Below are 576716 nucleotides of genomic sequence, written 5' to 3'. Positions count from 1 at the left end.
TCATTTCTGACACATAACTGAAGGAATTAGTAAAGAATGTCCCCTACCTATGTGGAAAAGAAAGTTGGAGAATGAACTAAAATATAAATTAATATCTCAAATGTGATGTATCCAGAAAAACAAATTTTAACAAACATGAGTGTCTATCTGTCTCTCTCTCCTTCTATTTTTTTCCAAAAAGGAAGTGTGGTACTCTATGCTAAAAGAATTTCATTTTCACTGTGTCATTATAAGTTCTCTAAAATTATTTTCTGCAATCATCTAGCAATACCATTTACTCATGACTGCAACATGGCACTTTTTATTTCAGCCATATAGATGTAACCCCTAAACAATAATCTCTTTAAAAGTAGAGATCATATTATTTAATATTTAAATTATAAATATTAGCTTTGGATCTTCCACATGACAAATATTTAACAGTAATTTAGTAGACTGAATGGATGATGGATGAGGTAAATTTAGAGACTTAATACATAGAGAAATACACATACATATACACACATAATTATCCACAGTCTATAATGTACCTACCACATAGCAGATTCATTTCTTTCTTCTCTGTTTATTATCTTGAAGTAAGCATGAAATGTGCCTTCACTATTACCAGTGGTAACTATTTAAAGTTTAATAGATCTAGTAGTTAGGCTCGTTCTAGGCGTTTGGAAAGCACCAATATTTGGCTACAACATTTGGCAAAAAATTCGATATTTAGTTCAGCTTTAGCCTTGACCTTTAAAGATAAAATAGTAAATCAAATTAAACATCAAATTTGTGCAAAAGTGTGATTGTCTTATCCTCTGTTTAGTGCTGCTATAAAGGAATACCTGAGACCTGATAATTTATAAAGAAAAGAGCTTGAATGGGCTCATGGTGCTGCGGGCTATATAGGAAACAGGACACTGGCATGTGCTTGGCTTATCATGAGATCCTCAGGCTGCTTCCTCTCATGGTTGGAGGCAAAGGGGAGTCAACGTGCACAGCCATCACATGACAAGGAGGAAGAAAAAGAAGGGGGGAGGAGAGTCTAGTCTTTTTATAATAACCAACTCTCTCAGGAACTACTAATAGAATGAGAACTCACTCACAGCACCCCCACTCCTAGAGCATTAATTTATTCATGAGAGATTTTCCATGACCCAAAAACCTCCCATTAGGCCCCACCTCCAACAATAGGTATCAAATTGGTCAAATTTCAGTGTGAGATTTGAAGAGAACGACATTCAGACTATAGCAGTGATTGTGCAATCATATTGATTACCATCTTGGGTAATCAATTTAATCAGTAATATGGATATAGCATGCTTCAGAATTATTATTATCTTAGTGTCCATTTTAAAATATAGGAATAACTAGAAGTAAAAATATTCTCGTGTGTTGGAAATATCAATCAATTGAAGTAAAAATTAAAACTTATGAGATAAAAACATATCTTCACACAGAAACTATATACAAATATTTATAGCAGCTTTATTTATAACAGCCAAAATTTGGAAATGGCCCAGATGTCCTTCAAGAGATGGATAGATTAACAAGCTGTGATTCATCCATACTCTGAAGCACCATGCAGCAATTAAAAGAAAAAAACTACAGATACATGCAACAACTTGGATGAATCTTCTGAGAACTCTTGAGTGAAAAATGTCAATCCTAAATGGTAACATATTGTACTATTCCATTTACATAACATTTTGAAATGACAAAATTTTTGAAACAGAAGACAGATAGGTGGTAGGCAAGAGTCAGGGAGAGTAGGGATTTGAGGGCAAGGATCCTCAGGGTGATGGAGCTCTTCAGTATCTTGACATTAGTGGTAGATACATGAACGTACCCATGTGATACAATTGTGTAGAGCTAATGTACTCGCACACACATATGTACAGTATAAGCAAAACTGGGAGAAGCTCAATAAGATTGATCAGTAGTATCAATGTCAATATCCTGGTTGTGATATTATAAGATAATTTTACAAAATGTTGCCATTAGGGAAAATGGGTTTAAGAGTACATGGGATCTCTCCATATTATGTCTTACAAATTCATGGGAATCTATATTTATCACAATAAAATTTCAATAAAAATAAAATAATTTTTAAAAAATTGATCACTGTTATTGCAAGAGTAAAATACAATAAGAAACGATGGCTTAAAAGCTATTAATTTTATGTACAAAACATTTAGTAATCACTTAAAAATAGCTATAGAGAAATATATTGACAATATAACTATTGAGAGACTATGTGTGCTAAATAACTTAAGGATAATGCTGCTATGTTTTGAATATATTCCCCAAATTTCATGTGCTGGAAACTTAATCTTCAATATGGCAGTATTGAAAAGTGAAATCTTTAAGAGGTATTTAGATCACAAGTGCTCTGCCTTCAGGAATGGATTAACCCATTCCTGGATTAATTGGTTAATGGATTAACAGATTATCATGAATGGGAACTGGTGGCTTTATAAGAAGAGGAAGAGATACGTGAGCTAGCACATGAGAATGCTCAGCCCCTTGCCATGTGGTACTCTGTACCATCTTGGGACTCTGAAGACAGTCCCCACCAGCAAGAAGGTCCTCACCAGGTGCATCCCCTTGGCCTTGGACTTCCCATCCTCCAGAAATGTAAGAAATAAATTTCATTTCTTTATAAATTACCCACTTTCAAGTATTCTGTTATAAGCAACAGGAAACAAACTAATATAAATGCCTTTGTGATTGATTCAATAATTATTTGTAAAAATAATAATGAAGCAAGATAAATATAGAGATTAGTTAATTCAAATATTTGTGTAACAAATGGGAAAAAATTCTCAAATATAGAATGTAGAAAAATTTTATTTGTTCCTAGTGTGTTTTTACTAACATAGTAAAAATCTTTCTAGCCCTATTTCACTAATGACTTTTTTCAGGATTTGTTTTAAATATTATCAAATATCTGGCATAAAAATTTGGTCATGTAGAATGCATCTTTTTCATGTAAGCTGTTAATATGGTAAACCACAATACTGTATTCACTAATATTAAAGCATCATATAATTCTCAGAATGGTAGAGGTGGAATCAGGTCCACTTTATTTTGATATTTTGCTGAAATATATTATTAAATATTTCCTTTATAATTAAATATCTTAATACTATCTCTATACTCTTTTGATATCAAAGTTACATAGCCTTTTAAAACGAGTGGAAAGTTTTACTTCATTTTCTATGCTCTAAAATTATTTAAACAGAAGCACCATTATTTGTTTAAATATATAAAACAATCTGAATCCAGAACATATAATTTGTTTCAAGTTTTGTTTTGGAGGTAATTAATAAAGAGTATCAAAGAGTTACACTTCTATTTAATTTATTTGGGGTTTTTTGGGTCAATTTTCAAAGTTATATTTTTCTAAAATTTTCCAATTTAGCCAGATTATTTCCTGTAGCATATTATTATCAAAATCACTTTATTACAATTGTTCTAATTCCTCTATTCTCTACGGTTGGTTATTTTTTTATTCCTAATTATGAATATATGTGTTTTCTTTACTTTTATTGATTAATCAAAGGGGTCATTTACCTATTTGATTTTATTTGAAGATTTAATTCTTAACTTCATGGTTTTTCTGTTTTCTTGGTTTATTTTTTTTTTAATTTCCAATGTTATTTTGATGTCTTCAATTCTCTATCCTAAGTGACATTAATTTTTTTTCAATGTTTGTGAGTTAGATTTAAGGACTTCATTTTGTTATAAAAGCACTGAGATGAGTTTTACATTTTCTCATGTAAGGAGCTTGGGAGTTATCACTCCATCTTAAAAACAAGTACAACCTGGATAGACTTAAAAATCAACAACTCTTCTTGGATCCATAAGAGAGAGGAGGGTACAGGACAAACCACTGTTCCCAAGACTGGGAGATAGACAAATATAGCGAGTCACGATTTACTGAAGCAAAGAATCTCAAGCTGACACCACTGGGGGAATGAGTGCCAAGATGGGAAAATCTGAACTGTACTTGATGAATTGCTGGAGGCTCAGTGTGGACAAGTCTGAGAATTAAAAACTCTGATGGAACTGGAGACTATTATCCTAAGTGAGGTATCTCAGGAATGGAAAAACAAATGCCACATGTTCTCACTTATATGTGGGAGCTAAATGAGAGATACTTAGGTCATGAAGTGCTGTAATGGACATTGAAAACTTAGGAGTGGGAAGGGGTGAAGGATAAAAAAATCTATGTATGGGCCACAATATACACTATTCTGGTGACAGGTACACTGAAAGCCCTGACTTCAGCAGGATACAACCCATCAATGTAACAAAAGACTCTTGTACTCTCTAATGTTTTAATTAAAAAAAAAAAAACAAAAAACTCCAGGGAGCCCAGTTCCCTCCCACTTTGGGAGATAGCTTGATGATTTCTTACAAAACTGTACATAACTCTTATAATATGATTCAACAGTCACACTCCTTGGTATTTACCGAAAGAAGTTGAAAACTTATGTACAGAAAAAACCCTGCACATTAATGTTAAAAGCAACTTTACTTATAATTGCTTACATTGGGAAGTAACCAAAATGTCCTTCAGTAGGAGAATGGACATAAGCCATAGTACAACCAGGCAAAAGAAAATTATTCAACACTAAAAAGAAACGAGCTATCAAGCCATTAAAAGACATGGAAGAACTTCAAGTACATATTATTACTAAGTGACAAAAGCTAATCTGAAATAAACTATCTATAATATGATTCTAATGATATTATATTCTGGAGAAGGTAAAACTATGGAGACAGTAAAAAAATAAGTCATTTTCAGGAGCTGAGAATGGGGAGGGATGAATAGGCAAAGTGCCCATGATGTTTAGGGAAGTAAAAATACTCCGTGTGATACTATAATGATAGATACGTGTCTTCATAAAATGTACAACACCAAGAGTGAACCCATGTAAAGTGTGGACTTTGTGTGACTATGGTATGTCAATGGAGGTTCATCAGTTGCAGTAAATAAACCACTCTAGTGAAAGATATTGACAATGTAAGAAGAGGTTATGCTTGTGTGGTGGCAGGGAGTATATGGGAATTATGTACTTTCCTCTTAATTTTATTGTGAACCTAAAACTTCTCTAAAAAAAATTTTTAAAAGCTCCAAGGTTATGAAATTTTCATATAATAATATTTAATATCTAGGCCGGGCGCTGTGGCTCACGCCTGTAATCCTAGCTCTTGGGAGGCCGAGGCGGGCGGATTGCTCAAGGTCAGGAGTTCGAAACCAGCCTGAGCAAGAGCGAGACCCCGTCTCTACTATAAATAGAAAGAAATTAATTGGCCAACCGATATATATATATAAAATTAGCCGGGCATGGTGGCGCATGCCTGTAGTCCCAGCTACCCGGGAGGCTGAGGCAGAAGGATCACTCGAGCCCAGGAGTTTGAGGTTGCTGTGAGCTAGGCTGACGCCACGGCACTCACTCTAGCCTGGGCAACAAAGCGAGACTCTGTCTCAAATAAAAAAAAAAAAAAAAAAAAAAAAAAAAAAAAAAAAAATTTAATATCCTTGTCACATTTGCTTTCCAGGTTCAGTAATGCCTCTAGGGCTTTCTCATGGTTGTTTACTATGTTTTGATTCTATTTTTGTCAATTGGATCATATCTGATTGTTTTTGTTTTGAAGCACATACAAGCCCACAGATTGTGTATGGCACGGTTCCATAGGAATCCTCCACATACACAATAAGGTGAGTGGCATTCCTGGAATTGTTCCTGAAGACTCCTGAGGTTTGCATGAGGACATTTTGCTGCTGGTTTTGTGTGTATCTTAACCATTCACACAATTGTCAGAGCATTCTCTTTCCATCAAAACTATGTACTTTAAATCTCTGCTAACTGTAGTAAGCGTGCATTTGTGTTTTTAATTAGTATTGACCTGCTGTACAGGCCTGAATGCTCCCAGAAAGTAATATGTTTGTCTTCAAGTTCAAAAATTTTACTAAGAAGTGTTTTGAAATTGATCTTTCTGATGTAAAGTGGTGTCCTTCTAATGTTTTTTCATTACACAAAAATGTTTTTATTATATTTTTGAAATTGTGTCCTTTTTATTTGTTTGAATTTCTTTTGCAAACCTAGAAATGTCTGTTATTGGCTCTTTCTCACTTACTCTTTCATCCTCTATTATGTTGCCAAATCTATTCTCTTTTCTCTGTTGACTTTCCTTTTATAGTTTATTCCTGTATTCCATGTGATTTTTTCTCAAGGCTGTGATCCAGTTCACAGACTTGTTTGTTTACTTGTTTTTGTTTGTTTTGCATATCTTGCTGCACATAAATGTTTTTAAATTGTTCAATATCTCTATTTCTGTGTTTCTTTTCATAACCCTGTCAAATCCTTTTTTCATCTCATTTTGTTGTTTTATCAATTCCTGTTTCATTTAGCCTATGTTTTCATTAATTTGTTTGTAATGGCAATTTATTTGAGAATAATATTTTCAACTGCTTCCTTGAGTCAATATTAGGAGATGCTCTCTCTTTTGTACGATATGTCACATTTCTTATATTTTGCTCTAAATTTTGTATTGTTGCCATACATGTTGTTTTAATTTCTTGATTGTTTATTTTTAAACATGGAAAGTTTTGTGTCACACTGGCCATTCTTTCAAAGAGCAGGATGAGGGAAATATCCTTGAATATCCTTTGGGTGTTCCCTTGGCACTTTGTTAGAGGAAATGCTATTCTGTTTTCCCATATTTTCAAGACTCGTCAGCAGAGAGGCAATTTCAGACTCGTCAGCAGAGAGGCAATACAGAAGGTAAAACTCCTGGGCCTTCTTTTCACCCTCCGTGGTCAACCCAACCTTAATTAATGTTAGGACAACTGACGGTCCTGATCACTCCATCAGGAGAAATTAATGTGTTAGAAGTTACGGCACATGCGGTGCCATGTCTGAGACCTACTTTGCTGTTGCTGGTAAATGACCATTCTCTGTTTCCCTCCTATAATGTCTGCTCATCAGGGCTGCTCTGCATCTGCAGCTCTCCAGCTGCTTTTCTGCAATTTGGTGAATGATATCAATTCAGCTCATTAAGTAAAACGGAGCCATCCAGTTCATGAGCCCAAGTTTGGTTTCCAATCCGGGGGGGGGGGGAATTATGCTATTAATAACTAAATTCCCTCCCATATTCTTGAGTTATCATTTGGTTCGGAATCTAGAAGGTCATTGATTAGGTTTCCTTTAAACTTTGAAACCCTTGATAATGTAGATTATCTTTTTTCGTTTTAGCTGACTGAAAGAGATGGAAAAGGAGCAGGGGACATAGGAGGCTAAATTATAAAGGCTTATGGGAGTTCTCAGTAAAGTTTTGTAAACTGAATTCAAGGACATTTGTTTTGGATTGAGAATATGTTCTGTTCCATGAATAATTGCATATGGGTGTGAGGTGACTCTCAGAATTCCTTTGTTCTTTTATTTTTGGATCAGCCTTAACTTTAATAATTAAATGAGAAGACTGTGTAACTAGCAAAGAAATGCTAAGATATACTCAGGAATATTTAAGTAGAGTGCTCATTGGTAGCACATATTGATGGACATGGACAATTGTCTCAAGGCAATGGATATAAAGCCCTGAATCGCTGACAATTTTGAGCTTCCTGTTCAGAGAAAGTTATACATCATGATTATATAAGCTTACACATGTTAAGAAGAATAATAAATGTGGACTAGCAAGGTGTATAGATGCTAAAAAGAAATGGGATAGGATGATTAGAGCTGATAAAATTAATCCACAAAATCTTACTGGCAAACACAAGTTTGGCAGAGGAATTTTAAGAGAGAGTATATACAACTGCTGCAGGGATGGATTAAAAATTCTAAATAAAGGAAAAGTTCTGAGAAAGGAATAACACATTCAATTCTTATTTGTGAAATAATTGACGTTAAAATACAGGGAGCTTATATTAAGCTTATACAAATGTTTGTTGAATTGATGAACAGTCCTAACCTTCTCTATCTCCAGAGACTAAAGAATAAATTGTTTAAGTTGACTAAGATAAATTCTAATCAAAATAATAAAAATTATAGATATTAATTCTTCTATATACACAATGTTTTAAAGGTGTTAAAGAGAGGTCTAAAATTCAACATTCATAAGGAGATACTTGACCTCAGATAAATTTATTTGCAAGTGAGAATGCATAGATGTCTAGGCAAGCATATGGGAAGCAGGTGTGCAGAGACAGGTTATTGTTAAGAATTCCAAGTGAAGGAAAGGAGCACAATTTTATAGAAACACTTCTCTACTCGAAATGTTGATAAATAAAACTTTCCAAGAAACCATGAAACATTGATGTCATCAGTAAAAACAAAGCCAATTCTGAGTTCTTGAGGTTTTGTTCATACCACTCAGACTCCTCTGTTCCTTGGTTACAAAAGTGGTTCAGGCGCCCTTATTATGACTACATTCCACTAAATGTTTTGACAAACTAGTAATATCTTAGGATTCATGAAAGTGGTCCAAATGTTTCTCATTGGACCTTGAATTCGAGCACCACTCTATGATCAATGCCAAAACTTGTCTCCACACATTGAGGACTACAGATTTCTGGACAGGCTTAACACAGACATATATGAATATTATTTTTAAGACTCAATATAAATACTCCCTAAATCAGAGACTGAACTTTCAAAATTGAATGAAAGATTCCCAGTCTCCTAGAAAATAACTATGTTTCCCCTTTTTCCTTGGATCAGTCACTAAGACTGACATGTCGAGGAATCATTTTGATTTTTTTACTTTTGAACATTTAATTTTCTTCTTTGGTTAAATCTAAATAAATACTTCTTGATTAGGAGGGACAGCTGGATATTTGAACAGTTGGTTGCAGAAGATTACGGAGTAGCTTCTCAGGAAAACATTCCTAACTAGATACACAGCCATCTGTCAGATATTGTTTAAAAATTCCTGTGTGTAGAAAAATATATGAAATGAACTCTTAATGGCCCATATATTGATATTTTCCATAATAAAACCATGGGTCAGATAAGAAGAGGGAGGTGTTAAATAGTCCAGGGTACTTTTTAACAAAGAAATTGTTCTAAATCAGAATTTTCCAAAGTGAGCTCCATGAATTCTAAAATTAGGATTCTAATAAGTGTTACTAATTAAAAGGGAATTTTTTTCTGGACATCTCACTTTTTGTTCTTTCTATCCATATTGTCAAGTTGCTCCCTTCGCCCACACTTACCCCTGCTGTCTTGGTTCTGGAGGAGATCTTTGATCTTTTCGACCAGTTTACTTATGTGAGCCTTCATGTGCATTTTTTAAAATGTTCTTTAAAATAAAAACAGGAAGGTGACTTATATGAATGCATAACAATGGTTTTAGCATAAATAATTTTTTTATTTTTTTATTCTATCTTTTTTAATGGCATAATAATATCGGTTCTTTAATCTTATAATTTTAAAATGATTTCTAAGCATTTAGGAAAAAAAAGTCCTCATTAAATACATCACAAGAGCTAAACCTTTTTTTTTTTTATTTTGGTGTTACTGAGCTGGTATATTAGCTGACTGCTATAAACATGATTTCTGGATTTAGCAATTTGAATCTATTTTAAAAAGTGTCACATTATATCCTTGAGATTTAGATTGTTAAATGTGTGATAGATGGTAATATGATTCAGTGCATTTCTAATTTATTAAATAGTTCTATTGGAACATTGATGACTAATAAATGGATGTAAACCTGGAAGGAGTTATGCTATGGTAGGTTTCTTGTATCATTTTTGATAATTCACTTGGATGCACATGAGTGGAATTCTTATCAAATGATCAAATAGCTTGATGCTTGAAAGAAGGTAAATAGATGGAAGTTTCACATTTAAAAAAATTTCAAAAACAGACTCGAACATTAGACTAAACTCAGTAAGATGAAATTTCAGAATTATCTTTTAAGTATTCTCTTTTGAATTTATAAACCATGTATTTTATCTTTACTCCTGAAAATATAGATTAATGGTAGATGTAAAGAAGATTTAAAAGTAACCACTTAGATTAAGCTAGATTTGAATCAACAGTGAATGTCACAGCTCCTATATCCAATGGTACCTTAGGCTGCTGTCAAAGTGGAAAATTAAGAGTGAGCATGATATCAATCTCCTTTTCTTCTATGTTGATTAGACTATGGTGAGAGTTCTGTGTTCAGTTCAGTGTCCGGCACATTTTATGAGGGCCTTTAACAAACTAAAATGTAACTGCAATGGTGAAGATTCAAAATCATTAAGGAAACTGGAGATTTATTAATGATTATATGTTTAAATATGAACTAGACAACCATTTGACAGTACCATTATGTAGTCAATTTTTTCACTCAGCAAGCTTTCACTGGGGGTCTAAGATGGACTAGCTTCTAGGACAATCAATATAAAAGCAACAGACTGGCTCTTTCCCAGTCATTGACACTTACACAAATAATTGTGACATAATGTATGATAAGTTTCATTAAATGTACTCATGTCTATGTGCCACCAAGGAAGTCTAAATAAATGTTTTTCCTTGAGACCAAGCATAGTAGCTAATGCCTGTAATCCCAGCACTTTGGGAGGTTGAGGAAGGAGGATTGCTGAGGCCAAGAGTTTGAGACTAGCCTGGGCAACATAGGGAGACCCTGTTTCTAAAATAAAAACAAAAATAAAATAAATGTTTTTCCTTGAATTCTTTGTTTTGGAATTTATAAGAATGGGAGCAACACTGCCATGAAAGTTTTTTCTAACATTTTATACATTTTAACAAATGTTTCTCAAAATATGTTTTTATTATCATGTTCCTCATGAGAAAATCTACTTTAATTAATTAAAATGTATTATAATTTAATACCTACCTAATGAAAGAAAATAAATATTAAGGAATAAGATTTTGTCAGACATGACTGAGCTTTCGGGCTCATAAACCATTGTATATTTAAGATGTTTTTCCTATCTTCTCCTCCCTCTACCCCAAACCAATTTTGTCTTCTCAAAGGCAATATTGCTGCCAGTGAGAATGCACATTTTACAGATCTGTTCTTTATATGTTCACTTAATGTCTTATTAATTCTTATCTCCCAAGAGTTATTCATGTTGTTTCTTCATTTACCATTCCTATATCCATTTATTAATTCATATATAACATGCCCATATCTGGTACACAATCTGAGTCCTATATCTGGGACACAAAGGGGGACACTAATCCCCCTTTCCTTGTGAGCATTCATTTATGATGACAATACAGATTTTAAATGATGCCATTTTTTAAAGTTTATTTGAACATATTTTATGTTTTTATTTATTTCATCAAATGCCTTTAATATTAAGGAATTGATTAATTGCAAAGATCAAATAAGACTGTATATAAGCACTTATGGGTAGACACACAGCAGAGAAAAAATTAGTAATTACTGTTATATTATCTTGTAACTTGTGCTGCTATACTATACATTTTAGCTCTTAAGTTGTTTTCCGTAGAACACTGCAAACTCTGTTTTATTTTATTAAAATTATTCAATGTCATATTCATTAACACATCAGCATTCTAGTTATTTCACAAAGTATATAAATAATCCAGTAACCCATGTCTCTTAGCATTTCACCCTGAAATCTTTCTATTGTCTCCTCCTTAGAAGTTTGACCCACAGATATCAAATCATGAGACTAGAGCAAAAGTTCAGAAGTGTAGAAGATGAAAAGAACAGATAAGATCTATTTGGAGTGACAATGGTAACTTTAAAATGGCAGCTTTAAAAATCCAAATTGAAAACCAAGCAGAGAGCCTAGTGTTCTATAGAAGATTGCCGGAAGATATGTACTTTGGGAATATAAAATTGAGAGAAGGCATTTTTCTAAATGGGGAATGGCAACTATTACTGCCCAGATTTAGAACAGGTTCCACTGCCGTGTGACGGCTTCATTGTACATCTGTGACTTTTTCTCCCTCTGGTATTACGCATTTCTATCAGATAACTAATATTGAAGTCTCTCTAGCATTTCAAGGTCTAGTTTTAGTTTTTTATATATGCTTCTTTGCCTCCACACCTATTGATATCCTATTTTTTATCCATTACAACTGGGCTGACAAATGGATTTTTCCAAACTTTAATCCAAGCTTATATAAGACAGAAATCTTGTTATAGGTATTGTCTTTGTGATTAATGTATTTGTACTGTACATGCAAGTTTTATATTCATAAATGCTTTGAGTGAAACCATTAGCTTTAAAGAGTAAAATTAAGGAAAAATACACAACTTGTTTTCAAAAGTTCTTTATACCTATGAAATTAATGATATAATTTACAGTCATCTTCCACAAAGCTTTTGTTCTTATCATATTAATTAGGTAGTATGAGAGTTATTCTCTTTAATTGTATCATTCAGTTGTACTTGAGCCAAGTACATAACTGTAGGAAACTTTAAAGTCATTACTGGGCCGGGTGCTGTGGCTCAGGCCTATAATCCTATAACTCTGGGAGGCCAAGGCGGGAGGATTGCTTGAGTTCAGGAGTTCAAAACCAGCCTGAGCAAGAGCGAGACCCTGTCTCTACTATAAATAGAAAGAAATTAATTGGCCAACTAATATATATGGAAAAAATTAGCCGGGCATGGTGGCACATGCCTGTAGTCCCAGCTACTCGGGAGGCTGAGGCAGAAGGATTGCTTGAGGCCAGGAGTTTGAGGTTGCTGTGAGCTAGGCTGATGCCATGGCACTCACTCTAGCCTGGACAACAGAGTGAGACTCTGTCTCAAAGAAAACAAACAAAAAAAAAGATAAAGTCATTACCAACTTGAACAGTTATATGTGAATTATATGAAAGAACTCACAATCCTTTTTTAAATTGAATTAATTCAGTAAGAACTGTGTTTATGATACGATTTGATAAGCATAGGATGAAAATAATGTGACAGACAACTCTGCTGAAGGCAAGGAGAGATGTATTATATATCAGGAAAGGTAAAGAATCAGAAGCCCATGGGTTTCTAGAGGCACAAGGCAGCTATCTAATCAAACCCTAAGTTCAAATTCACAAATCTTTATAGTTTTCTTTCATTGTTCATTTTTTTTCTTTCTTACAATTCTTTAAAACACAGGAAGTGGTGTTTATCACCTAAGAAACATAGAAATTTACTTTGTCCTTCATCCTGGGTTTGATTTTAAAGTGTGAGGAAGGGACAAACTGGACAGTCCTTTCACTTGCACAGTGGGTTCAATCGCAACTTTCTTTTCTGCACAAGGTTTATCCCAATGCACTTTCTTATTTTGAATCAGTTGTATTTGAAAATATGAAAAGACAGAGAGAACGGGAAGCATTGCAAAGCTGCTTACAAACAGAGCTGTAGCACATCACAAAGTCACTTCCTCTCTGTGTGCCTCTGCCATGCATTCTTCTTCCTTTTTTTCTTCTTTTTCACCCCCGATATTTACCACAGTTTTTGTCATCACCAATGTCTTAGTCTTTTCAACCCTAATTATAAACTCATCCAACTCACCAGTTGAAGACATGCATCTGTAAATTAAGCTCATTAGAGAACAGAGAGAGCAGCAGTTTTATTTAAATTAGTCAACAGAGAGCTATAGTTTAAGGCTGATATTTATGAGAACATAATTAGCCAGGACTAGGCAGATACCACAAATCTCCAATCCCTTGGTAACCACCATACAGACAGTTCCACAAACCAGGTAAAACTATATTAACCACAATACCATGCCTTACACTACACTAGATACTCTAGGGCATATAAAAATAAAAGGCATGACCCCATTCTCAAATCACTTACACTCCAGATAAGAATCAAGATGTAAAAAGCTTATAATGAACAATAAGGAGAGAAATGGTTAAGATCACTTAAACAAAGTAGATAGATAGATAGAGATAGAGACTGATAAAGACTAAGAATTGTGATTTATTTCATCAGATATGATTTATAAAAGAGATACAATTTGCCTTAAAAATATAAGTACCATGATGCAGAAATAATGCAGGATGACAATGTATTGGTAAAGAGAGGAAGGAAGGAAAAGAATCAAATCTTAAGTGATTATAGCATCTCCTTCCTCTGCCCACTAAGGAGAATCTGTTGATATTTTCCTGACTTCAGTCCTATTCCTTGGAAGATACAGTGTTAGCCTATCAGGTTTTGGGTTATTATATAGGAGATGTAGGCATAAAGTTGGTGGAAAAGCTGGAGAGATTTTATATTTAAGCATATTACTTTCTGGAGAGAAGAATAAATATTCAAGAGAATAAAGAAAGAAAGAGACTTTAAAGAGAGCCATTACGAGCTCTTTGGAGAGAGTTTTGGGGAATTTGGATTGGGAAAGGAAAGTCGTCAAGGCAGTTTGGTCTCTAATAAAATATTAAGAAATAGAGAAATGGAAAAATAATTTTAAAATATTTTGATGTAATTCTTAGGTAAATGAAATCTTGATGTTTTTAAGATACTTTAGTGGATGAAAGCTTATTTCCATGAGCTTTTCTTCCCAGCTTTCTTGACAGATATTGTACATCATGCATAAATAAATCATATTTTTGTGCACATAATCTCATCCTCTAACCCCATAAGCCTCTAGTTACTTTCAAGTCATAATATAATGACTTTAGAAATGGTGATGGGTATATTATTTAAACTACATCCAGGTATGATGATATATTTGATTACTACCATTAATCTCTGAGTTTCTCACTCTATTTACTAGAAATAGTAATTTTTCCCACGCTTACACAGCAATTAATAGCAAATCTAAACAGAAATCAAATTCTCTACTAGTTCTCCCTGACTTAACTTATTCTTTGGGTGTTGAGGAATGTCTTAGAGCAAAATGCCCTTCTATTTGAGATATAGGTTTGTGAGAAATGGAGAGCAGAAGGGAAACTGACAAGACTCATAAAGTGATTACAAAGTAGTATTTTCATCTAGAATTTTCTTTCTTTTACAATTCCAGCTTTCTTGGCATCTTTGTCTCATGAGATGAAAGATTAGGAATCTATTATCACCCCAGTTCATTGCTCATGTCTTCAATCAGATTTGGAAGGATGTTAAATTTTTCAACAACTCTTACTCCTAGCCTAAGAGAAGAAGAAGACAAAGACAAAGGAGGAAGAAAATGAGAAAGGCAGCTGGGTAAGGATAGATGAATGAGTGTGCAGTGGTAGTCCCCTCCTCATACACTTGCTTGTGAAGAAAATCTAGCAGCTTCTTTTATTTAATCCTTTTTCTTTTCTCAAAATACTCAACATAGAGTATTATCTTCAGCAACCTATTGTGGTGTCAATCCTGAAAAACTTAAGGAACAAGAGAGAATTATATAGGATAAATGTTGCCTTAAGCAAATATGCATATGCGAGAAATATGCTCTAGACAATAAATGATCAACAATGGTACCACCTGAAGGGATAGAACTGCCTCATTTAGAAAATGGTTCTAATACCTATGTCTGTGTTCTGTTGGCTACTACTTCATTGGGTCTGATATTATTACCAATAGGGATATCATTTTTTTTTTTAATTTCAAAGAACTTAGGGGTAGAAATGTTTTTGGTTACATGGATTGCTTTCTCATGCCTTAAAGAATGTTCCCTAAGAGACAGGTAGCTGTGACAGTATAACTCATCTTTGGCACCCCACCAGAGAGGGAAGGAAGACAGAATTCCCACACAGAGTCCCGGATGCTGTCCAGTAAACTTTGCATATTGTGTTCAACTTCACTTACATAAAGTGTTAATTTAAAAAAAAAGAGTAAAAAATGGCAACACTATTCTCGCTAACAATTTGTGAAAAGACAAAAAAATAAAGAGTTACATATATTGGCCTCTTATCCCTTCAAATATTAACACAGTTGTATCCATGCCACATAATAATGATATTATTCACCTAGTAACACTTCATCTTATCTGAATTTTACCATGTCCTCTTTTGCAGGCTTTCATCATAGCAAAATCTGGAGTTTTTGATGCTGCTCACCTCCCTTTGCTTTCTTCAGCACAGTGAATGATGCTTAACATATAACTAATGATACAGTGACACTAATCTAATCTTCAGATTTGATTTTTCACCTTGCAAGGTTTGAATATGACTGCCAACTTTCATAATAAGAGCTTGAAAAGTTTTGGTAAATAAGAGCTTTATTTTCAGAATTTCAGATTATTAAACACTCAGTAGTAAAGTCTTTCATTCAATTTGCCAGAGAATAAAGATGATCTATTTTCTTTAAGTATTTCATTATTCAAGGGGAAAGTGAAAAAAGAACAATGAAGTATCTGCTGCAGGTATTAAAATTCACTACTTCTTTATCTTACCCTTATTTGCTTTCCCAAAGACAAAGGATCCACAATGGAAAACATCTGGCCTAGTACATACCCATTCTCATCTTGAGCATTTCTCAACTGTGATGTGAAAAAAGACTGAAGAAAAGAAAGAAAACATAATGAGATATTTCATTTTGTCACTAAGGATTCTTTGAAGTTGCTCATTAATCTTTTAGGCCATTTTGGCATGTTAATGTCCAACTCTAAAATATTAATATCACTAAGCTGAAAAAAAAAAAAAAAACAGAGCTCTGCAACCCAGCTCTGTGATAACTCTTCTTATTTGAGTCATGTTTTAATTGACTATGACTTTGAGCTTGACTATCCCAGCAGTTTGTAGCTATTTATTTTATCCTGTCTGGATTTTTCAAGGAAGAAAGATATAGTCTTGACAAGTGTTTAAGTCCTAAATTACATGAAAAATCCTAAATGAATATGGATATCTTTCCATGAATCCAAACACAATTCATGGGACATGTATGCTTAAATTAACAATTACATGTCAAAGTGGGACCAATTATCTATTCACTTAGAAACAAAGAATTTCCTTCAGCCACTAATCTTGTCAAATACGGACTTTTTTGGGAAGCTAGAGTAAGGAATAAAAAATATTTAGACAGGATATTATTCCCTCTCCATCCCGCTTTCTTCTTCCTGTATTAATTTCCTGTCACTGCTGTTAACACTTGCCCATAATGTAGTGGCTTAAAACAAAACAAATGGATAATATTATTTTATAGTTCTAAAGGTCAGAAATCATAGCATCAAGGTATTGGCTGGGCTAAATTCCTTTTGGATGCTATAGAGGAAAATCCATTCTCTTGCCTTTACCAGAATCTACAGGCTACCAGCATTCTTTTATCTGTGGCTGCATCACTCCAACTTCTGCATCTTTTTACACATGTCACATCTCCAACTCAGACTCTCCCACCTCCCTATCTTAAGAACCACTGTAATTTCATTTAGCTCATAATTCAGGATAATCTCCCTGTCTCAAAATTTAATGTAATCACATTTTCAGAGTCTATTTGCCATTTAAGGTAACATCAAAAGGTTCTAGGAATTAAGGTGGTATTTTGCTTACATACTTGCAATCACACAAATACTAACCTTCAATGGATCTTTGTTCTCTCATCTCAAACATCCCAAACAAAAGCAGGTGACTTGAACATGTAAAAGTGCCTGTTTACACAGTATGCCAATTGGGATTATGGAAGTAAAAGGAGGCAGAGAAAATGAATTCCTAAGGATACTTCCCTCTCCTTTGAGTTCAAAGACTTTCTTTTCATTAATAAATGACTGATTTCCAGTAAATGGTAAGAATTCTTTGGAATTCGTATAAGAACCCTAATTCAAATCATCATCGGTACCATCATCATCACCTTTGCACACCATAGAAAAGGATTATCAGTTGATGGAGAAACACAGGGAGAAAAAAACAAGCAAATAAACAGGAAACCTGAACAGAGAATAGTTGAGTGTAGATTTTATTAATATTAACAATACATTATTTAAACTTCCCATATTTTAATCAAAATGTAGATTTATTCTTTCCCATTAAGCTATGTAAGTGGTTTTATTTTTAATGGTATCATAAGCAAAAAACTCTCCTACATGGCCAAATGGATCCAGCATATAATTGTCTTCAAACTCTGAATGTGCAGAGAGGGTAAACCAAGTCAGAAGTAACCTATACAGAATGAGGTTTTAGCAAGATACATGCCTATCTAACATTTTCATGCACTAAAAAAAAAAATAATTGATTTCAATTAAGTATATTTTCATCTTTAAGCAGACTCAGGATGAATATCACCAATAATTCCTACTCTATATAATATTAAATTTACAAAAATCCCCTCCTAATTTTCTCTCAAAACCTGATTATTTTTCACTGTAGTACTATCATACTTACTATTAAATATGAGGGTATAATAGCCCACTGTTAATATTTATATTTTACCTGTAAAAATCTACCCAATAAATAGTCAAAAATATACATTGCAATTATACTGTAATCATTATAGTTTTAAAAGTGAAGCTAATTAGCTTTTTTTCCTGAAAATATCACACTAATATTTTACAGTTGAATCAATTTATTTTTAATGCATGTTTTCCTCGTAGCTTTCCAACCTAACACCTGAGAAATACTAACATTAAAAACTTTCCAGAAAATGCAGAAGTGAGATGAATTTTTCAAGCTCAGAGTACATGCTTTATTCATGTGTATATTCTTAGTATCTTCTACAGTGTCTATCACATTTTAAATGCCTAAAAATATTCCTTGAGTTGACCTTTCCTGTTTATCAGAACAGGCACTGGCAAATACACACTTTAAGAGCCCATCAACAAAAAAAGATCTTGTAAGTGGTTGAAAACTAGAAAAGGGGACACTTAAATTTAAACCTGTGCCTCATAGCCTAGTGGCTCAGTGAAATGATATTTTTCTGATTTATTTGGTATACTGTTCTATAACACGGTCTCTCTTTTTACGAGCTGAAAGCTTTTTGTGCTTATTAAAATTATGGCACTTTCAAAAGTAAGAATATGAACCCCAGTGCCTTGGCCAACCACTAATTGTTAATATATATTCTGTCTATCTTAAAATCCTTTCTCCTCCGCTTCCACTAAGTGGGGAGAATTCTTTGCCACTCGAGCAATGTTGCCGTACTCTGTTAATCACTTGTCATGTTTCACCCAAGAGATGTCTGTATCCAGAAGCAAGCAATGTCATTCCTATAATATATATATTGTAAATTGGTTGTCAAAGTTTTTCAAAATGCCTTGAGACCCTGATGATTGCAAGGTGATTTCTAAATATAGCATTATGATAATAAGATATTTCAGAAGTTGCTACTGGCAGCAGGATATGTTATACGCATTCGAGCTATTGACCCACTGCTTAGTAAAAGAAATTGGATGTCAAGTAAAGAACACCAGTCCTATTCAGTATAAAATGTAAGGTGTCGCTTCCCAGCTATGAAGACATCCGGTCATACAATGAGGTGTTTTGTCTTTTCGGTAGTGTTAGATGAAGTGCCAGTGTTCCCTGAACTAGGATGTGTGTTCCTAATTAAAACTGTCACTTTCTCAAATATTTTTAAAGGACTGGCTTTCACTCTTAATAAGCTTTGTTTCAAATTTTACTTGGTTTTTGTTTAATTTCATGTATGGTATTTTTGTTTAGTTCTTGTTGTATAAACACAGTGACATCTGCTATTAAAATCATCCAATCCATAATGAATATGTAACATCTGCAAATCCAGTTAATGAAAATTGTGAGCCCTAAACACTTAACATCAAGGTGTCAATTCTGATGACCAAGTTAAGAGAAAGGAATGTAGTTGAATGCTTTTTAAAGGACTGAGGAAAATGAGGAAAGCCTGGGTTTGTTGTTATTGTGTTACTTATGTTATTAAAAATAGTAAAACTTTAATAAATGAAGAAGGAAAAGCAGTCAGACCATACACAATATAAATTATAAATTATGCCTAAAGTTCATTTTTATAACATTTCAAGATATACATTTTAAAAAAAAAACCTCACTGCTACAAGTGTTTGGTTCTTTTAAATGATTGTATGGCTCATATTTTTTTAAAAAAAATATATCCTGTTTAAAATCAATGCAGCCATTGGCCATAGAAATATCAATAAGCTGCAGTGATTGAAAACAGCTAAATTTATTATTTGGCATAACTGTCAGTATTGCAAGACAATTTAGAGTCTCACATTTCTTGTGAGTGAGGCACTGACTAGATTGGCTCTTGACTATCTGTTGTTCAAAGATGTTCACATAGCAAACTGCCTTGGAAGATAGAGATAGTGCTTCCCTCAGGAGCAAAACTCAAGCATCTTTACTGCCCAGTTAGAAAAGATTCAGGTTCACTAAGCTAACAGATCTTCTAATGCAAACCACTGCATGTTCACCTGCTCTCCAGCCCTCTTAGCATTGCCCTGGGGGAATTGTGGCTCAGATAACAAGCCCCAAAAATGCTGATATGCTGGCTACTGTTATTGCTATAAATAATAAATTGTTTTTGACCCAGTAGTCTCTCATTCTCTGTCAGCATCCATGAAATGGTGGTAAGCTAAGTTAGCTTGAATGTAGGGCAAAATCTCAGACCCATCACAATTTTTTAGCCATTGGCAAAATGATTATAGAGACCATTGTGACTCCAGAGTTTCTCCCCATTAAAGAATTCACCCTCCCCAAACTTTCATCCAAACCTTCTATTAAAACCCACCACTTGGGGGGAAATGGGCATTTATTGAAACCTTAAAATCTGTACCCCCATAATATGCCAAAATAAAAAAAATAAATAAATAAAAAAAAAACAAAAACAAAAACAAAAAACCCCACCACTCTCCACTTCCTAGGAGTGTATTAGGCATGTAGCCTTTGCCTGACCCTAGGGAGATTAAGTGACTGAAATGCAAATGGAGAACTTACTTTCCTTATCCCTCCTGATAAGGACCAGTTTATCTCTCCCTATTGTTCCCTAGGGAGATAAAGGAATGCAAAGGGGAATTTACTTTCTGTATCCCTCCTGGTTGTTTGAAAATAATTTATTTACTCCTCCCAGACCCCAAGGCTCTTCCCTTTTCTCTCTTGGATGACTTTGGCTTTGTGTGTCTCCCTCTCTGCTCAGAACCTAACACTTCCCACATTCATCTTTTCATACTCTTACCTAGTATTCTGAAGCACTAGGATAACCTACCTAAAATGCTTCTCCAGTATTATTACCTTTTAAATTGTGCCCCTGAAATTTTAAATATCTGCAAGGAATTTCTTCAACACACGGAGCACTCAGTTCCTTGAATTCCTTGCCTCCTCTGCTCACAATCTCCATATGACCTTGTGAACTAAAATAAAATTTTAAGGCTCACTCCTCCTCCCTCATTGGCTGACTGAATGGATCCCCTCGTGGCCAAAGGAATATCCTAAAACTAAATTGTCTTCCAGGAGGAAGGAGGTCAGAAATGCCTCATCATGCCCCCCTCCTCCCTTCTTGGAGACATCCTTTGTAACCCATTAACAGGCCTGAAGGTATGCAAGACAAACCTGCAGGTCCTCAATTTACACAACAAATCTATGTCCAGTGGCTTACCTCTGATAACAACTCCTTATGTTAAAACATTCCAAGCCTTAAGACAAAGCTTCATGTCTTTAACCAATTACTTTAGCCAAAGAATCTTTAAACCTACCTATAACCTATAAGCCCCTGCTTTGAGATGTCCCAACTTTTTGGGCCAAATCAATGTATGCCTCCCACGTATTGATTTATGACTTTACCTGTAACCCCTGTCTCCCTAAAATGTATAAAATCAAACTGTAACCCAGCCACAATGGGTCCACTTGCTCAAGGCCTCTTGGGAGTGGCTCTGGGTCATGGTCCTCAAATTTTTCTCAGAATAAATCTCTTTAAAATTATTTTACAGAGTTTGGCTTTTTTCCTTTGGCAACCTCCTCCATTTGCCTCCTTTGGTACACCCTGCACCATATCATTAGCAACAGAATTCTATAATTTTAATTTCTTAATTTTTTTTATCACAAACTTCTATTTGTCTAATTAATGCTTTCAAATATCTGAACTCCATCAATGCCTCAGCTTAATTGGAATCTGCAATCTATTGAACGAAAACCTTTTTTTTTTTTTTTAAAAGAAACAGGCCAGGCATGGTGGCTCACACCTGTAATCCTAGCTCTCTGGGAGGCCAAGGCAGGCGGATAGTTTGAGCTCAGGAGTTCGAAACCAACCTGAGCAAGACTGAGACCCCATCTCTACTATAAATAGAAAGAAATTAATTGGCCAACTAACACATATAGAAAAAATTAGCCAGGCCAGGCATAGTGGCGCATGCCTGTAGTCCCAGCTACTCAGGAGGCTGAGGCAGAAGGATAGCTTGAGCCCAGGAGTTTGAGGTTGCTGTGAGCTAGGCTGATGCCATGGCACTCACTCTAGCCTGGGTAACAAAGTGAGACTCTGTCTCAAAAAAAAAAAAAAGAAAGAAAGAAAGAAACAACTAACACTCATCTCATGGCCTCTCTTCCTTCTCACTTAAGTTTAGGTTTATTTCAATATTTTTAATAACCTCTCTCCATATTCTGAATCCTTTGTCCCAATTCACTTAATATTTTTAATTGTTCTATCATCAGGGTTATTAAAAAGAAAACAAGCAAGGTATCTTAGTCCTTTTGTGTTGCTCTATGAAGGAATAATTGAGATTGGGTAATTTATAACAAAAATAGGTGTATTTAGCTCACAGGGGACTGTCTAGGGAACTAATAGAGGAAGAACTCGCTCATTATCATAGCACAACTACAAGCTATTTCTGAGAACTCCATCCTCAGCACCTCCCACTAGGCCTCACCTCCAACATTGGGGATCAAATTTCAACCTGAGGTTTGGAGAGTCAAGTACCCAAATTATAGCACAGAGGTTGATTTTTTTTTCTATTATACTGCCAGCAGAAGGGAAGAGAGCACCAACTAAGACTGGACATCCAGCTTCTGCAAAGACAAGGGGCTAGAGAGTTTTTAGAGCTGAGGGGAAGTGATTATAGGCCATCTGTGTTTGCAAATTGGCTTACCAAAAGGAAAAGTAAACTTTATCCTATATTCATGATAGGAGGTTTTTCTACAGCTTGTAGCAAGAAGCTCCCCTGCTAAAGCTAGGCTCCTATCCTCCCACAGGAACTGGTTATAGAGTACGATCTTCCTCAATGATTGCATTTCAAAAAGATGGTTCCCAGGTCATTTTTCTTCTCTTTTATTGATAATAACAATTGACATATTTATGGGGAACATGTGAATGTTTGTTATATGCATAGAATGTATAATGATCAAGTCAGAGTATTTGGGGTATCCATCACCTTGAGTGATCATCATTTTTATGTGTTGGTATCATTTAAAGTTCTCTCTTCAAGTTACTTTGAAATATACATAATATTGTTGCTGAGTATAGTCACCCTGGTCTGCTATCAAACATTAGAACTATTTTGTCTATTTAAGTGTATGTTTGCACCCGCAACCAATCTCTCTTTTTTCTCCCTACACGGCACCCACACTACCCATTCAATAGTATCTATTGTTCTAATCTTCCATGGCCATGACATAAAGGTTTTAGCATCACATAAGAGTGAGATCATGCAGTATTTTTCTTTATGTGCCTGGTTTATTTCACTTAACATAATGACCTCTAGTTCTATCCATGTTCCTACAAATGGTATAATTTCATTTTTTTTGTGACCAAATAATATTCCATTATGTATTATATACATATTTTGTTTATCCATTCGCCATTGATGGACATCTAGGTTGATTCCATATCTTTGCTATTGTAAATGGTGCTGCAATAAACATGTTAGAATGGCTATTATTTAAAAATACAAAAAAATAACAGATGCTGGCAAGGATGTGGAGAAAAACAAACTCTTATGCACTGTTGGCAGGAATGTAAACTAGTGTAGCCACTATGAAAAACAATATGGAGATTTCTCAAAAAACTAAAAGTAGAACTCCCATATAATCTAGCAATCTCACTACTGGATACCTATCTAAAGGAAAAGATATTTGTATATCCAAGGGCTCCCAGGTCTTTCAGAAAGACATTTCCTGGGTCATAAAACTGGCAAGAGGCTAGGAAAAGATTTACATACATTTCAAAGGAGCAGAAAACGTATTGTACTTACAATCACAGGTTTCTAAAGTAAATGCTTTTAGGAAAGGTAGGTCAGAGGCCTAGAGTCAGAAAAAGGCCTATCTAATGTGTGGTCAATTTGAGGGGAACTTTAAGGCCATCTTGGCCAAGGCCAATCAGATTGCCTGACAAAGAGTAGGAGGTCAACAAACATTTATTGAAAGAGGAATATGATTTAAAATATGATACTTTAAAAAGGAGATATTAACCCCAATTTTTTGACCACTAATAATTGTTTGATTCATACTTTATCTGATTGGCAAATAGCTTCCATTAATTGCAGGAAATGTTGCCATTGTGAGTCTGCATGTTGGACTGTGACAGTTGACATTGCTGATCACCCACAGAAGGCTCTCCTCCTTGTCAGCATCTCTGAACCAGATGATGTCTTCATCTACAATCCTGCCATCTCACGTCCATCTACTGCATAGCTACACAGTGATCATGTTAATAGTGTAATGAGATAAACTTCTGTGTCCCTACACAACGTTAACAGTTCCCATGCACATCGGGGTAAAAATTTCAATTTTTCTGCCAGATCTTACACTATAAAGTCAAGTTTCCTTACCATGGCCCACCCTGCCCTTCTCCATGTGAGTTTGAATATCTCACTAGACTGCACACTTGACAGTGTCTTCACTGTGCAACGTTCTGTCAGTTTGGGCCTATTAACAGAAACCAGATGTCTTGCTTTATTGTGCCCATTGCACCTTCTGTTTCCCTGATATTGTAGTTACTGGTGTTACTTTTGCAGTGGCCGATGCTCCCTTATCCTTCAGGGCATTCCACATTCACCAAGGAACTTTCTACATTCGCCTTCTAATTCTCCAGTGATAACTGAGTTAATTGCCTCTATACTGTGTTGGCCCACCAGGCATTTCTTTCTTTTTTATTTTTATTAACATTAGGTTACAATATATTAAGCTCTCCTTTTTATATCTATTGGCTTATCTGGATCAGCTAACTTATTTTAAGTTCCTAGAGGGCAAGGAATTCATTTCTTATAGTCTTTATTCCCAGAACCTAATAGAAGATGAGGGGAAATGAAGAGTATGGGTTTTGGAGACAAAGCAAAACTGAGTTTGAATCACAAACATTAGAATCTTGGCAAGATTAATTTCTCAGTTTCCCTACCATAACCAAGTATTATAAAATTTATCCCATAGGATAGTAATGATGACAAAATGAGGCAATATGTGTTAAGCAAATTATAAAAATCCTAGCAATATACACTTTCAATAAATATGATAGAAAACACATTTGTTAAATCCTCCCAAGTCTTTTTAAGCCAGAGCTACTTTAGAGAATATATGTATTTTCAATTATCAGTGTTATATTTTAAATAAATATTTGTGTAGTATGCTTATCTCAGCCAGTTCCAAAACTACAAATAAGAAGAATATACTCTACATATTACACTTTCACCAAAAATATTAATCACAGTTTATATAATATTAAAAAGCCTGTGTTAAAATTGTATTATAAAATATTAACAATATGGATATTTTGAGTAAAAACTATTAACTGCATAATGCCAAAAGTATAACAAAATATTTTTTGAGTATTTGCATTTCTGTTGAATATGTTTAATCCCTGTGTAATCTCTTAAACTCAAAAACTGCAACATCCTATGAGCAGTCAAAACCTGATTTCTCCATTAGTTTTATTTCAGAAAAAATTAGTAATCTCAAAAATCAATTTAACACTAATTGTTTAATGTCACTATGTTCAAAAATTTATACTGGGCTTCTCAGATGATTCTAAAATGTGTATTCTGCCAGAATAATGATTATTCATAAAGTAAGTCTGTTTTGCACAAAAATTAACTTAAAGACTTCTCTCCATAGGGTATTTATTCAGAGCTGTATTAAATCATTTCTTGATAATTTAATTTAAAGCTTAGACTATGGGAAAAGAGAGAAAATATCTGGATGCTGAAATGATCTGAAGCTACTCTAAATTGAGAGCTGGCAATGAAAAACTGACAGCACAAAAGGATCACTATGTTAAAAAATTCCATTCTTCAAGAATATTAAAGCTCAGAGTCATTATTAACTTGTATTTCAACTAATAAGTCAAAATACTCTCTAGTGTATGTTTAGTCATATGAATTTTTATCCCTTTATAATTGTGGGAATTAGCAAAATTTAGTTAGTTTCATAAGCACAAGTCAGTCTACCCAATAATATATGACATCTTGCATCAGTATTAAAAATTTGCTTTTTGTACCTCTATGAAAAGTAATTTGTGATGAATCATTACTCTCAGAAAAAAAAATCTACTCATGAAAAAATACATTTTAACTGGAATTGAAAATGCCTAAGGCATAGATTTATTTTATTTTGTTTTGTTTTGGAATAAGTTATACTCAGTATAGTAAATATCTTCCATTCATAATTTTCTGCAGAATAATAAAAGCACATTTTGGGGATAAAATTTTTACCAATCTGATAAAAATTATTTACAATAGGAAAATTAAAATGCCTTAGAGTACTATATATTAAAAAATTCCAAAAGAAACATATTATAAAAGTACAATATATAATATTTCTGAATATGGCCATCCCTTATTACTTACTTCATTATTGTTTATTAATGTACTTTTCTGCATTTCATCTAATCACATTCTAAATGCTTCTGATATTTTAAAAAGTCTGTATTTCTGCCAATAGGCTCAGGAAATTTGGCACTATCAGTGTTGCTATTAGAGTAATTTGGGAATAGAAATCACTAGAGGTATCATACAAATCTGTTTTGGCTTTATTTTTAAAAGTCTGAAATGCAAATGGCTAATATAGTTTATTATAGGTAACTTTGGAGTACTTATGTGAAAAAAGCCTGAGACAGTCACTCACATAATATATGTTTGAAACAATTTTCTTGGATAATGCAATAAGTATGATTTAATCTTATACTTTTGTGAAAAAAAATGGAAAAAGAAGTTGGGTCTCTGCTTTTCATGAGCTATCCGCTATCCTAATTTTTTGGACATGATGTTTTTTTTTTTTTTTTAATAGGTTACTAACATGGGAGAATTATCAGAAAGAAGTAATGAATATGATTGTTTCCTAAAAAATAAAACTGTAATGATATCCTGAATTTTAAAAAGATTACAATTATTTTTACTGGCTCAAGATGTTCATGATTGAAAAGTAACCAAGACCTTATTGGTGCTTTCTTCCTCTATTTATGACAACTATTTGATTCTTACACTTTCACAGCTTTGATAATTTTGAGCCATCTTTAGCAAGTTACTAGCATTTTTTACTGTATAATTGACATATAATAACCCTCACGTATTTAACTTGTAGTATTTGACAAATTTTCACATCTATATATTATCATCCTAGTCAAAACACTGAACTTACTCATTACCCCAAAAGTTTCCTCAGGCTCTTTTGTAATTTCTTCCACCCTCCTCTGTCCAACCGCATCCCTAGGCAACTGCTTAATTGCTTTGTGTCATTACAAATTAATTTTCATTTTCTAGAATTGAAAAAATATAATTATACAACATGTACCTTTTTAATCTGGTTTCTTTAATGTAATACAATTATTTTGTTGTTTGTTTATTTTGCATGTAACATGGTTCACTGATTTTTTATTGCTGGTTAATATGGCAGTGTATGGATGGCTATAGCACAAATTAGTTATCTGTTCACATGCTGATGGAAATTTGAGTTGTATCCAGTTTGGAGGCATTACCAGTAAAGACTTGTAAACATTCATGTACGAGTCTCTGTATGGACATAAACTTGCATTTCTGTTAGAGAAATATTGCTTGGGTAAATTGTGAAAATCAAGATCAATACAAATCTGATTGTATTTCTATATGATAGTAATGAAAAATTAGAAAATGAAATTAAAAAATAATATTAATACATTTAACATCCTTTTTAAAATTGTCTAGTAAAAATTTAAAATCATAGAAGAGCAGTTCCAAATACTTTTCATCTAATTGTCATTATCTGAAATAAAAATATTCATCTATTTTTACCTCAATCTCTCTCTGTGGATCATGCTTTTGGTGTCTTATTAAGAAATCTCTGAGTGGCTAACGTTGCAAAGATACTTTTCCAATATTTTCTGGTAAAATATTTATGATTTTAAGTTTTCTATTTAGATCTATGATCCACAGCTCAAACACCATTGGTGGGAATGTAAATTAGTGTAACCACTATGTAGGGCAGTATGAAGGTTCCTCAAAAAACTAGAAATAGAAATACAATATGACTCAGAAGTCCCACTGCTAGGTATATATCTAAAAGAAGGGAACCAGAGTATTGAAAAGATATCTGTTCTCCCATGTTTAGTTAAGCACTGTTCACAATGGCCAAGATTTGGAATCAATTCAAAGTCTTCATCAACAGATGAATGGACAGAGAAATCATGGTACCTACACACAGTGAAATATGATATAGCCAAAAAAAAAAAAGAATAAAATACTACCATTTGCAACAACACGGATGTAACTAGAGAACAATATGTTAAGTTAAATAAGCCAAGCACTGAAAGGCAAATATTTCATATTCTCACTCATATGTGGAAGCTAAATATTCAAAAAATTGATCTCATGGAGACAGAGAGTAGAATGAGGGCTACCTGAGACAGGGAAGGATAGAAAGGAGCAAGGAATAAAGTGGGAATGATTAATGGGTTCAAAAATATAGTGAGATATTAGATAGAATTAACAATATTTGATAGCAAAATAAAGTGACTATGATGAACAATAAGTTAGGGTATATTTAAAATAACCAAGAGTGAAATTGGAATGTTTCTAATGCAAAGAAATGATAAATGCTTGAGGGAATGAATAACCCAATTACCTTAATTTGATTAAAACACATTATATCAAAACATCAAATGTACCCTATGAATATATGCTATTATATACATGTCATAATTAAAAATAAATAAATAAATAAAACTTACAGTGGATAACAAGTAACAAAGTACCCAATGTAGACATTTGAATAAGGTACAGTACCTCCAAAGTTCATGTTATAAATGTTTTAATATTTCTACTATTCCATTATTAGTTTTGGGATTTCATTTTCATAGTTTTATAGTCACAAGTTGATTCCTACATCTCTGATCATGGTGTCTAAGACCCAGAAGAGAGAAAGCAAATGTACCAAAACATTCTTATTGCCAAGACATTGTCTAGCAATGTCATTCTTCATCTCACTGAACATACCTGCAAGCACTTTAAGCAGTGATACTTGTTAATACATGAGATAATTTCCCACCAAGAGTGCATCCTTCTTAAGTACTGGGTCATATTTGTGAGTAGGGGAGAAAATTTTCCAATTTATAACATCCCACACTGTCCTGACATCCCACCTAATTTGAAGAATATTCCCCAATCTGTCTAGGTGCTTAAAAGTCTCCCTTTATGAATTTATTCCATGATATCTATTTTATAATCCATTCTGTGTTCTCTGAGTCATTATTTTAGAAAGAAGAACATTTTTCCCATTTTAATTTTCCATAATCTTTCTTGTTTTCCAATTTTCTCAAAAATTATCGTCATGGGGCGGAGCAAGATGGCAGACGAATAACACCGCCAGACAGAGTGTCACTGCAGAAAAGACAGATTCTAGCAGAAATTAGAGGAAAGAAGCAAGAAGACGAGCATACAGTGGACAAGGGCCGGAAAGAGGGGTACCTGAGACCCCGGGAGACTCCACGGGAGGAGGCTGCGGAGGAGAACTGGAGGCTGAGACCACCGGAGCAGCCCGGAGACCAGCGGCAAGGGTAGGTGGATTTGCTGTTTCCCTTCCCCTGCATTTGGGACTGCTGGTGGGCTCCCCAGCGGGTGGAGAGACCTGCGGACACCAGCCCAGAGACCGCCGCCACCAGCCAGCGGTGAGCCTGTAGCAGATGTGGCACCAGGCTCCCAACTTCCTCCGGGCACCTCCGTGTGCACGGACCCGAGCCGCGGCAGGCACCATATTGCCTCCTCCTCCCGTCCGCCAACCCTACTCGCGGCTGCCCAGAGAGTCAATACAGCCACCAGCCGGAGGCACCTCCAGGGAACCGGACCTTCCCTTTTGGGACCCTACACCTGACTCAGGGGAACTCAGACTGTGAGCTCTCTACCCGCCCGCCCTCCCAGGTGCTGCTGGCACGGTGTTCCCAGGAGAACGGTGACGACTCAGAGGCTGAGAGACATAGACGCATCTTGGGCTCCCTGTGGGTGAATTGGGACCGGAAATCCTCTCCCTGGTGGGGATACAGTTTGAACTCTGGGACCCAGAGGTCGGACCTGCAGACCAGATCCCCTGGACCGAGGGCTAGCATTGCCCGGGGCACAGAAGGGTTATACGTGAACAGCCTACTGAGGGCTGTGTGCCTCCAGGGGCGGATCGGCGTCCTAGAGGGCAACCCTCCTCCCAGGAGGAGGCCATGCGCCCAACCCAGGTGGCGTTCCTGTGCAGGGAACCTCCCCGCCAGCATCACAGTCCGGGGAGGCCTGGTGGATTGTGGTCTGGCCTGGTGGCAGAGGCCCAGGAGTAGCTGCAGAGTTGGGGAGGGTGGAAAGAAGTGAGGCCCACTCCAGACTGCGGGTCTCACACAGCCCCACCCCCAAATACAGACTTTCTGGCTGAGATGGACCATTCCAGCCCCGCCCTGACAGCTTTCCCTGGAAGCAGAGAACAGAACTTTGACCCCTGCTAACGGCCTGAGGGCAGGCTTACACAACGCAGCTCCTCCCAGAACAAGAGCTGTTAACAGGACACAAAATCAACAGTATAGCCTGTTCCTCCAAGCAAACGCCACCTACTGACAGGGACGGCATCTTGCACAGCCTTTCCACGGCACCCACTGACTCAATATACAGGGAGTGGTCCAATTTCACCCACAGACACCACCTAACGCCTCAGAAACTAAACAAGGTGTGTGAATACCCAAACAATAACCTAAGAAAAGAAACAACAACTGATCGACATGGGAAGAAATCAGCGAAAGAACTCAGGAAATATGAAGAACCAAACGGAAAATACACCCCCAAAGAGGAGCACCAGCACCCTAGAAACGGACACCGACCAAAATCAGGCAACCAATATGACAGAAGAGGAATTTCGTATGTGGATCATAAGAACACTCACCCAGCTGCAACAACAACTCAATAACCAACACAAAGAAACCACAAAAAGCCTCCAGGATATGGGAAAAGAAATAGACACAATGAAGAAAAGATTGACCGAACTCCTGGAAATGAAGAATCAATTCAAGGAACTACAAAATACAGTGGAAAGTCTCAAGAACAGGGTAGATCAAACAGAAGAAAGAATCTCAGAGCTTGAAGATAACACCCTCCAATTAAATAAATCAGTCACAGAAATAGAGCAGAGAAACAAGACAAAAGAACAAAGCCTACAAGAGCTGTGGGATTATGTGAAGAAACCTAATGTGAGGGTCATAGGGTTACAAGACGGGGAGGAAGACAACACTCAAGGGTTGGACAAGCTGTTTGAAGATATAATAGAGGAAAATTTCCCAGGCCTTGCTCAAAAATCTTGATATACAAGTTCAAGAAGCTCAGAGGACCCCTGGGAGATTCAATGCAAACAGGAAGACGTCATGACATGCAGTCATCAGACTGACCAAAGTATGAACTAAAGAGGCCCTTCTAAGAGCTGTAAGACAAAAGAAGCAAGTAACATACAAGGGAAAGCCAATTCGAATAACATCAGACTTCTCTAATGAGACTTTACAAGCAAGGAGAGACTGGGGCCCCATTCTCACTCTTTTGAAACAAAACAATGCCCAGCCTAGAATATTATTCCCTGCAAAACTAAGCTTCGTATATGAAGGAGAAATAAAAACATTCTCAGACAAGCAAAGGCTCAGAGAATTCACCAAGACAAGACCAGCCCTACAAGAAGTACTTAAAACAGCGTTATGCACGGAACATCATAATAATAACCCACGAATATAAAAACAACCAAAACCCAAAGATATTAAAGGCCAGATATTACAATGGCTCAAGACAGAAATCATAGCAACAACATCCAACCCAACAGAATGATCAGTAATCTACCTTACCTATCAGTTCTCTCAATAAATGTGAATGGCTTAAACTCTCCATTCAAGAGACATAGGCTGACTGAATGGATAAGAAAATACAGGCCAAGTCTATGCTGTCTTCAGGAAACACATGTAACCTGCAAGGATGCATATAGACTAAAAATAAAAGGGTGGAAATCAATATTCCAAGCAAATAGAAGCCAAAAGAAGGCTGGTGTGGCAGTTCTAATTTCAGACGATTTAGTTTTTAAACCAACAAAAGTAGTGAAAGACAAAGAGGGTCATTATATAATGGTGAAGGGCACAGTTCAACAAGAAGAGATAACAATTTTAAATATATATGCACCCAACTTAGGTGCACCCAGATTCATAAAGCAAACCTTACTGGAGCTAAGCAAATGGATTAATAGCAACTCCATAATTGCCGGAGATTTCAACACCCCACTGACGGCACGAGACAGATCCTCCAAACAGAAAATTAGTAAAGAAATAATGGACTTAAACATAACTCTAGAACAATTGGGTTTGACAGACATCTACAGAACATTCTACCTAAAATCCACTGAATATACGCTCTTCTCATCAGCTCACGGGACATTCTCTAAGATTGACCATATCCTAGGACACAAAGTAAATCTCAAGAAATTTAAAAAAATAGAAATCATACCATGTACATTCTCAGATTACAGTGTAATAAAACTAGAAATCAACCCTAACAGAAACTCACATTTCTACACAAAAACGTGGAAATTAAACAACCTCCTACTAAATGATTACTTCGTAAATGAAGAAATCAAGATGGAAATAAAAAAGTTCTATGAAGAAAACGACAATGGAGAGACAAGTTATCAACTCCTTTGGGACACAGCTAAAGCAGTTCTGAGAGGAAAGTTTATCTCCATAAATGTCTATAACCAAAAGACAAGAAGATCACAAATAGACAATCTAATGAAACGACTCAAAGAGCTGGAAAAAGAAGAACAGACCAACCCCAAACCCACCAGAAGAAGTGAAATCAACAAGATCAAATCAGAACTAAATGAAATTGAAAACAGGGAAGCTATTCAGGAGATTAATAAAACAAAAAGTTGGTTCTTTGAAAAAATAAACAAAATTGACACACCATTGGCTAAGCTAACAAAAAGCAGAAAAGAGAAATCTCTAATAAGCTCCATCAGGAATAAAAAAGGAGATATCACAACTGATCCCAAAGAGATACAAGATACAATTTATGAATACTACAAAAATCTTTATGCACACAAACTGGAAAATGTGGAGGAAATGGACAAATTTCTAGAAACACACAGCCTCCCTAGGCTCAACCAGGAAGAAATAGATTCCCTGAACAGACCAATCTCAACAGCTGAAATAGAAACAGCAATTAAAAATCTCCCTAAAAATAAAAGTCCCGGTCCAGATGGCTTCACACCTGAATTTTACCATACTTACAAAGAAGAACTAGTATCTATCTTGCAGAAACTATTCCACAACATCGAGAAGAACGGAAACCTCCCCGACATCTTTTATGAAGCGAATATTACTCTGATACCAAAACCAGGAAAGGATGCAACAAAAAAAGAAAACTACAGACCAATATCCCTAATGAACATAGATGCAAAAATTTTCAACAAAATCTTAGCTAACCGAATCCAGACACTTATCAAAAAAATAATCCACCACGACCAAGTGGGCTTCATCCCAGGGATGCAGGGATGGTTCAACATACGTAAATCTATAAATGCAATTCACCACATAAACAGAAGCAAAAACAAAGACCACATGATCCTTTCAATAGATGCAGAAAAAGCTTTTGACAAAATTCAACACCCTTTCATGATACGAACACTTAAGAAAATAGGCATAGAAGGGACATACCTAAAAATGATACAAGCCATATATGACAGACCCATAGCCAACATCATACTGAATGAGGAAAAATTGAAATCATTCCCACTTAGAACTGGAACCAGCAAGGCTGCCCACTATCTCCACTTCTGTTCAACATAGTACTGGAAGTCTTGGCTACAGCAATCAGACAGGAAAATGGAATCAAAGGTATCCAAATAGGGGCAGAAGAGATCAAACTTTCACTGTTTGCTGATGATATGATATTGTATCTAGAAAACCCCAAAGATTCAACCAAGAAGCTCCTGGAACTGAGCAATGAATTTAGTAAAGTCTCAGGATACAAAATCAATACACAGAAATCAGAGGCATTCATATACACCAACAACAATCTAATTGAGAACCAAATCAAAGACTCAATTCCCTTCACAATAGCAACAAAGAAATTAAAGTACCTAGGAATATACTTAACCAAGGACGTAAAAGACCTCTACAGGGAGAACTATGAAACACTGAGGAAGGAAATAGCAGAGGATGTAAACAGATGGAAATCCATACCATGCTCGTGGATCGGCAGACTCAATATCATCAAAATGTCTATACTACCCAAACTGATCTACAGATTCAATGCAATACCTATTAAAATCCCATCAGCATTCTTCACAGATATAGAAAAAATAATTTTACGCTTCATATGGAACCAAAGAAGACCCCGAATATCAAGAGCAATTCTAGGCATCAAAAACAAAATGGGAGGCATTAATTTGCCAGATATCAAACTATACTACAAAGCTGTAGTAATTAAAACAATATGGTATTGGCACAAAAATAGGAATATTGACCAGTGGAACAGATATGAGAATCCTGATATAAAACCATCCTCATATAGCCATCTAATCTTTGACAAAGCAAACAAAAACATACGCTGGGGAAAAGAATCCCTCTTCAAGAAATGGTGCTGGGAAAACTGGATAGCCACCTGTAGAAGGCTAACACAGGACCCACACCTTTCACCTCTCACAAAAACCAACTCACGCTGGATAACAGACTTAAACCTAAGGTATGAAACTATTAGAACTCTAGAGGAAAAAGTTGGAAACACTCTCCTAGACATCGGCCTGGGCAAAGAGTTTACGAAGAAGTCCCCAAAGGCAATCACAGCAGCAACAAAAATAAATAAATGGGACATGATCAAACTACAAAGCTTCTGCACAGCCAAAGAAATAGTCATGAAAGTAAACAGACAACCTACAGAATGGGAGAAAATTTTTGCATCCTATGCATCCGATAAGGGACTGATAACTAGAATATACTTAGAACTCACGAAAATCAGGAAGAAAAAATCAAATAACCCCATTAAAAAGTGGACAAAGGACTTGAACAGAAACTTTTCTAAAGAAGACAGAAGAATGGCCAACAAACATATGAAAAAATGCTCAACATCTCTAATCATCAGGGAAATGCAAATCAAAACCACAATGAGATATCACTTAACCCCAGTGAGAATGGCCTTTATCAAAAAATCTCCAAACAATAAATGCTGGCGTGGTTGCGGAGAGAGAGGAACACTCCTACACTGCTGGTGGGACTGCAAACTAGTTCAACCTCTGTGGAAACCAATATGGAGATACCTTAAAGCAATACAAGTGAATCTACCATTTGATCCAGCAATCCCATTGCTGGGCATCTACCCAAATGATTCAATGACACTCTACAAAAAAGACACCTGCACTCGAATGTTTATAGCAGCACAATTCATAATTGCAAGGCTGTGGAAACAGCCCAAGTGCCCATCAATCCAAGAATGGATTAATAAAATGTGGCATATGTATACCATGGAGTACTATTCAGCTCTAAGAAACAACGGTGATATAGCACATCTTATATTTTCCTGGTTAGAGCTGGAACCCATACTACTAAGTGAATTATCCCAAGAATGGAAAAACAAGCACCAGATATATTCTCCAGCAAACTGGTATTAACTGAGTAGCACCTAAGTGGACACATAGGTACTACAGTAATAGGGTATTGGGCAGGTGGGAGGGGGGAGGGGGCGGGTATATACATACATAATGAGTGAGATGTGCACAATCTGGGGGATGGTCATGATGGAGACTCAGACTTTTGGGGGGAGGGGGGAAATGGGCATTTATTGAAACCTTAAAATCTGTACCCCCATAATATGCCGAAATAAAAAATAAATAAATAAATAAATAAATAAATAAATAAATAAATAAATAAATAAATCATCGTCACTATTTTTAAGTAATTAAAGTTATTAGTTATATAGAGATAAATATCTATGGTATGAAATATTTCTTTGAATTTTAGTTATATTTCATTCAGTATTCAAATACCCCTAAAAAAATCTCAATTTTTATTCTCTAGTTTCTTTTCTTCTGGAAGGGAGAAGGAATGAAACATTTATTGTTTGGCTACAAAGGTAAGTAATATGCAAGACATTTTCAGAAAATGTTCTCATTCAGTAACATTGATTTGCACCCATATTTAAAATTAGAGTTAATGCAGTGGGAGAAAGAGAAAACTAGGTTATCACACTAGAAACCAATGTTTTAGTTATAAATTTATAGTTATTTATTTGTTGGTTTTTTGGTATGTTATTTTATGGTTCATCAGTATGCCTTCATTTATAAAGCAGATTATGACAGTATTTGTAACTAAATGGCTTCCTCGTTATATATTTGAGAAAATAATATCTGACTTAGCACAAAATGTTCATATATATTCATAAGGATAAATGGTAGAAATGAAGATATGACCCAAATTATATAATAAAAAGGTCTCTGCAGTAATTTTTATGTCCTTATAGCAATATAATAGTTTTAGTAATGAAATGATAGGATAAACCACGAAGTTATAATATTATGATTTGCCAGGTAATGTTACAAAGCTACAAAGGATTTCCATTAGAAACAGATTCATTATGTAAAAAGTGGTTATAATTTTATTATTGTATAATGATATAACTTTAAATTACAAGATAATTACAGTAAATATTTTCTATTACTTTATAATATTTGACACATAAATTTATTTTGCTTCTTTCTTGATAGGCAGAATGATTCAGTTTTGGGGACTTACAAGGAAAAAGAAATACCTTCTTAACAAAGACAGAAAATAGGTAAAACTAGATTCTCTGGTAATGTCACTCAGATACTTCCTTTCAGGAATTTTTCTGTGCATACACAATGATGTTTATTGTAATATTTTAAACTCTTGATCAGCAAATACTATGTAAATGCAAATAATGCTATGGTTGTCATTTTTCTCAGAATTCTAGTTACAGTCTCCTTAGAAACATAATTAAAATTTGCATACTCGTATTAAATGAATCTATTTGTGAACAGTCATTTAGTGGCTCTCAAAATAGAAGTTTGTTTTAAGAAATAGTTTATAAATGTCATTTAATGCATCCTCAAGGCTTCAAAAGAAAATGTCAAGGGACCTCCTTTGGGAGCTCTTCCTAGAATTCCCATGTGTCAGCTTGATTTTGCAAAGCATGTTTTAAAATGGAGCACATGACTACGCTCATAATTGGAAACCAGCAATTTTAGGGGACAATACAAGTGGAGTCAGGAGGATCTGCATTGTATAAATTATATGTGTATGTACATGTGTGTATGTGTGCAAAATATTAATATATATTAGCCACATGGGCTACTTATGGGCTACTTATGAGCCAAAGACAACCGAAAGCAAGATCAGTGTAACCTCGTTATAGCCCAGCCAGTTCCATTGCCTGCTGCTCAAGAGGAAGTCAATACACTGAGACAGGAGGGTTTATAGCAGAGAAAGAGTTAATATCGCAGATGCCATATGAAGAGACCAAAGGAATTTATAAAATCCATCTTTCTGAGAATTTGGGAGAAAGGTTTTTTAAAAATACTTTGGTGGGCAAAGGGCTGCAGAATTGGGTCTGCTGATTGGCTAGGTTCAGAGTGGATTCACAGGGGTGTAGAAGTTTTTTTCTTGTGCAGAGTCAGTTCCTGGGTGAGGATCGCATGACCAGTTGAGCTAGTTCCTTGGTGTGGGCCAATGGTCTGGGTGGATCAACCAGTCCCTCAGAATGCAGCACCTGGAAGATATCTCACAAACTACCCTTAGGTTACACAAGGGTGATGCTATCTATGGAAGCAATGAAGAAAGCTAAGAATATTTATGACCATCAGCAGCTATAATAAGCAATTATAGGAAAGCAAGCTAGGGAACAATAGCTATATATATTCTCTCTCTCTCTCTCTCTCTCTCTCTCTCTCTCTCTCTATATATATATATATATATACACACACATATATATTATATATATATTCTCTCTCTCTCTCTCTCTCTCTCTCTCTATATATATATATATATATATATACACACACACACACACACATATATTTTAATTATGTTTATACCTTTGCAGAGTTCAAGCCCCTATCATGGTTCCTACCTTGTGGTTCTTTATTAATTTTATAAAGGGTGATTTCAACCTTACATTGTCACCATTCTACACACTTGGGGCCAATTACAATATTGTGCAGTAAAATACTTGTTAAAAATGGACAAGACAGAGATTCAAATTTAAAAGGGGTGGGAGATTAAGTGAGTGTACACATACCCTCAAGGTTGTTTCAAGTTGCAAGTCTTTATTTGGGAATGATTGTTCAACATAGCAAACTGGAGGGTTGTGGTAGGTAACCTGGCCAGCAGAAAAGATACGCGGATACAAAAGGGGCATAAACATGGTGTCCTTTAAATTTTGAAAAGAGTGAAAAAGACCTATTATAAGTGTAGCTAAGAAAACTATAACCTAGTGAAACAGTTTTCCCCAACGTATTCCCTTAATGCACAGTGGAAAAGTAGCATTACACATACAAAGAGAGAAGGAGCTTTGTTACTGCTTCAGAAACATTCAGCAAAAGTGAAAAAAAGGAAATAGAGTGAAATCAGGTTCTGTAAAGCACCCTCTGAGAGTTCCTATGGGTTTCACAAAGCAAGCGTGTGTGTACATTTAGCTCGCTTGACAATTTAGGCAAACATGCAGCCTTAGTACATTTACAAAACGCTCCCTTGATATATTTCTTCATCATCATCTGGGCACAACTTAACTGAGTTCTAAAAGCAAAATACATGGAGAAATTTTAATCAGGTAAAGAGATGGTAAAATGGGAGAAGAAAATCCACAATATAGAAAAAAAAAGATATAAAGGAAATAAGTAATACGGTTTACAAAAATTTAAAATGTGAAAATTCATCTGCAAAATAATCAGACAACTTAAAGATAATTTTAAGTCCTTATAGCACATGTAAATAAACATAGGATTTTCCCAATCCTATATGTACCATATTGTTCAATTTTTAAAGTATTTTTGTGTGCTGTACTTTGGAAAAGTCCCAAAAATGACTATTCAAGATGGAGCTAGAGCTGTGCAATGACTCTTCTTGCTTTGTGAATATTTAAAAGGAGTGAAATATAAAAAGAATCTGCATAATGTCATGTTTTCTAGTCAAATCTTATTAAAGAGAAAAAAGCAATTCATTCATTGGTAATGTCAGAATAATCAGAATTCCATTAGCCGATGTAGAATAATGTCATTCAATATAAATGTTTTTTCTTTTTTCTTTTTTATCACCTTACCCATTGTTTAGATATAAATATAATGTAAGCAAAACACATTATTTTAAATTTTCTAGTAGCTGTTTAGAAAAAGTAAAGAGATGTGAAATTAATTTTAATAATATATTTTATGAAGTCTAATATATTCAAAATATTATCATCTTTTTAAGAATATTTTATTTCATTGTGAAGCAAATGTATATCAGTTTCACACTATGAATATCCAAGTAATATTACTAACTTTTGTGTCAACTCAGTATTATTAACATTGAGTTCAAAGGGTGTTAAGTAAGTTGAAAAACAATTCTAAATATATTAATATCACTAAATGTTCAAATTTTTATTACAGCTTTTTCAGGTAATTTTTGTAACACTATTAGTTATAATTTAAATCTTTTGCATATAGACTTATGGTATAAATCTGTGTAAATTTTTATTACTTGATTTGTATTATAAACAATTTACATTTTAACATAAATTCTCATATGTATCTAGCTCGGTAACAGATAAGCTTTTCCTTTTCTTGGAGTTTCAAATTTAGCTTTTTTATATATAATGTGATACCAGGGAGAGAGAGTAACTCATGTTGCCATTTTCTTTATGTCTATGGTTATTAAATGTTTGGCAATAATTCCTTTTGTTGGGAAAATCTTGAAAATAAAAGCACAGTAATTTTATTATAAAATGTTTCCATAGTTCATAGGCATTGGCTTATTATTAACAATCATGTTTTTCTAAAATCTGCCTCAGAAAACTGAGCATCAACTTTTTAATGAATACCACATAATAAAATGAAGCATCTCTTGTTACAAAATTTTAACAAATTTAGATTTTTTTACTTAATATAGCTGGGACACTGTTCATCATAATAGAACTAACTCACATTCAGGTTAAATGCTTCATTGTTAGATATGAAGATTCAAAATATTTATTTCACAAATTAGATCTTTAGGCTGCAATTTATACTTTACTATGTATTAATAAGTCCTTTATGGCAAAACACACCCAAAATACTAAATGAGTCATATCTCTTACATTGCATGAGTCATTATGTATTTGTAATTTTTAAAATTTTTTAAACAATTGATCTTTATATGGTTAGAAATGTTTTTTATTTTATAAGCAAATGTTTTTGGTAGATTAATAAATAGAAGGTCCTTCTCTTTTTAAAATCCTCAATTTCAATGTTTTACTTATAATTTTGTAATAAAACTTTTATAACTGAAGTGATAATTTGCCATCTCTCCATCTAAAAATGTTTGTATGTGTGTGTGCATGTTTTTACACATGTAAGAATCTAACTCATGTTATAGCTGGCCAAAGTTGAAAGATTAAATCCTGTTAATAATCAATTATTTTTTAAAAAAATTTAATTTTGATTTCAGATAATAATTTCTTTTTACTATAAGATAAAATGTCATATCAAATTCATTATATGCTAAAAATTATTTCTATTGCCCACTTTATTACTATTAATTTCTTTTCATAATAAAGATCTTTCTTATTTTGTTCTCTAGCAAGTTTTATTGCCATTCATCTATGAGATCTGTAACATAACTTTCTACTAGTCTCTTTTTCATTTATTTTTTCTAGCTGTAACTACCAGCCTCAGCATCTCCACTTGATTCTGCATCAATGTTGCATCATTATTCTAAATTAATTTTAATTATGCAAATAACTCAATTATACTATAATTAAAATAAAATTAAGTATGTTAATTTTATTATTAATTTAGATTTACTTAGGTATCACTATAGTTTATCTGCATAAAATATCCAATTAAACATATTACAAAATTACATTACATAGAAATAATCACTTAAGCAGAATCAATCTGTTAACATCAACTAAATCATCTGTTTATGTGTAATGTTAAAAATGATACATGTAGCCAAACGTACACTACAATGTAATATTTTACTTGATGCAATCATTAAATTGAAATGTAGTTTCACTGAACTATACTATACTATCAGATAAAACAGATTTCAAAGGTTATGTTTTTTAAAAAACTTTCCTTGCTTCATTTTTTACATTTCAACGTATTACAACTATATAAAATTAAAAATTATGTTTCTCAATGTAACTAATCACATTTCAAATGTTCAGTAGCCATATATGGGCTAGTGTTTACTGCATTTGACAGCAGAGATATAGAGTACATAAAATATAATGGTCATTTTCTAGAGTTACAAGTTACAAAAAGTACATATTAATTAATTTTAAAATGTTAATCAAATGAGGTAAACTAAAAATTGTGTTTTGTTTTATTCAATAACATTTTCCTTCTGTTTGGAGGGGGGATATTTTGGGGGTTGTTTGACTTTTGGATAACTAATTTGAAACAGTTTCTTGATATTGTAAGGAAAATTAATTTGCATTTTCTTGAAATGATTAACATAGTCTTAATTATATTTCCATCATGATAACAATATTATTGTGTTCTCAAGGAGTTATTTTGAAAAATATGTATTGCTATTAAATTTATCATACACTTCTGTGTGGAAGCTGGGAGTTTTTGGCCTTTTAATAACCCACCTTCATTGCCATATGATATCTACTTTGCCTGGAATATTCTTTCTTTCCTCCTTACTGCTAAGTGTCTATTTTGTTGTTTCTTACTATTCTTTAAGAACTAGCTCACATTTTCCTTTCTGCAAAGATGAACGTGGTGGTTAAATGCACAGCCTGTGATGACAATCATGGTACAAAGCCTGGCTTCAAATCAACCTTTGTGACTTCAGAAAAACTGCATAGTCTCTTTAAATTGTGGTTTCTCATTTCTCAAATTGGATTGACAAAAGATTACATCTTATTGGGTGGTTGTGAAGATTAATTAAACTAATACACATAAAATACATGATGTGGTGCTCTCAATACACATGCTCAATAAATGCTTCTACTCCTATTTCATCTCATCAAGACCGCCCTAATTTTTTCCCTTTTTGTGGCAGAGTTATCCACTCACTTACCCCCTGTTAGGGACAGCTGTAGGTGGGCAGTGTTAACCACAGGAAAAGAGGTAACAGGCAAAAATGAGGAGGCTAATGAGCATGTTCAAAGGTTACCTTTTCCTCATTAATATACATTAGCAGAGCAAAAAACCACAGCCACCAGCACCCGTGACAGTTTACAAATGTCATGGCAACCCCTGAAAGTTACCCTACAAGGATAAAACTGGGGAGGGCCCTTAGCTTTGAGAACTCTACACCCTTTTCCCAGGAAAATAATCAGTGTTCCACCCACCATTTAGCAGATTGTAAGGCATAGACATAAAAGCAGAAGTGTGGTAAAACCCCAGGGTCTTCTCCACTCAGGGAGATAGACCTGTTTCCCCTCAGGAAACTTCCTTTCATTTTCTATTTTGGTGCTGGAAAGCCTGCCATAAAAGCTGCTTGTGTGGAAGTGCTAAGTGTCAGTCATCCCACCGTTCCACCGGTCCTGCTTGTGATTCCTCCAAGCAAGGAGACAAAGAACCAGGAAAACACCTTTAAAAAATCGACCCTGACAGGGGGCCAGGGTGATAATACTGCCATTCGGTTCAGATAACGGTACAGAATTGAGAATATGATGGCCGGGTTCACATCCATTACTACCTTCACCAGCTACACGAGGAGGGTAAGTTACACAATCTTCCCAAACTTCGATTCCCCTATCCAAAGCGTAATGATAACTATATCTACTTATTAAAAAATTAAATGATAAAAATCATTTAGTAGACTGTCTTACATATGATAATTCAAAATAAAATAACTATTATTTTTCTAATTTTGAACACTAAAACTTTCAGTGAAGTTCACATAAATAGCACACAAAGTAAAATAGTGGTTTATCTACCTTTATTCTATGAATGGTATATATATCTCAATATCACATTAATAAATGTGATCTTTGTCTTAAGTAAAAAATTGTTGATGACTCTTAAGATAATGGATTAGAATATCTTGCTCATATAAATTATATGTCCAAAATACTAGCATCAAAATAAAGTTATTTACAATATACTATTTGAAAGCCAGTTTCTAGCTTTTGTGCATATAAAATTAAGTATTGTATGTTTTTTGCCTTTCAGAGTCTGTACTTTGGGATATTAGACACATATTCATAAAAGTTAGAAATGATAATGAGCAATATTAAACCTATAGTATAGATTACAACATTGAAAAGCTGTGAAATTCAGGGAAGAAGGAAAATTATATATAAAATAAAACATGTCAAGCCATTAGACCACAATCTCCTTTATCAAATGTCCTCTGAAATGGTTAAAGCCATTTAAATTCCTTCTAGTAACATGGGAATGACAAATGTATTGATCCCTTAACAACACTGACATTTTTTAATCTTTTCAAAATTGATAAAATTAAATAATGTCTCCATTATGGAGTTTTTCCCTTTTATGAGAAATTTTAAGGCACTTACACTATTTTTACCATTGAAATGTTGGTCTTTTTCTATCTTTTCAATGGATTATTTATATCATATTGCTTTTTACCATGTTTTATGACTATTGTTCTATTTTCCATTTTGTCTTTTGTTAAACTGAAGGAGGGATTGATATTTTTATAGTTCTAGCAACTAAAAGTTTTATAAAATTTTACCTGATTTCTGACTAACAATATACCATATTGTTTAATTAAAGCTATATAGGATAAAAGAAATAAACCCATATAATTTACTATTTATTGTCTTAAACTATCATATAATTTTATAAAAAAATGGTAATGATGAATGCATTTATATGTTCATCCATAAGGACTGAAAAGAAATAAAAAAATCGGCTCCTAGCGACCTTCTATGGATGCTGGGTGTACTAGACAGGATCCTTTTAGTTGTAAATGACAAAAACATTCAAACTTGCTTAAGTAAAAAACAAAGAAAAAGTTAAATGAGTAAGCAATGGTAGACTTTATTAGCTTATATAACTGAAAATTTGAATTATGTCATCTGTGCACAATTCTCTTTTTTTCTTTCTTGACTTTATTCTCAAACTCTACATGTTGGTCCCACACAAGAGCATGTCCTATTTGTTGAAGGACACCATCAAAAAGAAAACATCTATTTCCCAATATTTCCAGCCAAAGTCCTGAGCTTGATCTCCCTTTCCTCCAACTAGGTCACCTGCTTATGATTGACCTAATCAGTGTGGCTGTGGGACACGAATAAACTTAATTAGCTTAGGCTGTGTCAATCAAACGCTTGTTCCTCCACCACGTAAGATGAAGTGTGAAGTAATGATTTCCTATGGGAAAATTACTCAGTTGTTCCTATATAAAAAATCAAAAGGATTGGCTGCTGGGCCAAAAATCAACCAAACAAAAAACAATGTATGACTTACAATGAAGTTATAAATATAATTTCATTAATTATTTTCTTTACATATTACTCAAAGTATTTTAAATGTGCACAAATGAATTTAAAATCAGAAAAATATATAAATGAAAAAATATTAGTAAATATATTGCATGTTCTTTCATATATGTTGAAAATAGAAGAAAGGACTCCACGAATAATGAGACGTGTGTGCACCAGGTAAGGATCGCTATTTTCTAGGTTCTCTCATGATTGTCTATAAATACACATTACTGGATTTAATATAAATTCTTGAATTATGTATATTATTTTAGAGTATATTGGTAGGGGTAATGTTATAAATTAGACTAGGTACAAACTGGTCATCAACCAAAATGTCTTAGCTCTTTTGTAAATGTAGAAAATCTTCATGGGATATTTACATTTTCCGTTTTTGTTTGGCTATGTCTAAAGCCTTTATGCCATGCCAATCCCTGATGTTATAGGTCAAGGTGATTCATTTCTACATTTCATCAACTTTTTCTAGCCTGAAGGTCAAGAAACACCTAAAACAAATAACCTTGACGGTGATGATTTCAGAGAAAGTAAAAATTAAATACAATGATTTACTATCTATTATGTGCTATTACTCTACTACAATCTCTACCTTAAAGAAATATGAAAAATCAGACAGTAAAGAATTGAAATAAATTAATCTCAAGACTATAAGCATATATCTACATTTCACGGACACATTTTTTTTAAGTCTGATCTATCATTAGAATTTACCAACATCTAAGCATTTCAGATTTATTTTTCAATCTATAAAACTTTCAATGGTTCAATAATAAATTACTCTAGAAATATTTTAATTACTTATGTACATTGCTCCAAAACCTTTTCCTAGAAATTCCACTTTCATCATTAAAGGGACCTTAAATTCAGATATTATAATAGTTTATAAAAGATAATGCTGTCAAACTGTTTATATAACCTTGCATAAGCCATCTCTATAATATTCATGATTTCTTGCTATGTGACCTGATTTCATTCCTTATTCATCAGCCTTATTTTTCCAATCAAAATTCTTAGTTTCTGGGTAGAAACTTTTTACTATAGTTATATGGTATTGGAATAATTTCTAAAGCAAATGAGAAGCATGCGAGAGTTGTTTTTGTGTGTTCAGGACCATCTAGGTATTTGGACAATCAGTATGAGAAGGTGGCTACTTTACCACCTATATAGCAGAGGATTGTTTTTGTAAATAAATGTTTTTGGAACACAGTCACTCCCATTTGTTTACACATTGTCTGTGTAGAGTTGAGTAGTTGAGACAGAGATTTTGTGGTGGACAATGCCTGTACTATTTTGTCTCTAACTCTTTATAGAATTAAAAGTTTGCCAATGCCGGTTCTAAAATGTTCTCTTGCTTCCATTCTACCAAAGGAATATATATCACTGATTTGTTTTTTAAATCAAACCCTGAGTATTCTAAGGCAATAAATTGTCAATTACATGGGTTAATTTTACCCTATATAGTTTTCATTAAACAACAACAACAAAAATCAAGCAATAAATAAGTAGTAAGGAAGACATGGGTGCCAAACAAAATCTGGTAGCTTTTGTGAATGTAAGCTTGCTATATATCGGTAATATGTAACCAATGATCAGAAAACATATTTCTGATATTCTTGGCTTCCCCTATAATAAGCATTTGAAATTCATTGGGTACATTATTGTCAAAATATTTTTTCATCTACAAAATGGAAGTAATGCCAGTGATCACTTTTTTCAACAAATATTGTCACAAATTGCAATGTCTAAATCTCCATACAAATATGAAGTAACTGCTGTTTATAATCATAAGTTAATACATCATAGACATTTTATATCTCGTGGGCAGAACATTTCCCATAAACCTATTTAAGAAGAATCAGTGGCTTGTTCCAAATTCACTGTATCGTACAAGGCCATTCATAACCATTAGGCTTATTAATTCCTATTGAGCCAAATGATACTTGCTGTATTTCCATATGTTGGAAGAGTATGATCATGCTATCTTTGTACATCCTGCAATCTTTGAGTATACCCCACATAGAGAGTGCCTCACTCAGTATCGGCACACACCTGTCAACTGATTTGCTAATAATGACAGCAGGTGGTTCCTAAAATAATATAAATAATCCAACCATGATGGTACTTTTATTAAAATGTTCTATCTTTACTGAACCTAAGATGTTCACCTTGCCTTTGCCATCCTCTATTGTCTCATGCCCAGGATGAACATTCTGACTACGCCCAGACTCTGCTTGTCTCTCACTCATTATGGGAAGTAAATCTGGATTGCTGATTTCAACCACCTGTCTTCTGTCCTTATGTCTAATAGGTATCCTCTACCTTGGACTGACCTTATAAATATGTCATACTTACCAACTTCTTATCTTATTGTTCTCTATAGTTGTAACTTTAGATATAGACATAGGCATTGACAAATATATAGACACAAATATAGATACAGATTATGTCTACTCCGTCAGTTGGTCCCAGCTTCTGGTTCTGGCCCAACCTGCTCTTCCTTTGCTTGCTGCTTATAATAACCTGGCTTTAAATGTGACCTCCTGCATGGTGCTGAATCAACATTTTTATGGCCTGATGACTTCAATTTATCTCAAGTCATTTCATTCAGTTTTGGCCTACCTCAAATAGGAACTTTAAAATGTATTTTCCTGTAAGTCCATTTTTACAGGTTTGACTTTGGTCCCATCTCCCCATCCATGAATAAGTCCATTTGTGTAATGACAGGTAGTCTAAAACATAAGATTCACCAAGGACAGAAAAGTGGATGATTTTGGCTGATTACATATTCCTCTTCTCCAGCAGCAGTCTTTGTCCACAAGGCCCCCTGCTATATTAAATTGGTATGACTTATGGAAACAGATTGTAACCTTAGAAATCAAAAAGTAGAAACAAACAAAAGTTAATAATGCTCTGGAAGGATAAATGATGCCATGTGAAGAACCTCTAAATAAAACCAAGCTGCCTGCTAAACAAAGTATTATATTAGAACTGAATAACCATTTCCTAATTTTTTTTCTGTATATATGTTAAAGCTAAAGAAACTATGTTATTGTCTATAAATAGGAAGCCAACATTTTAGTAAGGTGATTAAGATTCTGATTGTGATTCTAGTGAAAGATAATTGACTATAGCCTAGGTGAAGTAAGAGTCTATTTCAATGGTGACAAGCATTGTTAAAATTCAAACATACTGGGGAAAATCAAAATCACTAAAGAGTTAGTTAGGTATCCTCTGTCCTTAGGAGGAGGCATAGTTTTGCCCCCTGGGAGATATGGGTGGCTTGATTGTAAAACACCTTTTAAAAGGATTCTATTTCCTAACACATAAAATAGAGATCTTTTTTTAATTTTAGAGAGAAGACCATCTATAATATCTCTGCTGGACTTAGTTAAAAAGAAGCACATAAATATGCCCTTAATTAATTAATTCAGCAGCAAGTACTACAGATCTATAAACTGAGGATTATTATATTGTATGGCCTTTCCTAAGATAATTAAATAATGATGTATCAATGCTTTCTCCCAACTAACTTAAAATATTTCTTAAAAGATTCTATTCATATGTTTTCTTTCTACTAAAGTTAATATTGTAATGCTTTTGATAAATATCTTTCCATTTTGTGTTAATGAAGTATAATAGTAGTGATATATACACTAGGAATAAGCCTTGGAAATAAAGTATGTACCACTGAAACTGTGAACACACTCATAACTTTCTGATTCATATAATTGGTGACAAATGATACTGCATGTAGCTCATTATTTCTGAGACCAGTAGATGGACTTCACAAAGGTGCATATTACCTTGTGAAGAATAGGTTCCAATCTCATTCATCTAGCCCATAAATAATTAAAATTACTATTCTCCAAATTGCATTACTTTGATACAAATGCTTACTATTTCTACGACTGTTCACATTACCTAAATATTATGCTCAATCAAAATGTGGTAGATGTCTTAAATGTTTTTCTTATAAACAATACTATGTGCTATGCACTGGCATAAAATTTTTAAAGGAAACCAATATCTCTGTTCTCTGGGGAAGCTTCTGTCAATATACAATCCCAGTTAATAAAGATTTCTCAGAACAGGATTAGTAAGCTCTCCATGCCTTCCAAACTGTGATTGTGTAAATTATGCCTTCATGTTTTCCTGTGTAATCCTGGGCCAAATTCCTTGCCTACAGGTATATAAACGTTTAGAGGGAGCAAAAAGAAAGGGAAGAATGTATCTGTGCATGGAAGAATTATGAAAAATTGTCCTAGCCCGTTCAGGACGATGTAACAAAATGCCATCAACTGGGTAGCTAATAAACAAGAAAACTTTATTTCTCACAGTTTTGAAAGCTGGGAAGTCCAAGATCAAGGGGACTGATCTCTGGTTCATATATGGCATCTCCACCCTGTGAGCTCTCATGATTGAAGGGACAGGGAAGCTTTTCAGGATTTTTTTTATAAGGGTACTAATCCCATTCATGAGGGCTCTGCTAAAGGCCCCACCTCCTAATACCATCACATTAGTGATTAGGTTTTAACATACGAATTTTGAAGGGACACAAATATTTAGACCATTGCAAAAATGAATTGTGAAATTTTAGTGATTCAAAATATAAATTAAATGCTCTTATGTTTGCATTTAAAATAAGCATTGTGCAATATAAAGGTTAACAGTACGATCCATGCTAATAATTTTAACATTTAATTTTTCTTTATTCAGAATGACATTAAGCAGCAAATAAAAACAAAGCAAACAAACAAAAACAGCTCCACAAGTCAAGAGAGAGACCTTGGAAAAAACGTAAAAGTTTTATGTTTCAGGACATTGTGGTTGTTTTTCCTGCTTTTTGAACAAGGGGCCTGCATTTTCATTTTCCACAGGTCCCAGAAATTACGTAGTTGGTCCTGCTGTTGGGATTAACACCTGTAAGAGAAAGGGAAGAAAGCAGGACTGGGTCAAGGGAGAAGTCTGTGATAGAGCCACACAAAGGCTGGGGCCAACTCCACAGGAAACTATGAAGCTAGCAGAGATAGCTCTCAGAGGTGTTTCCAGTTGGAATAAGAAGATCAGACCTTTACATTTGTGTCTGCCAGTCATTGAAGTCAGGCTGCCTTGGGAAGACAGTTCTCCTAGACCTAGCCAAAGCAATCCCCACGGAAGAACTCAGCTGCAAGCTGTGAACTGACATTCTTCCCAATAGCTGGATAATGAGTAGCTCAATCCTAAAAGGGAGCTCTGGTCAGACCTACATAATATCTAGATCAACAAATAGGGAAACTGTCCTGTCGTCAGGGCTTGCTTCATGGACATGCAACCTGGGCAGTCGCACAAGCCCCTACACTCAGAAGAGCCCTAGATACTGCAATGCTGTTCCTCTTTCACTAGTTTCAAGTGGCCATTAATTTCATTTTGTGCTATGTTTAGGAGATTCCTCTGACAGAGAAGATTCCTTTAAAACAGCTTCAGCGTTGCAAAGGAATAGCCCCCAAAACAGAAATCCGGAGGTACCTGACATTTGACAGCCTGATATCCCTTAAAGTAAGCCTATGAATCAAAGCTTATAAATAGTGGAATCTGAAAATCTCTTAGATAGAGCATCCTTGAAGTAGACCCAGGGGACAGAGGCTGAAAAATGAACCCTTTACTAGGAAAGAACCATTTTGTGTTTATCTGTTTTGTTTTGCGATGAAAGCTTTTATCCCCAACTAAGGAAGAGACACATAATCAAAGCTCTCACATCATCATGTATGTATGCTTCATTAGGGCTGTAGCTTTGACATTACTGGGCTATCAATCCAACACAACACACAAAACTTATAGCTATGCCTTCATTTATTAAACAAAGAAAAGAAAAAAAATTATGAAGTAGCAGCATATTGAACACTCTTGTGCTCCATAGTAACTCTTTCTTCTGGAGAAAGGATACCTCCCAGAGCCAACTTGCCCAATTTTTTATTAGTATTGCAAAATATTTAATTCATGTTTAATGAGGTAGATAAGATTTTAAGAATATACGTAACATACAAATAGCTGTTCAAATACTTTCTTCTCTTATGACATATGAAAGCTGACATACTTTTTCATTGTTTTTCATCAGAACAGGGCCGTGGAGATGTGATTCATGCAAACAATGCCAGCATGCTAGTTAATGGCTGAGGAACTCAGCAGCACTGGTGGCAGAAGTGGGGAGGAGGAACCCGCTGATTCTGATGAGCATTTGGCAGCACACTGCCTCCCTTCCTACAGCCCTTGGCAAAACCCCAGCCGTAGAATCCTATACATATGTGCCACCCAGGCCTCTTCCTGTTCCATCTCCCGGGCTGGCTTCATGGGCATGCAACCTGTGCCATCGCACAGGGCCCTACGATCAGAAGAGCCCAAGACTCGGTTTAATGCTCTGCTGCCACTGTCTGGAAATTCCAAGTAATTTTTGAACAAAAGGCCCTGTGTTTTCATTTTGCATGGAACTTAACAAATAGCGTGGCTGGTCCTGCCCATCTTCCAAAATTTCTGATGGAGTCAGAGAGTTGAGATATCAATCTCAGAAGTTTTTGTCATCTGCAAGTAAAAAATTAATAGCAGCCTCCTTTACAAGGCAAAATGCTCTCTACATGAAAAAGCTAAAAGTGGAGCTGCTCTGTTGTAGGAGAGACAGAACGCTACCCATTGGATCTTTGCTGTTGTTAGCCCCTAAATTAAGTCTGCAAAATCTCCTCAGTCTGTGACATGCAATTTGTAAACCATTGCCCTCAGATATATCCTAATAAACACAAAAAAAATAAACATTGAGAAAGTAGTCACTTCACTAATCTATAATAACAAATAGTATTTGCACATATTTCATTAAACAAGCTATTTTTCATTTTTCATTTTCCCAAAAGTGATTTTATTTTTGGTCCCTTCTCCAAAATAAGACAAACAAAAGATACCAAAAGTGCTTAGATGACTTACTATGGTAACCAGTTAATGAGTGTCTCCTCTGTGCTATCCATCATGCTAAACTCTCTTTCTAATTACTATATATCATTTAATCCTCAAAATGCTGAACTGCAGAGACATTTCCATTGTTATGGAACTAATAGATTATGCAGCTAAAAAGCAACAGAGATGTGATTTTAATCCAAGACAGTTTGGCTCCAATGTCCCTTAACCATCAATAAAATACTGAAATTTATAATCTATTTAAACATGCTTAAAACTTCTATTTGTTAATGAGTATCTGCAATAAAACTAAGTATGATAAAATAGAAATCATTGCACTTGAGTAAGTAGAAATAGAGTAGTTTAAAGTGTTTAGGAATATAAGAGAAGCTATTAGAAAAGAAAAGTGAATGTCATGAATATGATGCTAAGATCTAACTCATACACTTGACTTCTGAAAGCAATTCTTATTCATTTGTAATAGGAAAAAAACAGAAAGTAAATATCTTTGGAAATTTGGTCTGGGTCCAATATTTGTTGGTTTGCATGAGCTGAGTAGAACAGAAAAAGAGATTAGAAGGAAATAAAAGGATATTGAAATGTCAGTGATGAAAAAATATGAGGCAATTCCACAACTGGACTCTTTATATAACATAGAAAAGTAAATTTGCATGTGAAAACTGAATTTTCTGAATTATATAAATATTTTCTTCTGAAAAACTCCATCACCAAAAATAACTCTTCCTACTGAAATCATTGTGCTTCTGGGAATTGGACAAGTCACATCACCTAGAATTCATTTCCCTAGGTTCTTTCACGGGAAAGTAATCAATTCAGTTCAAGAAAACAAACCATTTTATGGCTGGCACCATCTGCATGATCAAATGAGTCACTGAAGAATTAGTAGTCCTGCCTCTTCTTTAAAAAAGAAGAATGCAGTAGGATTAACTGGGTAAATTATATAAACAGACATTTTACAAAAGAGGAAAAATAAATAATGAACTATCATTCATTTTACTAATGCAAATGAAAATAACAAGAAATTACAAATTTTTGCTCAACAAATTGGCAAAGTTTGCCTTTTATTTGTTTTTGAAAATACCCAATTATTAGAGAGTATATTAAAAAATCTATTTTCGTATAGAATTGGTAGAGGTAAATTTTGGTTCAATCTATTATAAAAACAATTTGCAATGGGCAATAAAATGCATTAAAAACACTTATTCCCTTTGAATAAGTGATTTATTTCTGGAATTATGTCCTAAGGGAATAATAAATAAAGGATTAAAGGAAAATTCTGCAGATATTTGTAATGTTATTCTTAGTAAGGAAAAATTGAAGAAAAATCAAATTCTATTGTTAGAAAATAGCTTAAGTAAAATATGATACATAAGTGAAAGGAATAATAATTAAATTTAGGGTCATGAGAAATTTTTAATGAAAATGAAAATAAAAAAATCTTCTTAAAGTGTAAGTGCTAAAAATATTATAATATCAACTCTAAATATATTTTGATCTCAATTATATACAAAAATATGTGTAAGATTAAATGTATGATTGATTTAAAGAAAAATGCATATAAAGTTTAAGTATATATAAAAATAAAATAGTATATAGCAATGAATATGAATGACAGCCACAGACATCAATATTTTCAAACCTTATGAATATAAAAGTGAGATAAAAAATCCAAAAAATATAGTATTGTCATTCCAAACTTTATAATTCTAAGCAATGTGCTAACATGGACTATATATAAATATATGCGTACATGTATATATTTTGTGTATGTGTATGTTTTCTCTATGTGTACATATACAATGAAATTCATGCAGATGTACAGAGATGGACAAAGGTAAGATAGCATGAGAGAGTTGACTATTACAGAAAAACTTTTGAGTTATAATATTTATAGTTTATAAAATGTAATACTTTTTAATTAAAAGTAATTTGTATATAACGTAGTTCCTTTGTTATATAAATGAAGAAGCTGAAGTTAGAGTACAAGTAACTTGCTAAGGTCACAAAGACTTATGGGATAAAATATTTTTAACACATTACAGAAAGGTAAAACATCTAGAATGACACAAACTTTGTTCAATTAATTTGTTTTAAGTTTTATCAACCCAAATTATAGTTTTACTGTCATAGTGTGAAAATGTCCCTCACCTCTCTTTTTGCATTTTCTTGGGCCTTATATGCCAGGAAAATACTTATCAATTATACATTGTACAATTAGCAATTGTGCACTTGACACGAGAAGTTGATTTAATTTAATTTAGTTTAATCCACAGTTTCAGAATGTGTATTGTGGACAAGGTGACAGGCTAAACTCTGAAACATAGAAAGAAAATTACAATTGATCTCTTGGCCCCGAAGAGATTACAATGTGAAATGGTCTGTCCCCATTTCTTCTGAAAAAATAAAGAGAGTAAGAAAGTAGTATTTATTCACCATCAAACACATGTTGAGTCTGTTTGCATGTGTCACATAATCATCAAAATAGACCCATAAGGTGGATTTATTGTCCTATTTTTCTAGAATAAGAGACAGAGTTTCACAGAAGCAGGAAAGTTGCTTTCCAAGATCATGCAGTTAGCACGTAGCACAAATGGAATTCAAAATCATGTCTGTCTGTTGTTGTAACCTGAACTCTTCCACTCAACTCTGTGAACTCCCACCTCATTCTACTGTGCAAGAAAGAAGCTTGAGTAGTCCTCTAGCAAAAACACATTGTCTTTCCTTCTAACTACATGCAGGCTATTAAAGTCTAGGACTCTATCTATAGGGAAAACCTTACAAAACATTTCTTGTCTAAAATACATGAGTGCCTCAAATTAACAGAGACAAAAAAAAATAAAAAACGCCCACTGATTCTAGTTCTTGCCATATATTCCCTCAGTTAATTAACACTATTTTTCTTTCTTTCTTTCCAGACACTAATAGATTTCTTTTAGTACCCCAATTAATTTTTAATAATTTTCTTAGTACTAGATAACATTTCAAATATTACAGATACAATATTTCAAACTCTTCTTTGTTTACAATCCCTCTCCCTATCTAATGAACATCAACTCATTCGTGGTATCTAAAAGCAACACTGCATTTTTGTCAGACTATTAAATGGCAAAGCTACTAATTTAAAAGTGAAAAAGATTAAACAAATTATGTGGCACTATTCAGAATCATCTACCCTACAAGTAATAGATTCTTATTAAATTCAACTATTTTAAATAGATGAGTTGAGTCATCTTAGATTATATATAAGAAATTAATTGTATTCATTTTATAAATGAAAATTATCAAAAAATTCTAAAGGTTTCCTACACTGGGGTAGGAATAAACAAACAATCTAAATAAAGCACTTTATAAACATTAGATTAGCCACTAAATATCTGTCTGGATAGCAATACAGAAACCAAAAATTTATAGATTCACACTTTCCTAACAGCTGTGCATGCCTGGAAAACAGGTGTTAGGAATTTGTACTTCTAGTAATCCAGACAGTATAGAAATTTTGAAGGATAATCGCTCTTTTAAAATATTTTCTCTTCAGTATTTCTCACTCTAGAACCCTGGTTTCAGAGAACTGGTCACTCTATTTCAGCTGCTTTCTGCAAAGAATGTCAGGACCTTCCAGTGTTATCAGGACACAAGATACAATAGGAGTAGAATTACGATAGAAGTTAAGTATTTTATTTGTAGAATATAAATTCTTGCTCAAAAGGCTGTAACTAATGTCATATTTCTTAATATAGTAAAGAACTTTCTCCAACACTTGTATTTTCACCAATATAATAGCCTTCGTAAAATATAAAAGCAAATTAAAATACTTTGAATACAATGGGTGTGTGCTTAGAGAGTGAGGAGTGTGTCAACTCTTTATCTGATAAATCACCAAAATATAATATTTTTGTTCATGCTCTTATAATTTGATTCTGTATGAGCTGTTGTTTTGTAAATTTTTTAAGGTTTTGAACTATGACTAACTCCACATTGAAGAAAAACAGGTGTCCATCACAGGAAATCATGGCAGGATCCCAGTCTTCATGAACACATCCTTATGTTGTTGACATTTCCATAAAATAGGCACATTGTGGTAACTTATTCTAACATGCAAAAAATTTGCTATCAATGATACTAGTAAGTTTTCCTCCTTTTGATTTATTTTGATTTTTGTTTAGGGGAATTATATTTTTCCCTACATAAATTTTAAGTCTGAAATCACACCTATATCAGGGTTGGGATTTGGCAATAGTCCATATAAGAAACTGTTAACCTTCTCTCTGTAGATATTACTTGAAAGCTATGGTCTGAATGTTTGTGTCTCTCCAAAATTCATATGTTGAAATCTTAACCTCCACTGTGATAGATAGTACTAGGATGTGGCCCTTTGAGAAATAATTACATCATTAGGGTGCATGGAATTAGTGCCTTCAGAAACCGTGAAGAACTTATTCACCCCTTCCACCATTGTGAAGAAACAGCTTAAAGACATCATCTATAAATCATAAAGTGGGCCCTCACCAGACACTACATTTACTGGCACCTTGATCTTGGACTTCCCAGCCTCAAAAACTGTGAGAAATAAAGTTCTGTTGTTTATCAGCTACTGAGTTTATGGTATTTTGTTATCACAACCAGAATGGACCATGAAACTATAATAAAGAACAAAACTATAAAGTATTTCTGGTAATATGGCCTCTGATTCTTACCAACTGCTTCTTAAGATCAAACAATGCATTTTTATCAAATCTTGCATATGGACACTTATTCCTAGGCTCCTTCTAGAAACCTGCCCTATCTGTTGACTTTTGAGAAGCATGTTTATGTACCATAGTTTTCTGCACCGTGGGCCATGGCTAACAGTGATGCCAACACATGACCCCAAATTAGACAATCCATTGGCTTAGCAGCGACACATCAGGTTCCTTCTTTCAAGATCCAGAATTAAAAGACACAATCTATAATTAGCTAGTGTTTAGAGCTTCAGATACAAAGTGAAATTGGGACTGGAGGCTGCCATATGTGGACATATGGAATACAAGTAACTCCAAGAAGCAGATAAGCAGAGGAAAAATATGGAGGAGACAGAAGAAAAGATCCAAAAGTGTGAAAGATCATAAAACCTCTGAAAGATTGAGAAAGAAGCCTTGATCCATGACTTTTCAGCTCCGAGTCTGGTCGGACTTCATTACTTCTTCATGAATGTCTGAGTTTATCTCTTATATCCTTTCATAGATAGATCTATATTTTTAAGCTCACTTGAGAGCTTAAATTGCAGCCATAAAACCTATATTAGTACAGGATGGATGAATTATGTCACAAATTAATGAAGTAATTTGTCAGTACCTAATTTTATCACCTTTTATTCCTATCTCTTACTCTGTAAATTATGCATAATATATTGTTTTTATATTCTTATGTACATAACCACATACCATGTACAAACACTACGCTTATGTATTGAAGTCAGCAAGGAGCCTGGTCTAAACAGTTGTTCCTTTGATGAACCAAATCTAAGTTTTAAAATGCATTTATAAACAAATACATAGAATGTGTGATTTACAGAAATAAATGTAGGAGCTGTTTTAGGGTTTCTTTACAGGTACGTTTTCTCATGTATCAACTTTATAATTTGAAGCACTTTTCTCTGAAAAGTTTAAATGAAGTTTTGTACACAGAAGTTCCAGCTCCATGGTTTAGGAGATCGCTCAAAATGGAGCTGTGTTCTAAGAACTACCATCACTATAGTATGCCCCACTTTATTGAATTTGAAATTTTTCATCCAGGAGAAGCCATCTAATTCATTTGGGTATCCTTGGGAAAGTATTTCATTTCCATGTGTCTCAGTTTCCTCATCAATAAAATGGGAATAATAATAGTCCCAACATTATAACGTTGTTGTAAAGATTAAATGAGATCATACATAAAAACATTAAATATATATACTGCCTTTAGGACACTGGCTGAGACATATTAACCACTCAACATATATCATTCAGACTTCTTACTCAATGAAGTAATATTTTATGCAACATGCCTGGAAGGAAGTGGTGGGTTTTTTTATTTAACATTTAAGAGTTAACATAGCATACAATTCAACCATTTAATGTGTAAAATTTAATGGCTTTTAATATAGTGACAGAGTTGGGCAACCATCACCACAGTGAATTTTAGAACATTTTGATTACCTTAAGACACCCCGTATATCACAGCTATCATCCCCCAATCCTCGACCACCCCAGCCATAAGCAACAATAAGCAACATTCTGCCTATATGTATTTGCCTATTCTGGACCTACATCATGACAGATAGGAAAACAATGTATAAAGAAAGTTCCGTTTTCAGCTCAATATAATATTTACCTCATTGACAATTCTGGAAATAGTGAACCTTAATGGATTTCTTGGAAATCTTACATAAGAGCATGTAGTGGCCCATTTTATCTCCTCAGAATTCTTCCTTTCAACATGGTGAAAGAGGCACCAGGGACTTGGAAACCCGCCCAGTGTGCTCTGCATAGCATTCAATTGACCTTTTGACTTATGTCCCACATACAGCTGATAATGTGACAATTATTTTCTTAGTTTGTTTAAGGTCAAGTTTACTCCTCTGTGCACAGTGACAGTAAAGAAAAAAGTAGAAAGCTTCTTTTCTAAGAAAAATGTTCAGGCAACCAAGTGACTGAGATCAACTACAAAAATGGATTTTATGAATGGTTTGCTAGAAAACTCATAAAATGGTAGCATCAGTTCAAATGTGATGTTTGACTTGTTTGTATTCCAAGCCTGTACAGATGGGCAGTTCACTATGTAAGTAATTTTTATGGCTAAGATAACAAACCATTTATGTTTGCCTTGGAAAACTACCTTGTGCTATAACATTCTTAATCAGGTATATTTCATAGTTTCAAGCACAGCAATATCACGGACAGTGCAAAAAATTGAAAATCTGGAAACAATGTTCTGATTCATCTTAACGTGGTTTGGCTGGTGTCTTGCACCTCTCAAATTGGCAGGAGGATCGTGACACCCCCCCAACACACACATACACACAATTTCAAAATTATATTTAGGTTATTTCGACATATGAGAACTATTTTGTCATCAGGATTCTTTACAACTATTTATTTCTTCAGGTATTTTCTCAACTGATAATGAGGAGCTAAATATAGCACGTAAAGTTAAGCTGTAGGTAAAATATTATACTAGGCATTCAGAAAAAGAAGAGAATAGTACAGGCTACAGAGATCGGAGAATTCTGTAATATGTTGTTTGCTGACAGAGTGTAAATGTCTGTGTGACATAGTTTTTGTTTTAATGTTGCTTCATAGATTTCCATAGTTAATCTGCATGGCAGTTTTGCAGCCTATTAAGTCAACAAACTGAGAGACAATGTATTTTGGTCCTTCCCATCAAATTTCAACAAAATCTGGTGATTTTATCCAGCTACAATGATGATTTCTACAATAAGGTAGACTAGAGTATTTTCTGATACCTTGTACAATTTGTATATTTAATAAAAAGTGTGAATCATATGCTACAACAGAGAAGAGATATAAGGATCTATATTTTGTTTTGCAGATCTTTCTGCATTACATGGTGCATTGTCTATAAAATCATAAGAAAGCATTCTTACACAGAATTTGTTCAACTACTATAATAAACATATACTTAGCCTGTCTACCAATTATTTTAATACTTGCTCTTGATACTATGTTGCATGAAAAAAATATAAAGGAAATATAATACTTCATCCTTCACACCATAAGAAATGTACTAGCTTATCTCTGTCAATATAGAAAGGGGTCACAGCCTTTATTAAAAAATGACATATATCATCAAATAAATGAATACATGCATAGATGCATGACACATACATCAGATAAAACTAATTGTGTTGTGGACAGTTCTGTCATTCTGTTCATGTCACATACCAAATACCACAGCCATTGATAGTGTGACAAGTTGGGCACTGAGCATTTCAATATTTAATGGGATTAGATTGACTTTTTACTATTTATATGTAGATTATAAAATTACCCTGATTATGAAAGCATTATGGTTAAGAGAATAGTATATTCCTTTCTAATCATTATATATCTTTAAGACTTTAAAAGTGTCCTATCCTTTTTTACCAATAACGTAAAACCTGGCAAAATATCTCTATAGTAATAAGATATGTTCATACCTTCTCTGGAAATAAAACTCAAGCTATTTCTTTTCAATGATAATATCTTATGTTTAACTGCCTTGAACAAATATATGACGGGGTCAGTTCCTGCTGCAACTGTTATTTCCTGATCAAAGTGAAACTCTGCCTTTCTTAAGTATCTGTGATAGACTCAATGCTAAATTGTTAGGATTATCCACTTTTACCAATAAACAATCAGAGAGAGATAAGTACTTGTTACACCTTGTCCTGTGAATGATATGAAATCCTGATTTTCCTTCTTGACAACAAAAACGATACTTGCTACCTTTGCTATTATGAACAAAATTTTGACAGTGAGTATTTTGACCAGTAATGCCAATACATGTTGCAAGTAAGTCCCCAAAATTCAATCTTAAAAAATTGTTTATTCATCAGCTCTTACTGATACAACCACTTTGGATGCACATTTTTGTTCATCTCTGTTGATTGATTCTATACCAGGATTTCTCAACCCCACCACTATTAACATTTTGGGCCAGATGATCTTCTGTTGTAAGGGCTGTCCTGTGCATTATAAGATGCTTGGCAGTAAACCTGGCCCCTGCCCACTAGATGCCAGTAGCATCCTTCCCAGTTGTGACACATTTCCACAGCCACAGAAAACTTTAGTATTGTTAGTCTTTTTAATGTAAGCCATTCTGGTAGATGTGTAATAGTGTAGTATTTCCCTAGTTACCTTTTTTCCATTGGTCGTATAGTCAGTTTATTTAATTTACTATCAATATTACATCTTTTTCATCTTTGTACATCCTTATATTTTGAGTGTAGCTATTAAATAAACATAAGTTAATAGTTCGTGAATGAGCATTTGATAAATTGGATTTGTAAATTGTTAAATATGCTATTGAAAATATTTATTTTTATCTTGCTTATTTAGTCCATTTATAGTATTGACATATTTGGACTTCTTTCCACCCTTATAGTTTATTATGAGGTTACAATTAACTTTGAGTGGATTGACCCATACTAATTTTTCTGATCAGGCTGCCATTTTTTAGGAATAATTTTTCAAAACATATGGTTTTCATCGTCATGTTATTACCAAAGTGCCTAGATCTTCTTCACAGATTGGAATGATATATCATTTTCCCTTCATTAATTTTAGTTGTTTTTTGGCTTAGAATATTCTCTTGCAAACATATTGTAACTGGATTTTAATTTTATACAATAAATGAGCTACATATTTTATTTTACATTTATTGGAATTATTGCTATAAATGTACATATTTCATATTTTCTGTTTATCATATGTTTTCATTGCTGCTTCTTTTCTTCTTTCCTCCCATGTTGGATTAGTAATACTTTCCATTGTGACTTTGAATCCTTCTAATAGTTTGGAAGCTACAAATATATTTCTCTCAAGTTTCTTCATACTTTTAAAATTAGGAGAATACAATTTTTTAAAACACACCTTTAGTTATAAATATTTTTTTCAAAACTCCTAAAATTATTCATCTTTTTAACCTCTTTTAATGACAACATGAACCTTAGCAAGATTAAACTATTGTATAATACCTAATAATTTAGACAATAATCTTATTGTCTTAAGTGTTGTTTTACTTATATTTATTTATACACAGATCATGTTATTTTTGTAATAATTAGTTAACAAAATTTACCAACATCTTATACCTATTAATCAGTTTCTTTGCTCCCTGTTTCTTATATCCCATGCTTTCCTTCTGGATTTGTTTTTGCTTTTTCTTGAAAAGATGTCCTTTAATACTTATTTGAGTGATGGTCTGTGTGTGGTAAACCCTCTTAGTTTGGAAACATTTAATATATTTTTACATCTTTCACTTTATTTATTGATGTATTAGCTCTAGGCCTCTACTCTAATGAAGGCACTGAACATTTAATATCATGCTTACCACAGACACTAAACTGCTAGCAGCTGGCCTGTAGCTTCATTTCTGTTCACTTTTTTATACTGCTATTAAACTTCTATAAAAAAATTATTTTTATTTTTCCAGGTGTAATTTTTTAGGTTTATCTTATGGTTTTGTTTTGTTTTGTTTTCCTCTCATTGCTTTGCATCTGACCAGGAAATATATTGTTTCAATTTTGTTAGCATCCTCTCTTCTTAGATTTATTATCTGCCCTTCTCTGTCCTGTACTGTACTCTAAAAAACTGATTCTTACAGACTTTGTTACTGAAATTCTTTGGATTTTTCCAAGGCAAGCACAAGGAGGAGATCAGCATATACAGAGGCAGCAGGGCTGGGGGTAATAATTACCTCCCCTGTCTACATTTCTGTAACTCCTTCATTTTGATCTCTGTATTGAGCACATCTGAATTGGATTCTGCTTCCTGTATGTCAGTCCTGCCGGGACTGACATACAGAGGGCCTGACAGCGTTTGCAAATACTTTGCCATTTTAAAGAAATCCCTTTGGTGTCGCCTTTAACCACTTTGGCACATTGCTGTTTGTGTTAGCTCAGAGACACATTTGTTAAATCAGCTCATGCAATACTCTACAATTTCTTCAGTGTTTGAGAGTGTCAACATAGATCCATAACTCTCTATAACAACAGGGTCAGTAGTTCTAAGAATAAGTTTGGTTAGATTTGGCTCTGTTTGACTAGATTTGGCTTCTTGGAATATATATTCCATATCAAATCAAATACAACCCCAAACAGGTGCATTTGAACTGCTGCCAAGTTGTTCTTCTAATAATTATTGGTTATCTGTCAGGTAAGATGTTTGAAAATCTGAGCATGTTCTACCTTAGCTTTATTGAGCAAAGGATTAGGAAATTAACTGCCCAACAGACTTCATACAACAATTTCACCTTCTAAAGTATTCCATGAGTTCCCTTAACAAATTGAAAAGAGTGTCAACATTTACCTCATGAAACAAATGTTCTATTTCTTAACACATACTATGCACTCTGCTGTTTGACACATTCATCAAATCCCATAAGGACATTGACAGCAAACAAAATTATAATGGCATCTTGTCATTTCACACCCATCACAAAATCAGAAACTGGCAGTAGGACAAAAAGATCTTTTCTGGGCTGTGTGGGTGGTGATCAACATATCTAAAGATATCACAGTTCCTGAGAGGTAGCTCCCTGCTTATGCACACGTTCACACTCATGACGCATGAGCACATACACACAATGTCTGGAACATGTGACTGTTCATCTTTGGTTCCTTCTTCTGTCAAATTTTCTGTATGTAAATATGTCTACTCAGAATTTAATATGAAATTTTTTTAATTATAAGAAAAATGAGACAGAATAGATTCTTACCAACAGAAAATATATGACTTACTTGGAAATAAAACTGTGCTGTTTTAGATGCAACACCAGGAGAGAAACAAATAGGCGTGGGGTTATAAAATATATTCTAATACAGGCTTTTGTTCAATTAAGTTCAATTAATTTATATTGAATCCATATCTATTTCTATATGCTGACCTAGGTCATGGAGATTGTAGGATAAGTAAATTTTAGTTCTGTCATTAAGGAGTTATAAATTATTGTATAACTATTCAAACTCTCATAATTTGAATACTACTTCTGAATCTCATAAGTGGGTAGGATTAATTCTAATTAGAAGTATACAAGTAGGTTTCATATAAAAATTGACAATGATGAGGGTGTGAAAGTGTTAATTGATTGTAGTAGTAGAAAATGTCAGGTGGAGCATTGGTCAATAGAATTCTAGATAATAATGTAACTAAGGACATGTAGGCATAACAATGCACCATGGGTCCTAGCACTGGCATGTTAAAAGTAAATTTAGACTTCAGTGTAGCATAGTGATTAAGTGTAAACCACTGGGTTCAGACAGACATAGGAACCAATATTTATTATTCCTCTTACTATAAATGTAGTATAAATCCTATATCTTCATCACTACATCTGAAAATGAGAAACATAATACTATCTAACTTACAAGATTTCATTAGGTATGCAATGAAATAATTTACATAATTGGTTAACATTATGAAAGAAAGTACATAAAACAGTACATTCAATAACATAAATTATATCCAGAGCTTAGGCCTCTTGAGTGAGACTTGAGTCATGAAGTTGGAGAGCAAGTTACAAAGTTAAAGTGGGGTCAGATGAAGAAATAAAAGATCTCGGAATGCTCATCTGCACACTATTTGCACCCAGCTTAATTCAAAGCTGGTAAATTGTATTTAACATAATCTAATAAATGGTCAAAAAATTTGTGTCTGTATAATTCAATATCTTAATAATCTTCCCTACAGATCTTAAGCTTCAAGAGAAAATACTATTTTTATCTCTATGCTACTGAATAACTGATCAGGGCAATTCTTGAATAAATTAATAAATTGCCAAAATAAAAAAACAAAAAAAAAACCCTTTTTTAAACAAAGAAATTATCTTATATAGACAATAGCTAGAACAATAAATATTCGGTTTTGCTTAAAAAGAGTAATGGATTAACTAATTAGCTTGAAGATCTTCATAGATTTAAAGAATATTTAAGTCCCTTTTCTTGGAATCACAAAATAAGTTGCCTGCCTTTAAAGAAATTTAAGTGGGAATAGGGAAAGAGACTTCATGTCTGTTAATAGAAACACACGAGATAGGCAAGATACATGATGCAATAGAAAGAGCTCTTGGAGTTGAAAGAAAAAGAACACCTTTCCTTATTGGTTATGCGAACTGGAGCACATCATTTGATCTCTATGGGCCTCTGGCTTCCCCTCAAGCAAGATGATCTAGTCGCTTTCAAGAGTTAGCATTTGATGCTTCTCTGTTCCTCTTCTTTTTATAGAATCCCTTTTGCCAATAAAATTTTGAGGAATTCAAGACCTCCATAGTGCCATGCATTCTCTATATAGCCTTGCTGTTGATGTTTGCCTTGCTATCAATACAAACTTTATCTGGCATCATTTGTATGTTCCACCTTCTCCGCCCTCTGCAGTGAGCACACCCATTTTCTCAGTGAGCACAAAGCTGTTTGTGTTTGCTATGAGAACTGAGCATCCTTTTACAATGCTTTCTTGCTTCCCGTGAATCACTAGATAGGACTCATCAGGGATGAGGTTCCTGCCAAATGGTCGGTTCTTCTTTATCATGTAAGACAGACCAGTCAAAAAAATCTCAAATCTTGATCATTCAAAAATGTTTTATAGTGATGGATATATTTTAGATACTCAAGCAAAACCCTTGGTTGAGCATTACACTTTGAACAATTTATCTCATTTTTGATAGATGTCATTTTTATTGGCGTATGTGGTTTTATGTTGGTGTTGTTTGGTTCATTTTTCTTAAAGGAAGTTGTTGAAGGCTTAAACATGAGCTCATTAGAATTTACCATAACTCTACCTCATCTCTGTTTGAAATATTACTAATTTAAGTAATTGATATTAGAAGAACTTCACAGATTAGCTTGGTATAAATGAAAGTGAGCTAAAGATAGCACATACAGAATAAAAGACACTTTTGTGAAAGGAAATAAAATCTCACTAAAAAAATCTTCACATTAAATATTATCTCTGCCCTCTTAGCAAATTTTGTATCTTAATTTTCCAAGCCTGACATGACATCTGTATTTATATATGTGATGGAAAATATGGTATAAAATGAAATTATGTTTAATGTAAATATTTTCATATTAACTTGATCCCTCAATTAATCATTGATTGTCTTTTCTGGGGAGTATATGTTCCCTTATCTCATAGGAGAATGTACCTTATATCTTTTGCACATGTACATTCTGTAACCCACTTGGGTTAAAACTAATTCCTGTATACATCAGCTTTCTACAGGAACTAATTCCTGTATACATCAGCTTTCTACAGGAAATGAATTTTGATTTCATCTTTGTATAGAGAATTAGTCACATATTGGCAATGAGACACAGTATGTCATAGAATTCAAACTGTACAAGATTTCTAAGCACAAAAAGGAAATTCTCTAACAGAGGGTCAGACCAAAGAAAGCAAATTCCAGGTTAATGTAATTTAAGTGTTACATACATATTGTAAAGCATGTATGTAACATATTTAATTTCCATAAATTTACTCAACTAGGACAATGAACTTAAACCAGCATGCTACAATCCCTTCTGTTTTCTGTCTCGAATGTCATGTTTAGAAAGCATGTATAATGATCTTGTGTTAAGATCATTATATCCTTCTTTATTTATACTGTGTTCTCTTATACTTTCTGTTCATCTACAATAATAATAATAATGTAATAGTTTAAAGTATAAAATGTCTGAAATTGTTTTTGATCTATATGGAAGGTAACAACATTGCAGAGCTGCCACCTGAAGTATTCATGTTCAAGAGAGATTGCAGAGCTGCCACCTGAAGTATTCATGTTCAAGAGAGATTTAAAGAAGCTCAATGGAAAGCAATTAATGGAAAGAACTGAGCACAGATTTCAGCTTCCCCACTCCTAAAGAGACATCATTTAGAATTTTTCACCTGACAGGCTACCTGCCTTATAGAACAAAAATCACCACTTTTCAGAATATAATAAAATCCAGAGTTCTACAAATATCAATTTTAATGATTAGAATATATTTTTGAATTACTAGAAAAACTGAGACCTGTACTTAAGAGAAAATCATCAGTTAGAAACAAACATTGAGATGACCTAAAATATTGAAATTATCTGATAAAGACATTATTACAACCATTTTTATATGTTCAAAGATGGTAAGAAAAAATATAGTTCTAATGAACGAACAGAGGGTGAATCTCAACAGTGAAATGTAAATATAATAAAAGGCAATATCATTGAAATTTTAGGACTAAAAATTACTGTATCTAAAATAAAATATTCACTAAATGGGCTCAATAGAAAATGAAGGTGACAGAAGCAAGCACTATTAAACTTAAAATTAAATCCATAGACATTATCCAGAATAAAGAGTAGAGAAAAAAATGTTTAAAAAACAAGGTCTTGTAATCCTATCACTCTGGGAGGCCGAGGTAGGCAGATTGTTTGAGCTCAGGAGTTTGAGACCAGCCTGAGCAAGAGCAAGACCTCATCTCTACCAAAAATAGAAAAAATTAGCCGGGCATGGTGGCACATGTCTGTAGTACCAGCTACTTGGGAGGCTGAGGCAGGAGGATTGCTTGAGCCCAGGAGGTTGCTGTGAGCTAGGCTGATGCCACAGCACTCTAGCCGGGGCAACAACAACAACAAAAAAACCAAGGTCTTCATGATCTGTGGGATAATATCAGAACATACAAAATGTGTATAATTGGAGTATCGGATGGAAATGTTTTTAAATGGGGCAGAAAATAATAATTGAAAAAATAATGAAAGAGATTTTCTAAAATTTCGGGACAAATATAAATACAGTCACAAGAAGCTCAGAGCCAAAAGCAAACCATGACACTCCATATAATCAAATTGCCTAAAATTTTTAAAAAATATATTGAAAACAGCCAGAGATGAACACATTTCGTAGAGAGGAACACACGTTCAAATGTCTAAAGATCCCTTAAGAGAAACCAAAGAGTCTTCAGGAAATGGCACAACATTTTTTACATGCTAAAAGAAAAGAATTGTCAAATCAGAATTTTTTATTCAGGAAAAAAATATCCTTTAAGAATAAAGGTGAAATAGACATTCTTCAATGAAGGCAAACTAAGGGAATTCACTGTTTACAATCATGCTCTACAAAATTGCTAAGGGGAGTTTTTTAGAAAGGAGGAACTGACACCAGACAGAAATTTGGAACATTATGAATGAAAGAAGAGCAACAGAATGGTAAATAACTTAGTAAATACATTAGAATATTCATCTCCTCTTGATTTCTTTAAAATAAGTTTGACATTTGAAAGCTAAAACTATGGCACTGGGTGATGCTGTTGTTAGTATATATAGATATAAAATATAAAACTAATATAAAGAAGGGAGGGTAATGGGACCTATATGATCATAATATTAATATTTTTACATCCAATTTGAAGTGGTAAGATATTGATTCTAAGTAGTGTGTGGAAATTAAGTCTGTATATTGTAATTCTCCCATCCAAGTATTAACCAGGCCCGACCCTGCTTAGCTTCGAGATCAGACGAGACCGGGTGTCTTCAGGGTGGTATGGCCGTAGACTATATATTGTAATTCTCAATACAACTCCTAAAATAAATTGAACAAAGAGATAACAGTCAGATGCACAGCAGATAAATTAAAATAAAATACTACGCATTTTCAAATAGCCCAAAAGAAGCTAGGAAAGAGGAAACACAAGAAGGAAAAAATTCAGATAAGACAGAAAATAAATAACATAATGACAAATTTAAATCTGAACATATGAGTAATTATATTGAATACAAATGATCTAAACACAATAATTAAAAGGCAGAGATTGCTACAATGTAAAACAATATAGGCCCCAACTGTATGGTGTCTACAGAAAATTTACTTCAAATATGGGGATATAGATAGGTCTCATGGAGAGATTCTAAGGCGGCCCCATGATCCCCACTCCTTGTATTCATGCTTGTGCATAATCCCCTTTCTTTGTGTGTGAATGAGGTATGTGACTTACATCTATTACATACGAATGGAACTCTTGTCATGGGAAGAACTCTTTCTTCCTTGATAGCATTGAAAAAACAAGTTGTCATGTTGTGGCATGACTCTTGAGAGAGCCTGGTGACAAGAAACTGAGGAGGAACCCTGGCTGACAGCCAGCAAGAAACTGAGACTCTCAGTATGACAATTCACTGTCAGCAAGCATGTGAGCAAGGAAGCAGATCCTTCTTCAGCGTAGTCTCAGATGAGACCACAACCCAGTGCATCACCTTGATCGTTGCCTTACAGAGGACCCCATTATGCCTTGCCTGGTGTCCTGACCCAAGAAACTGTGAAATAATAAATTCCTGCTGTTAAAGTCCTATAACTCTTACAGAAATTATATTAATATTTCTAATTTTAAAACTCTAGAAAAAGAAATCTCAGGGGAGTTGGAGATTAATAGGCAGAGCACAGAGACTTTTTTTTTCATACAAGTGCAGTAATAGAACCACACAAGTATGACCATTTGGTTTTTAACAAGAATCTAAAAGGAGTTCAATGGGCAAAAGGTATTCTTTTCAAAAAAATTGCACATGCAAAAAAAAAAAAAGAAGCATCACAATCTAAATCTCACATCTTATACAAAAATTAACTCACAAAAGCACAACCTACAAAAGAAAAAATTGTTAAAATGACACACCAAAATCAGAGTCTTTTGCTCTCTGAAATACATTAAGGGAATAAAAATACAAGCTACAGACTGAGAGAAAATATGTGAAAATTACATATCTATCCAATTATTTGTGTTAAACTACATAAAGAAGCTCAAATAAGAAAACAAAACTCAAAATAAAAAAGCAAACAACCTAATTTAAAAAATGAGCAAAGAACTTGAACAGATACTTCATTTAAGAGATTATACAGATGGCAAAGAAGAACAGAAAATTATACAACATCATTAACTGTCAGGAAATGCTGACTGAAACTGCTCTATATGGTATTATTATACATGTATTAGAATGGCTTAGCTAAGCAATACCAAGTACTGATAATACCAAGTACTGAGGAAGACACAGAACAACTGCAGCTCTCATATATTGCTGGTATGAATGCAAAATATGAATATAATATTAATATGAATGTGAAATATTACAGCCAGTCCACAAAATAATTTGACAATATTTTACAAAGTTAAGAACATCCTTACCAAATCACAATTTTGGGATACTTAGGCAAGAAAAAAGTAAATTTGTGTACAAAAACCTGTACATAAAATTAATAGCAACTCCCTTTATAAATGCCCCCAACTGGAAATAACCCAAATGCCCTAGGATGAGTGAAAGAAAAAACAGTGATAGAGTTATCCAAGAAATACTATTCTGCAATAAAAAGGGACAAGCTATTGATAATTCTCAAAAGGTCACACTTATCTATTCCATCTATATGACATTTTCAAAAGTACAAAACTACAGTGATAGGGTTAGGAGTAGGGAGGTGGGGAAAATACAACTATGAGCCAACAGAATGGGGGGGATGTTTAGGGATGATCAAAGAGTTCTGTCTCCTGATCACAGTTGTTACTCAAATCTGTACATGTGTTAAAATTCATACACCTGTACACCAAAAGTCTATTTTCTGTGTTAAAATTCATATACCTATACACCAAAAGTCTATTTTAATGTATTATAATTAAAAATTAAAAATTATGGGCCTCATATTTTTAGGAATATGCATTTATCAAATAATCACATAACTTAAAAAGCACTTTACATAATTCTTATGAAGTTATACAAAAGGCCTTAATATATCTAAAAGTGTGACCTAAACCATAATAGATGCTCAGTTACCTAAAATTCTTATTTCAATATATAGTAGACTTATTTTCTTTTGCCTCAAACCATATCTTAAACAGGCCTCCTAATAATAATTGTTCTAAGTTTCCAGAAAGGGTGAGACTGCAACATATGAACAGTTTCTCAAGTCATTTAAGCCCCTTCTGTTTTACTTTCTTTGACTTTCATAATGTCAAAAGACCACTGTGATCCTAGTTTTATTAGCTGGCATTGTACGAGGTCCTAGGCAAGTTTTACTGATATGATATAATATTTGATTGTTGATAAAAAACTTCCTTGACAGTTTAACAAAACATAGATTCAATTACAAAGCCAATAGAAGATCCTTGGGAATTTGAAATGAGGACATGCCTATTTCATAAAATTAGACTGATTATCTGAATAATATTATTAAAGGTCAGTGGCACAGCTGTGCATTTGATGAGCAGCTGTGTGAGCTACCAGGAACAATGAACTGTCTGATTGGCACCAGACCCGGCCGTGCCAGTAGTTAGGATGGAAGGATTTTGAACAGATTTAGAACAAGTAGCTACTGGGTCCTGCTGTGGACACCCTAACTATTGGAGAGTTTAAAGTAAATGGAATAAAGATAGCACAATTCGAGAATAATATAGACATCCTACGGAGACTAGAGTTGCCATGAGGAAAGAACAGAGAATGTTCCCTAGAGGTAACAGAGGCAATCTCTTCAAAAGCATTAAATGAATTTAAATCTTTTGGTTTAAGAATATCAAAGTAGGATGTTTTTGACAGCGTTTGTCGAAATGGTGGAAAAATTCACACAATCCCACTTTCTGCTGGCAAGGTGACACTTAAATCCTATGTATTTAGATCTAGAATTTATCTTGGATTTTTATGAGCTTAGGAGAACATGGTAAAATTTCTCCTTTCAGGACTATGGTAGGAAAAAAAGGAACATATGTGCTGTTCAAATAAAACGGGAGAGTCAGCAGCCTGCAAATGCATGTGTGTACTTCTTGCTGGTAAATAGTTGTTTTTCATTTCATTCATCATTATCTGAGAGACTACTGTGTGTATGTGTATATATGTGCTTACATAATAAATTTAGTATCACCCTTCACACATATGATACCAGATATGGAAAAAAAAAACTCTCAGTGGTACATTCTACAGTCTTTCTTGCCCATCAGGCTTTGTTATTTTTTCTTACCTTAAATGCATACAGTTTTCACTCGCTATAGTCATTTATTTCAATTACATCAACATTGCCTTCCTGCCTTCTTTATCTTTTATTCTCTCTTTATCCAAAGCAGGTGGCCTTCAGACTTGAAATGCAGCACTGGCTCTTCTCTGGGTCTGCAGTCTGCTGGCCTACCCTACAGATCTGGGGACTTGCCAGCCTTTAGAATCATGTAAGTCAATTTCTTAACATAAATCTCTTTCTGCATATATGTACACATCTATTGGTTCTGCTTCTTTGGAGGACTCTAATACAATCGCCATTCTGTGCAGAGAAGATTGATTATGAATGTGGAAAGATGGTCAACAAAGGTAGTCAGTTGTGCAGAACCAAACATGTTTCTAGAGCTGTTAGGTTCAATAACAATATAAATGAATGTCTCGCCCTTGACACTTCACCCCCAAGCACCTACCAGGAGTGTGCAAACCATAGACAGAATAGTGTTTGTGTAAACTTTCTTGAATAAATATGAATTAAGATGAATTAAAACACATGCTGGCATACAGACAAATATTAGTCTACTTTAGAAAGTAAAATGCAGATAATTATTCTTTTTCTTCTTTTTTTTTTTAGATATCTTTTCTTTCAGGAGATATCTAAAGATATCTGGAGATATCTGGAGACTTGCACTAAAACAGTAATCTTTCCTTTTCACTGCTCTTTAAGTCTGTTAAATATTAAAGTGTCCTCAATCCAGTTCCTGTTGTTTCATATTTAACTGAAAACCAAATGTCTCTGAACCTTCTTTCTCCCACAATATATCAGGCCATTGAATAGAAACACACGTCCAACTGCAGAAGACAAACACCAAAAATAACATTAAAAAAATTAAAAGAAAGATATACCTATTAGCCATAATATTTCTAGGGCAAAAAAAGTAAAAATTATGTATTTATATAACTAAATTTTTCAGCCTTAAAATAATTTGTTAATCATTTGATGAATTTTCTTTAATCTTTTCTTTGTCCTTTTCAATGGAGTGCCCATATATTTATTCCAGACTCCCCAAGTTTTCTTACCTTTCATATTGACACTGTTGTCTTGACCCAAGTGGTTTTATATTTTGTAAAAACCCAATGATTCTCTTGTGTAGAATTCCACTATACCAATTCCATTGGTATTTAAACAATGTTTTTTTTTTTTTTTTTTTTTTTTTTTTGAGGCAGAGTCTCACTTTGTTGCCCAGGCTAGAGTGAGTGCCGTGGCGTCAGCCTGGCTCACAGCAACCTCAATCTCTGGGGCTCAGCAATCCTACTGCCTCAGCCTCCCGAGTAGCTGGGACTACAGGCATGCACCACCATGCCCGGCTAATTTTTTGTATATATATTTTTAGTTGGTCAATTAATTTATTTCTATTTTTGGTAGAGACGGGGTCTCGCTCAGGCTGGTTTCGAACTCCTGACCTTGAGCAATCCGCCCGCCTCGGCCTCCCAAAGTGCTAGGATTACAGGCGTGAGCCACCACGCCCGGCAACAATGTTATATAGTAATCATTGATCATATTTTATCTACTACCTGTTTTGCTGGTCTGTTTGATTTTTTTGTCTTCTAGACTACAATGATTTTTACTTTCATTCTTTACAGAAATAGATAATATGCTAAATTATTCATTTCTGTCTCTTAACCTTTGCATAAACATATACCCTAATGTGCCTGTGAGTGAATCTTCCTTTTCAGCTTCTTGGGAAACTGTCCTAAATGCCACCAGCCCTGAACATCTTCCACTGTAAAGAGTTCAAGGAGGAGATGGCTATCTTGGTCTGCATGTGGAGCACTCAGAGACATGGGGCATCAAAGTCTGTGCAGGACATAGACTATACACCAGGGCCATGTCTGCTGGGGCTAAATTGGATGAGAACAGAGTCAACTTTTAAATTGACTGATCATTAGGATAAAAGGATTAACTTTTATTTTTATTCTTTTGAGAAGAAGAATGAGCTGGAATCCTGGCCCACTTATCCCGAATGATTACATAACATGCAATTATCAGTGGTAATAGAGAATGGGGTGAAGAAATTCTCAGGAAATCTCTGGACCTCATTTTAGGCATAATTTAAATGTCAATGATAAGAAATATTTAATCTATCATTTACTAAAGTCTTTTCTTTGGAACATTAATTCTGTTTTATGTCTTAAAAAAAAAGAAAAGGAAAAACTCTCTAAAGAAATAAGTTTGGTAAATGCTAGGTTCAACAGAGCTAAAACCCATTTATTTATTGCGGGAGAACTAGAAGCATTTAAATTCCACTGTATACTGTGAATGTCTAAAAGGAGGATATGATATGCAACCTTTATCCAACGTATTGAGTTAAAGAAACATTTTTTTATAGGAGATTCTTAGAGAAGTATATAGATCACACATTGGAAAATACTACTCAAATCAGAACTAGTATTAGATAGCAAATTGGCATGATTACACTAAATCTTTTTTGTCTTCCCTGATAAACCTGCCAAATAAGAGCAAAATGTCCTAAAGGTAAGTAAACATATGGGATATGAAATCAAAAAGTTCTAGATATCAGCCTGCAACTCCTTCAGCATAAACTATACTTTCAGTAATAATTGGCCTCCAGATTTTTCTGGAAATATGTGATTGTTAGGAAATGTAAATCAACACATGCCCTACCAAACACCTTTTTTAAACTGCTACATTTCCCCAGCAGTAATACTTTCTTCTCTCCCTCCAGAGCCAATGGTGCTCTCCACCAATCTCCAGACTGCTAGTGGCTGGGAAAAAGTCCAGCAGAGCCATGGGTGAGCACTTCCCCACTCAAAGTGAGTGATCACATTGATTAGTAGCTGCTCTGCAGGAGCTAGGAGACAGATGCCTTGTTCTAATTACAGTTTTAGCACCTTCTACTCCACATTTCCCTGCTGCTGAGGGTGCTGCAAAGTCTTTGCAGATGCTTATCAGTGAAACTCCATTTTGAATACAAAGTAGTAGTATTATCTTATAGGAGCCCAAAGTATAGGCTAAATGCACAGGGGCAGTCCCAGACTTCACCTGAGTAATACAAAGGAGAATATTTATTAGTCCCTCATTGACATAGAGAAGATGAGGCAGCCATGTGGGCTTCCAGGAACTTCATTTATCTCATGTTACATCAGAGAAAACACAGGAATAATACATGCACATATCATTCCTGGTATCTGTACTTGGGGATCATGAGAAAGTGGAAGGACCAAAGAAAGAAACTGAGGAGTCACAGTCAAGGCAGCAGAGTAAGCCATGTCATTTCATGAGGAAAGCTCTTTGATAGGCTTCCACTACACCCCGCCATAGCTCCTTGGTCTCATTGCTTCTTTCTCTTTGACCTCTTTGAATACTATTGGACTTTCTCAACATGTATTTTCTATATCAGTCACATTTTTCTCTCAAAATACTCTCCATTGGGACTCCAAGCCACTCCTTACGGCCTCAGCCATCAATTCTAATAGGACAACTAACAAAATTATGCCTCAAACTCTGTCTTTCCTCATGAACTACAGTCATATTTTCATCTTCCTGATGAAGATTTTCACATGAATATTCAACTGGTGGCTCAAATCAGTACATCAAAAAAAAAAAAAGAATATTTCCAACCCCATTTCCCTGAGCCCATCTTTCTACAAAAAATGTCTTAGGCATTTCCAATATTTGTGTTGAGCTAAAGATTTTAAAATAGACCATGTTTAACAAGTATTTTTTGAGAGCCTATTATAGATAAGAACGAGTCTTAGGGACTAGGAATACAGCAGTGACCAAAACAAAAAAACAATTCCAGCCTTCCCGGAGTTTATATTCTACTGAATTGTGACAGAAAACAACCAAGCCAAACAAGTGCAATGTCAAAGAGTAATAAAGTTATGGGGAAAACTTAAGCAGATAAAAAGTCTCTAAGGTGGACAAATGTTTGATGTTTTACAAATATAAAAGAAATCAAATGGGATTGTGGCAGAACGAACTAGGAGGAAAAGAAAAAAATTTAGTTGAAAGAAAGAAATAGTGGGGCCAGATAATGAGATACAATTGTTCTCAATTCTGACTGCCCTTGATAGTTATTTCACAAAATATTTTTAAAACACCAATGTCCAGAGGCCATACAAGACTTGTTAAGTTAGACTCTCTGAGTATTAGCCCATGATGCTGGTAGCTTTTAAAAGCTCTCCAGGAGATTTTAATTTGTAGCGTATGTCAAGAACCACGGAAATGTGGGCTTGTTTGCTATTGTAATGGCTTAGTCTTCTGTTGTCAGTAAGACAGAATGTTTTTTTTTTTTTTGAGACAGAGTCTCGCTTTGTTGTCCAGGCTAGAGTGAGTGCCATGGCGTCAGCCTAGCTCACAGCAACCTCAAACTCCTGGGCTCGAGCAATCCTTCTGCCTCAGCCTCCTGAGTAGCTGGGGCTACAGGCATGTGCCACCATGCTCGGCTAATTTTATATATATATATCAGTTGGCCAATTAATTTCTTTCTATTTATAGTAGAGACGGGGTCTCGCTCTTGCTCAGGCTGGTTTTGAACTCCTGACCTTGAGCAATCTGCCCGCCTCGGCCTCCCAAGAGCTAGGATTACAGGCGTGAGCCACCGCACCCGGCCAGACAGAATGTTTTTATAAAAGAAGTGGCATGAACCTACTTATGTTTTTAAAAGGATAGCTCTGGCTGGTATGTGGAAAATAAACAGTAAGTGGGAATGACAAGGGCCCAAGCAGGGAGACCACTTTTGGACTCTAGCAACAATTCAAGTGAGAGAAGATAGTGAGTGGTGTTTACCATGGTGGTAGCAGTAGAGGTGGTAGGAAGTGGTCAGATTCTGAATTTATTTGAAAGTAAAATTAACAGGATTTGCTAATGCATCAAATCTGTGTGACAGAAAGAATTTCATGATAACTCCAAGGTTTTGGCCTGAAAAGGATGGAATTGCCACAACTAGGTTGAGGAAGAATATGGAAGAAAGTTTAGAAGGGACAATTGGGACTTGATTTTAAATTTTATAAATCTCTTATGCCTCTAGTAAACACAGAACAAGGAAAAGACATCCAAGACTGTGAAGGAAACAAATGGATCTATAACTCTGAAACTCAGGGGAGACATCTAACCTAAAGACAGAATTTGGAAAGTCATTAGTAAATACATGGTTTTAAAGCCAAGAGACTGCAATAAAAGCACCAAACGAGAGAGCGAAAGGAGGAAAACATGTCCAAAGACTGGCTACCATTGAGACTTTAGGGAAATGAGTGGCCGGTGAAGATAGGAAGGGGATAAGTAGAATATTGCGAAAGAAATTTAAGAAGTGCTTCAAAGAAATCACAATCATCCAATGCTGTTGCTAAACCAAGTAAAATAAGGACTGAATATTTCCTATTGGATTTAGTAGTACAGATACTATGGGTAAACTTGACAGGAGTAGTTTTAATGGAGTTATGTGGGCAAGAAGAAATATCAATTATCACAAGCCCAAGAGAAAACCCAAGAAGAGGACTTAGAAACAACTAGTTAATGAGTTATGCAATAAAGGGGAGCAGAGAAATGTGTTTGTAGCAGAAGGATAAATGGAGCTTCAAGGAAGTGTGTGGTATTATTATTAATTTCACTATTAGAGAGCTTAAGGCATATCTTGTGATAATACAAGAGACAGTTTGAACAAATGCTGGAGATATGTCCTTAGGTAGATGAAAGGGAATTAGATTTGATGCCTAAGATGCTGAATTTTGCTAAGAATACCAATATTTTCCCCCAGAAGCAAGAGGGGGGAGGGCAGAGATAAAGGAGGGTAAGAAGAGGTTGTTCTGAGATTGAATGGAAAAATTGTTTGAATATCACTAAATTTCGGAGTGTTTAGAAATTGCCTTCTCCTGAGATACAGCTCTTAGGTCAAGAAATATCTTGCCTTTAAAAATGGCTTTCTAATTCTTTTAGGCTAGATGGATACATTTTTTTCTTAATTCTGACATATCACATTTTCAGTACTAAAGGAACTCATCTCTCCTTCCACTTTCTAAGTCATCCATATGTCTCAGAATTTGGTGATTTGCTAAACAATTATCCTGCAGAAATAGATGATACATTGTGAGAAATAACATCCTGTTTGAGTTTACTATAAGAAAATCATGAGTCAAATGTAATGAATTTTCTCTCCCAACCTAAAAGACCTCACACACATTGTGTCAAGGAGCTTCCAGCTTTCCAAGAGAGCTTTAATCAAGATGTTCCAACTGACTTCAATTCAACTTGAAGTAAATAAAGGATTAGAGAAAAGAATCACGCCTCCTTCTTTAACGTGTGAGAATGATTTTATAATCCCAGAAGAGTCTACTCAAATTTTTCAGGTTGGACTGTCCCTCATATAAGAGAACATATCATTTGTTCATAGAAGAGGAATTGGTTATATGTATTTTTACACAAAAGACTGACATTTGCAGTTACAGAAACTTTTTTCTTGTGTAATAGCTAAAAATAAGATTTGGATTAACTTCTTTTTACAACATAAAACAACTTTAAGCAAACCCTAAAATTAAGGTTTTGCTTATCATGCTATTGTGAAGGAATCTTTTGACTACTTACATAAGATCCTGTTATTCTTATACTATGTCTGGTATTAGGGGATCATACTGATGAAGTACAGATAGAGCTTTGGCTTCCACAACTTCCAGTAACCTTATAGGAGCTGGAATATAAGGGAGACACAATAAACTTAATGAGGTGAATGTAGTTGAAATTTTAATTGATAAAAGCAATGTAAGTAGGCTTTTGGCTGATTAAATTATTTAGAATATAAACTCCATGTGGGCAAGAACTTTGATTTTTTTAACAACTTTATTTCCAATACCTGGTCCATGGTTTAAAATATTAATATATCAGTTGAGTACATGTTGAATAATGAAGATATAGATAATTTTCTCTCTTTACATAGACTATGATCTTTACTTACAATATATGAGTACATGGCAAAGGTTGGGGAAAAAAAACATTGTTTATTAGGGTAGCTGTGTTTTCTTATTCTTTTCATCTTTATTTAGTAGGGAATTATTGGCTGCATATCTTCCAAGCCCAGTTCCTCAAGGAATTTCTGAACTGCTCTAGGGATTTTCTGAACTGCCCAATTTTTTAAAGCAAATGCCTTTTTTCCTACTTAAATTTGTCAGAGACAATTTTTTGTCCATTGAAACAAGAATGAAAACTAAGAATCCTGGCAGACAGAGAATCCCTATGTTCTTGGAGCCTAGAGAAGATTTTATACCAGGGACATAGTCTAGACTTAACAGCTGAGACTCCTGCCTCTTTTTTATTGGAACTTTCTTCCCTTAGGGAAGAGGAAAGGAATCTGGAAGGGAATTGGGATGAATTGTGAATCTGATGCTAATAACACTTTGTACTTTCCTTGTGAATTTTGTTCCCTACAGAGCTCAAGATGTTTTATAAATCCAGCATTTTGTTCTGTGGTCGTTATTCTAAGGATATTATACTTGAGGAGAATATATATTTCTAGAAAAATTGCCAGCGAATTGTTACATGTGAATAGAAACTAAAGCAAAACTTGCCTCTGACCCATAGCTAAGAAAATTCTTTTGCTATATTCATGATATTAATAAGCATAAGGGTGACATTTTAGTACTAGATGTATTCATTACAGGAGAAAAAGCTCTAGAATCAGTCTTCTAGTTATTTCAACTACTTGGACCCTTAGATGAGGATCCGAGACAGGTCTATTTTACTATTGTTCTGACAGGTGTTATTTTGACATTCTTGACTGTTAGTAATTATTTCAATTTTTATTTCCTTCAACAGCTATAATATTACAACATAAAATAAAAATGGCTATGTCTTTCATGCCTCCCTATATATAAAAAGTATTAATAATTTTTACCTAAAACAAAATTCAAAAAAAATCACATAAATGTGAGCTCCATGATTTGATTTATTTAAGCAGCTAAACTAGAAAATTTATTTTGCCCTCCTTTTCTCCCATCATGGTTTCCAAATTCTCACCTTTAATTTGTGTGTGTGATCAAGCATAGTGTCTAGAAGCAACTAATAAATTATATATATAATTATTTCTGTGATTAGCAGCCTCCAAGATGATCCTCCATGACCTCTACTTCCTGAACATCCTGCCAAAGATGTTCTGTCCTGGTTTTGCCTCTTGTGTGTAGGTTCACTCCCATACTGTACTAGGGATCGTTTGTAAGTTCAACAATATGCTATAAGTAGTGATGTTCTACTTCTGGGATTAGGTCGTAAGAATGTAACCATCTTGGGTTCTCTCTCTCTCTCTCTCTCTTTCTAATTTCTCTTTTACACTGTGAGAAGAAACCACAACCTCTGGCCAACAGGCACTCCAGAACTGAGAACCTTAAGCCTACCAACAACTACATGAGTGAGCTTAAAGATAAATCCTCTTGTGCCAGTCCCAGTTGACAGCTTGACTACAACCTTTTGGGCTAGAACCACCCATCTAAGCTCCTCCTGGATTTCAGACCCTTGTGTGAGATAATACACATTTGTTCTCATAAGTTGCTAAATTTTGCATCAATTTGTCACACAGCAATAGATAGCTAATACCATTTCCATAGTACCAATCTGATAGAAAAATTTGGTTGCAAAAATTGTCTAGGTATACTTGGTTTGTACATGGTATAACAAAATGGAGATGCAGAATTAGTGATCATACACAATGATCAGTGCCTCCAACCTGAATTTTATTTATAATTCACTTTTAGCTATTGGTATATTTAAAAAATAAAATGAAAGAAAAATAAAGGCAAATTTAGACACTATTTAAACAAACAAAATCCCTCATGCATTTATATTGACTAACTTTAAAAATCCTGATTTTAAATTATCATCAAAATTATTTTAGCTTTCTATTATATTTTATGCTTATAAGCAAAGACATTGAATACAGAGGGAATTTCCCAGAACAAAGATTTTATATCAAAACATTCAGATTCCTTAATTCTTTTGAATCATTATCTAACAAATTAAATGTCAACTGTGGAGCAGATACTGTTCTAGTCACAGGGAAGAAGACAGCAGCAAACAACAACAACAACAAAAAACTCCTAAATAAATAAAAAATATCCCTCCACTCATGGAGTTTATGTTTTGGTAATTTCTACAAAGTATTTAGGACAAATAGGAAACAAATTCTTTAGCCAATGTCGGGGAGATTATTACCCTATGTGACATCATGTTCCTTCACAAGACAAAATCTTTATATTGTGTTGAAATTTGTCTTCCTAAGAATGACACGCATTAGTTTCAGCTTTTCCCTGCAAGTAAAACATTGTGCATCTTCACCTTTATTATATGGCTGCCCTTTATATGTCTAAAAATTAGCTATTGTATTTCCTTGTGGTAATCGCACTACCCCTAATTTTTTAAACCAGGCTAAAACTTAAGAAATTTATAAATATTTTTAAAAAATCCAAATATATCCAGTTTAAAGAATACTAGTTGCATTAGGCTAGATGGATTTTTGTGTTTTGCACATTTTTGCTCTATGATAAACTTTAATTATCATAACATTACATTATTTAGTTATTCTTGTACATATTAATATGGTATGAGCTATACATATAGTATTCACTTTTAAATGTTTCATTACTGGAAAGTGAAATTTTCAAATTATTTGCATTTTAATGTAGTGCATCCTGCCAATGATATTCTGTCTTGGTTTTGCCTATGTGGATATAAGGTTAAAGTGTAGCTCTCACGATGCTATCTTGTAATGAGGCTATTTGGAAATCTAGTACAGATGACCCAATATAGTGAGAGGGACTCATTCCACTTTCTGTGAATATATAGAATCAGTAAAAAGCTGTCCATATGTATGTCTTGTCAAATGTAATGTATTGCACCTTGAGGATAGCAAAAGATATTCAGTGCACAGTAAAAAATGAAGGTTAGCAGTGAGAAGTGAATAAGATGCCAGGAAGAAAGAAGATGCTTGTATTTATCATTTTGAATGAGATACCTGTTTTTGATGGCTGAATTCTTTGGCAACAAAATGAAACCCTGAGTATTTAGAAGATGGTGTCAGGAAAAGAGGAAAGTCAATTTTTTTCACAATGCAAGTTAGCTCTGGGCGCATCATCATGGAGCTTTCCATTGTCTGTCAGTGACTCACACTATGTCCAACTGTAGCTTTGTATTTTCTCCAAATTTGAGAAGACAATATATGACTCATTGACAGACAATGGCAAGCTCTCCTCAAAATAACAGGGGGCAGGAGGAACAAACACCTGAGAACTAAGCTGTAAAGAACTAATTTAAGAGTTAAGATGTCACTGTCTACCTCCATCTGTACATTTGTTGCCCTGGAAAATGTTTATTTGTTCTTCTTTAGTTAGAGAAAAAAATATATTGTGCACAATGGAAATGACAAACTTAGACTGCTAGAAATGTATTCTTAGCCATATAGTATAGAGTTTATATATTTCTATATCACAAGCAAAGTTGAAATATATTGATTTTTTATTGTTGTTTTCATGCAAGCAATTTATATTATTCTTTTTAAATGTAGAGATAAAATAGAGGACTTGAAGACAATCACAGTATAGTAGATATTTGGTCATATTAATATTCTACTCTGTAATAAAATCAAATTTTGAATTTAATATTCTACTTTGTATAAAACCAAATTTATTCCTTAAATATATAGACTACTTATTTTATTAAGTTCCTTTTATGTATGCTTATATCTTAGTATTTCTCTCAATATATGTTATTTTCATCTTACCTCAACTGAAAGCAAAAAATAATATTATATCTTTCTCCTTTATATTTCAAACTGGTACTACACATTTCCGAGAGTTATTTTTTTATCTAGTTCTATTTCAGAAGGCATGATTTTATATTCTATGAGATTTTTACAAAAGTCCCATTTTTTTCTTGAGCACTAAACTTTTTTCTATTTAATAATGTATGTTATTTCCTATTTAATAAGGTATATTAATCAAAAATATAATGCCTATCATTGGAAAGAAGTTCCAATTTTGGAAACTTTCAGTTTTACCACACAAGGTAGTCACGTGTATCAAATGAATACCTGTATTTTATATCCTATCATGTTTCTCTGCTCTTTTTCAATGATCTCCACTGCAGAGTAAACAAAGAAATATTAGATAAAATTTTCCAACATGCTCTGTCTCCAGAACAGTTTACTTCAAGAAAATTTTTATTATAATGATTTTCTATGAAGAGAACTTTTGCTGTTATTATGATAGCTGAGTTTGTGTTTGGGTATGTGTGTGACCTGTTTTTCTGAAATGACTCTGCAATTACAAAATCTTAGTGTTTTGCGGCTATTCTTGGAAAATTCCAAGTCCAGCTTGGCATCAATATGGCCAATTCCTCTTTGCATCTCTGAAAGTTAATACATACTTCCTGCCTGAGCACTTTCATTTTTTACACTTAAAAAAATAGGATTGGTTTGGCATCAACTATGTTCTAGATACTGTTTTATTGTTGCAGTTATCAAAATGTTTACTGTGTATGTTGATTCTCAGAGAGCTTTCTTTCTCCTTATAGAAATAAACCAACAAGCAAATAACTAGATAATGTGCTACAATGGAATCAAGTCACCAAAAGATAGGGAGAGACTATCTCTTCTTTGTGAGTTAGAAAAGATTTCATAAAACAATTCATATTTGATCTGGATTCCAAATAATTTTTGCCAAGAAAGTGAAAAATAAAGGAGAATGTAGTTTAAATAAGCATAAGAGAATGGCAAATGTTTAGAAGTGGGTGTGTATGATAATCCAAATCAATCAAATTTCTAGAACTTACAAGTAAGATGCATAGGGTGATTGGAAGAACAAAAGATGACACCTGAAATGTATTTCTTACTAGATTGTGAAGGGTTGGAAAGTGTTTCAGAGTTTGGATGTTATACTCCAGGTTATAGGGAATCACTAGAGTTCTCCAAAGAGAGAAGGACATGCTCATTTTGTATTTTAGAAAGTTGTTTTTGACAACAGAATAAAGGGTGAGCATTAGAGCTGGGACACTTGAGACACAGCTATCAGTAACCATTTGATTGTAATAATCCAAGTGAGAGGCAAGTTGAATCTGTTAAACCAAGAGTGGAGCAACAGAGAGCCACATGAGAAAAATTGAAGACATAAAAGCATCTGTTAGAACAATATGCTTTATTAAAGGCCAAAAATTCCCAGCTTGTAAATTTAGTCACTCTATACTAGTTGTTTTTTTTTTTTTTTTTGAGACAGAGTCTCGCTTTCTTGCCTAGGCTAGAGTGAGTGCCGTGGCGTCAGCCTAGCTCACAGCAACCTCAAACTCCTGGGCTCAAGCGATCCACCTGCCTCAGCCTCCCGAGTAGCTGGGACTACAGGCACAAGCCACCATGCCCGGCTGATTTTTATATATATATATATTAGTTGGCCAATTAATTTCTTTCTATTTTTATGGTAGAGACGGGGTCTCGCTCAGGCTGGTTTTGAACTCCTGACCTTGAGCAATCCGCCCGCCTCGGCCTCCCAGAGTGCTAGGATTACAGGCGTGAGCCACCGCGCCCGGCCCTCTATACTAGTTTTGACCTCTGCTCTGGGATTCCTACATATAGTAAGTTAAATTTTTTAAAAATACACAAATATGTACGTGTGTGTACATATGTATGTATATGTATATGTATATGTGTGTGTTCACATATACAAATAAAATTAGAGGACAATTATATTCTAAACTTATGATTTTTCAGATAGATTCTTGTTTTTCAATTATTTATCACATAACATGATTTTCACCTCATCATCTTGATGGCTGTCCTCCAGATATGTTGTTTTCTCAAGGTTCTTCTTAAAGTCATATGCTAAATTTTTTATGGTTTGATTGATTTATACTATTTATAGTTATATTTTATGTTGTATATTTCAATTTCCTATAGTAAGAAAATTAATACCTTCCTTTCTTATTTCAAATATAATCCCAATTTTAACTTATCTATTTTCTCTCTTCATCTTCCTCATCTTCCTCCTCATCTTCCTTCGACTGTCTAGAGTAAATCAAACAATAGATATAGCCAAAGCAATGATGAAAGGGATAGTTATAGCAAATGGATTCATTCAGCTAAATGAAAGTTAACATACATCACCAGATTGATAAAATAAAATTAAAGAGTTATAATTATATAATTAATTAGCTTAGTTCTTTTTAGCAATTATGAAAATCAGTGTAAATAATATTTCTCTAATTCTAAATAAATTTGAATTTTTATTATTAAAGCTCTTAATCTTTTCAGTCATACAGAGTGGGAAACAGTTAGGGACTAAAAGGTCCAATATTCCCAGTTAAAACTTTTGAAAGTAAAAAATGACATTGTTACATTAAATGTTTCATTTTCACTTAAAGTGACCAAGTTAAAATATCACAGAGTAGTGTTTTTGTAGACAGCTGGTTATGTAGGCCATTGGCTGAATTTTTTAAAATTAATTTTAACTAAATTTTTGCTGGATATACATCAAAATTGCTACATTTTAACACCCTCCTTCCTAAAGCCAAGACCACTCAACTTGGCATACTTTTTTTCTGGTCAATGACTAAAGCTGTATTATTACATCTCCTTCTTACTGTTAATAATCTATTTCTTGGTTGGGAATATTGGAATGACTACTGACTTGGCAAGTAGCCAAGAGCACTGTTCCTCTCCATGTTACCTGCATTCCATAGGCTACTCCGAAAATGTAACTATTACTTCTGAGTTTCACTTACTATGGGCAGCTGACACTCTGGGGAAGAAAATATCATTGCTGTGCTCATACTACTCACTATGGAACTAGTAATACTGTTATCTCTCAATCCATGTTGGTAAAGATAACTGTACTGGCATAGATGTGTAGTTTTTGTTTTTGATTATGGCTGTCAGAAAGGCACAGAAGTTGTCATTTCAAGGGAGCAATTAGAAAAACACATGGAATCTTAATTTCTCAATGTGCTCGGTAGCAAAGGAGGACATCTGGCTGTACGCAGACCAACATGCAATCAAATTAACATTATGAGAATACCACTGGCGATTCCCATTTTCTTCCCAACATAAACTATCTTTGAATTCTTTGCAGTTTAAAATATGATCATTTTATTTAGATTCTCAGCCAGGAATTTCATCTTCAAAGGGCATTAAAGTTATAATCATTTTGAAAACTGACTCTCTTTATTTCTCTCAATAAGTCTGGGTAGGGTTGATTTAGCAAAGTGAAGAAGTTATCATGCTGAGGCTTATAGTGTTGTCTCTGGCTCTGTTTTTCCAGAGGGCCACAGCTTACACATCTTTAGAGGTAGGAGACAAGATTATCCTTCCAACGGAAGAGTGAGGCTTCCAGCCTCCGTTAATCTTTGTAGTATCTTACAGTATTTCTGGCATATACTATCTCTGCATGGGACTGGACAGCTGGCTTTGAGGCTAGTCTCTCATGAGCAAAAGTAATAGCCAGTCAAGAGTATAATCAATATTATAAACAAACCTGTACAATGAAAAATTAGCATAGTTTTCTAAATAATGATGATATATATACCCATTAGACTTACTTACTGTTAGACTTGTAAGTAAAAATATATATAAAATCATATTACTTTATAAAATGATCATAAATGTGTTAGCAAATACTTGAACTTAATGCAACTCAGTGTGTGTGTGTGTGTGTGTGTGTGTGTGTGTGTGTGATGTAAATACATTCTAGAAAACGTGGGTTATTCAGTAAACAAATATGTTTGATGGCAGACTCAGTGGTTTTGTGATTGGTGAAAGCACAAATCTCTACTTTGCATGCTATATGATGTTCAGCAATCTTCATTATTTAAATATAAAAACCAATTGCTTTATTATAATAGTTTAACCATTATAAATAGATGTGATATTTTTGTATATATGTGTGTGTGTGTGTATATATATATATATATATTTTTTTTTTTTTCTTTTTGAGACAGAGTCTTGCTCTTTCACCCAGGCTAGAGTGCCATGGCATCAACCTAGCTCACAGCAACATCAAACTCCTGGGCTCAAGCAATCCTCCTGCCTCAGCCTCCCGAGTAGCTGGTCCTACAGGCATGCGCCTGGCTAATTTTTTCTATTTTTAGTTACCCAGCTAATTCTTTCTATTTTTTTTTATTAGAGACAGGGTCTCACTCTTACTGAGGCAGATCTCAAACTCCTGACCTCAAGCAATCCTCCTACCTAAGCCTCCAGAGTGCTAGGATTACAGGTGTGAGCCACTGTGCCTGGCCAGATGTGGTATAATATTTTTATGTTTTCTAATTTTAATTATTAATAATGCATTTAACACTTTGAAAATGTCTTACTTTTATTGTTACTAGGTTATTTCAATAAAGAATGATCACAATTAAATTAGTCAAGTTTGTTTTCACAAAGAATTGTTGGTTGTAATTCCAAGATATAAAATGAGCACTGGGATTTCAGCTTTAGGAGATAGGTAGAAAAAAATTACATTAATTTAATTTTGGTAGATATGTTCCTCATGCATCAATATGAAAATGTCAAGTCTTATTTTAGAAAATTTTATATTAGGAAACTCAAAATCAAGGTGAACACTTCATCTTAGGAGTACATTGTTCTACAAGTGAAAAAAAAATTAACAAAAATCAGAGAAAACCGATTTCCACATAACTCCATAATTGCCCAGAAAAAAAAAAAAGTAAGTGTTAAGACTATGTTGGGAATTTGGTAGTTATTCCAACTAAAGAACTGAACTTTAGGTATAGACGTGGTTGTGTGCAGAAACATTCTTCTCTGCTGGATAGGGGGTAAGTCTAGAATCATTTATGCCAAGATATTTTTCCCAAATATCCATGTCATTTGTTAGAAAATTTTAAGTCAGCATTATAGGAAAAGGAAAAAAAAAATTGCAAAGAAATGCAAGAGACAGAGAGATTAGAGTTGAAGATGTAAGGTATTCTCAAAGTGGAATAGTGAAAGGTACATGGGAAAGGTAAGGGCAACAATATCCTCTTTTTCCATTGTCATGCTGAAGCAAGATTAGAAAATCAGCAGTCACTTCAGTGTTCACCTAAAGCCCAAAGAGTGACAACCTCATCCCATGATGTTCTCTTCCAGGTATTTTCAATCTTCCATTACCCTAGAGAACATTCAATTGTTCTGTGTTGCAGTATCTTACACAGTCTTATCCAATTTAAAAATAAAATGCACCAAAAGAATAGAAGTGATTTTTGTATGCCAGACCCTTAGGACTCTGTTTTAAGCTGAAAATATTCTTGAAAAGACTAATAGAAAAGTTGATAACCATTTCATGTTAATATTATCATAGAACTCATTAACATTAAAAATTTCAAGCACTGAATCAAACAGTAGGAGAGAAAGTGGCCTTATAATTTTTTAAATAATGCCTGTGGTATGAATCTCTATTAAATTTTAATTCATTAAGCATGTCAGAAACTAGGAATCTTAAAAATGTCAAATGGTATTCATTCACATTTGGAGGAGAGAATAAGCATAAGGAAATATTTGAATTCTTAAGGCATTATTAAAAATCATGGGGAAATATAAGTTTAAAATGTTTGAATATTTAGAGAATTGGATCAGAATGAAAATGTCGAGTAATAAGTTTGAGATTGGGGTATATAAAAGAGGGGGGAAAGATTATTTATGTTAGTTACATTGGAGGAAAGATTAGATTAGATTCGATTCAGAATTGTCAAATTATATTATATTGCATTCAGCATTATCTTTTATTTGTTCAGTGTATTAGAATAAACATTCCAGATAATAGAAATGAATAAACTGCTTTACAAGGTTGAATGTCAGGAAAAAGTGAGAGTCAATGTGAACAATGGAAAGATAAACAGTAAAGTGAATAAAGAGAAAAATTCTTTGTTAAGTTGGGAAAGAATTAAAATTACTAAAAGACTGAGAGCCAGATTGGCAAAAAGAGAGAGCCAAGGAAAATGAAATAACAGGATATAATGAGATAAGAAAGTGTTATAAGGAAGAGAAAGCATGACATTCTACCAAAAAGAGTCATGATATAACAAAAATGCATAGGCAGGTTTGCAGTTTTACTCCCCAAAAATCTGAATATCTGCATAGCCCAAACAATCAATCAGAATATGTCAATAATATCTAAATTTTCAAATGTTAACGGAAATATTGTATTCTCATGTTTGCCCATTCTTGGTTAACAAGGTAATTGCATAAAGCTTGTGTTTGGAATAAATTGAATACATGAAAATGCATTTCAATTAGAGCCTACTTCTACTTGTACTGATGGTACTGATTTAAAAGAAGCAATTTTATCATAGTACATTTGCCACACTCTTCCCCATTCATTTAAATGTTGTTTGACTTGATAGATTTGAGTCTGAATATATTTGCTGTTTAGCAATAAAGCTATTAAACTAAACAATCAAAAAAGTTCTTTTAATGTTGTGTGCCCTCACAAAACATGGGATATGTAATTATGATTTGCAATATACCATGGAAATATAAAAGGTAAAACAAACCTAGTTTTTGATGGCTATATCATATTTGCTAATTTTCCTTCTAGATTCCATATTTAAGAAGCTACATTAAAGGTCAGCAGTAGTAGTAAATGTTCATTTAGAAGTGACAGCTCAGGACACACATTCAATATATAATAATTGCAATAAACATTTATTGAGTTCTTTGTCCTAAAGCAGCATGGCTGTTAAATTACTTCTCATAATGGTAGTTCTTAGTTTAAATAAATAAATATTCACATCTGTTCATGCTTAAACTAAAAATAATGAGTACATTGTTTAGCGATAGGGCCTCAGAAAGATAACTCAGCAAGCTTCATTTTTTTCCCTGAAACAAAATGTTAAATTAAATTGTTTCCTATATAAAGAATTTGATAAATTTAAATTAGAAATTTTTTTAGAGGATTAGAGAGGAAGAAGTAAAATATGTCAGTTTAATAAACAATTCTCATGTTTCAAAAAATATTTCCAACTAGAGATATCTCTATTAATTTGCTAAAGAATGGAGCAAAAAGTACAGGTGCACATTTTAACTAATGATAATTACAAACAATAACAGATTTTGGCACATGAGACTTCTATAATTCCAAATGGCTTCAGTCTGGTAGTCCACGAATTCTTCTTAATACAATTATTTTCAATAAGTTTTGTTGAATGAAAATATCATTATGGCTAAGTTTGATGCTTAGGAAGGCACACTTAGGTTAGTCCTTCCTAAATAACCAGACTTCAATTCAGCAATTATTTGGTTTCTGTCATATTCAAAACTTACATGTGAAGCATTAGGACAAAAAAAAAGAAGGATAAGACCCTAAGAGATATTTACATATCTCACACACAGGTGAGATATTATAAAGAGAAATTTAAGACCCTCTCATGTCTTTACCAAACTTCTTATCATTTCTGGACCATGCCAAGCTGCTTTGGATTCCAGAACCTTCAGTTCTTCCTTCTGATATAAAGATTCTTCTCCAACTTTACTAGGTTAATGCCTCCTCTTCTTACTTTAGGTCCCAATACCATGCAGTTGGGCATGGCTTTATTTATCCCTGATATAAGGTTAAATCCTAGAAATAGATGCCATTCCAGCCCTATTTGCCTTAGTATACCCATCACAACTGTAATACATTAGAATTGTCTGTTTAATGTATTTTGCCAAGGCAAAAATCAAGGCTGTCTCATAAGTGCTGTACCTATGTGCACACATGGTAGATTCTAAAATAACCTATATAAATAGCTTATCCACCAGGATTTTTACAATTCTTATTTTATTTAATTGTATTAACTGGTATTATTATCATTTATACTAAGAAAAAAGAAATTCTATAGAGCATTTGTTCATGGTCATACAGTTATGACATAGCTTGTATTTTAATTTAAACCTCATCCTTCTTTCACCATTCTGACTTAAGGTCCTGTTGACTTGATAATTACATAATAAACATTTTCATAAAGTAAACATTTCCTAGTGTTCTATACAGCATTTTCTACAAAGTGCCTCCTCACATTTCCTTTATGGATAATGTCAATTGCACTAAACATAGACCCTCCCTACTTTTAGAAATGCAATAATGCCTCCTTTTTAAGAATTAATATTAGTGGTAATGCATTTACTTCAGTAGAAAATGTAGCAGTGGAAGTTTTATCTGTATGATCTTCATGCAAAATATCATTTGTTATGTAGATTGATTCCACAATAGCATGTATTGTTATTCATAGGTATCTAATATTGGCCTTTAAAGATTGCCATTACAAGAAGGAATAGTGATTAATAAGAACAAATGCAATAGGAATGATTACACACCTCAATTTTTATGGTAAAGTGCTTATTTGTTTCAGAAATAAAATTTTAGATTCAGTGATTTCCATTGTAATCCAACATTCCTTTGGGGAAAAAGTATGACATTTTCAAAAATGTAAAAATTTTTACATTTGCATTGTACTGATGCTAAGAAAACTAGTAAGCCTAAATTTAACTGTGAATATAATATATCTCCTAACAAGAATAATGAATTATAACAATTATACTAAAATAGGTGAAAATTATCAGCATTCCAGAGCATGAAGTGAGAATTACTCAAGGAATTGTGAAATTAAAATACCTCAAACTGTTATTGCCAAAAACATGCCTTGACAATACATAATATATTGCACAAACTATTTTTTTTAAAGCATTATTAAGTTTGAGCCTATGGCCATCAAGTGTAAGCTATCAGATATGTCACAACTAAGAGCTTCATCTGCAAATATAAAGGAAAACCACCTGCAATAACCTCAGTTATCTCATAGAGATTTCTTTTTCTTTTTTTTAAAGATGCAATCCCTAGACAAGATTGGTGCTTAGAGAGGGGCTGAGGAGGGGCAGTTAGGGAAAAATTTCTAGAGGAAGGATCGCCTTGACCAAGACCTGAAAGGTGGAGAGAGATCGACCCTAGACGGGGCAAGGGCCTCCTAGGCAGAGGGTATCCCCTCTAGGGAGGCCTGGAAGATCAACCTAGGGAGATAAGCCTCACCTATTCCATAGAGAATTACAAACTAAATTAGAATTTGTAACTCATAACACCATATTCATATAAGGGGGAAGAAAGAAACAAAAATACAAAGTGACATTTAGAGAGATCTATCTTGTGCTCGCTCACAAAGCTTCCTTACTGTGCTTGTGCCTACTTCTCCAAATTCAGTATCTTTCCCAGCCTAGATGAAATAGTTGTCTGAGTCCATTTAATGCCCATTCTATATTTAAAAGCTTCAGGCTATTCATGATTTCACTAACTTTTTGTACAACTATAAGAAAGCAGAGAGATGTTTGCTCATGAAACAGTAGGGGAAAAGTAGGGTAACTGATGAAATAATAATGTGAAGCAAAATAAATAGAGCCAGAAAAGTCGGAGGTAGCATATAGGAATGAAAGGCATGCATTTGTACACCATGTCAAATCACTTTCTCAAGGCTTGAAAAAGAAAACAGCAATAAGCAAGGGAAATACAGCAAATCGGGTACTCTAATCTATTTGCTAGGGCTTTCAAAGGAACAAAACAACCAAGCCATACACAGCGAGATCTCAGCATTGTACCTTTTAAGAAGGCAAAAAACAAAGAGAAAAAACTATCAAGGGGGAAAGGTAAATACTCAAAAGACTGCTTTTAGCTACAGATCTACAAATATCACTGAAGTGGAGTCAGATGCTTGGCATTTCTGTTCATACTTGACTCCACTCCAACGCAGTACATTAAGAGCATGCAGAACAACAGGCACCGAGCCGATTATGCATGATGGCAGGGCATTCATGGCAGCCAAGCCTAGTTGTTGAGTGCTGTGGGCCATTCGCTTGGCACGTAGAGACGCAGTCTATGAAAATTACTGTGAGGCTCATCAACTTAAAAAGAACGCAGAGAATTTAGACAGAGTTCAGGGTAGAATGACAACAATAATGGAGACCTCTAAGGAAGCATTAAATAGAGTCATTAGCCTGGAGAAATCTGAGAAGCTGCATATTTATCGATCTTTAAACAAATTATGGCCTATCCCTCAAAGGAAAGTAGTCCATACTTTTTACTCCACTGGGCATCACAAAGAGGAAATGAATTTAAATTGCACTATGAGATATTTAAGTTAGACATAAAGAGATATTTCCAGGTAGAGAGAGAGAGTGGTTTAAAAAATTAACTTTCTCCGGAGGTCATTAAATATATGCCATCTTCATTGGGTTAAGCCTAATGTCGCCCCTAATTTTCTATCACGTTTCCTTAGTGCTGTTATATTACTGTCCTGTTATTTTGTCATTATAACAAATTATATTTTTATTACGATGAGATATCTTTCTTCGACTGAATGCCTTTCACTCTCTTCTTTTAATATGTGTGTAAAACACAAGGAATAAAATAAAAATGGCTTGTGCCAGCCCAGTACATTTTTCTTTGTTCTTTTTTGTAAAGATGTTTTGGGAATATGCTTATCTCTCCCATTGAATTTCACTTTTAGAAAAGGTTAGGACAGTTTGCTCTTAGGAAGACTGAAATCTGGGAGAAAATGAAATAATACTCCAAGTACCTATTAAACCAATTTTACATGCAGTTTTAAAACATTCCTCTACCCACTATGTGGGTGAGTTTGGGGAGGACTCACTGCACTGTGCCTGCTCCCAGGATGGGCGTGCCTCTGGTTTCTCTCCTTTAGGAGACTATTTCTAGCAAGCCAGGTCACCAAGCTATCTGGGCATAGTTTTTATTATTTATTTATTTATTTAAGAAATTTAGATTTCATTTGCAGGAACCTTTGTTCTTAGTCATGTTAGTACTGAGTCAAATATGATAATTCAGGGAGAAAATAGAAAACTTTAGACTATCCAAACAATCCAATGAATTCTGCCCCCAAAACACTTCTTACTCCAACATTCTAAACCAAACTTTCCCCCTAACTTGATTAGTTTTCATACAAGATTTTAGAGGGAAAATTTTAAATCTAAAATGTGGGTCAAATTGTTCATCTTACTTGATTTCAAACTTTGAAACTGACTCATTTGTCCAGTTGACAGTTATTTAAAAGATTAGTTTCTCAAATTATAAATAAATATCTATAGATGGACTCTCCATATGATAGCTACTAGCTACATATACTAGCTATAAATTAATTAAGATCAAATAAAATAAAAAATCCATTTTCTTAGTCACACTAGCCACATTTTAAGTGCTCAGTAGTCACATGGGGCTAATGGCTACCATATTGCATAGCACAGATATAGGATACTTTCATCATCACAGAAATTTCTATTGTATAATGCTGACCTAGATATTATATATGTAACATTGCTCATATGCTTTTATTTTGTTCATTATAATATAATGCCATTGTCTATAATGTAGATCATAGTTTATCAAAATATTGTTCAGATCAATATTAAATGATTTGAATCCATGATAACAAAGTTCTACTCTGATCTCTGTAATTAGCTGTGCAACCTTACTCAAGTAACTTAATTGATTCACTCGTCTATTCAGCAAGTATTTCCTGAGCATCAACTCTGTTCAAGGTATGGTACTGAGTAGTGGATAGACACAAATAACCTAAACAAAGTCCCTGAACTTGTAGAACCTATATCCTAATATAGAGGAGAGAATAAAATAGTATGCAAAACAATATATATCCCAAGGTATTAATTACTACAAAGAAAATTATGCAGGGTAATGAGTGAGTAGGGATATCTTCTATGGAAGTGACATTTGGGAAAGAAACGATATCCCTAACAGACACTGTGTTCGTAATCCCTCCAGCCCTACTTACCACCTCAGAATCTCTCTGCCTCACCCATCTGGGTCTTTTGGATACTTCTTCCTCCCCAGCTACTGCTGTGTAAATTAACTCCACATGGTCTCTGACTAACGTCACACAGACACAGCATCACCCCAGAACCGTTCACACACCTCTCGTCTCCTGCTTCAGACAATCCATTCCCTGTTGATGCTGAGGCATAAGATACTTCCCGAATTGCTCGGTCACCATGCATGTACAATCTGGAAACACAGAGGAGTCAATGCCTGAAGGTGAATACTTTAACCAACAGGAGGTGAAAGCTGAAGGATAGATTATTCTGACTTCATCCTCTATAAAGTACATTCTGAGACACAACCTTCTCTGACCTCAGAAGATGGTCCTATACAACAGAGACATTAGCTGCGCAAGCTGTAGCCTGCTAAGCAGCATGGCCTTTGTTTTATTTATTTTTTCTCTCTTTCTCTGCCTCTGTTTGTCTTTTCTTTAGCATCTCTTTTTCTCACTCCTGCATCCCTAGGATTGCACCCTCTAGTTATATCACAAGAAATAAGACTTTGTGAGAAACCTAGGAAAAGTTACTGGGGAAAGAGCCTCCTAAACAGAGGGAATAAAAACCTCCAACTCCTTGAATTAGGAGCACGCTTGAATTGTTGAGATACAGCTGGGTACTTGACTGTTGTATTTGATGTTTATGATGGCTGAGCAATTTATCACTGTTTATAAATATCTATGGCTCTTACATATGATACTTGAATATATGTATCCTGTATATATCTATAAGATTACATCTAATGTTTTTGTCTTTTTCGTTTTGCTGAATTCTTGTTTTTATAATTTTGTAATCATATAAGAAGACATCTTATGGGGTCTTATGGAGTCTTTTATGCATAACTGGCCTACTGCTCTTGCGCAACTCTACTTTTAAAATTTGAATGAGATTTTTATTTTCTTCTTCCACAGACCTAATAGGTCAGGATTTTCCAGACCTTTATGAGCATCTGCATTCCTGAGAAACTTGCTTGCCTATTTTTACCCTCCAACCCAAAAAATCACTTTAGTAGGTCTAAAAAGACACCCAATAATCTTCATAATCAACATCCAGACAATTATGAGAAGATCCTCTAATGCTCACACTTTCGAGAAATATTACATTGTGCAGGGTCAACAAATGCTGATGAGCCTACATGGGATTTGGGCACTATAGTGATTTAAAAACCAGGTTCTAAGCAAGCTATTTCCATAAAGAGTTTACACTTGTGTGGCACAAGCTGGTATAATGCAAATAGCTATAAATTTTCCATTTAAAACATTATTTATTGATGCAAACAATTCACACAATTAATAGAAAAGCAAACTTCAATTGATGTGTCAAGGGAGAAAACATTTTAGCTATTAATTGCATAGAACTACCCTACTAAAGTTATTCTGGGTATTATTATTCAACAGTTTTTCATCACAATAAATGATAAGTCTGTTAAAATAATTATTTTAAAGATAGATGATGGCAGAGTGAAAACAGTAGAGCCATTATTCTAGCAAAGTTTGGCATTCATTCTGCACATGAGATGCAAATTTTCTTACCTGAAGATGAGGCATTATATATTAGCAGAAGTTGTGATGTCTGAAAAATTATCACTGAAATATCTGTAATTATTATTAAATATTCAAGATACATGCGGGTATTCTGGGAAGTATGTTACCACATCACTTTCTTGTCCAAAATCCCTCAAGGATTCTTTCCAATTTCCCTATAGAACTAAGTTTTTTCTCCTCAGCTTTGGTTTTAAGCATTCTGTGGTCTGGCTTTGGTTTGCTCATTATGGCACTACTCATCCACTCTTACATTTGTTTCCAATAAGGTAGTGTTTCCCACAGGATATTCCTGAGAACACTAATTTCTGGACACTAATAGGTGTTATATTTTAATAAAAAAAAGTCTCCAAGGTCAAATGCATTTGGGAAATGATATGATAAGCAGAGTTAATCATGTTCTTTTTCTATAGTTCTCAGAAGCTTTAGGATGCTAGTGTGAATTAAAAATAGCCAGAGAGTGGATACACAGTGAAATACTTCCTGACTGAATGTTTCATGAAACACATTTTTTCATGTAGTATCTCTTGAGAATAGTGTTCTAAAGGACACAGTTTATGAAACATTGAGATGGTGCGATGAGCACGGGATTTGGAATCTGACGGCTTTGGGGTCGAATCTCAGCTTCAACTTTCACCAATGATTTCACCCTAGACAAGTTAATCTTCAGATTTGTGTTTCTTCCCAGAAATGTGAGAAGAGTTATGTTTCACTTAGAAGGACACTGTAATAATTTAATAAAGAAACATATATTAAACACCTAACATTGATCTTGCCATATGTTATACAGTCAGCAAATAATAATTTTGTTACTTTTCCTTGACTTCCAGCCAAACTAAACTCTTCACAGTTTCCCTTAAATATATACAATTCTATGCTTTTGGAGGTGATAGAGCTCTGAGAATCTGTTATTTCCATGTGTACCAATCCATGAAGAAAATGGGCTAACCCATGTATGCACATAGCTTTTTAGTATAATTTTTGACCTCTCTTTTTGCCTGTTTTATCAATAATTTCCCCATCCTCCATCCTTCAAATTCACCATCTCTATGAAACTCTCCTTTAATGTTCACAATTAAAGCTAGTATCTCCTCAATTCATATTTCAAATGGAAATATGTCTTGAACCACTATTTAATACATCCCTATTCCTCTACTAGATTATAAATTCTGTGTGCTCAAACATCAATTATTCTCTGCCTATTCATAAAAATATTTTAATTGAAATAAATGATAGAAAAATGTTTTATTTTCTAGGAAAACCACAGGCAGTAAAACTCATCTCAATTATATTGCAACAAGGTTTAAGAGTAATTGTTGACATCAACAAGCTACCTGTTGATCTCTGATCCACAATTTTTAATGAATTTTGATTTTCTATTGCTTTCAATATTTATTGGATGATAAAAAAAACTTGACTTATTCATGCCTCTTCTGTTATCTTTTCATCACTTTTGGACCAACATTATTCTCCAAAATATTAGTATTTTTTCTTTCTCTTAGGGCTCTCAGGAAATATCTAAGTATGAACTACTTTATTTCTAATGTAAAATGTATTTGGCTGCACTCAAAGGGTTCAAATTAGTTCATAAAATTAAAATTTCTGTTCTAATTTTCCACTTAAATCTCAATGTTGAGAAGATTCATAACAGATTGGATGAAAGTGTAGATTTTTATTCAAACACTCCTGGATTTGTTGGGTTCACCACTTATTTCTACATATGATCTTAAAGTTTAGAGAGTAAGCATACTCCACAATCTTGTTATCTCTATAAGGGATAGATAGAAGATACTACTTCTCAGGATTATTGTGAATAGTTAATGAAATAGTATGTATGTATATTCTATTTGTTGGAAGATGAACATATTTTAGATATTGATATTCTGCACAAATGTAGTTTCATTATTGTTTACAAATATTTTTATTATTAACAAAGTTTAACTTGAGTACTCCAAAATATATTTGGTGCTATCTTCATGGTCTTTACTTGTTTCAGTATTATCCAATAAATGGGAAACTTAATTATTCCATATAAGGATTGAGGGTGATTGGGATCCCAGGTGTTCCTCAGTGTCTGTTCCTATATACCAGCCCCCAGACTCTGTAATGACCTCCTCACTAAGTAGTAGTATAATTATGCACTAAGATCATTTCTCTGGAAATAACTTTTATTTGTTTACTTCTATTTTATGTTTTCATAGAAAGTTCCGATTAATCAAATAGAAAGAAAGAAGTAATAACTTCTATATCTGAAAGAGAGAAAGTTATGGGAACATAAAGATCTGTTAGTGAAATTTACCTTAATGTATGGTCTGGTGGGATTTTTTAACATATCAAGACCCATTGAGACTAATTCTCCAGGTGCTTGATTATTCTTAGTAAACTTCAGATTTGCCATAAGGACAGAGCCGGAGTCAAAGTTTACCTCATTATTGCACTGTCAGGCCTATTGGAGTGCTATGCTATTTTCACACTACTCACCCAGTTCTCTTAGTTTAGAAGCAGGAGCTTGTAGGCTTTGATAAATGCATTCTTAATATGTTTCTTCTTATTCTCTATGTCACAAAAGAACCCACATTTCTTGATAATAAATAGTAACTTCTGGTTTTAATAGGGGCTTCAATTGGAAGAGAAATAGTCAAGGAAATAAAAGAGACAGAATGCTTGAATATTTTAGAAGAAGAAGAAAGTGCCATATAATCAAAGACAAGAAAGACTCATTAAGTTTGAATTAAGATTATAATTTTTATTCCAAGAGACAATTTATACTGAAGATAATTAATTTGGGGATGTATTTCTATTGCTATTCTCTTATCTCAGTGTAGTAAGTTTTCATTTTATATAAAACGGAAGTCAAATTTCTTAAAAAATATTAAATACAATAAAAAATAAAATAGCAATAATGAATTGGTTTAAAATGTATGTTTTAAACTAATCCAAGCTTGAAAATTTTTACCTGACATTTAAGTTCCCTTGGTATCTAGGGAAAGAAAAGTTATCATTTCTGTGGAAATAATGTTCCCCAATGGAGGGTGCCATGTTCTATTTATCAGGTCTATGTTCTTTGCATTGCACTAGAATTACCAGCAAACCACTGCTCTCCACCATATGCCTGTAATAATTTTAAAGCTTTATTCTCTTGTGCCACAAGTTCTCTACATTGAGTATTTTTTTTTTACAACTCTTCCATTTTAGACCAATTGTATCTTCCCCAGTTATACTAATGCTTGTCTTTTCAGAAAACAACCATACATATTTTTTGTAGGTGTCATATCATTTATGACAAAGGAAAAGAGCAACCTCTAAAGAGAGAGAGATTGGAAATGTGCTCTGAAGTGGAAAACTGAAGAGGGAATAAAAATAATAGCATCTCCAAAGGAAGTGACCTTGCTTGATAGGATTTGTGTCAGCAGTCCCTCCAAAAACCCACTCACTGCTTGTAAGAACACTTGGCACCTTCACTCCTCCAGGCTCATGCTTTTGATAACAACTTTGTGTTGTTATCTAGCTGGATTGCATCAGCCTGCAGCTATTTGATAATGCCTTACTTGTTTAGAAGCTGGAGCGAATATCTTCTTTCTCTGCACAAGTTTATCTATTTGCATTGGTAGTCATTTTCCCAGGATAGTACTCCTCTTCTAGTGCAAGCTCCTTCCTTGGCTTCTGCTCCATCTCATGGTTCAAGTGGGACTTGGCCTCTTACAGATACAACTGCCATTTGGCCATCATTAAGTAACAGGTGTAAACACCTGACCAACACCAAGCCAATCTTATTATCATACTACTTTGGCCAATTTGTGCCCTTTCTGATGTTTTGTTTGTTGTTGTGTTCATTTTGTTTTATTTTGTTTTTAACATGGGGCAAGAAAGAAGATGATTTTTAGTTTATCTCCCTCAGAAAATCTAAGAAATATGAACTTTAGACGTTGGAGAAAGGGAAAGAAATTGAGAGTCTTAAAATGGAGTGTTTCTAATGCTGGTTTTAATCATTTATAGGCCTAACCATACCCTTGCACCCTTGTGGTATATTATGTTAGCTAATAATATCCTATTTGGTCTATATTAGTCCAAAATATATTTCTGTACTAGAAATTAAGACAGCAAACTAATATGCCAATATTACTCTGTAAGTATACAGTATACCATAATTTTAATTTCAAATGATAGAATTTCAAATTCCTTTGGAATAGGAAAATATATATATTTTTTGCATCCCTTCTTGTACCACCACAGTAAAAGGAACTCAATAAACACAACTCATTGATTGACCCGAGAAAGCAGAGTTGTTAGGTTGCTCGCAGCCTTTTGAAGTTGTCTTACCACTCTAATCAAATTCTGGCACTAGTAGTAAAAGTAGCTAAGGGTGGAAACATCTAATGACCTCGTTCTCATTAGAAGCATGTATTTGGTATTTGAAAAGCATAGACTTTATATAGAGAGATTACAACAAAACCTCATCTGAAATATGAAGAAAACTGACATCCAGGAAAATTAAATAACTTGCTGAGATGCATGCAGATATGGTCAGAATAAGGATTAAAAATCCAGTTCACCCAAACTTGTTTTTCTCTGAATCGCATCTTTAAACCTTTCTCAATATTAATAGTTAAAATGAACTATTTAAATGAACAACTTCAGAGTTGTATCAATATGGATTTTTCAGATAAATATCTTTATTGAAATATATTTAGGTGAGTTGAATGCATTCCTATAAATCAAATATGATGAACTAGTGGATTTCCATTTTTTTAAATGTCCTACACAAAAATATCTTTGATGTCTAAGCATAAAAAATCTTAATATTTTATTTCTTAATCAATTTTATTTTAAAATGAGATAATAATCAAAACAGAAACAGAAAAATGGAAATAGAAAGGTTTACCTTCCCATTCATAGAATAAAATAAGATAGCATATCAAACAAGACTAGGGGAACATTGATGATAGTAATAGACCTAGAAAAGTAAAAATGATAGAAGACCCAAATTCATTCTCTCAACTTTTTCCTGTTGTGATTTCATTGGAATGGAATCATAGCCAAGTACAATTTGATCAAGTCAAAGTACTAAGTCATATCGATTACTCCTACGAGGGTAGAAGCCCATCTCTGATTGCACACCTGGCCTTTTATAGTTCAAATACTCCTTGTTATGGCATTTCAGAATATATGAAGTACACACAAAATTGGCTGTTCGATATTCTAATTTGCATATAAAATAGTACTTTTCACTTGCTTCCTTGATGGCAATTGTGTCCTGTCTGAGATCAGGACTAAAATAATAGGGTTTGGGAGTGATTTTGATAATCTGAATTCTTTTTCCTTACACAGGTAATAAGAAATTAGAAAGGAGTGGAAATTTAAAACTTTTATTGTCAAGTTAAAAATAAGAAAGTCAACAAAACACTCAAACTACTAGGTAGATAATTGTCTGTTCTATTATGTATTTCACCATCAGGAGGTCAATTACCCTTGGCTGTGTTTCCTCGCAGGTGATTTTTAGATTTCTCCAGGATATCTTTCTTTATCTGAATTTCACTTTTCCTTCCCAATATCTCATTCTGGCCTACTTAAAATTTGTGACACTTAATGATCTCTTGCTCATTTATTTGAAATTGAGGTTGAAACCACCATTGAATGTCCATGTTGACTTACCGATATATGTGGACCTTGTCACTTTCACGGTCATCACTAATGTCTCTTGAAAATAGGCATGGGATTTCATTAGATATCCTATCAGTTTAAGAGTGCAAGAAAAAATTTATAAATGTAAATGTGTATGTATGTATATGAAAACATATTAAAACAGAAAGAGAGCCAGTGTAAATAGAACATAATAGATGAAGAAGAGAATGTTTTGAATGAGGTTGAAGATGTTAGACTAGAGAACTACAAGATATCATGAGTTTTTTCTTGTAGATATCAGCGTAGGCAAAGAATTTATGAGGAAGACCCCAAAGGCAATCACAGCAACAACAAAAATAAACAAATGGGACCTGGTTAAATTGAAAAGCTTCTGCACAGCCAAGGAAACAATCAATAGAGCAAATAGACAACCTACAGAATGGGAGAAAATATTTCATGTTATATATTCAATAAAGGGCTAATAACCAAATCTACAAAGCACTCAAGCAAATCAGCAAGAAAACATCAAACAACCCCATTAAAAAGTGGGCAAAAGACATGAACAGAAGCTTTTCAAAAGAAGACAGAGTAATGGCCAAGAAACCTGTGAAAGAATGCTCAACATTTCTAATCATCATAGAAATGCAAATCAAGACCACAATGAGATATCACCTAACTCCAGTGAGAGAATTTCTGAAAAAATTTATTTTATCAGTCCCAAAACAACAAATGCAGGTGTGGATATGGAGAGAAAAGAACACTTATACACTGTTGGTGGAACTGTAAACTAGTATAACCTCTATGAAAAGTACAATGGCAATACCTCAAAGAACTAAAAGTAGAACTACCATTTGATCTGGCAATCCCATTACTGGGCATTTACCACCCCCGCCCCAAGAAAAGAAATTTTATAAGAAAGACACTTGCACTTGAATTTTTATAAAAGTACAATTTACAATCACAAAGGTGTGAAAACAATCCAAGTACTCATCAATACATGAGTGGATTAATAAAATGGTGTATATGTATACCACTTAGCCATAAAAAATGGCGAACTAATACCTTTTGTAACAACTTGGATAGAATTGGAGACTATGCTTCTAAGTGAAGTATCGCAAGAATGTAAAAACAAACACCACATGTACTCACTATTAAATGATCACTCACTAAATGATTAACGTTCATGTGTACATATGGTAGGATTATTCAATAGAAATCAAGCAGGCGGGAGGGAGGAGGAGGAGATTCACACTTAGTGGATACAATGAACACTCTCTGGGTCACCAACATACTTATAATTTTGACTCAAACTGTACAAAAGTAATTCATGTAACCAAAATGTTTATACCCCTGTAATATTTTAAAATTAAAAACAAAGATGTCATGAATTTCATAAGTCAGGGTAGGTAAGAGATTTGGATTTGTTTAGATTAAAATAGAAAATCAATAAGAGTTTTATGTTTTATATAGATTTTTCAAAGAATTTTTAAGGAGAATAGAGTAAGTATAGGAAACTGGTTAGAAGTCTATTGCAAATATGCAACACAGGAGAGCAATGTCAGTGTCTTGGATGTAGGCAATAGCAGGGATAATCAAAGGTTTGCTTAAAAAGTCAGTCAATATGACTGATGGAATGAATGATTTGATCATGCAGGAAAGATAGAAAGCAAAGAAAATTTGTAGATTTTGGCCTGATGGATACTAATATTTTTTTTAAATTATGTTTTTGTTAGCCAAGTATAGAAAATTTGGGTAGAAGAAGGTTTGGGGTAGAATACTATTCTTATAATGTAAAGTTTGAAATGCCTATTAAAATTCCATTTGAAATGTCTAGTAGGATGTTGGACAATTTTATATTTGGGGTGGAAAGATCAGTGCTGAAGAGAGCCACTGATATCTGGTTATTTAAAAACACAGGATTGATGAGTTTACCTAAGAATATTGTAGATAAAGAGGTCCTTAGGGCTTCACAGTATTTAAAAGTTGAACAGAGAGAGTGATCCAGTAAAGAACACTCAGCCAGTAGGGTAGAAGAAAAAAAGGCATATTGCAGATAAATGTTTACTTTTTTCTTTAAATAATCGCTTCACAGTAATTTCCATTCATGTACAATGATGTAATCTCAAAATAATGCCACAAATCATTTCTTTTTATAATTTTATAAGTTTCTTTGCTATTGTTATAAGATACATCTAAATAATTTCTAATATAGTATTAGCCTTTCTACTGTGATCTTTTGACCTTTACTTTTAAGTAATTTTATGGCAGGTGTTTTAGTAGAAAGTATCAGTATCAGCTATTTTGGAGATATATATTTAGGAGACAATCCATAAACATAATTAATACTTAAGAATATTTATTCAATAGAATTCTGTGCAACTTTTAATAATTACAAGCTTACCTGAAGTAAGAAGATGGGATGAAAAAAATAAAGTATGTTTGAGGTCAGATTTAAATTGCTTCCCTGGCATTTCAAGCACTGTACATTTTTTAAGCCTCACTTGCCCAAAGTATAAACTTTAACAAATTATAACAGTGACAACACAGTGTTTTGTGGATGTTCATTGAGATAAAATTGAAAAATGCTCAGTAAGTGATGATGTGTCTAAGTACATGACCTGACTTTATACAAAACTGTCTACAAAATGTGGTATCTGAATATATTCTGATGACGATAGAACTACAACTATTCATTCAGTAATTGAATCCCCACTTTTGGTTAATTGAAATGAAAAAAAGCTTAACCATTCATATTTGGAGTTGATTTGAATTTTTCTCCTTTGTTGCCTAGTAATTTTTGACTAGATAAAAGACATCATGCATTTATGTTCATGAATGCTAGATTTTGGGGGATATTCTTTTAAGTGATTAACTTTTTCTGTCAGGTAAAATTACTTACAGATTATTCTGATCTTTTGAGCCTTTCTTTTAAGTTCTTTTAGAGTAGATCTAGAGTAGCCTTTATTCTAGTGCTTATTAAACCCCTCACTAAAGCTGTGGCCCAGTGTATGTACTGAATGCTCATGTATTTAACAAGATGAGAAGTAAAACAATCTCCAGGTGCATGTGAGCTCTGAGCATTGTCTGTCTTATAGCTCCACAGTAATTTTTCTTTTCTTAAAAATTGTGCTTGTCTAGTTTTATGAGCTTTCACCCTATGCACGTGTAAACTGTTATTCTGCCAAAGACTCAAGGGAACTTCTGCAGATTTTTGTAGTGTGTGCGTGTGCTCTCTCTCTCTCTCTCCCTCTGCATTTTCTTCCTGTTAGATACTCAGCAAATTCGAGCTTCCTTGACCTCTGCAAACTCCAATCTCTGTCTCCTCAAATAATTTAAGTACTGACAGATTCAAACATGGAATTTAATTTCTATTGATTAATGAAGACATTGACATAGCAGATGAATTATAAACATGGCTTATTTTGACATCAATATTTTACAATATATATAATTTAGTGCATTAATTTTAAAATAATAGTTACACAAAATATTTGTTTAATGTTGGAAATAAACAGTTCTAAAAGTACTACAGTAACTTTAGGCTAGCTATTCCAAGAACAGAACAGAGTTGGAGAAGATTTTTTTCAGGAAAACTGTGAGCCTAATCATATTTAAAAAAATAATATTTTTATCTTACCTATGGATGTGGTTTATAAAATAAATTAATGTAAAAGTCATTGTAACAATAGTAAAATATTTCTAAATTGATAAGGTTCACTTGTGTCTTAATACAAAAATGCAAAATTTTGGAATTAGAATATAGATTTGGAGATCTGTCATTACAACTAATCTATGTATATAATACATATTTACCAGACCCAGACTTCACGCCACCACTTATCATCTCAATATAAGGGTTATTTTTCTCCTTCTATTTGAGTTTCATGGAGTTTCTATCTAATTATGTAAGTACTAAAATATTGATTTATTAATTTAAGTCTGTCTTACTCATTATTAAGACATTATTTTATTAATTCAGCAAAAAAGTTGTTAGGTATCTATTATATTACAGGCAATGTAATAAACAATAAGAACATGATGGGAACCCACTATTGAAGAGTTCACAGTCTAGATTAAGATTTAGAGAGGTACATGAGTAATTATAATTGAGCATCTTGTTGTCAGGATACAATGAAGAGAACAATTAAGATGGCTTTGGAGAGGGGTCTAAACAATATTCTTCTTACGGGTATCATATAAGTAGGATTTTTAAGCATAAATAGAAGATATAAACACAAACACACCCATACACAAATACACACAATAATGCTTGCTAGATATCTATTGGTAAAGTGATGATACAAATACATAAGAATCCTTCAGAATTCAGTGCTTCACCTTAAGCATCCCAGTCTGAAATCCATTCAATAACTGGTATGGTGGTTCTGTGTACTGAAACATTTTCATAGTCACAATAAAGAATATGTTGTTTTTGTGGAGATGAGAACTAAAAATAAATACATGTTTGCCAAAATATTTGAATCAATGACAACTTTAGAAACAGCTTCCAGAATTAATAAAAATCATTAAAAATAATTCAAGTTTGTGTTTTCTTTACTAAGTCATGTAAAGGAAATGTACAATTATATCAAAAACTCTGGATAAGGGATTATAAACTACAAAGAACTGAACTAAAAAGAATAATAAAATCAATTGACACAAGGAATGTTCAAGTATTTCATATTTTTGAGAAATTTTCTTTCTGGTATTGAAAGGTACACATGAGTTCTTAGCTCACAGGGTATGAAAGTTTCAATGTCTTTATTCACAAGACACAATAAAATGCATTGTCTAATGTGTGCCTAAACCTTGGCACGTATGAATAGCTTTATTCTGCTTTCATGCAATGGATGAATTGTAGTTTATATAATTAACATAACTAGAGTGTCAAATGCAATGAGTGTAACTGTGTATTGGGTAAGAAGCAACACCAAAAGGATCAAGTCCACTGAGAACTATTATGAGATATCAAAAAACAGATTGTATTGGCACTTGGGAGTCTCATCTTGGCATTGTCACTGCCAGGTGTGTAACTTGAAATCCGTCACTTAACATACCTGGAAATGTTGTGCCTCATCTAAAAACCAAGAAAGTAGGGCTATATAAACTCTATGTTTCCTCTGGGTTCTAAAATTCTATGAGGCAATAATTTTTACTGCTTGATGAGTTAATATATGATCATTGCTCATAAAACTACTGTGTCAGATAACACTGAGCATTTTTAAATCTCTAATTAATGCCCTAAATATCTTGAGATATATTGAGAAATACTCTCACAGTGTAAGGATATAAAATAGATTTTGGGCAAATGAGAACCCAGGAGAATATAAGTTATATCATACCTAATACAGAAGGCACTCTGATACTTAATTATAATGATTTACCCAGCAAAGTGAAGAATAACAGAAAACTTTTACAGTCCACTAGTCAATAGCAAGAAAAAAGTTTATAAATAGCTGCCAATAAATACAGTCATAAATTTAACAATGGATAATCTTTTATTTCCTCCTTCTTAAGAAAATGGGTGATAACTGAGAATTAATTCAAGCTTAATTCCAAAATAGTTTATTAAAGTATCCTTCTTATTACTGATGCCAGATTTTTAGCAAATTAAGTATTTTGTTGAAAGAGTATATGCAAATAAAAAGGGGGGGAGGAGGCCCTAAACTAAAAAGGAATCTCATTAATGGCTTCCTAAAAAAAGAAATAGAACAAAAGCCTAGATACTGAATCTGCAGCTGCAGTTAACACTTCATCATTGAGCTATGATGGACAATACTGGTACTGTACAGAGTCAGGCTAAATTAATGCTGTTAGTTTTTGTTTCTAAAGACAAAAAAAAGTGCATGAAACAACTTCAGTTCTCACTAAGCTGAATCTGAGATCCCATCTGTTCAGATTTGATGCTTTAAGAAGAAAAAAGAAACCTACCTCAAAAACAAACCTCCTTCATTCTAATATTATTAAAAGAATCAGCAGGAAAACTAGATAAAATCCTTAGAATTTTATTCAACTTGAACAACTTTAAATGATGAATCCACCATCGTTTTGCAATATCTAGGGCAGCCTGCACTTCTAAGGAAGCCTATGAATGAAGCAGTGAGCTAGACTTATATAAAATGATCTTACCTCTTTTTCCTGGCACAATCTGAGTAGTGAATTACACAATTTACCAGTTGTAGCTAAGAATTTTGATAAATTTCTTCATTTACTAAAGGCGAAGAGGTGATCTGTCGAACTAAAAAGTAGAAACATCACTTTTTTCTTTTAATTTTTAAGTGACATTTAAAAAGGTAAATAAATGGCCATCAAACAGTTTTACTTCATCTCCTTTGTTTCTTAGCAGGAAAGAAGTTTGATGTAAACACAAAGGGCTATTGCCTAATGAAATGCTTACTACAGAATAACTAATTGGCTTAAAATAATTTAATTATAGGCATGATTAATTTTTTTCAGTCCCTGTTGCATTGGCTTCCTGGGTGCAATAAGTATTGCATTTCTTTATGATTTATGATGTTTGTAAATAATCTGCTCCATAATTTAAAACAGAGTCAATGAAACATTCTTCAAATTTAGAAAAAGCTTTAGATTCTGTGCTTTTTCAGAATTAAGATTTGTGTTATCATTATTGATTATGATAATTTTGCATGTTCCAGTAAGGCTTCAAATAGAAGATATATTGAGGTCTTTATACTTAATTAAATAAAATTAATTTTATCATACTCTTTTGGTATTAATCTGGGTGTAAGAACTTATTATTTTATATTCCAATTATCATGACTTAGATATATTTTCCCCCACAAATGAAAATATAGAAAAGGAACTAAAGGCCTAAAATCTCCTTATTGGTTGGATACCAACAACTGGGTAAGAAGAAATCAGAAAACACCTGTAATGGTTTAAAACAATTTATGCAGACAAATTTTTTAAAATGTGCTAAGTACAATTGATCTTCCATTCTTTATGCCAGGAAATAGAACAATTATAATATTCTGTAACATGAGTAAAATAAGAGAATTTCTTGTTTATAATGTGTCTAAATCCTTAGTCCTTATTATTTTCTTGATAAATAATAGTGGTAACTAACATTTAGTGAGCACTTAACTAAATTCCAGACACTAAGTGTTCCTCAGTATTGTCTATTATTATATTGTCTAGTGTAATTTTCTTAATAATTTGTTTTACATATGTGAAATCAAAAACACAGAGAAGAAAAATAGCATGTTCAAATTTAAACAGCTACTAAGTGGTGAAACTGGGATCCAAACAAATGCTAGGTAAAATTTGATGATTATCCAAGGATAATATAGTGGTTAAAAATATTTTCAAAAGGTTTTTCATTAAACATAGAAAAAAATCAGAAATATTTAGGTATGATGTGTGTTATTTATTCCTCAACTCACTAACTGGTATTCAGATCATATAGAGAAGTTTATGGTATTGATAATTCTCTAATTAAAAAGAAGAAACTCAGAAACTATTAGAATTCTAGAGGAAACTGTTGGAAACACTCTTGTAGACATGAGCCTAGGCAAAGAATTTATGAAGAAGATCCCAAAGACAATCACAGCAGCAACAAAAATAAATAAATGGGACATGATCAAACTAAAAAGCTTCTGCACAGCCAAAGAAATAGTCATGAAAGTAAACAGACAACCTACAGAATGGGAGAAAATTTTCGCATCCTACACATTTGATAAAGGGCTGATAATTAGAATATACTTAGAACTCACGAAAAACAGCAAGAAAAAATTAAACAACCCTATCAAAAAGTGGGCAAAGGACTTGAACAGAAACTTTTCTAAAGAAGACAGAAGAATGGGCAACAAACATATGAAAAAATGTTCAACATCTCTAATCATCAGGGAAATGCAAATCAAAACCACAATGAGATATCACTTAACTCCAGTGAGAATGGCCTTTATCAAAAAGTTCCCAACAATAAATGCTGGGGTGGATGCGGAGAGAGAGGAATACTCCTACACTGCTGGTGGGACTGCAAACTAGTTCAACATCTTTGGAAAGCAATATGGAGATACCTTAAAGCGGTACAAGTGGATCGACCATTTGATCCAGCAATCCCATTACTGGGCATCTACCAAAGATCCAATGACACTCTACAAAAAAGATACCTACACTCAAATGTTCATAGCAGCACAATTCAAAATTGCTAAAGCTGTGGAAACAACCCAATTGCCCATCAATCCATGAGTGGATTAATAAAATGTGGTATATGTATACCGTGGAGTACTATTCAGCTCTAAGAAACAATGGTGATATAACACAACTTGTATTTTCCTGGTTAGAGCTGGAACCCATACTACTAAGTGAAATAACCCAAGAATGGAAAAACAATCACCACATATACTCACCATCATACTGGTATTAACTGAGCAGCACCTAAGTGGACACATAGGAACTACAGTAATTGGGTATTGGGCAGGTGGGAGGGGGGAGGAGGGCGGGCACATACATACATACATGAGTGAGATGTGCACCGTCTGGGGGATGGTCATGCTGGAAGCTCAGACTTGTGGGGGGAGAGGGAGAAAGGGCATTATTTGAAACCTTAAAATTTGTAACCCCCTAATATGCTGAAATAAAAAAAGAGAGAAAACTCAGTTTTTCTACAGTTTTTTTTAAGATAAGTTTCCTCAACTATAAAGGATCATTGAAAAACTGAAAAATGACATGTGAAGACACCCAATCAAGCAGTCCTCTATTTGGAGAAATCTCAATAATTTTTTTATTCATTAACTATTTACATTTTGCTCTAAGGCAATTTAATATCTAATAAATGTAAGCAGGGAAAAATGTAATGTACTTATATTATGCATTATGATCTTTAAAATAGAACATAGAATTGTTTGTAAAAGAGCAAAAATAAATGATTCAGTAATAAAAATAGAAGAAACTAAATTTACCTAGTGCCATAGATATTAATAATAGCAATGGTTTAAGAAAAGCAATTATAGACCTTCAACTTGGAATATTTGCAATTTTGCTGCCTCTCCTTGACAGCATTGTATGTGATTCTAAAAAGCTTAATGATACAAAATTTCAAAAAATAATAAATAAAAATGCATTATATTTGAGCATTTCTTTACAACTTATAAATAACTATTGCTTCTATAATCTTACTTGATGATAGTAATGATGATCATGCTCTTATTATAAGATAAATATGTATCAAATGGAATTTTTTATACAAACCTAGAGAAATGCTTTATTACAAGATCTTTTCCAACTAGGGTCAAATGGTGCAATCTCTTCCTGCTGATAGAGGAGTACTATATGATAGAAATTATTTTTATGGTAGGGTATGGGGTGGTAGCACACAAGAAAGTGGCAAGAGTAGATTTAGGAAAACATTTAGGAGAAAATTAGAGGGACTATCCAGGAGGATTTTAAACATGTTGACATTGATAATTGTACATCTACATCAAATTTTCCAAAAGGTGGTTAAAGATGCAAATTGTTACTTGAAAAAGAAAAATTAAGACATATGTATAGGCCGGACACAGTGGCTCATGCCTGTAATCCTAGCACTCTGGGAGGCCGAGGCAGGTGGATAACTCAAGGTCAGGAATTCAAAACCAGCCTGAGCAAGAGCAAGACTCCATCTCTACTAAAAATAGAAAGAAATTAATTGGCCAACTAAAAATATGCATAGAAAAAAGTAGCCAGGCATGGTGGTACATGCCTGTAGTCCCAACTATTCAGGAGGCTGAGGCAGAAGAATTGCTTGAGCCCAGGAGTTTGAGGTTGCCATGAGATAGGCTGATGCCATAGCACTAGCCTGGGCAAGAGAGTGAGACTATGTCTCAAAAAACAAACAAACAAACAAACAAACAAAAAAAACGAAAAAGATTAAAAAATATAGAACACCTATAATTGTTGAATGTTTTATATATACTGACCTACAGTTCAATAAATAAGCAATCTTTTTGCTGTTTTCTTTGTTTATTAAAAAAGGTAACACTTTGCTATTATCATCACTTTGCTTCTGTGACTATTTGAGTAGGTACTTGGTCTGAATGTTTATGTCCTCCCAAAATTCATATAATGAAGTCATCAACCCCAAGGTGATGGTATTAGGAACTGGGGCTTTTGGGAGCTGATTAGGTCATAGGGACCGAGACCTTATGAAAGGGAGTAGCTTCCTTATAAAATAGGCCTGAGAGAGTCCTCTCAGCCCCTCTGCCATGTGCAGTCACAGAAGACTGCTGTGAAACAGAAAGCTAACCTACACTAGACACTGAATCTGCTGGTGCCTTGATCTTGGACTTTGTAGCCTCCAGAACTGTGAGACATAAATGTTTAACCAGTTTATGATACATTGGTATAATATTCTGAGCTATGACAGTGGGCATGGTTCTAAACAAAGTTAGTACAGTAGTGCAATAAAAGCTACCCTTACCATTCCTGCTAGGTTTTGAGTGTCTGTGTACCCCCCAAAATTCACATGTTGAAACCTAATTGCCAATGGGATTATATTTAGAGGCTGGGAAGTTGGGAGGTGACTAGGCCATGAGGGCAGAGCCTTCATGAATGGGGTTAGTGCTCTTATGAAAGAGGCCCCAGAGAGCTGCCTTGCACCTTGCACTATGTGAGGAAACAGTTAGAAGGCACTAAGGACCAGGAAAAGGACCCTCACCAGATACCAAATCTGTTGATTTCTGATCTTGAACTTCCCAGCCTCCAGAACTGTGAGAAATAAATTTCTGTTGTTTTTAAGCTATTCTGTCTATGGTATTTTGTTATAGCAGTCAGAATGGAATAAGATAATTCCCTTGGATGGATAAAATATTTTGGCCAAGCCACATAGGCAAGTTGGAATTAAGGACAAAGATATATGCATGGAGAGGATGTATGAGCTTACGTTTTCTTTAGAGATAAAAGACAAACTAGGAAGAGTCAAAAACTCAATAGAAAGAATACTGGATTAGGAAAATTGTCTAAATCTTTGTCCAGATTCTGCCATTAACAAGATAGCAAATAACTTGACCTCTTTGAACATACATGTCTTCATCTTTTATATAAAATAATTATATTCTCTGTGTGAACTTTTACTTCTAATAAACTATAATTTTTCTACCAAGTAGTTCCAGTGTTTATTAAATTACAGCATGAATTATATAGTCTATACAAATAGCTGTCACCAACATTCATCTTAGAGACATCAGTATATTTTTCCAAAAATTATACTTCTAAGTATTTGATGATAGAAGATAAGGCCCTAATAGTCATAAATATGAATGAAATGTTTATAAATACAAGGTAAGACATTGTTTGTGGTTCCAAGAAAGAAGAAAGTTAAGAAAATGAGATAGAGCAAGATAAATGGCAAAGGGGTACTTTGAAATGTCTCTTCCCAGTGACCTACTAAAGCCACTAAAAAGCCTACCAGAATCAATGTATAGATTGCTTATGAAATGCAGCCTGAAGCACAGAGTCAGAGAGTGGTGGAAGATAGTTAGATCTTGTCATTTGAACAAACTGTGAGGAAGGCTTTGAATTCCATCACAGATAAAGGAAGTGGGACTCATGTTAAGCCAAACAAAATCTTCAAGAGCAAGAAACCCCTATATGGCATCTAGCTTACAATTCAAAATCATCAGTTGTATCACTCTCCTGCTTAAGTCTATTTCTCTATTGTCCTGGGAATAACATCCAAAATCATTAACATGAATTACATGACTGTGCTCCATTTAGCTCCTGTCGACTAAACAGCATCATTGCTTATTACTTTCTATCCATTGAGTTCCTTTTAGTGAGCCAGCCTCTGTATAAATACTGCCTGAATATTTTGTCATTTCTTTACTATGAATCTAACCCCTCCCCATTTCTATCTGGCCCTTGATAACAAAGTCTCAACCTAATTTTTTTTTTAGTCTAGTTGGGCTTTTTTTGTCCTTCTAGAATAGGTTTAATCTACTTGATTTATGATGTCACCAAACATTTTCTGGTTCTTATTTCATAATACTCTTCATACTTGATTTTAATTTTATCTTAATCTTTTCTTCTAAACTATGAAGACAGAGACTATGTCTACCTTGTTTACCATTCTATCTCCAATATTTAGCATAGTGCCTGGAGTATGGTGGAAGCAAAATAAATCAGTACAGATTGACTGATTTATAGAAATAGGGAATGATTTCAAATTCTAGCAAAGACTCGAAATAGTCCCCATGAGTCCAGAGTTAGATTATGACAGCCCCATACATCAATCACAGGATGATCATGTTTTTTAAATGTAAAAGTAACATGAATTATGCCACTTATAATTATCAGTAGTCTAAAAAGTAGAGATGCCAGTTTCCATAATTTATTATATGAATTATAACTTCATTGATCTAGTCGTTATCCCCCAAAATGTAAATATCTCACTTTCTGACCACCTATTTTTGGGTAATTAGGTTTAGATTGCTTGATCAATTACTCTAATTTTTTTCCAGTCAGGAAAACTGCAGAAGCCTCATAATTTGTCTTTCCGCTTCCTTACAATCCATTTTACACCAGAGATATCAATGATCATTTGAAAACATAAATCCAATCCAGCTAGGCTCTGAGTAAATCCCTGAGTGGTTTTCCATTACACTGTATTTAGAAAGCAGGAAGCCAAGAGCCTTACCATGATTACAACACCCTGCATGATCTATAAAGTTTGACAACTGTGTATACTGCAGAACTCATAACATTCATTTATTTAACAAATATTTATGAGAGCAATAAGTGCTGGACATTGTTTTAGTTGCTGGAGATGCAACATTCCTGCCCTCCTAAAGCTTGCTTTCATGGTCAAATGAAGCTAAGCCACGTCTCTTCACACTACCTTCCAACCCACCATCTTCACTTGGGATCCCATCCTGTTAATACTATCCTTGATGAGTCGCCAGTAAGCATCAAATTGTAAACTCTAGTGGCACATTTGTAACCTTCATCTTACCTGGCCTCTCTAGAGCATATGACAAGTTTCCTGCTCACTCCTCCCATAAACACTCTCATGTCATGATTATCCCCTTCCTAAATAGCAGTATCTTCTTGATTCCCTAAAACAGTTCACCCTCAACTCCATCTAAGCAGGATATGAGAACAGAATGGGGAAAAGACAGAGCCTGAGAAACTCCAATATTTAAATGAGTGAATGAAGAAAAGAATGAATAGTTTGCTAACCCTGAGATTAGGTTAGTTGACACTGGTATACACCCTACATACTTAATATACTTAATACAAGAGAACCTTGCATTATTCCTTGGTGAAAATTTTCACAATTACAGTTACTATTTGTGTCATTACTTCTTTAATGTTTATTTTGACCACTATATCCATTTCTCTAATAAACCCACTAAGATAGTGTCAGTCTTGTTCCTCGATGCATTTTTAGAGGTAACTTAGGGTCTGACTCATAGTAGGCATTCAATATTATGGAATAAATGAATGTATAATCATACCATGCTTGCATTGTCATTTACATAGCTTCCATTGTGTAGGTGTGTGGTTATGTGTCTGACACAGAGATGGTGAAAAAGATAAAAGGCCCTAAATTACTAAAAATAAATTAATATACTGAAAATAAAAACTATTCAGAAATTATAGTTAATCTTGCAAAACATAGTCTTTCATAATTACAGCAAAGATCATTTATTTGAGGATTAAGGATTTCTGCTATGTTATTGTTCTAAAAATGACAGCTTCCTAATTAAACCCTAACTTACCCTAGGAAATAAAAGCACTCAAATAGTGATGAAAAAAATTGCAGCATACGAGGATGTAGAAGAGAAGTGAGGCTGAAAGTTGAGAAAATTAAACACAAGATTTTGATATAAAGATCAGAATTGTATTCTCGCCTTTCTCTTGTCATAAGCCAGGTTTCTTTACTTGTTTTATCCCATCATAAATTCACTGGTCATTCCTGAAACAAGTAATGTGAATCAAGAAAAAAACATTTTGCATTGCCTGCATTCTTGCTAGTGATAGCCATCTAATTCTAGACTCTGAGATATATTTTATTCAAAGATATTCACAAAAATACTTTCAAAGTTACCATAGTTTAAAAATTGTTTATACAATTTTTTGGTGATGTTGTTTATTGTTTCTGTTTTTAATTCAAAATTTTACCTCTAAAGACAGTATTGAATAATGAAAGAAGTGGAGCATGGGTATGAATATACATGCTTTGCAAGCTACATGGATGTATATATATTTGAAATATGTTTTTCTCTTATCTAAGTTTAGTTGGATTTATACAAATATTGAAGTTATCAGAGACATAACATATAAATGTTATTTTGTAATAAGATATGCATTCAACATAGTTTCATACCTCTTCATATGTTTTCCAATTTGAAATCTTATGAAATTTAATAATATAGCTTTTTTTTTATCAGAGTCGATCTATATTGTAGAAATATAAAGTAAACCGAAATATTTGGAAATAAACTATCATGCTTCTATGTCACGTCTTCCTTTTTTAATAAAAATGGCTTACATTATGTGGTGATGTTATTTTTCCTATTAATAACAAAAATGATTCATAAAATATAATGTTTATCCTAAAGTTCATGAGTGGGTTTTGGAGAAGGCTGAACCGTCTTGGAACTACACGGAAACATATTGTGGTACACACTTATGAGCATTTTTTCTAGGATAAAGAAATATAGCTTTATCTACTTCTCAACAATGTGGTGCCCTAAAATACATGTACCAACAAAATATTTAAAAGGGGCTACAAGTCCACAGTGAAATAGGTAATGAAATTACAGAGTTGTCAAAATCAACTTTTTACTCAAGGCTGTCATCATAATGCTGAAATGGGTAAAAAAATAAGATTTATTTTATGTTTTAATTAACATTATTTAGATTTTTGTATGCTCAAAAGTGATTTTAAGATGAGGAATCTATGACTTAAATAAAACTTTTTAATGGGTGTGTCTGTAGAAATCAGATTTTAATATGAGTAAACTGATTGATTGCTGCTTCACATGTAGCAATCCGGAGATATCAAAATGACTAATCAACTGGCTTAAATCTTCTCTGAAAGAAGGTGGAATAAAAATAAATAACATTTAAAAATTAAACTACAATTTTAATATGGAGATGACCTACATCTCCAGATAGATAAGGCTTCTTAAACGCACTCTTTATGAAATGAAACTTTCTGCAAAGTGGCAGTGTTCTCTACATGTTCATATATGATGCAAATAAGTATCATGCACCAAGATAAGGGCATTTTGTTACTATGTCAATAAAAGCCACATTCATCACCTAACCCTTACCTTTCAATCAGATGACACAGGAAAGGCAATATTTTATTAGAGAAGTAGGACTTGTTTGAGAAATAGCTTATTGTTGTGGAATGTAAGCCTATTAATGCTGTAAATTTATCTTCACATATGTCATGCAAGATGCATTATCACCCATTAGATGCAAGTATAAGCTAAACATTAATGGAGCTAATGTTGATATCTTTTCACCACAATATCCTCCCAATTGTGTGCACGAACAGAGCTCTTTCATCTAAATGGTAGACCGCGCTCTAAATGATACACAATTAAGAAATGTGCTATTCTACTGCATTAAAGCACAAGCCAAATGCAAGTTATTAGCTTCCATTTCCAGTACAATTTTGCAAGTGAGAGAATATATGCAACCAGGAAGTGATTGCTTACTTTTAATATAATAAGAGTTTAAGAAACTGACATTTACAATATATATAATCTAGGTAAAGAAGCTTTTTCCCAGCTTTTTGTAGTCATCTTGACAACTCAAAAGGTAAATTTATTACTAGATAACATTGAATCTTCGGTTAGAAAACATTAGGTAAATCTGTTTACGTTAATTCCCACATCTCTAAAATGGAAATAGAAATATCTGTCTCATAAAGATGATAAGAAATATTTAAATAGCTTTGTAACAAACAAGTGCTGTGTAAATATTATTAACAGTATTACTAATACAGAAACAGTTGACCTATTAAAAGTATATATGGTCATAAAGTTAACATTGGCTTTCCAATGTACTTTTCTCCTCACCTATTTACTAAATCATACATTAAAAATATCTTACAGATACATCAGTGAATTACAAAACTCTAACAAAAATGTTTAAAACCTCTAAATTATTAAATGTCATTTGCATAATGAAAAATCACAGTTTAAAATTTCCATGAAATGTAGGATTATGAAGAAAACCACTATTTTCTACTTTAGAAAAAAGTATCTTTGTTGTGTTTAAAATCTATAGGTCCCTAGTTTTCTGGCAAATAATACCTGTCTTATTACAAAAGGCTTTACATAATATAAATCTCACTTAATTCTAATATTTTAACTGTCAAGTTGAATAAATATTGAAACTGAGTATCAGGAATATGAGGCTTGCACAAATTTCAGGGTCAGAGGGCCAGAATATGGAACCAGATTTTTAAATTCAAGTTCAGTGTCCTTCACCATTATCCCAAAGCTTCTTTGAGTATAAAATTGTTAATCCATAGCCAATTGTCACATAGGAAAAAATGGCCCTTTTCAAAAATACATTTTAAAGTTTCTGTAACTGAAGAAGAAAGATTTAGCTTTGTAGAAGAAAAGAACTAATTTACTTAGTCTACGTTGGTATGTCATGTTAAACACTGTTCTTTATATGCCTAATAGATGCAACTATCATGGTATGATATAATTAAACTCCTTTGGAAAGAGTTCAAGACCAACCCGCATTACAGTGAAATATATAATATGGCAACTAATACTACATTTTAGAATTATCATCATGTATTATGGTAGCAAATGGACAGAAAGTCAGCATTTGCAAGAAATTATATTCTAACTGCAACATTTGTGTGCAAGTATATCTAAATTAAATTTGAAAGATATTTCTAATATTTCCAGTAAGGTACTCGGGTCTTGGGGATGGTCATGCTTGAAGCTCTGACTCGAGGCGGGAGGCAGGGCATGGGCAATCAATATACATAACCTTAACTTTGTACCTCCATAATATGCTGAAATAAAAATAAAGAAAGAAATACATTTCTCACTGGGAGTAGTTAAGAACCAAAATGTAAGGCTTTATGGCTAACTACTTCAGCCTTGCCCCATGGAAGCAGAGTTATTCTCTCATTGTGGCCTTTAGTATTTTGGGGCGGAGATGAGGTAGACATCTTCAGTGAAAAAAGAGTATATCATATATCTTGACTGCATTAATTTTAATTTTAATATAAAAACAGGTGTCCCTAGTAGAGGACTGAATAAATGATGGGACATCTAACATGGCATTCTACCATGTCAAATGAAGTAGATGCCCTTGTATTTATTAAGTGAATAAAGCAAGAAACAGAACAGTGTGTATGGTAAATTTAGTTTGTAAATGAAAAGGATATACACTATATATGATATATTATTTATAATTTATAATATTTATGTATATGTATATATATATATATATATATATAGAGAGAGAGAGAGAGAGAGAGGGGAGAGAATATGATAGGATGATAGGCCTGAACAAATATGGAAGGGTTCTCAAAAGACTGAGGCAGCAAGTACATCTGTAGAGTAAGACCTGGAGGCTAGAAAGACAGAATAATTCCATATAATCTCTTTGTGGCTTAAGTTGCTTATCATGTGTAGATGTATACTTGTACACGTGTATACACATTATGTATATATATTATGTATATGCCTCTGTATGTGTATACAGGCTACCTCAGAGATACCATGGGTTAGGTTCCAGACCACCACAATAAAGCTAGTTACACAAAATTTTTTTTTTGTTTCCCAGTTCATATGCAAGTTATGTTTATATTATATGTAGTCTATCAAGTGTACAATAGCATTACATTTAAATAAACATTGTATATACCATAATCTAAAAACACTTTAAATGCTAACAATTATCTGAGCTTTGAGCAAGTCATAATCTTTTTCTGGTGCAGAAGCTTGCCTTGATATTGATGGCTGCTCACTAGTCAGGGTGGTGACTGCTGAAGGCTGGGGTGGCTGTGGCAATTTCTTAGAACAAGACAATAAAGAAGTTTGTGAAGTTTCCCTCATCAATTGACTTTTTTTCACGAAAGATTTATCCGCAGCCTGTGATGCTGTTTCATAGCATTTTACCAACAAAAGAACTTCTTTCAAAATTGGAGTCAATCCCATCAAACGCTGGCCCTGCTTGAACAACTAAATTTACAAAATATTCTAAATACTTTGTCGTGATTTCAACAATGCTCAGAACATCTTCATCAGGAGTACATTCCATCTCAAGAAACCATTTTCTTTGCTCATTCATAAGAAACAACTCCTCACCTGTTAAGGTTTTATCATGAGATTGAAGCAATTCATAGCATCTTCAGCTTCCACTTTGAATTCTAGTTCTCTTGCTATTTTCACCACATCTGTAGGTATTTCCTCCCCTGAAGTCTTAAATCCCTCAAAATCATCCATAAGAGTGGAAATCAACTTTTTTCAAACTCCAGTTAATATTTATGTTTTAACCTCCTCCCATGAATCACAAATGTTCTTAATGGCATCTAGAACGGTGTCTACTTTCCAGAAGGTTTTCAATTTACTTAGCCCAGATCCATCAGCATAATCACCGTCTATAGTAGCTATAGCCTTACAAAATGTATTTTTCAAATGATAAGACTGAAAGTCAAAATAACTCTTTGACTCATAGGCAGCAGAATGGATGTAGTGTTAGCAGCCATTAATACATTAATTTCCTTGTACATCTCATCAGAGCTCATGCATGACCAGGTGCATTGGCAATGGGCAGTAATATTCTGAAATAAATCTTTCTTTTCTTCTGAACAATAGGTCTTAATAGTGGTCTTGAAATATTCAGTGAGCCATGCTGATAGGCCTGAACAAATACGGAAGAGTTCTCAAAAGACTAGTGGCAGCACAGTCAAAAGACACAGGTATGCTTTCATCCAGGTATGCCTGTGTGTGTGTGTGTGTGTGTGTGTGTGTGTGTGTGTGTGTGGAGAGAGAGAGAGAGAGAGAGTCTGTGTGTGTCTATGTATGTCAGGCCCCCAAATATCACCTGCTGCCTGCCTTCTTTTCTCTTTCTCTTGGTTCATGTCACTTGAAAATCTCAAATTTTGCATCAAGACAATTTTTATTTATTTGTTTTATGATCTGATGAATTAGGTGGTTGGTCTCCTGACATGAAGTAATAGTAATACAAAGATGGCAAAGAATAAAGGCACAATTACAGCCTGAAAAGATGAATAACTTACTCTCCAAATCGGGTAATAAGACCCATGACCACCCGTTAGGCAGAGACATAGGCAGAGACATAAAGAGTTAAAACTCCCCTGTCCCTTGCTTAGGTGCTCCCTGATGTGCTCTAACCATCACCTTCTCAAGTCATATATATATATATGATGATTCTGCCCTAGAAAGATGAAATGAGAGGTTGCCTTAACTCCTGATGACTTTCTATCCATAAATTCTAGTCTTTCTAACCTGCTTCCTTTCTCCCCTAGAGTTCCACAGCACATTGTCCCTTTTTCTTATACCAGCATGTTTTTTGTTACCCATGTAATAAAAAGAATTTTGGCCAAGAAATAGAACTGAGGCTCAGATAAACTAAGTAATGTGCCCATGGGCACCTAGGATGTGTCAGGGCAAAGATTCCAACGCAGATATTCACAGCTGCCTGGCCTCTGTCATATGGCCTTGCCTTTTCATTATATCAGAAACTCTAATAATAGTCAGCAAGTGGCTAAGTGTCCAGATTTATGCTGGAAAAAGATAAGTATAGAGATGTAAAGAAGTCAATTAAATTCTTTTTAAAATCTTGTGAAATTTTCTATTTAAACGTCTTTAACATGTTCACCAATATAAGATACAGCTTTTCAGAAAGTAGTGCTATCAGGCACAATCTGTATCTGATTCTGTGTTATAATCACTGCTAAGGAAAATATAGTATCTAATTTAGAGTTTACATTTAAAAAATAGAGGAAAAATTTTAAAGATTATAAGGTGGTGGGATACAGGTAAGGCTAACATTTTAATCATCTTCCTAAAATGTTTATGATAGCAGGGTACATTGCATCAGAAGAGAGAGTCTTGGACCACATTCACTACTAATACAGAAAACTAACCCCTGATTATAAGCTGGCTTCACTGCTGTTTCCACAAAAAGAAGTCAAAAGGAAAGACCAACACTCTTACCTAAAATGCTGACACAATTTTTTGAAAGACTCATTCCTTCAAACTACTACTACTAATGGAGTAATATGTAGAAATCCATTGACATAGTTTAACGTGATGTTTTCTTGCTAAAAGGGATTCCATGATCAAATAATATTGGAAAATCTGAATTCAATAAAGTTAAACAGGTTTTTAGTTTTACTTGATGTGGTTTGGTTTGATTTCACTGCAGGGCTTCTCAGCGCCTTTAATATGTAAAGCCACATTGTGAAGCTACAAGTGAGCAGAGTTTATATGAAGCTTTCTTAAATGTATTTTATAACAAAAGTTCTTCCCCTTCATGTTTTCCTTCTTTCACTTTTTGATAAGAAACACGTGGTTAGAAGAAACATCAGCAACGTGGTTGAGAGCATTAGTGCTCAAGGGATCTGTCCTGCCACTGACATGTAACTAGTATCAGTGTCACAGATAATAGAAGGAGAAATGATTGAGGCTTATTGTAAGAAATCAATGAGTAAAACACTCAGAATATAAAAGACTGGATGGTGCTAATAACACAAATTGGAAGGAATTGCCTTTACTAATTCTTTTCACAAAGCCAGCGAACAGTCCATTTCTAATTTAGCCCAATAGCTATGAGTAACCAAAGAAAGGCATGAAAGTAGTTTCATCCCAGACTGATTCTAGCTCCTGTTTCTGACTCAAAAAATTAATTTTCATAATGTATTTGGAATAAAGTACCAGACTAAGCCCTAAGATAAGGCTATGATTAAAATAATAGCAATTGAAAACTATTTGAATTTATAAATAAACACCAAATTGTATTGAGGTGATCACTGCTTTTTGAATCTAGCTCTCTTCCAATAATAATTTTTTTTTCTAAACTGTTGTGCAAACTACTGAAAAACATTAACTGCTGCATATTGATTTGGTTAGATATCTTAATTAGAAAGCACCTTTTGTGAAATGTATTTAAAAAGTTTTAATTGAAAAAGAAAACTCTCTTACTTTCTGAAACTTGGATATTTATATAATAAAGACATAGCCACTCATTTACTTTCCCCGGGACAATGACTTTCAACAAAGGCTATGTGTTACAATACTCGGAAAACTTTTAAAAAACATACCAATATCTCTGGGTTACTCCCAGAGATTCCAAGTCTTGGGATAGAAACTCTGCATCAGTATTTTTTAATTCCCCAGGTGATTATGACGTGAAGTCATGATGAAGCCCACTGCCTAAGATGAGTTAAAGTATTTCTTTAGTACTGAAATTACAAACCTAAACATAAACAATCAAAAGTAATTAAGGACACAGGGATCTATAAACATCGTGAAACTTTTAAAACTTTTATATTATAAAAAATTATTTCTTTATACCACAACTTATTTATATGTTACTAATTATAGAATAGATTGGAAAAATAGCAAATTTAATTACTCTCCGTTTAAATGACAAATCATCTTATTATGTATTTCAATATCAGACATATAATTTTAATTTGTACACCCTTAATTACTTTTCATTATGTACATAAATATAGCTACACATACATTTATGTATTAATTTATTCATTCATTCATTTATTTAGGGGTTCCCCTCAAAGCCATTACCATTAAATCATACATTTTTTCTCCCTTAAACTTCAGAACAACCCTGGAAGGGAGGTGTTATTATAATATTACCTACATTTTACAAATGAGGAAACTGTCTACAGTCACAGAATTACTAAGTCATACTAGAAATTTAATACATATTTGGTAAATATGTGTATAAGAACAGAAAGATAGATGTGTACAACAGCTAATCTGTACACTGAGTATAAGCTTTTATCCTGTCTTAAAATCGTCTTTGCCAAAAGCTCTGTGAAAACTGAGCAAACGTCCAAATATCCTTCCACTTGTCATGTAAACATAGGTGGTACCTTAGTTTTCACACAAGGAAGAATATTAAAATATAGATCCCAGGGCCCAAGCCCAGGCTTTCTGAATCAATCCCTGCTAGTGGGGACTTGGAATTTGTCTATTTTTAAAAAACTTTTCAAGTAATTCATACTAGCAGCCAGGTACAGAAACTACTTGATCTTATTGCTCATTGCTGAGATTTAATGAGTTTGGGTCTTACTGATGTTCCATAGATAGGGCAAAGAAGCTTCATGGACAGAATGGATGTGTTCCCAGCTAGTTCCCCTTCTCAGGAGCTAACAGACAGCAATATTGTAGAAAATGGTGACTTATGGCTTGTGTTCTGAAGTCAGACAGAATTTTGCTGAGTCCCAGCTGTGCCACTGACAAGATTTGTTATGTGGGGCAAGTTACTTGATGCTTTAAAAGCCATATTATTTTTCTAAAAAATGAGATAATGATATCTTTGCTCATAGGGGTGTTGTAGGGATTAAATAAAAATAATATGTTCCTTCCTGTATGGCACAATGTCTGACACTTTAGACGTATACTATACATCTTACCTTGATTGAAGAAATCAGGAAGCATGAGATCAGGAAGGAGATAGAGCTCTGACTGGCAGTGTGTCTTATTTCCCCAGGTTCATTTATTTATCTTAAATTATTATTGCTCTAGAATAACTTCCCCCTTCCCTCACCAAGTTAAACTCTGGGTAATCTCACACTTCATTATAATGTCCTTTCCATGGGAAAAAAAATTAAGTTTTCTGGAAAAAATAGCTCTGTGCTATTTCTACTGAAAAATATGGCAACATCATTCAACCCTTCTGCATCAATTCTAGAGTGTGTGTGCCACAAATAAACTGTTCTAGCTCATGAATATTGAAAGCAAATATTATGTAGTATTTTAGAATAAGAATTTTGAAAATGCATAATATGACTCCATCATATTACTAGTAATCATACAATACACAATGCAAAGTACAATTCATAGACCTGGTTTTACATTTAATTCTAATAAGTAAACTGATTTGACCCTGTTAGGGAAAAGTTGAAACTCTAATCCAATCACTAATCCAATCTTCACTGAAATAAAATGCAATGCCTGTCTACTTCTTTGGTACCTAATGATGAGTCTAAATAATGTATATGTTTTTATTTACATATTCAATAATGCAATGCTCTGTTCAGTGAATGATGTTCTTCTGCCACTTGGTGGTGCTTGCCAGTTTCAGAATTTGTTTCTTGGTGGCACTATAACACTAAGTACATAGTAAGTGGAACAAAATCCCAGCATTACCATTGGAAAGGCTTTGCTTCAAACTGTTTAATAATTTAAAAAACCTCTGTGGAAGCAACTGAATTTTTTAACCAGTCACAACCAGTAATTAACTCCTTTGGAGTTTTAAGTTACTTTAGGCAAAATGTTTTAGAAGGAGAACATATTAGAAAGTATGCCAAAAATTTACTTAGCTGAGAATTCAATAACAATTTTCCTCTGCTAAGAGGGTCTGTAAAATTCTACTTATATAGCCAAGCCTTGAATCATAGCAGGTCCTGTTTCATTATCATAATTACTGCATAAACACTTTTAAGGACTTTGCCTTTAGTTTTAAGCATGACTTATTTTCATAAGCCTGATTAGTTACCACACCAGCCTCGCTATGGAAAATGACATGTTCTCACTGTGTTCTGTGGAGTTGTTAAATCTTGATCTACATTAAGCTTGTATTTATGTTGCCGTCTCTGCTGAAAGGCTGTGGCGAAAGACATCTCTAATTCCTTGTTTTTGCAATGTGGGCTGGCAGCTCTATCTAATAGGCATTCCGTTTCCTTAAAGAATTTAGCTGCTCTGTCTAGAAGCCGATTTTCTGAAGCCTCTAACAGTCTGGTCAAATTGATCTGTTTTAATGGAGTCTTCGCCGGTGAGGAGCGAGATGCCACCGACTAGAATGCTGGGATCTGCTGCTTAATTGCCAGGAGTGAGAGACGCAGAAATCTTTGGAGGTGGGCGAGGAGGGGGGAATAGTCTCGGATGGAGGCGGAGATGTAAGATAAAGGGATGGGTTTCACATAGGAAAAAAAAAAAGACAGAGATTTCTTTGAGGCATGGAGGTGCTGCACGATCACATCTCTCAACGGAGAAGTTATAAAGCAAGGAAGTGGGAGGAGGTTGCAGGTTAAAGTACTTAAAAGGATTGTCAGGGCACAATTTGTTTTTCTGGTGGGATCTGCAGAGGGTAGATAGTCCCCGTTTTCAAAGTGTATTAGTGCCTCCTTTAAGTGATTGGGAATGGACGCTACATTGCCCCATAGATGCTATCGAACAATGCTCTTCAAAATTGAGGGGATGCGGAATGATAGGGGGAAACGGAAAATTTTAAAAAAGAGAAAAAATAAAGGAGGATCCGAGGGCTCTTGAAAGCGATTCGGGAGGAGAGCGAGAGGGATCAGGAGGAAGGAGAGAGGACTAGAGGGAGGAGAGCAGAGAGAGAGAGAATAAAAATCCCGAATCACTGAACAATCGCACATGCAAAAAGGAAAAGTCTCCCTTGCAGAGTGTCCAAAACACTGTAACTGCAATAGTGACCCGGGTCGCGGGAGAAAGATGCTCCTCTCCATCCTTGTCCCGGAAAGCTCTAGGTCCGGTTGCTAGCGACCGAAATGCCATTAGGCTAAAGAGTGTGTCTAACTGCGTGAAGAATGCAGCAGGCGGAAGGCGGGTCCCGCTACGCCTTTTGCACTGTGCCTGTTGGAGCAAAAGAAAGACACGCGCAGAGCCAGCGACTCCCGCCGAGTTAGACCTTCTCGCCTCGCCCAGGTCGCTGGCGGTCAGGCAGAGACCCGCGTAAAGCGCCCGGGGCCACTACCCCGCCACTGGTCAAAGTGAGCCAGCTCTAGGGGACGCCGCTTCCGGGCGGCTGCGCCCAGCAACCCACCCACTGCTTCTGCGGAGGAGCCGTCCCCTTCTCTCAGACCACTCGTCCCCACCGAACCTGACCTTCCAAACATATTGGACCGCACTTCCCAGGCGGCCACAGGATTAGGCTCCAGGCTGGAGATCAGCGTGGGACGGGGACTGGGATGCAAACCTGCGGCCGCTCGGGCTGGGTCGGAGCTGCGGGGGGCAGGCTAGGAGGAGGAGGAGAGGAGGAAGAGGAGAGAGCCTGCGAGGGTGGCTGAGCCGGCTCTGCAAGCAGCCTCGGGGTTGCAGGCTCCTGCGGGAAATGCTGCTGCTTGCAGGCCGGCCAGAGATATCCTCACACCGTCGCCTCTCATCCTCCCCTTCTCCCTGCTCCTGCCTAGAGAAACGTCCCCGGCCTCTCTGCAGCGACATCCCCATCCCGTATCCCCTTACAGCCCGGCGGCGCGCTCTCGGACGCCGGAGCGCGGGCGCCAGCAGGACGCCCTCTCCTCCCCGCCACTCTCCCTTCCCTCCCCTGCTGCCGCCGCTGCTCCGACACCTCTGCCCCCACCATCTCCAGCTCGGAGAGACGCCACCCAACTGGCACCCGCGCTGGCGGCCCCGGGTCACGCAAAGAAGAGGGGCGCGAGTCTGGCCCCCGCGCTCGGTAGGGGGCGTCCTGGAGCGGAGAGAGAGGCGGCGGCTTCTGCGAGTGCGTGGAGAGCCCCCCGGAAGCCCGGGCTTGTCGGCCGAGCCGCGCCGCCTAGCCCCACACGGGCCGCGCCTGGCGAGCTAGCCCATCTGTGGCATCCGCGGCCGCCTCCTCCTTGCACCTCCTCGCCGACCCCTCCCTCCCGGGACCTGCATCCCGCTCCACCAATCAGAGCCCGACTGCCTCTTCCCACGTGACCCCGGGCGGGCTAAGGACCTGCTGCTTCCCAAACGCCAGAGGGATGCGGGCGGCAGAGCGCGAGAGGCGGCTGCGGGGCTGCGGAGCGCCTTGAGTCTCCCTCCTCCCGGCCTCCCTGGGCTCCTCTCCTCTGCCCGGTGGACTGCCGCCGCCCCCTGTCCCCGGCTTCCCGGAGCCCCTCCTTATGGCAGCGGCTGCCCGCGTCTCCGGCGCAGCTTCTCAGCGGACGACCCTCTCGCTCCCGGGGCTGAGCCGGGTCGCTGGATGTTGCTGAAACTCTGGAGATCATGCGCGGGTTCGGCCGCTGCTTCCCCGCCCGGTGCCACTGCCGTCGCCGCCGCCTCTGCTGCCGCGGTCCGCGGGATGCTCAGTAGCCCGCTGCCCGGCGCCCGCGATCCTGTGTTCTTCGGAAGCCGTGTGCTGCTGCAGAGTTGCGCGAACTAGTCATGGTGCTGTGGGAGTCCCCGCGGCAGTGCAGCAGCTGGACACTTTGCGAGGGGTTTTGCTGGCTGCTGCTGCTGCCGGTGATGCTACTCATCGTAGCCCGTCCGGTGAAGCTCGCCGCGTTCCCTACCTCCTTAAGTGACTGCCAAACGCCCACCGGCTGGAACTGCTCTGGTAAGTCCAGAACCCGATCCCAACCCTTTAACCCCGCAGACGAACGCGCGCGTCCAGCGCCGACAAGCCTGCCCTATAGCGCGTCCCCCATCCCCTAGCCGCCGTCCCAAACCCCTGAGACCATCCACCTCCATCCAGAGAAACGGGAAACTGTTCCTGCCCTCGGGGTGGGGGGGAGGCTGGTTCCGGGATGGGCAGAAAGTGCAGGTGTGGAAACCTTTGCGTGCTCGCACTTAAATTGGAGCTGCGAGTATTCTGAGATATGTTAAACGGAATGGTTTTCTGGATTCACTGAAAAGAGCACCAATCCTGGGAGAAACACTAAACAGAATCTTTTTCATCGTTAAAGAAAAAAGTCTGGCTAGGATGAGGAAGAAATAACTTTACGAGGAAAAACGAGCGAGAAATTAATAAATCAAATGGTGACTGCAGGAGAATCGCTGATTCCTGGCAAAGGTGCCATGAGGGCGCATTGAGCACTGGTCTCCCATTCAAGACCAGGTCACACAGATTCTAAGGAGCAGGGTTTCAAGAGAATCTCTCTCTCTCTCTCTCTCTCTCTCTCTCTCTCTCTCTCTCTCTCTCTCTCTCTCTCTCTTCTCCGCTGTCTCTCTCTCTGCGCCCCCGCCCCCCGCTTTCCTAGGCTGCAGAAAACATGATTTTTGCAGTCCAGATATGCCCCTCTCTTGCTTCCTCAAGCTCTTAGGTGGTTAGAGGGAAGTTGAGAAAAAGAACACTTTGCAGGTCTCCCAGGTCAGAGTGGGCATGACCAAGGCTGGCAGGCTCTGGCGTAGGCTAGCCCCGGGCGGAACCGACCTTAGTGGGTGCTGACTCCTCCATTTCTGGACCGTCTTCTGTGGAGTGTGGGTCAGGCGCTCTTCTTGCTTGCTGAAGACTCTTCAGATTCTGAACGCGAGAGCTTGGCAGGTTTCGCTCTGCTGAAGCTTCCTAATTAAATAGGGCCGGAGGATGGGAGTTCTGCACTCCTTTCAGCTGGCTTCGCGTTTCAGTATGACAGCCTGTAGTATACCGGGAGGAATTGTGGTGCGATTTCATTGGCATTTTAAACTCCATTAACATGCCTGGGTATTGTCCCCTAGGTCTGATCTGTTCTACTTTAAGCAAGTGTGTATGTAATTTTTTATCTTCTGTAAATACAATTTTGCTGTAGTTAAATGTGGCTCTGAATGAAGCGGCTTTCAGGAATGTATATAAGCCGAACTTTTGAGAGGAGGGAATGACCAACTGTAACTTACAGGTTGAAAGAATATATAGTTCTTAGTTATTAGTGATGCAGATTTCAAAAGAAAAGTATTGTGCATCGTTCCAGTTTATCATTTTTAAACACAATTTGAGATTTGCAACCCTATTAGATTTGGGTCAATAGATTGTTCTGTTTGGGACAGTATCTAAATTCAGCATTTTTATATAAACTCAACATGTTTCATTAACTTATACCTGGTTCATCCGTGCATGTATGTTATTTTTGAAAAAATAAGTTCACTTTGCCTAATCACTTTTTAGGTGCTTTATTATAGGAAGATGAAACAGCTTGCAGAATTAATTTTTGAAATTGTTTGAAATGTTGAGGGCTTTGTACTCCAACATGCCTGGTTTGCTTCATCCCTAAGTATAGGATTGTTTTCACAAATAACTAACTTAAATGTGAAATTGGGATTGGCAATCAAGAAATTCATTATTAGCCAGATATCTTAAAGGGATATGCAGAAACTAAAAAGAATGAACTGGTTTTGCAGGCAGATTGTCAAGAACTTGGTACCCTGTTAACTTAGAGGTGATCAATCTTCATTTGAGCCAGACAGACCATCACTGAGCCTGTTTATCTTTATTATTGGGGCTTTGTTTCCTCTTTGTCTGGATAAATTCCAAATAAGGGGTTGTTTCAGACCTTGAAGCAAAAGAACAATTAAAGATAGAGAAATGGCAAAACGGCATTCAGAGACCATCACTAGCTTTTTTCAAAAATGTGGAGTTTGGGGTCATAAATATAGTTCATTTAATGAGCAAAAAATAAGGAAGCTAGGAAGCAAGTGTTAAGCCTTCATTCACCACTGTCAATATTAACCCAAGCTAAAATAAAATAGCACTATCAAAAAAGGATATTAAAAGATAATTGATTAGAAAAGAATTATAAAAAATAGATATTGATCACTTAGCTAGATTTTGAGGTTATCAGTAAAGAGTGACCTTGCAGTACTGTTATGGTTGTTGGAATTAAAATTTAAGGCTATTCTTTTAAAGCATCAAGATCGTGCTTTTTTTTGTTAAAATTTATAACATTTTTAATGACTGGAGTGTTCTCTTTAAATTTGAGGTTATGATGACAGAGAAAACGATCTCTTCCTCTGTGATACCAACACCTGTAAATTTGATGGGGAATGTTTAAGAATTGGAGACACTGTGACTTGCGTCTGTCAGTTCAAGGTAAAAAGTCTTATATTTGCATCTTCTAATTCCTTAATGAGACTACAAAGCAGGGGTCTCCCTTTACAATCCATCACTTGGCAATTTATAGCTATGCAAGCTAAGAGGAAAGCTGGCACTAAGCAAAAGTACCGGCAAGAGAGCCAACAGATGTCAAGAAGACATACGCTTTATGGAGAAATGTATATGCCATGGTTATAAATGCCTCTGGTGCTAGAAGGCTTCAAATTGTGCTTGGGAATGTCAAAAGAAAATTATATTTCTTTGACCCTTCTAGCATACATTTCAAAAGTCAACTGACTGGGGATAATGGTCAAATAGTGGGTAAGAAGTTTGTACTTTTGTTCATTTTGATCCGGGCTATCAAATTCTGATCTTATTGCCCTGCATTTTAATGGTCTTGGCATTCATTATCCTGGCAATCTGGCTAATTTTTAAAACTACCTCCTTATAATGTTACTTCAAATCTACTGTGTTGGTTTGGAAATTAAGGAACTTTTTAATATATGTCAACTTTTTCATGAATACCACTTTCAATTAGAACTGAATCTCTCAGGAATCCAAAAGAGCACATAGAACACAAGTCATTTCATAAACATGAGAACAATGTACTTTGTCTTGTCTTAAAAACTTTTTAAAATTAAAAAGAGAGAAAGAGATTGCACCATTGGTATCATCAATACTAGATTATTAGTATCTATTTAAAGTAGAATCTTAATGTAATTGTTATAGTCCTTATGTAACAAATGCTTCCCACCCTTTAGTTATAAACCTTTTTCTCTCAAAATATTTATATACACATGTATACCTTCAGTTAGCATAGATGTTCTACTAATAGCCTATATTCACCCTTGAGTGTTTTTGAATTACTTTTTAAAATACTCTTGAAATCTGACATAAGATTCAAATAGCAAATATGCATATAAACAAAACTATATATGCGATGTTAGGAAAACTTTCCCAAGACTGTAAGAATTACAAAGTAAAGATATAAAACCAATAAAAACATTAAACCCAAATTCCGACCTAAATATCTAGTTTAATATGTAATATTTAGAATTATTGATGAAAGTTAAATATTTTATATTGAATTCAACCTCCCAGTAGAGAGAAAGTAGTTTGCATTTATAGTTTCAGTGGCTTATAGATAAGCTAAAGCTTCATAGACATTATTTTCTCTTAAGAAACAAAATAAAACAACTGGTATTTGTAAAGTGCACCACCTCCTGGTGGGTAAGTATTGCTGTGACAACACTATAGTCTTTTCGATCATACTATAGTGTTAGAACATCTTCATGCATATTTAATATGCATGTGACACCAACTTCTAAACTCTCCAGCCATACTGAACAATGTAATTATGAACATGTAGAGATTATGAACATGCAAGAGATAAAGCATGAGAACTCCTCAATTCATACTTTCCTCAAATATTAGCTAAAGGGAATGAACAGCTGGATAAATCATTAAAGGCCCACAGGATTTTGTAGGGTTTTATTCCCTTTCAGTTTGTGATTTCTATAAATTTGTCTTATTTTCATAACCATGGGTAGACATAAGAAGTGAACTTATAAACAATATTTATATTGTATAAAATGAACCAAGAAGAATGTTTCCTCAAATGGAAAGCCAAGATTCTAAGATTTCACCAAGAGAAAAAAAGAAGTAGATAGAACCGTAAATGGATGAATGCTACTAAAGGAAAATGTACAATTTTCTTATTAAAGGAATTATGTTCTGACATTGTATACTGGATATGTTATGGAATGTCTAGTATGTCTTCAGTTTTCAGGTGCCACAGAAGAGCTTGGTAAAACTTCTATCAACAAAAATGTTTGTGTTTTTATACATTGATAAGCCAATTATATTTATCATTAATATCAATAATTATTAACTAAAATAAATGGAGGGGACAATGAATACAAGTTTAAATAATAAACTAACATGTAAATGTGCTTTTCCTGGTGCTTCTAGCATTTAAAATTTACTACTGGATTACTACTGCTATTAGTTTGTGCTTTGGAATAGTTGTCAATCTGGTGAAAGAAAATAAACATCTCCCTAGTGGAAAATGTAGACTTTGTACATACCAAGAATATAAAGTGACTGAATTAAGTTGAGGATCTAAGAAAATGTACAAGTTGTATGAAGAATCATAAATAGGGTATTTTAGGCTAAGAGTATCTTGATTCTATCTTTTTACAATATTTTCACATGATTTTGAGTTTTTTGGTATCTTTTTTTTTCTTTTTTTGGCTCCAATATCAGATAAAAAGGAGAAATCCTGAAAATGTATTTTTCTATTTACTATTCTAAACTCCTGTTTCTCCTGCATTTTCAGATACAAGCATGAATTCTCCCATTCAAAATAGGATACAGACTATCATCTTTCTACCTAGGAGATAAATTTCAAAGAGAAAGGGGCATATATGTGTATAGCTGTAACATTTTTCAATTTGGATTATTATGGGCTCGCTGAAGTAAACATATTAGTCTTTACTTCTCTTAGACAATTTTAAATAAACTTATTTCTTCTTTTCAAACATTTATTTCTCACAAATCAGTAAGATAGTTATTTTATTTTCCTTTTAAAGATGAAGAAATTAAGGCCCATAAATACAAGTAACTTACCAGTTATAGTGATGCTAGAGTAAGAACCTAGACCCTTTGACATCAAATAAAATTTCTTTCCAAAACATGCATACAAATGAAAATATCAGCAACAACCACAAAAGTACTAATTTATTGTATACAACTCTTAATATAAAAATTAATATAACTAATTCTTAGGCAATGATATGAGTTCCAGAAATGGTATACAATCTCTTGTATCTTGCCTTCCTATCTGTATACCAAATGATAGGCTGGCTAATCTGGTAAATCAATTATGAGAATGAAAATGTAAAAGCAGTAGATGAATGGATGGATGGATAAAAGGAAGAAGAAAGGGGGGGAGAGGGAGAGAGACATACATGTGGTTATTCATAGATAGCACTGGTCATACAATGATCAAATATCTCTTTATAATTTAAAAATATCATGAATTCTTATGTTTTTCAGGTATTATCTAAGTAGAATATTAAATATTTTCATTTAATAAGTCATGCTTTAGCTCTGCAAATGTTCCAGTTACTAGGGTTGTACAACAAACTGCTCAGAAATTAATTTCTTAAGACAATGAATGTTTATTTTGTTGATGAATCTGCCGTTTGGGCAGGGCTTTCTTTACAGAAAGAGCTCATCTCTGCTCTCATTGGTGTTAGCTGAAGTGAGTGAGGGAACTCAAAGATTTGGTGCTATACTCATCTCAGGGCTCACTCATATGTCTGGCTGTCAGCTGGTGACCTTGGTTCTCCTCCATATTGATCTCTTTTGTATAGGCTAGTCTGGGCTTCTTCATAGCACAATGGCTGAGTTTCAAGGGCAAGCATCCAGGGAGGGAGAAAGAGCCAGGTAGAAGCTGTATCCTTTAATAACCTAGTCTGAGAAGTCACACAGAGTTACTTCTGCCATAGTCGCCGGCCTGTCCACTCTTAAAATAATTTTTTTTACATTTAAGAAAATATAGTCACAGAGAAGTAAAAATTACTTATGGAATGGTCAAAGGATTGGAACATATGCAGGTTTTTTTATCTTTTTCTTTTTTGGAAGAGAAATACTATATCCCAAGCCATTCTTCCTAAGTCTTGACAACTGGGACTATAACAGAATTGACTTAACATCTGCTGAGCACCTTCTACATGCCAGACTCTGTGGAAGGTGCCGACAATATATAAAATATAAACCATACATAGCTTCTAGATGCTGAAATCTCAGCTAAAAAATCTTTATTAACCCAACAAGCAATAAATCACATGAAAGACTTCTCACATAATTGTTATTCATTTGTTGCAAAAATGAATTCCATATAGCGTGTCAAGTTATTGAATTCATTAGCATGGCGTGTAGCTAATTTCTTAAGCAATGTGGAAGTTTTGGAACAAAATCATTTTTTGGAAAACACATATTTGGAAAATAAACTTAAGATTTTTAAACGTCTTAGGAAAAATGGAATCACTTTTTCCCCTGAGGGAAAGTTTGTACAACACAAACATTTATGGACCTAACCATCTGGGCTTGAGTCTTGTTTTTAATCTTGGCAGTCAACTTTGTGGACTTCAGCAAGTCACTGGGCAATATCAAGATTACCAATAAAAACTATTCTCAATAATTTGGCATATGTTATTGCAGTAGTTAGCCTACCTTAATGCTAAGGGTTATCCTGTTTTCCTTTGTTTTCTAATTCTAGAAATTCTATGTTTTGATGCTGATGTTAGATGATGACTTTGCTAGTAAAAATATGTGTCATAAAATGCAAATAATTTACATTTCTTTTTATAAGTGAGTATTCCAAAGTATTTCCTGTTTTAAAAACATGACTTCTAATTGTCCAAATGTCCCAGGTAACCATTTCATATAGGGAAACTAAGCTATAAACATACTAAATATTTAATTGTTGAGTAATATACACAAGTTCCTACCCCAAGGCAGTGAGAGAAACAGGAGAATTTAGGACTGTTCTCCCACACATGGGCTCTAATGATTTAATGCATGCTTCCTCCTTGTGTTATTCGTATTAATGAGAGCAAGTCTTGGTACTAGGGGCCAAAAACATCATGCTGATAATCTACAGTTAAGCTCTTTCAGCTCTGTAGAAATCTCCCTTTTGGCTTGTGCATGGAACCTGGCAGCTCTGTTTTTAGCACTGTTCGCATTTGGCTTACTGTGTCCCTTAGAAGCAGCATATGAGCACTTTATCAGTTTATTCGATATTTTAAGATGCATATCAGCATTGTGTACTAGCACTTGACAGAGATAATAAATACTTCCTACTCCCCACTCCCAGTCCACTGATCTACATTTGAGTAATCTGCAGATGTAGATGATAAGCATAAATAAATTGTAAGGGTTGGAAAGAAGGAAATGTGGACCCAAATAATCTACACATAAAATATTGTAACCAGAGTTGGAGATAGAGATTAAAAGGGAACCAGAGGTAAGAATGCTAGGACTTAAGCATAAGATGTTAACTGGTCCAGCTGTAGACACAAACTATGACTCTCTTCTGTCTACTGAAAGGGTCTGAAAATCTATTGGCTATAATGTTACCTGCCATTTCCTACTTTTCTGGTCTTTCTTCCATGTGCTTAGATACTATTGTAGTGTTAGTAGGTCCCCATATGTACTACCTACATTCTCCTGTCCTAGGTCCTGAACATAGCACCTTTATCAAGCTTACAGTCACTTACAGTCACTTGCCTTCCTGGCCATGGTTCAGACGTGTTGTCTCTTCAGTACTACTCACTGGAAAATTCAGCTCTTTACTGGCGTTTTGCTTTTTTCTTCTTTCTTGAGTAGTAGGAGCAATGCTCAGTCCTGTAGCAGGTCAGTTTTTAGACATAAGCTAAAAACATATTTGGAAAGTTCACAAAGACAGCCCTTCCACAGTTATCACCTGATCAGAAGTGAATTGCCTATTGAATTAAAAATTAGTGAGTGAAAAGTTCTAATCAAGTCAGTTTTTAAAATATAATCATATAAATAGACTGAATCTGGAAGCCAATAGAGTAACTGTAGAAAGAAATCCTTATATAAAGGGCTTATAGAATGTCTAGGTTATAAATTATAGAAATTAAGATAAAGAAAATTTCTAAAATATGTGCTAAATCATCCTGTTAGCAATTATGGTCATCATAATATGAGTGTCATACAATTTGGATTTGCTGGTTGGAGAACAGTAGATAACAATTAGCAAAATATTATATTAAGTTTTTCAATAGCTTATTTTTATAAATAAGACATAAAATAAGACTCATATCAGAGAACATTGATTTATACAATTTATTTATTTGTTAGGATGATTAAGCTGTTATTCTATAAAGGCACAGAGCGAGAGTTAAATAGCTGGTTAGGAATAAGGAAGTGCAGACATTGTAAGGAAATAGAGTAAAAAAACCCTCAGGTTTTTACCAACCATATATTGACATATTGAGAGCTTACCTTTTTGTTTTGTATAAATCCTTGAATTGAAGTTTACTTGTGATAGAGTTTTAGGTTTATCATATATATTTAAACTTTCCCAGTCATCTCACTGGATCACTAGCTTATTTCATATGTGTTATGAATTTACATCACATAAAAAACCCAAATATTTTAATTAAAAGTAGAACACAGAAAGGTATTTTCACATGTATCTATACATATGATTTTACTTACCTTCTGGCATAGGTGAGCATTTATAAATAATCATCTTGATCATTATATTCATTATAATTAAACAATAAAGTACATCAGTAGTAGTAATCATGAGATAATCATATCCCTGGTGTAATTAGCAAGTATAGGACAAAGCCAAGTATTTCTAATGCCTTAGAGTGTGATTGTATTATGATGACTATATCCCATCGGTTGCCTGATTTCCATTGTGAAATGTGTACTTTTTTTGTAATGAGGTTGTTTTAAGAATGAACTTTTCTCTTTATGAAATATCTATTAATAGTCATATTTTGGAATACTCAGTAAAGTTTACATATATTTTAGTAGTTGTTGATTTTTCCCCTGTGTCCGAGTCTTCTTTCTCCCTAAACTGTATCTATATCAATGTCTAACAATCTAAAGATATATAATAATAATTAGTAAATAATATCTTATCTGAATATTTAGAAATTTGTAAAGATTAAAATTCAACAGAGAAAAAGGCAACCAAAGAGTAACTGGATTCTTTGGTATTTCAGCTTATATACTATCTATGTTCAAAACACAGTTAGACATTACCTGTTTTTGAATACCTTGAACATTATTATGTATTTTGATTTTTTCCATCAATTCAGATATGCCATATATTAGAAAAATAATACTAAATAGTATCATACATTTGTTGCTATGTCTCTTTTGTGCTACTTCTCCATTCACTTTGTTGGAATTGCCTGACCAATTTAGATGCTTGTTTTTCCCCCCCATCTAAATCAAATGACTGTTGGCTGACTTCAAATTGCCTTTGTGTATCTTTGAGTGATGCCCTTACAAAGTCAAACTCTTATGGGATATAATAAGGATCACTGAAAACGCAGACAAGTGGTTTCTTTTGTCAGTGTTCTGTTCAGCATGTCAGAGGGATGCAAACTCCCATACTAACCATAGGCGTACATCTGTGTGTTTCCCAGTGCAACAATGACTATGTGCCTGTGTGTGGCTCCAATGGGGAGAGCTACCAGAATGAGTGTTACCTGCGGCAGGCTGCATGCAAACAGCAGAGTGAGATACTTGTGGTGTCAGAAGGATCATGTGCCACAGGTATGTATGTGACCGATGGTCCTTGAAACCTCCTGTATAGATTCTGGATTCAGAATCCATATCTTGCATTTCTGTTATCTACCAATAAATAATTCAGACTATATGTTAACTAAACAAACGTCTAATTCTTTTGTATAAAGCATGCACCATTCTTATTCTTTATATTTTTATTTTTCAAATCACTTCTGGAAGAAAGAGGAAATCTACAATAAGGACACTAGATTAAAATACGTGTGTTATTTCATGAAGTGCAGCTAGCTGAATAAAAGTCAAACATAGTTAGAAATCTAGATTGACCACTCAGGTGCCAAATAAATAGAAACCTGTCTATATATGGATAAAGTTTGTTTGTTTGTTTTGAACAATAGCATTATCTGCTGGATGGCAGCTTTGCTGGTTTGAGTTCTGAAGTTAAGATCTTAGCAGCTCTACGCAATGCTCTCATTACCATTTAGTAGATTATACTGAAGAAGGCATTGGTGATGGAAATAATTTCTATCGACATCTCTCTTTTCTGACACAGTTAACCTGAGATTCTACAAAGCATTTTAGTTGTATTATACCAAGAATGCTATAAAGAAAGTGAGAAGGAAGAGTGGCTTCATATGCTCTTTTGCTTTTCATGTTTCCCTTTTTTGTACAGTGGCTTTTAGAGCTTAACAGCATTATAGGCAAGCAAAAAAAAAAAAAAAAAAAAAAAAAAAAAAGAGGAAATAAAGCCTAGCTTGAGTTTTTAGGTTAGGCTCAAGATATCAAACCTAAGAATCTTTAGTGTTCAATGATAGTTGTAATTAATGGCAAAGTAGCATCATTCTGAAAAGTCATAATTTATGAGAATGTAGATGACATAAGCAGGAAAAATAATAATGATATGAAATATAAACTTCCTCCAAAAATGGGAATAGAGGATAGTGTCAGGAAAGGTTTATTTTATTCAAAAGTGCCTTTTCAATAACAGGTATTTCTATTCTGGAGTATTATATTAAAAGTTATGTGTTCAGTGGTTGGGGCAGGGTGGAAAACGGGCAAAGAGAAAGGTTTCATATTCTTTAAAAGATTGTCTTAAGCCTATTGACTGTTAATAATTGATAATATTCCAAGTGGTACTGGTGACTAACAAAATTTCTCAGAATTAGCAGAAGAGAATGGTGTCATCTCTCATGAGCAATGATGTTTGTTTTGGTCTTGGTTTTTAAGTAGTCTTTTCTCCTAAATAATTATTTGCCTGAGATATGAATATCCTTTCTGGAAGGGTGGTCAGAAGGCCAGCTGGACTGGTGATCCACTTGCTTCTTATTTGCTAGAGCAAACAGATCATTGCTGGTTGATCTGTGAGTGAGAAGTAATGAATAAAAGTGACAGCAACATGTGAAAGTCATTGGGCAGACTTCCTCCCTAGACAAGGAGGTAGAGCAGCATGCTACTCTCATAGTAAGGTTGAGGGAACTAGGAAGAAAGACAAAGAACATCCATACCTAAAAATGTGAAATGGCACTTTAGGACAAATTTAATAGGAAAAAAAAATGGTTTCTCAAAAACCAGGAAGGATGCAGGCAAATACCACAGAGTATTAAGGAAAAGATTCGCTTATTCAAAATCACAGAGGATATCTGTCCTTCTCTGACAATGGCCAAATGAGGATCAGCAGGCAATAGTCATAAATAACAGACCAGAAGTTACAGTTATGGCTACAAATGTTTCATAGCAAAATCTCTTTTTCTTGCTTGCCAACCCCCAAGTTCTCGTCAGCACATATAATCACATTCTCCTGATTCATTCAAATCTTTCCATTCTAGTCCCTGGCGTGCTGGTTATACTATGAAAATAAATACTTAGCCAAGTAGAAAATTTAATCACAATTGAGTAATCCGTCCTTAGCTCATTCACATACTTAGATTTCTGCAGGATTTAATTAGTAAGTCAGTCTTTCTGAATGCATCTTCCATTGACTTATAAATCTAAAAGGGTTTTGATCTGAATAATGATGAAGGAACAAAGTAATTTTGATTAACCATGTCTGACTCTAAATAAATTGGGGTTCAGACTTTTGATCTAAAAGGGATTCTCATGCTATTCTTTGTAGATTTTCCATTGTTTTTTAATGGTGTTTGACACTGAATGGAAGTAGCAAGTTATGAGCTCTGGGAATAAAAGGCAGTAGAAGATATAACTTTATAGTTAATATATGTCATTGAACTTACAAATATTTTTTTTTGTCCAGAAAATGGTTTTGTATTGGGCAATCTGCTCAGTGGTCTTACTATTAGTTTAACTTTTTGCCTTGTAAGAAATGCATTGACTAGGAGCCCAGAATCAAGTCCAACAGCACTACTTCTTTTCTTAGATGTTTCTGTCTCACTAATAAGACTTTAGTAGGCTACTTATCTCTAGTTTGCCAAGATGATTCACCTTATAATAGAGAAAACATTAAAGCTTCCCATAAGTATTTCATAATGATACCATGGGCTTAAGTGATCATTTTTCTAATCTATTCCTCCTTTTTTCCCTAGCTATTTAATTTGGGTCAAACCAAACACTAATTGTCTTAAGGACTATGCCCTTTGAATTTTTTGAAACATATATGAGAAATACAATCTAAAATACTACTGCCATTTTTTTCTGGTTTTCCCTAACTGTATGTATTTAATAGAAAACCTATGGAGAAATATAGGCAAGATGTTTACTCTACATTTTAATTATTGTATTCCAGACAATGCTTAAACATTTAAAGTATGCTATTGTGCAGGAAGCCTCAAAATAGCCCAGTGAGACAGATATCACTATATCCACTGAATAGAGAAGGCATAAATGCAGGAAGCTTGAATAACATTCCTTATGTCATTCAATGAGTAAGGTTTGAAGTTTGGAACCCATAAGCCTTTATGCATTTCCGCTTATATGCATGTAAGTATAGAATGATGAATAACACATTATCCTTGACTTATAGAAATTTATGGTCTTAAGAAATAAAAAAGAAACTACATATATTCAACTAAAATATAGGTAGAATGTGCTATCACTATAGTAGTACAACCTGTTATATAGCTCCTGATAATTACAAGAAATACTGAATTAAGCTTTCAAATTAATTCAAATAAAGTCAATTAAAATTTTATCTGTGAAAGTATATAAAAAGAAACTTGACAAACACTGAGCATTCAAGCACTGTTCTGTCCAAAGGAGATGGTGCTGTGACTTATTATCAGTTCACTTGGCAGAAATATTCTATTATTATGGGTTGAATGCATCAACCTTTCTTGATCTGTTATTGTTAAACTGTCAAATCATGTTATTAAAATCCTTGTTTGATTCCACATTTACTAAAAATATTTTTTTTTTATAAATTGTTTTACCAATTAACTTGCCTTTAAAGAAAGGATATGCTGACCCACAGGCATATATGCCCAGTCACATTATTAGTTAATTAATGACTTGACATTCTAATATAATACAGTGTTAGGCCTTGAAAATTTAGTTAATGTGAGTCTCCACCAAGACTGACAATTCGAACTACTGCTCCTTCATGGCAGTGCTAATATCATAACATGACAAAATGGAGGACTGCTGAGGATGGGTTCTCATTCATTCTTCCGTTATGTGTCAGCCTTATGTTGCTTTTCACACACCATGCCTCCTTTTATGTGGTGCTTGTCAATAAAGTGCCATGGAGGCAAGCACATAGAAGTAATATTTTATTTTAATTGGCCTCACACATCAAACATGAATCCAGAAAAGAGACATGTGATACAGGTCTTGAATCCTGGTTGAGATTTCAATATGGGATGAGGGTATATCAGACAGGGAATACCAATATTAACCTTATTTACCTATATTAACATTAAAAATACATAACCAACTATAATTAGCATGAAAAGAAGTGGGGAGGCAGAGGGAAGATGATGGAAACTCAATGGTGTTGACGTCAGCAAGAAAATTGGGTGTTTCTGGGAACTGAGTTCTCCGAAATAGACAACTTTGACCAGTTGTAATTATGTAGGAGAAAGGGGAGAGAAGAAGTGGAGAAAGAGAAATTCAGAAGGGGGAGTATTATTTTTTCCACCAACATCACTTAGTGTATATTCAATTTTAAGCACAAAGGCAAAAACTAAGCTCACTTTTCTAATGATTTCAAAAACAAAGGATGATTTAGTCACAGATAGAATCATCCACAGTTGTGGCATTTGTAAAACTTATTAGCAATTATATAAAAAGATATTTATTTTTAAACTTTTTCTCTTTGTTCATAGGCAATTTGCAATAATATAGGCCTTAATTATGTGTTTATTTGCTGCATATATGAGGCTGTTTAATTTCTAAAACTTACTGATTGTTATTAGTATCTCCTTTTCAGTATATTTTTTGAAGGGGAGAAAATCCAGCCTGATTAAATTAAAACATGAAGGATTTTGCCTAGCCAATATTAGGAAATTTTCCAAAGCTGTATAACACTTTTTCATAAAAGTTTTGGAATAAAAATGTTAGAGAATTTATTTTATAAGTTATGCTAATAGAACTCAAATTAAAGTCATGTGAATATATACTATCAATTAAATATTAGTATTTTTTCAAACAATGATATTCCAGTCTTAAATTAAGAAAGTAAACTTGAACTTTACAAAGTTATAAATATTTCTGAATATGTTTTTCAAGCAAATATAAATTGTTTTTTCCCCCCTACAGATGCGGGATCAGGATCTGGAGATGGAGGTAGGAGTTGCCTTTTTTTTACACATTTGAAAACTTATTGGTGGATATTGTAGAAATTTACTTATATATTTTTCATTAAAGATATCTAAAAAAATTCAAATTTTGCATTTTAGGGAAGGGGAAAATATAAAAAATTTCATTCTCCTTCTTAAGTAACTGTATATACTATGCAAATTATTTAGCATACTTATGAATAATACTCTATCTTCATTTACTCTTCTTTGCTTATTTATTTGTTTGTGTGTGAGTTATCTTTGAGATAGATATGTATAATGTCAAAACTTCCTAAGAGAATCCTCTAAATATGTTTGACAGACAGAAAGAATTCATGAGAAAATCATTTAAATATTAGATTTTTAAAATATGTAATACTGCTTTTAGTTACTAGGTACTAACACATAGCTAAGTATCATGTAGACAAAGTCTTAATTATCAAATTTATAATTTGAAACTGAAGGAGCTTTAGTTCATAAAAGTAAAAATGGTGTAATTTAAGCCAATGAAAAGATATTATCGTTTCTTCCTTGATTAAATTAATCTGTAGCTATTTTTACTAAAGTGGGATATATGTTTTCATCATTTAGTTTTGATTAAGGAAGTTTATAAGAGAGAGGTAGAAACTTTAAAAATTTGATCTAATGTATTTACTATCAAATAAAGATAGCATTTATAGATTGAACTTTCATGTAAATGTCCCAAATGTTTTTCCAAATCAAATCTAAACAGAATTCTAATTTTATACATACAAAGTAAAACAAAGTCAAAACCTAGATATAATTTCAAGGTTAATAAAAAGAGAATAAAAACATAAACATTCTCTCAAGGCCTTGCTTAGGTTGTGTAAAATAATTAAGTATATGATTCAAAGTAAATTTTAGTTTTTAAATTTAGAATTTTATGAAAGATAAGTAAAAGAAGGTCTTGGGTTCAGGAAAGCAGATCTTTAATGCATCTTTTATCTAGTTCAAGATATACTTGAAAGATTTATGAAGTTGTCTTATGTAATGAAAGGCTTAACTAGTTCAAATAAGCAATACCCAGAGAACATAATTAGAGCAGCATATGAAGCACATTTTTTTTTTCCATAAAGACTAAAACTGAACAGGAGTCAAGACTCAAGTATAGAATGTATTTCAGCATCACATGATGTTGGACAGGCCTTTGATGTTTGGACAGTCTTTACTTCTAAGAAATTAAGGGATTTTTTTCATTCTAGTGATTAATACAATTTTCCCAAGGAAGCTTCCCTAGAGGTTTTGAAAGAAGAGCTTAGAAGAACAAATTAAATCTTAAAAAAAAAAAAAAAAGAAAGAAAGAAAAAGAAAGGGAAAAGGGAAGTTCCCTGAGTAGATGTTTTACCATTGGAATATTAAGAGATCAATCAATTTTTAAAATGTTGCTTTTGTAGGGAAGTAGTTTCTATGCAAAATTCTATATATTTTCCAGCTGATTAGTTTTATATGTAGACTTCCTAATTTGGCAGACATTGTGCTGAGATTGAACTGTTCCACTGTTTACCCAACCACTCTCATTAATTTTCTAGCATCTTTAAAAGCAAAACAAAACAAAACAAGCCAGTTCACAGAACACAGAATATCTTTAATTTCTCTTTCTGTTAAAGCATTACCATATAATTTTTTTCTACTTGAGTCTCCTATCATACTATATATCATTTCTTTATTGTTTTTTAATAATAAGACCTGGGTTCTGTTTCAGATACTAGTTCTCAGTTTTCATTCATTGTTATTAGCACATGCAAGTGAAAATAAAGTTGAACTCATCATTTCTTTTATATAGCATTTATATTGAACTCTTTGGTTCATTATGTTATCTTGTGATATGAATAAGGCTGACTTTTTTAGGAAATAATTTTAATCTCATAAGTGATATTTATAATTATTTCATATCATATAAGTGATACATCAGTTGGAACCCACTTTCTTTTCTATAGTTGCTCTTTTTCATTTTTCCCTTTTTTACTCTTCCTTTCAATTAAAAATGCTTTTTATAGTAGCTTTAAGGGAATAAAAACTTCTTAAGAAGTATATGCTTTAGAATAAAAGAGTATATAACTCAATTAATTCTGAGTTTATTCTTTTAAATAATTGCTATTCTGAAAATCATGGTAAATAACTATTTGCTCCTAGCTTCATAAACCTTTAAAAAATTAGATACTGAACAGTTCTTTTTTTACTGAATTGCTTTTTTTATAGTTTACATGTTACTTTGCTCTGAAATACAAGTTTGAATTTTCTTTAATTTTTTTTGCTCTCTTACCAGATGCCAAAAATGCTTAATAACTAAAACTTAAAAACCTAGCTTAGAGCGACATGCACAAATTCAATTCACATTTACATTGGCTTATACATAAGATATATTTGACTTGCTACCTCTACTATCTAGTATTTTGATAGAATTCATATTACCAATAGGGACCAGGGTCAGTTTCCTTTGAATTAACCAAAAGTGATTGAATAACCTGTGATCGTTTGGCTAATCCAATAATCGTAACTAGTGATTGTTCTAACTAATCTCTGTAGAATATATTCTTCATAATGTGTATTTAGTTAATAATTGGATCATCTTTGCAAGCACTTTGGTTAATGGTTATTTTTCTAATTTCTTATTTTAACAAAAGTTAGTCTCATTCCTAAGTGGAATACATTGATCTGAATAATGAAGTAAACAAATTTATGATAAAACATTTATGATATGTGACTATTATCATAAATGATATCATTAAACCTGCACATCTAAAATCATTTAAAAAATAAATCAATTATTACTTTTTAAGATTGTCCTATATTTTTTAAATGAATGAATATTATATTAACAATGAAGACTAAACTTAATTATTTTAAAAATAATTTAATCTTAACCCATTTCACAAGGGTATATCTGTCATTTTTACTCCATTTCAGGGAAAATTTTTACAATTTAAAAGGGATATGAATGCCTCATAAAATGTATGTTAACTTGTTAGTATACATTTTATAGAGTGTTTAAAAATCTTTAACTCTTAATCTGTTTAATCAAATGAAACAATTAAAAGGGTTAAGTTTGTTTAGGTGAAACACATTTACTGTGTCTCTGACATGATCCACAAGTGTGCATTCATTCATAAAGATAATTTGTAGAGTAGTAACAAACACTTCATATAATCTTAAAGATTGGCTTTTCCCATTTCAGTGACTGTATCCTCTTATTAAATGTTCAAAAACTCAGTAATACCTCAAATCATTTTGCATTATTAGTTTTGAACATAAGACCTGCTGTTTATAGAACTGTTTTCAAACAAAAATGTTTGGTTGCAGTGGTGTCTACATCAAATAACCTTTTTGGATAGACTTACACTTAAAAAATTCAGGATAGGCCAGGTGTGGTGGTTCACACCTGTAATCCTAGCACTCTGGGAGGCCGAGGCAGGCAGATTGTTTGAGCTCAGGAGTTCCAGACTAGCATGAGCAAGAGCGAGATCCCATCTCTACCAAAAATAGAAAAAATTAGCCAGGCACGGTGGTGCATGCCTGTAGTCCCAGTCACTCCTACTCAGGAGGCTGAGACAGGAGGACCGCTTGACCCCAGGAGTTTGAGGTTACTGTGAGCTAGGCCAATGCCAGGGCACTCTAGCCCAGGCAACAGAGTGAGACTGTCTCAAAAAAAAAAAAAAAAAATTCAGGATAACCTATAATTAACTAGGAAGTATGCTAAACAATATGAGAAAGCGATTGGAAGAAGAGGATTGGTGTTTCAAGTATTTATATATATGAAAGTTTAATGTTGTAAATAAGAAAACGGGTGTGTGTAGGAGGAATAATAACCTCTTATCCACCCACAGACTTCCTTAAGCAACAAATACTGCAGGAAAAAGAAGTATTAAAGGAGCCTCTTCTCAAAATCCAGAAGTGTGTGGGTGGCTAAAGAATAATTTTTAACCCCTGCTTTTCTGTCAACATCTTTCAGTCATATTATAAAGGCAAGACTATGAATATTTTCCAATTACTCTCTCTTAAAAATATTTCTGGGTTGCTTAGGTTTTTACTAGATCCCCCCCCCAAAAAAAATAAGTCCAGTAAAATGAAAACTAATTTTAACTATTAAAATAATTGTAAATATATTATCCCCTTGTACATGTGGCAGAATCTACAATTAAATTTTTATAACATCTTATGGGAAGTTATATGATAATTTTTATAAAAATAAAATGTATCTAAGATACACAAAATAAATACAATTGGCATATTTTTATTTCATGAGGTAAAAGGAAGCACTAAGCCTATTTATACAACTTATATAATTATATATAGTTTTAAGAGGATTCTTTAATAGATTAATATCAGATACATACAGCAATAAGTCAAATTAAACTAATGTCTATCATTTGTATAAAAAACCTGATTTTTATATGAATTACTAGGTAATTGTTATTATGATAACTTTGTTGTAGGAAACCAGTTGATGTATTGGTTTTATTTAATGAAAAATTTCTAGTGCAAATTATTTTTATATAATGTTAGGATGTCCATAATTAAGACATTTACTTCATATGCATCTTGGATAGAACAAAAAAGGTTTACATTGCAAAAAATTGTAGATCTTAGGCTGCTATTTCTGCTTATGTTGCTAAAACTGGCAAAGTATATGGTAAGAACTTTGAATCATGAAAATAATTTTTATAAAAATCCTTGTCTTTCCAAGTGGATTAGTTAAAATTGAGGAATTCGGTTGATTTGAACAAGCCTAATATAACTGTGGCAAGATTTCTGGAGCTGTAATGATGAGTATGACACAGTTTCTTTCACTCAAGGAGAGATTATATGTAACATTTCTTCTCAGCACACAATGGGAAAAACATTCTGGTTATGAAAAGAAAAATAATACCATGCAGAAACAAAATGTTAAATATACTGTAAATAACAAGGAACTGAATATTTATGTCATGAAATATTTTTATATAAGGCTAAGTGATTTTTTCTGCCATGTTTCTGCACTCTTTCCCTCTCCTGACTAGCATTTGTACCTTCTCCCCTTCACTGTCACAGTCGAATTCTGGCAAACACAATATCCCTCACCATGTTTTTTCTCCATTGGGTTCACGTTACAGCCAAAGTCTGACAGGGGTCAATTGTAAGCAGCTTCAGCTGAAATACTGATTTAATAAAGAAATTCTACCAAGCATGCAAGGTCTGAAATTCTTCCAAGGCAGTACATATGGGGAGAAAGCAGAAACTATCCTCTCTTTTGCTCTCCCTCACCTAAGAGCTGCCGTTCTGCCTGGAGATGAGCTTATAGCCATCTGAACCTCAATTGAAATCTTATCTCAGCTTTTCGTAGGTTGGAATCCATCTTGCTTTCTCTTTACCTCAGAAAAAAACATGGAGTAATGAAATAGACGGAGAATGAATGAGGAACACATAATGGATAACAAAATTGGAAAAATATAAAAAGCAAACAGAAGGTGGGAAATAAAGTGAGAATAATGGCAAATGAAAAGGGAGGAGAAAGGGACCTTTGTTATCTACATGGCTGTGGTTTATTTTCACACATGAATACCATTTTAAAAATAAAAATAACTTTTTTCTTCCAGTAGAGCAGTAATAGTTTTCTGAATTTCTAGAGATTGCTTGGGAATGTAAAATAGATGCTATAAACTTTTGTCTGAATCATCCATATGGATTTTTTAAACTATATATAGAAAAAGAAAGTTAATCATTATGTATAGTGCAAGAAAAATGGCTTTGGATTATGAATCAGGAGATTCACATTCTAGATTTTTAATTGACCTGCAGGATACTTGTTTGATTTTTAACTCTCAGTCTCTTTGGAGATTCATTTATTTTATCAGTAAAACAGAATAATATCTATTTATAGGAAAGATGATTATAATAAAGTGATACAAAGAACTTTGAACTCCAAAAAATTGAAAATGAAATTAAAAGAATTCATGTTACCTTTGCTCTTCATTCTCATATACTCTAAGAATATAATTTCTCTGAAGAGTTTAATTAGAATTTTGAATCTTTTAATTAGTGATTTTAAGTCCATGATTTAAAGTATTGATGCTGATATAGTAATAATTCTATGAAATACTGGAAAATACAGTTTCTAGTATTTAGAGAACACAGCTAGCTGTGCACCTTGAAAGGAATGAAATCACTATGTTGATATGCATAATGGAAGATAAATGCATCCAGAGGAACTGCAGTTACACAAGATAGATAAGAAACAAGGAATAATGTTAAACATTTCTAAACAGTAAATATTCTTAAAACTCCAGTGGCAGGCATGTTGCCTCCATAGAAAACCAACAAAGAGGAAACGGGAGGGAATCATAATATGGGAGATTCAGTATACTTACAAAGAAGAATTTTCAGTGTGGCTTTAAGCATTGCTAAGTTTTTCTAAGGGGATTTGAGCTTTTTAGAAAGAGAATCTTTTGAAGTAACTGGGAAGATTTTATTACAGTTCCGTTTGATGTCAGAGTATGATTTTGGTAAATCTGTAAGGATGCCTATGTTTATATATAATTATTTATAAAATGCTCTGGTTTATAAAAAGCACTATTATAACGTTAATTTATTTAATCACAACACCAACCTTGGATGTGTGGATGAAGACCAGAAAGGAGCATCTTACCCACAATCTGAACAAGAGCAAATATAACTAAGCCAATCTTTGAACTTCAAGAAGGAAGGAAACTAGTCTACAAGGTTACTCTGCCTCTTGTAGCTGTTTGCAACATCTACATCAGACTTCATCTTCTGTGGTTTATATAAATCATCAATCCTACCAACAGTCCTATGAAATTTTATTATCATAGTTCCCTTATTTCCTTCCTATTCTTGGTTTTATTTCTAAAATCATCTTCCCTAGTCAGTGCAGCATTCAAAATCCCATGGGTTCATGTCGTTGTCTGCTATCTAAGTTAACCACACTCCTCAGCACATGATGGTTGCCTTCTATGCTAGTACTTTTCCCCTTTGTTCCACCATTCATAATCCCATTCATTTTCTTCTATAAATATTCACTACAAGGTATTTGAGATACTTTAAATTCTTGGTAAAGTATATAGCATGGCTGTGTGGGTACTGTGGGAATTAGTGGTTAAAAGCCCTAGACTGTAGAGCTCTAGACTCTGGATGTGATCCTGGCTCACCACTTTCTAGCTATGTGGCTCTGGACAGTTCCTCAGGCTCTCTTTTTTTTAGTTTCTTCATTTGTGACCCTGGCAGGGTTTCCTGGAAGAACTCTGACGCTGAGATTTGTGCTCATGAAGATCCTGCTTTCAGGATCTGTGGAAGGGAAGAAAGTAGGATTGGGATAGGAAGGATTTGAATTGGGGTGGTTAAAAAAAAAACCAAAAACCAAAAAACAAAAAAAAAACACAGCGCAGCCCTGAGTTCTGGAGATGAAATGGCCCGTATGTGTTGTTCTCAATTGGAATAACGTGGCTGGGCCTTTACACCCCAAAGTTGATCACCATTGTGGGCATGGCCGGGTGGCTCTCTTCAGCTACAGACTAGACCTGGGGAGGGACTCAGCTGTGAGCTGTCTGAGTGCAACACTCCCAGTAGTTAAGCAGGGTAAAATGTGGGCATTTCGCTATGGCATCCACTAAGATTTGTAAAATGTAAAACATCAAACAAAACAGACAAAATTCCAGCCCTTGTAGAGCTTATTTCTTGGGAAGAGACATGAATAGTAAACAAGGAAACATATAGACTGTCAGACGGTAATGAGAGCTATGTAGGAGGGGGAAGTGGAATAAGGGAAGTGAGGGGTTACTAATGTGTTTGGGGTGATCATTTAAAGTTAGAGAAAGATAAGGAGGGAATGAAGAAGCAAGTCTTGCAGATCAGGGATGGAAGAACCTTCCAGGCAGAGGGAATTGCAGATGCAAAAGCTCTGAAGCAAATGAATATCTGGGGTATTCCAAGACCATCAAGGATGTTAGACTGAAATGAGTGAGAAGGTGGTTGGTTGGAGATGTGGAAGGAGAGTGGAAGTGGCCCTCAAGACCCTCCTGTAGGGTTTGACTCTTCTCGGAGTGAAAAGGGTGCTGTTGGGAGGGTGTGGAGCAGTGAAATGTTGTGATCCAACTGCTGGTTTTAAAAGATCACTCCCGCTACTGTGTTGAGAATGTGCTGTGTTGAACTAAGGGAGAAAGTGGGGAGACTTCTGCAATTAAAAGACAAGATAAAGTTTTGTCATTGACTTTAGGGAGTTTATAGTATATTCCCTCAAGTATTCCTTGTCTGTCTTAGACATGTATCACTCTGCTACTCATCTGAGGAATGTTGAGTATGGTCCTTTATTGAATAGATATCCTAGGTTTTACTGTAGTCAAATCCATTTTTATTTCTCTTAGGGTATTTTTGTATTGGGGGCTTTATTTGAGATAGCCTTCTCTTGTTTTGAAATTTTTCAGCAAGCAGAAAATTTCGCTTGATTCCAGATAGTATTTAATGCATAGGGATGTCTGTGCATACTGCAGTGCATGCCAAATTGCACTGAATTTGTTTCAAATTTAGATTTGAAAATATAGCTTTTCTTTTATTGTACTAAATGTACAATACATATTGTAGCATATGATTTTCAATGTGTACTTAACAAAGAGCAATTTCATTTTCTCTGGTAAATTACACACTTGTTATAGCTCTGGGATTTAAAAAAAATCCAGGAATAAATAGAAAGCAATATGTTTAAATAATGTTAGCATCCTGGCTCAATGAGTCAAACCAAAAGAATTATTTCAGCGCCCATCAGTTAGTAAACTGGTTCTGAAAAATCTTTTAATTTTGTATTCCTTGCTGGTCTCTCTCTAAGAAGAATAAAGGGGAAATTAACTGGATTTTAAATCAGATTGGCCTTGCGCTTCCAAGAACCTGTTCTGCAGGTGAATCATTTAAACTGGATTCATTTCTAATTAAATAATATTTCTTATAAACTTGATCTTTTTTTCCCATTTTTCCCTCATTTTCCAGTTGCTTTCTCACTCTTTTATCCTGTAGTTTGGCTAATTAGGTTGCTGGTCTATCATTACCTTCTTTTGGTGAAAGCCACAAACAAAGATCATATTAGTGGAATCAGAGGGGAACCCATTTCTATAATTGCATCTACACAAAATTGCATCTGCACATATTTGGTTCTGGCAAGATTGAGAAATTTTGCATGATCTTATAAGCATCAAGATAGTGCAAGAGTCATTACGGATACACTAACTGTCCTCTCCAGAGACCGCTGGGCTCACAGAAAAACATAACCTTTGGCAAGTAGAATTGCTGACACGTTGATTTAAGTGGTAGTGGTGGCAACTTGTTGAAAGGACATGTCGAGCTATTTAGCGTCATCTTTTCTAGACCCTTTGAGCCTCGTGATAATAGTTTGAGATCTAATCCTTAAGGGTTGGAGAGTTTTACAATGTTGAGAATTTTATTAAGTTACTCAAAAGACAACCATAATAGCAGCTTGAATGTAGTTATCTTGAAAAGTAGGTGTTATTTTTAAATATAATTAAAGAGAAACACAGCTGGCACAGTTTAAAGAAAAAAAAGGGAATTAGTAGTAGAGTTTTATTATACTGCATCTTAAATAGTGGGATGTTATTACATGGTTATATTCTGGAAGCTCATTGCCTTTGAAGTCCAGGCTGCCCAATCAGATGCAGGCATTGATTCAGGAAACTCCCTTGGCCTTTAACTAAGAGAGAGCTCCCTTATGCCGAGATCTGCTTTGAAATAGAATGTGGCAGAGTTATAAAGCGAGTCCAATCCTATAAATCAGGACACTCTGTGAATTTTCTATTGTGAATAGTTCTCAGATCTATATCTCCAGACACTCCACCAATCCCATTTCAGCCCCTAGACATCTCTTGTCTATAGGGTTGGGAAAATATCATCCTAACAGGTATTCCTGCTTCCATTCTCATCCTCCAAAATTTTTCCTTACTTGCACAGTCAGAATGATTTCATAAAATACTTACCTAAGCATCTCATTCCCCCACTTACAACCCAACAATGGCTGTCCATCATCCATAGCATGAAAGTTAGTCTTCCCAATAGGAGATGCAAAGACTTCCAGGTTGGTTCAGTCTCTGCCTCTCTATCCTCATCATTTATCTTCTTCACCTCAGACTTGACACTCCAGTATACTATTTCATTGAGAATAGTTCACTGGAATAAACCATCAACTGATTTTATACCTCTGTGCTTTGCTTATGCTCTTCCCTCTTCCTGAATCCTTTCGCCTGTTTTTGCTTAAATACTATTCATATTCCAAGACTAAGTCTGGGATCATCTTCTTCAGGATGATTTTGCTCAATTCCCTGGTTGGACTAAATATCTCTCATCAGTTCTACTTGGATCACCAGTCTGCTTGACTGAAATAATCTGTGTGTGTATGTGCCTAGGGCTAACAACATTAATACCCCAATATCAGAACACAAGGGTCTGGTGCTTAGTAGAATCTCATGAAATATTTACTTGACTGAACCAAGGTTTTAACACTAACGACAAAACTAAACTAAACTAAAACTAACAACCCAGCATGTTTAAGCTGGGTGCTGTGGCACACACCTGTAGTCTTCTCAGCTACTCAGAAAGCTGAGTGGGGAGGATGACTTAAGGCTAAGAGTTCAAAGCTGCAGTGCACTATGATCATACCTGTGAATAGCCACTGCGTTCTAGCCTGGGCAACATAGTGAGACCCTGCCTCTAAAAAAAAAAAAAAAAAAAAAAAAAAAAACTTAAAATTTTTAAAAATAAGATTTAAAAAGTCTGATTAAATTTCTAAATGTTTCCATTCAGATTTGCATACTACAGTTTAAAGTATTTGAAATTCTAAAATAAAAGTTGAATATGAATGGTTTTGTGTACTAAAATAACTGTAGAACTATTTTAACTTCATAGAAGAAGACTGAAAAGCAACAACACAAAGTAAAAGCATGATACATTCCGCCAAGAATAAGGCAAGAAGATGATATTCACAAACCTCAACCAGCCTCAAAAATGAGCACCAGTTTATATATCCAGGACCTAAAGAAAATCAAAGAAATCCAAGTGGTGCCTAGCAAAAGGTTGCAAGCTTAGTCTGAGAGGCTTGTCCTTGCATTTGCTTTATTTGAAGTGCACAGTATCTTAGTATATCAACTTTTTTATTTGTGAACAATCTCATTCTCCTAAAAGTAGTGTGCAGGAAAAAAAAAATGAAGTTATTTTAGGATTCCAGTTAGTTTGTAGGTAATTGAGGTAATTTTAGCCTATGTGAATATTTTATTCCACATCCAAATTACTTATTAAAACACCAAATGACTTTGACCAGAGAATAGAATCATTTGAAAATTCATCTGTTGCCTTCGTGTAATTTAATACTGAACCAGTGGGGAGCAGGAAAAGGACCTATCTTCTCTGTGAATTTTCAAGGAATTACAATGATATTAAATCTGTGTATATCCAAGAATAATACTTGGAAAATAAAACACTTAATATTAGTTCCTCACATCTAGAAAGTCTCTTAATTTTATGAAGGAAAAGAGTAGAACTCTTTGAGCTTCAGCTTTTAACTTATGAAATATGCAAAGATAAGTGGAGGAGAAAAATAGAGCCTCCATATGTTGCCGTGGAAATTCTAGATCAGATGATTTTAGAGTAAGTCACATCACTGTCAGCAGACTGAAAGTAAAGACTCAACCAACAGAGTTTCATGGAACTGCGTCTGGCATGTAGTAGGTGCTTGTTAAATATTTGTTAAATGAAGGGATGGATGAATGAACTGTCAGTGATGCCAGCTGCTATGAATGAAATTAATTGATGCATGCATGAACGTGGAGGCTGCTCTTCTGTGTCCCAGAAGTTGCTCACTAAGGTCCTCAACTTAAGAGCGGGCATAGGAAACGCCGTAATAGGCTTCATCCCTTAAGAAACTCACAGGTGATTCTGTTTCTTATACCAAGTTCAAGTCAGATCTCTTACCCCTGTTCTCACGCTCTTCTATCCCATCTGTTTTCCCCCTGTAAATGAAACTGCAGCAATGTAGTAATGCTGTGCTCAGATATAAAAGATATATGCAGAGCATAAAAAAGAAAGAGTTTGGAGAAACAAGATAAGAGAATAATCTGGTGAGAGAGAAAAGTACTTTTCGATGCAAAATAATCAGGACAAAGGAGAAAGCAGTGGTGTTCAATATTTCATATAAGAAGTTTTAGTATTCAACTAAGGAACAAGAAAGAATTCTAAATAATTTTCGGCTTGGGTATGCTGTGTTGGTTTATACATTCCAACTCTTAACATTTCTTTCCACGTTAACACATACAATATTTACTTATTTAATGCATTTCTCCCTTCGGTTGTTTATATACCTCCAACACATATGTCTTGAGAAGAAAATCAAGAAAGATGTGTTCCAGGCATAGATTTTTCTTCCTAACTCCACCAGTACATCCATTTTTCTCACTCATCTGAAATAGTATTTAATGCTGCCAGTGGATATTTCATTAGGAAAAATAGATTCCGTTCTTGCCAGACAAGGCAAAGTTTGAAATCAATGTTTCATTCTGCTGACTCGGAGAACTAGACAACCTTCCTCTACTCCAGCACTTTTAAAAATGTGTTCTGCAGACCTTGAGTGCCTCAAAATACTATTCTACCAAAGAGTATCCAGTCAAGTATGAGGTGGGCAAACTGTGACATATTTTGACTCCTTTTGAAGAGTCATAGATAAGTTGACCAACTAGTTCCAGTTTGCCTGGGATTTTTCTGGTTTGGGGAAACTCTACCCTAATCCCATCGATGTGGGTCCTGGCCCTGAAATCTTATTAGAAATCTTTTTTCTGTCACTGAGTGTTGCAGGTTATATGGAGACTGAGGAATTAGCCATTGTAACTGCTTGGATTTCCTCCTGAACCTTAGACTGGAGATACTTAAAGCCTCGAGCTTGTAATTTAAAAGAATGTCTATGTAGGAAATATTTTTAGCACTTGGAAATAATTCTCCTTTCTCAGTCTCATTCACAAATATTTACCTGTCTTAATGCAAATCTTTTGGGACTTTCTACAAGAAGGTAAAACATGGCAACGAAAATCCTTAAAAGGTCCATATTTCAAGTTCTTTTCATTTGCTATCACATAATTCTGGATGACCCTTGAGTACATGTTGGGAAGTGTATATAAATTTGACAAAAGGAAGTAGTAAAGAGTTTTGAGGCCACCATGATATAACAGCATAGGCACTTATGTAACTATCCTCTCATCTATAGGAAGAGCAGTACCTGAGAGGAGGGAAAAGAGTATGATGGGGTGGGGGGTGGTTAGATGCATAGAATGTAATGCAATGTTTGCAATGGGAGAAAAAAAAAATTCAGATTCAGAGCTACCTAGTTCTACTCAAACTTTTTTTTTTTTTTAAATAACCAACAGTTAAAAGCTCCATCTGGTTGAACACATCCACATTTCCCACTACATCACGCACTAGAGACAGGTGCCTCTTCCTTTACCTGCAAAACAGTTATGATAGGCAGAGCCCATTTCAATGAATCCCAATGGATTTGCCAAATGGATGTATGAAAAGGGGCTCTGTTACACCTAATAATGTTCCAAAAATGTATTTGTTTCAACCAAGACTGAAATTTTTCTAAATTCAGAGATATTTTTCTAACTTTCTGTAAGTAGTTTTTAGCTCTAAATATCTGAGAATTAAAAAGTACTATTTCTGACATTTCTAGCACACAGTAACCACCAATAATGCTGACGGAGCATTCCTTTTGACAAAGCCTCTAATTTTTGTACCTCTGGGACAAGAACACGCAAAAGAAAAATGCAGTAGTTGCCTACTATTCCCTGAGGTTATTCGGGAAAAAAAGGAATAGGTGGAAAAGTGCTTTGAATAGTATATTACTTTTAAGTATGCTGCTTTCAAATTGAGCAATTATAGAAACACTGATAAAGGCATCACTGCTAATTTGCAAATATATATATATATATATAATTACATGAATCACTAAATTTTGTAAAGATTATCTTCTCCCATAATTGATAAGCTACGTGGAACACTCTGAAGACTAAACTTTCTTGTTTTAAGATACTTATAATGAGTACCTACTGTGTATCAGGTATTTTATGGCTGTATATTAAACACTTGCTATAACTATTCAAGAAAGACATATCTCCATTTTCCAATGAAAAAAATAAGAGATGCAAAGATTAAATCACTTGTTTAGCATCAGGTAGTGTTAGTGGATTAAATTTAGGATTAAACCTAGTCTCCTGGGGCTCTAAAGTTTCTCTTTTCTCTACTGTTTCATGTGTAGTCTGTCATATATTTTAAAGTCAGGGATTTAAAATAGGAAATTATAATCTTTCATATTAAAATATGTTAAACACTTATTAATTTGGCTAAAAAATCAGGCATTGCTGTTCAGTAGAAATCTTGCACTAATCATAGAAATAGCTCTGCTATTTATTCTGTGTGATGAGACTTTAGCTTACTAGTTCCCTGCACCGGCAAGTAGATAAATAGGCATTTGCGTGTATGTGCACAGACATACAAACACACCCTGATTTTTATTCAAAGTTTTCATTCTGCTAGGATTTATTGACAAAATAGTGCCTATTACTATATTATACTTTCAGTATTGATAGCATAGCATGCTATTATTAAACCCTGTGCCAACCATGTTTTAGACACTGGAGATACAAAATAAGTCTCTGCTCATATGAAGCTTAATTCTAAAAGGAAGAAACAGACACAAAACACGAAAATAAAGAAGCAAAATTATTCCAGAAAGTGATAATTGCTTTTAAGAAAGTAAAACAGGGTCACATGATATAAAATGAAATAAGTTTTATGGAGACAGTAAGATTTTCACTGAAGCCTTAATTATAAGAAGGAAGAAGGTGCACAAAGATCTAGAGGCAAAGCTTTCAGAGCAAAGGGAAGAACACATGCCAATGCACCAAGCAAGACTCTAGGGAAATCCAGAAACAGAAAGAAGGCCAGGGTAACTCAAGCATGGGGATTGAGTGGGGAAAATGGTAGAAGATGAGAGTGGTGAGTTGGTGAGAAATTTGAAGTTTATGCATAGTGTCACTGGAAGCCTCTGAAGGGCAGCAGTATAACCTGTATATTTTGAAAAAAATGCTCTGGCATCTGTGTGGAGAATGATCTGTAATTGAGGCAAGAGTGGAAGCAAAGAAACCAATACAAAGGATTATTGTAGTGGAGCAGGGACAGTCCTTGACCATGTCATGGTGGCAACAAAGGTGATGAAAGGTGATGGCAGATGTCCTGGGGGCCATGTCTACTCATGTTATTTCCCATCCTTTTCTGTATTGATGTAGGTGTGAACAAAAATGTCACATGCCAATGTTAAGAAGGCTATGGAAAGGGGAAGGATAGAAAATAACAATCCTGTCACCTCGTTTGGCACTCCCCAAGTTTCATACACATTCAGCGTAAATGAATATATAGGTTTACTTCTAAGACATGAAAATGTTTCATAAAGAGCATCATTTTTAAAAAAGCAAAGCCTGTGCATTGAGCCTATTATATTTATCTAAGGTAATTTTCACAGGCTTTCAAGAGAGAAACAGATTGATGTACTTTTGGGGTTTTCAACTAGTGGCTTTTCAATAAAGTCTGCATATATTGATGTTTTTGTTTTTCATTTACCGTATTAAATTTATACAATTTAAGCATCATCACCGCTATGGCAGTAAAAGGTAAAATATAAAAATAGACAGCTCTATAATTTGGCCTTTAAATGGCTTTACATATTTATATTCTATGTAGGATATGTAACAGATTGTGACAACAGAATCAGATATAATCAAATTGCAGCCTTACAAATATAGCAAATATCATGAAACAGCTCCCTTCTGCTGACTCAAAGAGTGGGAGTTTCATTTCTTTCATTATATTTTTTTTTTTCTGAAACAGCTTATCACTAGCAACACCTTTGTCACGTGTCTCCTGCTTTGTCAGTGTGACCGTCCCCACAATAGCATCTTACCTATATTTGCCATTGATTCTCTCACATTGGATTTTCTGCTCTGGACATAACTAATTTGAGTGGCTGGAAATAACAAAGCTTATGGCTTCCACCTTCTGTTTCCCAGTTCACAGGAATATACAAGCCACTCCCAGATGCAGAAAAGCCCAAGGCCTTCACATACACTTTTTTCTGCCTCAGTGGTGCTACTTATTTTATTTCTTTAAAGTTCCCAGGTTTTCATATGTGCTCTTAGGGGAGGAGGGTGTCTATCATCAATATATAAACATCACTGCAATTAAACTTTTCTTGTTGTTATGTCTGAATATGAATAAGGACTCCATTGCATCCTGAGAGTGATAGCCATTTAGTTCACTCTGTCTGGCTAATCTTGGGCAGGAACTTAAAAAGTGCTGCCAAATATTTGTAAACATGTATTTTGCATTTTTCCTCCACAGAAAATATGTTAGAGTGAGCAGAGCTGTTTTTATTTTCTGTTTGGGGTTGTTGTTTGTTTTTTAAAGCCTTGTTTAGCTTTTCCTCCTCTTTAATACTAAATTGCAATCCCTTTTTACCCTGAGATTCAGAAGCTGTCCTTTACTGTATCCATGAAGTGGGAGTAGTGTTGTGCCAGTAGGGGGAGCTCACATCATGCCTATTTTGTGGGTTGGAGGAAAAGTTAATTTTGTAGGTTTGTGTAGTTAAGGGTGGAGCTATTTTAACTCTAAAGCCAACAAAGATTATAGGTTGGAATAGAAGTTATTTCCTTCACTTGAAAAATTAAACTTTGCTAAAGTTGTAAATCTCCAGTACAGTAAGAGTTTCAGTGGCTTTGGTTAATGCATCTGTGTACTGTGGTTGAAGTTTTCAGATAGCTGAATTTGGAGGCTTCAAAACACATGAAAAGATTTGTTTCCTGATACATATTATCAAATTACTCTCCTCCATAAATAGCAGACAGAACACCTGATTCTGAGAGGTTTTTATGTGTTTGCTTTGTGACGGTAGGTCCATATAAACATGGCAGATGGTAATGTGAGTGGCAGTGGACATAGAGTTGAACTTGTTTTTCTCATAAACGTCAGTAATTTTGCTTTTGGGTCATTTGTGTTGCTCACTAAATTAGCATTGCATGTAGTCCAAAGGGCACCAGGATCATGATTAGCTAAATTTTTTTCAAAATCAGTAAGAAATCGGAGCCTGAGGCATCCTTCTCCCACTCCTTTTTCTTTTCAAACTTGTGATGACTGTTCTTTGAGTTGGCAGCATCCTTCGATATACTCTCTATAATTTTGGAATTTATAATATGGTGGACATCAAGCACATCACCATGCTGAATATAATTTTCTATTCCTCTGCATTTAATATGTTTACAGGAAAAGAAAAAGAAATAACATTTCCTTTCTTTGCATGTTGCCTACACTTTATTGAAAACCAATTTAATGCCAGGCACTGAGTAAGAGACCAGAAATTGAAAAATAAAAGATGAACAACACTCATATCTGCATACAACAAACTCATGATCTAGGCAACTCACTGTTTAGTGAATTGGGGAAAGTATGTCTCCAAATCCTGTTCTCTTCATCAGAAGGAAAGGACACAGTTGTTTCCAAACTGATCCATATGTTTGACCTTCAAGTCATTCCTGCATCAAGTGGGTTGACTAATTGCTTACATTATGTGTAACATAATTGAAAATCTTAGAATTTGAAAGTGCATAATGCCTGCGTTTGGATGGACATGACTTATGAAATCACTTGTGTCATATAGTTTTCATGCAAATTAATGTATTGCTTCATAGGTTGAATGTGTTTGGGCACCAGTGTGGAAGTGGAGGAAGGGAGGGCAGAGGAATGAGAGGTGAAACAGGAAGAGGAGACTGGGAGATGGTAAAATGTCCCCAGGTATTTACTTTGCTGCCTCAGGGAGCTCTATGACTGTCTAGCAATTCTCTAGCAATATAATAGCTGTCCTATGGTTGCTAAGCCTTTAGCATGACAAAGTGCTGACCCTAGACTGGATTCTCAGATTTAAGGAGCTCTTCGCTTCCCACAAGGCAAAAATCTTTTCTGTCTCTCACCACAATACAGACTCTTTCTGTTAACATTATTGGCTGCCTACTGCTCCCACTTCAATGCTTAATTACGAATACATCATTGCTGCTGCAAATACTTCTTTCCATATTCTTCCTGCATTTCTTTTTTCACATATCTTGTATTTCCTGTTTTGGATTAACTGAAAACATTGTCATCCTGTGTGAGCCAACTGACCACTGCAAAGGCTATTATATGGTGGAATGCATGTGGCTTCAACTTCAAGGCTCCTCACCTTCCACAGGTCCCTCACAGGCCTTTACACATAATAGTGCATTTTGGAACACTATTTTTTTTCTAAACAAGGTCCTCTAAATTGTATAAGCTCAGCCTCCACAGAGACTTAGATCTATCTCTGCCCATAAGTTTTAGTATTCAGATCTTTGGCTCACTTTCAGTTGCTTTGTTGTTTTGTTATTGTTGTTCTGTAGGTAAATTGTTACAGTAATCGATTTTTTCTTAACGAATATTTTTAATATCTGTTTTTTTCTCCAAGGCAGTTTTTCAGTCCAGAGTTGTGCCAGAATATAAATTTTGTAATAGAGCTTAATAGATTTTTCAACAGTTCTTATAAAATGTGGTATCTTAAACCTCTATCACTAGAATAGATATTACAAGAATAGAATGTATTCAACAAAGTACACAGCGTTTGAGCCAAGCCAAATGGTGATACACACCATTAAAAAGACTCACCCAGCAACTTTTATTTCAGTGTTGACAGTGACTTTGAAACCAGGCTCTTTGTCAAATTTGTTGAGCATTCTCTCAGTTCCACACCTCGAACTCCCCTCCCCACACAACTTACTTCACCTCAGAGACCTAAGACTCTCAAATTTTAGAAGGCCATTCAAACAAGATGCCCTTTATCTAGGCAATAAAATCGCAATGGGAAGTATCTTCTGAATACTATGCCTCTGGCAACAATAGTCTGTCTATGCCATTTCTAAAGAAAATGGTAACCCAGCAATTCTCACTGGCCCCATTACTTCTCCTCATTAGCCCTGGTCTCAGATAACACAAGTTAAAGTCTTTGGTTCAGACTTCCAGGTCTCCAAAGGACTTATTTGTCAAATGACTTCTATTTAATTCAAAATTGTATGTATCAAGCACTTGTTCAGGTTCTAGGGATATAGAAGTGAGCAGGCAACGATTATGTTAACATGGCAGTGAAAGTTTGTGGAGTAGGGGCAGTGAGGTGGGAGATATTGAAGGTTGGGGAAGGACTGTTTAATTATCTATAATATTTCCTTGAAATAGATCCACAAACATTTAATACCAAGCAGTTAGGGTAAACCATTGCTCAAAGGGACAGCTATGACAGTTCTTTGTATTACCAAATTTTATTAGATGGTAGGTCCATACAGAGGTTGAGCTATACAATGGCAGTAAACTGAATATGAAGTCATTAAAAATTAAGTTTTATGTTATTCTTTTGGGTATCATGAGAGCAGGAAAACTAGCACATTCAGTTCCCAGAATCACAGCTTCATCATAAAGATGAGTCATGTTGAACTAAAGGGACCATATTTTAATGAACCAATCTGGTTACTGTAGCTCATCTATGCTTAGCAGCAGACTGCCTGGGGAACAGGAGACAATCTATTTTTCAAATGAAGAATTAGTTCCTGATGCTACTCTTCTGTCTTGATTCCCCTATCAACACTGTCTGCTCTGTTCCCTCTTGTATACATTCTTGCCTTGGGGGTTTCCCTTAACTACAAATAATAGTAACACATAACAATCTTCATTGTTGTGGCTACAATTCCCCATTTGGCATTTATTAAAAAATAAGAGCCACCAAATATTTATTATATATCTACTGTGTTTATGGCACAGTGAGGTTAGAAAAGAAATCTGTATAAAATAATCTCTTGTCCTTGATGAAAAGTTTATAGTCCTTTGAGAAAGTGAAAACATATACACATGAAATCCTCAGACCAGAAGGGGTGGTTTGTAATCATTCAGAAAGGAATGATTGGTGCATCATAGGTTAGGTAGTCAGTGGGGAGAACCTTAGAAAGGATGTGGGACATTAGTTAAATGTTAAAGTTAGTTTAGGTTTTTAATAATTTGACATTTTTATTATTTTCCAATTTGCTTTCTTTTTAAATTCATAAGCCAAAGATTTCCTATGGACAAGTGGATCATGCACAAGTATTTTTATCCTGTTTCAACAGCTTATTCTATAAGTAGTTTTGGTTATTTTTCTAGCTCTTGGAGAGGATTAATACATTGAATGTTTAGTTTTGAGTCTTTCCCTGGCTACTGAGGTACTAAACTATGGAATAATAAATTCTGGTGTCAGGAACTATAGTGGAAACAAAAAGATAGGGAAATGCTAATGTTCAGTATTGTCAGTGTAACCATGAGTAATTTTTATGGCTTGTGATATTCTAATGTAAGTGTTTTTTTTAAGTAGATTTTGAATATATGATCTTCCACTGAGTATCATGCAGTATTATTTTTAAAATATATCAGTAAATATCAAGTATGTGCCAATGCACATTACTGATGGCTAAAATCCTTGGCTAGGATCAGACCTGTCTAGTTTTCACATTAAAAATAACAAATCTAGATTTAAAAATGTTTTACATACAATATATTGGAAGTATAATCTCAAAAATATATATCCAAATAAGAGTTGTCCTTTAAATGTGACTCTCAATGAAAGTGTAATCATACTTGAACAAAAAGGTCATCATTCAATAGATTTTTTAAGCCTGTGTTTCAGTCTTTCTTAAATTGCCAGTATACAATGATACAGAAACATTTCCCTACATTATTGTGAAATTCACATGGAAACAAAAATGATATTGCCCTGCTTCATCATCTGCTCTATCAATTCATGTAGTAAACATTTTGCATGGTCCTCGTACATGTGCCAGGCACTGTGCCAGGAGGCAATATCAACTGGGCATGGATCCTGCTTCTATGGAATGTAACACTAGCACAGGAAAACAAGTAAGAGTTTGGCAAATGAACAAGAAGGAAAAGGCCGTTTAAGATAGAGGGAGTGCATGTAAAAACATGGAAGTGTGGAGCAGCATGGCATTTTCAGGGTACAACAGATGGTTTGGCATGACTAGAATGTAAAATGCAAGGAGAGGAAGGGTGCAGATGATGCTAAAAAAACTAATTTTAAGCTAGACAATGAAGAATTTTTTTTACAATTAAAAAGATCTCCTATTATCAAATATATATATATATATATATGTATGTATATATATATATATATATATAATTTTTTTGGCCAAGGCCTGGAATAAAGTTCCAATAGGCTCTTTAGGTATATACTTTTATAAAAATTTGAAAGAGTAGCAACAGGAAGAACAAGTAATATAAATGAGCTTAGAAGTATAATCATGGTGTCCAAGTGGTATCTACTTTTTATGAACTAAATGTTTTTCCTTTTCAGTCAAAATAATTAAGAAGACCACGGGTTACAGAGACTCACTTTTCGTCTGTGTTTTATTAAGTTCTGATGCTTAAATATATTACCCTATATAATTTATACAACAATCTAAGTCATAGGCGTTTCTCTTCCCATTTTATAGGTGGGAAAACTGAAACTCAGAGAAAAAGAAAGTTGCCCAAGATCTCCAGGTTACTAAGAGACAAAAATCAAGATTCAAACAGATATGTTTGACACCAAAGTTAATACTTTATACTGTGCTACCACACAGTATAAGCCTTAGTCAGGCTTTGTCTATATCATATTTGAGTTTGAACACCTTCTGTTCTAAGGAAATTTGAAAGCCTTCATTAAATTGTACCAAGTGTCAGGCAAGAAAACTTGATGTTGATTTCCCTGTCCCAATATTCATATTATTAATAAATATTCTGGAGGTTGCCAGGGGAAGAATTTCATAGCTATCCTTTCTATAGCTTCCTATACAAACTGTATCTTGGTCCAATAATCTTCAAATTAGGTTAAAGAACAAATGGGAATATTATTGATATTATAAAGTCTCTAAGTGAGACAAGGCGTTCAGGACCTTAGGAAAATAAGTTAACCTCTCTCGACCCTAATTCCTCATCCCTAAAATGAACAGTCTGGACTAATAATCCCAGTGATCCTTCTGCATGGTCTCAGGATTCTGTGCATACTCCAAATAAGTATCATTTAATTCTATAGATAAGTATATGCTGGCTTAGAGGTGAGAGAACACTTGAAGTGTGATTATTTTATAAGTGCCAAATTCAGAATCAGATTTGAGAACTGTGATTTTTTGTGTGTGTTTATTTTTAAGAACTCTCATGGCCTGCATATTTCTGGCATATGTAGGATTTGTTACTGGTGATATATCCAGTTTATAAACAGAAAGTTGTTCTTTAAAAACAAGGTACCAATGTGTTTAATTTTTAAATCAATAGAAACAAAATAATCAGGAATACCTGTCATTAAGTTGGGGAGTGGTTGTCGCATGGGGAGACAGTAGGATCTGGGGGTTGAGGATCCACACTCTGGGTTTGAATCTTTGCCACTTACTGACTGTGGAACTTTGGGCAAGTGAGTTTCATTCTCTGTAGCTTAATTTTCTCCTCTGTAAATAATAACAACAGTAAAATAAAACCTTCTGCCTCAGAGGATTGTTTTGAGGATTAAATGTGCTAATGTATGGATAGTACCCGGACGAGTGCCGGTACACATCAACATTCGTGCGATGTTACCTGTTGTTAGCATTTTCGATGAGAAATAACTTATTTGAATTAAAGAAGCTACTCAGTTAATGAATAAAATAAAAATATTGAGGGTAAGCTCCAAGACGGCAGAGGTTTTTGTCTCTTTCATACACAACTGTTATCACACGTGCCACCCTAAGTACCTGGCTTGGATTGTGTATCCAATAGACATTTGTTGAGTGAATGGTTCAAGAATCAGTAATGTTGAAGCCTCTATTATCCTGTTTTCTCCAAATGTTCCTCTGTATTTTAATGTTTCTTATGTCCGAGAGCATTAAGCCATATGCTATGAATCATATCACATAATGAGTAGCAAGTAACAGCTTTGGTCTCTAGACTCCTGTTCCAGTTCCTCTGTGGTATTTTAAGCAGAAATATCACAAACTCTTGATAATTTCTCATAAAAAGCAAGCATTATGCCCCATTTTTTTTCTATAACTTAAAAAAAAAATCCGACCTCTACTTATTTAGACATTTTGTGGGTCTTGGCAGTTCCCTTTGTTATAGCAGTAGCTGTATTGATCCAGCTGTTGCAGTTGCTACTCGGGCAGGTGCTGGGCAGCATTGCCAACTGCCTCAGAGGGTTTTAAACTGATTTCAGACAGAAAAACAATCCAAGAATTCCACAAATACTGGTAAACCTCCCCTCTGCCTTGTGAAATTAGAAACTGTGACCTAGAACCATAGATTGCAAATTTAGCAATTTTACCTTTCTGCATACAAATGAATGCCTATCTTACTTAAATAGTCTAAGTTTGGTAAAAATCTCACTCTCTGTTTTAGTAACAATGCTTCAGAATTACAGCTGTGTAAGCCCAGTGTTTATAAGAGTTTTCAAAATTTTTATCTTATTTTACTTTAAAAACCATGTTTTTCCCCTCTTTACACTTCCCCACATAGACACTGTTCCCAAGTCACTGTTGATTTATTAGAGTGACAAGGATAGCCACTTTAGTTAATAAAACTAAATTATTCTTCCCAGTGGGCTTTGTGTCAAAAACATACAGATATGTAAAGTGCCTTCCAGCTTGATACTATTTTAAATATTTTATTGTTGTCTAAATGATTTTATTGGAAGCATAAGCTCGGAAAACAACCAAAGTATATTATTGTACAACACCAAAACCTAATGCTTGCCACCCGGAGGGTACATTGGCCAATGAGAGGAAATTTCACATTTTTTTTTTTACAGAAAGAAATATTGATACCCAACTTAAAGTTCCTGGGAAGGGTATAAAAATTTTACATAATGATCTCACACATTTTATAGAAGGAAAGAGGAAAGAAAAAAAATCTAGATATTTTCTTCCCAAGATGCAGTGTTACAGAAACCTGTCAGAGTAGGGGAAGATGCTTTCCAAAGACCAGAGATGAGAAAGCAGGAAGGCCTTGGAAATCAGCTGCATGCAAATGCTGGTTTCAATGCTACCAGCCTCATGGGTCTATGCCTGTGTTTCTCTTCCCTGTGGAAGTGGAATGTAAGCAGAAATGACCCCCTGGAGCCTGCCTGAACAGTCTCCAGCTAAAACAGAGAAAACAGAAAATAGAGAAAAGAACATAACTGATATAAACAATGGGAGAGCTCTTGTAATTTAGATGGATTATTAAAAAGAGATGCTACTGTATATGTTGTCCCAAATAAACAATAAATGTAAAAATTCATTAAAGTTGGCATGAAGGTCTGTCTGTGGTCCTCATGAGAGATACAGGCATCAAAGTAGTTTCTAAACAGAAATTCTCCACTATTCTTGATCTATGGGATTTGAAGAGTGAACGGCAGTCATATCTGAGTCAGGGATTTAAATTAGCATACTTAATGTACTAATGTAGAAAGCCAAGTGTCCCTGTGATCATTATGTCTTCACTTATTCAAGCCGTACCCTCCATCAGAAGATCTCTCTCTTACACAAAGCTCTTTAGCCAACCTGCACTATCCTGCACTATCCATTAGAGATAGTTGTACATAGTGTTATTAATACAAATTATTTGGTCTCCCCCCTCCACAAACATATCGTTTCTGGGCGAGGAAGGTCACAAGCCCAGGTTCTAAATACTGAAGTATAGCATTGCCAAGCGAGGTCCCTTTCTCTTACAGTCTTTTACTCCTCTAATCATAGGAGCACAAGGGAACTACTGGAGCACAATCTTGCCCGTTTTCAAAAGCAACCATGTCTCTCATCAAAAACTGTTTCATGGAATTAGCAGTGCATTGAATTCCCTCTGCCTTCAAATTTAAGATACAAGCACCGTTGGTATTCACCCTCCTTCTACCCACCACGTACAAATATAAGCTAGTTCTGATAAAATTGTGTCTCAACATGAAACAGCTATTTTATGTTTATTTACTGATTGAACCTGTGCCAGCAGTTCTGGTGTGTTCCCGAGTAGGCATCAGCCATCTCATACATATTTGAGTAGCATCAGCACTTTCACCCCTCTTTGAGTGTACAGTATTTCAGGCATTAGAATGTACGTCGGCATCTGTGGCGGATCAGCATCTTTCAAAAACAGAAAACAGAACACTCTTAGACAGCCAGCCTGTGGTATGTACTTTTCATACCACAGGTGCTGATTTCTCCCCCAGGAAATATAAGAATGGTACAGCAACAGATATGAGTCATCCTGAGTTATGTATGAGTGTCGATTTTAAATAGTTTAATTAGAATGTCACATGGTTGGCAAAATACTTGTTGCCAGCCTACACAGTAGTTGTTGGTCTATCGTGAACATGGTAAAGTCGACCCCAGCATCTGATTATTGATTGCTTTACGTCAGTGAATCTGCACAGAAGCAGTGATGTGTCAGCAAATGAGCACTGGAGAATTGGCTATTTATCAATAAATTGGTGGATATGAAATGGATATATGTACCAGGAAAAAATGAAAAAAAAATGCAGTGGGAAATTGGGTGTAAAATCATCTGTGGAAATGGTTCTAAATCAATAATTTAAAAAAAAATTATTCAAGTATATCATGCTGTACAAAATGCATTCAAATTATTAATAAAGGGCTAGCATTGAAAAGTGCGTGGACAAGTAATCTGGTTTAGACTCTACCTTTTTCTCATATCTAAAACATATTTCTTTAATAAAGGTCTAATATATCTCTTGAATAATTGAACTAATTCTTAGACTTACAACGTTATCAACAGCAGGGGTCCTCAAACTTTTTAAACAGGGGGCCAGTTCACTGTCCCTCAGGCTGTTGGAGGGCTGTTGGAGAGTGCAGCGCACATTCCACACATGCGCACTGTGAGCCCGGGATGAGTCGGCTGCTAAAGCAGGACAGGCAGCGGAGACAAAAACACCCAGCGGGCCGGATAAATGTCCTCAGCGGACCACATGTGGCCCACTGGCTGCAGTTTGAGGACCCCTGATTAAAAGTAATAATTCAAGTATTTAAATGCAAGTTCTGTACTAACTATAGAAGAATTTTCTTAAATTTAACATTCTCAATCAGTTTAAATTAACTAATATAGTTATGAATAAGATTCTAAACTTTAGGGTTCTAATGGAGATTGACACGGCCAGTTCATCCTTATGGTGCATGCTAATGAATCCAATTTAGTTAGGTCTTGAATAAATATTTCCAAGAATAGTTGTCTTTGCTTATAATGATAGTTAGAAAACAGTTTTCAGCCTTTCTCAACCTTTTAAAATTAGCAGCCTGTAAGTTATTCCAACGTAGTTCTTTTGTACATATTAGACAAATCTAGTTGTTAGTTGAAATAAAACAAGTATCATCAATGGATCAAATGACTGTAGATTAAATAATTGTTCCTTTTTCTACTCTATAATCTATGCTTACATTTATTAAAATAGATACATAGTGACTATCTACTATAGTAACTATCTACTATTAGCTACCTTCATAGACCAGGTGTCCTCTAACTATGGCCTGCGGGCCACATGCGAGTGTTTTTGCCCATTTTTTTTTTTTACTTCAAAATAATATATGTGCAGTGAGCATAGGAATTTTTTATAGTTTTTTTTTAAACTATAGTCCAGCCCTCCAACGGTCTGAGGGACAGTGAACTGGCCCCCTGTTTAAAAAGTTTGAGGACTCCTGTTCATAGACATTATATTTTACAATCTTTACAACAGTGAATAAGAAATTTTGCAATTGATAAGTGTGACTCTGCTCCCTTGAGGCTACTCATTACTTTTACTGCAGCATTAAATCCTTTTTTCATGAGCCTGTTGTGTTATATAATGCTTTGGTCTTTCTCCTGCTTAACTACCTTCCATGAAGTTAGAAATAATTGCAACAGCGATGATACCAGATAACTTAGTGCCTATAAAACAAGCTAGAGAGAAATCTCTGATTTAGTGTCTATTTTAGACCTTGGAAAATTATATAAGCATGGGGATGAAGAGACTCTATATCTGGTTGTCCTATCTGGACATTTACCTTGCACTTAGTATTCACAATAAGAAAGACAACTCTTTTTAAGTTCAAAATATTAAGAGGATACAAATGTTTAAGGTCACAGAGATTGCTTTTGTAATGTTTGACTCCCAGCTATAGGTGTGCCATTACCCAAATACTGTTCATTCTATCCATTAGGTAAGTTTTTGGCTACCCTCTCTTCCCTGGTTGGCTTCCAATGAGTTTTACTTCCCCCTGTACACATGTGTGCTCTTGGTTAATTCCAATTTAATAGTGAGTACATGTGATACTTATTTTTCCGTTCTTGAGATACTGCTCTTAGAAGAATGGTCTCCAGTTCCATCCAGACTGTTGCAAAAAGTATTAATTAATCTTTTTAAGTCTGAGGAGTACTCCATGTTATACATATATCACATTTTATTTATTAACCCATAAGTTGATGGGCACTTGGGTTGGTTGATTCCATATCTTTGCAATTGTGAATTGTGCTGCCATAAGCATTCAAATGCAGGTCTTTTCACTGAAAAATCTTCTTTTCCTTTTGGTGAATACCCAATAGTGGGATTGCTAGATCAAATGGTAAGTATCCCTTTAGTTCTTTGAGGAGTCTCCATATTGTTTTTCATAGGGACTATACTAATTTGCAGTTCCCCAACAGTGCATAAGCATTCCTTTCTCTCTGCATCCATGCCAGCATCTGCTGGTTTTGGACTTTTTAATAAAACCCATTTTGACTGGGGTAAGTTGATATCTCATTGTGGTTTTAATTTTCATTACCCTGATGATTAGTGACATTGAGGATTTTTCCATATGTTTATTGGCCATTTTTCTTTTTTTGCAAGCTTCTGTTCATGTCTTTTTTCCATTTTTTAATAGGGCTGTTTGTTTTTTTCTGGCTGATTTGCTTGGGTTCTTTATAAATTCTGGATATTAGCCCTTTATCAGATGTATAGATTGCAAACATTTTTCTCACATTCTGTAGGTTGTCTTTTTGCTTTGTTGATTGTTTCCGTAGCTGTGCAGAAGCTTTTAGTTTAATCAAATCCCATTTATTAATTTTTATTGTTGGCATGATTGCCATTGCGCTCTTAGTCATAAATTCTTTACCTATGCTCATATCTAGAAAATTTTTTCCTATATTTTCCTCTAGAGTTATTAGTTTCATGCCTTAGATTTAAGTCTTTTATCCATCTTCAATTAACTTTTGTGAGTGGTAAGAGGTAGGGGTCCTGTTTCATTCTGCTTCATGTAGCTATCCAGTTTTCCCAGTACCATTTATGGAATAGAGCTTCTTTTCCACAGTGTATATTGTTGTCCCTTTGTCATAGATCTGTTGGTTGTAGGTAGATGGTTTTATATTTGAGTTCTATGTTCTGTGTCTATGTCTCTATTTTTGTACCAGTACTATGGTGTTTTGGTTACTATAGCCTTATAGGATAGTAGGAAGTCTGGTAATGAGATGCCTTTAGATTTGTTCTTTTTGCTTAAGATTGCTTTGGTTATTCAGCCTCTTTTCTGGTTCCAAATGAAGCATATAGTTATTTTTTCTATATCTGTGAAGTATAACATTGGTAATTTGATGGATATTGCATTTTAACAGTGGACATTTTTAACAGTGTTGATTCTACTTATCAATGAGCATGGTATGTTTTCCCATTTGTTTGTATCCTCTGCTATTCCTTTCCTCATAGTTCTCCTTATAGAGATCTTTCGCCTCCTTGGTTAAGTATATTCCTAGATACTTGCTTTTCTTTGTAACTATTATATATGGTATTGAGTCTTTGAATTTATTTTCAGCTTGAGTGTTATTTGTATATAGAAATGCTACTGATTTATATACATTGATTTTGTATCCTGAGGCTATGCTGAACTTATTTGTCAATTCCAGGACACTCTTGGTGAAATCTTTGGGGTTTTGTAGATGCAAGATCATAAGGTCACTGAAAAGTGACAGTTTGCCCTCCTCTTTCCTGACTTGGGTACCCTTTATTTCTTTCTCTTGCCTGATTGCTCTGGTTAGGACTTCGAGTACTATGTTGAATAGAAGTGGTGACAGTGGGCCTCCTTGTCATGTTTTAGTTCTTAGGGGGAATGCTTTCAACTTTTCAACAAATTCAAAAAAATTGAAACCATACCATGTACCTTTCTAGTTTTATTCCACTGTGGTCTGAGAAGGTACGTGGTATGGTTTCAATTTTTCTGAATTTGTTGAGACCTATTTTGTGGTCTAAGATATGATTAATCTTAGAGAATGTCTCAAGTGCTACTGAGAAAAATATGTAATCTGTAGTTTTTGCATAGAGTGTTCAGTAAATGTCTATTAGGTCTATTTGATTTAGAGTTTGGTTTAAGTCTGTTGTTTCTTTATTTGATTTTTTGAGCTCTAACAGTGGGGTGTTGAGGTTCCTGGCAATTCCACTGGTGCTATTTATTTCTTCGCTTAGCTTTAAGAAAATTTGCTTTATGTATCTTGGAGCTTCTGTGTTGGATTTATATATATTTAGGATTATTATGTCTTCTTGTTGAGTTGCTCCCTTTACTATTATATAATGACCCTCTTTGTTTTTCTTTACTTTGTTGACTCCAAGTCATTTTTATCTGATATAAAAATTGACAGCCATCCTAGTGCATTCAGTTCCTGATTATGCATGAGTACATTATTGTTTATTGGGTAACACATGCATCTCTGAATTACCATCTGGTAATTGCTGTTACCCTTCTTCCCTGAATATGTCTTTCCTGACCACTCTAGAAGCCCCTAAGGACATGACTCATAAGGTTCCTGAACAATTACCCTCATCTAGTGTGGAACATCTATGATTTTTCCTCCTCTCTGTTCCAACTGTCTTTGATCATGTTGCTCAGGCAACCAGATGCATGCCTGTGAGTGATGCAGCTTCAACCCACTGGTGCTACCACCTGTCAGTGCCCTCCTGAGGTCAGACTATTTAAACACCTCATCACTAAAACCCCTCTGCAGGAATAGGGAAAATTTCTTCCTTCCCACTATATTATACCCTTTCATGATGGTCCCTAAAGGGTGCCATTTCCAGTGACAAAAAGAAGTCTCTATGATAACATTTGACTCTTTGGTTTCTGTTTACATTTCTAGTCTGGGGCAGTAAACTTGGAAATTTACCTATAAACTATAGCCATCACTCCCTTGATATTCACTGGTTAAAAAACAAAGAAAAACAAAAACAAACTCATCTTTTCCAATTTTCCCCAAGAGTTCCTTAATCAGCATGTTTGTTCCTGGATTCGGGTTCAGACATGTTAAAATTGACATGTGAAACTGGGAAGTCTTGATTTTCTAAACAATTCTTCATACAACAGCTATGGTGATCATCTTAAAGTGTAACAGACCTATGGTTCTCAAAAGTTACTAGACATTGGAATCACCTGGAAAGTTTTTTTAAAAAAATAACTGATGCCCAAGTTCTTAACCAAAGTAATGAATCGTCTTTGGGGCAAAAAACCTCAAAGGAAATAATGTTGTGTGACCCACTTTATCTGTAACTTTCTAAAGAGAATGAAAATGTAAAGTCAATGTGCTAAATTTATACTTTCCTCCAAGGCTATGGAGTACTGAGGACTTGCATCTGAAGAGAAAGGAGGGGCTGAGAAGAGAAATGTACTAGGTGGGAGATTCTTGTCCCCACCCTCCACTTGTTCCCTAGAGGGTTATGACAGGACTAGATGTAAAAAGAAACTATGAGAAGTCCTCTGCTTGGACCTTGGAATATGTACTCAGGTAGCATTTTGGATGCCTTGAAAATGAGATACTACAGAGAAAGTGACCCAAATCAGAAGAGAACTGAGAGTGGAGCAAAGAACTTAGGATATAGTACAAGGCCTGGATATGCCTGTTCTACGTATTACTGTGAAATAATTGTTCACTATGATATCCATGAAAATCACCCTGCGAATGATAACTTAAGTTTCTATCCCTTGGATTTGTTTCTTAAAAATTGTAAAGAGCCTTGATTTCAGCAGGTAAATGTTTTTCTAAGATGCTAGATCAAGGCTTAAGACAATTGAACTGTAAAACTTCCCAAACTGACCCATATTGTCAAGAGTATGGCTTACACCGGGCTACTCAGTTTCTGTTTATCTTTCAGTCAACACAGACCTACAGTTTATTTAATAATAATTCCTGTGTGTCATTATCCTTATGTGTGTGTGTATATGCATATATATATTTTTTGGAGACAGAGTCTTGCTCTGTTCCCTGGGCTAGAGTGCCTTGGCATCAGCCTAGCTCACAGCAACCTCAAAACTCCTGGGCTCAAGCGATCCTTCTGCCTCAGCCTCCCAAGTAGCTGGGACTAGAGGTATGTGCCACCATGGACAGCTAATTTTTTCTATATATTTTTAGTTGTCCAGCTAATTTCTTTCTATTTTTAGTAGAGACAGGGTCTCGCTCTTGCTCAGGCTGGTCTGGAACTCCTGACCTCGAGAGATCCTCCTGCCTCAGCCTCCTTATGTGTATATTTTTTAAAGATTCAATGTGGTAACAGAGTTTCCATTGAAGAACAACTGTACATCTTAAATCAAAAAGATAGTGTGGTTTATTTATTTACTTGTTAATTTTTATTTAATTTTTAAACTACATATAGATGAATAAGATAATAAGATATGTCTCAAAAATTATAAGTGAAACTTATTAATATCAGCTATAAATACTGTATGGCAACAATATATTGGTTTCCAGAGCTTTACATGAAGTTGCTCTATGATGGACCTCTGGACCCATGAACACTAGGTAGAAGTTGTACTTAATAAAGGCACCACAATATTATTATAGTTGAAAGTTAGCCATGAAGTTATACAATATCTTGCTTTCATTGTATCATGTGTTTAACAATATATGAGTAAATCCCTTCACCAGAAATTGTATGAAAGTGTATAATGGTAGGTATAAGACACCTCTTAAGACAATCTTCTCCCCTTGGAATGTGCGATTCCAACACATTTCGCCACAGGTTACCTACTGTCCTTAAGGCAATAATAGTGTGTAACCATTGCCATCATTACCACAAGCTTTACTTTGGAGTTCATTTAAATGGCAAAAGTGTGGAAGAAATTCACAAACTAAGTCCATACTCTGAACTTCACATTTAAGGCAGTTTTTATACTAAATGTGCATCTATATTTCCTTCCCATCTTCTGAGTGCAAAGATCCATTTTCTTCAAATATTAAAAATCCCCATAAAAGTCTTTAATCAGCACTGCTGTCCTACCGAAAAAACCCAAATGAAGTTTGAAGACAAGAACAAGGGTAATTAGAGCTATTTCTTCAGTTCCTCTTTCCTCCCCTCACTATGCTTGTCTCTCTCATTCTTGTATACACACCCACTCGTACATATTTTTGGAGGCAGAAGAACACTGCTTGCTTTTTGTGCAAATGGAATTGCAAAAGGGAAAATGTTGATGTGAAGCTAAAATACACTCATTAGACTACCAAGTGCTTCTAGAGAAAGCTTTCACTGAACGTCATTCCGTGGGACGCAACTCCCTTCCTCTGGGCCCTGGGCATGAACCACCACCGGACCTCCGAATGCAATAAAACCTATTACACAATGAACATGATTTGAAGGCAAAAATTAAAGGCTTGAAAATTGTAGTCACTAAGTCATTGGTAGGCTGTGATAGAAATAAGGAAGAAAATAAGCCATTCTCCTGTTCCTTTTCTCCTCTCTTTGTGGTTTTCTTGTCATTCTAAAAAAGCTGGAAATGCTGTGGGACTTGGGGACCTCCTGGACATAGAAGATAGTCTAAAAATACATTTGTTTAAAAATTTTAAAAAGCCATCCACTTTAGAATTTGTCTCCTTTTGAGGTAATCTGTTACATGAGGCTGCTATAATTTGGCTTTCAGCAGTAACAACTAGTTATGCCAAAAATGGATCATAAATAAAGTCTAGACAAATGCAGTGTTTTTATTCCAGAGGCAGCCAGCAGATGCTTTGTGTAACCCGCACTCTCTTGCCAGCCAGATTAATTTTGCACTATGCTTTTACTCTGTAATGCCTTGGAACAAAACACATTTAAAATGTGTCCTTTGGCCACTTAGACTTCCTTGGATCAGTCACTGTAGCATTCTTTAATATTAACAAAGAACAAACTGCCTTTTTGAAAGCCCTTGTGGTAGTCAATGACTTACCACACAGTTCCACTTAGGCAAAGAGATCACAGGCAAAGTAATAAGTATTCCAGAGATGTTCTTCAATTGTCAAAATTCTATAACATGTCAAGTGTAGGAAGAAGGACAAGGCAAAGAAATGCAAACCTTGGGGAGCAGAAATTTCAAGTTTCTGCAATGGCCTGTTGATCAAGTATATAATTATAATTTCTAGTAACCCTGTCTTTCACTTTTGTGATAGTCATGTTATTGTGGAAACCATGAAACCTTTCAGATCTAGCACTTTCTCTCCAGAATTCATGTTATATTTGAACAAACAACATTGCTGCTTTTCCAAATAGAATAGTTACAGGATCTAAATATCAGCCTTTTTTCTTTTTGAGTGAGCCGATGTATCTCTGCCGATGAAAAGAACAGAAAGGTTAGTGGAGCTTGTCCTTGAAACATAGCCCAAATTGATACTCTGTGCAACCTAAATGTAAGCATTAGCTGCAGTGATTGTGGGAAACATGATTGAGCTTTCCACTCATTACAAGCAATTCTCCTAAGCTCGATAGACAGACTTTCCTTAATTGAGGAACAGGCATTACCAATGAATTTTTATGAGTTTATTCATTCTAGAATTTTTCATCATAATGCAGTCAGTTTATTATATTAAAAATGTATATCACAACTGAAGCAGTTTTGTAAAACAGGCATTAATACACTACTGTATCTATTTATTTGTACCTTGGGGATGCAAGGCAAAAAAAAGCAAACTGCTTACTGCTTGAAAAAGCATAGCCATCTAGGTAGGGGCTAATGGCTGTGGGGTTGGAAGTCAAGGCGCTGCTTCCACTGGATCCCAGCCGAGTGGTTGGGGTTGGTTATAATGAGATGCAAGGGTTAGTTGAGATTGAATCAAGACGTAGCACAATTGGTTATTAATTCTTTTTAATGTTTGTTGAAAATAACACATGAAAGGAGGTAACAGGTGCATTATTTGTCATTATAAGGCTGATAAACTACTGCCTGCCACTCGCCCACAGTGACTATCTTACTATATGTATTCCCACTGTGATTTAATCTTTAACTATTAGATGCGAGTCCATATTTTAATACACCTATAAGAGTTCCTGCTTGTTTCTATGACCAGTGATACCAATATTTCTAGAAAGGGCAGTCTTAAAAGCTATTTTAAAGATGGAAAGTGACCCCCAAAGTCAGCAGCCTAAAGTGAAGTCCACTTGTGATCTCTTTATATTCTCAGAGTATTTTAATGATGCCTCTTAATATGTTACTTTGGTTAAAAATAAAAACCATTAATACATATGAGATCTTAAAAATTAAAACTAAAATGTTTATGTTTTATTTATTGTAGCTACAGTTTTTCCTTTGAACTTTGCAATAAAAAAAAAAAAGTCCCCTGAAGCCTCACAGGGAACTGACATTGCTTAGCTTTCACTGGCCTTTAAATGGAAAAACAGTAAAATGATTACTGCTCCAGAGTAATCACCAAGCCATTAATATGGCCAGGGGTGCTCTTATGCAATTTTCCCTAGCCAGTATTTTTAAATATGGTTTGTTAGAAGATTTTTTTCTTCTTTTAGATTTAAAAGAGTTGGTAGATAATATGCAATTGGAAAATAATTTACACATGCACACACACACTCACAAATTACAGGCTATTGCTATCAGCCTCTATAAAGCTTACAAATTCAGAAAATAAGATATTCATATTCTCTCAATGAATCAGAAATGCAGCAATCCACGTGACTAAGCTGATGACTAAGCAGACAGGGAAAAAAGCTTGCAAATTGGACTTTAGGGAAAATGCTGTCATTAGACTCTAAAAATCTAAAAATAATTATCATTTAAAGAAAGCAAATGTGGAAAATTAATTAAAATATTTTTAGGCCATTAATTTTTCTAGTCTCAGATCCATTCCCCCCAACCATCCCTTGTCATGTTGTAATCTAGCCCAATATTAAAAATATTAATATATCAAATGTTAGAGGAACTCTTTAAAAGCCAAACCTGGGTAGTTTTTTTTATTCACAATATTTTATTGGCCAGTAGCCTGTCTTATTCTGAGAATAATCTATTTTTTCCTGACTAGAAAGATGTAAAAATGTTTTGTAGTTATCATAGATATGGTGCCTTGCATGGTTGCAGGGTTTTAGATATTTTGTCTTGTGTGATATTTACATTTTTGTGAATATTTTTTATGGTCTTATTTTTATAACCTGCCTTCATGAGCTAATTCTCCTGCATGTCTTGTGATAGTAAATATGGAAGTAAACATGCTTTATTTCACTCACCTATTGCCATTTATATGTGGGATATGTTTAGTTAATCAGTTCACTTAGGCAACTAATAAGTTGTTTTTCGGTTTTTTTCTTCTTGTCTCTTTAAAAGGGCTTCAGCTTCTAGTAGTGGCCCATTCACATGATAAGAACAAATTTATATGGTACTTACTATATGTTGCTCACTCACTATTCAATAGGTAAAATAAAACATTCAATCATTATGACAACCCTAAAATATATAGATGAGGACTGAGGTACAGAGAAGTTAAGTAATTTTCCCAAGACTGCACATGTGGTAAGTAATCAAATCAGTACCACACTTGAACTTGAGAAATCTGTGCCCTGAATCTATGACCTTAGCCGTTATTCTATTCTCCTCACACAGAAATTTACTTATGTATTTTTCGGTTATACAGAAGAGACATCCTCAAAAGGTTATGTAAGATGAGTGCTTTGTCATCTTTGTCCAATGGTGGACATACTTTTAAAATGTTACATCTTGTTAATGGGAAACTTTCTGATTCCTAGCATAATATAGATTAAAAAATGCTACTTCCAAGTTCATATAAAAAGGAATATCTTACACACAATGAAATTTTTTTTTTCTTTTTTTTTTTTTTTTTTTTTGAGACAGAGTCTCACTTTGTTGTCCAGGCTAGAGTGAGTGCCGTGGCGTCAGCCTAGCTCACAGCAACCTCAAACTCCTGGGCTCAAGCGATCCTCCTGCCTCAGCCTCCTGAGTAGCTGGGACTACAGGCATGCGCCACCATGCCCGGCTAATTTTTTTTTTTATATATATATCAGTTGGCCAATTAATTTCTTTCTATTTATAGTAGAGACGGGGTCTCGCTCTTGCTCAGGCTGGTTTTGAACTCCTGACCTTGAGCAATCCGCCCGCCTCGGCCTCCCAAGAGCTAGGATTACAGGCGTGAGCCACAGCGCCCGGCCACACAATGAAATTTAACTTAAAACTGTATATTTTGTTACCATAGTCTTCTCTATTACTGTCCCTTTTCAGTTCAGCATTTTACTGTAAAAAGAAATGCATACATATTTAAAAATTCATATACACAGTGAAAACATGCCATTCATTACTTAATTTATGGAATATATAATCAGAATCATATATACATAAATATGTATTTTCTAATGGTAATGTCAGTTCAAAATTAGTTAATTCTCAAAGAAATCAAAATCACATTCCTTAAATGTCTAACATATACAAAAAGAAACACTACTATAATTAACCTCCATGTATTTATCACCCAGCTTCAATAATTATCCACTCATAGCCTATCTTAGTTCAGCAATACCAGTGGTCAGCAAGCTTTTCCTGTATAGGGTCAGATAGTGAATATTTTAGGTATTGTGGGACATTCGGTCTCTGTCAAAAATACTCAACTCTGCCAGTGTAGCAGAGAAGCAACTGTAGATGACACATAAAAGAATAAATGTGCTTGTGTTCTGATAAAGCTTTATTTACAAAAAAATCACATTCCTTGTATTTACTGTTAAAAATAATAATGTAAATATTATTATATAATTCAGTGTTCTATATGGTATAACTAGCACTATATAATATGTAGTTTTACATCCTTCAAAATGTGGCTTTTTCTGTTAAAATATTTATTCAGTTTTCTCAAAAAAGGGAAAATATTTCAGAAAATAATATCTATTTGTTTCAAGTATGTCAACAAGTAATGATTACTGAACTATTTCGTTGACTTTATTAAAAACCTCCCAATTTGTATGTTTATGAAAATTCCAGAAAAGTCAAAAATCTTACATTAAATTAGTTATTGTTTGGCCTTTAATCACTTAAATCATTTTATCAGAAGAGTTGAAGTCTACAAAGTCAAGTTAGAAATAATCCCACAAATGAATATGATATTTAATAGGAAAACTATGTAAGTTAAACCCCCTATTGTCAGCATATACAGGAGCATTATTTTATGTTTGAGTAAGGCAACATAAAAATTGAATAGAAACAAAACAGTGCTGCATTTGTCTTTGTTACATTTAAATGAGTTATTTACCTTCTGTCATTCACTTTTGCTCATTTAGGAACAAGCTTCAAAGTACTACCAGATCTATCCTGAAACATACATGGACACACATTAATTTAGCTGATTCTATGATTGTCTAGATAAAGGACAGAATCAGATTAAACAATTCAGTAGAAATATTGAGGGAGGAGGCATAGGTAAGCTAAAAGTGCTAAAAGTGGCTTCTGTCTCTGCTCTTCCATTATTAGACAAATGGAAGTGTGATACTCAGAGAAAATGAGATGGGGTGGCACTCCACCCTCAATTAGAGGGTGGAAAGCTGTAGAATCAAAATTTTAAAGGAACAGATAAATCCACTTAGCTATTTTCCAATATCATGCCCATGACAATGAGGAGAATTAATTTTCATATTAATCCTTAAAATGTATAAAAAGGAAGTAAAAACTTCCCATGTGACAGTAAATGAAATCAGAAAATGAGAAGAGTGATATCAATGGTGACAATTTGGGGAAGACCAAGAACCCTTATGAATGAGAGTTCTCTTTGTTCTCCTTTGTATGTTTGAAGAGAAATCCTGAAAAATGGGAATTGCGCTTTTCTTACCAAATAATTCAAGATTTATGATTTTGTGTTTTGATATCCACCAAGGTTTTAAAATAACATAGTAATACTTGCAGTGTTGTTTTTTAATGTAACTGCTATGTGAACATATACCTATTAAATGCATAAATGGAATACAGCCTGGCCTAAGAATAGGACATTATGAAGTAAAAAGTCAACCAAAATAAGAATCTATACTTGCATAAGATTTTTCATTCTAAATTAAAAGTCACTATTTAAAAATATCACCAAAAAGAAACCATAGGTCTTATATTCCTCAAAGAAAGCACTTGATAAATGCAAAGAATGTTAAAGGAAGGTGCCACTGCTACTCAGAAATTAACGAAAATATGTGGTTGCCATGGAGAAACTTAAATTACAGAAAGAAATCAGGAAATGATAAATGTAATTAATTTTTCTTGAAGTTCAACTGATGCAAGGTAAAAGCGTATTTATTATGTGAATGTCTAGCCATCCATGATATTAAAAAAATGAATAAATACCAAATTTGCAATGTATTTAAATTAGGCAAATTTTGCCATTGGAGTTCACGACAAATACAATTAAAGTGTAGTTACTGGTGAATTTAATTTTTTCATATGGGTTTGCATAAATAAATAAATTATAAAAATAGAAAGCTCGCTTTTGTTACTTTTTGTACTTTTTAATAGGAAAAAAATCAAAGAGTATGTAATAGTCCACATATGCCAGAAGTAATTGGCATGTGAAGATTATTGTAGTACTGACCAGTAGACCACGTCTTGAGCATGGAATTTGAGTAGCTTTCAAACACACAGTTTTGCCGCTAACTCTAAATTAAAGAAACAACATATCAAGATTAGTAGATCAGGCAAATAAGTAACTGATATGGGTGTTAAAAAAATTCAGGAGTAGTAGGGACCGGTAAGGTCTATAGTAATCTAAAGAGCTCATGCTTTCTCTAAATGAGGAAGTTAATTTCCTCTAATAGTTGTGCTGCGTGAATTCATATCCACACATGCTGTATCTTCTGATTTACATGGGAAACTGAATATCTAGATTTTTATATAAAACCTTTTAATTTTTAAATGTGGACAAGTAATATAAAATATTTAAAGCATCTAGTGGGCCACAAAAGAACTACTGGTAGTAACTAGTTTATGATCTTCCTACAGGTCTTCACATAAAGCTATCTTTAATAAATAGACTAAAAACTGATCAATTAGGGAATTTGTTGGTTGGAATCCTATTACATTTCCTAAGTTACAGGTTAATGAATATTAAGTAGTCCATTGTGTTATATCAGTGGTTGCTTTTAATATATGAGAGCCCCTTTAGTCCGTTAAGTTTAAGTCTGCCTTTCATAGACTACTAGATCCCAGACAAACACCTAATAAATCCTTTCTATCAGTTCTTGCCCTCCAGGCCATGGATTTTTTTCAGTTAACAATTATTTTTGGTTCACGGTAGAATTTTACATAGCCTCCAGTAAGAGAATTTGCTATTTGCTACTCCCATCATTTGCCAAATTTCAGACAGAATTTTAGCCCCATAACAGCAAGGAATCTGTGCATCTTTGTGATGCAAATTAATGTATATTCATTCCTTCCTTGGTTTAGAATAAGAAAAAAGTATGGGGGCATCTTCAATGTTACATAATATGTATAATCTTGAAGCCAAAAGGCACCACATTTGGCCCACTGACAGCTAGTTCATTCATTCACCATTGCTATTTTGATATGCCTGATTGAATTTCACTTCTAGGAGAGTCCAAGATTTAGATCTACATGTAACAATCATGTGTGGTAGTTAATGTTCATGTAGTGCTAAAAATGTACAAGCTACATTTCTATATAAGATCTCATTTTGATCCTAGATATAATGAAAACACCCATAAAACTCTTCCATTCCCCCTTAGACTTCCCAAAAAGAGTTTTTCAAAAATATCCTAATGGATCACTCTCTTACATTTCTTGTAAAGATTCCGTTTGTCTGAAAGTTATAGATGTGTTTCTAGTTTATGTTATTATGCTGTGATTAACATATACTTGATTCTATACCACTTTTGTCTGTTAAATTTTCTTATATAAGCCTGTGAGGATTAAGGGAGATGTTATTTGTAAAGAAACTTAATGCCCTAGAATATAGATGATTTGCAATAAATACAAATATCCTTAGTTGCTTCTGTTTTTCCACCTTCTTTTCAATGCACCTGTTTTATCCAACTCATCCACTTACGCCAAACCCTAAAACATATTATAATCCCAGTCGTGATGATTGCACACTCCAACATGTGCTATGGAGCCATCCTGCCTTTAGAAGATGAAGCCTAGCTGTCAGGCCCTGTCTGAGCGTGTTTTCATGCTTCCCCTTTATGATTGCACTTTATCCAAACTGAACAACATTCTGTTTAGCTTTTCTCTCTGCTCAGTATGTTCCTTACGATGTTCCCACCTATCTGGAATTCTTTTACTTCCCATTTCACTCACCAATTATATCCCATAAAGGTCTTATACATGTTTGAGGTTCAGTTCAGTGAACTATTTCTACACCTGTAAGCCACCTGCTTCTCTGCTTCCAGGATCCTCTGTGGCTCTTACTACACCTACCTGTAAGTCTTAGAGCCTTAAAATTAATGGAGTATACACCTTAGCGCCATTACAAGATCACAGGTATATTTAGGATAGTCTCTATTCCATTCACTTTTGAATATCCAGAAAGGGGAAAATTGCCTTCCACATAGTAAATGTTCAATAAATACTTATTGAATTGACTTGGCAGAAACTACAGGAGCCATTGTGATCAACTTCCTACCCAATTCAGAATCCCTCTTTACGTCTTCCCTCCTACCCGCAAATCATGTGCAATCTTATTGCCTTATGGCATGGTGTTTTACCTTGTTGAAAAATTGAAATTATGAGAAAACTCCTTCTTGTTTTGAGCTGAAATATTTTTTTCACCTTGCTCTCACCTCTTCCTGTGAAATTTAAATAGTAAAAATGTTTTCTTCTTCTACACGGGAATCCTTTAAATATTGACACAATGCTACCCTAGGCATTCTCTTCTCATGATAAACTTCATCCGTCACTCACCCCCACATTCTGTTTTCCTAGTATGACACTATTCTGGTCATCGCCCTTTATAATGCTACTTATTTTGTCAGTCTACTTTCAATGAGTAACCCAGAACTTGGAAAAATGCTCTGTGGATGATCTGACCAGTCCAGGATATAGTGGAATTATTATCTCCCTCAGTGTGAACACCATAATTCCTCCTGCAATTTTGGCAGCCAAAGCACATGGTAAACTCATAGCAAGCTTCAACAAATAAGTCTTTAGTGAGGGCCTGTTGTCTGCCAGGCACCATGAGGACTTTCCACATGTGTCATCTTAGTAAGGTTTGTAAAGCTTGATTAAAATTCTCAAGTGGTTGTCACATGAATTGTTGTCAAGAAAAGATCTTCTGTCCTCAATGTGTATAATTGCTATCCCAACACAAATCTAGTATTTCTCATTTATCCCAGTTATATTTCATTCTGTTGGTATTGTCTCATCCCTTATCCCAGTTATATTTCATTATGCTGCTTTGCCTCATCCCTTTAGCTTGTCAAGATCATTTTTAATTCTGTGTCTGGTGTCAAAGATAGTAGTCAATTTTTTCCAGCTTTGAGTCAACTACCTAGTTGATAAGGAAGCCATTTAGTTTTCAGCTAAGATGCTGATAAGAAAAAGATATTGAATTGTATGGAGCAGAGCCAAGGATGGAAGCTACCACTCTAGACTCCTTCCTAATTCATAATTAGATTTCCTAAAGTAGGACGCCCCTATAGCTACAAATGCATCTAAAAGATTCATTTGTTCATTCCACATTTTGTCATAGCTACAGGGGACAGCATGACATTGTTTTAAAAATCTAATTTAGATAATGATAGATCTCATGAAATATGAGATTGGCTCAATGTGCCTTAAGTCTTAGTTCACTCTTGGTGTTAGTTAGTTAATTAGTATGTTCACCACTATTAGAGGTTCTGAACTAGTAGGTTGGCAAGACTTTACAAAATTTTGCAAGTTTTAATAACTGTCATAAATCTGTGGATTCTATACTTCATCTTGTATCCATTTTTGAAAATCAGTTCATTTGCTCATCTCTAATCTTATGGGATTTCCTCTTTTCACCATCATTTCCCCGTGATTATGCAGAATGATTTGTTTCACCTTTCAAATGCAATTCATCAGTGTTTGGACTGTTACATTCATTTAAAGAGGCTAAATGCTCTCATAATCTTTGCTTTTATTTTGTGCTTCAATTACCTCTTGACGGTGCTATCCTTCCTAATGTGAAGATAATTCTCCCAGTGGAAAGAAATAGAAGCAAACCACCATTTTACCACATTTAATAGTATATCGTTTTTCCCAAGCAATTATTATACTCACCATTATTAAAGATCTTTTTTCCTTCAAGTACAATATTTATATCTATATATACATTTTATGCACAATAAAAAAACTCTTAAATATCCTTAGTAAATGCAAGAAATATCAAATCATTTCAGCCTCTTGGTCTTATTCTTAAAGATTGTTGCATCTCTTTTGTATGCATCCTTGGTTATATGCTCTTCCCTTCATATTTTGTACACGTTTTGTTTAAATCAGAACTCATCAGAAAGAGAGCCCCAAGCAACCACACTGGTTTCCTTGGATACTGATTCTTTATTTTCCTCATCAGTATCATTTGTGATTGTATTATCAGATTTTCAATTTTTCCTTTCCACCTCCTTTACATTTTCTGCCCATGGAGCCTCCTGGGGAGACTGTGATAGCTGTTGATTCTTAAGTTGTTTTTCAATGTAATTTCCTAAGTCCTAGGGTATACTTTAGTAGCCTTTTCTTGGCTACTAATGTGTCATGGGTGCTTTCTCTAAAAGTTTCCATTATTTCAGATTCAGAAATAAGCCTCATCTTTGCTAGTAAAGATTAAATCAGGAGTAGAAATTCTAGAATAGAAACTCCCTCCATTGTTCTGTCTACAATCTGAGGAACACTGTTTCATCAAGACAGTGCAATAATCTCAGATGCTGTCTATTAGAGAAAAAATAAGCTTTCCAGTACATGTCCAAGGGATTGACATTCCTAGAAGTTGACATTTTTTGCCACTTGTGTGATTTGTGTGACGCAACATTATCATACATGTACTTGTTAGAAATGTGAATTCAGACCAGGCCTGCAGAATTAGAAACTTTGGAAGTGGGTCTCAGCAATCTGCATTTTAACAAGTCCTTGTAATTCACCTGCCAAGGAAAGTTTGAGAACTACCATTGTACGGCATTATCCACCCCTTCCAACTGAGAAGCAATGCAGGAGTGTTATCCCTTGGCCACCATGTTGGCTCAGGCATTCTCTAATAATGTCACAGTTTTCTAAATGTATGCTCCTTCTTGCCACATAGTGAAATGTTCCTGCCTTTGCTACTGACTTATTTATTTTGAACAAAAAGTTTTCTATATAACACAGTTGCACCCCAATACATATTATGATAACTGTAAGATAAATCAACTTCTGTTAAATTGCCAGTATTCCAAAAATATGTTGCCATCAGGCTCAGTGTGTAGGTATGCAAATATCGGAGGCTTTTCATTTAGTCTGACTCATTTAACATCGTTTCCTCCAAGAACTATGTGACGCCCTCTCCACTATTGGTCTTGCCAATACCTTATACCTGTTCTCCCTGTTCCTAGATCTCTCTCATTTTGTCCCTTTCTTCTATAAATTGACCTAAAATACAGGCTGAATTATGTCATTTCCTTGTTGGAAATTCTTTTGATTTTTAACTGGCCTTTGAGGCCTTCATTTCATGACCTCCTGCTTTGTATCTCACACTCCGATTCAAGGGGACAGACCTATGTGTTGTTCTCTGAACTTTCCTGCCTCAGGCCTTTGTTCATGTTCTTCCTTCCTCTTCGCATGCCATTTACCTTCACTTTCTTTGGTAAAATTCTTCACTTCGCTTATCCAGGCATGGCGGCTCACACCTGTAGTCCACCAGCTACTCGAGAGCCTGAGGCAAGAGGATCACTTGAGCCCAGGAGTTTGAGGTTGCAGTAAGCCATGATGACACCACTGCACTCTAGCCTGGGCAACAGATCAAAATCCTGTCTCAAAAAAAAAAAAATCATATAAATTCTTTACTTTATATCTCTGGGGTACCCCACTCTCATGAGTCCTTTTCTTTGTAACTTGATTAGGTGGCTATCACCTCTCTTTCTCTCCCTCCAGTAAGTGTCAATAGAACATGGAGTGTTGTGCTCTGTGTGCCTGAGTACATACTACTTTGTACATTATGTGGGGGGGCCTTACACCCTCCATTAAGAAGGGGTTTCTGATGTATGAAATGTAACAATTCATTTCATCCTTTCTTCTAGGAATTCTCTTGTCTTTTTACCGTGTCTAAAATTTTCTCAAATTAAACAGTTAATTTCAACATGACTAAATAGAGAATTATGGGCTTTATTTCCAAATTATGTGAACTTAATGATTTAACACAATAATGTATTACCTTCTTGATGAAAGGCCCCTTGAGTATAATGTTCTTTTGATAAGTCTAAAGTTAGTTGTTCTTCTTTCAATTGTTTCCAAATGGAAGCAGGTGCATAATATTAATTTATGAAACTTGGTGTTAAAAATATGACATAAATGTTTGTGTGTATGTGTGAGAGAGAGAGAGACAGAGAGAGATAGAGGCAGAGAAAGAGAGAGATGGAGAAGGGAGAGAGAAAGGAAGGGAGAGAATGGAGAAAGAAGGGGAGAAGGAGAAAGAAATGAAAAAAGAAAGAAAGAATTCACACAGAATGATAAATCCACTTATGCTTTGGCCAAAAATGTCCTCAATATTTCTTTCTTCTCCAGTCAATAATACCACCCCATACTCAATATAAGGAAAAACATCACCTAATTAATGTAGGAAAAGAATAATTTTATTCCACATTTATAGACAGGTAAGTGCTGCTCTAATTTAAGAATTATAAAAATGATACCATGTATTTGGACAGTATGTTGTAGAGTTGAGAGGTTTTATGAATCGTAAAAAGGCAAGAGAGAAGGAAGCTGAATCTGAAAATATGTGGAAATACTTAGTAATTAACCTTAGGATGAAGTATCTTTCCTTTTTTACCACGATCAATTCATATTTAAGTCTTAAATGGAAAATGACTTGTATTTAACCTTTTATGATTCAGAGAATCATTTCATTGTAATTACAGCTAATCCAATTAAAGATGAATTATAATAACTGCTGAATTAATAGGTCATGAAATACTGAGTTTAATTAGTAGATTTATATTTATTTTGAAAAAAAGAAAATACTCTTTTAAAAGTATTATGTGAAAACTGTTTAAAATTTTAGTCTAAAACCAAAATTATGGAGTTTGAATTATTAGGAGAAGGAGGACAAGGAGGAAGAAGAAGAGGAGGAGGAGAAGGAAAAGGAATTTGCTATCACCACTCAGGAAGGAATGGCATAGCATGAAATTTAGAAAAAAACTGAGTTCTTAATTTTATTTTTATTGAATTGAAATTATTTTATACTTGCAATTTTGAAAGAAAATATAATATTAATTTTTTAATTTCCTCTTTCTCTGAACAAAGTGAGATTATTACTGCATATACTCAAATAATAAAAAATACCAGGATTAAAGAACAGTTTTACTTCTAAAAAATTAAAAATCACTATAAAATACAGTCTAAATTGCTCATAGACATTTTGTATCTGTTTGTTGTATATTTAGGGAAAATAATACAGTTGCAATTAAATTAGGCCAAATGACTTACGTTAGCATCAGATGAAATGTTTTAAAATTAGTGTTTTGTTTGTCTATCTGTTTTTAGAAAAACTATGGAAACAGAGATTTAAAAAAAATAATGACTTGGCATGGCAAATAATTCCACCACTAAAATTAAAGGATTGTTTTATTATGTGCATAGCATAGATTATACAATGTGATGGGCTTCAGTCTTTCCAGTTGTTCTCAAAATCATATACAAAGGCCCTCACTCCCATAAATGTGTAGTATACATTAAGGCCAAACTGAGGAGCAACCCTTCACCATAAATAGCATATTTCCTTAATTTTCTGCTACACTATTTTCATATTTAATATTTTTAAAATCAGGATACATTCTAAAATTGAAATGTAAGAACACATATGAGGTTGTCAAACTCTTGTCCCACTACATGGGATTTTTCAGACTGACAAGAACTAAAGTAGTACTAAAATACTTCCCTCTAAAAGTATCTTTTTTTAATAGGGTGATCCAAGTACTATGTACATCATGGCCAGGAGGCATTTCTCTGAGGATATTAATATTTCTTTATTTTTTTCTTCTTTTTAACATGCTGGTAAAAAGTGTCAGGGTATTTTGCTTTCTCCTCTTATAAATTTACCAGTGGGTTATACATTCAAGATGACTAGAAGTATCCAAATGAAAGTCTAAATTGCTCATAGATATTTTGACATATAAAAAAAAGCGTACATATAAAAAAAGGGAAAATCAATTCAGAATATATGATTGGGGAACTGTCAAGGAGCCAATTCTAAGGTTTGCACAAGGATCCTGGGATTCCTAGTAGTTTTTCAGCCTTAGTCCATGTAGATCCACAGAAATATAAACTGGCTCAGAGCTTCGATACCTAATTTAGCAGACCCAGGCCAGAGCAAGTTAAGATTACTCTATGCTCAACACTCACAACTGGGACTCCCAGGAATGTCCCAGAGGAAATATGTGGCTACTGAAAGATATACCATGGCAATATATATCAGATACACAAATCACCTGGAATGCACCATGTACGCCACACACGGAGAGTTTCTCTACTCCTGGGGGATGCCAGAATGTGTTGCTGCAGCACTTGGAATGAAAATGCATTTTCTGTGAGCAACAACCTCCTCTGAAGAAATTGCTTTCTCCTTTAGCATTTGGAAGCTGCTGAGCAACCCATAATCAAGGTTTTCATAATGTTGTTTTAAACAGGCCCATTATCAGAGTTGCATCTTTGAAAGCTTCAGACTTCATTATACTATTAGAAAAGAATTAGCATACTGTGTCTGATAAGCTTCTAGCATATTCAAAAACTTGCAGTCTTACTAATGCTGACTATCCCAGCACTTTCTTCCTATTAAAAGTGAGTTGTACAAGAATTAAAATATATGCTGTTTGTCTACTTTTTTCTTGAGATAAGAAGGCAACAGTTCACTTATTCTGATGTTAATTTTCTATCTGTAAATTCAAGTATTCATTTTTAGCATATCTTTTCTTTTGTTAAAATATTTCTGATTGTGTGCGAATTTATAAAGGAAAATTATTTCAGGCACATTTATAGTAGGTAACATTAAAGGTAAATTTGAAAGTTGGAGTGATTTATTACAATGTTTTATTTGTCAATAATCTAAGTAGAAACTAGAATATTATTATATTATGCTAATGCTGAGTTGTTACTTCATCTGTTAGCTCTTAAACAAATAAAAATAGGGAGAAATGGGGAAAAATGAAAATAAATATATGTATAGACATTGAGCAAAAACTTTTTGAAAATTACAGACTTCATCTGTAACGGCAAATTTAAAAAAACATTGTGACAGATGCAATTTATTTAGACTTAAATAAGTGAAAAGCTAAACTTACATAAAAGACTGAAAATTGCAATGATATGAAACCTAAAATTGCAATGGCAAAGCAAGATTGGAAATATTAATCATCATGACTTTGCACAGTAAAATTGTGTAACTTTATGCTAAGAAATGCTACAAAACAGCCCAGAAACTATAATAATTAATATATATTAATATCTCAAAGCTTTAAAGTAATGAATTTCCAAAGAGAATGTATGTACCACATTAAAATTAAGATTAGAAGAATGTAAAAGTGTAAATTGTGTTGGGTAGAAAGCTTTTCTGGTAGTTTTAAGCATTTCTGCTAAGCTTAGATTCACTGATAGAAGGAAAAATAACATACAAATAGAGATCATTACTTTAAGTGCCCAACATTTATTGAACTACCATATTTAAGACTTAAGTTATAATGATTAGGCCTTTCAATTAAAGTAAAACAAGCTTAAAATTACAAAATACTGTTGCCCAATTTTTGACTTTGTACACAGTCAGCTCTGTTCTTGGCATGCCTTAACACAGTGTTTCAACGTTTGCCCCAGATAATTGTTCCATGCCAGTAAGTCATTTATCTCTCCAAAATAAATAGACTTCTAATCTAATTTGAACAACAACAACAAAAAATAGGTACAATGCTGATTTTTTTAATGTTCTTCAAATGCAGCAATTTTTACATTTTGGATTTGGAGAAGAGAGAGGTAGGAAAGAAGGCAGGAAGGGCAGCACTTAAAGACAAAAGGGGAAGATATTCTAACACCATTAAGAATTTACTCAGATAACAGCTATGAATTAGGTGGCCTGTGATATTTAATGAACCCCATATAATTTGCTCTATTATTAGTCAATATTTAGCTTTCTGTAAGCATTTACAAAATTATACCTTGATGAACAATAGGTCAGGTAAATTTTTCTTTTTGCTGATAAAGAATCATTTGGAAAGAGTCAGTGACAATCCAGATGCCATTAGTGCACTGTTCTCCCATGGCCGAGGGAGGAGCCTCAGGCTCATCTGTCAGAAAGCCTGGTGGAGGGAAGGTCACTTGGCACCAATGATCTCATTGAAGTACTTAGTGTTACAGCTGTCAGAATAAGAGTGTTTCGCTGTTCTCTTATGGTTACACATAGTTAAATATGGTTTAAGTTATTAAATATATAGCAAAACAGCAAAACTCTAAAATCCAAAGCAAGAACTAACTCCTATGTGTTTAAAACTAAATAAATACAATGGAAAATGAATGGATGAATTGCCTAAAGTGGGAAGAGAAGGCATTCTTTTAAAGTAGCCAAGGTAATTATTTCTTTGCAGTTAGGAGGCAACTCCACATAGTGAATGAGACCAGATTTTGGAGTTTAACCAAGCTGGGTTTCTCTACCTTGAGAAAGTCACCCCGTCTCTCTGAATTTCAGCTTCCCTGACATGACTATGAGGACAAGGCAACAGGATCATGAGTGTAAAACACCAAATAATTTTATAAGTGCTAGTCATTTCTCCTTCTCTCTAGTTGTAAGTACGTCTTTCTTCCTTCATCCCAAATGTAATTATCATACCACTATCTAGAACGCATCAAGTTGAAACCTGAAAAATGTAGTCAATATCTTTAGTTTGGGACTGGCAGTTTTGGTTGTCACCTTTTATTGTTCCCATACAAATCCTGATACTATTAATATATTCTGAAATATATCATGCAATATCTTCATACAAATGTTATAATGTATTTGAAATACCTGAATAATTTATAAGATTTTCTGTTACCTAACCTGTCATCATATAGTCTTGGCAAATGTATTCACAATCGAGAACATTTCCATAGAAAAGAAATGGTAAATTATTCAGATTGTACTTTTTTCCCATCACCTCATTAATTAGCACAGCATATTAAGGATCTATTTTATGTATAAAGTAATATGCAATGAAATGTAATGAGCAAAGATAAAAAATGTTTCAGAAAATGAAAATATACGGGATGTATTATTTTAACCACTGGGTTAATAAATGTCTCAGCTTGTTTGCTTGTCTGTTTAGAGGGAGAGTATTACTTCTTTTTCAAATGTCTTAATAGTCAACTAATTAAACCTACTCGATCTAAAATACTTTATTTTAACCAGAACTTATAGGAAATTAATAGTTAGCCTCATTTTAAATTTAAGGAAATTCTTAGCGACTTTAAAAAATCAATCCTTTAAAAATATATCTAAATGGAAAAAATCAATATCATTGATTATAATACAAAAACATTTATATTTCTCTAATATTTGTTTTAAAAATAATAAAATGTTTTTTTTATTAGAGTTGAGCTGAATGTTATTTTAACTCAGAGATGGACTTTATATAATAGCTTGAGAGTAATTTTATCTGTGTTCCTTGTTTGCCTATCTTTCTCTGTAACATGAATTTGAAGATCTGACTTCTAGTTTAAAATATTATTTAATTAGACCTAAGATAAGGAGGAAAATTTCACAAACCTTGGTGACACACTGGTTTCCAATGTCTCCCCTTCCAAATGAGAAAACTTTGAAAAATATAGTTCTGTTATATATGATTTCATACAAATGATAATGTTTGGGACAAACATTAATATATCTTTTGTGATGTGCCTTCCCAATTAATTAATGGCTCTTTTAAGAGAAGTTGATGAGAGGAGCGTTTTAGAAGATATAAGGTCCTACTAGCTAATGGAGAATAGTTAATTCTGGATCTACAACAGGTAAGTAATTAAAAGGCATGACTATGCAAGAGGCAAAACAGTTCTACAGAGTGACTGATACCCAGTCTTTGACAGGGACATGCTGGAGAGCCATGAGGACAGATTATAGGGAATGAGTCACCCTTGACTTGTGACAAACTGAAATACTGGAAGGATATGTCTGTGTTTCCTCTTAGTTTTTATTATCAGTATGAATTACTCTTCTGTCCTTACATGTTTAAACTCCATTTGCCAGGTGTCAGCCAAGAAACCCATTTTCTAGCTGCTTATTCATGTTTTCTGTCATCTGAAAAATTTTATAAGTGTACAGTCTGTTTCTCTGGGGTTAGCCACATAAATTTGAAATACTCGCCGATCTTATCCATCCAGAAGATCCCGGCAGTTTCACAACTGTATGGGGGATCCAGATATTATTCTCAGGAGTCTTAATTTGTCCCAGAGAAGGTGCAAAGCATCCAGATCCACAGAAGAAAGAAGGCAGCATCCATCACTTGTGCCAGCCCTTTGTCAGGTGACCCACAGCGCCCTATTAGAATGTACTCTACAGGGAAAAGCTTGACTACATTCTCAGGTTAAGAAAAGGTGATGTAGTTTATTACTGCTGAGATAGGGGGATGAGAATGAGATGGATAAATCAATTCCAATGAAGCCATAAATAGAGAAGAGCATGAATGTTCACCCCTGTGTTCCTATACCCCACACCCCCTATGATTGGCAGGCTAGACATTTGTTTCCATAATGATTGCATTCACCCATGTTTATTCTAAAGTAGCGTAAGTCAGGTGATTGAATTAAAATGCTCTGGTTGAGATTTGAAACCCAGCAGCACTGCAGGCGCAGGCCGCTTCAGTTAGGAAAGAGTGAGAGGTGCATTAGGAGGCGCAGCTGATCAGCTCTTGGCAGGCAGAGCACTGCTGAAGTAACAATTTGCAGTAGTTTTACACTCCTGTCAGTGCCAGTTGGCAAACTAATGGAGATGATGGAATGAAAGAACACAATGTCACAACAGAAAGGAGTGAGTTGAAAATTCAAACATTTTCTTATTTCTCATAATCCTGCTGAATCAAAATGAAATCAATCTACAAATGAACCACCTCAATATTGAATAAAAGACAACTATCTGCACAATTTTTTTCCAAGTAGGAAAATTGAATAACAATCTTGTGACTATTTACTTGTTCCAAACATCATTGTGTTTTGTAATAACTGTGAGAACTAGTTTCTAAACAAGAATATTGATTTTTAAGAGAATAAGTTTTAGTTGAGAATAACAATTGATACAGATCTTGAAACTTTACATTAAGGATTCCCTTGATTTTCAGTGCCAAAGTAGTAACGTCAATTTTAAGTTGTTATTTTGCTAATGGTAGATATAATGCATCTTCTGGATATCCTCCTTATACTGATCATCTGGGTTTGCTGTATAATCTTTGCCTGACACTACAGATGACACTATGAGAGCCAATTCCGTATGCACATTATAAATCATGTTTTTAACTTCAAAGGTTTAATAAATGTTGTTGACTTCCCATGATTCATTCAATTTTGAATGTTTTTGTAACCTAGATCAATTACCTCATTTTTGAGTCTAGAAAAAAACATAAATTTATTTATCAAAACAGATAGAAAATCAAATTAGCACATTACATTAGAAGTTCAGCACAGGATAACTAAATGTGAAATACAGATGCTGCCAAACATCACAACTATCACCTCAGGAAATACACTAAAGAGCCGATCTTTACTTCAGAGGAACTACAGAACAGCAGCCATTAACACATCAAGAACTAACTACAAGTAACTTGCCAAAGGTTGAAAAGTAATTTTCTCCTTAACATGATTTTAGAGAGCAGCAGTGGGGTGGCTTATTCATTTTGTTCTCCCATTGGGTATATAGGAGAAGTTGTTTTAATATGAACATGGAAAGTAGGTAAATAACTCTATCGCATGGCTGCTACAAAGCTCAGAGCACAAGTTGTGTGCCCTGTTACCGAATATACATCTTAATATATATTCCTTGATTTCATTTCTGATTGCAATCTAATTTTTGTACCCTCACTTTACATTTTGGTATTCTTTTATGTTTTTCTGCATTATAAATGATATTATTTTAAAAGCATTGAATGAAGGATATTTTTTATTTCTATGGAGTGTTTATGTGCATATTTACTCAATAAAGTTAATTTTCTGATTATTCTCATTATTCTACACTAAATTAGTCTTTGCAACAAGATGTTGCACAGTTAATTTCATAAGCAAAGTTGATATCATGCAGTCTATTCCATTGTCTGTTGATCACAGAAGCCATATAATGCAGCACCATGCATCATATGTAAAAGGACTTTAAAAATCATATAGTTCTTTAGCAGAAAGAACTCCATTCCAAAAGGAGAAATTCCTGTCCCATTCTTAAGAAAAGAAAATTCGCATAACTTATCACCTGAATATTTTCTGGAACCTTAAAATAAAGCTTCTACATTGGCAGAGTCTAAATTCCTCTGACATCAGTTTTAGCAGACTGGAGGTTAGCTATTACATGCCAAAATATTTCTCTTCTATATTTCCTGTTGGAATAAGTCCTGTTACTAAGCACCTTTTTTTAGCACTAAGAAAATTAAATTCTGTTTTTGCTTTTTCACTGGAAAATAGAGGGCTTGGCATGGAGTAGGATTATATTTTTTTTCTGTGAGATTTTTTAATTGACACATAATAATTGTACATATTTGTGGGATACGTGTCATATTTCAATACATGTTTACAATATGTAATGATCAAATCACAGTGATTGGCATATCCAACACCTCAAACATCATGTCTTTGTTTTGGGCACATTCAAAATCCTGTCTTCTATCTATTTGGAAATATTCAATAAATTATCCTTAACTATAGTCACTCTACTACAGAATATTGGACTTTATGCCTCCTTTCTAACTGTAATTTTGTACCCACTAAGCAACCTTCCCCTAGTCCCTTTCCCCTTACCCTTCCTAGCCTCTGGTAACCACTATTCTATGCTCTCCTTCTAAGAGATCAACTTTTATTATGGCAATTTGGTGAATGTTTTTCAGGGAATATAGCTACTTCACTCTTCATAACTACCAATCTGCACAATTTGCATATTTGCCTATTTATATGGTTTGGATATTTGGCTCCTCCAAATCTCATGTTGATATTTGATAGCCAATATCGGAGGTGGGGCCTGGTGGGAGGTGTTTGGGTCACGGGGGCGGATCCCTCTTGAATGGCTTGGTGCTCTCTCATGATACTGAGTGAGTTCTCGCTTTATTAGTTCACGAGAGAGCTGGCTTAAAAGAGCCTGGCACCGCCTTCTCCCTCTTTACCTCCTTCTCTCACCATGTGACACACCTGCTCCCCTTTCACCCTGCGCCTTGATTGGAAGCTCCCTGAAGCCCTCACTAGAAGCAGACGCTGAGGCCACGCTTCTCGTACAGCCTGCAGGACTGTGAGCCAAATCAGCCTTTTTTCTTTATAAATTACACAGCCTCAGGTATTTTCGTTATAGTGATGCCAAGGAACTAGTACACCTGTAGGATGTTTTTGGAAAATTTTCACCTCACTATAACTGCTTATTTCAAGTTCTCAGCACTTGTCTCCTGAACAAGTTTCTCTCAGCAAGTTTCTTCTCTGTCCTGCTTGTTTCCTACATGCTGTCCATACTTTAGAGAGCTATAGTTTTTTACCTTTGTAATTCCAAAACGTGATTGTGTTACTATTCTGCTAAAAAAGAAAAAAAATAATAAGTCAACTGCTTCTAAATTCATCTACCAGATGAGGGCTAAAAACCCTTATTAGTGTGGTATGGAATCTTGCTATTCAAATATTATCCTCAGACCAGCAACATGACCACCAGCAGAGACGGAATGGGGGTCCCCCCATCCCAGACCAACTGAACTAGAATTTACAGTTTCAGAAGATTATCCAGGTGATTTGTTTGCACTTGAAAGTGGGTGAAGTCTTAGCTCCAATGGCCCAATCTGGCCTCCCAGCCAGGTCCTTCATCTACCCCCTTCCCCTTTGTCTCCACTGGCTCTCATTTCTCTAGATCAGAATGAACTGTCCTTGCCTTCATCCCTCCATATACAAAGTGGTCTCTTTGTGCAGAATTTTCCTTTCCTGACTTCTCTAAGAAACTCCTACATATTTATTAAGACCAAGACCAAATATCTCTTATGTGGTGCTGCTTTTCAAACTGCAGCATCTGACAAATCACAATTATTTGGTTCTCTCCTCCTTGCTTCTATAGTACATTTTCCTATTTCGTTTTAGCACTGATTGTATTATGTTAGAAATACCTACTGACATGTTTCTTTCCCCACTAGACTGTGTTTTTTTTCCTGTCTGACATTTAGTAGGTTTCAGGCAGGTAACATAGTAGGTCCTTAACAAATGTTTGTTCAATAAATTCACGTTAAGAATGGATTCCATAATGGATCTCTGCATCTTGCTCAAGGTAAATAAAAACAGTAAATATTTACTATAGGACAATTTGAACAGTTGATATCCTCTAGAGCAGGGTCCAAAACCTACCCAAGTCCAAATTGAGGACTCAGCCACTGTGATTGGACCCAGGATGGCTTTAGAAATTAGCTTTTACTGCAAAGTTGATAACATTTCTTAATAAATTCCACCTAAAATTACAAGACAAACAACATCTATATGTGTAAAGTACACTGCTATAAAGATATTTCAATGACAACTGACATTTGAATCACAAGTGATGTCAAGCTGTATTTGAAACTCCCAGTACTATCAAAGTTAAAGCAAGATGTGAGATCTCCATTCCTATACAGATTTGCAGGGATATATTTCCTGAGCTCAAATCACAATCCAGCAGTGCTTTTCAGACCCCAAAGCAAAAAGTATTAAAAAAAAGTTCCTATGTCAAAATGCATGTCACTGTTCCATTGAGGAGCTTCCACCTAACCTTCAATTGGAAGTCATTGATCTACAATTTAAAGTCATGCTAAAAAGCACATATTGAGAGATAAATCTAATGAAATTCTATGAATTCCTTCCAAGTGACAAATATGCTCAATTAAAATCATATCCTTATGCATTTATATAAGTATTTGGCACTACTTATCTGGCTGAAAAACGTATTCAAAGATGTAATACTACATGAAATCTCATTACAGAACATTTGCAAAATTAATTTTTGATGATAGGAGACACTAACTTTGAACCTCAATTGAGCAAAATGTTATCTCCTCTCCCCCGTTTTTCCACTTTCTCACTATTAGATTTGCATTACACAAATACACTCCACTGTTATTTAATATTTTCAGTTTTATCAATAAAAAAAGTTGTGAAAATTTGTTTTGTCTCTTGTCATATAAGTACCTGTACACTGTCTTTGATTTTGCTTCTTAGCCTATAAACCCTAAAATATTTACTATTTGACACCTTACGGAAAGTTTTCTGACCTCTGCTCTAGAAGCAAAAACAGAAAAATTAAACATTTAAAAAGAGGTGGCATATTTATTAAGTCTGAGAATACAGTGGAGACATTTTCACCAATTTAGAAGTTATCATGTAGTAAGTTTACATATTTCCTAAATAATCTTGGTAAAATATATAACAATAAAAATACTGTGTTTTAAAAATATGTATTTGAATTGCTTTCTGAGATTAGTCATCAGGATAAAGGGTTATGAAAATTGTATGGGAAGCAAAAATGAAAATCCACATACAGAGTTTTCATATCTGAACAGCTCAGGTCTAGCTCAGATTTACTTTACAAACATTTTAAATCTTCTGTTCAAAGAAACCTAGTCTTCAGGGAAACTTCTCTCTTTCAGGTAGTAAATTGTTATAATTTTTTAAAAGCTGAAAACTGCCTTCATATTTAGGTGTGCTGAATAAGCTCTCAGTTCCTGAAGCAACCTACATAATTAAACTCAGCAAGTATCTCTTCACTGTTTACTGTAAACTCTTCTTCTTCCTATAGAGGCTTTTCTGAACACACATGAGTGCTTTTCAGATCTGGGGAAAGAGAAAAGTCATTTTGTTTCACTATGACTTGTATACATTTCTTAAAGATAAAGCAATTTTCTGTGTCAAAGCTTTGATTCTCTTAGAGATGTTATGGTGGAGTAGTTATGTCATTCCTGAAATTTCCACCACAAAGTGGTTGCCTGTTAGAAACACAATCCTTAGAGAACTCATTCAAAAACTGGCAATAGCCCTAAGGTAGTCAGTTGAAGAGGATCAAACCCATCTGTTGGTATAGCCATCTGTTATGAAAAGATCGCTAGTCTAAAATTCTTGGTACAAAACCTTCCATTTTAATTAGAACATCATTAAGGAGCTTACAAAGTTAAGACTGAAAGAAGTTCATAAGCTTTAAGAAGTAAATCATAAGGTAATAAAAACAAACTTTTCTCTAGTAGATTGGTTTTATTCTAAGTCCATATTTTATCTATGGAAACCAAGAATTTTACATAAGCACTTTTCACTCTTATTATTTTTTTCTCCAATATTCTGTTTGAATCCTGGGTTTCCATTACATGAATTGTCCTTTCTTTCTTAAGGAATCTACTTCTACTTAGTAGTTAACCTATTACTGGTCTTTTAAATTTTTTATGTCAAATTTATGTAAGCAAATAATAGTATATACCAGTTTGATGTTAAATGATTTTAAGTATACTTATCGTCGAGTTGATAATAGGTCTCAGAAATAAATTCTAATATCATGTATAGTCTATGGAAGTTACCCTTAAGTGTAGCTATTCATAACTTTTGAGAGAGCATTGCACTTTTGTAAGATTTCTGAAACAATATTTTTACCACCTTTAATTACTGCCATTCTCTTATAGCCTTTATCTATTGGTAATCACAATTTAAATTCTCATTTGTTAAGACAATAGTTGGTTAAAAATATTACAAATATCAAACATTTAATGGAAATATATGTGGTAGTACTTATTAAAATGGTGCTGTTAGATAAGGATGAAAGTAAGAAAAAGTACTTATTTTTTCAATACAAATAACTGCAGAAATAAGATGTGACTATTCTGAGTGACTATTGAGCCATAGATGTCTTATCTCTTTCTTAAAAGGTTTACAAACTCTTATTAGCAATCATAAATAGTAACATGATTAAACTGAGATTTAACATTTTTAAAAATCCTGATCTTCAAGTGAGAATTGATTCCTTCATTTCTTATGTCATAGCAAAGGCAGTAGTCTTAATTTATATCAAAAGATTTCTAAAACATAAATCTCACAGATTCAGACCAGCTCTTATGGAATATTTTCTTAGGCATAAGTAGTTACATTTTGAATAAAATCATGTAGCTATTTCATTAACCTGGTTAACATCAACAGCAAAAACTGCAAAATTATTTCCTTTATGATTATACCTAATGACTAATAATAACATATATTTTTTTAGTAAAATATCATAACCATGTATTTATTCATTGAATTGATTCATTCATTCATCTTCATTTTGCTTATTGAATAACATACAAAATTCTATCAGCCAATTCTTGTGTTTTATTATTACTTTATTAAACATATTTTAGTTAAACTTATATGTATTATTATTATTTATGAATGATCCCCTTGCAGGAAGAAAGGGAATTTTTAAAATTTTTTTATTATTTTCCAATTTTATTAATGTATAATTGACAAATAAAAATTATATATATTTAAGGCATATAATGTTTTGATATACATATACATCGTGAAATGATTACTACAATCAAGCTAATTAATATATCCATGACTTCACTTATTTATCATTTTTGCGTGTGTGTGGTGAGAATACATAAGATCCCTTAGCAATTTTCAAGTATATAACACACTGTTACTAGTCACTATACTGTACATTAGGTCTCCAGAACTTATTCATCTTATAAAGGAAAGTTTGTACCCTTTGATCAATATCTCCCCATTTGCCCAGTCCTCCCACCACTGGTAACCACCCTTCTATTCTCTATGAGGTTCTATGCAGTTGACTTTTTTAGATTCCACATACAAGTGAGATCATGCTGTATTTGTCTATCTGTGTCTAGTTTATTTCACTAAGTATAATGTTCTTCAAGTTCATCCATGTTGTTGAAAATGGCAAGATTTTCTTCATTTTAAGGCTGAAAAATTATTCCAGTATGTGTGTGTGGGGGGGTGCATACATGCACAATTTCTTTATTCATTCATCCATTGATGCCTGTTTCCATATCTTGCTGTTGTGAATAATGCTGTAATGAACATGGGAGTGCAAACATCTCATGAGGTGGTAAGTTCATTTCCTTTGGGTATATACCCAGAGGAAGGATTGCTGGATTATATGGTAGTTTTATTTTTAATTTTTTAAGGAACCTCAATACTATTTTCCACAATGACTATACCAATTTACAGTGATATGCCCTTTTCAGAGCTTCAGTTGCCATCAGTGCAGTGGGAATAATAATGGCACTTACCTAATTAGGAAGTTGTAGATATCCAAACAAGATGAAATGCTTGATGGACACTAAGTACTCAGCAACTGTTAGCTACTATTAATGTCACCTGCTTTTGAGCAACTGCCCATATTAAAATGACTATTTGAGAACTTGTATCTGTTCATTTTAGAAGTTTACTGCTTATTGAAAAAATCTTTCATATTATTTTACTATTTTTAGTGAAGCTAATTATATTTACTAGAATATATATTCAAAACAACCCAAACAGCTTATTAGAATCGATTTAATGTGATTAAATGCCATATTTATTCCATGTCATTTATATTAAAAGAAAAGAAATTTTATGAAGAAATATCCCAAACAAAAATAATGTTTTATAATTTGTGCATCTATTTACTTTTCATAATCATATGACTGGTATTAATTCATGAAAATAGTGTTCTTGTTTTGTGATAACATATGATATGTGATAACTAAGACTTTTAAGAACAAATGAAAAAGATTCATCTTTTTTATAAAACATTGTAATTTAGCTGAAAAATACCAATATGCAGACTTTTTTGTCTACTCAACCTGCCCAATTATTAATATTTTAATTATTAGCAATCACTAGGAGAAAGAAGAATACAACTGGCCTAATTTTTCTAACACTTGCTATAATGCCAATATTTTCTCAATAGTGTATAAGCCTAAACATTTTGAAATCAACAAATACCTTTAAAAATGATATTAATTTTAAGTGCTTTTATATAATCTTCAACATTAATGAAAGCAAGTTAAATTAAAGCACTTGAAATACATGGAATATATATTTAGCTTATTATCCAAGAAAAGCTACATATATGCAGAATAGCAAACAAGCTTCATGGCGAGATCTCATTTAGCTATGTTAAAAAGAAACAAGTAGCAATGAATGAGAAATTAATGATAAAAAAAGATGTGCAAGAAACAACTCTAAAAATTTGAAACAAATCTAAAAATTCTGTGGTTATAACAAGCTGGCATATAGTAAATACTTTATAAATGCTATGTATTCTAGAGGAAATAGGGATAAGTGGGCAAGGATTTAATCTTGAAAAGGAAGAGAGAGATTTAAACAGAAAAGGAGAATAAAAGTAAACTGGGATTTTTATTCTAAAGCTAAGAGCAACAGCAAAAACCTCTCTCCACCACTAGCCTACTAGCTACCAACATGTGTGATTCTCTGCACTCTCTATGTATGATTCTCCATACTCTCTAACTCCATTATTGTGTATAGGTTGTCTATACTCGCTAACTCTACTATTAATATTTCACTTCCTACTCACTACTCAACCCACTTCAGTTTGGTTCCCTACCCCATGTTGCCCCATAAACAGCTCTCTATAAAGTCACTAGTCACCTCTGGGTCATGAAATCCAGTATACATATTTTTTTATGGTGTTTCCTTATTAAACACTTCAATTCACTAAAAGAAATCAGAAAATGACACATCTTTTGACAAGCAGGCTTCCATTTGTATAGTAGAGCCAGATAGTCAAGTTTGTCTGATAGCTACAAACAGGCAAAGATAAATGTTTTTCTGACAAATATGTTAGTTCATATTTCCAAACCACTTCCTTCTCAAATGCTTCCATTCACCAAAAGAAATCAGATAATAATGCATCTTTTGACAACCATGCTTTCATTTATGTTTTAGAACCAGTATTCTGTGATGGCTTATAAGCTACTAATTGGCGAAGACACATGTCTTTACAGCAAGTGGGTTAGCTCATAATGTAAGGGCGTTTTCTTGTCAAATGCTTCAGCTCACTAAAAGAATACAGAGAATGAGGCATCTTTTGACTAGTATGCTTTCAACTGGGTCTTAGAGCTAGATCTTTATCCGGGCCTTAGAGCTTCTCAGTGGCCAAGAAACATGTATTCACAGCAAGCATGTTAGTCGAACACTTCAACTCCCTAAAAGAAAACAGAGAATGGTGCATCTTTTGGCAGGGATGCTTCTTACCCCTCACCTTGACGCCCTAGAAGTGTGTGACTCCATTGACCTCTTAGTCCTTAAAAACCCTGTTTTCTGTTTGCCTAACGTCTGTGACTCTCCTGGCCTAATTTCCTCTCATGCCCCTGATAGCAACTTCTCTGTCTTTTTCTCAGGCTCATCCTCATCATCCAGACATTAAATATTGTAGTTCTTCAATTGATAGTCACGGATTCACACCTGTCTTTTTCTCTCTTCTCCTTTCTTTTCATGTCCTTTTCTTATTCTAATTTCTCTCCCTAAGTCATATCACTTATACCTATGAATTTATTATCTGTATGCTAATAGATTCTTCAGTTATGTCTCTAGTCCAGAATTCTCTGAGGTTCAGGCTTGGCAATGTAATTGCTTCACAACATGGCCATGAGGGATATCTCAAAATTACAGGTTTAAAAGAACCTACAGCATAATATATCCAAACCAAATGAATTATCTCCCCATATAAAGGCATGCACACATCAAAATCTGGTTTTCCAGAGTTCCCTATTTCAATTCAATTCTGTAATGAGAAATAATTTCAATATTTGTCCCTTCCTTATACCTCCCCTCCATGTGCAGTCTGTCCTCAGGTAGGGGGGGACTGGCAGTCAAAGTCTGACTTGAAATTGTTACTTCTTCCCCTCTTATCATTTGTATCAGAGATAATATTATTACAAAAGTGTTCACTAAGTACAGAGTCATCTTCAGTAGTTAACCATTTATTTTTGGTTAAGAATTTAACATCTATTGGTCAAGCAGAAGTGGTTAGAAATAAATGCAATGAGGATCAATGTACTAAAGAAAAAAATACCTTGAGGGGATGAGAAATTGATCAGAGGTGGCAGTCAACAATAGATCAATAAGGCAGAAAGGGATTTGGAAAGATTTGGCCTGTAATAGATTGCATGTGAATCAATGATATATCTCTATTGATTTTTTAAATCAATAAAGGATCCATAAATAAGAATGTGGTACATGGACTTTCATACTAATTATTTATTTCATATAACTCTTAATAGATTTTTATTTTAGTAATTATATAAAATATAAAATTTACCATTTTAACTATTTTTAAGTGTACAATTCAGTAGCATTAATTACATTCTCAGTATTGTACAGCCATCACCATTATCTACTTCTAGAACTTTTTCATTACACTAAAGAGAAATGCTACCCATTAAGAAATAACTTCCCATTGCTAATCTTTAATTTATTTTCTGTCTCCATGAATTTATCTATTCTAGATATTTCATATTTGTAGGATCATACAATATGTGTCCTTTTGTGTCTGGCTTATTTTACTTGACATAATGATTCATTCATGTTATAACATGAGCCATAACTTCATTACCTTTTATGGCTGAGTAATATTCCATCTATATGTGTGTGTGTGTGTGTATATATATATATATACACATATATATATATATTTACATTTTGTCAACCCATTCATCATTTAATGAACACTTGGATCATTTCTACTTTCTGGCTTTTGAGAATAATGAACATTGGCATACAAATATCTGTTTGAATCACTGTTTTGATTTCTTTTGAGTATATATCAAGGAGTGGAATTGCTGGGTTAAATGATAATTCTGTTTAACTTTTTTAAAGAACCACCAAACTCTTTTCCACAGTTGATATACCATTTTACATCCCTACCCACAATGTACAAGAGTTCCTCTCTTTGATACCTTTTCAACTATTGCATTAGTTTAATGCTTGATAATTTAGAATTACCATAGAGAATTTGTTGCAATGCATTAACAAAGATTATTAAAGAATTTAAAAATGAAAGGTAAAAGTCATTAGCACAATGACCTGGAAAAGAAAGTTTTTTTAGTCTAGAGAAGGCTGTGGAATGATCTAACATTCATTTTTATTACAAAAATATTTATATTTAAATAAAGCCCTTTTATGCATGTAGATTATACTAACAACCCTTATGAGTATGGCATGCAATTCAAATTATTGTTACGGTAATCAAAAATGTTACTTGGATTTAGCCACTTTTGTTTTGTCCATATAACCAAAAGTATCCATTTTTAGCTTGCTGGCTAGATTAGTAGTTTCTCTGTGGAAATGAGCAGAGTTAATCGCCTGCTAGAAATATCAGTTTTAAAGAAATTGACCTATTTGAACTAGGTAAGATAATTGATCATGTATAATGGATGACTGGATATCCACTTGGCATTTTTTTTTCCATTCAGTGCCAGAACAAAAGAAATGAATTTAGTTTATAACACATTGTCATTAAGACATTATTAAACAGAAAGTACCTGTTTTCTAAAGAAATCATATGGTTTCTATCTTTTGTGTAGAATTATATAGAGAGATTTATACGGCAGACAGAGGATGAATGAGATGATCTCTTAGTTTACTTTGTTGCCTTGTGATTACTTAACTATGCCACACTACTGATATAGTGAGGCAATTTTATTGGGAAACAGAAATGTTAAGTCTTACAGCAGCATATGCATTCACACTGCCATATGTGGAGAAGTCACTTGAATTATTATATTTGGAAAAATAACAGAGACCTCATTGTCTCATAAGCATACAGTCAATATCTTGTGAATGGCTATGCAATTTCCAAGTCAACAAAAAACTTTTCTCCTTCTTTTGATAGACAGCATATGATACTGCATAAATTGGACAGTTCTTTAGAAAAACTATATTTTCCTATTAATAGTTCTTCATGTCCCACAAATGTTTATATCTAGCGTAAGTATTTATACTGGTGTTCATGGTAAGATTAAATATGTGTAGAACATTCTTTTAAGTAAATTTAAAATCTTTTTTAAAAAGTCTGAAGTGAAAAAGAACAGAGAATTCCCTAGGTTCTTTAGTTGAAAGAAAGAAATTCTGAATATTTTTCTTTTGTACTCATCCTTCAAGATAGCAAGGTGCCTTATTATCATGTGATGCTGAAGCACTCAGAATCAAAGGCTCAGTTGATCTGTATATGAATTAGTAGCCCCTTGATCCTGCATATATTTAGCATTAATATTATTCATACTTTAGCATAATTTTATTTCCTTACTGAAAAGCTTTTAGCAGTTCCCCAACAAATAGAGAATAAAATCCAAACACTTTAGCCTTTTCCAAGAATGTTTGCATCCTGTTTCAACTCCCTTTTTAGTCTTTTATTATTTCACTATTACTTATCAAATACTCAATGCATGAAACAAACTTTATTTATTCCACTTTATTCCCTACATGTTCCTCATGTAATTCCAAGCCAATAGAAATACCTAACTCTTTGACTCCATCTAGAAAAGTCCTACTTTCTTCAAGTCCCATTTCAAGAGCAAAGGCCATCCTCTCCATTAAACCTCCCTTGGTTCACTGAATGGGAAATAATTTCCATCTCCCTACTACTGTAAAACCTTTTACCACTATTGACATACTTCTTACATTGTGTCTGGATTTATAATTAGATTTTATGTGCCTTATTTCTTCTATTTCTGAGCTCCATAGGGGTTGGGGCTATATGTTCTTCATCTGGGAACCTACCAAAGCACAAAAAAAGTGTCATATGGACAGAGAGTACTTAAAATAGATTTTATTATTTTGAATTGAATGGGATTTACATTTTCAGTATTTATAAACTTTAAAATATTTTAAGAAGAATAAAATTTATTCTTCATTAAATAAAATAATTAACAAATGAGTAAATCACAAACATCTTGGAAATGATACAAGCTAAGTAGATATCAGTGTTTTAAGATAGAAAAAAAAACGTGAAGTGGTGACTTTCTTAAAAAACAATTTTTTAATTTTATTATCAAGTTATATGTTAATTGTACAAAATAATTTTTAAAATCCATAAAAGTAATATTACTTGTACTTTGACTGCTGAAAATAACTCCCATAAATACCAAGTTCCATTTTAGCCCTTCCAAAGGGGAATATAGTGTATGTATTTTTCTGTATTTTGTGTTTACTTAATTAACAGTTTGTCATGACCTTATTTCTATGTCAATAAATATGTTTCTCAAACATCATTTTTAATGGATGCCTAACATTCTTTTCTTATCTGTATTATTTCAATTTGGGGACACTTCAAATACTCTAATTTTTTCACTACCTATATTATTTTGACTTCTTCCATGTGATTTAATCTTTATGTTCATCTTAGATTATTTTCTTGTGATAAATTCCTAAAAATGGAATTATTCTTCCCAGGATATATGTACATTGTTAAAGCTATTGCTATTCATTAATAACATGCCCTTCCAACTTTTTTTTTTATCAATTTCTGAGTAGTATTTTAGAATGCCCAATAGTGACTTCCTTATGCTCCCTATTTCTAACTCAATTTGCATTCTTTAAAGTATTTTTCAAAATTAAGATATGTTGTAATTCTTACCTACTTAGGAGATATTAGATTAAGTCCTTGCTAAAGAAAAAGCAATTGGATTAGGGAAAGGATAATTTAGGTTCTCTTTTTTCTTAAATTTTTTGCATATCTGAAAATACACATTTAGGAGTTAGTTATATTAAGGCATATTAATGTTATGTAGTATACGTTGACTCAATATTTCAAATTCAGAAATGCCAAATGTATTAAGGAAACATTCTAGTTCTGGAGTTATACGACCTAAGTTGAAACTGTTACCTGCCTTTATCATTGTGTGATGTGGGGCAACACACCTAAGAGCGCTTAGATACCATTTCTTTAATCACAAAATAGAAATAATGACCATACCTTCTTTGAAGGGTAATTGTGAGAGCTAGATGCAATAATACATATACAGTGAATTGTCCAGTGCCTGCCAACTGGAAGGTCTCTATAAAATAGTAGTTGTAATTAATTTTAAGTACGATATTTAGAAAATAACTGTTTATATTACAGGTCCATTACTTGACTGCTATGCTCAGTAAATGGTTTTATTTATTGTAGACTGAGTTACACTACATAAGGGGGGGCGTGTAAGAACAATATCCATTTTATGCTCACTTCAGTAACACTTTATGAAATACATATATAATCAACCTTTATCACATGAATGTTGAAATAATTTGGAAAAAATTTTGTGTCATTTTGGCATAGGTCAAATGAAAAGAGTGTGTTGCTCGACATTACTACATCAATTAAACTTTGTATGAATATTTAAAGGATTCTGGTAATAATTCATGTGATAAAATCTAAAAGCAGCCTTTTCAATAAATGAAAAGCTTCTAGGTCAAATCTCTTCATGATATTCATACATATTTTCTTGTCTTGAGTTAACATGAGATAACAGTCAGGGTTACAATTTCACCTATAACTAACTTAAAGAAATAAGACAGGTAAAAAGAAAAGAACTGCCTTTCATAACACAAATATAGAATTAAACTGTCAAGACTTGAAATGTTCAATATACTACATGTAGAGAAAGATTTTTAAAATTCAAATAATTTTCTTTGAATATGATAGAAAATGAATGTATTGGCCAGAAAATTGTGACAATTAATTGCAGAATGGCTGAGTTTTAATGAAAGGCTCTAAGGGGAAAAAAATGGTAAAATGAATGTGCTGTTTGCTTTTAAATCATTTACAGTTGAATAATTTATGTTATCTTTAATTCATCCAGTTAAATTATCCAAGATGAATATAATATGAATAAAAGAGGTTTAGAATTGTCAGGTTTTTGCATTAAAATGTTTGCCAATAACCATTTTCTGTTTTTTATTACGATTTTAATGGTTTCGTATATTGCAATATGAGTTAGAATATTAAGCTAGGTGCAAATGTAATGAGTTTTCAGGGCTATGAATATTTGACCGATGTCTTCAGACATTAAAAGAATATCTCTTATATAGGTAGGTATTGTATTCAGAAAAAAAAAAAAAAACCTAACTAGCTAGAAAATACTCTGATTATTTCCCCCAAAATTTGACCTCCACTGTTCTCCCCATGTATGGTGTATAACAGCAGTTTTCAGCTGTTTATACGAAAAACTTTGAAGTCACTCTTAACTTCTTTTTTCCATGCCAAATATCCATTAACAAATATTGTCAGAAGCTGCCATTAAAGCTTTATACCTTGATAAAATAAATTCAGCATTCTTGTCACAGATGGCTACTGCTACCACCCTTACCCAAGCCATCATCACAATCACATCTCTCATTCTGTCTCCTGGATTATGAAGATGATCTCTTAATGGTTCTCCCTGATTTGATGGTTGTTTCCCTATAATCTCTTTCCAATGGAACAGTCAGAATAATCCTTTACAAATAAAAGTTAGAATGTGTCAGTGCTCTCAAAACTTCCAATGGCCTTCCATCTCATTCAGAGTAAAAACCAAGGATATTATAATAAGCTTCACAGCAGTATGATGATCTAGACCCCCTGCTATTTCTCTGATTTTATCTCCTACCACTCTCTTTTTCCCTCTGCTCTCTCCTCAAACACATCAAGTATGCTGTCACCTCAAGGCTACAGTAGCTACATATATAAAACAAAGGCATAGGCTTTCTCATATTCCATCTCTGTCTACCAGTAACCTCACCATTGCTCTGATTCTTACCAAGAGCGCCCTGGAGTCCAGCTCTAAATGCTAACAGACTAACTGCCTGACTTAATATACACAATAATTTATGATTTATGTAGCGCTCTCCTAGGTATTTTACTGGCAGAGTTGAAAACAAGACTATCTCTTTCACACCATTAAGGATTAGATACTGAGTAACAACTAGGCTAACCAGGGGGTCTAGATCATTATACTGCTGTGAAGTTTATATAATTGGCAAAAGAGCCAGATATGGTAGGTAAGTTAGATCCGAGTCTTCATCGAATGAAAGATTGCTGTGCATCTGAAATGGAAGCAACTCAAAGATCAGTTATTCTAAGAACAAACAAATGAGGACAGATGCCTAAAAGCTCCATATCCAGGCCAAGATCCAAGTAGAGGTGTGACAAGATAAAAGAAGTCAAATAATCTTGTCATGGTGAAGGTACTTATCAGTGGTCAGTTGGTGCTAAGAAATGTATTTCCACGGGAAAAGGAAATATGACAGAAACTGTACCCACTTTCAGATATTGATGTTCAGAAAAAGAATATCTTCTGGGACCAGGGATATAGCCACTTCAGAAAACAGAGTTTTAGAAGAATACAGAAGATCAAGAAAGACCATATTCAATATAAAATTGAGTTATAGGGCAATGAACATCATTAATAAGAGAAAGAATTCAATTTTTGAATGTCTGGGCAACAGTTCCCAGTTTGATTTAGTGAGAAATCACTAATCCCATTGTTAATGTCCAGAAGTGACCCAAGGGTTTAAGGAAAAATTCACATAGGCCCAGCTGTAGTATTCCACATCGGAGAATGCTTATAGGGAAAAATGAGTTCATTTTAGTAATAAACTAGAGTTTGCAATTTCCAATAGGATGGACAAAAAAGGCCTTACTGAAAAGGTGATATTAAAATAAAACTGAAAGGAGGTGAGGTTTTGAAAGGGAGCCATGGAGCTCTCTGGGGACAGAGCATTCTAAGCGTGGGAACTGAGTGCAAAGGCCCTGTCTGTGGCTGCAGCAGAGTGAGGAGGAAGAGCAGCAGGAAGAGCAGAGGGCTTGGGGTTGCAGCACACCTGTGGGATCTTACACACCACGGGGGCAAGGGCTTTGTCTTTTATTCTGGGTAAGATGCAGTGTCACTAGACGGTGTTTAGCAGAAGGCTACATGATCTGTGTACTGGTGATAAGCTCATAGGCATGACCTTCACTCCTGGACCAAGCATGGCAAAATAATTAGCTAAAAGCTAAAAGAGAAGCAAATGGAGGCTTTAATTTTGTTTCTTTGCTTTTCTTTTGTATGTGTTGATAGTCTCTTACTATATGAGCTTCAATAATCTGGGCATGCTGTGTTTTATACACCTCTCCGAGACATTCTATTATTATTTAACATTCTAATTCCTTCTTATTTTGTAGGTCCTTTGTCCTAAAACTATATTAAATCATATTTATGGCACCACTTTTGTATGTGCTGAGCACTGTGCTATGTGCCTTATATGTAGAATCCCATTGACCTCGCCAGCAGTGCATAATAATCATCACTGCCATTTAACTTATAGGGAAACTGTAAGCTAGAGAACTTGGGAATCCCATAGCATGTACCTTGGTAGAGTTGATATATCTGTTTTTGTGGACCTGAGTGCCCTCTTCAAATATTTTCTAGGATGCCTAATATTTAGATTTCTGAGTGAAAGGACATAGTCCTTTCAGGTCCAGTCCAGTCAGGTCTCTTTACAGTAGGAGCTGCTGCTTGGGATATATAGTGTAGTGATTCAACATATGAGCACTTGAATCAGAACACTGGGGTTCCTGTCCCTTTACCCGTGGTGTGGCACTTCCCAGTGTCTTATTTTGGTTCTCTGTAAAATGGTAGTACTTAAAATAGGGTCAAAGCACTATTAGATTTTGAGGTCACATTTTAAGAGAAAGCATATAAAATTAGGCACAAAAGTGAATATTTATTTACATTGAAAAAAGAGAACATAGCAAAATATACATTTTAAAAAGCTAACAAATACCAAAGCATTATAAACTTCAGAAAAAAGTACAAATATTGTTTTATGCCTAACTCTTTAATCTAGTTTTTATTTGTTTTTCATCTAATTTTGGCTATTCTTTAGTTGTCTTTGCCCATGACGTCAATTTGGTAATATCATATCATACAACCAATTACATGGTGAAATAAATTTGGGTAATATTCCCAGTGCTGTTCTCTTCAACATTTGCAGTGAAAGCTGCCTATCAAAGTCAGAGGAGGCTACATAATTGGACAATTCAACTCTACTATTTAGCAAGCTAAACTGCTAAAACCTATTAACAGTAAACCAAATCCTAAGAAATTACCACCCGGCCTTTTCTTTCGTGGAGTAATCACTATCCCATGAACTCTGATGTGGTATGGAAATGCAGTTTGCAAAGGACTGTCCTTCATAAAAGACACAGTGATATTACTGTGAATTATAGTCTATCATAAGCAGAGGAAGTGGGATAGAGATGGCAAAATTCTGTTCTATTCACAGATAGTTAAGAAGTTTTATGTGTTTTCACAAAGGAGTAATATAAGTGTATGCAAATAAGTTGCAAATTCAAAAGGAACTCATATAAAGAAACATATTTGGGATGGTATAAATTTCTGAATATTTAATATTTTAATTACCTTGAATTTTAATGCTTAATCTGCATTCTGTGTTTTTCTGGACACTTGGAAATTTCAGAAGTACTCATTTTAAGAAAGACTGTCGACATGAAGATAGCAAATCAGATTATTTTATGTCTGTAAGTGGAACCTTGTTATCACCTTAATTTGGGGAGAATTCAAGAGTTTTAAACAGCTTTTGCTAATGGCTGTTTCTATATGTAAATGACTAGTTTTTTTGGTTTTTTACCATTTTACATTAATTAGTGTGTGTTTTCCCATAACTAAATTATCAAAATATGCCATTCTTTAGCAAGCATCACAATAGTAGTCAACAGTGATAGTCATTCTACCCAAATAGCCTTTGTTCAGTGAGATTAAATGCAGAGACCAGAAGGAGGAAGCATAGAAGAAATGCTTTGAGAATATATGTTAGGGCAACTTCAGTGACAGTGACATGACTAAAGATTGTTTCGAAATCATAGTTGAAGTCCAACTCTCCTGGAAACCCAGGGATAAGGCAAGTCTTTCTGGACAAAAGTTCCCAGCAGTCCACACTTCTGACACAGCATCATGCACAAGGTCAGTTTTTAAGCCTGTAAGCCAATTAAGGAATTACCTTGAAATGTGCAGTGTATATTTTAAGTAAAACCAGGCCTTGTAGGTACCTAATATATGTTTGTTTAATTTAATTTAATTTGGCAAGGATAGTTCTTTGATGTAAAATACGAGAAAGCTTATTGAATTTTAAAATTATTTTATGGCTATTTTAAGGTAATTGCTATCCTTAATAATAAACATGTGAACAGGACCATAATTCATTATTATACTAACATTTTTTCTGACTGTGGGCATTTTTCAACAACTTTTCTGGCCATGATATGAAGCGGTATATGAATATATGTATAAAAATAGTTTGAAAAACTAAAAACCATGTACATTTTTTTCCAGTGATCAATTTGTCAAAACTATGTTAATTCAGAAGCACTATTGAACCAAAATATACTGTCACTCCTAAGGTTAAAAAGAAAGCAATTTGATTATTATCATGTGATATGGAAATACATAGGCATGGAAGTAAGACCCTTGTTTTTTATCCAAGTTTGATGTTTTTGGTGGAGGGGCAACATGGCGGGCGAGAAAAACTGCCAGTCTAAGTGTCTCTTCAAGAAAGACAGATTTTAGAAGAAAGCGAAAAAAGATAAATAGGCAGACAAACATAGGTTGGATGAGGATCGGAAGGAAGGGTGCCTGAAACTACAGGAGACATCACAAGAAGAATTTGCGGAGAACTGGAAGGAGAAAAGTCCCCAAGAGGATTGGAGACCAGTAACAAGGGTAGGTGGAGCTGTTAAATTTCTTCTGCCTTGCATCTCATACTGCTGGTGGGCTACTGAGCCTTTGGAGAAACCTGCCAACACCAGCCCAGATATGGCCACCACCAGTGAGCAATGAGCCTCTTGCACGAGTAGGACACCAGGCTCCCAGTTTCCTCAGGGCACCTCCCGGCCCACAGACCCAAGCTGATCAGCAGGTGCCATATTGCCTTATTCTCCCCTTCCCTACCCCCGGCTGCCAAGAGTGACAATGTAGCCACCAACTGTTGACATCTACAAAGAATGGGACCTTTTCTTTTAGGGCCCTACAGCGAACTGAGGGCTACTCAGACTGTGAGCTCCCTACCTGCCAATTCCCCCAGGTGTTGCTTGTCTGGTGACTCCATGACAGTGGGGCAAATCCTGAGGCAGAGAGATATTGATCCAGCTTGGGCACCCTGTGGGTGACTTGAGACCAGTACTCCTCTCCCTGGCAGGGCCAGGGATTGATCTCCAGGGCCTGGGGATAGGCCTGCAGAACAGATTCCATACACCCAGGTTTCAATTGCATTGACTAGGGGCACAGAAGGGATATTTGTGAAGGATACTACTGAAGTGTATGTGCCTTCCAGGGTAGATCAGCATGCTTGAGGGGAAGCCCTTCTCCTACAAGAGGGCTGTGCTCCCAGCTCAGGATGTGATTCTGGGCAGGGAACCTCCCAGCCTGCATCACAGCCAGGAAAGATCCCCTGGCTTGAGGTCCTGCCTGCTGGCACAGGCTGGGGAGAAACAGTGGAATAGGGGAGGGTGGTAAGGAGCCAGGCCTGCTCTAGACTGCAGGTCTCAAACAGCCCCACCCCTATATGCTGACTTTTTAGCTAAGTGGGGCCATTTCAGCCCCTCCCTGGCAGCTTTGCACAGAAGCAGAGAACAGAGCTTTGAGCCCTGCTAACAGCATTTGTGGAGCTTGAGGGCAGGCTTACCCAACCCAGCTCCACCCAGCCTCACTCCCCTGCCTGCCCGCACTGAGGTGGAGAATAAGGACACACCTGAAGTCCCAGGGCCCCACTCACCACCTGAGGCACTAGAGTGCCTCTCCAGAGGAACAGGAGCTGGTTACAGGACCCAAAAACAACTCTACAGTCTGCTCTTCCCAGCAAGCACCACCTACTGACAGGGAGGTCATTCTGCAAGCCCTTTTACTGCATCTACTGACTCATCATACAGGGTGTAGTTAAACCTCACCCACAAACACCACCTACTGGCTCAGAGACTAAATAGGGCGTGTCATTATTCAAACAAAAATCTAAAGGTAAGAAACAACAGCTTCTCCAGATGGGAAGGAATCAGTGAAAGAACTCTGGAAGTATGAAGAATTAAATGGAAAGCACACCCCCAAAGGGGAACACCAGCTCTCTAGCAATGGACTTCAAATAAATTCAGAACCCTAAAATGACAGAAGAAGAATTTCGAACATGGATCATAAAAAAACTCAATGATATGCAAGAGAAAATAGATAACCAACACAAAGAAACCACAAAAAAAATCCAGAACTTGGAAGGAAAATTCACTAAAGAAATTGACATATTAAAGTAAGAGAACTTCTGGAGATAAAGAATTTATTCAAGGAATTACAAAACACAGTGGAAAGCCTCTAGAATAGGGTAGATCAAACAGAAGAAAGAATTTCAAGGATTGAAGATAACACCTTTCAATTAAATAAGTCAGTCACAGAGACAGAGCACAGAAATAATAGAAAAAAGCAAAGCCTACAAGAATTTTGGGATTTTCTGAGGAGGCCTATCATGAGAATCATAGGCATCCATGATGGTGAAGAAGAAAATACACAAGGGTTTGATAAATTATTTGAGAATATAATAGAGGAAAATTTCTCAGGCCTTGCTAAAAATTTAGATATCCAGGTACAAGAAGCATAAAGGACTCCTGGGAGATTCATTGCAAACAGGAAGGCACCATGACACAAAAGTCACTGGACTGACCAAAATAACCACCAAAGAGGCCCTCCTACAAGCTTCAAGGCAAAAGAAGCAGGTAGCCTACAAAGGAAAACTCATCAGAATAACAGCAAACTTCTCAGCTGAGACCTTACAAGCAAGAAGGGTCTGGGGCCCCATGCTCACTCTTCTCAAACAGAATAATGCCCAGCCTAGAATCTTGTACCCTGCAAAACTAAGTTTTGTATATGAAGAAAAAATAAAGACCTCTCAGACAAGCAAAGACTGAGGGAATTCATAAAGTCAAGACCTGCCCTCCAGGAAGTACCCAAGTTTGATTTGTTCTTGGCAATGTGATCTTGGGCAGGTCATTAGATATTTTTGGGACACAGTTTCCTTAGGTGTATAATAAGTCAGTGGGGTTAGGTTTTCTTAAAGAAGTTTAGAAAAATAAGTCTTGAAATGAACATACCTGTCTGTGTCCTTTTAGTACCCGAATCTGTTGGGTAGCAGCACATTCTGGGGACTATTGCGCAATACTACATGCCAAACGGAAAATTATGTAGAAAACTATTTTTTCCCCTGAACAGCCTTTAAAGCTGTCAATAATTAACTTGATATAGTTGTTAAAGAAAACTGAAGCCAACTTTTTCTAAGTTTGGGGGCTCTATACATGGGCCACCTGGAACTACCAGATAACCAGAACAATATAAGTCATTCTTACATAATTGTAAGGGAAGTCATTTTGTTCTGACATCAGGGGTTTAGAAAAACAGAGCATTGCCAACCCAAGAAATTTTTAAACACAATAGTAACAATATATATACATGCAAAAGTGTCTAGCTTGAATTTTAAAAAGTAAATCTGAAAGCTGCCAGAGTCCTTAATGTCCCCTGCTTCTCAAAGAATTAGTCCATGGACAAACTTACCATCAAGGAATGAAACCTAACTATTAATAGATACTACTTAGATATTAAACTAATAAACAAAAATGTATTTGTTGGCTACCAAGGAACGCAATTTAGCTATAAACATTACCCAAGATTTTCAGTCCCTATTTCTAATGAGAAGAAAAAAAATATTCTCTTTACTAAAAATTTTGAAACAATAACAACCAAAAAACAGGGAAGAAAGGGAGGAAAAGTAGGGAAGGATATCTTTGTCAATTCTCCTTCAAGTTCTCAAAGTGCATCCCCTGTAGCTGGTACCTGGCTGTCTTTGGAGAATACTAACCAAGTGCTAATGTAGTAATAGTTTTAGATAGTTGGCATTGTTGGGAATTTCAAAAATATAATACCTCTGTTATTAAAAACTAACTTTATTAAATGCAACTTCATGTCTGGTTTCTATAACTGAAATACTCTGAAAAATTCAGATTAATTCCTTTTGAATAACTAAACTGAATAATTGTCACCAAAATCTTTCTCAATACTTACCCTAAACAAATTTTGTAATGTTCATGGAGATGCATATAATAAATTATGCTGATTGGCTGGCAGAAGTCATGCTTTTAGAAATTCTGCTGGCCTTCAACAGAATTGCCATTTACCCAGGAGAGAAAATTTTTAGGAATTGAAGCTTTATTGAACTGCCAATTTAGCTAATTTTTATTTATTTTTCAAATTTTACTTTTATCATCCAATTGAGAGAAGAGCAGCAGATGGCTTCTGCCTCTAGCACAGCTGCCTTGCTATAAACTAAATTGGAAAATACACGGTAGTACCTCGGTTCTCCCTTATCCCTAAAACTCTACTGTCTAATCAGGAAGCCACTACAGGAAACCCCAAAGTGTTTTCTTTAATGATGTGGCCTCTTACTTCTTTGCCTATTCTCATTTTAGCATCTTGCGTTGTCTGATAATAAGGAAAATTTTTTGGAGCAAATTATTTTAATTCTGAATGGCAGACAAATTAATTGTTTTGAAAAATTAATTTTATATTGACCAAAAATTTCAAAAATTAATATAAATACACTTTTTAAAAATTCTTTCTCACAAAAGTAGGTTTTCATTAAAATAAGGTTTGGATTGAGATTGTTTTGTTCTATAGAATGTGATCTCACAATATACACACTGAGCAAAAAGTCACTTTTTTTGTTTTTTGAGACAGAGCCTCACTCTGTTGCTCAGGGTAGAGTGCTGTGGCATCAGCCTAGCTCACAGCAACCTCAAACTCCTAGGCTCAAGCAATCCTTCTGCCTCAGCCTCCCGAGTAGCTGGAACTACAGGCATGTGCCACTATGCCTGGCTAATTTTTTTCTATATATTTTTAGTTGGCTAATTAATTTCTTTCTATTTATAGTAGAGACGGGGTCTCGCTCTTGCTCAGGCTGGTTTCAAACTCCTGACCTTGAGCAATCCGCCTGCCTCGGCCTCCCAGAGTGCTAGGATTACAGGCTGAGCCACCATGCGCAGCCCAAAAAGTCATTTTTATTTTTAAAGAACATATAAGCTAGTATTTTATTTCACTCACTAATGTTTAAATTCAAGTTTTAGATTATTATTTTTGCACCACTTCCTACCCTAAAGCATTATAAAATGATGATATGTACTGTTAAATAGCAAGCACAGAATTGTATTCATTTTAACCCAGTGGTTGGTTAGTTGTGGCAAATGTAGTTGTCAATGGCCAAATGCTTGTGACCTTTGTTTTCTTTGTCTTCCCTTTCCTCAAAGCTACTATGTAACACATTAACTGCCACACTGGAAAAAAAATTTTTTTTTGCTTGGGAACCATGGTGTCTTATTACAAAAATAGAATAAAAATTTCCAAAACAAAATGATCCTTTCTAACTTAATAAAAAATGTGTTAATTTTTATTGTTTTCTGTGCATGAGTTATATACAACTTGAAAAATAGTTCTCATGGCTCCCAACATGAAGAGACATGTGAGTTACATATACTTCATGAGGCCCCAGGCTCTAAACTAGCATGAGTTAAATACAACTCACATGGCAGTTAATGTGTTAATCAGAAACTATTGTTACCATTTATAGTACTTTGTTCAAGTGATGTCACATGTATTGTGCTTAGAATCCTAACCCTGTACCTTCTTTAATGCATTTAGAAGATTTTTAGGCTACCATGAACTTTGAATGTGAACATATTTTCTTCAATGATAGAGTTTTATTAAAAATAAAAATATAAAGACCTTAAGAAATACCAATAATGGCAGTCAAAGGGCACACAGTGAAGTATTGAACAAATGAAGTAGCCTGTAATTGTCTTACTCCTGGTATACTACAAAAACAAGAGAAAGTATTTAAAATTATAATTAAGATTTATTCCATTTTGGTAAAATTAAAAATAAGCTGTCAATTCTTTCTCTGAGAGAAGAGTATATGATAGGTCAATTGAAGGTGTCTGTTATATCTTAAAGTCTACTTGAAATGCTTGGGTGAATTATTGTCTAAATGGACAGATGATTACTTTCAAGCTAACACATTTCTGTTAGCGTAACTGGAAAGGGACTATGTTAAAGAATATATGCTCTTTGTAAGTTTTGGCTGAGTAGATAAGATGATATGATACATGAATTAGGAAACAAACTGTAATTACAACTAAATCCACATAATTCTATTGTGAGATCTTTTGACTTGCCGTCTTTTTGCAAAATGTGCTGTGCACAGTGTGGTAGTTATGCTTGCAATAAATAATTAAAGGAGCTTTTCACATAGAGAAATGCACAGATAATCTTTTTAGAATCACCTCAATAAATGCTTGTAGGTTGAGCCAGTATAATTTTCTTAAGTTTTTAAAAAATCTGTGTGCCTATAGCTGCTATTCTGTCTGCAAAATGTAGTGTACACACAAATTGATTATTCCATTCTTTATCAAGTACTATATTTGCATATTTAACTGCTAAGAAATAGCACTAAAAATGTATACAACATGTATTTGTATATTAGAACACTTTTATAAAAACTCAAATTCCAATATACTTCCAATTTTAAAAATATTTTTCTTTCCATAATTTTCAAAGTGGGTTCATTTGTAAAATTAAATTAAAATTGGAGGTATAAAGGATTAATTTGAAAGAAATCAGTCATGTAAGAAATATCTCTTATATGTAGAATGAGTATTTATTTCTAAATGATGTTAAAAAACCTTTTTATAATAATATTCCTTAAACCATTAAAAATGACAATTAATACGGTCCCATTTCCATTGTTTTGTATTATTGTCCATCTACATACATATATATAAATTTTTTTTATTAATGGAGTGTTTGTTTATTTATTTATTTATTTTTATTTCAGGAAAATATGAGAATACAAACATTTTGGTTACATTTTATATCTTTGCCTCTCCCTAGCAAGGGTTAGAGGGATGCCCTTCCCCTCTACAATGTTCATTGCATCCCTCAGTTTTTATATAAATTTTTTAACTTCAGTTGAAAATCTCTGTGTGTAAAAGCTTTTAACTGTCCTTTGAAATGAAAAAGGCCCAATTACTATTCCATTGATTTTATTGTAACATTAATGGATAACCAAGTCACAGCCTGAACAAAAGAGAAAGTTAAGTAATATCAATAATATCAACTGCTGCTTCTTTCTAAGCAGTAGAACACCCACCCAAATTCCCTTTGCCTGCCAGTAAGTGTTCTGTGGAGCAGTGTCTCTAATTCCCATAATACCACTTCTCATTATGAAAACCTCTTAGCAATTTAAAGGGTGATAACAGAAGACTAAGCCAGCACAAATGTCCAAAGCATTTGGACAGCACAAATGTCCAAAATTAAGCTAGTCATGTGACCTCTGAATATATCTTAACCTCACATCATGGATTATGTCACAAACCATGGAGGATATTCATCTTATATAGACTTTATTTGCTGGTTGTGCTTTCTAAATATTTTGACAGTTAATTATTTCTTATTGATTTTATGTTTGAAGTACTAACTTTTATTCCCTGAGTTAAGGAAGTACTAGGCTTGACTTAGAAGCTGTAGGTTGAATAACTGATAATTTCTACCTTTACTATTAGCTTATCCCTAGTATCGTTTTGGAGAGTCTTTTGGTCTTCGCCCCTACAGTAAGTTAGAGACAAAATTCTCTTTATCATAAGGATTTGAGTTATTGCTGTTTCTTGTCTTTGTCTTTGTTTTTGTTTTAAATAATTGTTTTCTGTATTTCTTTAGCTTCAGGAAAAGTTTGGGGTTTATTGTGTTTCCTCATAACTTTATGATTTTAATATTGCAATGAGCACTCTTGCAAATAAAATTAGAATAATGTGTGACCTTATTTGCCATTAAAAAAAAAAAAACACTAATTTAGAATTTATTTTCAAGGAAAGAAAGGCAACCATATTTTTTCCTCACTGAATTCCATGATGTTTTTATTTCAAAACTTCCTAAAGAACTCAGTACCATGCCGTATACATAAGCTAACACACTGGGAAGCCTCCCCAGGAAGCTTGGAGATGGAAAGGTATATCCCACCATGTCCTTCACTGGGATCGGTTTTTATGTCCTCTGTTTATACGTGCAAAATCTTCCCTGTGTTCTAAGTATGGTGCTGAAAGAAACTGAATTCTTTTCCTCTTTAAATTATTATTTAAAAGTGATAGTTGATGTTTGAGGGTTTTGGCTCACTGACAAAACAAGCAGCAGGTTCTGAGCCTAAACAATAAATTGTATAATTAGGCCAAATCTTCTCTAGGATTTTAGTTGGAAAATACTGTCAGACTAGAAACTGAGCCTCAGAGGGCAGACTTCTTTGTAGCTTAAGGTATTTCCCCTTCCACAAGTTGTCTTCCAAGCTCCCATCTTTGTAGAATCTAAAGGCACAAGCCTAACAGGACTATCCTGTCGACAAGGAAAAGAAAGCTGGCTGTGGATAACTAAGAACCACATGGAAAAAAGTATTAGATGAAAGTAGAGTAAAAGAAAACCCACAAATCTATCTGGGACACAGTAAAGGAAAGAAAAAAATAATTGAGGAAGATAATTTAACATGACTGATCATATGTGATTGTAGGGAACCATGTGCATTTGAGGAAAGTTCAACCCTGATGTCTAAATTCTGCTTCTTGCGATCAAATGTTGTACTTGCATAAATGTGAAAATTCCCTTTCTTATGTGTATTTACCAATGGAGTCTCTAGGATAGGAAGACTGTCATAGACTCAGTTTTGAAAAGGACACAAGCAGTAAATCAGATGAAACTCAAATATATTGACTCATATTATTTTTAAGAGAGTCATTATGTTTGGAAAGTCCTTGGGTTCTAGGAAAAAATATGTCTATTTCTGTTCCTAATGGGATAATGGAACATAAAGTTTTCAAAAATCTTTATTTAAAGCCAAAAAGCTGCTAAAAATAGTGAGTATGAAACTTAATTATTGGCAGCTTAATTTCCCCCTCCATGTATGCATTAACTAATGCCAACTGATGTCAACACAAATTATGAGCATGCAAGAAAAACTAATTGTTCCATATTATTTTACAGTTATTATTGATTATTATGCCCTTTTCAAATCAAGACAGAAATAGAAAGTATAATTATTCTTAAGGGTGAATTTAACAATTACTAGAGGGGAGAAAGGATGTTTCCAAATGCTTTCTTAATCAAATATTAAAATCACAAGATGCCTTGAAAGGTCTTCAACTGTGTATAAATAAAATCTGACTAAATTCTCAAACATGGTATCTAATCAAATATACACTGGCTTAAGAAGAAACTTCTCTTTTTAGGTTTAAAAGTTGTTTGTTTTTTCTATCAGGGTGCAAATAACTTGAAGGTAAGGTAAAAATTAGTATGGGTATATTGAACACACACACACACACACACACATTACTAAAAATAGTTTGTTCCTTGGCCAAGTTGGTATGGGTATTTAAGACCACGTGAAATGTGTTTCAGTCAGTGCCTTTGGTGGAACTCAGCCCTATGTCACACTAAACATAGGGGCTGAACACAAGTAGGTTGAGAGGCTTCATCACATATTACAGTAGGAAGAAAAGCAAGCAAGGAAACATTAAACATTACAATAAAACTGTGTATTGTGAAACTTTGATCTGTTTCATGGGTTCCAATTCTACCTAGCCCTCTCATTCTAGAAGACAACTTTATAAACTTCAACAAGAATAAAAGATGTCAACATTTCTCCCTTTCAATTAACAAAGTGGATAAGCTTCATTCAAGCCAAATTAATAAAATAAGTACATTCAGAAGTAACCACTTGAACTATTAAAAGTCAGAGACATTTAAATGTGACAGTGTGGAGAATTACCATGACCTACTACTGTGTTAATACCATGAATCTATAAAACAATTCAGAGGCTTGAGAAAACAAAAACCTGGTCCTGGTCGTGGCAAGATGGGTATTTGTGTCTGTAAGACCAGCCCCAACATACATGAAAACCCAGGAGTTTCCTTTCCTTTCACTTTCCTTTTTTCTCTTTTATCTCCTTTATTTTCCTTTTTAAAAAATTGATTCCTTATAACTTTAGAGCTTTCAGGGTTTAAATTTAATCATAAGTTTTTCACCTTGTGCTTCAACTGTAAAATTAGTGCAGTTGATCTAGAAATGGCACATAAGTTCTCACTGGGCCTCCATGTACTCATCATCAAAGGACACAGTTTACCCAGGAATTCCTGGTACAGTCTCTTTTGTCTGATTCCCATTCAGCTACTGCTAAGAAAGGATAGAAATGTTTTATGGTGTTGAGGTCTTGAAATTCAGATTTAGAACTTGCACCCAAATCATTTCTTATTCTATTTTCTACATGGCCACTTATGGTTAGTTCTCAGAAATGAGGAACACCTAGCTTTCTAATATCTGACAAGAGATGGGATATTATTTTAAAAACAGGAAAGGGAGTACTAAATGGACCTGTCTTCATGGACAGAGAATTGATAATCACATAGGAGAAGAATTGGAGATAAATTCTTGAAAACAGTTATTAAACCAGATCAAATACTACCTCCAAATAAATAACACGAAAACATTACTGTCCATTTCCTTGTTCTGATTTATTGTCATGACCACCTACTTCATCATCTACCAAGTAGCCTATTTGTGTACATCTATTTCTTACTAGCAAACTGTGAGCTGCATGAGAGCAGGGCCACTTGGGGCAGGAGAGCACCTGTCTTCAATGATCCCTAGTCTGCGAGGAAAGCTGCAGAAGAACAGCTCAGTAGACAGCAGCCATGGGCATCTCACCAACAAAGAGGCAGCTGGAGAGGTTATCCAAAGAAACTTCCTTCAGTAAATCCTTAATTTGGGGATTTGCATCAGTTTCCTTTTACTGCTGTAACAACTTACCACAAACCTATTGGCTTACAACAACACAAGTTTATTATCTGATAGCTCTAGAGGCCAGAAGTCCAAAATGAAACTTATGGAGCTAATATCAAGGTGTGAAAAGGGCTATGTTCCTTATTGATGCTCTAGGGGAGAATCTGTTTTCTTGCCTTTCCCAGCTCCTAGAGGCCACCCACATTCCTTGGTTCACAGCCCTGCATCACACTGCCTTTTCCCTCTCTGCTTCCATCCTCACATCACCTTCTACTCCCTGGATCTGCTGCCTTCCTCTTCTAGGGACCCATGTGATTATATTGGACCCAGCCAGATATTCAAACACAATCATCACATCTCAAGGTCCTTATTCACACCTGCAAAGACCCTTTTGCTGGGTAAGATAGCATAGTTATAGGTTCTGGCAATTAGGATGTTGACATCTTTGGGAGGGACATTATTCTGTCTATATTAACCTCCTTCCAGCCAATCCCCAATCAATGAAAAAAAAATCTTGTCCCCAGTGAATACTGCCATGCTTTGTACAATGTGGAACATTTTTTTTTTGACCATTTATATAGTTCCCAGATTTCTTTTTAAAATTTCAGATAACCCATCAAATATCTTTAAATATCACACACTTGACAATTGTCAATTACCATATGATAATGTAAAAGAATCCTATATATTTGAAGATAAATATACAGAACCCTGTCTATATGAAAATAAATGAAGGAGAATGTTGAGAGTTTCTGAGTAGCGAAGTAAAACTTTTTTATGATTCTATTTGTTCACACTCGTTCAATCAGATATAGGAGAAAGTATCACACAGAATACAAGAGGAATTGTCATTTGTAATAAATACACAGTCAGCCTTCTGAAAGTATTATTACTTGTAACTGAACTTTAATAAGATGGAAAGAGCTGAAAGTTGAGAGTTCAAATCCTGGGGAAGTACTTAGACTTCAGTTGTTTAAGTTTCTAATGAAGAAAGCAAGTGATATATTTTTAAAAGTTTTAAGCAGGAGTAGTCACACTATCATAAAAATAAATCATTCTGAAGAGGCAGCAATACACATCTATATAGTAGAGGAAAGTTTCAGCACCTAGATGTCACTGAGCTTTAAGAATTTTATGCCTAACCAATTCCCCCCATTCTTGGACACTTTGGCATGAAATGCATATAGCAGTTCATGGTTTTTAATGAGATGGAGAATTACATTGAAACTCAGTTCTGTGATAATAACCTCCAAATTAATATTTTCTTTCAGATAAATTGCATTTGAAAAAAATTCTAATCTTATTGCCCATAAGTGACATAATAAAACCAAAATGCCAACTATAGCATGCAAAACTCTCCCAGCAAATGTTACAGAGACAGTCCACTTTCCAAGTGTTTGCTCTTTGTGTTTAGCTATTAAAATAAGGGTTTAATTTAAAATGCATGAATAAGCTTCTTACTTGATTGCAGATAAGCAAAGGAAGTAAATATTTTTTTTTCCTTTCTCTCTTTTAGAAAGCTAATGTTGTTCTATTCTTTTCTTTCCTTCGTGCAATCATGAATTTAGTAGGTGAGGTGGGAGTGTGGAGGAGTGAGGTGGGGGCATCGAGGAGGTAGGGGCGGGGGTGGGGGAGAGTATAGAGCTCAACTGTTCAGGTAACTGCTCTGCTGTCCTGATAATCTCCATGGTTTTCCTGGCATTTCTGCTACTGGGTAGTCACTTAGGCTGGGATTTATAACTCTGTCATTCAGGAATAAGTGTTTGAGAGGAGCCATTAAACAACCATCAAAGCATTAAATAGCTACACATGTGGGAACCTACCACAAGTACCACCATGAGTTGGCTGCAGAGAATCCCCAAGCCTTGCAGCAGCAGGTGTGCTGCTACTTAGAGAAGGAGTCTGGGGAGCTGAGAGTTGACAACAGTGTCCAAAGGACTGGAGGCAAAAGAGCAGGCAGCTTGAGTGCATGAGACAGATGCTACTTTCACCATCTCCCACGTGTAATATTTCCAACACATTAACGGAGCATTAGAGTTCATGCTATGCTTAGTGACAGGAATAGAACCATGAAATTGGTAATGTCTTGCCAGTTTTAAAATGTAGATGAATAACGTTTTGTCAGAGCAATGAAGTCTTTCTTATCCTATAAAAAATCCATGTATAACTAATGAGACTCCAGGGCCATCATACCTGCTCTCGTCAATGTCTTACACGAGTTTGGCTGTTCAACTACCTGTGGCACTTGGACTACAGAGATAGGTATTTTCAGAATTGATTAACACTGTAATGCGTTCATAGACAAATGCCATGTCTGAGTTGCCTCCTGAAGGTAACAGGCAAGTGTGATATATCATTGTTAAGCTATTCCTAGTGCTCCTACATCAACGATCAGATTTCCTTGATTCTTCTTCATACAGAAACCATGAAAATTAGCTCATGTCACACATTGTAGAGGGAGAACCTGGGGATGGCAAGGTGTCAGGGAACTGCCATGTTGACTGATTATACTCCTGGCGACTTATTATCATAATAGATTGCTTTTTATTGTGTCACCACATTTGGCTGTGATGATATTTAACTACAGAAGATTAAAGACATGTCATGATGCCAAAGAACTTTATGAATGGGCTAGTACATTTTTTATTTTTTGCCATACTTAAAATTAGCAAGCCAGGAGAGTAATAAACAATTCTGGGAAAGCCCAGAGTCACTTTGTTAAAGAATGCAGCATTTTTGCCTTTTAGCATTTCCTTCAGTTAAGCCAATAAATGCTTATTGTTACTTTCTATATGCTAGCGCTGGGCTAGGCACCATGCAGGACACTTGACCTTAAATTATGACTGTGTCCTCAAAGATCTTATAGTCATTTTTATCATACTTAAGGCAACAGGAAAGAATACAAAATAATGTATACTATTTCTAATGTGCATGCTGTAGAAAATAAATGATGTTTGCAGAAAAGAGAAGCAAATCAGTTATGGATAGAGTTATATAGATCAATTTCATAGTCAACAGGTGGACGATAGAATTTTCTTAAGAAGAAGAAAAGAGAAAGGAAGGCATCTTAGATGGGGAGGTAATGCATGCAGAAAGAGAAGAATGTGGTTATGCAGGGAACAGATGAGAGACATTTATGGTGTTTTAGGCATTGTGCCACCTGATTTACATGTCTTTTCTTATTTAATCCTCTCAGCAATCCTGTAAGGTAGAATTATCATCCCCGGTTTACAGACGAGGAAACAAAACCTTAGGGAGGTTTCATGAAGTTACACAGCTTGGAAGTATAATAACTTGGGCTCAAACCCAGCCTGTGAAATGACATGAGGGTCTGTTTGTCACAGCACAAATGGTGTGTACACACAGGCTCAGGCTGGAGTGGTGGCTGTGGGAACTCAGAAGTAAACTCAAATTGCAGATGCTGTTCCGCAGGAAACATGGTCAGGACTGTCTGGGTATAGGGAAAGTCAAGGGGATTGTCAAAGAAGACCCTCTCTCAGGGTTTGACCCTGGAAGTTGGATACTGAGATCCAACACTCTTTGGAATTATCAAAGAATTTCAAGAGCAGAGTTATCTGCCACCTAGAGAGTAAAATTCAGTTATCACCTTTGGGAGGGAAAAAAAGGCTAAGATTGTTGGTCCCTAAGCTGCTTACCTAATTCTTCTATCAAAGTAACTAGGTCAAGCAGGAGGATGCTTGGGTGGGATTGAGGAAAAAGGCCTTACCTGAGCCCACAGGGATTTAAAAAGAAAGGGAAAGGAGGTTAGGAAAGACTGTGCTGGAGTCCAGGGAGCAAGGGCTTTGTCTAGATACCCTAAATTCAGTGAGAAATTGGAGCAGTTAGCTGAATTGGAGCAATTCAATCCCCAAATGTCAGTTTTGTCTTGATTTTCAATCAATGTATTTGTTTAACAAATATCTACTGAGTACATACTATGGTCAGTGGCTCAGGAAATACAAATATGAGTCAGACACAGATCTTCTCCTCAAAGAGTTCATTTGGAATTATGAGACCCCATCCCCATAATTAACCCTACAACCAGGGCAAACACGATTCATAGTCCAGGTTAGGAGGCAGATCGAATGTTCCAGAGTTCAGAAGAGAAAGACTGACTTCTGGAAGAAAGGGCAAGGGTAGGTGAAAGGCTAAGAACAAAAAATATTTTGGAGGTGGTATTCGAGATGTGTGTGATAGGCTTTGGACAGCTAGAGATGGCGGAAGAAAAGAACCTAATTTGAGACGAAAGGAATAGCATGAATTAAAAGATTAAAAGGTAAAATTGATATGAAATATCAATAGGGAACAAAGCTGAGTATTTGGGTTTGCTTAGAGAGCAAAGGGTTCTTGACTATGTCAGAAAAGATCAGGATAATTGGTTTTGCAATTATCTTTTGCACTATGTTCTGCACATGCGTTGTTTCATTTGAAGCAGCTGCTGCTGGCACCACCACTGCAGTGGCACCCATATGTTATCAAGGTCATTTCACTCTGACCCAATTGTCACTCACTGCTTCTGCCAGTCTTGTGGGGTGAGACCCCTCCATCTTTGCAAATTCAGCTAGGGGAAGTCTGGAAAAATGCAGGGACTCCATCAACTAAAAATTCACCGACCACATATATCCACGACCAGTGGACACACAAGCCCTGTCAATAGTCGATGTTAGTAAAGATGTAAAACTCCCTTTCCCACATCCCCTTCAGTCTTCCATGCCCCTTCATGAATTCCGTCCTTTCTTACCTATGGGCACAATTCAGCTTCGCTGGATGAGTGAAGGAAAAAAAAATTCTGTTTGCTTTGAGCTGATGGTAAACTTCTGAAAGTGATGGAATCGATGTCTCAACATCCTTATTCCGAAGCCCTGCAAGGAAACTGTTTTCTCACTGTTGAGCTACAGAAAGAAAAAATTTGACACTGAAATGCTGCAGTTTCTTAGCGAATCAGGCAGCATGAGGGATAGGAGCCACACTGGAAGGAGTTTGTCTTTTCTAAATCAGTGTTTGGCTCAAAGGGAGGAACAGGAATTTATCATAGTAGATTAATTGCCTCCCAGCATTTAATTCCTTATAAATATATTTACTTTTGGTTTAATAAGCAAGCTATTCTTTTATATTCAAATGTATAGCTGAAGTATTCAATGTAAGAATTAATAATTTGAGAATACGGCATTATTAATAAAGGTATTAATAAAGGAAATCGACAGCTAGTATAGGGATCTGAGTTAGTCAAGGATGATATAAAGAGCTTCCTCAAGATAACTGTCTGTCAGTATCACGCATACTGTACATTAAACATAGAAAAGTTTCTAATATAATCTTTAGTCTCGTTTATTGCATCTGCCTCTAACGGATCAGCTCCCTTTTCGTTTCTTCTTTAATTTCACTGTGGTAACATGCTTGAGCGAACTCAGACATGGTACATTTAACCAATTTGGCACTATGCCTTAGGCTTATTAAACAAACAAAGATTTGATGAGCTGTCTCTAAACTCTAGCCCCATAGGTAATTCCTGCAGCTGTAAATACTGTCCCTAAGGTGATTTTTCACTGTGCTACTGTTGGCACTCAGGACACTACATAAAAGTGGAATCTGCACACTTTGGGACCAACATTTATTTCTCAGATTTCTCTCTTCTTTTTAAACTGAATGTTGTCTTCTCTCTGCTTTATGACTTACACAACCCTGGCACTTTATAGAATTATAGGTTGTTTACTTTCTGAGTAGTGCTTGTACTTCCTTAGAGCCCATCATGGTTGGGGATTAAATATTTTGCAAAGTTAGGAAATAAATGAATAAATTACTATATAGATTTTCCCAATAAACAGGTAAAATCCTCCTCATTGATTAATTAGCTGGTATTTTTTCCTGGAGTTTCTGCTCAGAATATCAATAAGTGTATTTATTTATAATAAATGTATAAGTTAAATAAATTCATATTTATAATAAATGCAAAATATATTAAATAAAAATATCTATTTATGAGCTCCCAGATTGAGAATTTAATTGTATGTCCAATGTGGAATTTTTTTTAATGTTAAAATGATGCAAAAAAGATTCAATTATTTTCTTCCTAAATCCAATCTAGTAAAGGATGTCTAATTTTTATTATATATATGTCAAATTAAAACAGAAAATTGTCTTTTGATATATTTGTCTATACACCACAACATTGTATGCTAACAAAATTAAAATATTTCAAGGCAAGTGTCTTTAGAGGTTGCACATAGGCCAAACAATAAATAGAAAGTATTTTCTACAAGGAATTAAAGACATGTGAACTTAAAGGTACTTATCCCTTGGGTAAGAGATTTGTCTTATTCTCTATTAGCTTAGAACCTACCACATGTAGATGGATCATAAAGTTTGATCATTACTGTGAACATTTTTTATAACCCAAACTTATAACCCATGAACACCACCTCATCTCTCAGCTAACAGCCCTTTTCCTTTTTTGGAGTATTACCAAAGTGATGCATACTACAAAGCAAATACAATGACAAAGATGACAGTTACAATAGGAATATGTCATGAGGATCCAGATTGTAAGCAATTTCCATAATCAGTGATTTGGAATAAGTCTACATAAACCTTGACTCAAGACAAAAGCTTGTCAGAAGGGTATTTTTTCCTTAGAGAAATTGGGGTAAATTAAATGATAATTCCAGTTACCTTATATATAATTTTTGAAGAACAAAAAAACTTTATACTTTTATATAGCTTTCATAGTGGCTCACTGATATTGCAGAAGAATTATGAAGGCAAAAACAATGTCCCAAAAGCTTAAATGCTCTTAGTTGTGGATAGATGTCAATAAATCCTATAGACAACTATTTGCTTAATAATTCCTTATTTTCTGATATTATTGATGATTTTAATTGGCCAAACATGCAGATTTATACAAAATAAAAAATCTCTTTTTTCATGAAACTCCTTTGATCTTTGCAATGACCTGAAGAATTGATGGGAGACCGTTTGCCTAAGGAGGGAATTGACATACAGACAGATGAAATGATTTACTCAAGATCACAGCAGCCATTTTAAAGTGGTTCCGCATCACATTTGGGAAATGGATCCTGTCCATATGAATAAATCCTTTGAAATGCAGTGCTCTCTGGGGTCCTAATTGCATAATGAGCAAATGCTGTGAGATGGTAAAAGTCATCTCTTAAGAGCTTTGTGATCGGATTTGTACATTTGTACTGTAGGCTTCTCTGACATCACTTTGTTTACTGATTCTTGAAATTACCTCTTTGGTGTTTTTCTTCCTGCTTCTCTGAGTTCACTCTCTCCCTATCTCCGTAGACATTGCTTTCCTTGTCATATTCCTCTTTAACATGGTTATTAGATACAAAATGCTGAAGATTCTGCATTATGATAGAGAGATAGAACCAAGCCCACTGCTTCAAGGCTTGCATCTTCCCAATTTCTCTCTTCCTACAGCTGCCTGGGACAAGACCATGCCTCACCATCTTTAGATGCAAAGTTTTTCAGCTGTGTCACGTTCATTTAAAGAACCCACAGAAAGTGATGCCGGACTGTGTGGCGCTGTTTTACGTGCAGAAAATGCCACAGTGCATAAGGAGAGTAAAACCTTGATGTTTTGTTTATCTCATTTTGGCCTCGCTGAGCTGGTTTCAGTGCTGTGCTGCCTCTCCCTTACATTCCATCTCAATTTGCTGAGGAACGGTGAGCTCAAGTAACTTATCCAAAGTCACACATGAGTGGCTTACCAGAATTCATACCCCAGAACTGTCATGGTTCCTAAATCCTTTATTATGAGCATTATACCATACCATCTCCAGGTCTCAGTATTAACATCATGTAAATTTATTCTCCAGCATGATTCATTAAAATGAAAATGGGCCATTTTCTCTGATTCTCCAAGCACTTCAGAAGAAGTTACATCCTGAATACAGATTTCATTTCTGAGAAGGAGACAAGAAAAGAAGTTAAACCTCTACTTGTATAGGAGGCTGGTTTGACTTAAAAGGGCTTTTATAACAGTTTTCAGTTTAAAATATTTAAAGAAAAACCAAGCAGTATTAAGGTTAAGAATAGCTATAATTGCATTTTTTAGCAGTAGGTAAAGCAAGGAAACTAAAAAGTGCCTTAATTCAGTGGCAGAAACCTAATGAATCCCCTCCAGATAAAAAGTTAATGTAAAACTAGATACAAAAAAGAAAAAAAAACAATCAGCCTGTGCTAGACACCCACTCACACATTTTAAAATACTTTCTGTCATCATCAAATACCTAAGCATCAGTTCCCTTTTTTTGGTGATATCTCATTTTTTATTTAAATTATGAATTAAAATAATAATAGAGCAATCACTTATATATAGCTCCCAGTACAAAACAATGTAACAAGAAATAAAAACTCATGTTTAAAATTATAGTCAAGAGACACAAAAGTGAAAATAAAAGTAGAAAAATTATAAATGTAATTTTGTCTTTTTCTTCTCTTTCAATAAGAACTCTTCTGTTTTGGATCCATTCTCTTTTTTTTAATATAAAAAATATTCACTTTCCTTTCACATTGTTGTTTAGATTAACAATTGTCCTCAGCAAAAGTCACTTACTAAGCACCCATGTGTCCAACGTCTCAGAACTGTCACTATTTGTATAATAAATATTATCTCTTAAGGAAGTTGTAATCTGGTTGTGGAACAGAGCATACATACACTGAGACAAGTATATATATATATATATATATATATATATATATATATAAAGAAGGAAATGCCAAATAAGCGAAACACATAGTGAATATCATAGGTATTTAGCTGAGAAAATCATATTAGAGCAAAAAATGGACCTTCCAGACCAGAGCAGAGGAATGGGAAGAGTGAGGGGCAATGGGAAGAGGACTTGAGGAACTTCAGGATTCCTATGGATCTATTTGTAAATCCATTCTCTGCCACTTGTAGCTGTGTGATGTTGAACAGGACTCATTCTGCATGTATAAGCAGGGATGTCTCTACCTACCCCACTGCCTGTTTCAAATATTAAATTAGGAAATGTCCCTAACTAACTACTCCAAGGTTTCTCTTATGGCAGGTGCAATTCAGTGGTAACAATGTTTCTAGTGATGGTGGTAGTATGTGCATTTTTGAAATTCCTGGCACCAGCACCTGGCATAGAAAAGACCCCAGATGAATCCTAGTTCCCTTTTTCTAAGCCCTCTTTTACCTACAACACCATCTAACTCTCTAATTGCTTGAGTTAAACCTTAAGTCAAAATAGACCTTAGAAGTTTAAAAATGGTGACAGACATTTCATATGTGAATAAAGAATAAACAAAATCTGGAATTTGAGAATACAATTAGGGCATTCAAGATGCCATGAATATACTGGATTGGGGGGGTAGGTGTTAATTGTATAGTATTATCACATGCATTTTGAACGCTGATGAGCCTTCTAAATACTACATATGGTAACCACTATGCAGAGGGTTTTTTCTCCTACTTGACTTTGAAATAACTTTTCTCCATATGCATGCCAAATTAATATAGCAGAGGGAGAAGTTCAATTCAGTTCACTTCATCAAGTATTTATAATTGCAGAATGCCAGAAAAGGACATTTTTCTTGATCAACATCTGCATTCCTCTTCCAGAACTAAATCCCAATAGTGTTAATGTCCACATTGCTGTTTTCTACATAAACAGAAAGTCTTGGAGGTTTGGCCTCTATCCTCTCCTGAAACTATATATGACAAAGAGAATTTTGTCTTCCTTTACACCTCTCAGTTGGAGCTTTGAAACTTCTTTTTAAATATAGAGATTCAGCACATAATATAACTGACCAGAATATTATGTGTTGCTCTAAATAAAATGTTTTGGGGGCAAGAGCTTCAGCATCGTTGCAGAAGAACACAGGGAAGATAGTTAAAAGACTGTGCTAAGAAAAATAACATTAACTCTCTAAAAATCTTGTTAACGTAGACACATTCTAAAATATAGGAAACTTAACTGACAAAATTGTTCTATTTAGCATTTTGACATTGTTTATTCTCTTCTATTTTTCTTTAATTAAAAACATATTTTATGCTTGAAAATAAACCATGTTACCCAATTGGATGAAAATTGGTTTTTAGGGATACCAGTTTGGGGAAATGTACCAAAATAAATACCAACAGGAGTAAAGATGATCCAAATCTAACTCTTCAGGAAGGTCATTCCTCTATAGAATCCCAGTAAATAAATAGGCAAAGCAGTTTTAATAAAAGCTCGTTCCAGAGTAAATATAATTAGCAAACATACATATAGGAGGATGTTTGTCTTCACACATAGTTCAAGGAACACAGATGTGATAGCCTTATGATAGGAGTCATTAAAAAGCTTAAGAAAAAAGTGATGAAATGTTAGGTAAGTTGCAATTTTATTTCTATGTTCATTTGTTTTGGGTAGCATTGAAAATGGGATGGTCATTTTAGAAAATCATAGATGAAAAATGACAAATAGGTTATATTTAGCATGCTAACTCCAACTTTCTGTTTGACTATAGTGCTGTTTGGAGCACTATGCTGGTAAGAATTCTAAAGCCACATGTGGTCTAAGCAGGAAGGAGCACTAGACTTGAACAGAAGTGTCTGCCATGGGTAAAGGCACAATAAGAAGTAACAATAAAAGATTTTCAAATTCTTCTATTAATACAATTCCAAGTTCCAATAAAAGAAAAAACCAACAATATATTTATAAAGATGTTCATCACACAATTAACTGTAATGGCAAAAAAAAAAGTCATCTTCAAAAACAAGTAGAATAGGTTGATACTTATGGTAACTCATCATTGATTTTTATGCATTAAAAAGTATAACTTTAGAGATCATGTGGAAATTTTAATATTTCTTCCATCATATTTTTCCACATAACATGCACCTAGTAGGCAAACAGAAAATAATAACTAAATTGATTAGAAAGCACTGAGACTTTTCTGCCACTGAGATCAGTTTTGCATCACCCTCCTCCCCCAGGCATTTTTTTGGAGAGTAGTGGGCTTAGCTATGACTCCCTGATTCTGTGGGAAGAAAAGCCTGATACTTCATCACAGTTAATTCAACAGAGATTAAATTTCAGGTATATGAATTTAATAAATTGGCATGTCATCAGGATGATTGTTTTATCTTTCTTAAATTAGAATTAATATGGCTGGAAGAAATTACTTCCATTTTGCGCCTCTTTATAGAGAAATTTGCTAATGAAACCCAACCTCAAACAACTTAAGAATGAAACATATTTTCATGCCCTGTATTTCCAGGTTTAGTATTAAAGTAGACAAGTTTCTTTGAAAAGAAATTTTTCAGAGAAAGCTTCAAGACTAAATTACAAAGCATACTGCATTTTCTGCAGATTTGTGGTAAACCAATAAGCTATGCACCAAGCTGCTACTAGAAAAAGAGTATTCCTTTACTTTTCCAGTTATTTATTTATGTTTTGTATAGGCCCCTAGTATTACATGTGAAAATACCTATCACAAGATGTTCTTTCTTTCATTCTTCACTGTCTTTCTTAACAAAAATTTCTGTTCTGGTGACATTCTTATAACATTTTTCTAAATACTATTGCAATGAATGCTAATTTAAAAAAATACTTTATTCAGCAAGCATAAATAAAATTACAAAAGGTAGTTATCTTTGAAGATTTGCCTTTAAATATTACACCTATTTGCACAAATATTTTGCAAAGCATTATGTGTAATGAGAAGCAGAAGATGAGAATTTGGAAATCAAGTAAGCTTTTGGATATATGAAACAGTAGCCTAAATGAGTACATGTTTTGGGTTTGGCAACAAGCTTGCTTTATAGAGTCTTTATTTTAGTCAAACAAGAAAATCATGACACATCAGAGCTGGTCATTTAAATTGATATGTATAAAACTTAATGCAGTTACAGTGTATGTGGAAATATTAAATTGCCTTACATTCTCTACTTCAGTACAAGGCTCACAAAGGTATCCAAGAAATGTAGGCTGCATAAGCTCCTGAACTGTTGTAAGCCTATATAGTTGTAAATTATTTTGTCATATTGTGGCCTAATTGATGTGTGTTAATATGTCCTAATTTACATTTATAGTAATTTACTTTCTAGAGTATATAATTATTTGGCCATTTATAAAATTATATTTGTTCCCCCAGCCTCAATTCCATTACTATACTTTTGTGTAGATAGAGGTCACTTCTAAAAATAATGTTAAACTCCTTTGGATTAGGGAAGTTAATAGTCTTTACACTTACCATGGAACCCAAGCTTACATATTTATTTATCATCCTAGCCAGTATTTATGCAACGTGATATATACATACCAAGCAATAAGCATGTAGGTCATTTAAAAGATAATAAAGAAGTATGAAATATTTTAGATCTTTAAAAAGTTAATAAGCAATTGAAGATTTCATTTTCAGAAAGCAGATCAAAGTTTAGATGAAGAAATGACTGAAGTATATAAAATTTGGGGAATAAGGGAAATCACTTGCATCTTTAACCTTTATTTGTACATATGTTAGAGTGCAATGCCATAAAAGCAATACACAATAATACAGTAATCACAAGATAAAGTTTATTTCTCTCTTACATGACAGTACAAGCCTACAGGACACATGAACATCTTTGCTGCCCGTAATCACTCAGAGATCCAGGTTTTTTCTGTTACTGGGCAAGTCAGTTGAATCCTCTGGGAAGTAGAGATTGAGACAAATGTAGGAGTGCAAAAAGGAGTATTTGGTGAGTGAAAGATGAAATAGGGAGGAAGCAGAATTGGGCTAGAAAAGCCCTCAAAACTGTAATACACATCTGATACCTGTGAAAGGAAAGAGGAAGGGAAACAGGACTGAACAGATAAACCTGAGACCAAGGTGTAAATCTGGCAGATTACGCCAACCCAATGTGCACCTCCAGAGCAAATATTGCCCGTGAGGGGAAGTCTCGTGTTGGGCAGAAATGGGCAGACCCCAATACCCGCACCAGGTTCAATCATTGGCTGTGTCTGCTCAAAAAGAATGTGGCCTAGGCTGGAAAGCTGGGGTGAATTCTGAAGGCTCTAACAACTAGAGGATCTCAGCTACCCGTATATCTTGCAACTAAATGGTAAGCTCTTTCCTTAATGTGAGATTGGAAATGTATACCTCCAAGGCTGCCGTATTATGAAATAAGGGGAGGATGGATTTAGGAGGCACTAGCTGTTGGCACAGTATACCTATATATATACCATTAGTAGAAGTAGACTACAGAGAAGTATTGATGCAATCCTTCCTTGAATCCTGCTATACCTGTCAGAAAGAAGACTGTGTCACAGCAATGAGTGTCATGGTTTTTAAATGTGAGGAACATTTACGTAATTTTTTTTTCCTTTTTTCAGACAAGAACTGATATAGTTGATTATAGGGTCTAATTTCTTGTCGAATTTGTGATTTTGGTTTTTATTTATAAACTGAAACTATATGGAATGTAGTTTTTCATTTGTATGGAGTTAGATTTAGCTGAAACAATGAGAAAGTTCTAACAAGAGTCCCTTGCCAAAGTCCCCACATATAATCTGTAGAGTTTCGGCAGGGTTAATTTATGAATTTTCCTGATTCACATCAAAAGCACCTCTGCAGTGTTCTCTAGGACCCATAGTAAAAATTCTTACTCTCTATTGCCATCCAAATCCAACAACTGGAATTAATTCTGAGAAAAAAGAACACAAGAAACTGGGTTTGAATGAATATGAATATTTTTTGTCCAGATTCAAGAAAGCAATTCAGTAAAGAAATGGTTCCCAATTCACAAAGGTAAAGAAAAATAATTTCTACCATTTATTGAAGGACTACCACTTATTGACATATTTCAGGATCTTTCCATATGTTGCACGTAATCTTGGAACATCCCTGCAATTGGTACTTTTATCCCCAGTGTACAGATGATGAAACTAAGGCTCAAAGAGTTTCAGCGATGACTCGAAGGCATATCACTAGTACAGACTTAACCTGGTGTTAAACTCAGATCTCCATCATCCAGAACCCATCAATTTTCAATTATGCCGTTGTCTTTCCAAAACAGAACAATCCTTTGAAATAATCGTTGTTTCCTCTTCTTCAGTGTTTCAATTCAGTTATATGTGGAAATTATTGCTTTTCCTAAAGGATTTTAGTTCACTTCAAATGAATGTAAGCTGTTTAAGGCAGACTCTCTCCTTCTTGCTCCTGTTTATTTTCTAGAGATCACACACATGTGGAGGCCAGATTTAGTTTCTGAAAAATATTTAAGTAATGTTTTAAAATATATGTTTCATTAAATCTTTCTTAGAAGAAATCACAAATTTATGTTCACATATATATATAAACATATATATACATGAATATATACAAATGCATATATACACTTGTGCATATACATGTACATATGCATAAATGTAGCCAAACTTGAAATCATAAATCTAAATATCCATGACACCTCCTGTATCCTCTCAAACATTATTATATAATTGACGTTCCTCATTACTGGCCTAATTATAGTCTGATCTAATGATCAAGAAGTAGAAGAAAGACATCCCTAGAAGGTTAATAAGCCATCCAGAAAATTAGATTAGCATGATCAAATCTTAATGATTATTGTTTCTCATTATAATAGATCACCTGAAAAGTTTGAGGAAGAAAAAATAAATTGATATTATTGGGCAATTATACTTGTAGCTTTCCACAGTAGATTTTACAGATGATCACCAGTTATGAATTCCTTTCATATCTAAAACCAGAGAATTTTTATACATTATACTACCGTTATTATAGTAATCAAAGCCCGTTTTTTTTTTAATCATCATCATAATGGAGTACTTGAGGCATTTTCTCCTTTGCTAATTGACAGTTGGTCAGTTAAGAGGTGCTTTTCACAAAATCTTCTATAACCTTAAGGGTTTGAATTAGCTTTTAATAAATGCCTGAGAAGCTCCTCTAGATTCTTAAGTGCATTTACTAAAGCTCCCAACTGCTATTTTCCACCTTCTGGTCAGGAAATGCCTTTGATCTGCCATCTAGCTGCCTTTCTTGCATGTGTCTATCTGTCTCAACCATTGTAACCCTAGTCATCAACACAATGACACATTACCATTTGGATATCATTTTCTGATGCCCAATTTCTCTGAAAAAGAAAACTAAATGCAAAAAGTAGGAAAAGGGTCAAACTGAAGCTCAGATTGCCCTATTTGGGGAATTGTAGGCGGTGGTATGTGGTCAGAAGACCTAACCCTGAGCTTGATCCTCACTCCACTTTCATTCCACACCTAGGCACTTCCTGTGCAGACCTTCTGGCTCACTGGCTGCTGCCTGCTCACCCATCCCACTTCTCCATCTGTGGTGGGACCTCCCCAGAGCCCCAGCTTCACAATATCGACATCCAGTAATGCGAAATTGCTTCCTTCAATTTCACTCTCCCCATCACTTCCTGATGCAGGAGTGGTAGTGGGGTCAGGGAAGGGTGTGAATTGGACTAAATGAATAAATGAACTTGCCGATTTTTGAAAGAGACAGTGCAGTACACAGTCATAAGGTGCTCAAACATGTTTAAAACTTTTTCCTAACAATAATCTCCAGGGGACTTTGGCTGACTGCTTTCTCCCCATTACTACCAGTTAGGTGCTCAGTAAATGTTGGTGGAAGGAATCAATAAGCTTAGAAAGAGTGGTCCACATCACTGAATTAAAAATTCAATACCTAGATTTATCTCGATTCCTTAATGCCATTATATTTTTAAGTAAGTAAACATTTGAAGAAGTTATTTTTGTGGTACACACTCCCAAATATCATGAATATAATGGATTAATCTAAAACCTCTGCTGCTAATAGAAAGAAAATGGGGAGAAATAGGCAAAGGGAGGGACAGTGGTGCATACTGGTTTCTCAAATATAACAAAGCAGTATATATTTGAGTAAAGAAAGTTTGCAATTATAAAAATGTGCCTATAAATATTGTTTGAAAAAATGACTTTTTGTCTCAAAGTTTAATTATTTTATTTCTTTTTTAATAAAAAAAAATGTTTCCAAAGTGCCTACCTACTCTGTGCCAAGTAATGTGTGGGTGCTAAGGCACAGCAAAATAAAATAGTTCTTACCCACAGACAAATCAGAGAGGTAGCTCCTTACAATTTTCCTTCCTTCCTTCTTTTCTTCCTTCCTCGTGTACAGAATACAGAGTCAAAAGTATAAAAAATAAAATGCCATCCTCAGTATTTCCCACACTACCTGAATTAATCTGGAAAAGTTAGCAATAGAAAAATCTCCTTTTTGGCAGCTGAGGTTAGCTTCCTCAGTGTGTGTTCTAATATTTAAAATAAATATTTTGTAATTAGGGTGGAATATGTTAGTGACAGCTGCAGAGGCTGAAGTCTTCTATTTATTTAGATAACCGTTTATCTCCAAAATATCAAGGTAATGGCAGAGCCCCAGCTTGTCACTGCTTCTAGATGTGAACACATAATTAAATCTCTATATGCCTTCGTTTTGCTTTAATCTCACTCCTTAAACTGCTGGTAATGAGAGGCCTGTTGATGTTAGTTGAAAAGGTAATTCTTCTGCAGGAAGTTTTTAGCCACCAAAAGTGAAGTCAATCCTGTTACAAATAATGTGCTGTTCGAGGGTCCCATGTGGTCTTCATTTAAACTCACATAACTAAGTTTATACGTAGAAGAATTAGGCCTCCATGAAAAGGAAGCATTTTTGCAAGGATGTACAACGGTGTATATATGTAATGGTACTGTACCCTAGAAACAATAATTAGTCTCAGTGGATGAGATTGGCATTCTAACCCAAATGATAAATATAATTGCAAGTTTAGAAGCCAGAGACTTGGACAGAGGAACAAAAGATTCCTTATAGCCACTTACATTCTTCTGTGCCTAGTTCTTTTCTTGTAATCTCTTAAGCTTTAAGCCACAACAATATTGATGTTCATTATCAAGATATTTAGAAAATAAATTAGAAGTTAGCTCTCCTCAACCCCTTGTGATAGAGCAAAAATATGTCTTTGTTAATTAAAAATTTCTGTTGTGCCTATTAATCAAGCGACAATTTATACAAAAGTGACACACATAGACGTACTACATATATATATAATCATGGTAAGATAGTCTCTCCCTCTCATGAAAACAGCAGTCATGCCATCTCTTTTTGTGTACAGTTTGAATGACTCTAAAGTCCTGAATTGAGATTGATTTATGAATGCTATCATATACTGTATTTGAGTTATACACTTGCTACAGCAGCTCTCTCCAATAGAATTTTCTATGTTGACAGACATGTTCACAATAACCACTAGCCACAAGTTGCTATTGACCAGCTGAAATGTAACTAGTGAAATTGAGAAACGGGACTTTTCATTTTATTTGATTTTAATTAGCGTAAATACAAACAGGCCACTGGTGGCCACTGGCTATCATATTGGACAACACAGACCTAGAGCATTTGATTTCAAGTTTTTAAAAGACTTGCTTTGCTTTTTACACTAGTTATTTAATATACTGCTTTTAGTCAAATATTAACCAAAAGATATATAAAATAAATATAATTTAATCATTGTTCAATAAATAGTTATAGAATTGTTTTAAAGATCACTCACCAAAGTATATTTTCTATGTTGCAATAAGATTTCTTCTAGAAATCAAGAGACAAAACTCAGTACACATTTATCCTTGTCATCACCACTTTTTCCTCGACATACCAGGGTTTGGAATTTGTGGTTTAAAATGTTAAAACTAAATATATTCCTTGCTAAGGTGAGTAAAACCTTCTCAGAACCAGTAGGAGCAACTTAAGGCAGGTTGATATTCAGTTTTGGATATACCACACCAAGTGACACACTCATTTCTCCCCTGGTTTATTAAAAGAAAGATTTGATGACTGAAAATAAAGACATGAGATGACTGTAGGCATCTAATCTACTCTTTTAGCCAGCCGACTATTTGACTTATTTGATAAGTGATCTCAGACAACCTTCTCAGGCACTGAACCATCAGAGAGTTATATTGCTGAGTGATAAGAAACCTTCAGAGATACCTAAATCTTCTTTCACCACTGGGAGTTTCCTATGTTTTGGAATAAAGAACATTTTTATGCATGATGTTTCTATCTAGATAGCTGTAGAAATATTCAAAAAAGACTCACAGACTTAAATCAAATTCATACTGACAAGGACCTTAACACTATACAATATTTATCAAGAATATGTTAGACAACACCTTATTTTTATTTGATTTTTATTTTGTTTCCCAAAAGTGGAAGGAGTGGTTAATGTATTATACATTGAGAAGACCATTAATCTTTTGATTAGCATTTGTTTTCCTGTATTTTCCTTAGAGACAAACCAACAAATGAGGAATGTTCTTAATTTGATCTCTGGAGGGATCATAGATATGGATATTTTATCATTTAATGGATACACTAAACAAACTAGTAGGGTTTTTAATATAGATTTCCATACACCAAGAATATAACTAGCTTATTAATTTTCCTGAAGTTCTGAGACTGAATTTTATTTATAATCTGGTGTTGGTCTATTGATCATATATAGTCTTGAGTTTTTAAATAGGAGTTAAATCGAAGTAATTTGTTTAAAAAAACAAGTTCGAATCCATCCCAGCTGCATTAAAACTGATGTGGAACCTGCTTTTAAAAACATATACTATACACGTGACAGTCTTGACTGTATATCCCTCCCACAGATTTCTCTCGCTATGCAGCAGCTTTCACTAAGGAGATTCCATTGTTTATAGTATACTCACCTTGCCCTGGGACTCTGCCAGGTGTAGCTGATATAAAATAGACACTGTCCTTAACACACATCTTCCCTATTTAGAAATGCCACACCTGAACATTAATATTTTTTCTGTTGCTTTGCACTAACCCATCTGTACACAAACAAATCACTCCCTCAGCCACCTGACCCTCTTAAGAATAAAACAAAGGTACATGTTTTATTTGGAATCCTTTGTTAGGCAAAGCAATATGGTTAACAACCTTTCCCTCTGAGCTGCTTGTCAGGCAGTGTGGGAGCAAAGGAGGAATGAAATTTGTCATGAAAGACAGTCCATGCTTGTGACGTGGAATTTAACAACTCAGGCAGAGTCCTCTTCATTCTGAGTACCTGTATTGTGTTGATCAAAGGTATTTCTATACAGAGGTGATTTTCCTGAAAAAATGAATATGACACAGTAAAGATATGATTAGTCCCCATGTACTACTACATATATTAAGTCCTTTGTCTTCCCCTTTCTCTTCCATTTAAAAATGCTGTCAATACAAGTGCTTGTACATCTACATAATCCCATAAGAACTATGCTTCAGTTGCACAAAGAAAAAGCAATTGAGTATAGAGACAAAATTAGTTGCTACATATCAGTATTTCACAAAGCTGTAAGTATTTCATTCCATTAACATTTTCTTTGAATCACACCACATATTTTTCAGGGAAAGAACCTTCTTATTCATTTTATCTAATCTAAAAATACGAATATGTATGAAAGAAATCTAAGCAGCATTGAGGAAAAATGAAAGCAACAGTACATAATGTTGTGTGGGTATGAATTTGGGCAGGAAGCAGAATGTGTTTTGAGATAGTAAAAAAAAAAAATGTTCTTTCATTTGGGGATATCCCTAATCAGCCACAATCTATCTGATCTTTATGTGTCAAAGTGCTCTAAGCTATTAAAAGTGTGCATGTGAACATAGCTTTTAACATATTGATAATTAATAGAAAACATTTCCTATATGCTCTGTGAAAGTAAAATTGGATCTATTTAAGGGTACAAGAACTTATATTCTTGCACTTTTTTTGGATAGTTATTATCAATATTAGCTCTATTGAAAGAGTAAGGCTACATTTTCCTCAATGTCCCAACAGTGTCCTTCTGCCTTCTCCTTAAGTAGAGAGCAAAACTCCCCAAACCCTATTGACTTCTCTCCTCTCTTGTGTAAGGCTAGTAGACTATATATTTCTTGCTCCATACTATCATTTTCAAATCATCTTCGAGGCAGTCCGGCATTATCGCTCAAAAAATTGCTTCTTATTTAAAGCTCGTGCTATTTTCCTATACCACCCTTTCCCCATACTTCAGTTACAGGCTGCTGAACTCCATATCACTACCATTTCCCTCCATGACTCAGTGCCTGACTCATTTTCACATTCTGTCGGCCTCACACTCCATAGGTTCCATGTCGGTGGATTCAACCAACGGAAGATCGAAAATACATATATATGTATATATATATGTGTGTGTGTGTGTGTGTGTGTATACATATATAAAGGATCGTTGCATCTGTAATAAACATGCACACACTTTTTTTTTTTCACCATTCCCTAAACAATAGGGTATAATAATTATTTACATGACATTTACATTGTAGTGTTATAGGTAATCTAGAGATTATGTTAAGGTGTACAGGAGGATGTGCATAGGTTACATGCAAATTCTGTGCCATTTTATATAAAGAACTTGAGCATCTGTGGATTTTGGGATCTGTAGGGGTTGGGGTAGTCCTGAAGTGAATCCCCCATGGATACTGAGGGACTACTGTACCCTTTTCCAGGGTATCCAAGGTAGCTGAGAACACGAGAGCTGGTGGTGAAATTGATACAATGGAACAGATTGCATCCACATGTTCCCTCATCCCCTAACATATTCAGGTCATACTAGGTTATGCAAAGACATGTGGTAGTAATAAACATCCCCCAAAACTTAGTGGCTTAAAAGAACCAAGTTTCATTTCTAGTTCTCACTACTTGTTCACTGCAGGTGGCTGGGCAAGCTGGCTCTGGCCATTGCAGTCACCCAGAGACCATGACAGCTAAAGCAGCTATCTTGAACACTGACTTCATACCTGTCCCCAATCCATCACTAAATATTGTCAGTTCTCTCTGTAAATTACATGCCACTCCTGACACTTCTTCCTATCTCTCTGCCACAGCCTTCTCATTTGGCCTCCTCTCTTGCCCCTCTCAGGCAGCCTTCACATAGCAGGGAAAGAATACTCGTGAGGGGCTCCAACCTGCAATTAAATGCTCTAGCCTGAAGTGACCTGTGTCATTTCCACTCAACAACTCATTAGTCAGAATAATTAATGTGGCCCTGTCAACCACAGGGCATCCAGGAAATGCAATCTTGCCCTATGCCTGAACATTTAGTGCATGACTTTATAACTACCACCGGGTCTGACTGATCTTTCTTCTCAACAGTAGCCCCATAGTTCCTTAGATTAAACTTCAATTTCACATGTAGAAGCGTGGTTACACCCTGTCATTACATATAACTGCTATGATCCGAAGATCTCAAATTCTGAAATTCCCCTCTCTCATCACTACTTCTCATCATCTCCTAAGCCCTATGCCAAGATGGATACAAAAGAAAATGGGACACATGATGTGACCTCGAAGAATTCCTAGGACGATGGGGAAATCAGAAAAGTAACCCAGGCTCTAGATTGTGATGAATTACTAAAAAAGTGTGAGGGCAGAAAATAAGAGCCCAATACAAAAGTGAAGAAACAAGGAGGAAGGTGAGGATATCTTTGCTGAATGGTGTGCTGCTGCAGCTGAATCTTCAAGTTGGAGTCCAAATTAGCCATGGAGGCAGGAGGAGACATACCCCTATAGACAATGACAGCAGCATGTGTAAATCTGTGGTAAAGCTACAGGTACAGCTGCACTATAAGGAATAGGCCAGGGGGGTTAGAGATGAAAGTGGGGGGTAGGTTGGAGGCAAATCATCAAAGACTTTGAAGAAAATAATAAACTCTGTAGATTTTTATTCTTAAAGCCTTTGAATTAAACAGGCTTATAACTTAATCAGATTTATATTTTTATGATATTTATAAAGTATTCAAATATGTTTATTAACCAATATTTCTTATTCATTAGAAATATTTCATTGACTTTTAAAGTGAGGCCACGATCTTAAATTATATGAACAACAGCATAGTACTATAAAATTATAAGTTTCTTTTTATATTTTGTTATTAATTCTGTCAAAGTAACCCACAATGTTATAATAAGACAACTGCTTGAACCTTTTGAAATATTTGCTTCTTGGAATATTTACCAATATGTTTTATTCATTCACAAATCTAAATCGTATTTTCTGCCTGAAAATTTAAGCATATATGTCCTTCAATATTACAATTTTTAAAACGATCATTAAACAAAAATAATAATCTATGGTACCTGTTAAACATAAATCTTTATGGTTTAGGCCAATAGCAATTTTCTCCAAAACTTGAAGATATATTTTTTCCAAATCCAGCAAAAATAGAAAAATTGATTCAGTTCCAATTATAATTATAATTATAATTAAGGTATAATGTGTTTAAAAATAAAAGGTTCATGAATCTTGATACAACTGTGAATGAAAATGGTTTGAATTTGAAAGCTTAAAATTTAGAAAATTGGTCTCATTATGAAATTCTAAATAAAATCTTGTTAATTTTTTAAAATATATATCTTTCCACCTATCTCTGAATAGCCATGTCAATCTAATAGCAATAAATTTTTCTCTAAAACTCAGGCTTTTTAAAAAATATCTAGATGTCTTTTTTACATTCATTCTTTTCACTTTATAGTTTTAGACTGAGTTAATGGTTCTGAAAGTAGACATATTGATTAGCTCGAAGTCAATTTCTAACCTATTTCAGCACTTCAGCTTTCTTAGACTATTTTGTGGGTTTTGTTTAATTTTGTTTCTTTCTTTTTCCATTTTGTAGAAGATGGTCATGTCTTTGTTCACACCTCAAATCAGATAATTCTGACCTTTCTGTCCTTACACATTTGAGAATACATTTTTTCTTCTTATTTTCTTTTATTTGTATGTTGACTCGAAAAAATGCACGTGAAAGCACTTGGTCTGGAAGGGGATGAAACTTAGGGTACTAGGGCTGCCTTACTAGGCTGCTAGTGGGGGCAGATTCCAAGATGGAGTGTCACAAGAGAGGTCGTCAGGAGCTCTAGGGGGTAGACCATAAGTTACAGATTTGATGCAAGAGTTTGAGGGACAGACAGTTGTGAACTGGAAGAGGGAATCACAAGAGTCACCAGATTCTGCCAACTAGAGTCAATAGCAGAAGGGAAGTTGTAGAGATGACATGGGATCTCTCAATATGAATCGGGGGGGGGGGCAAGGAGGGTATGTAGCTATATCTAGCAAAAATCTGAAATTAATCACAAGCACTGAATTCTGGCCCTGTTGTTCTCCCTTATGTTTTGGTGATTATAATTCCAAAACCTAGACATTGAGCCTTAAATAGCAAAACTAGGCTGAGAAATATCACTGGCAATTAAAAAAAATTATTGCTATAGCTACCAATTTTGTGAAATGCTGTGACCTCTTAAAGTTGGCTTATTACTGCTACACTTTTATTTCATCAGCCTATTTATACTAAATAAGTTATACATTTAAACAAAGCTTGATCTTTATACATTTCATTTTTAAGTTTCACCTAGATTTGAAAGTCAGAGTTAGATGGTTTATGTTTTTCAAGCTTTCAGTGTAAACCAATGCCCATAGCAGTCAGGTGCAAAAAGAAAAGGATAAAGAACTATTTCATTTTTGTCTTCATCAATAAGGAGATAGGAAAACATCACTTTAGTGCTTTCTTTCTTCCAAGGTGCAGTGCTCTAAAACAGAAAGCTGGGAGCTGTGGGCAGTTTCTGAAGACATCTATCAGAGACGTCTCCTCTACTTCTTACCCATGCCTCCCTCAATCCTTTTCCTCCTTAATATAGGAAACCAAATTTGGATGTTTTGGTGTAAGACTTTATAAGTTCCACAATATTTTTATTTCTCTATTTTCATTATGTTTTTTTGTGCTTCTTATTTCCCCATTCCCACAAGGATTTCTAATTCAGTATCATTGTAAGGTCACTTACTGAGCCAAAAACTCACATTTGAGATACTTAGCCATGGATTTCCTCCAAAGAACCATCTTACTTGGAATAAGAGAATGACTTTACTTCACCTTTAACACTTTCTTAATGGTAACACCTTAGGGTGGCAGAGCAATTTAGAGGGTGAAAAGCACTTTCACACATCCTTGTATTTAATCTTCACCATAGTCTGTGAGCTAAACAGGGCAGGCATCTCATTTTACAAGTACAAAATCTAGGGCTCAAGAAAGAATCTAAAAAACCCAAATCTAGTACTCCTAGCACTAAACCTGAGTTTTCCTAAGCAAGTAACTGCCTTTATATTACTTCATGTCATTTTCAATTTTAAGTAGCATGATCAGATTTTCATTTCAGTAAGGTACATGGGAGATATATTTAAGAGAGGCAAGTTTGATAAGTACAAAGATCCTCTAGGTAGAAGGTTACTTTAAAGTTTGATAACTTTAAAGGTATAATAAAGCTCTAATCTCCTACAGTGGTGATGGAATGGGAAATATTTAGGACATAAATGTGACATGTAAGTTTTTACCAGATTGTGAAGTCCCTCAACCAAAACAAAAATGAAATAGATTGAAGTTAATTTCATTGGCAATTAAATCTTCATTTGATGATTCAAATGAAACTTGCTCTATCACAAAATACCTTTGAGGTATCAAAGCCATATGTGGTACACAAAATAAATACAGAAGTGTGCATTAATAAAGACATATCTTTATTCATCTGAGGTTTACCAATTAGAAGAATTAAGTATAAAGTTGGCAAGCAACAAATTAGCATAAGAAAAACTTAAAAAGACTTTGGTATTTCTTTATTCACATTCATTTTCCTGCAATATTTCACATCTTTTCCTTTTTCCTTATCACATCACCTCAACTGATGCCCTCCTTAAATATAAATACAATAGAGATAACAAATAAAACCAAAGATCTAGTCCTCTTGCCATTTCTATGGCACTTCCTTCCTACATATGTAGCCACTTACTCTGACATCTGTCTTGGCACAGGAAAAGACATATTCCTACTTCTGAGACCAACCACTATGCCTGTGTCTAAACCCAATCCTTTCTCGAAAACTTGGTTTCTGTCATTATCCCCTTTCTCTCCTGCCTAAATTTGCCCCTCTCTGCTTCATCCTTCCTCTCAGCATACAATGATGCCTCGACACTACCCTTTATAAAAACCTCTCTTGACTTCTTCATTCTTACCCAATTCATGCCTAGTTCTCTGTTCCCATCAGCAAGTGTGTGTAAAAGTGTTGCTGACATTTCGTGGTTCCACTTAGTAAGCTCCCAATCTTTCTTCAATCTCTTCTAATTGGGATTTGCCCTACAGTAGTTCAAGCCAATGTTTATAAAGTATCAATGAAAAATGAATTCCTCATCTTTCAGACATTCAATAAAGAAAAAATTAAAAACCATTTGTAGGAAGATGAATTAAAATAATTCGAATGTAATTATTCTGGGAATAATACAATTATTTTTGCTTATAATTTTCATACAACTGTCATGCTGTAATTTCATGAATTATGGCATAGTAACTTGTTCTATGTGATTTTTGCTATGTGTGACATCAAGTTGCCTGCCTGCCTATCTACCTGTCTTCCTTCCTTACTTTCTCTCTTCCTTCCTCCCTTCCTGACTTCATTTCTCTCTTCTTTTTTTAAATTAATTGAGTATCTTCAGTTCTAACTCAGACAGGACTAAGTAAAATCAGTCAGGCTTTCATGATGAAATAGAAGTGTGCCTCAACATACTAGCTGGTATTAATCTCTTAAATTATTTTTCATTGTTGTGCAGAATGTAAATTATATGTGATATCTAAAGAAGCTTTGTCAAGCTCTGGCAAACTATCTTAATTATGAAAAATTAAATTTTGTGTAACAATCTCTTTTTGAATTCTTTAATATGAAATTATATTTGTTCAATCATAAATTTCATTTGGGGGCCTTTCAAATAGTTTTTAGAATTTTAAACCTTTATGTTTAAGTGTAATTTCAGCCTTTCTTTAGTTTTTAGCATTCAAATCAATTAAAAATTAAAAATTATCAGTGGGGATGTGCTTTTTTAATAAAAAAGAAGCAAAGATAATGCATCTCCTCCCTAAAATTTGAACATGCTACTACATTGTGTCACTGATACATATACAGTATTAATCTGTTTTAGTTTTATAAATAGCAAACCAAAATGCCACTTCTCTCATTTTCGAATTTCAGTAATATGACGTAATAGTAGAACTATTATTAATATGAAAAATATCCTCACATTATACTATGGAATAAAAAGTGTTTTCTTGCTCATATTTTCTTTAAAGTCAAATTGGTGTTTCTAGGGAAAAGTTGGAAAATGTAAAACAGAACATGACTATGGCTCAAAAACACCGGCTTAGAATGTCTGGGCCTCTAAGAACTGTCAACAGCTTCCATCAGTTAAATACAACTTACATGTGGGAGAAGCATATGGAGGGAAAACTGACATACAGGATGCAAAATAGACAAGTTGTACAAATTAAAGAATGTAATGGAGAGTTTTGATTTAAAAAATTCTTTTTATTCTTTAAGTTGAGCATGTCCTTTATTGGGAGGTAAACTGACAGTTCAGCTTTTTGGTGATAATGACATAGTAATTTATGTAATTTATACAAGAAGAAAAATTGTTATTCATAATTTGATAAGCAAAGTAATTTTAGTTACAACAGATATACTAAATGCTATCACTGATCAATTTTTATCTATGTAAATAAAGTAGAAAAAAATAAGTTTACCAAGAATTACTTTGTTATCCTGTCTACTTAAGGAAAAAAAAACAAAAATCCACTGACCAATAGATTGATGTCGACGTGTAAATAGAAGAAAAATGCATTCTAAATTTTGAAAAAAGATTCAGATTAAGATATGCATAAAACATTTATAAAAGTTTTTTTCTCAGCTTTGTAATTCATTTAAATGAATGTAGAATCAGTATTTGTGGGTCATATTTTAAATCTAGAAATATCATTATTTTTATTGATACACAATCTAATAGTTTCAGGGACTGCCTACTTTATTCCAGACTTAATGTACATGGAGATTTCTATTTATAGACATTTATACTAATACTATGTTTAGTGTTTATACTATTCTAATTTAAATGGAACATCTTATATGTTGATCAAAGACATGTACTAGAGCTACCTAGAGAAGAAAATGGGAACCATGACTAGTCTAGGAAGGGTAGTGTTATGTTGGGAGAAAATCAAAATATAACAGAAGAAACATGTCTTAACTATTATAGAATATATGCTTACATAGGAAGAAAATATTTAAAAGTTTGAAGGCAGATTTAGAGAAAATTAAAAGCAGATCTTGGGGTGTATAGATAAGTAAAGTAACCAAATCTGAAATGTGGAAAATTATGTGAAAGTATTTATTTCCTTAGAATGTGTTAATAACATTAAATCATATTTCATTAATCAACTTTCAGTAGGTAAAGCTACATTTACAAATGACCTCAAAAATCTCAGAGGCTTATAGCATCAGTGGCATATCTCTTGCTCTGGTAACTGCAGTCAACTGTGTCTCTGCTTTATATATCTTCTCATTCTGGAACTGGTTAAAGAAATGCCCCATATTTTAGAATGTATCTTTTTTATACAGAGGGAAAGAACAAGAAAGTGGAAATCCACATGATAGTTTTTTTATAGCTTCTATTCAGAACTCTCCCAATTCCAGTCACATTTCAATGGCAAAAACATGCCACAAGGCCAGGTTTGATATTATGGAACTGTAAGTCATATGACTATGCCAAGAAACATATAATCTTTTTTATCAGAAAGGGGGGAAAAATAAGGGGGAAAAATAATGCAATCTATACTAAGTGTCATGTGCTAAAAGTGCTTTCCTTGGAGAATATGGTACTACAGATAAGTCTTTAAAAGTTAGGGCAAATATGAATCAGAAGTCAAATTATTTAACAGTGATTGGTAGGGATCTTCATTAGTAATGAAATCTCTGGCTGTTTATCTTTGAAATGAACTCAAAATAAAGATGTCAGTGTGAAGTAAAAATAATTTTTAAAAGAAACATAAGTTTTACCACAGGTAGAAATAAAATATATGAGAATAAGAATGCAAAGTTTGGAAAATAGTAATTAGAAATATATTGTCATAAAGTTATTAAATTTTTCATGAAGTAATAAATTAGAATAATTTAAAGGTTCATATTGTTATCCTTAAAATAGCCACCAAAATAATAACAAAGAAACATAACTTCCTTCCAAAAGAATCACTGGAGATAAAGGAAAATGAATACCATAGAATATTTGACTCACACACACAGAGAAAAAGAAAGAGAAACAGAGGAACACAAGAAGATTTGCCAAATATGAGTCAAACACCAAGTTGGTGGTCTTAAAACCAAACATATCAATAATTAAAGTAAATGAACTAAACACTGCTTAAATGCAGACATGTTCACTACGTTAAAAAAACAAAAGCAAGACCCAACTATGTGTTGTTTACGAGAGACATACTTTATTTTATTTTATTTTTTAGTGATGGGGTCTTATTCTGTTACCCAGCCTGGAGTGCAGTGCTGAGTTCAGAGCTCTCTGCAGCCTCAGACTCCCACATTTAAGCAATCTCCCTTCTTAGCCTCCCAAGTAGCTGGGACTACAGGTGTGTGCCACCACATCCAGCTAATTTTCCTATTTTTTTTGTAGCAATGGGGGTCTTGCTATGTTGTCAAGCTGGTCTTGAATTCCTTGCCTCAATCACTCCTCCCACCTTGGCCTCCCAGAGTGCTAGGATTACAGGTGTGAGCCACTGCACTCACCAAGAAGCACACCTTAAACATAAGGAAACAAAGAAGTTGGAAGTAAAAGGATGGAAACAATTAGCAAAAGAAAGCTGTTGAGGTGATATGAATATCAAAATAAAGGAGGCTTCAAGATAAGTAGTGTTATCAGAGATTCTAAAGGTGCATTTTATAATAATGAATAGGCCACTTATTTAAGAAGACATTAAACTATTATACTAAAAATTTATACACATAGTATCAAAGCTCCCAAATATGAGAAGAAAATTGACAGAACAAGAGAGAACTAGAATCAAATTTACTATCACCAATATAGAATTTTAACACTCTTTTCTCAGTGTAATAGATAAGGCAATTAAATAAAAATCAGTACAGTTATAGATGATTTGAACAGCACTAACCATCAACTTCAGCTAATCGACATCGATAGAAAATTACCCCACACAAAAACAAATTCCAACTTCTACAGTGCACATGGAATATTCAAGAAGATATATTCGACAATATCCTGGGCCATAAAACAAGTTGCAATAAATTTCAAAGGATTTCGATTAAACAGTATGTTCTCTAATCATGATAAATTAAATTATTAAATTTAATAAATTAAAGATGAATAAAAATAATATACCTTTGAAGACCCCCAAATATTTGGAAGTTAAAAAACACACTATTAAATAATTAATGAGTCAGAGAAGACATCTCAAAGGGATATTATAATACATATTAATATTTTCAACAGAAATAATAATACATGAAAATGCAACATGTCAATATTTGTGGGATGCAGCTAAAGCAATCTTTAGAAGGAAATTTATAGATTTAAATACTCATATGAGAAATAAAAAAGGTATAAAGTCTGCTTCCATTTCAGGAAACTAGAAAAATAATAAATTGAATACTAAATATGTAGCACAAGGAAATAATACAAAGAACAGAAATCAATAAAATAGGAAAATGAAACAGACTTATATAAAGAAATCTAATTTATAATTAAACAAATGTAATAAAACACTCCAGGATCAGATAGTTTCACTAGTGAATTATAATAAACATGAAGAAAGAAGAATACTAATCCTATACAAATTTTTTCATAAAATAGCAGAAGTGATAACACTTTCTAGCTCATATCATGAAGCTATTTTAACCCTGATACTAGAAGCAGGCATAGAAAATACAAGAAAAGAAAATCACAACCAATGTGTCTCAAGAACACATAAATACAAAAATATTAAACAAAGTATTGGCAAATAAAATCCAGCAACTTATAAAAACTTTAATATACCATAATCAAGTCTGACTTTTCCCAGAAATGCAAGGTTGGCTTAACATGTGAAAATCAGTGTATCTCACCACACTTACAGCTCAAGAGAGAAAAATCACACTATATGCAAAAATAAAAAGAACCTCAATCTCTACTTCACACCACGTGTAAAATAATCAAACTAAATGTAAAATAAAATTTAAGAATTTATAAAAATAGAAACTTAAAGAAAACTTAGGAGAATATCTTTACAACCTTTAAGTAGAATACTTTTTAGAAATGACACAGAAATAAAAAATCATAAAAGAAAAAAATTGACCTTATCAAAAGAAAAACTTCTCATCGAAAAAAAGCACCATCAAGAAAATGGACTAAAGGCTGGGTGTGGTGGCTCACACCTGTAATCCTATCACTTTGGGAGGCTGAGGCAGAAGGATTGCCTGAGCCCAGAAATTTGAGGTTACAGTGAGCTATGATGACACTACTTCACTCTAACCCAGGTGACAGAATGAGACCTTGTCTCAAAAGAACAAAAAAGAAACAAAACAAAAAGAACATAGTCTGAGAAAAAATATTGCTACACATATATCTGATAAAATATTTGTACCCAAAATACATTAAAAATTCCTGCAACTATAGAATACAAATAAAAACACCACCAACAATAATAATTCTTACCTTAAGACTCAGTAATTCTATTGCTAGGTAGTTATCCAAAAGAAATACAAACATGTGCACAAAAATGTTTTGCAAGAATATTTACAGCAGCTTTATTCATAAATACCCAATTATAATTTCCTGACAATAACTGAAAGCAACCCAGATGTTCTTCAATAGGAGAATGGATAAATGGGCTGTAGTATATCATTCAGTGGAATACCAAGCAATAAAAAGATATAAACTACTGGTGCATTCAACTACTTGAATTAATCTCAAAATCTATCATTTTAGTGAAAGAAACTCGACACAAAAATTACATATTGTATGATTCCATTCATGTGATATTCTAGAATAGTTAAAACTGATCTGTGGTAATAGAAATCAGATCATTGATCTGTCCATATATAGACAGAGTAATGGTAGGGAAATGGCTGAAAAGCAGCACGAGGGAAATTTCTGAGAAATGATGCTGTTGCTCTGTGTGTCTTGATATGCTGTCCTCAAAATTAATTAAAAGGCACCCTTAAGATCCTAATACAGTAGTCCGCCATCATCCACAGTGGATTGATTCCAGGATCTCCCTCTACCAGGGTACTAAAATCCTCGCTTGCTCATGTCCCCTGATATAAAATGGCATAGTATTTCCATATAACTTATGAACATCCTCCCATATACTTTAAGTCACTCTAGATTACTTATAATACCTAATACAATGTAAATGCTATTAATGTGTAGATAGTTGTGATACGGTATTTTTTATTGTATAATTTTTTATTATTATATTTTTATTTTTTATTGTTTTTCCCCAAAATATTTTAATCTGAGATTGGTTGAATCTGTGGATGGGGATGAGTGGATACACAGAGATGACTGTATTTCATTGAATTTAACATTGTTAACATTTAACAAAATTAGTTACATTGAGTATGTGTTTGAACATTGTATTTCACTGTTTTCAGAAATAGTATAACACAGAGTTAAGAATGTTCTAAGAGGCACAGGAAGCATGATAGTGAGTTAGAACTGGGCTCAGTGGGTGTGTCAATATTTGGAACCAGTGTGAAGACCTGTTTGGGACCAGAACACGGTTGTGAGAAAGGAACTTCAGTAACCTTCACATGAAACCACCAGGGCAGGGAGATTTGAGAAAAAAGTATTTTGATCATTCCTTATAATCCCCAAATCTTAATCTCCCTAAAAGGACTAAATCAGTTTTAACTCTAGAACAGCATATTAGGTAGAATGTGCTTTCATTAGCTCCACATCACTTGACCCTCAAATTTCCTTCAATTGCTTGCGAAAACCTAAGTTTCTACAAAATAAAGGCCAATAATTATTTTATTCCACAACTCAAAATAATAAAGGGCTTAAAGTGTAAATGCATGGTTAAGATAACACTTTATGAAAAATGAATATTATTCCTGCATAATCAGGATATGAATGCAAATAAGCACTGATCCTTCCGTTTCTGGTAACGTAGAAAGAAGAGAAAGAATAGTCCAATTTAGCACACATTTACTGAGCATGTAACATATGCTAAGTCAATGGTTTTCAAGCTTTTGTGACTGTGACCTTTAGTAAGAATTGCAATTTATATTGCAAACTCTATGTACATACATATGGATAACAAAAGCACTGTTGTAAAATAAAACATACACTTGCTAAATGAGATGCACTCTGATGTTTTCTAGTCTAGTCTAGTCTGTTTTAGGTTTACAAAAGCAGAAGTTATGACGCACTGATTTCATTACCTGTTCACAGGTAGTGAGTTGAAGTTTGAAAAACACAGCACTTATCCTTGCTACTCCAATGTGGTCTGTGGACCAATGGACCAACAGCAGCAGCAGCTGGTGACTTGTAGGAAATGCAGAACCTGAGGCTACACCTTACACCTGTTGAATGAGAATCTGCATTTTAACAAAACCTCCAGGTGCTTCCTGCACACTTTAAAGTGTCAAAGTCCTGTGCCAGGCAATGCATGAGGAGGGTGCTTGGGGCAGACGAAGTTTTCTTGGTGTTGTTGGGCAGAGATTCTTACCCAGGGATGGTCTGTTTTGTGTGTATATATATCAAAGCCCCAAACTAAGCTTAATGACTTCCAAGGATATTCCAGTGCATTTATATTAAGTCAATAAATAAATGAACAAAAAATCTACCAGAGTTTCTGAGCCTGACTCTATTTAATAAACACCGGTCTACAGGGTTTAATGAAAGTTGTGCACTGATTTAGTTGTTTGTTTATTTGTTTATTACAAATGTACAAATGTATGCTTAAAGTAATGTGGATTTTATTTTATGTTTCATTGTGAGTGACTTCATATAAAGGGATTTTATTCCCACTGCTACTTCTGAATTTGCTTCTCCTTATGAATTTCCAAACATCTCCATTCTACCAGTAACTGCCCTTTTATAGAAATGTAATGTGACTTTGAGTAGAAATATTATTATTATTTCTGCCGAGATAGCAAAATTCATCCTTGGATGGCTTCCAGTCGATCCCTAACCAAGGATCTTGACTGCTGAAGAAAATGGGGCTGCCCCTAAGTGGCTATCACTGTTCATTAAGGGCCTTCCCAATATATGAGGATGTTTCCTGAGTGATGGGAAGTTTTAGTCTGGAAGTTGCTAATCTTGCTAACACTAAAAGGCTCTCTCCCATTAGCAGTTTCTGTGTTGCATTAATAATAAGAAAGTAATGAGACCGACCTCAGCTGTTCAGATTCCCCTGAGGTGAAGCCCCAGCTTCCCTCTTCTCCCTGTGGTCCACTCTAATGGTCGTGCCTGTATTATAGTAATAGAGTAGATCATAAGATAGGCGCTGTCTATTTTACCAGAGTCTAAAATTTCTTCTTCTTTTAGGGGAGGAACACCATTTTTTAAAAGATATTGAAAACTATACCATCAATACTTTTGCTATTGAAGTTAACTTGTTTAATTCATAACTTAAAAAAAAAAATCTAAGTGTATATCATCAAGCACAGGGGAAAAAAATTGTTGTTGTTTTAGGAAAAAAGAAATCTTTCCATCTTTCCTGGTAGAGCTATAAAACAGAGAACTCTCCTAGAGATGTCTTCTTGTCATATTTTTATAGATCAGATTACTCATCTGCACAGCAGTAAACTAAAGAAAATCAAGGAATGAAGATCTTGTTTTGTAAATATTAAAAACTGTCTTGTTACCAAAAAAAAATGATAAGGAAATACCATATTAAAGCAAAATAAGTAAGACTGAATTTGACAGATTGTCAGGGTGAATGTTAACAAATTGTTTTTGCTAAAAATGTTCATAAAGACAGAAACCAATGCTGTACTTAATTGCTTACGGAGTTTTTGTTGTTGTTGTTGTTGAAAATATGTGATCCTTTACAAGAGTGCACTTTTTCAAGATCCTCTTGATTTAAATATCGCTTTTTAAGTGTATGATCATTTGTTGCAATGTTTCATTTTCAAATAAAACTACTTTTTTAACCATATATTTTTTTAATTGGGTAAACAGTAATCCATAACCTCAAAAGTGCATTCAAAATACTAGAAAATTTTTTCAAATTACATTATTGTGTCCTGATTTTTAAAGGTTAATTTCATAATTAGGTTACATATTACCTATTTTTGTACCTGCAATTTTGGGGGGAAGTAATAAAGCCAATAATCATCATCAGTGACTTAATATATTTTAAAATAAAATATATGTTCATTACTCTCTCAGAGGAAATCACTATAATTAGCTCTGTGCAATATTTATGTGAGATTTAAGAATTTACAGTAAAAACCAAGTAAAAGTTATTTTCTAAAAACTTACAATCAATATGTATTTTTTATAAGTACTTAACAGCTTTAAGGTAAAAAAAGTGGACATATCTAAATTTTTATTGCCCATCTAAATTTTTTAATTATACAAGACCTTCTTTGAACAAAAAAATCCATCATTTAGGAAGAAGAAAATGCTATTTTTTTCATGAAATATACACTAGATTTTTCCTCTAGGGAGGGAACAATCTAAATCCCTTTTAGTTAAATAACTCTTTCATATGGTCTATTTATTAGCCAAGAAATTTTGATAAATCCAGTAAACCCTATTGTTTGTTGTTTGATTTTGCATATAAAAAGCAGACACATTCTCTACATACCAAGGAGTATCATATTATTGTTAGAGTTGTCCTTAAATTGGAGTAAGAAAACAATTGAGTATAATATGCTCATGAAGCTCTAACAGCAAACAGGTCCATTGGGACAGTAGCAGCTTTAATATAGAATTGTCTTAGAGTTGTTGGCATTATGCACAGTTATCTGAATTCCTTTTGCTTACTTTTTTTTCTGCCCTGCAGTCCACGAAGGCTCTGGAGAAACTAGTCAAAAGGAGACATCCACCTGTGACATTTGCCAGTTTGGTGCCGAATGCGATGAAGATGCTGAGGATGTCTGGTACTATGCTATTTTTATTTTTTTAAAAAAAGTAATAAGAGTGATTAATTTCTTGTTACTCTATCAACCATTCTCCAAAAGAGGACACTGTCAGTGTTTTTCCAGTTCAGAAGGGGGAAAAGAGGGTTGTAGTAAAAGCGAGGAATTTCTGGAATTGGTTTAAGAGGCAGGCCAGGCAGGCAGCTATCCATGGCACGACTTGATAAGGGACACCTAAATGTCACTGAGGACCTCCCAAAACTGTCAGTGTTAAGATACAGATGGAAAAGAATCTTCTTTAGTAGAATATCTTTCAAGAAGCATCAGTGGGAGGCAATGGATGCTTGCTGTCTGAGTGTTTTCAGACAGCTGTAACAAACTGCCATGAGCTGGGTAGCTGATTAACAACATACATTTATCTCTCACGATTCTGAAGGCTGGGAAGTCTAAGATCAAGACTTTGGTGGATTTGGTGCCTGGTGAGGGCCTACTTCCTAATAAACAGCTGTCTTCTCACCATAGCCTCATGTGGCAAAAAGGGTGAAACAGCTCTTTGGGGCCTCTTTTATAAGCTCACTGACCCCCTTCATGAGGACCCTGCTCCTGTGACCTTATCACCTCCCCAAAGTCTCACCTCCTAATACCATCACCTTCGGGGATACAGTTTCAACATATGAATTTTGTGGTGGCACCAACACTTAGATCAAAGAAGTTGCTACTCTTATTTCTAAGATAGTAGGTCTGGGTAACTGCAAAGATGAGCCCATAGCTGCGCTGGGTAAAACGTCTGAGCAAACAGTGGTCTCTGGGCTATCTGCCTTATCCCTTTCACCAAGTAATGCTCAGCTCCTCCTATAAAGATTTGTTGAACGAATAGTGGATGATATTTATTATTTTGAATGCCAAAATTTTAGCCTTCTAGTATATTGGTCCCATCCTAATCATATAAAAAGTGAACAACCCAAGCTTCAGAGAGAGTTCTTTGTGTCATGATAATGGAAAGAGGCAATCTCTCTTTCCTTCTTTTTCTCTTCTCTCTTCCCTTTCTCTTCCCCTCCTCTTCCTTTCCTCTTTTTTTTTTCCTCCTCCTTTTAGAAAAACATCTGGCTGCCCTTTGTTTTCTTCAGCATGCACACTGCATTTGCCTAGAGCAGTTAATAATCATTTTTATAAAACTTTTGTGAGCGTATGGGGAGATTCATCTAAGAGAAACAAAGAAAAAGATTATGACAAGATAATTTTGGCGGTACTGAAACAGTCTGCACTTAAAATATTTTTAATGCAAATTAAGGCAAAGATTTCATCAAGGCAAACTGGGGTTCTCAGGATAAACTTGGCACTTACAGGTAAACACTGCCATTGAGTAGCCAGGTGAAATCGTCTTCCATTAATAAAAGACGACATCGGTAGAATTTTCATACCTGTCATACACTTCTACCCAATGGGCAGCTAGAAGCTGAGTCTGGGATTTATCCACTGTTTTGACCAGCAGGAGATAATGTATGTTTTCTTAAAAGCATCCTGGGTATTTTAATGGCTGATGAATTGATGGTTTCCAAATGGGAGAGCACCAAAATCACCTTGGAAATTTTTAAACATAGCAATTATTTAGTTCCATCCCAAACTTAGTGAATCAGAATTTCAGAGAAGTGGGGCCTATTGCTCTAAAATAAATGGTTAACTCAAAGAATCTTTCTCCTTCCTAAATGCTTTAGGACTCTTATGTAGTCATACTCATGTATATTGACACATGATAGAAAATGTGTCCTTAAAATAACTTGTTTCTAATGTTTTCTGCTGACTGTGTCTATAGTTCAACATCATCTTTCAAAGTGTTAATTATCATGTTGTCAATTATTTCACTTTAAAAAGTGCACATGGGTCTCTCATTTTTTTAAAGAATTTCTATTCTCTACTTCCTTGTCTTTTTAATGATCATTCTTTAAGTGTCACAGCTCTACCTCCAGGTACAAAGATTTAAGATATGAGATTATAATAGCAGCTAAAAATTATTGGCTGATTATTATGAGCTTCTTCCATTTGTATATAGTTTTTCTGTTATCTTCAAAACAACCATAGGTAGTAGATTCTATTATTTCACTTTAACATTAGACACTGAGTTTTGCAATGATTTAAGTGTCAGGACCAGGATGAAGATGTGAGGTGGAAGTAACCATAAACCATTAGCATAACAATTCAACCAAAGGTGCAATTAAAATAATATTTCTTTTCTGTTGTGTCTGGAATAATGAGATGTCCAGATTGTAGGCAGTATGTTTGCAGTGACTGTCAAGACCTGCAGGGTTAGAGCTGGTAACTAGGTAGATGCCTGCAGCAGGCAGTGGGAAAATGTCCAGGCAAGCAGAGTGTTAATCCTGGTAGTCTTGCAAAGTTCAGATCCATGGCATGAAGGCAGCAGGAGGAGATATGGGCCAAGCTAATGCCATCAGAAAGGCTCAGCAGTTGGCCATGGGGCCCAGCCGTGGGAACTGAAGTTCAGAAAAAGAAGTTCAGTTACAAAGGAGACAAGAAAAATATAGGAGAACCTCGGCCATGAGGGAATTGGGTATCAATCAGAAAAAACGAATCAAGAACTGAAATTGGGAAAACCAAATAGATATTGGAACCAGTGTAGAAAGCCAAGCCCTGGTTACACGGGGCTGGGAGAAGCATAGCCTAGATCCGGGAAATAAATCACAAGGTCAGAAGGAAACCACCAGCAAGGCTGACTGGATGCTGAATCAGTTAGCTCTTGGCTTACATATCATGTATGCCTCCAGCCTAGGGACAAGATTAGTTCCAAAATGCAGAATAAGTCTGTACCTCCAGATGGGGGCTAAGTGGCCACGGCTGTGAAGATTAGAGGACTGTGGGGGCAGGGAGCCAAGAAGCTCATTAGACTTCCAAGGCAAGAATGAAAAGTTGTTAGTGTTTAAATAAAATGTATTTAAAATGTTCAAGGTAAGCAATAAGGAATGATGCCGAAATGATAAGAGCATCGATTTTCATTTATATAAATACCTTTGCATGTTAACATATTGTATTTAGTTATGGTCATGAAGAGCAGATTGGAAACAGCTGAAGGACACAAGAATAAAGCAATAAATGAAATTAAACAGGCATGGGATGAAAGAGGCTATAAAATAAGATAGAAAGCAATAGGGGAATTATCTGACTATAGTACCAGGCAACAGAATGATCACTGAATCACGGGAGTTTTGATACACTATTGATTTTGGATGAAACCTTGGCCGGGTCCTCTCTCCAACATAAAATACTGCATGTGTTGTGTGGCAACAAAGAGTACTATTTAGTGTTTTGTTTCATTTTTTCTTTTGATACTAACTCAACTGTAAACTTATGCATAGAAATCCTCAATCCTGCAGTATGAAGTAATAATAAGATGTGAATAAATACTGATGAGTTATATCTAACAATATTGAAACAAAAGTTAAAAATTAATTCCTGATCTTTCTTTAACCCTGGCCTAAGAAATCAATATTTTACACTTTGACACAAGGGCTAAATCTAGTTATTCAAAGATACTCAAGTGCTTCCAAGATGAAGATAAATCATTATTAGAATTAAAAGGCCAGTACCTAGTCAGCTGATCATATTTTCATAGTTAGATGATTTTTTGAGTTAAGAAGCAAGTTATACTGGAGATGGGGAAGAAAAAATAAATAAAATGGAGAGGGTGAGGGAGGAGAGTAGAAAAAAGGAGAAAAAATAATAATTAATGGATGGCACTGATAAACCTTAATAGTAATGACATATCATTTTAATGCTTTTATTTTGAGAAAACAGATTGTTTATAATCTAATATAAGGCCTTCTTTTATGTTCTATGATTTCATTTCAAGGTTTTTCTCTTATATTTTTCTTCTTATGGAAAACATCAAGGCTGTAAAATTCAGAAAATTGTCAGGTTTTCTCAATAGGAAAATAAGACCATTGCTACAAAAGGTTCTTCTATTATAGATATTGGCTTAAATGTAGGAAAGGATTAAGTTCCAAAAGCGAGTTAAAATTCAACAGAATAAGTGGTCCACACCCCTTTACATCCACTGTCATAGCAGAGGCGTCCTTTACTTAGTACAGACTTCAAAAATAATTGAAACACCTGAGTAAAGAGATATGCATGCCTGTTTGTGGGGAAGGGGTAAGAGAAGAAGAAAGGAAAGCTTAAAAGATTGTTTCTCTTTATATCTAGACTGAAAAGAGTCAAAACTAATACATTTATACATCAAAGAGACTCTCAAATACATCCTGCCAAATATAATTTATAAAGAAAAAGAATGGCTTATAAATAAGTCAAATATAATAAAATTGACTCATTGCAAAGTAATAAAGCCCCATCTGATAGCAGTGGGAATACCAACTTATGATTTCAGCAAATATTTCTGATACTCGGTTCACTTTAGAAACAGCTTTATACTCCCTTAATTATATTACCTGATAAATTATCTCAGTAAGTCAAAAGTAGGTCAGTAGTAACTCTGCAAGGGGAGAACTATTCCTTAGAAGTAATTAGCCTGGAACTTTCTGTTGGTCCTGTCAGTCAGAAGTAGTTCAGAGCCCTGGGGTTGATACTTGATTATATATATATATATATATATATATATATATATATATATTTTTTTTTTTTTTTTAAGCAAACTGATAGCTGGTTCTGATTATAGGAATGGCTGGGTGTGAAACTGGCTGGATGCCTAATATTTCCAAGGCATCAGAATAGATCAGGGAAGGGAGCACAGGTGTAAGAGCAGATGCAGCCAGATGACAGATGATATAAAGGGACAACTTAAATTATTATGTGTGTTTGCTTTATACATACACTTTATTCCTGTTTTAACTTTGCTTTGGTAGTGTTCTCTACATGCCACTCATGCTCCATTAGCAAAATCCTATTGGCTTAAATGCTATTAATTTCTCAGTAGTCATTCATTTTGTCTCTGAAAGCATTAATGCTTTCCAGTTGTAGCTGGAAACATCCTTGTGTTTGACAGCAATGGTAGCAAAGGACAGAAGTAAAGTCATTGTGATAAAATGAGTTCCGAAGAGAGAGTGAATGAGCATCTATTATTTTCTCTTGTTTCATTGCTATTTTATAACTGAAACAGGGTGTGGGATTTGGCATTCCTTTTGTGAGTGTCTCTTACAAAGACAGTTTAGTTTGAAGTCTTTAACATCTTGCTCCTTTGATTTGAGGAGTCTCCTTGTCACTAGGAAGACTGTGTTGTTGGCATCCTGCCCACCTTTAATGCATTTTTGGACCGTGGAGGCTCATGAATATTTGAAGCAGGGCAATGGCCGTGGATGATCCTTGGCACTAGATTTCACCATACATTTAAGTAAATTAGACATTAGGTCCTGCTGACTTTAGTACGTTTGGGTTGTGAGTTTGATAGGGAAAATTAAGACACCTCTGAGGAAAATACAGAAAATGGTTTTATTTAAAACTGCTACTGGCTGACAATTGAACAGAAAGATGGTATTGCATGTGGCAAGTTTCCAGTTGTTTTCTACTAAGTAAAAAGAAGATCAGTTAGGGTTGTATATGGTATATTCAAAGAAGAGGATGCTAATTAGTCACAGAATTTGAGTGAACTAAGAGTTCATTCAATCTTCCCCTAGGGTGTTTCCCTTTTATTAGTTTCCTTTGCTCTCTGGCCTCAGAACTGTAAATGTGGTCACCAAAATTAGGACTGGCTTCTAGTATGAGTTTGCTCATGGAGGCAATGAAAAGCAGCCGAAAAAGATAATAGGTATAGTTTAGAAAATCCAGGGTTTTTGTTGGATGTATATATGGCTTTTGGAGAAAACTTTTTACATTCCAGGATTCCTGTAGTTGGGTACTACCTCCTTCTGATTGCCTTTTATCCCCGCCATGAAGACAGTGGCTGTCGCCTCTGAAAATTGCCATAGTGTTTTCTGTTCGTGTCAACGGGTGGGGATTAAAGAATGAGACCTCTCTTTCTTCAGTGATTCCATTTGTCCCAAAAGTTTTTTTCAGGGAGAGCAGGAAATACACAGTCCTAATTTGGGGAAACATATGTCTTTCCACTCCCATAATTTCAAGGGGAAAATGTTGATACTGTTAACAAAGGGATGTCCAAATGTGAAAGTTTGTTTCATTTTATTTATTCCTTTTTTGTATTTCTTCAACTATCTTGATCAAGAACAAAACAGCTTGTGTTTTTCTAAATTTCATACAATGAAATAAAACTTAGAAGTGCAATTATAGCTAGATAGGACTAGTATTTCTAATATGGTCTATATGATGTACAGGGCATTAAACAATGCCCTGTGTCGATAAATCTCATATCTGTGACCCAAACTTCTCTCTGCAGTAGATGCTAATAGTCAAATCTGCACTCTGATATTGAAAGTTTCAAATGTTACTTAGGCAAACCAAATTAATAATAATGACATTTCAGAAATGCAACAGTCAATTAACAACAAACATCACCACCAACTAACCACCCCTCCAAAAGGAGTTATGCTTTATGAAAAGTAAAACTTAAAAAATAAAATTGAAAATAAACATACTCTTTAAAACTTCGGGTCTTCTGTGATGCTAGGCTACTTCAACAACATTACATTTTCACATAAGTTCTAGAGATTCTTAAGTTTTTCTCAGTATCCATGCCTCAACTGTACTAGCTATCACACAATGATTAATGAAACGTAATTAGGATATGACAGCTACAAACCTAGATCTGGTGTAGAGCACCAAGAAGTAGAGGAATAAAGAATTCTGAACTTTAACCTGTGTTTTATATAGTTTTATAATATTTATTTTGGCCATGCAGTGTAAATAATGTAACTTCTATTTTATATCAAAATAATAAAATACTACATGACAATAGAACTAAGGAAACAGAACTCGAAAGTACAGATTGTGTTTCTGCCACCAACTTAACTGTTTTCATGACTTGTTTCTCTTTTTCACTTGCTTTTTTTAGTCTTGTTGTAGACACTACATTCTGCTAATGGGACATTGCTAACTTTTGGTGCTCACTCACCAAACTCTCACCCTCTATTTCTTCTTGAATTTTCCGGGTTTCAGTTCCTGGCATATTCTGAGTCAGTGACTCCTGTCCCTAGAATCAGGGAATGTATACTCCGTGTTTGGGTCCCAGTGTAACATCCCAGTCTCAGAAAGAAAAATATGAATCTCACTGCAGTTGTCAAAATATGACAGAACTTTCAAAAATATGTGTCCTGTGTCAGACACTATCTTACATGTTTAGATTTGTGGAGCTATTTAATCCTCACAACAATCTCATGATGTTTGATACACTAATAATCCCCATTTTACAAAATAGAAGACTGAGGCACAGAGAAGATGATCAAACTCCTCAAAGCCAAACAGTAAGTGGAAGAGCTATGATTTGAACAAGTCAGGCCAACTCCAGACACCATGCTCTTAACTACCACTCCAGGTCTTCTCATACATGTAGTAACATAAATTGTCTGTGTGTGTATAATATATATTATCTGGATACACAGACACATATACACTGAATATAGCTAATATTTTATGTATGCAGTATAAAATTTCACATTTTAAGGAAATAAAGTATAAAAACAAAGACTTTAAGTGCCAGCTTGTGATGAAATCCACCATTAACATGTCCACATTGTCAATGGTGCCCTTGAAGTTGTTTTTAACTACATATATGTACACAATATATTCTTTTGCAGTTCCCCTCAAAACTGTGTGATTGTCATTTGTTTTTGGCAGAGGTATTGAATTATTATTTATGGATAATATTCTTATTGTGGCTATGTGTGCACCCAATTAGATGAAGTTACTATTCTTGAAGTTACAGAGGAGAGAAATACCTTCACCCAAACCTTGTTTGTTTGTTTTATTGTTTTTGTTTCTGGTTTCTGGTTTTTTTGGGGGGAGGTGGATTTTTTTGTTGTTGTTGCTTATTTTTTGAACTGCTTCAACTCAATTTGCCTGTGTTGCAGTGACAATGGCAATTCTGCTTATGGAATAGAGCAAAGATCAGTTATATAGCACAACTAAGTAGGTTTCAGATAATCTTATTCAGTAAAGAGACATATAACACAGATTTTAGAGACTGCTCATTTTAACATTCTTTACTGCTGGAGTCCCACCATCAGGAATATTTCAACAGGCTATGCAAAAACAGCACAGGGAAAGTCATGAGCACAGTTCGGTAAACCATTCACTGAGCAAGATAGGATACAGCTTTGTCCTTAGTGCTCTTGGGACAAGCTGATGGGCTACACGCCCTCTTCCAAGTGGCAAAGGAGTGCTTATTACAAATGTCTATTCTTGCTGTAAAAATAGAAATTATTGGAGATGAGAAATAGAAAAATAAGGGAAAGTCACCAAACTAAATGGAAAATAAATATGGACCTCTTGTCAGTGGGTTTTCATCCCTATCCTAGTGGCAATTCCCTGCTCTATCTTTTAATTTAGCACTTAAAAATATGATGTAAAGCCTCTTATTTGTCAATCTATCGTATCTTCTTGATGATAATCATTAAAATTGAATTTTAGGGTTTTTTTCTTATTATAAAAGTTGTACACATTTGTTATAGAGATTAAAAAAAATAGAACTATAAAAAATACAGAAAATTGTCATCCCAATCCATAATAACCATTGTAAAAGTTGGAGATGTAAATTTTCCTCTTGTGTGTGTGTGTGTGTATTTATGTTCTGTGTGTTATGAGAATCTAATCATATTTTACACATCAACAAAACCATCTCTCTTGAAAATTTTTACTTAACTTTGAGGCTGGGTTGTTTGGTGATTGTTAGGAATGCTAAACAAATTTATGAATAATATATTCATATTTGAACATAATTTCTGTGCCCCAAATTCTAATTATTCTTTCAAAATTTTCAGCACTTCTTAAGACACATTGATTTGAGGGTACTGTCCTAACATTTGTGATACAAAAAATTTATCCAAGCCTATATCCCCTCTAAGTCTGTGTTAGGTATTTTTCTTGGTTAACTCCAAGAGACTAGACTTACTGAAAACATTTCTATTGTCTGTATCCAGAGTGTACATAATAAATAGCTTTCTGAGGCGTAAGCATTGTTTGCTGAGAAACTGTCCTCCCAAAGGTGTATTAAATTGGGTAGAAACCATTGCTGGTCTTCAGTGGTTTACTTCCAAATAGTAATATATTGTATGCATTGGCTCATCTAAGCAACAAATCAGCAAGCTGTCTTCAGCAGCCAACATCAGTCTGTTCCAGACACATTTCCCTTCAAACAGGATGTGTAATATCTAATAAGTGATTGAACAAATTGTAAAATTATATGCAATACCCAATAGAAAAATCAATACTGCTGAAGGTCTAACTGCTGATTAGAGTCTTTTATAAAAGACAATAAATAATAAAAACAAATATCTGATTTTTCTAGCCCCCCAAAGCAATGTAAAATTAATCAGGAGTGAGTCCATTCATCCTTTCATCACTAAGCTGTGAATGAAACATAAGAAGTGAGAACAATGCACTTGGGCCAGTTGATCTTCTAAAGATTGTTTACTATAGCTCTTTTTTAAAATTTATTGCAGTCTTTTCAAAGTCTTTGACACAGTATGATGGTTCACTCTGTTCTCTGAGCTCATCTTAAAATGAACTTTCTACAATCAAAATTATATTATCCAGGATAATAAAAGTAATGTTAGGTCCTAACTAGCCATAAGGGCTTATAATCAGCAGATCAGAAGATACATATCTGGGAGAAGTGCATAATTTGAAAAAAAGGCAAAAATAAGAAATAAAATAAAATATTACCTTCATATTAGCAAAAATTAGTGATGTATTTCTATAATAAACAGACATCTGCATACATTTGGAACTTTAGGACATTCAAATATAACATCAAATTATTAAGTATGACAAAGGAATAAAAATAATATATTCGATTGCAGCATGAAGTTTAATTTTAACTGAATATAGTTTTCCTTCCTTAGAAATCATATTGATTTGGGAATAAGAATTGTTTATATTACAGTGACATTAGACAGTAAGGCTTGGGAGGAAGAAAAAGAAAAGAAAAGAGAAAAAGAAGCCCTACATTGATCAATATATTATTGTATTCACCAGGGTTCTCTAGGGAAACAGAGCCAGTAGGATGTACATATCTGTAACTATATTTGTATCTTGATGGAAAGATAAAGAGATTTAATTATAAGGAAGTGGCTTTTGAAGCAATTCAAATTATAATTGAAGTGATTATGAAGAACCAAGAAGTCCTAAGATCTATAATCGACAAACTGGAGACCCAGGAAAGCTGATGGTATAGTTCTAGTCTAAATAATAAAATGAGGACATATTTGTGACAATTGCAGTCCTTTTTTTTTGTAACTGGTCATGTGGTTAAAGTTAGCATTTATAACTACTTTCTTCCACTACCAATTCTGCATTTCCTTTGCCTTCAGCAAGCACCTTAGCTGGTCATGGTTCTTTACCTTGTAAGGTGACCCAAACCTTCATTCCTGAAGGGTCTGGGCCATTAGTTGTCCTGCCCAGACTTAGTTGCAGTATTGCATTAACCTTAACATCTTGACTGCCATGTGAGTTGTATTTAACTCAGGCTAGTTTTGAGCCTGGAGCCTCATGAAACAAAACCCTGCAGTTGGTTCATAAAAATCTTACTCGTTGTTCTTATTGTTACAATTAATATTGACAATTTAATTCTAAAAATGTGGATTGCATTGCATATAACTCATACAGAGAAAACAATAAAAAAAAAGAGCAAATTAAAAAGGATTGTTTTGTTTTAATAAAACACTGTGGTCCCAGGGAAAAAAATTTTTTCTAGTGTGGCAGTCAATGTGTTAATTATAGGGCATGGTAATACTAAAAAGCTCCGTAAGGAATCTTCTGCATTCTAGACGTAGTCTTCCTCACCTCCACTGTGGAGTCCAATTTCCCCTTGGTGGTCAGAATCAATCGCCCCAGCCACCACAGTAATTCCTTTCTTTGCCTGTTGATTCAGAGGCATGAAGAACCCAAAGTGGCCAGACAGCTGTCATAACTTCTAATTCAATGGAATTATTCATATGTCTCCTGGTGCAAGCATTCTTTCCTTTGGAACTAAGACCTTTAGGCTACCAGAGCACAAGATCACAGAAATAGGAAGCAACACTTTTATAGTGAGCTACTAGAGATAACAGTGGGTGGTGCCACTCCTGTTTCCACCACTTTCTAAACTAGTGAATCCTGACTATGGGAGAAACAGGATCACATATTAAATGCTGATTCAGAGCACATACAGCCTTCTGGAGACCCTTGCCCCAGCCCTGTATTGCCACTGTATTGCCACTGAGTTGATGCTGTAACTGCAACTTCAAAAGGCTTTTCTAGGGCCAGGAGCGGTGGTTCACGCCTGTAATTCTAGCACTCTGGGAGGCTGAGGTGGACGGATTGCTCGAGGTCAGGAGTTCGAAACCAGCCTGAGCAAGAGCAAGACCCCGTCTCTACTATAAATAGAAAGAAATTAATTGGCCAACTAATATATATAGAAAAAATTAGCCAGGCATGGTGGCGCCTGTAGTCCCAGGTACTTGGGAGGCTGAGGCAACAGGATTGCTTGAGCCCAGGAGATTGAGGTTGCTGTGAGTTAGGCTGATGCCATGGCACTCTAGCCTGGGCAACAAAGCGAGCCTGTCTCAAAAAAAAAAAAAAAAAAGGCTTTTCCACCATGTTATCTAGCCAGCTGTGATAAGATGGTGGGAAACATGGTAAGAGCAGTGAATTCCATGAGCATAAGGTCATGACCATACTTCTTTTGCTGTGAAGTTGGTTCCTTAGTCAGAAACAATGTCATGTGAGATACCAGGACAGTGGATAAGGCATTCTGTAAATGCACAGATGGTAGTAGGGGGAAGCATTGTGTGCAGGGAAGACAAGTCCATATCCAGTGTAAGTATCTATTCCAGAAAGGACAAGATGCTGCCCTTTCCATAACAGAAACAATCCAATATCATCAACCTGGCACTGGGTAGCTGGCTGATCACCAATAGGAATGGGGCCATATCGGGGACTCAGTGTTGTTCTCTGTTGCTGGCGGATCCGGCACTCAGCAGCGACTGCAGCCAGGTTGGCCTCAGTGAATGGGAGTCCGTGTTGTCAAGCCCAGGCATAACCTCCCTCCTTGCCACAAAAGCTACTTTGTTCATGAGCCCATTGGATGATGACAGGAGTAGCTGAAAAAGAGACTGAGTGGTATCTACAGAAATAGGTCATTATATCCACTTGATTATTAAAATCCCCCTCTACTGGGGTCACCCTTTTGTGAATATTCACATGAGACACAAATACATTCATACTTTAACACATTGAGAGAGTTCTATCCAAATACTTCTTCCCCAAATTCCCTTCTCATCAATTTTCTAGCTGTGTTCCTTCCAAGTCCCTGACCATCCAGCCAAACCATTGGCCACAGTCCATGACTGGTGTATAATCACACATCCTGCCATTTCCCCTTCCAAGCAAAGTGAACAATCAGGTGCACTGTCATCTGCCCACTGGGTTTTTCCTCACCATTGTCCTTCAGGGGTGTCCCAGAAAGGGGCTATATAATGCTGCAGCTGTCCGCTTTCCGGTAGTAGCTGTATGTTACGCAGAATCTTCTATAATCCAGGCCTAGTCTTCTTTGCCTCTGTCACCTGATCACAGGTAGCTCCCCTTAAGGCCACAGGTGCAGGCTGGGAGAGAGAAGGTAGTGTAATAGGAGTGGAGACCTTGGCAATTAGACCCCTTATTTTCATGTAATGTGTGCTTTCAGGACACGATGGGGCCAGATCTCCCATTAAGTTCTTCTGTTCACTGGTGGAGTGCTGCTTTGCATGCCCAACTTCGTGGCTTGGGTAGTCAGCTAACACCCAGTTCATGATGGGAAGCTCAGGTTGCATAGTAACTTGGTAGCCCATGGTTAAGTATTAAATCTCTACTAAAGCCCAGTAGTAGGCCAACAGCTGTTTCTCAAATTGAGAGTAGTTATCTGCAGAGGATATCAGGGCTTTGCTACAAAAATTCTATGGGTCTGCACAAAGGCTCCAAACGGCATTCCTGACTACTACAGACACTTAAAGCACTGTTAAATCTGCTGCATCATATGACCCAAGTGGTGAACAGTCTTCACAGCAGCCTGGACCTATTGCAGAGCCTTTTCTTGTTCTGGGCCCCACTCAAAAGCAGCATTTCTGGCCACTTAGTAAGTGGACCAGAGTAACACATTCAAATGATTTTGCCTCCAAACTCCAAAGAGGCCCAGTAGGCATTGTTCCTCTTTATCAGTTGGAGGAGTGGCAAATGCAGCAAATTATCCTTCACCTTAAAAGAGATCAGCTAGCTGATGTCATAGGTCTGTGTGAATCAGACCATTCTGATCACAGCTTTGACTCTGCTCTCTGCTATGGTAACCACACCTACTCTGCTTTTCGTGGTTGAGTACTGCCACTTGGCCCCTGCCACCCTGAGATCCAATTGTTCCCATTGCATTTATATTTTTCAATTTGGTTACTGCCATCACCTCTTAACAGGCCCTACACCATTGGACCCCTAGAAATTTCACTGAATTTCCCTGAATCTTTGTTAGATTTATTTCCCACTTTCTGACATGCAAATATCTTACCAATAACTGTAGAGTAGTTGCTACTTCTTGCTCAGTAGATCCAATCAGCATAATATCATCCATGTAATGCACCAGTGTGATATCTTTTGGAAGGGAAAGGTAATCAAGATTCTTGCAAAGTAAATCATGCCATAAGGCTGGAGAATTGATATACTTCTGATATAGGACAGTGAAGGTATATTGCTGGTCTGGCCAGCTGAACACAAACTGCTTCTGTTGGTCCTCATTGACAGCTATAGAAAAAAAGGCATTTTCTGGATCAAGTGCATAGCAGGTACCAGGATGTATTAATTTGTTCACACAATAAAATCACATATAGTACAGCAGCAACAATTGGAGTCACCACTCAGTTAAGCTTATAATAATCCAGTGTTATTCTCCAAGATCCATTTATCTTCTGCATAGGCCAAATAGGCAAGTTGAATGGCACAATGTGATGAGAGTCACCATCTCTTGATCTTTCAAGTCCTTGATGGTGGCATTAATCTCTACAATCCCTCCAGGAATGCAGTACTGCTTTGAGTTTAATATTTCTTAGGTAGAGGTAGTTCTAGCAGCCTCTAATTGGCCTTTCCCATCATACTAGCCCTCACTGCACAGGTCAGAGAACCAATGTGGGATTCTGCCAGATGCTGAGTATGTCTATTCCAATTATACATTTCAAAGCTGGGGAAATAAGCACAGGATGGTTTGGGGGACCCACTGGGCCCCCAAAGATGGAACTGAGGCAAAACTCCATGGATCACCTGGCCTGCATAAGCCCTTACTGCAACGATAGACCAGAGTGACGTTTTGTGTCTTCTGTAATTAGTGTCAGTTCAGAGCCAGTGTCCAGATGTCCCTAGAAAGTCTGATTCCCAATGCACAGTTATTCTGGTCAAATGGTGGAAGGTCCCTTTGGAGAAGGCTGGGAGGAAGATTAACAGTATAAAAATTTTGGCACTGTACCAGGGTCGCTCCTCAAGGAAACCTGGCATCCCTTGATTTAGGGGGTTCTGGGTCTAAACTGGCTGAAGTCTAAGACTTCATTGAGGGGCCATAATGTTCTGTTTTTATGAAGTAGGATAGACTTTTGTTTACTTAGCCTAGAACTTTTCTGCTTATACAGATCAAGTAAGAATTTAGTAGGCTTCCTATTTCATTTTTAGGAACACCGTGATCAGCTAGCTGATGTCATAGGTCTGTGTGAATCAGACCATTCTGATCACAGCTTTGACTCTGCTCTCTGATATGGTAACCACACCTACTCTGCTTTTGGTGGTTGAGTACTGCCACTTGGCCCCTGCCACCCTGAGATCCAATTGTTCCCATTGCATTTATATTTTTCAATTTGGTTACTGCCATCACCTCTTAAATTCTGGCCTACAGAGAAGAGCTCTTCAAGGATGCTGCTGCTCTCTTCATAAATCAACTTCTTAAAGTATGGGTGAAAGGTACATCTTCTAGACCCACTGTCAATGAGTAGGTCCTCAATGACACACTGACTGTAACATTACAATCCACTAAGCCTTGGAATCCCTTCCCTATGTTAAGCCAAGGCACATACAGCATTTCTGACTTCCCCACTGTGTGCTACCTCTTGGTTTATGTTTCAGACAATCCAATGGTTAGAGCCCTTTTGCATTCCCCAGCCTGCAGCATTAAATGCAGAATACCTGGTTAGTGAGCCCATACCAACAAATTCAGCCTGATGCAAATGCAGGCTCTTTCCACCATTATCCCATAGCCTTACTATCCATTCCCACATGTCGCCTGGATTTTTGTATGCATAAGTTAAAAACTCAAGTAGTTCTTTCGGAGAGTAGCACACCTCCTCATGGGTCACGCTTTGTGCCTTACTTTTTGCTGAGACTTGAGATCAGTGACAGACATACTTTGTTTTTTTGTACTCTGCTTTACTTCCCTTCACAGATATTGCCCTGTTTTTACAAATTGAAGGTTTGTGGCAACCCTACATCAAGCAAGACTTCCAGCACTGTTTCAACAGCATGTGCTCCCTTCATATCTCTGTGCCACATTTTGGTAATTATTTTGAAATTCAAACATTTTTGTTATTATTATATCTGATCTGTGATCAGTGATCTTTAATGTTACTGTTACAATTGCTTTGGGGCACCACAAACTATTCCCATAGAAGAAATCAAACTTCATTGATAAATGGTGTGTATGTTATGACTGTGCCACCGAACTGCCCTTTCCCCATCTTTCTCCCTTAACTCGGGTCTCTCTATTCCCTGAGACACAACAATATTGAAATTAGGCCTATTAATAACCTTACAGTGACCTCTAAGTGTTCAAGTGAAAAGTCTCATGACTCTCACTTTAAATCAAAAGTTAGAAATGATTAAGCTTAGTGAGAGAAGTATTCCAGGAAAGCCAAAATAGACTAAAAGCTAGGCCTCTTGCCCTGAAGAGTTAGCCAAGTTGTGAATGCAAAGGAAAAGTTCTTGAAGGAAATTAAAAGTGCTGCTCCAGTGAACCCACAAACGATAAGAAAGTGAAACAGCCTATTGCTGATATGGAGAAAGTTTTGGTTATATGGATAAAAGATCAAACCAGGCATAACATTCCCTAAAGCCAAGGCCTAATCTGGAGCAAGGCCCTAATTCTCCTCAGTTCTATGAAGGCTTAGAAAGGTGAGAAAGTTACAGAAGTAAAATTTGAAGGTAACAGAGATTGGTTCATGAGGTTTAAGGAAAGAAGCCATCTCCATAACATAAAAGTGCAAGATCAAGCAGCAAGTGCTGATGTAGAAGCTGCAGCAAGTTACTCAGAATATCTAGCTAAGATCATTGAGGAAGGTGGCTACACTAAACAACGTATTTCCAATGTAGAAAAACAGCCTCATATTAGAAGATTCCATCTAAGACTTTCCTAGGTAAAACAAAGAAGTCAATGTCTGGCTTCAAATATTCAAAGGATAGAGTGACTCTCTTGGTAGGGACTAATACAGCTAGTTTCTATAAGTTGAATCCAGAGTTCGTTTACCATTCTGAAAATCCTAGAGCCCTGAAGAATTATGCTAAATCTACTCTGCCTATGCTCTAGAAATAAACAACAAAGCCTGGATGAAAACACATCTGTTTACAATTGGCTTTCTGAATATTTTAAACCCACTGTTGAGACCAAATGCTCAGACAAAAAGATTTCTTTTAAAATATTAGTACTCATTAATAATGCACCTACTCACCCAAGAGCTCTGATGGAGATGTACAAGAAGCTTGTTGTTGTTTTCATGCCTGTTAATACAGTATCCATTCTGCAGCCCATGAATAAAGCAGTATTTTTGACTTTCAAGTCTTATTAATACAAAATATAGTTTGTAAGGCTATAGCTTCCATAGATGGCGATTGCTCTGATAGATCTGGGCAAAGTAAATTGAAAATCTTCTGGAAAAGAATCACTATTCTAGATGCCATTAAGAACATTCATGATTCATAAGAGGTCAAAATATCAACATGAACAGAAGTTTGGAAGTTTATTCCAACCCTCATGGATGACTTGGAGGGGTTCAAGACTTCAGTGAGGGAAGTAACTACAGATCTGGTAGAATTAGCAAAAGAACTAGAATTAAAAGTGGACCCTGAATATGTGACTGGATTGCTGCAATGTCATGATAAAACTTTAATGAATGAAGTGGTGCTTCTTATGGATGAGCAAAGAAATTGGTTTCTTTTTTTTTTTTTTTTTTTTTTTTTTTGAGACAGAGTCTCACTTTGTTGCCCAGGCTAGAGTGAGTGCCGTGGCGTCAGCCTGGCTCACAGCAACCTCAATCTCCGGGGCTCAGCGATCCTACTGCCTCAGCCTCCCAAGTAGCTGGGACTACAGGCATGCGCCACCATGCCCGGCTAATTTTTTGTATATATATTTTTAGTTGGCCAATTAATTTATTTCTATTTTTGGTAGAGACGGGGTCTCGCTCAGGCTGGTTTCGAACTCCTGACCTTGAGCAATCCGCCCGCCTCGGCCTCCCAAAGTGCTAGGATTACAGGCGTGAGCCACCGCGCCCGGCCAGAAATTGGTTTCTTAATGAATCTACTTCTGGTGAAGATGCTGTGAACACTGTTGAAATAAATGACAATAAAGGATTTAGAATATTCCATAAGCATAGTTGATAAAGCAGTGGCAGAGTTTGAGATGATTGACTCCAATTGTGAAAGCTGTTCTACTGTGGGTAAAATGCTATCAAACAGCATTGCGTGCTACAGAGAGATCTTTCATAAAAGGAAGAATCAATCAATGTGGCAAACTTGATTGTTGTCTTATTTTACAAATTTGCCACAGCCATCCCTAACCTTCAGCAATCCTCACCCTGATCAGTCAGCAACCAACAGCAGCACAGCAAGATCCTTTGCCAGCAAAAATATTATGACTCACTGAATGCTCAGCTGATTATTGTCATTTTTTAGCAATAAAGTATTTTTAATTAAGGTATAAACATTTTCAGACATAATGCTATTGCACTTAATATACTATAGTATAAACATAACTTTCATATGCACTAGAAACCAAAAACTTTATGTGACTTATTTTATTTTGATGTTTGCTTTATTGCGGTGGTCTGAACTGAACCTGCACCATCTCTGAGGTATGCTTGCATAGGACTAGAAACAAAGAGGTGGAGCTGGGTCCCGAGGAGGAGACTCAGCACTGTCTTGCACAGCAGCTGATTCAGGGGAAGCCATTACAGTTTCCTCAGGCAGTGCAGGGTCAGTCTCCTCACACAGGATGGAAAAGCTCTCCCACTGGCAAAGAAGACTCATCAGAATGTTGTGCCTCATTGTCCCCGCTTCACTGGGGTCTTCCCACACAACCCCATTCCAACTTTCAAGATGCCATTTCTTTCCAATCAATGCCTGCACTTTAACAGTAGACACCCTGTGAGGCTGGGAGTTCAACTTGGGTTGCATTGGATTTGATTTTCAGCAATCTCAGCTTCCGTGGCTTGAGGGGATAAAAGTCTTCCTCAGGGCACACATAAAGTTTTTTAGATCATTTATGTGGCACTCGAGCTGGGAATTTGAATCCTTGAACTCATCCTTTTCTTTCTCCACTTTGTCCAGCAAAATTAGCAGTAATCAGGCAACATTATTATATTCATTAGCTTTCTGTAAGTGCTTGAAAGTATTACATTCAGTCACCCAGATCCCTGCTTTTTATAAGTGGTTGATTAGAAGTATCCAGTCATGATAATTTACCTATCTCTATTATCCGATCATGCCAGGGACAATCAGTGCTCTTCTTATTGCTAAAAATAGAGAACCAATTCCAGAAACTCCAGCCTTAATTGAGAAAACTCATCCTCAACATTCTGTCTTTCTAGAACCACTCTTAGTACCAAAATCTGTATTAGAGTTCTCTAAAGAAACAGCACCAATTGTGTGTGTGTGTGTGTGTGTGTGTGTGTGTGTGTGTGTGTGTGTGTATGTGTGTGTGTAGTAAGAGAGAGAAAGAGAGAGATTTATTATAAGGAATTGGCTCACATGATTATGGAGGCTGACAAGTCCCAGATCAGCCCTCAGCAGGCTAGAAACCCAGGACAGCTGATATACGTGTAGTCGCCTGAGAATGAGAGCTGGTTATGTAGTTCCTGTCCAAATATTGACAGGCCTTAATTCTAGAAAGAACTAAAGTTTCAGTTCAAATCTAAAGGCAGGAATAAATGAATGTCTCAGCTCAAGGCAGTCAGTCAGGAGGAGTTCTCTCTCGTACTCAGCCTTTTTGTTCTATTCAGGGCTTTAACTGCATAAGGCCCACGCACATGCGAGAGCCAATGTGTTTACTCATCTACCAATTCAAATGCGAATCTCATCCAGAAACACCCTCACAGACACACCCAGAATAAAGTTTGACCAAATGTCTGGGCAACTGTGGTCTGGTCATGTTAATGCATAGAATTATCCATCATAATCAATATCTGACATTTTTGTGTGAAACTGCATCTTGTTTAGGGCATATACTATGCTATGTTTAATCCCTTTTCCAATTGTGTTGGAGAGAGTATTTCCCTTTTGAGACATGGATGACATGAAGAAACAGCAAGAAGAAAAAACCTTCTAACATTTAAAAAGTACTTTTCAGAGTATTCTCTCCTTTCTTATGATTTCTGACATCCTTGTGGAGTAGTTAGGGCAGGTAAAACAATCCTCATTTGACAGATAAATGTACGAAGCCCCTGAATAGTTAAGAATGGTCAACATGTAGTACAGAAGAAGAGCCCAAGTGGTGTATGCCATTACCTAATCAAATCTACCACAGAGAGCTTTTGAAAGAGAGAGAAGAGCTGGGAAGGCACAGTGGAAATACCATTGGACCGGGGGTCAGAGAACTGAGATCTCGCCTTGGATAAAATCACATCATTTCTCTTGGCCTCTGTTTTCTTTCACATATATGTACATATATATGAAATGTGAACATAAATATACCAGATAAAATTGTAATATATTTAACATAAAGTCCACTCAAAGTGTACAGTTCAGTGGTTTTTAGTAGAGTCACAAAGTTGTGCAACCACCAACACCATCTATTTTCATCACTCCTAAAAGAACTTGTACACATTAGCAGCCTTTCCCCAAGTCCTCTCTCGGTTTACTTCCTTCAGCATTGGGCAACCACTAATCTACTTTCTGTCTCTATAGAATCACCTAAAAGTCCTATTTTGGACTTTTCATATGAATGGAATCACTCAATTGTGGTCCTTCGTGACTGGCTTCTTTCACTTAGCACAACTCCATGCATATTGGATCATATATCAGTGATTCATTCTTTTGATTGATGAAAAATATTCCACTGTATAAATAAACCGTATTTGGGTTATCCATTCATGAGTTGATGAGCATTTTGGTCACTTCCAATTTCTGGCTATGATGAATAATGCTTCTGTGAAAATTTGTGTGCAGGTTTTTGTGCGGACATATGTTTTCAGTGCTCTTGGGTATATATACCTAAGAGTGGAAATCTTGGGTCATATGGTAACACTATGTTTAACTTTTGGAGGAACTGCCAGACTGTTTCCCAAAGTGTCTGCACCACTTATATTCCCAGCAGCAGTATGTGAGGATCCAAATTTCTCCACATTCTTGCCAATGCTTGTTATTATCTTTCTTTTTGATTATTATAATCCTAGTGAGTATGAAGTGGTATCTGTGGTTTTGATTTACATTTCCCAGATGGCTAATGGGAATTGTCTCCTTTTATGTGTATATTGGACATTTTTATACCTTTTTTGAAGAACTATCTATTCAAATCCTTTGTCCATTTTTAAATTGAGTTATTTGTTTATTATTGAGTTGTAAGAGTTTTAAAAAATATATTCTAAATAGAAGTCCCTTATAAGAATATGATTGGCAAATAGTTTTTTTATTTTGTAGAGTTGTCTTTTCACTCTCTTAATGGTATCCTTTAAAACACAGAAGTGTTTAATTTTGATGCATTTCAGTGTTTCTATCTTCTCTTTTGTAGCTTGTGTTTGTTTTCATATCTAAGAAGGTTTTGCTTAATTCAAAGTCACAAAGATTTACTCCTTTATTTTCTCCTAAGAGATTTTTAGAATTAGCTCCCTATTTAGGTCTATGATCCATTTTGAGTTATTTTCATGAATGGAATGAGGAAGGGGCCCAAATTCATTTTTTACATGTGGATACCCAGTTGTTTCAGCACAATTTATTGAAAAGACTAATCTTTCCTCATTGAATTTTCATCAATTGACTCTGTATACAAACGCTTATTTCTGCAGTCTCATTCTATTCCAGTAATTGGTGTGTCTGTCCTTATGCTAGGACTGGACTCCCTTTCCTCATAGGTAAAATGTAGGAAACGAGGGTGTTGGCCTAGGAGATTTCCATGACTCCTGAGCTCCAACATCATCTGCCGTAGGAGAAAAACTATTGTGAATGATGAAGAACTACCCCAAAAGCATCCCCAATGGTTCCAGTAACACTGTTACTCTTTTCCTTTTGTCCTAAAATTTCTGACAAGATATTTTTAAATTAGAGAAAATGATCTATTTTGTCTAGAAGGCAGCACTTCCCACTCTGTATTTTAATCCTCACACATTAGCAGAAATAAGCTTTTCATATTAGCTAGGCATCTCTTTAGAAGGCACAGAAAATAGGAAACTCTTCAAAAGATTTGAAGCAGCTGTGACAAAAGGTAAACATATAATGAAGCTATTTAAATGAGAGAGAAAATTCAAGAGTTGAATAATCAAACAATGTTGAAGAGAAGGAACAAGGTGAAAGGTAGGATAGAAAGTGTAATTTTAAAGAAATACCAAAGCTTAGAGAAGATGCTGTAATTAATCAAAACCTTATCTCCGAGTGCCCTGAATTCCAGGTAAGAAAGAAAAGGAATAACTCTCACGATGTAATTAGAAAAGACAACTAGTTCATCAAGAGATACTTTTACTGGTTTTGAACTCCACAAGAATTTATATTGTGTGCATTTAATAAGATTTTGAATGAAATAAAAGACACCATCCTTGATAGCTGGCTTATAAATTATAAATGTAAACATAAAATTATTGATATTATAACTTAGTATAATTAATTAATGATAAATTTGTAAAATTATATCCCTGTAGAGGTGATTCTCTGTAAGACCTGAATACTGAAATCCAGATATGTCCTTGTTATGGTTATCTGAATCAGTACAAGATTAAAACAAAAGAAATTCATGCCCAAAGTATTCCTTAGCCACCCCCTAATCACCAGTTATCTCAACCAGAAATTAGGGAGAGCACCTAAAATATCTAATATAGGTCTTTAGAATTATAATTCCTGTGTACAGATAGCAAAACTAAGCAGTTGCTGAGTGATACATCATTTGTTCATATAGAAGAGTAAGGAAGAGGGCCAGAAGTCCTGAGATGATCTTAGGACAGTGTTTTTTGGACTGTTCTCTAATTTATTCCAAAAAATTTATGAGCAATTTAGAAATCAAGTGACTCAATAATGATGACAATAAACTATCATTTACTTATATAGCTTTTTCTGTAAATATTTTACTATTAGCTAAGAATAAAAGTTGCAGTCGTTATATAAGTTGTACAAAATGGGAAAACATTGATCTGATCAAATTTTTATGATAAATATCCTGGCTTTGAAACTAATTAATAATTAAATAATAAATGAAAAGCAAAGATAAAAATATCCAAAGCAGTAGCAGTATATCCTAATTTAGGGCTTACCAATTATCATTGTGAGTTTAGAACACCAGATTTGACTTTGAGATTTATTTACTAGTAAGATTTCCTACTATCAATTCAGCTCTTTCTTTTTGTTTATACATATAGTTAATAAATAACCAATAATTTTCTAGGTATATTTGACTTTTTTTTTTTTTATTTTTTTTTCTAACAGTCCTCATAATGGGATTTGTAGTCCTTCATTAGTATAGTCAAGCTGCTGGAAACTTTAACCTAGCTATTCACCTATTGCATCTTTTTTCCCCAATTTTTGTTTGCTCTAAATCAAGACACAGTTTCAAATTAAAATCTTCTATTACACTGCCACATTAGAGGGGGAAAGTGCCTTCCATTAGGAACCAAACAACCCATAGTAATAAAGTAGATTGCATGGAGGCCATAGGTGTGCATTTTAAAAAGTATAATTTAGTTTAATTTTATTTTTACTTCCTATAGCATTGTCTAGAAGGGTTGGTGTAGAACACTGTATATTAAAAACTGTAGCTTGCAAAGCTACTAGTCAGGAGGACTTTCTTTTTAACAGAAAATACAACAATACAATGGGTGCAACAAGTGTCTTAAGTATAGAGAAAAGTGGTGTCCACATAAGCTGGGATGGTTTGATTTGAAAGGTTTAAAAAATAATTTTAAAATAACTACTAAGTATTATTAAGTGCTTACTTTGTAATAGGAACTCTTCTAAGGACTTTGCACTTACTAAGTCATTGAACCTTCAAAGGAAAAGTAAAGTTAGGTACTATTCCTATTCCAGTTTTAAGATGATGAACTTGAGGCATAAAGATGGCAAGAGACTTGTCTAAGTTTGCTTAGTTCTTAAGGATCAAAGCCAAAATTGAATGCAAAGGCCATACTCTTACCTATTTTGTCAACATTCTTTCCAGCTGTGCTCTAGAAAACTTGGGGCATAGTGGAGAAACTGAAAGACTCAGAGAAGTTTTAAAGGTGCTGAGAAGGGAAAGAAATGTATTAATTAACATATACGAAGTCATGTGCACCGTGACTTATTTAAGAGTGGTGACTTAGCTACTCTTTTCCTCCGTTTATACAAAGAAGGAAGCCAGGGTTTGGGGAGGTAACTAACATGCCAAATATATGTTGCTAAGTTGAGACAGATCTTGAGTTCAATCTCAAATTTTTCTAATTCTAAGATCCATGTCCTTTTCGCTGCATAATGCTAGAGAATAGATGTCATATTAGAATTAAGTCAGAGAAACTGTGCTTTCAGAAGAAAGAATAGTTTATGGTTGAGTTTATGGCATATAATACCTGAAAAGTTAGAAAAGTGAATGTTGCCAAATGATGGAAGACTTAGTTGTCAAGTATATTAGTTAGGGTAAGTGACACTAAATGCTGTGACAGATAAGTGCTATATTCTCAGAAGTGTAACACACACACACACACACACACACACACACACGCACGCACACACACACACATTTTTTTCTTGTTGTCATCACAGTTCAGGGCAGATGTTCTTAATCAAGCAGCCTGATCAGCACACAGTCTTCCAGGGGTCCAGAGTCTTTCCATATGATGGCCCTGCCTTTCCTTAAATCAATGAGGTTCTGTTCACTAACTTAATAAAAAGAAAAGGATAAGAAAAGATGCTAATTGAGAGTTTTTATTAGCTAGTCTTAGAAGTGACATTCTGCACTTCCACTAATGTCTCACTGGTCAGAACATTCGCTGTACAGTAAAAGTGACATGAAAGAAAGAACAAAGTAATGAGGTTTGGTAATGGTCCCTGAAAGAGAGATTAGAGGCAGGAAAGCTCTGCAATATCAGGAGATATTTATTTAGTACACATGATATGTCATGCTCTGTCTGAGCCCTGGCAATACAAATGTGTAACACAGACAAGGTTCTTGCCTTTAAAGAGCTTATATCCTGAGAAGGGAAGAGACAGGGAGTAGACAATAAAAAAAAAATGAATAAACAAGAAAGATCCTTTCAGATTATAAGTGTTTTTCAAAAGAAAAAGAGTTCTGAAAAACAGGGTTCTGGGAAAAGAGGATGCTTCCAAAGATTGGATATTTAGGGAATGCCTCTCTTAGGATTGCCATTTGAGTAGAATAGCAAGAGTCAGCCATGCAGAGATCTGTAGAAACAGTATTCTGAGCAGAGAAAACCTCTGGTCCAAAGGCACAAAAGAGTGAGGATGAGCTTGGTGTGCTGAAGGAACTGACCGAAGGTCAGTGTATTAAGAGCCCAGAAAATAAGAAATGACATCTTAGATAAAGTTGAAAAGGAATTTAATCATAAAGGTCCTAATAGGCCTAGGGAGGACATTCAGTTTTATTCCAAATATACTGAGAACCACCAGGTGTTTTATTCTGGAAGTGTCTTTACTCTAACTTCCTCCTGAAGATCATCGTCGTCCCCTTCTCTCGTACTTCATAGCTTTCCCTTGCTTCATTCATATCAGTACTTTGCTGCCTGAAAGCGTGGATATGTATTTCTTTAACTGGAAAGTGACCTCCTAGAGAGCAGACTTATATTTAATTTGTGGCTCCCTCAGTAACAAGCACAGTTCCAGGAAAGCACTTTGGTTTTGACTAAGTGCATAGATAAATGAATGATGAATAAATAAATGAAAGAATGAAAAATGGTTAAAGGAAAGACAGCAGTATCCCCTTGTATTTAGAGTCCACAACACGCTTTCACTTTCACTATGTCATTTGATCCACACGGGCACATTGGGCTCGTGGAGGAGAGTTTGGTAACTGCACAATTATGAGAAGCAAGAGATTAGAAAAGAATCACAGAGAAATGAAGATTTGGAGGCTGAGTGCTGGAAAAAATAATGGAACAACTTCAGAAATAGGAAATCAGAAAGTAGAGTCAATTTGGAATAGGGGAGGGAGGTGTTATGTTCAGATTCTGCTGATAAAAGGCAGAACCAAGTGGAATGCCCAGTAGGCAAGTAATTAAAGGTTAAGTTGTGTGATGCAGACAGAAAGAGCTGCAGGAGTTCAGAGAAATCTAATAAAGAAAATGGATTTGGGGCTGAGCAATGAGAATAGACACTGAGGTAGCAAAAAGTTAGACTGCTGGGTAAAATGACATAAAATATTTACTGAAAATAATGGGATAATGAAAAGAAAAAAAAACTAACTAATGGGAAATAAAAAGATCAGGATATGTTCGTTAAGAGATAAGAAAACCAAAGAAGAAAAAAACTAAGGAGCTTCTATCTTCCATTTTTTTTAAATTAAAAAATAAAATTATTGCCCTGCTGCTCACTAAATGTTTCTACCACCTACATCCAGAGTAGGGGACATAGGACTGTGTCATAAGATGCTACTTCCTGGCTCCCTTTCAGTTGGGGACACTCATGTGTCTAGTACCACACTGTGACCTGTGATTGAATGTTTGATTGCCAATACAAGGCTCTGCAGAATTATTTCCTCTTTCTGGCGTAGTAATTGGCAGTTTTTAAGTAGGTGACTGCTTAGAGCATGAATAGTAAAAAGACCTTTGTTGTTTTAAGTCACTGAGATGTTGGGAGGGGGCGGTTATTACTTAGCATAACATTTTATCCTGGCTGATGAACTCACCATCAGAGGACAGTGAAAAAAAATAGGTGAAATTGACTCCTGCAATAGGGAACAGTGGGGAAACTGAGGACTGTTAAAGAGGAAGGAGACATCAAGTGGGCAAGTGACACTGACCGACCTTTTACCTCATCCCCAAAGGCCTTGCAGTGGTGTGGCCTTGGAAACTTCACTGCAGGCGTGTTTACCTACCCATCAAGGGTCCCTCCAGTGCAAAGCAGGGCAGAGCACTCCTTCAGGATGATGGGGACCCCTCCCACTGGCTGGCTGTGTCACTCTCCCTGACACCTCCTCACAGCTAACATGAATTAGGTTGACTTGCCTGAGGATCAGAAAGTGGAGAAGACAGTTAGTGGTGTTTCCAGATCTCCAGCACCACATTCCCTATGACAAAGGGGAAAAAAGAACCACAGATAGTCACAACCAAAAGCATAAAGTAGGACAACGATTATAAACAGGAAGGAGCAAAATGCTTGATTGGGTTCTGACAAGAAGGATATATTTAGGAAGATAAAGCCATGCTTACAAGAATAAAGCAGAAATTGATTTTCCATATGAGGCCTACCAATGTAGAGATTAGTAAAAAGAGAACAGAAATGAGGTAAATCCATTTTTGTTCCCACAATGTGCAACATTAGTGATTTTTTTTTCCCTTGCAGGGGTGATAAGGAAGGTAAAAGGGAAAGGAAATGAATATCTTTTTTAGCTCAATCTTTGACTACTTGTAGTAACCTAATTTTAAATTTTAGGAATGATACTCGACACTCTATTTGAGATAGTGTTTTTAATATAAGAAATGGAATTCTAAGATTTATTGTGAACTTTAAGTGGAAAACACACTCATTGATTTTTATTTATTTTTGTTACTCAAAATCATGTTTTTTAAAAGGATTTTTTTCCTTTATACAAAAAGAAAGCACAAAACTAACAAAACAAATTCTCTTAGGAAATTTCTTTTACATGGAGAGAATTCTCACAGTCTAACCAAAAGGCCTTTCTAGGGTAGATGTTCAATTTGCATTAAGTTGTACCTAAATCACAAGTGTGTGATGATCACGCTGTATCAAAGTCTAAATCTAAAAAATCGGCCTTACTTTATTCATTGGCTGTGAAACAAGAGCTCAAGTACTTTTGGTCATATTTAATAGGGAAAGATGTTTTTGGATGGATGGGTGGATGGATGGATAGACAGACTGATGAATGGAGGAGCAGACAGATAAACATATGGATGGATTTTTCTAACAGAGCAGCTTGGTGTCTCTAGATAGCACAGGTTTTGTGTAAAACAAACCCAAACAAAGGACCCTTGTTCTAAAAGCAGTCTAATTAAGAGCTGGAATAAAGTCAATTTGCCTGGCCTTAAATTTTGGTGCTTCCACTAATTCATGTGTGACAAGATCTTTAACCTTCCTGAGTGACAAGGTTCTCATCCATATAAGTTGAATTGGAACACCTATTATATGAGGTTGTTAGGAAGATACATAATAACTATTATCACAAACCCCAATTTTTCTTGAATTTCTGATTTTAGATATTTATCTCAAAAGTATTTCTCTTTGCCTATATATATATGTTTTAAATTTCAAAATGTTATAGGGGTACAAATGTTTTTGGTTACATGTATCTATTTTTTTTATGTTTGAGTCAGATTATAAGTGTGCCATCATCCAGATAGTGTTCATTGTACGTGTTAAGTAGGTTTTCACACATCATCTCCTCGCCCTCCCACCTGCTTGATGTCCAGTAAATTTTACCTCCCCCTGTGCCACATGTATTCTATTTGGTTAGTACCAATTTATTAGCAAGTACATGTGGTATTTCTTTATCCATTCTTTAGATACGTCACTTAGGATAATGGTCTCTAGTTCCTTCCAAATTGTTGCAAAAGGCCTTAATTCATCCTTCTATATGGCCGAGTAGTATTCCATAGTATACAGATACACATTTTGTAAATCCACGCATGAAATGATGGGCACTAGTATTGATTCCACATCTTTGCAATTGTGAATGGTGCTGCAATAAACATTCAAGTGCAGGTGTCTTTTTGATAAAATGACTTCTTTTCTTTTGAGTAAATACCCAGTAGTGGCATTGCTGAATAAATGGTATGTCTACTTTTAGTTCTTTGGGGAATCTCCATATTGTTTTCCATAGAGATTGCACTAATTTGAAGTCCCACCAACAGTTCATAAGCATTCCTTTCTCTCTACATCTACACCAGCATCTTGGGGACTTTTTTTTTTAATTTCAAGAAAACATAAGAGTACAAACATTTTGGTTGCATTTTATACCTTTGCCTCCCCTCCCTAGCAAGGGTTAGAGGTATGCCCTTCCCCTCCACAATGCTCACTGCATCCCTTTGGGGACTTTTTAATAAAAGACATTCTAACTGGGATAAGGTGATATCTCATTGTGGTTTAATTTGCATTTCCTTGATAATTAGTGACATCATTTTCTCATATGTTTACTGACCATTTGTCTAGATTCTTTTGAAAAACTTCTGTTCATATCTTTAGCTCACTTTTTAATGAGTGAGCTTTGTTTAATGAGTGAGTTTGTTTTTTCTTCCTTACTGATGTGCTTGAGTTCTTTGTAGATTCTAGTTATTAGCCCTTTATCAGATGGATAGCCTGAGAACATTTTCTCCCATTCTGTAGCTTATCTATTTGCTTTGTTGATTATTTCCTTAGCTTTGCAGAAGGTTTTTGATTTAATCAAGTCTCATTTATTTATTTTTGCTGTTGCTGTAATTGTCATTGGGATCTTAGTCAAATTCTTTCCCTAGGCCAATATCTAGAAGAGTTTTTCCTGCATTTTCTTCTAGAATTCTTATGGTTTCATGCTTTAAATTTAAGTCTTTTATCCATCTTGAATTATTTTTTGTGAATGGTGAGAGATATAGATCCTGTTTCACTCTTATGCATGTGGCTATCTAATTTTCCCAGCACCGTTTATTGAATAGGACTTCTCTTCCCCAGTATATATTATTGTCTGCTTTGTCAAAGATCAGTTGGCTGTATGAGGTTGGCTTTATATCTGGGTTCTATATTCTGTTCAATTGGTCTATGTCTCTATTTTTGTGCCAATACTATGCTGTTTTGGTTACTATAGACTTGTAGTATAGTTTGAAGTCTGATAATGTGAAGCCTTCAGATTTGTTCTTTTTGCTTAATATTGCTTTGGCTATTTGGGGTCTTTTCATATGGTTTCATATGAAGCATAGAACTATTTTTTCTGGATATGCAAAGAATGACATTGGTATTTTTATGAGGATTGCATTGAATTTGTAAATCACTTTCGGCAGTATGAACATTTTAACAATGTTGATTCTACCTGTCCATGAGCACAATATGTTTTTCCATTTGTTTGTGTCATCTGTGATTTCTTTCCTCAGCATTTTGTAGTTCTTTTTGTAGAGATCTATTACCTCCTTGGTTAAGTATATTCCCAGGCATTCTATTTTCTTTGTAACTATTGTGTATGGTATTGAGTCTTTGATTTGACTCTCAGCTTGGCTGTGGTGTATAGGCATGCTACTAATTTGTGTATATTGATTTTGTAACCTGAGATTTGCTGAATTTATCAATTTCAGGAGATTGTTGGTGAAGTCTTTGTGGCTTTCTAGATATATCATCAGCAAAAAGTGATAGTTTGATCTACTGTTTCCTGGTTTAGATACCCTTTAGTTCTTTCTCTTGCCTAATTGCTCTGGCTAGGACTTCCAGCACTATGTGAATAGAAGTGGACACAGTGGGCAGCCTTGTTTTGTTCCAGTTCTTAGTGAGAATTCTTTCAACTATTTTCCATGCAGTATGATGTTGGCTGTGGGTTTGTTTTATATTGCTTTTACAATTTTAAGATATGTTCCTTCTATGCCTAGTTTGTTGAGAGGTTTTATCATAAAAGGGTGCAGAATTTTGTCAAATGCTTTTTCTGCATCTATTGAGATGATTATATAGTCTGTTTTTGCTTCTGTTTATGTTGTGAATCACATTTATTGATTTATGTATGTTGAACCATTATTCCATCCCTGGGATGAAGCCCACTTGGTCATGGTGGATTATTTTTTTGATGTGCTATTGAATTCAGTTTGCTGTTATTTCATTGAGAATTTTTGCATCCATATTCATAAGGGATATTGGTCTGTAGTTTTCTTTTATTGTGGTGTCCTTTCCTGGCTTTGGTATCAAGGTGATACTGGCTTCACAGAATGAGTTGAGGAGGATTCCCTACTTCTCAATGTTAGGGAATATTTTCTGCAGTATTGGCCGATCTCTTCTCTATAGATCTGGTAAAATTTGGCTGTGAATCCATTTGGCCTAGGACTTTTTTGTTGAAAGACATTTTATTATTGCTTCAATCTTGTTTCTTATTGTTCAGGAATTCTATTTCTCCCTGATTGAGTCTTGGGAGGTTGTGTGCTTCCAGGAATTTGTCCATATCCTCTACATTTTCAAGTTTATGTGCATAGAGACTTTCATGACATTCACAGATGATATTCTATATCTCTGTGGTATCAATTGTAATATCTCCTTTTTCACGTTTGATTGAGCTCATGTGGGTGTTTTCTCTTTTGTTCCTGGTTAATCTAGCAAGAGTTCTATCAATTTAGTTTACCTTTTCAAAGAACCAATTTATTGTTTCATTGATCCTTTGTATTTTTTGTTTGTTTGTTTGTTTCGATTTCATTTTGTCTTCTATAACCTTGGTTATTTACTTTCTTTGGTTGGCTTTGAGTTTGGCTTGCTCTTTCTTTTCTAGTTCCTTGAGAAATGTCATTAGATTGTTAATCTGTGACCCTCTGTCTTTTTTTTTTTTTTTTGAGACAGAGTCTCGCTTTGTTGCCCAGGCTAGAGTGAGTGCCGTGGCGTCCTAGCTCACAGCAACCTCAAACTCCTGGGCTCGAGTGATCCTTCTGCCTCAGCCTCCCAGGTAGCTGGGACTACAGGCATGCGCCACCATGCCCGGCTAATTTTTTATATATATATCAGTTGGCCAATTAATTTCTTTCTATTTATAGTAGAGACGGGGTCTCGCTCTTGCTCAGGCTGGTTTTGAACTCCTGACCTTGAGCAATCCGCCCGCCTCGGCCTCCCAAGAGCTAGGATTACAGGCGTGAGCCACAGCGCCCGGCCCCTCTGTCTTTTTGATGTAGATGTTTAAGGCTATGAATTTTCCCCTTAGGTCTGCTTTTGCTCAGTCCCATAGATTTTGGTAGCTTGTGTCCCTTTTGTTGTTAAGTTTAAGAAATCTTTCTATTTCCATCTTCCTTTCATTATTGACCCCATAATTTTTGTTCACTAGCAGGTTATTTAATTTCCATGACTTTGTGTATAATTTAGTGTTGCTCTTGGAGTTGATTTCTAATTTTATTCCTCTGTAGTCTGTGAAGATACATGGTATGATTTTCTGTTTTTTTGAAAAGACATGTTTTGTGGCCTGAGATATGATTAATTTGGAGACTGTTCCATGTGCTGATGAAAAGAATGTATATTCAGTAGTTTTTGGATATAATATCTTATAAATATCTATTAGGGCCATTTATTCTTGAGGCCCATTTAAGTCCAGTGTTTCTTTAGTAATTTTCTGCTTAGATGATCTGTCCAGTTCTGTCATTGGAATGTTGAAGTCTCCAGCAATTATGATGCTGCTGTTTATCTCTTTGCTTAGATATATAGGATTTTCTTTATGAATCTAGGTGCTCCTGTGTTAGATATATAATTATTTAGAATTGTTATGTATTCTTATTGAATTGTTCCCTTTACCATTATATAATGAACATTTTTATCTCTCTTTAATATTGTCAATTTAGAGTCAATTTTATCTGATATGAGAATGGCTACACCTGCTCTCTTTTGGTTTCCATTTGCATGGAATATTTTTTTCCATCCTTTCACCTTGACTCTGTGAGTCCTTGTTACATATGCCCTGGAGACAGCAAATATTTGGGTTATATTTTTTATCCAGTCAGCCTGTGTCTCTTGAGTGGGGCATTCAGACCATCCACATTGATTGATGGAATTGATAGATAAGATGCTGTTCTGTTCATCCTGTTAGGTAGTACCTTATTGCTTTGTTTTACCTCTTCTGCTATTGTTTTATATGAGCCCCGAGCTTTAGTTTTTCAGTGTTGTTATAGTGATTAGTGTCTATTATGCTTCTCTGTGTATAATGCAGTCCTGAGTATTTCCTACAGGGGAGATCTGGTCTTGACAAATTTCCCTCAGTGATTGTCTGGAGAAGTCTTTATTTCTCCTTAATATGTGAAACTTAGTTTAGCAGGATACAAAATTCTAGGCTGGCAGTTGTTCTGTTTAAGAAGACTAAAGATAGATCCCCACTGTCTCCAGACTTGTTAAATCTCAATTGAAAAGTCTGGAGTTAGCCTGATGGGTTTTCCTTTGTAACTTACTTGATATTTTCTCTTCATGGTTCACAAGAGTTCCTCCTTCGTGTTGACTTTGGTCAATCTGATGACCATTTGTCTTGCTGATTGCCTCTTTGCAGTTAATATCCTAGGTGTGTGTTGAACTTGTTGTGCCTGGATGTCTAAATCTCTAGCAAAACCAGAGAAGTTTTCCTCAATTATTCCCTCAAATAAGGTTTCCAGACCTTGTGTATTTTCTTCTTCACCCTTAGGGATGCCTATGATTCTTATTTGGCCATTGTACATGATCCCGTATTTCCTGCAGGCTTTGTTCATTTCTCTTAATTCTTTGTTCTTTATTTCTAACTGAGTTAATTCGAAAGAGTTGTGTTCAAGCTCTGAGATTCTTTCTTCTACCTGGTTTAGTCTATTCTTAAAACTTTCCACTATGTTTTGTATTTCCTTGAATGAATTTTTCATTTCCAGAAGTTCTATTTGGTTTTTTTGTTTGTTTGTTTGCTTTAAAATAATATGTCAATCTCTTTAGTGAATTTTTCATTCATTTCCTGAATTGTTTTTCTGGTTTCTTTGAGTTGATTTTCCATTTTCTCTTGGAATTTCATTGTTCTTCCTTACAATACATATTTGGGATTCTTTATCTGTCATTTCCTATTTCATATTGGAAATATTCAAAATGAATATTTTCATTTTGGTTGGGATCCATTGCTAGAGGGCTGGTGTTCCCTTTTGGGGGTGTTCTTTTGTTCTGATTTTTCATACTTCCAGAAGTCTTTTGCTGATTCCTTTTCATATGGGACCTCTGTCACTTCTTATTTTGGGGTTTTCTTTTTCTTAGATGGGGCCTTTGTAGGTAAGAACATTTGGCTTTCCTTGTGGATGCTTTGATGAGTAGTCTAGGTTCTAAATCGATGCCTTGGTTATTGATATCCTTAGTGTGGTTGTTTTCTGGTTTTCTAGTGGTTTGTAGGCTGTAGCCATGATGAATATGTATATGGGCAGATTCCTTGACTCTTGTTGATGCAGGAAGATAGGCATCTTTGAAATCCTTTCTTCTTCCACAGCCTTGTGATCTTTGTAACATAGTGAATAATATTAGCCCTGGAACTTCCAGGTGAGTCCTTATTCTCCACCACAGAAGAGGCAGAGGGAGTGAGGCTGGGTGGGATTGGGCTGGCTCCCACAGCTAGTAAGGTAGCTGCTTTGGAGAGGGTCAAAGGTCCACCCTCAGACTTCTAGAGAAAGCCACCAGGGAGGGACTGAGGTCCCCCACCCAGCCAGAAAGTCTGCTTGTGGAGGCAGGGCTATCTGATATTCACAATCTGGCTGTCAGGAGCGGGTTTCATTCTTCTCCCCCACTCCCCTGCTACCCGATTTCCTTCTGGTGTCTGCTGGCAAGTAGGAGTGCAAACTAGCTGAGCTCCCCAGCAATGGTGCTGCAGACTGCAGTGTCCCTGTCTGGGCAGGAATCTGTCAGAATCCTACCTCAGGTTGTCAGCATGGCCTTCCTGTCAGGGGCGGGTGCTCCATGAGTGCACTGTGGCTGGGACCCCCACTGCACTCTCTTTTCAGTTCTGCTCATGCAGGCTCACTCACCTCCTAAGATTAGTCCACAAATCTCTCTTCTGTATCCCAAGCAACAAAATCAATTCCTATGGGTATAGGATCTGGCCTGTGGGCCTGTTCCCAGTCCCCAAAAATCAATCCCTGTGCCAGGGAGATGCGTGCTGATCCCAAGTTACCTATGTGGTGCTCAAGCAGATTTGATGTCCCTCTGCTTTGGGATATCACTGCCGTATGGAGCAGCCAGGCAGGCAATACCAGGGAGGGCCGGTGAGCAAGGATGTCACAGTCCTAGCATCCCTAAGTCCTCTGCAGGTCTTTAAAAGGAAAGGTTTGAGCCCCACTCTCTGTGGAAGTCCCAGCAGAAGGGAGCAGCAGTTCCTGAGAGCCCCAGCTCAAGTATCTTTCTTGGCAGCCACAGGCAGAGAAAGGGAAGGGGTGGAAAAGAGTCTGGATGGAGAAAAGCTAGCACTCTGGTCATCTCTGTCCCTCCCTCTGGAAGAAAGCCTACCCGGAATATCCAGGCTCCAGGGTCATGCAAATACCTCAGGACCTACCGGTCACCCGCGGCTCCTACAGTCTGGGCCAGAGTTGGAAATGTTTTTGTGAGAATGAGCAAGACAAAAACTGAGGGGCTGAAGCCTTGTGGAGAGAACAATGGTGCACAGTGGGTGGAGATGCCAAATGGCATCTGCTGTCTCAGCTCAGGTCTGGAAGTGCCCCAAGGGCCTGGCAGCCTGGTGCTTTGTCCTCAAGAAGCTCCCAGTTCACTGGTGGCAGCAGCTTTGGGGCTTGTGAGGGTAGAAAGGCTCTCCAGTAGCTTGGGAGACTGCTGACTGCCAGAAATGTGAGGGAGGGAGAAACAAACTGTTCCACCTACCCTTTTCAAGACGCTCCAAGCCTCTCGGGAGTTGACCTCTGCTGATATCTTACTCTCTCTTGTTCTGCTCTGCAACTTCTTCCTGTGGAATCCCTTGTAGGTTTTGGCACTTCTTCCTTGGAATTTCACTGAATCTATGATTGTTTTTTCTCTTTCATCTAAAATTTTTTCTTCTTTCTGAGACAATCTGACAGCTGGTGTTTCTGGTCAGCCATCTTGTCTCCTCCACCATTTTCAATATATTGATATCTTAATCATTTATTATTCAGACTGATTTGGAGGACTATCATTCATTCTCTCATTATTGATGACCTGTGTGATAGAGTCTTAGGTCTTAACAGACATTCTTCATTAAGACCCCAAGGCAGCCATTTAAATAGACCTTGAATTTTAGCTTATTCTACTGGGGTTGCAAGGTAAGAAGGATTTTAAACAATCAAACCAATTATTTGTGTTTGCAAAAACAAAATTAATGTTTTGACTTATTTTGATACTTCTAATAATAGTGTAGATATTAAATAGATTAAAGAGTTGAAACCAAGAAAAGTCATACTATCCTGAATTTTCCTTAGGGAAATAATTTTATTGTTCTTGTTGTTACAGGAGTAGGGGGAAGTTTCATTTATGCTATAAAGTAAATAGTAATTGTTCACACTACAAAGATGATTTTGTTTGCTATTCAAAAAGACCCAGCGAGTGTTACTATCTTGATTTTGCCGATGAGGAAACTGAGGCTGAAACAGGTATGAGGTACATAAATTACAACATGTCATACAGCTCTTTAATGGAGGAGTCCAGGATCTGAATGTAGGCAGTCTGGTTCAAGAGCCCGAGCTCCTTATTGCCTCACTAAATTGCCTTTCAAATAATCATACCGTGTTAAAACAGGCTGGATAGGACCTTGGAGATCATATAATCCTGTCTCTTTGTATTACTGCTTGTAAATGTAAAGCAAAGAGAAGTTAAACGATCTGCCCAAGGTTATACACTTCCTGTCTTTTCCTCAACATAATAACACAGTCTTTTTGAAACTCATTTCTAGGATTTATACAAACTAATGGCAAAGTCATGACATTTTTTAATTGAATGCCCAATAAAAGAATCATTTTCATCTTGTTTTTCCATCTCATGTCCATGAGTGAAATGTAAAAACGTGTTGCAAAGCCAGAAGGGTCCTTATCTTCACAAATAGCCCTCTTTTTCATACAAGGAGGAAAACTATCCATCAGTTGAGTCTGAGTTAAATGAAATAAGTGTGTAGTCATTTTCTATGTGAAGAGCGTTTCTGAGGCATTAAGGGAAAAGGTGTCACGACTGACCTTCTAAGGCACATAACTGCAACTTATAGCCAATACAGAGCTTTAAGAAAAGTATGGTCTTCCCTATACCAGTAGCCTTATATGTTTTATGAGATCCTCCAGGTCACTTCACTGTAGTTCCAGGTTGAAAGCCAATGGGGCCAAAAGTGCTTTGTCTTTCCAACAGACCAGTTAATTTTATTTTTAACTGCTAAAGTTTTTGTTGCCATTCGATCAATCTTTTATTGTTGCTTTATTCAGACATTAGAGGAGATGTTTATAAGTATAAACATCTTGTATATCATCTCAGTGATATTCTGATTGTAAAGTCAAAAAATTATCTTCCTTGGAAGTTTAAGTGGCCAGCTCTACCTTTTATAAAGCCAGAAATCAAGAAAGACTCTGGATCATTTTCCTTGAAAACTACATGCCAGTGTGGAACACAATTTAAAATTACATTCGTTTCTACACAAGAGCTTATTCTAATGTTTTATATAAAGGCCCAGTTCCCTCACTAACTTTGTGACCTTAATTGAGTTACCTAACTTCTCTGCACTTCAGCTTGTCTACCTGCAAAGTGGGAAAGAACAGTACGTACCTACAGAATTTTTATAAGGAATAAATGCTAAAATGTATAGAAAATTCTTAAGGCAGTACATGGTATTCAATAAATATCTACTGTTATCTTTGTGAATTCAGCATTCAAATTCAATGTACTTATCTAGTCTGAAGGCTTCAATTTTTATCTTGAGGCATATGATAGACAGATATTTTGCAGCTCTGACTCACACATTCTGTGTATTCAGTCATTCATTTAACACATATTTACTGAGTATCTACTAAATGTCAGACATTGTTCCAGGGGCTGCACTTACAAAAGTGAGCAAAACAGATTTTAAAAGTTCCATTATTGAGCTTATTTCTATTTGGAAAACATGATAAGTAAGTATGCATGTATATAGTTTTATAGAGCTAAATGCTCAGGTAAAACTAAAGAGTCTAGAAGCAACATAAGACTTATTAGGACATATTGGACAAGAGTGTTAAGGGTGTGGGTCATGAATGTTACAATATCAGGTAGGGTGACCAAGGAAGGCTTTCCTAAAGAGGGCAACACTTGAGTAAAAATGTGAAGAAGTTGAGCAAACGCTGTGGATATCAGATCAATGCTGTCCTATATCACATCAAATATTTATTGAGCACTAACCATGTGCTGTGTGTATTTTAGGTAAATACACACAGTATTTATTTATTCCTGTCTCCCTATGTCCAAATTTAACCCATTATCATCTACCCCACCAAAAACTTGTTACACCTGCAGTGTTTCCATTTTGTTCTTCTAAATCATCCAGACGGGCAATTAACCTTGTCAGAGATGATGCTTGCTTTCCATTCCCCTATCTGCACACATCAAAGTCCATCTACTCGACTGCCAAGTCCTACAAATTGTACCTCCACAGTTCTTTCACATCTACTCTATTCTTTTTGTTTCTGCTGATACCAGTGTGGTTCAGAACCACAGTACTTTTAACTTGACTATTTTAATAATCGCCTAGCTGATGCCTCAAAGTCCGGTCCATGGTGGTCAGTTCAGTCTTCATAGACATCAATGGCCTTGTCAGTTCACAGTTTCAAAATCTTCAGCAATTCTCTGAATCAAAATAACTTCAACAATAAAAGAGGTTGGGCAATTCCATGGCTTGTTAATTTAGTGACTCAGCAATATCCAGGCTCTGGGTGAGCTCACTCAGATTCCCTTGTTCTTCTCATCACTGACACAGGAAGGCTACAGCAGGCTCAAGAAGCACAACATACAAAGGCAATAAGGAATAAGCCTCTGCCTCAGTGAAAATTTACACATTGCTATTGCCACCTACAACAGCTGATTTCTTTTGATTGCTGTGGTTGTGTCACATGTGTGTACTTATAGCTATCATGGGAAAGGGGAAGACCAATCAACATGAACCTCCCCACCTGCATAAGCTTCTACTAGCTGAACAGATTCAAGGATTCTTCATCAAGCAAGAAGGGGAGCAGGAATGGCTTTTGGGTGGATAACAAATAATATCCACCAAATCCTCTACTGAATAAAATGTTGAGTATGATATGCAAGCCTTCTGATATAAACCTTATTTTTCCTTCTACAGCATGCTTTAGCCAATATGTGCTCTGAACCCTCTCATCTCCATGCCCTGGATCAGTTGATCTCAATGTGTGGTCCAGGGACTAAGATAACATTTGCCTTTTTCATTCTCATTCTTACACAAATGCACAGTGGAGTTTTCCAGAGGCTACACTGATATGTGTTATTCAACAAATTCAATGCAGAGGCAGGAATTGGAATCCAGCTTTGTTCTATTAAGCCAAACACTAAAGAGATTTTCAAAAATGTGCATAATGCCATTCTTATCACCAAATTTAGTTTTAGAAAATATATTCATTTTTATAAAAATATGTTATCTATGTCAACATGTAATGGGATATTATTATTTCTAAATGAATTAATAAATACAAATTTTTAAATGCCCCAGTTTTAGTTTCTAGTATGATAAATATCTATAGCTGTAACATACACAAATAAAAGCTCTTTAAAGTCCTCGATAATTTTTAAGATTATAAAGGGGTCCTGAGAAAAATGTTTTGAGAAGCATTGCCCTAGCCTAGATTGCACAGTATCCTCCACATGCGATGCTGTTCCCTCCATCACTAAATGTTTATCCTAAAAGATTGAGGTCAAATGAATCTGCCTCAGTCTTTGGAAGTAAGCTCTTACTTCACTGAATCTCAATTGCTGCATAGCAACTTATCGCATAACCTTGCAGCTTAGAACAGCAATGTTTATAGGTCCCAGTTTCTGTGGGTCAGGATTCTTGGCTTGGCTTGCTGGGTGCTTCTGACTCGGGCTGTCTCCCACATCTGCAGTCAGGCTATCGGCCACAGCTGCAGGTATCCGGAGGCTCACCGAGGGGAAGACCCACTTGCAAGCTCGCTCATGTGGCTGCTGGCAAGACTCAGGGCCTTCTTGCCTTCTTGGTTGTTGGCCAAGGTCTCCTCACAAAATGATATCTTGATTTCCTCCCTTCCCCCGAGAAAGATCTGAGAAAAAGCTGGTGGGAGGAGGATGGGGATGAAAAGGGAGAGCAATAAGGAGAGAGAGAGGGGTGGAAGCCAGAGCATTTTTATAACCTAATCTTGAAGGCAACATAGCATCATTACGACCTGCTATTTGTGGGACCGATGCAAAAGGAATATGTGAAGGCCCTTGTTCAAAAAATAGAAAAAAAATGCTGCTAAAGCCTTTTCCCTTTATTCTGTTGGTCTTTCTTTCTTGACTTGCTATAGTGATTTTTTATTTTATTTTTTATTTTTATTTTATTCTGAATAGAGAAAGATTAAAATTTTAAATTATCAGCATGATTTTACCATTCATTTTTATATTGTATCATGCTAGGTTTAAGTGCCAGTTTAAGAGCATTTAATTTGTATATGGAATCACCAAAATTACACAATTTGTATTTCATACTTGTATATGCATATGTATTTCATTCTTATAAGAACCCTGGAAACTCTGCACAAAACTAACTTAACAGTATTTATTTCACTTCATGATACTCACACATTCTACCAACCTTCTCTACCTTGGCTTACTGATGACTGAGGAATGAGTTAAAGGGAAAGGAACTACAGTCCGCCCTATTTTTCGTTCTCCTCCTCTGTCATAGTTTTCAATATAAGTGGTTGGATAATCCAGGGAAGTAACACACACACACACACACACACACACACACACACACACAACCCCAATATGATAGCATTCCTTGGTTGTTTGTGTTTCACAGGACGTCATTGCCTTCTTTCTGTGTTCTAAGCAAGCTCTGGTTTGAACAAAAAGGGCATTTTCTTGGGGCTACCCGCATCCCCTTAGTCATAGAAGTAACCCGCTTACCTTGTGCTTGCTTTGAGTCTCACCTAGCTCCCATGAATCATGGTGCCACCAGAATTCTGTGCTCATGAAGCCTGGAGAACACCCTATGTGGAAGGGGTGGCAAGAGAAGAAGGCAGACACACATACTGAACACATCTCACACAGCTCACACTTGTGATCCAGTGTCTCACTTGACTTCCTTTATAATATTCAAATGTAAAATTAAGAATTTCAAGATGATGACAACAAACCACTAAAGCACATGCAGGGCCTGTGTGCATAGGTCACATGCCCAAGACACCAGCCCTGCCCATCCCTTTTGCTGTATTGGAAGAGAGTTACTAGTTCCAACATCATTCTTCTCTTTTGACTTGTCCTTTTCTTTCTTGTATTCTATACATAGTTACTCATGTGCGTGTTATTTTGTACACTGCACTAGATGGTAAGCTCCTTAAAGACAGCATTCCTCTCTGATTAGGTACCCTGACACTCTTCTGTCATACGTAATCTGCAACACACAGCAAGCACTGAATACATGCTTTTCAAATGAGTGAGTGTATGAATGAATGATGCAATGGAACTTTGATTTAAATTCTGGTGAGCAGTCTCTATGAAAAATTATCAATATGACAAATTGACCTTAATATTTTTCTCAAATGTTGCAAGATTAAGACTGTCTTTATCTTTTCAGATCCTTATCTTTCCACAAGTGCCACATGCACTAATTTCTCATTTTTCTCCCTTGTCAGGGACTGTCCTCCCTCTAAGCATGGGTTCTTTCTGACTGCTACAAAAATCTTATTTAGGTTATTGTTATGGGTGAATTATTATACTTGAGAAGAAAATTAATGATACAAGGGACAGCTGGAGCATATATGGAGAAACTGCTCCATTGACATTTATATTTTTATTTTGGACTGCATCAAAATGGCAGGGGAGCTACGCCCTTTTAATGGTTTGCACATGTGGTCAGGCATTGTGTGAGCAAATAATGTTTCCCAGTGCTTGTATTCAATTTTCAGAAAAAGAAAATAAAAATGAGCAGAAGCCTTTGTAGATCTAAGCATTTTCTTCAGTTTTCTTCATTGGTCTATCCCACAATGCATAAGCTTTCACTTCCAGATCTGTTTCAAGGGTCTTTTATAATGACAGAAGCTAAGTCTTTGTTTCCAAGGAGCAGAATACAAAATGCTTCAGTGTGCCATTTAGGAAAAACTATTTTGTCAGTTTTGTTTATGCACTCAAGATAATACAGTGTTTTTTAAAAAGGCTGGACCCAACCTTTGCCTGTTTATTCAATATAAACAGAAGCATCCCTTTTGGCGTTGTAAGGACAGGATGTGTGCTAATTTCACTAAGTAAAAGCCATTGCACTTGGCCATATAAATCCTTGTCCAAAACAACCTTGCTGCTTCACAATATTGTGAAAATGCACATAAAGGAGGATATGATGATGCACATCAAATATTAATGTGCATTGACACATAGTCATCTATTACAGCAGGAAAGTGCCCATGCTGAGCTGCTGTAGGGTCATGCTTTCCTTCACCTTTGTCTTTACACTTGAGCTTTTCCTCCTCCTCTCATGCCTAAACAAAACAAATCCCTCTGTACCCTAACCAGCAACTCCAGAGAAGTCTGGAACAAAGTGATTGGTGTCACTCAAGGTGGCCCATTTTAGTAACAATAAAATACCTATTGGGTTAATGTGCAGTCAAGAAAGGACTGATATTTATTGTTTCGGGTTTTTTGCCATTCCATGAACTGAGCAAAACTGAAAGCCACGCAGGAGCTTGGGGTAGGGAGGGGAGAGCAGGGACAGAAGTTCCCAAGCAATGAATTGTTCTTTATTTCTTTACCAATGTCTTACCAGCATTTTAGCAATAAATGTATTGTGTTTTTATGGTGTTTCATGTAAGAATGCATGAATAACCAAGCGATAGTTCAACTCTGCAGTTTAGAAATAAATGTGTGGGTTAAATCGTTCAGTCCTTGTACTAAGCTGCAAAAGCAGGGGTGCTGTGTCTGTGCCCTGCATTCGGACGTTCCAGCTTCCCCTGCAAATCACGGCCCCCGCCTCCAGCTGGCATCCGTCCCATATCCTGCTTCATGTTCCACTACTACCACACCTAGATCGGAAGGAAGCACTAGGAATCTGTTTATGCAGTTCTAAATCTTCCAATTTAAAAGGACGTATGCCAAAAATCAACATATTGCTTCCAAACAGAATTTTTTATTACTATGGCACATCTACAGATCTCTTCCCATAGAAAATGCAAGTCCTCAATTTTATACCCCATGATAATATGCTGAAGCAGAAATTTTGGTTTTTATGACACTGAGAAAAATTTCTATACCTTATAACTGATGCCTAGTGAGAGTATCACCAACTTCTTGGATTTGAACTATTCTGTTTTTCATATCTTTCCATGAAGTATTCTTTTTTCCCCAACAAAAACCCTTTATTATAAAAGAAGACCTTCCTGTGTGCTGCATTTCTGCCTCAGCTAAGACCTTACCCAGCACTGACTTAACCAGTAACTTCACACTTGGTTGTAGACCCATCCCTCATCATCTCCTGATCAATAATTCAAAAGCTCAATAGAAATGCTTTAAATTGAAATTGAACACACCATTAACAGTCCCAGAAAAGTGGGCATGATTCAAACGGAACAACCATAGGCACTCTCTCAGTCACCAGCACAATGCCCGATAGAGCTTGAAGTCTGGCTTTCTCGCTAACTGCCAATGCATTTCCTCCAGATCAATTATTTAGTCCTGAGTGAGTAAACTTGCGATCACCTCCTTTCATCGGGGCATTAGTCTATTTCCTTTACATTAGTCAATAGTATACCTCATTCATTCCCTCTTTGTTCAAGCCTCTCTGCTTTTCATTAATTTTCTCCCAGTCAACCAGCCAGCTCTGGCTCCCTGTGGTTATAGGAAATTATCCATGCAATGAACTTAATTTAGAAAACTCTGCTGCACAAAGAGGTGGCAACATTATTCTTCTCATAGTCCAGTCTGTGTTGACTTTCATGCTATAATCCCTCAATAGTCACTGACATAGAAATAGCTACTGAATTTAAAATGTTTTTGCAGAAGCCATTGGACAACTGAGAAATAAAGCTGAGGCTAGACTCCAAATTAAGTGCTTAGAAAAGTAAAACTCTGGCATCCATCTCCCTTACCGCTTTATGTGGAAAAACTTGCATGAAACGCCAACCATTTATGTACTCTGAGAGCACATATTTTAAAACACATGACACTAATATTAGAAAATGTGCCTGCTATGTGCACTTAAAATAGGTAAATTCTAACTCAAATTTTGAGATTTTACTGTAGAATAACTGTTTTAAAATTCCATTCGATAACTACCAGCGTTCTCCACACGCCTGACATAACTCTATGGTGTATGACGCTAACATAAGGAATCATTCCACTTAATTTGATAAATTTCACAGCTTCTTCTTGATTTCGCTTGTGAAAAGACAAGCACTCACCATATTTTGAAAAGCAAAACAAAAAGAACAAGATACTGAAGGGCACTCCTGAATGTTTTACAGACGGCAATTTTATGCTATATTTAAAGTGAAATAATGTGTTGGCTTAATACAGCTTGTTTGACTGAATGCAGCTTGTGGTAAAATGAAGAGTGGGAAATATCCATAAAATATAATTTCTATTTCAGTATTTATGATAAATCAGCAATGGAAACCTCTTATATATGAGCAACACATTCAAAATTACCCCATGGATAAAGAAATATGGCAATATATTGTGCTTTAGTAATAATAACTGCAGGCATAAGAGATTTGTGACTGTCGGGAAGTATGTCTGTGAGTCGGTCATGTGCTCATCCCAAAGCTGTCCCCTCTCCAGTGCTCTTTCACAGAATTTCAGAAGAAACACTCTATTTGGTGTTAATCTTTCTTTAACTTGCCTTTTAATCACTTTGGAACTTGTGATTATCTTTAATCAATGGGAGTTGCTAAACCTTTTCCAATGAATGTAGTGTCCCAAATTCAGGTAATCTAATGATAATGGAATATCACTACCTAGGGGTTTGCAGAGGTGGGGAGAGGAAAGACTCCTATTTCACATTGTGTCTGGCTAGCAGACTTAAGGAAATTTCCCAGCTAATACAAAGCCAATAAAAATGAATTTAAAAATTCATTCAACACCCTCCAATTCTTTGTTGTCTGTAGAAACAAAAACTGCCCACCCCTACCTCCACACTATTTTGGAAAACATAAGGGCAAACCAATCAAGAAACTGTGCAGCCTTTCCTCTATAGATCAATGCTGCTTTTGGAGAAAACCAGAATGCTGCTGCCCCTTTCTCTTTCCTGTGAATTATCACCTCTCTCAAAGCACAGGCAGAAACTATAGTTCCTAGAGTATACTTAGGCACTAAGTAGGAAGTACCCAGTGTTGACGTAGTTCCTACAAGAAAAAAAAAGGCTGCAGGCAGAAGAGGAGCGGTATAGAGTCATGAATGATGAGCATATCCATGGTTGTAGATTTGTGTGTACTTGAGATATTCAATGTATCTTAGAGGAAAAGGGGGAGGGCCAGCCATTTTAGGTAAAAGCCTGAGTACTGAATACCGAACTATTTAATAACTGTGTCCATCAACCTACCACCCAGCTGTAGGCAAATTTGTGTGTGTGTGTATATATGTGTGTATGTATATATAATCAGTTTGCAGGTAAACAGGAAATGGAATAAACCACAATCCACACAACTTGCATATTGGCAAACTAGATTTAAGTGAATCAGGACTTACTCAAAGGTGAGTAAGCAAGTCAACAAACCAACCAAAAAATCCCCAATATCTTTTCTATTTTTTGTACTTCATAACATAAGAAAATCCAGCATACTACTAAACATGATTCACTGGGAGATGCCTACTTTATAGGGTTATTGTAATGAGATAAAGAATGTAATTGTATCTAAAGCATTTAGCATAGCTCCTGGCAAGTAGTAAACATCCAATAAAGAGTAAGTATTATTACTGATAAACATTCAGAACTAAAGAGATCATTCAAAAACCACTTTCTTGAGTGTAAGTAAATAATCAATCCAAAAAACAAAAACTCAGTGCAAATTAAAAGAAAAAAATCCCAGGCAAAATCACTGAATTAGTGAAGAGATGCTCACTCCAAGACATATCTTGAAAAATGCTTTTAATTATAAAGATAGAGAGAAAAAAAAAAAAACCTGACAAAACATCCAGGTACAAAGAAGCACATTACTTACTCTCTCAGAAGGTCTTAATCAAGGAAACAGAGCCACGATCAATGTTACAGAATTAGGGATTTTTCATGGGGATAAGACCTCACACATTTGTGGGGACTGCCGAAGAAGTATATAGAAGGGTGCTGCCTCTGCCTCTTGTGGTCCCAAAGTCACCATAGGCCAGCAGGGTCATGAATCAGCTCGATGTGAGGCAAGAAGACAGCAAGGACAAACTGGAACTCTCAAGGACAAACTAGAACACAAGGGGACAAACCGTAGCACATCTGTCTGTCCTCACCTTCAACTTCAATGATGAGAGTAACCAGCAGAAGATGACACCTTTTGCTATGGAGCTGCACACCCACCTGGCTCCAGACTCAGAGAAGCTGCTGGAGGAGATGTAGTGAGAGCTTGAGATGCGGCAGGCTGCGCTCCTGCCTCTTACCGACAAAGGGAGGCAGCAGCAAATCAGCCACAGTGTGACCTGTAGCTGCCCCTGAGCACTCCGTGGTTCAGAGTGCAATGAGTGTTCAGAGTGCAATGGCTGTGGCTTCACTTGCAGCCAGTCCCTTCGTGGCCAACCCTAGCCTAGAACCATGCAGGAAGGGATTTCTGAGCAACATAGCTGCAATTTATACACCTATAAAGGAACAAAAATGAGAGTGATGTCAGGCTTCTCTTCTACAAATCTTAACTCCAAGAGACAGTGGAAGAAGGGAGTCTGAATTATGAGAGAGCTAAGCTATAAGCTAAGGACTTAGCTGCTGGATTAGCTGTTTTCTTGCATGTTTGAAGACTTCTGTCCTCTTTACTTCAGCTCACTCAGATTTTCAAAATTCCTTCAAATTTTCCCACACCCCCATCTGCCGCCACTGCTCTTTCTCTGTTAGAAATCTTTCTCCACGGCTCCGTGTTACCATGTGTTATGATGCTCCTGAGGCAGTTCTCCAAATTCACAGTTTTGCTTGCATCTTGTCACTCTTAGTTATGGCACATGGAGTCCTGAATCTTATTCTAACAAACTGTATCTTTCTATCTCTTTTCTCCATTTCAGGTCTAGCCATAGTCATCCTTTCGATTGTCTCTGGTGTACTTTCAGTCACGGGCCCAGGTATACCACAAAATCCGTACCTAAAAAGACAGGCTTTCAGGTCATCTAAACCTTATTCCTCAACGAATACCAGGTTCTCTTGAGTTACTGCCTCTTTGTTCTTGACTCCTTACTATGCTTTTCTGTCATGTGATTCCCAAATTGTTTCCCACTTTCAATCAACATATTCACCCCACAAGGTTTAGATACTCAGGAGTATATAGTTTGTTTTGCTTTTATTTTTATCCTCCTTAAATTTATTAATGTATGTCAAATACCAAATTTTAAGAAATTAGCCATTTAATTGCCTATTAATTAAAATACATGTCCTATAGAGGCAAGATACAGCTACCACAAATTAATCTTCCCTTTCTAAAAGACAGCGCAACAAAGGAAAATGGAGTGCAAATCAATTTCATGTGATCCTTGTTTCTAATATGAGCCTTTATTTGTGTTATACGAGGGCTTGCTTCTTTCTTTAGGTGTCATTTGGGAGCTGTGTAGAAACTCTTCTCACTAAAATCCAAAGAGTTAAGGCTATTTACTGGTAATAAATAAGCTGTAAATTCGGTTTCATTTTCTATATAATAAGTTAAATTAACAAACATATTCCTAAAATATTTATAACTCTCCAGGCAAACTCCCCTAGCTAATCAGCCTGTGGTCCACACACCCCACACTCTTGCTCCCACTGAGCTAACCCTGCCCCCAGGGAGGGGACTGTCTCTCCATAACTCTGCCCTTCTGGGGCCCCAGGGGCCCCCAGTTAATCCTCTTTGCAGGCCAGACTTTGAGGAACGCTGTTGTGAAAAGAGGATTTATGGCTTATTTGCTGACTGATCAACTGAAGAATCACGGGTAGTAAGAAAAATCTAGGAACCATAGAGTCTGCTTTGAAAGATGATAGTTCACTCTTTTGTCTGTTTCATCCTTTGGCTTTTTCTATATCTCCTCATTTTCCTTTCGCTTTCAAATTTTATTCTGTTCCCTTTCTTAGCTTCCACCCTTTTTTAAAGGGATGAAGAGCTCTGGAACCTTCAATAATCAAAATTCCTTTTTCTCCCTTTGATATCCTGCTTCAGCCTAATTCTTGTAAGAGCAGTGTCATCAGTCCTCTTAAAAAAGCAATGGCAAAATGAAAAGAAGTAGAGTAAGCAAGTGTCCCCAATCCCAAAATAGTATTGATGTGATAATTAAAAAAAAAAATCTGTATTTGGAAAAGTACACTCTTTAAGATGTAAGAGAGGACTAGGTATTATTAAACTTTTTAAAAATGCTTTTTCAACTATTCTAAATGATCAGTACTTAAGAAGAACTATTTAATAGATAAAACGTACTTGAGTATTATGCATTTGAGAGGTCATTTTAAAATGGAACAAAAGTTCAAAAGTAAAACAAGACATTTATTTTGCCCTTAAATATTTTACTGTTGAAAGTGCAGAGATGGTTGCAAGTCAAATGAAGGTTATATTATAATTGATACTTTGAATTGTTAAGAAGCAGCAAAGGTGAAATGGGATGCTTTTTATTATTATTTTAGATGAAATCTTATTAAAAACTTTTAATGGAATGTAAACTAGAGACCATCTTGAAGGTCTCTAGTTAAATTAGATATGCAGCCATTAATAGTATCACTTACCACAACACTTTTTGAAAATAACTTTCCCACTCAGACACAAGCTAATGCATTTTCTAACTTCTCTTTGTTATCTTAGAGAAATTCATAAGCCCAAACAATATAAAGTATAATCAGCATATTTAGTCCTGATTCTGGACTATAGTTCAACTGAAATAAAGTTGAAAATATCTGGATTTCAATTACAGTAAAAGATATATAGTAATAAATTTAGCATTTTAATTCAGTGGTTTTTCAGTCATGTTTAAATGCTTGAGCACTTGAATATCTTGGTATTTATTGAAAATTTTCATGAAGTAATGACATTCTAATTGAATTAGGAGGAAATTCACCTGTGGAAATATGAATTTTTATATGTGTGAAAGTCTCCACACATAAAAAGCAATGATTCATAACATATATTTGAGAATTAACGTGTATAAGGTTTGTCTCTTTTCTTGTGTGCTCTTGGTTTATTCATTTTGTCATCTTTAGCAACACATGCCAGTAGGCAAATTGAAGAACCAGCAATACTAGAAAAAAAGAAGGCAGGGAAGAAAAACTTACAATTCAGAAAAAATTTCTTCTTTAACTTGTTTTTCTCAGAGATTGGGAAAAGCTGTTATTATTTTATTTTAGTGGCAGAACATCTTGGTTGAGTTCCCAACAGAATGGTTTCCTAGAAGCATACTATGAAACCTACTATTTTAGTGTGTATCTGCTCAGACACATTTCCAAAAGAGAACACTTTCTCTATGTGAGCAAAGAAAAATAGTATAATTGCACTACATTTTTATACTATAAAACCTGAAGGCTTTAAAATAATTCTCATCATGCACAACCAATTCTCCTTGTAGTGTGCTGACCATTTTAAGTATAGTTTATGTAGTATTCTAATTATTTTTATCAACCTTGTCTGTCCTATTGAATCATCCAGAAACATTTCAATGTCTTTTAGTAAAGAAAAATGTGCAAACTTTAAAATAGATATACCATCAAGAAAAGCCACTACAAAATACAAGAACCCTGAAAAGGGGAAAAAAGACATTTAAAAATGCAATATCTTGTGTATGTTATAATCATCATTTCAGAGGAAGGAAGCAATTCTAAAAACAAATTTTCAAAGCTATTTTTACCCTCACATTATTTTTTCTAAATGTGCACCCATTATGGTAGAGTTATCTTTTCCTTCCTTAAGCTCAGAATTAAGTCAACGTTAATTTCCTGGTATGCAATGTTCTTTTTTTCTTGTTGTTGTTATTTTAATTGTTTAGCCAAAGTCTGATCAGAGTGTCCATTTATTTAGACATTTGAGAGCACTGTGAGCTGAAGGGACAAATGCTGTGTAATTTATCTAAGGAAAGATATTTCTCATAGTTCTCAACAATTATTCTAATGAAGATTTGTTGAGTAATTTATTAACATCTTTTATGCCTTAAGAGTTCTGATAATTAAAGTCAAAAAATTGTATCACCTACTTTCACTGAAATCAAATCGCTACCATGTGATTATTAATATATAAAAGAACTCATTCCACATAATATATTGGGGTAGTACATTTAACCATCTATGTAATGACAAGTAGTAAAATATCAGCTAGATATTTTGTTTCATTTCAAATAGAAATTTAAGAAAGGTAAAGTTATTTCCAAGAATGTTTGCCTTTAAAGTAAATACCAAATACTATAGTAGATGTTGTATGAATGTGTGTAATAGAGAATAACATTATTTAATAATATTGATATTATTGTAGTTAGAAGGAATTAGTTTGATAACAAAAGTACAGTAAATTAAGAATAAGATCTTTGCATATTCTGGCCACTTCATAAATGTAGCAAAGTCAATTTTGCAACCTTAAAAAAATACCACAAGTGGACTAAAATCATAATTTTCTCTAAGTTCATGGAAAAAGTGTAATTTTGCCTATTAATGGATGAGTTTTTCAAATTTATCATTTTAAAATGTTTAAATACTTAATTATACTTTTGCTACCTGAAAACATCCTGGGTCAAAGTTTCACACAGATATTATTGGGAGATTTGGCTGGGAAGGGCAAGAGGGAAAAAGGAGAGAGATGATTAAGTAGGGCACTATTCCCAGCAGATCACCATCTGGCAGTGCCAAGCTACAGGATGCCAATTCAATAGAACAAAGTCAATCAAATCCCCTTTGAAATAATGATTGAATAAAATAAAATGAGGGGAAAAAAGACAAGTACACTGGACCAAATGATTAAAGACGAGTGTGAATAAGTGAAAAATGTTTATAAAACTGAAAAGGAAAGAGAATCAAGAAGTGGTTATTTATGGTATCGATGTGTAGGGTACAAAGAAACTCAGTATAATAAGGATAAGCTAAAAGCAAAAAGAAAAATGTTGTACCACTTCAACTTTTTGCCGAATAAAATTTCTAACACAGCTATATAGAAAATTTTTCCTGGCTATCTTCAAATGATTTCACCAATTAGAAAGGATATTTGTTTATTGATAGGGAATAGAAATCTGAGACTCACAGAAATTAAAACTGCCTCAAACAAGGCTTGCATTTTAAGACTCCAATAGAATTTATCATACTTATAGAATCAAATGGTACAAATTCTCTCCCAACTCCTCCCGGCAATCTCCTTCTCTCACTACAGCATTAAACCAGAGAGGCATGCTATCTTTAATAAGCTTGTCATTTTAGGTAGCAGTGAAGAAAGTGAAGGTAAACAGGTGAGAGATTGGCGTGAGAGGTAAAAGGAGTATCAATCCTGACTCGTAAGCTCCTGGATTACCCACCTGTTTGACAAAGGTGCTGATTACTGAAGTGGGAAAACGGAAGTAAAAGCAAATTTCTGGGAAAAGAAGAAGGTTTTAATTTTTGATGTTGGTTTAAGGATGCCCATGAGATATACTCAAGTGGCTACATCACGTAGGCAGTGGGATTCCAATGATTGGATTCTAGTGGATTCTGGGCTGGAAAAATCAATTTGAACTTGTCAGACTGAATGGAAGAGATTGCCTAGAGAAAGACTGCAAACAGGGAAAAAGGGGAAAATTAGGACTGAGCTTTAAAAAACACCAACCTATGCAGCATGAAAGAGCAAGTGAGATATTAGACAGGTTGAAAAGGGGGACACAGAGAGGTACAAGGAAAACCAGAAAAGAGTGGTAACACAAAATGTGAAAAATGAGAAGAAGACTCATCTGTGGTGAATGCTGCTAATAGGAGTGATCAGGTGCTCAGTTCAGGCCTCCTCATTTCTCCTCTATGTTGACATGTGGCTTTTGAACTGGTCTCCCTGCTTCCAGCCTCAGTCTCTCCGGTCCTCTCCCATTATTCCTGATAGAGGGCATTTCTAAAATAGACATCTGTCTCTTCCTATTATTCTACTGTTTCCATTCTTCAAAGTTCTCAAGCCTTCATGGTTAATTTCAAAGTCTTCAGCAGGTTGCGTATCTGCCTCGGGTCTGGCTCCACCTGCCTCTCCAGCCTCACTCTGCTCCTCTCCTGGGTGCATGGGAACCCTCAGCTCTTCCAAGCCACCTGTAGCTCCTTGAATAAATATGTCATGCCCCTTTGCTTGGGCATAAAGTCCTCCTTCTAAGTTGAAGATTTGTCCCCCACTTCTGTACCCACCCAAACCCTAATCACCTTACATTCTTCCTTGCGGAATCCCTGACAGTCCACCACACTCCTCAGTTAATTTCCCAGCCTTGGCAATCACCTCTAAAATAGCATTCTGTAATTATATATTTTTTTCAAATCTCCTCTCCATACATTTATTTATATAAACATATTTTCAAGAATTTACATAATAATTTATATGGAGAAATGCTATATGGGGATTTTTCATCAATCCTTGTCAGAGCACTTTGACTTTGGCCAAATTTATGAATTTTGTTTTGTAATAGGTATAGTAAAAAAGAAATGGGATGATGGCAATTTCCTGAAAGTGACAAATGAAGATGCTGAAAGGTTGAGTGGGAAAAATTCTTGATTTCCATTTGAAAACAGGATATTTGAATATCAGCATTATTCAAAGCCAGTAGTATTATCAATGACAAGGATGTGGAATGGGGAGCTGATATGGTCCGTGGGGTCCTGGGATAATGCAGAGTAGTGAGCAGACTTTAATGAAAGGGTGGCCTGGCTGGTTTCACACTCTTGGCTCCATGAAACAGATATTTATTATTTGCCAACTTTTTTTTTATTTCAGCATATTATGGGGCTACAAATGTTTGAGTTACATATATTGCCTTTGCCCCACCCGAGTCAGAGCTTCAAGGATGTCCATCCGCCAGATGGTGTGCACTGCACCCATTAGGTGTAAATATATTCCTTCCCCCACTCCCCCAACTGCCTGACAACTGATGAATGTTATTACTATATGTGCACATAAGTATTGATCAGTTAATACCAATTTGATGGTGACTACGTGTGGTGCTTGTTTTTCCATTCTTGTGATACTTCACTTAGTAGAATAGGCTCCAGCTCTATCCATGGTAATACAAGAGGTGCCAGATCACCATTGTTTTTTGTGGCTGAGTAGAATTCCATTGTATACATATTCCACATTCTATTAATCCCCTCATGTATTGATGGCCACTTGGGTTGTTTCCACATCTTTGCAATTGTGAATAATGCTGCTATCAACATTCTAGTGCAGATGTCTTTTTTTAGAATGTATTTTGTTCCTTTGGATAGATGCCTAGTAATAGGATTGGTGGATCTAATGGTACTTCTACCTGTAGCTTTTTGAAATATTTCCATATTTCTTTCCAAAGAGGTTGTACTAGTTTTCAGTCCCACCAGCAGTGTACGAGTGTTCCTATGTCTCTGTATCCACACCAACATTTATTGTTTGGGGACTTTTTGATAAAGGCCATTCTCACTGGAGTTAAGTGATATCTCATTTTGATTTTGATTTGCATTTCCCCGATGATTAGAGATGTTGAGCATTTCTTCATATGTCTTTTGATCATTTTTAGTCTGTCTTCTTTTGAAAAGCTTCTGTTGTTGTCCTCTGCTGACTTTTTAATGGGGTTGTTTGATTATTTTCTTGCTGATTTTCCTGAGTTCTATATAGATTCTAGTTATCAGCTCTCTATCAGATGTTTAGCATGTGAACATATTCTCCCATTCTGTAGCTTGTCTGTTTGCTGTAGTGATCATTTCCTATTTGTTGACTTCTGTTTTTTAATTAGTTGCTAATTATTTAATTAAGTACATTGTTGTAAAATGTGAGTGCGCAATATTGGATTCATTTTATTTCTTTTTTTCTTGTCTCTACCTATTAACTAGAGGATAGACTCGATCATCTTTGTATCCAAAAACAGCGCAGCAACATTTTAGATATTCAGCACAGATCTGTTAAGTGAATGAATGAAAACACCAAAATTCCACTTTGTAATTTTTCTTCTACAGCTATCTGCCATGCTTTTTCATTACCCAGATGGAAGATCTAATATTTGGTAATGTTCAAGAAAATACAATTTAGCTTCTTTTTTTTCCCATTCCAGTTGAGGAAAGCACCTTTTGGACTCTTATTCTCATTTATTGGCTGAAAAAGAGGAATGTCCAATTTCACTGGACTTCTAATAAGTAGGTACTAACAGAACATGAGTGAAAATGTGAAAGGCAGAGATGGTCTCAAAGGATCCTTGATATATTTCACCAGTTGAGAAGAGGGATTCCTTGAGCCAGGAGTGAGTGTTAGGTCTCCATATTTCATGTTTTAGTTGATGAGGCATGGGATTAAACAATATGAGTTATCTGAGTGCCTTATGCAGATAGTTATGAAGAGTTTTGGGTTGCCATGGTCAGACTGTGTGTCCAAAAAGATTCTCAAGTAAATGACCCTTGACCAATCTAATCTAATTATGAATTGTTAATAAACAAAGGTAGACATGTACTCACCAGTTAATTAGACTACGTTGAATAGAAATTGGAATCATCCTATTCACCTCCCCGTAGCCTGATAGCTCTTCGTATATTTCTAATGATTTTTTTAACAGAGTTAAGTTACTCAAATCTCACAATTTGTGAGATTCTATCATCTTTGGTCCCTATGAAAGTTCTTTCTTTTGATATGGCCCCCACCCCCCAAAATTGGTACCTCATCATTGTCTATAAAGCAATAAACCTCTAGAATTAGAGGTTAAAAAGTGAGTGCCTTCCTGTGTGACTCAGAACATTGAATGGATATATTGGTTCATCTCTATACAGACCTTATATTTAGTCAACATTCATTTTAAGTGAAATTTCTTTCCTTATCTATAACTGCAAACCTATACTTCAGTTGGCTTAGGCTGACACAGTGATTGCTTAAACTATGACACGGTGTTATGATATAGTGTGACAACACCAACATTTTGTGACACTGGCATTGTGAATCAAAGCAAAGAGAATGAACCCTAGTCTCTCAAGCAAACTGACAGCTCTGGTTCTACTTTCTTGATTATGATACCAAGTAAAATGATATGCACTTTCTCATACAAAGGAGCCTTCTTCTAAATGACATACTTATTCTTCCAATGTTTTCAGCTATTTATTAAGTGATCACCATTGTTTTTTTCATATACATTATCTTTTAAAAATATAGCTGGGTTTTTACTTAGTGTAGATTGTTTAAATACAACTCCCTCAAAGTGTACTATATTTAATAGGCTTGTGCTTTCTGCTATTTAGAAACATTGTCAAAAGAATAACTGTCCTTTAGCGTTTAGAAAAGCAGACTGTAATTTGTGCAATTTAGACACAGTTTCAGACTTTAATCATAAATCGTTTAAAGGGGCACACATACTGTAGAATATACAGCCAAATGGACAAAGTTCAGAATGATCATCTAAAACTCTGTAAGCATGTTAGTCATTGCCAGTCTGGCAAAAAAAAACCTTCAGTGACAGCCTCTAGAATGCCATTGAACCATTTTAATGTCCCTCTGTCAACAAAAATATTCCAATAAGTCACAGCTATCACTTTTAGTTTCAATTTTTATAAACAATGTTTGTATACAAAATTTTATATAGCAATATATAGTCCAATCCCTAATTTTAACTAGCCACAACCCTAACAGCATGCTCTCTTCCCAGAAACAACATGTTTATCAGGGAGCCAGAAGAGCATTGTTGCCTAAGAACTCTTACTAAGTAAGCAAGCGGAGGTATTGTCTACTTTGCATTTGCTTGCCTTTCGAACTACATTTACTGCAGAGCATACTGCCCGCCTAGTAGGTACCAGAAACCATAGTCAAAATAAAACATTGCCTGTGAAAAGGCAAAATCTTTCACTTCAAAGTATTTATGCAATATCGAACATGCTTTCTGTTCCAATTCATGAGTTAATAATAGTTGCATATAATATAAGCAATAAATTGTTACACATTTTCTTATTCAACCTAAAAATTTTGAACCCAAAGAAAGTACTCTCAATCAGAACAGGCACAAGTTTATTCAGTCTCAGTAGCGATTCCTGCATCTTTGAAATGAAATAGATCTCTTGATACAAGTATAATCAGAATCCAGATCAAACTAATCAAATGATCAAATTACTTAAATTAGACACATACTGAATTGCCTAAAGATGAAGAAACTACTCAATTAGAAAGGCTTTACAGCAGACAGTAACCTTCAATCATTTCCCTCTTCTTCAGTAAACATTGACTCATACTTTGAAGGATAAGTGATCTTATGGATACTAATAACAAAGGTTGGTAGAGATTAAATAATCATTGAAAGAAACAAAGCTGATTGAGTCTTTGCTCCAAATAAGGAGATTCAGACAGATAGGGAATATAAACCATTTTGAGCATCACAATGAAAAAATATGAAAATTATATAATATAGATTTTAATGCCAAGAATGTATAGAGATAATGAAAAGCGTAATTATATGCATTGCATGTAGCCCAGGGCTACATGTCTAATAACTTGTACTTGGTAAGCACTCCATTTATTTAACAAATATTTATTGCACATACACTATAAGCAAAAATCACTGAATATTTATAATATGTATGATTGAAGAAATACTTTTCTTGATAATTGAAGCAAAACAGCATCCATTGATCTAATTAACCATATAATTTGAATCAACACTTTATGTCTAGATCATTAAAATATAGGCATATTTTTTCCTAACTCATCTTCCTTACAAAGCATATTTTAAAGTCAGAAATGTATTTATTTACTCATTTAATTGACAAATATTTATTGAGTGCCTATCGTGTGCCAGACATTGTTCTGGGCATGAAGAATACAGTAGTGAGCAAAGCAGATAAGGTCACTTTGTACATGTAGCATATATTCTGGTGGAGAAAACAGACAATAAAAAAAAAATCAAGTATATAATACATCAGGATTCAGAGAAGAACCAGGGGTTGACTTAGGGTAATCAGGGAAGGCTTGTCTGAAAAGGTAGTATTTGACCCATGCGAGTATCTGAGGTAAGAACATTTCGGGTAGAGAGATCAGCAAGTGCAAAGGCCCTGTGGCAGAAGCATCTATGGCATGTTGGGGGAGCAGTAAGATGTCCAGTGTGATTGGAGCATGGAAAGGGTGCATAAAATTGAAAATAAATAACATGGGGTAGGTAGCCAACAGCCAGATCACGCAGGGCCTCATAAACCATGGTAAGAACTACAGGTTGCAAAGTTGATGGGAAGCTTTTGCTGGGTTTTGAGAGAAGGAATGATTTGATCTCGTTTGCATTTTAAAGACATCGGCCTGGCTGTAGTATGGACTGACTCCAGGGAAAGCGGAATAGAAACAGGGAGAGCAATTCAGAGGCTCTTTCATTTCCCTGCTAATTTATACATATAGACCCATCTTTAGTGGTTTTAGATCCTGAGCATTTTACTATCCTAATTCTGGATTAGCCTTTAAGTTTTTCTCTGATCAGAGAAGAGAATCTTTTATTTGCATACACTTTGACTATTTTTTTCTGTACTTTTGTATTCCTATTTATATACTGATAATTTTTTTTAATTTAATATTTTGAATTTCTTATGATGACAGTTCCTCCATGAGCTATATGAGTATGAATACAAAGCTAAAGGCATCACATTTTTTTCTAGATATTTTACATATTTTTAATTATACTATGTTACTTTAGATTAGAACTTTACATTTACAATGTATTTTTGCATATTAGAAAAACATTCCCAAATTAGAGAGCATACCTGTTCATTTACTTAGAGCTAGCATTTTATCAAGAAAAACATAAGCTTAAACTCCAGTTTATGTCAGAGGTGCCCCTAGCTAACACATTTTGATGGGTAATGAAATTATCCTGTATGGTTTGTTGGCATATTGGTGCCCTGCTATGTATCTAATGATGATCTAAGCATGCCCCAAGTCTGCCTGCCTGACAACTGTCGAATCTCAGTAGACCTTCTATCAGTGAGAAAGGTACAGAAAACATACTGCTCAAAGACACAAAGGAAAGTTACCACCAAATGATTTTAAATTGTAATCAACTGTAGGCTAACTTATTTAAATAGAATTTATCTATGTTTTCTTCTATGCCCATATATAGCATGGCACTTAAAGATACTTATTTTGAAAAAGATAATATCTAACAATAAAAAATATCATTTGAATTCAAAGAGATTATAATTTAACTTGCTTAAGACAGAGACTGACGATTTATGAAATGGACAACTAGCATGGGTAAGGATGAACCAATCTCTCTTACAAACTATATAGAATATATACAATCACCAAAAACGGTTAAAATAATAAAATATTGCCAAAATTCAAGTAATAACTGATGATAACTCTAGTGTTTATTATAGTCAATAGCTTTTAGTTTCAGTAAAATGATTTTTCATCTTAGAAGTAATTCAAAACATCCTTTTAAAAAACATACTGTGTTCCTGTAGTGTCCGCTTATTACTAAAAGAAAAGCCCACATTTGATTATGCAGCTTTAAAAGTCTTCTGAGATAAAGCCAAGAACAGGAGGACCATTTTGCACAGCCATGTTTAAGAATAGAAATACAGACATTTTAATTAGAATAAAAAGAATAACACCATTAGCAAATAACTCTAGCATGAAAATATAAATGAGAGCAAAAGAATTCACTGTTACTTTATGCATGTTGCCATGTATATTTATCTAAAATCTATAAATTGAGTTAATTTCTACTATATATTTGGAAGTATAAGTAGATTCTTCTAATTCATTTCATTTATACTATCTCTATGTATTCATAATACATTTATATTGGTTTTATAGATGATATATTAAAAGCATTTTTCTGCATTACTATCAGGAATTTTGAAACTTTCCATGTTCTAATAGTAAGCTTCTCTGCTAAATAGTAAGATTCATGAATGACAGGAACTATGTCCACTAAATACTTAAGCTATATACATGTGAGTTTAAAGCTGGAAAGAAAGAAAGAAAGGTAAGGAGGAAGAGGACAGAGATAACAAAAGCTAGAAAAAAAGTAGGAGTGACACTAACTTATTTTTACCATTTACTCAGTACATTCATATTCTAGAATTTTATAAGAATTTGTAACATTTCTGGGAAATCAGGTAAATAAGCTAATGATTTCTTTATTTTGAAAGTTACGTAGGGAAAAAAAAGGTATTAAAATCTAGAAGACAATGCCAAATATTCTCATCTTTAAAACAGAATACACTGGAGATGCTACCTAGTAACAGTTTCTATTTTAACCAAGAAAAAAAAAAAAAGAAAGAAAGACATTAGTCTACTTGTACTTCCAAATATAGCAAAAAAAAAAAAATTCAATTTATAGATTTAGATAAATATGCTTGGCAAATGTTTCCTTCATCCAAATTAGGTCAAAGCTTATTTTCAGTTGATCAATTAGGTGTAGGTGGAAAGGTAATCTAGTTTGATGGCTAGCCCAGAATGAGCTAGAATAATTTAATACAAGATGAAGAATGAACTCTCCATGATCCAAGGAAACAACAGAACTCACTATGCACCAAAGAGTGCATTAAGTTGTTTTCACTTTTTCTTGCCTTGTACCCTCATGAGCTAGGAGTTATTTTCTATATTTTACAGATGAATCCAGTCACTTGCAGAATTATGATTTTTAAGTCAGGTCTGTCATCCATTCAATAAGCATTTTTTAGGTACGGATAATGGACTGAATCCCCAATTACAAGATTCACAGGTCCGTGTGTTTCCCACCGAACTATAGGGATGTGTGCAACTATAGGGCTGGAGCTCAGGTGACAAGGCTGCTGAGGATGAAGGAGCAAGCAGCCTGGGAGAGAAACAGCAGCCCCAGCAAAGAAACATTCCCAGATAACAAAGAGTAGGGTTGGAGCCCTGGACAGCTAGAAATCACTGAATAATTCACTAATTAAAATGACATTAAAGAAGTGTTGAAAGATCGAAATCAAACAGGAATCCTCATTCATCCATTCATTCACTCAGCCATCTTATGTGGAATGTCTGCTATGTACAAAACACTGTGCTGGGGGTAGGGAGGGCAGAAGAAAATGCTAAACTCATTTAACAGAGGCTCCAGCAGAGAAGAACCAACAAAGACTGTGAGGATGGTTGGGAGACAAGAATGTGCTGGGTAAACATAAATAATTGGTATCATGAGTATAAGGACACAAAGTGTAGAATTTTGGAGCTGACCATCCTAACTACCATCTTGTTTGGGCAGCTTGTCCTTCAGTAGCCTACTGTCAGAGAACCATCAGCTAGAAAGCAAGAGTGCTCAAGCCAGACCCCCAAAGCCACAGGGTTAATGACCTGGCCTGACTTTCAGAAGACTCTATGGCTCTGAGCTTCAAACAGGACACATAATGCTGTCATTTCTAAGATGAAACATGAAGCAAGAGTTTTAGGGAAAGATAAAAGCATTTTGATTTTTCAGGTACTGTATCAGTGAACATACAGGAGAGAAAACAACAGAGGGGTGAGAATGACAGATGGCATTGTTAAGGGGGAAATATTCAACAGAGAGAAGGATTTAGGTGTCCTCTTGTTACAAGTCACCAGGGCAACCACCTGTTGAAATTCTGCTCCTCCTTGAAGTTCTAGCTCAAGGTTTCCATACCTTCTAGGTGGAAGTAATTAGTACTCCTTAGTGATCACAAAGCACATTTTTATTACCGGCAAAGCCCAACTCTGTTGACCGTTTTATGGATATTTGTTTTCCTCACTCTGTTGTGATCTCTGTTGCCAACCATGATCACAAAGATCACCTTTGTGTCTCTGATGTTTAACCCAGTACCTGGTACCTGGCAGGTGCTCAGCTGCACTTATGGGATTGAACTGAATTAAATGAGACTTGCAATAAATGAAAACCATGTGGCCAGGAATCAAAAAGAAAAGGAAAGAAAAAAGGATGGCGGTAATAGTTGCAGACCTCTAAACACCTTCAACGAGAGGATCTTACCTGGGGTTCACACCAGGAAGGAACTCACAAATCCTTTTCCCTCTTACCTTTTACAGCTTAATATTTTTGAGATACTCAGAAGCATTTTTATTTCAAGGTAAAATGTTCAAACATTTCTACTTAAAGTCCTTCATTCCAAGAGTTTCAGAATAGCTCACGACTATTTCTGGCCACACAGCCCTGTTTCAGAGCAAACAGAACTCACCAGCAATACTGCAGGAAGTCAATGAGGAATGGCCGACTTCAGCTTATAAACTAAAACGCCAGCGTGTTTTCCAGTTTAACATGTCGGTGGGCAAACACATAAGATGAGAAGAGAGAGATGATTCCCTTTGCATAATAAACTCTGCTTGAAAGTCATTTTTATACAGACATAAACTCAATCTTAAATATTATATACAAAGAAACATTATCTTATTACCCTAGAATTTCTCCACACACATATTTCTTTTTCAAATTTTATTTACTCATGTACTAAATAATGCTAAAAATAAGTTAGCTTTACTCATACTTTTAGGAGTACAGCTAAGAAATAAACTTTCCAGATCAAAATCAATATAAAAAATATTTACCAAGACTGGTAATTTAATCATTTTAAAGCAAAATGTCAAATCTAATATTTTTAATTATAAAGTACAGCATTTTGAAACTATCAAAAGTAATATAACACTTACGTATTCACCACCTAGTTTTAGCAAATACAGATATTTAGCATATTTACTTTTGCTCTTTTCTCAGGAATTTTACAAATAAAATTAAGATACCCTTTTATATTAATCCTATTTCCCATCTTCTCTTTCCAAGTTTGGGGTCTAGCACCCTATGAATATTTTTATTGTATTTTTATTATTCAAGTATGAAATATATGGTATGTATTAATATTATTTTAAAGGCAAATTTAAATTAAATTGACCCCAAAATTAATAAGTAAAATATTGATGTAATCATAAAGGGAGATCACTTGAGATAAGTTCTAATTATGAATAAAGCTAATTAACGCCAGTATAATTTAATCAATACTTTATTTTTATACTCAATTATAACAATATAAACTTTTCAAACATCATTTGGGAAATAACATGTTACAAAAACACTGAGAAATAATTCCATGAGAATTTGTTACAGGTATATAAATATCACCTTATTTTCCTACCTTTACATCACAAGGTAAAAAAATACTATTGAAATTTGTTGGATAGATATTCAGTTATTCTCGTGTAGCACCCATCTTTCATTTTATGTTTGTGCATACACACACACACACACACACACACACTCACTACTTATCTCTGAGCTCCCTGAGAGCCAAGAAATAAAGGAAAAATACAATATGTCTTATAGCTGACATTATCTAATAAAAGATCTACCACATAATTAGGTAAGACTACCATTTTTTCCCCTCTGAAAACCATTATCATGAGTATTCTTCTAAGGAAATAAATCAAAATTAGCCAAACAAATGAAAACCACCTGAACAATATAATGGACAATATTTTCAAACTAGCAATTTTACCAAAATAATGCAGAGCTATAATTCATCTATTATTTCTTATCTCTCATGGATAAAATCCAAAGGCATGATGTAAAATTGCAGTTTTGTGGGAAATCTAGACTGTAATGTTCATGCACATTTATTCCTGAAAGCCTTTTGTCAAGTGAAAGCAGACCAGAGGGCCAGTTTGTTTTAAAATACAGACATGAATCCACCCCACTCGCCAGAGTGAGCGTGGGACTCCTGGCGCTCAGGAAGTGCTTAAACACTCAACATGATCATGACAGGATGGAGCGAGTGGGAATTTAGTCTATCGCGTTATTCAAATGTGATTTTTTTGGTAATTTTATTGTATTGTTCTTTTCCTTCCAACTTTTTGTTCTGGGGTTTTCATGCCTTCTGACTCGGGTGTGTATTACGACTCATCCAGTCAGAGCGACCACGATGCTCAGTAATTACAAAGTTACCCTTGGTTATTGAATATGTTTTCCAGCTTAATGAGCAAGAGCATACACATGATGCTAATGAGAGATTTTGCTTCAAGATACTTTTAAAAATGTACATGAGAAAGAAGAATACTTTGATTTTTTTAAGATGTAAATGCAGCTGCTCCAAAAAAGAATAAAAAATATTAATCCTGAGAAAAAGACAACAGTGATCCATGACAATAGATCAAGAGTTAAACCCTGCTTCGGCTATATGATATATTCTGAAGAGGGACGTGGGAGCATTCTCAGCCTCGGAAAGCACCCTGTTTGCTCACTAAAGCAGTGGGCATTAATAAGTATCTGCTGCCACTGTGGTTTTGTTCCAGTCTTCTTAAGTCAATCCTGGAACCAGGTGGGGTATACAAGGGATTATTCTCCTTCAACTGTTGTTAAGGAGCTTGCATACTACCACTATTACGAATAATCCAATTTGCCCTGTCCCAATGGTGAAGATGGAAAACTCTCCCTATGAGGAAAGAAAGCTTTCCTGAGTCGCATACAGCTGCCTCCCTGAGCTTGGCTGCTTCTCTAATACGTTTCCAATTTGTAACGCAACACAGGCCAGGAAGAAAAGCAGGAAACGATAGAGCAGGAAGAGCATGGTAGTGACATCTTTCCCTTAGTACTTAAGTAGAGAGCCACCAAGCCCTGTTGATTCTTGTTTTGCTGCTGTATAGTTGATGCTTCACTTTTGGGCTTTCCTTCCTTGTCTCTATACCTGGCAGCAGTAGCCTGGTAACTAGTCACTCTGCCTGCTTTCTACTGCTAGCGTAGCCTTTCTAAAACACTGCTTTTATTATGTTGACCTTCTCAACATAATATGACCTTCTTCTTTTGTACTCAAAAAGCTTTTGGGACTCTCCATTGCATAGAAGATAAAGGCCACTCCTTGGATTGGAATCGAGTCTCTTTGCAATCTGTCTAGGGCCCTTTGGACAAAAAGAGTTCATTCCAATCAGCACACAGTGCTCTGTCTGCCTCCATACATTTCCCCAGGTCATTCCCTTCACCACTCTTCTCCATCTAAATCCTACCCACCTTTCCAGACTGTTCACTTCCTTCTTCCCAATCTTGTGAGCATTAAAATAGAAAATCATGGAGGACGTTGTAGGCAGGTGCCAGGCACAGAGAAGCGCCTCCTCCCCCCACAATAGTTTTATCTCCTTTCTTGGTTTCTCCCTCTTGGTTTCACCTGGTGAATCACTTCTGCTCACAGCTCTGCCACTGATGTTTTTGGATCAGTGCATTGAATCACCTTCCCCTGTCACCTGATACCATATACATATTACCTGAAGTATGTGCCATATGAAGAAAAGCCTTCTAATACATGTCACTGAACAGAATATTAACAAGAATATTAAATTCTTTATAATGAAATGAATGGGAAACAGAAAAAATATGTGGCTGGAGCCAGAGTAGCTGGGATTTCTCAATAGGTGATGCAGGCATCTGCCACAGAAAGAGCTAAGGAACTTGCTTTAAGATGCTGATTTCTGGGTCCCACCCCAAACCTGTTGAGAAATCAGAATTTCTCATGGTGAATCTCACACACACTAAATTTGGAAGCTCTTTTAGACAGTCTTTGAGCGTATCTAATATTAATTGCAAGTCACTGTGGTTGCACATCAAAATCACCTGTAGCATTTTTGATAACTGCACTTACCTAGGCGTCACCCCAGACCTCCTAAGTGAGAATCTCTTGGTTGGGACACCAAGCATTGGGGGTTTTGAAATATTTCACAGAAGATTTTGATTTGCATCCAGGATTAGAAATCTAGGATTCAAAAGCCAAAAAGTTAATGATGATCAATATTTATTGGGTATTTACAATTTCTCAGAAGCTTTCTTAAGCAGTTTATGTACATTATTCCATTGAGTTCCTGCAATCCTGAGTTATTATCTCCATTTTCACAGGTGAGGATTCTATGGCTTGGGAAAGTTAAGTAACCAGTCCAGTGCCATCGTACTAGTAAATAAGCCTAGATAAAACACAGGTCTATCTAATCCACATTCCAAGCTCTAGTCATTTTCTCCATCTACCTTTATTACATTAGACATTCCGGTATGTGGCCATTAGTTTCTTTCCCAGCAATAATTCCTTCTGTGAAATACATGATTCTGTTTTTTGGTACTGCTCATGGGAAGGATTTCTCAGCTTGGTTTTCCTTTCATTGGGTGTTTATTGTCCTAGGCTTTTTCTAATCAATGATCCCCAGTATTCCTAAGACCTTCCCCATCTAATAGGTCAACTTCTGTTTACCTCCTTATATAGAAGTCAATATCAGTGGCAACTAAGCTTTTTGCACGTACACAATAAGCCTAGCCCTCCTTGGAAAGCCCCATTGCCATCCTGGGTAATATTTCTGGAAGTCATTATTCTTTTCCCCTAGGTTTCAAAACTCAAAGGATCTCCTGCCCACCCTAATTTTTGTTTTTAAAAAAAGGTAATCTGAGTCATGACATGGGAGACTTATTAGCCTTACCACTCAGTGCTTCCTCACCCTTTGTAGAGAGTATTTAATTTTTCAATGCATTTTCACATCTCTTACCTCTTTTTCGCCCTTAAAACTCAGTCATTCCTACGCTGTAGTTTCTTTATAGATAAAATTCTTATAATCAAGTTCCGTCAAAAGGAGTTACGTGAGAGTTAATAAGTAAATGGGCTTAAAATATCGCAGGAGTCTTGAGTGAAAGGTACACACAGTTTTTACTGTTATTAATATAATGTAGTTCATCCATTACGGATCTGACAGAGAGCACAGACGGCGGCTCTGACCTCATTTACTGACCAGGCCAGGGAGGGTCTGCATAATAGCACCAGAGGTGGACAGGCTCAAGGGAAACAAGCCACCGCCAAGCTCCACAACTACCCAGAAAGCCAGGCTTGCTGCAGTGCAATTGGGTGCTTTCAAACTTACTAGGAATATTGTGTGTTCAAAATATGGAATGGAAACCGAGTCAAGGACCTTGGGAGAGGAGTAAGTGACTGCCATGTTTAATAGATGAAACAAAATCTAGTGAAATTAGAGGGCAGCCACAAACCAGACACATGAATAAGTAATTTGCTAGCTGGAAGGTTTTGCATTCTCACACTCTGTCAGATGACAACGCATTCCTAAATACACGGAGAGGCTTATTTAACTCATTGCAAATTCATCCTAGGATGAGATATTTCAAGTGAGGCAGGGAACTAAATTAATGTCAAGCCCTCCAAAATATTCATGAGATAATCATAGTGTGTGAGTTGTCTTAGAGGCTACCTTTTACTTCTTATAATTTAGGTTCTTTACCCCATCATGTGGTCTTCTAAAATTATTTCATGTTTCTCTTATTATGATTCAGAAAGCTAAGGTTTTCAGTCAATGTTAATTTTCTTGGAAGGATTTTCAGAAGGTAGTATTTCCACATAGAGACCCCTGAAATTATTATTTTCAAGTAAGGCTGATTCTTTTCCTTTGTAGACTAGAAGAAAAGAGATCTATGTAATCGCAGTGTCAAAATGTCAAAAGACTGAGATAGGTTGAAAAAAAAGAAGAAGAAAAGAAAACACAAAAATCCTTAAAGGCATTAGTGCAGTCCTCAGCCTTACAAATCCTTGGCTCACTTAAAATACTTGTGGCATGCTGTAATTAACTAGTTACTCCTCTAAGAATGAATAATAGTGCAATTATTTGCCAAAAGCAGTGAAGAAGGGATAGTTTCTGTTTTCAAAAATGAATGCTTTTCATTTTTGTAGAAAGAAACTGTAGATTACTTTACATAAGCTGCTAAACCATGGTGACCTGCAATTTTGCAATTACACTATATGATAATTCTGTCACCTCTTTATCAGAGCCTTATGTTTTTCCAGTGGTTCGAAGTAGCAATAAACTGACAAGTTGCTACCATGTTCAGATTATACTGGTGCCTAAAACTGTACCCAAATACCACAAAATATAAATAGTAGCCCGGCTGGTGAAAACATCAATTTGTCCCAATTAGACTTCGATTTCATTGGGATACTAAGAAGTAGTACTCTGTTTTCTTTGTCTGTGGAGGCACAAATAAATGGAGGATGGCGAGCCTTAGTTTTTCAAGAGCCTTGTTCTCTTTTGGAGACCCTATGTGTACCAAGTAGCACAAAGTTCTCTCTCACAGGTGTTAATGTCTAGCACAATGACCGTTTTCTTTAACTCACTCCAACTCCATCTGCCATTCTCTCAGTAATCCATTCAACAAGCATTTATTGAAGACGTCTTATGATGCACTGTACTAAGTACTAGGAATTCAAAGTTAAATAAGACAACTTGCCCTTGGGAAGTTTGCAGGAAAGTGAAGATATAAACAAGTAAATAGGCACATTAACAATGCAGCAAATGCCACCAGGGAGGTAGGTAGGACCCCACCCCCCACACACATGCACAAATTCATTTACGCATATGAACACACAAACCCGCTCTACCCTCTGAATGTGAATTTCCAAAAGTTCCTCTTTAAAAGTTTTGGAGCAGAGACTCAGGAAAAAAAATTATTATTAAAATCCTCCAATTTTGTGATTTCAGTAGAGTCCATGGGGATGTATGTCTGTGTATATGTGCATGTATGTCTGTGTATATGTGTGTAAATATGTGTTTTTATATGGAGCCAACTTTATATAGCATTTTATTTAAGGATAAAATATTCTGAACAACTGATGCTTTAAGTGCTTGTATTAATTTAATACTCATTAAATTAGCTACATATTCTATTAATAGCACCAGGTGTTAGTTCACAACTTCTATCACTAACATTTACTGATATATCCCAATGATACAAAAAAGCCTGATCACTCATTTGGGAAGACAGAGACTAAGAGGCAAAGTGATCTAAATTCATAAAGTCATGATATATACTCTAAGAGTAGACATTACCTTGTTTTTCAAATCCTGTTCATTTAAAGTATTCCTTTAATCAGTTAATGGTAGGCATTTGGCTCTGTCTTTCCCTGTACTTTCAGTACATAGAATAGTGCAGGCTCTGGCGTCAGACTGCCTGGATTTGAAATTAGGTTCTTCCCTTTACAAGCTGTGTGACTTCTACAAGCCTCAATTTTCTTATCTAGAAGATGGAGATAGTAATTGTAGCTACCTTTCCTTAAGAATATAAAATTGTTATTGTTGGGCCAGGCTCGGGGGCTCACGCCTGTAATCCTAGCACTCTGGGAGGCCAAGGCGGGCGGATTGCTCGAGGTCAGGAGTTCGAAACCAGCCTGAGCAAGAGCGAGACCCCATCTCTACTATAAATAGAAAGAAATTAATTGGCCGACTAATACATATAGAAAAAATTAGCTGGGCATGGTGGCGCATGCCTGTAGTCCCAGCTACTCGGGAGGTTGAGGCAGCAGGATTGCTTGAGTCCAGGAGATTGAGGTTGCTGTGAGGTAGGCTGACGCCATGGCACTCACTCTAGCCTGGGCAACAAAGTGAGACTCTGTCTCAAAAAAGAAAAAAAAAATTGTTATTGTAGCCATTCTTTTTGTTTAGATATCTGTTCAACACTAGTCATTGAAAATTTCCTGTGTGCAAGGTATTGGGCAGGGTGGGGAATACAAAGACAATTCAGCCACTTAGAAATCAAGATGGACTTAGAGTTTTGGATTATTGTCCTGGAATTCTGCATGTTTTTCTAATTAGCTTAACAGATTTAGATACAAAAAATATATAGTAAGTAATGATTATGTAATCAGAGCTCATTGGTCTTATGGAAACATAGAAATAGTTGGTACTTGGTAATCCAGTCACAACATTTCCCTTTCCCCAAACTTCATAGTTTTCAAACCATTCAAACCAAATCTTTGATGATACCTCCATTTATTCAGAAAAATAAAAATATTCTCCATATATTTTCAGTTTCCAATGATTGCTAAGATTCACAAGTTGTCTTTAAAATTTACTCGTGTGTATCTAAGGTATGCAAGTACATAGAGTAGGGAGGAAAGAGGGAGGTAGACAATAGAGGGAAAGACCAATATAATCCATGCATTTATGAAGCTTTTATCCCAGAGATACTACATCTTACTTTCACATCAAGGAATCTATGTCTTCCTTTGGGGCTGAGAATAAAAATGCCAAATGTCTATACTTTTTTTCTCAGCCATTCCCCGAAAGGCTTTATTTGAGGCTGCAAGAGCCAGGAATTTCCAAAGGGGAAACAAATCTTGAAAGGAGGCCCTGGGCAGACAATGCTAGCAAAAGAAAGGGAAGAAGATGTCCAAGCAGAAAAATCTGTGGAACTAAAATCAGATCAGTTGAATTGAAAAAAAGAAAAGAAAACAAAAGAAATTATCCAATTGGAAAAAGAGAACTTGTAAAAATATCTTGAACAATTATCCAATTGGGTGTTACAGCTTAAGTGAATTTTTCACCGAAACATTGATTCTAGCCAATTCAATTCAATCACATTTTCTCTTACCATCTCTATTCTCATTACACCATTTTGTTATGATGTCAACTGGATTTCTGAACTGACAATTATTTCATAATTCTGTCCAGATATATATAGTGTGCATTTCTGAATTTCTTTGGATTTAATTTGGAGATATCTTCAAAGCCCTTTGTATCTTACCTAATTTACTATTTAGATAGACAAATGAAAGAACATACGTTTCTTTCTGTTCTTCTACTGCTAACAAATAATTTTTAGGAGACCTTCAAGGAGATAGTCCCTAGAGTCAAACACAATAACAAACAGTAAAACTTAAACTGGTTTGAAGGCAAAAGAGATCACCTTTTTAAACATGCAAATGTCAGTCTCCCCATGCCTTCTTTATTTAGTACAGATGGTTAAGGCAAGCTTGACCTACAAAGTCACTTCGAGTCTACTCTGTAAAGGACCAAACGCTCTTTGAACATATAGGCAGCTCCTGACCTCAGATTTCAAGATGCCAAGAATCAGTGGAGGTATCAATGTCATGTTCCAGTAGCTGTCATCGCATGGCAGCATCATGGCTAAGGTAGGAATGCTGCACATCAATGAGTTAAGCATTTAGAGATGGTTACCATCTGTCCTCGCTATTTGTTCCTAAACAGGTACATGTAAAAATAACCAAGTGTTCATAAAGCAATTCTCTTACAAAAAAAAAAAAAAATTAAGTTCATTAGCACATTCTGCCAGCGTTTTAAACAGCCATCTAGGTAATTCTGATACAGATGGTCTAAAGACTACACTCTGAGATGCACTGGTGTGTAGACAAACCCTCTCTCACTCAGTTGACAAACTGATCAAGCAGTGATTCCCAAGAATCGAGTCTGGTGCCAGGATGACTACTGAAGAATACAGAATCCTGAGCTTTTCCCCAGATGTACTGGGGCCCAGGAATCTGCTTATGAATCTGTGTATTTAAAAGTTCTTAGGAGATTCTAATAACACAGCCCATGGCATTAAAGGAAAGGGGTTAGGTTTTAGCTTAACACATCTGTGAGTCCTTGTTCCACAATTCACTAGTGCTTTGACCTTATGTAATATCTTTGGTCTATAAAATATTTTTGTGAGGATTAAATAAAACAATGCATGTTAAGAGCCAAACATAGGTATGTTGGTTGCTCTTGTGATTCTATTATATGTCCAGCTCTAAGTAAAATATACAGAAGTAAAACGTGTGGTTCATGACTTTGAGAAGCATACAATCTATTTAGAAAAATAATATAAATATTACAACAATTTAAAATATGAGTTTGTATTCTAAATCAGTACACACATGCCAAAAACCACACAATATTCTGAATAACAAAGTAGATTGTATGATAAAATACAAAGTATTACAACATAAGAACATGGGAAAAATCACATAAAGTTTGCTTAAAAATGTTTAATTCTTCTACTTTAGGTGACCTTATTCTCATTAATTCACCAAACTTTTATTTAGATTACAGAAAAATACTAAAATTCTGAGTAAGTGAGTTATTTTATCATTTAAAATGAGAAGCAGAAAAAGAGCAGTGTATATTTGAGAAGGCAGTCTGTGGATATGCTTAGCCCAAAAAACCCCTGAAATTTTATACGGAAAGGTTGATTATGAGTATTAGTATTTCTGGGGAGAGTTCTATAGCTTTCATTTGATTGTTAAAGGGGTTTATAGAACCCCTAAAAGTATTAAAGACCACTGAAGATTCCTATTCAGCACATTCTGGGTGCATCCTTATTTATGCTGAAAAAATTTAACTCCTGATTGCATTCCAAATAATTTACTTGTTTGCTTTCTCTTAACTGTCCTCTGACTCATTTTCCTTAAGCTTTACTGAGAAAAGAAGTAAGATTTCATGTAATAAAGCTCTGAAGCAGAGTTTCATGGCTACCTCAGCCTATTCAAATTCTGCAGGCATCAGCATGGAAGTTTATGTAGATGTTTTAAAAGTTCCAGGGCAAAGATTAACTGATGATCATTTTCTAAGTTTTCCCTTTTCATTTTTTTATCCATTGCTCAGTCTTTTGAATTATTTTTGGTTAGTTCTGTGTCTCTTTTCTTCTCAGGTAGAAAAGTAAAGGAACTTTCCTGGAAAGATAAAATTCAATTTTGCCAACTTGCGTTTTGCCAACCTAACTATATTTCCATTTGTGTTTTATTTATAATGTGGTAACAACACTATTGATGTTACATATTTTTATTTCTCTCTTCCTTTAGGTGTGTGTGCAACATTGACTGTTCTCAGACCAACTTCAATCCCCTCTGTGCTTCTGATGGGAAGTCTTATGATAATGCATGTCAAATCAAAGAAGCATCATGTCAGAAACAGGAGAAAATTGAAGTCATGTCTTTGGGTCGATGTCAAGGTAATGTTCATACCAAAATTCATTTCAAAGAGTGTTCTTGGGCTTTGTGCAGAAATGAAAAGTGAAAATACCTCCTTATTAGGCAGCTATTTCATCTCCCAAAGGCAGTTCTGATCTGCAATGGATAGTAGAGTCCACTGTCTTATTTGTGTTGATTATAGGAGTTTGAGGGGCTGCCAACAGCAGTCCAAATTTCTTTTTATATAATGGGACTGTATCATCACAATGCAATAAATACAGAAGGTAATATTCAGAAAAAAATAGACATTCTTCTTGAATTTGACTTTCTTTTTAGAAAGTCAAAAGCAGTTTTAACAAAGAATCCAAGAATTTATTAGACGATCTTGAAATTTCAAACACATCACTTCTTTGTATGATTGGTTTAGTGGAAATATTTCAAGTGCATTTTTATTTTTTTTTATATACTCAATCAACACGTTATAGATTAAAATTTCCACAAAGTAACATTTAACATCAAGAGAAAAGGGGATAGGAGAGGGGTTAAGGAACCAGTCCAAGGAGTATGACATGGACAAGAATAATGCCCTGGGCTGTTCCAGACGGTTGTCACAGCAGAGTCCTTGTTTTGGCCAGAGCCTTTAGTGGCAGGGGCTGGGTGCAGATCTTGAGTGACAGCAAGATGGTGTCTGTGGAGAAGTGCATTTTTTAAAAACAGGAAGTACTAGAATGTTCTATTTTGAGTTTTGTTCAGAAATATTTTCTTGGTTTCTTTACTTGTTATTCCTTTATTTCTGTTATAATTTTGAACCTTCTTCTTGTCCCAACTTTAGAAATGTGTCATTGCTTTATTATTTGCTCTCGAACAGAAATTGACATTGTAAATCTTTGTCTAAAGCATTTTTAGAATTATGGTTGGAAAAAATTCCTTAATTGCAATGAAGATACTGTTGGAGAAATAATGTAAGTTTGATGTTAGATATTTAGCAAACAGTTAATCAATGTTTGTCAATTTTTTAACACAGATAACACAACTACAACTACTAAATCTGAAGATGGGCATTATGCAAGAACAGATTATGCAGGTACATAAAATTTTCCATTACACTACCTGAGCACTTCTGTAAGATAATCTTGGGGAATCCTTGTTTACCATGCCTCTGAAATTGAGCCTAGTAAGACTTCTGACATGTGCTGGTCTTCTCTTGCTTAGTTCAAGCTTTCAACAGGCAGCAGTAAATTTTTGTTGTTAAAGCAAAGAAGACATGGTTTTTTTTCGTGCCAGAGTTAAAGCAATTGTCAAAAATGTCAGTAAGATATAATTAACTTGTTTTGACAGTGTAAATGGTACAAATGACAAAACATTTATCAAAGTAATGGGCATCGATGGAAATTAATGCAGTTTTTGGCAGTATATTGTAATAAATGCAAATGTCCTTGTTTGCATTTTCATAAAAGTCAACAATAAAAAAGTTTGCTAGTTTCTAAAAAGATAGAAAGAAAGGACAACTACAAATAGTAATATAGGCTGTCTTTAGGTGCAGAATTTAAAAAGTATGTGTAATTTGTTTTAAAATTAAATTTATTTAATTTTTTGATTTATTTAGAAACTACAGTATAGCTTCTCAGACATGCAAAATCATAAACAATTTTATATGAAAATATAAATCTTATTCAGAAATTATAGAATTTCATTGTGAGGAATATCTCTACCTAATATACTGTTCCTAGAGTGAGAAATAACTTATGGGTATACATTGGAATTTTATCAGATTCTAAATTTTATAGAAATTTGGAGTAAAAAATATAAAAATAAAATTGTTGAAGTTGATAATGATATATCATTATTGATATATTGAAACTAAGAGTTTCATAAAGCTCTTTTTGAAACAGAGCTTTTCATTTAGATATTAAAGAATTATAATGAGTTATGGCTAATATTGAATCAAAAAAGAATTGCTTCTTTTCTTTCAAGGTATATACTACCATTCACTCTTCTTTCTGAAATTTTGTTGTCTTTAACAATATTTCTGAGATTATATACAGAATAAATGTTTATGAAATTGAAAAAAATTAGTCTATCAGATGTTTTACTTATTGATATCTCAAATCTCTTAAAATTTAAAAATAATAAAAGGATTCTTTTTAAAATTTTTCCATATTTTACCTTAATGTTTTTCAACTTTTTATGGGCTAGAAGCCTGGAATTATCATGGACAATGGTACAGGGAAAAACATTAGTTCTACTGTTATATGGCCATTCTCAAAGTGTCCAGGAGGAATATTTATAGATGTTGCTTGAAAAGAGTAGTCCAGTGGTAAGTAGTCCAGTGATCTTTTACCCAGAACTCCTCTTATGTTCATTTAAAAATCTTTAAGAAACATGCATCTTTTATTAATTTTTTTTACTTTTGTTATGGGGAATTTTTAATATATGCAAAGTACACACTGTAGACTATATGCTATAATGAACCCACATGTATTCATCATTCAAACTCAGTAACATCCACCCCTGGCTAACACAGCCCCATCCCCACCCCATTCTCTTTTCCTACTTCCATAATACATGGGAGTAAATCCTTAAAATTGCATCATTTCATTCATAGTTTAGTGTGCATCTCAAAAAGATCAACCTTTTTTTTAAAAAAAAATCACAATACCATAATCACACCAAAAATAATTAATGTGTTCCTTAAAATACACACCTTTTATCAAAACTGTTTGATAAGTAACACATTTTTGTGGCATGTTTTTCAGTACTAGAGTTCCCAAGAATGCATTTTGAGATATCCTGATCTACAGCAATATTACTAAAAATAATAAAAGATAACAATAGAAAATCAAAGACTGATGCCAATAATATATTTAGAAATCAATTAAATGATAGTCTCATTCCTCAACATTTCCAAGCTTCTAGTAGTATTTGCATTTTCCTAAATTTGGGGACATAAACTTTGAAAAAACTAAAAGGAACCAAATGGGCAGTCAGTATGTCATTGTCCTCTTAATTTCTATTTCACATGTTAAAAACTCTCCACTGGAAAGGATGGAAAAGAGGAATCGTGTGACCTGTGTAACTCACATCCCAAGAGTTTGCTATGTGCTCACAGCTAATTTAGTGTCATAGCCTCTTCCCTTGTTAGACACACATTCACGGACTCTCCCACCAGAGGGAAGTAATGATCTTAACACCCTCCCATTTTTTCCTTATATATGTCCTTACTACTATAGATTAAAAACATTTACCGATCCTACTTCCCTTTGTCCCCTTGAGCCTACTTTTAAAAAGCTGTTAATACAAAAATACATGTTTCTGATTATAAAAACGGAGGCCTTCTTTAAAGAAAGTCTAAATCATAAAATAAAATCATTATGTCTCATTTTAATATCATTTAAAAGAAAAAGACTCCAGCAAGGACCAGCAGGGACTGAATTATTTTTAAAAAATGCAAACTAAGGGAGCAACACCTCCAACAAAACTAATATGTGCAGTAGACTAGAGTGTGGCCAACTTGCACAGAGATGTGAATTCTACAATCCTTACAGGTACATAAAAGTAATCAGCACCAGGAAACCAAAGAATTTGCCAGATAGTTCCTGCCCGCAGTACTTTCTAGCTGTGTCTGACTTGGGTCTCTGGTCTGCCCTCTGTCTTTTAATGAGACCCAAGGCATTACTGGCTCTTACACTGAGGGCTCTGGATTTCTGTGTTTCAAGGCCCAGTGACAGGATCCCTGTCAGATAAGCTAAACAGGCCACTTAATTTTATTCTCCCTTTATCAGTCTTAAGGTTTCGGTTTAGAGTTAGATCTGTCTCTTTACCCACAGAAATGTTCAGAGAACACAAATTTTGCAAAACCACAAAGCCAGGGCTTTCCAAGCTTTCCATTGTTTGAAATTGCTAAAATTAAACTTTCCTTCTGGAAGTTTTAAAATAGCAAATATTTTATACCTCTTGAAATTTGCAATATCTTTTTATATGTATCTCCCTTTCATGTCTTGTAATAAAAAGTGTAGTTCAACATTTTTTTTTCTTTATCTGGTATATGTATTTTCTGATTATGGTGCTTCTTTGTCTAAAAGTCTGATCATGCTTCAGAAAAAAGTGGCTATATATTTTTCTAGTAAAAATGTACTTCACTTTATAAATGGTTAGATATTTTTAAAAGCAATGAAGTTAAACTATTTTGTTTTTATCATTTAGAAAAAACAATGTATTTTATTTTGTGGCATCTCGTACCAGTTTCCAGAAAGGATTTGCAGTGTCTTACAATTAAACTACATTCAATGAGATTGTTTAAACAGAAATTGAAAACATAAAAACAGAATTGCTAAAGAAAATAAATATATCATCAATATAGACTGTTACAGTCACTGTATTTAGCCTTAAGCTTCCTTGCAGCCAATATAAAAAGAGAAATTATAGTTGAATGAATTCATTCAACAAATATTTACAGAGCCCCTGTTATATGTAAGCCACTGTCTAAGCTTTACAAAGGCGAACAAATCAACCTAGGTCTCTGCTAAGCTAAATGTACCTTAGGTTTTTATTGTCTGATAAAATTAATAAAAAGTAATTTCAGAGACCACAGACAAAGTTTCTCTATGTTATATTACACGGAAAATACTTAGCATAGATCTTTCTATAAGACATCCCTGGAAAACAAAGAATGAATAACATTTTCAACAGTGATTTTTAGAAAATATGCCAAGAGGCTCTTCTTATGGCTGGAAATTTTTAAAATCAATTTTTGACAACATTCTAGAGCATAGCAATAAAATATGTATAACTCAAGGATAGTGTTTCTCTGGCAGACTAAAGTAATGAGTTTCATTTATGTATATTTCCAAATTGGAAAAGAGAAAAAACAGAGAATACTGAGGAAAATGGCTGTGAGGGGGAGCACACATCTGTAGGTTAAACAGGAACTGGATAGCAAAACATTCAGAACATCTTAGTTAAGATAAAGAACATGTGAGATTATGGTATGTACGTAGGAAAAAGAAATTTCCTCTGTTATTAGTGGCTGTTAGTGAATAATGTAAGTCCTTGGTTATCTATGCCTTTCGGGTTGGGGGGGAGGGTGGGAGCCAGGGTCCCCTATCTCTGTGTCTGGTACAGGGATGCATGGATTCCATGTTGAGTATTACACTATGGAAGTTCATTATTTCTTGTAACATTTAGATTTACTTTTGAGGAAATTTTGTCTTTAGAAGTTCATTCCTTATCTTCAAGCAGTAATTTAGATATTAAGCTCAGGTCTGAATTATGGAAGAAAGAAGCAGGAAGTATATAGTTAAACCAAATGCTATCCATTCTATTAATATTCCATCAACCCATTTTTCCATGCACTAAAAGGAAACTGACATCTTGAAGTGGTATCTAGATAGTCTAAAGGAATTGTCATAATAACTTGTTCTCTGCAGAAGCCATGGCAATTTACAAAGCATTTTCACATATATTGTCTCCTTTAGTCTTCACAACAGAAATGTGAAGGAGATATTACATGCATTTGACAGGTGAGAAATGGAAGTTCAGGGAGATTAAGTAAAAAGAGTATGTGTTGGAGCTAAGGTTCAAACCATCATCACTAATTCCAGAATCCAGCAAGTGTGAGGACCAGGAGAGAAAAGTCATTACATAACATTCTTAGGGGCCTTAAGACTGCCTCTGCACCCTGAAGATTAACCCCTTGGAAGTTCCAGACCCAAAAATGTTTCACCATGATGTCTACATTGCTGTGAGATGCTCCAAAGAGTTACTCTTCTCTTTGAATTTATGTCTATATATTCTAAGCATCCTGTAAATGCTGTATTGTTTGGCTTTGAGATTCTTGTGTTCTATTTCCTATTTCTCCACATGGACAAGAGAAAGCAAACGAAAACCTTTGCTACTGAGAAATCCTATATTAATGAAAAAGAAATTGCTGACCTCTTTGTGATAGTTTGTAGTTTTACAAAGATTCATTCACATTACCTCATTTGTTCTATGTGAACCCAATACTACAGGGGTACAGATAGTAAAGGCTCAAAAAAGCTAAGTGGCTGACCCAGACCTGGATGCAATATTTTGACATATTGACCACATACCTGTTCAAATAGGACACTTGCTTGATTTCCCTATTATTTCCTATGATTGCTCCTCCACATATATAGGTATGAATATAAAATGGTTTCATATCATATTTACAACATGAATTATTTCAGTCAGGTGGTAAAATTCTGCATTTAAAATGGAAGCTTTTTCCATTTGCTCCTGAACACAAGGAGCACTTCACCAGAAACTATGTTATGTCTGGACCAATAATTTGATCTGTAGGAAATAAATAAATAGCAGCAAATGCAGGCAGCAGCTTGTAGCACAAATATTGGTATCAACAGTGAAATAAATAAAAATGTTTGCCCAGGCTATTACAGTGCCATCAGACTAGCCTAGAATATTTAAGCCTAGGAAATGAATTAAGATGTCAAGATTTTTTCAAGATTTCTGAGAGAAAGTGTCTCAATGCAAGTATTTTCCCCTCTGGGATTTACATTAGAGTGCTGCAGAATTCATAAAGCTTTCCGTGAACTCTAACTCACAATTTTTCCTGCTCTCTTGAACTTCTGTGCTTTCATTGTTTTTCCCATAAAATCATGTAGCCAGTCATCTGTAATATTATGTTATATTCATGGTTATAGATAAACACAGAAGTGGAATTTGCAATACAGATGAAGGTTTTCTACTGAAAAGTTGCCTTGGGCCCTGGTAGACACTCTGGAAAACTTTGTGTTTATGCCCCAGTTCATAAGCACATCCTGCATCATTTATATGCACTTTTTCGTATTTGAAATGCTCCTTTCTGAAACAAATTGTTCACTTTGAGGTGTTACTTATGTACTTTTCTCTGCCATAATGTGTGGCAGCTGGTTTAGTGGCTATAGCCACAAAAATCACACAGGACTGAGTTTAAACACTGGCCATGCTATTATTGGTTATTCAACCTTGAGCCAATTAGTTGAAGCCTTTGTTTCTTCATCAGTCTCTTCATCTCTTCAATGGAGATAATAAACCTACTTCCAAAGGATTGCAGTTTAAATTTAAAAACATCATGTAAAGTATTAGCAAGCAGCTAGTGAGCTAACTATTGTTATTCTTTTGTTTTGGTCTCACAAATGAAATGAATTTATTTTTATGGGAAATATTATACATTGTATGGGAGATGGTTTGTCCATAGGATATATATTCAGAGTTTTTATATGTATATTACTATTTATGGATTCATACAATTACAGGAGATCTATAGATTTTTTTCCCTACTCAAGTCAGATGACAACAGCCTGTTGCAAGAGACCTTGGCTGACTATTTTTTCATCTATATTCATCATGTATTGAGCACTTATTTGTAAGTTTTCAGTAAAATGATATATCTAAATTTTTATAAGGCCAATTTTCCAAATTTCCTCAAGTCAACATAATTTTGTGTGTGGTATATTTTGGTCACTCAAAATAATATGATCATAAGATTATTAGGACATGAGCATTCAGATAGAAATTTAGTAGGAGGACACAGCATATGACAGAACTGCAGGATGATATCTTTGTTTCTTTTCAATTTGAACTTTAAAACCAGTCATATATACTCCAAGGCATAAAAGGATCTACATATTCATTATTTAAAAGAAACCTATGCCTATGTAATGGGTGACCAAACAAAAATAATAGGAATGTGGTATATATAAATTTATTTTTATTTATGCAAAACATTATTTTCACTCAGAAATGTTAATGTTCACGTGTCAGTAACACACACACATACACACACACATCTCAAAGAGTCGAACAAATGTTTCTAATGAACTGATCAAAAAGAAAAGACAGGTTTACTTAGCATAGGAGGCAAAAAGGAAAAAGCTATTTAAGCTCAAAGACCTAAATATTGGTAGTGAAAATGCTATGATTCTCCACCTTAGTTTATGTTTTTACTTCAAGCATGTTATTTCCATTCCCAAGAACAGTAGTATAAGTAGAATTATGAAACTGAAAGAAGAAAGAGTAGAATATAGCCCAATGTTCTATATAATCTCAAGGCACAATGTTTTCCACAAAACTAGTAAATAGAATTCAAGCAGTCTAAAAAAAAAAAAAAAAAAAAAAAAAAGAGCTCACACAAAATGTTCAGAGCACTTTGATTTGCTGCTTGTGTTAATGAGGCTGGCATGCCCCAAATATATGAACCCACATTATCAAGTACACTAAAAAGTCAGTTCTCACATCTTGATGATTTGAGACTGTGTATAAACATAATCAACTAAAAATATTTTAAAATATCTGTAAAACTAAATCACTCAGAGAAACTACATTTCCAAACAGTTACTTGCTTCATGGGTGTAGCCCGTTCCCTCCAGTTGTTCATTTGGAAAATGCTTACACTTTTGGTTTTGAACTCAAATTGTAATCAAAAGGAATCTAACTCATGAGCCAAACTCCAGGCATAACAAGTGTGCGGAAATCAGTGATAAGGCTTGAGGGAAGTGTGGGCCTAGTAATCTGGGAATAGTAGTGAGGAGCAAAGAAAACATCAGCCCACGTCTGAGTCCTGAGGTGCAGGGCAGGAGGACAGCAAACATGGCCAGCTAGTGAGAAGGTGGAGGGAATTCATTATTCTCAGGGAAAGCTAGTGCTTCCATATGCAAGAAGAAAGGGGAGATTTCCAGTGAGGCATCTGAGGATAGAAGGGGGGTTGTCGGTGATGGAGCACAATTTCAGGTGAGCTTTGAGAAGTGTCTGGAATTTGAGGGCACAGAGATGGGCTTCATCAAGAGCAGAGAACCAACAAGGGCAGCTCATCACGAGTCTGATGATTTGGTGCAAGATAAGTGGGGCAGGATAATGTGAGAATTATGCTTTGGATGTCCATTAGATTCATGGTAGAAGCAAGAAGAGCTCTCAGACTTGTAAACTCAAAAATCTAAATTTTGGACACACCAAGACCATGCCATCCCTCAGTGGTAAACTCGAAGCAACCAAACTCAGTGCCTGCATACTGATTTGCTGTAAGAAAGAATTACCTAGAGGGCTTACATCCTCTCACAGTGTATTCTCTTCCTCGAGTTGAATGATCTGAGAAACCCAGTTATAATGATGCTACCTATTGAGCCTAAATAGAACATATATTCTTTAGATGTTTAAGGCAACAAGCTAAAATAGCCTGATGCTAATGTGTACACAGTAGGGATACTGCTGCCCTCAAATCAGGATAAATAAGAAGTATCCTTGCCTAGGACATCTCTCCCATGGTCAGAACTTGCACTAACACTATTGGCTTGTGGACTCTCCTTTGTCTGAGTTTCCACTTCTGTGTGGCCTCCCACCCAGTCGAACTATTTTCCTAGATACAGTAAATTTAATCAAGGTAAAATTGAGGCCTGGTCTCGCAGAAGGTATTACATGACTTTAAGTCATTCCAGGCTCTGAATGGGCACAGGGCAATCCTGCTCTCTACTTCTGGGCCCTTCTGGGACCTCTTGCTCAATAGCCCCCAAGAAATGACAATATTAGTATATATCTCCAGGCTTATTGGATTGGTAGATCTGTCTGCATTGTGAAAAATTGCAAAAGTTTTAGCACAAACTTAATTTGGAAAGCTATTTTTTAACATATAGTTCAAAGAGATTTGACCAATAACAAAGAAAACTACATAATTCTTAAAAGCAAGTTTAATAATTTTATTTTCTTCCTAAGGTAATTCTTAGTATTTATGTTAATAAATGTCCTTTATGGTGAATTGTTAATGTTTAACTTCATAAAACATAAACAGAATGAATTTATTAATTATCCCTCATGGAATGAGATGGAGGGTTCTGCAGAGAGATGTTAATGCAATATCAATGTTTGATAGTGTTACATAATGTTCCTGTAAAATATATTTCACACCTATAAAAAATTCTCTGCTTTTAATCTTTCTTTCTCATTTTCTAAGGTTCAAAGCTGTGTGTGTCATATGTTAGAAAACTCCCTCTTGAGAGTATGTCTTCTAAAATTTCATTTACCAATGAAATTAAATGTCTGTTTAGCTAAAAAAAAAAAAAAAAAGAAGAAGATTCAATACATTTCTAAAAGTCATTTTGAAAATGAAGCCTAAAAACAAGCTCCATTTGTCCTCCAGAAATTAAGTATTCCAGAAAGATCATGTGTTATTAGTCTACAGACTTTAAACCAACAGGCGATTAGTGCATTGTCAGGCAGTACACATCCAAATTCACTTCTGCAGATTGATTGTCTGTGTACTGTCACAATTATTCTACAAATCTTGCACCACTGGGTTTTTTTCCTATTTGTTTTTCTGTTATTTAAAGAGCCCCAGGGAAGTTGAAGGTTTCCTGTTGTTTGAAATAATCTGAGCAAATCCCACTTCTATTCCCACACACCTGGCCACTCTCCCTCTCCCCACAGTTGGCACGTATGCCTTTGTTACTGGTTTCTGACTTTTTTTTTTTTTTTTGAGACAGTCTCACTTTGTTGCCCAGGCTAGAGTGAGTGCCGTGGCATCAGCCTAACTCACAGCAACCTCAATCTCCTGGGCTCAAGCAATCCTGCTGCCTCAGCCTCCTGAGTAGCTGGGACTACAGGCATGCGCCACCATGCCCAGCTAATTTTTTCTATATGTATTAGTTGGCCAATTAATTTCTTTCTATTTATAGTAGAGACGGGGTCTCGCTCTTGCTCAGGCTGGTTTCGAACTCCTGACCTCAAGCAATCCGCCCGCCTCGGCCTCCCAGAGTGCTAGGATTACAGGCGTGAGCCACCGCGCCCAGCCTGGTTTCTGATTTTTAATGAAATGTAGCTGTAGAAGCATGAGAAAGAACCAACAGGCAGACCAGAGAAACTTATCTGTATGGTAGTTTTAATAAAGTGTCCACATTGTCTTTTATACATACGATGATCAATAGTAAACATAGCATCCCGTCAACAATGATAGGCAACTATTAACTCTTACTTATCTATGTAGACTGTCAGTACTATATGCTAATATTGAAGCTGGTTGCTTTCTGCAAATTAGCATGCTTCTGAGCTATTCACCTTAACTATGAATTGATACATGCTCAGGAAACACAGATAATTGTAATGTTATCCTAAGAAAACCATCACCATCTTCATTATAATCATAATTATTATCATCATCATAATCATCAGGAAATAATATCACTGGAATAGGCTCACTTAGTTCATTCCAAAATCAACTACAAATTATATGTGTGTTATCTATTGTTTTGGATTCTCTGCAAGGCTATTCTTCAGTGATATGGATAATCATATTTATTTTTTAATTTCATTTGGATTTTAGAGCAAATGACTTACAAATAGCATTTTGTAGGAGAAAGAGCTTGGAGGAAGAATGCAGAACTTTTGACTTAGTCTCATCTCTAATCTCAGCTGACTCATCTAAATTTAAATAGTTATTTAGTCTCTCAGAGCCTAAGTTTTTCCATCAGTAAAATCTGAAAATAAGATGAGAGCGTGATGTTGTCTTTCTAGCTTTAAAATTCTATGACAAAGTAATATATAACTTTAATTCAGGAATCATGATTGAGGAAGAGTTGTTGACCATCAGTCTATGGCAATGGTTGTCAACTGGGGCAATTTGCCACGTCTCCACCAACCCGTCCTCCTCACCACCCCCATGAGATACTCATGAGATACTGGCAATGTCTTGAGACATTTTTGTCTAAGGAGGGGGTGAGCATGCGTGCTACTGGAATCTAGTGGGTGGAGTTCAGGGATTCTGTTATCCATCCTATTGCACAGGACAGCCCCTACAACAAAGAATTATCCATCCAAAATGCTAATAGTGTTGAAGTTTAGAAATCCTGTCTTGTGGTGCTAAAAATTATGAGAATATACATATCAGGTAAGCTCTAGAAGTTAAGGAACATGAGTCCAGAGCTGTACTCACTAATAATTTCTCAATTCTCTTGTTTCTCAAAAGGAGATAAATCCCAGAACAAAGATTGCTAGCTTAGTCTAAGTCTTATCATCTACTGCTTCAAACACATACTTGGTTTAAAAAAAGGATAGTTGTCCCATAATAGAAAATGTAAAGTTTCACAAATAAGAGGGAATATCTGTCTCTACAAAGGCTTATTAGAATGATAATAATTCATCTGGTTAAAGAAGAAATTATAATTTTGGTTATCGTAAATTATTGTATCACTCATCTGATTCAGTATTCCTAACTAGTATTCTCATAACCTGGGTCCCTGCTTTGCTTCTGTTTAAACCTGTGTCATCTTTTTGTTCATATTAACTATTTCTTACAAATTTTTTACTAAATTGCTGAACTAAACACTGCCTGTTTGAAAGATTGTTTAATGATGTTCTTTGAAGAGTTAATAACAACCATTTTAAACCTTCTTTTTATTATCTGGGTACTTTCCCATTATAAATTTTTGTAAACCTTAACTCATAGAAATATATTTAAAATCATCTGGTGAAATTCTATTAAATAAAACATTTGATGGCGATTTTTTAAAATTCTTTTTATTTCATCATATTATGGGGGTACAAATATAGTTAAGGTTACATATATTGCCCTTGCCACCCCTCCCCCCCCCAACTAAGTCAGAGCTTCAAGCGTGTCCATCCTCCAGGTGGTGCGCATCACACTCATGATGTAAGTATACACCCATCCCCTCCTCCCCCTCCCACCTGCTCAACACCTGCTAATTGTTTCTTTCTTTTTTTTCTTTTTGACATTTTGGTTACATTTTATATCTTTGCCTCTCCCTAAGAAGGGTTAGAGGTATGCCCTTCCCCTCCACAATGCTCACCACATCTATAAGATGTAGGTCTACCCCCCAATCCCTGGTGAACACTACCACCATTTGAGCACCATAGTTTTAATCAGTCAGTACCAATGTGATGGTGAGTACACATGGAGCCCAATTTCCGGAACTTGTGTCTCCTCACTTTGGATAATGGGCTTAAGCTTAATCCAGGATAGTATGAGCAGTGCTAGCTTGCTGTCATTTCTTATAATTGAGTATTATTCCATTGTGAGCATATACCAACTTTTGATTATCCACTCATGAATTGACAGAAACTTGGGTTGTTTCCACGTCCTTGCAATAGTGAATTGTGCTGATGTAAACATTCGGGTGCAGATGTCTTTATAATAGAATGTCTTAATCTCTTTTGGGTAGATACCTAACAATGCTATTGCTGGGTTGAATGGTATTTCTATCTCTAGCTGTTTGAGGTATCTCCAAATTCTTTTCCACAAAGGTTGCACTAATTTGCAGTCCCACCAGCAGTGTAAGAGTGTTCCTGTCTCTCCACATCCTTGCCAGCATTTGTTTCTTTGGGATTTCTTGATACAAGCCATTCTCACTGGGGTTAGGTGGTATCTCATTATGGTTTTGATTTGCATTTCTCTAATGATTATAGATGTTGAGCATTTTTGTATATGTTTGCAGGCCATTATTCTGTCTTCTTTGGAGAGGTTTCTGTTCATTTCCGTTGCCCATTTCTTGATGGGGTTGTTTTATTTTTTCTTGTTAATTCTTTTGAGTTCTAGATAAATTCTTGTTATTAGACCTTTATCAGAAGTGTAAGGAGCAAATATTTTCTCCCATTCTGTGGGTCGTCTATTTGCTCTAATGATAGTTTCCTTGGCTATGCAGAAACTTTTTAATTCGATCAGATCCCATTTGTTTATTTTTAATGCTGCAGTGATTGCTTTGGGGGTCTCCCTCAAAAATTCTTTGCCTAGGCCAATGTCTGATAGGGTTTTCCCAACATCTCCTTGTAGGATTCTTAAGGTTTCATGCCTTAGGTTTAAATCTGTTATCCATCTTGAGTGAATTTTTGTGAGAGGTGAGAGGTAGGGATCCTGATTCAACCTTCTGCATGTAGCTATCCAGTTTTCCCAGCACCATTTATTGAAGAGAGATTCTTTTCCCCATTGTATATTTTTGTCTGCTTTATCAAAGATTAGGTTGCCATATGCAGATGGTTTCATCTCTAGAATCTCAGTTCTATTCCAAACATCGATGCTTCTGTTCTTGTGCCAGTACCGGGATGGCAATTTTAAAACTGAAATTGTTATATTGTTCCTGGAACAAAATGCTTGATATGGCATTAGAATTTAAGTGCTCACGAAAACTTTCATAGCCGAAAGAGAAGGGGAACCTGGAGATGTCTCTTAGATGCCAACTCAGTGCTCAACTACACTGTGCCACATCCTTTAGGGAAGCACAGGAATATGTGATACTGTTAGGTGGCTCCCAGGCATAAACCCTCCTTGGAATGGGAACTAAACCTTGCTGCACTGGTGTGCAGTCTTACCTAATGAAATAAAGTTATTGGTTTTGCAACAAGGACAATGAGGATATTTGTTTAAAAGACAGCTTGAAAATATAGCAAAGACAACAAGAAATGATAAATGAGCAACTCTCTGCTACAGTAATTACTTTAGTATTGAAACAAATGAATAACTTTCATAGCAATGCTATTTTCTGTCTTAGATTGTACAGCTACCTATTCATAAAGTATGTGCACCATTGCCCTTTTTACTGGGAAAAGACATTTAAAAAGCAGGGGTGGGTTAATAAATTGTCCAAGAAATTTGGGTTAATGTTTTGAAAAACTTACAATGTATTTTGTGGAAACAGACATTTCTGAAAATTGAGACAGTTGGGGTTTTTTGTTTGTCTGGGTGTTTTCATCTATACTAGTTTTATGCCAAAAGTTAGTCATTAAGAGAAAAATTGAGGTAAATCCTTCTGGTATAGATAGGTGATGTAATATGCAATTATTTATAATCTGTTTATTGAATGTTATTCTATATATGATTTGTTAATTTCTACTGAAATGTTTTGGTTCAATTTGCTAATGTCATATAATCTTGGAAAGTCTCTTAACCTCTCTAAGAATCTTTGAAATAGATATTATTATATATTTTCTGTCTTTTGCATATGTTTTGGATATATGACTCACTATGTAGTTGAAAGGAATTATTATTGGCACAAATTTAAGATATAGATATGCCTCATTCTAAAAGTTTTTCCATATTGCCATCAACATTTTAATTATATTCCAGATAAAAGTAATTATTTAATTTGGGTATCATGAATTATTCTAATTTTAATAAAATTCAAGTTGTAGATTTTTTAATTCTAGAATTTTATTTTCCCATATCTCTGTATCAGTTTATCAATTAGGTAATAAAAAATTAATGTCAAGGCTGATGGATTCTATCTTCTCTTGACTATATGTAAAGCTTTGAATTTATGCCTTAGGTACTTCTGTTCTCCACTGGTTGGCTTAAGTCTCATTCAAGCTACATTTCCCAAAAGCACAAGGGCTATTTAGGGTAACCATTCATATTGTTACAAAGAAGGTTCTCTCTCCCCATCCTTAATGCCTTTATAAGTAATGGAAGAGATCATTGGACTCAACATGTATAGAATTTGAGCACAAATTGTACCATATTAGTCCAGGATAATATTATTTAGCCCTGTAAGAAAAATCTATTATAGAATTTGACTGCCAATTAAAATTATGAGTTGAAAATATTAAAAGCAAACTCCAGACCCCATCATTTTCACATTTTATACTGTGGGATTTCATTGAGAGTTTTCATAACCCTTTCTATTACCAGGAAGGTTTTTAGGTTCTAACTCTTGTCTTCTCTCTGGGTAAACAGAAAACAAAGAAATAGCCAGTCTAGCCACTGATATTCATGAAGACTAAACTCTAACCTCCTTCCATCGTATAAATGAGCCTTTATCCTATTTTTAAACTTCTTTGGAGAAATAGATTTTCTAAATTTTCTTAATCACCTAATCCATTAGCCAATAACCCTCAATATAAAAAAAGAAAATGCTTTTTATTAGTTAACAGGTTTTTTTTTCCGATGGGATTTGATTTCTAAGAGTTCCTTTTATTACTTCAAAAAGAAAAGATAACAAACTCTGAAAGTTTACCTCCATAAGTTATATTACATTTACTTACCATAATATTTTCAGTAGATGGGCTTCTTGAGGTTTAGAAGAATATATCTACAAATTATTATTAGACTTTGGATTTAATTTTGAGCCCTGAAATAGCATAGTTCATTCACTACTCTATGTGACATTTTAAAAACCTGAGCAAACAGTATTATTCTTGGAAAAGAAAAGCTCCTTCTTACTAGATTCAGCATTTAGAAACAATATTGAATTGATTTGAATCAGAAAATTGTCTCTGAAAACCTGAAATGAATATAAACATTAGGCAGATGATCTCACCTTTTATTTCCTGTCTTAGTCTTATTCTGTTTCTTTTGAGTGGTTCTTAATATTCGTTCAAACATTGCATGTGTTCAGGTGCATCCCAAAGCCATAGTTCACTCTGGGTTTTGTCAGAGCCCAGGCTTGCTGCATTTGGTACTTCAGAGCAGTGCAAGGCTCCTGTGCCCTAGGGTAGAACCCTCTTAATAGGAAGCATGCAATAGTCATCCTACCAGACACTATCATCTTATATGTCAGGATCACTTGTATATTTTACTACTATTTCTTCACCTCCAAAAAGAATATAATGCTTTTAGGTGACTAAAGCTGTCTTGCCTTACCCTTCAGGCAGAATTCTTACATTCTTTAGAGTGACAAAGGTTCATATCCCTTTCTGCCCCTAGGAGAAAAAAAGAGACTAAGATGCATCATTAATCATGCAAACTGTCTACTGCAACAGTGCCAAGAAAATAATCATCCTCGTACCACCCATCAATATTCCTGACACCTGTCTAAAAACTCAGGTCATGCATATCCATCTGCCTTTAGAGAAGTGTCAATGTGCAAACACCCTTTCACTATTTTTAGGGTCATGTTAGAATTATTCACCACCTGCCTGTCAGTTCATCCAATTTGTCATATTATCCTGATCTACCACTGTCTATTACTGGTCATTCCTCTTTTGCATTGTGTATTTAGAGCATGAGAATGTAGGATGTTTTTGAAACTGTCAAATATAAAAGAGACAATAAAATCCTACTATAGGCCAGAGCTCACACCAATAAATTACTATACTCCACGTCCCCTCGTGCTTAATTGAAAATGCAGACATTTGGGGTTCCTGTATCTACTGCAATTTCCACTTCAATCTAATTTCTGGTAAATGAATTCTGGTTTATAATGACCTTTTATTATAAAATCCACTATATTTCTGTCTTGGGAAATGGTTCAAAGAGGTTAAAAACACACCTTACAAATATTATAAAACAAACACTTTAAAATTAAAGGGTCAGAGAAAAGCTGTTCTGATAAAACTATTGATACTCAGATGCCTAGAAATAATTTACATGCAAAATTTAAAAGGAAATAGAAACTTTGAAAAAAAATATAATGGAACATGAGAAACTCAAACAATATGATGATATGTCCTATCTATTATTCTTAGTATAAATATCATAAATCATAATTCATTCCTAAAACTAACTAGTCATCAAATTTTTCACTAATGTCAAGTCACTTTAACATTTTTATTTTATGTTTAATATAATTTCAAAATTGGGATAATTCTCCACCATCCTTGCTTTTATTTAACCTGTTTCATTTTCTTCTGCTAACACCTATGAAATAGGTTGTAGTATCTTTGAATAACAGAGGCATTTCTATGTAGGTTAGAAAAATCTCAGGACTGAGATTTAGTGCAACCTTGATTCCAGTTATTGTCATATATCAATTCCCAGGGCAACCTGTATAGGGTCTTGCATGTGATCATAACCTCTATGAGCTTTAGTTTCTTATCTGTAAGTTATAGATCTAGGATAGATGATGTCCAATGTCTTTTCCATATCATAGTCTACTTTTCTATTAGTTTGTGCAATAAAGGCACATAAAGCAACAGACTAAAGTGCTCAGTTCTTGCTAAATAATGACTTTCCCCAGAAGTTGCATAAATATATTAGAATCCTGAAAATGATTCGCAAATGCAGAGTGTCTCTTCAGAATCACTGTTGGTATAGTGGGCCAACATTGATGGCCCACGCTCATCAAAATGATAAATTCTAAGCTTAGAAAAGTACCAGTTATTTTCAGACACTATTGAGTGACTTGACTTTAACAGTGACACTCATGAAGTGAAGTGTCTTGGTTCTCAGGCTGCTGGTATCCAGGACTTCAACGTGGTAGATATAACAAAGCAACCTAAGACCCACAAAATGTGCTCGTGTGAAAGATGCAGTGCCTTAGAGACACTGTGATTTAATTAGCTTTTTGGGTTCAGAATTTTAATTAGTGAATCTCCTATGAGGTTTGATCAATTTATCACTGATGCTAGTGATATTTGTTCGACAGTTTTGGAAATTAGGAAATTCAGGGGCAAACCACACCCAAGCCTCTCTCTAACTTTAAATTCAGAAACCCATGTTACCCTAATAAGCACTCATATACTAAGTTAATAATTATTCAAATAAGTTTTTTATGGCAAATAGAAAATAAAATGCTAAAAGTGCTGATATAGAAATAAAATAGTAGAAATACACATTTATTTAGCATTTACTTTGCATCATTCATTATAAATACGACATGCTGTCTCATCTCTTTACAACCTGCCTGGAGAGTAGATATAGAGGCCTTTTTAGAAATGAATAAAGTATAGCTCAAAAATGTTGATGTAACAGAGCAAGAATTCAAGCCAATGGAGTGATGGCTTGGCAGCAAGAGAAGTTAGAAATGTTAGAGAAAAGGTGCCGTTTGCATTGACAGTGAAGAGGGGAGGAGCATTATAGACACAGGGAACAGCATTTAAAAGGCAAAGAGGCTTTAATGAGCTGAATGTTTAGGGAATGGCATGGCCAAAGCATAGAATGAGTAAGGGCAACAAATAAAGCTAAGTGGATCGAATAGTGGTTTGTCGTTTACTGCTTCCATCAAGGCTCTTTCATCATTTGCAAAGGAAGTTGAAATTTACCCTCTGTTCAATGAGTGGCCATTGAGGTATTTTAAATAATGTCATATTTTTTATTTAAAAACAAACATCACCACCCTGGCAGTGGAGTGAAGAATAGGCTAGAGAGGGAAGGAGTATAAGGCAAGACAAATTAGGAGAATACCATGGTAACAATAAAAAAAAATGAATGTGGTGATGGTGGTGGCAGCAGAGAGGAAGAAAAAGGTATCAGGTAGATCTAGGAGATAAAAGTTTACCAGATTTGCTAGCCAGGTATGAATGCCAAGAGAAGTGGAGAGTCAAGAAAAATATGAAGATTCCTTGTTAGGCTGCCTAGATGAATAATAGTTCTATTCCCTAAGATAAGGCATAATATGAGGAATATCAGATTTGAGGAGCAAATGATGAGCTAATTTTTGACTTGTGTTGTTTGAAGGCATCAACATGGAAAGGAACCTGTGGGACTAGAGGTCTGGAGAGAAGTGGAAATGATGACGATGATGTAGTAGTCTCCAGGTAGAGGCTGAGCTTGAGAGTGCCAGGGAATTTGGGTAGAGGGGAAAGCAAAGGTGACCAAAATGAATACCTGGGTAATAATGAGGCAGATAACAAGGAATCCTGGAAGCAAGTGGAAATTGTGGGAACACTCAGTAACTTCTTTCTCTTTTATTTCCTTCCTTCTTTTTTCATGTTTCTTTTCTCAAATGTCAAGTAAATAATCATTTCACTTTGAGAATTATATTTTAAAATGCCTTTCCTGTTCCAAAACTTACTTTTCTGTACAATGACGCCTGAAGCTTACTGTTTGCCCTGGCCGTGTTCTGTGTTCGTAGAGGGGTGCGTGCTTCCCGACTTCCCCTGGAAACACCCTTCACACCCTTCAAAGGGGAGGCTGCTGGGCTCTTCTCGGCACTGCCCACTTCACTCTATGCATTCTCACTGCCAATGCCGTTTTATTTTCTTCACTGTGTTTCATGCAAAAAGAATTTTATTTACATATTTGTGTTTTTACCTTTTCATTTTCTATCTTCTCTTCTTCTAATATGAACTCCATGAGGGCAGGGAATGTGTCTTGTTCCCCACTGTCGATGCTGTGCCTGGAAGGGTGCCTGACACTTGGGACACTCAGTTATTGTTTGTTGAGTAAATGAATAGGACTGTTACCGAAAGCCCAGCACTTGTCCTCGAGGACATATCAGAAGAACGAGAATAAGTAGTTTGAGGAGAAGGAAAGAGAAGTTTATTACTTTGCCAGCAAAGGAAGAAAAATGGTGGACCCTCCTCTCAAAATCCAAATTTTCCTGTCCATCAGCAGAAATGCAGAGCTTTTAAAGGGAGGGCCCTCAGTTCTAGGCCATTGTCATTAATGATTCTAATGGTCCCATCTCTGCTAAGACAAAGCCTGTGACCTCCACCCATGTGGGAGGCCAGACCAGGGCCTGGGATAACTGAGCTACCTCTTATAACACAAAGAACAAAAGACGTTCCCCCGTCCCTCCCTCCTGACCACCTGCCCAAGGCGATGATGCAGGCAGACCACAGTTCCCAAAAAGAGTAGGGGAGGTTTTTAAAAGACAGAAAATATTTTTGCCTTTTTTGATTCAGGCCATTCCCTCTACCACATATTGCACACTCTCAATTTTATGCCATCATATCTATGGGAGGCAACTTTCCTATGTATGGTAACTGCTCTGTTACATATTCTGCCCTGTCAATATTAAACTTCCATATCTATGGGAGGAGGGGCAACTCCTCTGTTACAAGACTAGCAGTCATCTCTCTACAAACCAAACTATATGAATTTTTTAAAGAAGCTCCATACCAAATTAATAGCTCTTTGCTTTCCCCTTAAGAAATTTTAACCATGCTCATATTCTTATTATTTGACAAACTTTTAGTGCAAAGCCACATAAGCAGAAGGTGCTAAAAGATATAAATATATATATTTACATTTTTGTATATTTATTTATCATAAATTATAGGCCTCTACTCCTAAAAAATGGATTCTAGTTTGAGGGTTTAATTTTCTATCTCTACTGGGCATTTAAAAAACATTTTAAGGAAGAACTTGTATAGAAAATATAATTCCAAACATTGCTTTGGAAGTAATAGCAGAGACTGTTTACTGAAAGGGGAAGAAAGAGACCTTCATATGCAAATGCATGGCATTTGAAAATGTCATATAGCTACATCTACATATAAATAAGCTGCTCTCTGAATTCCAGAGAAGGGAGACTTTGTATAGCATTAGCCAATTTCTCTATCACAGTAAAATAAACTAATAGAGTAGCAGTGAGTCAAGACATGGAAGAGCACATCTTTACTACCTCTTAATACTGTTGTGGCACTCCAGGTCAAAGACTAGCTGGCCAAAATCCAAACCAAAATCAAATCAAATCCCACAGTGCTTGATGGTAATAGAAATGAACCAGCTAGAAGAAAAGGGATTCACAGATCAAAAAATTGACAACTTCCTATCAAGCACTTGCTTCCCTTCTAAATATTGACATGGAAATCAAAGGCTTCATGAGGTCTCCTACACTTACCTTCTATGCTAGAATTGCTTTTTGTTTGAAGTTCTAAAGGTTAGACCAAAAGAAAAAAGGCTTCTAGTGTTTACCTCTGTCCTATTTTATATTTGTTCCTTTTCCTTGGTATAAAATGGTCACTTTGGGAAAATTCCTCAGGTAAACCATAATATGTAAACTACCAGATAGGGATGAATAACTCCTCTGTATTAAATGAATTATTCTTCCAGGATACCAGGGTACCATTCTATGAATTATATTTTTCTTACATTGTATGGTTCTCCCAGCTCCTGGAGGAGTTAATTGGCCTCACTTGAATACGCAGTCCATTTCTGGGGACCAAGTGCCCAGGTATTATTTTTACAATAGGCCATTTGCTCCTTTCTAAGTTAAGGGTATGGAATTCTCCATAGGAAAAAAAAAATTAAATAAATTATTTTATGCAATTTTTATTGGCTATTTCGTGGAGTCCATGTGGGAGTTGTGTTCTTCTCCCAGAAGAAGGTGACTGCAATCTGTCAGTGGTGCCTGCACCACTATGTTATACAGATGCTAAAAAGCATAGCAAAGCCTGCCCTGACCCTTACATGGCATATTTACTTATAAGGGAGCTCAGGCTGAAAAATAAACTTCCAGAATATAACTGAAAGGAAACACTTGAATTTTAGGGGAAAAAAAAGAAATTTTAATAAGCTTAAGATATCAGTGGGGAAGAAAATAGAAAATCCCATAGTTGGGAAACCAAGAAATCAGCATGGTCTTTAGATGGATAAATCTAATTGCTACTTTTTATTGAATACAGCCGAATGCTTGTCACTTTATAAGTGCTTCTCTTTGAAGTGACCTTTCAATGAAAGAATTATTATCACCATTTTAAGATAAAGAAACTTAGGCTCAGAAAATTAAGCAGTTTGCCCAAGGTCACCCAGCTATTTAAGAAGCTGAGAGTATGTGTAAACTGAGATTGCTTCAACCGCAAAGCTGGCCGATGTCTTTCCGTTATGCCAGCCTGCTTCTTGATGTATAAAGTAATAGGAAAAAGGTAGCAAGATCCATGTGGGCTACGTCTGAAACTATGCAGCCTCTTGTGGCAGATATTAAAGGAATCAAAGCAAGTTCCTAATTAGAATTAAAAATATTATATCAAAAGAACATGTTCAGGAAACTAAAAAAGGAAAAAGAAGGAGAGAAAATTTTGTTGACTTTCTGTTGAAATGTGCTGACACGTGGGGATATTTATGTTTTTCTGAACATCTGGTGGATATTAGTATGTTTTTATTCACAATCTTCTATTATTAATGATAAAGAAAAGCTAAGTAATTATGATACACTGCCACAATGAATGAATATCAGGCATGGTTTTTAAAAAAATGTATTATAGAATCTCATCATTCCATCAAACAGAAAAACATAAAGTTATTTTTAAGAAGGGGAATATGGATGTTATCTTATTATAACAAACTTGTTTCCATCAGAATAGATCATATTGAGTCAGCAACTCTGTGTCTAAGAGATGAGATATATTTCAAGTCATAAGATTTGTTTTTATAATAAGTGATTGAAATTATACTTTTAATATTGCCTTTAGTTTGAGAAATGACCTAAACCTGATATATATTTATTTTGCCAAGACAAACTTCCATTTCTTTTATGAGACTTCAAGGAAGGAGAGATTATTTTACTAGCAATATAGGCGTCATGGCTTTTGTCTCCTTTGTAGATTGTCTAAATGAAGTGTATCTTTACTGACCCTTGTAACTTTTCACCCTGGCTTCCATCAAGAGCTTTTTTAACTACCCAAGGCTCTTATGAGAATCCACTACTGAATGTAACTGAAGCCATTCTATAAAATGCCAGCAACGAAACATACTCAAAGGCTGGGTAAGGCAAGCTTGGCAGTGGAACTTCTGGTCCTCTTGGAGAGGCAGGTACCAGTTAGCAGGTGCCTCCTTTGTCACAGGATGGTAGGATAGCTCTTATGGCATGGACCACACTCTTCATCCATGCCCTCTACCCTATCTCCTACTTCAATGATGAGCCATGCTCTTTCCCATCTGGGTTTTTGTGTATGTGGGTCTAGCATGGAATACTATTCTGCTTTATTCATGGGCTAATATCCTTGTTCATACTTCATGTATCATCTTAGATATCCTTCCTCTAGGAATGACAATGATTATAACAGCCACTTTCATTTATTGAGCACATACTATATGCCAGGCACTGTGCTAAATATATACTTGACATTTAAAATCTCATTTACTCATGACACACATTAGTTTAAAATAGCTATATGGCCAGGCACGGTGGCTCACGCCTGTAATCCTAGCACTCTGGGAGGCTGAGGTGGAAGGATCCTTTGAGTTCAGGAGTTCAAGACTAGCCTGAGCAAGAGCAAGACCCCGTCTCTACTAAAAATAGAAAGAAATTAGGTGAACAACTAAAAAAATATATATAGAAAAAATTAGCCGGGCATGGTGGCACATACCTGTAGCCCCAGCTATTCGGGAGGCTGAGGCAGAAGGATTGCTTGAGCCCAGGAGTTTGAGGTTGCTGTGAGCTAGGCTGACGCCACAGCACTCTAGCCCAGGCAACAGAGGGAGACTCAGTCTCAAAAAAAAAAAAAAATGCTATAGTTCGTTAAGTACTTACTGTGTGCCAGACATTGTTATAAATTTTACATACAGACATAAAGGTTAATAACTTGTCTGTGGTCACAGAGCTGGGGAAAAGGTGACACTAAACAAGACAGGATGTAAACCCAGAACAGTCAAACTCTCAAGACTGTGATATTATTGCCTTACAAGTGTTTATATGTATATACTGTTATTTCACCCATTTTAAGCTGAGGCCTTTACATCTCCCCCTTTACCCTGGAATCTTGGCTTAAGTTGTTCTGTGTGCAACCTGGGCCTCCTCTCTTTACCCAGGCATGATGTTGCATTTTATTTGCCTCTTTGCTTTTCTGTTTCTTTCTTTTTAGATGAGGAAACAGAAGCCTTGAGGAGTGAAGTAACTTGCCAGAGACCATTAACAATAATAAATGACTAAGCTCTCTGTTCCAAAGTCTGCATTTCCCTTTCTGCTGAGCAGTCCCTTGTAAATGTGAGCCAGGGTATTTCTCCACAGATGGGCATTCCCATAAAAATGAAAGCAAAGTGACTTGGAAGGATGCAGAGAATATTTATTTCTATGTCCATTGCTTCATTCTCAGTTGGTTCTTTTCGACTAACGTTAAAACATGATTATGAAGACATCTGATTCTAATAGCTAAGAATAACTGAAACATTTGTTAAGTGCTTATTATGTACCAGCCCTTGTTCTGGGGGTTTTGTATGGATTCTTCCATTTATTCCTCACAATAAACCTATGAGGCAAATACTATTATTATCCTCATTTTACAGATGAAGAAACATCTACAGAAGGGTACATGACTAGCTTTTGGCACCACAACTTATAGGCAGAGGTTCTAGCTTTTGGTCTCAGACAATTTGACACAACAACTTTTTGTTTGTAGGAGAAATGAGATTATTTTCAGTGTTGCAAAATTCACTGTCAGCTATCAAACTATTTGACTCTTATATCAATTATGTATTGAGAGACTAATACCAAACATGCTTTGTGTTCAGTTTGCTTCAGGAAAAAGTACTTATAAATACATAGAGAGTAAGAGAGAAATGATTATGGCTAAAACTCTCCGTGCTCATATTTTGCTCCTGGTTTCTTTGGAATGTCCCAGCTCGAAGAGATGATAAAGGGCTTGCCTGGGTCCAACTTTGTGTAGTAGAAAGACAGATGGGATCCTGAGACTCTGTAAAGCTGTTCCCCTGCTAGGCATACTCCATCTTCTCTGTATTAAACTGATCTTAATTGGTGTGGAAGATTCATTGTTCCAAATCTCAAACAAAGTGCTCTGCTCTGGTAGCTGTTAAGCCTGGCAGCACTCTGAAAGGACAAGACAGCCTTTTCACCTCGACCTACAGGACTCAGTAGCAGTTACTTCCAATGACCCAAGACCAATAAAAAAATAAAAATGTGGAAGAAATTCTGACCCTCAAAAGCAATTAGCTTATTCCTGGTACTGCCAACTATGATAGAAAAGATTGCCAGTCTCTCAGGACATGGAAATACGCTCAGTCATATTTGGGAACTGGAGAAACTGCTTCCAAAAAGCAGTATGAAGATGTGAAGGCAACTGGTAGACTGGAGTTTTAAGAAAGCTGAGGAAAATAAGATTTCACATGTTTAGTACAAGATGTTTTCAATAAGTAATAAGTTCCAAATATACCAAATCTAAATGGATAAAGTAAAAACAAAATCTTAAATTGAAAGACTTGACCATTCTTTTTTAAGAAAACCAAAAAAAAAAAAGAAGAAGAAGAAGAATCACTCGATGACTTTTATTTTTCAAGTAATCAGTATTTTTTTCTGATGACCAAAATGTATATATTATAGGAAATTTTCTCTACTACCTAGAGATAATCACTGTTAAATTTTGGTGAATTTCCCTCTACTCTTTTACATTTCCCACATATTATATATGTTAGCATCCTACTCATTTTCTGTGTCATCAAAATTCTTCATAATTTTTTTCTAGTTGAATAATATTTTATCATTTTGTTACAACATAATTTATTTAACTATTACAGTGTTGCTGAAAATTTATGCAATTTCCCATTTTTCACTGTAAACCACCTACTTACAAGGAACCACGCTGAACAATTTTACTTTCCTGCTATTTTAGACATGGCAAAAAAGAATGCCATTTGCATAGTCCAAACTAAGCAAACAGATGCAACAAATACATGTAGTTAAAAGACCAGAAGTAAATAAATAGAATGCTGATAGTGGTCTTCCTTAGGTAGTAAACTTTGAGTACTTTCTTTTGTTCATTTACTATCTATATTCTCAAATCAATGTGAATTGCTTTTATAATGAAAAATATTCAATATAGTTTATCTTTAAGAAAAAATAATATAGAACAAAATATTTTAGCCTTCTCAAACAGCCCACATTCTTCACATTGAGTGATACACAATTTCCTATTACAGGAGTGAGTGAAACACCTGTGGTTATGATTCTACTTACGGACTCGAGTGGAGCAGGGAGGCAATCATGGGGATCTCTCCAGGCAAAAAAACATTTCTGTCTCAATTATCTATACCTTTCACACAAAATTGTTTTCTGGCCTGGAATTATCCAGATGACTGCCTCTTTCATTTTCCCCCTAACTCTACATGTACAATTCTAAGGTAATTCTTCACCATTGCAAAATTGTGAAGAAAACACCAGATTAAAAATGAGAACACACAGAAATCTTGGGTATGTGTATATGAGAATTCCCTGTACCATCTTTGTAATTTTTCTATAAACATAAATCTCTTTTAAAATAGATTTTAAAAATGAGACACACGTGACTTCTAGAGGTAGTTCTCTGCCTTTAATCTCAATATGACATTAGAAATTAATTGAATATTTCTGGCCTCAACTTTTTAACTCATAATATATTTATACACACACACATATATATGTGCATGCATGTTTAGGTATATACAGGTGTGTATGTATATATGCATGTGCATGTGTATATATACACACACAAATATATAAATATATATATTTATGTTCTTAAACTTAACTATTATACCTCAAAGTAGTGATATAGTTGTAAACAAAATAATAGCTACAAAACTTTGAAAACTTTAAATCATTATATAATCATAATTATAATTATAATAATATCATTTAATAATCTTTTATCCAACAGACGACCTTTGTTATATAATGAAAATCAAAGAGCATAAATCTAAAAACTTCTTATCTTTAAAGAAGTCTTTTCTTGTAATAAATTTTTCAAAAAGAAAAAAATGTTTTGCTTAAAAGCATTCCTCACTGATGTTTCTTCATAGTCTAATTTTTCCCTTTCATTTCATGATAATTTTTATCTGGCCTTTAAATTTACATCTCCAAATGCCTTGTAGACAATTATAAATGTCCTTCCTCCTACTTTGGATATCACGTAGTTGTAGGTTTCTACTTAATAATCATAAAATATCTCAATATTATTCAGTAGATTTTTCACTCCTTAATAATTTTCTGTTGAACTATGAATTCTTTCCAGTTAATATCAATTCTATTGTAGACATACATAAACATAACCATAGAATTTTCAGTGTGATCTCAAAAATCGCAATAAAGGATTTCTGTCAAGTTTGCACTTTGGAGCTTAAATGTGTCTCCTCATCTTTCCCATTGTACAAAATAGCACTACCGAGCTGTTTAAGCCAAAAACCTAGTCATCTTTGAGTTGTTCTTCCCATTTTGCAAAACATGAATAAGTCATACTCAGTCCACCTCAAAGATCCATATGGAATAGAAGTATTATTTTTCTCCATTCATTGCTACGACCCAAGTCTACATCTGGGACACTGTCTTTGCCCCATGCCACCGTACTAGTCTCCTGTTTGTCTTCCCTTCTGCCTCTGCATCCTTTCAGTGATTCATGCTCAGTATCAGCCAGATAAGCTTATAACTACCCAAATGGTTTCCCATCAGCCCTTAAATTAAAGCAATGCTTCTTCGCTTGCATATGAAGTTCTGCCCAATAAGGATCTTGTTAACATCTCCAACTTTACCACTCTCTCTGCCCTACCTAGCATCTTCTGCTCTAGTCACAAGGCTGGTTCCTGGAACCCTCTTTCTTCCATTAGAGTCTTTCTGTGTGCGGTTCCCTCAATGAGGGGCTCTTCTTGGACCGGTCACCTGACCAACTCTTTCTCATCCTTCCTTCCTCAATACACATCTCCTCACCTCTCCAAAGCAGGTCTCCTGCCCTGCTATTCTATATCTGAACACCATATTTTTTCCCTGTAACATTTCTAATTTAGATGTTAGGTTTTTGTTTATTTTGTATATTGCCTATCTCACTCTCTAATATTTATGTCCTTCCAAAGAGAAACCGTCTATTTGACTCACTGCTGTGCACCCTATACTTGTAATATTTGGCACAGAGGAGGAGATCAGCCAATATTTTTAAGTGAATTAATATACTGATGGATTAATTAGGTGTAGGTAGGATCAAGTTCCAGTAAATTTAGAAACCCCATGAGAGAAAGTATGTTTCTTATCTTCCCTGGATCCAAAGAGCTACATGGTCACACACCAAAAAACAAAAGTTGTGAGTTGGTATTGACAATATTAAGTAAAGCAAAAGTGAGGGATTTTGTTTGGATTATCAATGTCACACTCCACTCCCAACTCTGAACATACCTACTTTGTGCTTTTTCTACTTCACAATAAATGATTCCCTGTAAGTCCCAATTCTAAATGTTAGCTATTCTACTTCGATGGATAAAATAGATGTTTGACTCTCTTCAAATTCAAATTTGTACATGTTCTATAACCCCTATTGATTTTTTGAGTGGTTAACCATGTACTTAGAGAGTGTAAATTATACACTGGGAGTGTGTTAAAATTGTTCAAAGGTAAGCTAACACTATGAGACCACAAAGTACCATTTAGTTAATAACTAATTTCAATCCTTAAATGGTGTCCAAGTGGAAAGAGACTGTTTCGACCCATACCACATCCTTAACTATTTCTAGAGCCATTTTTTGCACTCAAAGTTATCACAGACTAGAAATTAAGGAAGTGCCAGAAGTAAATCCATTGTTCAAAACTGGAAATAAAAGAAAAGCAAATCTACATCTATTTAAAATACTTGGGAAGTAAGTTGTCCTAGATACAGAAAGATTTTTACTTAATTGAAGGATAACATTTCAAATACAAGAACATTTAATTTTCAATTTGTCTTGATAGAGTACTCTAAACTCCCATCCTTCTAAAATAAAAGCTGCTAAATAAACTCTAGCATTATTTTTAATGAGTCAGAACTCCACATGATCATCAGTTATTCAGGCATTCTGAAAATGCAGATAAAAATAATGTGGGGGATCATATCCCAGAAATGACCTGGAATCTTTTTGTTGAAAAGGTAATTTATATCAGTTTGCTATTTGATCATTTGCTTCTTTCTAATAGGTAAAATACAGCATTATTTGTTCTGTGACAGAATGTGAACAATATAAGATGACTGCCTTTCTTATAAGATAAATGAATAAATCAAAATGGAATGCAGCACATTTTTCCTTCCAACGCATTTTCTTCTCCTCTCAGAAATTCTTCTTTACTGTGGTTATTAGCACTGACATCAGCCCTTTAAAAACATAATTCTGGGGTTGCAAATGCAATGAACCACAGGTACTTCAACATAAGCTTAAACTAAGGTGATCGTACACTTTATCATCCAAACTAGGAAACTAGTTTGAGAGTGAAAAAGGACACTGTTAATAATTATTCTGGGAAAATAGATATAAATTAAGACTTTCCAGGTAACTACTAGCTGAAAGCAGTATTTCAGCTCACTTCCATTGACTCCATTTGGACTGTTAAAAAATGTACTTCATCATTGTAAGAGTTTGGCTGGCAAATGGTTGTTTCCATTGTTTGCTAGGGCTAACATAAAAAATTAGCACAACCCAAGTGACTTAAAACAACAGAAATTTATTATCTAACAGCTCTAGAGGCTAAAAGTCTGCAATTCAAGTGTCCGCAGGGCCACACTCCCTCCAGAGGTTCAAAGGGAGAATCGTTCCTTGCCTCTTCCAGCTTTAACTGGCTCCCGCATGCCTTTACTGGCAAGAGCACAGCTCCAGTTTCTGCCGCCACCTGCACGTGACCTTCTGAGTGTGAATCTTCACATAGCCTTCTCATCTGGACACCGGTCACTGGATTTAGGGCGACACCAGTCATTGGATTTAGGGCCCACCCTAATCCAGTATGACCTCATTTTAACTAATTACTCTTTTCCAAATAAGGTCACATAAAGGTTCCAGGTGGATGTAAATTTTGAGGGGACATGATTCTATCCAGTATAGTAATCAATAAAATAACAGGCTGTTATTTTACCAATCACTAGGCACAAGATTTTCCTGATAGTAAAAATAAATAAATAAGTACGTAAGTAAGTAATGCTGGGCATGAAAAAATTTGTTCATTTGTATATTTGTGTCTCTATGATAGGTTATTTAACATATATTTACCATTTGGGGGGACAATGTTGAAATCTATGATGGATTTTCAAGTCATTGAAAGTTTTATTTTAGGAAGTAATAAGCAATACCACCTTCAATGATACTCTGATTCTGCTTAAACACAAATATATTTGATTCACCGACATGTACCTATATATGATTGAGAAATACCATTGAAACAGAATAACTTTTCAAAGTCATTAAACTGGTCAGGGCCTATGCTCTGTTCAGAAGTTACTTTTTAGCATAAACCTCACAATTCTGTCTCAGAGTGATGCTGTGAGTTTTTTATTGTCAATTTCATCTAGAAGCTTACTTTGAAATGTCAAATCCATCTTTAGAATTACAGCACAATCAGCTGCATTTGTTTCTTAAAATAACTTTGCATTATCCTTGAATATTAAAAGTGATGGTATACCTTCTAGCCCTTTCAGTGAGAATCCCATTAATTTGGTCAGGTACCATCATATAGCAGTACTCCAAATTCGGAGTACTCCAAACTATACATTTTCTAACTGCCCTTTCTGGGCCATGATGTGATACAGGAGAAATATGCAACTCATAAACACTTGCCTATATTTTCCCTTTCAAGCCATTTATAGATGTCCTTTTTGTATTTTATGATTAGCAACACATTTTTGCCCTCCACATTTTTCTTTTCACTGAAAAAGACTGAAAAACACATAGCAAATATGGCTTTTACCTGTACACCTGGTCCTGTCATACTAAAGATATACATTCTATTGAGTAGAATTCTCTGCCATATTGTACCTTACCTTGTCACCTAAGGTACGGATTGGTCTTGCCTTTATGAGCACATCACTAAAGTGCAGCTGGCTCTTTAATGCAAACAACCAAGAGCCAATGCATTTTTTTTTTTCAAAGCTACCATACCAAGGTGCTGGTGGCTGCCAAATATGTCTCCTATGCCTGTAGTGTTTATTCATTTATTCATGCTACATATTGAACCCCCATTTTGTGCCAGTGCCTGTTCTAAAACTTAGGAATATCACAATTAATAATACAGTCTCTGCTCTAATACTGTATATGGTCTAGTACAAAGCTTTCTCTTGTGCCCTGAATGGGTAACAGATATTAGGGCATTGATCCTCCCTTAGCCCGCAGGGTGGCTTAGGGGGTGAGAACCCACACACCCACAGGCCAGTGTTTCCTCCTTTTACCAAAAACTAAATATTTTTTTTGTATGTGTGTGGTGACGTGAAAAAATTGGACATGCCATGATCTAATGCAGTGTTTTCCAGAATGAAGTCTGGTGGAATAGTCCCACAAATTATTCCTGAAAAGAAGAGAGAGGTTTCATAGACAAATGAATTTAGCAGCACTAAAAAATGCATGTCCCTTCTTGACATTTCAGAATGTATGTCAGCCTTTCAAGTGTTCTAAGGAAACCAGCAGTAAAGAAACCCATACAACTTGGTTTAATTTAGTCTTTCCCAAACTTAAACTTGACTACAGAACTCCCTTTTCCATGAAGTCTGCTACAGGGATAGCAATGCACCAACAGATCTGTCCTTGGGAAACTCTGGTCTAGACGGTATGTCCTATGTCCCTAAGGCCTGCACTTGAGAAGCACAGGTGGCTATTTGTCCTGCCCCGTGACACTGAAGAGATGTTCCTCCCCTGACACCCCTTCTCTTCTGCTGTCAACACCTGCTCTTTGCTGTATATCATCTCTCCCATTTGTCACACTGCCACAAACAGTGATTTTGCTTCTATTTTCTCTATTTGCCTATTTTCCTGCCCTGTTGCCTTGCTTATGACTTAATCTTTTCCACAGACTAGTTGAGCTCACATAGATATTCACCAGTGGAACAACGCTCCTGGACTCCCATCCGGAAATTGAAGCAATCATAGGCATTTGTATAACGTGCACCTTTTCTCAGCTGTGTTATTTGTGTCTGTTATTTGTGTCTGTCCAAGAGGATGCTTCATTTGCCTTCACACAGGGGAGTTCTTGTTGTTATTCTGTTAGTTATCTAACAGGGTCATTAAAGAAGCCTGGAGATTCGAAAAAGTTGGTCTCAAGTTATCTGAGATTTTACAGAATTTAGCAGTGTCTTGCAAATGCTGGCACTTGTTACAGCCTATTCTTTGAGTGTTGTGTTCTCAAAAGAGGCAAAAACATTCTAAAGCAAAATGAATTGTTTGGGCTGACTACCAAGGGTACAGAGGCTTGGCGAGCTGAAGGTCCCTGAGGGTTTGCCGTGACACCCGGGAGTGGACGTGGCGAAAGCAACAGAGGGTCGAGCCCTGCGCACACACTCACAGACCACAGCTGGGAGTGGCACTTTACAGAAGAGGAGCTAAGATAGACCTGGAACCAGAGAGGCAGCCCCCTGTAGGACAGCTGTCGGGAAGGACAGGGGATCCAGGGTGCGGGAAAAGGAAAACCCAGCATCAGATGACTGAAGACAGAGACAGAAGAGGAGAGATGACGAGACGAGGTCAGGCGTGTCACATTCCACATCGTCTGCACGTCAGAATCGCCTAGAGCACTTTAAAGACAGGTCCAGGCCCCTCGGCTGGCAATTCTTATTCAGCTGATCAGGACCAAAGCCCAAGTATTCACTTTTCACGAGCAACGGAAGTGAGTCTGTGCTGAAATAAACAGCATTGCCCTCACATATTATTTCATTAAATTTGGCTACTTGGAAGAGATCATAATAGAATTGTGTTTATACAAAATTCACACAAATATATGCACAGGGTTCTGTGAGGGATGTCAGAGCATCAACATTATCCTCTAAGATTCTGTGGTGTCCAAATACAGTACTGAAGTTCTGCTTTCGGAAATGCTGCTCGGGTATCTAGCATTGAATAATATCCCCAACTGTGGCTGTCTGCAGTTTCTAGATTAGGCATTTTAGGAATGTTGAGAATTAAACATTAAACTTAAATATTCCATTTAAATAATACAAAACATTTCTAGCTATTAAAAGTGCTTTTATCAGCAATTTCATGGAAATTTTGTTTCCTTTTATTTTTTCCGGAAGTTCAGTTTTAAACCAGTTTCCATAGAGAATTTTACATTACTCCTGGTGTATTTTCTCAAGCACTTTTGAGACTCTACTCACAAAGGCCTAGTGAAAAGTAAAAGCTCTATCTCTGTGCCTTAGTTTAAGAAATTATAAAACCTCTCCAGTTCCTTTAGAGTGCTTTTGTGGAAAACCAAGCTGATCACTAGCCTTACTCATTGCATTATCATCAAGTGTATCTGTGTTTACAGTGTTGGTGTGTGTCATTTACTACCATAAAATCCTTTTGAGTTTGAGGATAAATGCATGGTTGTGCTCAGAAGCTGACAACTAACTAAGGAAAATGTTTTATTAATTTGTAATCCTAGATTCTATTTTGAAATTCCTTTGCCTGTCCTTTGTTTTTTAAATAAAAGTTTCTTTCCTTGTTTTCCTGCAAATGTTCAGCATTTCTCACTTTTGAACAACACTGTATACACAGTGTGAATGGCCAGATTAGAACCTGACTTCAGAACTGGCCATACATAGCTCCAGTGCGATTTTTTTTAGGTATAACGTGCAAATGGATGGCAATTTTTTCCACCTAGAACTAAAGTTTTCATAGTCTTCGATCTTTAACTGTAGGTGGTAATAAATCCTTTCTTTCAGAATCACACATCCCTGGTCAACAGAGGGGATATCATTTTAAAAACTAGATGATCTGTCCATGTCTCCATTAGCCTCACCAGCAGCTGTGGAACGAGGAAACCGCATCTCTTTCTCTGGGTCCGCTTCTGCAGGATCTATAACCATACTCCTACGGTAGATGTTCCTTCATAAGGCTGTTCTCACGGTGCCCTCAGTCATTTTCTGACATGCCACCCCTCACCCTACAAAAAGTTGTTCCCATGATGCAAGGTTACAATTTTTTTTCTTACTGCTATAACCTTTGGATGTTTTTCTGGCAGCTTCTCCATGCTGGGCAGCCTGTGTCAGTGGGTAAATCTAGGGAAACCTTCCTTTATTTTAAAAACTATGCGCCCATCATCTTTTCTGTGGTGCAACAGTTAAAAATGGGCAGACATGTTAACTGCCTATAAAAAGAAGTTTCTGAACTAATGTGTCACACAGACAAGTAAAAAACCATGAAACTTTGGTGTAAAAAGTGCCAGGATAGAGACATGGTTTTAGGTAAGAGGGGCGGGGAGCCCAGATATAGGCGGCAGGGGAGAACATCACAGAAGCATCTTAGAGGAAGTGAGATCAAGGATAAGACCTGAATGATAAGTAGGACTTAGGCAGATAAAAGGCGTGAAATGAGCATTCCAGGCAAAGGTAACAACATATGGAACATTCCAGAAGGAAGAGAGAAATTTCATGTGATGAGCATAGGAGAATGCAAGAGAATTGCAAAAGGTGAGAATAGAGAAGCTGAAATCAGATTCTGAATGGCCTTCTAAGTAATGTTAAAATTTGATTCATGAAAGGAATCATGAGGAATATTTCTTTTGGGGGTATTTATGGAAGATCATGGTACACTCATATTTTTCTTCTAGAAATATCATTCTGGCTTTGGTGTGGAAATTGAGTTGGAATGTGCAAGATTGGAGGCAGAGGGATTTGCTGAGAGGCAGTGATGGTTCCACCTAAGTGAGTAGAAGCAGAAATGTAGGAAAATAGACAAATTTGGGAGATATTGAAGAAGCAGAAATCATGAGTTTGTGATTTACTCAATTAGAATTTGAAAATGAAACCCAGATTTCTGGTTTGGATCAATGAGAGGATAAATATGACTGAGATAAGAAGCAAGGAAGGGACATGGAAGGAGAGTCTGATGAGTTTGAGGTGCCTGGGAGACACTAGACACTCTGATATATAGATATGAAATTTGATATAAATTTATAAAAGTGTGATCACCTGTATAAAGGTGATCTGGGCTAACCAATATTCAGAAGTGGAGAGGATGGTTGAAATCACACGTAACAGGTACAGTGTACACTATCTGGGTGATGGGCACGCTTATAAATGACACAAGCTATACAAAAGCAATCCATATAACCAAACATTTGCACTCCCGTAGTATTCTGAAATTAAAAATATATATATATTCAGAAATTGGAGGGAGGTAAGTGACAATAGAAGGTGAGGATAAGCTCTCTCTCAGAGGGAATGTTTAAAGTATAAAAAGAGAAGAACCTTAGGGAAACATCAACATTTAAGGAATCAGTTGGAAAACAGGAGCCTACAAAATAGATCGTGCTGGCACAACAAAAAAGGAGTAAGAAGTAGGTAGTATCATGGAAACCCAGGAAAGAGAGGGCTTCAGGGAAAAAAAAGAAAAAAGAAAAAAAAAGAAGTGGTCAACTGTATCAAATATTACCGAGAGATTGACAGATGGTTGATGTCTGAGAAGAGACTACTGGTTTTAACAACAAAGATGTTGTCGGTAACCTCGGTCACAGTGGTTTCTTTGAAGGGCCGACCAGAGAGCTGCAGGTTAAAGAATGAATGTGAGTTAATGCAGAAGTGAAGGGAAGGAGCAGAGGCAACACTTTTAAGATGTTTAGCTATAAAGGGAAAGGAGACAAGAGATCTACCAAGGGGCTTAGATTGAGAGAGGCTTTTTTAAAAATTTTTATTTGAAGAAGGAAGAGATTTGACGGAAAGGAGCAAAGAGTGAGGGAGAGTTGAAAATCCAGGCCAGAAAAGAGATCATTGATGGAGAGAACTCTTACGGAGGATGGCAGGGTTGAGATTCATAATGGCTTGGCCTTAGACGAGATACCTCTCCTGGGGTAAAAGGAAGAAGAAAGAAAATAATTGGTTTTTAGGGTAGCAAAAGAAGCTAGGTTGGATAAAGAGCCACAAGTCATAAAGGGCAAATAGTAAATAAGATGTGGAAGCCAGATATTGTCTTGTGTTTTAATAAGTTCTTAACTGCGTATTCTGCATCTTACACTGGAAATAGCCCTGACTTTGACCTTAGTTTTGTTTATCAGTTGTATAAATACCTCAGACAAGTAATTTAACCTATTGAGCTTCAGTTTCCTAATCTAGACAAAATGAGAATTTTATGAATCTACTTTGAAAGATTGTAATAAGGAATATGTTTTTATCACGTTAAGTATTAACACAATGATGGTCGTATTGTAGATTAATTTACTATCATCTTAAGAATCTGTTTTATTAGTTGTGTTTAGAAGACAACAAGCAAAATCACTGGGAGACAACCAATAGATAAAACATGTGACATACAGTACATAGCATAGTGCCAGGCACCTAGTAGCTACTTAAGAAATATTCATATAATAAATTACTAGAAAAGAGGTTTTTTGGTCCTATCTGTGTTATTAAAACCTTTGCTTTCACTGTGTTCCGGTAAATGCTCTAGCCTTGACCCTCTTCACACTCTTCTGGTTAATAATTTCAGGGGCAGAGAGGAAAACAAATGTGTCACCTGAGAAGGTTTATCTGGACTATTATCCATTTCTGCATACACAGCCTGTGAAGAAAAAAATAGCTTGACTCACATAGCCCCCAAACCTAAAGTAGATGGGTGCTGACCTATTGCTTCTGCTGTCATTTAGTGTCATTTTCAGCATTGGCACCAAAGAAACTCTCTGACGAAGGACACCCACATGGGCCACTAGGCAAATAAATTTGGCTCAAAATGCATCAGTTTAGTTCAAGACCAAAAAAAAGGAGAAGAAATATATTCTTAGCATAAAATGGCTTGCCATATTTTTTTTCTTTCTCTAAGGTTTTCAGCAAACTTTGTCTTCTAGGAGCAGCTTGCACGTAAGAAGGGATGCTGAGGGGAAAATTCAGTGGGGAGAACTGTAGCAAATTGCCCCAGATAAGTTTCAGGCAACTCCAGCTCTGGACTCCCAAGAGGCTAATGAACCATAAATCCCTGCCTCTTCCCCAGGCCTGATATTTACAGAAGTGTTGTCAAAGACATCTAAAGTTCCATAAAATATTGTATTTTTAAAAGGTCTTCAAGCTAAATCCTCTAAACCGACAGGAGTTAACCCACTTGCTGAGAGTTAATAGACTCTTGACTGAATGGTGAAGTTTGAAAAGGACCATTATTAGAGGCAGAACATAACTTCTCCCAGTCACCTGCTCTCTTTACCCTTTGGAGGGCTCTGCCATCCAAAGCCAGGCAGGGCATTTCTGAGTCAAAAAATAGAGCAAACAGCTAAAGAGCTATTTATTTTTCTCTTAATAATAAGCAAAAAAAATTCATGTTTTGAAGGTCCAGAATTTCTAACTAATTCTATATGACCCTTATGCTAAATCTTTGAATTATAAGAAATGCATTTGTATATCATAAGTTAAAATGTTACATACAAGTCTCTCTCTCACAACTTCCCAGATTTCTCAGTGTTTATCTATGTAAATATATTACCAGTAGAAACTGAGATAATAAAAGCCCATGCAAATAATCATCGAGTATTGTTGCATTTCAATCATTCCAATCTCCAAATTACTATGTATATTTCAGATGCTGATACTTTTTCCAATTTAAATTCTAGCAATTCCTGAATAATATCATCAAGGCCTTGCCTGAGAGTACAGTAACATGAAAATTAGTTTTCTTCCACTTTATTTTAATGTTATGTCCAATAAGAATATCATATATGCAAACAGTGATATGGACAATCACATTTCACATTTTATATTAGTGCCTGATCAAGGGTAGGAAGGAAAGGAATTTCCTTCCATTTCTATCCATCCTGTTTTCAGTCCATACCACTGCCTAACTAGTAAAGTTTCACATCTAAGTAGTTTCAGTTATTTTTCTGAAAAAATAGGATAATGTTCAACTTGCAGAAGAAATGTTGAATTTGTAGCATTTTTAAAGGACTTGGTCTCTGTTTTGAAGAATTATCTTTCTAAGTCTTTGAAAGAGATCAAATAGCTAGGAATGTTATGACTGGGTCTCCGCTCTTTACAAGACTTGAGAATTGGTTGTGCCCTTAAATGCCTCTGTGTCCCTTGTGATAGGCTGCCACTTTTAGCTAGCATTCTCATTCGAGTCTCTGTCCTAGAAGCTTAATAAAGGAGAGACTCTTCTCAGCTACTCATCTATGCCTTGAAGAAACTATGATAGCAGGTGAGGCTATTATGGAATTTGTTAAGTTGCAAGAACTCAGATTGCATTACATTCAGAACCCGTTCAATAGGAACGCTTTTCTGGTCTTTGAAAAACTTCGATTGCAACTCCAGCTACATATCAGGTTTTACTGCCACCTCATATGTTTATACCTGATAAGATAAGGAAAGGAAATCATAAGAATAGTATATCTTCTTTGAAACCAACTGTAATCAACAATGGGGACAATCATGACTTTACTTCTAAATTCATAATTTGTTTCTGTTCCAGTCACAATGTAAGTATAATAGAGAGTAAGTTTTTCTTTTTCTAGTTAGCTAAATAAAATTAGTTTCATTTTTTTTTTTGGAGATATGGCAGGAAGTAAAAAAGAATAAAATAAGTAATCACAAAATGTATGCAAGAATAGGAATAATTCAGTGCTGGAGCTGGCCAGTATTCCCATTAAATATGAAAAATAGCATGATTATATAAATATATTCAAAATTAAAAATTTTGGTTCTCTAGAAAAGTGTAGCACATCTTGTGTGCCCACAGGAAATGATAGTTGAAAAGATAATAAACCATGCATGTGCTTGTCAAGATAATACATAATGTTAAAGCATGATGATAAAAATTGAATTTAGGTCCACAAAACATATTGTTCTCTAAAAGGAAGGCAATAAATAATAAAGGTTACTTTATGCTAGAATGTCAGAATTATAGACATAGTCAAAATGTAAGATATTTTATACTCTTTCAAAAAGTAAAATGCCCTCATAATTAAAGTCAAAGTGATTTCTTTTGTTTACTTTTTTTTTTTTTTTTTTTTTGAGATCATCGTCTCCCTTTGTCACAAGGGCTAGAGTGCCATGGCATCAGCCTAGCTCACAGCAACCTCAAGCTCCTGGGCTCAAGCCATCTTCCTACCTCAGCCTCCCTAGTAGCTGGGACTACCAGCACACGCCACCATGCGGGCTAATTTTTTATATTTTTAGTAGAGACAGGGTCTCACTCTTGCTCAGGCTACTCTCGAACTCCTGAACTCAAGGGATCCTCCCTCCTCAGCCTCCCAGAGTGCTAGGATTACAGGCGTGAGCCACTGCGCCCAGCCTAATGTTCCTATTTCTTCACTTATTTCTCCCAGCATATCAAAAATAGTGTTTTACAATAAATATTAGTAAATATTTAGTAGTAATTCATTTTAAATAAGTAATAGCAATAGAAATAAATATTACTTTTAGAGTTCAAAGAACCTAGAGGTCTGAAATAATCTAATCTACCATACATTAATAGTCAATATCCCTGAGAAATGGTAACATGGCTCCTTTTAATACCACTGGAAACTCAGGACTTAGTTATAAATACATTCCCCTAGTGAACAGTTCTAGTTGTTTGAAAATGTGTGGTAGAAATCTGCCTCCCTAAAACATCCCCTAAATCCTTGATGTTACCTAGTTTAGAATCTTTCCAACTTATTGTGAAACCCTAGAATCAGACCCCTCTTGGGGAATCAGTGGCCTAAGGGATTTGTAGATATTCAAAAGAAAGGTCTAATTAAAGCAAAGTGGATGTATTTCCAGAGAAATATAACTGACCAGCACCCAAAAAGTCCCTCAGACTGTAGTATACAATGAGTAGGGTCTGGTCCTCAGGTCTACAAGTGCAGAAGATTGATATTACAAAACCCCAGAACTAAGTGGGCTGAAGAAAGCTGACTCTTGAGCCCTTTCCAAAAAATACACAGAAATTCAGAACCAGTCAATTCAATCAAGTGAAATATATAACTGTCAAATGAGTAAGACATACATGTTCAAATGGTCAAAACCATTCCAATGTGCTACATAGAATGGCTACATAGAAGGCTACATAGAAGTCTAATTATTTTAAGACTAATTATATGCAGAGCATCAGAACAAGAAAATGGGTTAACTGAGTGAATATCTAATAGCATCAAACACTAAAAGTCTGCTGCCTCTATCTCTGCAGTTGGGACTCTGGGCTTGCTAGTTCAAGTTGGTTTTTCAGGACACACCACCTTGGAGAGCACTCAAATAGGTGACACAATTTGACTTTCAGAACTTTTTTGGCCAAGCTCTAACTCTTCTCCTGAAGAAAACATTCTTTAGAAATACAGATAGCTGTAGTCAAATTTATACTGTCTTATTTAACCTTTGATCCATAATATGTTGCTTTGATAGATTAATTCTTTGAACAACATCTTATCTCCAGCTTTTTGACATGCATTGGGCTGTGTTGATTTAAGTCTGAACAGCTAAGTCTAGCTCTGCCTCCTTTCTACCCACTTTACCTTATTTGACTTGTAGTAACGGTAAAGCCCTGCCATTTGCCAATCTCTCCATCTCTTTGGCTTTCCTGTCTCTTTCCCTGCAAGCACCAGGTTAGAAACAATATGTGTAGCTGTGCTTAGAACAGCCACCTCAATAGCTCTTGACCAGAGTGTTGTCTAGCAATGGGCATGTAGCCCTATTAGCTCTGCTGCAAATAACTCAGATTATACCAGAAATTGTTTCTTAAAAGGGTCAGGAACCTTTTCAGAACAAACCATATATAAACATTTAAACAGGAAAATGGTTGAGGATTTTAAACAGGGACATGAAGAGTTTCTACCATTGCCACTATCTCTTTTAGAAGAAAGAGCACAACCTTACATTAAACCTATTTTTAAATGGAGGATGGAGAAATTGATGTATAAAATGGTGGATGAAGAAATTGACATCTAAATCATCAGCCACTGTAGAAAACATGCAGACTTCCAAAGTATCATTTTTATGTCATTTTAGATTTTTAAATTTTTTATTATTGTGTGAATACCCACTATACAAAAACATCAAGATCACAAATACTTATCATGGCCCATACACATATTTGTTTGGGATATTAGATTTCTGTGTTTCTATTCTTCTTAATATACTTAAATCTCCTTTCTAAAATATGTCTATTGCATTACTAGAAGTGGTTATATATTCAGGTTTTCAATCAACTGGTTTACTTGATTGGATTGACTATAAATTTGTTGACATATATTGATGATTCCTCATTTTCTTTCCCAGGGATCATTTCTTCTACTCATTTATTTTCAGTCTCTCTACTTTCTTATTTGACAGTATCCTACGAGCAGCATAGCAGAGCACTCTAAGCTCATAAGGAATAGTGTAAACTAATTAGCAGATTTTATGATGGAAACTATTCCCCTCCCACGTGACCACTCTGACTGGATAATGAACTTTGTGAAAATATCCAGCTCTTACCATACTAAGGCAACAACCTCATTCAAGCAGGCTCTTATTTTGCCCTTCGCCTGCAGTTCATAATTGTAAATATGGTACAAATCCAGAAGTAAACTGTCAGAATGGGGCGAGGTGCAGTGTTAAAAAAATAAAATAGCCTAAATGATGGATTTTGAGTTAAGAAGATTCTTGATCTCTTTTTGCAACTGACAAAAAGAAAAATAGCCCTAATAAGATCTATTTGAAAAATAATATGACTGAAAAAACAGCATATAACTGAAATTTAGAAAGGTTCACAGAAAATTCCCCTGCTTGCAGGGGTGCAGAAGCACAGCAGGGTTTCTAACAAACACAAAACAGAAGTGTTGAATAGTTCGTTATGGAAAGAAGATCCAGAAATAAGAGTGAAAATCAGTGCTGGTTCATTACATCCACAGTGGGACCTACAAACCTCACTGCTAAAGCAGACCTTAAACAGCAGATACGTGGTTTGATCACTCTAGCTGGTAGCCCCCTGCCCCTGGAACAGAACGAGCCCAGTCTTCTCTGTGGATTCATAAATTGCTCTGCTTCTATTTTGGTTACATCTTCCCATGTGGGAAGTTTCACCCAACACTACCCACTTTAGTATTGGTGTATTTGCTTATTTCTGGTGCAATTTGCTACCAAAAACACCATGCCACAGAATTTCAAAGTAACTTCAAAGAATATAGGAGAAACCAAAAAAGAAAGTTCTATACACACTTAGTCTTCTCCAAGGACGTAGTTCATTCAGTTTAATGGCAATTATCGATGCAGAATATTATAATGCAGACAAAGGGATCGCCAACCACCATCGCTAAAGAGACACAGATATAGAACAAATGAATGATTTAAACGTCATCTGCGAGCTCTCTAGCATGTTGATTGTTGATTGTAAATCCCTTACAAATTTGGGTATGTAACTTGAAATATTGCCCATCAAAAAAATGTATGTAAATATTCCTACACAAGAAAGCACTAAACATATTAAACAATTTATTTCAAAGTTTAATATTTTGCAGATGGCATCTGGATCTTAAAATGTATAGATATTTTACAGCTCTGCTTAAACATAAATAATACATTTGTCTGATTCACTGATACCAAAGGTACATTTTTCTCCTGATGAATATGCCATCATCCATGACTACCAGTAAAAACTGTAAGGATGCACTATAATTAAAAACTATATCCCTATATGGAAATAATAGGCAATAATCTATTTAATAAAAATAGGAATTAAGTCACAGTATTTCATTATTGCTGACCAGTTACTGTGGTGTTGACAAGTGTCTTTCAATTGAAGAGTATCTTTAGATTGGGGTCAGGAAAGCTATATTTCTCATATGTTTGGGCAGAAATTTTCAAGAATATCAGATTTCAGATTTAGGAGAGACTCAAAAAAGGCAAAAATTTTATTATAAAATGAACATACGAAGAATCAAAAGACCACTTGAAAGTGGCATTACGAATTTGAAGCAAACGTATTTGGACTAACAAAGGTCAGAAAAAATATTTACATATCTTTATAAAAACATGACAAAACAAATAAAATGTTAATGACAGAGGAAAGAGTCCATTTTAAAACACAAGTGTTTTCTTTATCATAAGTTTAAATTTCATATAGTAGTGTTAACATAGGCCAAATATTATGCATTAAAATGCGCTTATAGCATTCAGTGTGTACTGTGTGAATATCTACATATGTGATTCTAAAATAACATCCTCTTTTCAATAGCTTTATTTTGGCAATAAAAAAATGTCTGCATGCTAGTAAAAATCATGTTCACAGTAGATTTAAAAAGTCTGAAAGAATACATTTGTTGAAATTTGCATTCGGTTTGGAAAATGTCTGTTTAACAATTGAACATAGCCATATTTTAACTTTTAAGCTCCCACATTGAGAAAGTATCACGGTATTACAGCAATTTACTCCTAGGAACATTATGCTGGGCTTTGAAATTTGAAAAATGGGATATTTCTTCTTGGATTATTTTATGATCAATGTACAGTCTCTACACAAGGAAAATTAAAGCTGTCTGATAACTCACAGAAACATCACTGCCTGTTAAAGATGTAGGAAATTGCATAAAAGCATAAAAAGCACTGGGTAATTTTGCAGTTTCATCTCTAAACACCATTGTGAAGATGCCTGTCTTTCAATTCTTTCTCCTGCTTACTTCTGAAGCATGGCCTTTTAGTTCTTGCCCTTTTAAATATCTTTGCCTACTGTAGTTTTGCTTGTTAATGTACTGGTTGATCTTACTGGGCTAAGAACGTATTAACAGGGGGTGCTTGCTTTTATCTGTATTCACAGAGAATGCTAACAAATTAGAAGAAAGTGCCAGAGAACGCCACGAACCTTGTGCAGAACATTACAATGGCTTCTGTATGCACGGGAAGTGTGAACATGCCGTCAATATGCAGGAGCCATCTTGCAGGTAACATTTTTACTCTCCAACTGTTAACATGTATAAAGTAAAAAATCTACGTAGATGTTTACAGAGCATTGGTTGGCATTCTATTTGAATGATCACCAGCAAAACTTTTCTCTGCCTCTCCTGAGTGTGCGCAAACACCCAGACACACACCCAAACAGGCACGCCCTAGAAAACCATAAAATGTGTGTGGCTTGCACACTCAAGTTTTATGTATCACCTCCCTATATGTACTCTTCTAGTAGAATTTAAAAGTGTATTTGTGCTTTACAAGCTCCTTAAAGGCACTAACTGTCCCATATTCTCCACCACTCTTTCTCCCTGAACATAGAACAGTACTTGGTACCTATCAGGTGCTCAATAATATTATTTCTTAGACAAACAGATGCAGCCATGTGTATACTAGATGATATAGTTGCTTCTGGGAGGTCATCTTTTCCGAACTCCTTCGGGTCTTCTAATAAATATTATCAATCCTTGTTTGCCAGGCACTGGCTATTTTCTATGAATCTGCTATCTATAGAGCCTGGCATAGTGAAATTATTGCCTGGCATAGTGAAATTATTAGCCACACCTCCGCTGTTCCAAACTCTTTAAAGACACAAAGAAATTGTTTGTCTGGATTTAGTTTATAAATATAAATACCGGCTGTGTGTTCATGTCAAAAACATAATTATTTTAGAGATGGTAAAGCTAAAGTGAAAAACAAATTTATTTTTATTTAAAATACAAGCAGAATATGGCGAAATAGGTTATATTTTGATATACAACAAAAAGTCTCTCTCTCTCCCACCACACACCCCAATCATCCAGAACTGTCTTCCTTTCATGTTTCCCTTCACTGAATATACTAATGCCTGCCTTCTAGGAAGCCAAGCAGGGTGAACATAACTGGGGGGTTACCCCCTGCCCCTCACTCCTCAGCAGAGTCATCATCATTAACTGTTTCTGGCACAGAGAAGAAACATCTCAGGATGTAGTTATGAGAAATTCAAAGTAAAGTCATAGAATGGAAGAGAATTGATTTTGATTCCACAAAATCAATGACAAGTTGATCCCCTTTCGTGTCATGGTTTTTTTTAATGAGCTGTTTTCTCGATTCATTGTCAAATGCTAATTTTAATATGCAGATTGTCTACCTGAGCTTTCTTTCGGGTGAGGGTTGACTGAGTGAGAGGCAACATTCATTCTCAGAGGAACAGTGCTTGGCTTGTTTTGTGCAACTATATTGCCTATATCATTTTCTTTTAATTTTTCTTTTAACCAAATTTAGCTCCCTGACATTATCACATGACTTCGGACCAGCAAATTAAAGATGACTCTTGCTGGACCTCTGATCCTAATAGTTTTCAACATTTATTCTGACAATAGCATAGAGAATGTTTTATCCAAAACAAGTAAATAAATGGACTTATTTTTTGTTCCCCTGTCATTGGAAACAAACCTTTCTCAAGTAAACATGTTGATTTAGATGGATTAAAGAGCAAATTAAATAAAATGTAAAGCTCATCTGAAAAAAATGTAGAAAGAACAGTTATCCCTGAACTTGTATTATCTCTCTATATTACCATAAAATAAATTATCTAATAATCTTCCTATCTTCAAAATCCATTATTATAAATAATAAAAAGGAACAACACACCTTACAACCTACAAACACAAAGAGATCCTGTTGAAAATAAGTACTTGAAAACCATATCTACAAAGTAGTATTTACTTAGAAAGGGAGACAAAAAGCCCTAGTTTTGTGATGAAGATAAATGCCTATAGGCCAACTATGTAAATGAATCCAGTAGCTGCAGGTAACTGGGCACTGTAATTTCTTCCAGGTGTGATGCTGGTTATACTGGACAACACTGTGAAAAAAAGGACTACAGTGTTCTATATGTTGTCCCCGGTCCTGTACGATTTCAGTATGTCTTAATCGCAGCTGTGATTGGAACAATTCAGATTGCTGTCATCTGTGTGGTGGTCCTCTGCATCACAAGGTCAGTACTGTACTGTATTTGGCGGCCACCCACATAAAGGGATATATTGTTCCTCCTTTTTAAAAGTCAGATGTCTCTGATTATGAGTTCCTTCATGGACTCTGCAGCCATTCATTCTCTGTAAGTTCTATTTCCTCATCATAAAAGCATTTGAATAGCCAAATGGAAAGGCATGAATTTTCATGTTGGAGTGGTACAAGTTATTTTCCTTATTTTTGCATGATGATGAGGATTGTTTGTCTTTTAAGCAGAGGTTTTTAGTTCTATTTTTTTTTTCCTCTAACATATAATGCCAACCTTTGTTTAAAGGTTTAAATGCTTTTCCCTTTTAACTAGAAAATGGCAGTCTTCATTCAGGCTACTAACAGACTATTTAAATGACCAGTGTATCCTTACCTACCCGGATCAGTGTGCCAAATGAGATCAGACTAGATTTTATACAAGGTCTAGAAAAGCATTAAAATATAGCTCTCATTTACAGAACTTATATTTCTAAGTGTAACTCTTACATATAATCAGTTTTAACCTATCTTGGTATAAACAACAAATACATTTTTATTATAGCTTTTAACCACAAAATACAAAAAATTATAATTAGAAAGATTATATTATAGTAAAAGAATATCTTTGATAAATAGAAACATGTAGCAAATATCATAACAAGCTTTTATGTCAAACTCCCAGTCAAATATAAAGGTAATTGTTTCCTGGAGAACCAGGTTGGGAGAGGTTTCATCCAGTTTCAACAGGAAAGAAAACCATGATTAATTAGTGATGTCTGACATTCGGCTTGGGGTAGAAGAGCGAGGCCAGGTACTTGCTTAATTTATTAGTATGCAAACCCCATGGTAACCAAAAATTAGATTCTAAACCAAATGCATATCATTTCTGTTCTGTGCAACCAGAAAAGTTGTTGAAGATATTTCTTTATGACCTGATTCCACTCTCCTTTAAAAGTTCCAAGGAAGTTTGAAGGTTTTCATCAAATTCATGAGGCATTTAGACTTTCTTCATTTGTACAGCTCTGCAGTAAATCAGAATGTTTCCCTAAAATTCTTTTCAAAAGACAAGAAAATAAAGGAAAGTATCATATCTTTAGAAAATAAAGGCCATAATACATCTCAGTATCTGTACTGCACTATCTACTTTGAGGACAAGTGTGGCATGTGCTCTTGAAAAAGACAAAATATGGTTCATAAATCCTCGCCTGGCCTAAAGGCTTAAGGGAAGATCATCGACTGGAGCTTTGGGATGCTCTAAGCCAAGTTGAGTTCATCAACTCGACTCTCACGTTTAGATGCCAAGTGAGTCAATGGATTATGTTAAAATAGATTCTGGGGAACATAAAGATAACTCAAGAAACCAAAAGTACTGAATATAAAAAGAAAAGAATCTAAAATACAGGAAACTGTGCTATACTACTCTAAGGGTCTGACCTTCCTAATAGCTAGGCAATATCAGTACGTGAAAAACAAAACTCATATTTAATGGATATAATAACAATTTGATTACTACTTTGAGTACTGACAGAAATGCAAAACTTTAAATCCTGTAGCAGATGTTTTCAATCCTGTTATTAATCACAGTCCCATTCCTGTGCATAATAAAAACAACTGGAATACACAGGGTCCTTTCCTCACCAGGAATTGTGTAAGTATGTATTATGTGTGACGTATCATACATGTATACATACACACACATGCATGCATGTGCACACACACATATATGCACATTTAATTACATTACAAAGAAAGAACGATTATCCCCATTTTCAAGACGGAGACCCTGAAGTGTGAGAAGTTGGCCAGTTGCTGGGTTCACACAGCTGAGCACCAAGGGCAGCCCTAGCTGGTGTCAGAGCCTGGGCGCTGCTTATACTGCCCCTCATCTGGTCATGATTTTGTGTGTTCTGATACTCAAGGCTACCTAACCTGAGCTCCAAACTAGAGCAAGTTATTTTTTCAAAGTATGTGGCTTTTTTTTTTCATTTTCCTTGTTGAAACAAAGCAAAACCTACCCTCAATTTATTTAATTTTGAGGAGGAGAAATATCACATGAACTAAATTAGCATTACTGTAATGTATTTTCTACATCTGTCCTAGGAACATCAAACCTTCCAGAGCCTTTCCAGGAGTGACTCTGTCAATAAACCATATCAATTCCCAGTATGGATTCATTGAATTCACTTAAAAAGATTTTGCTCTGAAACCAGACTTTCCAACAAAGCCATCTCCTCTGTCCTCATCCCCAGAAACTCTACTTCTCTGGTGACCCGGCTACACTGTCTGTCAAGTCCTATTTCAGAATATCCAGTTGCTGAAAGATTTACAAAATCACACCAAGCAGAGGTCCTCTCATCACCTTTAATTTTCTTTTAATGTCTTCCTCACCAGGTCTCTCTTCTCTCCTACATCTCTCTTCTTTCTCTTCCTTCTTCCTACTTTCTTTTCATTCTAATTCCTTTTCCTCTTCTTTCTTTACTATTTTAGTCAAACACCCACTCTCCTCCTAAACACAACATGTGTCACAAAACAATAAGTACATCCAGAGGCAAGTTCCAAAATGAAGAGTTGCCCTATTAAAAAGTTGGATTTTTATCCCTTTTATCTCCAGCTCCCACTTGCTAGGAATGTTATCTCCAGCTCCATGTTCATTTTGACAGATCTATCCTTCCTCAAAAATATATACATATTATATGTGTGTGTATTTATACATATTCTTATTCTCTGATACCCCACAGCTTATTATAATAGGATTTTATATGAACTGTGTATTGTTGTTCTCCTTTGCCTAGTCAAAGCATTCTGTTTATTATAAGAGAAAAAAACACTAGTTCAGAAATTTTCAGATAATTTAACTGAATTTGACTGTATTAAAAATCTAATATTAAAAGATTAATATTAGTACTAAATAGTTAGTATCAATTTATGTCTCTCTAGGTCCTAGTATTAATGCACGAAAATGATAATAGGCCAAACCAAAACAGTATCCCTTTCCATTACATATCAGCTATTTAGAGTTGGCTCATTCCCTGGTTTGATAGGATTTAAACTTGTGGCATAGAAATGTCAATATAACATTCATTCTTAGGACATTTAAAACAGAAATTTGTTGAAGACCTTTAAAGTGAGATAAGATGAGCTCATGGACTTGCTCGATTGCATTGTGCTGAGTCATTCTTTGTGCCTTAATGAGTAAGCAAGGTAAACGTGTTCCTCTTCAACTTCTGCCTCTGCTCTTCAATTCTCAACAGAAGTTTAAAGACAACTGCAAAGAAAAGCAAAACAATAACTTTTCCAAAATAATTCCAACTCCTACTAATAATAAATTCTTTCATCTGAAATATTGTAATAATTTGCTTAATCCACAGCTTCACTCTGTGATTGTAGGACCAAACTTTAGGTCATAGCATTGGACTAAGATCTGTAAACTTTCCAACCTTCTAGGAAATGCCCCAGAAGCAACAGAATTCACAGACAGAAGCAAAATACAGGGCACTACAGTTCAGACAACACAACAAGAGCGTCGACAAGGTTAATCTAAAGGGAGCATGTTTCACAGTGGCTGGACTACCGAGAACTTGGACTACACAATACAGTATTATAGACAAAAGAATAAGACAAGAGATCTACACATGTTGCCTTGCATTTGTGGTAATCTACACCAATGAAAACATGTACTACAGCTATATTTGATTATGTATGGATATATTTGAAATAGTATACATTGTCTTGATGTTTTTTCTGTAATGTAAATAAACTATTTATATCACACAATATAGTTTTTTCTTTCCCATGTATTTGTTATATATAATAAATACTCAGTGATGAGAAAACATTGGCATTCTTAAATTTGCGGTATCTCATAACTGTAAATATAATCAAACAAGTACAATCTGTACAGGTACCAATATTTCATCTTTCTCCACATTTTGAGACAGCACATTAGTTTGTAGAGGACTCAGTGGCTAGGTTTTGAGTGATTCCAAGATCAAGGGAAATGATGGTTATTGGAAAAGAGAAAAAATAATTTACTTTATATCGAGTGCAGATAAAATATTTCAGATCTTTGAGTCATCTCTATTTCATCAACTTTCTTCCCTGGTTTTCCATTTTCATCCTCAGAGCAGAAAAAGTCTCTGGCATATAAATTAAATAAAAGAAGAAGGGAAGGGAAAGTGTTTTATAACTCATAAAGGAAAGAAAAGGAAGATATTGGTTTTTATTTGGGAAACAGCTTAGAATCTCCCAGTTAAGGGCATATATCCAAAGGGGCTTGAACAAGTTACATATCAGGTATGCATAGGCCAGAAAAATATATTCCATTAGGCAAGTGGAATTAACAACCAGGGGAATAATAATAACACCATTAATGTGAAACATCACAATTGTGAATTCTCAAAAGCACTATATTTATGGTACATGGTTCTTTGAAAAAAAGACTCACAACTAAATACCCCATGAATTGCTTTATAGCTAATGCAGCACCATTATTTGAAATGGAATTAATATGACAATATTTCATGAAAACAGAAATATGTTTTGAGCATATTTATATGATGAGATAAGAAAGAAAATCCCATAGCATCTGAAAGACTTTAGTGGGAAGTTGGTATGGATTTTTGTTTGATTTATGCATACAAATAAGTATCACCACTTGGTTTGGAAAAAAACTGTGAAAATTCTCAAAGAATAAGATGAAAATAAATCAAGTAATTGCCTTATTATCATTTAGCTCTGCAAAGCTTTCCGTGGCTAACATAGTAAATCTAAATAAAGCTCTCTTTGTCTCCTTCAAATGACCTCTGTGTGAACTAAAAAAAAAAAAATTCCTGTGTCCAAAAAAATAAAAAAAAAGACACAAATATCCAGTCAACACATTCTGAATATAAAATATTCAGTGAAAAATTACTTTTAGTTTTCTGAAGTGATGTTTAAGATACTTGTTAAAACATAAATAAAGGTGACAATCTAAATAGGATTTAGGACTCTGAAAAACCTGGTTTCTAGATTAGTCATCACTTTGAAAAGTGTGAATCTATTGCCATAACCATCACTCAAGTGTTCCTATAAATCAGTCGTATGCTACTGGTACAAGAAAAATTCCTTTTAAACTTCTGCATCAAAGTTTGGTTTGGTTAACAGGTGCAGAGATGTAACTGGCCCTGGTCTCCTTTGTAAGGTGGCAGTTGTAGCAAAGAAACCATCCCTCTTCCTATAGAAGGAGAAAAAAATGCAACATCAACAGAGATTTGTAGAGTTTAAAAGAAACTACAATTCCACTGACTTTTGCTTAAAAGAGTATGAAATGATTTGATTTGTTAGATATGGATGCATCACTACATGTGAACAGGTGAATTTTTATCAAAGGGTCAAGTCCTAAATCCTTGGAGTTAATAATACAGTACACTCCTGCCCACCTCCATGCTCACCCTGCCCATGCAGGAATCCCTTTTAAAGATGCATAACAATCTCAAGTGAGCATACAGTATGTGCCAGGCACTATTTAAGGTCCTAGGGAAATACAAATACAACAAGGACTCTCCTCTAAAAGGACTCACAGTCTAGTCCTGACAGATAATCATTCGGCCTCTACTTGTACATTTCTTATAATTTGGAATCTCACTCTTGGACAGTTCTAATTTTTCAGACAATGCCTCTTCATATTTAGCTGAAATTTACATCTCTGCTTCTATCCATGGCTCTTATTTTTTCCTCACTGGAGTAAAGGAATAATGACTTCATTTCAAATATAAAGCGAGAAATCATGTTTTCCCACTCACCCCACAGTCCTTCTGCAAGTATTCCTTCTCCAAGAGAAACATCCTTAATTTCCTCATCTGTTCTACATGCAATACGATTTCCACACCCCCTAGCATCTACGTCATCTTTCCTTGGACAAACTCTACTTTGTCAATATATTTGTTCAGTTGTAGAACTCAGAATTGCACAGTCTAATACAATTGTGGGCTGACCAGCACGATATGTAGTGGAGCTTGTAAAAAACAAATTTAACTGAGAGCCATGATCTCTAAATTCAAGCCCTACTTCAACCACAAATTTGCTGTGGAACCGTGAGCAATTCATTTCAGAGCTCACATCTCAGTTTCTTCATCCATAAGTCACTTCTAGCTCTGTAATTTCAAAAGTCTATATATTCAGCAAAAGGCACTCTACTTTTATTATTGCTACCCAAGACCACATGAATTATTTTTGTTGTTTGTCCTCAACTTAAATTCATAATTCTTTTAAAGTAAACAGCTAATAAGCCATGTCATTCACTTACTCATTCACTCCTTCATTCTCATGCATTTATTATACATTTACTGAGGGACCCCAATTACCAGCATCATGTTAGGCTCCAAGAAGACAGATAAATAAGGTAGAGTCCCTGCCTGAAAAAAACTTGCTGTCAGATCCTCTTGGTTCCTTGCATCAAAGATCTCAAGTTCCTTGGATGGACACAGTGGCTCACACCTGTAATCCTTGAACTCTGGGAGGCTGAGGTCAGAGGATCTCCTAAGGTCAGGAGTTCGAGACCAGCCTGAGCAAGAGGGAGACTCCGTCTCTACTAAGAAACACTTAGCCAGGCGTGGTGGTGAGCACCTGTAGTCCCAGCTATTCGAGAGGCTGAGGCAAGAGAATTGCTTGAGCCCAGGAGTTTGAGGTTGCTGTGAGCTGGCCCGACACCACGGCACTCTAGCCTGGACAACAGAGCAAGACTCTGTCTCAAAAAAAAAAAAAAAAAAAATCAAGGTCCTGTGGGGGAAACTGAAAAGTAAATAAAATTTATAATGAATGTAACAAAGGCTCTGATACTGGTCTGTGCTTGGGTGCCACCAGGAGGGACCTCCAGGTTGGGTAGGTGTGCCTTTTCACAGTAAGATACACAGAATGACTTCATCATTCTCCACACATACTCTGTCTTCTTGCTTGTGAGATGTTATATACTCCAAGCATTTTCTGCACCTTCTTCTTCACAATATACCCAGAGCAGATAATAGCTGATTCATGCAGCTCCCATGACTTCTTTAACAGTACTCCTAATGCTGTTGCTACACTTTCCATGTTGCTCCTTAATATCCCATACAAGTCTATCTTTCCCTTAGCCTGGGAGCAAGAAAAAGCCAGAAAATGAATGTCTTGCTGTTTGTTTCCATTTATTCAATTAACATTTATTGGATGCCCAATAAATGCCAGACACCATTCTAGGTGCTGTGGTGTAGCAATGAGGTGGCTAAGAAGTCTCTGTTTGCAGGCTCACCTCATAGCAGGGTAAGTGAAGGTGGAATGAGGGGAGGGAATTTATCAAACAATAAACAGAACTGGAAAGTTTTAAGTTCTACTCAAAGAATTAAAAATAGGTGACTGGATAGTGGTGAGGATTGGCTGCCTCCAATGTAATATTTAAAACTTGGTTTCTAAAGCCAGGCAGATATGAGCCCCACTCTAACCTCCACTTTACTAACTAAACCTTGAGCAAGTCGCCTGACTTCTTTATGCCTCATATTTAAAATGGAGAGAAAAATATCTTCCCAGTTTCAGTATGACTGGTATCAGAAATAAATAAGACACCCCATGTTAGGGCTCAGAACAGTGGCATGCACAGAGTAAACATTGAATATATGGAAATTATTTTGCAGGGCTATGATAAATATTTATTATAAAAATAAATAAGACAAAACCACATTTTTTGTCAGTTAAATAATGCATAATAAGAATCTTATGGTCTGAGCTAAAGAGAGTCAAGGAATCCTACTTACTCAAAGGTATGTCTCTTGTATGACAGGAGAGCTGGTTTGGATTTGGGGAAAACATGGCAACAGAGTTAAGAAACAATACAGCCCCTCTAATTTTTTTTTTCAAATGAGTCCACAGGTATTGTGTCTGGACAAGAAGGGATATCATTCTATTTTAAAAGAGGTCTGTCCCTACCATACAGAAGTACTTGAAAACAAACAAAAAATAACAAAAATAGTTCTGTCCTGACAAAGCATACACCAATAAACCTCTGGTGTGTTCCTAAACACAGATCGAGTCAATATTGCAGTAACTGTGCAGGACCAAATGTTTACTTGCATAGATCCTGGAGGAGAAGTCAGTGCAGAACACTGAAATATGACAGTGATTATCTCAAAGTCATATTAGACTCGCTACTAATGTTTATCTTCAGATGCCATTTCCCTTTGCCAAAGTCGTGCAGAACCTGACCCACCTGTTACTCTTCTTCAATTATAGTAGACATTTCAGTTATAGAATTAATCATCTAGATATCAATAACAAAAGCTTTTTCATTGAATTAATTGGTATCTCTATATGAGCATCCACAGGAAGCTCATATAAAGGATGGATAAAGGAAGGATGAAAGATTATATAAAGTAATGGGATTGGTTTTATAACGAACACATAAATATACAAATGAATGTGGCCCTTTGAAATCAGCATCAGGAAATTATGTGTGGTGTGCTACCCACCAGTCACAGCCAGGCCTCCTTGCAGCCTCGCCATGGTCAGAAATCTATTTTACTGGTCCCCCTACTCTGGGAGTGGGGCCTCAGTTGATATCTCTCTCCAGTAATACACAATGTATTATTTCAACTTGGGATTTTTGCAGGCTTTTAATTTTTTAATTATTTACCACTTATTAATTATATTACTATTTCTCTTATATCAGAAATTAAGAAAATAATTCTTCCTTTTATTTTTTCAAGCCAAACTTAATCCAGCATAAGAACCTAGCTCAGAGCTAATAAGAAGTCCAAAATCAGGTATTATGGGGGAAAGAGAGAGAGGAACAGGAGCAAGGCCTGGCCCTCTGCTCTTAGTGGTCCCATTGTCATGGATAAACCTTCCAGTTTTGCAGATCCACGGAAGGCACTCCAGCCCTAGCGATCAGCCCACGGAGGCATCTCTCAGGACCCACACAGGCGAACCCATTCTTCTGGGTGTATTTTGAGAGGGCTCAATGCCCTTCTTCTTTGTGGCTGTCTCCCCTTGCTGGGCTTCCTCCCGTTCTCAAAATACTAACCGCCTCTTTTTTCTCTACCTCATGAAGTATCTATCCTCTGCCACGGCCCTTCTCTGCCACAATCCAGTTTAATTTATTTTCCATGGATGTAGATCTTGAAAACAGAGGCCTTTTGATGAGTCCGGCTATGAAAATAAAGCACAGAGTAATTTCCAAATTATCACCATGGTACATCAAATTATTAATAAATATACTACATAAGTAATAACCAGTAACATTAGAAAATGTAGATAAGCCAAAAATATAATCCCACCACCAAGAACAAAGCACCATGGCATTTGTGTATATTGTTTCAGATAATTTCTATAAACATATGTTGAGGTTTTTTCAAGATAAGAAAATAATTTATTAATAAATTGAACCCCCACTAAAGAATAAGCTGTGACGTTTAATAGTCATTTAAGCATAATTTATCAAATTGCACATATACACAGAGTGATTCTTGTGTAAGTTTCAATCCCTCTCAGTAAGGAATCAGTGAGGTCTTTAAAGAGTTTAGCTGAGGATGATCTCTAGCATCTCTTTCTTTTCCCCTGTATCATTAATTTACCACCACCACACATACTACTTAGAAGAGGTTCTTTCTAGTCGTAGCAGTTTCATACCAGTTGCAAGCCATTTTCAGTCTCATGGTTTCCACCTGTCCAAAGTTTACCCATAAAGCATGAAGACCTAATCGACAGTTTCTCCATAATCGTCCTCTACCGAGATCTAGAGACTCTAAAGCAGTTTAAGACTCCACTCACTCTGAGGATACTTATTTCTCTTTTCACCCTGGGGAGGTCTGTCCCTCTGATCCCTAAGTTAGGGAAGCCCAGGGTTTTGCCATTTGACGAGCACGTGTTCACAAGGCTGCTGTTCCTTCAACAATTCACACTTTAGTTAAACCCTACTCATGACCAGTGCTAGCCTCGGAGCTGAGTTACTTCCCAAACTGGGGCTCTCCTTCCCTACAGAGGCCCCTTCTCCTGCCTTGCACAGTATGAGTAAAAAACTATATATGGCCATTTGTTGACGCATTCAGTTTGGTTCAGAACCAGGAGTGGGTATAAATAGTGTAACATTAAGTAACAATAGAATGACATTAAGAAATGTACTTCTATTTCTTCAAAAGCATATCACTTGATTATATTCAAAATTACTCAAACCAACTTTCAAATTTAAATGCAATATAAAACTGAATAATTAAAGATAACATAAAATTATCATATTACTTAGATAAAGGAATATACAAGCAGCTGCCATCCATAAGATTAGCCAAAGTTAGCCAGTACAAAAGGGCATTGAATTTTACAGGATGAACTCGTCCAATAAAGACAGTCTATTCTACTGATAGGCTTTCCTACATGTTCCCTCAAGGAGTCTTTTTACAAGAACAAAGAAGAAAATGCTATGGCCACTAGGGAACACACTTACCTCCTTACTACTTACGCATGCAAAAAAAAAAATCTTAGAAGTTATTTCATCGGTTCACATCCAATACATCCATAACCTCTAGACAAATGACATTTCATATGAGACCACATCAGAGTGAGAAATGACAATATGGGATTGGGGAGAGAAGAAAGTGAGCAAGAAAGAGCTGAGGGAGAAACCAAAGGCCCTGGGAAGGTAAGAGGGATGGAGAAAGCAACTGGATTAGCAGGAGGGGGAATTATGGGGAGGGGAATGTAAAAGAGTGTTCATTCCAACAGGCCTTCCAGAATAAACGAGTCTGAGCATCTGAACAGAATCTCAGGAACACGGAGTGGCAGCAAGAACGCAGGGAGCAGAAAGGTGGCGCCCTGGGACGGCCTGTTGCCCCGGGGTCCAGGAAGGCTCACCTGCTGCGAGCACAGGGCTTATGGGCAGAGGAGCTGGCTTGGCAAGCTGGGCAGAATGAGGCCAAAGCTCAACTCCGAAAATGATTTTTCAAGACTCCGGGTGAGGAGGAGAATATGTTTAAAATAAAAGTTTTGTCATGTGGGTATTTTCTTCCACACAAATGTTGACCTCGAGATATGTAGATTAGATTCTTTATATTCTGCAGGGCAGCCTTGTCCCGAAGCACTAGATCTGCTCTCCTGATACAGCATAAAAGAATGGCTCATCCTCTCCACCCAGTCCAGCCCTCCGTCCCAGGGCTGTGCAGGCCGCTGTGGCAATCACAAATGCAGGCTGCTGCGTGGTATCTGATCTGGCTACACTTGGAAAACAAAATCCTGGGGTCATAAAGCAGCCCTGAGCAGCATTAGAAAAGACAAGCCAAAAAAGGCAGCAGACGAGCCCCTGCTTGCTGAAGACAAATCCATCTGTGGTCTGCCTGGGGGTACATGGATCGGAACTGCCAGGCAGAGCAAACCATTGGAAATTGCTGTTTAGGTTTGAAAAGATGAGTCGAAAGAGAAAAACGACTGCTCTATAAGTAGAGGTTAAGAAAGAAATGGGAATGGAAGCCCCAGTGTTCCAGCGCTCGGCTTTTCCAAAGACACGTGGCTCAGCTCTTCCCAGAACAGCGCCAGGCAGAGCTGGGTGATTTGTAATTAAGCTCACAGACCAAAGAGTGAGTCTTGTAAACAGCCAGTGATGTTGCTGACTTCTCCCCAGAGGGTTGAGATGCACCAGCATCCACATAATAACATTATATTTCACTTTTAAATAAGATGTACATGAATGTTCACTTGCGCCCAATTACAGTAATGCATGATTTACATAAAATTAACTCTCCTGCTTAATTACAGTCACACAGGGATTAGGGAGAAAGGGATTTTTACTTTGTAAACAGTACATGTGTTAACACTTAACCTCTTCATGAAATAACTCGTCCAATCATAAATGAAAACGAATTCCTTAGTTGCTGGGTTTTGCCATACATTTTCTTCTCTTTTACCAGGATTATGTGTAAATTGAGTGTGTATCTAGTTAGGGCAAAGGAAGCCAATTCTTTTGAAATTTCAGTGCATAAACTGGATTGCTTTGTAGCAAGGATCCAGCATTCAGAAATTTGGCATACACTATGGAATTTAACCCTCTGGGTAAGGAACCTGCAAAGGGCAAGAGAGTGAGTCTCCAGTTTTCCAAAAGCAGCAAAGAAAATTCTTTCTTTAAAGGGCGATCCAAAGCTGCTTTGACAACAAAATGATTAAAGGCTGCTGCTTCTCTCATCTTACATCTGTCACTTTTCTGCATCCTCCTTTCACCACAAACAGGAACACACTTTTCCTTTGAATAGGACTTCAGATTGCACATTAACAGGGAATTAAAAGTGAAGTTCACTGCAACCCACACCAAAAGGATTTTTCTTTTTCCTCCGCCTCTGCCAGACCTGATGCCAGAACTGGAGTTGAAGAAAATGCATTGAGCTGGCACAATAAGAAAATGATTGAAGGCAACAGGGATTGAAGTTTCATCGTTATCAGTTCAGTGGGGACATGGAAATGCTTCTCTGAAAAGATGCACAAAAGTACCTCAAGGGAACTAAATGCTCGCCGCGCTGGCTAACCCCGGAAGATGGCAATTTCGTTTAGCCACATCGTTGCCCTCTTTCCACCTGGTACTCAGAAGAGTAGAGAAAAGCCTTGGGAGGGAGAAAGAGAAATGAGGCAACTGTGAGCACCCAAGAAAAGTCAAAGAGCAGAATCTTAGGGCAGATCCAGTTTAAGATTAATCGACAGACTGTACATTGAAGTTAAGCAAATCGGATCTTACTTTCAAAAAGCTAAAAAATAGAGAATCACATTCCCAACTCAAGACCTGGTACTTAACTTCTTTAGAAATACTTCTAAAACATATTTTTAATAAACTAGATACCTATAGCATACCAAGTAGTTTCATTAAAAAGTTTGTTAACTAAAAATCACTAACCAAGAACTGCATTTAATATGTGGAAGCATGGCCTAGGATGCAAAACTATTTTACTTCGTAACCCCTTCCTTTTTTGTTCATTCTTCAACAAAGCATTTCAAGTCCTTGAATTCAGGAAGGTTTTTGCCAGGAGAGTTTCAAAGATACCTTTGGAAAGTCTGGAGATAGGGTCGCCAGGTAGTTTGGGGGAAAATGTGTCTAATCATCTAGGTTTTACTTATTTCTTTTCATCATTGAAAATTTTTCTGACAGGATCTGAGACATGAGAGAGATTAAGTTGTCGATTTTCTGTTTGTTTGGTTTCTTGCTCCTTTGAAATCAAGTCCTTTCTGTTCTCTTGAGTTACCATCTCTCTGGAACTAGCTGCTTCACATTGTGCCCAGTGCTATAAAGCATCCTTACTTTCAAATGCATGAATCAACCTTCAATTTCCCATCTTTGATCCTTCATTGAGTTGTTGTTTCACAATATCAAAAATCCTCTAAAGCTATCACTTGAATCATGGCCATCCTCAAAGAAACACTGTGTCAGGTTTGATCCTGAATACACAAAATCAAAACTCCTTCCATTTCAGATAAAACCCTTTATTTGACCTGATAGTAATGGAATGAAACTGTCCTTAAAATACTGACTTTGTCTTTCTAGCTATGTTTGAGGATTTTAAGAATTGATATTATGGCTTATTGATTGTAATAAGGTATGATGTATATAAAATTACAATTTATGACTAAGGATAAAAACACAAACCACATATATTGATTTCTTACTCATGCTTTATAGGAGAGTCATTGTTTTGGGCACTTTATGAACACTATTTCATTTATTTCTTATAGTAAGTCTCTGAGATATGTTATTATTATACCAATGTTATGATTAAATAATATAAAGTAACTGGTAAAGTTGAAAATAATTTGGCCAAGGTCACAAAGCCAGGACAAGCCACTGCCAAGATATGAACCCAAATCAAACTGAAATCCATTCTGCTCCACTAAAAAAAAAAAAAATAGAAAAAGTTCCATGCTTTTTTCATTATGTTTTACTTTATACTGGCATGTAAGAAATCAGACATCTTTTAGAGTTACCTGTTAGCCAGCCAAAAGCTTGTCCCAATTATGCTGCTATTGCTCCAACTATTTTCAAATTTTGCCATGGAAATTATCTTCAGAGACAATTTATCAACGACCCCAGAGCACCTGTTTTAACACATTATAAGGATGCTGTATTTTGGATTCTACCTTTCTCTCCCTTCTCTTCATCCTCCTCCCAAATTTAGCTATACACATAGTTCTTTCTACCTAAAGTATAGCTGTTAGTAAAAAGAGCTGAACAAGATAATTCCAGATTCTTATAAGTGATATCATATCAGACATTATCTTGTTCGTGTATATGTTTACTTGTTTGTGTATCTCTTTTCCACCTCCACCTTCTCTACCCTAAGGAATGTTGGTCTTCAGGAGATCAAGAAGTCTGTGTTGTCAGTATGACCCCAGTGCTTTGTAGGTGCTCAATTAATACTTGATGAATGAATGAACGAAATTAACATCATCCCTGAGCTTCTGCCAAGCCTCCTGGAGCAACTGCTTTATGCAAGTCCGGAACATAACTGTGCCATTATGGCATAAATCAGTGGAAGATGAATAAGATATGTTCAGTTTGAAAGTTGCTAGTCTCTGAAAAGAGCCCCAAAAGCATAAGCCAACAGTACAGAGGCTGCTAAAAAGGCCGCAGGGTCTTTTTTCCTTTCCCCTTTCTTCCTTCCAATCCTCCATAAGCCATACCAGCTTCCAGGCAGCACCCTGGTGGGGCAAAGGGTAGTATGGAGTTGGTGTGCTATAAATTATAGTCTTTACAACATGCCAGCAGCTCCCTAGCTGAGATCTTGAACTCATTGCTGTGAGAGCTTTCAAGGCCATTCACTTTCAGGGAGGTTTAGAAGCGTCAAATGCCTTTTGCAACCCACCAGGCTTTTTGACTCATGTGAGTCTGACACTGGTTGGGTGCATTTTATCTCGCAATCAATTTAATTAAGAGCTTTCAGATTAAAAATGATGTGTTGTCCCTGAAAGGCACTCGAACCCTGAGATTCATTTGTAAAAGCTGTTCTGTTTCCCTCGTCCCTCATTCTGTCCTTTCCACACCTAGCACAAAGCCGCATAAGGGGACAACGTTTTGTGACCACCTTGATTGGCAAAGAAAGGCAGGTCATAAAGCTCATTTTTTAAAAAATCAGTGATTTCTAAGTCATTATTGGAATCTTCAGATGTCATACACAATGCCCTTTCAACGGTCAAAATGGAAATGTGTCCTTGTTTTATTTCTTATTAATATCACTTATGTCTTTCTTTTCTTCAAAGAAGAAAAACTTTTGCACTGGCTCTGCATGGCAGAGATCAGAATGACCAAAAGGTGAACCGGTGTGCAGGATAAAACTCAAACACAAATCTAGGCAGGAAGAAAGGAACAAGGGGCACCTGGGCCTATTTCATTTGTTCAAGACACGGGTCCTGATTCTATCATTTGCTATTCCTGTGACGGGACGCAAGTAAAAAAGAAAAATGTTAGCTACCTAAGAACAGTACTTCCAAAGCTACTGAGGTAGAAACTGTAAAATGAATCTTTCTTTCCATGAGGTCAGCCATAAATGAAAGAGACGTATCCAGAATAAATTACCACCAGCAAAGGCAAGCAGAGAGCCCTCTCTGGTGAGGAAAGTAAGTAACTTTGGATTCTACCTGCCAAGCTTTCGGTATCATATGGAAGAGTTGAGAGGTACGATGAGGAAAGGCCACTTTAAATGACCTAATTTTAAGGATCTACATTGCAACCCTGGCCTGTTTTAAAATTTCAAATAAAAAGAGCCTGCTTGGTTAATAGTTAATAAAAATGATTAGTAGGTAGAAGGCCCTGAATTTGTCAGACCCAAAATGTGCTAGAGAGAAAAATCTATAAGATACTACAGGAGATTAAACTGTTTTTAATTGCATATATTACTATTATGTGTTTGCACATTTATTATTAAAATTTGATTACTTTTTCCCTCCTTAGTATAAAAAAAGTAAACTGGAAATCCAGAGAGATTTAATTGTGCTGTGTTTGTTATCAGAATTGGGTCCATTTAAATCTGTCCTGGGTCCAATGAACTATCCCAAAAAGAGGCTGTGGGGACAGGACTATATTAGGGACAACAAATTCAGGGCAAGGACAGCCTCAGCTAACTATAAAGGGATTTGCCAACTGCAAGGACTTCCACATTGGGTACATGGGAACTGAGGCAGAATGCTTGCCATGTACTTTTAATTTCTGAGTAGAGACTTGCTCTAAAAACAATTGCAAGGAGATCAATGAAGCCAGGATACCTATGAATAATACACGCTGGCCACTGGTTCCTTTTTTTTTTTTTTTTAAACATCACTATGGTTTTCCAGCTAAATGAAACTCTCAGAATAAATAATTTCTAATTGATCTCGGAAAACTACAGTATCCGCCTTGTTTTTACCATTCTTGAGATGTGGGTTTGGGGAGATCTAGGGAAAGAGGTGGTGAGGATCCACGGCTGACAGCACAAATACCGGGTCTGGCAGGGTAGCTGTTCTGTGCACCCTTTGAGAAGTCTTGTCTGAGCACTATGACGGCCATAGCTATTATGGCCAAGGACTTCACCACATTGACATTTGGCAGCAGAGTATTCTGGCAGTGCAAGAGAATCCTGTCTGAAGCACAATCTGCCTTGTTTTATGCTGTATTCAAGAATGAGCTGCATGTCCTAATCACTTTTTAAGGTGGAATACAATCTAGGAAACAAAGAGATCTGAGGACTTGTACAATAATAATAACAGAAGCTTGCCAAGTAGTGAGGTGGTGGAGCAAAGCACATTGTTTAGTGTTTACATTTCCCGGAAGAATTGTCCACTATTTGTGAATTACCTTAGATACTCATACGTTAGACAATTGAATTCTAGGTTTGCCTCTGGGCCTATGAAGCCCTAAATGGTACGTACCTTTTGAAACCAAAGCTGCCTGCTGCCCTACGTCTCATTAAAGGCCCTGCGACCAGCAGGATTAGATTTGCTGACCATCCTGGTGTACACTTAAAAGAAAAGAAAAGAAATGAAGAACTCTCCCTAAGGAATCCCTTTACCCAAACCTTTTGTAGTACCTTTACAGTCTTCTTTAGAGAGGGAATAGAAACCTTTTCCCCTGACTTATGGGTATCTTGATTTTATAAAATGTTGCTCAGATGTTATAACCTAGATTGAAAAGACATCTTTCGCTCTCCATTCATTCAGGATTAAAATGGTACCGATTTTAGTTCAGCCATCTCAGTTATGAGATATAATAAAATCAGCACTGTGGCAAGACAATTACTGACAATATTGTGATTATATCAGCATATGTATGGGTCTTAGACCAATCTGGCCCTACAACTATTAAAATGCTTGGTGGGTTCAAATTAGTACAAATGTCTTTTGAAGGTAATTTCAAAAAGTGATATACTCCTAAAATGAAAGAATTGTTCACCTCTTTGAAAAATTTAAACAACAAACAAAGTTCAGAATGATAGTTCAATAAGAATGAGAAATAATTCATGTAGATACAAAGATTTAAGAAGGTTACATCAGATTTAACTATCCTAGCATTATTAATTTAATTTCTAGTCATTATGGTAATACTAAGCATTTAGAATGCATTTGCTGTTTATGTAGATGGAATCGCTCCTTCTCAAAATTACAATTTTGAATTAATATGCTATTTAAAATGTCACTAGAAAGTGCTTTTATTATTCTGACAGTGAAATAACTGTTCCGTTTCTTTTTACAAATGAAATTTCAGCATTTATTTTTGATCTTCCTTAGAATTTGAAAAACTGTAATGTTTCTGTTTAAGAATTCTCCTTATGCTACATTAGTGCCATGTTCTTTGACAGCATAAAAATATGCAAATATAGCCTTTTTAATGGTGATTTTTCATTTTGTTACTGTCATTTAACTAAAAAACAACTGATGATGTTTCAACTTATCACTTACAACAGTGAAGTCACTGAATTGATATTTATGTTCAGAGCAGATGACACAGAAACAAATATGTTTGAAATACCATCTGCACCATGTTGATTTCTTCCTTAAAGGCACAATAGAGTTGTTGAAGTTCAGCCTTACAGGGGAAATCAGACTTGGGGGCAGAGATGGCACATTACTTCCTACCTAAGAAAAATGGGTAAATGAGATTTACTGAATTTAGAGATGCATTGTGAGGGGGGGGAGGGAGAAGGGAAGAAGGGAAACAGTGAGACTGTGAAATTTACAACTTCATAGGGATCTTTGCATCTGGCAGCAAGTGCCCTCCCTGTGTCCTGGGCCTCCATCTCCCCGACTGCCCACTTGGCCACCTGCCTCATTGCCTACCTCTCCTTGCAGCCTCCACTCAGTGTTACGCAGCTTCTCCATCTGCTGCTGGTTGCCAACCTGCTGCTTAGGAAACCCCAGAATACTGTGCACTGAACTATGTGGGAGTGGCACTGTTCACAGCTATCTGAACCGAGAGAGGCAGGCAGCTGGGTGGGAGGAAAGTTGGAGAGAAGAGCCTGGCTGGAGCAACATGCTGCGCCTAGCGAGACTGACTCCCCAAGGTGGACCTGAAGGCTTAATTCGAGAGTTGTTAGGAAACGTGATATAGGAAGCTTTCCACCATTCCAGAATGATTAGAAAATGAAGAGGAGAACTCCTGTTAAGGGGCCAGTGGATAGAGTATTGTACTAAATGAGATTTTTCTCTTAGCTTGACCTAGGTAAATGGCGCTACACAATTCAATAAACTCCACTCTGCCTAAATTTCCCAGTGCTGGCATGCCCACATCCAGTCTTCATGGGTAGAATAATGAGGTTCCTTTAAAGTTTCACACACACACACACACACACACACACACACACTCGCATCTAGCTTATCTCCATGCATAGATCCCATTGTCAGGTGATAATAATTATAATAATAGTTATTGAAAGGGTGGGAAATTCATACACAGGCAGAGAAAGATATCACACACAAAGACTAAAATAAAAAGAAGTTAAAAGTTTATTTATTTTTCCGAGAAAGAGAGAGAGAGGGAAGGAGGGAGTGGCCAAGACGTGCAGAGGAAGGAAGGAAGTGCCAGGCCATTGAGGAAAAGCTGTTTGGAGTTTTTAAAGGGTAAAAAATGGCTTTTTTTCCTCTGCTTTAGCAAACGGATAACAGAAGCGGCTGCAAAGCTGTTGCAGGTGCTCTTTATTTTTTTCTCTTTTCTCTGTGAGGCCAGCTTATCTGAGTACTTGAGATGTGTTTCTGGCAGGAACTGAGGCAGAGAGCTGGAGCCGGGAGTTCACATCCCTACTGTCCGTTTAGGGCTCTTCAAGGCTGAGAAAACAAAACTCTTACAGGTAATGAGTTAGACCACAGTTGTTTAGTTAAACAAAACAAAAGGGGTAGTTGTGTTGTGAATCTTCTTTTCAAAGAGGCAATTATGTGACATGAGTTTATTTCCCTTACTTTCTGTTAATTTTCCTCTCTTAGTTATTAGTAAGGCCACCTTTCAGTTATCATTAATTAAGCAGTTACTATTGGACATGATTAGTGTTAAGCACTTTACATGCTATGCCAAATAATTTTCATCTGCCTCTCAGAGCCACTCTCCATACCCTGGGAGGCCGACCACTCTGGACTTCATGTTTAGGCATCCTAGCCTCAGACTCTTAGGCAGCTTCAGCCTGCATGCAAGTCACTTCAAGCAGATAGGAGGGAGGAAGAAAAAGTTCAAGGTAATATTTCCTCTCTGCCCTGTCACTAAAGAATGGCTATGTCCTTCTCTCCAAAACCCTAACCAGCAGTTGTCTCCTAAAGCTATAGATTCCTACCTATTCCCTCTCAGGCCTGGAGGTGGTAGCTGTCCCTTGTCACCATCCCTTGCTCTTTCCCTCAACCCTGCCCACACCTTTGTAAGCATTCCCTTTGTTAAACTCTTCTCCATCACCCTGTCTTGGGTGTGCCATGTACTCCATGAGATAGCTACCCGTTTATAGGTGAGAAAACTATGATTTAAAATTGGTTTAGAATTTGCCACAGGTCATTTATCTAATAAATGCAATGTCCAAAGTACAAACTCATTTTTCTAACTCTGAACTCCTGCCCAGTACTGCCAAGATGATCAATTCTAACTTCATAATATTTATTGTATTAGTCTGTCTCTTGCCCTTATCATTGTAAAACCCAAACTCTTGCCAAGACTATGGCAATTCTATCATATTAGGGAAGATTTACTTAGCTTTATATAACAGAAAACAATTCAAGTTTCACATAAGACAAAAAGAGAAGCAATCTAAGATTACGGTAGGCAGTTTTGAATGGCCCCATGAGCCCACCCACTCCCTGGTGTTCATGCTCTGTGCAACTCCCACCCCTTCAGTGTTGGCTACATTAATTCATTAATTGACATCTAATGAATGGAAAATAGAAGTATTAAGATCTCACTTTCAAAATTAGGTTGTAAAAGAAAAACAAACATGGCTTCAATCTTAGATGCTGGTGCTTACTCTTATTCTTGGGTCACTTTCTTTAGAAAGAGCTAGCTGCCATTTGTGAAGCAGCCCCGTGAAAAGGCCTATGTAGCCAAGAAGTGATGCCTTTCAATAGCCACACGAGTGAGCTGGGATGTGGCTCCTTCCCCAGTTGGCACTTCAGATGACTGCTGGTCCAGCCAATGCCTTGATTGCAGCCTGTGAAAGACCCTGAGTCAGAACCTCCCAGCTAAGCAACTCCATTCTTGACCCACGGAAACCATGAGTTAATAAATGTTTGTTGTTTTCAACTATTACATTTTGGGATAACGTGTTATGCAACAATAGATAACTTACCTAGATTTTGATTGTAGAGTGGTTCCAGAGGAACATAATCATTAAGATGAGCTCTTTAAACAAGTTCTAGGTTCTGTGAGCTGCACAGGAAAGTTGGGGTGTAGAAACAGAACAGCACCCATTTTGTGGCACTCACATGCCATTGCTGATCTGCTGCCTAACCTTGGCACACGGCCATAGTTGGGCCTGCAACTATTCCACTTTCCCCTGGGGCTCCCCTTCCAGCTTCTCTGACTCCTGGACTAGGTGTGTGTGTTTAGTTAATAACCTTACAGAAACTGCTTAACCAAAACCTGCAAGCAGGGGTCCCCAACCCATGGTGAGTTGTATAATTATTTCATTATATATTACAATGTAATAATAATAAAAATAAAGTGCACAATAAATGTAATGTGCTTGAATTATCCCAAAACCATGCCCCCAGCCTGGTCTGTGAAAAAATTGTCTTCCATGAAATTGGTCCCTGGTGCCAAAAAGGTTAGGAACTGCTGGTAAGGTCAAATATGCTGAATTTCATAAGTTCGAGAAAAGTTTTAACAATAAGCCTAGGAAAGTCAGGCACCAGAGCAGTCAGCAGCAGAAGTTAGCGGAACCCCTCTCTCTAGCTCTACCATAAACTCCACTCAGGTCCACCAGGTACCCCTCTCAGGTCTCCTAGTCCATATTCTTGAGAGATAATTTGATTGATCTAGTTGGAATCAGCTATCTTCCTTTGACCAATCAACTGGGAATTTGGGATATTATGTGGTGAAAAACACATAGAGATACAGTTTCCAGAAAAGAAGAGCAGGTCCAACAGCCCAACAGGTCACACTGGCTTCCCCAAAGGGCCCCCTGCCTCCAGTCTCTCTCTTCTGATTGATCCCATCCATTGGGGTCCTACTTTCTACTAAGTATGCAGGGCTCATCTCAAACTGGTCAAAAGTATCATTTGAAGCCCAGATAATTCACCAACATTGTCCACAGTTCATACTTGATGTACACAAGCCACTTTGAAATCCCATAAAGCTACAGTTGTATATGATTTATAACAGTTATGACTTTGGCCTTTTATTGTTATAATTACTTATGGACTTCAAAGTTGAGCTAAGTGTTAAAATGTATTGCACACTTGTCTTGCTTTTATTCAGTAATACTCAATGTTAGCACACTTTGATAAAGGTATCATAAGTAGAGAAGCTACTTTGAGATGCTTTCTGACATTATAGAGAGGGTAAAACTTTTTCTTTTAATTAGATTCTTCTCCTTTTACTGTAAGTAATGTTTGTTCACTCAGTGAATGACTGCCTGATAAGAAGAAAGACATACCATAACACCCTAATAATGTTCATGTCAAATAAGGGCAAGAACAGTTATCATCATGAAGTCTTAAATGTACCTCTGTAGGCATTGAATGGCTTTTGTTTAACACAAGTCATTAGGTACATAAATGGGAACACTGTACATTCACTTAAATGTGTTCAATATGCTCATGAAGTTGCACTAAAACAATGTGCAATACTAAGTGGTATTGTCCTTTGCTTCCCATTTGCTAAATATCTCATTAGTATTTTGAATTATAAAAATGAGGAGATTGGGCAACTGGAGTCATGGATCTCAATTTCTTGTGCACATCAGAATCACCTGAGGAAGTCATTGCGATAAAAGTCCTGGACTCCAGTCCCATAAATTCAGATTCAGTTGATCAAGGATGGATCTGAGAATTTAAATATTTAAGAAGCACCCCAGGTGATTCTGATGAAAGACATCTGCCTATCCACAGCCTGAAAAATTCATGGATACTGAAGTCTGCTCAGCTTTAAACCAGTCAGTTCTTGAATAAATACCAAAAACACTCCTAATTCTTGTGAACTCAATCATATCACAAAGCCATCCCCCAACCCAAAAGAAATTACTTCTGACTTGGATACTTGCACTGAGTAAAAAGGTGAGTTAACCAAAAGTTCAAACAAGCGAAGAAAATTCTAGGGAGGAGAAAAGGAAAAGGTCAGTGTGAACGTGAACACCGCTCAGTCTGGGTCTCAGTGCATCTTGCTAATAGAGCCTGGGAAGCTCAGCTGTAGCTGAGAGCAAGTATGCTATATGCTAGTTGTCTAAATGCTAGTCTAGACAAGTATCCTAAATGCTGTTTCGAATGTTTGGGAAATCAGCCTATAAGAGCATCCTTTTATTAGTACCAGCTTCACAGACACGGTTGCTTTTAGAATGATGTTAAACAACTTCTCTTAAGACCTACAGCCCTGGTGCCTCTGCTATGTGTCAGGCACAATTTAACCTTCATTACGTTCTCAGCAGCAGTGTTTATATGAGACACTGTGATCACCACGCGTTGCTTCCTCTTTTTGTCTTTCTACAGCCACAAATACCAGGTACTTTAAAAAAAAAAAAAAAAAAAAAAAAAAAGCCTGCAGTTAGTACAACAAACCTATCTGTGTTACGCAAGCTCATCCTGAGGACAATAGGCTTTCAATGGCCATGTAGACAGGTTTCAAGGATGACCGAGTGGCAGAGGATGCTAAAATGAATGGCACAGGCAGGTGGAACTGACCAGGGTGTCTGGCCAGTGGTGAAGGGAAACTCAGGGATCCTGGTAGAAGGCCAACAGCAAGACAAGGTATGATCAGGAGCAGGCAGAGGCCTAGGGCTCCACACTGAGTGAACAGGCCACTGAAAAAAGAGTCAATTCTCATACCACCAGAGAAAAAAGAAAAGAATGAGGTGTCCTATCGTCAAAAAGTCACAGCCCAGAGGAGTTGAAAAGGTCCCGAGACAAAAAATAAAACCGTCTATGCTAGTCAGCTGCTAGAGCCCAGGAATCAGGAGAAGGATCTTGGGGTCTCTCTGCTGACCTTGACAATGTTTCTCAAAATGAAATGTCTCTGTTACTGACTTCATAACCATCCAGAGAATTGGTTAAAAAATGCAAATTAATTTGATGCTACCCAGGTGTACTTAATGAAACTGTCCAAGGGTGGGGCTAAACTCCTACGGCTGATTCTACGTTCTGTGTAAGTGGCTCTTCCAATATGCTTTATTCAGCTCTCTTCTCCCGTCCTCCAATCTCATTTAATGCAATTAGGTGTTAGTGTCTTTATCTCAGGACTCTCATCTATTTCCTTTGAAAAATCTTATTGGATCTAGCAGAGTGGAGGTTCTCAAGAGCATACAGACTATTCATTAAATGTTTTTATAGACCCCAAAAGTTACAGGACAAAACATTATCGGCCAATGGTGTCATAACGTCTAGAAAGAAAACACTTACTTGAGACAATTCCAAAGAATACCATTTTCTTACCAGAGTAGAGAAGTGTTACCAAATTGTTCTCTTGGATTAATGTAGCAACTTTTCCCTAATGAGTTCTAAGCTGTTCCATTAGAATAGCTGTAAAAGTAAGACAAGAGAAAGGAATCGAGTCACCCAAAGTGGGTATTAACCATTAGAAAAGGGAAAGGAAAATCCAGTCTTCCAACCCTCAGTAGAATATTGCTGTATCTATTCAATATCAAATGTGGGAAATCAGATAAAACATTCAATAGAATTTCCCCAATATTGCTTTCTGTAATTTGAATGGAAAATGAGACCTGCAGTAATACAGATAACAAAATAATATTTACTATCTATACATAGCTCATCTACTAGAGGAAGGCAACAAATAAATACACACATGTGCAAAAAACGATGTGAAAGAAGGAAGAGAATTAGTAACTGCAGTTTTCCCACAAATTGTTTTGTAAAGTGATGATAAAATTCCCAAATCACATGTACGGAGTTCCCAACTTACGTACACACAGCCCCTAGCAAGAATAGCAGCCAAGTCACATGCTATCACTGAAGCCAAGGACAATTACTGGAAAACACCATGAACTCTACTTTCCTCTCTTTTGTACCCACCTCCGCATGTGCGGCTTTTGAATCTTGCCCAAAGTAAACAAAACTGTACTTGTACATTCCACCAATGAAGAATGTTACACTTACTCAAACTTGTGGAGGACTGTGAGTACTTTCGAATTAAACTAACCTTGCAAGTCTTACTATTCTGTCATTCTTTAAGGAGTTCCTATTAAGTCTTAAATGCTTCAGAGATTAAAAGGGTATATTAATGTTATTAGAGACTTGAAATAAAATGCCATGCCTTGCAGGGTATCTTTGCACTTAATGAAAACATTTTCATCACATTCTAAGTCTATTATGCCAGATCTTCATTTCATAAGTTGTAAGATAATCTTATTTTAATTAGAGGAGATATACCAAGTATATTAGAGTAATACAGTTAAATATATTCATCAACTTTCTTCTTGTCAGGTAAAATGCCTCCTTCAGAGTTTGTTAGAAAGATGTGCTATCACAGGTGTAAGTAAAATTATATGTGTGTGTGTATAAAAGTTCTGAACGATTTCTAGAGAATTAATGACTAAATGACTGTTTTCTAAGAACGACCCTCTCTAACCCTCTCTTAAGCTACAACTGTCCCATATAGTAGTAGCCATTGTCAAATGTGGCTATCGAGCACTTGAGATATGGCCAATTCAAACTGAAATGTACAAAAAGTATATAGTACAAATTGGATTTTAAATATTTGGATTTTGTATATTTAATACATATGAAATATCTCATTGCTAATGTATACATTGATTCCATGTTGAAATCATATTTTGGCTATTGGGTTAACTAAAATATATTATTAAAATTAATTTCACCTGTTGCTTTTTACTTTTTTAAATATGGTAACCAGAAAATTTTAAGTTCTATATGTAATGCACAATACATTTCTCTTAGACATTCATGCTCCAGGTCATGTCATCAACATATAAGGTTAAATCTTTATTATCTGTGATATATTATTCTCCATGTTATAAGTAAAAAATATAAATAATAATATGATGAATCTCAAATTGGTGCCTCCTAAATTCTGAACAAATTCCCAGTCCCTTTTTCCCACTGTCCAGTCAGTTAAGTAGAAGAATGGAAAAGCCAGTCTCACCCCACAGGTGGGTTTGTGGCTGCAGAAGGAAGTTGGATAGTCCTTTCCACGACCCAGACGTGGCTCCTGTGATTGTCAGCAGTGGACTGTGAAATGGAGCTCGAAGTACCTGGGAGAGAAGCAGTCTTCATAGCAATCACATTTACAAGCCAGACATTCCTACAGGACAGGGAAAGCCCCAAATTCCACCTTAGGTTTTGCAATTCTTGAAAAGGAAAGGAAGAGAAAAAGTGTACATACGGGTAGGAAACATTTTCAAAATCAACAAGTACCCCTAGAGACTCAAACACCTTGTAAACTCCAATCAAAACAGATAGGACTTACACAAAAGCCACAAATGCCAAGTCGGTAACATAAAGGCCATACAAATATTTTTAAATGTGAAGCTTGCTACTCTCAAAGAAAAGGAATGTAGAGCAGGTCAAGAGGCAAACTGAAAACAAATGGTCCACGAAGAAATCAATAGAGCCTCTCGCAAGGGACTCCAAAGCAAAACGCGAACCCCTTAACGTACGACAGTCAAGAAGCCAGTCAGAAAAGGCCACTGAGGGATGAAAAGGTGATAGCAAGGAGAATCAATGAATCATTCGCTTCAGTCTTTACTGAAGAAGACTTTAGAAAGACTCACTTGTATCTTGCCTTAAAGCAGACAGGTCAGAGATACTAGAACAAACAGTGGAAAACAGGATTTTCCTCCACCTAAGTGACAAATGAGATGTAAATAAATCACCAGGACCAGACGGCATCTACCCAAGACTGCTAAAGGAACTCTAGGGCGAAATATAGAACTGCTGGCCAAAATGGATAAACCTGTTGTTATTAACTGCCACTATATGAGGAGATTGGCAGCTTGCCAGGGTGACTCACACCCATGAAAAGGACTCCAGAGGAGATTCTGGAAACAAAAGTCTCAGTCGGATTTCTAATCTTGATGGGATGATGGCATCTACAGAAAGGTTAAAGATACAACACCTAGAGGAGCCATCATTTATATGACAGGGTGTCTTGGCTAATAATCTATCAGGGACATTTTTAGATAACTTGGGAAACTTGAACCAGTAACTAAGAAATTCTTGAAATTTTATAGAGCTTTTTTAAGAGTGCTTATCTGTTATCAGACTGAAGTATTTATAGATGAAATTATATGATATTCAGGATTTGCTCTGAAATACTCCCAGAAGAAAAATATTTAGGGAAAAGGATATATGTAATGAGAAAGCAAGCAGACTATTGATAAGATGGGTACATAGTTGTTTATTAACCTTTTCTCTCTACTTTTATGTGTTTGAAAATCTCCATGATAAAGCTAAAAATTAATCAAGGACAGAATATAAAAATATATAAGTACAAGTCCAAAGGGAATTGAGATTTTCAAAAACACTTTGATAAAGTTCCACACCAACATTTTATACACACATGCACATACACAAACCCACATACAGAATGTGTTTCAAGTTTGTAGGTGATATGAAACTCATTTCAGTAGGAAACTGTCTGAGTTTACAGGAAAATAAAATGCCAAAAAATAAACCTTCCAACATTGCCTAAGTAGAAAGAAAAATGGTGTATGATCTTTGATGTGTACCAATATTAAAGAATTGAGTTTAGAAAACAGTAATATAGAAGTATATGTGTAAAATATGAGATCTTATGAATTATAAAATTCTAGGAAAATGTTTAGGAAGAACTGTGAACCATTTTCCCTAAAATCAGCTTATTTTGGTTCTCTGCTAAAGCGAAACACAATGCTGGGGACCCCTGGGAGAGTTTTTTGGAAATAAAACATTTTCAAAACTAGGTATGTCTAAGATAACAAAGCATCTGTTTTTTATGGACGAATATCATATCTCAGTGACAGTACAACTAACTGAATGAGGTCTAGAGAACAACATCTCTATTAAGAGCAACAGTCCCCAACCTTATTGGCACCGGGACCAGTTTCATGGAAGACAATTTTTCCACGAACCTTGGGGGGGATGGTTTCAGACAAATTCTCATAAGGAGCATGCAACCTAGATCCCTCACATGCACAGTTTATACAGGGTTTGCTCTCCTACAGTAATCTAATGCCACTGCTGATCTGACTGGAGGTAAATCTCAGGTGGTGATATGAGAGATGGGGAGCGGCTGTAAATACAGATGAAGCTTTGCTCACTAACCTGCCACTCACCTCCTGCTGTGTGGGCCAGTTCCTAAGAGGCCATGGACCAAAACCAGTCCACGGCCTGGGGATTGGGGACTGCAGGTTAAAAGAGGACTGAGTAGACTCTGCATCAAAATAGACTCAAATAATGAAAACTTCTGAATTTAGAAAGACAAAGATTGAGTGATATAATACAATAAATGTTTATGAATAAAAAGCACAGAAAATGACTGAATATAGCTTTATTTACCAATTCCTAAAAGTAAGGACTACTCCTTGAAATGTTAAAGCTTTAGTTCTCAAACCAATAAAATTAATAATACTATACAGTGAGAGCAAACTTTAAAAACATGTTACCCCCAAGAAAGGATTGAAAGTAAAAATACAAAGGGATGGAAAGAAACCTGACATAAATTATGTCCAAGTTACTGAGGATCACTCATGGATACTTAGAAAACAAATCCACATGTTTTTAAAGAGGAAACTAAGAAGTGCAAAAAAAATTACTACAATATCTATAGGTACTTCTCTCAGAGTTAGAATAGTAGGCTACGTGGACAACTAAACTGTACAAGTTTTATTGAATTAGCTTCCTCTGATGTATTGGTGTCACTTTTCTCCTTAATTATAATTTAACATTAACTATAATAATACCAATCTTCCAGATATATAATTCAATATCAAATCATAACTTCACTTATTATGAAAAGACTGTAGACTGTGACTCACATGATAAAAAAGTGCTCATTAAAAGTCCCAAACATTTATATTATGTTTTATTATATTATTTTTATATAAAGTTTAATTCTCCAATCATTACAAAATTAGTGTTGCTAAATTGTTTTATTTAGTTTTTCCTTAAAAGCTATAGTAATTTTATAACCATTGGTTGACTAAATCCTTTACTCATACTAAAAAGTAGATGATATTCCTATAAGAGATTATTAATTTAATGTGTTACTCATGACATTGTCTTCTAAATCCCAAGACACTGAGTATGAAATAGATAACTCATTTCATCAGTTAACCAAGAACAGTCATTTTACACTCAGGGAAGCTCATGTAAACAGAGATTAAATAACAACAGGAATAATGACCATCAAGATATCTGCTTATTTTATCTTATTTTAAAAGTATCACAATACTTCACGATTTTTTCTAAAACATCAACTAATCACTACGTTCCAAGAGTAAATATTTTCATGCTATATATCTGAAAAGATAGCATAATTTCTTAATCTTTTTCCATTCTGCTTGTTCATGGGTCTTATTTTAGACACCTAAAGCTTTTTTTTTGCAAATTTATAAGTTATGAAGCCAAAAGTGAGGTTAAAGTGAAACTTCCTGCTCCTCTCCTGCAGCAAATGGTGGTGAAGGTTTTATTTCTCACCCCAGAATAGGTGAAAGAAGTCTGGAGCCTGGTACAGCCACACTTTTGGCTAACTTGGCAGTGCCCCTGACTCAGCTTCTGGACTCAATCTCTGCATTATCTTGAAGTTTTTAGGTAGACAGCAAAATTACAAAAGCCTCATCACTATGACCAATATGAACCCTTGCCTAATTATAACCTTTGCCTTAGTGGTATTCTAAAAAGAAAATTATTCAGTTAAAACACCTAATTAGCTAAAATATTGATAGTGATAATCTCTGGTTTGTGGTTTTATTGGTAATTTTTATTTCCTTCTTTATATTTTTTATTTTTCTATTTCTGTGTTATCTTAATATAATTTATTTATAATCAGGAAAATTATTAAGACTATCTTAAAATAGGTATCACAAATTTTCATAAATATAATCTGGAAGAAATATTTACAGTCAATATCATATCAACAAAGAAGTTTTCAGGTCTGGTATCTTATATAACAATGTCCCATTTTCTCTGAAATAGAAATTGCACTTGATTTTTATTCATATGAAAGTTGTGAATCAAAATCTTTTATAAGAAAAACAGACTAAAAAGATTTATTGGGCTCCATTTTAATTTTTGATGAACATATGTCATTACTACCTACTATCCCTTATGTCTGAGTGAAACAGACTTTGAGAAGGACTCAACTATCACAACACATAGAGATACCACTATTTTGGTGTCCAATTGACTCTGATGGATTCTGAATCATGAGAGGGGACTTGACATTTTGGAGTAAAATGCCACAGAATCTCAAAAGAAGACTTTGAGAATTCTCAGGGTCCACCTACACATAAGTATATAAAAAACATAGTCCAGGGATCTAAGTGGGAACTTCAATTTACCTCCTTCACTTAAGGAATCTCAATCAGTTGTTCCCCAAATAGCAAAGTACAGAGTCAGCAAAAGGACCCAAGAATTATTCACACATTGTTTATGGCTGAGTGAGCTTACAGAGTGCTGGTATATGCTGAGCACACAGCTATTTGTCATGAAGCCATCAATCAAATTCAGTTGATAATAGAAATCCCTAAATAAATGAATTACAGAAATCAATGAGTCTGCTATTCTTTCAGAGTTTAAAATCACTGAAAAATTTTCCATGGATTTAGGAGGCAATTAAATAGTGGGGCATCAATATTCCCTTATTTATTTCATAGCTTGTTCAGGCCTAACTGCTCTGTTTATCAAAGACCCAAAGAAACTGCTAAAGACAGACTCTACTGGGGTCATCTCCAGAATAAAAGGCATGTAGGCAATGGGCAAGTCACCTATTTCATGAGCTCCTAGTTATTCAGTAAAGTCAAGTTCCTGGGGGCCCATCCAATCATACCTGCCAATACAGACCTGGATCTCCCTTGCCTAGTATCCCAATTAGTAGGTCCAGATGGAAGGAAAACCCACGGGCAGTTAAAAACTCTCACATTACCTGTTAAGTTTCACTTCACTTTTCCCCTCGCATTACTATAAGTAACAATGACTTTTTTGAGTCTTATCTTTTCTCCATGTTCCATTCCAAAGCATTATTATCGATGCCTAAAAATCCCAGGTGACACTCAGTAAAGGAGAGAAATAAAAGGCACATATAATTATAAATACAATAATATGCACTGAAGTGAGTTGGTTGGACAAACGTGTTGTCATGTATGAAGATTGGTAAATGTACTCTAATACTGGGTTAAAGGGGAGCACATGTACTTCTATAACAATGAAACTTAGTTTCTTTCATTGTTGACAGTACTGTTGCATCAGTCCTACGACATAGCACCATGATGGCAGCTTATAAAGGCTGCCTATTTTGTGCCTGGAACTGTGTTAAGCATTGAAAACCCGGAGATGAACACACTATGGGTCCTTCCTCATGGAAGCTCAGGCTGGTGAGTAGGGAAGACACAGAAACAAATCAGTATCATGTAGAGTGAAAAGTATGATATTTCATAAGATACAAGCAGCAAAACAAGACTATTAACTCTTTTAGGGGTAAGATCCCACCTAGAAAGAGCTCACAGGAGATGATGATCTAAGTATTGGGAGTTGAGATTAATTTAAGGAATAAGTTAAATTTAGCCATCAAACAAGAAACAGAAGGCAACTCATGTGAAGGTACAAATTGTAGAATAGCCTACTATGTTGCTAACTATAAATAATTTGGTGTGGCTGGAAAATAAAGTGGACAATAATAGAGCTTCTGTCCCCTAAGGGTATACATTATCTATCCATCCTCTGATAGGGAGATTTACAGAAATGCGTCTGTTGGGGTTCTCTCAGTTGTGTAGTTTCAGTCCAAATTGAAGCTCGGATTATCACTCCATTCCTAGTCATCAGCAGCCGTATTGCACGATTGACTTCCAGTTGCACTCCACCGTAAACTCTGCTCACCTTGCTTCAGACACTTACAAGGAAATCTGACACTGAGGGAGCCAATGCATTTCCATGAAAATGCAATTACTAACAGGGCTTTATTGGCAAAAATACAAATTAAGGTCTTTCTTTCCTCCCTCATCCCTATCCATCATCCTCCTCCACTCTCCGGTCAGAGATGCATTTCTAAGTATGCACCAAAAAAATACAGTTTTGTCTTTTTGAATACCCTTTGATTATAGGGATTGTGTTGTATTTATAGCTGTTCCTAGGTAGCTGACAGAGGGGCTTGCCTACAAATGATTGATGAACAGAACAATCAATCAATCAATTCATCTGATTGCTGCATTGAAGGCAAATGTGGAAGCATATGCCATGTAGAGGCAGCCAATTGAAGCAAAGGAAAATATTATGCATTGTCTGCGATTTTAATGACCTAGGAGATGAAGGTATATGAGAAATCATAAACATCCATCTTTGCATAAATCCTAACTAAAAATAAAATAATGGTAAGGTGATGTCGGTTAGAATGTCTTGGCTACAAGAAATGGAAAATTTATTGCCTAAACAATAAGGAAAATGTATTCTCTCACATAAGAAGTCTAAAGTTCCAGGGTTGATTCATTCAGTGTCTCAACAATAACATCTTTTTGATCTGCCGTCTTTGGGCTTTTAGTCCTGTTTGCCTTCTTTGCAGTTATAATTTGGTATAGTAGCTTCAAACATCATATGCTCATACAATATTCAAATGCTGGATGGGGAAATCAGGGCACATCTCTTTCTGATATTTTCTTCATGTTTCTTTGGACAAAATTATATTCTATGCCCCGTCCTAAGCCAATGGCAGTCAAGGGGACTGGAATTATTAGCTACAGATTAATCAGGTTCCACCTTGCTGGGAGGCTGGGGAGAGTCCCAGGATCCACCAGGAACATGAGTGAAATAAAGGTTCCAAAGGAAGGAATTAGGGGGTGGGAAAACACAAGTAAGATTTGTTGTTAAATAGGCAACCAACAGTGTTCTCAACAGCCAATGACCTGTCTAGCTTCATTTTATTGCATTCATCTAATTCCCAAAGGGTCAAAAGAAACAAGTCAACCATATTTTCCCCAAAAAGAGACACAGATGTATTACTTTTTAAGAAAGAAGAAATAGAAAAATAATACTTCAACAAAAACTAATCAAGAAGAAGGAAAACTAAAATAAGAAGATCCTAAAGACTTTCAAGCACCATTATCTTTAAGTGAAAAAATACTGTGTCTACTATTGTGGATTATCTTTCCCAAATAGAGATTAAGATTTCAGTACTACACTGGATACAGTAAGTCAAATTTCCTCCATGTATTTCTTCTGTTGGCAGGAAAGATTGAAAAGTGATCATATTTAATGCAAGAAACAATAGACAAATAAAAACAGCCAGAGACTCAACTTCTAGCTACAAGCCTTATAATTACATTTGCTATGTCTGCAATCCATTACCCAGAAATATGCAAGTTTCACCAAGTCTTTGAGGATAACACTAATTAATTTGTTAATTTATTCCAAAGTTATTCTGGTGGGCAGAATAATTTAGCTCTAACTACAAGTTAATACAGTTTTAAGAAACCTTTCTGGAATTGAGTGCCTGTCACACATTTAGCATTAATACCATGTTGCAATATTTAAAAGTTTATTAACATAAAATATTTCAAGCTATACATTTTTAAATTAATCTCAAACTACATTGAAGATTACACCCATTAAGCATACCCTTTAAGAGTTGAGTATCAGGCATAACAATCACCACTGGTTGCCTAGCAACCATGGTACCTGCACTTACAGTAAGTTTATCCTAAACACTAATGTAAAATCAGTGATGAATATTTTTCCACTTCGAGTGTCTATTTCCTTGAAAAAAATGCACTTTTTCTGTTACTAATGATTCTGTATTTTGCTATTCTGGGGAGTTGAATTTCAAGGAAAGAATTGGGAAGGGGGCGTCTTGGTTATTAAGCTTCCATCTATCCTCAACAAGAAGTCCTAAGAATAATACCCAAATATTAAAGCAATAATGCCAATCGCTGGTCATCACAGTTAAAATGAAATTAATGTCAGAGGAGTATCCTTTTTAAAAAAAAAGGCATGTGGAAAGTATACCTTGCTTCCATACATTCTAATTTCCAAAAGAATATCAGATTAGATTATGAGTGCCTTGGGGCACTCCCAAAGCTCTCCTATTCTTTAAAATGCCTGAGGTAGGCCCCACAGTCAAAAAATGTCATCTCTCATTCCATTTTCTACTGCTAGAGTACACTGTAACAAATAACCTCTCTAATTCTGCATACATTGCCGCGTCTGTACATTTACATTACTGGAGTCTCTGGTGCCGCGACTGCCAAGGAGCTCTCTGAAGCACTGCGGCTGTGCTCTGCCAACCGCGTCTGGCTGCCCGGCTCCTTCTGGGCTCCCAAAGCTGGCAAGCTAATATGCTAATAGAATTCATTAGCCCGGGCTTTGACAGACAGTTAAAACAGGACTCCACATCAGCACTCCAGCGCTGCACGGCCATTATGCCGTTTCAGGAGGCGCAGCTAATTCAAAGAAGATGATGACAGGGTTTGCAATCAGGGAACATTAGAGTGTCGGGCAGTGGAGAGGCTGAACATGCTAGGCAGGCAATACTGCCAGCAACCCTGATTTGATTTCTGGCACCACTGGCGGGCTTGGCAAAAAAACGGAGGTAATGAGATAAACTGAAATACCAGGCACTGAGACTGGTCTTTGAAGTAATTATTCTCCAGGGTAACAAGGGACAAGATGAAAAAGCTTTCAGGGACAGGCAGTGGGCACCTGTGGGACCCAGTTTCCATTACAGCATGACACTCTGCTGAGCAACTCTCTCTCCACTCGTGAGAGCAGAGTACTAAATAGGCTGTCAGAAGGGAAGGGATACTGGGGAAAGGTTTGTGAAAGGAAATAAAGCGGAAGAAAGATAGAAGCAAGATAGAGAGGTTGTCAGAGCCCTGCAACGGAGTGAGAATTAAGTGAGGTGCTTCAGAATCTCTGTTAGGAGTGATGATAACTCACCTGGCGTGCATCAATTAGTCTTTGCATTCAACACACTAGAAGGAGGACAGGAGGGGAGCAAGACGAAGGACACAGCAGGCCACAGAAGTCCCAAGAGTAGTAAAATCCCTTAAGATGTTGGTGGAAAGCAGATAAGCCTTTGGCATTTCCCCTTCGGGGCGCTTGGTTCTGTCAGGTTGAAGACCAGAGTGAAATGATTAAGAGAGCACTTTCTGGAAGTTCAAACCTCTAAGCCTCTGAATATAATCAGGCTCACCCAGCAATTCTTTATGTAGGAACAGGCCCAAGGCTAAAGTTGAACCAGAAATGAATCATTTCTCATTCTGCAGTGAATACTACTTCTAAATGGAGTTGGAGGTCACGGGCTAAACAAACTGGGAAGCGTGCATGTTACAAACCAGGAGAGTTACTCCCTGCACACAAAACTAGAGCTTTGGTTTTATTTTGATCTTTATAAGGGAAAACATTCTTCAGCTGCAAATAAACATCACACCAGAATTGACAACCAAGAACACATACAAATCACGTCCCCTTTGCCCGGTTTGGTTTAAGAAGTAGGAACCAGGCTATACTATCTAACCCCTCCCCAACACACAGTATTGTGATTCCAGAGAAGCTGTGTATTTCAGTGGTATGCTTTTGATTTCTGCATATAACAAAAAACCTACCCAGTATATTTATCAGCTATACCTGTCATATATTTCTCCAAAGGTCTCTCCTGGCTCCTTCTCTACTCTTTCTAGACTTGAGTGATAGGCCCCATCCATTTCTGCAGTTTCAACTATCACCACTATGGAAATGGTTATCAACCTCTCTTAACAACCCAGTTATCTATAAACTCCAGGCCCAAATTTTCACCAGCCTGTTGGGGGACACTAATGACGAACACAGAGCTGGCAAGCAATATGCTTTGACTCACAGCCACCAACTCGAATTCCACTTGTCCAAAACTCCTCCTTCTATGTTCCCGTTTCCATGAATAACATCATTATCTTTTTATTCACCCAGTTCAAAACCTAGGAATCATCTTCTCCTCTCTTGTCCCCCCACCCAATTTGATGCAAATTTTGTTAATTAACTCTTTCTTGTCCGTTGCATTGGTTCCTGCCTGCCATTCCCACCACGCTTTTCTAATTTAGGAGCCATATTATGAATTAAACAGTGTTTTATGACAAAAGTGGGAACATAACCACTGTAATATTATTTCTTTGGAAAAACATATTCTATATGCCTACTGACCAACTAACTCCAACTCATTCCTGACTCTGTTTGCTACCCCCAAATTTATATCCAGTCAGTTTCAAATCTTGTGACTGTACTTCTTTTATGTAAATATGTGCTACTTCCAGATAGGGTCCTGCTAGTCTCCTAATTTCTGCCCCCAAAATTTTCACTAGAACATTGGTAAGAGCCTCTTAATTGGTCTTTGCTACATACATTGCTAAAAGATTAGGTTTGGAAAACATCAATGTAACCATGAAATACCTTTATTCAGAAACTTTCTGTCATGTGTCTATATAAACAATGGCTAATCTGGCACTAAAGATCCTTTGTGACATGGCTGTGATTTCCAATTTCCCCTTTTCCCCTACATATTCTAATGTTCCACCCATTCAACATTGCTTTCTGTTGCCCAAGAAATTGTTCACTTTTAGAACAACCACTTTAGTTTAGAATGCACTAATATCCCAACCGTAAATTTCTCCCTGTCACATCCTACCCATCTGCAAGACTGCTCAAATCTTATACCCTGCAGGAAGTATTTCCAGTGTCTTCCCCACAGGCAAACTACTAACTCAAAGTGCCTTGATAAATGTTAGTTAACATTCATAAGTTTTGCCAATATTCTCTTCCTTTGAAAGCGAGATAGCAAGGCTTGTGCCTATTAAGATTGTTTTATAGATGCTAAATGCAGATAGGCATATGCAGATAGGCATGTAATTATCAGTCTTCCCTATGCTATAAATGAAAAGTAACCTTATAATTAGGTTAGTAAACAAATTCAATTAACTGGGAGAAATGGTTCTCACAGCTGATTAGGCGCAATGTTCTCCAAAAGGGTTCCCTACATGGCACCATCACATGGTCTTCATGTCCACCCAAACCATCTTGAGGTAAAGATGATTTGAAAAAGTGATGCTATCCTAGTGTTCCTCTCTCCTGAGACGTCTACTCAGGTTGTGAAATCTTAGTGACTTCCTTGATCTGCCTCAACTAACATTTAAAGGACTCCTAAATAATCAAAGAGGGTCATGGGTTAGAAAATACTACTACTGAAAGAGATAGGGAGGAGCATATTTCTTGGTTTGGTAAAGTGAGGGGAGGAGCGTATTTCTTGGTTTAGAGTGAAGTGGAACTCAAATTCACTGTGGAGCTAGCCCCCTCCACAGATTCCCAACTTGCATACTGGAAGGATAGAAAAGCTGTCCTATTAAGAACCTCTGCCATAGTAAGTGACATTATTTATTTGAGTGCATGGTGTCACTCGGGTATTTTGAAGAGGAAAAAAAAATGTTTTTAGAACCTCTGGTTTAGGTCATGCTGGTAATTACATCCTTTATATCACAAGGTTTTTATGCAAACAAAGATGATAACAAATATAAAAACAAACTCCAAATGTGACAGTTTTGGGTAACCTAAACATGTCTAATTACCTAGTGCGGAATACTTTATTGTTGTTAATCTATCATGTTGTCTCTGCCATTGTTGACTCATCTGTGTGGGTCTTCTTTCAGACTGTATTTATGTAACACAAAGTGAACTGAGTCACATAAGCCAGGAAAACATTTATCTGGCTTCGCTTTCTATTGTCTATTGTGTTAACTGGTTGTTTTCATACCTCCACTTTACCCTGAGTTACACAGAAGCAGCCTCATAGCTTTCTTTGTTAGAGAAGTTGAAACCCACATTCATAGAGAGCATAATTAGAATCATTGAATTTTAGAGCCGGAAGAGACCACAGAGAACATAATTGAGAGTAAAGTTTATTTGGGAGATATAATTTTATTTTTCCCTTTCGTGGGTTAAACGACCAGTACAATCTGTTCCAGATTGTTGTGTCCCTTCTTAAAAGTAAATTAACTATATCTTCCAGGCCAGGGAATTCTTTTCTCTTTGCACATATTTTAAACAGTAGTTATTAGTACCTTTTAGAATGTTTTGTTTGTCTCTTGCTGCCCTCCCCACCAGAAATCCAGTCTGGCATCTTCACTTCTCTGCGAATATTCTAATTACAATATACCTCCTTTTCCAAATGGTCTCAGGATGAGGGAAACAAACAGGCCTGCAAAAAAACTCCATAATGAACAACTTTGGTGACAAAGGGGGAATTATGATGAAAGAAAATGTCTTTATGAGTTCCTTGACAAAGCCTTCAAAAAAAGAAAATGCATCCCGTAAATGTAGTTTCCATGCTAAGTAAAATTCAATTGGCACTAGGATGGTATAGTCACAATCACAAGAGGAAAGAAAATCAGAAAATGTGGATTCTAATCCCAACTCTACAAGTGGTGTGAACAGAAATTAAATCAGATAATATAGGTAGAAGTAATTTGGGAAATGTTTTTTAAAAAGTGTGCAGAAGGAAGGTATTTTTAACCACCTGCTGTGGCATACGTCTATATTCAATTGTTATCTGCCCTATCTTCTGGTAAAACCCTGGATGTGAAAAAATCAAGTTCTTTTTTATTTTTTTGAGGAAGGCAAGGGCAATTATTCCACACAGTGTCTTGCACGTAAATGATGCTTAATAGATAAGTCTTGAATAAAAGAATACATGAATAAAGAATACAAGGATGACAGAGTGATTAAGTGATTGAATGAAACAATATGTTAAAGGAAAGGGGAGAAAAAGAAATCCTAAATGGACCATAAGCACCATAATGGGTTAGAGTTGTTGGACAGCATTCTAATGTGACACACAAAACCCTTTCTCTTTTTAGCAAATAAGGAGCTTATTAATCTAAGGTGTCTCTCTTCCTATTTCCAGAGGAATAACATTTCAAAACACTGTCACCTTTCAAATTTTCTTTTCAGATAGGGGCAAGCTAGAATGCACCCACACTAGGGTGGGAATTATAAGGGCTATTCATCTGCAAGCTTCAGGACATAAAGTGTATCACCAGCTGGGGTCAGGAAGAAATTACAGAGACTCCTAAAAGCTTCCTCTAGAGCATGCTGCCGAGCTCACTGCTGGAGTCACAATACCAATACTAAAATGAAGCTCAACTGTTATTTTTTTTTATTGAGTAGCAATTCTTATGGTTTTCAAAATGAGAAGAGAACACAACAAAGGAATCTACTCAAACAGCACCAGCAGCTCTTCTGTTGCAGCTTCCAAACAAAATGCAGGCAGTGGGTGATGAAGGTAACAAAAACTGTAACATTGTTGATCTGAAATCCAAAGCATTTCCACCTATGTGAGGAACCATCATATTTCACTGGAGGACCAGGAAAATAGCACAACTTTCTCCCGAGAAAGTACACAAATATTTCATCTTTAAGGTCAATAGCTCTATCACTGTCAGTTTTCTCACTGCAAAGCTACTTGGGAAGTAAAGAAATGCCCTATTCAAACATAAAGCTTTTCAGTCCAGGCTGGTAATTTCATTAAGTTAAAATGGTTTTGTAATATCATTGCACCTTAAAAAATAAACAGAATATGTAAAAGATGAAACTCCTTTCAAGGACATTATGCCTTAAAAACACGCAAGTGACAACTGCTGGTGGCAAAGCTGTTGGGGTTTATTTAAAGAAAAAGAAAAATTAGTCAGACATTGGTTCCAATAACTGGATTCCCAGGAATCCTGGATGGCATATTCAAAACAAGCCGTGATCTTTAGCTGTTCTGTGTGCTTCTAAGACCTTCCTTGACGATGCAAATATAGGTGAAGCTGCCTCAAAGCATTAGCAAAAGCCACTAAAGTCCTTAACTCCATCCAAGCTCTTCACTCCTACAGGGAACAGCTTGAGGCTTTGTGTGGTGCCCAGAGTCAAAAGTTCATTCCATCTTGGGAATATTGGCAGCCTTGGTTCCCGAGGAGAACAGAGCCACAGTCTGCAAAGTCAGAATGTTTTGCCAGATCCTCACTGTTTCGCCTCAGACAGAATGCAAGCCAGATGAATTATACCTGTTTTCAAATTAATAGTGCCCTGAAATGATAACTGCATAGAATACAGTTTGTATTAGAGAATATAAACATTAGGTATTGCCGAGCTATTTAAAGAAAAGATGAACACGTTTAACTCCAGTGCAGCTCCGCTGGAAGTATAAACTCATTTGTGTAATAAATATTTGTTGAGTGCTTTCTCTGTGTGTAGGTGATAGGAATACAATGGTGAGCAAGCCTTGCCCTGGCCTTCATGTGTTGAAATGAAGAATTCAATAAATAAACTCGTTTCCTTTCGCATTTTCTCTGGCTCTCACACTTCTGCTAGGGAAATGGGAGAAAATGTTGTTGAAGCCAAATGTGTCCACGTCCAGTCGTGCCCTGCGAGGAGCCAAGGCAGGGTGGTGGCAGCCATATGAGCCGCATGACCAGGGAGAGAGGGGAGTGGGTGGGATGTGGGATCATTAGTGCTGCAGTGCTTAGCAGCGGACACCGGTGAGAAACAGCATGCGAAAGCCCGAGCAGAGCGCATGGGTAGGGAAGAGAGAAGAAAGCTGGAGTGCTCCTCTGTACAAACAAATATGAGAAAATGTTATTTTTCTTTTTGGAGTGGCTGAAAGGCAGCACAGAAAGGAAAGAGAGAGGAGGCCAAAACACATAGCAGATGTCCAGAATTTATGTTGGGTGAGATGGCTGAAGGACTTTTTAAAGAACTTGCTGTTCAATTTTCGATTGTCTATTATAGCTGTGGAATGTCCTATAACTTCTCTCACTGTTGCCCATTTCTTTAGTAAAATGCTACCACACACAGCTGCTTCCTAGAGTGATGTTTTGGGAGTGTGAGGGAAAGAATCATGGAGAAGAAATGGTGCCCCATGTCTAAGTCGATGCGAAAGCAAAGATAAAGGAACAGCTTGAAGACACAAAATAAACAACAAAAATACAGCATCAGCGCAATACCAGAGCCCGAGATGACTAAATGAAACAGAACTCCCTGAACATTGCAAAACTCCTGCGGCAGGTATTGGATTTCCCTTAAGACATGGGGTAGAGGTTCTTAAGAGCAGCAGGTGATGTCTGGATTACACTTCTGAAAGGCAGGACCATGTCTTTGTCTTTGTGTATCACATAATGTCTCTACAGGCACGAGTACAGACCTCCTAGGAAGAACTTATGAAAGTTCATTGAATAATTTATAATGGTGAGATGAAATCTCAGTGCCTAACTGCTGAACAGGGAATCAGGGACCTCCCAGGGGCCTTCAAGTCTGAAACACAGGAACTTCTTTATTTGCAGTGAACAAGTAACTACTCTAAGACCCTGATTTGAGGGGCTCTTAGCCAGAAATTTCTTCTTTACCAGTCAGCCCCAGACTGAGATTCCCACCATCAAGGATCTTAGGGTAGACTTAAGATGAGTCTAGAAGCAATGCCTTCGTATCTGGTTCTCACAATCCAGCACAGAGAAAACTCCCATCACATTTTCAAAAGGTTTTCAAACACGGCCTTAAAAGATTCATTACCTTATTTCTGTTATTTGAATTTGAAAACAAAAAAAGAAAAAACAATCTAGTAATTCTCTGGGTTATGAGTGACATTTAAGGCAGAGTCACCAAGTCAGGAGGAGAAAGAAAACAGACAAATGGTATTTTCAAAATATGCACATTTATTCTTACACAGAATTATTTCTGTCCTAGTGAGATGATGCCTAAACAAAAGTGAGGTTCCTGCCCCTTAGTCAATCACTGATTTACTGAGCATGTGGTACGCTCAGCACAGAGGGATGATAGTGTGGACAAGACAGAAGTGGTCTGCCTTCATGGCGGTAGCATTATAATGGAGAATAGAGCAAGTAAAGGAGAAATTATGAGACACAGAATGGAAAGTGCTAAGTTGGAGGAATACAGCATGCAAAGAGAATCCATAACCAAGGGCCAGCTTAGACTCCAAGTCAAGGACAGGCTTTGAAAAGAACTAACTAGTAACATGAGACCTAAATGAGGAATAGAATTTGCTAAAAAAATAGTCAGTGAGAAGTTGGAAGACTGTTGTAAGAAGAGGGAAAAGCTAGATCAAAAACCCAAATTGAATACGGGATCAATTTGCCAATAAAGCAGAAGTAAGAAAATCTCTGTCTCTTTTTCAATCTGGTATTTTTGGAAAAGATCCAAGTGGTATTATTGCAAAAAAAGAAAAAAAGAAAATCATACCTTTGTTAGGCTGTCTTATTGCCTAAAATGTACTTTATGATTTGAATTATTTTTATTTTGAATCACAAACATGAGGTCCCACAATCTTTTCAGCGTCTGGGAACCATGGTAATATTGATAGCAGGTGATGTTTTCTGAATCCCCTGAGTGTTTTTTACTCCTCTACACGCTTAATCTTCACAATAATTCTATTATCATACCATGATATGGGAAAACTGAGAGGGAGCAGTTAAGCAAGTTGTCTGAGGTCATGATGTTATTGAGTGATGAAGCTGGGATTTGAATCCAAATAGTAGGTGCTGAAGTCTGGGCTTCTAACTATGTACTTTGTGCCCATACATTGGGGAAGTGAAGTAAGTTCCCCATGGCTAACATAGACTTAAACAATGAGGCTAAAGAATAAAATGAGAACAAGAGCATTAAGACATCTACTGAGCCATATCAAGGAGTTTGAACTTCTTCATGAGAGAATGGAGAGCCTTGAAGATTTTTAAGCATAGAAATGACATAATTTGATTTGCTTTGTGCCAAGATCTATCTGGCTGCAGTGAGAACCAATTAAGAAAGAACAAGACGGCAGACAGGGAGACAAGGAGGTGATAGAAGTAATCCAGTGAGAGATCATCACTGCTTGCCCAGGAAAGATGGAAATAACTGCACATGTTTGAAAGACATTTAGGAGGCAGAATCAATAGAACTTGGTGGCCGACTGGAGGGAGAGGTTGACAGAGAGGGAGACCTTGAGAATGCTGCCCAAATTCCCGGGTGAATAGGGGAACAGGGCCCCCTGAAGGAGCAGGTTAGAGGAAAGGTGAGAGTTCAGACCTGGACATGCTGTATTTAGGAGGCCTGATGTTTATCCAGCAGGTGATGGCCAGTGGGTAGTTGGGAATGAAAATCTAAAGTTCAAGAGAAAGATAGTAATTAAAACCATGGGAGTAGATGAGAACTACTATGGCAAGTATGCTGAGTGGAGCAAAACAAAAGCCAGACCGAGAATCCCACCAAAATTTAAGAGATCGGTGGAAGAAAAGAAGGAGACTGGGGACAAGCCATCAGAGAGGTAGGAAGTCAGAAGAGCAACGTGTCACAGAACAAAGAGGAAAAGGTGTCAGTTTTATAGTACAGGTTTATTGTTGCTGAGAGGTCAGAAGTGTTCTGGGGTGCCCACAGGATTTAGCAAGGAGGACATCATTGGTGACGTGGTGAGAGCTGTTTCTATGCAGATTGGAAGAAGCAGCCAGATGACAGCAAATTGAAAAACTGTATAGGAGGTGGCAAAGTAGAAACAGGCTGTAAACATCAGGAGGTTTGGCTGGGAAGGGGAAGAAGAAATTGGGCAGAAGAATAGAGTTGTCATCTTCTTTGTGTACTGCTGCTTTCCCCAAAGACGTGAGCACAAAGACTGATGGAAAGGGGCAGAGAATCTAATGTGTTTACAAAGAGAGATCCTGGGGAAGGCAGAGGGTTGAGATTCCAGGCAGAGAGGGATGCTTTGGCAGGGAGAGAAAAGGGAAGGAGTAAGGACAGAAGGCGAGCACCAGGTAGGGGCAGAACACGAAGCAGAGACCATTCCTATGTAACAGCTTCTATTTCCTCTGGAGTGCAAGGCAAGGTTGTCTGCTGAGGGTGAGAGGGAGGTTGGAGGAAGAGAGGGTGCTCAACTGGGTTCCTGAAATGACCAATTCACTAACAGGAGCTCTTCATGTACAGCTAAAGCTACCTTTTCTTGTTGAAGGGACAGTACAAATATTAAATATTGTACGTGAAATTATGCTAGATAGAATGGAGTTATAGAAGTAGATAACAGAGCTTGTCAGGAAAAAAATAATCAAGAAATTATCCTAAGATAAAGTCCATTTTACTTGAAATAATAAAATATTTCCATTTTAGAATATTTAGAATTTAGAATTCTATTTGAGAATATTCTATTGGATTTTAGAATCACATGAAGTATTTGTTTTTGTTCATTTTTATATTTGTATTGGACTTTGGAGGTCTCTGTGATATCTGTTTAGAGAAGTTTGTCACAAAATAAAAAGCCCAGCACTAAATATTTGTGAAGTTGCAGATTTTTTTATCTTCCATATTCTATAATAGGATTTAAAATTTTTCAGAATTGAGCCAAATTTATTTTAAAAATTCCTTCTTCGCTTTTTGTGAAACTGTCATCAAAAACATAGTACATAATATTTCTTGAATGTCCCTTTAGTAGATCACATGCATTAAATTTAATTCAGAATAAAATGCTAAAACTATCATATTTGAAGAATTGACATGCTCCTTCATCCTGATAACAAAAATTATGCAGTTTATTAGGCCCCCTCTCCTTTCACATAACCACAGAGAAATTGTTATTTCTAATCAGAGCAACTGTATTTGCCCTTGTAGTTAACATGTGCCTCCCTTCCCCATTTCATTATCCCAAATGTCACATTCTAGTCTATTAGCCCAAACTGATGTGTCCCTTCTGGAAACATCCTTTTGGGGTGTGTGATGCACATACATTAATTAAAAGTCTAACATAATCTTGTGGTTAGTTGAAAACAATTCAATTTCTTCATGAGCACTATGAGTTTACCTGGTCTTCAGAGCACATAATAAATCTGCATAAGCTAAATACACAGTTTTGCTCTAAAATCTCAAGCCTACACTAGAAAAAAATTATCTTGAAAAAACTCATACTTTAGACGGAATTGTGTCCAAATCTACTAAGCAGCATTTCAACCTCTTATTAAACCACAAAACAATGTACAAAGAAAACAAACAAAAATATAATGTGTATATATATAATTTTACCGTATTTTTTTTTTTCCCATTTGACCTGGCTGTTCTCCAGAAACTGGCATTCTAATTTTTCTGAGTATAGTTGTAGTTCTGTTTGCTTGGTGGGTTTTATTCTTCCAAGTGATTTGTTTTACTCAGTTTATACCATTCTCATGCCTCATGTTCTTTTCCAAGAGCCAGCCCATGATATTGAGAGGTGATACACATCTGGTACCTTTAAAAGTAGCATCTGCATTGCCTGCAATAATTAGCATTTTGCTTTACAGTGCATCCTGCTTTGCATTTATACTGCACCCTGAATCAAATGACTTTAAGACCCTGAATTAGTTAATATACACAACACAGCTCTCCTGCCCAATATCTCAGAAAGATCTCAAGAAATTTTATTCAAATTTAACCTAGAAAATGGGTGAAAGTGAAATTAGGCAAGAAAGGCAATAAAGCAATGAGCCTAAAATAAGAACACCTGGAGATGAAAACCTGGCGCTGCGTCTATAAGCCAGGCTACTTCCCTAAGAATCCCGCGGGCTGGTGAAAGCCACGGATGCTGCACACAGCTGGCTTCCACCCATATCGTACGTGCTGGTGGACTCTCAATGGCCTAGATGTCTTCTTCTGCGATAGTATTAGGATAAATCAAAAATTATTTGTAAGACAATAAAGGTCAACTATCCTTCCATCCTAGAGTTTCCTTTACACTGAGTGAAATAGGTATTATAAACATTATTTAAGACTATCCCTCTGTTCCCTCGATAAGCACAGTGGATTGTTTAAAAGCAATTTTTATACATGACTCTGACAGGTTACATGTATTATGTTTTGCCTTTGGAAAAAGTCTGATTCCCTGCTCCCTTCATAATACCTATACACTGGGGAAAGGAAAAGGAATGCTGTACATACAAATTCTGTCCCCACTGGTGTAGATGGCATTTGGTAACTTGCTTCATTTGGGTATAGGAACAAGTTATTTCTTTACTGAAGTTGTGGGTTTAATAAGAATCCAAAGTGCATTTCAATCTCATTAGCTTTTCCAGGACGTGGGGTTATTATGATGCATTTTAGAATGTTCACTATGTTTATAGGGTGATTCACAACATGCAGTTTAAAATAAATGAGTTGTTCCAACATATCTTTTCCCCACTAGGTAACAACTGTATCCTTATCATGTAAAAGAAATTCCATTATTCTTTGGAGTCTATTTCTAAGCATCTTATTTATTCCTTAGATCTATCTGTCTATTTATGCACTGGTAGCACACTGTATTAAATTCTGAGACTCTATAATATGTTTAAATATCCGGTAGTATTTGTCCTATTCAAAGTTTATTTTTGGAATTTTATTAGCTATTCATGTATTCTTTTGCATCAACAGGAATATTTCAACAAAATAGCATTAATCTTTTTATTGGGTTGCCAATGTATAAAATAGCTTAGGAAGAATGATATCTTTATTGACTATTCCTATCCAAAACATGATATATCTTTCAATTTGTTGAGCAGTTATTTTTGTGCTTTCAACAGTGTTCTAAACTTTTCTTTATATAGATTATGCACCTACTTTATTAAGTATATTCCTAGATATTTTGTTTTTCATTCTGCTACAGTATATGAGATCTCTCTTCCATTAGATCTTATACCTAGTTGTTATTTGTATATGAAAGCTATTCATTTATATATAAAAATTGTTACACACTATCTTATTTAATCTCTTATTTTTTTAGTATTTCTTTTTTTAGTTTATTCTCTTGGGTTTTCCAGGTATACAATCACATCATTTACAAACAGTGATTTTTTTTTAGCCCTCTTTAAAACTTTTGTACCTCCATTATCTTTCTTTGGTATAATTGTATGGACTATTCTCCAATACAGAGTCAAATAAAAGTGTTGCTTATGGAAATATATGTCTTATTCTTGTTTAGAGTGAGTGGCCATCTAGAAAAATAATTGTATCCATAACTTACACCTTATATGTTATATAAGGACAAATTTCAAATCAATCAAAGGTTTACTTGTAAATAATTAAATAATAGAAGAAAATATGGGAGAATTCCTTTATAAACTTTGTTTCAAAGAATTCTTTCAAAATATTATTTCAATTCCAGAAGCCATAAAATGAAAGACTGATAATTTTGATTATATTAAAAGAGACTATTTTGTGGCAAAATAAAATAAAAACAAAGTCAAAAGACATAAAACAAATTTATTTTTTAAAAGGAATATTTATAACTAATTTAACACAGAAAGAACTAAATTAATATATAAAATGCTCCTAAAAGTTGATTTAAATAATTAAAGACCAGTAACCCAAGAGAAAAATGGGCAAAGGATATAAACAGACTTCGTGGAAAGTGAAATATAAATGTCTCATAGTCCTATGAAAAGATAATATCATTCATAATAAGAAAAACACAAATTAAAACGACACTGTAATATCATCTACCAGCATGACTAAAATCTAAAAGCTTGATAAGATACTATTATAGCAAGTCTCTAGGGGAAAAAAATTTCAAACATCATCAGTAGGAATATGAACTGCTAAGATCTTATGGGTGATAATCTGGTAATATCTATCAATATTACAAATTCAAATACCCATTTAACTCAGTTCTGGTTCTGGGAATTTATCCTAGAGACATATTTGCCCATGTGCAAAATGAATAATGTACAGGTTATTTATGACAGCATTGTTTGTAAGAACAATTGATTAGAAACATCCCTTAATGTTGATCTAGAGGAGACTGGTTAAATGAGTTATCCATACAATGGTATATTATGCAGCTAGATAAAAGAATGAAGAACCATTCAGTGTCCTAATTTGAAAAGTCTTCAAAGATAATGTTAGATGAAAACAAAAATTCAAATGTAAACAATATTGTGGACCCTTTCTATTTAAGAAAAAAATGGGTAAATAAAAATTTATATTTGTGTATGCATAAACAAGTTATAGAAGAAAATATAATAAACTATGAATGGTGGCTACTTATGACAGTAGGATAAGAAACACAGCAAACTGGAGACAGCAATAGGACAAAAACATTCCCTGAATTCATTCTTTCTTTTTCTTTCTTTCTCTCCTTTTTTTCTTTCTCTTTCTTTCTTTTTCTCTTTCTCTCTTTCTTTCTGTTTTTAACCACTTAGCACATTTTTTTACATAAAATTGGGATTTGCCAAAAAGATAAGAACATAAAACTCAAGTCAAAACTCCTCTTCCATACCAGCTAAAAAATAGGCAAAATGCATCAAGGAATTTGCCCCAGAGATGGTTCAGAGTAAGAATAAAACAAACAATCAAGAGCTTTTCTGATGATCTCCTTTCCAAGAAAGCACAGCCCATAAACTCACCTAATGTTACCAGCCACTAATAGCCTGGATAAATTTTTATGCAAATTAGAAGTAGACCACCACTCTGGGAAGACTCAGGTCCCCAGACTCAGCAAATAAACAATGTCTTTATAATTTTTAGGTAGTGCCTCTTTCTCTAGGTGGAAGCAGCCCTGCTAGAGGTCACAGAGCGTGGCCAGCAGGGGTGTTGACAGCTTGTAGAGTGACAGCCTACCCAACCCTTAAGGGCTGTAAGGCAGTGAGGAAAGGCACACAGCAACAACTCCACTGGGACCCCTTTGCGTCATCACATCAGTGCCCTGGGAGTAAACCGTGTCAAACAGAAGAAGAGGTAGGGATTTCTGCTGCCCCCAATTTCCTGTTTTGGATCACCCCTCCCCAATTATGGATCATCCTTCCCAAAGATAGAATACTTTTCTGAATTAATGAGGAATCTTTCCTAAAGAGAAAGAAGGTGAATGAGAAAAGGAAGGGAGGGAGGAAGGGAGGGAGGAAGGGTGGAACTGTAGGAAAGACAGAAACCCCTTGCCTTACAGTCAGTTTCAGTGCTTCACCAAAAACACAAGCAACCAACCAAAAATACCGCTCTGAGACAGAGGTGCAGGGCTGAGGAAATGTCTGAGGCCATACAAAAAGAAGTTGCAATCAGGCAGCTTCCCACCAACTGACATATTCATCCTGACTCAGAGGCATTTTCCTAAAACAAAACATTTGCCCATATTGGCAGACAGACAACAAGAAAATGATGTCATGTACCTAAAAGCAATCACAAGGTTAAAGGGTAAATTAGATCTGGAAACCTGGTCTCTTAAACAAATATATAAAGTACTGTTTTCTTTCTGCTCCTTTTGGGGCTGTTCATGCTCCAATTTTCTCTGCATCCCTCTCTGTCTGCCTAATAACCAAACTATTAATAGTAATCTATATCATCTCTTTCTTATCATAAAATATAAAAGGAGGAGTGGAAAATGTCAAGCTAAACAGTGAGCAGACCCAAAGAAAATGTACCATGTTAATTTTCATTCAAATAACAGATCAAAATAAACCTGCCTTCTATCAAAAATAAGTATACACAAAATAAACAGTGTTAAGTCTTTTGAAGTTTTGGCAAGAAAATTAAGATAGCATGATAAAGCTGAAGAGCATATTTTTATAAAGATCTGTTCCAGGAAACAAACATTTTAGAACATTGCTTTTATAATACTTAAAATGAAAGATAAGATATAGGAAGACATTTTTTGAAAGGGAGTTAACTGCATTTGGGGAAAAAAATACCTAAAGAATGTAAGGTAACTAATAATGTCATGATGGTATTTAAAACATCACTGAAAGCCGTAAAGAGCTAAATTGACCTTGCAGAACATTAAACCCATGCTATGAAGAAAGATTTGACATACTCTTTCAGAAAGCAAAGTTAAAGGAAAAAGAAATTAAAAAATTGGCACCGTAGTCTGTTTTCTGTTGTCTAAAAGAATATCTGAGATTCGGTAATTTATAAAGAAAAGATGTTTGTTTAGCTCACGATTCTCGAGGCTGGGAGTTCCAAGATCTGGAGGCTGCATCTGGTTGGCTTCTGGTGAGGGCCTCATGCTGTATCATAACATGATGGTGCGGAGGAACAGGTGGCAGGTGTATGCAGAGAGACCAAACACCACAAGCAGCCTTGTTTTATAACAACCCACTCTCCTGGTAACCCAGTTCCTAGAATGAGAGCTCATTCCTATGAGATAGGCATTAATCCCCCTTAATGACCTAATCACCTCAAAAAGGCACCACTTGCTAACACTGCAATATTAGGGACTAAGCTTCAACATGAGTTTTGGTCAGGACAAACCACAGCAGTCAGAGAAAAAGGATAGAATAGAAGAACAACCAGCAGAAATCTGACATCTGGGTAATTAATTGATCTTCCTTGAGGAGAAAATAGAACAGTCCAGTCCAAAGCCATTTAAGAAATAACGTTCTACACTTCCAGCATTCTCTTCCAGTTCACTCCTCCTGGAAACTGAATGCCAGCTCAAATGTTCAAGGCGTGGATCCCCCTGCCTGGATTGTGGGTTGTTTTCCTCAGGAGCCAAATATGACAGTAGCAACCCAAATCTCTTGTCTTAAAAGAGAATTAGTGTATTTATTTTATATATATATATATATATATATATATGAAAAGAAAGACATAGCTGTAAAATATGTGGTGCTGATTTAGATATTGACTAGTAATGATAATTAGGATACCAAATATCCCCTGCACATCAGAGACTGTGCAAAGCATTATCTAATTTAATAATCACCACAACCCTACAAGAAAAATATCATTATCATCCCCACTATTACCAGTAGTAACTATTACCGATTAGTAACTTACCGCTCAGCAGGATTAAGTTAATTGATCGCACAGTTGGGAGGAGGGAGAGCAGGGACCTGAACCTAGTTCATGTTTCTCCGGAATGCATGCCGTTGAGCACCGCGGCATCGCCATGTGATAATGCTTCTGAAAGTCCAGGCTATGCTCAACGGCAGTGCTCATTCCCAAGATGTTCCTTTGTGGTAGCTTCAGAGTCTGTATTTCCAGATGCAGCCAATGAAGAATCACAAGAGATCGGATCTCTATTAATAGCAAATCAACTTGTGAGAGGCTTTGCCCAGTTTTTATCATCTTTATGATGTATAAAAATTTGTAGCTTGTTATTGGCAACAGCCAAGAACTACCTTAATCAGTGAATAAAGCCTAGTATTGTATGTAAGTCCAGCTCTGGAATGCTCCAAATGAAGAAGAGTGAAAAGAAGAGAGAGAGAGAAGGCAAGGGGAAGCATAAATTAAACAATAGACCGTGAAAGCAAATTCACTTTCTATTTAGTAACTGACCAAGCAGATTCTAACTGATCACACAAACTTCAGCAGGCACACAGACTCCCATCTACATCAGAGAAGTCATTAGCTGTCCAAAGAAAGATAAAAATATCTCCAGATTTGGCCTTACCTAGAGTAGTATATACCATAATCTGTTACTTTTGTTATAAGAGCCTGCTGCTTTTTACATAAAATGTCAAGTGAACTCAGAGTCAATCTGTAAATTGAAAGGAAAACACTGGCTTCCTCCAGATTCATATAATAGAACACAAAAACATGTCAATGATACAATAGAAAAAAAAAGAAAAGAAAGAAACTCTCCCAAAAGAGAGAAATAAACAAACCTGAAAAATAATAGGATATACCTATATGTCAAGCCAAACTTATTAAAAGTGACCAACAACTTGACATGTCCTAATAAAATTATTGAATTTCTAGGATGAAAAAGATACCCACAAGTATGTAGGCAGAAAATAAAGATAACCTAGAGTGAGTAAGAAAAAATGAGACTGTTCCCTGACTTGTCCCCTGAAACATTAGATTCTAGAAAAAAATGAAGCAGTGTATATTCTGCATACAGTATACTCGTCCGAAATGCTAGGAGTGCACACTAGCATAGTAAAGATTCTGCAAAGCCCCGTGATGCATATGAAAAGAATAATAACAAACATTAAGCTGCCTGCATGTATTAACTTATTAAGTTCTCATGGCTTCCATAAAAGGTAATATAATTATTTTACCCATTTTACACTGAAGCATAGGGAACTTAGTAACCTGCCTGAGGTCACATATCTAGAAAGTGGCAGATTTGAATCCAATCACTGCATCTTCAGAATTTGTACTTTTAGCTGTTATGCTGTTTTGAAAATGAACAAATGGTATAATATAAAAGATAGTGTACAAGTACTGAACCAATGTTAGTGCTACAATCAGTCCATTTCAGGTAGCTTCTATTCATACCTCGGGTTTTAGCTTAAAGGTCATTTCATCAGGGAAATCTTCCCTGTGACCTCTTCCAGACTACGTCTATAACATGGGAATGAGAATACTCTAGATATAATATTTCAGACAAAGGGGATTTAATACAAGGAATTGCTTACCAAAGGTGATGAAAAAGTTTGGAAGTCAAATAGGAGACAGGCAACACAGAGACTCGCAACAGCAGACAGATACTAGTACAGTCTCTACAGAGAAAAAGCACAGCAGCCATAGCACTGTCCCAGAGACCATGGCTGTTTAAAGCAGGGACCACAAAGTGGGGAACGATGATAGGAACTGTGAACACAGAGGAGATGCAGCTACTGCTGGAGAGATAAGGGGAAACAGAAAGAGGAGGGGAGAAATAAACTGAATTCTCCTCTCTGCCACCTTCCAATCTGCCGCCAGTGTCTCCCACTGACTGGGCCTACTTGAAAGGCAGAGAACAAGAGAACTTCCATAGCATTATTTGCTACGACCCAGAGCAGAACAGGGGAAGAACAATGAATGCAGATAAACTTCACCTGCTATGCTACCAAAATACCCGCATAGCATCCTAACTGTAACATGCCTCACCCTTGTATCCATTTGTTCAGTGTTTGCCTTCCCCACCACGGCAGCCATGGCAATGCATCTTTGAGATGGCCCATCGGGAAAGAACCTGTGCAGTTAGTTGACAGCTTCCTGCTGCTGCACCTCCCAGATCCACTGTGGTGTTCACACCAAGGCCATACTCCCCCAGGCCTGCTCTTATCCAATAACTAAACACAGCAGACGTATTAGAGCTGTGCCATTCCTGGCCAGTGTGGGACTCCTCTCATGAGCAATTTTTGCTCAGGGGGCTCCCATCAGCCTAGCTGAGACTTTCTCAGAGCTGCGTTGTCGTCTTAGGTTCTTCCTACCCAATCGTCCTTCCTCCCTCTCTTCCCGCAAAAGTGTCAGACCTGCATCATGGTCTGAGGCTCTCCACATGTACTCCCATTCCCTTTCTTTGTTATCCCTCATGGGCATTTCCTCCAATAAATCTCTTGTGCTTCTAATCCCATCTTGACACAAGCTTTCCTGGAAAACTCACCAAACCATAACTTCCTGGAGAGGAGAGGAGATAATGAATAGATCTTGTTCATTGCTTGTTCATAGTCCTATGACCCAATGCAGTACCTGATATATAGCTGGTACTCCATATGTATTGAATGAATGGTTGTTAAATGTTTGAAGGAATGCATTGATACAACACAATAAGTCTTTAACAATAAATATTAATCATAAATAGATTTAAAACAAGTAGTAAGTAACTAGACAGGAGAGGAGGATTCATTGTGAGTCATCTTCACACTTTGCAGCTTGCTCACACACACACACACACACACACACACACACACACACACACACACACAAGAATTCTGTATTAGTCATTAAACTGAATAAGATCCGCACATTCCTGGACTTGACATAGGGGAGAACTCCTACAATTCTTCCTTGGTTTCCAAGTAAAGCAAATAACTTTTGACTTGGCATTTCAAAATTTTCAGATGTTCACTATCCACTGAAATATGTGTGTATTCAAGAGATAGTAAATGAACTATCCAAATCACATAAGGTCAGAAGACCAAGATAATCAACAGGACTATTCTTGCAGTCAGGAAACTGAACATTATGGAATCCTATTTCACTGTCCTTCTCCTTGTTGGCCCCTTCTTTGAGTCTCACTTTTTCCCCCTTTTTCAGAAAGGAAAACATTTAGAATATCTAAATCAAAGCTGAGATGACTAAAACCAAGCACACAGTGCTACAGAATGTTAACAATTTTCTTTCATCTAACTCCACAAAACCAAAAGGAAGATAAGAAGATGTCGGAAGAAATAATAGACATGTTCATTGCCAACCTCTTTAGAAAAAGGTCTCCTTGGCCACTAAGCTTAACCCCTTCCTAAGACAAAAATCTGAACGAGGAATACACTCAAATACTTTTGTGTGGAATTTCTGGAGAAGTCTGGGCTTACTTTGAACAATAGATATGTATCTATTCAGTTTTAATTTCTACTGTTTTTCAGGAATTACATGAAATAAGTTAAGCAAAAATACAATTGTTCCCATTTACTTGTATGTTCTGTAAATTGGTAGGTAAATCTACAGGCCTTATATGATTCAAATTTTAAATTTTTTGCAAGTCTACTTCAGAGGTGGTGTTGTGAACTTCCTTTGGGAGGTACATAATGTCTGGTCATCTTCCATTTCCTGATGCCAGCAGGTGCTGATGCTTAATGCCCAGCCCCAACAAGTCAGTAGGAGTTACAAAATACTGCTGTACTATTATTTTCCTTATTTAACTAGAACAATTTATCATATTAATAATTTGATGGCTCTAGGTACAGTTAGTAAAGGAAAAGAAGACTAAAGGTTTGATTCTATCAAAACTTATCAGTTTCAAAATAATGAATTGGTTCCATAGAATTCTCCAGAGTTTCCTGATGAATTTTTTTTCTATTTAGCATCATTATGAACTCATTTCTTTGAATATATTTAATATGTTTTAATCAATTGCAGCTACTTAATGATACACAAATTAGTCCACTCTTAGGCAGGGCAACCTGCTCATATTGGCTCCCGAGTCCTTTTTGAAACTATCCCAGAAGTTTTGGGTAGCTGGGATAGTCTATGCTGATCCCAAGCACTTCCTGCCCCAGACCAGTCAATGGCTTCTTCTCCAAGAAGTTCTGGTTTAAATTTAGTAGAAATTAGGTTTTAAAGACCACAATCTGTGAGCTAATAGTGTTCATTTTCTACTGGGTTAGTCATTTTTCCAGACCTTTACAGGGAACAGAAGTAGAAAATATGTAATTTGGAAAAAGGATAAAATAGATCATGTGTCCATACCACACTGACACTTCCAGTTCAAATTCAGGACTAATGGGTTTTTTTAAGCCTTGTATTGTAAATCCCTTCAATCATTTAACAATCAGAAAAACCCTGGTTATGGAAAAACAGGACAACTTTGTTTCTTTAAAATGAAAGAGAAGGGAAGAAAGACAGAGACAGAGAAATGGAAGAGAAATTTATTGATTAGAAGAGAATTAAGACAGTATAATGGCTATTATAAAAACAAATACAGAAAATAGCCAGGCATGGTGGCTCACGCCTGTAATCCTAGCACTCTGGGAGGCCGAGGTGGGTGGATTGCTCAAGGTCATGAGTTGGAAACCAGCCTGAGCGAGACCTCATCTCTACTAAAAATAGAAAGAAATTAATTTACCAACTAAAAATATATATGCAAAAAAAATTAGCCGGGCATGGAGGCACATGCCTGTAGTCCCAGCTACTCGGGAGGCTGAGGCAGTAGGATCACTGGAGCCCAGAAGTTTGAGGTTGCTGAGAGCTAGGTTGATGCCACGGCACTCACTCTAGCCTGGGCAACAAAGTGAGACTCTGTCTCAAAAAAAAAAAAAAAAAAAAAAAAAACACAAAAAATAACAAGTGTTGATGAGGATGTGGAAAAATTGAGACACTTTGTGCACGGTTGGTAAGAAAGTAAAGTGGAATTACTGTATCATCCAACAATTCTACTTTTGAGTATATACCCAAAAGAATTTAAAGCAGGGTCTCAAGGAGATATTTTTACACCTGTGTCCATAGCAGCATTATTCACAATAGCCAAAACATGGAAGCAAAATATCAATTGATGGACAAATGGATAAACAAAATGTGCAATATACATACAGTGGAATATTATTCAGCCTTAAAGAGAAAGAAAGTTCTGACACATGCTAAAACATGAATGAATATTGAGGACATTATGCAGAGTAAAATAAGCCAGTTGCAAAAAAATGTAAATACTATATGATTCTACTTGTATGAGGTACCTAGAGTGGTCACATTCATAGTGACAAAAAGTAGAATGGTAGTTGCCAGAGTCTGAGAATGGAGAGTATTTTTAATGGGTATGGAGTTTCATTTTCACAGGATGAAAAGGGTTCTGGAGATGGACAGCAGTGATGGTTGCACAACAATGTGAATGTACTTAATACCACTGAACTTAATAAACACCTAAAAATGGATAGGATGGTAAATGTTATGTGTATTTTACTGCAATTTTTAAAAAGTAACTTCAGAGGCATAACAACATATCTGGGTTTTTAAAAAGTACAGGGTATCATAGTTTGCATACTCCATGAACTTGAGCTATAATTCCAGGAGATAGAACTGTGGTAACAGGGAAAGAATCAATGGGAAGAAGGAAAAGCTGACATGAAGCTGCATTAGGGAGATTGCCACTATAGGCAGAGGGGGCTGATTCTGCCTGGGCCTCCAAGAAGCACAGGGCAGGCTGCCAAAATTTGTCTTCTTTAAGGACAGGAGGCTGGAACACTGTTCTACAGGCCCCTGCCCGCCTTGGTTCAGTTACCCCTGGGCTTTTATCGTCCCCACTTTTGGAATGCACTGTGCTTGGCTCAGTGGTGTGCCATCTCCCTGGAAGCAAAGGCTTGGGATGTGGCTTGAATGAGACACTGAGTGAGCCTCAACTATGTTGCCAACATCTGTCATAGCACAAGGATGGACCTTGGAGACCCTAAGGCCTCTCCCACAAAAGACCAGGCAGGAAATAAGGATACTGACTAAATATTGATGATACAGAGCAAAGATTGGTAACCTTTTTTTTTTAGATGTGTTCATTGTATTGTTGTATGTTTGAGAGAGACAGAGAATTCTTTTTTTATGTCATTCTGTATTATTTTCAGATAAATTAATATGATGTTAGAATTTTCTCTAAAATAATTTGAGAGGGGCAAGGTTCAGCACACACAAATAAATTTGGCCATGAGTTAATATTTGTTGGAACAAGTAGTAAGTACATGCAGGCTTTACTATAATATTCTTTCAACTGATCTGTGCATTTAAAATGTTCTACAATAAAAAAAATTTTTTTTAAAACATAACTGTTTGACAACATTTGTAAAGATAGCCTCCACATTCCCCAAGGTCAGAAGGTATATTTATGTGTGACCTGCTTTTATTGATTAGTCATTACAATATTTTCCATTCTCAAATCCTAGAGAATTTCTTAGGTATGGGTCTCATATCTGAAAAATATTTTTATCTATCTGAAGTTTGAAAGGGTTTGCAATTACATTCATAAGTAGAAAAACTCTACTTACATTAATTGTGCATGCAGCATAATTATTTGCTGCCTCTACTTATTTACCTATTTCTTGCTACTAAAAAACACTAAGGTTTAGACTTGACTTTTAGGACACTGTAACATTCACTATTGATTGATATAATAAAACACTAAAATAAGAAAGTCAAAAAACAAGTCTTTGCTGTACTGTGCCCACAGTTCAAAAAAAACTAAGGGCTGTTAGGTAGGAAACCAGAACCTACTAGAATCATTGCACATGATGTTTTCTGAGCAAATTTAAAAACATGTCCATCCTAAATGTCAAATAGATACTTCTAATTACCTTTTCTGGAGAACTCACTATTCTGTATTAAGGAGTTTCACCTGTTTCTACAATTGGTTATAATTCTTTGGTGGCAAAGCAGCAGGCACCAACTGTTACCTACTTAATTCAGAAAGGACATTATTGGAAGAATATAGGAAAGCTCTTAGCATGGAAGAAAAAGCTGGAGAACCAAGCTTGTGAAAGAGCCCAGACCTGAGCAGCTCCAGATGTTGTAGCAGAAACAAATGGATGTTTTCTCAGGGTGCCACCATTGGGGGAATGGCCTGGAACTATTTCCAGGCTTTCAGTCCCTCTCCTCAAGATTTTTTTACCCTGGAAGTCTCAGTGGCAAAACCTGGGTCAGGGACCCTCCCTTGATCTTGACTGGCCAAGCTTGAATGACTATATCCATGAAGAGGGATATTTCCCCAAAGCAAAATAGAGCCAATGCTCTGGTGTGATCAGCACAAGCTCTGTAGCCAGACTGTCCAGGTTCAAAATCTAGTCCCACCATTTCCTAGGGGTTTGAAGTTAGTCAATTTCTCTGGGCCTTAGTGTCCTCACCATAAACTAGAACTCATGATGGTACCTACCTTGCAGAGTTGTTACAATAATTAAATGAGTGAAAATATGTTACGTACCTAGCAACAGGCATTATTATGCCAAAAGAAGGAAGTGGGAGACTGCAGGCTGGCAGAGAAAATCGATAGACAGCTTCTGCTGCCCACAACACTGAACTGCAAGAGGCTCCTCATCTCTGTGTCCCCAGAGCATGGCTCAGCGTGTGGTTGCTGAATGTGCATAGCGGACATTCATACTGGACTAGTAGATATTACCTAACCATGGGCCTGGGCTGTAGAAAGGCGATGCCACCCAACACAACTTAACTAGGTTAGATGTGTTGGGAGACAACATCTGAACCCAAGTAGATTAGAGAGCCAAATGGAAATGAAATAGAGAGAAGAAACTAGAGAGCAGCACTCCTATAGGGAGACCACACAACTTCACAGCAACCAGAAGCAGGACAACATTTTGAACACAGGTCTGATAAGATGAAAGACCAAGTTGCTGTGTGTACACATATATCAATTAGACTATTTCTTGATTACTTGAGTCTATACAATAATTTGTATATGGAATCCCCGACTTCAAGACAAAGCTACAAACAATGTAAGACTCTGCCAATAGTGATTACGGTATTTTCCACTCTGTCTGTAGCAAACTATTGATCACGTATTGATCTGGTAGATACATCCCTACACATCTTTGTCAGTAACATCATTTCAGAACATGAAGGGCAGCAATATTTTGCCATTAATATGAATGACTACCATACACTGCAGGGACACAATTAGACAATAGGCATTCTTTATTAAAATTGAGAATGGACTGTTATATGAGCAAGTATATAAGACATGCCAGTACTTAGCCATTTCTAAATCAACACTATCATCCATTAATGTTAACATGCAATTTATGGAAGGCTGTGAGTACAAAAATTTTTCTAAATGCAGGTAATTTTAGTAGCAATCTACATGCAAGAATAAATATTGTCTCATACTCCATTCATGCAAAATATGATTATATACAATGCAATAAAATAATTTTGTACCAGAATATATATGAAAAATAATTCACTGTAATAATGTTCTGATAATAAAATAAACATGACCAATAAAAATGCTGGACAATTCTAAAACAACTAAAACATGCTTTCCCTGTATCAACATAGATCTGCTCAATATTAAGAAGAAAGTTAAATTACAAATTACTCATCATTGGTTTTTGGTTTGAATACATCTGTACTTCTCTAATTATTTCTATTTCTCTGCAAAGATGTTTAATCAGCCAGTTAAATCAAAGTTGTTTAATAATAGCCTTCTGTGTACATAAAGGCATTGGCTAGAGAAACCTATATTCCAAAAGCACATTCCTTCTCTGCTAATTGTGTTTTATTTGAAAATGGCCTCATGGTCTCTGTTAAGAGGAGTCCTAAATGTCAATACTTCAATTTAAACCAATCTTCTAAAGAAAAAAAGATTTATTTATGGAGGGAAGGAATAAAGGAGAAAGAGAGTCTTTCATATATAAAATGTGCTCGGGAAATGTTTGTTGAATGAACAGTCTCAGAGGTCCCAATCTGAGCTATGTTGCCACTGCATTTCAGATAATTCTATTTGGAAGTCTTAGACAAACTAGTGAGGAAGAGCTGACAGAAGTTTATTTGCTTCAGAGGATGAAGAACTTTCCAGGGAAAGACATCCTAAGAGAATACACATGATCCCCAAACAATGCCTTAGTTGCTGAAGAGAGGACTCAGGCTGGCACCCACCTCTTCCCATTCCTTCCCTCTGGATGCCTGCCTGGCACCAAGAAGAGAGGGGGCTCCAGGTAAAACCCCAATGTCCTATTTCATAAAACTCCGTATGGAAAGAGGCACCAATAGTGCCATGTTGATACACCTTAAAAGATTCCAACACAAAGTGGGAATCCCCCTCTTTGCCACAGAACATCCTGCAATTTGGCCACCGAGAGGGCTCTGTCACCTCCCTCATGTGTGCCCACCAGGAGACCATGCAGTCCTACCTGGGAGACTAGAACAGCCACACAGTGCTCAACTGGACATCTCACCACCATATGTGGGAATCCCTGGAATTACCATATCCGGGGAGCACAGGATATGGTGTAAGCTGGTATCAGTGAGAGTCTGTAGAATCTGGGTCAGTAATGATAATAGCAAACCTACAGTTTGATGGGAGGAAGTAAACTCAGGGGACAAATAAATGAGCAAGCCAGAGTCACTTTAGAGCATTTTTCCCCTTCACAAGATTTGACTTCAATCAAATTCAGATAACTGTGATGTCACAGACAACTGTGATGTATCAGGACAAAGGATAACAATGGGAAATATCTGGGTTTATGCTGGACAACAATCTGTGACAATTATCATTTATTCTTTGAGTGTGCTATGGTTGCAAGAATTCAATCCAAGCAATTCCTAAGCTCCTTAAAGATTCACTTGATTTTTTTTTTAATATGCATTCTGGATGGTTTCTTTCAACCATTGTAATGTCATCTTGTCCCATCATATCTGATAAGCAAGAAAATTAACTCAGGTTGACATCCTCCCTACCAGAGACACAGAGATATTGAATTATCCAGGGATGTTTCTAAATACCAGCCTTTAAATGATAACTGATCTGCAAAAAGCAAGTATTGTTTCCGACATGCCATGTCATATTTCTAACTCTCCATTCTGCATTGTGCTGCATCCTGCAATGTCAGCTACGTGGAAAGCAGCAGGACACAACATGACTGGGTGACTTAAAATGGAATGAAAGCCACTATTCAGCCTGAGTATCCATTTTATGCCATCCATTAGGAAAAATATAAGGGCAGAGAATGAAAGGTTATTTTGAACCATTGTTTAAAATATGCTGTGCTTCCTTGAACACTTACATTAAATGATCTCTCTTCTCTGTATCTTTAGTCCATGATTTATTATTGTGAAAGCCAATTTAAAAAAATAAATCCTATGCCATTTCCTTAATTAACTTGCACTTATACATGCTGTCACCACATTCCATAATACAGTTTTTGGCTTGAAATCAGGGGCTTTTTAAAATTCTGGAGTTGAAAGAACCTGGGAGATACTACAGATCAACCCATTTACAGTGCTGATGAGGAAACAGTGCCAGGATGTAAAAAGATTTGTCCAAAGTCACATTGCTAATTAGTGGCAAAGCTCCTCCTAGAACCTGCAATCCCTTTTCCATCAGCGTCTTCCAATTGTCCCATGTAGGGCGTAAACTGCTACGAGGGATTGCAGCACCAGGAGGGCACTTTGAGATTGTTTGCAATAGTTTGAACAGCAGGCAATTAGACCAAATATGCTCTGATTGAATTTCTGTTGCATTTTCATTTCTTGATTCAGTGATTTAAGAGAGTTTGCTGTTTATTTAGAGTGATCAAGAAACAAAATACCTATGAATCTGATCAAATATGCTATGTCATAAGCCAAAAGTAAAATTAATAGAAAGCCCAAGAAAACACACACACACAAAAAGCAAGGGAATGGGCAGGGAGTCTGCAGAGTAGGGAGGTCTGATTGTGGCAAAGTCATTTTTCCCATTTCCAAGATGAGAAAACCAAAGATCAGAGGCATTAGGTTGCCCAAGAAGACCAAGAAGCATACATGTATCAAATCTTCTTTCAGCTGCTTTTCCAACAAACAGCTGCTAACCAGACCTTTCACAACTCCATCTTAATTGCCTTCCCAATATAAATAACCCTTCTATCAAATTTCTCAGTTCAAGTTGGGTTGTGGGAAGTGATAAAAGCAAGGAAGGACAAAGAGTGGAGTTATATCCCAGAAAGACACTTCCAAAGGCTGGCTCTATGTAAAGGGGTAGAACAGACCTGCTTAGAGAGATTTTTTTTTAGGAGAACCACACATCTCTCCTGTCATCTACAACCAAGGCCTAAAACAACAACGGAATTGTTGCTTTGTGTTAAGGACTTTTGTTCTTTGTGTGCAGATTGCCTATACTAGAATTTATGCGTGTTACCTTCCACATTGCTCTCAACATGCATTTGACTACATTCGGTTTTGTCTTTGCCACTCTGCCAGACTTCCTTAACTCTGTGACCTTCTTCCCTTACCACCGTGCTCACTCTTAACTTGGCTTCCTTTTTAAACATACACAAACCATTTGTTTAATAATATACTCTCCCTTCTTGCAAATGGGGGCATTTATTCCGTTTGTGGTTGCTAGCATTTTCCCCATTGTCTCTGCTCCCTCAAGTGCTATCTGCGGTGATTCGTGTCTCTGTAGGAACAAGACATAGGTGTCTGGACTTGGAAATCTGTGTGGTGCTCTCTGATGATCTTTTTACATATCTTGGCATTGAAGTTTTCTTACCAATTATTCTTCCACACTGCCTAGTCTTAAAAGCATTCTGCCTAACTTGGGAGACAGATGCAAAAGAGGACTCGAAATAATGGCTTTTTTGTTGTTGTCCATTGACCTTGTGCTGCCACTCCAAGAGCTAAGCCCTGACGATAACTTTAAAAGCTTCTTGTCCCCTTTGGTATTTTTCAAAAGTCTCCATTCTTTCTGAGTCTTAACCTTTCTGACTCTCTTCACGCAAGCTCCTGTGTATTTCATGTCTGTACTAGGTCATCTGCTCATTCTCTCTGTCTTTGAGCACAGCCTTTTAAACTTAAGACAATCCAAGTGGTTGGTTGTCAGCCAACCTGAGCGTCTTCACAGATTCCACCCTTTGTGTTTCCTTGTGAGGAAAGGGAATGATTCAGAATTATACCATCAGAATTACATTTTTAGAGCCTTCTTTTTCTCCTCAGTTACCTTGCCTAGTAGGGTCTGTGCAGTCTTGAGGCAGAAGGGAACATCACCCATTTTAGGAACTGAAAAGTGGCAAGAGGAGAGACCAGAGTGGGTAAACAGGGGTTAAGGATTTTGATGTCTTCACCTTCAGACTTTTAACACTAGCCCCAAATTAGAAAGACATCTGGGTTTCTTCTTTCTTCTGCTAAACACTGCAGGGCCATTTCACTGCCTTGTAGGGAAAGGAAGAAGAGAGGGGTCTCAGGATTTTTAGGACTGATAATTGTTAACATTCTGATTGAAACCATTGTGAGGAAGACCAATGGCTGAAGTGAGATTTGAGGTTGTTTATGTCCTGCAGGTGTCTGGGTGCCCAGTAGCCCCTTTAACATAAACCATAGAGCGACCTCTAGCAGGTAGTGAGATTTTACACCCCAGGAAATGAACGCGGATAATCCAGCATGGGTGGGAGGCAGATACATTTTCACATCTGCTCTTCATGCAGGCTCCAACGTGCACAAAAATTTGCCCCAACTGCAACCCCCATTTGGACCCAGTGATTCATCATAGATACTAAGATGTGCCAGGTGAGCAACAGTACTCTGAAGACGCTCTCTGCCCACCTGTGAGTCACACCTTCTGCCACCAGGCACCATGTGGTCTTCATCACTGACTCACCACTGCCAACAGCAGAGGTGCCAGTAAAGACAGGTGTTCCTGCTGCTCCGTTGATGTCATGGTGTCCCCATGACTGCTGTCAGAAATCAGTGACTGAGTGCCTCATGACTTCTTCCTCCCACCCTCAACCTTTCTTCTTCCCAAAGCCCCTTTCCTTATGGTAAAATTGGAGAGACCTCTGCATGCTCCAGAGAGGCCTCCAAATTGGATATTCACGAGTCTAGTAGCCACCACTCTAGGAAGCCACCCTGGCACCTTTGAGAGGGAGCAAACTGCAGGGGAGTGTTCCTGCTCCCTTTAATCTCTGTAGCTAAGCACGCAGGAGCACAACTAGAAGCACAATTCCAACCGTTGTCAGAATTTTCCATAATCTGACAACTTGTTGCTTTTGCAACATTCATAATCACAGCCCTTAGATGGGCAGGCCTGTGCCAATTTGCATGACTGCTATTTAAAGATGAAACTTAAAAGGTATACATATGCTCCAACATGGCTGCAATTTTAGCTGTTCAGAGAACACAGCAAGATAAATAACCATGCCATGAGAAATTACAGCATTATATACTGCAATAAATATGACAAATGATAGGCCAGATATTCATTGGCTCATAACAGTTGGCAGACATAACCATCTGCGGATCCAAAGTTCAAACTATTTGTTTTCTCTCCTACAGCTGCTTTGATATTTCTCCTCCTCAGCTGGAACCTCTGGCCTCTAATGTAGCCTGGTCAACCTTGTGAAACCTTTGACTTTATTAGGTTTTCATTAAGAAATGTAGATATTGCAGCAAAAAGGCAAAACTCTCTGCATATATAAGACAGAGAGGAAAAAAAAATCCCCATGAAATCTGATGCCCCTTCCTTAGGGTGGAGAGTTTTTTACTTACAAAGAATCTGAAAGCAGGAAAGGCAACCTAAGGATAATTAAGAAAAATGATGGTGTTTGTAGCCACAGAAGAAATAAATCTTCTGTGTCTCTTGTTTATTTATTGATTAAACAAGGAACCCTACAATGGATTTAAGTTCCTGCTTTTGTCACTAGAAAGGTAACACTAAAGTCCATTATTTCATTATGTGAAATGCTAATCTATATTTCTCATTTAGAATCTAAACCCTCTGCTTGGTTGAAATCTCACAGCTTCTACCACTGATAAGAGAAAGCCTAATGAGCCCTAATGTCGCCAAGGCAAAACTTGCCCAATTAGACCAGCTGTTCCACAGAGAAGTACACTGTGAACTTCTAACGCAGAATCTTGACAGTTTGGAGTTGAAAATCCATGCTAAGAAAAATCAGGTTTTTAAACAGGTGTCTACTTCTAAGCATAGCCACTTCTTGCTCCTGATTCTCCCTGCTAGGATAGAGGAAAGGGTTTCATCATAAAGATGGGGTGGAAAAGTTTTTCAGGCAGTGAAAGATGCTAACAGAATTCTCTGTAATGGGAGCCTTTTCCCTAGTTACTAACCCAACCGGGGAGTGAGACAGCTGGGCAAGATGACGATATTCTGATTATTGAGGTATTTTGTCTTTTGCATGAATGTTTTCTCCTTCAGCCCTTTATTAAATTAAAGCAAAATAACACCCAAGAGTCAATGTTTTTCTATCCCCTTTACACACAAAACACCAAACCAAAAAGTCATCAAGGGCAAATTTTGGAAAAACAGAAAGTGCAGCATTGTGAGAGCAGCCCATGACCATTTCCTATCCACGTACCACACCATCGAATCAACTCGGTCCGGTCAAGTCAATCTATTCAGCAATACTCACTGGCCGAATGTGCACCGAGCACCTTCTATGTATAAAGCAATAATGAGAGTTTGTGGGAGATCAGTAGATAAAGATAAATCACACAGGATCCCACATTTTAAGGCTTCCAGTTCATGGAGATGAATCATTACAATACAAGACAGAGACATGAGACACACAGACAGTTCTGGGGGGATCAGAAGAGAGGAGAGTTCAGCTTTGAGAACAGAATGAGGGAAGGTTTCCTGGAGGAGGTGAGATGTGAAGGAAAAGTTAAGACTTGAACATGCAGATCTGGGAAAGCAGAACAGCTCAGACAGAGGAAGAAACCCAAACAAAAGCAGGAAGGTAGAAAAGTGCTTGTGAGCCAGAGAGAAAGAGAAAATGCGCAGAGCACCCAATATGCAAACAAGCCTTGGTAATCACTGATTCACACATACTAACTGAGCACTGCTCTTGGTATATCTCTGGCACTCTTTGGGGCACTGGGGAAACCATAGTGAACAAAACAAACAACATCTCCACTCCTGCAGAGTCATACTGTAGTTGGGGGAGACATACATTGAAAAAGACAAATGTCTAATGCACCAGATGGCTTTAAATTATATAAGTATTGGAGCATAGGCGCTATAGAAGGTGTTCAGGGGAACTGCCCCGATAAGGTAAATTTGAGCAGACACCTAATGTAAGTGACGGGTAAATTAAGAGTCTATCTCAGAGAATTACAATCCAGTCAGAGACCCTGCGGCAGGGTCTGTCTGGTACTGTGGAGGAAGGAGAGGGCCAGGACGACTGGGCAAAGCAGAGGAGGCAGAGATGGACACCAGAGTGCTGGCCGGGGCAGAGGCATGGCAGGCCGCGTCCTCGGGGCTTCTCTGCCAGAGTTAGAACTGGGGATTTTCCTTCTGCTGCAATGGGAACACAGTGGAAGGTTTACAGCAGAGGAGTGACAGGACCTAACATATTTCAGGATGTGTGCTCCGGCTGCCAAATGGAGGCTAGGCTGGTGGTAGTAAGGGTGGAATCTCAGAGAACAATTAGAAGGACAGACTGCAACAGGCGGACAAGAGATGACAGTGGCAGGAATGAGCACTACATTGTGAATGTAAATCTCATAAAGACAAGAAAAGTTTGAAGACAGCATTTGTAGGGTGCTTATTCCTATCTGAATTAGCCAAATGTTTCCCTCTTGATTTACAGAAGTTTAGCTTACACAGTTGCAAGTTATTAATTGACCCTGACAATCACATTATTCACAAACTATGAAGAGCAAAGTGAGCTGGGATTCCTCAGACGTCCCAGCTATCATGTCAACCGCCCCAAGCAGGGCGAGGAGTGAACTGCCGCGGTGTTCTGACTAATTTGATTGATGGAGGTAATGACGTTGTCACAGTGGGCGTTCTCACCTGGGCTTTGGGACTGCGGTTCTCTCCATTCACAGCTAAAATGGTTCCCAGCTTAGAAAGGCAACTGCAGTCCTCCACTCCTCTAGCTAACCTGAATCATTAAAAGGAATAATGTGGTCTTGGTGTATAACAGCCCCATCTTGTCTTCTTCCCTGGTAAATTAAGCATAAAACTTCTCTGAGACATCAAATAGGAAGATGTGGTCACAGGTGTTGTCTGTGCTTTAAGGTGGCCAAGAAGGAGCAGGGAGTGGCGGATGGCCACTCTCTCCGCATCACTAGCCTGCCTGAGACCTGTTTGCTCCACATCCTTCCAGGTGACTTGGGGATACAGCTCTCCTCACTTAGTGCCGGCTCCCTCCCTCTCCCCCTCACCCCTTCAGGGTATCACTCTGATTCCTGTATTTTCTACATCTCCTTCTATCATAGTTTCATTTTACTATTAACACAACTTATCATGTCATGGGAGAGGTGCTTGCTTGATGGCTTGGGTATCTCAACAGTCACATGATTGATAAGCTCTTAAAATCACCCAGGCAAGAATCGCAGCAGCAGATAGAAGGGAAGAGACAAGGACGACTGTATTTCCAAATGCCTGCAGCAACCTCTAGGTCAGTTTCCTTCTCTGACCCAAAAATAAGAAATGGAAGGAAAAGAATCCACTAGCATAATGTGATGAGAAATGCACAGTGATGTGTCAGAAATAACAATGCAGGTCAAGTTGGCATTTGTTGTTACTGAAAGTGATGAGCTGCTATTTCTTCCCCCATAACTGCTTTTTGCACCTCCAGGGGAAAAAAATTCTCTATCAGTCATTATCTTTCCAGAGTAATAGAATATGAGAATTTTCACACTATAAGGTGATGGCCCCACTGTAAAATAAGGATGACCATTATCTCTCAATATGTGACATAGTTTTGGGGAAACAGAAATTATTCACATAATTCCATTCGCAAAAATACTTTAAATGGTTCTTTTCAAACCTTAATATGCATATGAATCACCTGAAGACATTGCTAAATATTAGATTCTGCTTCAGAGGGTCTGGGGTGTAGCCTAAGATTCTGCAAGTCTAACAAATTCCCAGGTAAACGTGAATGCTTTCATCTGCCAATCATGTTTTGTGTAGCATACAAGACATTATATATTTTTGATTGCTCTGTATTTTATTTTGCCTTCTAGATTATGCCAATTTCTACTAGGTCTGTATTTTGATCAGGATCTTTGCTCTTCCAGTGCTTGGAAGTGTTCTGTTGGCTGTCTTAGAATAGCTCAATGTTTTAATGGTTATTGTTGGCTATGTATTATTGTTTCCAGTGTTAGTTGCATTCTTTAGCTATGATTCCTGCTCTGCATTTTATTTTTAATATACAATATAAGTCACTTTGCCAATGTGTCAAAGTGGAGAAATTTTTCTTCTTAATCTTTCAGAAAGTTAGTAATTAAATCCTTCAGAAAGCAAGCAAGAGTCAGATTGTTTAATAAATACTGTATTTTTCTGGAAAATATTAAGGCTTTAACAATCACCTTTCTAGAAGGGAAAAAAATGTCTGTTTTACAAATTTGACTTGTTCCTTGGTAGAGAGAGCTACGAAAAATCATGAAAGGGAACTTAGAATAAAAATAATGCAATTTTACATTTGGATTCAGAACCCGTAATTTGAAAGCAAGCCTTTGAAGATAGATTGATTTTGATAATTTCCTGCATTCCACTTAACATCACCTGGAGCCAATCAAGAAAAATCAGAATATCTAGCTCTGACATTTGGGTGTAAAGCAAAAACAACACCTTTATATTTTAAACTTCAGTGTTTCTGAAAGTGAGAGGTTGAGAGGCTGAGAGGTTGAAAGTTCTGGCTTCATCCATGCACATGAGAAAGGAACACAACATTTTGTCCACTGAGAAATTCAAACTGGGTTTGCTAAGCTGGTGGCTCTATCTGAAACTTCTCTTAAGTAGAATTTGTTGATCAAGCCAAAGTGTGTCCTGTAATTTGCTTTGCAGATAAACATCCACTAAAGTCTGTGGTTGAGAGTATTCCATTTCCTTAAAACCTATGCCAATTTTAAGATCGGCAATTTATTTTCAAATTGCAGAGTTGGGATGGTAGTTGGGTATGCAGGAGGATATATTGCTCAATTGTCATTTAACCATAGATTAAATGCCTGCATAAAAAGGAATGCATTTTACAATTTTCAAATTGATGAAAGTTTTATGGGGAGATGTAATGAGAATAAGAATGTATTTTATGCAGAAGGGAATGCTATCTGGCACTGAGAACCACAGACAAGAATTTAAGAGGCTAGGATTGGATTTCGTGTGGCATCACAAAGATGCCTTGAGGCACGGATGCTCCAAGGTAGGTCAAAAGAGCATCAACTGAATCATAGATGCTCACAGCTTCCTTTGAAAACTCAAAGACTTTCTGGTTCCCGGGGAATAAGGAGAGGGCAGGATAACCTCAGACTCGGCTGTGTGGAGTTGGGCATATCACTGAAAGAAGTACAGCATACAGCAGAGGTAGCACACCGTGGTGGTCAGAGGCAGGGACTCCCCAGCCAGACTGCCCCATTTTCGAATGTGCTTCCTACCTGTGTGACCTTGGGGAGGTTACTTAACTTACCTGTGCCTCAGTTTCTATGCTATAAAATGAAAATAATAGTAGTATCTACCTTCTAGAGTTGTTATAAGGATTAGGTGAGTAACCTCCGTATAATGCTCATATAGGTCTCTCACGGAAGTGTGAGCGCTTTGCATTTGTTAAATAAATGAATGAATAACCAAGAAAAGTGGTTTAGGTGTACATACTCTCTACTCATGTTACCCAGTTGCAAGTGCCAGCTCTGCCACTGTACTGAGCAAGCTATTAGTCTAGCTGAAGATTAGATTCCTCATGTACTATAAAGCTATCTATTAATACTATTAAACAAGAGGTCTTGGGCGAGTTACTGGCCCGTCTGAAGCTTGGTTTAGTCACATAGCAGTATATTTTCTAAGATTGATATGTGTTAGCTACTTCTCCCCTACTTGCCTTATCATTAAATTTGATAAGTATGACTTTAACTCACTGAAAAGTAATTTCGACAAGAAAAGGGCAAAGAAAGAAAACAACACAAAAACTTGACGCATTTACGCCAGCGATATTCTTCCAGGTTAGCACGCATGCATTAATCAGCCCTCTCTGGGCACGGTCATTCATCAATTATGACTCCACTTCATGGTGCTGTCATGCAGCCCATATTTGACTATTAAGTCCACAAAAATAATCTCTTTTTACTGCGTGTTTTTTAACACACAGTACACGATGATAACACCTTCCATTTATATAGCACTTTAATGTTTTACAAAGCCTTTCACATCCATTATTTTATTTAACTAGACATATTGTAAGAGACTCATTTGTCTTTGAAGAAGCAGCATGGAGGAAAATTCCAAATTTAATTTAAAACCATACTTTCACTGCTACCAAGAGTTATCATTGGAAACAGTATTTCCATCAGTGGTTCCCTTTAGGCGACAGATTGTAGTCACTGCCTCTTGGAATGTCTGCTGCGGAGGGCAAAGCCACCCCAGGTTTAAAATAGTGCTTCACGTTCTCTCCTCTTCTCTCTGTTTCTGTCTAATCCCAGATCATCGTATCACCCACTATTTTGAAAACATCTCTACTTAAATTAAAAGTAAATTGTTTCTCGTATGTATTCAAAATCTCCACTCGTGAACCATCATGGTGAACTTGCCCATAACTGCCCTTCCTTGAGCCCAGCACCCCAAGATGAGGGTGTGCCCATCCCCACATCCGCTCCCTGTGCCCTTGAGGCAGTAGTTACCCTAGTGTCTCAAAATCCACTTCCTCTTCAGCCTGACTGTGGTCTCTTTGCCAGGACTTGTTTGTTGTTATTTTATTTAGTACTTGGACTTCTTTTTCACTTTACTAAAAAGTGCTTTATCACCTACTGTCAGAAGGAATTTGGGATGTCTTAAAAACACACGCACAATCGACGTCAGGGATATCAAAGGAAGGGCAAAAGAGACGGCCCCTTCAAGACCTCCCTCTCTCTGGACCTCGGCCTCCCTTCTCACCCAAAACAGGTCACCTCGCTCCCATAATTTAGATCACTCAGAAGTAAACGTAAGCTTTTGACTGGGGCTTTGACACAGTCTTCTAAAGACCCATTTTTTTTTCTTCTTTTCCTAACCCAGAATCCTCCATTTCAGGCCTGTTTGGGCCTCTGGAGACTCCGTGTGCCTGGCTGTCCCTTTCCTGCCTTCATCTCTTTTCCAAGAAGTTTATTTTAAAGATTTAACAGACATTTATATCATGTTCTTATTACATGCCAGTCACTGTCCTAAGTGCATTACACAGATTAGCTCGTTTAATCCTCAGACAAAGCTCATAGGTGCAATGATTAATATTATCCATTTAACAAATGAGGAAACAGAGAGAGGTCAAGTGACTTACACAGAGCTGAGCTGGCAGACCGGGAGGGCCCTCTGATGACCTGGGGCTAGCGTCCCTGCTGTTCTTCACCTCGACTCACCTCTGTGGTCCTGTCTGTCCCACCACAAGTGTGCCAGGTACCCTGCCTGCCTCCTTAACACAGGAGGTGGGGGGGCTCTTCACCCAGCGTCTCAGCAAAGCTGCCATTAGGCTCCACTCGTTCTCTGTGGGGCAGGGGAATTATCCAGATCAACGACACCCTCAAACGTTTAGGAAATGCACTCGTTTGAAAGACCTATTCCTTATGATGCTTATTGATCCCTGAGGTCAGAGCACATGCTGCTCATATCCACGGCCTCTCGGAAGCAACACTGGTTTCAGTATCTGGTGACCCACTAGGATTTAAAAAAAATAACAACTTGAATATGTTGAGAATGAGATTCACGGACACGAGTATTTCTGTATTCTGCCTAGAATGTAATTTTTGCATCGATCCTCATGAATAACATCTGAACTTGGAGATGTGAATGCATTGTCTAGATTTGGAAGGAAATAGAAATGAAATAGAAATAAAACAACATACCAGACTTACAACAACAAAAAAAGGTATTTCTGAGTTCTGCCTTTCTTTTGAGGGAAAAAGTATCACCCCTCCAGGAAAGTATGAGGGAGACAATTTAAAAAGAAATGAAAATTCACAGCTCTACACAGTAACCATGTTCTTCTCTTCCACTTACCTATAATAGTAAAATTCTAGAAAGTACCTAACATTTACCTAGACCTTCTGTTTCACCAGTCTTTTTCATCTCCAGATTTTTGTATTGTTTTCATTATTTCATATTGCCTAATAAATTACCAGTAATGTACTGGCTTAAAATATTTATTATCCAGAGTACCACATGATCAGTGAAGGATGGCAAATTTCTGTCAGAATAATTCACCCCCATTGATCTTGCATGAAACCAGGCTTTGCCTTTTGTGTTCTGGCTCTGAAGGGAAAAAAAAATAAAAATAAAAAGTTCAGTCCTTCCTTATTTCTCTGTTCCTCCCCACCAACACCAACGCCAAAGAAAGTAAGATGTTTCTGAAAGAAATCCCCTCATCCCCCACACTATCACACAAAAAATTGCACTGTGCTGCCTAAGGAGCAATTTTCTTCTCTAAATGGGCAGCAACTGAATATTAAAGGTTATTTCACACTACAAGAAAATGGTTTAAGGTTTTACTTCCCTAAAATTCAACAAATCAAGAATGTTTAAGCTGAGTGCAGTGGTGCAAACCTATAGTCCCAGCTACTCCAAAGGCTGAGGCAGGAGGATCATTTGAACCCAGTAGTTCAAATCTAGCCTGGGCAACATAGTGAGACCCTGTCACTAACTAAGAGAAAGAAAAAAAAAGTTTAAAAAGGTAGCCTGGCATGATGGCTCACAAGCAAAGGCAGGAAGATAGCTTGAGGTCAGGAATAGAGACCAGTCTGAGCAAAAGCCAGACCCCATCTCTACAAAAAAATAGAAAAATTACCCAGGCATGTACCTATAATCCCAGCTACTTGGTAGCTTGAGGCAGGAGGATGGCTTGAGCACAGGAGTTTGAGGTTTCTGTGAACTAGGGTGATGCCATGGCACTCTACTCAGGGCAACAGAGTAAGACTCTGTCCCAATAAATAAATAAATAAGGCAAGACTGACAAAAAACCCCAAAACATGATCTATTTTACCATTTAAATATTTTATTAAATTTTGGAAAATATTCTTATTATAATTTTAGAGCATATGTTGGAATTTTAATAAGTATTGTACTATTTTCTTTGTTCTTATCAATATATGAAATTAAATATTTCTAATTTAACTATGCCAGTCCTTAATAGATGAGCATCAAGATGTAGCCTGTATACAAAGAAAGATTGCTATTCGGTAATAAATTTGTGAAGGAAGAGAAAAATACTCTTCAAACACAACATTTTATAGACACCATAAAATTTATAACATTAGTACATGACCAAGAAATTCCCATGAACAATTGAGTGAGGAAGAGCTCACTCGCTGTCCAGGAAACCGGCTGTTTAGCAGGGGAAGTGTCCTTTTGTTTGTGTCACATATCAAAATGCATTTAGGAGCATAGATTTTAAAAGTTAAATATTAAAAAACATAAAATACTTGAGAATGGAATAAATATTTAATCCCTGAGTGAGCAAGAATTCCTAAGCAATAGAAGAAAACATATAAATAATGGTTAATTATTTTGCTAGATAATTTTTGGTTTCCAAATGTCTAAAAATAGCATTTGTATAATTTAAATATATTGAGGAAATATTTTACAAAATTCTAATACACAAAATTTTACATGAAGGGTTTTTGGAAAACTTTTCTTTAGTAAGGAAAGTACTAAATATTACTGGACTAATGAGCAAAGAATATGAACAGAAAATTCATAAAAGGACAAATACAAATGACCAATTAACACAATTTCCTCCTCACTAATAATCAGAGAAGTACTAAGTTGCAGGAAAAAGATATTTTTAAATATCTCATTGAAAGATTTTTTTAAATTAAAACATTCAATGATGATGAAGATGTGTGGAGAAAAGTGATCATAATATTGTGCCATGTGTATAAATTGATGTAATCTTTCTTGAAAACAGTCTGGTGATAAAGATCAAAAACCTTAAAATAAAACTAAACACTTTAACCAAGTAATCCTTCTTATAGGAATGTAGCCAAAGGCACTAAAAGGCATTTATGTACCAGAATATTCATCATAATAGTATCTGGTAGCAAATTTTCTAACTCTGAAAAAATTGCTTTAAATAAATGTTACATCTATAATAGAATATTATGCAATTATTTTTAAAATCATAATTTAAAGGAAGAGTAAATGACTTGCAGTAATGTTTTCAATACACAAAAAAGGAACTATCAAGATACTACAAAGTATGGTACCAATTTTATATAAAAAAGAAATACATATTGAGGCATTAAAAAGCCAATATTTTAATAAAGGTTACCTATGAATAATGAAATTGTAAATTATTTTAATAATTTTATTTTTACTTTTCTGCATTTTCCATAATGGCCATGCATTACTGTCTTATCAGAGAAAAATAAGATCTTAATTATATATCTATTGTTAGAAATATACTTAAAGTAGGAAGACTGGCTTTCTGGAATAATTTGGAAAACTGAAGTCAGATTCATGCATAAGCAAATATGTGATTGCCTCTAGCAAGACAAAATTTGCCAAAAATGAATTTTTATAATGATCTCTCCCTGTGTTTTTATTGATCTGCAATTGTTGTTGGGGAACAAACCTCTATAGGCCTCTCATATTACTGCAGTCTTTATTCTTGATCTTCTCTGGTATGTTCGCTTAGGGAATAGTCTTGGAATATGCACCGTCTCCCTTCAAAGCAAAAGGGCAGACATGCTCATCGCCCATTATAACAGACTCAGGTTCACTAAGTTCTGGATTCCCCTCTTGTAACCCAACCCACTGCATGTGCAGGTGTCACCTGGCCTTCTTTACATCACCTTGTGAGAATTAGGATCAATATCTGCCTACTAATATTGCTGTAAGTAGTAAATTGTCCTCTATCTCTGACCCAAAAATCTCATATCTTCTGCCACCATCCACAAAACTGTGACAAACTAACTTGTTAGCTTGCAAGTAGAATAAAGTCTCAAACCCTTCACAATGCCCGACAATTATCTGGTGAGAGGTATATTTCATTGGCTTTAAAAGTTTATTTTTTATTAATATAAATACACATTTAGGAGAGAGAGTACTTAACCTTTATCAATCATTTATAATTTATTGAGTAGAAGAACTGATAAAAGTTTTTTGTTGTAAACAGGTTTAAGACAGGAAAGAATATAGTGATAATATGAACCTGCATCCTTAGCAACTGAGCTCAGCAGATAGTAGTCCACACAAAACAGGAAAGTAGAGTCTTTTTTTGAAAGGGAAGTGGAGAGAAACACAACGAGTGAACAGAATGACCATGTAATTTATCGTCACTTTAGAGTATGAAAGAGGGTGTTACTGAACAATAAAATAAATGAAGAGTACTAGATTTACAGCGTACAATAAATGACAAAACCACTGTAACAAGAGTGTTCAGGCTACACTATGCCCTGTGGCAGACTGCTTAGTTCTGCCTAGTTTCCCACACCTACAGGGTCTGTACCCTGACTCAAAAGAACATCTCCAATAATGCAACAGCACAGTGCTAAGCTCAGTAACACTGACAGATTCCTAAATGTGGGAATTTCAGGCAATACAGCACATAGACTGAAAAGATTATTTTTTATATTCTTTGACAGGATATTTTAGTACTAGCCACAATTTATATATTTTTTTTAATGTGGGAATATGATTATATGTATTAATATGATTATAAGTAAAAGATTTCCCCCAGTGGATAAATTTACAAGGAAAAAGTAGTAGGGTCCACTTGCAACCAAATCCAGCTCTATTTCTGTTTTCAGGGATTAAATGCTTTCTGCAGCAAATAGCCCTACCTGAGGAGCCATCAAGGCCACACCTAGGATGATTTCCAGCTTGGCATTAACCAAGATTGATGTAGGACTTGATCTTCACATAAATGTTCTTCCAGTTAGCCTTCCTAAGGATGATTTTCAACTAACTTGTTGTCTAAGAGGAAAAAAATTCAATACACAGATTGATTTTTTTCCTGAAAAGAACTCCAAAGGAAAAAAAAATAAGATTCAAATAATGAAAGAGTTAAAAATAATTAAGTAGCTGATCCAATGGCTTTGCATCAGTTCCCTGGTGATCTAGTGTCTAGGATTTGGAGCTTTCCAAATGCTTTGTATCATAGAGAAGAATCATATCATTGTCAAGTGGAGACAAGTGGATAAAAAGGGAACAACACACTTGAAGACAGCACATTTCAGTCTTGAAAATTCCACAGGTACTTCACCTTTCTGTAATCTCTAAATTAGGGAAACATGTGGCCAGAACTGCTAAGAGAATTCTGTACTTCAGGAAAACTAATATGTAAAAATCGAATTTAATCTTGATGAAAATGACCTCTATTTGGATAGGGAAATGCCAGCTCATGGGGCCAGAGTCTATTAAGGCAGGTTAAAAACATTCTTGTGTTTAGTTAGTATTGTTTTAACTGTGGTGCTTTATCTTCATGAATCTTGGGTAAAGCCATTTATGACGCTAGATTTCCCTAACTCTGTTTTCTCTCCTTTGCTTGAAGAAAAAATGAAGAAATAAAATAGAAAAAGCTCCTGCATTCTTCCATGGTGTGTGAATCCACTTAACACAATTATAATGCCCCATTAATCTTAGCAACATGAGTGATGAATCATTTCTCCAGGTGTTTCTTTAAAAGAAAGTAAATTTAGTTCCAACATTTGACTATTGTTTTAAACCAACTGTAATCTTGCCAGATTAATGGGGAAGCTAATAATTGAACTAAAACCCACACTCAAAAATCTCTCTCCCTGAGTGCCAACATAACAGCACCCTGTCCACCCTGGATGCCAATATTTCCAGGTAATGCAAGTAACAATGACTGAATTCCATCATTTGTGTACCTTTTTATATCTTGATTTCATGGTATCTCCTGCCATCTACTGATAGATCAAAAAGATAAAAACAAATTTTCTGAATCATTTTGGCCATTATGCCATAGATGATCAATTGCCATCTTTTGCTTGAATGTGAAAAATCACCTAATACATCAGGATTTTCATATCGAGAAACTAGCAATAGGTTCGCTTCTAGTGGAAAACTTTTGGTTGCATACACGACATTTTACATTTAAAAGCATGACAGTATAGGAAAAGTATCGCCAACTTTGGAGTCACAAACTCTGGATTCTTGTGCCAGCTCAGCCAAGGGTACAGAATCTTGTTCTCAGGTTAGGTTTCTTATTCTAAAATAAAAGTGTTGGGGGTAGACGGGTGCATCCACCCACCTCTAAGATGCTCTAAGTTTTACAGGGCACCTGAGTTCTTGATAAATACAGTTGCAAAGAAGAGGGCATTCACAGGTTTGCAGGCGGTCGCAGTCACAGAGACCCTTCCTGTTTTGTGTGTTTCATCCAAACACTGCACTTGCAGTCTACCCCCAGCGCGCAGCGGCTTCAGGCGCTATCCACTGCTCTTCCTCGGGTTGCCATGCCATCCTCGCTGAGAAAGACTCCTCTGCAGTCATGCAGAAAGTCAGCATGGGAATAGCGATTAAGCTATCAAATTTAAATGACTTTGCCAGCCTCACTGCAGCTGACCTCAACTCCCAGTTGGACGATAGATACTTTGATTCTTTTTCTAACCTTTGAAGAGCAGTGAGTCCAGTGACTCCTTACTTATCTGAGGGTCACTTAATCTGGTAAATTCAAATGTCTAGGACACCACTGAGAAGCAAAGATGGACATAAAAAGGCCTGAGAAACATTTTAAAGGTCTCCAAGAAGCCAGAATTCATGTCACCAAACTCATTCACTAAAGTTCACACACTTGACTTAAGAGTTTCTTCTGCCCTGTTCAAAGACACATATCACCAACATAAACAATTTCTAAACTCAGGCATGCTAAATTTTTAGCTCTTGCCGTTCAGGAGCTGCAAACTAGACACAGGGGGAAAGTCTATTAGAGACGGGAGAGGTAGCCGTGAGGAGTGACAGCCCAGCATCTGACAGTAAACAGAAAAAAAAAAATCATGCTACGTTATTATAACTAAATATTTTACGAAAGCAAAGAAGTGTGTAATTCATTTTTAAAAGATTAGTATTAAAATCTGTTAAAGTAAAAAGTGGTCAAAGCCTTAAAGGTATAAGTTTTAGATAAGAAAAATTCACTGTATAGACTTCCTCATTTCTAAATGATTTGAGAGAGATGAAGTATTCCAATAGAATTTAAAAAGGGCTGACACAGCTGGGTTGTTCCATGGCCAAATACTTCAACTGTTGATTTTCCAGTGAACTTTCTCAGCCTGTTCCCTTATACCACACCCCCAATTCCTGAGTTCTTAAAAATATAGTGTATACAATATAAACTTTTTTTTTAGATGAGGTCTTGCTCTGTCACCCAGCCTGAAGCACAGTGACATAATCATAGCTAATTACAGCCTCAAACTCCTGGGCTCAAGTGATCCTCCCACCTCAGCCTCCCAAGTACTTGGGACAACAGTTGTTTGCCACTAAACCTGGCTAATTTTTTTTAATTTATTTTTTTAAAGATGGTGTCTTACTATGTTTCTCAGTCTGGTGTTGAACTCCTGGGCTCAAGGGATCCTCCCGCCTCAGCCTCCAGAGTAGCTGGGATTACAGGAGTGAGCCACTACAGTGAAATTTTCTTGATAGTCCAGGTTCTTCTGTATTGACATCATTAGTCAAAACCATGATGCCCTGAGTGAGGGATGACAGTTATAGAATTACACGGCCCTCTGTAAAATGGCACCTGGCCAGAACACTGTTGCAATACTTTTGGCTGTTTTGTTCTTGTATATCACATCAAGTCCAAGTTTGCCAAGTGTCAGGGATTCAGAATTTGGAATATAATCTTTTCTTAGGGACTTCCCCTATAACTCAGTTATTTCCCCAAGTCCTCAGCGAAACACTCTCCCCTTCACTACTGTCCTAATTCTAGCAGGCTCTGAGTCTACGCAGCCTGAGTTTGAACAGTCACGCTGGGTAGGACAGGGAAATCTCTCTCACACTTGACCTTAGTTTCCACCATTAGTACTGTCATGTGAAGCAAAGTGTGTCAAGAAAACAATAATGTGTAACAGATTGCAAGAAAAAATATGAATATGCTTCTGCCTCCCTCGGATTTGCCCTTTTACTGTCATGCACTGGGGTGTGAAGAAGCACAGCTTGGGAGGAATTTGACCTACTCTGTAAAGGTCATGGAAGTTTTCAACAGAAAGTGATGACTCATGTTCCATACATCCTGATATTTCAGAGTGCTCAGGAAAAATGCAATCTAGCCCAACACACCCTTTCTTTCCATCATTTTCTTGCCAGTTCACAGTACTTGTGAGTTTCACTACAAAGGGAAGTTCAAGAGCCAAGGTGAGGGAAGTTGCCAATGTGAACAAAAGTTCAAAACCAGGGCAGGAGGAGGTAGGCCTCTCTGCGTTTAGTGTTTACGAAAAAGGCAGGTTTCATCCAAACACACAGATCTCTCTCATACAAATATGTGGCTCAGTGTTTTGGCATCTTTCAAAGCAAAGTTTTAGAGGCTGCCTTTCCTCCCCGGCTCTGTACACACACATATGCACGCACACACAAACACCAGCTTTGAAATCGGCTGGTATTGTCTCAGAACTTGAAACACATCCAGCATTTGACCTTAACTTTCCAACACTTCAGGAAGCAGGAATTCTCACACCCTAAGGCCTCTAGTTAAATGAGCCCATGGAAATCTCTACCCCAAAAGATGCTTAATTGTACACACTGCATATATCTCATTTTCTTTTCTCACTGAAAACACACAAGGTCACATGTTCCAAATCTTGACACAAATTCCTTATCTAACAATCAAGCAATATGGCTGCATAACAAACATTCACAACTTGTGAGATCAATTTACCATCTGCATGTGAGTGCAGGAAACAAGAACTAAAGGACATTCCCTTCTCAGAGCTGTAGCGAAACAGTCCACTCCGACCTTTCTCTGTCCTTGTGTCATAGTGCCTAACATGCAAATTCCAAGAGAGAGTCGAATTGGCCAAGTTTCCGTCAGTTCCTACTAACCTTTAGCCTGAGAGACAAGGATTCCTGATGGAGGAAACCACCAAGACGGTACACAGTGCGAGAGGCGTTGTGTCTCAAAAAAAGAAGGAAATGGGGATGGATACTGGGTGGGCGAAATCCACAGGTTAGCTCCCTACACAGGGCGGTAACAAGATGACCAGGCTCAGCTAAAATATTAGAAGGCTGGTCAGGCTACAATGAGAATGCATGGATATTTAGCTGATGTAGGTTTTCCTTTATCTAGGATTACATACTTCAAAAGAGAAAATAACTCAAATAAAAAAAATGGATGTAATACCGCTTTCATTAAAGCCATGGAATTGATTCAATTATCTTATCCTATTAAGAGGGCGTAAGAAGAAAAATAAAAAGAGGTATTTCAAGCTTCTATCAATCCTCTGTCAAAATGAAAGGGGAACAAGAAACTCCTAATTCAGAAATTTATAGAATATTTGAATTGGAGGAATCTCTACAGGTCTGGCTCAACTACTTAGTGAAGAATTCTCTCTACAAGGTTTTACGGCTTTAGCTTGTACACATATATGCTATCATTGTGCAACTAATAAGCAGAATGACCTTCCTTATATAGAATAAAGGTCTGTTTAACCATGAATCCCACAGATTGATTCTAGTTCTGCTGACTGGAACTGCATGGAAAAAAATTTGCATTGTCATTTTCACATGACAACCTTTCAAACACTTGAATCATGACTACTACCCTCCACCCCAAAATAACAATAGTACTAGATGCCTTTAGGCTGAATACATCCAGTTTCTTTAAATGATTTCTTATGGTATTTTACTGACTCTTCACCTTTCTTACTGCTGCCTTCTGTGCAGGTACTAGTTATGCATATATAAATGTGATTGGTTTTTTTTCCTCTTACCTTGTTCCCAAAAAGATTTCTGATGGCTGAGTTCCAGTATGTGAATATCCCTTTAAAAAATCTGATGCCCCAAATGGAACACAGTACTCCAGAGTCAGAAAGCAAATGCAGTGCACTCAGCACACATCCCAGATAGGCTACCATATGTCACCGAGTGTTTCGGGATCTGCCGTCAATGAGGAGGAGGAAGTACAAGACTGCAGGGGAGTCAAGACAGTCCTGGGTTATGTTCCAGTAGCATTCAGTGTGAAATAGACCCTATATAAGGAAAACAACAGATGTAATGTGCTGCTTTTCATACAGAACTCTTCCAGCACGGGAATATCTTATCATAGTCACAATCTAACGCTGCCTCACACCCCCTAGGGGAAATTCCCCAGGGATGTGTTAGAAGAGGAAACTGCCTTGAAAGAAATTTTTCAGGCACTTTAGAGCTGACAGGAATCAGTTCTGATGTCAGGACAGGGGATGGATGGGTAGGATCTAACCAGGAACGCAGCCCAGGTGCGCTCAATGCGCCATCACAGCCTGTCTTAAAAACCGCCTCTCAGACGCCCCTGGAGCTGAGGATCTTAACTATCTCTAACATAGGGGTAAGGAGGGAAAATGAAGGTTGGGAAGGTAGGAGGTTGTAATCGCAGGCAGATTTTGTTAATGGGATATCAAAAGCACATTTCGCAGGTTCAGTACATTTCCGGTGCCTGCTAGAACAAACAACATATAAGAGCCTCCTTTGATTTGCAGTTGATTGTAAACTGTCTGGCTCCATGTGATTTTACAACTGTTTCAGCTAATTCAGAGATTTCAAAATCCAGCCTGGGGAGCATCTTGTACATTTATGGCGTGTCTGAAAGATTACTGGTTCTGAAGCAGGGGGATACCTTACATTTCCCCAACTCACCACTCACATTTCCTGCACTCCTAAAATACACGCACACGTACATAAGACGTAGATCAGCATGGATTGTGTGTGTATGTGTATGTGTGAGCATTGTTCTCTTTTAATTCAAGCATAATTATTTACTTTCCACATCTCCTAAGCAATTAATTCTCCACGCTTTGTCTAAAGCCTACTACTCCTGAACTTCTTATTCTTACCACTGGAAAGGGTAACATAGCAGTTAATACTTGTGGAAATGTGACAGTGAATATATTTTTTTTTCTTTTTAGTTGTTTTTGACCTCTGACAAGACAGAGCCCTGCGTGGTGACTGTGGCTAGCGCAGACTCGACATTGCTATGCAAACCTGAATTGGGACGGTAGCATTTCTTGACCAGTGGCACACCCCTGCTCAAGATGAAAGGCATGTCACGCTGGTGTTCTGCAGAAACATGGAAGTTATCTCACATGCATATTTCAAGAGAGGGCTGCCAAAGTCCATCCTGTTTGAAAAGCCAGCCTGTGATTTAACTTTCACTTTCTCGGGAGGCATTCTACTTCCTGCACAACACCGGCTGCTGCATCCCAAACACAGACACTCGGATCTCTGTAGGATGCAAGCAGGTATAGAAATCCATCTATATTTTTACATATGTATGGAAAATGGAAAATAAGTGCCATGAGCTCAGGGATTTGGGGAATGGGGGGGTTGGGAGTTGTCTTATTGACTGATTTATCCCAAGCGACTAGGACAGTGCCTAGCACATATTTGTTAAATAAATGATGTGCTTGAGAATCACTGTTCCAATTTCTGAGAGGGTATTGTTTCTGCACCCACTATTCTGCTTGTAAATGTTAAGGCATAAACAGTCCCCTGCTGGCAAATATCAGCACACAGACGAACAGAGAGACAGGCATCCGATGAGGAGCCTTGATAGAAGATAATATTTAGATTCACATGGATATAAAAAAATTTACGTTGATGTTTTACTAACCAAGAAATTGTTTTTCATGTCTTTTTAATGTTATACAAAAAGAGTTTACAAGGAAAAGCCTGGTAGTCCTCATGATCGGTGTTTTCATCTTTGTGTCTACTAGGAATTTAACACTTTAATACTTGTTTAACTCAAGCTATTACAAGGTGTTAAACAATGAGTAGGAGAGATGAGTTGAGCCCTGATGCCAGGAAGAATCTCTGGTGAGTAAAGCTGGGAAACTGGAATGCTGAAGACACAGTGTAAACAGGACCGTGAGGCAGAAGCTGCAGGGTGCAGGTGTGGTGGCCTGAAACCAGCAGAGCAGACAGGTGAGGCCAGGCAGAGGGGTGGAGCTCAGAGGAAGAGTCCACCAATCTCTTCCTTGCCCACCTTGAAAGACGGAGAAGATAAGGAATAAGGCCCCTTGGCAGATGCGCTTTGTTGTGCCTACAGTTCTCCTCACTGTTCTGTTTTATTATATGCTCATGTCTGTTTAATAAATAGCAGATCTGGTAGATGGATGAGCCAGGAGTGTCCATGTGCAGATCCTATAAGCAAACATTAGCAGTGGTTTTCTAGCCCTACAACATTAGTGACATTATTTCTGATACATATATTAATAATGATAACAAAAACCAAAGGTATTCATAACCTCCTTGTTTATAAGTGACATGTTTTCTCTAAGAACTTCCAAAACCACATTTTATTATTTGTACATAAGTAAGAGCTACAGGTTAAATAATTTACCTGTGCTGATCTATGTCCTACATATGTGTAGATTCTGTTAGATTGCTACATGGTTTGCTTTACGGTTTCACAAAAAAATCTTATAATTATGCTGTATTTGAAAATTAGAGAAATAAGAAAAATGTTTATTATAAGGTTGTATTTTTTTTTTCCTTCAGACTCAGAGGCCAAAGATTTAGAGCCTTGAGTCAAATATTACCTACCCTTCACACAGCACTCATTTTAAGGGTTGGCACCTTTGGGTCCAATACCAGTCACGCTTAGACGGCCGAGCCCTGATGAGCAAGCCAAAATATATGTGTGGGTCACTGAGAAACAAATGCTCAGGTACATTGGAACTAACATTATCTGTGCTTTAAAAGGGCTAAAACCAGCTCTGAGGCACAGAGTTCCATGGAGTCAAGATAACATGGAAAGATTCTCACGTCCCTGGAGCCATGAGAAGAGTGGAGAAGAGCCAAGTTCTGTCATCGAGTGCATATTTCCAAGGGGTGGACTGGAGCCCCTGGGGCTGGCTCCTCAGACCTTTCCCAGGAAATCCTCTAATGTCCTTAACAGAATCTGCACATGTGGGAATTGGGGAATCACTCCCAAATGAGATTACATAGACCCATTTTTTAAAAAGTCATTACTTCCTTCAAATGAAGATGGAAATAAGCTTTCCAATTAGAAATATCCACAAATGATGAAAATTTGTATTTAATGATTATGACTTCTTATTTCATATATCTTAACCCTGATTTTATATATATATACATATATAAAAGAAGCTTACACTCAACCAAATTAATATCTGCTGTTTCGACCTCTTTCATTTTTTAGTAGCCATAGAATAAATATTAGGGGTGAAGATTATGATACTGTCTATGCCAACATACTCTTCAGGGACATGAGCATGGGCGAAGGTGTCACGGCCCGCGGGACCTTCTGTTATTCATGGGGTCAAGGGGGACCGTGCCTGAAAGAGATGGGCGAGAGAAAGGAACGAGACCAAGCAAAGGGTTGTCAAGGTCTGCTTTACTTAGATTCGTAGTAGGTTTTATAAGCATACAGAAACAAGGAAGTAGAAACAAAAAAATAGAGTGGGGCGACGATGAGGCTTGGGTCTGGGTTAATCAGCCCCAATCAGCGTCTTATCGGTATCCTGTTTTTGACTGCTTACTCAACTCCAACCTGGCAGGTGGTCGGGAACAATTGCAGTCAGCACTCCCTGGAGCATCCCATGGTCAGCACATCATGGAATGCATTCTTCTTGGAGCTATAGCTGGAATTTTCCAGGGCGAAATCCGTGCGTAGGATGAGTTATAGGGGAGTTGAGGGTCTTTGAGGGTCCTTGCCTCTAACACGAAGGAGTACAAAAGGTTATTTTTATGGAGCCATGGAGAGAGAGTAGAGCAGGAGGCAGGAGGGACGGCTGGCCCACTCTCCCAACTCACTGGTTGCGTGATGTAGAGCAAGCCATGTAATAGTTTTTCTGCTGGTTTCATCACCTGTAAAATGTAGGGGCTGAATAATGATAATGATGTTGACAATAATAATAAAGGTAGCAATAATAATAGTTAAGGAGAAAAGCTTGTTAGTTGTAATTTAATACTCTCAATATAAAATGATTATTATCTCCATTGTACAGTTGAGAAAATCTAGGCTCAGAGAGATTTAGTATTAATCATTTCCTTAGTTATATGGCAAGTAGAGGTGAACTTACTAAGGAATTAATGAATTGTAAGCTTCTGAGCCCCTTATGTGCATATTCCCTTTTCCAAGACTCTGTACCTAATTTTATATTCTCTATCTAAACTGACTCCCTTTTAAAGGTCTTTTTTTTTCCTCCATAATTTCCTAGGCTTTCTGTTGTAGACTGATTGATGTTCTTTCAAAATTCATATGTTGAAGCCCTAACCTCCAATGTGGCCATATTTGGAGATCGGGCCTATAAGGAAGTAATAAGGTTAAATGATTAGGACCTCATTTAACCTTTAAGGTGAAGCCCTAATCTGATAGGACTGGTGTCCTTACAAGAAGAGAAAGCCACAGCAGAGATTCTCGATGTGCACGCACCAAAGAAAGGCTGTGTGAGGACACAGCGAGAAGGTAGCTGCCTGCAAGTAAGGAAGAGAGCCCCCTCTAGAAACAGAATTTACTGGCACTTTGATCATGGACTTCTAGCCTCCAGAAGTGTGAGAAAATAAACGTCTGTTTAAGGCCCCTGGTCAGTGGCATTGTGTTATGGCAGCTGGAGCAGACTAACACACTATCCTATGCCTGCCTCGCCCCTGTAGCTTCTCATGTCTCAAATGGTAGTACTGTCTACATTTCCTCTAGAAGGCCATTCCACAAAATATAAGGTATGGTCAGGAAAACATCTTTCTGAACCTGATTTCATATCATTTCTTCTAGAAATTAAAATGCCTTCTTCCTCTCTGGTTTGTGGAATAATTAAGTGTTCAACAACAGACAGCAAAAGTCCAAGTTTTAATCTCAACTATTCTTGATTTGCTAATGATAAGCAGACTTTTATATGTGAACCATTCTAGCCATAACATTTAACATTTTTTTCTGCATAGGATTTGCTGGGCAGAATTATTAATCAAGACTACTACGCTATAGAAACTTTGCTAATATAATGCAATAAATACTGTTTAATTCTCCTTTATGCTATGTGATAGTCACAAGTCCCTCAGTAAGAAAAGTGAATTAAGTGGACAATCCAATCACAAGAGTCTTTTGAATTCAATATAGAATACTAAACATACATCTGAACATATAACCGATATTTTCATTTCTTGCTAATTCCTCGGTTCTTCTTTCATTGACATTTATTCATTCATTCACTCACAGATATGCATTAAATACCTACGCAGTGTCAGATACTCCTTAGGCCTTCAGGCCACAACATGTGGTAGGCAGAATTATAAGGGAGCCTCCAGGATTCCCAGCCCTGGTCTACCTGCCCTGTCTAATCCCCACCCCTTGAGTGTCCTGTGATCAAGTTATATTAAATAGCAAACATGAAGAGATTTTGAAGACTTAATAAAGGTCCCTAATCAGTTACCTTTGAGTTAATTAAAATGAAATTATCCTGGGTGGGCCGGGCCCAATCTGGTAAATTCCTAAAAGAGGGTCTAGAGATCAGATACTCTCCTGCTGGGCTTGAAGAAATAAACTGTCACATTGTGAGAAAGTATCCCAGCCAGAACCTTGGGGAATCTCTAGGACTTGAGAGAATCCCACCCTCACCCCAGCTGATAGCCTGCAACAAAAAGAGGACTTTGGTTCCATAACCACAAGACATTGAAATTTGTCAACAACCTGAATGACCTCAGAAGAGGCTATCAAGTCTCAGATGAGAGTTCAGCCAAGCCAACATCTTCATTTCTGCCTGGTGAAACCCTGAGCTAATCCTGGTGAAACCCAGCAGATCTAAGCCTGACCCCTGACCCCAGACACTATGAGATAATAAATGTGTGTTGCTTTAAACCACTAAGTTTATAGTAATTTGTTACAAATAATAGAAAAATAATACAGACCGTGAATAATGTAGACAAGGTCCTGCCTTTCTGGCACTTCGGACCTAGTGGGTGACACAGGCAGTAAGTGGCTCACAAACAAAACAGTCTTATTTGATAGTCATTCGCACCATGAAGAATATGCAACGGGTGCAACAAGGTGGTTGGGGAGAGGAAGACTGAGGGTGGGGCCCACATTAAGTGGAATGGCCAGGTAAGACTAAGCCTACGTTGAATGATGAGAAAAAAAGCCAGCCATGTGAGAATGAATGGGAAGAACATTCATTCCAGGCAGAGAAAACAGCAAGAGGGAAGGCCCTCGACTACACTGGCCATCTCATTGCAAAATTACCTCCAAGAGCCACATGGAGACACTGCTGCATAAGATCATTCATTCAATGAATGTTAATTTAATATAAATGTATAACTGCCTAAAAAATATGCTTCAGTAGAGTGGGTTCTATTGGATATTAATCAGTTTAAGTGCCATTAGCAAAAGTTCTAATTATAGTAGCCTTTTAAATTCGGCTTTTCTTCTATCTTTGCCAGGCGGAAATGTGCCTTCTAGGACACAGTACTTAACACGTAATGGAAATGCATAAGGACAGTTATTGAATTGGAGTGAATACTGCAACTTTATTTAAAGTTTCATGCTTGTTTGATTCTTTTGGGGTGGAATGGTGTTCCTTGTTAGAAAGACATAAAGAGTGATTAAATGGTGCTTTATCCAAGGCCTCTAATGTGGAAGTTAAGATCTTGATTATTAAATATATAATGGAAAGACTGTATTAAATGAATTGATACACAATGAGGTAATATTGGTAATTCTATCTAGCTGACTTGTATTTATTGAGCTCTATATCGTAGGCACTGTGTGGTGTCATTAATCCTCGAAACATTGAATAGCACTATAGTAAATATTATTAGCACAAGTTTTAATAAGAAAATGGAGGCTTACAAGGATTAAGTAATTGTCTCAATATTATACAACTAGGAAATGAGGAAGCTGGAACTTACATCCAGGTCACTGACTCTAACTCCCAGCCTGTAAACCACTAGCTACATGATAATAGCAATAATGACTACAATGCACTGAGTGTTTACCATGTGCCAGGCATTGGACTCAGCACATTACATATGTTAACTAATTTAATGCTCAGACAACCCTATGGAGTAGGTGCTCCTAATGTTTCTCATTTTATAACTGATTTTATAGCTGAGTCTCACAGACGTTAGGAAACTTGTCCAACGTCACTTAACCTCTTTGAGGCTCAGTCCGTCCTCCTAAAAGGGGACATCAATAAATGGATTTGATCCCAGACAGTCTGGCATCAGCCCTCACATGACACTGCTACACTGGCACAAACACTGTGATCCAAAATACAAATAATTACTACAAAACATACATAACATTTTTGTTCTTCATTACTCTGTGGCAAGTTTACATAGCCAAACTAATTACATTTGGACAGTTTAACTTATTCTTAATCATTAATTTCTTTAATTAGTTTGAGTTGCCTTTTCTCCTCTTCGCTGGACTCTCTAATTATCTCCCATTGCCTGGTCAGTGTTCAAGGGCTAGAGAAAGGTTTTCCCTCCTGTCCATCCCCGAATCTCCAATCTGAGTAGTAACTAAAATGTCATGCTCTGCAATTGAGGCTAATAAAATTAATTAAAACAGGTGTGAATTATTAGCCTGCAGAATAACCTATCATAAGAAGTATTTTGTAAATGTGGGACTAATGAGACCACGGGACTTCCTTGTGTTGTAAAAATAAGACCAAAGTGACCTCTAAATCTAAATGAAGTAGAGAATATTTCTCAAACTGAGCAAAGTGGCAATGGTATATCCTAAGGACATGGTTATGGCTAACATAAAGAAAGTTATTATTTAATCAATTGTATTGTAACCTATCCTGGGCAACAAATGTGCAACGGGGGGATATGGTGTGTGTGGAATCTAGAAAAGGAGATCCAAAAAGGAAACACCTGTCAGTGTTTATTCAGCTATGTCCTGGGAAGAGAGGACTCTGAGTCTACAGCAGTGTTTTTCAAATTGTGGGTTGTGACCCAGTAGCAGGTCATGAAATCAATTTATTATAAAGCAAATGACATTTTCAACAAGTGAAATGAAATATATCAGAGTGTGTTGCATGCAGTAAGATTAAGCATGGCTTTTGAAACTTTTATTTCTATTATAAATATTCATATTAATATGTATTTATGTATATGTAGGTGTGTATATACTTTTTAAAATGATAATGCATTTCTCTCTGTGGACAAAGGAATGGAAACCATTGGTACATGGATCTTAAGTTTTCTAAACTAGTGGTTCTCAAACTTTGGAGTTTCATAGAACCATAAAACATCCTCAAGAAAAACCTGGAAGATGCAATAGGGTTTCTAATAGTTTTATTATGCCAAGTAAAAAAAAATTATAAAAAATAGTACAATAATTCCATAAAAGCAAGATTTTTGACATCAAAAATAACATGACAGAATCACAAAATAAAGCACATTCTTTTAATTTAAATATATTTAGTTTGGGGATAAGTCCACTGTATTACTCTTACTTTTTTCATTTCACTACAGATTCTTGAAACTCCTATGGCCAGGCATATAATAATATGCCCCAAATATGAAAGATCAGTACATACAGTTACCCTCACCTCATTTCTTAGGGATATCTCTCTTCTTTTGCTTTATTTAGCACTTATTAAGTTTCTGAAATAGCCACTGTGGTTTGTTATGCAAAGTAGCTGTCTATTAATTAATATGCAGAAACATGGAATCATAAATTGCTCTCTTGTGAGTTTGAATAGAGTGAGTCAATTTTCCCCAATCATATCTAGGAATGAAATGGACAAGATTACATTTCTGGACCTAAAAACTGGAGAATTGGATACTTGAGGCCACGTGACTCTGAGAGGCAGAGTCAAAGGTCAGTTCACATTAATTCCTGCCATTTTAATACCAGTGTGATTAGCTCACGAGGCTGACCCCAGCATTTCACATGGTGTTTCCCAGGTTTTCAAATGCTCTTCTAGAAAACCATCCAGTAGCTCCTTGCTCCCAGTTGCCCCTACATCCACAGCAGTACCCTTTCAGGATGGCTTTTAAACTTTGTCTTCTCAGCTTCTCCTTAGCTCTTGCTTGGATCTGACCTCCTTCCCACCTGAACAATAGCAGAGCTTGAGCAGATACCGTGAGGAACTCTCCTAACCACTTTATTTTACTTCCATCTTCCAGTTGCTGATGTTTTTGTGCCCAAAAAAGGTCTTCCAGAAGCTCATCGGTCTAGTCCCTTGCTATGTCATGGCACAGGACAGCCTGAGGCAGCCAGCTGGCCTCCCTCTTTGATATTTTTTTAGCTACAACTTTTTAGAGATAACAGTTTCAGGTCTGATTGTAATAAAGTTGTACCATTTCTAGTACATAAGAACCAAATGAGACAGCAGCCATTTAGACCCCACTAATTTGCGAAGTTTTGAAAGCTAGTACCATATTATACTCAGGTTTACTCCTGAGTTGTTTATATAAAAAAATCACTAAACAAATTAGCAGTACGAACAAAATTTAAAGAGCTTGATTAGCCATTTTATTTTAAACACGTTAATGCACACAAATTATATGCATTCAAAAAAATAGTCCTCATGAATGAGAATTTATCTATTCATTAAAAGAAGATTCCAATAGCACTTAAACTTAGAAATGCTTTTCTAGCAATTAGTTCAACTTACCACATATACTTGAAAATAATATAATTGTATTTCTTTTTTAAAAAAATACTACAATTCAGGTAATATTTTTCTCTAATTTGGATCAGGTTCCCTCCCATTTAAACTTAATTAGTTCCATCTTATGTCAGGGATGTTTACACTAGTTTCCTCTACTGGCTTCATTACCCTCTCTCTGCCCTGATTCTTTTAAAGGTCAATCCCTGAACTGGAAAAACTCCATCTTCCCACATTTTCATTTCTCTTACACCCTGCAGAGGAGTGAAATTAGCAGTGAGAGATGGACATGCTAATCACCATAGTAGATTGTGGTCCTAAGTAGCTGCTGCAATGAACTGTATGTACTAGTTACAGTATCTAAAATACAGACCAAATACTTTTTTTCCTGAATGGCTCTTCTGCTATAGGTTAACATCATCTTTCATAATACTTAAAAACTCAGAAGCTTATTCATTGCCTCCTTTATGCTTCTAAAAGTCTGTGGTTTTTTTCTATTATAATGCTTAACCTTGTCTTTTTCTCCCTCTGGATTTGTATTTCATTAAGAGCTCTCCATGCCTTTAACATATCTTCATATTTTCCCCAACTTCACCACCATGTCCTAGTGAAGGGTCTTAAATGTGAGAAACAATTAATAAATGTTCACTGAATTGAATTAGATCATGCAGTCAAACCCTTCAAGTTACAAATGAGAAAATCCAGTTCCCACAAGGTTGAGTGCTCAATGGCATCTAACTAGTGGGAGAGCTGAAAATCAAGTTCAGGTCTCTTGGTTTCCCAGTCCACTCAAACACCACGCTTTGTCAACTACCTTGGCTATGAGCAGAGGTGAGATCCAGTGGCCAAAAAAATACTGTGATGTTTGTTTGTCGGTGTTGTTTTTAAAGTTGAGAATCTGAGATAATACTAACAAAATTACTCTGCAAAAAAAATGACATCACTAGAAAAGGCCTCAGAAATCAAGTGGACCAGTTTAACAATGGAGGAAAGTCTGCCCTAAAGATACTAAGTTTTCTTTGCATTATAATACACTCTATCATGTTTCCCATTAATCAGGCCTGGTATGACGACTGTGCCTATGCAACAGCCCAAAATTGATTTAAGAAGAGAAACTCAAAATATGTTTTAATAAAGCAGTCAGGCACATGAGGACAGCCAGCCAGACCTTTATTCCCTCTGCTCTTGTCACCTCTGCTTGTTACCTGGATTTCTGGCTTGCTCAATATTTATTTATTTTTTCAGTTGGAATACAGCCACAGCTTCCACTAAGATAACAAGTTCTTTGAAGCCAACAAATGTGAGCCCAGAGGGAGAGGAATTTAGAATCACACATTTTTAGCATTCAGAGATAATTCAAGATAGTTCAAGTACTTTCTAAGTGTAAAGCATCAGGCAAATGCTGCTTGCCACCACCATTATTCACCTACAAAAATATTTTATTGCTGAGACATGTTGCATTACCAAAATATTTTTGAGAAAAAAGCATTTATAGCAGGAGGTTTTATACACATACAGCCTCGATTTAATCAAGAATCCTAAATTTTAATATGAATATGTAGAAATTATAGAAAGATGATTAATAGGTAATTCATAGAAATCCATTATGTGAATGTTCATTAACTCAAAAAACAGAGCAGAATGAGAGGAAATGGTTTTATATTGCTATGATAAGGATTTGAATTATCTATGAAGAAGAACTTCCTGACAAATACCAGACTTGGTTACCAAAATGGTTTTGGAATTTCCTTCTCAGAAGCTTTCAAATTAATATAACTTCCTTTTCAGACAGGGTAAGAAGGTTTCTGTTGTCCTTGATCTTTGTTTTTTGTTTTGTCAAAATAGAGAACAAAATTGTATGACTTCTTGACATCCATTCATCACGATACTTCAAGAAACAAATTCACAAAATAGACCTCAAAATTAACTATCTCCAACTAAGGCTTATTACACTCTGAAAGATCTGACCAAAGGAATCTTTAGAATCTCCTTCATAGGAGAGATTTAAGATTTGATAAACAGCAACAGAGAGCCATGGAAGAAGGAGAGGAAGACAGAGGAGAGTGGAAAAGCTCTCTCTAGCTGGGGAAAGAAGAGTGAACCATATCTATCTGTTCATCCCACTGTTAGGTCCTGGGCCCTAGACTTCCGCAAGCATCAATTTGGTCATGGAAAAATAGTGGATATCCGCCCACTTCCTTCAAGTATTGTTTTTCAAGGTCTTACAGTATCTGGAGACAACATACATGAAAAGTACTGTATTATAAGAAAAGCTTTATTACCAAATCATCCCATTAATTTAAAGCTATTTGTCTCAGTTCCTGTTCGCTTTAGGCGTCTGAAATGAGAAAAACAGAAGCTAAGGGTTATTATTGTGATGTTAAGGGTTTCCTGAAACTGAAAAGAGACAATTTCAGCACTTCATTAGGTATTGCCTAGTATTGTCTTCTAATTGCTTCTTGTGCGTAAATCTTGCTTTTCCTGTAGGACTCTGAACTTCTCCAGGATGAAGACTTTGAATTATATTTCTTTCATATTATCTAAAATCTATCTGTGCAGAGCATGTAGCAACTCACTTAAAGTAGTTGATTAATTCATCTGTAAGTAAGGCTGAGGCACCCCCATATATTTCCCAAGATTTGACACATAATATCCTGTGCATGAGCAAGGCAGAAAGGGACAGCAAAAGAGGTATTAGCTTTGAATATTGCATAGGCAGCGCAAGATATCAACATATTTTTGGGGAAAAAAATGAAATCACATCTTCAAAGCTAAGAGGCTGAACCAGACAGTTATATTAGTAAGGGCTTTTATTTACTTATGTATTTAACCCATATGCTGCTCACCATGTTCTAGGCACTGGTCCAAATATTTCAAAAATATTAACTCATTTAATCCTCATTAAACTCATAATAATAAGATAAGAATTATTATCTTCATTTTATAATAAGAACGTGGGACTTAGAAAGGAAAAGCAATTTATCCAAGGTCATACTACCTTGCTGGAATTAGAACCTTGGAGGTCTGGCTTAAGAGTCCATACTCTTACCTATCATTCTATTTACCAAGGACAATGAGAAGGGGGTGGGTCAGATGGAGAGATGAGGGGACAAGAGTGAGAGAGCAGGAAGAGCAGCCGTCCTCAATCTTCAAGTCAAGAGTTGCCATTTCTGTGTCCAAAGTCAGCTTTTGCCATCTCCTAAAAAAACGTGCAGGATAAAGAGAGTCAGTAGAGCATACATATCATTCTTTGTAGAACAGTATTTGGAAAGGGGCCCGTGTCACTTCTCACATCCAGTGAACAGAACTTAGTAACATCCCCACACTTAGCTCAAAGAAAGTCTGGGTGTGCAGTCTTTAGCTGGGTGTACACGCGCCCCACTAAAACTGTATCGCTATGTTAGAAAAACTATGGATTCCTGCAACATATCTCTGCTTAAATGGTCCTGGTTCAAAGAGAACTTTCTTGACCACCCTCTCTAAGACAGTACCCTCATCACTCTCTGGCCCCTTACCCTGCTCTGATTTTCTTCCTAGTACTTATCACTGTCTAAGAGTACACTGTATTTTTATTATCCATCTTGAACCCCACCCCTCAGAACGCATGCTACACAGGAACAGGGACTTTGTCTCTTGTTCACTGCTATATTCCCAGCACTTCATAGTTACTTAGTAATATTTGTTTAATGAATAAATGATGAATGAACAGTGTCCTAACGGGTCTCCTGCCTGTGATCTTGACAAAAAAACAAGGTGAAAAATGTTTAGCTGTCCTAACTGGCACCCGAATTATTCTTACAAAGGGAGGAGATTTTCTTTTATGGTAATAATAATAATATATCTTCTTGGAGTAGAGATAAAACCCAATGACCAGTATTTGAGTAAAATTTCTCTTCATTAAATAGGGAGAATAAGGAGAAAACAGAAGACAGAAAACTAGGAGAAGGAGAACGAGCAAGATGTCAGAAATCTTCCAGACCATTACCCTAAAGTCTCATTAACATCTGCCTTTGTGTATACTTTGTGTGAGTGGGTTGTGAGATGCTGAAAGAAGGGGTTAGAGGTTACAACTAGGCAGGTATGGAGAAGTACAAGAAAGATGGATGGGGAAATATAAATCCAAGAGAGAGGAAGCCTTGAGAATGCAAGCCCCTCTAGAATTTCCAAAAATCCTGGAGTTCCCTAAGTCAGTAGTCCCCAACCTTTTTGGTTCCCTGTACCAGGGACCAGTTTCATGGAAGACAATTTTTCCACGGATATGGGAGGTGGGGGGACAGAGAATGGTTTGGGGATGATTCAAGTTCATTACGTTTACTGTGCAGTCAAACCTCTCTGCCAATGATAATCTGTATTTACAGCTGCTCCTCAGCACTAGCATCACCGCCTCAGCTCTACCTCAGATCATCAGGCATTAGATTCTGACAAGGAGTGCACAACCTAGATCCCTCGCATGCCCAGTTTACAGTTCGTGCTCCTATGAGAATCTAATGCCACTACTGATCTGGTAGGAACTGGAGCTCAGGCAGGGATGTAAGCAGTGAGGAGCAGCTGTAAATACAGATGAAGCTTCGCTTGCTCACTGGCTGCTCACCTCTGCTGTGTGGCCTGGTTCCTAACAGACCACAGACAAGTACTGGTCCTGGGGCCCTAAAGGACAGCACTTGTGGAGTGGATGGAATCTACTTTATATGTCAACACTATACACTACACTTTATCATTCATTAGATTTCCTTATACATTGCTCTATTCCACACTGACCTCACTGATAGATTGTATGGTGACTTGGGTTGGAAGAGATTAGGTCACATAATCTTGTGCTTTTCAGCATTAATATTTCTAGTGAGCGTGAACACATAATTCCTCTCCATTGCCTCAGCAAAGGGTAAGGAAAAAGCAGGACCTTCAGGCTTTCTTTAAACTGCACCCCTACTTTCCATCGCTAGCCATGGCAGGATGTGGCGTGGAGTTCATCCAGATGTGGTCAGACACAGATGATCCTTCAACTCCATCTTCCTTTCTGCCCAGTTTATTTTATCTTCATAACATGGTTTTATCTTACCACCTTTGGTATTAGCCCAGATTTAATTTTTTCTTAAGGTAAGAATAATTACACAAAGTCCTTTTTTTTTTTTTTAACAATATTATCTTAGGAGTTAGGTTTTGGAAACAGTAGTATGTACAAAAAGTATTACAGAGAGGGGTTCTGGGAACAAACCTAGACTGTTAACAATAGTTCTTAAACAATTGCATTTTCATTGCAAACTACACGTCCCCAGTTATCTACTGTTGCATAAAAAACCACTCCAAAACTGAGTGGCATAAGCCATGCAGATATGTCATTACATTGTTTTTCTTTCTTTCCTTGTGCTTAATATATTCATACAACCCTAGGACTGCATCCTATTCAAGAGGCAAACATAGCCTTTGAAAGGCTTTTGATTCCAGTGTAACGGCCCAGGGGAAAGGATGCACAGAGTAGCCAGTTTAGCCTCCTCTGCTTCTTAAGCCACTGGGGGAAAGGCTTTTCTTCTTTGCAGGATCCTCATTCCAGGCTTTCTATCACCACCATAGTAGTAAGACCAAGAATACCAGGATTACTGTGTGGGCCTAAGGGAAAAAGCCAACCAAAGAGGCCATTGAGCTGCCTCTGGTGTAGGAATTATGGGATTACTAGTGGCTTGAAATGGATAACCACATAGAGATTGGGACCAATGCCCTGGCCAGTAATAAAGTAGGCATTTTCCTGGAGTGATTTCTCTGCTTACATGACTTGGACCCCAGCATAGACAGCTGATGGTCAGTTGGAAGATTCAGAATCCTAACAATATCCCGTCATGACTAGAACATTCACGTTCCTGGAGTGGCGTAAGTAGAGATATCACTCCCTCTCTATGCACCACATCTGTATAACTATACCCAGTGTTTGTCTACCTGCCTATGCTCATTAAGGTGGGAGCTTTTAAAGGGTATCAAATATGTGTCATTCGTCTTTGCATCCCCCAGTGCCTAGCACTTAATTACCACACAATAAATGTTACCAGCCTGGGGACCTCTAATACATTTTGTTACTGCACTAATCCTTCTTAAGCACTTCACTTTCACATGTCCAAAAACCTCCAGGAACCTCCTGTCATTGTATCAAGTCTAAACTCCACTACCCAATTCCCAAGGAACTTTATAGTATGTAATATGTAGGTTTAAAAAATTCTTTTAAGAATTAATTGGATTTCACTAATTTCTTTCAGACAGAAATAAGACTTAATTTAGGGCAAGCAAATGGTAATTTTTGCTGCTCAGGTTACCTCAAATTCTAATTCATCAATATGCTTTCTTTGATTCTCTTTGTTTTTGTTGCCTTACATGAACTCATGCTGCCTTTAGAGTTTATGTTATACTCTATTACTGAGTTATAGGATGTCTTGTACAGGACAGGAGGGTTCCTCATAGTTCCCATGATGATAACATTATGCAACAAAGCAAACTCCATCACAACATGAAACTGTTTACTAATGAATTGATTCTTTATAATGTCCAAAGGATCTATTCCAAATTCACAAAAATGATTACTTTTGACAAGAGGGGAAAGGGAATGGAATGGATATGGTAATCAAAAGGGCCTTCAGCTTCATCTGTAATAGTGTTTTGAAAGAAAAATGTAGTCATGTTATGGTAAATTTCCAAAGATACGCACAATAATCTCTCCCATGCTGCTTACCCTTTTGTCATGGGACACTGCTGCTCTTCCTCCCATAGAAAGAGGGAGTCTATTTCCATCCCCTGGAACCTGAGCTTGGTCTATGACTTGCTTGGATCATAGCATGTGGTGAAAGTGACAAGAAGAGATTTCCAGAGCCCAATCTTAAGAGACCTGCAGCTTTTGCTTCTGTTCTCTTGGAACCCTGTGGCATCATGTAAAGAAATTTGACTTCCCTACTAGATGGAGAGTTCCTGGAGGCTGAAAGACTGAGAAGAGAGAAATCCAAGTGTTCTAGTTGTCCCAGCTGAGGAGCCAGACACATGAATGGGGCCATCTTAGATTCCTCAGCCCAAACTATAGCTGAATGAGCATGCCCAGCAGAAGGGATCCAATCCAGCTGAGCCCTGCCTAGCCAACTACAGAACCATGAGTAAATAAAATGATTATTATTTTAAGCCACTCAGTTCTGTGGTGGTTTGTTACACAGCAATAGATAACTGCTTATTATATTACTTGTGTTACTCAAAATAGATTTTCAAAAATAAATAAGCCCACATGCAAACCTTTCTTCCTGTTTAACAACCAGCCTCTCTCCATTTCCCACCTCACAGCCCATCTCTTTAATGTCTCTATTCATCTAGCTGATTATACAATATCCAACAATGCAATGCAAAATCAGCTCAAATCAATGCAAAATCAGGGAGAAGTGATTATAATGTGAAATCGCAAATCTTGTGAAATATGTAGGAAATCATGAAGTTGATGAAGGTAATGTTAGCAAAGCCCTTGAATCATGGGCAACTCTTCTGACAAATGAGAATCTGCAGCTGGAATAGTTAACATTTGAAGAAGAAAAAATCCACATGGATGATGGTACAATAAGTGCTTCAAAAGGGAATGATTTGAATGTCAAAATTTAAGAGAGGCTCTTGGAAATTGATGAAGCCCTCAAATATATTTGAAATAATGACACTTTTTATGATTTGCCCACAGAAGTCAAACGTAAAAGGACATTGTATCATGATACCATATAATTTTGTTAGAAAATTATGCTTCTCAAAGTCAACACTTGATCTATCCTTTGTTTTAATATTAATACATTTTTAACCAACAAAATTTTGTAAATACAAGGTAAATTAACTCTAATGATTTTTCCTTTCTAAACATAATGTCTCAACAAAATCTTTCCACTTATTTTTGGTCTTTAATTTTAAAGGATTCACTTTAAGTGTGGTTTGGGGGTACCAATCATCTGAGGAAATGGGAGGCTTCTGTAAAAACATCTTTAAGTCATCTTTGTAACTAGCAGATGTACTCATTGAGGGCAGGGTCTTGAATCATACTTTGCCAGTATCCTCTGGACAGCGCAGCAAGCATATAGCAGAGGATAGGGATTTGATAAATGTGATACTCAATGGCTTGCTGATCGATTGTCTTACATGCAGATGTTGCCATTGAAGAATGACACTGTTCCATTATTCAATCCCTGACCCAACGTGAGCTGGCATTTGTTCCTCTCAAAACTGTTCATAGAAGGCCTATTACAAACTTCCTGCTGAAAGCACTTTCAAAGGCTGGATACATTTAAAACCAATTCAAGCATGTAAAGCCATTTTAGGAAATAAGCCCCACATCCCAAGGGCTCGGATGAGGAGGGCCAGGTTTGAGAACAGGTGTGCCACTCCACTGAGCAGGAATTTGGAAATGTCAAACATTAGAACCACTTCAGAAACCCCAACTCAACCTGTCGACGGTCACATTTCTGGACACGTGTCAATAAATGCCCTGCGGAGATGGGTATTTGAGAAAATCTCTCAGCACAGATTCAAAAATAGTTAAAACAAATTAGCATGATAGGTTCTTAAAGAGATAATATTCCTTTTTTTTTCTTTTTGATTTTTCAATCTTCTCAAAAAAAAAAAAAAACCTTCCATGTTTTTTTAACAGTGGTCATTCCAAAAGTTTCCACCTATTACATGATAACAGTCCATAACAGCAGCATTACTTGTTTCAACGTCCCTGAAGTTCAGTCTCTCTCAGTGTATTTTGTATCCCCAATTGCAAACGTAATAAGCACTGGGCTGTTTTCCTTGTCTTTATAAGGGTTACTTCCACTCCTTTGCAAATGAGAAACTAACAATACGAAGTTGGCTGCATGTACTCTTTAAACTCTACCCCTCCCAGTAGGACACCCGGTGCTCTGCAGCCCATCAGTCAGTTCTAGGGCAAACGCAAACAATACTGTCCCTTACAATAACTTGTATCCAGGAAAAAAAACAGGAGCTCTGTTGCATCTGTAGCATAGCAGCCAGAAAAAAGTTTACTAGCTTTAACCAATTGGAAGCTGTGGAGCTGGGCCAAGTTAGCCTGTTTTTTCTCCGCCTCGAGATGAAGTCATGATTGAAATATGGCATTGAACTTATTTCTAAAAGGGAAGGGGAGTAGGAAAGAAAAGCTAAACCTGCAGCAAAGTGCCCTGTGCAGAGGAGAACGTGCTTAGGAAGTGTGTGCATGCTTCTGAGCCCTGAGTGGCTCTCAGTTCTGTAACCTTCCCCTCCCACTGGGTGGAGTAGGGCCTTTAAGAGCAGCTGGAATGCAGTTCCCCTGATCAGCCTCGCCAGTTGTTGCCTGTCTGAACCTCTGCCCGTGCTGGAGAGTGGGGCTCTGAGCTCAAACCAGTGGGCTCCGTTCTGTGCACCACCGCCCTTCTCGCCAGAGCAAGCAGCAGCTCCCAGCAGGGAAGAGCGTTCCCACCTGCCCGGCCATGGGAGAGGACGCTGTACAGGCCGAAAAGTTCCAGCACTTGGGCTCTGATGTGCAGCAGGAGAAGCCAGCGAGCCCCAGCCCGATGCCCTCCTCCACGCCGAGCCCCAGCCTGAACCTGGGGAGCACGGAGGAGGCCATCCGGGACAACTCGCAGGTGAACGCCGTCACGGTGCTGGCGCTCCTGGACAAGCTGGTGAACATGCTGGACGGCGTGCAGGAGAACCAGCACAAGATGGAGCAGCGGCAGATCAGTCTGGAGGGCTCCGTGAAGGGCATCCAGAACGACCTCACCAAGCTCTCCAAGTACCAGGCCTCCACCAGCAACACGGTGAGCAAGCTGCTGGAGAAGTCCCGCAAGGTCAGCGCCCACACGCGCGCGGTCAAGGAGCGCATGGACCGGCAGTGCGCGCAGGTGAAGCGGCTGGAGAACAACCACGCCCAGCTCCTCCGGCGCAACCATTTCAAAGTGCTCATCTTCCAGGTCAGTGACCCCTACGCCTCCTCACGGGCCGGCTGGGACTTCCCGAGGCTCATGACCTCAGTCGTCCTGGCGCTCGCAGCCATATTTACATCTGTTCTGCCTGTCAGGGATCACACACACAGCGCATTGTCCCCTGACTGCCTGCAGCAGGCGAGTATGAGATCCGCACACCGAGGTGGGATTTTCCCAGGTCACTGCAGCCCAACCCCAAGGCAGGTGACCGCACGGTTGGTAGGCCGGGGTCATTTGTCTGGGAGCACCTGGATGCACTCCGTACAGGTCGGGAAGATGTGCAGGTGCACATACCCTAGTCAAATTCATTTGTCTCTTTGCATTAAGAGCCTGGGGCTCTGGCTGCAGCTGTTAGCTGGACTGGGCAAATTAATTCAGTGGCAGTTTATTAACTCTTTGTGGAAATGAGGTAATCATGTGAGATTTTTTTAACCAAGAAGTCAAACTCATAACTGCTTAAACTATTCTTTTGCCCAAAGACTACCAGTGTTTGGGGGACTAACCAAATGGAGAATTGATTCCATTAGAGTTGAACTAGCCTGGTTCTTTTAAGACATTTGTGGGTGGGCAAAGCAATCTTGTTGAGTTCTTTTCTAGCGAATGATGCACTAAAATTACAGAGCATAACTCTTTACAAACACACTAGATATACCCCTCATTGCTCAGAGAGACCACAACTGTAAAGTAAAACAAAAGGAGCGTTATCAGTCACAGTCACAAAGGCTAATCTTAAATGTTTTCTCCTTAATATGGTTGCCTTAGAATAAAAAGGCCACTTAATTTTTTTTAATGCATCAATGATGCAATTAATGTAGCAAGAGGCTATTTGGGGACAGGGAGATTGCGTGGGGCTGTTGTTCCGCCAAGTGGTGGGCATCTGTGAATCCAAGGGCAGCCCTGCCTAGTGCTGGAAGCCCTTCCGCCCAGTGGACTGGAGCCAGCACAGAGCCCAGGAAGCTATTGCCATCCTCGCCCCAGGGCTGTCTCCTTGTGACCATGTGAATAGGGGAGGATTTCAAAGCCATGGAGGGGAGAGGCTATAGCCAACAGTTTGATTGTGAAAGGCACACAGGGAGAGCCTTCATCTCCCAAGAGAGATTTAGAAATTGGGATTTAAACCGAGGGAGCCTTCTTATTCAAAATGAATCTGCTCTGCCAAGTTACAACCTAAGCCTTCCTACTCCCATAAAAGGAAAGACTCATCTCGCTGCTTTTTTGTCCTCCTCAAATTGCACTTGAGTATTGTAAAGGTTTAGGCAGCTGATGCCCTCCTATACCTTGCAGGCTTTTGCAGCCAGGAAACTTTTTAGCTTTTAATGCAAATGCAATAGCTTTTCATGCACCAGATGAACTGAAAAGAGATCCAGTAACTGGGCCTTTCTTAAGCCATATGAGATCCTTACTTTATTAGCCTAAAAGATATTAGAAATCTCAGCTCTCAAGGCATTTCTAAATTAAATACTGATCTCCAAATAAAACCAAACATGTACAGACCTGTTTATATCTGAGTCACCAAAGGAAATTTCCCTTCTTCCATATGAATCAGGGAGATTATCTCTTGTCCCATCCCTCAGTTAAGGAGGAAAAAAATATTTATCTAGTAAAGGAAAGTCACAATTTTTCAGGATTGGTTTTTGTTTTGTTTTGCCACGGGTGTTCTGCGGATGTCGGAGGGAGGAATGGAGGGGGATATGCTACTAGAAATTCAAGAGAATTGCAAATCTGACATTTAAAGAAACAACTCTTGGGAAACTTGAAGGCACATGTTCATTGTTGAGGGCCTGACATGGTCTCCTGTTTTGTCACATTGGACTGACAGGTGTGAAATTGCAGAATTCTACACATACTGAGTAAAAGCTGAAACGGGTGCTCAAGACCAAATTGGAAGCTAAAGAGAATCCACAGCAACGTGTTCAGACTCCATCTGGGCCCCTTAGCAAGCAGCCCCCTAGGGACACTTTTAGGAGAACTAAAGGCAAGCTGCTGGACCTTTCTTAAGCCATGTAACCTCCTTTATTGGCCTAGAGAATATTAGAAATCTCAATTCTGAAGGCATTACAAGATGATTATTTTGAAAAAACAAATGCAAGTGCAGGCCCTCAATGGAAAGGTTGCTCTTTTTCTTGTTCCTTCATAAAGTAGGGGTTTCTCTAGGGTAGTAATTATGCCAATGGATAAAACAATAATTTGTGTTAGATATTGGTCCTGTATAGTAGTTGAGAAGATAAATTTTGCAGTCACTCAGACACTGGTTCAAATCCTTTTCTCACTACTTGCTTTGTGATCTCTCGGACATGTTTTGCAGTTTCCCTAAGCCTCTGTTTCCTCTTCTGTACACTGAGGATATTAATAAGAGCAAAAATATGTTGAGCACTTAATAAGCCCAGCACACACTGCTAAGAAGAGTTCCGTTTATTACGTCATTTATCCCCAATTTACAGATGAGGATGTTGAGATTCAGAGATGTTTATGTCTTATCTGAAGTTATTTAGTAAGCAAGTGGTGAAGCTGCCACTCACACATTTAATTGATTTCAAAGATGTGCTCTTACATGCTAATGCTTCCTCCCTCCCTCGTACTCTCGCTCATAGGGCAAGGAATAAAGAAAATAACATTTAAAATGTTTAGCAGAGGCTGGCATAGATTAAGTGCTCAATGAATAGAAGCAAATACTGAGTGGATCTGAAATTCATTTGCTCAGAGAAGCTGCCCTTTCGCTTGTTTAGAAATGTGGCTTTCTTGCTGGGCGTGGTGGGTCACACCTTTAGCCCGAGCTACTCTGGAGGCTGAGGCAGGAGGATCGCTTGAACCCAGAAGTTTGAGGTTGCTGTGAGTTATAATGATGCCACTGTTCTGGGCAACAGAGTGAGATCCTGTCTCGAAGAAACAAAAAGACTCTTGGGTAAAAACTGACCCCACCCTACCCAGGACCTTAAAACAGCTATGCTTATGCTTTTTTACACACACACCCCACACACTGTATGACTGTCACCATGTTGAAATCAGCATATCGTTCATCTCCATGAAAGCAAAGGATTCTGCTCAAAGACCGCTCTAAACAGACCCTTCTGGTAGCAGCACAGACTTCACCGTGTGGCGGGAGGGGTCAGTTCTCTGGACCCGTGGAGAGTGTAGAGGGCAGGTAACATACCAGGTGCCACTTTATGTCTTTAAAGTAATTTATCACTTTTAGTCCCCCTGAATCCTATGTTGGACTTCCTTTCACTAAATCTATTGATTTTTCTCATTTAAGACAAAAAATTGTGTGAAAAAGACGAGAGAAAAGAATCTGTCCTTTGACTCGAGCATATTTGGCACTGTAGTATTGAGACGATTACATTTTCAGTTTGTAAAATCTTGTCATGTCCTTCAAAATCTAAAGGTGCATTTTAGTTGGTTGGTTAGCTGAGTAGATACTTAATGCATGTTTTTAATTCCAAACTTTGTCCTTAATTTGTCCTACTTAAAACATGTCATTTATTTATTTAAATCTGTTCTGAATGTTACAGCATTGTCGTAGCTATTAAGCATCAAATTTCATAGCCATTACCTCAAATTATAACCAGTAGTATTTAAAACTAGAGAAACATTGATCTCCCTTTGAGTAATAAAATAAATTTCAAAATCCTAGTTAAACCCAGCAGATTTTTAAAAAAAAAATTTTTTTGTAATAGCTTCAGATCAATGTTTGAATTCAAAATACTGTGGCATGACCCAGCATAAATGAAATAAGACTCACAGGCATTGCTGATCAAAAAGAAAATACTAAAGAAAGACTAAGGCTGCCTATAAGCATGGGTATATTTTACTAAAATTAAATATTATACAGAAAATCAGTGAATTTACAGTTAAGAGGGAATTTTCTCTGTTGATATAAGAGACTAGAATTTCACAGGTAACTGTCCCTGAGGGTTTGGTGTGCACCTATGTCCTCCTAAGGTTCTAGTAATGAATATTTGAAAAAGGAGTTTGGGAATGATTTCAAATCTGGGGAACAAAATGAGAGTACTCATGGACAGCTTACACTTTCATCCACATAAAATTGGGAAATTGGGTGGAAAAAAAAGTAGAAAGGTTAGATATTTGCAGTGGATCCATTTCTGGAGAATTGAGCTTATAAATGTGTTCAAATATTCATCATTTGGGTTCCTTCAATGAGATCAGAATTCTAGAAAGGTGTTAAAAGTGAAACATCTTCAGACTATTTTAAAATTGATTTTTTAAAAGCCTGCACCGTATCCAAAGCCACTGTTCTGAAAACTGTTAAATTAGTACAGACCTGGAAGAAACAGGGATAGATAATCAAAGACACCTTTCTGTGACAACTGGCTATGTTTATATCACATTGATTAATGTTCCCATATGGGATATTGGTTTTGATGTGTTACTTACCTAGCGCCCTTTTAGTTTGAGATAAACAAAAATACTACTTCTTATTGTTATTATTTATGCTTACTGAATGTCCGCACTGCCCCAGGCACTTTAAGTGAATAACCGATTATTGTTGGTATTTCTTCAAAAGAATCATTACATTCTTTCAGATGCAGCCTTTCCATGTAAATGTTTTCTATTCCATTGCTTTGTAATCTATATCTGTTTGAATTGAATGAATGAAAAACATTCTCCAGTGCATCTCAGGTCCTATAGTTTTAATTCTTGCATGAAACAAAACACACTTGGCATTAGTACACTATGGGATTGCTTCTGCAATTTGTTAATTCTTTTTCGTGGGATTTAGGTTAATATCACAGAATCAGATATGTTAGAGCTGGAAAGCACCTTAATAATCATTTAGTTTAACTTCATTTTATATCAATGAAGCAGAGGCCCTGAGAAACCAAATGTCTAGCAAGGTTCATTTTATTCATAATAGAAATTATTAAAATGAGTAAAAACAAACACTATAATCCCACTATGGTAAAGTTCACATTTACTAGATTTTCCATATCAGCTTTTAAATAATTCAGTATGATTTGGATTTTTTTTTTTGGTTTTGTTTTGTGTATTTTATGTGTAACAAAGAACACCTAACCAGTGTGATCTTAAAAAAGAATTGAACCCTTGATAACAGTGAAAAATAATGAAACTTTTAAATCCTCCAGCATGTGAAAGACTGCTCAGGGATTATAACTAATGCATTTCATTCTTATGTCTTGCTGATTCCACCAACAGCTGCCTTAGGGGTGCAGTTCTAATCAATGACTTTATCCACTTGGCAATCTATACCTCAGAAACACAAATCGGAGAAAACCATCAATGTATGAAAGAGACCTATAAATCAGAATGTCAGGTGGGCATAGTTTCATATTAACAACTAGTATTTACAAATTATTAAATGAAACATTTCATGGATATAAATTTATGGTCTTCATATCCCTCTAGGAGGCTACCACATCCCTGTGGGAATATGACATCCTTTATTATTTTTTTCTAACAACAGAGATGATAAGTTAGTGACAGGAAAGCAAACTGCTGGCTTCCCTCTCCTTATTCAAGATTTTAAATGACGTACCTTAGATTTCCTTTTCTGATGCTCATCCTTTCTTTTCTTTTCTTTTTTTTTTAAGTACTCAGACCTTTTCTGGCAAGAGTCTTCTTTTCTTTTAAAGTGTGCATATCTATATGTGCAGAGATTTTTTTCCATAAGCTTCAACCCAAGAAGTGTCCGACATGTTGGCAAGTTTATCTGAGTTGATATCACTAGGGCTATTAGTTCACTAGAATCAATAATAAACAGCAAACAAGCAGACGTGGAAGGAAAAATGCTACTTTTTCTAGAGTTCTTTCCATTCCTTTTCTCTTTTATTCTGCAAGAATATCATTCATATATGTTTGAAGTGTTCTTTTTAATTCCTTTTCTTTTGAAAAACTCATAAGGGTCCTTATGAAAGGTCAGACACAGGAACACCTGCATCAGTGGAGCCCAAGACCTTTTGGAAAACAAACGGTGAATAATCAGCTGCTCCTGGAGGCCTCTACTGCCCAAAGAAGCAATTCAGCCCATAAGGGATTCTCAATGCCATTTCAAGGAGACACAAACTCTAAGTAGACATATGAGTAACTAGCATAAGTAAGCAGGGACAGGGCTGAGGATGTATACTTGGCCCTTCTCCTTGAGGTAGCCTTCAGTCTTGGAATCTGTAAGATAAAGCAGATCAAAAATACAATAGGAGATTGTATTAGTTTGTAGTCCCACCAACAGTGTAACCTAGCAGCAGGGAAATAAAATGCACAGAGGGAAATAAAATGCAACAGAAATCAAGCAGGTGGGAGGGGGGTGAAGGGGAGGGGTGAAATCACACCTAAAGGGTACAGTGTACACAATCTGGGTGATGGGCACACTTATAACTTTGACTCAAGTAGTACAAAAGCAATCCATGTAACCAAACCATTTGTACCCTCGTAATATTCTGAAATTAAAAAAAAAAAAAGTAACAGGAGGCTGAAGGCAGAAGTGTCACCTTCACCTCACCTGTAGGCATGTGAGATATCAAGTTTCCATGAGGTGTGCGTGAGAGCCTGAGCACAAGGGCACCTCGGGAGAAGGCAGTTGCCAAGGATCCATTATCTGAAGTTCAAATTGAATTTCCACCAGCATAAGAGAAACTTCACTGTCAAACACCACACGTACGTCTTGCTAAAGAACAGAGATTTTGAAAAGTATCAGTATTTTTCTGCTTCTAAACAAACATTATGGAAAGGTAAGTGCTTGGACACTTATAAATTCCTGTGTGAAAAGACAGGGCTTACCTTCAGAGTGGATATCACCAGAAGCTTCAGAGGAAACACTGTCCAGTAGACGGAACATAAAATCCTGCTTGAGTGATGAAAATGACAGCAGATGCATAGCAATTAGCCAGAAAACATATCTCACTTGTTTCCAGTTGCATATAGACACATCCAACTCATTCTGGATTCTCTCTGTTCCTGCTGGGTTTATTTTCATAGTTGGCGCCCAAACACTGTCATATAAATTTCCCTGGCATTTTACAAAAGGGTTCAATGGGTTTTCCACTGTCCCTCAACACCCTGCCCCCATACATGCAGGATGTATCTACCACAGATCACTTTTTAGTCACTTTATAACAACTTTCCTCAAAGCTGTCCCCAAAGGATACGGAATAGGAAAGACAAAAGAGGCTTAAGACTCAACAGTAACTATACTTTTGTGACAGTAAAACTTATATCTAAGGGAAAAATATGATATGATCAGTTCAATTCCTTTAGAAGTACAGTTAATATACCTACTTTTTGTTGGGGTTGAAGAAAGGGACATTATCCAACTTGCTACCTTTGATTACTCTGAGAAATTAGACTACCAAAATGTCCTTCTTCTGTCATAACCAAGGCTTATTTGTACAGTTTTCTGCCTGAATTTCTGCTTTCCTCACTGATGACTTTTAATAACATTTCACTGAACTCTTGGTTTCTTCTTGTCAAACCTTGCTAACCTGTCAAACCCTTCTAACCCTCTTGTCAAGCCCCAGAAGTCATTTTGTTTCTGGACTAAGCATGTGAGCCCTAGCTATTTCTATAGTCTGTCCCTCTTTCAGTAATACTCATCCACTGAAAAGAAAATCCTTTCTAAAAACTGGAGATTACTGCTCACCTTAGATCTTAGGTTCTCCTGATCTCCCAGTGGAAGCAGCAGTCAGCAAACTTCCCCTTCTAGACACAGAGCTAAGCCCATCTCTTTGTAGTCCTCAAGCCTGCCCAGCTGAGGGGCCATCTCCATTCCAGACACTCTCAGGACTTTCTTAGAAAGCCATCTTACCCAGCATGTGTTCATTTAATTAGCAGCTCTTGAGCTCTAGGCACTGGAACAAAGTGTGAACAAAAGACAAAACTTCCTACCCTCATGGGGAGTATATTCCAGTGAAACTGGAACAACCTCAACTTAAAATATGGGAAAACCATTCTCTGCAAAAGTCCATGTTATAAATGTCTTGTGGCAGTCCCAGACTCCTTTCAATTTTTCCTCCCTGTTCTTTTACTATGTACCTGATGCTTTCAGTGACATTCCAAATGGAAGGGTGTAGGCCAGGCATGGTGGCTCACACCTATAAGCCCAGCACTTTGAGAGGCCAAAGCAGGAGGATCACTTGAGCTCAGGAGTTCAAGGCTGCAGTGAGCTATGATCAAGCCACTGCATTCCAGCCTAGGCTACTGAGTAAAACCCTGTCTCAGAAAAAAGGGGGGGTGGGGAGGGAAGGAGAGGGAAAGAGTATAGGGAGGCCTTTGGGAAACAATATGTGAAATCTTCATTCTAACAAGGATTCTATTTAACCAGACTTTCTGCTTTTTACCTCTACCCAAGATGTTATCCTCTAACCTAGTTATGGATAGGGCTCTGTCTGAGTGTGTGTGTAGAGGGAGACACAGGATTGTATCTTTTTAGAGTATCATAATTATACCAATCAGTGGTTAGTAAGGAGAGGGATTTTTTAAAGTTTTTCTATACTATTTAACCTTTGTTCATTTGGTCTTTGTATCAGGAAGTTAGAAATACACAGTCACACTTTTAAAGAATGTTTTCAATCATAACCCATTCTCGTTAACTTTTCAATCAATACTACAAAACAAGAAGGGGGGTTCTTACCATTAACGTGAATTTTGCATGATGTTTAAATCCCAAATAGATTTTTTTTTTGAGACAGGGTCTCGCTTTGTTGCCCAGGCTAGAGTGAGTGCCATGGCATCAGCCTAGCGCACAGCAACCTCAAACTCCTGGGCTCAAGCGATCCTCCTGCCTCAGCCTCCCGAGTAGCTGGGACTACAGGCATGTGCCACCATGCCCAGCTAATTTTTTCTTTCTATATATATTAGTTGGCCAATTAATTTCTTTCTATTTATAGTAGAGATGGGGGTCTCGCTCTTGCTCAGACTGGTTCGAACTCCTGACCTCGAGCAATCCGTCCACCTCGGCCTCCCAGAGTGCTAGGATTACAGGCGTGAGCCACCATGCACAGTCCCAAATAGATTTGTATTTCAATAAATCCAGTTGTTTTTCAAACTGAAAGTTTACTCAGCGGCCCAAAATATAAACATAACCTTGAGGCTCTGGTAGCAGTAGGGGTGGCAGGGGCGCTGGAGCCTTGCCCCCCTCTGGCATTCCTGCGGAACCTCTGGTGCCCCTAAGGGTGCAGTTTGAAAGCTGCTAATCTTGGTCAAATCCTATTGTTCATGTTTAGAAGAAACTGAGACCCAAGGAGATTACAAATTATCTGCTAAAAGCTGCTTAGCCATTTAACAGTACAGCAAAGACTGAGACTTATGCCTCCTCACACACATCCAATACTGTGTCATTTCTTTCAACGAAAATGTGGAGGTACCTTGCTGGTTAGCTCTCATTTTCCAATATTCAAAGAAAAATTTAAAAGTCAAAAGGATTCTTATACTGCCGTGACCCAAGTCTGTCTGGATTCAAATCTCCCCAGCAAGCAACGCTGCGGCGCCGTGTCCCTTGCACGCTAGAGGCAAGTTCTCAGGCTCTGCTCCCTGAGACTCCCAGAAAAGCCACCTTTGACTGTGTGCCTAGCAGTTGGAGAGAGATGTGCTGCGAAGGGTGAAGGGGGCAGCTTTCTGTGCTCCTCTCCTCGCTCTTAGCTGGCAGTTGGGGGCCAAAGTATTCTTGCCCGGAGAAGCTCGATAAGCCACGACCGCAGCAGAAGCCTTTAGACCTCACTATTCTAAAAATGATGCTAATATCTCACCTCCCCTTACTAACTGCCACAAAGGATATCCTAAACCACCAGGCTGCATGAGTGGCCCCCTGGAAGGCAGCCCTTGCTTCTCTTACTCTGAAATGATGTCATCAGCTTTAGTGTGTGCTTTCGAACAGATACGAAGCTGACCGTCCCTTTACTGCTGACCTCTAGCTGCAGAGGGAACCTCATCAAGGCTGTGCCTAGTGTCTGGTATCTGAGGACGTCCCAGTTCTCTCTCCTGCTCCCACCTTTTATCTGCCAACTTGACCTTCAGGCTCTTTTGCAGTGGGATTTTGGGAGGAGTGGAGCCCTCTGACCTCAAGGAAGGGTAGGAGAGAGAGGGCCTCTGGGCTCACAGCAGAGTAACTTACTTTAGTGCCTTTATCTAGGCAGCTTCCTGTCCATCTGAGTCACAGCCACTTCCCCTGCCTGTCACTGATAGGGTCTTTGCCGGCTGCCCTCCTGATATTCTCAGTGGGCAGCCCTCGGCCTTATCCAGGCGAAGGGGGATGACTTGGCCAATTTAGAATTAACTCTTCCTGCTCTAGAAAACTGAAGCCATGAACATTTGGCTTCTATCATCCCCCTGTCCCCAAAACAGAAATCCAAATTATAGCGTTTCGTAATTCTTTGGGAAATGTGTTATTAACATGAAACCTGCATTGCCTATCTTTTCAGGAAGAAAATGAGATCCCTGCCAGCGTGTTTGTGAAAGAGCCAGTCCCCAGCCCAGCGGAAGGGAAGGAGGAGCTTGCCGACGAAAACAAGTCGCTGGAGGACACCCTGCACACGGTGGACCTCTCGTCGGACGACGAGCTGGCCCGCGAGGAGGACGCGCTGGAGGACAGCGCGGAGGAGAAGACGGAGGAGAGCCGGGCGGAGAAGATCAAACGATCCAGCCTTAGGAAAGTGGATAGCCTCAAGAAGGCCTTTTCTCGCCAAAACATCGAGAAGAAGATGAACAAGCTGGGGACAAAGATCGTATCCGTAGAGAGGAGAGAGAAGATCAAGAAATCTCTCACATCCAATCACCAGAAAACATCCTCGGGGAAAAGCTCCCCCTTCAAGGTTTCCCCCCTGACTTTCGGCAGGAAGAGAGTCCGAGAGGGAGAAAGCGCCGCGGAAAACGAGACCAGGTCAGAGGACTCCCCGAGCAGCGAGCAGGTGCCGCCGCAGGAGGAGGGCTCCTTGGCGGAGGGCCCCTCCGAGGCGTCGGTGGCCAGCGCGCTGCTGGACGGGGACAGCGCGGAGGGCGCCGCCGAGAAGGCCGCCTGGAGAGGGGGTGACTCGGGCATGGACAGCAACGCCGACTTGACCATCGTGGAAGACGAGGAAGGGGAGTCCGTGACCCTGGAGCAGGCTCAGAAGGTGCGCTATGAGGGCGGCTACGAGCTAGCCTCCGAGGAGGCAGAGCGCTCAGCCGGGGACCAGGTGCGCCCGGCGGTGCTGCAGGTGGACCAGAGCGCCTAGACGCGCCGCCCGCCCGGCCCGCACCTGCAGCTGAGCGGCCGGCCGGCCTCGAACAGACCCCTGCGCAGCCCAGCGCGCCTCCCTGCTGTGTTCCCCGCCAGGCAGCAGTAACTGCCCCGCAGTAGCAGTAGCAGCGCACACAGGACCAGGGCTCACCATGAAAACAGCCTGTCGGGGGATGCACTTTTAGTTTGCCCTTAGGTCCTATTTCTGTAGAATTTCTCCAGGATTGCCAGAAAGCAGAAATGGAGAAGTTGAAAAATGTTGATCTGTTTGTCTTCGTCAGAAAAACCAGAGGATACTTAAGATACTAGTCACGAAATAACGATTTGTTTTGGTCATTCCGTAAGCTTGCTGAATAGTGTACCAGTAATACATTGAATTCCCACAGTATTCTGAGAGTCTAATTATTATTCAAGCATGTGATTATGTAATATACATAAAGACATAAGCTAAAGATATGTTTTAAGAAGAAAACAGTTACACAAGGTAGAAGAGAATGTTCAGTTGGTTAGTCACTTAATAGATAACCCTTGTTTTATTGTAAACAAAGGAAAAATTGAAAGATTATAACTAAGCTAATGAAGTAAGATAAGACAGGTAGTAAACTCTGGACTACTAGAAAAGTAAGAAGGAAAAGTTGGAAAGTAAGAGAAAAAGGAAACAAAGAATGACAAAGAGATTGAAGACAGAGAAAAAAGGATGTGCTGAAAAATAAAATATTTACAATATTAGCTTAACGGTTTCACTCCTTAAATAACAATACTAAAAGAAGTTCATATATTCTGGAATAATATGTTGTATCTTCAAGGTATTTTTATTTTCTAATATTTTCAAACGATATAACAAACATTTTACAGTGTTAAAGCTGTATTTTTTTCTTAATAAATAAAAGATACCACAAATATTTTAAGGAAGTTCAAAAAATGTCTCTTCAACATTGGAATAAATGTAATTCTTCAAAATGTAATAATATATACTGCATTTTATGGGAATTTTAATGTAATGTTTTCCAAATTTGAAATAAGCCTTAAATTCCAAATGATGTAATAATATAGCCTTATAAAATGTTAAAATCTACAAGTTTGGGAAGTGAAGGATTCTATTCTCTCTTTTTTGTATTTAATGGATATTTCATTCCAGGTTATATTTTATTTATATATTAATTTCACAGAATATTAGTGTCTCAGCTTTTTAAAGCATGGTAGTGTTTTATGTATATACACATTTATTCAGGTAGGTTAATTTTTACTGCTAACATTATACTAAAATATTGTTTTATCTATTTTTAATTACAAAATGCTAATGTTTTGCTAAGTTATAGTTTAAAGACAGTTGACCCAAGGAGCAAATTCCCTGCCTTAAGTATGTGCCACCATAAGTAACTTTACAAATAGAAGTAACCCAAGACGATATTAACAAACTTTGCTTTGTCTTTAATAAAAGGTATAGGATTAACAAATGTACTGATGGCATGACCTATTTAGCTATGTCCTTGTTTTTACAATAATGTAACCTCAAATATTGGGTTATTGAACTAACAATGGCTGTATTAAAGAAGATTAAATAAACCAAAACATAAAATGTATATAACAATGTCAGTTTTTTGGCAGAACAATTTTAGAACAAGCAGCCAGAATTGATTTTTAAACTCTCCTCCAAATGTAGCAGTAATGTTGGTTGTTTCAGTCTTGATTTCCCCTATTAACTCTGCTTTCTTTTCTCCCTGATCTCATTTAGAAATCTAACTCTCATTCTTCAAGTTTAACTTTCTTGACATCACTCTGCCAGCTCTGGAGAGCATCTGAATTTATTGCAGCAGCTTGATGAATTTGATAGTTCCATCTGCATTTTTATTGTATTATACCAGACCTTACAAAACCTTAAACAGCCCTGCGAACGTGAATGTACTGAACTGTACATTCAGTTTATTCATGCAGATAAACCTTTGTCTTCTGCAGCACCGTGGACGTGGTAGAAGACTTCATTTCACTCACGGCCCAAAGCGTGCCTGTTTAACCTTTACAGAGTTGCTGTCACTTCTTGCAGCCGAGGAGTTGGAGGACTCAGAGCTAATCTAATGTTTACATTTCCTTTTCAAAATGCTTTTTTCATTTGTCCCAATATACTAGCTGTATGTCAGTGGAAAACTGCACTCAGGCATTTTTAAAGTTTTACTAACAATAACATTTATTCTGTGTTCCACATTCGAAGCATTAAGATCTTAAGCAATAAAACAGAGAATTAAGCCAGATAATTGTTAGAAAACACATACTGTAGGGATTAGAGAGAGCAGCAGTTGTGGAAATGGAAGCTATTTATTCTGTATTATTGTTGAATTATTTGCATACTGGTGAGGCTGCGAAGTCCCCAAATTAGATATGTCTTCTTCCCACCCATCCAATAACCCATTCCTAACTTTATGTGCCTGGAGCTCAAGAACTGGATTAGGTTTCCCCAAGATAGGTTATACATTAATAAGGACTGAGATCCATATCTTAGAAATATAATTCAGGAGTAAGAACTGTCTATTACATGGATCGCAAATCTCACAGAAATATAGAAAAATGTCATTTTTCTGCAAGATTTATCTTAAAAAATACATAGATACATATTTCAACAGGAATATTTTCTTTCCACTTAGGAATCCAGTATATGACTGAATTACTGATGCTTTTTATACATGAAAATAAAAGACCCACACTAAGACCAGTTCTGCACAAAACAAAGATTCCTCAGGCAGTCACAGTGGCTCACGCATGTAACCCTAGCACTCTGGAAGGCTGAGGCGGGAGGATCACTTGAGATCAGGAGTTCAAGACCAGCCTGAGCAAGAACAAGACCCTGTCTCTATAAAAAAAAAATTTGAAAAATTAGCCAGACATGCTGACATAGACCTTTAGTCCCAGCTACTTGGGAGGCTGAGGCAGGAGGATTGCTTGAGTCCAGGAGTTTGAGTTTGCTGTGAGCTATGAAAACACCACTGCACTCTAGCTCGGGTGACAGAGCAAGACCTTTTCTCAAAACAACAACAACAACAACAACAAAAAGACTTCTGATGTTTATTGTCTGAGGAAATCCCAAAATGTTTCCACTTTCAGCAGTGCCCACCCAGAAGAGCAAAGTTAGAACCTCAAGCAATTCAACCCACTATCGGGAAACTAGAAGCTCCTTCAATATAGCCAGGCTGCCAGTGTAAGTAAAGGTTATAATGAAAGTCATTTCCTACATTAAGACACTAATGCCCAAGCCCAGTTAATTCCTGCTCAAAAGTTTGTTTACTGCCCTGGAGCCCAAATCTAAGTGATTTTATATCGGAGATTGAGAGTATGAAGAATCGAGGTACAGGCAGCAATCATTATTAACAGGTCCATAGCAACCACAAGTCTTTTTCTAAAGACCAAGACTCAGGCACTGCAAAACAAGTTTCAGATGAAACTGACATTGTGACCTGTGTATTCCACTTGATCTGGGTGTCTAAAGACATCTACAGCCAGGAACTCATTCCTAAAGCAAACAGGCAGTAACTCGCATTATTAAAGATATTTTCTTACTTTTGTTGTAACCATTACATTATCCTGCAGTATTTGAAACTCCAAAATTATTTTTAACTCTCCACACAAACTGCCCCAATTAAGAAGTCACACCTTTAGCAAAACAGCTTGATGTTCAGACATTTATACACTTTCCACTGTAAAAACCAATTTGTTAAAATGTTTATTGAGCAAAGCAACCTGTAGTCTCCCCTACTTGCTAAAATTCTTAGTGCTAAAGCAGTAAGAGCTTACCTTACAGCAGGCTAGGCACTCCACTGGCCAGCAATACTGTGTACCCACCACACACTGGACATAAGCAGTATCTCATTTAATCACACACACAAAATCCTATTATGAAGGTGATATTTTTACCTCCATTTTAAAAGAGCAGGAATCTGAGACTTTGGAAGTTTATTGACTCCAACTAGTATGTTGGAGTAGGGGTCAGACTCCAGAGCTCTTAACCACTCTAAGTTCTCATTCATCATGTTATCATTTAACTACTTTTCCTTTGAAGGTTACAGAATTAAGTGATTAGTCCAAATTCAAATAACTAGTAAATGGCAGGGCCAATGTTCAATTCCAATCTGAAATCCATGCCACTGCCAAAACAGACACCCAATTACCACACAACTGTGCTTAATTATAAGTCACTTTATAAGCTCTCAGATGGTATAAATATTAACTTCATTTTATCACCCCTTATACAGCATCACACGTAGCTAGCTGTACTCTGTAAATGATTTTGATGATTGTCATTCCAATGCTAAAAAAACAGCTTGTGGTTCTGGGAGAGCCACTGAGAGACTATTATTCAAGTCTGCTGAGGCCACAGAGGGGCTCCTTAGTTCACTGGCCTTGTCCATTGTCAGTAGCTGCAGGGTTCACTTTGGGGCAGGGTTTAATAAGAGCAAGCTGTCAACAGAGATAGATACTGGAATCAGCTCATCCGAAGATGGCTCATGAAGTCGCCTCAAACTCTTTAAGTAAAGGAGTCATAGCCCTGTGTCATGCTAGAGAAATCGTATATCCTACTTGGACTCTTCCTCTCAAAGGCTGGAAAAAAAAGAACAAGTAGAAAATCAGCATGGGGCAGGGGGTGGGGAGTGTGGAGGTTCAGGAAGTAGGGTGAACCATGAAGACAGGGAGCCCTGCAAAATATAATTCCTGCAAAATTATCCAGCTGTGTACTCACAAAAAACAGGAGCTAGGTCGAACAAATGCTGATGTCTCCATCTCTGTGGGCAAGAAATCACAGAAAACCCTCTAGGCCAGCCCTCATTCATCCAGATGTATGCTGCAGGCGGCAACTTCTTCCAAAGGCTTTGGCAGGGGTCACAAGCTCCAATGCCTGAAGGCTCAGACGTGAGTAAAATGGCTCAAGGAGGTGGCTGCGGTTGTGGCAAAGCTATGGCTTTGGGCCGTGTCCTCTCTGACCGGCACCCTGAGAATCCATGTGCGCTGAGCCGCTGCCTCTTTCTAATTCCCGCGCGGGGAGGGTATGTTCTCGGAGCCACCCTGGTTGCAGTAAACTGGAAATCACTACCCAACTCCAGGTGCGCTGTGAGAATCAGGTTCCCTGGTTTTCAGGCCCCAAACGTAGACTTCTTTTAAGAAGAGCCAAAATCCAGATTCCTTTTTACAATGAAAATCTCTTGGCTTTTAATTTTTAGCAACTAGATCAAATCATTTTAAACATTGTGTGAACCAAACATAAATGCCTGCTGTCTGGATGTGGCCCAGGCACAGCCCATCGTTTGTGATTCCTGGTCGACAGAAGCGAAGGCTCTGGGGTTCTGCTTCTCCTCCCGGAGCCATAGACACAGGAATAGCAAGCTAGTGACAGGACTGGATCTGCCTTAAGAAAAAACACAGAAACCTTCTTCGAGGGGCACCAAATGCAAAAGCGCCCCTGCCAGCACTTGCAGGAAGGTTCCCTCTTGCCACTTACCGAATTCATGAGAAGATTGCCGTTAATGCTGCGGACGCTGTTAATGCAGGGAGGTGTCAGGAAGCAGTCACACTGGAAGGTGGTTACACGTTCCCTAATGGGAACGTACCACTCCTTGTCACTGACATCGCTCGCCACCTGCAGAGCCCTGGATGTCAAAGGGGTTGGAATTCTTGGTAAAATGAGCATATGAAGTGACTATTCCATTTCTATGTTTTGGTTGAAAAATATCTACTCCTGTCGATAACCCGGCAGCCCTATAGGTGACAAAAAAGCAAGTCCGTATTCTGCTCTGTCATATTTCATAGCAAAATTGCCAGCTAACACTCCAATTCCTCAACTCTTTATTGTTGATAATGAGGTACAAAAGGGAAAGAGCACAGCTCAATTTTTTTTTTTTAGATGCTAAATTGAGCCTTCAGAGCTCAGAGTTGGGGGGTGGGGTGGAAACTGATACCAATTTAGCAAAAGGGCCAAGACGTCCTTTGTTAAGGAGAAACTTCTTATGCTTGCAACCACTTGAAGTTCTAAGGAGGCACCAGGATTAGCTGTGTTCTCTAAGGTCCACTGCATGTTAATTGTCTCTGTGACCTGAATGGCATGCGGGAAAAGGCAGCATATTCCAGTGAATGTGCCCTTACTTGAAAAGTCAAATTTCCTAGGGACTTCAAATCAATAATTTTAAATCCCTACATAATAAAAGGAAGCCCTCCCAGCCAGGGTAGATGGAGAAAAGCAGTATCTTAGCTTGTGAGATTACCCTGAAACTAACCAGAGAAAGGGAGACTGGGACACATTGGGTGTAATTTCACTCTAATCCTTAGTTTGTTTTCTTTTTTCTTCCTGCTATCGCTCTTTTTATTGTCAGAGACTAAAACATCCTTCCCAACTGCCTTGTAGCTAGACTTTTCAAAGATTAAATAAAAGCAGTTGGCCTGAATTATCCAATAACAGCAGGGAGTTTTTATCTTCAAGAAACATTTCCTCAGAACAGATATGCATTTTGTTTTATTAACATTTATTATATTTATTAGGCATCTATATGTGCCACACTCTGTGCTGGGTACACAGATAAAACAGAAGAATAATATTGATTCTACTGATCAACATTGTTAAAATGTCCATACTACTAAAAAGTAATTTACAGATTCATTACAATCTCCATCAAAATACCAATGTCATATGTCACAGATCTAGAAAAAATAATTCTACACTTCCTGTGGAACCAGAAAGTGTTCCTGTGGAACCAGAAAAGAGTCCAAAATAGCCAAAACAATCTTAAGAAAAAGAACAAATCTGGAAGCATCACATTACCAGACTTCAAACTATACTACAAGGCTATAGAAACCAAAATAGCATGATATTGGCACAAAAATGGACATAAACCAATGGAATAGAACAGAGAACCCAAATATCAAACCATCTACATATAGCCAACTGATCTTTGAAAAAGAAGACAACAATATATGCTGGGGGAAAAGATCTCTATTCCATAAATGGAGCTGGGAAAATTTGATAGCCAAATGCAGAAGAATGAAACAGGATCCATATCTCTCAGCACTCACAAAAATTAAGATGGATAAAAGACTTAAATTTAAGGCACAAAACCATAAGAATTCTAGAAGAAAATGTAAGAAAGATTCTTCTAGATATTGGCCTAGACAAAGAATTCATGCCAATCACAGCAACAACAAAAATAAATAAATGGGACTTGATTAAAGTTCAAAGCTTCTGCACAGCTAAGGAAACAATCAACAGAGGAAATAGACAACCTACAGAATGGGAGAAAATATTCACAAACTATGCATCCAATAAAGGGTTAATAAATAGAATGTACAAAAAACTCAAGCAAATCAACAAGAAAAAAACAAACAACCACATTACAAAGAGGACAAAAGACATAAACAGAAGCTTTCAAAAGAAGATAGACAAATGGCTAATAAACATATGAAAAAATACTCAACATTACTAATCATCAGAGAACTGCAAATTAAAACCACAATGAGATATTACCTCACCTTAGTTAGAATGGCTTTTATTAAAAAATCCAAAAACAATAGATGTTAGCATGCATGCAGAGAGAAAGGAACACTTATACACTGTTGGTAAGACTACCAACAACCTCTCTGGAAAACGGTAAGAGACTCCTCAAATAATCCTCGAAGAACTAAAAGTTGACTTTCCATTTGATCCAGCAATCTTACTAATGGATATTTACCCAAAGGAAAAGAAGTCATTTTTTCAAAAAGACATCTGCACTCAAATGTTTATTGCAGCACAATTCATTATTGCAAAGATGTGGAATCAACCTAAGTACCTATCAGTTCATGAGTGGATTAACAAGATGTGGTATATGTATACCATGGAATACTACTCAGCCATATAAAAGGATAAATTAATGCCTTTTGCAACAATTTGTATGGAACTGGAGACCATTATCCTAAGTGAAATACCTAAAGAATGTATAAATAAATACCCTATGTATTTGCTATTAAACTGGAACTAACAGAAGAGCACACATGTGCATAGAGAGAAGTAAAACTCAGTGCAAATCAAGCAGCAGAGAGGGAATGGACAAAAAACTACCTAATGATACAGTGGGTATTATCTGGCTGATGAACAGACTGATAGCCGTGACTCAAGCATTACAAAAGCGATCCATGTAACCAAAAACATTTGACTCCTGTAATATCTTGAAATAAAAGAAAAAAACAGAAAAATTAGAAGAGTCCCTGCTCTCTGGAAACTTCCTATCTATTGGAAGTGCTGAGAATCCCTCATATAAAGAATTTGAACTTATCGTAGCAAAGCAAGAGGCAACAGATAATTTGCAAAATAGTCACCCAGATGGTTAAGTGAAGATACTTTAGTTTGGCTCTATAAGTTATTATCTCAGTCTTTTCAGGAGGCTATTTTTAAAAAAATACTATAAACTGGGTGGCTTATAAACAACAGAAATTTATCTCTCACAGTTCTGGAGGCTGGGAATTCCAAGTTCAAGGTGCCAGCAGATTTGGTGTTTGGTGAGGGCCTCAATTTCTGCTTTATAGATGGTGCCTTCCCACTGCATTCTCACATGGTAGAAGAGACAAGACAACTTTTTAGGTCCTGTTTTGTAAGGGCAGTAATCCCATTCAGGAAGGCAGAGACCTTATGACCTAATCACCTCCCCAAGTCCCCAGCTCCTAATAACATCCTATTTGGGATTAGGTTTCACCATATGAATTTGGTAAGGAGGGACACAAACATTCAGACTGTAGCAGACACCATAAATGTCCAGAACAGAGATGGAAGGAAGCTAAGCTGTGGTGTAGGAAGGAAGCTAGCTAAAGTAGAGTTGTTTGGACTTAAAGATACAAATACACAGGAATGGGAGTTTCTCCTCTCCAAATCAGGAAACAAAATAGTGAATTGGAACCTCTGAGTGGAAGAAAAACTATAAAGTCTTTTAATGCAACATTGACAGCAATCACATTCATTGTTTTAACTGACAAATAAGTATTGAGCATTCTGTGCACTTACTTGTGGAAGGTGCTGGGTTCACTGGGTAGACAGGAGTGAATCAAACAGACATGCCCTTCCTATCCTGAAATCCCAGCATCCCTGAAATAAACTGCTTGTTTAGTCACTCTCCTGCCAAGAGTTTTTAAATTGGCTTGGTTTTTGGTTTAGGGGAATTTTCCCTCATGAAAATACATTGCTAATTTATAATGTTACATAATATCCTTGCTAGGATGAGGCAGGAATGAATATATGAAAATATAAAATGGAAATCAATGAGAAACTATGACTCCTTTTAGCTGCACTAACTTTACATCCAACTTTGAAAGAGCACATGTTCTCTCTACAGTAAATTCTTCTTAGGATTTTTAAATTACAATTATTAAGATTTTTTAATCTTATTTAAAAAATATTAAGGAGGAGAAAATGAACCATAATCTCACTGCCTAGATAATCCATCTCTACTGCAATTTTTTATTTTCTTAAATAACAATATTATAGAAAAGTAATAGTAGTTTTCTGTTACTATGTAACAAAATGCCACAAGCTGAGTGGCATTAAACAGCACTGATGTATTAGTTCACAGTTCTGTAAGTCAGAAACCCAGCATGGGGACTGGGTGCTCTGCTCAGGGTCTCCAAAGGCTGAAATCAAGGTGGCATCTGGACTGAGCTCCTGACTGGAGGATCTGGAGAAAATGTGCTTCCAGACTCACTTTTGTAGCAAGAATTCAGTTTCCAGCAGTTGTCGTAGGACTAAGGTCTCCATTCTTTGCTGCCTGTCAGCCTCAGAGTACTCTCAGCTCCCACAGCTGCCCATTTTCCTCACCAGGTAGCCCCTTCCGTCTTCAAGCCAGCAAGGGCAAGTCCAAGTCATCCTCATCTTCTCCCACCAGCCAGAGCAAACTCCCTGCTTTTCAAGGGCACCTGGGATTAGATCAGGCCTGCCTGGGTCATCTTTCTTAGTAAACTGTGCCAAATGACATCGTGAAACCACAAGAGTAAAACTCATCACATTCACAGATCTGAGGATTTACACAAAGCATGTCCTTGGCAAGGCGGAAAACCCTGGGGGCCATCTGAGAATTTTGCCTGCCACTGCCACATAAAGGAACATGGTCAGGGCAGTCAAATAATGCAAAAAGATATTAAATGAGAATCAAACAAGCTGCTCCTATCCCTCTTCTCCCAACCCCATACCTCAGTGATAACCATGGTCGACAGTTTTCTTATATGTTCAAGTAAAAAAAAAAATAGACAAGATGCATAAGCATCTATCTCCTCTTTGAATTTAAATGAACAGTATCATATCTTTCCTCTGTTAATCTCTCCCAGGGCTCCTTCCTTAGCAAAACGTATGGATCAACACTGTTCTTTATCACAGCTAAATAGGAGTAGCTTTTTATTTCTTTAATAGCTACATAAGAATAAGCAAAGAGATTAGCAATGAATCATCCCTAAAATAGAGAGATTATTTGTTATTTCCTAAGGATTTTTAAATTGTGGACAGAGCCTGCATCAAACCCATTCATTGTACTACCTGAAACACCTACTTCTCTTAGAACAGGTGGGTTCTCCAAGAGTCCCTATTTTGGAAGAGAGTCAACTAATTTTACTCTAAAGCAAATTTAAATAACAATGTCTGAAGGAAGTGATCCATTTAAACATAAGAGGATTTTAACAGGATTTCTTCACATGTGAAGAAATGATGCCATTAAAAAAAGACCATGAAGAAGAAAAAGAAAACAGAAAAGCAGAAGAAATCAGATTAAAGTTAAACCAAAATAATCTGGAGTTCATCTATGCTTTGGAGAAGAAATAAAGTTCTATCCTCTGACCATTACCACATCTTTTCTCCATAGCAACATCAAAGAAATAAAAAGTTTACTCTTTCCACAAAAGATGAATTTCTTTCTAATTATTGTCATTCTGAAATTCTTAAACTACAACGTTTGATCTATGGCTTTAGAATACCAATGTTTCATATCTGTTCCTTCTAAGTACAGAAAGACAAAGAGACTTCTACTCCCTTTCATTGTTCTTTGAATGGGACTAGACATTAAAAAATACATTTACATTACTAGTCATAACTTGTGACTCCTGAAGCTTCCACAAAACTCATATATTCAATTTTTCTACTGAAGTGACAAGTTGCTCTGCTTTCATCAATTTAAATGAAAACACAGTAAGCAATAATAATGGCCCCAATCTCCACGAGCATTTTCTCTGTGTCAAGAGTCCATGAGCTAAAAGTTTCTCTTCAGAGATCTGTCCACTGTTCTGAAATGGAAATGGACTATTACACATACTGCTAATGCTTACAAATTTAGTTAATGCTTGAAGAATGTGGTAATTTGCTCTGAAAAATCTTCAATTTCCTCACCTCTGCCATAGGGAGATCCTAAAAGCACATCTCTGAAGGTTGCCTACTGGGACATCAAGAAGGGCACTTTATGGCAACTTAGCAGCAATTGAAGAACAAGCCTCAAGATATACAAGGCAACTGTTAGTGAGATGAATAGCAACAGAGAAGAAGAAAGGGAATCCATTACTACTCTTAGACCCAGGCAAGCAGGAACCCTGTTTTGGGCCTGCACCTCAGGGGTCCCCATGCCTTAAAGCACATTCCAAGAAATTTTCTAAGTTCCTCACTGGTGCCTGGGACCCACCCCTGTGGCAATGCTATGTGGACAGGAAGCCTCAGACCAGACCAGGACCCACATGTTCATTTCTCCTCCACAGAGCACTCTCTAAGCCTCCACCCCACGTGGAGTAAATGAGATGCCCTAAAGAACTTCCAGGAGGAAAACTCATATGTATGAGACTGTGACAGATTGGATGAGATTGAGCCTTTGGAATGGTGAGGGACACAGGACAATTCATGGCTCTGCCAATCCCTGGGCTTGAGCCATGCATATGGGCTGATACAATAGCTCTTCAGACTACAGTGCCACCTCCAGTCTATAGGCCCAAGGGAGCAAGGTGGCAGCCGCTGTGCTCTATCCAGAGCTGTCACTCCACTTCCTTCACAGGCACCATACCATGGGTCAGACTGGGGATGTGGCCTTGCCCATTTCTTCCAAGAGCTTTGAAGATCTTTGCTCTCCTATGCCCACAGGATCTTTTGGATCATTTCCACTCTTGCCTTACATCATGTGTTGATGTTGCACCCTGCCAGACTGGGCTACAAGGGATGCCATGCTACAAGGCATGGACGGTTCTTGTACCAATGGGACCACACCCTGCTTATCCTCCATGGGTGTCTCACGTATCTTCCCCACTGGTAGAAGTAGTGGAAGGAATAAGGCTAACCAGCATTAAAAGAGAACACATTCTAGGAATGCAGTGGCCACCGTCTAAAGAGTTTAAAAGAAGACATAGTTGAAAAATGTATTATTCTAAGTTTATGCTATAAAATTCTGAACAGTAAATTCAACATGACCAGAAAACAACTTATCATTCACATTTTTCTGCATACGCAGGAATTTGCCTTTGTGGTCATCAACAAAGCATAGTAACAACTTCTGAGACAGTCAAAGGAAACCATACCCTGAGTGACAGGATGAATGATGCAGCCTCATGAGTAATGATGTAACCAGCATTAAATTAATGGTAGTAGAAAACTGCAAAGGCAAGAAGATCTATACCATTTCAATACAAACAGGATCTGAAGAGCCATGGCATTGTGAATAATAACAGCATTGCCACCTGTTTCTCACATGGTGGGAGATAGGAAATTAGCCAGGAACCATGCATTTGACAATGAAGAGCAAGAAGACACAAGCCACTAGCTAATACGAGAAATCTTTACATGCAATGACTGGACAATAAACAAATATGTAAGTAACTCCACTTTACCCATTATTCTGAAACATGAACTTTGTAACACTTTTAAAATCAAATTGTTTTTATAGACAGAGGCCCATGGAAAATATTTGCATGGGGCCCTGCATATATCCAAAGGATGGCCCTAAGAAAGGGTAGCAGCTAACTTTCCAACATACAGTTTCATCCTTTCTCAGTACAGCTACAGTAGATTTCACATTACATGGTTTGGGAATCTTCATGACTTAAATTGGCAAATATTTTATATATACAATGAAATAATTACTGCTCTATGATACAATGACCCTCTGATACAGGTACTTTTACATATTTTTTGTGGTCATCTATCATGCTATTGCATTTTCCTGCTTGAAGAGAATTCTCAGCCACTCAGATATAGCTTACTTCCTTAGTGAATAACTATGGCAAGGAAGACTTATTTCTAGACTGACCAACCTTTACAATGACCACACTATGTCATTAATTTTAATTTTGGTTAGCCTCAGACATTTTAATTATAGAAGAAAATCAGCTCTAAAATCATATAAATGCATGTTAATAACATACGTTATTTTTGAAATATATTATGGGTTATCCTGAGGTTTAACTCTAGCTTAAGGCTTCCATTACACCAATGTTCTATTTTTCCATATATCACCCACACTTATATCTATGAAAATACTTATTCACAAGTAATTACTCTGCCTTAATCACTTAAACTGTTAGTCTGGTCATATAATTACTAGCCAAACAACTAAGAGAAGTTAGGTGTAATAGTGAAGTTCTAGTTCCAGTGCTAGTTCAAGGAATCATGGTTTATTTCTAGAAATAGGAAAGAATTAATTAGGAAAAGAAAATCAAAGAAAAAGATTAAAATTTTAAATCAACTTTAAGCCAACTCAGAGAGATGACATAGCCACTTTATAAGCATATGCAAATATTCTGGGTCCTTTCTTTTATCCACTGATTTTTTTTTTTTTTTTTTTTTTTTTGCCTTGCCAGGTTCCAACTCTAAAATAAAAATACTACTAGAGATGTTTAAGCTAATCAAAGTCAAAATTTTACTCTTCTGGGACTTTAGAATTTCAAATACCATTGAATTTCCTTTCATTAAATCTTACAAATATAAAAACTAAAGAACAAAACATTCTAATAGCATAATACATTAAAATATAAAATTTGAAGTTCATTTTTATATTTCCAGTTACTGCTTGATTATAAACTTTAAAGACAAGATGATTATCAGTGCCACTATTCTTGTTTTTAAAAATTTAACAGATTTTTCATTTAGATAGAGACAGTTATAAAATGCATTGGGATCATAGGGGAAAGAATAGAGAATAATTCAGATTTTCTGAAAGTCAGTATTTTTCTTTTGACTCATGAAGTTTTGTTTCTCTCCTTTTAAGAGGGACAGGAAGTACCCAATTTTCAGAGATACTTCTTATGTTATCTAACCTTTGAAAGTGGTATGGCAATCACAGGGCAGACAGGAAAAGGATTTTGAACAAAGATATTAGCAACTAAAATAATTACCTCTACTTTTTCCATAATAAATGGCAATTTCCAAGCTTCTTTGTCTGGAAACTCAACAACAACCACAAAATGTGTTCATCTTTCTTAAGAGGCAGTGGCCTTTTTGAAACAGAATCCTAGGAAAATGTCTTAGAATATGAAATTCTGTGACTTTTACAAATGAACCATAAATTATATAAAATTAAAAGCAATTTCCTGACTTTTCAACATTGACCTTCAAATGGATGCATCCCACTCAAAGATCAAATGCTAACAATTTTACATCCTACAAATCCAGCAAAAATCACTTGTAAACATGAAGAAATTGAACCAAAATGAACATCAGATATCTAAACAGAAAATAGAAAGCACTTGCTTGCTTTAAGAATGTTTTAGAATTAATTAGAAGGTATTGATTATAAATAAGCAATAACATGATGGAAACAAAGCGCCAATTTCTTTAAACCCAAATATAGTATTGAGAATGACTAATATCCAATTTGGTGCATCAGTCCACACGTTGGGACATTATGTTTGGTACAAGCACAGTTCTGGAGTGGGTGAAGGATTCCAACCCTCCCACTGTGCAATCATGAATCCTTGCCCCACCCAACAGAAATAATAATTCCTTTAAATATTTCTATTCCTTGTGTCCTTTTGCATCACCTCTCTGCTCTGTTCTTCTAAGCAGCAGGTCAATCTGACATTTCCTCAAGAACTTGCAACTGTCAGCTAGAATCAACATTCTTCCAATTGCTGAATCAGCCCACCCTCCTACCACTAGCTGGTCCAGATACAAGGAGACCTTCAAATTCTGCGAATTTTGTGTCTGGATTGGAACAGGCTGTAGGCCAGTTTCTTTAAAACTAGAACAGATTTTCAGACATTTATACAATCACATTTGTAATTACAGAGGGCGTAGAAAATACATATCATTTCAGACTTGGATGGACTATTTGATTCCAAGTGAAAATCTTTTATTTTGTCACCCAGATGACTACCATATACTAAGGCCATAATAATTATTCCTATTGTGGCAGGACATTATTCTAACTTGAAAAGCCAAGCTTTTAAGAGGAGTGCTATAAATGGAGTCAAATACTAGACAAACTAACAAAATTGGAAGGAGGCAAGTAGGAATCAGTCATAGAGCTCAAATTTCCAACCTTTGTGACTTTGGTCCTTTGCCAACCACGCTTTTTCCGTGTAAGCTGATGGATGAAGGCTGTGCAGAGAACACTACTGAAGTAAAGGAACTTTTCTTCTTCTGTTACAAGGGCTTATTAAGGGTCAAAAGAACAGATGTTAACAATTCAGAGAGAATACTCTATTGTTTTCCAGTGGAACTATAGTTAACGATGATACTGTGTTATTGAATTCATCAGGAAAAAAATAAGTTAAAATATATTGAAAAATTCACTATCTGAAGTGTCTAGAATTAGAGACTCAGACAGTAGTTCTGGTGCATGAGATTTATGGGAGGGGTGCCCTTCAGGGAAAGCCAGTAGGAGAAGGTATGAAGCAGGAAAGGAAAGAGCAGAGCAAGGATGTGTTCTCATGGAAGGGCTAATCTTAACCTGATCCACAGGATCACACCACAAAATTAATTATGACTCTCTCCTTTAATGCAACAGGGACATTAGTAGCCCCATATCCATCAATCATTGGCCGCCCTTGGTTGTGGTGAGGATCACAACCCCCTGGGAGATGCAGCTGCCATCAGCAGTGCTCTAGAAAAAGGGGCAGCTGTGTGTCATTAGCAGTCAACACTGACAGCAGCTGGAGAAGGGTGGATGGCCCTGGTAAAGGGATCCAGGCAGGGCAACCACAGCATCTGCTACACTTGCTAATTGTGGTTCACTCAGAAATTAGAAAAACACCTAGGGCTCTATTAAATTTTAGACAGACTGGAAAGGGTCACCTCTGGCATCAACAGGTGAAGTCATTGGGATGAAATGGCTTGGCAGTCTTACCCAGTTGCCCTTAATTGTATTATACTCTATGACTTGCGCTTCCTTTGCTTGTTAACAATCTACAGCCTCTGACATAATGTATCCTTAACCTATTTTGGTGTTCTTAATTCAGAATTATTCCTTCTTCCCGCATGAAGGAAAAGCTGCCAGTTTTGAGAATATCCATTAAGTTAAGAGCACAAGGCAGAACATTAACATTCAACTTGAAGAAAAAGAAACAGACTTTATAAATCACAAAGCACAATTCTTTTTTAACGGAAGAATGAGATTTCAGATTGAGAGATTTGGGGACATGGAAAGAAGTTTCCTTCCTGAAGGTACAACTTTAATTTGCATTTGATGAGTGCTGTCCCATGGAAATCCTTCACCCATGGAGAAATGTACATGTCTACTGGGCTTTGTGAACCTCCCATTTGTCAACTATGGGCACTGGAAATTCCAAATATTGTGAGTGATTTTTTTCCTTCTTTCTTCCCAGACTTTGTGCTGGAGTTGGAGTGATTCACATTTTCATTGTTGCTCTGTGGTATCCTAAAGCAATGAAAACAAATCTAATCCTTTATTACCCAATAGGTGGAAAGCAAATAAGAATCCAAAGCTGGATGCCAATAAATTTGGTAGTGTCTTTACCCAGATGAGTGTTTTGAAGTCACACAAAGATGCAACCATGTCATTTTGCACTTCCCACTTTCCCTCTCTTCATCTTAAGGAGATTAATTTCATCTGCATATTTAGAAAACAGCTTTACATGTAAGTCCATTATAAAGGCAGAGAAAGGAAGAAAAGATTTGCCCATCTCCATAGGAAGGTCTATTTTTTTCTCTTTTGACCTAATCAATGAGATGGCATTAAATATAATGGTTTCAAAATCTTAACTAGAAATGTCAGTTTGGCCACAAAGGCTTTGTTAAAAGGGCAAGTGGGAATCCATGGAGAGGACCATTGTTATAATAATCCACCAGGATGGTCTGATTTCTGCAGCTCTGAGTCCAGATATTTGTCCTGGATTCCGCAGCCAGCCAAGGCAGTGGGAGATTTTTTTCTGAAGCAAACAAATCTCCCTGTTTCATACTGATTCAACCTAATTCTAGCCACCCAGCCTACACATTATATATTTCCTATTTTGAGAAAAACAGTCCTGGAACAGGGAGTGGGCAGTGGACTCAATTCTATTTTTCACTAAATTGAGACACCTTACAGATAAGAAAAGCCACATTTTCTGTGACAGGGAAGGAGCTGAATACTTGCTGCAGTGAAAAATCACAAGCCAGGAAGCAGAGGATAAGAGAAGAATGGCGGATTGACTTCCGGTTACAGGACTGCTGGAAGCTCTTACAAGGCTTGCTCTGGCATCCTCCTCTTACTCCTGGGCTCCATCCACAGCCATAAAGAAATAGTGTCCCCAAACTAGACTGGTATGGAAGTAATACTCCAGCTTTGCAAGGGCTTCTGATCCTGGTCTCATGCACTCAAGGCAAGACCCTCAAGTCACAATTAGCTTTCACTGACCCTTCAGGCTCTGCTTTGGCATGACCAGTTTACTGATATTCATTTCAGGACTCAGTGGCAATTCTCACGGCCACAACTGTGTTCTGATGTCCTCCAGAGGGGATACTGAGGGTCAGTACAGTTTGTTCATATTCAGATAGAGTTAAGATATCATCTCTAAGGATTAGAATCCTGATTTGAGAGAGTACGTGGCAGCTTTGGTTTTCTTTTTGGTGCAAGACAGTAAGACTTTATTGTTAATATTTGTATTTAGAGATGGAGGGTCAGTGAATACATCAATGAAATGCCAGTGAGAAGGAGAGAAAGGGTAGAAAATAGGAAGGAAAGGGGAAAACTTCCTACTAAAATTTTGCCAGAGTTTACAGAAGTCTAAGGTTGGAATAGGTTTTTTTGAATTAACATTAATACAAATTTATCTGTTTAATGAGCCTGAGTTCAGTCTCATAACAAAGAATTTCAACTCTTCAGAAAGATAATCAAGGAAAATGCAAGATAGGTGGACAAAAGCACTAAACCAGAGGCATAGCCTCCTTGCTAACAGAATTAGCTGACATTTATTTTGTGTTTAGAGGTGCCAAGCACTGTTAAAAGTTAAACGTTAGTATGAAATGTTATCACTTTCAGAACTCAGAACACAATCTTCTCAAATCATCAGTGGGATTGAAGCCCAGCTGGAACATTTGCTAGCTGTATACCACCCCCCCAAAAAATATATTTGACCTCTCTATGCTTCTGGTGTTCTTTTTATTTGTAAAATGGGTGTTAGAAATAATCCCCATCTCATTTCAATTCAGGACCTTGACGCAGTATCTGCATTTCCAAGTTCATTGCAGCATTAGTCACAAGGCTAGAATGTGGAAACAACAGAAATGTCCATTGATGGATAAAAGGGTAAAGAAACATGGTGTATACATACAATGAAATAGTATTCAGCCTTTTTTTTTTTTTTTTCAATAATTTTTATTGTAGTAATACATACATAACAAAATTTACCATTTTAACCATTTTTAAGTGCACAGTTTTGTGGCATTAAGTACATTCACATTATGTAACCATTGCCACCATCCATTTACAGAACTTTTCCATCTTCCTAAACTGAAATTCTGTACCCAATAAACATTAACTCCCTCATCATCCCCTTCCCCCAACTCCAGGAAACTACCATTCTACTTTATTTCTTATGAATTTGACTGCTCTATACATCTCGTAGAAGTTGAATCAAATAGCATTTGTCCTTTTTGGACAGGCTTATTTCGCTTAGCATATTTTTTTTTTAATTATTTTTTTTTATTTTGGCATATTATGGGGGTACAGATTTTAAGGTTTCAATAAATGCCCATTTCCCCCCCTCCCCCCAAAAGTCTGAGTCTCCATCATGACCATCCCCTAGATGGTGCACATCTCACTCACTATGTATGTATATACCCGCCCCCCTCCCCCCTCCCACCTGCCCAATACCCTATTACTGTAGCACCTATGTGTCCACTTAGGTGCTACTCAGTTAATAGGGGCAGAAGAGATCAAACTTTCACTGTTTGCTGATGATATGATATTGTATCTAGAAAACCCCAAGGATTCAACCAAGAAACTCCTGGAACTGATCAATGAATTTAGTAAAGTCTCAGGATACAAAATTAATACACAGAAATCAGAGGCATTCATATACGCCAACAACAATCTAATTGAGAACCAAATCAAAGACTCAATTCCCTTCACAATAGCAACAAAGAAATTAAAGTACCTAGGAATATATTTAACCAAAGAGGTAAAAGACCTCTACAGGGAGAACTATGAAACACTGAGGAAGGAAATAGCAGAGGATGTAAACAGATGGAAATCCATACCATGCTCGTGGATCGGCAGACTCAATATCGTCAAAATGTCTATACTACCCAAACTGATCTACAGATTCAATGCAATACCTATTAAAATCCCATCAGCATTCTTCACAGATATAGAAAAAATAATTTTACGCTTCGTATGGAACCAAAGAAGACCCCGAATATCAAGAGCAATTCTAGGCAACAAAAACAAAATGGGAGGCATTAATATGCCAGATATTAAACTATACTACAAAGCTGTAGTAATTAAAACAATATGGTATTGGCACAAAAACAGGAATATTGACCAGTGGAACAGATGTGAGAATCCTGATATAAAACCATCCTCATATAGCCGTCTCATCTTTGACAAAGCAGACAAAAACATACGCTGGGGAAAAGAATCCCTCTTCAATAAATGGTGCTGGGAAAACTGGATAGCCACCTGTAGAAGGCTAAAACAGGACCCACACCTTTCACCTCTCACAAAAACCAACTCACGCTGGATAACAGACTTAAACCTAAGATATGAAACTATTAGAACTCTAGAGGAAAAAGTATTCAGCCTTTTAAAAGAGAAGGAAATCCTACCGTATCTGTTAACACTGCTGAACCTTAAGACACTGTCCTAAGTGAAATATGCCAGTCACAGAAAGACAAATTATAAGATTCTACTTATGTGAAGTATCTAAGATAGTCAAATTCATACATACATAGAGTAGAATGGTGGTTGCCAAGGGCTGGGGGGAGGGAGAAATTAAGAATTACTGTTCAATGGGTATAAAGTTTCAGTTATGTGAGATGAATAAGTTCTAGATCTTCTGTACAATATTATGCCTACAGTTACTATACGATATTGTACACCTAAAAAATTATTAAGAGGGTAGAACTCATCTTAAATGTTCCTAGTACAATAATTTAAAAACTGAAAAAATAAAGGAGAATCCGTACCTCTCAGAAAGCTGTAAGTTTAAATGAGTTAGTACATGTAGAACATTGAGCACAGAACCTGTCCCATGGAAAGAGCTTAAGCAAGTGTTGGCTGTTGCTATTATCCACGTACTAAAGATGAAAAAGTGGAGCTTTAAAAGGTTAAGTACTTTCTCAAGACCCCACAATGAATAAAGGGCAAAGCTAGGATTTGGATTCAGACTGTCTCCAAAGTCCACATGCTTAGGTGTAAACCCTACTAACTCCCTGGCAAGCATGTTCCCTGGGACCCAATGTGATTTGAACTCGGCCCCGTCCCACCTGGCAGGAACAGCACAGCAAGATGCCAGTGAGCCTTTTGGCCAAGAGCTTATGGCAGACTGTGAATCTTAGAACAGAATTATTAGCTACTCCAAAAGTTGATGATGCCACAGATTTGAAGACAGTGGGAAGAAAGACCCCATTCCTCAATAGGAGGGGTTGATGTGGGAAAAGTTGTTGGCTGAAATTAGATTTTCTCATGGGAAATTAAGGCATGCTTATGAAATAATAAAAAAAACCACTTTTATGAATTAATAGCTCTAGTGAGGAGATAACATTTTACCTAATGCAAGTAGAAATCACTTTTTGTGGTAGAAGGGTACACAAATTCCTAACTAATAAATTCATTTTATACTCACACTGTGCCAGATACTTTTATCATACGTTATATCACTTAATTTCTATCAAACCTCCATAAAGTAAAAACTATGAGCTTCATTTTATGAAGGAGAAAAATAGGTTAAATGACAAAGTCACAAAATGGCAGACCTAGAATTTGAATGCATGTCTACTTGGCTCCAAAATCTACTGTTTTAACTGCAAAACTGATACTGCCTTGTTGTTTAGGATGCTCTGCTAATATATTATACAAGAATCACATGTAAGGAATATATAGATAAGACTCTCTCCTTGTATAATAGTATTGCCTTAGCACAGCTTGTCACACATAGAAGAGATCTAATAAATGTTATTTTTCCTTCTAACCATTACTTGCAAGGCACTTTGAAATTTTAAAAGAGTTGTATTTATATCAAGTAAAGCGAATGAAAGCATTATTACTCCCACTTTAACTGATAGAATTACTGAGAGTTGTAAAGAGTGACTTGCTCCAGTCAGAAGGTTTGTAGGTAGCATCTTAGGCCTGGTCCCTGGGCTTTTCACTATACTTCATTCCCTACTGTTGGCAATACTGTCCAGCATAGGTGATTAGAGGATGTCAAAGTACAGTAAAACCTCTACAAATGTAAAGGATTTATATCAGAAAGCAAATACCCCAGATATCCATATAGGCATACCAAGAATAATTCCACAGAGATACACTGCACACATAGGAGGCTCCCAAGATTAATAGATATCTTTGAGTTCCTGTTTCCCTAAACAGGCTGCAAATATCATGGGGTTCACAGGCTTCAGAGAGTGAGAAGCTAGAGTGCCTCCAGCCTGTTGGAAGGAGAACATGAGGCTATAAGAGAAGCAGTGTTGTAGAAGCTGTGCTAATTGGGAGAATGCACTGGGTTTGTTTTCTAACTATGAGAAGATTAAAGCAAAAGAAAACAAAAAATCAAACACAACCAAATGTCTGCTACATAGCCATACACACAATGGCAAGTACTTTAGCTTGGAGCTATTTATATTGACCTTAGCTTTAGCTTTCAAGTAAACACTCAAATTTTTTTTTTTTTAAATGCCTAATTTTCCCTTTCCCTTTCTTTCTACATGATCAAGACAGGGGAAAGGCAAGGTTACAGAAAGAAGAAAATTTAAACAAAAGAAGCTTTGATTTCCTGCACATATTTATGTTGGAAGAAAAATGTCTTCTCTGCCATCTCTGGATGTAAGAGCACCCTGTGCCAGTCAAGAACTGTTGCATAACAGGCACTCAAGAAATGCTCCCTGGATGAGGAACCTGGGACTCTCAAAGTGATGGAGTGACATCAGTCCTGCCTTGGAAGGACTTGCAATTGAAAACTTCTGACACTAACCCAGACAAAAATGGATAAGCTATCCACATAATGCACTGAGAACTTTGAGCCATCAAATAAATATGCAGCTTGATTTTTTTTTTTTTTTTACATCACTTATGTTATGGTTACAGACTGCTCAATTTCCATCCAGCCTATGGGTAACCTGAGTTCACAGACTATTAAAATGAAGTCACAGTACATTTTGAAAAATGGCCTTCAGCAACATAAATATGAAGGCATTTTTGACTGGAGATGAGTAGAATGTTTTAAATACCCATTAGAAGGCATTTGTAAGCGAATCTTGCATAAGAATTTCCTCTCAATTCTTTTGAAAGGTAAGTAAAACCGGCAGCTAACGAGACTCCACTTGGATACAGATTTGATTATTCTGGCTAGTTCAGAAGAGATCTAATGAATCTAATGGATTTTTAAACTGCCCTAAGTGGCTCTCCACACTTGGCTGTGTCCAAAGGCACAACGGATTTAATCAGGTGCATGTGGAAGGGGCCACGTTGGGGGTGAAAAGCCAACAGGCAGCGTCTGACAGTTTTGCTTCCCGGCATTCCAAGATCTGCCACACCAGCTGATGTTACACCCAGGTATGCCTTATGGCCCTGCATGCTAACTTCCTATAATGTCTCATTCTTCTTCTATAGCATTTCCATGACACTTTTTGATGGAAACCCACTGCACATTCACTGAGGATTACTTTCTATTGTCTGCAACTCTTTTTGTGAAAGTCTTCTGGGACTGCTGCAGAGCCTACTTGTATCTCAGTGCAAAGCCCTAAAATGTAAAGAGCAGAGAAATGAGCTTGTAAATGCAGTCTGGAGAGGTCAGACTAAATATTTTGTTAAAGATGGTCTCAGGAGTAATATTTGTTCATGAGGCAGACATGAACATTTCCGCTAAGAATCAATAGTGGGCCCATTTGCACTGTGCTTAGCGTTCAAAGTGTTTCTGTGCATTTCTCCCACCTTGCGCACTTTCTCTCTATAAATAAATATCCGTGGTGGTGGCTGTCTGCGTTTCAAAATGCTGCTGCCAGTCGCGTTGTTATCCTTGCCTGAGAGCGGAGCTGAAAAGACCAGCGCGTTGCTCTCCATCCATTATGTCCTGCATTCAAGCAAAGATTTTCCTGGTGTGGCAGTTCTAATTGCACTCTGCTTCTCTGCCTTTAACTCCACAGTCTGTCTGATGCTCTGAAGCCTGTGCTCAAAAGAAGCCACCCCATTTCTGCAGGCTAAAGCCCGAGGCAAAGTGTGATGATTTTGTTTCTCAATATTCCAAGGCTCTGCAGACCAAATGATGGGACACCTGAGGGTTCCATGTATCTTCTGCCCGACTCCCTTACAGATGTCAGGCTCTCTCAGCGCAAATCTTGAAGTTGCTTCCTTCATCTCTCTTTCATACCTGTTCTGGCCAGTGGAACGGTGTCAAAGTGAACAATGCTTCAAAAGAGACGGAGCTTGGTGGAGTGGAAGGAGCATGGACAGAACTTGGTTTAATTCCTAGCTTGACTGTTTACTGGGCAAATTAATCAACCTCTTTAAACCTCACTCATCTTATATAAGAAGAGTATAATAATGTCCAGCTTGAATGAGTACAATAAAGATTAAAAAGAAAGGGGCCTGGCCCATATTGAATGTGCTATACGGTAGCTATTGCTAATCAACGCTGAGAACCAGGAAGTTCTAGGAGCAGGTATCACATTACTTGGGAAGCTAGAATAACAACCATTCTGTAGACAGCAGATAACTTGGCAGGGAGCTTGAACCCATTGCTTACTTTGTCCATGGAGCATTAGAAGAACAGCCTAGCCTTATTCACTGACTTTTGGGATTTTCCCCCGTTTCTGAGTACACCCTTGTCCAGTGTGCTGACTGGTAGCAGATTTCAGTGGCAGATTTATGACAGTCTGTTGCTGATGGAAATGTTTGACTGGGACAAGCTAGAATATGACCTCTTTGTCCTTCAAGGTTATCATCAATCAGTGGTGCTCTGCCAACTCTGTAAAGAAGATCCTAATCTCTTTTTGTCCTTATACTTAAAAAGAAAAAAAAGATACAGCAATCAGGAATTTCTACCCAGTAAGTTCACAAGGACTTTCTAGCACCTGAAACAAGGACAATCACCTGGTAGGCACTCAGGTAGCATTAGAGATAAGGAAGAATGAGTGAATGAGAATGACTTTACTTTGTGTCTAAGTAAAAGAATTTTCTGTGGACCTACAAATACTGGTGTGCCTGTAACTCCTTAAATTCTCACAAGTTTCAACATAACTCTGTAAAATAATATTGGAACTCATCTAGCCCTATTTCATTCCATTGATAGTAGGTCACTACCAATACCTAGATAAATGATTGTACCTGAGCAAATGTCAAGACAGTCAAATTTCAAATGGAATTGGGGCCTTAAAGGTTTACCCTTATCTGTCTTCCCTGCACACCTGCAATATTGGCCACATAGCTGAGCTCACATCCACTTTCCCACATTTCATTGTGTTTCCCATGTGCCTTTAAGGAATCATTCTTGATCTCAGCCATAAATTGGAAAGCTGCATAACTGACAAGATGATCCCCGAAGGCAGTTGAAACATGGGGTAGATTGAAACCGACAGTTAATTTGTAGCAGTAAAAAATAATGATATCATCATAAAACAAGTTTAAGATCAGACTGAGCTCCAACACTGTGCGCCCACAGGATATATAGATGGGTATTGCCAAGCTTAAATAACAAAGCAAAACAAAACTGAACCTCCCAGCTTGACCAAGCCTGCCTCGTTTGCTTTTTTTATGGTACGCTAACACCATCTGCTGGCTACAGCCCATAAAATGCCTAGCATTCTCTAAATCCTGGAATATTCCATGCTGCAGAGCCTGATGTTAATTACTATGCACAAGGAAACATATTTTTAACCTCACAATATCATTGAAGTGGTACAAATAAGTCAGATCTTCCTAGAATACCAAACAAATAAAAGAGCCCAAGAGACTAGATAGAGATTGCCAAAAGCACCCACCCTGTTCTGCCATGCCTGAAAGCTGCACCTGCTGGGTGCACACGTCCTAGCGCGTTCTCTTTTTATTCCTGAGCTCTCTCTTTACAGGCATTCACTTTCCGACTTCCTCTTCTCCAGCTGCCTTCTCTACCAGGCATCCTACACGGCACCGCAGTGATAGGCAAAGCAGTAGCTCTCAGCTAAAAACAGCCTCCTCCTGGAGATCTTAAAGGAAGAAAACCACTGACACTTGTCTTCTTCAAGGAAAGCACAGCCCCAGCAGAATTAAGCAAAGAAATAAAGGATATCGTTGCCTCTCAAAACTCTGAGAGCAGTATTTTGCATGATTTCCTCAGGGTTTGCTTTGTATCATGTCTGGATTCCCTAGCTCAGCAACAAGTGATTCTTTGGAGGGAGAGAGGATAGAATCTTCATAAGCAAATAGAATCTAGCCACCTAGAAAATTCTACCCATTTTATATTATGTGTTCAGCCTTATCATTTCAGACCCTCTTTTACTAGCATTACAGGCCTCTGACTTCCCAATCATCCTGGGGATAAAGAAGGCTTTAGAAAATGCTCTTTCTGCACTATGCCTTTTTTTTTCTTTCTTTTGATTACCTACAATTTAAAAAATTTATTCAACAAACATATAATAATTGTGCAATAAAACAATTTGTAAAAAGCCTTCAGAGTTTTATATATTTAGAAAGGTTTTCTGTCACTCATATTTTCATGACTAGAATTACATAAAAATTGCTCTCAGGCAAAATATCTAGTTCTTATTTAGCAATGATGGAAATATATCACAAGATGTTTGCCCTGGAGAGAAGACCGCAGCCTAGTGTAGCAGAAACAAGTGACATGCTCTAGCTTGGGCACACATCTATAATTGAACAGGCTCTCCCTGTTAGAAAGGTGTAACAACTCCATGCACAAACCACACCAGGCTGAATTTATTTCCTCATGAACAAGTATCATCCTTGCATCTATCTAAACAATTAGCTCACTCTCTTAAACATTTTAAGATGTAAACCTCAATCAAAGGCATTCTGCATTTTCCTCCTGATGCTGCAATTTCGGAAACACACCACTTATAAGTTAGGTGATTTCTATATAGCAAAGTAAATCCCTACAGAGCAATAGAGCCTGGAATAAAAGCTCCAATTAAATTATTCTCTTTTGTACCAATAACCAGTGAATATATTTTTTAAATGTTCAATGTCATGAAAACAGTATCAAATTACCCTAAAATAACAATGAATTATTTTCTTATCAAATAGCAAAGAATTTTTAACACATAATAATTCCCAGTGTGGTCAAGGAACAAGAAAAGGTACTCTATACACTACTGCTGAGAGTCCATTTCAAGCAGTCCTTCCAGAAAGTAATTTGACATTGTTGGTTAAAAATCTTTTTTTAAAAAAAAAAGCGTACATACCTTATGGATTCTATTAGTCCTAAAAGAATCTTCCTGGCTAATGAATACGGCAACATATATTATCACAACCTTGTTTATAAGTTATATACAACCTCACAGCTTTATTTATGCTAAGGGAAGTTTTCAGCATTCAGATGAGGTAGGCTGAATAATGGCCTTTCCAAAGATGTCCATGTCCTTGTCCCTGGATCCTGTGAATTTACTACCTTATATGCTAAAAGGACTTTGCAGATGTGATTAAGACAAGGAGCTTGAGATGGGGGATTATTCTGAACTATCTGTGGACAAGAGTTCTAAGAGAAATGTAAATGAGCCCAAGTCATAGAAGGTCATGGGACAATGAAAGCAGAGTTTGGAGTAATGCTCTTTGAAAATGGAGGATGGGCCCATGAGCCGAGGAAAACAGGCAGTCTCTAGAAGCTGAAGAAGGAAACTTTTCCCCTAGAGCCTCCAAAAGGAACATATTTGTGCTGAGATCTTGATTTTAGGATTTCTAACCTCTAGAACTGTAAGATAATAAATTTGTGTTGTCTTAAGCCACTAAATTTGTGATAATTTGGTATAGCAGCAATAAAAATTAATACATTAAATATCAAGAAACAGTGAATTTGGTAAATTGAGGACTCCAACGCCTTATATTTGGGGGTCTAAGTTATAGAAAAAGTTGGGTTTTTTAATTCAAAAATTTAAATTTAATTTAAATTTTTATTTTAATGATAATCTAAAGAATGTCTATGTAAAGATATTCTGTACCATCTAGTAGACCACCTTATAATAACTGTGCTAAGATTTCTATGCCCACGTCTGTGTTTGTGTTTATAGTCACAACAGTTCCAGGGAAGCAATACTTCCAGGTGTACTCTAAGAACAAAGAGGCCACAGTAGTTGTGGGAGGGCTGAGTTATTATTTTACAAATACTGTCAATATCACCCTTACATTGTGAGCAGCTATCTTTATATCTAACAAGACTGTTTAGTAGTTAAGAATTTTTGCTTAAACTTTTTGTTGGTACTGTATTTTGAATTGCACCATTAAATTGATTGACCTGTGAAAACAATGGATCACTAGTTTAAAATTCATTCATTATGAAAAGAAAAATTATGATGATGATATTCAAGATAACTCAAATAATGGTCCCATCAGGCTCAAAATCAAATCAAATGAATCATGCCAAGAAAGAAAACATAAAGCATTTATCATCCTACTATGAAATATCAACAATTGCTTTGAATTGCTGTTGGCATTTTAATTATATTGATTTCATATCTAAATTTAAGTGTAAATTTGTTGCTTTTATAGTTGTTAGCATCATAAAGAATATATTCAAGTTTTATATTTTGACATAGAAGATTAACAACATAATAAAAATAATATAAGTCAACCCTGGAGGAAGCATGAGAATTTATTTATGTTTTTATGAAAAGGAGCCATACATACATTTGCTCAAGTCAGAGAAATGTAGAGTTAATTAACTATGTCACTCCTTCTGATGGAATACTATTCAATCATTAGAAATGATGTTGTAGAAAAACATGTAATGAAATAGTGAAATTATCAAAATGTATTGATAAAATTAAAGAGTAGTTACACACTGTTACAGTAAGATCCCAATGTTGAAAAAGAAAGAATGTAATTTCTATACATAGGAAAAATGGAACAGAGGGTCCCCAACTTATGATTTTTCAACTTTACAATAGTACAAAAGCAATATGCATTCTGTAGAAACCTAACTTCAAATTTTGAATTTTGATCTTTTCTTAGGCTAGTGACATATAGTACAATACTCTTACACAAAATATTCAACACTTTATTATAAAATGGTCTTTATGTTAGATGATTTTGCCCAACTGTAGGCCAATGTAAGTGCTCTGAGTACATTTACAGTAGACTAGGCTAAGCAATGATGTTCAGTGGATTAGATATATTAAATACATTTTTGACTTAACAATATTTTCAATTTACCATTGGTTTGTTGAGAAGTAACCCCATTGTATGTCGAGGATTATCTATATGCAACTAAATGGTAATGCATCGCTAGCTTTATTTTCTTTAATATTTTTGGCATTTTCAAAAATTACTACACAGATATTACTTCTGTAGTGAGAAAATAGATTTTGAGTAATAAATCTGCAGTCAAAACACTATTTTCTCCTGGCCTGACTCCAGAGTGTTTTTAAAAATCAGAATGACAAATTTATTTCTCAACCTCTGGAAGACAACTTTGCTGAACAAGATAGGCTACCTTTTTCTATAAGAAGAGCAGAAAGTCCATGAAAAACCTCAACGAATCCATCATTTTTCCCCAGAATAACTGTGGGATATGCACATTTTTTTATATATATGTACATATAATCATTCTCCAGGAAACCTATTTCCTTCATGTTTAGATTATTTAATTAGCACCAAATTATTTTCCTAGTGAGAGATTTGGGAGATTCATTCACAGATTTTCATTCACTGGTCTGCCACACTTTGTCTTATTCCTATCAGCCAATATTTTAAATCTATGACCTTTTGAGAAACTATGTCTGTCTTCTCATATTTTTAAGTTGGAACTCCAAAACTTTTACCCTAAATTTAAACTATAGCAGAGGATTAAATTTCATTCATTAAATTTATAGAAAATGTTTGTCATAGAACTAATTGGCAAAGCTTGTCCTTACTGTCAAACCAATCAACCAAATCAGACTTACATTGTAATAGAAAATGTCTGGCTTCCTTGTTTATTTTAAATAAACATCATGAAATTACATCTCCTCCTATTTTCTTAGCTATAAATTTTAATTCATTGTTAGCTAGATAGATGAGACCAGAGCCATGAATTTGTTACTGGAATGCTAGAAAAATAAGATGCATCATGTTTCAGTAATTCTCACCAAAGCTTTCTCTGCTTTGCTCTTACACGAGTGAGGCAATCTCAAATACCATCACAGTACACCAGGTAAAATGAGAGATGATTGAGAGAAGAGAGTGATTGTGAAAGGGGGATGGAGAAGGGAAATTGGCCTACCACAGCCATTCTGTTCAGCAGGTTAGTTATACAAAACCATACATGTTGTCTTAGCCTGTTTTTGCTGCTACAACAAAATACTGTAGAACAAATAATTTATAAAGAATATATATTTATTTCTCACAATTCTGGATGCTGGGAAGTTCATGATGAAAGCACAGGCAGGTTAGGTTGTCTATAGAGGCTGCATCCTGTTGAAGAGCAGAATGCTGTGTACTCCTGTGGTAGGAAAACAGAAGTGCAAGCTAACCAAATGCTGCTTAAAGCCTCATTTGTAAGGGCCTTAATCCCATCAATGAGGAGGAAGCCCTCACAGTTTATCCCTTTTTAATGGCCCCACCTCTTAACACCATCACATTGGCCATACCTGGATTTTGGAGGGGATACATTCAAACCATAGCACCCTTACAAGCTGAGGATCTGGTCATTGATTCCCATGAAAGGCATCCATGACTTGGTTGCTCCCAGAAAATCTATATACAGTCTGGTTTATATGTACCCTTGCTTGAAAGCTGCTGTTTTAAGCCCAAACATGATAAGCAAAATTTTCTATCCAACTAAAATGGATTTATTAACTCAGAATGCTAATCTTGATATCAGAGTTTAGAGTCCAAAATACAGATGGGAACATATAAGACCACCTCTTTTAATGAGTTTTCTCTCAGATAACATGCACCTTTTGAAGGGAGATTATGCATAAAAATTCTCTTATCTTTAATATGAGATTTAATCTCTCATGCTTTAATATGAGAAAATGCCTCTGAATTGCCCCCAAATTTCAGTAATTAAAAGGAAAAAAATTCTTTCTCCAGGACTTCAGCAATTCAGCCTTTAGGATGCATATGTAAATCAGTTATGGCCTTCTTTTGTCTTCCCCCATTTCTCCCTCTTAGATCTCCTCACATACATAAAGACCTTCATTAGGTTGTAGACTACAGGGTAATAATTAATGTGATTAAATTGAACTTAATCTACCAGCAAATTTTTTTAGTGCATATTCCAGGAAGGCTCGGTGCTAGGTTGTAAGAAATGTGTTACCAAATCATTCTTTAATGCCTATGACATAGAGAAAATGACTAGATATGGATGAACTCGTAAATGATATGCTGGTAGTTCATAATAGTATGAAATTACATTTGAACTTAGGATGTTATAACAAAATACTCTCATTCAGTAAATTTGTCTAATGTTAGCCTAACCTTGAAAAAAGTCTTATCTAACACTCCCTCCCTCTCTTTCTAGACTCCAAGCAGAGAACTTCTCTCTGTGCTTGCTGGAAATCTCCAGCCTCCCAGCTTGCATCAAGAGGACTCTGTCTCTTTGGACCTCCTCTCCCTGACTGTAATCTCATCACTTTTGCCAAACTCTCTGTAGTTCAGCCATAATGGCCTTCTTCCTCCCCAAGCCCCCAAATTCTCATAAACTAGCCTCTTCCTGGAATGCATATCTCCCTCCCACTACCCTACTAAACTCTACTCACCCTTTCAGATCCCAGAACCATTATGAAAAGCCCCATTCTGAGTTCTTGCAGAGCTTGGTACTTCTGATTACAGTTTGTAATTATATCTTCATTTCTTCGGTTATTTGATTAATATCTGTGTCTCTCACTAGCCTTGACGACCCATGAGGGAAGGATCTATGAATAGTTCATCGCTGTTGTATCTTTACCATTCCTAGAACCCAGAAGAAGCTAAATAACTCTTTGTCAACAGTGTGAATGGTCTAAGTCTGCTTGAGAAACACCAGACCTGGATCACCAAAGTGATTACTTTACAATGTGGATACTTCTGATACATATGTTATTAGGCAATTATGCCATACAAACATCACAGAGTGTACTCACACAAACCTAGGTGGTATAGCCTACTACACACGTAGGCTATATAGTAAAGCCTCTTGCTCCTAGGCTACAAACCTGCACAGCATGTTACTGTACTGAATACTGTGGGCAGTTGTAACATAATGGTTAAGTATTTGTGTACCTAAACATAGAAAAGCAACAGCAAAAATATGGAAAAAGATAAAAAGTGGTACACCTATATAAGGCACTTACCATGAGTGGAGCTTGTAAGACTGGAAGTTGTTCTAGGTGAGTCAGTGAGTAGCAAGTGAATGTGAAGGCCTCAGGCACTACTGTACACTACTGTAGACTTCATAAACACTGTCCACTTAAGCTATACTAAATTTAATTAAACAGTTAAATAATTGTGCTACAACATTATCATGTCCACATCACTAGGCAATAGAAATTTTTCAGCTCTATTATAATCTTATGGGCCCACCGTTGTCTATGTGGTCTGTTGTCTACAGAAATGTTGTTATGAGGTACATAACTATATACTAGGGACAATTCTCTGAGTATAATCCTCAGCCCTGCCCTTGCCTTGCAAGGTCCAGGGAACCTGTGAGATGTGTAATGTGCCATAAGACTTTTCCAGACACTTTCCTGGTTAATAGGGAGCTCATGAGGTAGAAACTGAAAATGCACTCACCTCCTGGTCAGTACTACAACTCACACTTCCAGCCTCCACACCCTTCAATGATCCTTTCTCTGGGTCCTCTCCATTGAGCCTGAGTTTCATCTGTCTGGTTCACTCCTGAATCCCCACCACCTCTCAGACTGCCTGCCACCCATTAGGTGCTCAAGAGATATTTATTGGATAAATCTATAAGTCAACCAACCCTTGACCTAAGCCTCTCATTTGGTACAAAGTTCCCTGAAGCTGCCTGGTAGTATGAATGTTTGGCACCTATGCATCGTTTAACATTTCCACATTAATCTCACTCTCCTTTTTTTAATCACTACTTATTTTTTCTCCTTGACTCATTAATTTCAACATAGAAGCTGCCATTTCCCTCTGAGAGATTGGCAGCAAAATAACTAAAGTTAACCAAAAGAACTTTCTTATGCTCAAAACTCCAAAAAGTGAAGAAGAAAAAAGTGTCCCACTCTTTTCTCAGCCAAATGTGCCTTTGAAAGATTTGATATTTGAGCTCAGCTACAATTATCTAAATAATTCCACAAGTACAAAATACCATATTTACATATGCAAAGCAAGAATAAGAAATTAGAATGCTTAATTTATGCACACAATTGAATGTTGAAATAACTACAAATTCAGATACATTTTTTTGTGTGTGCAAATTCACATCTCCAAAGTAGTTTTATAATGTACTTCTTTATATGGCATCGTGGTCCTCAAAATCTTATCGCCAAACAATTGAATTTTAGGAACTTAAGCTTTTAGGTAGATATTTAAAATATGTTTGCAAATTGAGGCTCCATAAGCCAGGTTGTTAACTTATAGGTCTTTCTTGAAAATGAAGTCAGGTTTGTAAACATTTTGTTCTAATACCTAGGTGAGGAAGAAGGAGGGGTGCATTGATGGCTTAATAGCTTTTCCTTCCTAGGTAGACTCATTTAGAATGAGAGTGATTATTTAGAAATCCATTTCATTCTAAGCAAATGTCTTTACCCTGGGAAAATAAAACAGAGCTACTGCTGGCTAGCTCCTGAGCAATTGTTGCCATTTTATTCAGTGTTCTTCCTTATTACTCCCAATAGTTTAAATAAATATCAGTAACAGTCTCCATCCTCTTTGTAGTCCCATATAAAACTTACCGTATTCAAAAAAGAAACCGTTTTCTAATGAAATTATAACCTTTCCTCAATCTTTGTAGGTCAACACTAATCTTTTCTAATTTTATACTGGTTCACAACAGAGTTCAGGTTCAGCTCCATCCCGTAGCAACACATTTTCCACTCGCTGTCTTTTTGCTGTTTAACAATGAGCATCGTTCCTAAGGCAATGTGTCCCATGAGGTCGCCTCCCAGCCCACACACCACCCTAATGTCCCATCTTTCCTGATCTACCTTCTCACAACACATTATCTGTAAAATAAGTTAAAGAGATAATAATGTAGGAGCTGAGAAAACTTAAATAAATGGAAAAATTAAAATATAATAATTAACACTATGCTTGGACCTTTGAGTTCATTTCTTTTCCCCAGTTTCACTTTTTCCTGCATATCTAAGAATCAAGGCTTCTCCATTTCACTAAGTTTGGTTTAAAACCTCCCTTCTGCTAGTTATCTAGGGAATACAGAAAAGAGCTAATTGAAATAGTGCTTCACATTCTTTTTTTTTTTTCCAACTGGTTGCATCATCTTGTCCTTGTTCAAGGACTGGCTTTTGACAGTGCCAAGTTCACGATGTGACAATGTGTTGTGTAGCCCACTCAGACAAAAGCAATACTCAATGGACATGAGGAAAGGGAGAGACAGAAGGTATTATTAACCTGTCTGCACACTACAGATACAGGAATTCTAGCTGAAATGATCAAGTGTATCAACTTGGTCAGATATCTAGCTATAAGAATACCTGAGGCCGGGCGCTGTGGCTCACGCCTGTAATCCTAGCTCTTGGGAGGCCGAGGCGGGCGGATTGCTCAAGGTCAGGAGTTCAAAACCAGCCTGAGCAAGAGCGAGACCCCGTCTCTACTATAAATAGAAAGAAATTAATTGGCCAACTGATATATATATAAAAAATTAGCCGGGCATGGTGGCGCATGCCTGTAGTCCCAGCTACTTGGGAGGCTGAGGCAGAAGGATCACTCAAGCCTAGGAGTTTGAGGTTGCTGTGAGCTAGGCTGACGCCACGGCACTCACTCTAGCCTGGGCAACAAAGCGAGACTCTGTCTCCAAAAAAAAAAAAAAAAAAAAAAAAAAGAATACCTGGAAAGGTTTATTATTATAACCCTTTAGGAAGATAATAAAGGGATTTATTAGGAATCACTGAGCCCACTCTATAAAGTAACAATTATGGGTAGGTTACTATGCAGCTGATTACAAATTACATATCAAAATAATATAGCTGGTTCTAGCTGGGTGTGGTGGTTCACACCTGTAATCCTAGCACTCTGGAAGCCCAAGGCAGGCAGATTGTTTGAGCTCAGGAGTTTGAGACTAGCCTGAGCAAGAGTGAGACCCCATCTCTACTAAAAAAATAGAAAGATAATAGCTTGACAAATAAAATTTACAGGAAAAATTAGCCGAGCATGGTGCCACGTGCCTTCCAGCTACTGGTCGGGAGGCTGAGGCAGGAGGATTGCTAGAGCCCAGGAGTTTGAGGTTGCTGTGAGCTAGGCTGACGCCACGGCACTCTAGCCTGGGCAATAGAGTGAGACTGTCTCACAAAATAAATGAATGAATGAATGAATGAATGAATGAATGAAATATCTGGTTCTAACATTTATTTATATTGTCCCTTATAACCAATTATATACACTTGAACCATGGTACCAAATAAAGCGTCTCTTGTCCATCCTCCAAACATCTTATATTCTGAAGATTGCATTGATTGCCCTCCAATGCCCCACCCCAAGATGGTCACTGTCTTGTATGAGTCCCGATTGCCTTAAATTGTCACTTTGAACATATTTGAAGAAAATTGATTTTTTCCAATGAGTTCTGCTAAATTCTGGACTTTGGCCAGTTAATTTGTTTCTAAGATTAATGATACCACTCTGCAGGTCTCTGTCCCAAAGTCTACTGGACTCTTACCCAGATCTTTGGAACTTGCCTCATCTTTTTGGGTCATATCACACTGGGCAACTGAGGGAGGTGAAAAAGGAGGCAGGAAGGATTATTTACCCAGTTCTTTCTAATGGGTTTGGCAAAAGCTGAAAATATAACTTCCCATGGGTCAGAAATATGAATTCTATAAGCTTTCTCCTACCTTTCCTCACAACCCTTTTGCCTTAAAAATGTCTCTACCTCGGCTAGGCACAGTGGCTCACACCTACAATCCCAGCACTTTGGGAAACAGAGGCAGGAGGATTGCTTGAGAACAGGAGTTCAAAACTAGTCTGGGCAACAAAGCGAGACCCCATCTCTATAAAAAATTTTAAAATTAGCTGGGTGTGATAGTTTGTGCCTGTAGTCCCAGCTACTCAGGAGGCTGAGATGGGAGGATCTTTTGAGCCCAGGAGTTCAAGGCTGCAGTGAGCTATGATTGTGCCACTGCATTTCAGCCTGGATGACAGAGTGAGATGAGACTCTGTCTTTAAACAACAACAACAAAAAATGCTTCTACCATTTGACACAGCAATTCTCTCTTGTGAATCTATCCTAGAAAAATAAATTTAAAAATATACAAAAAACAAAAAGCTTTATGTCCAAAGATACTAATAGGCACATCATTTTAATAAAAATATTCTAAATAATAAAATGATTAAGTAAATGATTAGGTATCTATTATAAGTTATGTTTCCAAAATATTTAAAATAACATGTAGGTGTATATAATTTTATAGGTTACAAAAATCTGAATATGTGCATTATAGTAGTTTCCTATTGCTGCTGTAAAAAAATTACCACGTTCTTAGTAGCTTAAATGCTACAAACCTATTATTAATATTATTAATTCTGGAGGACAGAAGTTTGGAATGCATCTCAGTTCTCTAAACACCAACGTTGTCAACTGAGAGAGCTCAGAATTGCATTATCAACTTGTAGTTATATGTCTTAACTCCCAATTAAAAAACAAACAACTTAAGAGCAAGTATGAGTCATATTTTTTAATTGTCAAGTTGCTAAAGAGAGTGTTTAAAAGAGGGTATAATTCTAACCCTTATACAAATATAAAATGAACACATGTCAAAGATTTTATTTAACATAATAATCAATGAGAGGACCAGTTAGATGTTACAACCTGTTCAAAGGAGAATTTAAAGTACCAAACATATAATCAGATGGAATTCTGAAATAAATTTATGACTAGATGCCAAACAGGTCTATTCACAGAGCTATAATCCATTTCATTCTACCAGACACAACTAATTTACATTTCCATGGACAAGAGTCATTTGCATTATTATCAGTTTTGTACAATTTAGAGCATTATAAAATAGCTAAAAGACAATGAAAATCAGTGATATCCCAGAAGGTCATACTATACAGAACAGATTCTCTCTCTCTTTTTTTTTTTTTTTTGGCCCATTGAGTCTTTCACAAGATTTCCTGATAATACAATATGTCACAGAGTACCTTGTATGTGTAACAGTAGGCACTCAGTATAAATTTCGTGTTTGAATGTTTGATTGAAAGATCAATTCTGGCCTGATTGCACTAATTGTGTTTGGAATGCCAACTACCACATTATCCTTTTTCTTTGTCTGAGGTCTCTAGTTCTTTGCCCTTCTTCTTCTCTAGCTATGCTTAAGTTATAACAAGGAGAATATTTCTGGCCTCCGGGTTTAGCTGTACCTACCAGGGCGATATTGCAGGAGAGAAAGGGCCTCGTTCTGAATTACAATGCTAGTTTAGTACAATTGCAACAAGAAGTAATCTCAGGACTCAAAAGACTGGAAGTGACAGACTCTATCCCCTAGTTTGAGCAGGAATTTCTATGGCAATAAAAAAGAAAATACTCCAGAGATGGCCAGGTAGCTGTCAACATTCTGGCTTGGGTTATACATGTAGATTTCAACAAGATTTCCCTCGGGTTTTCTAAAGTTAAAATAAGCTATATGTTTTTCAAAATGTTTAAAGATTTTCATGAAAATCTTCATTTGTAAAGAATCCATTCCCATAACCTCATTAGAGAATTGTAAAAGTAAATGGACTTTTCCTTCAAGAGCTAGAGAAATTAAATACCTTAAGAACTCTTGGTCAAAGGCCACATTTTCCAGATGGGTAAAGAGGCAGATATTAAGTGCAGTTAGAATTCCAACTTAAGTCATCAAAATATGAACACTAAAAGGAAATTAAAATCGTTAAAGGAATTCAGTTATTTATACCAACAACTTAAAAAGATAACTATTGTATTTTTTAAAGCTATGTACAGATAAGTATTAAGGCATTTTAAAAACTGTTATCAGAGATAGTCAACTCTAGTACCCTTAACTCTACAGAAAAAAACAGATCAAATCAAACAAGAGAGGTGACACACATCTTGCCAATTAAATGCTGAACAATTTAAAGTGCAGAATGATCTACATTTAAAAAAAAAAAACCCACTCCATAGCCATTTATGAGTGCCCCTCAAGCAAAGCAATTTTGTGATTTGAAAGAATACTTACATTGAAAGAAAGCTTGGCATTGTGCCAACCACCAGCCAACATCTTGGCACCCATTCAGACAGCACCCCCACTAACCGTTGTGGTGATTCTTCTCATTATCGTGTTTGCATGCACATAAATCAGATTCAGGTGAATTTACAATGTGCCATGAGCTGTCAAACTCAGAGCAGCCAGCAGATTGTCTTAAGTGATACAGGATTCATGCCTTTCAGCAGCACATAACTGTCACAGCTATGGGACAACATTCCAGATGTAGCTTCCTCAGTGTTCTTCCATTTCCATAAACTGATAAGTTTATGTGACATTTGAAACTCTTGATTTTTATCTGTTGCCTGATTTAAGTTCTAAGTGAGTCTTAAAATTTAGATCAGGAAGAAGAAACCACATGCAGTCTTTTTAAATGAGATCTGAATATATAGATATATTTTTAAGACTAAAGCAGCATTGATGCAGAGGCAGCACGTGTCCATGTGCCCTTAGAGCGCCGTCCACTTAACACTTCAAGCCGCAGCGTCTGTGGGCATTTGAGCTCTCTCCTCCTGCTCAGGCTACAATTTCCAGGTGCACTTCAAACAGACTGAGAAAGATAGCCCCTTGACTGCGTGCTCTTCAAGCCTATTCTTCACATACGATCTCAGCAGCTGCCACATTAAATAGGAAACCCGTGGGTCAAAATCTGAACTGAGAGGGAAAAGGTAACAAGCCGACCTGAGCCAGGGGTAATTTATGATTAAGTTAATGAAATTCTAATTAGGCTTATGAAGCCCTGAAGTATTTCTTGCAATGCCTTGTCATAAAGCATGGGAAAGCCAGAGTGCCTTTGATCTGGGTCATGCAGCATATTGTCACATAGATTTGTGTTTATATTCCCTCTTTTACAGTCAAGCAAACTCTTAGAGCCATAAAGATAATATGAAGCACTGGGAAAAAAAGGAAACAGCAATCTGTTTAGACCCAATATGATACTTGTTCAGGGTATCTCCGGGTAATTGTTCAAATTCTCCTCATTTACAAAACAGATTGTTACCAGCCTAAATAATGTCTAATAAATTCACCAAAAAACATTTCTGGCCTGCTGTCCAGGTCCTTTTAAGAGTGCACTTGTCCTTAGAATTAAGGACGTCTCAAAATTAAAAATAGAATGTTATTAAAAGCAAGGATCCCTACTTAATTAAGCATGTCTCCTCACGAGCACTGAGCAGAGCCTGTGCGGAGCAGAGGCAGGGAAGACGGCCACTTAGCACATCGCCTGTGTGACTGGAAGTGAGTCTCCATTAATTCAGAGGTGTGTGGATCAGGCCCACACCTGCAGCGGGGAGAATTAACGGAGGCAGCCTGAGCAATCTATTCTCAAGTGTTCTAGCTGGGAAATATATCTCAGGAGAGGAGAATAGAAAGCACTGTGCTTATCTTAAAAAATAAGACAAAAGTCAAAGATAAGTCCATGTTCAGGCTCACTTTCACACTTGTAGATTTAATGAGCTTATTAGGATAAAACCATATGCAAAAGGCAACAACTTAAAAAAATATATATTTCGGCATCTGCTTTCACAATCACATCACTCCGACTTGGACCTTTCTTGACTCGATTTACTCACATCCCATGACCTTTATAATTATTCACACAACCTATGCAGGACCTACGCATGTGTGACAGTAACAAGCCTGCAAAAATTAACACCTGAGATCTCAGTTTTCATTTCCTTCCCCACTCTGGCCCACACACTGCTGCTTTCCTTTCATTTGATTGTCTCATAGGAGAGATTTCTAGAGTTATTTATTCCTGCCTATCTCTTGAATCTACATTCAGTAGAGAGATTACCCCCACACATCTGAGACCACATTTTTTTACTCTTTCACTGTCAAAGGGCCTGTCAATCATGAAACATGAACCCACCTTATTTGGGGGGAAAAAAAGGCTTTGATAATGATGCCTGATAATACTTTTCTCTCATGAAGCACTGTGTCAGACATGATTACCTCTAATGGATTATTTCATTTAATTCCTTTAAGAACCCTTTGAGGAATGTATCAGTACTATTCATATCCCTGTTTTACAGATAAGAAAACTGAGGCATAAAGATAATGATGATTTTTTAAGCCCCATCTAGTGGGGCTTAAATTTAAAGCAAAGTCTCTCTCTCTGACATTAAAGCCCTTGTTCTTACCCCCATCATTGCCACTCCATGACTCGTTTTTCCATGTCTCCTTCTCTCAATTTTCTGTGAATTTGGGAGGCCTATTTAATTATTGAACAACAAATAATTTTCATAAACCCTGCCCCTTCAAAATAAGTAGTGCCCAGCATCCTTAATATATTTATAACAAGAGCAATGACAAATGATGATAATTCAGACTTGCACAGAAAGGACAAATTGTTCTAAATTGCAGGATGCGTTCATCAGTCAACATGATTAAACTGTCCTCACTTAAAATAATGCTTCTCACTCCCTGTTAGTCAAGCCCACTGTCCCCAACTGCTGCTAACATCAGAAAGAGAAGCTCCAGCTTAATAAACTGAAGGTTTCCCTGGAAGAAAACTTCTTATGAAAATACATTACAGAAATCAGAGAAAACACATGTTATTTTTCAAGTCCATAATTACTCTATTTTAAGGTATGTGGGTAGGTGTTCACCTGATTTGTCAAAGTGTCTTGAAAAATAAAGGATAAAGCTTTAGTTAAAAAAATCAAATAATATAAGCTGGAGATAAGAGTACTATTTTAACTGTGATTGATAAATTAGAATTATTGTTAATCATTTAAAAATCTAAGTTACATTGATATAATCAGATGTAATCAGAACAGGTAACCCTGATTCAGGCTAAGAAACCTAGAATGTATTCAGGTTGGGATTTTATTTTTGTTATTTTGTGTTTTAATTCTTTTGTGGAATGGGGATGATCGCTGGTTAATTACTATGTAACTAATGAGAAAAAAGAGACATAAAAATAAAGAAAAAAAGAAGCACATTATCTCTAGATAATATTTCAAGTCCCAACTCTACCATTTCCTTGGCAATTCCTTTAGACATGATTAGGCTCATTTAACAGATGAAGGAACTTAGACTTGAACAGTTTAAGTAATTTTCTTAAGGATACACAGAAAAAAGGAGTTGAGTAAGAATTTCAACCCTGCTTTCACCTGCCTCCTCTTTTGCACCTGAAAGCACTTCTCCCAGGAAAGATTATAATGCCCTCTCCCTATCCCTATATTGCCTGAATAACTCTTACTGGCCTTTCAGGACTCAGATATTATTTCTATAGGAAGCCTTCCGGGAGCCCCACGTCTTGACTGGGTTCCTCTTATATCTGCTCTGATAGTACTCCAGGCATATCGCCCGCCATCACAGCACTTTTTATGGTATAATATGGTTTCTTCCCCCACTCACCCAACCACTGACTGTAAGTATCTTAATTACTTGCGACTATGGTCTATTCAATATTCTATCTCCAGCTTCCAACATGGTACCTAGCACATCAGAGGCACTCCCATGTTTACTGCAGAAAATAAATCAATGGTTAAGTGAATGGATGTTGACTCCACAGGTTAAATAGTGTCTCAGACTACAGCACAACGACTTCTCAAATCAAGTGTGTGGCAGCACTGAGCGTAGACCCTACTGGAAGCCAGCATCCAATAAGCACTTTCAATAGTTAAATTCAGGTAGAGTCCCCAGGCTCTAAGCCAATTATTTCAGAGAAGAGCATGAGCTTTCTCATATTTCAAATCAATCAAGACTTTGTCAATAGCACAGCAGTTTAGTCCCACTATTGAAAACATAATTATTTTCTCAGTATTTAAATGGAGGAAAAGGATGAACTGTATGTGACTTAGCAGTAGTACAACTACAATGTTATTTTATAAAATTCAACCTAAGTAGATATGACTAATGACTATACTAAGACTAGAAAAATAAATATAAGTGCTCCTTTCGCTTTCTTTTAAAAAAAAAATCCATGGCTTTTCAAGGCAACAGGAAAGAATTAATAATAAAATTACTCTTTTTACTGTGAGAAGTACCATCAGAGTTGATGCTTTCATTGATAAGGCACCTGAGAGTAGTTAAAAGAGCAGAGAGGAAAACATAATAGGCCAAGAGAATGAGTACAGTTACTGAAAAGAGAAAGGGGAAGAGGATATAGGAAAACAACAGAAAACTAAGATGAAAAAGTCTTGTTCTTCAGCGCTCTGGGTTTCTCTCTTTACCCACATTCCCTTAGGCACATAAAAAGGTAAATCCAACTACTACCTCTATATAAATGCCTCCTGTGGTAGGCAGAATAACGTCTCCCCCAAAAATGTCTATGTCCTAATCCCAGGAACCTGAGAATAGGTTGCCTTATGTGAAAAAACTTTGCAGGTATATGAATTTTCCAGATGGGACCAATATAATCATAAGTATCCTTATGTTAAGTGAGAGAAGGAGGCAGGAGAGTAACAGAGAACTATTTGAAGATGCTATATTACTTTCTTTGAAGATGGAGGGATGCAAGAAGAAACCACAAGTCAAGGAATGCTGGTGGCATCTAAACCTGGAAAAGAGAAAGAAATAAATTACTTCCCTAGAGGGTCCAGAACAAATGTAGCTCTGTTGACATCTTAATTTTACTGTGACCCTGTTCTGACTCATGACCTCCAGAGTTGTAAGAAAATACATTTTATTGTTTTAAGCCACTAAGATAGTGATACTCTTCTTAGAGTAGTTACAGTAAATTAATACACCTCTCAGATTCTCTTTGTGAACCTGAGCCTCTGACTTTAGGCTGTTTGCATCTCCATTTCAGTTTGCCCCTGACAATCCCAATGTAACAATTCCAAAGCTAAACTCACCACCCTCTCCCCAACTATGGTTCCTCTCCCCACCCATCCCACATGGTCTGTCAGCCTGCCTTTCTGCCAGGTTGGGGCTATATACCTGTGATACTTCCACATCCCTCTCCATTCTTACCAATTCCATTTCATAAAGGTCTACCAAGTAACACTGTTTTCTACTCCACTGTCATAATCCAAAAAAGAATTATAATTCTTTAAAGAATTAAATTCTAAGAGAATTTAAGGTGGCTTGCATGGGAAAGGGAATTAATTAAAAAAAAAAGAAAGAAACATCAAAAGAAAAAAGAATAAGGGCAGGAACCCTCTATGTACCCTTGACTAAATCTTCAGGCAAGAGGGAAGGGATTTTCCAACAGGCAGTGAGTGAGTCTTTGTCATATAAGCTGATCTAGGGATCTTTCAAATCTCAAAATATGCAGTTTCTATGGTTAAAGAAAATGAGGAAGACTTGTAGAGGAAGCAAGCAAAACGGTCCTTGCAAAAGTACTCCAAAAATGCTGTTCTATTTCACTGTGCCTCAAGCTTTTACTTGGCACACAACCATGATTTTTAGCAACCCTGTACCATTAAAATGTGACCATGGTACCCACAAGGGTGCTCCCCTACTCCACAAAAGAGCAGACTCAGGTTCTAAGACTCCAGTCATTCCCTAAGAGAAAAGTACCCGGCAAGTAGGTGTTAGTTCACGGAAGGTCCAGCTGACCTAGTTAAGATAATATTTCATCCCATGAAAGTTGTTGCGAGAATAAAATCCGTAACCAAAAGCTCAATTAGATAAAGAAACTCTCTAAAGGACCAAACTCTTAGAAACCAATAAAAGAGAACAGTTCACTTTCTAGTGACAGCTTGTCACATTCCAAGAGAAATGTCTCTGCTCAGGCAGTCTCAGGACACAAGATATTGACTCTGTCCTGACATGCCCTACAGTTCTAAAGTCACTCAGTTCTGGGGTTGGGAAAACTATATTTGTAGAGACACATATTCTTTTGTGCTCTTTATAACATTGTGGTTTTTTATGGAAGACATCCAGAGTGTACAGTTTCCCAAGACAAATGAAAACAACTGGCCATCGCCTAAGAATCAGCCTGCAATACAGGGTCACTGCAATGGGCACCCCACATTTCTTGGAGGCAGTCACCAGTGGCGAGCTACAGCTCTGCTCCCCAGCCTCAGGGGAGAGCCCACCAGAGCATCACCCAGCTTGTATTCTACCTTGGGCTCACTTTTCTTGCCATTTTAGCTAATGGCAATCTGTACTTCTTGAAACCAATGTTTTGAACTTTGATTTACACATAAATCACACATAAATTTACATATAAATTACACATAGTTCAGCTTTAGAAATTTAAAGTTGTGTTGAAATGCATGTAATTGTTTTAATAGTAAAATGTCTACCTTCCACCTCTCTCCTCCTCTTTTTCTTGCTCTCTTATAAGGAAAAGGTATATGAAACAGACTAAATCTTGATCAAACCATGCTTGTCCCTCTCCCACAAAAAGACATAGTTGAGTGAGCACAAATTTAAGCAGTACTAGTATCCAAAATTTCAGTGTTCTTATTCCCTCCAAATGGATGCCCAGAAAGTGGTCCAACCAGGCCCAAGGTGAGGTGCTCCTCCTAGTCCTGCCAATAAAACTTCATCAATAAGTAAAACCACCTATGAAGAATACTGCTGGCATTCTATAAACTATATCCAGTCACGTGTGAATGATAAAGTCCACTCTAATTATAGGGATTGTACGGAAAACTCTTTTTTGTAAAAAAAAAAAAAAAATAGAAACCAAAGAAAATATTTGCTTAACTGAATCCCACTCAGGAAGATATTCCTTCTTAAGAACACACTTCTGACTGTTTTGATCTCAATCATAATTTTAATTGTTGAGATTAAAGCCTTAGAAAAAATCAGGACAGCAGAAATAATCACTTCAAAAACTTAATGTTCACATATAGATAAAATGTCTGAAACTAGGGCAGTGAGTGAGTCAGGTATGAAATAGGAAAAGATATGCTACAATCAGGCTGCCACAGACGGGAAACAGAAGTCCCTAGGAACTCACACGGTGCAAGCTTCTGCGGGACTTTATCCACAGATATGTGAACAGTCTTGGTTAAAATGCCCAAGTACAGAGTTGTAAAATACATCCCTTAGCTAAATATTTCACAAAAACATGACTCCCGGAGTGTGGCTTGTGTAAATGGGTCATAGAGAATTAAGGAGATATAAAGTAGATATAAATGCAGTAGTTTTGCCTTAGTTGTAGAACATTCCTTTAAATTCTGAAATAGTTCTCTGGAGAACTGTTCTAGTGCTCAGTGAATTCCCAATTTTTAAAAGTATGTCTGAAACAAGCATTGTTTAATTTCATCACCTGAATCCCACACCCAAAAAATATCCTGTAGCAGATACATTGTTACCTTTTAAATGAAAGTAATTTAAAATTGGGTTTGTGTTATGAATTTAGGGAAATAATCACAGCTTCCTTTCAGACAATTGCTGTAATTTTTAAAAAGTAACATAAGGAATTGGAAGAAGAAATGTTTGATATAATGAGATATCTTGTTGTTGTTATTGTTTTTTAAATAGAACTTAAAGAGATGCTCCTGTGTACCACACAGCTTGAACTGGTGACCAGAGTCACTTTCCTAACCCAGAATTTCCACCTGAAATAGAGACTGTGCTCTAGACAAACACTTTCAGCATAACAGAATTGCAGCCTGTCTATGATCATCTGCAGGAACTAAGTCTGTAACCCACACAAATATAAGCAGGAAGAGGAAGGCAGCATCTTTCCAAATACACTCAAACACATTTGAAATGTCAACTGTAGAGCCAAATATTTCACAGTAAGGTGGATTCTTTTCAGGGTTTAAGTCATTCTTCCAGAGTGCAGTAAGTAAGGTACTTGGAAAGATCCAGGTCTATGAATGCCTTTGAGACACCAAGGTAACATTTCCCAAACTTGGCTCCAAAAAGCAGTAATTCCTCTAAAATATTATAGATATTTCTTAAAATTTTATTTCATTAGACATAGAAACTTAGGAAATTTTCACTTTCTTATAGGACTTTGGCTTTGCTATGCTAATGTGTATTGGGACTCTCTAAGAGTGAATCAATCATATTACATAGCCTACTCCAGACTTATTTGATCAAAGAACCTTTTAACAGAGTATCTATTAGCATCTAGTGGAGTCCCTAGCGGTTCAAGGAACACACTTTGGAAAAAGTTTCATTCATGTAATATAACAAAGCCCATGGAATAATAGTTGCAAACTTAGAGCAAAGGAACAGTCATTATAAAGCAGTCTACTAACCTGTGATACTGCCATCTAACCAAAGTAATGGCATCAACTGCTTTTCTACACCAACTCTCAAACTTCCAACAGTCATCAGAAGTGGAAGTTTTGAGCCAAGTGACAAACAATTGTAGTCTCTAATACCATTCAGGAGCATTTCTCAAGATCTCTTCATGATCTGTTCCTCAAATTTTATGCAATTGTACATTTTTGGTGCCAGGACTATCTGGCTGTACATTTAATTTTCAGTTTTGTTTCCGAGCCTTGTCATTTCATCAATCAGAGCTATTCCATCTGCTGAAATGCTGACAAATCCAGCTGCTTTGTCACTTCTAATCAATTTCATTAATGTCTCCACGTTCTGTTTCAATTAGTGGCCTATTCTTTGCGCTGTTTGATGACTTGATACTACCTACTGTCTGCAGATTAAAAATCAAATTACAAATTGCTTTGTCCTTGACATTAAAAAGCCTTCCTTCTTATCCAGTCATTTCTATTTAGCACATTTACCTCTCTTAAGTTAAATTACGCTCTACCACACTGTAAAGTAAGGGGTTCAATTGTTACACAAGAAATGCGTCCATACCAGGATGTTCATCTTGACACTCACCTAATCCTTGTGCCCTTGTTCAGAATTCAATCTTCTTTCGTTTAAGTCTTTCCATTGTTGTGAATTTTTTCAGCACATTACTTTAAACACCTACTTGAAGTGTTATTTACTTGGGCATTATCCTCACACATTTTTTTAATTCATCAGACACAATACCTATGTTGCCTATTGTCTGCAATTCTTGACTTTAAAACAACAGTGCCCAACCTTTTTGGCACTGGGGACTGTTTTCATGGAAGACAATTTTTCCATGGACAGAGGAGTAGGAGGATGGTATCAGGATGATTCAGGTGCATTCAATTTATTGTGCATTTTACTTCTATTATCATCATATTATAATATATAATGAAATAATTATACAACTCATCATAGGTTGGGGACCCCTGCATTAAAAACTGTTTAAGAGGAGGCAGTTGGACAAAGTCATCCTTGTTGCTGATTTTATTACCACCCACACCCAAGCAGTTATGAAGTAGGCATTTGAATGTTTTTTTTCAAGTAGATCTATTACCTCTTCTCTATTTCCTCTCTTTCTTTGAAAATCAGCATATGCCTACTTATTTTAATTGTATAAAATTATAACATTTTTATTTTTGTAATAAAATACAGAAATAGCTTAGAATTTTGACTGTCTTTTCCCATGCTTTGTGTCACAACTGACAGCATGGAACTTTAGTCGCCTTAAGCAATACAGCAACAGTGCTGTGGGTCATATTTTTAACTTTAATGACAATCTGTAATTGCCTGCAGCCTGCCTTATTTCCAGCCCTGCTGATTTCTTGAGGACCTGTGATAACACAGCTTCAACTTGGTCCTCTAATCTGACTTGTGACCTCTTTTATGTATTTTTTATATTTTTTTCAGGGTTATCAGGTCTTACAGTAAAGTAGTCAGAGTCTACAGCTCTACCTCCTTCTTCAGGGCATTCCAAAAATTAGAATTTCCTTCCAGCCTGTCTGCCTTTTCCTGTGGCTAGGAGTGGTGAAAGTTTGAATAGCAACAGCTTTGCTTCAAATTGAACTGCCTGATACCAACCTTGAAATCCCCTTTAGCTTTAATCTTTTTCAGACATTTGAAATTTTCAAAATACTGCTTGTCAGGGTTAAGTTCCTTTCCTCCAGTATAACTGCATCATATTTGGATTGCACTTAAAAGATGCTTTAGTTATTTCATACGTTTTAGAAATATCATATTCATTGAATGTTTATAATGAACCTTATGTGTTCATTTATTCAACAAATGTTTATTGAAAACCAACTATGTGTTAAGCACTGTCTTAGAAGGTACTAGAATTCAATGGGGAACAAAGCAGACACAGTCACTGTTCTTTCAAAGGAGCTTATAATCAAGTGGGGGCATATAATAGCACAATAGAACTGATTGCTAGAGAGAGAGAGAGAGAGAGAGGGGGCCTATGCTATTACCATTGAACAAGAACTGTAATGAAGTGAGAGTCAGCATGGTGTGGTGGTAAAGAGGAGGTCAGAGCCAGATGGCCTGGTTCAAACCCTGCTCCATCATTTATTAGCTGAGACTTTGGGCAAGTTGCTTAACCTCACTGTGCCTCGTTTGCTTCATCCATACGTTGGGGGCGGTATGGTTCTACCTTAAAGGTTTGTTGTAAAGATCAAATAACTCAATATTACAAAGCCCTGAAAACAGTGTCTAGCACACAAAAAGTGATTTGAGAGTATCTATAAAATTAAAAATAAATAACAAATAGTAAGACAGCATTATGATCTGGGAAGTATGCATTGTTCCGGGAGTTCATTACAAATGCTCTTATGCTAGTATAGGAGAAATCAAGGAAAGTATCTTAGGAATGCTGAGATCTGAAGGAGTAGTGTGGTCATTGCAAGGTGAAAGAAAAGGGAATACGATGGGATCTATATAGCTAGAACCCAACATGTCCATTAAAGACAACTAAAAACATCAAGGTTATGGTGTAGAGACCAACTTGAAAAAATTGAGGTTTTAAAATTCCAGAAAGCCAGAGGTCAAGACTATATCTATTTATCAAGCAGAGTCCAGTAGAAAAATTGATTTAAAAAAGAATAGAAAAAAGAATGTACCTATTAAAAATGTAGAAAATTATAAACATTATGAATAAAACAGAATAATGTTCCCAAATACTACAATTCAGAAGATACTTGAAAGAGTAAATATAAAGCCTACGAAAGGAAGTGCTGTCACTTCCCTGACTGTAAATTTAGGAAGCTCATTTCCCAGTGAAGTGACACAGATTCAAAATAAATGGTGGCTTCTTGAGAAAAATCTAAGATATTAAGATATTCTGGAGATACATCCTTACTTCTGAAGCTGCTGCCATCTCCCCCAACCCTAGGAGGGGGAAAAAAAAACCTGAGTTAGTTCGAACAAAGGCTCATTCTTACAACAGCAGGTCTTCTTATCAAGTCTTCTTAGCAGGTTCCAGGAACTGAATACAGCTTTGCGGTTTATGCAATCCACACTACCTACAGAAAGATGAATGTCAATGGCTTAAGTGTTGCCCTTCCAATCAGTGATCCAAATAGACTTCATGTTTGACCCTAGGGTATTATCCTATTTCCATTAGATTGAATCATATGAAATTGCCATTTTTGTAAGTCAAAATTGATTGAGTACTAGCATTTTCATACGGTTAAACCTAATAAATATTATGGGAAATTTTTAGTTTGTTGTGATGCCTTTTGCTGAAAGATAAACCACAAGGGTTACAAGTGGACTCTCGATCTCCCAGTGAGCAGTTAAGTAACGCAGAGCTTGCCACTTCATGGTGAAAATTTCTTTATGCATATGCTCTAGCTGCTGGAATATGTGTCTCCTTATAGAGAGCCAAAGTGGGCCTTTTTATAAATTCTTAGCACCAGCTCTTTTCTCTGAAGCCACCCAGAACAAGTCGTATTCCTCTCCCACAGGAGAATCCTGGACACCCCGCATATTTTTCCAGCTGTGTTTCATCAAGTGTGGTTAGCATGTCCTCTGTACTTTAACTCTCATCCACGACACAGCACTCTAGGTACACTGAGTCAGCCTGCTGAGATTCAGCCGAGAAGCACTCAGTCCACATAGCTTTCTCTAACTCCTTAGACTTGAGATACCATACACACATGTGACAAGTTCATCAGAAAAATACTTTGCATTACTTTAAGGAAAGGTATTAGGACTGTGTACCACCATTCTGTGATGACATTAAGTTGATGTCACCATCCCAAGCATGCAGATGATGGCATGGTGTTTGAGAGGATCAGTAGCTGTATCTACGGTGAATGCTTTGGCTGCAAACAACAGAAAATAAGGCATAGCAGCTAGACAGTAAAAACTTTTAAAATTATTTCACATAACCAGACCCATGGCGATAGGTGGTGTGGGGGCTCCAGGATGCTAGGATGTGGGATGGTATCTCTGAAATTCTCTCGGTTCCCTTGTGTTGTCACAAGATGGCTGCAGCAGCTCTAACAATCTTGCCCGCCCTCACATGACAGCATCCAAAACAGGAAGCAAGGAGATAGAGGGCGAGAAGAGAAAATAACGCTGTTATTACCTAGTTGCCTTCTTCTCAGGAAGGATAAACTTTGCCAAGTACCTCTTAAAGCTCATTAACCAAAATGAATCACTCGTCTTTACCCTACACCAGTGATTCTCAAAGTGTGGTTCCCAGAACAGCAGCATCAGCCTCACCTGGGAGTTTGTTAAACATGCAAATTCTCAGGACCCACCCAGACTTACTGAACCAGAAACTCCAAAGTCAAGGCCCAGGATTCTGGGTTGGCACAAGTTCTCCAGGTGATTCTGATGCATGCCAGTTTTGAGAGCCTTTGTCCCAGTCACTGGCAAAGTAGGACTGGCTTGGCCCAATCATTATGCAGCTATTGGAACTGGGTACATTGTTGCTTAAATTGGGCTTTTGATGGCCAGAAAGGGAGAAGAGGAAAGCAGCAGGGAGGAGTGAACGTGGAGAAAAAGAAGGAGGAGGCGCGACAGGAGCAATGGAGCCCAAGTTGTCTGCAAATGAGTTGAGACACATCTCGACTCAGTTTGAGCCTGTGTTTGAGGAACGTCTAAAATTATTGATTTTTGCAGAAGAGAGGGAGTTAATACAACTAATAAATGCCAAAGGAAATCAGTGTTCTAATGAAAAATAGACTTGATTATTCTACTGCAAACGTAATTTAAGAGTGTGATAAGTACTATACCATGACACAGTTGCCAAAAAGGGATACATACTGCAAAAACTCAGTAGCTAATTAAAACTTCAGTAAAGTACCAGATTTCATATGGAGTGTGTGTGTGAGGTGGGGTAAAGAATGTCATTTAGCTAAATGCAAATTAGTTGTTTTGCATCTCTTTCTACTGATGAAGAACTGGTTTTACTTCTGCCATACAGTATTAGAGAATGCACAAGTTTAGTTTCCAACCATACATAGACACACTGCCCAGTGTGGCAGCTACCAAGCACATGTGGCTACTGAGCACTTGAAATGTAACTGGTATGAATTGAGGCATGCTGTAAGTATGAAGTATACACTGGATTTCAAAGACATAGTACAAAAATAAGAATATATAATTAATAACTTTTATATTGATAACATGTTGCAATAATATTGTGATTTGTTGAGTTAGATGAAATGCATTATTAAAATTAATTTTTTTTTTGAGACAGAGTCTCACTTTGTTGTCCAGGCTAGAGTGAGTGCCGTGGTGTCAGGCTAGCTCACAGCAACCTCAAACTCCTGGTCTCAAGCAATCCTCCTGCCTCAGCCTCCTGAGTAGCTGGGACTACAAGCATGCGCCACCATGCCTGGCTAATTTTTTCTATACATATTAGTTGGCCAATTAATTTCTTTCTGTTTATAGTAGAGGCAGGGTCTCACTCTTGCTCAGGCTGGTTTCGAACTCCTGACCTCGAGCAATCCACCCACCTTGGCCACCCAGAGTGCTAAAATTATAGGCGTGAGCCACCGTGCCCAGCCCTATTAAAATTAATTTTACCTTTTTTATTTTTACCTTTTTAGTGCAGACAGTAGAACATTTTAAATTATACATGTGATTTGCATTGCATTTCTATTAAATAGCACTGATAGCTTATATTTTTGATTTAGTAAATTTACTTCAACTGAAATCATCAAACTTTTTTCCAATACCAATCATGCAAGTCAAAAAAATATATAGGTGGAATCTGTAGTTGCCTCTGTGCCTGTGACCTAGGATCTGAGAGATTCTGGAGGGAAAAACACTCCATCCACAAGTTCTTTATTACCTCTGAGAATTAATGTCTTTAAATTCACCACATTTCCCCCCTCCGTGTCTTCACTTGACATGTAAATGTATGCATGAGAGGACCTAACATATTAAGCACACATGAACTGGGGATGGGAAAACACTTTCAAGGCTCTTCAGGCTCCACTTTTCACTCCTCTAAAAAAATTCATCTGACCAAGACCAAGTGCAGTCAAGATGTTGATCTAACCTTATACTCTCACTTCTCCTTTGTAAAAGTTCTCCAACCACTTAAAAAATATATATATATACATATATATATATATTTCTCACCCTTCACAAATATTGCAATGGTACATTGCCTGGAGTGGCTTTAGGGCGATATCTAATAATGGATCTTTTTGGTGTTGGTGTTGAGAAAGAGAATGGTTCAATATGTGGATAAATTCTTTAGCAAGTTGTTCAGGTGGTTTTTTTGCTTCCAACAAAATTGAAGGAAGAATCTAATCCAGCTTTCCACTGAGGGTTTATTTTTAAATTTTTTAAAGGAGAAATCACTAACTAATTTTTTTTGCATATAATTCAGAATAAGTTCAAAAAATCGAGAGACATTGTCATGACAATATTCTTTCTAATGCCAAACTCTTTATTTATGTGAACAAGGTTTGTCAGTATTTGCACCTATAAAATCAAAAATCAGGTATTATCAATGCTGAACACAGTGCCATTTTAGTTCTAAGTACTACACATTAAAGGAAACTAAGCTAAATGAGTTTTTAAAGCCCCATACATCTCATTTTAAAATGCATTTTCAAATAAAATTATACTTTTAATGTTTAATAGTTATCACAATTTGTGATATATTTATGTCAAGTCTGTGATAATAGTATTTTCAATGGTAGCTCTGCTGGAAGGAAGGGTAATTTTAACTTGGAGCCTTATGGAAAATTTTCAAAATGTTAACTTTAATGAATATTTTTTTAAAAGAGAAATATGATAAAGTAATCAATAAACCTAAAATTATGTGAGAGAAATAGAATGGAAGTAAGAGTTCAAGGAGGAGAAGGAATAATGTAAAATGACCAAATGCTAGAAGACGGTATGTTCATATGTTTCTTAAGTGGATAAAGGTAGGTAGGTATCAGCTCTCATAGTTTCTGGTTTCCTTGGACTCATTTAATAATTTATGAACTTTATTTTAATATATAAAAAAATGTAACATGTGGAAAATTACATTATTTGAAACTACTTAAACTTCTATTGAAACATTTTAGACATCAACTCAAAAATATGCAAACTGAAACAAAATTTTCCTAAATGATGTTAGTGTGTATTTCGGGGGTTCTCAAGATAGTTTGGTCCTCAACCCTGCCCGAATCAAAGCCATGAGTGCCCAGACCCCACCCATGAAAAGAGAAGTCCCAATCTCTGAAAACATCCCCCCTACCTTGCCCAGCCCCAGACAGACATCACGGTGGAGAAGCACTGCCACAGGGTGAATCAGTTTCTCCTCTCACATTGCTCTAGGACAGGTGGGACCTGGGAAAGTTGACAGGTACAGGGCAAAGAAAAGAAGGAACCTAAAAGAGGACAAATAAGCAGAGAAAACCAGCAGGAAAAAAAGGGCATTGAAAGCTATCCCAACTTTGCCAAAGGATAGTTCTGCTTCTAATCAATAATGATTTAGTCACTAGTAATAACCAGTGACTCTTGGAAAGTACATTTATTCTCTCTTTTTTGTATTATTGTAATATTTTACAAAGTAAATGTGCAATGGATGTCATTTTAATGAATTCATTCTAGTTGCTTATCTGATAACAAAACATCTTTTATCGAATGAATATTAATTCTTCCCATTTTTATGCCAGTTCCTCCTCCACAATCTTCTCAATATTCAGTCCAAGAGAGTGGCCTCATCCTTGTTTCAGTTTCAATGCTACAAATGCCAAGAACTCAGAAATATTTTTCTCCACCTGTTAGAAAATGCCTGCTACTTTGCCAGAGTATATTTCATTTTAGGGGTCCGCCATAGTACTTCTCATATGTATATATTTATTCGTCCCTTTTTTTCTTTATTTAACTACCTTGTAAGTAGTAAATTGCATAGTTTCCCGGCATCATTGAATTCTGACATTCCGTGGGTAATTGATATTGTTGTTTTGATGCCTTGGCTGTTGACATTTGATGAAAATTCCTTTAAATAGTAGCTCACTTGTGGGTACTGAATAATTCTACACAACCTTCAAAGGCTGCCAGAAGGTGCTTTCTTGAAATTTTATCATTTCATGAACAAATGTGAAATCCTCAGTAAAGTCATGGGTTTCTCTATATTTATTGTTTTCGAAGCCATTCCCAATTTGACAGGCTACAGCATGCATACGCTACGAATGTTTTCTTTCAGTTCACATAAGCACAGCGCTGATGACAGCAGCCAAAATATCTCCTCACTAGAGGAAAACAATTTATTGTGAAGTACAGTTTCTCGATTTCATACAAAACTTTTCAAGTCAAGAAAAAATAGGATGTCCTTAAAGTAGCCAGTATATCCTCCTCATCACAATCCTCAAGTAGGCAAATACTTTAAAGAAAGTATTGAAGTTAGCTGCCTGCACCTGTCTTCATATTGAAGGCACCCCAACGCATTAAGCAAAATCTCTGAGGCTTAACTGGCAGTTTTATTCCTTACCTGACAGATGTGACAGGAGCCACTGTGTTCATTCACCCCTTGTACTTTCTTTGAAGCCCCTCTTTCATGTGAATGGCTGCTGCATTCAAGGCTCCTCAAAAGTTTTTATCAACCACAATAACTTGGGGATGATATTAAGCTGTTGGCTTTGTCCAGCTTTTGTTTTTGAAGACTAACATTTCATGTGAGAATTTCATCAACAGGGGAGAAATTAGAAAACCAGGGCAGCAGCCCGGGTTTGGCGGCTCACGCCTGTAATCCTAGCACACTGGGAGGCTGAGGGGGGAGGATCACTTGAGGTCAGGTGTTTGAGACCAGCAACCAGCCTGAGCAAGAGTGAGACCCCGTCTCTCCTAAAAATAAAAAAATTAGCCGGGCGTGGTGGCACATACCTGTAGTTCCAGCTACTTGGGAGGCTGAGGCAGGAGGATCTCGTTGACCCAGGAGTTTGAGGTTGCTGTGAGCTATGAAAACCAGGGCAGCCTGTATTTAATCATGTAGAAGTGGCAAGTTGGCTAAAAGATTTCAAGTAACCTGAGTTTGATGGGGAACTGCAACTCCAGGCCCTCCCTTTCATTTTTTACATTCTCTGCTTCCAAATGTTGCCAAATCTAAATGAGTTCATTTCTCTGTTCTATTACCATAGTGTGTGCCCCTCCCACCAGGCTCCACACCCCTCACCTAGATTTTTGTGACAACTGCTGACAGGTGTCCTTACCTTGGGCTTTTCTTCTCTCTGATTTGCTTTTCTCCATACCACTGCTTGTGTTATCTTCACAAAGCACAGCTCTGATCATATAATTTCCTTTCTTAAAAGGTTTTGAGGGCTCCTCATTGCACAGGAGAACAAGCCCAAACTTCCTTGCCTGGCTTTCAAAACTGTACCTAGCGGGGCCCCCAGCTTATCAGATTCAACATTTATAAAGGGCCTCATTTTCCACACATGTATGTAAACACCAAGGTTACAAAACGTAATAAGAATATTAAGCATTTGTTGGCATTCAGGGGAAAAAAAGAAGAAAATATGTTTCTCCTCAGAAGGCCTCATCTGCCTGGGACGTAGGCACAAAAATGAATACTATGCCATAGCTCAGTGAGAACTCATGACAAAGTGTGTGGACCACCACAGAACAGAAGGAAGAAGTGGCTAGTTCTACTCTTGACCTTAACTCCCACATACACTCTACCTTTTTGTCCCCAACACACCTTGGACAGAAACTCTCTCCTCAAGCCATGTAGGCCAATCCACAATCGGTACCATGCTCTTTCCTACTCCGCACTTTTGTTCGTCTGGTCCTCTTCATTTGGAAGCTTTTCTCCTCCACATCCTTCCACCTCTGACCAAATCCTAAATTCTCTATCAGATTCTCACAGATTTCCCCAACTAGATTAATATTCCCCATTTCCTCACTGTGTATTTAGTGTCATTAAACTCATATCATATTATATATTGCTACTTTATTTAGAGAGTTTTTCCCCCCTAAATTTTGAAGACCTTAAAGGCAAAGATTATATCTTTTTTTCCCCCTTATGTTTCCCAAGGTTCCAAGAACCTTATGAGTAGATACTCTCCAAGAAATATCTGATGATATGCAGTGAATGCTTCAGAATCGGACCTTGACAAAGTAGTACCTGATGTAGTGCCTATTTTTATTGAAATTCTATATCATTGTTTTCCATGTCATATTAAGGTTTAGTTTCAAATATCCACTGAAGGTTTTTTACAGCTTCTCTAACCAGATGGCAAGGCAGTTCTCTTTTAGCCAGCAACATAGAGTGGAGGAAGAAAGACAATGTTTTCTCTGTGCTTTGCAACCGCAGGTTTCCTTGGCTATGCCTTCTCTGATGGTCCTTGATCCAAATGGCAATGCTGTAGCCATGGTAGACACTGGGCCACAAAGAAGCCACAATTATGGAGATTGGTAGGCAAAAAATAAGTTCTCATTAAATACTTGCTTATTAAATGGCTTGGGTAAATTCCAGGTTTGTGAACTACTATTACCATCTTGTGCTTTGGAGAGAGATATTCTTGGGCTCTAGAACACAGAAGCTGTGTCTGTGTAATGACAAAATAGCCATCAATTAAGTTTTTGAAAAATATCAATTCTCCATCCAGTGGGGAGAAAAAAATCAAAAAGGTTTTGGAACTCACATAGACAATATAGTTGTCTAACTTTGATTTTCTGCTTTTCAACCTTGTATTTTGTTATCTAGTAGACAGGAAACATTCTGCGGGTAACTACCAAGTATAAAGGCTCAGCCTGCACAATTACTCAGTATTTGGGAAGTTAAAAGAAATGTATGAAAGCTAAAGTTAATTTATTATTGTCAAATAGTATAATAATGCAAGGAAGCCACAAAAGATTACCTGACTGATCTCTAAATATTATCCACAATCAGAGCTGTCTGTACACTCAGCTGATGGGAAAACCACTGAGAATCAATGTGTCCAGCAGTGTGGGCAAGTAGGCCAAGGGGAAATCCACTTTAAATAAAGAGATTTTCATTGGGAAAATAATTTTTAAAAATAGTTGAAAAGTAAGCTTATATCTATGATACTGCAAAAGGAAGTCTCAGAGTCTAAGGATCTAAATCACTTCCAGATTATCTAACTCCTTAGGTTTACCTGTGGTGTCTGGAAAGATATGCAGATAAAGTCTGTTACCAGAAAGAAAATGGCCTTATTGTCAGATCATCACCAACGCTGGTGGGGTCCAGGTGATGGTGTGCAGAATATTTCTTTCCTTGTCCCACCCCATTGTCATCACCCCATGCCATCCACCTCACTGAATATCCTTTTTCCTTCTTCCATTCTTCTACCTCCTCTTCCTGCTCAGCCTCTCCCCCTCCCTCAGGCTTTTCCGCATCTACGTCCCCACCCACTGGGTCTGAGTTTTGGAGGTATTGAGCTTTGTTTCTGTCTTCCTTGTAGATTCCCCAAAGCAGAGACCTCCCATGGGCTGCTGGCGAAGATGTCATTTCAGAAGTTGCAAAGTGGTGGCCCCAGGGACAAAACCAGACTAAAAACACCTTTAGCTTTGGCCTACACAGTGCATGAATGTTTTAAATTAGTTGCCATCTTTAAAAGTCAGGAAATTTTCAGCTTTTTTCCTTTGAAAATTCAAATATCCACATTGCCACAAGAAAACTGAGGAATGACTGCTCACTTCTAGATGGATATATGCGTTTTGATTTTCTCCATTTTTCACAGCTGCCCACTTAAATCATTTACATTTTCTGCTCATTCTTATAGATATTCAAGTTGGGCATTTCCTGCCTTAGGTCTTCCAGATTTCTCCGACTAAATCATCTGTGAGAGAAATAAAACTTTCTCTTACTGCTTTTGACCAGCTCTCACAGCATGATATGAACTCATTATACTTTAAAAAAAAAAAAAACAGAAAAGAAAAACCCTGTGTCTCTGCTCTGTCTTTCTGAAGACCTTCTCAAGGGGAAAGGAAATCTGATTCTATAATAATTATACAGTGAACTTTTTTTTTTCTAAGAGATGGGGTCTGGCTCTGTTGCCCAGGCTGGAGTGCAGTGGTTTGATCATAGCTCACAGCAACCTCGAACTCCTGGGTTCAAGCCACCCTCCTGCCTCAGCCTCCCAAGCAGATGGGGCTAGAGGCATGCACCACCATATCCAGCTAATTTTTTCAATTTCTCGGTAGAGACGAGGAACTCACTATGTTGCCTAGGCTGGCCTGAAGCAGTCCTCCAGCCTCAACCTCCTAAAGTGCTGGGATTACAGGCATGAGTCACCACACCCAGCCTAAAGTGAACAACTTTTTATGACCCACTTATTTTGTCAAATCATTTGGGTACCACAGAAGTAGTTATTATGTAATATTTTAATTAACTACTAATGCATGTTGAAACAAATGTATCTTCTGAAGAAAAAGAAATCAAAGTATAGACACTGGAAAAATCTAAATCTGTAAATACTTTTACATTTAATTTTTTAATATAAGTAGAGAGTTTATGTGGGCCAAATTTGAGGATGGCGACCTGGAAGATACAGATTCAAGCCACCCTGAGTTCATGTTCCCAAAATGTTTACTTTCTTTTCTGCCACCAGAGTAAATCCAAATCCTCTGACCAAGAGAATGCATAGCCCTTCAATCTGTGATCTATCTCTCCAGAATTAGCTCCTGTTTCTGATGCTAGTGCTCCAGTCCAAGTCAGCAGCATCTGTTGCCTGATTAACTGCAATAAATTCCAGGAGATCTCCCTAATTTGTATCTTCTCCCTCCATACTCCACAGCCCCTCTCCACACAGCAGCGTAAGTGTTCTTTCTAAAATGTAATAATAGTCCCGACGTCATTCCTCTGCATAAAACCCCACAATGGTGTCCCAGTGCATTTGGAATAAAACCCAAAATAGTTGCCATCATCTTCAAGACCCTACGTGCTCTTGCCTCCATCTCTCTCTCTGCCCTCTGCTGGTACCACTGTCCCCGCTGGCCGTGACTCCCCAGCCACGCTGGCCTTTCTGTTCATCAAACAGGCACGTCGTCGTGCCCCGGGCCTGCAGCGCCCTCTCCCTCGGCCTTCTCAAGGCTGGATCCTTCTCGTTATTCTAGTCTCACATCAAATTTCACTTCTTCAGAGAGGTCTTTCCTGCCCCACCATTTTAAAGTATAACAACTTCTCCTAACCCTGCCACTTCTCATTTCAATTTCATTGTTGTTTTGTAGCATGTTGAGTTATCTTATTTGTTTACTTGTGTACTATTGGTCTCTATCCACTGAGCTTGGGTGCCTAGTCTGCCTGTTCAGCTCTCTACCTCCAGCCCCTGCAGCGGCCCCAGGCACATAATAGATGCTCATTGTACAAAGTTTGCATCCTACACCTTGTTCACCAAACTGGGGAAGTTTCCTCCCTACAAATTTCTCCTACCCTCTCCCATATCTCCACATTCACTCATGCTATTCTCTAGTCAAAGCTTCCCTTTGCCAGTTTCTCTTATTGTCTAAATTCTGCCTGTCCTTAAGATCCAACTTAAATATCATTTAATCCATAAAATTTTGCTAATCCCTCAAACTAGCTTCTGTCTCCCTCCTCCAAACTTATGACACTCCTCTTATTTTTTGATGTGCCACTTGGCAAATTATGGTATATATTTTAGTAATCCATATAGTGTCTTATCCCAACCTCAAAATGATTAGTCCCTTAACCATTTATCTTTTTAGCCTTAGCACAGAGGGCAGTGGTTTGCCTTATACAAAGTAGACACTCAATAAGGGTTTTATAATAAATAAATTGAATGAATTAATAATGCATCTATGATATGCCACTCCTAGAGACATAACCCTATGAGAAATGAAAGAGGTACCCAAACTTCGAGGTCTTTTTTAAGCAGATGGGCACTCCTTACCGATTTCTTGAAAGACTGAGAACATAAACAATTCCCTTCAGATTTTTCTATCACTAACTTTAGTTACTTTATTCAAAATTCTGAGTCCCTTATAAGCCAACAAGTTTTGTGTTCCAGTTCCAATAAGGAAATTCTTTTGTGAAAAAGGTAGCAAGTGACTCATTGAAATGTCATTTAATAATTAATAATTAAATAATTAAAAGAAACATTTGCAGAGCTGCCTCAGTGGATGAGGCCAATAGTGATTTACTAAACCAAATCAATAGAGTTCTGTGGAAGTAGTTAGTCAAAGATCTTCATTTTTATATTGGCACAAGAACAAAAATATGGAACATAATATTTAAATGGCCAGTAAACAACATTATTGTCACTTTCTAGTAGAAAAAGCACAATTTGGTTTCTACAAAGACATGGGAAATATTGGGGTGAGGGGGAATACTTTAAAGTCAACTTAGACTCCAAACCATAAACCACATGTTATAGAAAACAAAGTATGAGATCAGTCTCTAACACTTTCAAATTCATTATTTAATAATAACAAGAACTAGATTACAAAATGCTTCATATATGGCAGGCACAGTTCTAAGTCCTTCCTTACATGTATCTACTCATTTAATCAGCCAAAACCTCTGTATGTATTATTACTATTTTATTATTATCATATATTAAATTATGAGACAGAGATTATCACATTACTGTCATCTCCATGTAATGCTTGGGGAAATGAGAAAAAGAAAGGTTTAGTCCTTGTCCAACATCACCCAGCTGCTCAGAGGTAGCTGTGGGGTGTGAATCCAGTCATTCTGGTTCCAAAGTCCACACCCCTAACCATTTCATTGTTTCTCTTCTCCTATTCTTTAATTTTTCCAAAATATCTCATTCACCTAAAGCAAGCCTAGCTCTTTTTAAAGTCAGGATAACAGATTTGTTAAACCTCCAGAAGAAATTTCACCACAGATTTCTAAAGATGACAGAAAACACCTTTCTGTTCTGATGCATGACCCTTGGGAACTCCACTGACAGCAAACCTCACAACCGTGGCTCACTCGAGCGCGTCCCCGCAGCAGAGGAGCAGCACCTGTGCCCAGGTGTCCTCGTAGTTGACCTCCCAGCTGCATAGGAAGAGTCAGTCTGAACCCAGACAGGCCTAATAAAATCACTCTTTTCTGTAAAGACTATTTCCGGATTGGAGAGCAAAGTTCAGCCTAATGAGAAAGGTTTTCAGAGAAAGAATATTCAGCTGTGTTTAAATGAAACTACATTTCTACTTGAAGAAAAACTATTACTTTGGCAACTATAATGACTATTAATATGTCATGCCACTCAGACTCTGGTTCCAGAGTGGTGGGTCTCTAGCCCCGTAGAGGAGTAGCTATGAAGACATACCCTCGGAGGCAGTTCTGCACACAAGAACACTAACAGACCAGTTCAGGGGGCTTCTGTAGACTGTTCTTAGGTTCCATCTATTCCTTCCTTGTCAGTCCTCTTCCATTCTCATCTAAGCATCCCCACACTCTGTGCTCTTTGCACTGGCCTCTGGTTGGGTAAGCTGATTTCCAAGCACCCTCTCCTTGTTTCTAACTTAATCCTCCAGGCCCTATTTCCTGCCCTCCTTCTCAGCATGAGCAAGGGCAAAGTTTTTAAAATCATTCCTTGACATCTACACTTTTATTCTTCTTTTCTCTGATCACAAACGAAAATGTCTTTCTCCTTTGTTTCTTCCAGTGTTTTCCAACCTCCCACCCATTAAAAAAAAAAAAAAGGCCTATGTTACTGATTCTTCTCTGATAAAGTTTTCAGCCATATATAAATCACCACTCCAAGAAATATTATCTTAAACTTAAGGGTTTAATAAAATATATATAGCTACCTTGAACTTTAGATTAAATTTTATTACTTCGAGAGAAGTATGCAAATTCCAAGTAACAACTCAAGAGAAAAGAAAAATGAAAAATGCCATTATTTTTTCAATTATTCCAAAGAACTTTATATCAAAGTCACTTTGATTTAAAAACTTCAAAGGCACGCAGATCCCATTTATTGAAGGGCCAATCAGTCAGCAATATTGATAAAACTATTCTTATTCTTTAGAACAGATTAACCCTGGGTTTTAACCATCCTACAACTTCTTAACATGCTCTTAGTTCATATTTGTCATCCACAGTCAATTCCTTTGCTCTTGGATATTATACCCTAACTAATATTGAATAGGATTTTGTCACCACCTTGAACATACCATTCCGAGATTAGACTGCATATGGTTTTCATCTTAACTTCTACCAAGTGCAATTGGTTTAATTTTATTAACGTATTTGGTTCAGTACAGAAAATATATTTCAGAGAAAAACTAAAAGTCACTCCTGTATTTAAATTTCTTTCTCTGTATAACTTCTTTCTGCCTTTCCCTGTATATCTTCGAACATAAGCTGATGTTATGCTGTATTAAAAACTTTTCAGCATTATTATTATCAGTCATGCTATTATTGTTCACCTGATCATGTTGACTTTCTTTGGAGCAGCAGCTATCCCTCCTTTTGCTGCCCAACGAACCCAGCATGTTATTTTATATCTACTGCATTCAATTCCTATATAATACCTCGCAGCACCATTGCAGCTTACACACACTGAATGTAATCTCCAACAATCTCCAAAAGTATGTTTTAGCTCCAGAAGATTCTGCCCTCCTAATGCAGGGGTACGGCAGAAAAGGAAGGTCAAGAGAGCCTGAGTGCAGCCATTTGGGCTGATGCCAGACCCTAACCACCCTGCACAAGGACGTCACCAGCAAGTCACTGGCCCTGGACCACCCAAGGATGGGTGAATTACAAAGCCAGATGCCTTACAAAGCATTTGTGCTTACCTTTCTGTGACAGCAGTTTATGATGAATTTTTATGGTCTGACCTCAAGACAATGCTGGTCATGTATGGGGATTTTGAACATTTACAAACTTTACTATTGCCCCATAAGGGGTGCCTTTCTGCTCGGGAGAGGATCCTTACTCTGTGAGTAGTATCTATTCTCTGTCTCTCTTTCAATAAACTTTCTGTCATTAGTTGGCTTTCTCTTGAATTCTTTCTAGCATGAAGCCAAGAACCACTTGGTGAGTTCAGGGGGTTTCCTCCCTTCATTAGGACACCCCGTGCATCACTCTGATCCTTGTTTTACATTTTTCCTTTTGACGGACACATCTAATTCCATGGGTTCCCATCAGACCTGCCTCGCCTCAAAAGCCCCTACTCCCCTGCACCCTGGCTTCACATTTCCAACCAACTCCAGCCACCACCCCCACCAGTGGCTATCCAGCCACATCCTTAAACTCAAGACATTCAGAATTCAATATACTGTCTTTCTTCTTAAATAGGACCCCTTACAACCACCCGATTTTAAGTATTTAAGATTCAAAACTGAAAGATGGCTCTCTCTGCACTGCCCTTTAAACCTGTCACATTTATTGCTGAGCCCGTCACTTCCACCTTCTTTCAGATTCGCCTCAAATTTGGCCTTTTCAGAGAGTCTTCTCTGTTCATCCTGGATCCTGACTATGATCGTTCTTTGAATGGCTACCACATACTTGTTGACTTTGGCAGCCAAATAAACACTTAGAGCCAAAGCATCTCAGCTCCTCTTGCATTTTCTAGGTTGCCCCTAGGACAGGGCTCCATGCAGGGCACTCGTGGCAACTCTTCCATGAGTGCTTTACAATCAAACAAGGGGCTAATCAGCACATTGTCTTTATGAGAGAGTGGACTGTGGGCACCCTCTAGGGTAAAATTGTCCACAGCATAGGTAACTTCTTCTAGCTCTACAACCACTAACACCCAGCAATTCCTATTCAAAATAAAGTCTCTGTTTCTGCATTCATGGCCCTCCCCAGGGCCTCCTATTTATATCAGCCTTCCACACTGATAACTCCATCTATTCCCGCCCCCGTCCTCTACCTTAACCATTGCACTCTACTCAGAGTGTTCCTATTATTCCTTTTGAATTAAAAAGAGTTCAACAAAAAAGCTTAATAAAATATGAGGGAAGAAAACAACAATAAAGCAAAAGCAAATACGACCAAATCCATAACAGAATCATATCACAATTATAGACTAAATCCAAGAGCTCGTTCTTTGGGAAAAAAAAAAAATCTAACAAAAATAATTTAAACCACACATAAATGAAACAAGAAAAATAGAGCATATAAAAACAAATAAGTACATTTTTACAATTATTTTAAAGTATTATGTTTAACTCTATACCCATCCTTTTCAACCAGTTTCATAATTAAGCCCTGAGGCATCCATTGCATGTAATGAATTGACTTCTCTCCTATCCCTCCAGAATGGTGGCAGTTATGTACCATCTTGGGAGAATTAAAAACGTAGTTACTCAAATCTTTCTTTGGAAGCCTAATTCATTGAGATCTCAATAAAAGGACAATTTTTTGAGAATAAATATGTGAATTACTGAAAATGACTTTAAGAAGAGGAAATCTGTTTAGAAGAAATCATAAAATAAATTGAATAAGTTTTTAAAAAATTACCTCCAAAAATGATTCAAAGCAGCCAGTTTTATGGGTGAGTTCTTTCAAATCCTCGTGCAATATAAGCTTTGAAAAACAGGGAAAGCTGTAGAGCACCAAACATATTTTAGGAAGCTAAACACTGATTCATGCCAAAATCTGATGGAGAAAGGGAAACATTAAAACTATAGTCTCTCATTTGTAAGTATAGATTCAATAATCCTAATAAAAAACTAATCCTAGTAAATCCTAATTCTAATAAAAAATCCTAATAAATCCTAATCCTAATCCAGCCAACTAAATTCTATAGTATGTTACAAAGAATGTCTGATACTCTAAGTATAGTTTAACATAGAAATACAAATTTAGTTTATTGGTTAGGGCGAGGTGGCTTACACCTGTACTCCTAGCACTCTGGGAGTCTGAGGCGGGAAGATCGTTTGAGGTCAAGAGCTGAAGTTCAGGACCAGCCTGAGCAAGAGCAAGACCCCATCTCTACTAAAATTAGAAAAATTAGCTAAGTGTCATGGTGCATGCCTGTAGTGCCAGCTACTTGGGAGGCTGAGGCAGGAAGATTGCTTGTGCCCAGGAGTTTGAGGTTTCTGTGAGCTATGATCATACCACTGTACTCTCTCCTGGGCAACAGAGTGAGACCCAATCTCATATATATATATATATACATATATATATATATATGTGTGTGTGTGTGTGTGTATGTATAATTTATTATTCAGAAAACATATATTAGTTCAATATATCTAGTTAGAAAAAATGAAAACTCAAATAATTCCAATCCCTGCTTTCAACTAGGAAAAGAACACTTCCTTAACATAAAAAATAAGACCTCTCTTAAAGCAATAGCCAGCATTATATTGAGTGTGAAATACTTGATACATTCATGTCTAAAATATGATTAATATGAAGGCACATTGTGTTAGTGTTAACATTCAATGTGGTTCTGGGAGGTCTCATCAATACTTTTAAAAAAATTAAAATTAAAGAAGAGACAAAGTTTAGGATTTAGGAAATAAAAGCACCACCATTTGCATGTGATATAATTATATATCTTTTAAAAATCAGCTGAAAACCTCATAATTATTAATGGTAAAGTTCGGTAAGGGGGAGGTTATATATACAAAAATAGAGAGCTTCCCCATATATCAATCAAAATTAGTTAGTAAATACCATGGAAAAAATTCTAATCTCAATAGCAACAAAACATCTAAAAATGCCTAAAACTAATCTCATTGAATAACATCTGATGTTATCTCAATAAAATGACAAAACTTTATAGAAATATATATAAATGGAAAAACCCACCATGTTCTTCCCTGATAACAGTTGATATTAAAAGATATGATTCTTTCCAAATTAATGTACAGATTTATTGCAAATTTCAAATCCAAATACCAATGTAATTTTTCAACTTCTCCAAATGATTCTAAGATTCATCTAGAAAAATAAAATGTTGAGACTAGCTTTTAAAAAATGTTAAAGAAAAGAATAATGAATGAGGATTTGGCCTACTAGATATAAAAACTTTTATGAAACTACAGTAATTTAGATGATGTGGTAATAGCACAGGACTTGACAGATTAATAGGACAGACTAGATAGTCCTGAAATAGGACTAAAAATATATGAAAACCTAATGAAGAATGATAAATGAAAAATCACATACCATAAAAATTCTGGAAGTAACATTGGTGAACATAAAACTGATTTAAAAGCAATAGAATACATCACCAAGGAAAAGATACATAGGTTTGACTGCCTAATTTGTTAAATTTGTATATCACTGAAATAAAGATTATCTAATGTCACATCAATAACATTTTTAAAGGTAGCAACAAAATTCTGTATCAGAAAATGCCATAAAAATATTTAAAAGCAAACTTAATCTTGAAAAAATATTTGCAACATATATAACAAGTTAATAACTTTACCATGTAAAAAAGTATTCACATATCAATAAGAAAAATAAGAACACACTATGTTTTCATTTCTTATTGCTGCTGTAACAAATGACCACAAATATAGTGGCTTAAAACTACATGAATTTATTTTCTTCCATTTCTGGAGGTCAGAAGTCCAAAATCAGTCTCACTGAGCTAAAGATGTCTGCAGGGCTGGTTCATTCTGGAAGGTCTAGAAGAAACTCCATTTCCCTGACTTTCCTGGTCTCTAGACACCACCTGCATCTCTTGCCTTCTGGTCCTTTCCTCCAGCTCCCGAGCCAGCAGTGTGTAGTATCTTCAAGTCTCTCTCCTCTGACCTCTGCTTCCATCATCACTTGATTCCAACCCCCTTGTCTCCCTGCTATTATGACTCCACCTGGACAATCCAAAATAAGCTTCCCAACTCAAGGTCCTTAATTTAATCACATCTGCAAAGTCCCTTTTGCCATGTACGGAAATAGAGTCACGTTTTAAGGATGAAATTATAGACATCTTTGGGAGGTCATTATTCAGTCTGCCACACATCAATAGAAAAATAAAGAAGAGACAATATACAGGAAAAAAACCCAAATCAATGGCCAATAAACCTATGACACACATAGTCAATCTCACGAGGATTCTAACAACTGGAGAATAAAACAATGGTGAAATACTTCTCTTGCCTAATAAATTGACAAAGATTTATTTCCTTCATTATACTTTTTATATTTTCTAGATTTTTAATAAAATATTATTACTGTTACCATTTTTTTAAAGATAATTTAAAAATTCCAAAGCGAGGAATGACAGATGTTGGCCATTGAGCCTTAGGATTCTGAGTGGGATGAAAAATAAAGTGTTACACGCCCCCAAATGGCAGCTCCCACACATCAATTGGAGACAAGCATGCATGTTCTTTCTTTCAGAAACAAAGCCAGCCGGCACCATGTGCAAACCAGTCTCTCACAGTCATGCACAGCTGCCAGGCGAAGAACAACTCAGAACAAGTTCAAGTTCAGAACCCCAGACTTCAAGGAGGAGTCTGGTTTTCCTCCCTGCACTGGGGCCTAGGAAGGATTATGGGCATATTACAGAGCCCTCCAGAGTCAGACGGGAAGAAGTAAACAATATGAGTTTTAATTAAATTCTAACACAGGACAAAGAAACTAATTGGAATGGCTGAAGAATATGCCAGATAAATACATCAGACATAGCACCGTTCGCATTGCAACTTTTCTCCACTGGGCAAAAACAAATGAAAATTTTGATCCAGGCTCTTAGAAGAAATACTCATTCCAAATGTGAGTTAGTTCTACCTGATGTTATTTGTCAATAAGCTAATAGAAAGTTAGCTTTATGATAACAGGATTTTTTTTCACCCTGTTTTGTTCATTGCTATATGTCCCTTAGAACCTGGCACCTAGTAGGTGCTCAATAGAGAATTGTTAAATTATGGTTGGACCAATAGAATTACTATAAACCTTAATAGTCTATCTTTAGATTAATTGAGTTATCATTTACAGGATTCGAACTTATAACCAATCAGAGCCAACATTGAGGAATTAATGAACATATCTTGTACACTGGAGTGGATATTACTTTAGGGAAATCCTATCTCAGAATCTGTAAAGAAACTTAAACCTCTTCCAATTCAGGCCCTTCTGTTTAGCATGAGAGAACTAATATCTCAGAGCCTAAAGTGAGTCACCCAAGGACACACCTCTAATTGATAGCAGAACCGAGTCACTGCCACCTAGCAGAGGGCTCTGTTCCTCCCCTTCCTCACCCTGACTGCAAAGTCAGATGCTGCCAGTTGGGCAGGTAGACACACGTTCCATTGGGCCAGCTATCTGGCTCCTATGTCTCTCTCATCACAAAATATGACCACTTCCCAGGTAGACATATTTGGTGATCATATACCTAGCACCTGCTATGTTCCTATTGCTAATTCTAAAACTTAGTATGGGCAAAGTTACTTTTCTCAAGACTAAGAGCAATGATCCTTTTTTCAAATCAGTTGCCAACTGATTTTGAAATCAGCCCAAGGAACGTCCTTTCTCAAGACACTGAATATTGCAAGCCCAGTAGACTTCCTGCTCCTTGTAATTGTGTTATTCATCCTTGAAGTCTCTGTATTTGACATTTTGCCATTGTCGGCTCATTAAATAAATTACTTATTAAAATAAAAGAGCATCCTACAGTAAGTGCCTGGCCTGCTGACATCCAGCTGAGGAATGATTCCAATAGGTTTTCAGTATTGTCTGATTATACCGAGTCAGCTTGGCTGGAGCAGCCAGCCCCCAAGCAGCTCTGCAAGGCTGGGGACACACGGAAATTGAGGGCACAGGTTACATGGCAAGGCCACCACTGCTTACAGTGAAGGGAGACACTTTTACAAATTGAGGGCCAAAGACATACTATTAGGCCATCGTAGACCACTTTCTGCTCTTAGTGAAAATCTGTAATTTACAAATTACCTTTCTTATATTCAGGAAAAAGACCTAGGCAGGTAAATTGCCAGGGTGTCTCACAGGTGGGAGTTGACAGCAGCCCACCAGAGACAGGGACAACGCCATCACGAACAGACCTCAAGGCAAAGGAAGACTTGAATTCTCTCTCCTCTCACCTCAGAATTTTCTAAAACTAAAATTCAAGCAGCAAACATAACATTTGACACATGAGATGCTCCTCTACTCCCTTTTCACCTGTTCCTCTGAAATGTGAGGCAGCAAGTGTAGATTTCTGTGATTCTGTGCAAGGAAAATTGGAGCAGATAAGGTCTTAGCTGAACTGGGGATGTGATAAATATTTTCATGGACTGCTGAGTCTCACTAATTGGATACTTTAATGAAACTTGAGGTTTCTCTTTGTAACTTGTAACACTCTTTAACCCTTACAACTTGTATGGGCAATTTTTCAAATGGAAGAACGTGAGATCCAGGAGAATCTATTTTTTTTTTAATTTTTAAACAGAAGATCTAGTGGTAAATTGATAATGGCTTTTAATAGAGAAAGGAGCATTGTTTTTTCCTGCTGCCTTCAGAATAGCTAATAAACAGTATTTCTTTTCAGTGTTCACTCAAAATGAAATTAACATTCATTGAACAGTAAGTACTAAGGAAAAGCCCACTAGTTCTTTCTCACTTCTCCCCCACCATCCTCATCCTACCATTTCCTCTGTTAACATACTAGGCAGAAAGATGTCTCCTCCTATTGTACCTAAACAAATCAGTGTACAGGGAAGTGATTTATCATTCATGAAAAGCAATCAGATTGCTTGGGGCTGACAGCTGTTCCCAAAATGCAGCTGAGAAACAGACCTTTGGCAAAGTGTAAAATTTGGAACAAAATCATATTACTGTACTTCAGCTGGCAATAAAAGAGGCGGAAAGTGAGCTTAATAAACAAAATACCATGCAGCCTGAAATGTATTAGCTAGCCTACATTTATGAACAAAAATGGTCATTTTTCCCATTCTCCCTAAGTTACTTTCAGTCAAACAAAATATCTAGCAAAAGTAAAATGCTTTCTTTAGGATTTGTTTTTCTAGGATTTAGGTAAATTTTTGGTAAAGACTTTTTTTTTCTCCCACACAATTCATTATGGGAAATGGACCAGAGAGGGGGAAAAAAATGATGAAACATGCACAAAGGTTAAAGAGAGACGCAGCTTTTACTAGAAAAGGAAGAATTCCAGTATATTGTGGCCTCTGAGACATAATTCATTTCATTTCCCGTGTCAAGATGCTTTCCCATATCTCTCCGCTTGTCTAAGATCTAACTGTCCTTTCAAACAAAATATAGATCCTCATCTAACCTCCAAAATGCTACAATTCTGAAATGATTTTCCTGACTGCTCTGGCCCTCAGTGATCTCACCTTCCCTTGAACTCTGTAACATTTCTTCTGGCAACTACCCACCCCCCACCCACCACCATCACCCTGCCGCCCTGCTTTTTCCCCTGCCCCCTGCCCCCCATGTCCCCTCACCTCTAACCTCCCTTTCTGTCTTCACCCCAACCTCCATTTAATCACACTGAACCCCCTGCCCTATACCCAAAGCAAAATATGTTTTTTTCATACCTCTGTATTTCTTTAAACACTGATTCCTTGGCAAAGAAATGTCCATCACCTCTTCTTCATGGCCAATCATACTCAGTCTTTAGGACCTAATTCAATGTCCATGTCTTCCTTCATTTGATAAACATTTAGTGAGCTGCTTGCTGAATCGTGCCCTGAACCAATGGCTTGGGGTAAAGATATGAAAAAGACACAGTTTTCATTATAAACAAACCCATATTGATGGATCTAGATCCCTGAACAGGGGATAGGAAATGGAACAGAGGAAAAAGGAATTATCCTTAGCAAGAAGAGGGACTTCTCTTTAATTAAATAAGAGAAAAGGATATTAAAATGTATAGGGATGCAACATTCCTTTCACAGATATTTATTGAGCATGTATAATAAGCCCGACACTTCCCTAGGCTCTTATCTTACACTGGTAAATAAAGCAAACAAAGATCTCTATCCTCAATGACACTTACATTCCAGCAAAAAGCAACAGATATAAGATATAAGCAAATTACAAAGTATACTAGAAAGTGATGTTTGCTACAGGATAAGGGGAATAGTCTGTATATGTGGAGAAAGTAGAATAGAATTGTAAATAAGGTGGGCCTTATTGAAAAGCTGACAATAAAGCAAAGACATAGAAAGAGTGAGTTAGCCAGGCAGCTATCTGGGAGAAGACTGGTCCAAATAAAGAGAAGAGCTAGTCTGTAGGCTCTAGGTGGGAGCACGCCTGGCACGTAGAAGGAAGACTAGACGTTGATGGTGTTGCATGCTAATGGCTCTGAAATTTTCTTTGTGGAGTAAAAGTTGAAGTTATCTGCTGCCAAAGGAACTGAGGCCTGGCTGGAGAAAATAGTGAAAGTTTGTACTAGTTGCTGTTGAGATCAGAAGCGGGTACATGTATGAGACATGTAAAGGACTCCTGGCAGCATTGACAACTGGAGAACAGTCTAGAACCCACGTATTTGCTCCTGCAACATTCCCCTTCCATAGCGCAGCCCCAAGAGCTAAAAGAGCAAAGAGGTGAACCCATCTAAAGAGAGGATGACGTCCCAAGAAACTGGTCAGAGAAGTATTCCTGTGATGGACTGTGGGGTTGGAAAATAAAGGAAGTAGTGCCAAAATAGAACAGATGCACCTGGAGAAGTGGAGAAAACCTTCTCATTTCCACAAACTCTCCCATAGAGCTACCATTTCCTCTTGTGCTTCCACAGCAGGTTCCACCATGTGAGTTAGCATGTTAATGATGTCCCACTCGATTATGCTCATGTGTAAGAATATCTTGTTGTCTTTTGGCTCTACCCTGAGGCTTTTCCCAATGCCTGATCAAGAGTAGGCACTTAGAATGCATTTGCTGACTTAAATAATAAATTAAATAGCATGCCATTCATGTTTTGCTATTTGTTATGATTATTTATCTTTCCATGTACATGATCTATCTTCTATATTATGTAGGTTAAAAGCAGGAATTATGCCTTGCAGTTCTTTGTTTCCCTGGGAGTATGCCCTGGAAATAGAAGAAACTCAATAATTTTTTTGTTATTGTTGTTGAAGGGAAAAAATGATTAAGACAGTAAAGCAAGGTCAATTTCTAGTGTTCTCTCTCCCCGAAGCAATCATAAACCTGTAGTTGAGTAATTGTAAAGTTTTGAGACTAGAGCAGAAAAAAATGATGTAATCAGAAGAACTACAGTGACAAGTGTTGAAAAGGATGATCCTGGAGATAAATGGCTCCTTGTGTCTCCAACATCACCAAGTACTTCCAGAAAATTATTTCCCAGGATAGCACCATCCCTGGGGTTAAGAAGGGTATTTTACAAAATCATCACGGCTTGATGGAACTATCCTTTAGGACAGTGATTCTCCAACTGTGGTATGAGCATCCTCAGGGGAATTGAAGGTGATTCTGGAAATATGAGAAGCATCACAGTAAATATGGTACATTCGAAAAATATTCCTGGGTGTCAAATTAAAACATATTATTAACATCAAAAGAATTGCAGATGTCTTAGGAGATATAAATTGTCAGTGAACTTTAATGATAAAAATTAACCTGTGCAAAAAGTAAGCCAATTTGGCCCCTGTTCCTATACATGGTATGTGATGGAGAGATTGGAGTTAGGGAGGATAGAGGGTGGGGATTCATTTTCTCAAATTCACCTAGCAATTCACTAGGTGAATATGAGATGTATTGCATTATATTAATAGTTACTATTAATAGCTGCTTGCTGATCTAATTAAATATCAAGCAACTTCTTGAGTCAATTGAATTTTTAAGTGGGTCTTACCACCAGACACAGAGCACCCTATGAAGATAACTATCCCTATTCCCATGACAAGTGCATCCCTTTCAACAAATACATAAATTGTTCCCCAGGTACAATACCATCTTATGCAAATATAAGCAGTGCAGATCAAATAAATACAAAGCAACTCATTTGCCCTTACAGAAGTGTTACTTCCATTTCCTCGGATCCCTGCAAAAGCTTTGACTGAAATGTTCATTGTGTTGCCCTAACGTAGAAGCAGGCCTACATCCAGAAATTCACCTAATTGGAAAAGTATAACTAGATTGCATGCTTCAGTATTAATACTGCAATTGTATTAAACCAAGTTGTCAGTAGGCTTTTTCTCTCCTTCACACATTGATTTCTAGTCCTGTGTTCATGGGCTTATGGTATATGTGTCCTTTATTATAAGTTTAAATTGTACTTCACAGGATGGTATAAATTATAAATTAAAATATAATCAGAAAAATTGAGTCTTCGAGGTGGTCAATAAAAGGGAACATGGACAGTTCTCTTCCTTTTTCACAATTTGTGTTCCCAGAACCATCAAAAGACTCCCACCCCAACCTCCAGAAAAAAAGGATCCAGCAAGTATGAGAACACATTCTGAAATGATTTTTATCTCTTCAGAGAAAAAAAATGTTTAAACAAAATAAAGTGACATAGATTTCACCAATGTAATTTTTTATTTAATACTCCATGAAAAGCCAAGAGTAAAGAATAAAAAATACCTGGGGACAACTTCTTAGAAACTTATAATTCATTTATTATGCTTATTCTCAAACTTCTGCTTTCCCCCTAAAATATTTACATCATTAAAATTCAATATTCAAACATATATGTAGATTTATCCAAAGTAAATTAAATTTAGATGAGTTTGCATTTATGTTTCTTTAAACCACTTACGTATTTATTATTTGATCATCAGAACATTAGCTAATGATTTCCAAGGATTGGACTGTAAAAGTAGGCTTTTTATGAAACTCATGAAGTTTTTTTTTTACTATCTTGATTATTTGAATGTTAGTCATTTTAATCAAATTACCTTATTCAGTTGCCAAATGAGCCATTTTTATGGAAAGAGCTGAAATGTATTTAAAGGAAACCACAGTAAACTTTAAAAATGTTCTCATTGATCTTAATATGAAAACAATTTAAAGTCAATTTTGTGTTGGTTTACATATATTCAATCAGCAGGATGAACTAAATTATTCAACAACAAAAACTCAGAAAGTTTTCCCCTCTGTACAATTACCTGGTTTCAGCAATCAAGGCACACAGTCCCAGAGATCTCCTGTCCAAGTCACGCTAAGATTTGGTTTCTCAAAGGCCACTTCCTTCATGCTTTTTCTTTCTCAAAAGCCCACAGCAAATGTTTCAAGGATTCTCACTGCCAACTTCCTTTCCTTAGTCTTAAAGTAAACTTCTTCATGGCATCCTTCCCGGCGTGTTTTCTCAGTTCCCTTTCCCTCTTTCAGGTTTACCTAGAGGGGTTTGCTACCGGGTATCCTTCTTCTTCGACAAGCACAACGTAGTCTTAACAGCTCCCCCAAGAGCCTAGCAAAAGCCCACTCTGTTTGGAAGGTGCCTGTGGTGGGTTCAATGTAATTTGAGTTACAATCCCTGGCTTCAATTTTCTCTACTCTCCACACAGCACCAGATACAAAGAGACAGGTAGAGAGTACAGGCAGGGAAGCATACCTTCTCTGTGCAATGTCACTTGTATTATTTCAAACTGGATTTCTCTTTTAACATGCATTTACATATTGGTTACTTGGGCCCAGAAATCAACAGTTTTAACTGCCTCTGAACCACAATTTAATCATGATCAGGGAAAAAGTAAAACAAAATTAAATTTTGACACAGATGAAGTCATTTGTATTTATTACACCATAATCTGAAATGGATGCAAAAGAATCCTCGAATTAGGAATTATAGCTCGAGTATAAAGCCTAACTCCTATTTACATGTAATATGTGCAATATGCCACTGTTTAAATCTCACTCAGCCTGTTATGTCCTCAGCCCTACACTGGCAGGCTCTGGTCAGTAAATGTCCTAAAAGCACCACGGAAGTCCTAGACAGGAAATGTAATTGTCTCTCCTTTCCACTATCATATTCATGACAGAGATTGGACATGGATACCTTCAAGGGAGAATGGTCCAAGAGATGTACAGTCTCCAAGGATACCAATGGAGAAACCAGGTAAGACTAAAAGAGGAAAAAAAAGAGTTTTCATCTTTCCCTTATCCCTCCTTGTCCTACACCAAAATGCATATCTTGTACTTAATGGGTGCCCAATAAATGTTCAATTAGCAAAATAAGCAAGCAAATAAAAGCAGAACCACTCCTATATTCAGGCAAGAGGGATGCCAACTTTAAAGGATGCCATACTTAAGATATGTCCCACTCTGGTCCCCTTGTAACTGTATCCCTCTCCTTGGGGTCCAGGGGACATGTCCACCAGAACATGTGCCCAGCCCCTACCCTGGCCATTCTCTGGGAGTAGAGGACGTCAGAATTCCCTGCCCAAATGACCCCGAGCCGCTTCCAAGGCCTATACCATCCTCCTCCCAGGGTTTCCCTTCCAAAGTCTAGCTAGACTGGTGTACACACTTCCAGGGACTGCCAAAGGGCGGCCGTGTGGCAGGAGTCAGGCAGTGGTTATGGACAGAGCTTGGACTTGTGACTCCTCTGCACATATGTGATGTCCCTCCCAGAGTTGGAAGAGTCAGAAGTAAGGAAAGAAAAGGAGGGAGCTGTTGCTGGGGTACCAGGTGTGGACTCTCCCGGAACCACCATCGTCAAGCTCAAAATTCTCAGGAATCTGAGAATTCTAAATTTGAGCCTAGCTTCTGGCTCATTATAAGGATATATTTGTCAAGGTAGGAGGATAGAACCTACTTTATTTAACATTTTGTATGCTTGTTTTATGGCTTTTAAATACTTAGACATGTAGTAGGTAGGCCTCCTTTTGTATTTTTGCCCCGGGCCCCACAATTGTTAGACGCAGGTTTGTGTAGAAGAAGTGAGAAAAGACGGGAAGGATGGAGAAGAAAAAAAGAAAGAAGTAAGAATGAGCCGCTTACCAGACAAGGACTAGGTATGATAGCTTCATTTACTATACTTAGTATCGAGTAAAATGCCTGGAATGTTTCAGATGTTGAACATAACTTTGTCGAATGACCAAATAATCTATCAGTCAATAATGAGGAAACAAAGCCAGCTTTGCTGCAGACATAGTTATGGCCAAACTAGGGAACACGAAACTTTCCAGTATGATCTCCAACTCCTTCAGGACCTGGTCCCAACCTCAAGCACAAAAAAGACAAAGTTGGTGACTAATGCATCACATGTATGCCTAGAACCCTCCTGACAGGTGGACAGAGAATGAATTGACGCCTAGGAAACTTCCTCACATCTTAGGCTTCAGGCAGATTAAATAATCGATATAGAAGTAGGAAAACCAGCTTCAGGACTTCTGAAATTGTAGCCACTCAAGATGAAAATATGAAATTTGTCGAGGTCAATAATGCTGAAAAGGAAGCATTCGGATGTAGGGAGGAGTATTTCAAATAGAAAATCAGTTTGGTTGCCTGAATTTGGTTACTAACATTGTTAATCCAGGCGTATTTGCTTAATTTTTTTTTAAATTCTATTTCTGTATACAAGCATACTTGAGTAAGAACACATGTTAATCTCTCCTCCCCACCTCCTACGTCCGCCTCCATTTATCCACACAGAGGTTTTCAATCCTGGTTCTCCAACCTAGAATCACTTGGATGTATTTAAAAATATATCAGTGCCTGAAACCCATCTGTAGGAGTTCTTTTTATTTTTTTAATTTTTTTTTATTTCATCATATTATGGAGGTACAAATATTGTTAGGATTACAAACATTACCCCTGCCCCCCTCCCTCCCCCCAATGTGTCCAACTAGAATAGGCCTGCGAAATAGAATTTTTAAAAATTGTTCCAGGAGATTCCACTGTGCTACGTAGAATGGGAACTACTGGGCCCCGGGGGGGTATAGCTATTTGGTTCATTAATCTACCTGGAAAAACAACAAAACAAACCCTAGAAAGGAGTGAAGACCCTCTGAGGAGGTGATCTGGAAAGTTCTCATCCAAGGGGATGGCTATAATGACACCACAGAGTTTTGGTTTCCAAATGTATCTCCTTGCTTTCACCATTGAAATTCATTCTAGGTCAGGCGCGGTGGCTCACGCCTGTAATCCTAGCACTCTGGGAGCTCAAGGCGGGCGGATTGCTCAAGGTCAGGAGTTCAAAACCAGCCTGAGCAAGAGCGAGACCCCATGTCTACTATAAATAGAAATAAATTAATTGGCCAACTAATATATACATATATATATATATATATTATATATAATTAGCCAGGCATGGTGGCACATGCCTGTAGTCCCAGCTACTCGGGAGGCTGAGGCAGCAGGATTGCTTAAGCCCAGGAGTTTGAGGTTGCTGTGAGCTAGACTGATGCCACAGCACTCACTCTAGCCTGGGCAACAAAGCAAGACTCTGTCTCAAAAAAAAAAAGAAAGAAAGAAATTTATTCTGGTATTTTGCTTGGTGTGTAGTTCACACCTATAATCACACCTGGCCTCTGGGAGGCCAAAGTGAGAGGACTGCTTGAGGCCAAGAGTTCAAGACCAGCCTGGACAACATATTGAGACCCTGTCTCTTAAAAAAATTTAAAAATTAGCCAGGCATAGTGGCGCATGCCTGTAGTCCCAGCCACTTGGGAGGCTGAGGCAGGAGGATCACTTAAGCCCTAGGAATTTGAGGCTGCAGTGAGCTATGATCATGCCACTACACTCTAGCCCAGAGCAAGACTATGTCTCTAAAAACATTGAAATTTTAAAAAAATTTATTCTGTTTTTGAACAACTCACTTCAAAACTTTTCAAAATCACTGATTTGCATTTCAATTTTCTAGAACAGTAACTATCCCCTCATATTTAGACACATCTGAGTATTGTCTGATATTCTCAATTCTTTGACTCATATTCATAATAGGAATTTTATTATATATTGAATAATACCATTGTTCTCTGTATATCTCACATTTCCATCAGCATTAGAGTCTCCAAGGTGTTTGACAGGATTCACATTCTGAGCTCCACCCCAGAGCTCCCATTCAGGAAGTCTGCCAAGAGGCTTAGGGTTTTGCATTTTGGACAAGTTTTTCAGATGATCCTGCTATTGGTAATGAGCAGACAACCCTTCGGAGAAATACTGTTCTCAGGGCACCCAGGTCTAATCACCAGACTAGGAAGATTTCTTCTACTTCTGCTGCACTTTGACATTTTATACCAAAAAAAAAAAGGCACAGCTGTTACAATTCTATCGGTCTCATAGGAAACTGATTACAAATAGCTTGATTCCCTTTGCTCTTGATAATGTTATTGACTACCACTGTTCAGAGTCTATAGTGTAGTCAAATCAACTCTTATGAAATCCTGGCAAATTGATCAACCTTTTATGAAATCCTTGAGCTGATTGCTCCATTATCATTCTGTAATACAGGACACACAAAACAGTATATTACCAGTTAATGAATATAATCACACATGTCATGCCAAAAATAAATAGATGATACCAGGAGTTTTGAGCAACTCAGCTTGCATTGATCGCTTAACCATCATGCAGGATTCCACCTGTCATTTCTTATCTTTTGGGGCTGTTCGTCATTGATTATAGAGGGTAATAAAATTGGAAAGGCACCATTTGATCTTAAAGTCATATGGGTTGCTTCCTAACTTCTTGGTTCTTTTAAACCGTCATTAATTAATTGCTTAATGATTTCTTCTGCTAGTTTCCCAGGTATTGGTGTAAGCTGATACACTGCTTGCTATCTTGCAGAGAATTGTCCTTCATGATTTCTCAAAAATAAAAACTGGCAGCTGTGCAGTGACATCTGCAATTGTTAAATATGTTCTAGGTCCAAATAGTACTTCATGATTTATTGCATTTACTCTGTATGACAATCCTAAAAAGAAGGTTATAGCATCCCCATTCTGCAGGTATGGAGAGCAAGGTGCAGAGGCCTTCTCTTCCCAAGGTCACTCAGTTGACAAGGAAACTGGGTTGAGAATAGAGCCTGGCTGTTCTGAATATTCATCCAATTCTCTTTCCACCACATTACACTGCCAGTCATCTGGCTCTGCTCGTTCCACTGTACACAGACATTCCAGGTACTCTTTAATTACCTCTTTGCCTGTCCTAGTTGGCCTTCCACTCTCCTCTCACAGCTGAGACTTGTTCTAGCCAAGTGTTCACATCTGACCGTTTCTATAAAGGCAGAAATGAAAACTACATGGAAAGTTTCTGCCATTTCTCTGTCCTCTATCATTACTTTTTCTTTTCCTATCTATCAAGGGGTAATATTTTCCTGGTCATCTTCTTTTTCTATCATATTCATCATCTCCAAGTATTAATTGGCCACAACTGTGTGGTTGGCACCACATTAGGTGCTACTGTGGTCACACAATAAAATGACAGCCTCAGAGTGCCAAAGTCCCACTGGCTAAGGCTGACAAACAGGAGGGGCAGTGCATGTGGGCAGGAGGAGTCAGGCCAAAATTAACTCCCATAAGTATGTGCTTTGACAAGGACCAGGTGCGAAATGGATGGGTAGGAGGTGGAGGTAGGAGATTCTGCTGTCCTGCTCTCAAAGCCTGGCTGCTGTCCTCTACTGTCCCCAAGAGTGGAGATGGACATTCATCAGGGTGATTACTCCATGTGCTGCTGATCAAAGGAACTTGGTAATGACTGCTCAGATGGACGCCCACTCCCGGCTTCTCGAGGAAAGCCCTCCCTGGCTCACCTGGTCAACCTTGGGATCGGTCGTCCCCTGGCTTCACCAGCTGTGTCTCATACGTACCCTCGCAAGTATTCATATTTACCATTGTTAGACTCTATTTCATGATCAGTTATTGAAGTCCATTTGTGCAAGAACTCAACATGTGAAAACTAAAATTTGAGCAAAGAGAAGCTATTTATTTACTCAATAAATAGTTATTGTGCATCCATAATATATGCAAAAGTCACTGTGTCTGGGGCTAAGGGAACGGAGATGACCAGACACAGTGTTTCCTGCCCTCGTAGAGCTGACATTCTAGCTGTCTTGGAATTCTGTCATTTACAGACTCTTTCACATAATCATTTAATCCACTTTTCATCAGCGTGTAATGTGGAATAATATTGTCTAGTGAAGTGAAATGTTTACTTTAATATTACAATGCCTGGGTCCCAGAGAGTCTGGTTAACTGGTCTTTGAGGAGACCTGGGCGTTGATATTATTTGAAAATTTTCCCAGATAACTAATTGAATATGTCCCAGGAGCTTAGAACCTACTCTGCTCTAGTGTTTTCTACTTCTACTGGCTCCCGAGAATCACATGAGGATATTATTAAACCTGGGCCCCAGACCTACTATATTAGAATAAAAGAATTGGGAATCTGTTTTTGTTTTTGTTGGGGTCTCCCTATATTGCCCAGGCTGGAGTGCAGGGACTATTCACAGGTGCAATCATAGCACACTGTGGCCTTGAATTACTGGCCTCAAATGATCCTCCTACCTCAGCCTCCCCAGTGACTGGGACTACTAGTATGCACCCACCACACCAGGCTTGAAATCTGTATTTTTAACAAGCATTCTAGTAATGTTTATAATCAGACCCAATTTGGGAAATACTGATTTTTGTCAAAAAGGAAATAAGTCTTATCAATTGAAATGTGAATCTATCATAAATTCTAAGTTATATTTTAAAATATATAATCTTTTTATTATTAATGAGGCAGAATTTACTTTTATAATAGATCTATTTTTTCTTATTTTTTATATAACCAGTTGGTCAGAACCTTTATAATAAACCTCACACCATTGTTATATGAAATGTCAGAATGAAGTAGAATTAAAATAAATATGGCCCTATATGTTGGCCTTTAATGGGCCAAAAAAAAAAAAAAAATGGAGTTTATCCTGGAGCATTAACACAAATATAAATCGGCTTGTTAAAATACGAAGTGAATTAAGCATTATCAAAATGTAATTTTATGTTTGACTTCAGAACTTCTGATTTCTTGTTCACAAACTAACCAAAAAATTTCTTGTTAAATAAAATTTAATCATGACTTAAAATCTTTGAAGAAAAGCAGTCATTCAGAAAATTAAGGTCAACCAAAACCAGATGGCACCAATAGAATAGGGTTTTGACTTCTCTGCTATGCCACGTTAAAAAAAAAAAAAGAAAGAAAAGAAATAAAATCCGTGTTCTAAGACAGTCCTTCTATAAGGTATATGGCTCATCTGGGAATGCATATGTATTTTTCAATAACCCAGACCTTTTAAATAGTACCCGTCGTTTCACATTTCCTTCCAAGACTTCTGTTATTTGAAAGTAAAGTTCCGGAAAGCACAGTTTTGGAAGGAAATGTGTTTTCATATTACATATCTGAGTTTTCTCAGGGTCTATTATACATACTGCATTTGCATTGGCGTTTCCATTTACATCCATTAGAAAGAAAACTTCTTTTTGCTCTCTTGCTATAGTCTTTCAAAGAACTTTATTTTTCAACCTAGTGCTACTTTTGGAGAAAAATGTCCCAATTATGATGCGCACAGAAAAAATATGTTCTCAAGGCTCAGGTGACTAACCCACTTAGACCACCAGAAAAAGTTGGGGAGGGTAATTGACGCTGGCAAAAGAACCACATGGTTTTGGTGAAGGCAAAAGTAACAGTTCCAATTCCAGGGCAGCAAATGACAAGGAAGCAGGCAGTTGCTGTTACAGAGCTTTTTCATCATTCATTTACACTACATCCTTCTATTATCTTTCAGATATAATGAGCAACCCAGAATTTTTCATTTAAAAATGAAGAAAGCCTCTTTCTAGGGCACTGAAATGTGAAAGGCATGAATAAAGATGAAGAAATGGGCATTTTCATTTTGATTGGAGCTAAGTAGTTTAAAAAATGATAATGGGATTGAAAGTGTATTTAATAAAAAATTATGCTGTGAATAATAAATCAGGTATTGTAATTCTGACATTTAAATCATTTTCTAGAATATCTTAGTTTTTCAGTAGAATATGAGTTCAAAACTTAAGAACTAGAAAATACATTAGACATTTTTCTATCCTGAAGGATATTTCTACTGCTTTGTTTGAAAAAATAAAAGGCAAAACCATGCCCTAAACAAGTAGTTATGGATAAGATAGTGTGTAATTTTAAAATTGAATGTTTTATGAGATGCTTTACAAATAAATATTAATCATTAATCATTATAAAATTCTTCTGTAGAATATAGCAAAATGCTATTAAAAGAAACCATACCCTTGTCTTGCCTTCCAAATGGCTTTTCCTGTACTGGTCTCTATAATGAAGAGCTTTATATTTCATGATTATTCAAGTTCCTAAGAAGAATTTGGTCTTTTTGTGACTAACGATACCATTTGTTCCAAACATCTGATTTCCAAGTTACAGAATAAATGATTCAAAGTATGGATTTATTCCAACATAACTTATTCTCAACCAATTTGCTGACATCTCACTGAAATCTAATGATGTGAAAAGATATTCACATTATGTTATTAAATAAAACAATTTATCAAAAGACCACAAGGTACCAAAATGTATAAATATATACCTATAGCTATAGCTATTGATATTTCTAAATTAAAATTGATTCACACTTTTTCCTTTTGACTCATCTATGTTTTCTAATTTTTCCCCAGTGAACATGGCTTCCAATTATAGTATTTGTTTGACCATAGTTTCATTCATGATGATAGAAGATAAGTTGATAGTCAAGATGATCACATTTAATTATACTTAAATCAATTCTTCCTAAATAAAGAGACAGTAGCAAGACCACAAAACTGGCATTGGATTTGTCATCAAAATTTCCCAAACCTGATTAAGTCTTTCACCGTCTGCTCACCCAACACCTGGGCTCCCTCATCTCCTGGTACTCACTCAGAACTACCCAATGCCCTCCGGAGTGTGTGTTGCATAATAATCCATGGACAGCTGGGAGTGCCCAAGGCTTACCACATTCTCCATGACAAGTGCAAACCAAACTCAGATCCCACCCTCAAGGAGTTTAAAGGGAAGAGAGACCATGTCATAAACAACAGCCATAAAAACAATATAGAAAAAAACTTCTCAAAGGAAATGAAACCACAGTGCAATGAAAGTTTAAGACCTTCTTCCTGGCCAGGTGTGATAGCTCACGTCTGTAATCCTCACACTCTGGGAGGCCAAGGCAGGAGGATCACTTGAGGTCAGGAGTTCGAGACCAGTCTGAGCAAGAGCAAGACCCCCCTTCTCTACTAAAAATAGAAAAAATTATCAAAGCATGGTGGTGAGGGACTGTAGTCCCAGGTACTCGGGAAACTGAGGCAGGAGGATCACTTGATCCCAGGAGTTTGAGCTTTGCAGTGAGCTATGATGAGTCCACCGCACTCTACCCAGGGTCACAAAGCAAGACACTGTCTCAAAAAAAAGAAAGAAAGAAAGCCCTTCTTCCTGTGTGTGTGCGATTCCATTACCCACCCTTCCTCCCTTGGTTGCCTTCACCTTTTCCTGCGCCTTCAGTCTCTGCTGGCCCTTCCCTCAACTGTGACTCCTTCTCCGGCATTGTTTCACTCTCTCCCGTCTTTCAATCAACACATTTCTCTCTTTCTGCTCTCAAAATAAGCATGTATAATATATTCACTGCCCCATTGTCTTATGGTTTGGGACCTGCCCTCCCAAACTGAAGCATCTACTGAGGGGGCGGTCAGCAGTTCCTCTCTGTGCCCTCCCACGCACCGCCCAGAGCCAGGCTGAGCCTTCTCCTTAGAAGAGTCATTGGGACCCCACCTTGTGAAGTAGCCTCCAGCACTTCTCAGTACTTTCCCCAGGGAAATTGTGTGCAACAAAGCGCACAGAGCAAGAAGTGTTGCAGAAAAAGTGTTAGGAATGGAGTAGAGGTTTGTAGGAACCAATTCTTCCTATGTAGGGTCTGAGTCCTAAATCTGTATTAGATTGCATCTGAGTCTATTAGAGCTAAAACTATTACACGTTCTCCATCTTTACTCTCTGCCAGTTTCAGGAGATGGCCTGGTTGCTGTTCACTTCCACGGCCTTTGTTATCCCACGTTGAGTACTTGGTAAAGAGAAAAGAGCCCAGAGGGCAGAGAGCTACAGACCAATGAATGGAATAGATCCAGAAGTGGGGAGGAGGGGAGGGCAGGATAGCCAGCAAACCTCGGAGAAGGTAGGGTTTGGATTGCCTGCAAGAAAGAGAACAGAGAGTTGGGGAGACAGAGGCAGGATAGTAGCCCTGTGCATAACGGGACTGCCATGTGCCATGAAAGAAACTCCCCTTTGCCATTGCTTCAAAGACTGCAGTAAAAACATACCGGACTTTTGAAGACATTTTATAATTTATTTGGGTATCTTTTAAATTTTTCAGAAGCAGAAAGACCTAGATCTATTCAGATTTTGGTACATGTAAGGTGGTAGGGTTAGCGAGGGGTGGGACGAGTGAGAATAGGCAGAAGAAAAAGATCCACGGCAAACTAATGGTGCCAGTGTGACCAGACAGAATGTGGTTCTTTAGTTTCCAAAGCCTTAAAAATACTCTTTATTTGGGAGATATGCCCCTATTTTTGCTAGACACTTATTGCTGCCAATTTTTCCCCACTAACAAGAAATGTTCTACCGTGTCACACTAATCTATTTAAAAACCAGAGAACCGTGAAAAATCTGCACAAAAATCCCAAGCCCATGACGAAACAAACAGAAATGTGTGTGCTGCTATATGTAAGCCCTTTAAAAGCTGTCAGTGTTCATTATAAAATATTAAATGACTGTATAAATATTAGCACAAATTCTTTTTTCATTTCAGCGGAGTTAGAGACTAAAAGGGCAGCAGGAACTCTGTTTCACGATGAGAATGACTCATTCTATCCTAAGTAAACTCCTACACCATCCAGTTTATTATACGACTCTGTATCATCTGTTTGGAAAAGGCAAATCTGTTAATAGATCGCAAATCTAAATTCAAAAAATTAATGCTGTGTGTTAAAATTTTTATGATATTTTAAAAAATAAATTCATTCTGGGATTAAGGAATTATAAAAATGCAATAAACCAAGCAGGGGGAGGAGAGAGAGAGAGAAAAAAAAATTTTTTTAAACTGATGCCATGAATCTTCTGGTTCATCTTACTCACCATGGAATTTTGTTCTGTTTAACCCTGGGTTTGCCCTGGCCAGAAGCACTGGCGGTACGGGCTGACTCAGCTGCACTTCTGCAGTATCGTAAGTCAACAGCAATCCTCAATGTTAATAGGACACATCCTACACATATGCAGCTGAAGTTTGCCTTTCTCTGATTCATTAAGCTCATTTGTTACCAGATTTTAACTTTATGAATCCAGAACTTTTAGTGCCTCTTGCCAAAGGAATTCATATGGACACCAATCTGCCCAGCAGCTCCTCTGCAGGATATGTCTGCATAATACCCTCTGTTCACAGAAAAGCTTTATTCCTCTGCAAGCTGAAGGTCTTCTGAATCATTATGAAGATGTCTGTTGAATGACCTCTCCTTTAAGAACTTCTAGGAAAGCTTCATGAAGCCCTGTTATTTCCAAATGGAAATAATGAAGCAAGGGAGTACACACACTCTGGGTTTCCTAGGGTTTCAATAGTGTATAATCACATCTCCCTAAATTCTTTCTATCCGGCCAGCTTGAATTCTTCCAATAATCATCTCCTTCAATATTTCACCATAATTTAGAATCCTCTGCTAATACTAGGAAATAGAGAAATATAGTCAGGCCATATGTTTCTTTACTGGAAAAAAATTTTTTGATGAGGTAGGTCTGCCTATTTTCATTTTAGTTAGCACAGGTGGAAAAACTCATGATTGTATTATTTCTTTTCTTGTTATGTCACCCTGTTAAGCCTTGAAAACCCAAAGATAAAATTGAGCTTTCTGAAAGTTTTACCTACTCAGCCACTTACTTTTCAGGATCTTTCATCAAGAAAACAATCGTACAGGGCAAGAGATCAGAGTTAGTTCAGGAAACAGGAAAAGAAAGAACTACGGCCTCGCCAAGTGAACAGTCCCAGACCAGGTACATCTGGGGGCAAGACGAGGTGGTTAGAGATGAAAAGGAGTTCAAAGCCAAACTAGTCTTAGGTGCACAGAGACCGTGCAATGCTCTAAAACCAGATGAGTCTGATACAAACCATTAAGTTTTCTTCTTGCTTTGGTTGTCAGGAAGCTGAGAATTATATATTTATTGTTCACTACCATAAATATCTCTGTATGACCTCCCTTTCCAGGTGTGCAGAATGTGCGGCAGGGGGAGTTGGAGAAAATTGCTGTGGGCCTGGGGGCCCTGAAGTGAGCACTGGGATATGAAACTTCATGTCCATGATTGCAATTCAGAAAACCAAAGGGCAAAGGAAGAGGTGGTGATCTGAGTACTCAAAACCAATAAAGCTTGCAAAGGCTAATAAACGTGGGACCAAGAGACTTCGTGTATGGAGCAGTGCAAAGCAGGTACAAGAGATGTGAGTCCTCAAGAACGCAACCTCTCCTGTGAGCATTCTGGAAACAATTAAAGATGCTAAGATGGAAAGTCCTCAGTTGTGAAACACTTACTAATTTCCCCCTACCTTTCATGGGATTGTTCATCATCTATGCCATGCTCTATCAGGAAGCAAGGGAAACTTTCATCCACTCTATTGACAACTCTCATGCACACATCTGGCAACTTACAGCACCTGGCAGCTCCAATGGCTCTCCGACCGTGCTCCTGCTGGTCGTTGCTTACATACTATTTGAGCAGTTCTTCCCTCCCAGTGACAAACTGCCTGGGATCCCAATACTTCCATTTTTGTATAACATTTCAAAACTTTTTATTATCTACCTTACCAAAAAGTCAGTATTTTGACATTAATAGTAGACTTAACTCTTCCCGAGGTAAGTTTTTGACTATTTTCCTCCCAAATATTTGTGTCTGTAGAGCTGTGTTTACAGTCGCCTTTAACCTAAAGTCACATAACTACTATTGGGCCCTACAATAAATATTTACTCCTGTTGAGGATGTGGGATGTTCTAAACTCAGAATTCAGAGGTTGCAAAGCCATGATCTAGACACCACTATTTTGAAATAAAGCAGGTCATTGATGATTAATGCAATGATAATAAATATCTGCATGATGTTTTATATTTTATGAAATACTTTTACAATACTTGTGCCATTTGAACTATTCAACTTCCTAAAGTAGTAGCATGCAAATTCTTGTTATTTCCTATTTACAGGTGGGAAAATTTCGACCCGGGGTGGTTAGGTGAGTTGTTCAGGATCAACAAGTTTTAAATGTCAGAGCAGAGACTCAGAATCAGGATATATGACTCCAAGTCAAATATTCACTGCACCACTATGTCATGGTGGCCTTTTCCTGTCTTGAGCCTACTTTAGAATCTAAGTTTCCAACTAAAGGGCACTCGCCATTTTGCTGGAGTAACTGAGCAGCTGAATGTCACTGTCGATGCTTTCAGTCTTGTGTCTTTATAGTTGTTTCACGATTGCCTGGTCTTTACATCTCTTAAATGCCTTTCATATTTAATAAATGTCAGAGACAGTGGTTGGTCATTGTCATTTGACTTCTTAATGATTTGATGAAGAATGCGCAAGTGCCCTGTGTCTGGTCACCTCAGAGGTCTGCTCAAAGCAGCAAGTCACTATAAAGATAAGCATTTAGCCATTATATTTGCTTATTTTAGGCAAGGATGCTACTTTATAATCTATAAAGGGCCCCCAGGGCCCTTCACTTCAGGGCCCCCAGGCCCACAGCAATTTTCTCCAACTCCCCCTGCCGCACATCCTGCACTCTTTCTTCTCTGGAGCAGATAAAGAAATGCACGACTCTTTAGACTGTTAATTATCATGACAGAGGGAGATATTGTCCCTCTTTGCAGGAATCAGAGCTGTGGTTACACTGGAAAGGCTGTGGATAAAGCACCTACTAGACCCAGTACTGTCTCTTTTTACATTTATTAAATGAAGGATGATTTGGGGCCGCTCTTTGAGAAGGACAGGATGGCAATGCTTTATTTTCCATCACATTTTGGCACTCAGGGTTCATATTAACTCCAGCTTCCTCCAGTGCAAAATGAAATGGAATATATTAGCTGTACACGGAAGAGTTCTCCATTCACCTCTCTCACTTGCCTGCATGTCCTCACTCCTCCAGAATAGACATGAGGGTATCACTTTTTTTAAAATATAAAGACTTCTTTTCAATGTTT

The 576716-nt window shown here is 36.4% G+C and overlaps 2 protein-coding genes across 2 annotated transcripts; both read left to right on the top strand.

Moving 5' to 3' along the window:
- Nucleotides 1–127786: 127786 nt before the first annotated feature.
- Nucleotides 127787–383556, top strand: TMEFF2 (transmembrane protein with EGF like and two follistatin like domains 2). The gene is made up of 10 exons (XM_012776942.2): nucleotides 127787–127958; nucleotides 130294–130403; nucleotides 137606–137735; nucleotides 142416–142442; nucleotides 258967–259063; nucleotides 330432–330580; nucleotides 331564–331623; nucleotides 374728–374851; nucleotides 376678–376836; nucleotides 380283–383556. Exons 1-10 carry the CDS (start codon nucleotides 127787–127789, stop codon nucleotides 380377–380379), a joined length of 1125 nt encoding a protein of 374 aa, XP_012632396.1. The 3' UTR covers nucleotides 380380–383556.
- A 93048-nt stretch (nucleotides 383557–476604) lies between these two features.
- Nucleotides 476605–490047, top strand: CAVIN2 (caveolae associated protein 2). Its single transcript, XM_012776940.3, has 2 exons — nucleotides 476605–477274; nucleotides 487672–490047. Exons 1-2 carry the CDS (start codon nucleotides 476792–476794, stop codon nucleotides 488461–488463), a joined length of 1275 nt encoding a protein of 424 aa, XP_012632394.2. The 5' UTR covers nucleotides 476605–476791; the 3' UTR covers nucleotides 488464–490047.
- Nucleotides 490048–576716: the final 86669 nt, after the last annotated feature.

Source organism: Microcebus murinus, chromosome 8 (genome assembly GCF_040939455.1).
Source record: "Microcebus murinus isolate Inina chromosome 8, M.murinus_Inina_mat1.0, whole genome shotgun sequence".
Classification (NCBI taxonomy): Eukaryota; Metazoa; Chordata; class Mammalia; order Primates; family Cheirogaleidae; genus Microcebus; species Microcebus murinus.
Note: the sequence above shows the minus strand (reverse complement) of the source record. Positions and strands in the feature narration are given on the sequence as shown.

Excerpts from the sequence above, each read along its gene's own strand:
- TMEFF2 (XM_012776942.2), top strand. The coding sequence starts at position 127,787 with ATGGTGCTGTGGGAGTCCCCGCGGCAGTGCAGCAGCTGGACACTTTGC. Across the intron at positions 130,404-137,605 it reads CTTGCGTCTGTCAGTTCAAG|TGCAACAATGACTATGTGCC; the intron begins GTAAAAAGTCTT and ends TGTGTTTCCCAG. Across the intron at positions 374,852-376,677 it reads ATGCAGGAGCCATCTTGCAG|GTGTGATGCTGGTTATACTG; the intron begins GTAACATTTTTA and ends AATTTCTTCCAG.
- CAVIN2 (XM_012776940.3), top strand. The coding sequence starts at position 476,792 with ATGGGAGAGGACGCTGTACAGGCCGAAAAGTTCCAGCACTTGGGCTCT. Across the intron at positions 477,275-487,671 it reads TCAAAGTGCTCATCTTCCAG|GAAGAAAATGAGATCCCTGC; the intron begins GTCAGTGACCCC and ends CTATCTTTTCAG.